General features: G+C 57.3%; 2 protein-coding genes across 5 annotated transcripts; both read left to right on the top strand.

Moving 5' to 3' along the window:
• The first annotated feature begins 9,079 nt into the window (after positions 1 to 9,079).
• On the top strand, positions 9,080 to 364,256 carry TRAPPC9 (trafficking protein particle complex subunit 9). 4 transcript variants are annotated; one of them, XM_066265608.1, is made up of 24 exons: positions 9,105 to 9,209; positions 15,272 to 15,348; positions 15,866 to 16,459; positions 23,517 to 23,662; positions 25,790 to 25,918; positions 31,874 to 31,900; positions 47,371 to 47,492; positions 52,175 to 52,300; positions 59,736 to 59,952; positions 63,232 to 63,375; positions 81,667 to 81,793; positions 90,900 to 91,045; positions 94,873 to 94,958; positions 98,150 to 98,276; positions 99,607 to 99,739; positions 102,375 to 102,538; positions 113,908 to 114,060; positions 126,615 to 126,739; positions 228,165 to 228,307; positions 245,073 to 245,183; positions 274,492 to 274,644; positions 284,547 to 284,638; positions 362,552 to 362,772; positions 363,370 to 364,256. In XM_066265608.1, exons 3-24 carry the CDS (start codon positions 15,876 to 15,878, stop codon positions 363,535 to 363,537), a joined length of 3,444 nt encoding a protein of 1,147 aa, XP_066121705.1. In that variant the 5' UTR covers positions 9,105 to 9,209; positions 15,272 to 15,348; positions 15,866 to 15,875; the 3' UTR covers positions 363,538 to 364,256. The 4 variants fall into 4 exon arrangements, with proteins under 4 accessions (XP_066121704.1, XP_066121706.1, XP_066121705.1 ...); XM_066265607.1 differs by lacking the exon at positions 15,272 to 15,348 and having other exon boundaries at positions 9,080 to 9,209; positions 363,370 to 364,254; XM_066265609.1 differs by lacking the exons at positions 15,272 to 15,348; positions 31,874 to 31,900 and having other exon boundaries at positions 9,080 to 9,209; positions 363,370 to 364,253.
• Positions 364,257 to 391,597: 27,341 nt separating this feature from the next.
• On the top strand, positions 391,598 to 459,865 carry KCNK9 (potassium two pore domain channel subfamily K member 9). The gene is made up of 2 exons (XM_066264614.1): positions 391,598 to 391,880; positions 459,011 to 459,865. The coding sequence occupies exons 1-2, from the start codon at positions 391,598 to 391,600 to the stop codon at positions 459,847 to 459,849; spliced, it is 1,122 nt and encodes a 373-aa protein (XP_066120711.1). The 3' UTR covers positions 459,850 to 459,865.
• Positions 459,866 to 562,443: the final 102,578 nt, after the last annotated feature.

Below are 562,443 nucleotides of genomic sequence, written 5' to 3' on the forward strand. Positions count from 1 at the left end.
ACAGAGCTCACATCATCTGTTCCCTTCTGGGAGGGACCGGCCCGGGCCGGTTTGTCTCGCATCTAAAGCGTCCTCGTGGCCGTGGAGGGCGGCGGCTCTGGTGCTTCATTGCCCATCTGTCCCGCCCTGGCTTGTTGAAAAGGATACTTCCACACAATGTTACGGTAGACACGTCGCCGGCGCGTGGGGCTCCGCCGTCCCTTTGCTGCGTGGGTGGAGCCACCCCGCTCTGGATGGCGCCTGCAGTTTCTCCTGGGCTCTCAGACTGTCCTTCCGGTGGGAGCACAGATTCTGTCCCCACTGCAGATGTCGTCCAAGGTCGGTCCGGTTTCTGAGAGCATACACGGACGCTGGGGTTTTTCGGTGGGGAAACGGAGTCCTTTAAGACAAGGAGACAGTACGTGTAGTTATCACAGCAGTGTCTGTCACCGCGGAAGTGGCGGCTGTTATTTGTACAGTACGAGGAGGTCGGTGATGTTGGCGTGAACGACAGCCTTTCGTGTGGCATGCTGTGCGACTCCGTCAGGCCCCGGGGTCATTCTGTCGTCCTCGCCGGCCCAGCCTTTCCAGCAGGTCAGCCGCAGGCAGCGGTGGGCGAGGCCGCGCAGGGTGGCGAGGTGATCAGCCGTGTGGCCCATGGTTCACCCATCTGAAGAATACAATTAACTGGCTTCTAGTATGCTCAGAGTTGCATGCAGCCCCAGGGAGCAAGTTTTGAAGCCCTTGTCCTATTCAAGGCGGCCTTCTGGGGGCCCCTGGGATTGTCTTCTAGGGGAAGCCGGAGCAGCATTTGGGTCCAGGCAGGAGAGAAGGAGGCCCCCTTCCTGGCGCTGAGCGACGTGGAGCTACAGCGCACGTTTCCTGTGGATGGTGAGGGTGGGGAAGGTGGCCCCCAAGGGCCCCCACAGCAGGCCACAGCTTTCAGAACCTGGGGCTGTGTCTTACTTGTCAAAGCAAAAGCACCAAGAGTGTGGCCCCGGACCAGGCTGCGGCTCCGGAAGTCCTCCCTTCGTGACAGACCCCCCAGGAAGCCAGGTGCCCCAGGGCTGGCTTGGGGCGTGCGCCAAAATGAGCGCTTTCAGAACACTCAGTTTTCTTGTTTAAAGGGGTACCTAAAACAAACAAACAAAAAAGGAACAGAAAGCATCTCCAGTTGAACGGCAAGAATGGAAAACAAAGACCTTGGAGATCGCGGGCGGCGGATGTTAGGAGGCACTTTGGGCGGACCAGGCTTTCTGCTCGGCTGCCCGGCTCTGAGCTGGAGGAAGGGCGGGTGACGCCAGGATCTCCAGAACAGGCTGTTCTTCCTTTTCTCAGGCCACCGAGTCGCTGCGTTCCAAGCCTGGTTGTGCCCTTAAACATAGGCCCTTCAAGGCCACACCTCCAGGGTTCCCATTCAGCTTGTTTGAGTCAGGCCAGGGAGTCGTGCTGTATTTTTTAACCACTTGCCACTTGCTTTAGAATTCTCTTTTTAGCGATCTTTAAACAACTGCAGACTTAAGTTTCAAGTCCTTCTCCTGAGCCGTTTAGAGCAAGTGGCTGACTGTCGCCCCGACACCCCGAGAGCTTGGTGTGTCTTCTCCACAACCAGGGACCTTCTGCATAACCACAGCACCGCCCTCCAAGTCAGACAGTTAACACCGGTGCAGTTACCTCCCGGTCCCCACGCTCCCTTCAAGCCTCACCAGCTGTTTCAATAATATATATTTATTTTCAAGGCAAAATGATTCAGTCTAGGCTCACACCTGGCCTGTATTTGTGCCGTCTCCTCACTCTTCTCTAACCTGGACCATTTCCCCAAGTCCTTCCTTGACTTGCAGGACCTTGACGCTTGCTTTGGAAAAATCACAGCCCAGGTATTTTGTAGACTGTCCCTAACTTGGTTTACCTGTTGTCTCTTCATGACAAAACCCAGGCCACACATCTTTGGCCGGAATATCACAGGAGTAGTGTTGCGTTCTCTACCGCATCCTCTCAGGTGACACACAGTTTAGGCTTGTCCCGTTACCATGGTTTCAGTTTGATCTGAATCCCCCTTTTAAAACTCTGATACAATCCACACATAACTCTGTATAAGTTTGAAGTGTGCAATGGGTTGATTTGATACATTTATATATTGCAATAGGATAACTACCACAGTGTTAGCTAAACACTTCAGCCACTCATATAATTATCAATTCTTTTTTAGTGGTCAGAACATTTAAGATCTAGTCCCTTAGCCACTGAGGTATATAATGCAGTATTGTGTACTATAATCACTACCCTGTGCATTAGCTCTCCAGAACTTATCTTCCAACTGCAAGTTTGTATCCTTTGATCAACATCTCCCCATTTCTCCCACCCCAAGCCCCGGGTAACCACCATTCCACTCCGTTTCTACTGGTGATTGAAATCTCCTTTCTCTGCTTCAGAGAAAGAAGGAAAGAAATGGCAAAGGTATGGATAACTGCGGTTAAAAAGAAACAACAAAAACGCAAACCTTCCACTTGAACAATGTTATTAGAATAATTCAGAGAAGTCCTGTATCAAGTTGACAGATAGCAGAGATGTAGCATTAGTCTTTTCTTTTGAAAATTGACTCAATGTTGTAGTCACACAAAAGGTATAAAGAATAATAAAATTTGAACGATAACAACTTGATATGTAATATTTCCAATTGGATTATTAGATATTATTTTATATGTAACATATAAAATGTATAATGTAATGTATTATAATAGTATGAATTCTTAAACCATCCAGTTGAAAATTAAGCCACAGCCAATAAAAGGAAAAAAAAGAATTAAGTCATTGTCAATTCAGCTAAAATTTTAAATGAATTCCTTCTAAGCTTCAGTCTTTGAATTTTCCCGGAACTGATTGACCCAGACTCCTCTCACAAAGTGACAAAATTCAAGGTTTTGGACATATTTTGAGGCATTTAGACCCTAATTCGGGCCAGACCCTCATGTTTGCTTTTTCTTGAGTAACTACTTAGGTTGTTCTGACCTCTGGTGGTCATATCTGGAATTGCAGCTACTCATATGTCCTCAGGATTCTTCTTTTTTAAAAATTCTTTTATTTAAACTTTATTTTGAAATGTAAAATCCGATTTCCTTAAGTTTGACATATTGTAACTTATCTTTACAAGACTTCTGGTTCTACAAGTGACTACCATGCATTGGTGAGAACTCAACTATTAGCTACTCACATTTATAATTTTTCAGTCTTTTCCATATATGATAGTATATTGGGGGGAGGGTCTGAGTGTGTTTTCCTTTGTTAACTCAAAAAATTTATTACCAATATGTGACAGGCACTGAGGTAATGCTAAAAGGAAAGGAATAATTTGGATGACAAATGAATTTAGTGCTTCTGTTTATACTCCATGCAGAAGGAAACCTCTTTATTAATCTATAAAGGAAGGAAACCTAAAATATAGTAAATAATATTTACTGACCACCCATTATCTGCTTGGTAAACACATGTTATTTCCTCAAAAATGTCATAGTGGCCTGATCTGTGGTGGTGCAGTGGGTAAAGCGTCAACCTGGAATGCTGAGGTTGCCAGTTCAAAACTCCGGGCTTGCCCAGTCAAGGCACGTATTGGACTTGATACTTTCTTCTCCTCCCCCTTTCTCTCTCTCTCTCTCTCTCTCTCTCTCTCCTCTCTCTAAAATGAATAAATAAAATCTAAAAAAAAAGTTGATAAAAAATGTCCTGGTGCACACGCATTGTTTGAAATGTCATTACTAGGCTGTTTGGTAATCATTCTGTGAATCTCTGTGGATGTTAAATTCATTGGTGAAAGTTTGATAAAAGTAGTCTAGTTATGTAATCTTAAAGTAGCTTCAAGAAGCTCACAAGTTACTTATTAATTACAATGGGAAAAATACTAACTTTACAGTGGAGAAACTTCGTTGACTCTACATTAGTTAAGTGATCAAAGTTAACATCACAAACAATGAACAAACCAACATCTTGTGCTTCCTGAGATAAGTACTAGGGACTCACATGACTTCTGTGGTGTTTTGCAAAAATTACATAATCTGAATTAAATTGTGAGAAAGTGCTAGACAAACTAGAATTGCGGAAGCTCCTATAAAATAGCGGGCCTGTATTCTTACAATGTATTAAAAAAGATATGAAAATTACAGTGTGTGATCCTGGACAGGAAGAATACAGCTGCTGTAAAGTACATAATTGGGACACCTATCTATCAAATGACAAAACAAATGAGGCCAAAATGTAAATAATTGGCGACTATATGGATAAAGGGTGTATGGGAATTCTTTTTACAATTCATGCCAGTTTTCTGTGTGGTTATGTATAGAAAAAAAGGCCAAAAAAAAGGGTTTCCAAAAGTAACAAGCTGTTTGAGGACGAGGAACAAAGAACCGGTCTCTTAAAAAATAATTTTTTCCATTATGAAATCAACGTATGTATGCCTTTTAAAGAAAAAGATGAGGCAATATAAAAAAAAAAAAAAAGTAAAAAAAAATTGAAAGACCATCAATCACCCACGCTTCTATCCCTGAGCAATGGCTGGCCTGGGAAGATGGGAAGGAGTGCCACGTGCCTTTTCAGCATAATGTCAAGGGGCAGGAACGTGCTGGCTGGACGTTCTGAAGAAACAAAGTAGAAAAGACAGGAAGCGTGGAGGAGCGTGGCTTTGGGGAAAAACGAGAAAAGAGCAGCGGGTTTGCTTGGAGACCGGGAAGCTGGGGCTTGAAAATTGAGCAGGTGAGTAGGTGGGGTAGGACCTCCACCGGGGGCGACCTGCGCAGGTCCGGCTCTCCCCCGTGTCAGTGTCCACCATGCCTGCCTGGCACGCGGCCGGAGTCTGACACACACTCTGGGCTGCACAGCGGCGTGCACACCTGCGAACTCCAGGCCACGCCCATCCTCCAGGTCCCGCCCACCGGGAGCGTGCCCTCGCAGCCACTCCGCCGCGGGCGCACGCAGCGCGCCGTCCCGACGTCCGGCACTGCTGCTGACGCACTCGGGACGCAAGCGAGGGGCTCGGTTTCCAGGGCAACAAGCGCGGGGCCTCTGTTTTTCCGCTCGCTGCCGTGCGTCACTTCCGGTCGCTCGCGGCTGGTCTCTGTGGAGGGGTTCAGATTTGGACCGTCCCCCTTCCTTTTGGTGGGTTTCTTAAGTGCGGATGACGTGAACCAAACTGAGTTCGTTTCTGCGGGAGGAATTGGTGGAGGAGGCAGGTGGAGCTCGGCTTTGTCTCCCAACCAATCACTTTCAAATCCGGCCCCTGGCGGTGCGGATGAAGGATGCCGCGCCGTTGCCAGGTCTAGAGCATGCGCGCTCTCACCGAGCCGCCTCGGGGAATCCAGTGTTCCGGGATTTCCGCACTGCTGGAGTGAATCCAGAGGGGCGGGGCATCGCTTGTAGACCCCTGAGGCGGTCTCCGGAGTTTCATTCATTCATCATTCACTGAATAGGTTGATTCACTCTACTTCTGCTGAGAACTGGCTGGGTCCGCGCTTGGGCTAGGCGCTGGGATTCAGTTTTGCCCAGTATGGGGGGTGATGATATCACCGAACAGGACCTCTGTAGCTGGACAAAAGTCATAAACTGGGATTTGTCCTAGGCACATCAAGATATATATAGATATCTTTTCCCAAACCCATACAAGTAGCATTTGGCAGAATTGAGACGGAACTTATATCTATCTCATTCTGTCTCAAAAGGCTTTCCCATATTTGATTTTTTTAAATTTTTTTTCCAGAGACAGAGAGAGGGATAGACAGGGACAGACAGACAAGAACGGAGAGATGAGAAGCATCAATCATTAGTTTTTCATTGCGCGTTGCAACACCTTAGTTGTCATTGATTGCTTCCTCATATGTGCCTTGACCACGGTCCTTCAGCAGCCCGAGTAACCCCTTGCTCGAGCCAGAAACCTTGGTTGGGCTCAAGCTGGTGAGCTTTTGCTCAAACCAGATGAGCCCGCGCTCAAGCTGGCGACCTCAGGATCTCGAACCTGGGTCGTCCGCATCCCAGTCTGCCGCTCTATCCACTGCGCCACCGCCTGGTCAGACCCTATACTTGATTTTATTTGGTCCCAATCACAGCCCTGTGGAGGGATTTTTCCCATTTTATAGATGATGACATAGTAGTGATGGAGTGGGTGGGTCCTCCAACCTGCACCCCTGACTCATGTTTCAGTGACAATTTTCAACTCTGTGAAGCCCTTTTGGGCACTGGCTCTCGTCTTTGAGACTGTGTGGTCGGTAGTTTCAGGGAAGCAGATTCTGGCTCGTTTTCTTGCAGAAGTTTCTAACAGGGCTTTGTGTCATCAAAGCTTCCATGTCTGTTAGGACATTTGCAGAGGGCTCTTGGTGTGTGTGTGCGAGGTTGGGCCTGATGATTTTAGAGGCTCCTTCCCAACCTTAAGTGTCTACAAACTCCATGAGAGCAGGTTTGGAATAGTCTTTGAATTCTCAGCATGCCAAGATGCTCAGGAAATGTTAAAGTTATATTAGGAACACAGCCCCAGGAGCAAGACAGCCCTGGGGCTGGTCTGGTCACCTTCTTTTTGTGGCTGTGGGGCCGTGGGAAGCCGTTACAGTTTTTTGAGCTTTATTGGTAAAAACGCAGATCAGTCTCCTCCCTCCCCCACAGATTTACTGGAACAACAAAATAAATATAAATGAGTACACTGCAAAAAGAGACACATTGTACAAAAATAGCAATGTTTCCTTTGCCAGCTTGCAATCTTGTTGACAACTTGCTTGTCTTATCCATTTATAGACAGAATACGAACAGAAAAGAATTATGGATAGAGCGCAGGCCATGGGGTCAGTCAGCCCTGGATTCGTATCCAGAAATAGCAGCAGCCACTTGTGTGGTTCCAGCCAAGTGATGTCCTTTCTGGACCTCAGTGCTAAGAATACCTACCTTGCCTGGGTCTTAATGAACACATGGGAGCTAAGCACGGCTGTATTCCTAGTACGTAGACCTCCATGAAGGTCGGCCTCCTTCCATATCTGTCTTTTGTGCTCTAAAATGGCTAACCTGCGCTTGTCACACCACAGGGCAGCCACTTTGGGCAGCTTTTCGTGGTGTCCTGGTGGCACTCTGCCTCAGATCCCGGGCACCTCTGTTGAAAACCTTGCTGGCAGGCTGGCTGGTTGGCATGCTGGAAATCCACTCTGCTTGCTTTGCCTTGAAGACGTGTTCTGTTTATAACCCATTCCTACTCCTTGGAAAACAATTCAATAAAATCTCAATTGGTTTTCTACTGGCTCTGGCAGTGATGAGGGAGAGCATATTATTATTTTATAAAAATATGAATAATAAAGCAAGTCATAAAACAACACTGGGCAAATAGCAGAGAGTCAATAAATGCTTGCTGGCTTAAAGGAAAACCAATGGCTCAGGTAGCTTTTCCATGGCTGCTGTATTTGCTGACAGAACCATTCCTGTTCCCCAGCATTTTTTTTTTTTTTTTCATTTTTCTGAAGCTGGAAACAGGGAGAGACAGTCAGACAGACTCCCGCATGCGCCCGACCGGGATCCACCCGGCACGCCCACCAGGGGCGACGCTCTGCCCACCAGGGGGCGATGCTCTGCCCATCCTGGGCGTCGCCATGTTGCGACCAGAGCCACTCTAGCGCCTGAGGCAGAGGCCACAGAGCCATCCCCAGCGCCCGGGCCATCTTTTGCTCCAATGGAGCCTCGGCTGCGGGAGGGGAGGAGAGAGACAGAGAGGAAAGCGCGGCGGAGGGGTGGAGAAGCAAATGGGCGCTTCTCCTGTGTGCCCTGGCCGGAATCGAACCCGGGTCCTCCGCACGCTAGGCCGACGCTCTACCGCTGAGCCAACCGGCCAGGGCGCATATTTTTTAATTGAAAAAGAAATACATACATATGGCAAAAAAAAAAAAAAAAAAAAAAAAGACTCAAGGGAAAGAGGTTTTCCTGGTCCTCTGTTCTCAGCCTGCCCTGGAAATGCCACTGTTCACAATTCCTGAGTATCTTTCCAAACATATGAGGCACAGTCCAATGTATGTATGTAAATTCCTTTTAAGTGTTATCCTTGGTCCTGGAACTAAGGATTGCTATCCCATGCAGGTGATCCTGCTCCAAACTCTTGATGTGGATGTATTGCTAGGCCCCCCAAAGTTGGGAGCAGTTTTAGCCAGGAGGGATGGGGACCAGCACCAGCACTCTGACAGTGTGCTCCTGGCCAGCCCCTACGACTGTGCCATGGGTGTGCTGCCTCAGTTCCCCAACCTATAAAAGAGGATCTGAGATTCCCCTTTTAGCGTTGGCGACAACGCGGGTGTGGTGCTCGGTCCCTGGAGTGACATCAAGCTGGGCTCCGCACGCTGGCGTGGCAGCTCTGGAATTCTGTAGGGGTTTTGCAGGGACCTGGCAGGAAGGCTCCACCACTGAGTGAAATTTGAGCTGCGCGCCTTCAGGGACCACTAGGAAGTGGGGGGGACACGGGACAGGCCCCTTCTTTGGGTGCGTGCCCCAGGAGCGAGAGCTGTTCTCAGTTTCTATGCTACTCTGCCTCTCTCCTTGCCCCTCCTGGCCCCTCCATCTGTTAGACAGGACGAGGGGCTCAAGGTCTGGGCGGTTCTTACTGAATGCTATTCTTGCTAAATACTAAAATGTAGCACAGTATTTTATAAATGAGCTTGCCCTGAACCACAATGGAATGTTTATCCAACTGCAAAAAAAATAAAAATAAAAAAAATAAAAAATCGGCATGTAACTAATCAAATCCCTAGCCAATTGCAAAAAAGAAATCAACACGTGACTAACCAAACAGTGTGTACCAGCAATGGCTAAACCTCCCTACAGGGAGGCAGAGCTTTGGAAAGGATTTCCCGGCCTCCTGTATCCTTGTCACAAATAAAGAGAAAAACTTTCTTTACCAACAACACTGTGTTCCTTTAGCTCAGACACTCCCAGCCAGGAACCCATTGTGTTCGGTTAGGCCTGCCCCTTTTTCCCTCCTTTCTTTTCCTCCCTCCTTTCCCCCCTGCCCACGGTCGCCACCCTCCCCTCCCTCCTCCCCCCTCCGCGTCTCTCCCAAAACCCGGAGCGGATCAGGGCGGGACGGCCCCGCGCACGCGCAGGAGCGGAGCCGGCACGGCCCCACTCGGAAGCTGCAGCTCTGAGCCGGAGCGGAGCCGCCGCCGAAGCCGCTCGGCCCGCCACCCGCCCGTGTTGGCTCCCGCTCCGGGCCCGGAGCGACCGGCTGTGTAAGTGCAAGGCGTGGGCTCCCGGCAGGGGTCGGGCCGGCTGCGGGAGGGCTGTCCGCGTGACGGCGGGGAGGGCGCCAGTCCGCCCGTCCCGCCGAGGGGCTGCCCAAGCCGCACCTGCCCCGGCCGCCTGCCAGCCGGGGGCCGGTGTGCACCTGTCCCGGCCCCGGGCCCACCTGTGCGGGGCCGCGTGCGCACCTGCCGAGGACGCGGCGCACACCTGCCGCTTCTGGGGCCCGGCCCCCGTCTCCTCAGCCGTCCCTTCTCCTCCGGCTTCTTCTCCGCGGCCGCCGCCCCCGGGCCCGGCGGGGTCTGGGGCCGGCGTGGGAGTAGGGGGCCCTGGGATGGGTGTGGGGGTTCTGGGGCCCCTGGAATGGGTGTGGGGGTCCTGGGGCCCCTGGGATGGGTGTGGGGGTTCTGGGGAACCTGGGATGGGTGTTTGGGGGGCCGGAAATCGAGGTGTCTGTATGTGGGGTCTGGGGAGCCAGGGTGGGTTTTTGGGAACCGGAGGATGCAGGGGTAGGTGTGGGAAGGTTCTGGGCACCCGGGGATGTGTGTGTGGGAGTCTGGAGACCCCAGGTGAGCCGGGGACCCGCAGGTGGGCCTGGGCTGGCTGGTCTAGGAGCGGGGCTACTGCTTCCCCACTTGGCCTGTCGCGAGATCCCAGAGTCGCCCTGTCCTGTTCTTCCTTAGTCTCCCACACATTACAAGTCCCTCAACCCCGCAAGGTGGTGACAGGTATGTTTTCCCCGGGGTGGGTTCGTCATGGTAGACTCAGTGAGATCCAGGGAGCAGAGTGTCACACTGGGCTTGCCTGTGGTGTCCCGGTTCCCTTGCTGACAGGAGTGCCTTGGTGGTTAGGATGGGGCGCCCGCTGACTCCACAGGTTTCCAGAGAGGGGATTAGACTGATGGAGCCGGCTCGCTCTAGTTCACAAGGACCTCCTGGTCGCTTCCTCCGAGTCCAGCCGCTGGTGGCCTTTGTTGCCAAGGCATCCCCACCTGAGAGCAGGTGTTGCAGACCCCACTGGTGGCCTTGGTGGTCAGGGCACCCCCACCTGAGCGCAGGTGTTGCAGACCCCACAGGTGGCCTTTGTTGCCAGGGCACCCCCAGCTGAGAGCAGATGTTCCAGGCCCCACTGGTGGCCTTGGTGGTCAGGGCACCCCCACCTGAGCGCAGGCGTTCCAGACCCAGGATGCTGCAGCCCGAGTGAACTCAGGGCCAGGTGTCCTTTCATATTGTTCCTTTTTCTTACTTTGTGTGCTAGACTCGTAGTGTAGAGAGGAAAACAGTTGTCACGAAAGAAAAAAGTTTCAGATAACAGCTTTATGGAGATCTTGTGAATGATGTTTCGTATATTCCCAGTCGTGCAGCCGTTACTAGTCCAGAACATTGTTATCCCCCCAAAAGGAAATTCCATCCCCACTGCCAGTCACACCATGCATTCTCCCTGCCACCCCGGTGGCCGGGGTTTGCCTTCTGTCTCTATGGTTTGCTTATTTTGGACGTTTCATATACATGGAATTGCAGGCTTTGTGGCCTTTTGGGACTGGTTTCCTGCACGAAGTTTTTGAGGATCACAGTGCTGCAGCGTGTCCCTACTTTGCTTCTTTCTATGGCACTCTGTTGTGAGGTCAGACGATGCTTTGTTTATCCATCCTCTGTCGGTGGTGTTCCCGCTGTTTCTGCTTTTTGGCTGTTATGAATAACAGTGCTGCAGACATTTGTGAACAGGTGTTTGTGCGGATGTGGGTTTTCAAACCTCTTTGATGTGTGTGCACCTAAGGAGTGGAATTGCTGTGTATCCACTAACTATGTTTTAACTTTTTTTATTTTTTTTATTTCTCTTTTTTTTTTCTTTCTGAAGCTGGAAATGGGGAGAGACAGTCAGACAGACTCCCGTATGCGCCTGACCGGGATCCACCCGGCACGTCACGTGGGCGATGCTCTGCCCACCAGGGGGCCCACCAGGGGGCCCACCAGGGGGCGATGCTCTGCCCCTCTGGGGCGTCGCTCTGCCGCGACCAGAGCCACTCTAGCGCCTGGGACAGAGGCCAAGGAGCCATCCCCAGTGCCTGGGCCATCTTTGCTCCAATGGAGCCTTGGCTGCGGGAGGGGAAGAGAGAGACAGAGAGGAAGGAGGGGATGGGGGTGGAGAAGCAAATAGGTGCTTCTCCTATGTGCCCTGGCCGGGAATCGAACCCGGGTCCCCCGCACGCCAGGCCGACGCTCTACCACTGAGCCAACCGGCCAGGGCGGTGTTTTAACTTTTTGAGGAACTGCCAAGGTGAAGAAATAGATAGTTGATGTTTTCATATTTGTTGGATGGGTCACAGACACCAGAGCTGGCTCCGTGGCAGGTCTCGTGTCATCATATTCTCCCTTGAGGAAACCATTTAAATATACAGTTTAGCGGGTTTTCGTGTATTTGCAGAGCTGTGCTGCTATCACCATAGTCAGTTTTAGACATTTCATCACCCCAGAAAGGAACCCTGTACCCCACTGCTAGTCGTGTCTGTTCTTGCTGTCCGCTGGGACGCAGGCCTCTTCCCTGTGGTGGGTCTCCAGTCGTTTCTTGGCTGTTCTTGACCACAGATTAACTTGTGGTCAGGAGCACTCCATGCAAACTCTGGTAGAAGTTTTAATCCGAATAGCATAGAATCTGCTTATCAAATTGGGGGAAATTAATGTCTTTATGATATTAACTTTTTTTTTGCCCATGAATATACCTGGAGCCCTATCTTTCCCTCTATCCAGAGCCTTGTACATGGGCGTCCTCACTCAATGTCAGCTGTGTGAATGTGATGACCGTGTACATCAGTAGTTTCAATGGCAGCCTTTCACAAAAGAGGAAACTAAACTTCAGGGAAGCTGCGTGACTCCCTCATGGTTACAGAGAGTGACTCCCTCATGGTCACAGAGAGTGACAGCCTGTGCTAGAGCCGATTTGAGGGACTTGGTGCTTGCAACCCAAGGTCTCTGCCACCCATTGCTAATGCGATAGGAGCATCCTGTTTGGTGATAACGTGTGCTGGTTGGCCACTTTAGATTTTATTAATTCCTCTCATCTGTAGGCATCTTTCCTGGGTGGGCCTGTGTGTCATTAGTGCTTGTGTGCAGGAAGGTCTGAATTGGGGACAACTCCGTGTCCAGTGTAAGGGCCTGGTACAGGGTGCCCACTGAACACACACCTGAATTAGGAAGAACCATCGTAAAGGTTGGGATTACAATAAGATTCAAAGTTCTCAATTTCTGTAACCTTTTACACCTTGCTATAGCCAGCCCACCTTAAATGTCATGGGCCAGTATTACCGAGAGAGGGCCCTGCAGGATTTTGCTCTTTCTTTTTTGTAACCTTGTCCTCTTGGGTCTTCCGATCCTTCCATCCATTCAGCAGTGCCCAGGGCTTGCTTGGTGCTGCAGTTAGGCAGTACTTGTTGATAAGGCCCTTTGTTCATCTGGGTCTCCCTTTTCGTCCCTGCACAGTGAAGGTTTAGACCTGATAAGCGTTTTTCAGTGTCTTTTAAACTCATGCCTCCTTAGAGAAGCTCAGAACTCTCAAATCTTCTCTTGACCCAAACCCGTAAGATTTTGAGACGTCCGTCAAGGGTGTCATGCCTCTCTGTTGAGCGTTGATTTACTTCTTTCCAGACGGGGCAGAAGAGACTCCTCAGAGGATTATTGCAGGGAGCAGGCAGGAGGCAGAGATGTGTCACACTTTATAACAGGAGCGCTGAGTAGGGAGCTCGGCTTTAAATATGGCCTCTGATGTGGCCTCCATGTAATCTTGCACGTTACAATCCTCTTTTAGCCTCAGTTTCTTCATCTGTAAAGTTGAGGTGATATTTAAAGGTTTAAGTGAAATAATGTCTATATGAACCACCCATGTCCTGGGTAGAAACAGAGTATGTTAGGGGGCCAGGGATTGTGTTTTTTTTTTTAATTTTTTTATTTATTTTATTTTATTTATTATTATTTCTTTTTTGTGGCAGAGACAGAGAGTTAAAGAGAGAGACAGACAGGAAGGGAGGGAGATGAGAAACATCTCTTTAGTTGTTCATTGATCGATTTCTCCTATGTGCCTTGACCGTGGGGCTACCGCAGACCAAGTGACCTCTTGCTTGAGCCAGTGACCTTGGGCTCAAGCTGGTGAGCCTTGCTCAAACCAGATGAGCCCGAGATGAGCCCGCACTCAAGCTGGTGACCTCGGGGTCTCGAACCTGGGTCCTCTACATCCCAGTCCGATGCTCTATCCACTGTGCCACCGCCTGGTCAGGCATGTTTATTTTTTTGTTTTTTGTTTTTTTTTGTATTTTTCTGAAGCTAGAAACAAGGAGACAGTCAGACAAACTCCCGCATGCGCCCAACCGGGATCCACCCGGCACGCCTACCAGGGGGTGATGCTCTGCCCATCTGGGGCGTCACTCTGTTGTGACCAGAGCCACTCTAGTGCCTGAGACAGAGGCCATGGAGCCATCCGTAGCGCCCGGGCCATCTTTTGCTCCAGTGGAGCCTTGGCTGCGGGAGGGGAAGAGAGAGACAGAGAGGAAGGAGAGGGGGAGAGGTGGAGAAGCAGATGGGTGCCCCTCCTGTGTGCCCTGGCCGGGAATCGAACCCGGGACTTCCGCACGCCAGGCCGACACTCTACCACTGAGCCAACCGGCCAGGGCCTGTTTGTTTGTTTTTAATAAAGATCTTATTCACATTCCTTTATCTATGTGTATTTTATTTTATTTAATTTTTTTATTTGTTACAGTGACAGAGAGAGAGTCAGAGAGAGGGATAGATAGGGACAACAGACAGACAGGTACGGAGAGAGATGAGAAGCATCAATCATTAGTTTTTTGTTGCGACACCTTAGTTGCTTCATTGATTGCTTTCTCATATGTGCCTTGACCTTGGGGCTGCAGCAGACCAAGTGACCCCTTGCTTGAGCCAGTGACTTTGAGTTCAAGCTGGTGAGCTTTGCTCAAACCAGATAAGCCCGTGCTCAAGCTGGCGACCTTGGGGGTCCCGAACCTGGGTCCTCCGCATCCCAGTCCAACACTCTATCCACTGCGCCACCGCCTGGTCATGCTATCCATGTGTATTTTGAAGTTGGTGGAGGGTAAGAGTTGAAATCTAAAGTCCATTAGAGAGATGACCCCAAAGTGCCTCCCCCCCAAACCCTTTCAGTCCAGGATGGAACTCGTGCTGTGGGAACTACACACAGGTCTGTGGAAATGGCCTTCTGATGTTGTTACTTCACTGGGAGGGCTACTCCCATGGTCTGTGCAGCTATGATTATGGTGACTCGAAGGCTATGTAATTTGAAGTTCCCATTTATAGGGAAAAACCCCACTATAAATACAATTTGGATATGGGGCCATGGAGGAGGCTCTTGCAAATGAGGGGTCTGAAGCCTAAGACCCACTAGCTCCACTGTCCAGCTGCCCCTGGCCCCCAGGACCACGCCCCATGCTCTGAAGCGTGAAGTGGGAGCATAGTGCTGGGTTCTGCAGAGGTGTTTATAGAGTTGATCTTATGGGCGAGGTGTTTCCCTATTTCTATGGCATTTTTTCTTATTTGATATAGTGATCTCATTTCATCTCAATACCCTTTTAAAAATTAGACTTTTTATTTGGAGGTAGAATCTAGGTTTCTCAGTAGTTGTGAGAAGTAACACTGAGAGAGCCTATGGCCCTTGCACCCAGTTCCCCGACCGTATCAGCGTGCACTCTGGTACACTATCCGAACTGGGAGGGAGTGACTCACACTAACCCTCTGAGGACTGTGTGGTGATCATTGTTTTCATGATTGAACTGGGTTTAGAGAAGTGCACAGCCTGCCCGTCACTCACATAGTTAGTGTAGAGTCAGGAGTCGAGCATGGTGTTCAGATTTCCTGGCTTTGCCATGTCCATTTTGATGGTCTGTGAGAGGGGGCAGCACTCAATTCATTGGTCATTCACTTATGCAACAAATACTGATGGAGTGCCTCCTGTGGGCCAGGCACTTTCATATGGGTTATCCAATTCATTTCTTCAACAGCAGTGATAGTCAGGTGCTCTTGTTTCCTTTTAGAACGGCAGTATTGGCTCAGAGAAGTTACAGAAGCTCTCCCAAGGCACCACTGTTTATAAAGAAGGGATAGTGAATGTGTACGTATGACCCCTCTTTTCATGTCCGGCAATATGCTGGACATTTCACGTTTGCAGCCTTTCTTAATCCAGGTGGATTCTTCTATGGCAAGTTTTCCTATCTCCATTATTTTGCATCTTAGGAGCTTAGGCAGACTGGGGTTCAAGTCCAGAACTTCTGATTTCACTGTGGTTTTCTTCATTATATTCTGCTGAGGGAATGGGGAGGTAGGAAGTTTGTTTGTTCATTCATTCAGCAAATACTTGTGAGCACTGACTCTACACCAGTCCCTGCTAGGTGTTGGGAACAGAAAATAAGGGACAGCCCCTTTTCTGTGGGAGCCCAGAGCCTGGTCCAAGAGTGGTGGTATTGTGATGAGTGCTGTGTGCTGTGGTAGCTGTGTGCAGAACTCTGGGGACAGACTGTATTCCACGTTGCGTGGGGCTTACCCTGCCTTCCAGATGGCCACTGTCAGAGCCCCCACCCCCACCCCCACCCCAAAGCAGCCTCCAAGTCTGCCTTTGTCTCTTTGGGCAGGGACTTCGCAATGAGCGTCCCCGACTACATGCAGTGTGCCGAGGACCACCAGACGCTCCTCGTGGTGGTCCAGCCCGTGGGGATCGTCTCGGAAGAGAACTTCTTCCGGATCTACAAGAGGATTTCCTCTGTGAGCCAGATCAGCGTGCGGGACTCCCAGCGCGTGCTGTGCATCCGCTACCGACACCACTACCCGCCCGAGAACAATGAGTGGGGCGACTTCCAGACCCACCGCAAGGTCGTGGGCCTCGTCACCATCACCGACTGCTGCTCGGCCAAGGACTGGCCGCAGACCTTCGAGAAGTTCCACATGCAGAAGGAGATCTACAGCTCCACGCTCTACGACTCCAGGCTCTTCGTCTTCGGGCTGCGGGGGGAGATCGCGGAGCAGCCGCGCACCGACGTGGCCTTCTACCCCAGCTACGAGGACTGCCAGGGCGTGGAGAAGAGGGTGGAGGACTTCATCGAGTCGCTCTTCATCGTGCTCGAGTCCAAGCGCCTGGACAGGGCCACGGACAAGTCCGGGGATAAGATCCCCCTGCTCTGCGTGCCCTTTGAGAAAAAAGACTTTGTCGGACTGGACACAGACAGTAGGTAAGTTGCCCTGGAGGCCCGGGCTCGGCTTCCTGCGTGGGCGGTTCCATGGGTTGGTTCCGGGCCGGCTGGGCAGGGAAGGGAAGGGGTGGAGCTTCACTGCAGCAGGGGCAGAGAGCTGCGGTCAGTCTGTGTTCCGACTTCTAAGAGCAGGACAGCCTTTGCTTAGGGGAAATCCTTTTAGGGCTAGTGTGTACACTCCCTCCCCCTTTCAGCCCGGGCCCTAGTGGGACCCCCGGAGCTGCTCTCCGATCCAGTCACCACAGCCCCTGTGGCTCTTGAGTTCTGGAGAGGAGACCAGTCTGAGCCGAGGTGTGCCGTGAGTAACGTGCACGCAGACTGGGAGACTTAGAACAGAAAAAGATCATGTACACTATCTCGTTAATATTTTTATATCGAGTACATGTCAGAATAACTTTCTACATGTATTAGGTTAAATAAAATAAGTTATTAAAATCAGTTTCATGTGCTTGTTTTTTAAAATGTGGCAACTGGAAAACTTAAATTTACTTCTGTGGCTCACAGTTTATTCCGATTGGACAGCGCTGCCCTAGAGCACAGTTTGAAATTTATTCAGTGACGCCCCTTGAATTTATAGACGAGAGGCTGAGTCTGGAGGTTTCAGCAGAACTGGGGGCTAGCTGAGCTGGAGGTGGACCCTGGACCCCTTTCTCCTGGGCCGGGCGCCGTGCTCGGGTCGGCGCCTGCCTTGCCACCTGCTAGCCACAGTGTCCGAGTCAGGATATCGGGACTTCCTAGAGCTCCTCACACAGATGCAGTGTGTTCCAGTCTCTGCGCAGTGGGGGTGGGGACAGAGCAGGAGCTGGTCGTCCTCATCCTTCCCTGCGGCAGCACCCACAGCCCCACTGTGCACCGGAGTCACAGACGAGCTGTCCTGTGCCCTTCCCCTCCCCTCGCCCTCTGCTCTGTCTCTGCTGTTACCACTGTGACATCTGTCCAGCTGCAGAGGACGAGATGCCAGCCAAGGCTGCAACTGTTTGCCAAGAGGTGGTCCCTCTGCTGGGGAGAGGCCAGGGCGGCCCTGTCACTTCTGCCTCGTGCCTTGGGCACCTCCCATCTCTCCTCCCTCCTCTGTCGCCTTGGCTGGTGGTCTCCTAGGTGAGGACTAAATGCCCTGTGTGTGCTGGCGGGGCCTGCTGCCCGCGGGGCCTGCTCTAGGCCGGGCTCAGCGCACTTCTTCAGTTGACCTGAGGTCAAACATGGCCTTTCTGGTTGTTGGTAAGTTGGTGGAAAAAATGCCACAGAATTGAGAAAACATTGGCCCAGGCCAGCCCTGCGAGTGAGGAGCACACATTAGCCCGAGTCACACCTGTGTGCGGTGCCTTGCAGGGTCTGGAGTCATTTTTATTCCCTCACCTGGACATGCTTATGTGGTCTGAGGGGAGGACAGGTCATGGTCACGCCACACCACCACCTGTACTCATTTCTCACAAGGACCCGGTGACCACCAGCCAGTGCCCCCCTCCTATTTCTGGAGCTGAGACGGCAAGGTCTAGGAGTCTGGGCGGCTGCCGAGCTTCCCGGGCTGTCAGGCAGGGTGTCCCCTGGAGCAGGGCTGCCTCCCGCACAGTGACTCTCATAGCCCTGTGTCTCCAGAGCCTGCGGCTGGCACGGACCCCCACTCCCACCCTCCACCTCCCTTACCCCCCAAGCCCCTGCTCCCTACGGCACAGACAGTGCGGTGAGCGTCTGCAGCCACAGAGCAGCCTGGGCAGGAATCCTGCCCGGACCCCGAACCAGTGCCCCCTCCTTTGCTCCATGAGGCACCGGTGACATTATTTACTCATCATCATCTTGGCTTTGAGGCTGCAAACCCACCAGAGAATGCCACGGTGGTTTTTGCCTTTGCAATTTATGCTCACAATTCAGTGGGAGTAGCGAGACTGGGGACGCCTGCCTGGTGCGTAGTGGCTGGTAAGGGGAGCACGTGTGCCAGGCACGGCTCCGGGCTCCGGGCACCAGGAGCATCGCAGTGCACGGCCCCTTTCTCCTGGCGGCCCCTCCCGGTCTAACCGCTCTCCAAACAGCCTTCATTTCAGCTGCAGAGAGGTATCCGTGGCCCCAAGTCAGACCCATTCTCCTCAAGATGAGGTTAACCCGCTGCGGCCACCTCTGCCCCCTAGTTCTCTCGTTCTTACCACTGTGATTTGGGGCAGGAACGAGCCCGTGTCCCCCCTGCATCGCTTGGTAGGCGTGCTACCAAGTGAAACCAGCAGGGTTTGGTAGCTCAAAGGGAACCGTCCAGGAGTAGGTCCGGTTCCGGGCTGGCGCATTGATCCCCCACCGCTGGGCTCCCTGGCGGATGCTGCCGTTTCAGGCCCAGGCCTCCCGGAGGGGGGTGGTACCAGGAGCGGGCCGGTACCAGGAGCGGGCCGGGGGGAGGGGGATCTTACTCAACATCACGCGTGTCCCCGTGGTGGATTCTCGTCCGTGGAGTGTTGTAGCTGTCAGAGTTATTTTTGTTCTGGCGTGTTTCTAATTTTCGCTCGTTCCTCTTTTCTTTTCCTTTTTCTTTCTTTCTCTCATACCGCCCTGTGAGTATGTTGTTGGGTCTGAAAAGGTAGGCTGTGGGCACATTGCACTGAACGTGGCTGCCATTCCCTTTGAGCTGCCTTTGTAGCGTCTCCATCGCTTTAACAACCTGCTGCTGCCTTGACCCCTGTGTTCTGGTCATCCTTTTCATTTCTAATTGTCTCTGTGTGTGTGTTTGTTTTTTTAATTTGAGCTCTTTCAGCACGTAACCCACTGGCGTTTGATCTCCGTTGAAACACTTGCTTTGGGGACCTTGGTTGGTCTTACTTAGTACCTGTGACCAAGGAGCCCCTATTAATTTTTTTCCGTTTGTTTTGAGGAAGTGAGATGCTAATTGATTTCGGGCGGGGGTTGGGGGGTGGTGGGGGCTGCAGTGAGCTGTTCTGTTTTCATTTGGAAAGCCAGAGGCTGCAGTGCCTTGCTTGATTTCGGCTTTTAACAGGAGCGCATCGGGCACGTGGTTCTGGGCTGCTGCTGGGCCATCGATGCGCATGGTGCTGCTTCCGGACCGCGGCCGGCCCTGCGGGGGGCGCTGCTGGAGGAGGCAGCTCCCAGTCTCTCCTGCTCTCGCCTTAGCGACTTGCCTTCAGCCAGGGGCAGAGGCCTCCCACCCTCTAAAATCGATACCAATCTGGAACCCCTTGTATGAGGGCAACTTTTCAAAATATCAGGAAGGCACAGCCTTCTCGTGATGGCCCGTTCATTTGGGTCTTGCGGGCATCCTATAACTGACCGTGGTGTCCTACTGTCCTTTGGCCAGCAAGCATCTGAGCCAGACAGGCGTCTCCCTGTTAGCGATGGCACAGGCCCGCGCCTGCACCCTCCTTTGCTTGGAGCCCTGTGTTGGCAAGAAACGGCCGTTGTCTGTATCTGTTGAGGCTGATGTCTGTCACCGAGGGGCATGCCGTGTGCCCTCATGAAACTCCAGCACCCAAGGGCAGCCCCAAGGGACACTCTTTGGTGACCTAGGACTTTGTCATTGTCCCCTGGTCCACCTCACCTGATGGGGAGAGGTTTTGCCACCACTGTGGCCAGGAGGCCTTGGTTTTAGTGCCTGGGACCACATGTGAACACTTCTATCCCTCATTTACTTTGTATTGTTGAGACAGCTGACTTCGGGCCTCTGGCAGCTATCACGTGAGTCAGGGTTACTCCTAGGCCTTGGACCTCCAACGTTCAGACCACAGGAGAACCAGGGGTCCCTATTTCTGGGCCATCTCCTGGCCTCTCCGGTGTGAGACGCACATGCCTTCCCTAAGTGACCGGTGCCAGAGACACCCCTTCCTCAGAGGGCTGTGACCCAGCACACACTGTGAGCGTGCCCTGTCCTGTACTGGGGGGGCCTGCAGAGCAAAGTTGAGGTGTACGTAGTGACAGATATGACGGGACCTGCTCGATGACCGCGGTGTGGGGACGGGGGTGAGGGAGGAACCCAGGTGGGACGCTCCAGGTTTTGACTTGAATGAGGGCATGTGGTGGGCTGGTTACTGAAACGGGGAAGACGGGCAGGTTCCCGCGGTGGGTCACGTTGGATGTTTGCTTTTCAGCTGCCTGTTCGACATTCAGGTGACCGTTTCAGAGGGCAGCTGCATGTCTGAGCCTGGAGCTCAGTCAGTTAAAGGAGCTGCACTAGACATGCCCGTTGGGGTGGGGGCGTGGGGAGAGGGCCCTGTGCTGAGAAGCTGGAAGGGGCGCTACCCTACAGTTCAGGGTGGGAGGGTGCTCCTGTGGGGAGAGGGCCCTGTGCTGAGAAGCTGGAAGGGGCGTGGGGAGAGGGCCCTGTGCTGAGAAGCTGGAAGGGGCGTGGGGAGAGGGCCCTGTGCTGAGAAGCTGGAAGGGGCGTGGGGAGAGGGCCCTGTGCTGAGAAGCTGGAAGGGGCGCTACCCTACAGTTCAGGGTGGGAGGGTGCTCCTGTGGGGAGAGGGCCCTGTGCTGAGAAGCTGGAAGGGGTGCTTACCCTACAGTTCAGGGCGGGAGGGTGCTCCTGTGGGGAGAGTGCCCTGTGCTGAGAAGCTGGAAGGGGCGCTTGCCCTACAGTTCAGGACGGGAGGGTGCTCCTGTGGGGAGAGGGCCCTGTGCTGAGAAGCTGGAAGGGGCGCTTGCCCTACAGTTCAGGGTGGGAGGGTGCTCCTGTGGGGAGAGGGCCCTGTGCTGAGAAGCTGGAAGGGGCGCTTGCCCTACAGTTCAGGGTGGGAGGGTGCTCCTGTGGGGAGAGGGCCCTGTGCTGAGAAGCTGGAAGGGGCGCTTGCCCTACAGTTCAGGGCGGGAGGGTGCTCCTGTGGGGAGAGAGCCCTGTGCTGAGAAGCTGGAAGGGGCGCTTGCCCTACAGTTCATGGCGGGAGGGTGTTCCTGTGGGGAGAGGGCCCTGTGCTGAGAAGCTGGAAGGGGCGCTTGCCCTACAGTTCAGGGCGGGAGGGTGCTCCTGTGGGGAGAGGGCCCTGTGCTGAGAAGCTGGAAGGGGCGCTTGCCCTACAGTTCAGGGCGGGAGGGTGCTCCTGTGGGGAGAGGGCCCTGTGCTGAGAAGCTGGAAGGGGCGCTTGCCCTACAGTTCAGGGCGGGAGGGTGCTCCTGTGGGGAGAGTGCCCTGTGCTGAGAAGCTGGAAGGGGCGCTTGCCCTACAGTTCAGGGCGGGAGGGTGCTCCTGTGGGGAGAGGGCCCTGTGCTGAGAAGCTGGAAGGGGTGCTTGCCCTACAGTTCAGGGCGGGAGGGTGCTCCTGTGGGGAGGACGCTGGAGTGGGCCCACATATGGAAGGCTTTGGAGGGGCTTGGTTTGATTAAAACTGACCACGGAAGGGACAGTGAAGGCTGTCCCCAGGGAGTGACTTCGAGAGGGGTGTTTCTGGTGTTGCCTCTGCTGACGCAGTCGAGAGAGGGGTTGGGATGGGCAGGCGCACTTGCCATTGAGTGTCCGGGAGAGAGGGCAGGATACGCGACACTGAGCAAAGTATACTTGTCTTTTTGGAGCTTACAAATGTTAGAAGTTGATTCAGCACAGAATGTTCCAGGGACACAGCAGGAACGCCTAACCTAAACCAAACTGCAGAGGCTGGAGGCAGGGAGGGCTGCCCGAGGAGCTGACAGTGTCAGTGCGCCCTGAGGGGCGTGGAAGGTAGTGAGTCAGGGTCAGGGAGCCCGAGGTCCCAGGGGACCCGGTACCACAGTAAGGCTCTCGAGTGCGGGGCGGTGGTGGGAGGGGTGCTGCCACTAAGTCGGAGAACATTTGGAGACTTTGGGAAAGTTACACTGGCTGTGGTGTGTGTGTGTGTGTGTGTGGTGTGTGTGTGTGTGGTGTGTGTGTCTGTGTGTGTGTGGTGTGTGTGTCTGTGTGTGTGGTGTGTGTGTGGTGTGTGTGTGGTGTGTGTGTGGTGTGTGTGTGTCTGTGTGTGTCTGTGTGTGTGTAACGGGGACGAAGGAGAGGTGTCAGAACCTCATAGAAGGCTCTTGAGGTCACCAGTGGGGGAGAGGAACAACTGTGTGTGGGGGTGGCAGAGGTGGCGTGGATGCAGTACTCTCTCGTGGGGAGGACTCGTTAGTGGGGCCCTCATTGTATGACTGCCTGTTGCCGACACAAAGGGAGACTGTGTGTCCTCTTCTCTCCGTCTCTGCCTTCTGCGATCTTAGTTCATCCAGTATTTGCAACAGAAAAGCTGAATGCGGGGTAGCCAGAGTCTGTTGAGCCCGGCAGAGTTAGCTCTGCGAGGGTATGACTTTGTATCGAGATCTGTCTGCAACATTCACTTAGCTAGAGGCCTCAGGTCCTCCGGATTTCCATGGGGGCTTTTTATCCTTGATAAGATTGCTTTCATGGCCAGGGGAAATTTAATACAGCTGCTATTTCTCTTGAAAAAAATAATTGTATCCCCTAAGAAAATTAATAGTCAAGAGACTAGGACAATTTAAAAATGGTAAAGATTTTGGTGTCGTTTCTTTGGTTCCTGGGTTGATGTGGCGATAGAAGCCTTTGCATTATTTAACAGCACGTCCTTGTCAATATTTAAAGAGCTGTGAGTGCCCAGCGCCACCCGCCCACGCGTCACTAAAGCCCACTCTGAAACAGGGAAGATCAAGGTCTTGTCCGCAAAAGCCAGCTGTGGGCTTGTCACAGGCAGCACGCTCCCCTTCTGCAGTAACAGAGGCTTGAAGCTGAGAAGACGGAGGTAACTGGAGTTTTTAAAAGGCTGAAACGGACTTTCTTGTGCACAGGGTGTGATTGGAACATTTTGAAAAGAAAACCCTTGTTCTCATATCGTCCGGGTGAGACACGCAGTAGAAGCCCTGTCTGCCCAGCCCGTTGAAAAAAAGAGCGTGGCCGTTCTCTCCTGAGGTCGGGCGCTCCAGCTCACATATTGGCAATGATGGTTGCCGGCTTTCCGCGGTAGAGCCTCCAGCCGCCTTCACAGCCTACCTTCCCTAGCGAGAGAGTCGCTTGGTGCTTAGCCTGCGCGCTGTGGGGGCCGAAGTCGGGCATCAGCGGTGACACGTTGCCACGCATTTTATTTTCTAGACACTACAAGAAGCGCTGCCAGGGGCGCATGCGGAAGCACGTGGGGGACCTGTGCCTGCAGGCCGGCATGCTGCAGGACTCCCTGGTGCATTACCACATGTCCGTGGAGCTTCTCCGCTCAGTGAACGACTTTCTGTGGCTTGGAGGTAAGGGCGTCCGCGGAGGACGATCAGATGTGTACTTAGAGCAACTGTCATTGGAAATGAGAGAAAACAGAAAAAAAACCAGTTCTAAAAACGAAGGACGAGGGAGGAGGAACGGGCAGCCGGCTGCCAGCCGTGGGCAGTCGTGGGGGCCACTTCTTGCCCTCCCTGCTGCCCTCCCACCCCACCCCCAGCCTGCATCCCAGGCCCGCCGGACCACGCGTGCTCTTTCCTTTACAGCGTACAAGCTCCTCGGTCCTCTGTGTTTTAATCTGAGCACACCCTGCCCTCTGCGTAGAATGCCACCCCTCTCTTACACTCATTCTTCCAAACCTCACCTGTCCGTCCATCCGTCCGTCGGCAGGTGAACAGAGAAGCGAGGTGTGGCGTATCCACACGGTGGAGCAGACATAAAAACGAGTGAAATGCTGCTGCCGCCAGCCATGGACGAACCCTGATGACATCCTGTGCAGTCAGAGCAGCCGGACACAGAAGGCCGCGTAGTGTATGAGTCCAGTGACCCGAAGTGTCCAGAACAGGCAGGTCCAGAGAGGCACTAGCCATGGACGAACCCTGATGACGTCCTGTTCAGTCAGAGCAGCCGGACACAGAAGGCCGCGTAGTGTATGAGTCCAGTGACCCGAAGTGTCCAGAACAGGCAGGTCCAGAGAGGCAGGGAGCAGGTGACTAGTGGCCAGGAGCTGGGTGGAGGGGAGGAAGGGAGTGACTGCTCGTGGACACGGGGGAATGTTCTAGAATTAGATAGTGGTGATGGTTGCACAACTGTGACTACACTAAAACCATGACTTATACACATTTAAGTGGGTGAGTTTTATGGTATGTAAATTATATCCCCGGTAAAAAACACTAAAAAAAAGCCTTTTCTGCCTCCACCAGAGAGCAGGTGCCCACTGCGTCTCAGAACCCCGTCCGTGTGCGCCGTACCAGTTTGTTAGGTCAACCCGAGTGAGGATTAATCTAGGGTTCTGTCCCGGAAGTCAGATTGGTTGGGGGGCCTGTCTGCCAGCCACTTACGAGGACTACAAGTCGGTATGAGAGAAGGAAGGAAGTGCTTTCACACAAGTTCAACAGGGTGCTGGAGAGCACGTGAACTGCCAGAAACGCTTCCTGGGTTAATACTCTGTCCACTGCACCACCACACGTGAACTGCCGGAAACGCTTCCTGGGTTAATACTCTATCCACTGCACCACCACACGTGAACTGCCGGAAACGCTTCCTGGGTTAATACTCTATCCACTGCACCACCACACGTGAACTGCCGGAAACGCTTTCTGGGTTAATACTCTATCCACTGCACCACCACACGTGAACGGCCAGAAACGCTTCCTGGGTTAATACTCTATCCACCGCACCACCACTGATCAGGCTGTTTTAGGAGGAATTAACATAAATATTTAAATCCTTTTCTAGTTTTATTTCTGAATATGTAAATACCTCTAGCTGTATCACACACACACACACACACACACACGTCTCTGTGAGCCTCAGTATTTTTTCAGAGTGTCAGAGAGTTGTAAGACTGAAAATGTGAGAACCGCTGAACTAGTGAATGAGGGTGAACACTGGCGCAGCCTGTAGGGCATGTGGCCCGCTTGAGATTCCGAGGACATCACTGCCATCAGGAGAGGGTGAAATGTGCTCCAGGTAAGTGTGGCCACCTGTGAGCAGGAGATGAGCCCCTCGCTGTTTGCTCCAGACGGGACAGGTGCGTCTTGGGCGCCTGACATAGAGAGGCGTTCTGTCCTGCTTCAGCGGTGTTGCTCTTACATGTTTTAAATCCAGGGTACTTTCTGCTCATCCTAGCGTCCGGAGCCACACGGTGAGCACTACACCATTGGCTAAACGAACGGCAGGCAGGCTGAGGGGCTGGCCCACTCGCCATGTGGACGCAGGCCCTCCGGGGAACTTGAGCACTGTGAGAGTGTCCTGCGGTGCTGGCCTCGACACCAGATCGGCAGCGGCCTCTTCTGGTTTGTACCAGAACCAGTGAGCTGCAGGCTTGATCTTTGTTCTGGGGAGACAGTGTGGAGTCATACTTAAGCACTACAATTTGAGCTGGTGACGGGCCACTGACCTGATTGTCCTTTTTTATTTCTTTCTATGCTTAGCTGCCCTGGAAGGGCTGTGCTCGGCCTCTGTCATCTATCACTATCCTGGTGGGACCAGTGGCAAGGTGGGGGCCCGGCGGTTCCAGGCAGGCCCGCTTCCGGCCGAGGCGGCCAACAGACACCGCCCAGGTGAGCCCACCCCCTCGCCCGTGCCCAGCCGCGGTCCTCACGGGGGACTCTCCACATCTGCCCCGAGTGAAGCCTCACTCATGTTTAAATCAAGTGTGGCCTCTGTGGAGTCAGAAATCTTGCACAGGAGACATTCTCTTCTGATCTTATTGGATATTTATCAGCCTTGTTGAATCTTTTGAATAATATCAGTGGATTGCAGTGATTGGTTATTGGTTGCTTTCTAGAGCACTTGCATAAATTTCACGGTAGACCAACCTTGTAGTTCTGCGTTTGGGTTTTCTTGGTGGCTTCTTGTGTATTCGGGGAAGCTAATCCCAGAAGTCAGTGTTAACAGCCAGTTCAGGCCCTGGGGGCTGTTTCTTACACTCCTGGGTGAGGAAATTTCTCTTAATGTGTTAAGTCTGATCTGCTTCTGTTTGTTAGCACCGATGGAGCGTGAAACATCTTTGGAGGAGAAGACTCACATATGCTTATTGAATGGGCTTGACCCTTTCGACCCTTCCTGAAGGAACTTACCTGTCATGGTTCAGGATATAGTTGTCCCATGATGTCGGTCGTAAGGACCATAGCAAAGAATGCAGAGCTCAAGGCTAGACACAGATTGGCGAGAAAATATGTCTGAAATTCTGTGAGATTTTTAGATATATCTCTCCTCAAAGAGAAAGCCCATACTAGGTAATGTGTACAGGGTGGGGAAAGGCCTTGAACCCCTTTCTCCCTGAATCACACCAGCCTCGTGGTCCACAGAGAGGGCAGAGACCGCCTTCACAGGCCGGTCGGTCACAGAAGCTGCAGGCTGAACCGGTCGCCCTCTCTGTAGAGCCAGCGGCTTAGAGGAACCTCTAGTGGTTCTTGAAGACTTTCTGTAGTTCTCCCGCAGAGCTGGTCCTAATGATTCCCGTGTGTCTCAGTGTTTGAGAGGGCGGGACAGCGTGCCGAGAGGTGACGAGGTCTGAGGTCTGGAATGCCTGTGCTCTAATTCGGCCGTCTGTGGTCACCTGTATTGATCTCTCGTTCTAATTCCCATCTCTGGTGCGAGATGACAGCATTTCCAGTGTCCTGTCTTTTCCATCAGCTGCCGGGTGCCGTGCCATAGTGTCCAGCACACGCAGGCAGGTGACAGCACCCTTCAGCTTCGCTTTCTCCTCCGGAGTCTTCTGCACGCCCCCGGGAGTGCCAGCGCCCAGAGGGGGCACCCTCCCCATTTGAAGAGCGGTGTGTCGAGACTGTCCTGTCGAGACTGTCCTACTGATGTGATGAGTGGGGCTCTAGAGACTTTTTAGAGCAGTGTTTCATTTTTTTTTACCCTTGCTGAACATAGGCCAAAAAAAAAGTTTTCAACTTTTTCGAAAAACTGCTCTGTCTGCAGAAGAGAAGTGCCTATGTTTAGCTTTACAAAAAAAAACAAAAACCCAGAAAAAAACTTGGGAACTTTTTACCATGGAAGGCAGTCTCTGGGGGAAATGCCAGGTGAGAGCCAGAGGGCAGTGCCAACCTCGCGGGGCTCAGAACCCTTCCCCCCACCTTTCAAGCAGTAAGGGCTCCCGGTTCACTCGCAGGATGGAGGTGTTGCGCCATCTTGCACGTTAATTACAAGATGGTCAGTTTGTAGCAGCAGCCCCATCTGACGCCAGGAATCGGCGGCCTCGGCTGTCTGAGGTGAGGACCAGACACGCCGGTCACTTACACCCCCTCTTGACACGGTAGCCCGGGGTCCTGGTCCAGCAGCAAAACAGCAGGTGGAGAATGTCATCCAGTCTCTGTGCCTCAATCTCCTCATCTGCAAAATGGGGAAGATGACAGTCGCCCCTGCCTCGTGGGGTTCTCGGGAAGGGTGAGTGGGACGCATGTAAGGACCTGGCACTTGATAAAGGTTAGCAGCTGTTATTGTCAGCACTACTGAACTTGGCAGTATGAATCCATGAGCAATGTTAACGAGACTCGTGGTGTCTCAGACACAGATGACATGGTTTTCGAGCTGATCCCCTCTGAGAAAAGGGAACTCTTTTCCCCATTTAAAGCTGAGTTGTCTTAGTTTCAAAAGAATTCTGGAGTCTCTACCTCTTTTTACTTTAATTCTTCTTTTGTGTAACTTTTCTAAAGACTTTACTTCCCTAGTAATCAAAGGTGAGAGCCACTAATTCTTTTTTTCTGGAGACTTACATGTGAACCTGCAAGTTTATGATTAATGGACACAAAATTGATTTATTAAAAAAAATCAATAGGTTGTTCTGCAATCAGTCCAGAAGGAAATGCCTATTGACTGGTAACTATTTCTCCTTTATGGTTTATTTCTACGTTTCTTGTTTTTTGTTTGTTTTTTTTTTTGCGAGAAAGAGAGAGAGAGACAGATAGACAGGAAGGGAGAGAGATGAGAAGCATCACTTTAGTTGTTCATTAATTGCTTCTCATGCCAATCACAGCTGGCCTGGAGGGCTTTAGACAAGCCAGTGACCCCTTGCTCAAGTCAGCGACCTTGGGCTCAAGCCAGCAACCTTGGGCATCAAGTCAGTGACTCTGGGGTCATGTCGATGACCCCACGCTCAAGCTGGATGAGCCCGCGCTCAAGCTGGCACCTCAAGGATTCAAACCCAGGACCTCAGTGTGCCAGGTTGATGCTCTATCCACTGTACCAGCACTAGTCAGGCATAATATGCTTTCTTTATTGTCTTCCCACAAGCTTCCATTGACCAGTTTTCTGAATTTCTTTGAGTTCATAAATGACAGCTTTCAATGGTCTCAGCCTTAAGTGAAGAGGCCTTAAAGGAGAGATAGCAGAATATCATTTAAGACAGGGTGGCAGAGATTAAATTTGTATATTCGTTTTCACAAATTTTTCTTCCCAGCTGATGACCTAAAACATCAATATTTTAAATTTTAACTGTGTAAGCCAGAGGTCGGGAAACCTTTCTGGCTGAGAGAGCCATGAACACCACATATTTAAAAATGTAATTCCATGAGAGCCATACAACGACTCGTGTACGTTACGCATTATCCAATAAAAATTTGGTGTTGTCCCAGAGGACAGCTGTGATTGGCTCCAGCCACCCGCAACCATGAACATGAGCGGTAGGAAATGAATGGATTGTAATACATGAGAATGTTTTATATTTTTAACGTTATTATTACTTTTATTAAAGATTTGTCTGTGAGCCAGATGCAGCCATCAAAAGAGCCACATCTGGCTTGCGAGCCAAGGTTCCGGACCCCTGCCCTAATCTGTAAAACGATTTTTTTCCTGCTCTAACATTAGTTCTTGTGGGCCTATGTCTTTTGTTTGTATTCGGAGTGGAAAAGATTTCAGGTTAGGTACAGAATAGCAGTCCCTTGCCCGGAGTGGAGCATGTGCTAGCTTAGCTTTTAGTTACGGTCTCGGAATATCCTGTGCTTAATTAAGAGCCTTAGCCATCCATCACTTCTCAGGATGCAGACGATTTCTCCACCTTTTCCAGCAACCTGGAAAAAGCCCCTTTTGGCCATAGGTGGCGCTGTCGCACCTTTTAAAAGCCTTAAATTTCTGTGTTTGTAAAAGAGAACTTAAACACGTCTCTTTAACTTGATTTCTGTGTTGAGTGCTTCAGAACAGCTCAGTGTCCGGATACCTGGCAGAGTTATTCTAGGTATAGGTTATTTTTGTTCTGTTGCCTCGACATGAACATTTCAGACAGGCTGTGTGAACAGCGGCGAAACGGAACCTTTCTTCCAGTAATAGAAACCAGTTAGCCATCGTTTTGTAAGAAGGATAGAAACCGTCTCGGGCACCTTCAGGAAGAACCCTACCACACTCCCTGGGTATTGAGCCCACGGCTATGATAACTGGTGGTTTGGTGGCCAGAGCCTGGCTGACTTGACTTGGGTGTGTGTGCAGATGGCATGGCACTGGTAGCCTTTTTCTCTGGGTCTTCCCCGCCTGGGGTGCCCATTGCTGCTGTGGAGAACTGGGAGCTGTCGGGAGCAGTTATAGGAAGTGCCTAGCACTTATCCCATAAAAGAGCTTGTAAACTTTAGCTGTTATTTCTTATGGAGCCATCATATTATGGTCTTGGTCAGTGACTGAGGAATTGAAATAGGAAAGTGTGGTTTTATATAAGGAGAAAGATCCAGTTCAGGACTGAATGAAATACTTGAGGAGGGTCAGTAGTTCCTGCACTTCTAGTTCAGCAGCAGCATCAGAGCTGTGGCCCTGATGTCATCACTCAGACCTACTTAAAGCCACAGAATGATTTGTTAATTAGAACATGTGGGGGCCAAAGGGATCAGTAATGACATGTATGTTTTCTCCACCAGCCAATTGAGAGATGAGACAAAAGAGTAGGCAGGCGGGGAGAAATGTCACTTTTATTACAGATAGAGCCACTTTACCCATGAACGTTAGGGATACAGGAAAATGGGTGTCCTCATGCTGTATCCGGAACTAGACAGACAGACAGACTCCCCAGTGCCAGGCAGCGGGCCTTCTGACGAGAGGACCTGCCCCTGTCATACTCGGGTCATGGAGGAGTTGAGTATCCAGGCACTTCCTGAGGGTGGCCAGTCCCCAAGGGGGCAGGGCTTCACATGCCCGACTTGTCTCTCAAACTCCCTAAACTTGTAACTCAATTCGGTGACGTCAGGAGGACTAGCGGTGGGTGAGGGATCCGGAGCACTGGGGCAAGGCTTCCTCCCGGAAACCAGAAGAGGGGGAGGAAGTGTGCCCCCCCCACTTACACACATCGTGGGGTGGAGCAGAAGGGTGCTTACCTGAATAATACGCGATTTCGGGAGGGATATCTGTTATTGAGGAATACCTTTTAAGACCTTGTTAACATGTTTATAAGTGATCATAGCTGATGATAAACATGACTGTTGGAAACAGTCCCTCTTAGGGTGTCTTCTGCTATCGCGGGAAATTATGTTTCAGAGAGAAGGCTGGTTGGAGCTTACTGACCTTGGATAGTGGACCAGATGATCAAGGCCTTCAAAGCTTCTTGCAATAATGAAATGAACTATTTTGTATTTTTTTTTTTGTATTTTTCTGAAGCTAGAAACGGGGAGAGAGAGTCAGACAGACTCCCGCATGCGCCCGACTGGGATCCACCTGGCACGCCCACCAGGGGGCGACGCTCTGCCCACCAGGGGGCGATGCTCTGCCCCTCCGGGGTGTTGCTCTGTTGCGACCAGAGCCACTCGAGCGCCTGGGGCAGAGGCCAAGGAGCCATCCCCAGCGCCCGGGCCATCTTTGCTCCAATGGAGCCTCGCTGCGGGAGGGGAAGAGAGAGACAGAGAGGAAGGAGAGGGGGAGGGGTGGAGAAGCAGATGGGCGCCTCTCCTGTGTGCCCTGGCCGGGAATCGAACGTGGGACTTCTGCACACCAGGCCGACACTACCACTGAGCCAACCGGCCAGGGCCAACTATTTTGTATTTTTAATTACAGGTTTTACTTTTAAAAGTTGGAAAGCCTTAGTTGGTGAAGTGTACAGTAGTGTTCTGTGTGTGTGTGAGTCTGAGTGTGTGTGAGTGTGTGTGTGCATGCATATGAACATGTGTGTAAGACTTTAGGAAACTTGTGGTAAGTTCCATATAGCCCTTCCGGTAACCCTGCCCCCAATTCCGAAGGATGGGTACATATATATTTTCATAAATGAACTACTGTTCTTCTGTCCTTCGGCTTATTTGTGGAAGTAACAAATTCTCATACTTGTTCGAGAAGAATTGGGGTGCATGAGCTTAGAAAGTGGGGGAGGGAAAGAGGTGAGGAGACATGTCACAGTTTGCACAGAGGTAATAGCAGCTCTGTTCTTGTAAAGCAAAAAGGCACCGAACGTGTAGCATACTGTTATACAGAACTCCTCTGATCAGACAGGCGCGTCCAGGTTTCTCAGGGCTGTGTGAATTACGAAAGATGATTTAGTCGTTACCTTGCAAAGTAGCTTTGCTTTCCAAATAAAGACCACCCTCTGTTCTTTCTTCCAGGGGCACAGGAAGTTCTCATTGATCCAGGTACACGATCTCTGTGTTTAGTTTATTTTTTTTGTTTTTATTTATTTATTTTTAAGTGCTTGTTTCATGGCGGTGTGAATGAATGGTTAAAATGTCTGGATTGCAATCTTTGGGACCTTCTGATTTAAGTCACTTTAAATCAGAACTGGTAAAAACCTGATTGCTGCTTGGCCCCGTTGATGGGACACCCGATTGCTTTCTGCTGCCTGTCGAAGAGGATGCCCCCTCCCCAGCATGGCTAAGTGAATGATTTGCTGTGTGCCCTTAAAGTTCCGTGAATGCACTGAGCGTGCTTGTCCGGTGAATTTGGAATGTGTTCACAGTAATGACTTTGCTCTGGTCCTGTGGCGTACGCACCTCTCAATATGAGTTTGAATTTCAGCTGCATTTCCTGTCTGTGCCCTTTGCACGGAAATAAATTGTGCATATTTTACAGAGGTGGGTTTGCCTCCCTCCCCTCCCCCCCTTTTCTTTGCCTTTCTCCTCTTAATACCTTTTGTGATTAATCTCTTTCATTGCAGTGCCTAATTATTTTGTAATGAGCTCTCTGATTTTCTGGCTTAATCAGAAACAATGACAAAGGATAAATTATAAACAAAACAAAACAAAGCTGAAAGCCGGCCTTCCTTTGAGGAATGGGAGTTAGACAGAGGCTCGGTGACCGACACATCGATTATGCCTCATTGTGTCTCTCGATTCTGTGAAGTGAACTTGCTGCAGGGGTGCAGGCTTTTGTGTTAGCATCGTGCTGATTCCTTTCCCTACGCTCATGCCTCGCGATGCTTTCTCGATAGCGTTTGTGGACCGTGTAGTGGAAGAGAAACAAATGCTTTGTGTTCAGGAGACCTGAGTCGCTGATGAACAAACAATTTGAGGGTGGGCTGAGGGTGGGCTGAGGATGCCCCCCCCCCACGGAAACTGATGAACGATTAAATCTATGTTGGGTCTGTACTGGTGTTTGACCGAGAGAGGTTATTGAGCCTGATCTGGCCGGTTCCACCTGCTGGACTTCAGGGTCAACTGCTTTGCCTGCAGGACCATTAGATGCTTGCACTGAGTAGAAGTTGCTTAGGGCTCTCAGAAAAAGCAGTTATTTGTTGAGATGAAAGAAAATAAAAAGAATTTGTATTTTTTATTTCTGAAACTTTTCAAAATAAGGTTGTGCCGAGATAAAGTTGAGTGTAAGTGCGGGGTGTGGTGGTGGGGTGGTTCGGCGGGGCTTTGTGTTTTGGGGGCTTGTCAAGGTCCTGGTGCAGAGGTTGAAGGGGTTAAGGGGACAGCACAGAACCAGCGTTTGGCGTCTGAGGGCATCACGTGTCATGGTCCCAAATGAGAGACATCCGGACTTGGTCTCCGCTTAGCCGAGGGGGAGCCGGCAGACGGAGCTGGGCTTTGCCTGTCCCACGGTCCTGCTCTCCTGGGGCTTCTGGCCTCGGCTCACAGGGGCCTTTGCACTGGGACTGGCCGCAGCCTGTTCACGTGCTGAGATCTCGCTGGTTTCCCAGCCACTCTCTTCTGCCCCGCTCTTGAGCCCCCAGGTGTGTGGGTGGGGAGTCACGTCACAAGTCCCAGGGGCCGTGGGACTGACTCTCCTTCGTCTCCAGCTCTGAGCAGCGGGCATTCCCTCGGGGGCCACGAGGTGGCTCAGCTCCGCAGAAACCCATCCACGTCCACGTGAGCCTCGCAGAGGTGTATCACTTCCATTTAAACACTTTTTTTTTTCCAGTGGACGTATTATTTGAAGCAACTGTCTCAGGTTTTTGCTGCCTGCTGTCCCCACAGCCGGGTGGAAGGCAAGCAAGGGGAGAGTTGGGGTCCCTGGGTGCTGTCCCCTCGGCTGTACCCAGCAGCGAGGCTGCAGACCTGACCTGTGTCTGAGACAGAATTCTTTTTTTCTTTTCTTAAGGTGAGAGGAGAGGGGATAATGAGGCAGACTCCCGCTTGTGCCCTGACCGGATCCACCTGGCAACCCCCCTCTGGGGCAGATGCTCAAGTACTGAGCTGTCTTTTTTTTTTGTATTTTTCTGAAGCTGGAAATGGGGAGGCAGTCAGACAGACTCCCGCATGTGCCCGACCAGGATCCACCTGGCACACCCACCGGGGGCGATGCTCTGCCCTTCCGGGGCATCGCTCTGTCACGACCAGAGCCACTCTAGCACCTGGGGCAGAGGCCAAGGAGCCATCCCCAGCGCCCGGGACAACTGGAGCCTTGGCTGCGGGAAGGGAAGAGAGAGACAGAGAGGAAGGAGAGGGGGAGGGGTAGAGAAGCAGATGGGCGCTTCTCCTGTGTCCTGGCCGGGAATCGAACCCAGGACTTCCGCACGCCAGGCCTACGCTCTACCACTGAGCCAACCAGCCAGGGCCCTGAGCTGTCTTTACTGCCTGAGGCTGATGTGCTCAACCGAGCCATCATCAGTGCCTGGGGCCATGCTCGATCCTTTCGAGCCACTGGCTGTGGAAGGGGAAGAGGGAGAGAAGGGGGAGAAGCAGATGGTTGTTTCTCCCCTGACTGGGAATCGAACCCGGGACATTCATATGCTGGGCCAACGCTCTATCCACTGAGCCCCTGGGCAGGGCCTGAGACAGACTTCTCCATGTTCTCTTGTGGTCCCTGAGCATCCTGTCCCTTCAGCAGCTGCTTCCAGTACGACGCCCTCCAGGCCACGTTCAGCCAGCTCATCAGCTCACACTGCTTTCCCGTTTCACCGTCAGGGCTCTTCTCCCTCTCCACACGGGAAGCGCAGCGCGTTTGCTGTGTGAGGTCCTGTGCCAGGGGCACGCTCTATTTTCTTTTAGACAGTGTTAATGTAGTTCATGCGCTTGGAGCGTACATCCAGTGATCTTTCCTCTGAACCGAGTTGTCCGCCCATCGCCCCGTCAGTCTTAGACGTTTTCGTCACCCCGACAAGAAGCCCCGCAGCATGAGTGCCCCCCCTACTTCCCCGGCCCTCCCTCCCCAGCCAGGCAGCCGCCCGTCCGTCCCTGTGGTGTGTCTGTGCCTGTTCTGGACTTTCCTCTGAACCGAGTTGTCCGTCATCGCCCTGTCAGTCTTAGCCGTTTTCATCACCCCGACAAGAAGCCCCGCACCATCAGCGGTCCCCCCACTTCCCTGTTTTCATCACCCCAACAAGAAGCCCTGCAGCATCAGCGGTCCCCCCACTTCCCCGTTTTCATCACCCCGACAAGAAGCCCCGCACCATCAGCGGTCCCCCCACTTCCCTGTTTTCATCACCCCAACAAGAAGCCCCGCAGCATCAGCGGTCCCCCCACTTCCCCGTTTTCATCACCCCGACAAGAAGCCCCGCACCATCAGCGGTCCCCCCACTTCCCTGTTTTCATCACCCCGACAAGAAGCCCCGCACCATCAGCGGTCCCCCCACTTCCCCGTTTTCATCACCCCGACAAGAAGCCCCGCACCATCAGCGGTCCCCCCACTTCCCTGTTTTCATCACCCCAACAAGAAGCCCTGCAGCAGCAGCGGTCCCCCCACTTCCCCGGCCCTCCCTCCCCCGCCAGGCAGCCGCCCGTCAGTCCCTGTGGGTGTGTCTGTGCCTGTTCTGGACTTCTCCTGTCCGAGTGGAACCTGTGGTCACATGGCAGCGGGGAGTGTGTGGCCTTCTGTCTTTCACTGAGTGTAATCTCAGTTCATCCACATTGTGGCCTGTGTAGCACTTCGTTTTTTGTGGCTGAGTCCTCCTCCACGGTGTGGATGGACCACGTTTTGTGTACCCACTCATCAGGTGATGGACATTTGTGGGGCGTGTGCAGGGTGAACATCCCTGTGTACAGTTTTGCGTGCACATGCGTCCTCTGGCCTCTTACGTCCATGCCGAGGAAGTGGAACTGCTGGGTCACGTGGTGACTCCGGGCTGAGCTTTTTGAGGAATGGCCAGAGTGTTTTCCGAAGTGGCCGCACCACTGGACCCGCCCACCAGCGGCGTGGAGGGTTCCCTGTCTCCACGTCCTCGCCAGCCCTCCCGTCTCTGATGACAGCACCCTCGTGGGCGGGCGGTGCCCTCTCCTTGTCGTTCTGGTCGGTGTTGCTCTCTCCTTGTCGTTCTGGTCGGTGTTGCTCTCTCCTTGTTCTGGTCGGTGTTGCCCTCTCCTTGTCGTTCTGGTCGGTGTTGCCCTCTCCTTGTCGTTCTGGTCGGTGTTGCTCTCTCCTTGTCGTTCTGGTCGGTGTTGCTCTCTCCTTGTCGTTCTGGTCGGTGTTGCTCTCTCCTTGTCGTTCTGGTCGGTGTTGCCCTCTCCTTGTCGTTCTGGTCGGTGTTGCCCTCTCCTCGTCGTTCTGGTCGGTGTTGCCCTCTCCTTGTTCTGGTCGGTGTTGCTCTCTCCTTGTTCTGGTCGGTGTTGCCCTCTCCTTGTCGTTCTGGTCGGTGGTGCCCTCTCCTTGTTCTGGTCGGTGTTGCCCTCTCCTTGTCGTTCTGGTCGGTGTTGCCCTCTCCTTGTCGTTCTGGTCGGTGTTGCTCTCTCCTTGTCGTTCTGGTCGGTGTTGCCCTCTCCTTGTTCTGGTCGGTGTTGCTCTCTCCTTGTCGTTCTGGTCGGTGTTGCTCTCTCCTTGTCGTTCTGGTCGGTGTTGCCCTCTCCTTGTCGTTCTGGTCGGTGTTGCCCTCTCCTTGTCGTTCTGGTCGGTGTTGCCCTCTCCTTGTTCTGGTCGGTGTTGCCCTCTCCTTGTTCTGGTCGGTGTTGCCCTCTCCTTGTCGTTCTGGTCGGTGTTGCCCTCTCCTTGTCGTTCTGGTCGGTGTTGCTCTCTCCTTGTCGTTCTGGTCGGTGTTGCTCTCTCCTTGTCGTTCTGGTCGGTGTTGCTCTCTCCTTGTCGTTCTGGTCGGTGTTGCCCTCTCCTTGTCGTTCTGGTCGGTGTTGCCCTCTCCTTGTTCTGGTCGGTGTTGCCCTCTCCTTGTCGTTCTGGTCGGTGTTGCCCTCTCCTTGTCGTTCTGGTCGGTGTTGCTCTCTCCTTGTCGTTCTGGTCGGTGTTGCCCTCTCCTTGTTCTGGTCGGTGTTGCTCTCTCCTTGTCGTTCTGGTCGGTGTTGCTCTCTCCTTGTCGTTCTGGTCGGTGTTGCCCTCTCCTTGTCGTTCTGGTCGGTGTTGCCCTCTCCTTGTCGTTCTGGTCGGTGTTGCCCTCTCCTTGTTCTGGTCGGTGTTGCCCTCTCCTTGTTCTGGTCGGTGTTGCCCTCTCCTTGTCGTTCTGGTCGGTGTTGCCCTCTCCTTGTTCTGGTCGGTGTTGCCCTCTCCTTGTCGTTCTGGTCGGTGTTGCCCTCTCCTTGTCGTTCTGGTCGGTGTTGCCCTCTCCTTGTCGTTCTGGTCGGTGTTGCCCTCTCCTTGTCGTTCTGGTCGGTGTTGCCCTCTCCTTGTCGTTCTGGTCGGTGTTGCTCTCTCCTTGTCGTTCTGGTCGGTGTTGCTCTCTCCTTGTCGTTCTGGTCGGTGTTGCTCTCTCCTTGTCGTTCTGGTCGGTGTTGCCCTCTCCTTGTCGTTCTGGTCGGTGTTGCCCTCTCCTTGTCGTTCTGGTCGGTGTTGCCCTCTCCTTGTCGTTCTGGTCGGTGTTGCCCTCTCCTTGTCGTTCTGGTCGGTGTTGCTCTCTCCTTGTCGTTCTGGTCGGTGTTGCCCTCTCCTTGTTCTGGTCGGTGTTGCCCTCTCCTTGTCGTTCTGGTCGGTGTTGCTCTCTCCTCGTCGTTCTGGTCGGTGTTGCTCTCTCCTTGTCGTTCTGGTCGGTGTTGCCCTCTCCTTGTCGTTCTGGTCGGTGTTGCTCTCTCCTTGTCGTTCTGGTCGGTGTTGCTCTCTCCTTGTCGTTCTGGTCGGTGTTGCTCTCTCCTTGTCGTTCTGGTCGGTGTTGCTCTCTCCTTGTCGTTCTGGTCGGTGTTGCCCTCTCCTTGTCGTTCTGGTCGGTGTTGCCCTCTCCTTGTTCTGGTCGGTGTTGCCCTCTCCTTGTCGTTCTGGTCGGTGTTGCCCTCTCCTTGTCGTTCTGGTCGGTGTTGCCCTCTCCTTGTCGTTCTGGTCGGTGTTGCCCTCTCCTTGTTCTGGTCGGTGTTGCCCTCTCCTTGTCGTTCTGGTCGGTGTTGCCCTCTCCTTGTCGTTCTGGTCGGTGTTGCCCTCTCCTTGTCGTTCTGGTCGGTGTTGCCCTCTCCTTGTTCTGGTCGGTGTTGCCCTCTCCTTGTTCTGGTCGGTGTTGCCCTCTCCTTGTCGTTCTGGTCGGTGTTGCCCTCTCCTTGTCGTTCTGGTCGGTGTTGCCCTCTCCTTGTCGTTCTGGTCGGTGTTGCTCTCTCCTTGTCGTTCTGGTCGGTGTTGCTCTCTCCTTGTCGTTCTGGTCGGTGTTGCTCTCTCCTTGTCGTTCTGGTCGGTGTTGCCCTCTCCTTGTTCTGGTCGGTGTTGCTCTCTCCTTGTCGTTCTGGTCGGTGTTGCTCTCTCCTTGTCGTTCTGGTCGGTGTTGCCCTCTCCTTGTCGTTCTGGTCGGTGTTGCCCTCTCCTTGTTCTGGTCGGTGTTGCCCTCTCCTTGTCGTTCTGGTCGGTGTTGCCCTCTCCTTGTCGTTCTGGTCGGTGTTGCCCTCTCCTTGTTCTGGTCGGTGTTGCCCTCTCCTTGTCGTTCTGGTCGGTGTTGCCCTCTCCTTGTCGTTCTGGTCGGTGTTGCCCTCTCCTTGTCGTTCTGGTCGGTGTTGCTCTCTCCTTGTCGTTCTGGTCGGTGTTGCTCTCTCCTTGTCGTTCTGGTCGGTGTTGCTCTCTCCTTGTCGTTCTGGTCGGTGTTGCTCTCTCCTTGTCGTTCTGGTCGGTGTTGCCCTCTCCTTGTCGTTCTGGTCGGTGTTGCCCTCTCCTTGTTCTGGTCGGTGTTGCCCTCTCCTTGTCGTTCTGGTCGGTGTTGCCCTCTCCTTGTCGTTCTGGTCGGTGTTGCCCTCTCCTTGTCGTTCTGGTCGGTGTTGCCCTCTCCTTGTCGTTCTGGTCGGTGTTGCCCTCTCCTTGTTCTGGTCGGTGTTGCTCTCTCCTTGTCGTTCTGGTCGGTGTTGCTCTCTCCTTGTCGTTCTGGTCGGTGTTGCCCTCTCCTTGTCGTTCTGGTCGGTGTTGCCCTCTCCTTGTCGTTCTGGTCGGTGTTGCCCTCTCCTTGTCGTTCTGGTCGGTGTTGCTCTCTCCTTGTCGTTCTGGTCGGTGTTGCCCTCTCCTTGTTCTGGTCGGTGTTGCCCTCTCCTTGTCGTTCTGGTCGGTGTTGCCCTCTCCTTGTCGTTCTGGTCGGTGTTGCCCTCTCCTTGTCGTTCTGGTCGGTGTTGCTCTCTCCTTGTCGTTCTGGTCGGTGTTGCCCTCTCCTTGTCGTTCTGGTCGGTGTTGCTCTCTCCTTGTCGTTCTGGTCGGTGTTGCCCTCTCCTTGTTCTGGTCGGTGTTGCCCTCTCCTTGTCGTTCTGGTCGGTGTTGCTCTCTCCTTGTCGTTCTGGTCGGTGTTGCTCTCTCCTTGTCGTTCTGGTCGGTGTTGCCCTCTCCTTGTCGTTCTGGTCGGTGTTGCTCTCTCCTTGTCGTTCTGGTCGGTGTTGCTCTCTCCTTGTCGTTCTGGTCGGTGTTGCTCTCTCCTTGTCGTTCTGGTCGGTGTTGCTCTCTCCTTGTCGTTCTGGTCGGTGTTGCCCTCTCCTTGTCGTTCTGGTCGGTGTTGCCCTCTCCTTGTTCTGGTCGGTGTTGCCCTCTCCTTGTCGTTCTGGTCGGTGTTGCCCTCTCCTTGTCGTTCTGGTCGGTGTTGCCCTCTCCTTGTCGTTCTGGTCGGTGTTGCCCTCTCCTTGTTCTGGTCGGTGTTGCCCTCTCCTTGTCGTTCTGGTCGGTGTTGCCCTCTCCTTGTCGTTCTGGTCGGTGTTGCCCTCTCCTTGTCGTTCTGGTCGGTGTTGCCCTCTCCTTGTCGTTCTGGTCGGTGTTGCCCTCTCCTTGTCGTTCTGGTCGGTGTTGCCCTCTCCTTGTCGTTCTGGTCGGTGTTGCCCTCTCCTTGTCGTTCTGGTCGGTGTTGCCCTCTCCTTGTCGTTCTGGTCGGTGTTGCTCTCTCCTTGTCGTTCTGGTCGGTGTTGCCCTCTCCTTGTTCTGGTCGGTGTTGCCCTCTCCTTGTCGTTCTGGTCGGTGTTGCCCTCTCCTTGTCGTTCTGGTCGGTGTTGCCCTCTCCTTGTCGTTCTGGTCGGTGTTGCCCTCTCCTTGTTCTGGTCGGTGTTGCCCTCTCCTTGTCGTTCTGGTCGGTGTTGCCCTCTCCTTGTCGTTCTGGTCGGTGTTGCCCTCTCCTTGTCGTTCTGGTCGGTGTTGCCCTCTCCTTGTCGTTCTGGTCGGTGTTGCTCTCTCCTTGTCGTTCTGGTCGGTGTTGCTCTCTCCTTGTCGTTCTGGTCGGTGTTGCCCTCTCCTTGTCGTTCTGGTCGGTGTTGCCCTCTCCTTGTCGTTCTGGTCGGTGTTGCTCTCTCCTTGTCGTTCTGGTCGGTGTTGCCCTCTCCTTGTCGTTCTGGTCGGTGTTGCCCTCTCCTTGTCGTTCTGGTCGGTGTTGCTCTCTCCTTGTCGTTCTGGTCGGTGTTGCCCTCTCCTTGTTCTGGTCGGTGTTGCCCTCTCCTTGTCGTTCTGGTCGGTGTTGCCCTCTCCTTGTCGTTCTGGTCGGTGTTGCCCTCTCCTTGTCGTTCTGGTCGGTGTTGCTCTCTCCTCTCTCCTTGTCGTTCTGGTCGGTGTTGCCCTCTCCTTGTCGTTCTGGTCGGTGTTGCCCTCTCCTTGTCGTTCTGGTCGGTGTTGCCCTCTCCTCGTCGTTCTGGTCGGTGTTGCTCTCCTTGTCGTTCTGGTCGGTGTTGCCCTCTCCTTGTCGTTCTGGTCGGTGTTGCTCTCTCCTTGTCGTTCTGGTCGGTGGTGCCCTCTCCTTGTCGTTCTGGTCGGTGTTGCCCTCTCCTTGTCGTTCTGGTCGGTGTTGCCCTCTCCTTGTCGTTCTGGTCGGTGTTGCTCTCTCCTTGTCGTTCTGGTCGGTGTTGCCCTCTCCTTGTTCTGGTCGGTGTTGCTCTCTCCTTGTCGTTCTGGTCGGTGTTGCCCTCTCCTTGTCGTTCTGGTCGGTGTTGCCCTCTCCTTGTCGTTCTGGTCGGTGTTGCCCTCTCCTTGTCGTTCTGGTCGGTGTTGCTCTCTCCTTGTCGTTCTGGTCGGTGTTGCCCTCGTGGCGAGAGACCCTGAGTCTGTTCTCGGTGTGCAGATGGGCCATCTGTACCTGTCCTTTAGAAGGATGTCTGTTTAGATCTTTTATCTGGTTTTGAGTTATTTGTCTTTCAATTATTGAGGTACGAGAGCTCTTTTTTATATTCTAGGTACACGTCCCTCCTCAGACCCAGCATTTGCAGAACTGTTCTCCTACCTGGGGTTTCCCTGCCCTTCCTGGGCGGGGTCCTGGGAAGCACAGGCCTCTCAAGTGTTGATGAAGTCCCATCTGTGTTTTCTCTGCTGTTTGTGGTTTTGATGTCAAGATGTTTTATTTATTATTAGTTCATTTATTTGAAAAGATTTCATTTATTTGATTTTAGAGAGAGGAGAGTGAGAGACAGAGAAAGAAGGGGGGGCTGGAGGTAGGGGTAGAACAGGGAGCACCAGTTCATTGAAGCTTCTCATATGTGCTTTGACCCAGCAAGCCCAGGTTTTGAACTGGTGACCTCAGCGTCCCAGGTCCATGATTTATCCGTTGCAGCACCGCAGGCCAGGCTCAAGCTGTTTTATGTCAACTTGACATTAAAGCAATCTAATCCTTCCTGGGGTTCTGAGAGCGAGGTACCATCGTTACCCCGTCTCTGTATGAGGACTAGTCTGTCCATGCGGAGCTGAGATGCAGAAGGGTTGACTGACTTGTTCAAGGCCACGGTAAGAGGTGACGTGGGGACTCAAACCCGAGAGCTTGTCCCAGCATCTGTCCTCCTCACTGCCACTCTGCCACTCTGGTTCATTCTATAGCCATTATTGATTAAAAACTCTTTGCCTATTTGATTTCTTACTCACGGTTTTCCAGTCGGGGACCTCATCTCTTAGTTACCTTTTAGAGCTCAGGGTAGGTTTATTTAGGTCAAATGTGGGCAGAAGAATTGTGATCACTTAGTTTCTGCATTGACCTCAAGGGCGCTGTTGCTAATGGACCTGACGGACTCATGCTTAAGCGTTTTCTGGTCCTCACACTAACCGTGGAATCCTGACTACAGAATGCTCAAAGGCAGTATTTGATTGGCTTCCTTTTGCTAAGCAGTGAAATAAGAAACCCTAGTGTTGATATAGATTATCAGCAGGGTCACCGTCTTCCTTGTGTTTCCTTTTGTTTGTTCCCAGTGTCTAGATCATGCCTTGTTGTCCAGCAGAAGTTAGGGTGGGAGCTCATGAATCATTGTCCATAGTGAGAGAACTTGACAACAGTATCTATTGTTCATTTCATAAGGGAAAGGATAATATAGAACGACCTCTCAGATCTATTTCCAAAGACTAGAATTTTGACAAGAGTTCCACAAACCATACAAAGGCATTCCTACTAATTTTAGATCCTAGACATATTATGGTTACATAGCAGAGTCAATCCATTAACTAGACCTGACAAGAGAAGTATAATATTGTTTGCCTTAATTAAAATATTCTGCCCTGGTTAAACCAATTGGTACATGTGAGCAAACAATAATATGTATTTATGTGACCTGAGGACAGACGTTCTCTGTCTTTCTCTGTTTCTCAGAGCATTTTTATAGCTTTTCAACAGTGTTTGAACTTTAGAATTCTATTTAAAAAATCATCACCGTGCCTGACCTGGTGCGCAGTGGACAGAGCACCGACCTGGAACGCTGAGGTCTCCGGTTCGAAACCCTGGGCTTGCCCGGTCGAGGCACATATGACAAGCAATCAGTGAACAGCTAACGTGAAACTTCTTGCTCCTGCCCTCCCCGTCTGTAAGATCAGTAAATACAATCTTTTTAAAAAACCCTCAGCGTGTCTGGTGTGGTTTGTACCGAGTTAGCCGGTCACATGCGCAGACTTGCACTGTCTCCTAGTCGGCTTCTCCTCCCCTCATCCGAGCTGGCGTGAGAGGAGTAGGAACTGTGCCTTCCAGACCTTTTCTCTCCATGTGTTTGAAGGGGGCCATCCAATAGGACTTTCCCTTCGTTTCTTGGGTTTTCATGATTTCAGTTAGAATTTCTGAAAGTGAATTTGTTTTAGTATGTTGTATAAATTTCCCTAGCAACTCAATGTGTTTATACTTCTTATGTTTTCAGTTTGTTTGTTTGTTTATTTATTTAGTGAGAGGCAGGGAGGCAGAGACAGACTTCCGCATGTGCCCTGACCTGGATCCACCCAGCCAGCCCCTTACCAGGTGATGCTCTGCCCCTCTGTGGCACTGCTCCATTGCTCGACAAATGAGCAATTTTAGCGCCTATGGCGAGACCATGGAGCCATCCTCAGTGCCCAGGGCCAACTTAGCATGAACCATTCGAGCCATGGCTGCAGGAGAAGAAGAGAGAGAGAAAGAGAGAGATAGAGAGATAGAGAGATAGGGAGGGGTAGAGGGGAAGCAGCGGAGAAGCTGATGGTCTCTTCTTTGTGCCCTGACCGGAGATCGAGCCCGGGACTTCCACTCACCAGGCCAGTGCTCTTCCACTGAGCCACCCAGCCAGGGCCTTACGTTTCCAATTTATGAAAAAGTTAAATGCACTTTTGTTTGTTATTGTCCACTAGGTATTTGTTTACCTCTTTATAATGAAAACATTTTTTTTCCAACAAGTGAGTAGGTATTATGCATGTTTAAAAAATACCTTATTTTTCTTATTGTAAAAGTCATGCTCATTGCAGAGAATCTAGACATGAAGAAAAACAAAACAAATTTAAAAATTACCTATCATCTCCTCACCAAGAGACAAGTGATAGTAAGTCTTAAAATTGGGACATTTGAAGTCCCCCAGGTCTGTTTTTGTTTCTCAAGATTATTTTGGTGGTTCTGAGTTCCCTTGAGTTTCCATATGCGTTTTAGGACCAGCTGGTCAATTTCTGCAGAGGATCCACCTGGGGTTGGATAGAGATTACACTGACCCTACGGCTCCCTCGAAGAAGTGTTGCCATTTTAGGAATATTAAGTCTTCTGGCTCATGAACACGGGACTTTTTCCATTTACATCTTTAGTGGTTCCCATTGATGGTTTATTTTTTTTATTTTTCTGAAGTGAGAAGCAGGGAGGCAGAGAGACTCCCGCATGTGCCCAACTGGGATCCACCTGGCATGCCCACCAGGGGGCGATGCTCTGCACATCTGGGGCGTTGCTCCATTGCAACCAGAGCCATTCTAGCACCTGAGGCAGAGGCCACAGAGCCAGCCTCAGCACCTGGGCCAACTTTGCTCCAATGGAGCCTTGGCTGCGGGAGGGGAAGAAAGAGACAGAGAGGAAGGAGAGGGGGAAGGGTGGAGAAGTAGATAGGTGTTTCCTCTGTGTGCCCTGGCCGGGAATTGAACCCAGGACTTCCACACACTAAGCCAACGCTCTACCGCTGAGCCAGTCGGCCAGGGCCCCAATGGTGTTTTGAGTCCTCAAGAGTGTCATTTTATACTTTTTTGGTGAAGTTCATTTCTAAGTCCTTTTTTGTTCTGAGGCTATTGTGAGTGGAATAGTTTTCTTAATTTCATTTTCAGATTGTTCATTGCAAGTATATAGAGATACAGTTAAATTTTTTTTTTTTTTTTTTTTTTTTGCATTTTTCTGAAGCTGGAAACAGGGAGAGACAGTCAGACAGACTCCCGCATGCACCCGACCAGGATCCACCCGGCACGCCCACCAGGGGGCGACGCTCTGCCCACCAGGGGGCGATGCTCTGCCCATCCTGGGCGTCGCCATGTTGCGACCCTCCTGGGTGTCGCCATGTTGCGACCAGAGCCACTCTAGCACCTGGGGCAGAGGCCACAGAGCCATCCCCAGCGCCCGGGCCATCTTTGCTCCAATGGAGCCTTGGCTGCGGGAGGGGAAGAGAGAGACAGAGAGGAAGGCGCAGCGGAGGGGTGGAGAAGCAAATGGGCGCTTCTCCTATGTGCCCTGGCCGGGAATCGAACCCGGGTCCTCCGCACGCTAGGCCGACGCTCTACCGCTGAGCCAACCGGCCAGGGCTAGATACAGTTAAATTTTGTATATTGATCTTATATCCTGCAACATTGCTGGACTCATTGATCAGCTGTCAGTTTTTTTTTAAATGGGTGCCATAGGGTTTTCTATTTACAAGAGCATGTCACCTCAAAAAAAGAGATAGTTTTACTTTTTCTTTACAATGTGGATGTCTTTTATTTATTTATTTTTGCCTAACTGCCAGGGCTGTAATGTGCAGTCCCTTGTTGAACACAAGAGCTGAGAGAGGACGTCCCTGCCTTGTTCCCGATCTCAGAGGGAAAGCAATGAGTTTTTCTCCATCCCCTCCAGTTGTACCTACTTTGTTGACTGTTTTTTCTTTTTTCTTTTTTAATCATGAAAGGGTCTTGAATTTTGTCCAGTGCTTCCTCCGGTCTGTTGAGATGGCCATGTGGTTTTCGTCCTTGAGTCCGCTGAGACAGTGGGTTGTATCAGCTGGGTTTTTGCGTCCTAGCCCGACCCTACACTCTTGAGATAAGCACCACCTGGTCATGTTGTGCAGTCCTCTCCGATGTTGCCGGGTTTAATTTGCTCGTGTTTTGCCGAGGACTTTTCAGTCTACTTACATCTGTGGAGATACGTTTTATGATCGAGGGTGTGGTCTATCCTCGAGAACGTCCCTCGTCCGCTTGAGAAGAGCGTGTGCTCTGCTTGACCTGTCATCCTCCCCTTCCTTTCTCCAGCTGAGAACTGTATCATTAAACGCGAGAAACTGTTAGAGCTCCTGAGATAAATCGAGGCGACCTACCATGTATCACGTAGTATTTCGTGGCAGTGACACACGTATTAGACACACACAGAGACGCCGAGCACAATGGCACCGTGGTTAAAGGCATCAGCCCCATGGGAATCCTCTCCGGAACAACGGACCCTGCAGCCTTGTGCACGAGGAGTGGGAAGGCTGCTCCTCTCTTGGACTTGACCTTCACTTCTCGGACTTGACCCCTCGCCTGCAGGGAGGGCCAGGCACGCCGGGAGCGCCTCCCGTGTGGATCTGCGGTGTGTGTGGGGTGTTGTAAATGAGAGCACATGTGGGCGTCCTTAGCACAGGCTCCAGTTCCCTGTAAACGCAGAGTCACACTGCTCTGCTGTGGTGTCCTTGTCATTACCCCCTGTAAGCTCTCACTGCTCCAAGGGGACGCCTTGTGCCCCGAGGACGGGACCCTCAGTTCTGTAAGTACCCATGCTTCGTGCGTGGAGCCTGGCTGACTTGACTCTGCTCTTTAGGAAGGACATAGTTTCGATTATCTTTCCCAAGCACGCCCTTTTCTTTTATTATTTATAGTTCTGCACTCTCCTCTCTTGTTGCAGTTTTCACAAAATCTGCAGGGAGCAGAACCCTCAGCTACCTGCCTCTTCCCACTTCTCCGCTGTGGCACCTTCTTCCCCGACTGGAAGAAGGTTTGGCACAGGACATTTCTTTTGTTCCCTCCTCTTAGAGTCTCCTTGTCTGTCTGCCTATCTGTCACCTATCCATCTACCTATTTATCTGTCTACTCATTCTTCTGTCTTGTTCCAAAAAGCATTTGAGACAGCTTACAGAATACCAACCAAGCAGGAGGGACAGTGGGGCCGGGAGGAGACGGCGGGTGGGAGAGGCGCTTGCGTGCACCCACGCCCCCCGTGGCCATGAGGAAGACAGGATTTGCGGGAGATGCTTGCCCGTGAGATGAACAGGTGGCCGAGGAGAAGTCCAGCTTTTTCTGCTCTGAGGCTCAGGAGAATATTTCTTTGAGTGCTCTATGAGCTCAAAGGATGATGTCTTACTCCGTTTTTCCCGTTAGAGTTCCATGTGCAGTTGGGTGCGTTCTGTGAGCAGGTTTCTCCTAGACTCGACTCTGTGTGAGTTTGAGGACTAAAGAACTAGGTGGTCTTGCTTATTGACAGGGAATGGCCAGACATAGCCCGTGACAGCCACAGACAGAGAGTGGTGTTTATAAGTCACTATTTTATTTTTCTTTTTTCCTTTTTTTAGTGCTGTGTAGTTTGGAAAATGCTTCCATACGGTACAGCTCCGTTGAGGACAGGGTCTCCTGCTGGCATAGAGAGACCAGGGCTGGGCCATAATGCGCGCTGGCTGTGTTGTCCTCAGGGCAGCTGAGCTCTGGTGGTAGACGTGACTTCTGTCCAGTGCCTTTCCCGTCCTTGAATAGAAATGCCAACAGGGAGGAGAACTTGCTGTGAGTTAATTAGCATACAGTACAGGCTTTGACGGGTGACGGTTCTAGGGTTCTAGGGAGCGTGTGGGCTATGCAGACTTTTCAGGCGACTTCAGGGGGCTGGCTGAGTATTCTCTTCTTTGTGCCCCTCTCTGAAACTAACAAGGAGACCAGGCTGCAAAAGCAAGAGCCCAGTTTTCTCCTTCCCCTCGGCCTGCAGGTGCCCTCACCACCAACGGCATCAATGCTGATACCAGCGCCGAGATCGGGCGTGCCAAGAACTGCCTCAGCCCCGAGGACATCATTGACAAGTACAAGGAGGCCATCTCCTACTACAGCAAGGTGGGTGGCGCACCGCGCTCTCGCGGGGCCGGGACTTCCTGTCTCGCAGGCGCGGGGCTGACATGTCTGTAGTTATTCCTTTCTCTGAATATTCAGGCGTTACTCCCGAGAGCATACTGCTACTGTACTGTTAACCTCAAAGTTCTTTTTTTCCTGATTAAAAATAATGTATCCTGGTTGTTTGGAAAAAGGGGATAAAAGAGGCTCTCGTGGCCCCACCACTCAGAGATAATCATTGTTACCACTTTCATCTCTATTTTCTGGTCTTTTTTTGTCAAGGCGTATCAGCCATACTATAGATTCTATAGCATAAAAGATGGCGAGCCTTCTGTAGTGGTTCACTGTGTGCAGCCGTGCGGCGTCCTGTGGCACGGTTCGGGACTTTCTCACGGTGGACAGAAGATGCGTCCAGAGCGAGTCGGTTCTCTCTTCCCTCCCCGCCTGGTCCCTTCCTGCCCTCCGTGGGGGTGAGCCCGGTCATGGGTGGGCTGTTTGGATGGGATGAGGGCGCGCCCCCTTTCATTCTGAGCCCATGGTCTCTCCCTCCCGTTCTCCCAAGGAGAAGAGTGAATTTCAGCGGCGTGAACTGCCAGGGGTGAGAGAGTGGGTCCCGGTGGCCGAGCCGCGGCAGGACGTTGAGAGCCCCGTGCGGCGTCCCGTGTTGCGGATGCCACCATGCTTTCCCGCGGGACCCGCACAAGCTTATATTCCAGATACGCTGACCGCTGACCATGCTGAGACAGCTCTGGTTACGCGGAGGAGCGCAGGCAGGGAGAAAAGGAAGCCCCCGCCTGCCCCTCCCATCTTCCCAGCGACGCAGCTGTTGACAATTCGTGTATAACTCCCATGACCTGTATGCCTGTGAAATCTGTATATGCAGTACGTACATACGAAGTACATGTACACGAACTATATGCGCATCTGTGTCCTGTGGAAACCAGTGTGACCACACCATACATGTCACTCTGCAGCTGGCTTTAACCCCTTGGCAGCAAAGCACGGAGACCCCCGCTCCGGGCCTGCTCGAGGCCGTGTCAGAGAGTGTGGAAAAGTCACCTGTGTGTTCGTTGACACCTTCTGTGAGAGACTGCTGCGAGCTAGACACGGGGCACACAGCACCTCGGACAGGTGGGGGGCCGTCCCTGCAGGACTCACGGCGGCCGTGACTCCCGGATCCTCATCCTGGTGACGGACACGGGGTGTTCTCTCTGCTCTGCTCTCAGGGTTTCCAGGCGGGACGTTCTGGTGTGGAGACTTGTGCTCTCGCTGTAGCTGAGACTTCTGGGAACTTGATCCCTGGAGACGGCGTTTGTATTGATCTCAGGTTGCTCTCCAGATTCTGTTCAAACAGGGAATGAAAAGATGCAGAATTATTTACTTAACCGATCCCCTATTACTGAGTGTTATTTTGTATCCAGTGATGAATGTCCTGATAAAAAATCTTTCTGGGCTAATTCTTCTTAAGAGAACGATTCCTAGCCTGGCCTGCCCAGGGAGCATACACAGACAGTTTTTTGAATCTGTGTTTACAGTGCCATATTTTTTTCCTCTGGAAAAGTGTTAATAGTTTGTTCTCCCACAGACAAACATGAGCTAGTCTATCCTTTGAAAATATTTGCTCCTATGATGGGCAGAAGTGCCTTTCAATTGTTTTAGCTTGTCTGTGATCACTGGTGAGGCAGTGACCATTGCTAGCTTGTCTGTGATCACTGGTGAGGCAGTGGCCATTGCTAGCTTGTCTGTGATCACTGGTGAGGCAGTGGCCATTGCTAGCTTGTCTGTGATCACTGGTGAGGCAGTGACCATTGCTAGCTTGTCTGTGATCACTGGTGAGGCAGTGACCATTGCTAGCTTGTCTGTGATCACTGGTGAGGCAGTGACCATTGCTAGCTTGTCTGTGATCACTGGTGAGGCAGTGACCATTGCTAGCTTGTCTGTGATCACTGGTGAGGCAGTGACCATTGCTAGCTTGTCTGTGATCACTGGTGAGGCAGTGACCATTGCTAGCTTGTCTGTGATCACTGGTGAGGCAGTGACCATTGCTAGCTTGTCTGTGATCACTGGTGAGGCAGTGACCATTGCTAGCTTGTCTGTGATCACTGGTGAGGCAGTGGCCATCGCTCACTTGTTCGCCTTTGGTGTTTCTTTTCTGAACTAGCCGTTCATGTTCTTTGCACACAGGGTGCTTTGCTTGTTGCTTTGTGATAGCTTTTTGTATATTTTGAATGTTAGTTGATATTGATGGAGAATGTTTTTTCTTTAGTGTGAGCATGCGTGCATGCCAGAGAGAGAGAGAGAGAGAGAGAGAGAGAGAGAGAGAAGGAGGAGAGAGACAGATGGAAAGGGAGGGAGATGAGAAACATCAACTTCTAGTTGCAGCCCTTTAGTTGTTCATTGACTGCATTCTCATATGTGCCTTGACTGGGGAGCACCAGTTGAGCCAGTGACCTTGGGCTTCAAGCCAGCGACCCTGCACTCAAGCTGGTGAACCCGCACTCAAGCCAGCGACCTCGGGGTTTCAAACCTGGGACCTCAACATCCCAGGTCGACGCTGTTCACTGTTCACCAGTCAGGCTATATGAGCTTTGTTTTAAGTTTATCCCCAGATATTGTATATGTTTTTGTTATTTTGCAGGTTGTGAATGGGATATTTGCCATTTTATTTTTTAACTGCTTATGGGTGACATGTAGGAAGGCAGGTTGACCCCTTAATATTCATCTTATAACTTGCCAATTAAATATTACAAGTCTTGAGAACCTTTTAGAGCCCTCTCTATGTTTAAAAATCTGTTTCCAAGATTATCAAGTGCTCATAGCTAAGTCTGTGGCTGGGAGACAGATGCGGAGAGGTGCGGTGGCTGGTGTGGGTCCCTCCAGCAGCACAGCAGCTGCCTGTGGACTGCTGTCCCCGAGAGCCCTGGGAGACCAGGACGGCTCTGAACGTGCTCGGGAACCACACTGGCCTGCCTTGCGGCCAAGCCCTGCGGTGACGGCAGGGAGAGGCCACTTTGCCGGTGGAGTCTGAGCGGACATTGGTGACTGCCGGGAGCATTGTGCCACTGAGGGTTTGAGAGGCCGTGTCCATGGGAAAGGCCTGCCTGCCACGGGCACAGCAGGGGGCCGGGGACCCTTCTCCAGGCCTGGCAGCGGGAAGAGCAGACTCTGGAGTCTGACAGAACTGAGTTTGCATCCCACTGAATTATACAACCTCACTGCCTGAGCTCCAGTCCCCTTATCTCTCAACACGGGGAGTAGGAGAGCTTTTCTAGCCAGGGTGAATTATACGATACCTGTGTGGCCAACTGCAGTGACGGCCTCATTAGCACTGCTCGTGCAGACCTGGTTCTTGTCTGTCTTCCTCCTTCCTGCGTTCTAGGAGACACTGGTCCCTGTAGGAGTCGTGCCTTCTTCTAGAGGCGTTTGTGTCCTTTCGCTTCTTTTACCTCTTTGCTCCTTTTCTTTCCTGTTAGCCTCCTCCACCAGAGCCCGAGATTGTCCCACGCCACCCAGGACATAGGTTAGAACTGCTTGGAGGCTGGCCCGTCCCTGGGAGGGGACAGGGATAGAAAAGAATTATTTACGCCACTTCTCAGATTTGATTAGATTTGACGTGTACACACACGGACGCACACACGCACACCAGGCTGCCTCCCGCTTGCTGAGGGAGAGGCACCCCCCTTGGTCCTGAGTGTGCTGGCAAAGTGTCTCAAGTGGACTCTTGCCTGGCTTCGTGAATGATTTTTATTGAGCGCTGGAATGAAGGTCACAGTGCCTTTTCTGTTTCATTCGTCTTCATCTGTCCTTCAACCCCAGGATCTGACTGAGAAGCAGGATCAAGTAACCACCAGAGAGCAAATCGGAAAGACGGGAAACGTTTGAGTAGAGGGTAGAGACAATGTTGCCGAGAGCTAGAATTTTTTGCAACAAAGTAACATGAATTAACCAGAGCTGCCTTATTTTATTTATTTATTTATTGGTATTTTTCTGAAGTGAGAAGTGGGGAGGCAGTCAGACAGACTCCCGCAGGCACCTAGCTGGGATCCACCCGGCACGCCCACCAGGGGGCCATGCTCTGCCCATCTGGGCCATTGCTCTGTTGCAGCTGGAGCCATTCTAGTGCCTGAGGTGGAGGCCATGGAGCCATCCTCAGCGCCCGGGACAACTCTGCTCCCATGGAGCCTTGGCTGCGGGAGGGGAAGAGAGAGATAGAGAGAAAGGAGAGGGGGAAGGGTGGAGAAGCAGATGAGTGCTTCTCCTGTGTGCCCTGACCGGGAATCGAACCCAGGATTTCCACACACACTGGGCTGACACTCTACTGCTGAGCCAGCTGGCCAGGGCCGACCACCGCTGCCTTAAAGTTGTGGGTATGAGAGATTGGGAAAGTCTTTAGAGATGAGGAATGGAAATGAGTAGCAAAGTAGCCATTGGTGTTTTGAAACTTGGTAACACATCCAGCTGTGGGGTTGTATCAGTGAAGGTTGCAAACATGAATCTGGGAGTCTGTAGGTTCCCTCTGTCCCACCAGCCTTGCTTGTCCCCTGAAGGGATGGACTTCCCGAAGCACAGAGCCTGCCCCCTTGGGTGGGATTTGTGCTTGGTGCTGCCGCAGGGCCCTCAGTGCCCGTGGTGGGACAGCCGTCCTCTCTCCTCCTTCCTGACGAGAGCCGCGCTCTCCCCCGCAGTACAAGAATGCTGGCGTGATTGAGCTGGAAGCGTGTGTCAAAGCCGTGCGTGTCCTGGCCATTCAGAAGCGCAGTATGGAGGCTTCCGAGTTTCTCCAGAATGCCGTCTACATTAACCTCCGACAGGTGAGTGTGCCGTATGCCCCAGCAGTGGCCGAGCGAGTGCCGTCCTGGACCTGGTCCGCCAGTGGCCCGTCCACACTGTGCTAGGATTCAGTGTGGAGTGGGGGGGGGACACCCTGGGGCCAGAACTGCTCGTCCTCACGAGTGTGGTTCTTTATGCTGCTTCTTTACATTATCGTATTTTACTTTCAAAATCCAGGACTTTGCTATCCTCCCAAATTTTTAAATTTTGCTTTAAGAAATGGCTTTGGGGTCTTGAACAGTCTTTGTGTCTCTCCCCTTCTGTCAGTCACTTGTGAAGCAGTTGCCATTTGTCAGCCTGTCTGGGTTGCTACATTTATGAACTTGAGGTTTGTGGACGTCTCCACAGAGCTCCCTGTGCGCAGGAGCATTCCACAGATGCCGCTTACCTCGCACCGGGGTGTGTTGTTAACCAAACAAAACCCTTAGCCAGGAGCAGAGCTGCGGGGACGGGCCCTGGCAGCAGGCAGCCCAGCAGGGCGAGTGTCTGACACCTGCTACCTGGAAGGAACGGAGCAGAGTGACATAGGGGCTGGAGAGAGGGCTGGCCTTTCCCAGCCAGGTGAAGGATTTGTGCCTGGGAGTGCGATGGTCCCCACTCGTGTTGAGTGGGGTGAGAGGGAGGTGGGGAGGCCAGTCTGGGGGTCCAGGAGGGGTGCAGGGGAGCAGCGTGATGGCTCCTTTCTGGGTGGCGGGACCACGGGCGAGTGGAATGCGGACGGAGTGAAGACACGTTCTGGCGGGAAGAGGAAAGGATCAGTGACTGCAGGCGGGAGGGCAAGTGGACAGCGTGCGCGTTCTGTCTGGAGCCGTCAGGTGGACGATGGCCACGCGTGCTTTGAGAGCGGGCAGTGCAGAGGGGGTTGTGGAGGAAGGATGATGACCTCAGTTGTGGATGAAATGGGGAGACTTGGATCTGTGGGTCTGGGGGCTCAGGTGAGGGGGGGTGGAGGAGACAGACTTTAAAATTATTTTATATTTGAAACATATGAAAATGTGTGAATAAGAAGAGTCATGCCTCTACCATTCAGATTTAACACCTTAACATTCTGCCATATTGACTGTTTCCTGCTGTACTAAATGTTTTCCCCCATTGATTTGAGAGAGAGAGAGAGAGAGAGAAAAAGAAGGTGGAGAGCCTGACCCAGGGTGGCACAATGGGATAAAGTGTTGACCCAGAACGCTGAGGTTGCCAGTTCAAAACCCTGGACTTGCCCGGTCAAGGCACATATGGGAGTTGATGCTTCCTGCTCCTCCCCCCTCTTCTCTTCTCTCCTCTCTAAAATGAATACATTAAAAATACTTTTTAAAAAGTTGGAAAAAAAAAAAAGAAGGTGGAGAGAGAGAGAGAGAGAGAAGCATCAATTTGTTATTCCACTCGGTGGTTCACTCATTGGTTGCTTCTCATATGTGCCCTGACCGGGGATGCGGCCTGTGACCTTGGCGCACGGAGATGACACCCAATGCACTGAGCCACCCAGCCAGGGCTTTAATTTTTTTAAATAGAAATAAAATAAATAGAAAGTAGCAGTCGTCAGCATCTTAGGGCTGACGTGTATCTCTGTTGTATGGATTTTGATGTTTAATATGTTTATCATCATAACCTGTAAAAAGAGAACTATTTCAGTGTAATGGTTAAGCCTGTGTGCCCTGGATATAGATGGTGGGAGTTCGAGTCTGACTCCGCCCCTGGGGGCAGGTTCCTCAGCCTCTGTGCCTCAGTTCTCCTCTGCACAGTGTTTCACTGGCCTCCTCACAGCTGGTTTCCTGGGTTAGAGCCTGGTAGGGAGGTGCTGCAGGTGCAAATGTGTCCTTTGTTTACCTGGACGTTTCCAGTACAGAAGGGCAGGAAAAGCGAAAGCCCCCCCCCCCCCACTTCATAGTGGAAGCATCAGATATATGGGAAACTCACTGAGGTGGTGGGCTTTGTGCTTTTAAAAGGGACGTTTCATTTAGCCCTGAAGCTGTGGACTCGTAGGCAGGCTGGTCGGGGGTCGGGGTATGGGAGGGTTTGAGAGAAGACTGGAGTCTTAAGGCTCGCTCGCCTGTAAGGTCTGGAGTGACTTTGCAGATGAACGTTGAAAATCTGGGCTTGCTCTGAAACTGTTTTCACAGGTGAGTATATAAATATACATAGTTTATAAAATAAAATGTTTTTACTTAAAATATGTGGAAATCTCTGTTTGGAAAAGCTCTCCTGCTGTTTGTTTGGTCTTCACATTGAGCGCCAGGGGGCAGCAGAGGCACGCGGGAGGGCCAGCGCTGAGCTCTGCTGCTGCGTGGAGAAGGTTGTTACCCCGCCTTCTGTTGTCTCCAACGCCACACTTCGCGTTAGTTGTTGACTCATCGGGATGTTTGCTTGCCAGATGAGCAGACAGTGAGATAATGAGTGCTGGTGGGATTTTTCTTTTTAAAGATTTTATTTATTGATTTTAGAGAGAGGAGAGAGAGAAAGGCAGGGGGTGGAGGGAGGAGCAGGAAGCAGCTCATAGTTGCTTCTTGTATGTGCCTTGACCGGGCAAGCCTGGGGCTTCGAACCAGCGACCTCAGTGTTCCAGGTCAACGCTCTATCCACTGCAACACCACAGGTCAGGCTGGTGGGGTTTTATAATAATAAAAAAGAGGTGATCTGCAATTCTTCTGAAATAGAACAAGCCTTTTGTTCTTGACTGAGTGTATTTCTCTGTGGAATTGATGGGGTGTAGCTATTCCTGGGAATGATTTGGCTTACGTGGGAATTTTGACAGGAACTGAGACGGGAACCCGGTGCAGACATTAAAACTGATAAATAATGTACTTGGAGTTAGTGGTTTTGGGAAAGGTTTCTGTCTGTTAAGGAATTCAGGACAGGATTTCCCTACCTTGTGCACAGGAACGTGGGTTGAGGAGCCGGGCAAAGGAAGGGTCATGTAACCTGTCCGGAGTCAGACCACGGGGTCAAAGGTGGAGGGGCCTCTGGGAAGCCTGCTGGCTCAGGGCGGCCTTCACTCCACAGGCCCTCCTGGAGTCCAGGCGCGGGGCGCGCGTCGGGTCCGCAACCCTAGCATCAGGCGTGGGTGACCACACAGACTCGGTCCGGCGCTGCCCACGCTTCAGGCCTGGGGGGTAAGCAGGCTCTCAGTAGATACACACACAAGTAGAGGAGTGCAGACTGTGACCAGGCTCTGAGGGAGAGCGTGCCTGCAGAGCCGGGGCCTTGCAGAGCTGGGGGGCCCATAGAGCTGGGGGGCCCATAGAGCCAGGGGAGACAGGGCTGGGGGGTCTATAGAGCCAGGGGGGACAGGGCAGGGGGAGCATAGAGCTGGGGGGCCCATAGAGCCAGGGGGGACAGGGCTGGGGGGCCCGTAGAGCCAGGGGGGACAGGGCTGGGGGGCCTAATAGATCCAGGGGAGACAGGGCTGGGGGGCCTATAGAGCCAGGGGGGACAGGGCTGGGGGGCCTATAGAGCCAGGGGGGACAGGGCTGGGGGGCCTATAGAGCCAGGGGGGCAGGGCAGGGGGGGCATAGAGCTGGGGGGCCCATAGAGCCAGGGGGGACAGGGCAGGGGGGGCATAGAGCTGGGGGGGACAGGGCTTGGGGGCCCATAGAGCCAAGGGGGACAGGGCTGGGGGGCCTATAGAGCCATGGGGGACAGGGCAGGGGGGGCATAGAGCTGGGGGGCCCATAGAGCCAGGGGGGACAGGGCTGGGGGGCCCATAGAGCCAGGGGGGACAGGGCTGGGGGGCCCATAGAGCTGGGGGGCCCATAGAGCTGGGGGGGACCGGACAGGAGGGGCCCATAGAGCCAGGGGGGACAGGGCAGGGGGGCCCATAGAGCTGGGGGCCCATAGAGCCAGGGGGGACAGGGCAGGGGGGCCTAATAGATCCAGGGGAGACAGGGCTGGGGGGCCTATAGAGCCAGGGGGGACAGGGCTGGGGGGCCTATAGAGCCAGGGGGGCAGGGCAGGGGGGGCATAGAGCTGGGGGGGCCCATAGAGCCAGGGGGGACAGGGCAGGGGGGGCATAGAGCTGGGGGGGACAGGGCTTGGGGGCCCATAGAGCCAAGGGGGACAGGGCTGGGGGGCCTATAGAGCCATGGGGGACAGGGCAGGGGGGGCATAGAGCTGGGGGGCCCATAGAGCCAGGGGGGACAGGGCTGGGGGGCCCATAGAGCCAGGGGGGACAGGGCTGGGGGGCCCATAGAGCTGGGGGGCCCATAGAGCTGGGGGGGACCGGACAGGAGGGGCCCATAGAGCCAGGGGGGACAGGGCAGGGGGGCCCATAGAGCTGGGGGCCCATAGAGCCAAGGGGGACAGGGCAGGGGGGGCCCATAGAGCCAGGGGGGACAGGGCAGGGGGGCCCATAGAGCTGGGGGCCCATAGAGCCAGGGGGGACAGGGCAGGGGGGCCCATAGAGCTGGGGGGCCCATAGAGCCAGGGGAAACAGGGCAGGGGGGGCCCATAGAGCTGGGGGGCACAGGGCTGGAGGGGACAGGGCTGGGGGGGCCCATAGAGCTGGGGGGGACAGGGCTGGGGGCCCATAGAGCCAGGGGGGACAGGGCAGGGGGGCCCATAGAGCTGGGGGGCCCATAGAGCCAGGGGGGACAGGGCTGGGGGGGCATAGAGCTGGGGGGGTACAGGGCTGGGGGGCCCATAGAGCTGGGAAGGGGCACAGAGCTGCAGGCCTGCTTCAGTGCATTGATCCCCGGAGAATAAGTTCTCTCTCTCACCACACGGAGGAGATGGAAAGGCCAAACTGTCAGGTCAGCTGAGACTCGGGGTCAGGTCACTGAGCTGGCAGCCGCTGAGGCCTTCTCTGGAGCGCCTCTGGCTGGCTGATGTGGGTCAGCACCTATGACTTCAAAGGCATGAACTAATAATTCTTGTCCGGTTTCTTGAACACTCTGGAAGTTTTAGGCCAGTGCTAACTGCACAGATTATTTTATTTATAGTCTTCCCAAACAACCACCATTAGAATTTATCATCCCCAGGGAGAAGGAAACCGGCGAAGCTGGTTCGGTCCATGTTCAGGTCCGGAACCTGGGTCTTCCCGATTCTGTGTCCCTCCCCCCCCCACGCCACCCTTCCTGATAGCCAGGAGACCTGCCTGTGTCCTGAGTTTCCTGTTGACAGTACCACTTCCTTTTAGCGGAATAAAACAGGGCTGAACTTACCTTCACGTTGGAGATGGAGTGGCGAATTAACAGTTGAGTTCCCCAGAGAGCCCGCCCTGTGATGGGAGCTCCTCGTCCCGAGCGGCTGCAGAGCCACTTCCCCGGGACACCGTGGAACCGGCTGGGCTCAGCCTGCGTGACCTCGCAGCCTTTTGAACAGCGAGGACCATGCTGTGCCCACAAACTCTCCCTAGAAGAGCAGCCGGCTGGAAATGAGTGTGGGGATAGGTTTCGTTTCAAAGTGTCGTGAAGATCTTGACCTAAACTCTCCTGGGAGCATTTTGGCCCCCCCAGATCCCTGTGCTGTGGCCTCCCGTGCCAACCTGCCCTGGCTTTGTCCTGGGGTTCAGAATAGGGAGCTGTGCCTGCCTGGGGCTCCGAAACCCTTGTGCCCATGCTGTGTCCTTTAACAGTCCTTTTAGGGCGTGGAGTGGTTGCAGCTCCTCTCGCAGTGTTTATGGTGTTTCTCACTCGGTGTCCTGATACAGTCCAGTGATACAAAGAATGAAACCGTGTATCACTGAAGGAGTGGTTGCAGCTCCTCTCGCAGTGTTTATGGTGTTTCTCACTCGGTGTCCTGATACAGTCCAGTGATACAAAGAAGGAAACCGTGTATCACTGAGGGTAGTATTCCGGCCTTTCATCTTTGATCCGGCCCAGGAAGGAGCCAGTGGGAACTTGAGTAGGTTGGCAGCCAAGGCCTGGGCTCTTGCCCTGGCTGTCACCTTTATTTTAGGTGTTTTAGGTGGTGGCCTCACTGAGGTCCCAGGCTGTGACCGGCATTTTACCTCCCCAATGTCCTTCATCGTGCTTGGCGCTCCGGTGCAGCTGAAGGCCTGGGAGTTTCCAGTGTTTGATGAAGGCAGTAAGCACGCCTGCCCGCCTTGTGAGACGTCCTCGGTCCTCCCTGTCACCGCTGACCCTCGCCGCCCTGGTGTCTCCGCAGCGGCTCTGCACGGTCCCGGCAGGCGGAGCTGTATGCTCTCAGCTTCTGGACAGAACAGAGTCTGTCCATGGGCCCTCGGACTAGGCTAGGGTTTCTTAGACAGGGACGCAGAAAGTGTTAGCCATAAAAAAAAATTGATGACTCGAGCTCCTTCACAGCTTCTGCTCATCAGAAGGCTCCCTTCATGGGCACAGGGTGGGGCGAATACTAGCAACGCCCTCATGACTGCAGAATTACGTCCCGAGGACACAAGGGACTTCCCTGAGTGAGACGAAGGGCCTAATGGGAAAACAGTGGGACGATCTGTACCTACATGTCATTAAGGAAGATGAACAAATGGCCAGTCATCCTATGAAAAAAGTGTCCCGCCTCATTAGCCGGCGAGGACGTGCAAGGAAAGCCCAGGAATGGCTGAAACGGGAGGACCGGCTGGGAGCAGGCGGAGCAGGCCCTTCTCGTGTCTTGTGGGCGCGACTGTGAGAGGACGCTGCTGCTTCCGGAACGGGCCGTCCTGTGGGGGCAGAGGTTCTGTGTGAACGTGCATCGTGTAGGGGAGCGCCGCAGTGGAGCTGCGGGTCATGGGAGTTCAGGGAAAGAGGGGGCGGCTTTGTTGAAGGGCATCGGGACACACTTCCTGGGGAGGCGGCCCCGGAACAGCGGGGGGACGCCAGGCCGGCCGTGAGGGGCGTGGGCTGGGCAGGGAGCCGAAGGGGGCGGCGCTGGGGCAGGACACCCTCACCTGGCTGACTCCTTCTTCCTCCCCGTCTGCGGGAGCGTCGGCCCTCGTTCGTTTTTCTGTACTGAAAGTCGTGGTTTCATTTCTTTGCTCACGTATTGTCGTCGTGCCCTGGGTTCTAGGCAGGGCTGAGGGGTCAGGAACTTCCTGTTACTAGCATGGAAGCCCCCAGGGCAGGGGTCCTGGCCTGTTTCATCCCTGCGTGTCCCCAGGCATGATGGCAGTGGGCACAGGAAAGGCATCGAGTAAACACGTGTTAACAGAGAGTCAGGTGAGGTCAGGGGGTTCTGTGTGGCGGGTCGCCATAGGCAGCAGGACCTCAGCTCCGAGGGCAGGTTGGGGGACTCGCGGGGGCTTGGTGGGACAGTGAGGGCATTCCCGAGTGTTTCTGGGACGGGCGGTGGGCTCTGAGCTGTGGCTTGGGAATGTCACCTGGCAGCCACTGCGTCTGATGTCCTGTCACCTCGCCGTCCTGGCTTTCCCAGGGGGGCTGCACGTTTCGGCCTGTCTTTGTTTTTATGAAGACGCTGGTTTATTTTCCCGTCTGCGTGTCTCTCATGAGCCTCTGCCCCTCCCCCTCGCAGCTCTCGGAGGAGGAGAAGATTCAGCGCTACAGCATCCTCTCCGAGCTCTACGAGCTGATCGGCTTCCGGCGCAAGTCCGCCTTCTTCAAGCGCGTGGCCGCCATGCAGTGCGTGGCGCCCAGCATCACGGAGCCTGGCTGGAGGGCCTGCTACAAGCTCCTGCTGGAGACCCTGCCGGGCTACAGCCTGTCGCTGGACCCCAAGGACTTCAGCAAAGGTACCGGCCGTCTTGTTGCCGCAACATTCCGTCAGCCTCGCCTGGTGCACGCGCACCTGCTCCGCCTGCCAGACCCTGTGGCGGGGGGCGGGGCTCACAGCTGCCAGAGCGCGCCCTGCCCGTGGGGGCGCACCGCTCACGGGTACCCAGAAAGGGGAGCTGTGGGGCTGGGCCTGGGGGCCGGCATCCTTACACCTCCGTCTGCGCACGTGAGCGGTGTCCCCTGAGCTCACTCACGTGGAGTGTCACCCACAGGACACTTTCTGTACCTGATGAATTGTTACTTTCTCGTATGAGATTTAGCCACGTTAGCAGAAACCAGTCCACTGGAAAGAATTCCCGTGAGCGTCTGAGTACACACAGCGGTATGTGTGTGGGGCTGGCCCTTGTCCTGCGATATTGATATGCACAAGTGTGATGCCAAGTGTCAGAGTGTCAGCAGATTTCTTTGTGGTCTCAGTTTTAGGTGGGAGATGCCGGCACTCTTTTTTTTTTTTTTTTTTTTTTTTTTTTTCATTTTTCTGAAGCTGGAAACGGGGAGAGACAGACAGACTCCCGCATGCGCCCGACCGGGATCCACCCGGCACGCCCACCAGGGGCGACGCTCTGCCCACCAGGGGGCGATGCTCTGCCCATCCTGGGCGTCGCCATGTTGCGACCAGAGCCACTCTAGCGCCTGAGGTAGAGGCCACAGAGCCATCCCCAGCGCCCGGGCCATCTTTGCTCCAATGGAGCCTTGGCTGCAGGAGGGGAAGAGAGAGACAGAGAGGAAAGCGCGGCGGAGGGGTGGAGAAGCAAATGGGCGCTTCTCCTGTGTGCCCTGGCCGGAAATCGAACCCGGGTCCTCCGCACGCTAGGCCGACGCTCTACCGCTGAGCCAACCGGCCAGGGCATGCCGGCACTCTTGTCCGGGTCACATCTGGGGTGAGGAGACAGGGAAAGGCCTCTGGGGAGTGAACGGCCGTGGGGACGGGGCGTATGTCGAGGGACTGGCGGGGGCACCCGTGTCCTGGCCTGTCGTGCTCGGGCCCGCAGGGTAGGGAGAGCCTGGTCTTGCCATGTGAGCACGTGTGCCCGGGAGGACCCCCTGGGACATTTGTCTTGGTTGGGTGCCGTCCATGATTGTGGCTCATTATGTTGATCAAGTAATTGTGACCCTGACTTCTGTCCGTGGCTTTGCCCCAGCCGCTGGTGATGGTATGAAGCACAAGAGGTCCAGGGGAGAGTCGGGGTCCCTCTCTAGATGGCCTTGTTGTCCAGCAGGCATTTGGTGATCCTTGCTTTGTGTGGATGCCACGCCACGTGGTGAGGATAAACACGTGGCCACACGAACAGAGCTGCTCTCTGCTGGGTCCTTCTTACCCACAGACTCCAGGACGGATTCTCCCTCCTGCCACGCACCTGCTCTCTGCTGGGTCCTTCTTACCCACAGACTCCAGGACGGATTCTCCCTCCTGCCACGCACCTGCTCTTCTGTTCTCTGGTATCTTTTCCCTCTCTGTCCTCCCAAGAGATGGAGGACAGCGAGAACTGTGCACGTGACCGCTGATGACCCTTTAGTTCAGGCCCCAAGTCTCCTCTCCCAGCCGAGGAGCTTCTCCGCAGCCTGGCCTCTCCCCGCCTGGCGCCTCCCGAGGGTCTCGAGCTGGCGTCTCAGTCCAGGCTGCGCTCTGGACAGTCTTGCCCCAGCCTGGCCACGGGGGTGTCCTTAGCTTCCCAGAGCGCAAGACCATCTGGTGGTTGACTGGACGTTCTCTTGGAGGACAGTCGGGACTCGCCACCTGGAACTGGAAAGCTCCCCGTGGGCCCGTCACCGCTGACGGCGTTCCTCGGCGGGGCCTCTGCGTGAGCTGTCCCCTCCCGCTTGGGAGGGTGGCGAAGCAGATGGTCACTTCTCCTGTGCGCTCTAACTGGGAATCGAACCTGAGACTTGCACACACCAGGCTGATGCTCTACCGCTGAGCCAGCCGGCCAGGGCCAGTCCGGAGACCTCAAGGAGGTACTTCTCAATGGCTGCGAGAACGATTCCCCACCTTTTATTTCAAATACGCTGTGTCGGTTTGGAGGAGTAGCCACAAAAGTTTGATGATAACCTTGTTTCTGATTCGTCTGCTTTTCTGTCCTTTTGTTATACCTTAGAATAGTTCTGTGCTTTTTAACGTGGTGTCCTTGGTTGATGGTAACAAAGCCCGTCAGTATTAGCATTCTGCCGGAAAAAAGTATGTCTAAAACTCAACTATATGCTGTTAGAATCATAATCTTTCCCCCAACTTTGTTATAATTTTTTTTTTTTTTTCATTTTTCTGAAGCTGGAAACAGGGAGAGACAGTCAGACAGACTCCCGCATGCGCCCGACCGGGATCCACCCGGCACGCCCACCAGGGGCGACGCTCTGCCCACCAGGGGGCGATGCTCTGCCCATCCTGGGCGTCGCCATGTTGCGACCAGAGCCACTCTAGCGCCTGAGGCAGAGGCCACAGAGCCATCCCCAGCGCCCGGGGCCATCTTTGCTCCAATGGAGCCTTGGCTGCGGGAGGGGACAAGAGAGACAGAGAGGAAAGCGCGGCGGAGGGGTGGAGAAGCAAATGGGCGCTTCTCCTGTGTGCCCTGGCCGGAAATCGAACCCGGGTCCTCCGCACGCTAGGCTGTTATAATTATTTCAAAATGGGTTATTTTTAAAATTGGGTCTTTGCAGAAGAAAGGAAGTATAATATACAACTTTTTCTTCTTTTTTTTTTTTTTTTTTTGTACTTTTCTGAAGTTAGAAGCAGGGAGGCAGTCAGACTCCCGCATGCGCCTGACCGGGATCCACCCGGCACGCCCACCAGGGGGTGATGCTCTGCCCATCTGGGGCATCGCTCTGTTGCAACCAGAGCCATTCTAGCGCCTGGGGCAGGGGCCACGGAGCCTTCCCCAGCGCCCGGGCCATCTTTTGTTCCAATGGAGCCTTGGCTGCGGGAGGGGAAGAGAGAACAGAGAGGAAGGAGAGGGGGAGGGGTGGAGAGCAGATGGGTGCTTCTCCTGTGTGCCCTGGCTGGAAATCGAACCCGGGACTTCCACACCCCAGGTGGATGCTCTACCACTGAGCCAATTGGCCAGGGCCTAATATACATTTAATGTGTGAAAATGCAGATCGCTTTAGAGCTCTTTTCCGGGATAAGTAAACAGAACGTTTCCTGTGGCCCTGTGAGTGTGACCGGAGCGTTTGTCCTTCCCTCTGTCAACGCGTCCCGCCCTGTGGCCGCAGCCCCCCCTGACGCTCTCTGACTCTGCTGGCAGGCATGCATCGGGGATGGGCCGCCGTGCAGACGCGCTTGCTCCACGAGCTGGTCTACGCCTCCCGGAGAATGGGGAACCCCGCCCTCGCCGTCCGGCACCTGTCCTTCCTCCTGCAGACCATGCTGGACTTCCTGTCGGATCAGGGTGAGTGCCTTCACACTAGTCTGTGTCAAGCAACCACGAATGAGAGCCGGCCCAGGTCAGCGCCAGGCTCAGGCGTAGGTGTGGGCTGTCCCCCGTTCTCTGCTGGGAAGGGAACTCTGTGCCCCCCCCCCGTGCCCTTCGTGGCCTCTGCACTCTGGGCGCTGTCTCACCCCAGCCTGCTGCTGTTCTCCCCGCCCCCCGGCCTCCTGCCCCGCCCCCGGTCTGTGGCCCTGCGTCAACCGCAGATGTCTGCCTCTCACATGTGCGCGGAGAAGTGCACCCTTCACAAGATGCAGCTCGGAGTCTCCACAGAGTGACCACCCTGTGCTCGGCACCCAGAGGGCCAGCGTGCCCAGGGCCCCACAGCCCCCTCAGGGTCCCCTTTTAGCCACTTCTGCCCTCAAGGGCATCTTCTGTCCCAACTTCCAAAAGGGTCATGCGGTATCTTGGTCCACAGTCAAGGCTGCTTTCTCCTGGGTCTTCTCCTCTCACAGTCTCTTTCCCACTGCTCCTGGCTGTCACCTCTCCTGGGGTATCAGGCAGGATCTGTTCTGAGCCCCTGGGCCCACGTCTGCCTGTTCTGTGGCTGGTAGGGCGTCCCTTGTGTGGTCTTTCGGCAGTTGAAGTGGGCACCTCAGACACGTCTGCCTGTTCTGTGGCTGGCAGGCGCCCCCCCTGTGTGGTCTTTCGGCAGTTGAAGTGGGCACCTCAGACACGGGGCGCCTTGCCTCCCTCTGCCTCTGCCTGTCTGGGTGTCTCTCCCAAACGGGAGAAGACTGTGTCACGGCAGCAGTCTGCTCCTGCATGCCACCTGTGTGCGTCACAAAGGAGGGGAGGGAGCTTTAGTCCTCATGTCACATTGGAAACTCAGTGTGGTTTTCAGTGGAAAAAGAGTTGCGATCCCAGCTCAGGGTAACATCCCGAGGCCATCGCAGCGTCTGGGGGATTCTCCTGCATCATCTCACCCTCTTCTGTGTCACCGTGTGCCCTTGGGCTTTGTCCCTCAAGTGCCCCATGTGCCCTTGCTCTGCCCTCCTCTGCCCTCCTCTTCCCTGTCAGCCTCTCACCCTGGCTGACCCTGTGGTAATGCCCGCTTTCTTTCCCAGGCGCGGGGTTGTATCGGGGCTGAGGGTCACTGATATCTTTGCGACACTTGCTCCTTATTGTGGTTATGTGTACCACCCCCCCCCCCCCCCCCCGGGCGGAGAAGCCAGCGCTGTTTGTGTAGGACTTGAGTGACCAGGCGTGTGGCTGCCGACCTGGGCCGCAGCGGGCGGGGCTCGCTCTGGGCGCGCTGTTTTCCGCTGCCTTTGGCGTGCCTGGGAGTCGCAGAGCTCACCGCTGGAACCAGCGTGGAAGCTGGTGAGACGCGCGATTCGCACGTGCGAGAGGAACAGACGGCCAGTGTCTGGTATGGCGCAGGCAGCTGTGCTGCGGCGGGGCGTACCTGCGTCCCCTGCCCCAGCGTCAGGTGGCTTGTTGTGTGGGGATGAGCTCCCCAGGCTCCTGAAGGGGCTGCCCACCCTGCTGCCCGCCCTGCTGCCCATCCCTCGGATTCTGGAACCTCCCCCCACCCAGTGACTCTGAAGCGCAGTGTCTGCATGGTGTCGCGTCCAGTCCGCGTGGGCTTCTCACTGGGGCTGGAGTTGTGGGTGCCATCTGGACTCACGGCGCTGTCCCGGATCCACTGTTCCCGCCTACGCCCCATGTAAGCGAGGACTCTGGTGACCCCGCCCACACTCTACCTTGGGGGCAACCACGCCCACACCCTGTCCCGGGGCAACCACGCCCACACCCTGTCCCCGGTGGGGGGGCAACCACACCCACACCCTGCCCCGGGCTGCTTGCTTATCTCCACCTATCTCCTCGGCCTGTGTTGGACTTTTTTTCTTAAATGCACACCTCCTTCCCGTGGCAGAGCGTCTGCGCTCCGCCTTCCCCGTCCCCTGCTCCCCATTTCCAAGTGGCTCCCCTAGGTCTGCGCTCTGTCTCCAGAGAGACCGGCCTCCTGCTGTTAGTTCTCTCCTGTCCTGCTTCCCACCCTCACCTGGAAGAACCGTGCGCCTTCAGACGCTGCATGAGGGGTGGGGACTTGCTGCTTCCCCGAGGTCAGATCCACTAGGGACTGAAGCCGCTGTGTTTAGAAGGGGAGGAATTTGGGACGTCGGACCCTGTTGGTCAGACGGCTGTCTCCTTAAAGGCCTGTGTGGATGGCTTTTGGTGAACTGGAATCTTCTGAGTCAGGACAGAAGTCAGGAGGTTGCAAAGCTTTCCACTCACTGCACCTCTGATCACCGTTAACCTCAGATCGATAATGCGATCTTTCCTGGGCCTCTGCTTTCTCCTTTGAACTATGAGGATGTGATACATCACCGTGGTTTGTTATTATTTTAATGATATTTTAATTTGTCTGGTGACCTTTCGACCGGAGAACTCATGGTACCATGCATAGTGTTGATAATGAACATTTCTAAATATCGCTGCATGGAAATTAAATATGGATTAGAAGGGCAGCCAACACAAGAAGACGAGAGCAGGCTGGGGGCGGCTTTCTCATCTTCCTGTCTCATGTAAGCCGGTCCTGGTTTTGCGGGTGAAGGTGATTCAGTCTGAGCATTTCATGCCACACCCCACCCGTGTCCTCAGGTAGTTATGAGGACAGTTGTTCACAGGATAAGATGCTACATACCTGGGACGTTTGTCATTTTCTATGAGATAGAAGCACTGACTTGAGGATCTGCAGACTTTTGCTTGCTTTCTTTGTCTTTCTTTCTGGTCTGCTTTTGCTGTGACTGGTACACATCTTCAGTCTTCAGTTCTCTGAGCAGGAGAGATTTTAACGGGAGAGGGCTTTACCGGGTCAGCAGCTGCGAATGTTTCTATTGCTGTTGGAACCTATCACCAAATTGCCTTCTGGAAGGATGGTTCTAATTACTCCGCCAGCGGCCAGTGCTGCTAATTCAATGTGCACAGAATGTTGCCTTACTGTTTTAATTTGTATTTTCTTGGTAACTTGCAAGGCTGAATGTGTTTTTCCCTATGTTTGTTTACTAATTGTATCTCTTTTATGTGAAACTCGTTTACAGTCTTCTGACTGCCTTCCTGTCTCTTGCCTCATTGATCTGGGTTAGGGAGGCAGATAGTGTCCTGGCCCCTGTGCCGAGGAGGTCTGCAGGGCTGTGAGCTGCTATTGAAGTAGTTGGCCCGACGTCTCCCCGCTTATTCGGGGCAAAGCCAAGTCTGGGACCCCGATTCCACCCCAGCTCAAGGATGTGCACACAGCTGAAGGTAAACTGCCTTCTGTGCTGCAGCCTGCTGGGTGAGGGCGGCGGGCTGGAGAGCGGGGCGACACCTCCCGAGGGCGCCCCGCTTGTTTCTGGAATAAAGCTGAAGGAATCAGGAAAACCTCTTTTAAACATGTTATGATGTCTCCTTAGCAGGATATTTTACATTGCAGAGGATTAGCTTTCGACCAGCCTGTGAATGTAACAGTGTAAGCTGACTGCCTTTGACCCACCTTGTCCTTTTGTTTCTTTTTCTTTTTTTTATGCCAAGAGGGAGACAGAGAGACAGACAGATAGACGGAGGCGGATTGAGGTTGGTTGAGTCCCTGGGCGCAGAAGAAAATATTGGGCCCCTTAAAAAAAAGAGACGGGGAAAATAAAAATGCATGTTAACCATATTTTTAAATAAGTAAAAGTCATTATGTATAGTGGCACCTTGAGATACGAGTGTAATTCGTTCTGTAACCAAGCTCGTAAGTCAGTTAACTCGTATATCAAACAAATTTCTCCCATTTAAAATAACTGAAATAGATTTAATCCGTTCCAGCCCTGTGAAACATCCCCAAACCATCCTAAATTATGAAAAAATACATGTTTTTAATTAAGAAACACACATGTATACTTTACCAATGCATAACAAAATATATGAAATAAAAGAAAAAAGTGTTATTTAGTACTGTATTCTTACCTTGGAGACAGACGAGTGTGGCTAATGGAGGTAAATGGCGGGGGAGGGAGGGAGGAAGGGATGCAGGCACTGTAGACACGTAAACTAAAACTGCACCTTATAACACTAAATGTAAACTAAAACTGCATTTTCTTTACTTTAAACAAAACTAAAACTGCACTTTCTTTACTTAAAATAAAACCACAAAAACTTAATTGTAAAGAAATGCACATTCTTAACTTTAAACTTAACCTAAGCTTAACATTACGTATTTTTCATTTAATCATCACCTGTTTTTGCCTTTTTGGCTGCCCTTTCGGCACTTTCACTTACAGGACTTTGGAATAAAAATCTATCCAAAGAGGTTTGCTTTTGCCTGCCTTTTAAAAGTTACAGAAATGTGACAAACAAGTGTCATTAAAAAGTGCTGAAGCACGACCAGTTGATTCTGACTTGTATCTCGGAATTTCGCTCGGATCTCGAACAAAAATATGGACCGAGTTGCAGCTCGTATCTTAAAAAATTGTATGTTGGTCTGCTCGTATCTCAAGGTACCACTGTACTACTAATGTTAAAATTGCACATATGAAACCAAACTTGGTGCCATTAGAAAAAAGTGTCAAGTTGGGGTTTTGCGGGGCTCTTCAGAAGTTGGGGCCCAGGGTGTGTGCCTGGTGCACCCGCCATTAAATCCTCTTCTGCAGGCAGACAGGAAAGGCGAGAGATGAGAAGCATCAACTTGTAGATGCGTCACTTTAGTTGTTCATTGGTTGCCTCTTATATGCCTTCACTGGGGGGCTCTAGCTGAGCCAGTGACCCTTTGCTCAAGCCAGTGACCTTGGGATGTTGATGATCCCACACTCAAGCAGATGACTCCATGCTTAGGGTGGTGAGCCTGCGCTCAAGCCAGTGACCTTGGGATGTTGATGATCCCACACTCAAGCAGATGACTCCACGCTCAGGGTGGTGAGCCTGCGCTCAAGCCAGTGACCTTGGGATGTTGATGATCCCACACTCAAGCGGATGACTCCATGCTCAGGGTGGTGAGCCTGTGCTCAAGCCAGTGACCTTGGGATGTTGATGATCCCACACTCAAGCGGATGACTCCATGCTCAGGGTGGTGAGCCTGCGCTCAAGCCAGTGACCTTGGGTTTCCAACCTGGGTCCTCAGCATCCCAGGTAGGCACACTGTCCACTGCGCCACCACCGGTCAGGCTGTCCTGTTTCTTGAATATGTCAAGGTTTTCCCCCCCCTTTTTGCCTTTTTCTCCACCTCAGAACATTGGTAAAGCTCTTAGCTTTCTGGCTGTCACCTGGTGAGGGTCTGTGGGGAGCCCCCCGGGGCCCTTCCTCTGTGGTCTTCCTAACGGGGTCCCGACTCTTCTTCTAGGCGGGCAGTGTTGGAGGAGTTGGCCCGCTCTGATCTACAGCTCCTCTCTGATTAATTACTCCAGGAACGCCGGGGCCCCGGGCCCGCGAGGCTAAGTCCTGGGAGCAGGGGTCGAGCTGCCTGGGAAGATGGGCTCCTCTCTTCTGCTGTGTTGAGTGGAGGAGCGTGAGGCCCCAGGTGCCCTGGCGATGCCCGGCCCGTGGGAGCGGTCTGGGAGAGAAATGAGAATGCAACTGACCCTCCCTGTGTGCCCCCCCCAGCCCTACCCCCGCCCTCCGTGGCCTCTGGCCAGATGGTTTGTGTGTGTTTAGTTCTCGGGACAGGGCAGGAGGAAGAGGGTGTGTCTCCCAGGGCTGAGGAGACTTTCACCAGGGTGTCACAGGTGTTGTGCAGGGGTCCCTGGCGCGAGGGAAGGCGGAGCAGGGAAGGGAGAGGTGAGGGAGGGAGTCCCCTGAGGAAGGCCTGCGTGTGTTACAGTGAGTGTGTCGCTGTGGTTGGGCAGAGGGAGCGTGCCCATTTTGAGGTCTGGATCGCCTGCTCCCCGGGTTCGTGACAGTGCCCGCCACTGTCTCTCGGTCCGTTTCCTCCTCTGTAGAATGAGGATCGGCTCCCTTCTCAGACGGGCTGTGTGTCCAGAGCAGGAGTCCTGGCCGTCTGCCCCGCCTGGGCCCTCTCCCGTGCCACCACCGGCTGTGGCGGGTCCCAGGGTCGCAGCTGTGAGGGACGGCACAGGCTGGGACCCCTAGCCTTTCAACCCCTCGTGTGGGGGGAGGAGCGCCACCTGCTCGGACGCCCTGGACCCAGCGGCTCGTTTCATGGGGCCCTTGGTGGGACGTGGAGTTGCTGGCGGGACATTCTGGATGGCGCCGCACTGCTGCTCCTGGTGATGGTGGAAGCTGTGTTTCATTTCTTTAAAGGAAAAGGAACCGTGCGTTGAACTTGGAAGCTGTTTCCAAACAGCCTTCCATCACAGGGGCTTATGGAAAGGGAGAAGCGCCACTCGGACAATGTGACGGCGAAGCCGTAAGAACCACCGTATGGGTCACGGTTCCAAATGCACACATGTGTGTATGTGATACATACGTGCTGTCCGAGAGAAGATCCTCTCGCATTTGCTAACGTGGTGAGGACTTTACTCAAGACCCGTGCTGCCGGGAGAGAGGTGGACCCCCGAATACAACAGGACAAGTGGGGGTTTAGAGCCAACAGCTGAGGAAGGGCGGCATGGATGGAACGCCACGGAGAGGAGGCGTCCCGGCCAGGGTCCAGCCCAGCTGTCCCAGCGGGATCCTCGTGAAGGCAGGCCAGGGGCTGAGCCCTCACGGGTGGGCTGAGGAACTTGATCAGATACTGTGGGTGATTAGATATCGAGGCAATGAGGGTGGGGGGCACTTGCTAAACTGACCACTGCATCCAGACCAGGCGGACCAGGCAGGTGCAGGGCAGGACCCAAGGACAGAACCCAGCCCAGAGAGGGCTCGGAGAGCTGTCTGCAGTCTGCTCGCGGAGAGGTCTTGGTGAGTGCCTGCACGTGGCCGCGTACATGTGACCTGCGGCGCTGTGTCAGTGTGGGAGCAGTGCCTCTGTGTGGCGGGCGGGCTGGCGGTCGGGAAGGCATAGTGGTTGTGAGGGCGGCAAGGACGAGCTGGAGCCCCCAGGCCAAGCCAGGTGCCTCCGGGATGGAGGGGACCCACACTGGCTTCTCAGCTGCTCGCAGCCCCCAGCTCTGGTGATGGGGCCCCTGCGGGAGCAGCCGCGCCCTCTGCTACTGCCCCGCTGGCCCAGGAGTGGAGAGGCCGGCAGGATGCTGTCCCCCCCTCCACAGGGTCTGAGCCCAGACTGCTGGGCCTGCGTCTTCAGGGCCCACAGGCAGACTGCTGGGCCTGCGTCTTCAGGGCCCACAGGCAGACTGCTGGGCCTGTGTCTTCAGGGCCCACACGCACCACCTCAGCGGTGTGGGGGAGGGGCTCTGGGTGTTTCGTTTCAGCCAGGCCAGCTGCACACAACGGGGAGACTTGAACTTGTACGCGCAGGTCGAGATGAGCTGGACAGGAGTCCCCTCCGCCCCGTCTTCCTCCTTTCCCTGCCTGAAAGCCATTGATCTGAGGTTATGGGGGGTCTTTAGATGGGAGTGAACTGTACTGTGAAGAGAATGAGGAGAAATGGAATCACCAATTCCTTTAAAATTCCTGGTTTTTACACAGAGATCGGTTTTGAGTTGCGAGTGCAATTACAGTAGCCCCTCCGGGTTCACAAAAGATGCATTTCAAGGTTTCCAGGAACACTGTGCAGAGATGAAGGGACAAGGAAGAGGCAAACCATCACACAGAAGGCCTGCGCCCTTCCTTTCTGTGAATAATCACGCCCCGTGAGCCGGAAGCCGTGCTGGGAGCGAGCGTGCGGGCAGTGACCTCTGACCTGAGCCCTGCAGAGCCCATGGGCAGTGCCGGGCGTGGTGGCGGGCAGGTCAGAGTCACAGTGAGCTCCCAGTGCTCCGGTGTACTGGGGCACAGCCGACGTCCCCCGTATGACACAGGACGTCTCAGGTCAGAGTCACAGTGAGCTCCCAGTGCTCTGGTGTACTGGGGCACAGCCGACGTCCCCCGTATGACACAGGACGTCTCAGGTCAGAGTCACAGTGAGCTCCCAGTGCTCCGGTGTACTGGGGCACAGCCGACGTCCCCCGTATGACACAGGACGTCTCAGGTCAGAGTCACAGTGAGCTCCCAGTGCTCCGGTGTACTGGGGCACAGCCGACGTCCCCCGTATGACACAGGACGTCTCAGGTCAGAGTCACAGTGAGCTCCCAGTGCTCCGGTGTACTGGGGCACAGCCGACGTCCCCCGTATCACACAGGACGTCTCAGGTCAGAGTCACAGTGAGCTCCCAGTGCTCCGGTGTACTGGGGCACAGCCGACGTCCCCCGTATCACACAGGACGTCTCAGGTCAGAGTCACAGTGAGCTCCCAGTGCTCCGGTGTACTGGGGCACAGCCGACGTCCCCCGTATGACACAGGACGTCTCAGGTCAGAGTCACAGTGAGCTCCCAGTGCTCCGGTGTACTGGGGCACAGCCGACGTCCCCCGTATGACACAGGACGTCTCAGGTCAGAGTCACAGTGAGCTCCCAGTGCTCCGGTGTACTGGGGCACAGCCGACGTCCCCCGTATGACACAGGACGTCTCAGGTCAGAGTCACAGTGAGCTCTCAGTGCTCCGGTGTACTGGGGCACAGCCGACGTCCCCCGTATGACACAGGACGTCTCAGGTCAGAGTCACAGTGAGCTCCCAGTGCTCCGGTGTACTGGGGCACAGCCGACGTCCCCCGTATCACACAGGACGTCTCAGGTCAGAGTCACAGTGAGCTCCCAGTGCTCCGGTGTACTGGGGCACAGCCGACGTTCCCCGTATCACACAGGACGTCTCAGGTCAGAGTCACAGTGAGCTCCCAGTGCTCCGGTGTACTGGGGCACAGCCGACGTCCCCCGTATGACACAGGACGTCTCAGGTCAGAGTCACAGTGAGCTCCCAGTGCTCCGGTGTACTGGGGCACAGCCGACGTCCCCCGTATGACACAGGACGTCTCAGGTCAGAGTCACAGTGAGCTCCCAGTGCTCCGGTGTACTGGGGCACAGCCGACGTCCCCCGTATGACACAGGACGTCTCAGGTCAGAGTCACAGTGAGCTCCCAGTGCTCCGGTGTACTGGGGCACAGCCGACGTCCCCCGTATGACACAGGACGTCTCAGGTCAGAGTCACAGTGAGCTCCCAGTGCTCCGGTGTACTGGGGCACAGCCGACGTCCCCCGTATCACACAGGACGTCTCAGGTCAGAGTCACAGTGAGCTCCCAGTGCTCCGGTGTACTGGGGCACAGCCGACGTCCCCCGTATCACACAGGACGTCTCAGGTCAGAGTCACAGTGAGCTCCCAGTGCTCCGGTGTACTGGGGCACAGCCGACGTCCCCCGTATGACACAGGACGTCTCAGGTCAGAGTCACAGTGAGCTCCCAGTGCTCCGGTGTACTGGGGCACAGCCGACGTCCCCCGTATGACACAGGACGTCTCAGGTCAGAGTCACAGTGAGCTCCCAGTGCTCCGGTGTACTGGGGCACAGCCGACGTCCCCCGTATGACACAGGACGTCTCAGGTCAGAGTCACAGTGAGCTCCCAGTGCTCCGGTGTACTGGGGCACAGCCGACGTCCCCCGTATGACACAGGACGTCTCAGGTCAGAGTCACAGTGAGCTCCCAGTGCTCCGGTGTACTGGGGCACAGCCGACGTCCCCCGTATGACACAGGACGTCTCAGGTCAGAGTCACAGTGAGCTCCCAGTGCTCCGGTGTACTGGGGCACAGCCGACGTCCCCCGTATGACACAGGACGTCTCAGGTCAGAGTCACAGTGAGCTCCCAGTGCTCCGGTGTACTGGGGCACAGCCGACGTCCCCCCGTATCACACAGGACGTCTCAGGTCAGAGTCACAGTGAGCTCCCAGTGCTCCGGTGTACTGGGGCACAGCCGACGTCCCCCGTATGACACAGGACGTCTCAGGTCAGAGTCACAGTGAGCTCCCAGTGCTCCGGTGTACTGGGGCACAGCCGACGTCCCCCGTATGACACAGGACGTCTCAGGTCAGAGTCACAGTGAGCTCCCAGTGCTCCGGTGTACTGGGGCACAGCCGACGTCCCCCGTATGACACAGGACGTCTCAGGTCAGAGTCACAGTGAGCTCCCAGTGCTCCGGTGTACTGGGGCACAGCCGACGTCCCCCGTATGACACAGGACGTCTCAGGTCAGAGTCACAGTGAGCTCCCAGTGCTCCGGTGTACTGGGGCACAGCCGACGTCCCCCGTATGACACAGGACGTCTCAGGTCAGAGTCACAGTGAGCTCCCAGTGCTCCGGTGTACTGGGGCACAGCCGACGTCCCCCGTATGACACAGGACGTCTCAGGTCAGAGTCACAGTGAGCTCCCAGTGCTCCGGTGTACTGGGGCACAGCCGACGTCCCCCGTATCACACAGGACGTCTCAGGTCAGAGTCACAGTGAGCTCCCAGTGCTCCGGTGTACTGGGGCACAGCCGACGTCCCCCGTATCACACAGGACGTCTCAGGTCAGAGTCACAGTGAGCTCCCAGTGCTCCGGTGTACTGGGGCACAGCCGACGTCCCCCGTATCACACAGGACGTCTCAGGTCAGAGTCACAGTGAGCTCCCAGTGCTCCGGTGTACTGGGGCACAGCCGACGTCCCCCGTATGACACAGGATGTCTCAGGTCAGAGTCACAGTGAGCTCCCAGTGCTCCGGTGTACTGGGGCACAGCCGACGTCCCCCGTATGACACAGGACGTCTCAGGTCAGAGTCACAGTGAGCTCCCAGTGCTCCGGTGTACTGGGGCACAGCCGACGTCCCCCGTATGACACAGGACGTCTCAGGTCAGAGTCACAGTGAGCTCCCAGTGCTCCGGTGTACTGGGGCACAGCCGACGTCCCCCGTATCACACAGGACGTCTCAGGTCAGAGTCACAGTGAGCTCCCAGTGCTCCGGTGTACTGGGGCACAGCCGACGTCCCCCGTATCACACAGGACGTCTCAGGTCAGAGTCACAGTGAGCTCCCAGTGCTCCGGTGTACTGGGGCACAGCCGACGTCCCCCGTATGACACAGGACGTCTCAGGTCAGAGTCACAGTGAGCTCCCAGTGCTCCGGTGTACTGGGGCACAGCCGACGTCCCCCGTATGACACAGGACGTCTCAGGTCAGAGTCACAGTGAGCTCCCAGTGCTCCGGTGTACTGGGGCACAGCCGACGTCCCCCGTATGACACAGGACGTCTCAGGTCAGAGTCACAGTGAGCTCTCAGTGCTCCGGTGTACGGGGGCACAGCCGACATCCCCCTCACCCCCGTATGACACAGGACACCTACAGAACGGTGGGGTGTGGGGATTGGCGGGGGTGTGGCTGGGTGGAGCTGTGACAGCCCTTCATGCTTGGCTAGGGAGCCAGGACGGGCCCTGTGGGCAGGTGCAGAGGGACTGTGTCAGCGCTGTGGGTATGCCGCCTCCTTCACCATCTTGGGGAACGATGGAGGGAGTTTGGGCTGGACTGGAGCTGCTGATTCTGTTATTCTGGACTAGGGAAACAGCGAAAATGGAAGAAGCCAGAGTTGTGACCTAGGCGATGTGGTGGCTGTCCACAAACACGGTGATCACGCCGCCTCACTCGCTGATGATTACAGGCCTGGCTTCCTCTCCCCTGCAGCCTGCCTGCTGTCCTGTTCTTGGGGATGTCAATGTCCTCACCGGGGGTCCTTCTTCACCGCCTGCTCTTCTTCCCTGTGTGCGTTCTGCTGGCGCAGTTTCCCAGGGTGTGCGTGGCCGTCTTCCCTGCACCCTCAGGCCTCAGTCAGGCGCCCTGGCCATGCCCTGCCTGCCTGACGTCTTCCTGCTGCTCTGCCCCTTTATGGTCAGCCTCCGTCTGCACCAGATCATGCCTGTCACTGAGTGCGGCAGGTGCCCAGGCTGTATCGGTTCACTCATTGCCCCAAGAGGGAACCTCGTCTAACCTAACTCCTCACTGCCTCCTCTTCCCTGCCTGTGGGTTAAACAGTTAGTATGTATCATTCCTCACCCCCCCACCCTCACCTCCCCTTCCCTGCCTGTGGGTTAAACAGTTAGTATGTATCATTCCCCACCCCCCACCCTCACCTCCCCTTCCCTGTCTGTGGGTTAAACAGTTAGTATGTATCATTCCCCACCCCCACCCTCACCTCCCCTTCCCTGCCTGTGGGTTAAACAGTTAGTATGTATCATTCCTCACCCCCCACCCTCACCTCCCCTTCCCTGCCTGTGGGTTAAACAGTTAGTATGTATCATTCCCCACCCCTCACCCTCACCTCCCCTTCCCTGCCTGTGGGTTAAACAGTTAGTATGTATCATTCCCCAACCCCCACCCTCACCTCCCCTTCCCTGCCTGTGGGTTAAACAGTTAGTATGTATCATTCCCCAACCCCCACCCTCACCTCCCCTTCCCTGCCTGTGGGTTAAACAGTTAGTATGTATCATTCCCCAACCCCCACCCTCACCTCCCCTTCCCTGCCTGTGGGTTAAACAGTTAGTATGTATCATTCCCCACCCCTCACCCTCACCTCCCCTTCCCTGCCTGTGGGTTAAACAGTTAGTATGTATCATTCCCCAACCCCCACCCTCACCTCCCCTTCCCTGCCTGTGGGTTAAACAGTTAGTATGTATCATTCCCCACCCCTCACCCTCACCTCCCCTTCCCTGCCTGTGGGTTAAACAGTTAGTATGTATCATTCCCCAACCCCCACCCTCACCTCCCCTTCCCTGCCTGTGGGTTAAACAGTTAGTATGTATCATTCCCCACCCCCCACCCTCACCTCCCCTTCCCTGCCTGTGGGTTAAACAGTTAGTATGTATCATTCCCCACCCCTACCCTCACCTCCCCTTCCCTGCCTGTGGGTTAAACAGGAAAGTCTCACCTCCCTCTCAGGGACAGTCACAATTTGATTCAAGTCGCCTGTTTAGCCTAACCCTCTGCTTTCCGCGTCTGCGCACGCCGTATTTCATGTAGGTCGGACGTTTTGGTGGTTCTCGAAGCAGATCTGGTGGAGTCCATGCTGCCCCTGTCGCAGCGTGCTCTGTCCTCGTCCCTGTTTCCCACGCTCCTATGACAGCAAGAGCTCCTTCCTCCTCGCCTCCTCGTCACCCCCCTGGGTTCTCAGGTCAGCCTCATTTCACTGCGTCCTGAGAGCCATTTCCTTCCCGGGTTTCGGGGCCACGTCTTAGTCACCTTCTGTCTTACTGGACGAGGGACTCCCTGGGGCGGGGCCACGTCTTAGCCACCTTCCATCTGTCACCGTGCTTAGGACAATGCTTTTACCCAGGAGGAAGTCAGCATGTGCGGAACTGAATGAAGTTAACATTGCCTTTCCCAAATGACTGCTCTGTATGTGTGACTTGAGACCCACCGGGCAGAGAATACTGAAGATTCAGGAGAGCTTGTCCTCGGAGAGACAGGCGCCCATCCGGTGGAGTGTTCGAGGCTGGGGTCTTCCTTCTTCCCCGGACAGAGACTCCGTGTGTGTGTGAGAGGGCAGTGTGGGGCGAAATCTCTGAAACAGTCTCGGAAGAAAGGGCACTAGCTGAGCGTAGCGAGGGGCAGGCCCCCTGCTGTCTGTGGAGTCAGGACATCGGTGGCTCCCCACATGCGGCTTCAGGGAGAAGTTAACGAGCTGATGTGTGTGGAGTGCCTGGCTCAGTGCCAGCATGTAGCAAGTCTTCATTAAACGCCGGTCGCTGCTGCAGCTGTCACTCCTAAGCACCGCCAGAGACAGCTGTGAGGGCCGCCTGTGTCCCCGCAATGAACGCCCCGCGGCTGCAGCGAGGGGCCCCAGAAAGCGCCCTCCTCCTCTGACATGTTTGTCAGTCACACGGACCCTTTATAAACCCCGATTTTCCTTTAGAGAACTGTTTGGAAAATTCAATGCTGAAGTGTGTTTGAAATATTTTTATTATATAAATAATGTATGCTACTTTTAGAAATCTTGGAAAACAGAAACAGAATGGAAAAAAATTATGCACAATCCTGCGTGGGCAAACACCTTTCGTTCACCAGCGTGGCGTGTTCCTTCAATATCGTTTCCTATTCTACTTTAAATTGGATTGTTTTAAAATTGAATTTGTCTCATAAATGCAATTCTGCCTCCTGATTTTCCATAGCACATAACAGACGTTCTCCATATTATTGCAGGCTCTTCATAAATGTCCTTTTCAGTGGTGGCATCCATTAGCATTACATCGCCGTGCCCTGTCTTATCTAGCCGTTACTTCCTAATTGGATGCGCAGATTATTTCTAATTACGCATTGCGTCTTCCTCCTTCAGACAGCCTCCCCTTCTGAGTGCTCTGCTGAGACCTCGGAGATAGTTAAATATTTTCAAGGTGGTGCTTTACACCGACGGTGACGCCGTAAGCGGGGGCTGGAAATAATTGCCTTTCATGCTGGTAGGATGTGTTTCTGTACTTGGAGAGAACAAGGAAAAATATTTAATCTCCCGGTGCACTTGACTGACTGCCTGTCAGGGCCTCCGAAGTGCTGTGTAAATCACAGGAGGCGCGGCTGCGAGGCAGAGCGGACGGGGAGGCAGGGAGGGGGGTGGCGCGGCTTGCTGCGCGTCTCTGTCTGTCCGTCCGTCCGCTGCTGCTAGAAGAGGCTGGTGTCCCTGGCTCGTGATCGGGCTTCGTCCGCGCCCGCTGGTTTGGAAGGTCGTTCCTCGTTGCGGTGGCGGCACGTGGCCGTGGCAGGCCTTGTAGCCGGACCGTGGTGCTGCCGGGTGTGTGTGCAGGATGAGGAAGCTAGCTCTGGAAGGTGTCTGACAAGGGGGACGGTAGGGCCCAAGTTCTGGGTGTTCTCCTACGTGCTTTCACACGCCGGGGCAGTCTGGGTGGGCAGTGTGGCAACATGGAAAACGTGAGAAGCGTGAGCTCGTGGGTCGAAGTATGAATATCGTTTAGCCACTTATTCCCTGACCGACCCCGGGAAAGCTCACGTGACCTTTCCACGCCTCAAACTCCCCATCTGTGGAATGGGCACATTCGTGCCTAGGGAAGTCAGCCGCTGTGCGTGGTGGAAGGAGCCCCGGCCGGGTGGAGGGGGGGAGGGCTCACAGCCTCAGCCTTGCTGACCAGCAGTGTGCACTCAGGAAGGAGAGAGCTCGCCCTGGGTCCTCGGGGTCCGCAGCCCCGCAGCAGGGCTAAGGACAGCGCCTCCCTCCCCAGGGAGGTGTCAGTGCTCAGGGAGACCTGCAGCGGGCGCCCTGATGCAGGGCCTGGCGTGCCTGCCGCTGCTGTGTGCTGCCAGCAGCGCCCACTGCCCGGGGCCCGGCCACCACCGTCTCGGTCCCCACCTGAGTGTCTTCATGGTGAGTTCCTGCGCTCCCTTTCTTTGGAAGATGACAAATGGCCACGTAGCTCCCGTGCACGGCGGTGGTTTTTGGTCTGCATCCTCACTGGCCTTTCTGTCACACTCACCCTCATTTCCCTTCTTTCCAGAAAAATTCACCTTTTGGCTTCTCGACTCTCACTGAACTAGGGTTGTTTCTTTCCAATGCATCTCTGGGCTCGCTCTTTTCTCACGGCCCTTCACCTCGTCTTTCCCAGAGTGTTGTCCGTGGGCCCTCTGGCCTTCTCCTGTCACCTGTCTGTGACCACAGAGAGCCTGTGTGCTCGTCGGGGCTCGGTGCTGGTTGGGCCGTGGCCTCTGGGGGGCAAGCAGGGGGTGCCTGGCCCACTCAGCACAGCCTGTGTCTGAGTCGGGGGACTTTCTGCCCAGTTCTTGGTGTCAGTGAGGAGCTTCCCTTCCTAAGAAAGCATGCCACGTCCTTCAGTGTGGTCCATATCAGTAATAAAGAAAGGGTCTTAGTATCTTTGTTTTGTTTTCAACTTAGTTAGAACCCAGGTGGACAAGACGGGGCCTGCACTATTGGGGACCCCCTGAGGTCTGAGCATTATAATGTTGAAAATTCAATAATACTATTCCTTTTTTTAAAAAATTTTTATTGAGAGAGAGACAGACAGACACACAGAGACAGACAGGAAGGGAGAGAGATGAGAAGCATTAATTCTTTGTTGTGGCACCTTAGTTGTTCATTGATTGCTTTCTCATATGTGCCTTGACCAGGGGGCTTCAGCTGAGTCAGTGACTCCTTGCTGAAATCAGTGACCGTGGGCTCAAGCTAGGGGGTCATGTGGATGATCCGAGGCTCAAGCCAGCGCCCTTGCACTCAAGCTGGCGACCCTGTCTGAAGCTGGCGACCTTGGGGTTTCTGCATCCCAGGCCGATGCTCCATCCACTGCGCCACCGCCTGGTCAGGCGGTATAATAATACTATCCTTAAGAAAACAGTTCAGAGCCTTCCTGTGGATTTCATTTCTGTAGGCGGCCACCTGAGAACCCTGAAGTAGAGTCTGAGACCGGCAGGCCACGCTGTACATCGTCACCCCCTTAGTCTTCTTCTTTCAGATCTGCAGGAAGAGATGTCCCTCCTCCTCCTCTCTCTGTCCTCTACCTGTTTATAGCTCCGTAATGGGCTCAGGGCAGACACGGTCGTCTCAGATTATCCCTGAGAAGGGCCAGGAATGGGTAAGCCGTGGCGTGCTGCTTCTCACACTGGTGTCACCTCTGAAACGAGCAAACGGCACTCGTCACCTACGTCGTTCTCTTTACGGAAGAGCCGTCGTAGATGAGCCAAGTCACGTGCTCACGGGTCCTTCCTTCCCGGGGAACGTTGAAGGTGGCACCAGACGTCACACAGGCTTCCTTCTCTCTTCACTCTCGTGGGGTTGATGGGGCGCATAATTCTCCTCAGTGGGGCCCCTAAACCCAAGTGCTCCGCCGCGCGTTAGGCAGACCAGGCCGTGGACGTGCTGTCAGCTGAAGGGCCCCCGGGAGGTTTGTCAGCTATAAAGTGAAGATGACTTGATTATTTAAAGGATCCCGTTCACGCTGTGATCACCATCACTGGGTTGGATTCAGAATTCACTCTGCGGGCTCTGCTGCTCTCCTGCTCCCTCACGGACGATGCCGAGACCCAGCAGATTCCCGCGGCGGCAGGCCAGGCAGGGAGACACGTGCCTGAGGCCTGCGAGGGCCTCGCCTGGGTCCTGTGTATGCTCAGCGGTGTTGGTGGGGCCCTTGGCCACTCTGCGACGTCCGCCCGGTCTCGGGGACTTCCTCACGCTCCCTTCAGGGCAGCTGTGTGGCGATGACAACAGTCATCATCACATCGCTGTGCTCCATGCCCGCACCTCCCGGTCCATTTCTAATGCGCCATCTTGCGCCATTTTTGTCATTCTTCATAAGGCTCAGCACAGCGGAACGGCTTCCCCCATGGCGGTCAGAGAGCAGATGGAAAGGCCAAGCCGTTGATCCGAGCCCAGGTCTGACTGCACTGCTGTGGGTCTCCCCCTACGGCCATGCCCCGGTCATTCCTCTCTCCAGGTCTGCGTCTCTCCCTGTCTGCAGTGACACAGGAGTTAGAGCCTAGAGACGGGAGCCGCCAGCGGCCCCCCCCCCCCCCCCCCCCCGTTCCTTCCTTTCCCTGATTCCGCTATACAGTACAGTGACTGGACCACAGGCTCAGGGCCAAGCACATGGTCTCCGACAAGCTTTCTGACCTCACTGGGTTCAGCGTCTCCATCTGCAAAGTGGGCTCAGTGATGCCCGCCTTCCTGGGTGACGGCGAGCGTTAGAGCAGTGGGCTCAGTGATACCCGCCTTCCTGGGTGACGGCGGGCGTTAGAGCAGTGGGCTGTGCTTCCCAGCGTGGCAGAGTTCCAGTCTGGGAGCCAGTGACCCGAGCACATCGCAGACACGAGCAAACACTGATTACTGTCACCTCTGTCCTCTTGTCCCTCCTCGAGACAGGGCGGGGGCGGGGTGGAGATCATGGTCAGCCCACAAAGCCCTGCTTCAGCGCCGGAAACTTGGGCTTGTAGTTACCCTTCAGTGCCTTTGCACAGGTGGCCGCAGACTCCTTGGGGCTGGGGCCGGCACTGTGCTCAGCGCCTTGTCATCACCAGGAAAGCGTTTGCAGGAATAAAACGGGCCAAGCCCATGTCCCGCCTGCCTGCTGACTTTCTCGGAGTCTAGGAAGGGTTTGTCTCTTGGAAGATGACATCTCCTATAAGATAGCAGCTTAATTTTCATTTTATACACGGGCCCATAAAGGGAGCGGCTGCTGGTGAATATTCAAGTAAATTGAATGAAACTTCTGCTTTCGTTGGTCTCTTGTGGTCACTGCCCCTTTTCTGCTGCCAGAAGAGTGGACTGTCAGGGATTGGGTTCAGAGTTTTAGTTTTGCTAAAATAAAAAAATAAAATAAAAGCTTCCCGCATGTGCTTCGGTTTAATTAGCCTTTACTTTGTGTCTGTTTTCTTTCCAGAGAAGAAAGACGTGGCGCAGAGCCTGGAGAGCTACACGTCCAAGTGCCCGGGCACCATGGAGCCCATCGCCCTGCCCGATGGCCTCCGCCTGCCGCCCGTGCCCCTCACCAAGCTGCCCATCGTCAGGTGAGATGGCCCACGGGGGACTCCGTCCTCTGGTCTGGTCACCAGTGCAGGTCACCAGTGCAGATCTTTGGGGGTGTTTCCGTTTGTCGCCGGCTGTGTGTCTGGTCCGGTACCTCATCAGACCCACCCGCAGTCCTGGGAGGTGTCAGTGGGTATTTTATAGGGTGCGAAGCAGGCCGGTGACCGCATGGCTGCCAGGGTTACCTCGCTGTCCACTGGCAGAGCCAGGTACAGACCCACGCCCCCTGCGTCATGACCGCTCCGCTGCCACCTGACGAAGCTGGCCTCGTCTCTTCTGCTTACAGGCTTCCGGAAGGTTCCCATTCTCTTAGACGCGGTGGCCCCGCTATGCGGGAACGGGCGTGACTCCTCGGATGTACCGCGTGCCGCGGTGCCTTTGCTTGCGCTCTGCCCCCGACTCCCCAGAGTTCATCTCTCCTTTCCCCGACTTTCCTTGGCTCATCCTTTGAGACTCAGTCCGTGCCCACTTTTTGGGGAGCCTTTCTTGTCACTCCCTCCTGCAGCCCCCCCGCTGACCCTGGCTGGCAGAGCCCTCTGGGTGGCCATAGCACCTCCTGCCCAGCTCTTACAGCCTCTGCTGCTGCGCGCAGCCCTGGGTGATCTTTCTGTGCCACTGTCTCCACAGATCGTAAGGCGCTAGAGGGCACAGGACCTTTGCACATGTAAAGGGGTACCTAAAAATTAGCCTATGAGTGACTCTCATGAAATGACATCTGAATCTCTGAAAGACGTCTAGGAAGACTGGAGAGAAACAGTGGGCACTGGACAGTTTGCTGGTCCCAGAAGTGCTGTCACCTTAGTGCGGCCCCTGACAAGACGCTGATTGTCTTCATGGTGCGCCTGGCATGGCCGCTGTGCCCAAGTCCCACCAGGCATTGCGGTTCGGCTCACCTCCGTGGGCTGGGCGTTACACCAGCAGGTCACTCAGCCGCCCTGGGCATCAGCTTGCTTATCAGAAAAGAAGGAAGGACTAGAAGCCCCGGCGTTAGGCTGCTGGGGGGATCAGTGATGCGTCCTGTGGGCGCGTGAGGTGCGGTGCCCCTCACGACGGCGCTGTCTGCCCCTGCGACTCCTGCCGGGCAGTGCGGTCCTGCCCGACCAGGCGGGTCTGCTGCTAGCAGGAAGGCTGCGTGCTCCAGAGAACGGGCCAGACGGGGTCGCCGTGCGCAGAAGTCACTGGCAGGCCACCCTTGAGTTTAGGATGTCCTGGTGGACACTCACCGAGTATGCAGCTGATTGGACTGTTATTATCAGATGCTCCCCCATCCAGACGGCTGGGCCAGGCCTGAAAGGAACTCTGACCCTTGGCACGGGGGCCCCGAGGAAGGTGGGGGGCTTCTGTCGTGCACGCTGCCTCCTCATTGCTGATACAATCTCAGGTAGTAGGACTCAAAGTGGAACGTGATTGATTTCGGATTAAGAGATGATTCATTTTTTAAAATTAAAGACTAGAAAGCCTTTTTTTTGCTTTCGTTTTTAACGTAAGAGGAGGGGAGACAATGAGACAGACTCCCACATGCTCCCGCATGCTGACCCACCTGGCAAGCCCCACCTAGGGATGATGCTTGAGTACCAAGCTAGATTTAGCACCTGAGGCTGACGCCCTCAGACCAGCCATGTTATCCTCGGTGCCCAGTTAGAGAGGGAGAAGGTGCGGTGGGTGTCGTTCCTTGTTGAGGCTTCATCTTCTGCCTGAGATGCCTCTCCCGCCCTTCCTCTGCCTGATGGTGCTTAGTCGTCTTTCAGGACTTACTACCAGGATTAGCTCTGCCATAAAGCCTTTTCCAGAGTCACATCAGGGGTCGCCTCTAGTCTGTGCTGTGTGCTGTCTCTCTCCGCCCTGGCTGTGTGTACAGGAGACCAGCACGCAGAGGAACAGAGAGGGCTGTCGTCTCGGCTGTTCCGCACTCGCTCTGCCGAGTGCACACGTGGCTTGCTGTCAGAGGAGGACGGGCAAACCCGGCTCTCCCAGAGGATGGCCGTGGGTCCCAGCACAGCCCTGCTGTGGCCCCACCCCCTGCAGTTCGTCTGCTGACGCCCGACCCCCAGTAGGATGGCATTGGGAGGGGAGCCTCTGGGAGGTGATTAGGCTCAGATGAGATCATGAGGTGAGCCTCTTTTCTCTCCGTGGGAGGTCACTGTGAGAAGGCGGCCGTCCCTGAACCAGGAGGAGGGTCCTCACCAAGAGCCCAGCGACGCCGACACCCTGGGGTTGCACGCCCGCCCCCAGCAGTGTCAGGAATCGATGCTGGTGGTCCCAGCTGCCGACCAGTCTGTGGCACTCTGCTACGGCAGGCACCGGCCAGGCTCGCCCAGCCGTGCAATTGAGGACGTCCGGAGTCACGGGTGGACTGCGTATACACCACGCACGTCACAAATGCGGTTCTCCGGGTAAGCTTGTGGCGAGAGTCAGGTGACAGGGAACGCAAAGCAGTTCTCTGAGGCAGAAAAGGTAAGGCCAAGTGTCCTGTGGTGCTGGCCGAGGGCACAGACCCGCCACCAGTGTCCAGTCCAGGCTGGGGGCACCGCAGGTGCTCAGTGAGTTTGCCCGTGGGGGCTGTGTGTTCACACCGGGCGAGTGACTGTCACCCTCTAGGAACCAGTCTCCGTCTCTCCCTGCAGTACCGATGGCCTGGGCCACTGTTGTTTCTTAGAAGACAAGTCTATCTTAATGTCGTAACTAATGTGTCACCTACACCTGGAAACGTGCACTTCATCACTTCAAGGTAACATTCAAATCAGATGTTGCAAGTCCAGGAAGGCTCAGTAATCTGCACATGTGGAGTCTGAGCTCCTGGTAAGTGTTGCAGTGAGCCGGCTGAGCAATATCCACGTCCGTGAGTCAGTGAGCCGGCTGAGCAGTATCCACGTCCGTGAGTCAGTGAGCCGGCTGAACAATGTCCACGTCCGTGAGTCAGTGAGCCAGCTGAGCAATGTCCACGTCTGTGAGTCAGTGAGCCGGCTGAACAATGTCCACGTCCGTGAGTCAGGGATCAGACCTGCTAGGAGACTCGCTAGACTTTAATTTAACGTTGCTGTTGTTGTGTCAAAATTGTGATCATCGGTTTTAGGACAGATGATCGGAGCCTGTTCTTCTGCCGAGGGCTTTCCCAGCTGTTGACAGTAAAACCGTGCCATCAGTTCACAGGCGCCGACAACCTGCCCTGTGCCGTGTGGGCTCAGGGGCCAGGCTCTCCCCAAGGTGGTTTCCTGTCATCATGATGCAAGTAATAATAATAATAATAATAATAAAGGGCCTAAACCCACAAAATCATCCCTGTTTTAACCCTAACTTTCAGCCAATATTTGTGGAGTTGTCTCAGATGCACCTGCCCAGTGGGAAGTGCTGGGAGTCGGGCGATGGCCCAGCGAGCCCACGTGCCCGGAGGCTGCCCGCCCCGAGCCAGGACGGCTCCCCGGAGTACAGCGGGGGACAGTCCAGTCAGAGCTGTGAGCCATGTTACTTAGTCCCCCACAGAATTCCCCACAAAATGACCATGTACATCGGAGGCCATCCCACCCCAAGTAACCATGGGGATTACTTGCACACTGACCATCGTGAATTATTCAAGAAGACACTGGAGTGGCCTTTAGATGCCATTTACAGAACACCAGTGGGCCTTTCATTTGGCGTGGGAATGGAGGGAGGGGTTGGCCGACATTTTTTCCTTTTTTTTTCTTTTAATGGACCAACATTGAGCTGCTCCAACCCAACAAAAAGCCCCAGAGTTAATGAGGCTCTTTTTATTGATAAGGATCAAAACCCTCCAGTCAAAGTGAGCTCTGAGTGGCTTGGAGTGGTTTCATTGCCTTTAAAACGTCAACTCTTCAGTTAATGATGCCGTTTGAGGACGGGTTTCAGAGGCCGCGAACCCAGGGTGGTTCTCCGTGCTGTATGAAGAGGGCAAGGCCAGCCTCCCAGGTGCTGGTGAGGGTGTGGCTGCCATGATCCCACCAGAACCTCCTGTCAGGGAGAGTCGCCAAACCCATAACCTCCCCTGGGGATTTCTTAACCTAGAGCTGTGTGAAGACAGTCAGACATGCACAGTGGCATTCAGGAGTGCGAGTGGGTGGTCTTGCGTCCCTGCCCTGGCTGGTGTGGCCTGTCCTTTCTGGCTAACTCAGCCACGCTGGGACCTGGAAGGCCGGGCAGCTTCCACATTGTTCCAGGCACGGGGCAGATGTGGCCAGCTGTGGTCATCGGCTATCTGTGGGGAGTTCTCTCTCGGTTCTTAGATATGTTTCCACCGTAAAGAAGGCTGACGGATCAGAAACGGAGGGCGGGGGGTGAGTGGTTCTTCCCTGCGCCGTCCTGTTGGCCAGATTTTGTTTGCTGTTGCTTGCACGGTCCCAATTAGCCAACGGTATGCTGAGAAGTCAGGCTTTTAAAATATCACCAGTCTCCCAAGTGGAATTCCTAGAAATAATCCTGTCTTGGCCGCTCTGTCCCTGGAGTCCCACCTGCTGGGGGCGGCTTCGTAGAACAAGCACGCCGTTGCTGGTCCTGCAGCGACTCCGGCTGCGTGCGTCCTCTCCCTTAGGCCAGGTGCTCGGTGGCTGCGTCCCATAGCGCACCCCCGCCGCTCTGTCCCTGGAGTCCCACCTGCTGGGGGCGGCTTCGTAGAACAAGCACGCCGTTGCTGGTCCTGCAGCGACTCAGGTCGCGTGCGTCCTCTCCCTTAGGCCAGGTGCTCAGTGGCTGCGTCCCATAGCGCACCCCGGCCGCTCTGTCCCTGGAGTCCCGCCTGCTGGGGGCGGCTTCGTAGAACAAGCACGCCGTTGCTGGTCCTGCAGCGACTCCGGCCGCGTGCGTCCTCTCCCTTAGGCCAGGTGCTCGGTGGCTGCGTCCCATACTACGCCTTTTGTTAACAGACAGCGGCGCTCAGTTTTGGGTTATGAGTGAACGTCGTGACTGCCTGTTGCTTTACTGGTCTGGCTGACCGTGCCCTCCAGATTCCTTTACGTAGAGTGAGAACCTTTGGAGGGATCGGGAATTCCGTGCTTACGGAGACACCTCTTCTGAAATCACAGGCCCCGTCTCGTTTTCAGGGTGGGATAGACCCGAGAGCTGCTTCTGTTGCAGGACAATGGGGCCATCTTACAGACGGGGTGTGCTGAGGAGCCCCCAGGCCCTGCCTGCCGGGTCCGAGGTCCAGCAGCTGCTCGCGGCACAGCTGGGACCGAAGCGTAGTTTCTTCAGTCCAGTCCCTTGCCCTCATCTCTGGCCCTGGGACGTGGCTCTCTGTGCTTCTGAACAAGCTCGTTCCAAGGAGGGGACAAGAAGAGCTGCTGTGCGCCTGCTACAGGCCAGGCGCGGTGATAGGTGCCTTACCTGTCCTAACTCACTGCTCCTCAGAGCAACCGCCTCAGGTTCGATGATCCCAGTTGTCTGCCCGCGTTTGGAATCTATAGAAAAAAACATCTGTCTTGGGCGGGTGGAAGAGGCGGTGAACAGCACAGCTGAAGTCTGGCTGGGTGAGCCACACTTTTTTGTAGGGACAGGCCCCTTTCCATCTGCACAGAGGGCAGGACAGCAGGCAGGCCCCCAGGGAGGAAGGGCCTGAGTGGTGCACGCCCTGGTTCTTCTCCCTGAAACACCGCCTCCCTGAGGAAGAGTGAGGATGGGCGGAGTGAGGCGGGGGCTGTGACTGCAAGGACATCCCTCCCCACGGAAACGAGCAGGGAAAGGAGCTGTCCCCTGCACAGTGTCGTCAGGCACCTGTTCCTCTGCCTGCTCTGTCCGTGAAGAGGCGAAGGTCCCGGGAGGTGGAGTCACCTGTCTGTCGGCTGTGTGCGGTCAGGTCTGCGTTGCAGCTCCGGAGGCCCCGGGAGGTGGAGTCACCTGTCTGTCGGCTGTGTGCGGTCAGGTCCGTCTCGCAGCTCCGGAGGCCCCAGGAGGTGGAGTCACCTGTCTGTCGGCTGTGTGCGGTCAGGTCTGCGTCGCAGCTCCGGAGGCCCCGGGAGGTGGAGTCACCTGTCTGTCGGCTGTGTGCGGTCAGGTCCGTCTCGCAGCTCCGGAGGCCCCGGGAGGTGGAGTCACCTGTCTGTCGGCTGTGTGCGGTCAGGTCTGCGTTGCAGCTCCGGAGGCCCCGGGAGGTGGAGTCACCTGTCTGTCGGCTGTGTGCGGTCAGGTCTGCGTTGCAGCTCCGGAGGCCCCAGGAGGTGGAGTCACCTGTCTGTCGGCTGTGTGCGGTCAGGTCTGCGTCGCAGCTCCGGAGGCCCCGGGAGGTGGAGTCACCTGTCTGTCGGCTGTGTGCGGTCAGGTCTGCGTTGCAGCTCCGGAGGCCCCAGGAGGTGGAGTCACCTGTCTGTCGGCTGTGTGCGGTCAGGTCCGCCTCGCAGCTCCGGAGGCCCCGGGAGGTGGAGTCACCTGTCTGTCGGCTGTGTGCGGTCAGGTCTGCGTTGCAGCTCCGGAGGCCCCGGGAGGTGGAGTCACCTGTCTGTCGGCTGTGTGCGGTCAGGTCCGCGTTGCAGCTCCGGAGGCCCCGGGAGGTGGAGTCACCTGTCTGTCGGCTGTGTGCGGTCAGGTCCGCGTTGCAGCTCCGGAGGTCCCGGGAGGTGGAGTCACCTGTCTGTCGGCTGTGTGCGGTCAGGTCCGCGTCGCAGCTCCGGAGGCCCCGGGAGGTGGAGTCACCTGTCTGTCGGCTGTGTGCGGTCAGGTCCGTCTCGCAGCTCCGGAGGCCCCGGGAGGTGGAGTCACCTGTCTGTCGGCTGTGTGCGGTCAGGTCCGTCTCGCAGCTCCGGAGGCCCCGGGAGGTGGAGTCACCTGTCTGTCGGCTGTGTGCGGTCAGGTCCGTCTCGCAGCTCCGGAGGCCCCGGGAGGTGGAGTCACCTGTCTGTCGGCTGTGTGCGGTCAGGTCCGTCTCGCAGCTCCGGAGGCCCCGGGAGGTGGAGTCACCTGTCTGTCGGCTGTGTGCGGTCAGGTCCGCGTCGCAGCTCCGGAGGCCCCGGGAGGTGGAGTCACCTGTCTGTCGGCTGTGTGCGGTCAGGTCCGCGTCGCAGCTCCGGGAGGTGGAGTCACCTGTCTGTCGGCTGTGTGCGGTCAGGTCCGCGTCGCAGCTCCGGAGGCCCCGGGAGGTGGAGTCACCTGTCTGTCTCAGGTCCGCGTCGCAGCTCCGGAGGCCCCGGGAGGTGGAGTCACCTGTCTGTCGGCTGTGTGCGGTCAGGTCCGCCTCACAGCTCCGGAGGCCCCGGGAGGTGGAGTCACCTGTCTGTCTCAGGTCTGCGTTGCAGCTCCGCAGGCCCCGGGAGGTGGAGTCACCTGTCTGTCGGCTGTGTGCGGTCAGGTCCGCGTTGCAGCTCCGGAGGCCCCTCCGCTGCGGCTGAGCGCTGGGTGGGTCGTCCCTGTGGTTGGATGTGTGTGGGCATGAGATGCCCGTCGGGCGTGACATCCCAGCCAGTGGAGATCGGCTCACCGTGGCCCCGGGGCAGGGCAGCAGGTCCTTCTCACTCAGAAGTTCACAAAGAGCTGGGCTTTGCAGCTGTTGGTGGTGACGCGCTCAGCCTTGTGAATCTAGCTCGGAAAGATTTGGAAGCTGACTTTGACTTTGAAGTTGAGCTCGTGGGAGTTTATTCATTTAGCATTTCCTGAGAGCTGTGCACTACAGAGCTGCCCTTGACGCTGGGCTAGAGACAGATAAGGCCCTGGGAGCCCGTCCTCGGGGGGCTCAGAGCTGAACGGGAGCAGATGGCAGCCGCGGTGGTCCCGAGCCTGTGTGATGACAGCACCCTGAAGGGTGTGCGCAGGCACAGGGAGTCAGAGGCCACACACGCCCTCTGGTTTGAAGGGCTGTGGGTGGTCAGTGCTGTCCACTGCCTTGGGTCCCTGTGGAGCTGGGTGAGGACCATGCGTGTGACCCTCCCTCTCCAGGGCCTGACGTGTTTGCCCAGAGCTGCGGGGAGGCCCGTGCCAGGACAGGATGGCACCAGGTATCTGTGGTTCCCTCCAGCTGAGAGAGGTGCGGCCATGAGGTCTTTAAGGCTCTTTATTAGGTGAGCCTGTGCTTGTGCAGAAAAATGAACTTTACTACCACACCGTTTCTGGCTCACACACACAAAGCGTGATGGTCACCGGGTGACCTGGGCCATACCCATCTTCTGTCCCAGTTTCTCACGGTCTGGCTTCTAGGACTGCCCCACGGTGGCAGAGAGGGCTGGCAGCAGCTTCACCGCCCTTGTCTGAGAGGGCAGGACAAGTTGTTTCCTCCTACAGCTACTGGGCCTTCCTTCCTGCAGAGGGACTTGGGGCCAGGGCACGAGGGTCACGGCCAGACCATCTGATCTTGCCCCACTTCCCTGCTCTTTCACTCCGAGGCCTGGGAATGTTCCAGATCCTAACCCCCATCTTGCCCCTCCGGGCACAAGGGAGGTCACAGGTGCCATGGTTCAAGGGTATGGTGTCTCCTGCTGTCACCAATTTTTAGCGGTGAGAGTTGGCCGTGTGCTTAACCTCTGTGGGTCATTTCCTCATGGATAACGTGGGGACAGTAGTCCTAGCGCCCCAGCGACCATGTGGGGATGTTTAATTGACACCATGTACACGAAGTGGTTAGCACGCCCGAATGTGCTCAGGCCCGTAGCTGAGAACACCTTCAATGAGGGCAGGCGGACTAATCTGAGCTGAGTCTCGGCGAGCCGGCATCTCTGCCGGGAAAGGGACGGAAGCGACAGGCAGCGCCGCCGTTCACTTAGAGTCCACGGAGCGGCCAGCGCGTGGTGCCTGGGATCTTAGCACTCAGGCTGCCTGCTGTGCTGTGCGGGCGCGGGCAGGCCGAGGGAGGAGAGGGAAGAGGGGCCGGGGAGTGCCGGCCTGCAGGGGGGCGCCGAGGGTCTCCCTGCGTGCACAGACCAGGGGCCCAGGCGTAGGGACGCTGGCTGCTGCCCACGCACACACGGCGGGCGGCCCTGGACGCCCCGCCCCGCATGCCGCGTCCTGCCCTGTCCCACCACCTGCAGTGCCGTTCTTTCCCGCCGTCCATCTGCTGTTTGATGCCCTGTTTTTCTAACATAGGCTGTTTTGTGGTGTTTCCACTGAAACCAAGCTAACAAGGCGGTTGACGAATTTTTGTTCCATCTGAAACGACAGGCGCGTGAAACTGCTGAACCTCCCTGCCAGCCTCCGGCCGCAGAAGATGAAGAGCTTGCTGGGTCAGAGCGTGTCCACCAAGAGCCCCTTCATCTACTCGCCCATCATCGCCCACAGCCGCGGGGAGGAGCGGAACAAGAAAATCGGTAGGACGCCCACCCTGGCCTTTGCGCCGCGCCCGCCCACGCGCAACCTGCCGGCCGGGGTGGCTCGTGCCTCTGTGCGCATGCGCGCAGTATGTCCGCGTGGCCCAGCGACTCTGCTCGGCTTCTCAGCGTGCTGCCGACATTGGCAGTTCCTTTAGACCTGATTTTTAAAAATGCGTTTCATGCAAGGCAATGTTTGTGGAGGTTGTAGGAACCGGAAGGCCTCTGGTAGCGGAGATTTATGAAAACTACAGGAGGGTGGGAAGTGGGGGGGGACCAGAGGGATTGCCCAGGGCCTGGCTGGCTTCTGTCCAGTGTTGGTGGGGGGTAAGGACAACCGTGGGGCCCTTGGCACCGCGGGACTGTGTGGCTGCAGGGTCAGCGCCCGGGGAGCCGCCCTGCCTCTCTCTATTTTTTCCTCTCCAGTCCTAAATTGTTGCGGCTGCTTTTCATGAAAAGAATACTCTGCGTGTTGCACAGGGCTTAGCCATTACCCAGAGATTCTCACAGCCGCTGACACAGCAGGTGATCTGTTCCCAGTCTGCAGATGAGAAGCCTGAGAACGGAGCCCCGAGTCACCTGCCCTGAGTCACCTGCCCTGGGTTGGGGCGCTAGGACGCCGGAGCGCAGGCTCCAGCCGGCTCAGTGACTCAGCCCCGGGAATTTTCCTCCGTAGCTGGCTCCTCATCCCAGTGAGAAGCACCTGCTCTCCTGTGCTGAGGATACATTCGGTGGATGATGCAAGGCTTTTTTTCTGAGATATAATAGAAGCCTCAGCTAAAATGCATGTTATTTGTTGAATACCCATGGGTAGGAAAATCTAATTTATATTCTGTGGCTTCTAATATCTTTTTGGCAATACACTTATCAGCTAGGACCTGCCTAGAGGCTTGAAGAATCATGTCTTTAACCTAAAATCCCAGTCTCAGTAGGTGTTTGTGTGCCATTGGGGGGGTTGTCGCTGTGGAGGGCACGGGGCCTCAGAGGAGGAGCCCCGAGGCAGCTGTGAGACTGCTTCCCGCTATGGACCATGTACTAGTCTTCCTGTTCGCATACTGCTGGCATCGCCCTCGTCCGGGCTGAACTGCGCAGCGGTGATGGCCGTGCACGTCCTGAGCCAGCGCGTGCTGGGCGGTGAGGGGTTTTGTACAGTTAGCTATGGGGCGCCGTGCTGAGGTCACCACTGCCCTGGAGGCCATGTGGTGGCTGGGACAGGCCGTGGTGGTCAGAGGCACTTGGGCCACAGCCTGGCCCCGCAGCTGTCTCTGCACACCGCACCACCTTGGGACACATGGTCCCGTCCCCCTGGGCTGCAGCTGTGCTGTCTGGAGTGTGGACAGAGGACGCTAACCTGCTGGGCTCTTAGGAGGGTCAAGTGAGAGAATGTCCCCAGAGGAGCCGGCAGCTGCGTGTGCTGTGCTGGGTGCGGGGATGTGACACGAGAGGTGCCTGCTGCGCGTAGGGAGAGACCAGCTTGTCACCAGGAGCAACCGGAAGATGCTGGTAGGCCCGGGTAACAGCACACGGGTGATGGATGGCCGTTGCTGCCCCCCAACCCCCCGTTTCTGGGACAGAGTGTGGAGGAAGGGCGCCCCACGTGGGCCACCACGCCGAGGTCCAGAGAGCAGATGCCCTCCTTCTCTCTGGTGGAAGTTATCTAAGCGGAGATTTATCTCAGGTGTACCTTCGCTTGAGTAGGTACACCTACTATGTAAGTGTGTATAGTTCCTCTCAAAACGCCAGGAAAATGCTTTTCTTTAAAATTTTTTTTTTAATTTAAATTTTTTTGACAGAGACAGAGAGTCAGAGAGAGGGACAGGTAGAGACAGACAGAAAGGGAAAGGGATGAGAAGCATCAGTTCTTTGTTGCGGCTCCTTAGTTGTTCATTGATTGCTTTCTCATATGTGCCTTGACCAGGAGGCTACAGCAGAGCGAGTGACCCCTTGCTCAAGCCAGTGACCCTGGACTCAAGCCAGTGACCTTGGACTCAAGCCAGCAACCTTTGGGCTCAAGCTAGTGACCATGGGGTCACATCTATGCTCCCATGGTCAAGCCAGTAACCCCGCGGTCAAGCTGATGAACCCGTGTTCAAGCCAGTGACCTTGGGTTTGAACCTGGGTTCTCTGTCCCAGTTTGATGCTCTATCCAGGGAGAAAATGCTTTTCTTACTGATGGTTTTGGGCCATGACAGAGAAGATAGCTCCTTAACTACCAGGCATAGCAATGTGTTAAAATAAATGATATTTTCCCCCACTGTGAGGAAGAGGCTGGGTCTAACCACCAAGGTCCGTGATAGGCTCAGGGATGTCGCTGAAGGGTGGGTGAGCACATGCTCCAGAAGGTGACCTCTGTGAGCCTCCCCTTGAGGCTCTCCTAGCCAGAGGGCCCAGGAGATGAGTAAGGAGAGGCGGGGTGAGGGGGAGGAGACCTGAGTTGGCAGCCGGTAGGGTTAGAGCAGGTGAGAAGGACTAGGGTTTGGTGTCTGTGCAGGGCGCCGGTGCCAGTGTCTGGGAGAGGCAGTGTCCCTGTGAAAGGTCTGGGCAAGCCGGGGAATTCTAATCGCACATCCTACTGGCCACTCCAGAGAAAGCCCTTTTAAGCAGGGTCTGCTGTAGACACCTCTAAGTTCAGACACTGCGGTCGAATCCCGCTTACCGGCTGGATCCCCGGCGTGTCTTACCCTGTTTGAGTTACCTGCTGTGTAAATGGGGATGACAGCACCTCTGTCCCCAGGTCATGTGAAGATCACGAGATTACCTGCTTGAACGTGCGCGAACCCGACTCCCACCCCACACACGCTGACTAAATCTGGAGGTCCTTGTCGTTGCCTCATGGAGTGTCTGAGAGGGAGGGGGCACCAGAAATGCAGATGAGCGCTGTTAGTTGTCTTTGTATCCAGTCACTACAGACTTGGTGACTGGGCCCCCGGGCCCCCTGCTCAGGGTTGCAGGCTGACCTCCCGGTGTCCGCCGAGGCTGGACTGGGGAGGATTTGTTTCCAAGCTCCCTCAGCTGGTTCACCATTCATTTCTGTTTAGTTGTGTAACCAATACCCAGGACCACTCTCAGTGGCCGGCGGCCGCTCCTGGGTCTTGGCCCCGGGGCCTCCTCCATAGACCCTCTCCTTCTTTGAATCTTTTCTTTCAGGAAGGTGTGGTATGGTCATTTTTAAGGGCTCATCTGATTATATTATCCCCCCCCCCCCGAGATACTCTCCCCTTTTCATGAACTCGGAGCCTACTGACCGGAGGCCTTAATCACACTTGCGGAGTCCACTTGTGTTACATAATAGACCTCATCATCATAGTCACACTTGGGGGGAGGATTATCCAGGCCGTCTGCACCAGGCTGGAGGTCTTGGGGGTCATCTCAGAATTCTGCTGGCCACAGAGGTTGAACTGTAGCCGGCCTAGGGGTGGTCAGGGGAGAAGCCACCCTCCTAGGGAGAGGGGAACTGAGCTATGTGCCACTTAAAACTGTGCCAGCCTCCGGGCTAGGGACGTGCTGTGTGACTTATGGCCCCTTGCTGGGAACGGTCCTGTCTGGATTGATTTCGATTTTGTGAAGCTGCATTCGGCTTGACGGCATGAATCAGCCCACTGAAGATGACAAGAAACATCTGTCACATAGCATCCAAGTGGCAGTGATGACTTGCTCTGTTTCCAAGAAAGCTAGCGGAAAAACTAGCTTTGAATTGTTTACCTTGTGACGATATTAATGCCTACCACTTCGCTGGAAAAATAAAAAGTGCCACGGGAGTAACCCGAGGTCATGCACAACATGCGGAGGACCGTCTAACACGTGGGTTCTTGTGTGTGTGTTTCTAGATTTCCAGTGGGTTCAAGGAGACGTGTGTGAAGTTCAGCTGATGGTGTATAACCCAATGCCATTTGAACTCCGGGTTGAGAACATGGTACGTATCACCAGTCATTTGACACTTTGGGTATATATACCAGCCTACCATTAAAATGTGTGTGTGTGTGTGTGTGTGTTAACCCTCGAAGCACACAATCTGCGATCTGTTTTTGCCTTCGTTCTGCCAAAGCTTACATGCTTTTTGTGAGTGGAGACGCACCCTACCATCCCTGTGCCTGTGGTGCCTGGCCCTCCACAGATGTGTGAATCAGTGGGCAAGGAGCCCTCCCGCCTGGACACACACCGGGCTTGGTGGATCGGATGTGAGATGTGAAATGCTCACGTCGACATGGATGTGAGATGATCACAGGTGACCTTCCTTACTGCTGCGGGATGAGGAGAGGGCCGAGGGCCAGCAGGAGGAAGGGCCCGGAGTCAGAGGGTGAACCGCCGCGTCAGGTCCGTGAGTGTCCTCTCGGCTTAGAAACCCGGGCTTCTGGCTGCGAGCTGTGCAGGGCGGCAGCGTTCACTTTGTAGTTGTCTGTGGGGAGTTCTCCCCCAATTCCGGTGTCGAGAGGAGACCTGTCCGGGCTCTGCAAGCTAATCCTAGTGCTCCCGGGCAGAGCCGCCCGCCTGCCAGGTGGTCCCACTCCTCAGGCCCCTCTGTGGACTGGCATCCGGTCCCACTCTGACTTCCGGTGACCTGCAGAGGACTGCGTTGAGACGGTTGGGGTCTCCCTGTGGGATTTTATGACTCACGTTCAGGGGCGGAGACCGGTGCTGTACGCAGGTGTCCTGCTGAGTGCCCATGCCCCGTGTCAGCCTTGGGCGAGGCACTGGGACCTGACCCCTCTGTGACCGTGGTCACTCTGTGGTGCGGGGTGCATAAGGTGCTGCAGGACCCACGTCTAGAAAGTCAGGGAGAGGTGACGGACAGCTCAGCTGAGCACATGGACGTGTCGGGGTTCCCGGGCAGACTGGGGGAGGCTTTTCACAGTGATGGCTAGGCCTTCAGCACGTGGCACAGCTGTTCTAATATCTGTCTGAGTTCTTAGAAAGTTCTGAGGTTCTTCAGAGGCCGGGCCTTCGAGGATGAGTGTCACCTTCTCCTGGTACAGGAACCTGCACTTGCTTTGTTTTTATTTAATTTTTCTATTGGTTTGAGGGGAGGGGAGAGAGAAGAAGAGAAGTGGGAGAGAGAGAGAGAGAGACAGATAGAGACATCAACTCCTTGTTTCACTTATTTGTCCAATTTAGTTACATACTCATTGATTGTTTCTCATACATGCGCTGAGTGGGGGGCTTGAACCCACAACCTCTGGTGCTCTGGGCCAGTGCTTTATCCCCTGAGCCACCCAGCCAGGGCCTTAGGTTTGGCTCTTGAACAGTCATTTCCAGTGTCTCTCTGCCTCTTGGCTTAAAGAGAGAGTGACAGAGGTTAGAGAATCATCCACAGAGTGGGTCAAGTATCAGATGCCTCTTTGCTTTTTCTTATACAGTTTTTCTCTTTAAAAAGTAGCTTTCATTTTTATTTGGTTAAAAAAATATGTGGTTTTCTGTCAATAATTAGGAAGAAGAAAGAATAAAATAAAAATTACCACTAGGAGCCCCCAAATCATGTTCAGGATTAAAAAAATTAAGTTATGAAATATCTCAAACATGTGACAGGCTACAGGGAATAACACTCACATATCCGCCATCCACATTTAGACGGTGTTAACAGTTGGCCGTATTTGTGTTAGCTATTTTAAAAAGAAATGAAATGCCGCTGTGTATTTTGCCGAGAGACAGTAGTCATCTAATTGGCTTCTGTTTCCACTCCTGCCCGTGACATCTGTTCTGCATGTAGTTAGATCATTTCACGCTACTGTTCAGAATCTGGGCACCGGGCTCTGGTGTGCTGCTCGTGGCTAAGGTGTTATCCCGGTACACCAAAGTTGCAAGTTCAATCCCTGGTCGGGACATGTAGGTACAGCAATCAACCAGAGAATGCACAGCTGGGTGGAACAACAAATCAATGTCTCTCTCTCTATTTCTCCCCTGCCTCCTCTCTGTAAAAAAAAAAGTCTGGGCACAGGTGTGCTCATTACTGCTAGAATGTCCCTTTGGGTGCATTCTGCCTTAGGAAAATTGTGCACGCATGTACACATAGACACGCATGTCCGTATGTACCTACACGCATGCATCTGCATACAGACTTAGGCCTGTGTGTGCAGAACAAACACAGATCCCATAAATCCTGCCTTCACAGTGGTGCCTCCAGTTCCAATCCATCTCTGTGGTTTATTTTATTTTATTATTTTTTTAACAATCAGTTCATTGTTCCATGTACTTGTGCACCCATTGATTATTTCTCCTATGTGCCCTGACCAGGGCCTGAAATGGCGCCCTGGGGCCCGAGCTGGTGACCTTGGTGCTCCGAAGCGAGACTCTGTGCCCTGCGCCACTGGGCGGGGCCTCCAGCTCCTCCTTGCCTCCCTCCATTCCATACCTGTGACCTTCCTGCCAGTGTGAGAGCCTGAGCTCACCACATCAACACGTTTTTGCTGGAATCTTGCAGACATACCTTAGCTTTTTAACTTATTTATTTATTTTTTTTATCGCCAGCCTTGCCACTTTGCTAGGTGTGCTTGTTAGTTTCAGTTTTACTGTAGGTCCTGTAGGGTTTTCTGTGGTCACGGTCTTGTTTCTTTGTGAATAAGTGCCTCTATGCTTTTTCTTCCTTTTTCTTGTCTTATTGCATTGGGTGGTATGTTTGTGACAGCGTGGACAAGTCCCGAGCTGACGTCCCGTGCTGTCCCCAGTCTTGGGGCAGCTCCTCAAGGCCAGGGAGAGTCTCGTTCCCGGTCAGGAGTGCTGCCTGGTACTAGCCGAGATGACTTGGTGATCTGTCCGTAGATGCACCAGACGGAGATTAATTGACATATTTTCACACTTCATGTTTTTTCTTTTTTTGTTTACATTCCCATTTGGTAAAACAACAAAACCAAACAAACAGGATAAAAATAAACATCGGGGCCAGCGTCAGTCAGTATGGCCTTGTTCCCGCGCCCCTGTGCTTTCTGTGTCAGGGCGGGTGAGTTGTGTCAGGCTTTCAGCCTGTTGCCACTGTCCTCGGGGTTTTAACAACAGCTGTTTCACTCCGGCAGCTTGCCTGCTGGTGGCTGTACCTTGCGTGGCTCACTTGGAAGTGACCAGGAGGCTGTGGGCCTGCCCTTGCATATTCATGCTGCCTGTTCCTTGTTCTAGGGCCTCCTCACGAGTGGCGTGGAGTTCGAGTCTCTCCCCGCGGCACTGTCCCTTCCGGCCGAATCTGGCCTGTACCCCGTGACGCTCGTTGGGGTCCCCCAGACGACGGGAACGATCACCGTGAACGGTAAGGGGAGCTTCCTTTTGGTGCAGGCCAGGTGGGCTGGCTGGCCCACTGCCCCGCCCCCCCGAGGCCTGTCACGGCCGCCTAGCATTCGTGTCCCAGCCTGGGGTATTGTTTCCCTTTGTCACTCGGTGTGTGCAGTTTTTTTTTTTCTTCTTCTTTTTTTTTTTTTGTATTTTTCTGAAGTTGGAAATGGGGAGGCAGTCAGACTCCTGCATGCACCCGACCAGGATCCACCCGGCATGCCCACCAGGGGGCGATGCTCTGCCCATCTGGGACGTCGCTCCATTGCAACCAGAGCCACTCTAGCGCCTGAGGCGGAGGCCATGGAGCCATTCTCAGCGCCTGGGCAAACTTTGCTCCAATGGAGCCTTGGCTGCAGGAGGGGAAGAGAGAGACAGAGAGGAAGGAGGGGGGGAGGGGTGGAGAATCAGATGGGCGCTTCTCCTGTGTGCCCTGGCCAGGAATTGAACCCGGGACTCCCACACCCCAGGCTGACGCTCTACCACTGAGCCAACTGGCCAGGGCCGGCGTGTGCAGTTTGGACCACTTCTCTCAGAACTTCAACAGCCCTTTTGAAACTTTGCAGGACCAATTTCAAGTGCTTATCTAACCCATGGAGTTTTTCTTTGTTTTTTGTGGGTTTTTTGGCCTGGAAAATTTGCTGATCTTAAGTTCTAGTTCTCGCCCACATCCAGCGGACTCGCTGCTCCGTGTCGCAGTGGTAACAGTAGTGGGCTTTCTTATTTTTATCTCAGCAGAAGCTTTTGAGACCTTTTTCAAATACCTAAGTCACACTGTCCTGGAACAGAGCACAGGCTCTCACGCCCACTTTGGGGATAAATGAACTTGGAGAGCCCATCAGGGAAAAGGTGGGATGGAATCAGTATGCTGTGCCGAGTCCCAGGTCACGGAGACGCTCGGTGGCCGAGTCCCAGGTCACGGAGACGCTCGGTGGCCGAGTCCCAGGTCACGGAGACGCTCGGTGGCCGAGTCCCAGGTCACGGAGACGCTCGGTGGCCGAGTCCCAGGTCACGGAGACGCTCGGTGGCCGAGTCCCAGGTCACAGAGATGCTCACCTGCACACCCCGCCTGGACGCAGGGCGCCTGTGCGGCAGGAAGGCCGGAGCCCATCAACTTCCCCTCTCCGCAGGGGAAACCGAGGGTCTTCGGGGTCGAGAGTGGGGCCTGCGGGTGAGACTGGCCCGTGACGGGCGTGAATCAGCACTCGGGTGTTCAGGGAGGGACCCCGCACTCTTCTTGCTACTGGGGGCTGCCTTCGGGCCGGCACGGAGCCATTCCCGGCGGTGCAGAGCCTTTCCTGGTCTTCCAGGTTACCACACCACCGTCTTTGGAGTCTTCAGTGACTGCTTGCTGGACAGCCTCCCGGGGGTAAAGACCAGTGGCTCCACGGTCGAGGTCATCCCTGCTCTGCCCAGACTCCAGATCAGCACGTCTCTGCCCAGGTAGGCGTTCGCCGAGCACAGGCTCTGCGTTCCGGCGACACCCGGTGGCGCTGGTCGGTGTACACGTTCAGTGGCACCAGAGCCCGACTCAGCCCGTGGCTTTTCTGACCAGAGCCTAGGCCCGGCTTCCTGCAGGACGGCCGATAGCGGTGTGCTGTGCTCACGGCGCGCTGGACCGAAGGGGCAGGGGTCCCACCGGGAGCAGAACCGAGTGTGAGATCAGCCTCTGAAATAATGGTTTTTGTGAACTGCAGCCATGAGGGTTTTAAGGAACTTAAGAAAACGTCGGTATTGTAAAAAACAGCATTACAGGAAAGCATGAAAAGGAAGTGGACTACATCTCAGGAGCTGCAGGAATTCAGTTACTCCTGAGGCTTGCTGGTGCCTCCTTCCTTCCAGGGGACAGCCTCCCCGCCCCTCCCCCACCCCCTCTTCCTTTCCTCTATTTCTTTTCCTCCTTTTAATACAAGGGTAGGCAGAAGTAGGTTAGTTACCTGTATTGTTACTTAAGAGATTAACCTGTAAGAAGGATATGAAATAATAACACTAAGAAGACAAATAATATAAATAATACAATAACAAAGAAATACTTGCAATTGTAACCCTACTTCTGCCCACCCTCCACACCTGTTAGAATAGTTGGGATTAAACCTCGTTTCGCATAGCATCCTTAGATTTTCACGTTTTGCACAATGATGTCACGTAAGCTGAAGTGTTTTGTTTTGACGGCTTCCGAAGCACCTCAGGAAGTCCCTCGGGTCACGTCACGTTCACGTCCTTGCCCTCGGAAGTGGGTTTGTCTCCGTTCTTGCTCTCTTGGGGAATGCGTTCCTGTGTGTCCTTTTGGCTGTTTTTATGTAATGTATCTTGGTATTTCCTGAAGAGTCTTAGACACTCCTTCACCCACGCAGCGGGCCCTGCACCAGGTGCCAGCCGGCAGGATGGACGCCGTGCCCGGGCCTCGCCCCGGCAGGGACAGTGGGCGGGGCGACAGGGGGCCCTGCCCTCACCATCCTGCTTTCAGGACTCTGAGGGCTGCGGGGGAGCCCTTCCAGGAGGTGACGTGAGCGTGGAGAGGTGAGGGAGCAGCCTGGTAAAGTGGGCAGGCCGCAGAACTTTCTAACACGGGGAGGGCCTGGCAGGAAGCATCGTGTGATTGGGAAATAAAAGGAAATGTAGAAAAAAATGAACTCAAAAGAGATCATAGCACTAATTGTGAGAGCCAGGAGTATAAAACATGGAGAAGAAAGTGTTTGTGGTCCTGGGTGAGGCAGAGGGGTTCTCTGGATGACGTCAAAGCAAGTCCTCCAGCGACCCTGGAACCAGAGGCCCCGGGTGAGGCGTGGCCGGCGCCGCGAGCCTGACCTGTTCACCGGTCACCCTCCCCTGGCGCTGCGGAAGCCTGAGACCAGCACTGACAGGGACGTTCTTTTCTGCCCTTTGACCCTGACGGGGTGGGGACATGGAGCTCTCGTGATATGTGTACGCAGTGCGTGGGTCTGTGCCGTCCCCTGTGCCGGGCGGTACCGGGAGCAGAGCTAAGAGAGCTGGTTTTCAGTGACAGCTGGGCACTTGCCCGTGCGGGGCCCGCAGCCCGCTTGGTCTGCTCACAGCCCGTTTCTGGTGGAGTTCAGAACGCGACGTGGGCGCACATGCATTTAGACCACGTGGCTTTCTGTGGAAATCCTTCCAGTCCAAGGAGGCTAAACGGTTCCCGTCCCGGGAGAAAGTGACCCTTTCGCCCACCCGTGACCTCCCCGTTCTCTTTTGTGGCCAAAGTACTCCAGAGCATGGTACAGACACTTTAGCTGAACCTACCCCACACGCCCCTCTTGGGTGTCCGGCCTCTGTCCCCACGTGCCCGTGCTCGCTGGTGACCCCTCTGCCTGGAAGGGGGTGTGCTGCCTGGAAAGGAGACAACCCGGGTGATTAGTGCTCTGGGTTAGGAGGTAGGAGAGCTCGGGAAGAGCTCAGACTGCGGGCTGTGGTGTGGGAGCCTCGGGCCTCACCTGACCGAGTCCAGGACCCAGCCGCACGGACACTTTAACCCCTGGGCACCTCGAGGACCCAGCCACCCGGACCCCGTCCAGCCCCAGGGCCCCGCCGGTGGCCCGGGTCATGGTGGGTGTGGGCAGGTGTGCCTCCTCGTTCTGCCCGGTGACGTGGAGGGTGTTACACGTACATCCCACTCTCTTCGTTCCCGATCTCGTGCTGTCAGTCGGAACGGTTCACTTACGTTTTCTTCTTAAACCTGTGGATTTTCCCAGGGCAGTTCTGAGCGGGAGATGTTTCTTTCTTTGAGAGAGAGTAACACGGTCATGGTTCATGTGAATTAATTGTTTCATTGTTGCCTTCACCATAATCCAATGATTGTGTAATTTAATGCTTCCTACTCACATTAGAAATCAAGGCCGAGTGAGGGTGACCATGTTTATAACACGCCAGGGACCCGGGATGCGTCTGCATGTAGAGAGCACGCAACACGTGGCGACTCACCCTTCTGTCCCTGGTAGCTGGCCCTGAATTCCCTCGTACCTGTTTCTGAAATGGGTAAGGGTGGCGATGTGAGTAATTCTAAAATGCCACTGGTTTGCTTTCTTTTTAAAACGTGTTGTTACCACTGCTGTTGTCTTAGATCTGCACACTCACTGCAGCCTTCCTCCGGCGACGAGGTTTCTACGAACGTGGCGGTCCAGCTCTACAATGGAGAAACCCAGCAACTCGTCATCAAGTTGGAAAATATTGGCATGGAGCCCTTGGAGAAGCTGGAAGTCACTTCGAAGCTCCTCACCACCAAAGGTCGGTATGTTAAGCAGGATAGACCTCGGCCATGTTCATCTTCTTCATCTGCAGAAGAAACACTTCAGATAACGTGTTCAGGGACGCTCAGTTTCCCCCACTTTTCGGTGTAACGTTGGCATTCTAATCATGCGTGAGGAATGCACATGGGAAGACAGTGGAGCCAGACTGTGTCCTTGTCGCCTGGGGTCTCCGCATCGCAGACCGCATGCGTGCGGGGGACACTGGCCGGCTTAGAAGCGTCCCCGCCTGGGGCCCGTCCCCAGTCTGCCCGCCGTGCTGCTCAGTGGGCCATGCGCTTAGAGCCTGTGCCCCTGTCCTGGGGGCAGGCGCTCTGCTTCCTGGTTCAGAAACACAGGCTGCTGTGGTCAGGAGGCCGGGGTGGACATTTGGCCTCGTCGTTCACTGGCTGTTTGTCCTTTCTGAGCCTCCGTTTCCCCCGGGGAGATAAGGGGACGTGGGGCTCACCATGTAGAGTTGTTTCAAGAATCCCGCGTGGGGGAGTATGGCAGATGCCTGGCACAGTGGTGTTAGTGAGCGGCACTGCCCAGGGGGCCTGCCTGTAGGAGAGAGAGGTGTGAAGGGAAATCAGTTCACCTGATACAGTTAGAGATGCTGGGCCAGCCAGTGCGACCAGACAGAGAGAACCAGCAGGACCAGAGGGGTTTCACGCCTTGATGGCAGTGTGAGGGAGGCCAGTGTGAGGGAGGCCAGACAGGCAAGGGGAGCTTGCTGGGCCTGGTTACGCGCCCAGGAAGGGAGGTCCTGTGCACACCTCCCTGGCGGGGGGTGGGGGCTCCCTTCTCCTGCTAATGACACACCATCCCGGGAAAACCCGGAGAGGAAGCGTTGAAGAGGCAGAGCCACAGGCTGTCTGGTTAGTTCCACTTGGAGGGAGGGTCCAGGGGTGAGTGTGGGAGGATTTTATTTTGCAGAAATCATGCCGTGGACTAAGGCATTTGGATTGTGTGAGAGGGGAAGGGCTCCTCTGAGCGTGTCCTGCCGGGGAGAAGCTCGGGCGTCTTGTATTTGCATATTCCTCTCACCGATTTTGGGGGGAAATAAAGCATGCGCTTGCAGGTTCACAGGGAGCTCCCTGCCGCAGCTCTGGGGTCCCCTTGACCGTGAGACGGAGAGCCCCAAACTCATTGCGTAGAGCACAGCACAGCTGTCTTCAAAGCAGCACATCCGCAAGTGAAAAATCAGAGCTGTCACTCTGTGTAATTCTCATCCCAAGCTGTGCTGCATCACGTGTGGAATTAAGTTAATGGAAGGAAACCGTCTGCTTTCAGAACACACAAAAGGAATAGTACCTCCTGTCACTTAGATCGTGGGGCATCCCAAAGCTGTCAGCACCAGTACACGACCTAATGACGGATTTGAGAACACGGGAAAGTCGGAAGCTGAGATGGCGAGCGAGGGTTGCGTGTTCCCACGGGGGAGGGCAGAGAGACCTTGTGAGGGCGCGTCGTGGGCGATAAAAAACGCCTGTTCCTCTTTCAGCGTCACTGTTATTTAAGCCACCATGTTGGCTTCTGTAAGGGCCCCTCCAGTGTCCCCTCCGTGAAACTTCTCCACGTGGAGTTAAGAGCTCGCTTCGCTGGGTTCCACCTGCTTTTCTTTGGGCTGCTGTTAGAGCTGTTTAGCATCTATCTCAGCAGTGATAATGGCAGTAACACCTTCTTGGCACCAGGTGGACGGCACTTCAGGTGGTTTTTCTAATGAAGTAATCACAACACCACTAAGTGGTCTCTTTCGGGGTGGCGGCGGCGGCCTGTTCATGTCACTGCTGCGTGCCCAGGGCCTGGGAACTGAGAACAGAGCTTGTCGCATAGCAGGTGCTTGATGCGTACAGCATCGTCCCCGGTGTGGGGTTGTCCTGAGGCTGACATGGTGGCGCAGAGCCCAGGAAGCTCGGGTCCGTTCTGGGTGCACATGTGGCCGGCCCGTGGGTGCCGTGAGAAGACTGCGTGTTCGAGGTGCGTCCCTCTGCAGGCAGTCCTCTGCGCGTGGGGGCCTGGGCCGTGCCAGGGCCTGCCTGCGTGCCCACCCTCCTCCCTCTGCCGTGCCTGATGCGCGTGGGGGCCTGGGCCGTGCCAGGGCGTGCCTGCGTGCTCACCCTCCTCCCTCTGCCGTGCCTGATGCGCGTGGGGGCCTGGGCCGTGCCAGGGCGTGCCTGCATGCCCACCCTCCTCCCTCTGCTGTGCCTGATGCGCATGGGGGCCTGGGCCGTGCCAGGGCGTGCCTGCGTGCCCACCCTCCTCCCTCTGCCGTGCCTGATGCGCGTGGGGGCCTGGGCCGTGCCAGGGCGTGCCTGCGGCCCCACCCTCCTCCCTCTGCCGTGCCTGATGCCTGGAGGCAGCCAGGGTCCTGTCAGAGGGACGTCCCTGTTCGTCCCTCTGAACAAACCCCCCCTTCTTCAGATAAAGACAAGCTTCTCGTTTTGTGTTTTCCTGCCAATCCCCCGTGCTTTCCTGTCTTGTTTTAATTCCTGCTCTTAGAAACTCATTTTAGATCGTTCTGCGTTTCCAGTGTCTGGTAAGCATCAGTGACGGTCAGACAGACCTCTGTGGGCCTCCTCGGTGTCTGAATTGTCGCTGGGGCTCTCTGGGGCGAGTGTGTCCCCCTGACCACAGCACCTGGTATGGGATGAGCATTTCTGGCCCACCCATCAGACAGGGATGGCCCGCCGATGCCGCGCAGCTGTTTTAAGTACAATCCATTTGTCAGCAGGTCTATGTGGGTGGTTAGAGATGCCACTTCCGCCTTTACTTAAAAGGTTATGACTTTCATGGTAATGAGCCCCAGTGAAGAAGAGTTTATTGTACTTCTTTTTTGTTTCAAGGTGAGAGGAACAGAGATAGTGAGGCAGACTCCCGCATGCGCCCCAACCGGGATCCACCTGGCAGCCCTGTCTGGGTTCAGTGCTCAAGTAATCAGCTATTTTTAGCACCTGAGGTTGTTGCGCTTACATTGGAGTTATTCTTGGAGCCCAGGGCCAAGCTTGAACCAATTGAGCCGCTGGCTGCAGGAGGGGAAGAGGGAGTGAAGGGAGATAGAGAGGGGGAGAGAAACTGATGGTCACTTGTCCTGTGTGCCCTGACCTGGAACTGAACCGGGATGTCCATATGACTGGCTGATGCTCTATCCATGGAGCCACCGGCCAGAACCACTACTTGCTTTTGAACAGATCTTCTAAGCTGTGTGTGAGCCCGTGAGTGGGCACAGACACAAGCCTGCCTGCACACACATGTGGGTGCACATGTACATCCTTCATTTCTTCATCTTCTAGCTTCATTTCTGGACAGAAGCGATGACTGTGTGTTGGTATGATTAAAAACCCGTAGGTGTCTGAGATGAGACCGGCGGCATCCTTTCCCTGTGAGCGTTGCAGTGCAGTGTCTGCAGTGAGGAGCGAGCCCTCCCAGGCTGCAGGTGGGAACACTTTCTGCACGCTGTCCCTGGAAAGTGGCCAGCTCCACTTGATGGCAAGCCACTAACCTCTAGCATTAAAACAGTGGCGCCCTGGCCGGTTGGCTCAGCGGTAGAGCGTTGGCCTGGCGTGCAGGGGACCCGGGTTCGATTCCCAGCCAGGGCACATAGGAGAAGCGCCCATTTGCTTCTCCACCCCCCCCTCCTTCCTCTCTGTCTCTCTCTTCCCCTCCCGCAGCCGAGGCTCCATTGGAGCAAACATGGCCCGGGCTCTGAGGATGGCTCCTTGGCCTCTGCCCCAGGCGCTAGAATGGCTCTGGTCGCGGCAGAGCATCACCCCCTGGTGGGCAGAGCGTCACCCCTGGTGGGCGTGCCAGGTGGATCCTGGTTGGGCGCATGCGGGAGTCTGTCTGACTGTCTCTCCCCGTTTCCAGCTTCAGAAAAATACAAAAAAACAAAAAAACAAACAAAAAAAACCAAAAAACAAAAAAACAGTGGCTATTCTTCCTGAAACCACACCCCACAGGGAGATAAGCGAGTGACATGTACTAATCTTGCCAATCCTGACGGTGTATCATTGTGTAGCGTTTGGAAAGGCCCCCCAATGTCCTGTGGGGTACCACAGTGTTGAAGGACAGTCATAGGAACAGCGGGGCCGGCTGTGAGGCATCAAAGCATGTCAGCCCTGAGGACGGCGCTCCCCACCTGCAGCAGCCATGGCGCAGTCTCTGGGCGCCGTGTGTGCCTGTCGGGCTCAGATAGAAACACTGTGGCGATGGGGTACCCGGGGGTGAGTCAGCGGCTCCCGTGGGCCGGTTTGCCTGTTGTTTGAATGTGTCACCCTTAGGTCACGGAACTGAATACAAGAGTGAGCAGAGCGGTTTGAGATCCTCCTGAGTGTGCCGTGTGCGTGGGAGACGTCTGCTCCGTGCCCAGGGCTCTGCGCATTGGCTGCGGCCCTGCCCTGTGGGGCGCAGGTCGGTGCAGCGTCCCCTCTCCCCTCGCCATGCCGTGGCTGGTGTCTCGCAGAAGCCGCCCGCCGCACTCGGCTGCTATGTGGTTTTGACCCCCCCGTTCCCGTGGCGTCACCTCTGCCAGGGTGCAGCGCAGCCTCCTGTCAGCCAGTGAGATGGGGACGTGGGTTTGGCAGCTGACAGGCTCTGCTCACGGTCAGCTGTGTCACTGTCCTGAGCAGGCGTCTGACCGTGCGAGGCATCGTGCTGTCCCGACCTGCGGCCATTCGAGAGCAAGGGGTGATGCCTCTGGCGCCCCTGGCTCAGTGCCCGGCCCGTGGCAGGTGAGGGGAGCCACCAGAGCTGGCGTGGTTTCCCATTTCCCAGTTCCGCTCTGCGGCCGCAGAGACCAGGACGCCGGGCCCGGTGAGGCGACTCTGGGCGAACGCCGCCTGAGTGAGGCCGGCGCCTGGGTCTCAGCCGCCAGAGCTGGTCCCCTCCCCGAGCAGTTTGGACACGGCTCAGCGTCGTCCTTGTTCTTGTTTTTCCTGGAAGGGTGTAGTTTTTTTTTTTTTTTAGGGATTTTTTTATTTTTATTTTTTTATTTTTCTGAAGCTGGAAACGGAGAGACAGACAGACTCCCGCATGCGCCCGACTGGGATCCACCCGGCACACCCACCAGGGGGCAACGCTCTGCCCACCAGGGGGCGATGCTCTGCCCATCCTGGGCGTCACCATGTTGCGACCAGAGCCACTCTAGCGCCTGGGGCAGAGGCCACAGAGCCATCCCCAGCGCCCAGGCCATCTTTGCTCCAGTGGAGCCTTGGCTGCGGGAGGGGAAGAGAGAGACAGAGAGGAAAGCGCGGCGGCGGAGGGGTGGAGAAGCAAATGGGTGCTTCTCCTCTGTGCCCTGGCCGGGAATCAACCCAGGTCCTCCGTATGCTAGGCCGACGCTCTACCGCTGAGCCAACCGGCCAGGGTGGAAGGGTGCAGTTTAACAGTGAACAAGGATGTGTTCGCATTAAAACCGTAGCCAGTCAGCCCCGGAGGCCCCACAGTGGGTCAGCGAGAGCCCTGCCCCCCAGGGGAAGACGGGACGGTGAGGCGCTCCTGGGAGGCGGGTGTGGGGAGCTCACTGCTCCTTTGTTCCCAGGGACCAGGGACGAGGGACGAGGGATGAGGGACGAGGGGAAACCCGCTGCCCGTTAGTTTTCGGTAATAAGCCGGCCCAAGTGCCGCCTGACCTACAGCACCTCACCCACCCGGCTGAGCTTCCTGACTTTTTACCTTTTTCAGGCTGCTTTGCGTCTGAATGGCTTATGCTGTTTTTTTTTTTTATAATCCTTTATAAAAAATTAGAGCAATGAAGAGCAAAGAGGACTCCGTTTCTCCACTCCTTCGTTTGCATGCCGAGTCACACTGCGCTTCTGGGCGGAGGTGGACGGGGGCAGAGAGGGGCCGGTGCGGCTGGGACTGCGTGGCGGGGGGCCGGCTGGGGGGGAGTCGCGGGGACCCAGCTGTCCTCAGCTCCCAGCTGCGTTGTTAGGGTTCAGAGGACGGCCTCCGGGCAGACACGCTGGGGTTTGGGTCCTGGCTGTGCCCTTCCTGGCTGGATGACTGGGACACGTTCTGTGCTTCTGTGGCAGTCTGTTTCCTCATAATGGGGAGTGGGGGGTGCTCTGTAATTCTGGTCGTTGGAACACACGTGCAGCACGTAACATGGTCCCTGGCGCTGCCAAAGGGTCAGTAAGCAGTGGCCCTGGCTGTGTGCTGTGGTGATTACCGTATTTCCCCATATATAAGATGCTCCCATGTATAAGACACATCTTAATTTTAGGGTCCGAAATTTGAAAAAAAGATATTACATAAAGTTATTGAACTCAAGTTTTATTCATCATAAAATCCATACAACTCCTCATCACTGTCAGAACTCCCATCCCTCATCTGAGTCTGATGACAGATCACTGTCTTCAACCTGAGCGTAAAAACAAGTGCGGAAAAGTGGGAAATGCAAGTAAAAAAATCTACAACCGCTGTATAAGACGCACCCAGTTTTTAGACCCCAAATGTTTTGGGAAAAGTGCATCTTATACATGGGGAAATACAGTGTCATGGGTTCTGCCTTCGTTGTTACAGAGATGGCAGCTTGTGTGTCCCCTTCCTTAGACATTTCTCAGTTCTGACGCTCAGTTTCCTAACCAGCACTCAGAGGGCTGCGTCATCAGGTTTGCTGCCGGCCCTCCTTCTCTCCTCTCCCTTTCGCACGCACGGTTCCCTTGCCTCTGCCCGTCACAGGCCTAGGCAGGACAGAAGGGACCCTTGTCCTCAGTGGGCTCGCAGTGCGGGGCGGGGCTTCCCTCAGTTTCCCTTCCCACCACCGAGCCCTCCGCTCGCCCGTGTGTGTCCTTGTGCCCGCCTGCCACCGAGCGCTCCGCTCGCTCCTGCGTGTGTCCTCGTGCCCGCCTGCCACCGAGCCCTCCCCTCTCCCGCGTGTGTCCTCGTGCCCGCCTGCCACCGAGCCCTCCGCTTGCTCCTTCCTGTGTGTTTCCTTGTGCCCGCCTGCCACCGAGCTCTCCGCTCGCTCCTGCGCGTGTCCTCGTGCCCGCCTGCCACCGAGCCCTCCCCTCTCCCGCGTGTGTCCTCGTGCCCGCCTGCCACCGAGCCCTCCCCTCTCCCGCGTGTGTCCTCGTGCCCGCCTGCCACCGAGCCCTCTGCTCGCTCCTGCGCATGTCCTCGTGCCCGCCTGCCACCGAGCCCTCTGCTCGCTCCTGCGCGTGTCCTCGTGCCCGCCTGCCACCGAGCCCTCCGCTCGCTCCTGCATGTGTCCTTGTGCCCGCCTGCCACCGAGCCCTCTGCTCGCTCCTGCATGTGTCCTTGTGCCCGCCTGCCACCGAGCCCTCCGCTCGCTCCTGCATGTGTCCTTGTGCCTGCCTGTGGCGCGTCCTCTGCTCAGCTCTTCAGCGAGCCTTTCCTGAGCACCTGCTGCGTGGTGGCCGTGGCGCTGGCAGTGGGGACGCCAGGGGAACCAGCGGCCAGTCCCTGCTTCTGGGCACAGAATGTGCTTCCATGCTCTTGGCCGTGGTGGGACACACTCATGGATGTGGGACCTGGCGGGCTCTCGGGTGCCCGTGCGCATCTCAGAGCCTCTCCCGCATCCACACTGCGTCCGCCTGCCCCGCCCCCCCGAAGGCTCTCCCACCCCTCTAGGACAGTGAATTACACCACTCCCTCTGGGCACTGCCCTGCTGAGGCTCCGTTACAGTGACCCGTCCCCTGGCTTTGTGCTAGTCGGCAGTCATTTATGTCACAGTTACGGAGCGGCCACGTGAGTAACGCATGGACCCCATCCTGAAGGACGCTTGGTCAGCATGGGAGTCGGGCAGGACCAGGGGGTTGGCCGGAGTCCTGGTGGCACGGCCTGTGTTGCGTGTGCCACCTCTGAGTAGCCGCAGTACTGGAGTGACGGGGGCACCTCGCCTCCTGCGGAGACGTCGAGACCCATGGACGATGGGGGTCCGTGCAGCTCAGTGACCCTGTGCACGTGACGCCCTGCGTGGTCGCGGTGGCTTCCGTGTGCAGCTCAGTGACCCTGCGCACGTGACGCCCTGCGTGGTCGCGGTGGCTTCCGTGTGCAGCTCAGTGACCCTGCGCACGTGACGCCCTGCGTGGTCGCGGTGGCTTCCGTGTGCAGCTCAGTGACCCTGCGCACGTGACGCCCTGCGTGGTCGCGGTGGCTTCCGTGTGCAGCTCAGCACTGTACATGGCTCTGGGGTCAAGCTGGAGAAGTTTACAAGACAGGCTCTTCCGGGGACCCGGGGTGCCTTTCAGCCTGTACTGGGGACTCGTGTGTCCAGTGCATCGGGAGCGGGGACAGGAAGTAAACAAGCAGGACCGGAAGGGCAAGGAGGGGCTGGCCCTGCGGCCGGGGACTTCTACGTGCTGCGGGTGGCGGTGCTGACCCTCACACTCAGGCTTGTGTGACCCTGAGGCCCCGTACTTGACGGTGACATCTGTGTCCTACCGTCTCTATTTAAGGTGCTGAGTCACGTCGCCTTAGGACGGCGTCCTTGCACCTGCACTCTGGCTGCAGCGCCGGGTGTGCTCGTGGGGTCCGGTTAGCGGCGAGAGACGGTGTGTGTGGAAGGAACGTGGTGTTGCTGTTCTGGCCTGACTCCTGGTTCCCTCCTGAGATGCTTGGCTGTGGATAGCTTGTCCAAGCTCTCTGCCTTCGGGGCCCCTTGTAAACGAAGTGGCTGTAGTGTGCGGGTCAGAGTGCTCCTTGGACAGGTGGCCGTGCCCGTTAACGCTGTCCAGCAGGGTCTCCAGGAGAGGAATGGCCGTGTGTTCCCAGGCCCGCCCTCCGCTCCCTCCCGGCTGCCTGCCTTGCCACGTCAGCACTGGGCGAGAGGGGGCGGTGCACTTACCCAGGTCATCTGGATGAACTTCTCATAAGCCCGGGCACCCTCCCTACGGGCATGTGACTGCCCGCCAGTTTGCGTGGCTTCAGTGGAGGTAGCCAGGCCGCTCTGGAGCAGCGGACCCAGCTGGCAGAGTTGAGTCTGGGATGCGTCAGCGGCACATGTGGCCTAGGCGGTTGCTGTCCTTGTCATCAGTGTGGAGCAGGGGTCCCCAAACTTTTTACACAGGGGGCCAGTTCACTGTCCCTCAGACCGTTAGAGGGCTGGACTATTAAAAAAAACTATGAACAGATCCCTATGCACACTGCACATATCTTATTTTAAAGTAAAAAAACAAAACGGGAACAAATACAATATTTAAAATAAAGAACAAGTAAATTTAAATCAACAAACTGACCAGTATTTCAATGGGAACTATGCTCCTCTCACTGACCACCAATGAAAGAGGTGCCCCTTCTGGAAGTGCGGTGGGGGCCGGATAAATGGCCCCAGGGGGCCGCATGTGGCCCGTGGGCCGTAGTTTGGGGACCCCTGGTGTGGAGTGTTGGCTGGCCCTGATGTCGGGTGGCGTGCGCAGCGGCTGCATCGGCTCCGAGCTGTGCTCGCTCTCACGGGTGGGCTCGTGCTCAGCCGGCCCAGCCTCGCAGGCCTGTTCACAGGGTGTCTCTCCCAGTGCACTGCGCGGGGCTGGGGGGTGGATGGACTTAGCACTGCTAGCATGTGCATGTGTGTGTGTGTGTGTGTGCGTGCGCGCGCGCGCGTATGGCATGTAAGCTCATTATAGAAAATTTAGGGAATACAGGGCAGCTTGAAGTCTCCCTGCTCAGAGGCCACCGGTGCCAGCACACAGGTGTGATTTCCTCTTGTTTCCTGCGTGGCCGTTTTGTGCATTCCGTAGTACATTCTATTCGGTATTCTGTTTTTTTATTGCATATACCCCCCCCCCATCTGTTCTAAATCTAAATCTGAAGGGATCTCTTGGAATAATTTGTTCTGCCTCAGATGCTTACTGAGGGCTTTGCGAGCGCCAGGGCTGTTAGTCATTGCGCAGGAGGGACGTTGATGGCGGCCAGCACGGTGGTGTCCCCCCCCCCCAGTGCCTGTGCAGCTTAGACACTCCGCAGGAACTGCCTGCTCCTCATGCGGCCTGGTGCAGGGGTGCTGAGATCACCTGGTCAGGATGGGGAAGTTGGGGGGTCACGGAGACTGACACTGGTGGGGTGCTGATTGTAAGTAATTTCATTAACTTTTATTGATTCTTCGGGACAGCCCGTTTTACAGATGAGTCAGCTGAGGCATGTGTAAGTTTGGTTGCTTACCTGAGGGTCCCCAGCTTGAGGCAGGATTTGAACTCAGGCACTTTTGTCCTAAAGCCAGTGTCTGAGCCAGCAGGGCACCCCGCCCTGCCAGGTGGTGGTGACCTTCCAGGGCAGGCTCCGGTCCCTGCGCTCTGGTTGCTGGGTGGAAGAGCGTGCCGCTCGGCCCAGCACGTGGCGTTCTGACGGAGGTGTGCGCGTCAGGGCCCAGAGGAGCAAGGTGGAGCTGGGCTGATGAGCGGGAATTCCCTCTGCAAGAAAGCGGGCTGAGGCTCTGGCCGTGTAGCTCGGTTGGTTAGGGCACCGTCCCGATGTGCCAGGGTTGTGGGTTCAATCCCTGACTGGGCACGTATAAGAATTAACCAAGGAACGCATAAATAACTGGAACAACAAATCGATATTTCTCCTTCTATATCTACCTTCTCTCTAATGATCAATAACATTGAAGTGATCTGCAGTTCATAAGAAGATAAACACGTAAAGATAACATGGGCCTGGCGTCCTCCAGCACGTGTGGGTGGGAAGCTGGGGGGGGGCAGGGCGGGGCGGAGGGCGGGGAGGGTGAGACCCGGCTGCCCTCGCTTCCCAGTGCGTGTCCGCCAGCCGGGCCCCTGCGTGCTGGCTCCGCTGCACGCGCCCTGAGCGCTCCCCCGGCTCCCGCCCGCCCGCCCGCCGGCCGAAGGGGACCTGAGTGCCCCGCTGGCCCCGGGTGCCCGTGCTTCAGAAACGGCCTGGCGGCACCTTTGGGAGGGCGGTCTTGGCGGGCCTCCGCGTCTTGGCCGGTGCTGGCCTTTCACAGGGGTGGCCGGTGCTGCCGGAGCAGGTGGGTGGGTGCTCCGGGGGCTTTAGGGTCTTCCAGCAGGTGGGGCCCAGTGGGTTTCTACTGGTTACGGGCTGTCCCTTTCTAACGTGATGTCACATAGAAACTGCTGGCTGTGGAGAAATTCAGCTGAACCCCGAGTTGATAGGAGCAAAGAGGGTGCTGGTTTTGTGAGCCGGGGAAGCTGCTCAGTGGCTGCGAAGGTGGCGTGGCTCCAAGCTAGGTGCCTGGCCCACAGGTGCTGGTGGTCGCCTCCCAGCGCCCAGGGCTCTGGAAAGTTCCTGGCCCTTTGCTCTGTCACATTTACAATGGCTTGCATTTTGTTTTTTTTTTGGTTTTTAAAGACTGCGTCAGAATTTTCTGGGGAGATCAGTAAGCCTCACGTCACCCCAGTCACATCATCCTCATCGCCCTGTCATTGCCGTTGTAGAAAAACTGTATGGCGACTTCCTGAGCTGGAAGCTGGAAGAAACCCTGGCCCAGTTCCCTCTGCAGCCGGGGAAGGTGGCCACTCTCGCTGTGGACATCACGGTGAAGCTGGACTTCTCCTGCCAGGAGAGCCTCCTCCAGGACCTCAGTGACGGTGAGCTCCTCCCGGTTGGCGCCTGCCGGCACGGTCCCCAAGCAGGCGCCCTGCAGCCCTCCCCCGCCTGTTGCCTGCTGCTCCCGCTTTGCAGCTGCTTGTCACTCATTAACTCGAGCTGCTTGAGACTTCTCCTGGGCACGCCGTCAGCCCGACTGAGTGCCTGTGCGTGCCGGAGAGTAATCAAGTGCTTTTCGTTAAGCAGTTCCTTAATTCTCACCCTCTGCTGGTTTGTGCCCCTTTGCCAGGAGGTCATCCTAAATTGGTGCAATGAGGGAATAACTGGTTGTTGTTTTTTTTTTCCAAGTATACCTTCTGTGATCTAATTAGCAGTGATGATAAAGTAGTCCTTCAAAGCCTGGTGATTTCTGTCAGGCCTTGGTGTCTGGAGAGAATGGGAATTTGTACTTGGGAATAGCTGATTATGGATAAGCTTTCATGGATTAATTGTGTCAGATTACGAGGCGTGCATTCAGACATTCATTTGGAGGCACTGCAGGGTGTATTGGTCAGCTCAGGCTGCCGTAGCAAAAGACCACGGGCAGCGTGGCTTTAGAGCAGGTATTTATTTCTCACGGTCTGGAGGCTGGAGGTCCAAGAGCAGGGTGCTAGCACGGTCTGCGGTGCCCTCTCCTGGCCTGCAGACAGTGGCCTGATCTTGCTGTGCCCTCATGTGGCAGAGAGAGAGCTCTGGTGTCTCATAATCGACTCCTTTTGTCCACCTTGTTCCTGAAGCATGCCCAGCCTGGCCTACCCCAGGGCCTTTGCACTGACACTTCCCTTCCTCGGATCACTGTCCCCCACAGTTCTGCAGGATTCACAGCTGACTATTCAGGTCTCCATTCAGATGTCTCCAGCAGAGAGGCCACCCTTGCCGTCCTCGCGGTGTCACCTGCATGGCTCGTCCACCAGCTGTTCCCTGGAGTAGCTTGCTGGTTTTTCTCCTGCCTGTCAGCCCCCGTCTTATAGGTTATTGGTTTCAGGGGAACAGGGGCCCCGTCTGCCGTGCTCAGTCCTGTGTTCACACTAGCTGGCTGGACCGTGATGGGGAAGAGCAGTAGAGTGGGGTGGTTTCAGGGGAACAGGGGTCCCGTCTGCCGTGCTCAGTCCTGTGTTCCTGCTAGCTGGCTAGACCGTGATGGGGAAGAGCAGTAGAGTGGGGTGGTTTCAGGGGAACAGGGGCCCCGTCTGCGTGCTCAGTCCTGTATTCCCGCTAGCTGGCTGGACCGTGATGGGGAAGAGCAGTAGAGTGGGGTGGTTTCAGGGGAACAGGGGCCCCGTCTGCCGTGCTCAGTCCTGTGTTCACGCTAGCTGGCTGGACAGTGATGGGGAAGAGCAGTAGAGTGGGGTGGTTTCAGGGGAACAGGGGCCCCGTCTGCGTGCTCAGTCCTGTGTTCCCGCTAGCTGGCTAGACCGTGATGGGGAAGAGCAGTAGAGTGGGGTGGTTTCAGGGGAACAGGGGCCCCGTCTGCCGTGCTCAGTCCTGTGTTCACGCTAGCTGGCTGGACAGTGATGAGGAAGAGCAGTAGAGTGGGGTGGTTTCAGGGGAACAGGGGCCCCGTCTGCGTGCTCAGTCCTGTGTTCACGCTAGCTGGCTGGACCGTGATGGGGAAGAGCAGTAGAGTGGGGTGGTTTCAGGGGAACAGGGGCCCCGTCTGCGTGCTCAGTCCTGTGTTCACGCTAGCTTGCTGGACCGTGATGGGGAAGAGCAGTAGAGTGGGGTGGTTTCAGGGGAACAGGGGCCCCGTCTGCGTGCTCAGTCCTGCGTTCACGCTAGCTGGCTGGACCGTGATGGGGAAGAGCAGTTGAGCGGGGGGCAGACAGGATGAGTCAGTGTCCGCCTCCCCCCACCCCTCCTCTTGGTGGGGGCTTCACCCTTCTGACCTCAGCGCCACAACTGCCCCCGGGCCCTGCCTCCTAGTGCTGTCACGGGGGGGGGGGGACTTGCTCTCTGGCACTCGAGTGTTTCATAGGCGTCACTGGGTTCCTTGAGTGATAATACTTAGACATACTTATATCATTAACAATGGTAGGAAACAGGTTTACCATTGGACACATTAGAGACTGACAATGTCAAGTAGATTTAATGTTACACCCTAAAAAGTATAAGGCAAAGTGGTGTCTTCCCTGTTTGTAAATGGCTTTATACCAGTGGCCTGCGTTTTCCTGTAAGGAGGCAGAGAGTCACAGAGGTTCTGACGGCTCTTTCTCCCCAGAAGGAAGTCTGGCAGGAAATATGGTACCTGCCACCTGACAGGTCACGTGGTGACCTGTAACCCAGGGGATGTCTGGGAAGTAGACTTGCAGCTGATACAGGACATGCTAGGATGTGAGAAGTGGGGGAAGCTGACCGTGGCTTCTATTGCTGACCCCCTGCTGGCTACCTGTGGCATGTCACTCCTGAGAGACAGAATGGAGGGCCGCAAGGGGAAGCCTTTGCTTCCTCGGGGACTGGAGGGCCCCTGAACGCGCTTTGGAGGGTGTTCTTCTGGAGATTGCCTGGCTGGCCGGAGTGAGGTTCACGCAGGTGTGACAGGGACAGGGGCAGTAGTTCAGGCGGGAGGAGTGGAGGCACGGGAGCCGTGGGGGTCTTGGGCCGGGACGGCAGGCGGGCCGCACTGGAGCACTCAGTGTGCCCGCAGCACAGAGCTCGGGAGCTGGCCCAGCAAGGGAGGGGCTTCCTCTTAGAGCTTACTCTGTCCCCATGGAGAAAGGCACTTCTCCTCGCCTGCACGCCTCTTGTTTATTAAGCTGAAGACAGACGCTGCCCATGGGACGCTGGACCCAGCTCAGCCCTTTGTCGGGAGGTGGAGCTTGTACGGAAAACAGACAGTGCTCACCTGGACGTCTCATTGCAGCGTGCTCTCAGAGTTAATGACCACGGGCTTCAGTGTCTCGTGTCCGGGACTGAGTTTCGGGAGCTGCCGCTGGGGCGGGCTCTCCCACGTGTCCTTCCCTGTGGTTGGCTCTGGAACTGGGGCGTCAGTCAGTGTCTGTCCTGGTCTGCTGCTCTCCTGGAAAAGAAACACTAATTTTTGGAAATCTCAGTCCTTAGAAAATAAGAGCCGTGACTCATCCTGAGTGACAGGTGGCTGGATTCTCAGTGCTACACTGTTTGTTTTTCTCTTTACAATCCCCAGACGCCTGAGGCTTTCACAAACATGCGATTTTAGAAGGTACTCTGGGATTTTAGTGAACCTGGGTGTTCTTCCCCGAGGGGGAGAGGGTAGGGGCTGCACAGAGAAGACACCTTTATTGAATGCTCACTGGTCCAGGCACCTCCTCGTCCCCTCCCGTCCCCTCTTCCTCGCCCCCTCCCGTCTGCTCTTCCTCGTCCCCTCCCGTCCCCTCTTCCTCGTCCCCTCCCCTCCTCTCCCTCGTCCCCTCCCCTCCTCTTCCTCGTCCCCTCCCGTCCTCTTCCTCGTCCCCTCCCGTCCCCTCCTCTTCCTCGTCCCATCCCGTCTGCTCTTCCTCGTACCCTCCCGTCCCCTCTTCCTCGTCCCCTCCCCTCCTCTCCCTCGTCCCCTCCCCTCCTCTTCCTCATCCCCTCCCGTCCTCTTCCTCGTCCCCTCCCCTCCTCTTCCTCGTCCCCTCCCGTCCGCTCTTCCTCGTTCCCTCCCTTCCTCTTCCTCATCCCCTCCCCTCCTCTCCCTCGTCCCCTCCCGTCCGCTCTTCCTCATCCCCTCCCGTCTGCTCTTCCTCATCCCCTCCCGTCCTCTTCCTCATCCCCTCCCCTCCTCTTCCTCGTCCCCTCCCGTCCTCTTCCTCATCCCCTCCCCTCCTCTTCCTCATCCCCTCCCCTCCTCTTCCTCGTCCCCTCCCGTCTGCTCTTCCTCATCCCCTCCCGTCCTCTTCCTCATCCCCTCCCCTCCTCTTCCTCGTCCCCTCCCGTCCGCTCTTCCTCGTCCCCTCCCGTCCTCTTCCTCGTACCCTCCCCTCCTCTTCCTCGTCCCCTCCCGTCCGCTCTTCCTCGTCCCCTCCCGTCCGCACTTCCTCGTCCCCTCCTGTCCTCTTCCTCATCCCCTCCCCTCCTCTTCCTCGTCCCCTCCCGTCCGCTCTTCCTCGTCCCCTCCCGTCCGCTCTTCCTCGTCCCCTCCCGTCCGCTCTTCCTCATCCCCTCCCGTCCTCTTCCTCATCCCCTCCCCTCCTCTTCCTCGTCCCCTCCCGTCCACTCTTCCTCATCCCCTCCCGTCCTCTTCCTCATCCCCTCCCCTCCTCTCCCTCGTTCCCTCCCCTCCTCTTCCTCGTCCCCTCCCGTCCTCTTCCTCGTCCCCTCCTGTCCTCTTCCTCGTCCCCTCCCGTCCGCTCTTCCTCGTCCCCTCCCGTCCCCTCTTCCTCGTCCCCTCCCCTCCTCTCCCTCGTCCCCTCCCCTCCTCTTCCTCGTCCCCTCCCCTCCTCTTCCTCGTCCCCTCCCGTCCGCTCTTCCTCCCGTCCCCTCCTCTTCCTCGTCCCCTCCCGTCCTCTTCCTCGTCCCCTCCCGTCCGCTCTTCCTCGTCCCCTCCCGTCCGCTCTTCCTCGTCCCCTCCCCTCCTCTTCCTCGTCCCCTCCCCTCCTCTTCCTCATCCCCTCCCCTCCTCTTCCTCGTCCCCTCCCGTCCGCTCTTCCTCGTTCCCTCCCTTCCTCTTCCTCATCCCCTCCCCTCCTCTTCCTCGTCCCCTCCCCTCCTCTTCCTCGTCCCCTCCCGTCCGCTCTTCCTCGTTCCCTCCCTTCCTCTTCCTCATCCCCTCCCCTCCTCTTCCTCGTCCCCTCCCGTCCGCTCTTCCTCGTCCCCTCCCGTCCGCTCTTCCTCATCCCCTCCCGTCCTCTTCCTCATCCCCTCCCCTCCTCTTCCTCGTCCCCTCCCGTCCGCTCTTCCTCGTTCCCTCCCTTCCTCTTCCTCATCCCCTCCCCTCCTCTTCCTCGTCCCCTCCCGTCCGCTCTTCCTCATCCCCTCCCGTCCTCTTCCTCATCCCCTCCCCTCCTCTCCCTCGTCCCCTCCCGTCCGCTCTTCCTCATCCCCTCCCGTCTGCTCTTCCTCATCCCCTCCCGTCCTCTTCCTCATCCCCTCCCCTCCTCTTCCTCGTCCCCTCCCGTCCTCTTCCTCATCCCCTCCCCTCCTCTTCCTCATCCCCTCCCCTCCTCTTCCTCGTCCCCTCCCGTCCTCTTCCTCGTCCCCTCCCCTCCTCTTCCTCGTCCCCTCCCGTCCGCTCTTCCTCGTCCCCTCCCGTCTGCTCTTCCTTGTCCCCTCCTGTCCCCTCTTCCTCGTCCCCTCCCGTCCCCTCCTCTTCCTCGTCCCCTCCTGTCCGCTCTTCCTCGTCCCCTCCCATCTGCTCTTCCTCTCCCCTCCCCTCCTCTTCCTCGTCCCCTCCCGTCCTCTTCCTCGTCTCCTCCCGTCCTCTTCCTCGTCCCCTCTTGTCTCCTCTTCCTCACGTGTCCAGCAGCTCTCGCCAGCTCCACTCGCTGGTTGGTCCTTCCCTCTCTGCCGTTTGGGGCTCCGTCCAAGGCCCTCGTCTTCTTCCTGTGCCCTCTCTCAAGACTCTGTCATCTGCTCAGGTGGCTTCAGCGCTCATCCCACACCCTGGCCACACCTCTTCCTTGCGCTCCTGGCCCGGAGGCTCTGGAGTCTGGGGAGGTGGGCCCGAGCGCCGGTCGGCCTGTGGCTGCGGTCCTGCCCCAGTGGGGTCTTCCCCAGGGCCCTCCCTCGTGCAGCGGTCCTTTTGCTCCCCCTGTGCTCACCAAGACTGACCCTTCCCCCAGCACCAGCTAGCGTCCTCAGGGCCCTTCTCCCCTTCCCCACAGTGAGCTCCCGACAGCAGCCCCCAGGAGCTCTGCACCCTCGCAGCCCGCTGGGGCTGGGGCTGTGCCTGGCCGTTCCTAGCTGAGCCTGGCACTGGCTCTCACGGTGTCTGGTGGAGGCCCTTGGGGGCGCGTGCTGGGTGCTGTGCCCCCTGTGGGTGCCTGTCAGCCGACTCAGGTCAGGTTTTCCCTGTGATGTCAGCCCTCAGATCAGCTCCGGAGACGGTCACGATCAGTGTATCCAGCTGTCCTTGTCTCCGGGGCGGGAGCAAGCTCTCTGCCCCTTGCCCTGCGCCCGTCTCAGACCCGCCATCCTGTGTGGTTGTGCCAGCCGCTTGTCAGGTGCTGCCCTCCTCTTGTTCTGCGTTCTGTGAGTTTTTTGCCCTCGTTCAGTAGGAAGAGGTTACTGACCACGGGTCAGACTGCCTTTCCTACTTCCATCTCCCCCATCAGCCTTCGGACTCACGACAGCCGAGGGGAGGTCGGCCACCCTTGCCTCCCGGGCGCCCTCGGAGCTCCTGAGTGGACGGGCAGTGCCATGGCACCCCCCGCTGAGTTCTCACTCACGTCTGTCTCATAGCTGGAGGTGCGCCCCTCCCCCGCCACCGTTAGCCTGCAGGCGGGAAGGTCAAGCAGTCCTTTGATTTAAATCAGGTGGGAAAATCCCCCCCTCCCCCCGCAGAGAATGAGGAATGCAGGTGGTGTTTGCCACGCATCAGCAGCAGGTGACCGTGCTGCCAGTGGCTGGAGCGAAGGTCTCTGCCCCACTGAGCCCCCTGCTCGCATCCCTGTGCCCCAGGCCGGCTGCGGGTTCACCGGGACACGGGGGTGCTCAGCAGAGGGGGTTGAAGTGGCTGCTTTGCCTTGTTTTGAGAAAGGGATGCCCCTGTGGGTCTCTGCAAGTCGGTTTGCTGTCAGCTCATGCTGCTGATGGCTCCACCTCCTGTCCATTCTGTTCGATGCGTGTTCCCAGCCCTTCTGTCTCTGTCCAGCTTCCCAGCTCTGACGGAAGCACTGCCATTTGCAGTCTTGACCATTTCCGTCGCCTTCCGCTTGGTCCCCTGGCTGCTGGCCTGGCCCCCTTTTCTCTGCCGGGCCTCTCTCTAACTCAGGACCTGGTGTGCCCACTGCCATTGTGCAATGGCATGGCCCCCTGGGGCAGTCTCTGGGTGGCTCCCGGGTCCAGTTCTGCTGACCAGCTTCCACTCAGGGCCCACCTGCTCCCGCATTTAGTTTATATTCCCCAAATGCTGAGCTTAGAGTTTCCTTTTCTCCCCGCCCCAGCACAAAACATTTTAATAGTTTGTCAGATGTGCAGTCGTTAGAATGGTCTCAGTCGCACATACACAAATCCGTAGATCACCTCAGTCGATTCTTTGAAATGAAATCACACACTGACAGTAACCCCTGACGTCCAGACAGTAACCCCCCATCAGTAGTGCAAATTACAAACACATTTTTAAAAAAGAGACATTGTTTAGATATTTAAACCAAAGTAACTTTGAGTACGTTCACTTGCCGAGTCAGGTGCACTCAGCACGGCCTCTGATCACCCCGTCCGGTCCTGGGCTCGGTCTCACCGCTGTCCTGAACCCCGCGGCCCCCCCCCAGGACCGGCTCCCTGTGCGCAGGCTCTTCATCTGCATGCAGGTGCCTGTCCGTCACCTTACGGCTGTTTCCCTTCGTAATCACACTGGCTAATTAATGTGTATTGCACGGCAACACCAGGCCGACACTGAGCCCCAGTGGTGGCAGAGCTGACCGAGTGACGTATTTCTCCGACCTGCGGGCCCTCTTTGCCTCCCGCCCTTGAGGGTAGACCAGTGGGTCCCAGAACCACCCCTCTGGACCTGGGAATCACTGCGGGGGGGACAATGGAAACGGCCTAGCTTCCCACTCGAGACACTGGGACTTAAGCACGAGTTGTGACCTGGGCACCAGGGGTTTAAAAGTGTTCCAGCTGATTTGTAAGCGCAGCTGAGTTTGGGAGCCTTCCGCAGTGGGGTCTCTTCATTCTCCTGGTCTTCAGAGACCCTTGTCACTCCCTTCTGCACAAAAATGGACACGTTCCTTGAGTAGACCCGTCACGGGAGATGGTGCTAAGCCGTCGGCGGGCCCTCACTAAGGTTTAGGGTGATGCGGGGTGCCTGCAGGGCCGCCCAGTGGGCGAGGCTTTGTAGAAGCTCCTGTCGGGAAGGAAATGTGGTGTTTGTCCCAGGTTAGCCGGGTAGTCACAAACCCGACCGTCCCGGCGTCTCCCCCTCGGAATCGCAGCTTCCTCACCCCCACAGCTGGTAAACTGACGCCTCCCGCGCAGGGCGCGCAGACCAGTTCGCCGGCGGGCACGGAGAACCCAGGGCTGTGCCAGCTGAGCACGTAGTAAACACTCAGCTCCCAGGCCCTCCTGGTGGAGCTATTCTTATTGTGACTGCGCTTTTCCCTGCTGCCCGCAAGTCCCACTTTCAGCTGTCCCTTCTCCCGACTCCCGTCCTCAGTGCCGGAGTCGGAGGGAGGCGTTATTTTAGCACACGAGATTGTTATTTCTGACTTGCCCACAGGGATGCTCTTAATAGAAAATTGAGCACTATAAACAGTAACTACGAAACTCTCCCTAAAAGCTCAACTTAATTCACGGTGATTCCGACTCCCACCAGTCTCAAGTCTGCTCTGCCCCCTGAGTCTGCTCAGCTCTCTGGCCGCCCCCTCGGCTGCCGTCCCGTCTGTGACACTTCTGGTCTTGTTCTCCTGTTCATTGTCCCCCCAGTCTGTTCTCTGTTCTCCTTGTGATGGCCTGTGTTCGCAGGAAAACTGGCCGGATGACTTGAACAGTTTCCTCCCTGCCGCCCTGCCCGGCCAGAGGCTCTTCCCCCACGGGCACCCCGGGACGTGTGTCTCTGCCCCCCACGTTTGTTCCTGCACTCTCGCCGCCCCCCACTGCAGCCCTGCCCCTCCCTGGCTCCTCGCTTATGCAAATCCATAGGTCACATTAGATGATTTTTTTTTTTTTTCCACTTTTCTGAAGCTGGAAACAGGGAGAGACAGTCAGACAGACTCCCCCGCATGCGCCCGACCGGGATCCACCCGGCACGCCCACCAGGGGCGACGCTCTGCCCACCAGGGGGCGATGCTCTGCCCATCCTGGGTGTCGCCATGTTGCGACCAGAGCCACTCTAGCGCCTGAGGCAGAGGCCACAGAGCCATCCCCAGCGCCCGGGCCATCTTTGCTCCAATGGAGCCTTGGCTGCAGGAGGGGAAGAGAGAGACAGAGAGGAAAGCGCGGCGGAGGGGTGGAGAAGCAAATGGGCGCTTCTCCTGTGTGCCCTGGCCGGGAATCGAACCCGGGTCCTCCGCACGCTAGGCTGACGCTCTACCGCTGAGCCAACCGGCCAGGGCAGATGATTTTTTGAAATGAAATCACACATTGACAATATTCCCTGCAGTCCAGAGAATAATCCTCCATCAATAGCACAAGTTATAAACACATTAAAAAAGAGACATTGTTTAGACATTTGAATCTTTGACTAAATACAAACTTACTCTGTATTTGCGCTGGGCCATGGGCTCATCTACCTCCCGCCCTCCCAAAGTTTGAGTCTGTCCCCATTTGTAATTTACACCTGACCTGTCTTTTTCATCTCCAGTTGATTAGACAGCAGACTTCTTAGGCTATAAAGAAGCCATAGCATGGCTTTGTGTGTGTGTGTGTGTGTGTGTGTGTGTGTGTGTGTGTGTTTCTGAGCTTGAAGGTGATATCTTTTTGTGGTCCCTTTGAGGTTTTGAGGACTGCATCCAAAAAGGAGGCATTTTAAATGTGATTTTAGCCTTTTTTTTTTTTTTTTTGCACTGCGGGTTTCTTTCATTGATACTCTAGAGTTGGTTTCCGTTCTAGAGCCAAGAAAACCGAGGTCTGTAGCTTTGTGTGACTTGCTCAGAGTCTCTGTGTGTGTCGGGGAGGAGGGCCGCGGGGAGGCCTATCCCTGGATCTTCATAGCAGGTGACACAAGCAAGGCCCCCCAACCCCGCCCTCCAGATTCCTGGACAGAATCTCACAGAGAGACCGCGGGACCCTTCCTGCGTCTCCCGTGCGTCCTCTGGACCAGCCGCTCCTGGTGGGACGTATCCATCCCGGGCCGTGGCTGGATTAGGGCCACCCCTGACCCACCAGGGCCACGTGGGGTGGAGGGGAGCTGCTCTGTGAGAAGAGGAGCGCTGTCCCCCAGCAGTGCTGGGCCCCGAGTCCTGTGCTGCTCTCAGTGTGAAACCAGACCGGCATTTCTGAGGAGCCCGCAGTGTGCTAACGATGGGGGCTTTCCGGGGAACAGCGGCATAGCTGTGTCCCAGGCCATGGAGGAGGGGCATTAAGGCCCCCGGGGCACCTGGCCAGAATGTGGCAGAGGATGACCCACTGGCCTTCTGCACTGGGCTCTCTACGGGCTCCCCCAGTTTCTAGGGTCGGATGCTGAAAAGTGGGGCCAGAGTCAGATTAAGGTCAGTTGAGGCCACAGGCCCAGAAGAAAATATTGGGCCCCTTAAGAAAAAGAGAGAGTCAGGGAAAATAAAAATACATGTTAACCATATTTTTAAATAAGTAAAAAATATTATTTACTATTAATTTTTTTTTTCTTTTTCTGAAGTTGGAAACGGGGAGGCAGTCAGACTCCCGCATGCACCCGACCGGGATCCACCCGGCATGCCACCAGGGGGCGATGCTCTGCCCATCTGGGGCGTCGCTCTGCTGCAATCAGAGCCACTCTAGCGCCTGAGGCAGAGGCCACAGAGCCATCCTCAGAGCCCGGGCAAACTTTGCTCCAATGGAGCCTTGGCTGCGGGAGGGGAAGAGAGAGACAGAGAGGAAGGAGAGGGGGAGGGGTGGAGAAGCAGATGGGCGCTTCTCCTGTGTGCCCTGGCTGGGAATCAAACCCAGGACTCCCGCACGCCAGGCTGACGCTCTACCACTGAGCCAACCGATCAGGGCCTGTACTATTAATATTAATATTGCACATATGAATCCAAACTTGGTGTCATTAGAAAAAAGTGTAAAGTTGGGGTTTTGCGGGGCCCTTTGGAAGTCGGGGCCTGGGGTGCACGCCATTAAATCTGCTTCTGAGTGTGACGTTTCTGTCTTGCAGACGTTTGTGTTTGTAATGCTAGCTCCTCCCCAGTGGTGCCGTGTTACCGGCTGTCCCCATCGTGCCAGGGGCGTTGAGGAAAGAAGGGAGAGAGGACATGCTTTCACGCTAACAGCTTTGGGTTGAGTCTTTGCAAACGGGTTTTACACAGACACATGGTGGACTTGTGTCAAACCAGGAGTCAGCTTTGAATGTGACTTTGAGATGATGGCATTGTTGTTGCTCACGGTGTAGAAATGGTATCAAATTTGAGCCTGCGATATATATTAATTCACTTACTGTTTTCTGAGGGTTCATGATCTGCTCAAGCCCCTGCCAGCCACTGTGGGGGACACAGCCATGACAGTGACAAGAACGCTGTCTTCCTGGGGTTTGCGGTCACGTCAGGAATCTAAGATGTGCACATTGCTGCAAGGATAACAGCAGTGGTTTCTGTGGGCGCTTGCCTGGTGCCAGGCGTTGTGATACTTACGTGACACACAGTCACTCGTTTATGTGTTGTCGTTGTTGCCACTTCAGAGGTGAGGAACTTAGAGCTCTAAGAGGTTAAGGAACTCAGCGAAGGCCCTTCAGCCGGATGGTGGAGAAGCCCGGAATCGGGCCTCCGGCCAGTCAGATCCCACTCCCCGCCCGGACAGGCAGCCTGCTCCCTGGTACAGGCTGCACGCAGAGAGCGTGGGGTCAGCGAAGAGGATGCGTGTGACCCGGACAAGGACCCCAGGCAGAATGAGGGGGCAGGGGGTGTCGTTTCGCAGAAGGGCTGCCCGACTCCAGTGGTGGACGACGCGGGTCAGAGTGGGGCTGTGGACCCGTGAGGCCGACCCCAGTGGTGGACGACGCGGGTCAGGGCGGGGCTGTGGTCCCGTGAGGCCGACCCCAGTGGTGGACGACGCGGGTCAGGGCGGGGCTGTGGTCCCGTGAGGCCGACCCCAGTGGTGGACGACGCGGGTCAGGGCGGGGCTGTGGTTCCGTGAGGCCGACCCCAGTGGTGGACGACGCGGGTCAGGGCGGGGCTGTGGTCCCGTGAGGCCGACCCCAGTGGTGGACGACGCGGGTCAGGGCGGGGCTGTGGTCCCGTGAGGCCGACCCCAGTGGTGGACGACGCGGGTCAGGGCGGGGCTGTGGTCCCGTGAGGCCGACCCCAGTGGTGGACGACGCGGGTCAGGGCGGGGATGTGGTCCCGTGAGGCTGACCCCAGTGGTGGACGATGCGGGTCAGGGCGGGGCTGTGGTCCTGTGAGGCCGCTTGTTTCCCCTCCGCCCTTCACTCGGTGGCTGTCCTTGGGGCCCCGTGCACCCAGAGCTTCTGGGACCCAGCATCCTGTCTCCTCGGGGACCCCATGCCGGCGCTCCCCCTTCCTGCCCGGCCCTGTGGATGGGTCAGAGGCTCTGCTCACGCCCTCAGCCTCTGGGTCAGCTCCTCTGGGGTCTGCAGGCTGCCCTGGGCCAGTCTGGTGCCGGTCTGTCTCTCAGCTCGAGTCTCCTCTGCAGCAGGTGCTACCTCACACTCGTGGGATGCTCATCGGGTGGTGACCACAGACAGAATCATAAGGACGCTGGACTGGTCTTTCCAGTTTATTTTTGAACAAAACCCCCCACAGTGAAGAAACCCCACTGACCCTCGCTCACTGTCCCTGTCCTTACCTTTCAGATGGGGTCAGCGTGAGCGGCTTCCCACTGTGCAGCCCCTTCCGACAGGTCGTGCGGCCTCGCGTGGAGAACAAGGCCGGGAACCCGCCCGAGGGCGGCAAGCCCGGGGACGTGAGCCACGGGAAGGTGAGTCTGCCCGCCCAGCGCAGCCTCCCGCCTTCCTGGAGGCGGTGTTGTGGGTTTGTTTCCCGAGGGGACGGACATGTTCTGTCAGCTGACTGCAGAGGCGTGTGTGTGGACAGCGGCTCGCGGCGTGGGGCGTCCTGTGCAGCGCTTGGTGGCAGCTCCCGCAGGGCCCGAGGGCGCCGTGTCCTCCTGTTGCTGACTTGCAGTTCCGTGGAGAATGCGTGGGTGGACTCAGTGCACGCACGGGTTGAAGTAGCCGATTTCCCGCCTCTTTCTCCATTTGAAAACTGCACTTGCTGTGTTATCCTCCGTTCAGACGTCTGTCCCGTAAACTCTTCTTACTCCTGTGGCAACTCCTTCCACTCGGGTTTACGAGCACTCAGGAGGCCAGACAGGTGTCCAGGTGCCAGGGGAGTGTCCGTGTAAAGCCAGGTGCCGTAGGACTTTGGTGAGCGAGGCAGGTGTCTCCATGGCGCTCCGGGCATCCTGGACTGGAGCTCTGGTCCTCGGGCCATCGGCGTTCAGGGCCGCTCCGCTTGTCCACGCCTGCCTGGGACACAAAGGCTGGGCGGACGGAGGGTGTGTGCAGCTAGGGGCCGCTCCGCTGGTCCACGCCTGCCTGGGACACAAAGGCAGGGCGGACGGAGGGTGTGTGCAGCTAGGGGCCGCTCCGCTGGTCCACGCCTGCCTGGGACACAAAGGCTGGGTGGACGGAGGGTGTATGCAGCTAGGGGCCGCTCCGCTGGTCCACGCCTGCCTGGGACACAAAGGCAGGGCGGACGGAGGGTGTATGCAGCTAGGGGCCGCTCCGCTGGTCCACGCCTGCCTGGGACACAAAGGCTGGGCGGACGGAGGGTGTGTGCAGCTAGGGGCCGCTCCGCTGGTCCACGCCTGCCTGGGACACAAAGGCAGGGCGGACAGAGGGTGTGTGCAGCTAGGGGCCGCTCCGCTGGTCCACGCCTGCCTGGGACACAAAGGCTGGGCGGACGGAGGGTGTGTGCAGCTAGGGGCCGCTCCGCTGGTCCACGCCTGCCTGGGACACAAAGGCTGGGCGGACGGAGGGTGTGTGCAGCGAGGTCACCAGAACGGCTTGTCGTGCGGCATGTGTGCCAGCGCAGACTTGCAGGACCCACCCACAGGCTGATGCCAGCCTTGCAGAGGGCAGTGATGAGGCCGGCCAGGAGCGCCCAGTCGCCTGGTCCTGAGTCAGCAGTGGGAAGAATTCTGAGGACTGGGGCTGCTCTGATAACAGTGACAAGGGGCGGAGGGACAGGGATGCCGTCTGAAGGGTGGTCACAGCAGGGGGAACAAGCTGCTGTGGGTGGGCAGAGGTCACATTCAGGTGACCAGGTGCTGGTGTTGGGGGTGCGTCCCCTCCATTTGGGGCCCTGCAGGGCAGAGGGGCTGGGGCCACGGGGGGCTGGCTCCCAGGAGTGCTCGCTTCGCTTCTCAGCCCGGGGCCGGGATGTGCGAGGTGCTTCCCCTAGCGGGCGCAAAGGCGGGCGTGTGCACTGTGTGCACTGTGAGGCCAGGGTGGTGCTGTGCGGGCCTCGGTGCTGGTGGCAGTAGCTCTGCGGCAGGCGTGACAGGAGAACCTGGCTCGACGCCCTCACAAGCACCCTGGGGTGTCCCGTCACCTGCAGCCTCGTGACAGCTGACAGCAGCCCGTTCTGCATCTCTCCTGGGGCTAAGTGCCCCACAGCCTGCCCACGTGTGCCTCTGTCCCTCAGTACCCGCCCGGGTGGCCTTCTTCTCTCCTGGGACAGATGCTGGGGCGTCAGGGTCCGATGGCATGCTGCAGGGCGCGTGCTCCGGGGCCGGTTGTCTGTGCTTGGCTGGGGGAGGGTGGCTCTGGCATAGATTTTCCCCTCAGTTGGGGATTGTAAGGCTGAACTTTTTTTTTTTTTTTTTTTTTTTTTTTTGTATTTTTCCGAAGCTAGAAACGGAGAGACAGTCAGACTCCCGCATGCGCCCGACCAGGATCCACCCGGCACGCCCACCAGGGGGCGATGCTCTGCCCCTCCGGGGCGTCGCTCTGCCGCGACCAGAGCCACTCTAGCGCCTGGGACAGAGGCCAAGGAGCCATCCCCAGCGCCATCTTTGCTCCAATGGAGCCTTGGCTGCGGGAGGGGAAGAGAGAGACAGAGAGGAAGGGGGGTTGTGGAGAAGCAGATGGGCGCTTCTCCTGTGTGCCCTGGCCGGGAATCGAACCCGAGACTTCTGCACTCCAGGCCGACGCTCTACCACTGAGCCAACCGGCCAGGGCCTGAACAGTTTTTTTAAATGGTTGTAAATGTATATCAATGTAGGTAAATGTTTATAACTGTTTAAATGTTGTACCATTTACTGCATAGGTCCTGAGTGTTAGGCACTTGTACATAAATTGTTTCAAATTCTCATGACAGCTGAGTAGGTGGTCTTATCCCCCAGTGAGGGCGCCCAGGCGCCAAGAGGGGGTGTGACAAAAGCTGAGTCACTCCGCCCTCGTCTGTTGTGCGGTGAGACCTCTTTCCCTCCACCTCCCTCCTGAGTTTTACTTGTGAATGGAATCCCAGATCCTGCATTCAAGGCCCTCAGTCTGACCCGGCTGGACGTGGCCGTTTATAGGTTCAGTGTCCGCTGTGCCCGTCAGCCACACTGACGCTCCTGCCACCTTCCTCATGGCCCGGGGGTTGTCCTGGGTAATTTCTCATCAGGAAACCTGGGCGGAGGGAGCCGACATGTAGGACGTGCTCTGCAGGCCGGACTCGCGGCGTTTCATGTTTGCGGTTTTCTCCGTGTGTGTTGGCAAATCTCTCGTCCGGGGCGTGGGCACACTGACTGTAGGGAGGCTGTGTGCCCGGCCCAGGCTCACGGAGTTGGTGGTGGGTTCAGGGTGGGTTTCTAACCTTATACTGGGCCCGTGCACCCCCAAAGGCAGTGAGGAGGGTGTGTGGGAGCAGCTCCATCTGTGTGTGGTCTGTTGTTGCTGACGCGGGTGGGGAGCTCAAGGCTGAGGTGACACTGCGTCTCTCGGGTGTCGGGCTGCGCCGTGCCGCTCGGTGGGGTGTCTGAGGGGCGTAGTGGGAGCCGTGGACATCCGGGGTGTCGTGCTGCCATGGGGCACCTGTTGTCGAGCCTCCTGTACAGCCCAGCCTGTCACCTCGCCGTTCTCCCCAAAGCAGGAGTGATGTGGTTTAATTGGGAACATGCTCACCCTGTGAGATTGTCACCCGGGACCTGTGTAGTCATGGAAACCAGTGATTCAGGGAAAGCAGCTCCAGGATGGCCTCGGGGAATGAGGAGAGCGTGTGCCTCCCCAGGTCCGCTGGGAGGGCTTCCTCCCGTCCCGGCCACGGTCACGGGTGGTTTCTCTGCACGCCGCAGGAGCGCTCTCCTGGGACTGGGCGCAGAGACGGTGTGTGTGGACACGGGGGAGCCGGCCCTCCTGTGAGCCAGGCCCTGTAGGACGGCCTCCCGGCCCTCCGTTCCCCATCTATAAAGCGGAGTCAGGATGCTTCCTTCAGGGGCGGGTGTGCCCGGCAGGGAACGGACGGCTGGAGAGCCCCAGACCCATTGAGGAAGCAGAGTTTTTTGTTAAAACCTTCCCGAAAAGAAAATTCCCAGCCTGGGTGGTTTTGCTTATGCATTTTATGAAGCATTTCTTTCAGGGAAGAATAATATGAATTTTATGCGAACTCTTCTTTTGGGAAGCTAGAGAAAGAGTGAACACTCCTGATCATTCTAGGAGGTCAGCATTACCCGGAAACCAGAGCCAGCTAGAGAGATGATGAGAACAGCGGCAACAGCCAGGACTCCTGATCATAGACACAAACATTTTAGCAACATCTGAGCATAGCCCGTTCAGCAATACGTAGAATGTGGACCAAGGGAGGTTTATGTGTCGAATATGCAAGGCTGGTTTTAACATTTGAAGCACAACAAATGTACTTTTTCGTGTCAACAATCTAGAAAGAAAATCTATACAAGCATCTCAATGATTGATGTAGGAAAAGCATCTAACAACATGCACTACCTGTTTCCAATAAAAACTCTCAGGAAATTACACATAGAACAGAGCTTCCTCAGCCCCAACCCGACGGCTCCCACTGTCCTTCAAGGTGCAGAGCTGAGCCCTTGCCCGTAGGGGCAGCGCCCCCGGCTCCCGCCCCTGTGCTAGGGTCCCCTGTGCTCTTTCCTTTGATTCCCGGTGTGTCCCCCAGTTCCTCCAGGCCAACCTCTGGTGCCACCTGTCTGCCAAGCCTCACAGGTGGCGTGAGCCGAGCCAGGCACCTCTGTGTCCCCACCCCGCTCTCCACGCCCACCTCTATGGCCATCTTGTGCTTCTGTCCCCGAGTTCCCCCTCGTTTCCTCATGGCCATGGACTGCAGTAAATCTTCCCAGATGCAGATGTTGCCGGTGGCTGGGTGATGTCCCTCGAGTCCACGGAGCCCTCTTGACTCTGTGGAGAGCCTTGCCATCCGCGAGGCGCAGCAGTGAAGTAAGAGTCTTCTTACTCGGAGGGACACCTGACTTCGACAGTACTCCGGTGATACCCCACGTCACGTGAAATACCCTGTGTGACTTCACCTTTCCACTGGAGGGCCGCGGGGTGTTCACAGGGCTCTTGTGTGCGCGGGCATGTTAACAGCTGTACTTACAAACGATCTGCTGGGAAGAATCTACTAAGAAAATTGAGGAGCAGGTGGTAGTCAAGTTAAAGAAAAACACCTGTTATGCAACAAGTGACAAGTTTTTTCTGAAGTTGTGTTACATGTGAAAAATGTTTCTGTGAGCCGTTTGGAGTCTGGGGGCCTCAGAATTGAGACTCCCCGTCAGCGGGGAGGGAGAAAGGTATGAGGCCATCTGCTTATTGGTTGCTTATGCAAAGGCTGGCGAGCTGGCGAGTGTGCTGGGCCGGGGAGGCTCGGGGTTGGCACCGGGGAGACTGAGCACTTTAAACAGTTGTTTCCAGATTACTTTCTCATGACTACGGCTTCCCATTACTCAGGTGGAACTCACTGAGCAGCTCAGGAAAGATTAAGTAATGTGCCCAAGGTCAAGCAATTACAAGGTTCCAGTTAGAATTCAAGCCCAGACACGTCCAAATCCGAAGCTGGTGCTATTTCTGTTTCCAAGCTTATTATGGGATACAAAACCTTATTATGGGATACAAAACAGTCTCTATTGATCCCAGCTGTATTTATAGAGCGGGGAGTATAAGCTCTTTCGCCAATCTGACCCTCAGTGTTCAATCTGGAAAATGCAGATAATAGGACTTCCTCCTGGGCTGTTATAAGGAGTAAAGTGTCTGCTATTAGCCCAGGTAGATAAGAAACGCTTATAAAAACGGCAAATCCAATTCGCTTCCAAATGATTTCTAATCTGTCCCAGCAATAATTACGGAGATAGAAAAGTTCTTCCTACGAAGTTTAAGCCTAAGAAGCTTCAACAGAATCCTTTAATCTGCTCAACAATTTCAAAACCGAGTAAGAAACTTCGCCGCCGCAGCCAAGCCCAGCTGCCTGGGGCGTGCGTTCCAGAGTGCAGTCGGTGGGGAGGCGAGTCGGGTTCCGGAGGTCCGGGCACTCCTTCCTAGTCACCAGCTTTGCCTTCCGCGGTCTTCGTTGTCCGCTTGAACCCGTCACATTTCGCCCACTCCATCCATTCAGCACACCCCCAGTGAGTCTCTGTCCCGTGCTGAGGGTGTCACGAGGCCCCTGGAGTCCCGGAGGGCACCTTTGTGCTGGAGACACGGGGTGGGGAGGGCGTCCGGCCGTGAGAAGCGCCTGTGGGAGACCTAGGAAGGAGCAGGACAAGGAGCAGGACCGGAACTGCTTGCTGTGGGCGGAGCCATCGCTGACCCCAGGGGAGTCGGTTGGGCAGGGCTGGGGGACAGTGCGCTGTGCTGAGGTCAGGGCACTAGGGATGACCTCTCGTTAATCCCTGCGTTTCCAGCACCCAGTTCAGGGGATGGTGCAGAAGAGGCCCCCAGCAAATGTTCAGTGAGCGCGCAACAAGGAAGAAAAGGAAGTGTTTCCAAAGGATCATGGTGCTCTGTTCCTTTAGCTCTGAGTCAGACGCTGCCTTCCGTCTCAGCAGCGCCTCAGTGTAAACGCCAGGGGGCGTTCCCCCCCCAGCTTGGTGAGCCCGATGCCCCATCCGAGAGCTTCGTCTCAGTAGGTCTGGGGGGCGTGCTGGGAGTGTGTGTTTGAAGAAAGGGCCCGGGTGACACCCCCACGGCTGCAGTGGGTGCTGCCAGGAGGGGCGCAGTGCTCTTCAGTTTGGTTTTGCACTTTTAACCGTCAGTAGGACCGGGCGGTGAGCGTCCTGAAGAACAGTCTGGACCTGACGTTGCCCATGGGGCTCTGCCTGTGTGCTGAGCGTTCACGGCATGAGCGGCCTGGAGACAGCGGGAGACAGCCCAGTGGGAGAAAGTGGGTCCTTTCTTTTCATTCTTGCCAGTCGGGAAAATGGAGTTAGCTCAGCTCTTCAGAATGATGGACGGGAAGCAAAGAGGTTTGCTTTGGGTAAGGAAAAGGAAATTTTCATCCATGAAAATATGGGGTCCAGGAGGCAGCCCACAAAAATGTGCTGTCACACACATTTAGGTAATCTAATTAGTCTCTAAAAATCCCAAAGCAATGTCAACCATATTAAACAACAGAAGCCTGACCCTTCCCGAGCCTGGAAATAGCTCCACTCTCAAAACAGGTAAAACAGCCCCGGAACAAACTTCAGCTTTTTATTTATTTATTTATTTATTTATTTATTTATTTATTTATTTTTCCTGTATTTTTCTGAAGCCAGAAACGGGGAGAGACAGTCAGACAGACTCCCGCGTGCGCCCGACCAGGATCCACCTGGCACGCCCACCAGGGGGCGACGCTCTGCCCACCAGGGTGTGATGCTCTGCCCCTCCGGGGTGTCGCTCTGTTGCGACCAGAGCCACTCTAGCGCCTGGGGCAGAGGCCGAGGAGCCATCCCCAGCGCCTGGGCCATCTTTGCTCCAATGGAGCCTCGGCTGCGGGAGGGGAAGAGAGAGACAGAGAGGAAGGAGAGGGGGAGGGTGGAGAAGCAGATGGGCGCTTCTCCTGTGTGCCCTGGCCGGGAATCGAACCTGGGACTTCTGCACGCCAGGCCGATGCTCTACCACTGAGCCAACCGGCCAGGGCCTAAACTTCAGCTTTTTAAGGCATGGTCACAATGGACAGTTACTTTGGTGTTTCTCAACCGCTGGTCCGCCGGTCCTCCAGAAGTTTCATGCTGGTCTGCAAAAGTTAACGACCCTGATACTGTACGAAGATTATAGAGCCACTGATGTTCGTCTATTTGCTCGGGGCGATTTCTGCCTTAGGGGTCCCCGAAATCATTCTCCTGTTTTCACTGGTCCCCAAGTGTAAAAAGTTTGAAAGCAACTGGTTGCTTCATTTCATCTGAAGTGGAGATAAGCTTGGATCTGCCAGGGAGTTCTTGGTGCACGGACCCCCCAAGAGTGGGGGCAGGCATCCCTATCCCCTCTGGCTGGCACCTTCCTGTATTCTCTCGTCGTCACTCGATGGGGCATGGTCATTGGCCTGTCTGTCCCCCACTGGTCACCCAGCTGCACACGGGCAGACAGACTCCCTCCCCTTCCCGTGCTCTCAGAGTAGCTCGTGTGCACAGGGTGCTGGTGCCCTGCAGTCACTACTGGACTGGAAGAATCACAGACAGCTTTGAAGGAGGCAGGTGACATGGCTGGCGGCTCATTAGCAGAGAATGGAGAAAAGGCTCTTGCGGCTGGGGGACCAGCCTCAGCAAAGCCCGCGGGAATGAGCTTCTTCGACATATTTGGGGCAGTTCTGCTAAACCATGGCAATTATAGGTGAGGGAAGAGAAGTGGAAGCCATGTGCTGAAGGTTCCTGATGGCCCTGAAGACGAGAGCACCATGTGGGAATGGGAACTGCCTCAGGACTAAGGTACCCCAGCCCGAAACCGGTGGCTCTGTCAGTCCAAACCTGAATATCTAGGCTCTTCTTCCTTGCTCTGCCCAGGGAGTCAGGATGCAGAGAGTTATCTGATGCCCACGAGACGTCCTATGACAAAGAAAACCATCGCTTTACAAATGACAGCCCCTGGAGAAAATGCAGGGCTAGATCCATAGTTACCAGCTGCTGTAGCAAAGGCTTTGCCTGACTTTAAAAGCAGTTCCATAACGTAGAGGACGATTTCACCTTCTCAGCCTTCCACTCCTGTCCTGCTGAGAGTTTTGTGAAGTCAGGAATGGATATTAGATTTTCTCGAATGCGTCCTGTGTGTCTTTTGAGATGACGGTGTGCTTTTCTTTTCCTTAGTTTGTTCTGATTCCGTGACTTTCACTGACGGGTTTTAGGGTGTGAAACCGACCTTGTATTCTTGGGACAAGCCCACGGGTCTTGCTGCAGCACCCTTCTTGGTAGCCCCAGCGCACGCAGTCCTTCCGGGTCAGTCCGACAGATGTGCGGGCGCTGTGGACGGAAGTAGCCAGCAGGGAAGAGGAAGAGTGTCTGCAGCAGGACAGAGGAGTGGGGGCCCAGGGTGGATGGCCGCACGCGGAGGCTTCCCCTGGGTCCCGTCAGCGGTGACGGGAGGGAGGTGGAGTCACGAGGCGGCTGCGGTCCGGGACTCCCTGGCTGGGACGAGGACCTTGGAGGACGGGACGGGAGCCGTGTGCTCTGTGTGGTCCAGACCAACCACAGATGCCCGTCAGGGTGGAGTTAACAGAAGTCTGACCGCACTCCCGGGCTGGAGCCCATCTGTGTTCTCACCAGCCTGAGTTGTTCCCCGTGATTTTCAACATCGTTCAAGGGGCGCGTTCCCGATTTAAAAATCTCTGCTTTTCAAGTAGGCCAGAAATTGGCAGTCTTCCGCGATTTCCGTTTAAGTTCAGGTTCCTCGCCTGACGCTTTTCTCTGGGTCGCAGCCCTTAATCCTTGTTCTCCATCAACGAGATTACGCAGCGCTGTCTCTGGGCAGGGGTGCTGTTGACAGTGACCGTTCCCCTCTTCCTGACCAGGGCCGTTTGAGTGCATTTCCCTGCACTTGTTTTACAAGTTGCTCTGTCTAATGAGTGCTGTTCAGTTTGATGTCTCAGTAAGTTTTTATTGCTTGTAACGTACAGAAGTTATTAAAGTGCCCCCCATTTGACTCCCAGATTCTGTTATGACTAATTAGCCCAAACCTGTGTCCTGTCGGGACCACGCATCGCGTCCGCTCCGTGTGGCACGTCAGCTGCCCTAGGTCTGCACCGTGCTTTTCTTTACTTTTGTGTCGAAGCAACGCCTCCCACAGCCCGGCTGACCTCCACGCTGCACAGCGGACACAGCAATTTCCTTCTCGCTAGACGTTAGCGTAGAAGTGAAACTGGACCCTAACTCTGGGGTTCCGAGCGTAAGCACCGAGACGTGTGCGCGCTGGGGCGTGCCCTGAGGGCGGTTACACACAGGCTTTCTGATGTTCCCAGGCACCCGGAAGGGCTGTGGGCAGAGGCACCCGCTCTCTGCGGCTTGCTCAGACTGTCCTTCCCCTGGGGACCCCAGCCGCTGCGACTGTTTGGTTTGTCGCTTGGCCAGGCGTGGTGCTGGACGCCTCTGCAGAATGTACTCGTGACATCCTGCCTACGACCTGTCACCCACTGACACCTCTGGACCAGGGAAATTGAGGCTTATCACAGACACTTCACGACAGCCCATGTAGCCGATAAGTGGCGTCGTCGTGGCCCCGACCCAGGCTTGTCTGAGACTGAGGTCTTTCCCGCAGCGCTGGGCCCTCCTGTCATTTCCTCCTGTCATTTCCTCCTGTCATTCCCTGCCCACTCCGCCATGGCTCCGACGCTGTTGTGTGCGTTAGCTGTGCACACGCGGCCCCTCCCACTGACCCGGAGATGGCCATAGACACACGCTGTCGTGTCTGCTGCTCCCGCATTGCCGGTGTCCCCGGGGTCACCCACACCTTCGCCACGCTCGCCCCCTGTCACCTGTGCCCGTGCCCCGGCCCCTCCCTGGCTGCGAGCCTCCTTCTTATTCTTCCCCTTTGATAAGCTCTTGAGTGGGAGTCAAGTGTGATGTGCGGAAATGTCACCAGCATCAAAATGACTCAGGGAAAGAATGAGTGTATTTTCACGTTAAATATCAAGACCTGCCATCTGACAGAAGGTGTGAACGACAATGAGATACAATGCCCGCGTCGGGAGGGTTCTGGGAAGGAGAGCTGGGCGCGCAGCGCTCACCGTGGGCCCCGAGCAAATGGGCGCAAGCTGAGCCCGTGCGGGGTCTTCCGGGAGAGTCCAGCTTGTCAGATCTCAGTTGTGAGTTAGGAGACCACAGTCAACCATGGTGTCCTCGGAAGACCCCGCGATCAGTGTTGTTTCACACGAGGCGTGTTTACCTAGCAGGCAGGGGGCGGGCGGGAGCCTTCTCCCTGGAAACTTAATCCAGAGAGGCACACAGGGCCCTCATACTAACCCAGGAACTCCACATAGAAACGCTGAGGCCGTGTAAATAGGTGTGAGGTATTTCCGTCGTGGACGTGACATTACGCAGTTCAGCCTCCACGCTTCGGCTCAGAGGACGCTGACTGGCGCTCAGCGGGCGGGGGGACGTGGACTTGGTTTCTGTCGGGCCGGGCGGGGCTTTTAGAATCTTCGGTGTCGGGGGCGAGGCGGGGGGCAGCTTTCGGCAGGTGTGCATGCCCGTCCACCATGACCCAGCCTCCCCGGTGCTGAGCACACGCTTCCTGCCCGTCTGGCCTCGATGGTGCGGGAACTCACCACCCTGGTAAGGGGCCAGTGGACGGTGCAGAGCTCCCCGGTGGGGCCACAGGACCCATGGAGATGAGTGTGTATGTTTTCACCCCGTCCTTCTTAAGAAGTGCCTTTTTCATCATAGAAGAGCTTTACGTTTACAGAAGGGCTGCAGAGACAGCGGCGTGTTCCTTTGCAGGCCTCACCCGAGCCCCCTGGGATGCACATCTTGGGTCAGCCCGGCACGTCCACCGCAGAGAGAGGCCAGCGTCGGTGCAGCGCTGTGACCTGGACTGTCCTCGTGGCTCGATCTCACTGGCGTGTCCACCACTGTCCTCTTGTCCCCTGTCCATGCAGGTGCCAGGCCCCTCAGACCACTGTCCTCCTCTTGTCCCCCGTCCATGCAGGTGCCAGCCCTCTCAGACCACTGTCCTCCTCTTGTCCCCCGTCCATGCAGGTGCCAGGCCCCTCAGACCACTGTCCTCCTCTTGTCCCCTGTCCATGCAGGTGCCAGGCCCCTCAGACCACTGTCCTCCTCTTGTCCCCCGTCCATGCAGGTGCCAGCCCTCTCAGACCACTGTCCTCCTCTTGTCCCCCGTCCATGCAGGTGCCAGGCCCCTCAGACCACTGTCCTCCTCTTGTCCCCTGTCCATGCAGGTGCCAGGCCCCTCAGACCACTGTCCTCCTCTTGTCCCCCGTCCATGCAGGTGCCAGCCCTCTCAGACCACTGTCCTCCTCTTGTCCTCTGTCCATGCAGGTGCCAGGCCCCTCAGACCACTGTCCTCCTCTTGTCCCCTGTCCATGCAGGTGCCAGGCCTCTCAGACCACTGTACTCCTCTTGTCCCCTGTCCATGCAGGTGCCAGCCCTCTCAGACCACTGTCCTCCTCTTGTCCTCTGTCCATGCAGGTGCCAGGCCCCTCAGACCACTGTCCTCCTCTTGTCCCCTGTCCATGCAGGTGCCAGGCCTCTCAGACCACTGTCCTCCTCTTGTCCCCTGTCCATGCAGGTGCCAGGCCTCTCAGACCACTGTCCTCCTCTTGTCCCCTGTCCATGCAGGTGCCAGGCCTCTCAGACCACTGTCCTCCTCTTGTCCCCTGTCCATGCAGGTGCCAGCCCTCTCAGACCACTGTCCTCCTCTTGTCCCCCGTCCATGCAGGTGCCAGGCCCCTCAGACCACTGTCCTCCTCTTGTCCCCTGTCTATGCAGGTGCCAGGCCTCTCAGACCACTGTCCTCCTCTTGTCCTCTGTCCATGCAGGTGCCAGGCCCCTCAGACCACTGTCCTCCTCTTGTCCCCCGTCCATGCAGGTGCCAGGCCCCTCAGACCACTGTCCTCCTCTTGTCCCCTGTCCATGCAGTTGCCAGCCCTCTCAGACCACTGTCCTCCTCTTGTCCTCTGTCCATGCAGGTGCCAGGCCCCTCAGACCACTGTCCTCCTCTTGTCCCCTGTCCATGCAGGTGCCAGGCCCCTCAGACCACTGTCCTCCTCTTGTCCCCTGTCCATGCAGGTGCCAGGCCTCTCAGACCACTGTCCTCCTCTTGTCCCCTGTTCATGCAGGTGCCAGGCCTCTCAGACCACTGTCCTCCTCTTGTCCTCTGTCCATGCAGGTGCCAGGCCCCTCAGGTCCCCCCAACTGTGCCAGTTCTCAGGCTGGCCTCGTCTGTCATGCCCTCGACTCTCTGAGGAGGATGAGGCAGGGACTTTGTAGACGCCCTTGATCTGGGTGTTTACATTGGGACAGCGACGTTCCCTGGTCATCACACCGGGTCACTGATGACCGCCTGGCCTGGGTAATGGTGGATAGAGTCAAGTGTCCCTACTCAGTTCTCTGGAGGCAGGGGACTAGGTGCGGCCCACGCTCTGTGGGTGGACCTTCGGAGGAGGGCGCGTGGAAACGAGGCCCGCCTTCTGTGGGGCGAGCGTCCGTAGGAATCACCTAGCGTCTTCTGTTAGGAGGACGTGCCCTGCATGGCCTGCTCCCAGGTCCCTCGTGACGGAGCTGGGGAGCTGTGTGTGGTCTCACCCATGTGCACGAACACCTGGGTTGCTCAGGTTTTTACCTGTCGGTTTACGCCAGCATCTGTTTAAGTTAAACGCGCTCACACGGACGTCTGCCTTGACCCCAGGCCACTGGTCTGCTGCACGGTTCCTCTTGTTGACCTGTCACTTCCTCCCCAGCAGTGAGACACCTGGCCCGGCCGGCCGCCCCCCATTCCCACTGGGTCCCCCCACCCCCACCCCCGCGTGTACAGGTAACACGGTGTCGGAGTCGGCAGTCGTGGGAAGCGACCTCGCCAGCCAGGGGGGCGGTGTCTGCCCGGCTCCTGTCAAAACATGGCTTCCCCAAGTTCCTGTCTTGCCTTTTTGAATATTGATTTTTTTGCCTGTGTTTGAAAGTGCATGTGTGTGTAATTTAAGTGTGCCCACTGGGGATGCATTCTGAAAAGATTTTTTTTTAGCACACAGGGGTGTGTAGCAATAAAATTAAGATCTGTCGGGTATAGACTGTGGTACAGATATAAGGCCAACATATTTTACCTGTGACTCCGGGAAGAATTTTATTTGTATAGGTTTGTATTGATAATTTATTGATTTGAACAGATATTTATTGGAAGCAGCATGATACGGTGGAAACAGCAGGGGTCCTGGGGGTTAGATAGCCCTGGGTTCAAGTCCCAGCTTGGTCACCTACTAACTGCGTAACCTCAAGCAAGTGACGTAAGCTCTCTGAGTAAGTTTGGCTGGTGCCACATGGTTAGACGCCGGAGGCTGGCAGTGCCCCGAGGAGGGGGAGGGGCGTTGGCTTCTGCTGAGTCTTGGAGACCAGCTGGTCCGTAGACCTGGCCCCCTCCTACCTCGCGGCCCAGGCGTCCCTTGGACACCTGCTGCTCCCTTGTTTCTTAAACATCCCCTCCAAGGCCCGCCGAGCAGGAGCAGCCCAGCCCCTCAGGGAAAGACCGTCCCGGCCCCAGGCCACCTGCTCCGCCTTGTCTTTCCACCTGTGCTGCCTCCCTGTGACAGGTCTTCATTCTCCCCTCTGTTCTCTGGTCCTTTGTTTTATGTTCTCTGCTTCTCGAAGAGATGGAGCTGTTTTAAAAAAGAGCCACGGAACTCATTAAATGGAAATATTTCTAAGGGTTAGACTGTGGCCGCAGTGTCACTGCCTATCTGGTGAGGAAAGAGGAAATTAAAACCCACATCACTCTCTTTCATCTGGAGAGCCCTCGAGACCGGGGTGGGGGAGCCCCGATAGCAGATCCGCACAGAGTCGAGGAGGAGGAGGCCGCCCTGGGCTGGGACCCAGGTTCTGGTCTCAGATTCCTGGGAACTGGAAAGTACTGTGCCGTTGGGCTCACGCTTCCCGTCTGTGCCCTGGGGGGTCACGCCCCCTCTGCTTTCCTCCCCAGCCCCTCTGGGAGCCCCGGGATCAGAACGAGGAGTTAAAACTGGGATTAGACTCTGTGGCTCTAGGTGAGCCCGGAGGCGGGACTGGACCCTGCGTTCCTGTGGCGAAGTAGGACGGGCCCTCCACATTCTGGGAGCCGCTCAGTCTCAGGCCTGGCCAAGGGCTCTGCACGCATCCTCAGTCGCCCTCAGAGCTGAACGGCGAGTGTCACGATTCTCATTCACAGCCATCATCTGTCCATAGTTGCCCAGCTCGGAAGTGGCTCGGCCACCTGACCACAGAACGCACACTCTGCTCCCCGGCCCAGCCGCGGACTTGCTTTCAGTTGGACGCTCTAGCGCAGGGGTCGGGAACCTATGGCTCGCGAACCAGATGTGGCTCTTTTGATGGCTGCATCTGGCTCACAGACAAATCTTTGATAAAAAAAAATAACGTTAAAAATATAAAACATTCTCATGTATTACAGTCCATTCATTTCCCACTGCTCATGCTCATGGTTGCAGGTGGCTGGAGCCAATCACAGCTGTCCTCCGGGACAACACCAAATTTTTATTGGATAATGCGTAAGGTACATGGGTCGTTGTATGGCTCTCATGGAATTACATTTTAAAATATGTGGCGTTCATGGCTCTCTCAGCCAAAAAGGTTCCCAACCCCTGCTCTAACGGTAGTCTCAACTATCAAACAAGCCTATATATATTTTTTTTGTCTGAAAGTAGATAAATTCCTTCTGCTTATGGAGCTTGTGGGGAAGTGTCATTTTTTCTCTTCCTTCTGGCTCAAATCTGAACTTCTCAAACTTGCCAGTGATCTAAAGAAAAAAAAATAGTTCTGTCCTAGATGTTTTAAGCTCAACTTTGCAGATTTGTATTCAAGATTTTTATCCACCTGACTCAGGTAGACTTTGCAGTTCTCCAACACGACGCTGCTCCCAGTTCTGAAGGTAGGTCAGTCCTTTCGGGTTGGAGTTCTGCTCGTGATGTTTAAGCTGAGATCTGCAAGACGCCGTGCCTCAGCTCTGAGTGCGGGATTTAAATTTATCCCTGTAAGGGGAGCAGCCACGCTCTCCATTAGAGAGTCACCTTGGAACACAGTTGCACACTGTAGATGGTTGAACCAGGGATTTAAATGTTTATCAGAAACCTTCCTCCCAGCAGCTCAGGAAGCGGAGGTGTGTGGCAGGTGGTTTGAACCCTGCCTCTCCACAGCGGAATCCTTGTCTTGTCTCTGCTGGGAGTCTGGGGACAGTGTCTACTGTGGCTCCTGGTTGTTGTTAGCAGTGAGCGTGGTGCATGGCGTGACCTGTGTGACAGGCGTCCCATTGCACGCACTGCGCACTGTTTCGGGCGTTTAGAGTGAGTTGCAGTAGGTTTTGCAGGTGTCAAAGCCAAGTTCCACGTCAAGTGACTTTAACCTTCTGGAGCCCCTTTCCGAGGCGGGGTGAGGTACCCAGCCTGCTGGGCCTTCCTTGCTGGGGCCTGGCTTTGCCCATTATGCCCACGCAAGGACCCTGCGTTCAGCAGGCAGGCGCCGGAAGCGAACACTGCCAGTTCAAGTCTCTCTGATGGACCACGGCCCCAGGGGGCTAACGTTTTTAAAGGTGAGAAAGGAACAGTATTTCTCAAGGGCCTGCTGCGTGCCAAGCCATGTCCACGGTCTCAGTTCCTCCCGGTGACGGTCCCGAGCGGTGGACACGCGTCTCCCTATGGGAGAACAGGCCGAGGCTGAGGCAGTGACTCCTTAGTGTCGTGGAGGTGGGCCGTGTGGGGGGGCGTTCCACTCAGGCCCCCGGCCTTCCCTGTGCTCTCCCCACCGCTGTGTGCACCGCTCGCCCAGAAGCCTCTGCCTTGCTCTGGGCACACAACTCAGGACTGGAGGACTGTGGTGTCAGGAAAATTTATCTTTAGTGATGGGCCTGGGTCCACACGTGGGGTCACCCACAGGCAAGTTCCTGAGCCTCAGTCTCCTTGTTTGTAAAATGGGGATGTGATGGGTCTCAGAGTTCTTGTGAGAAGAGAGCGTACACACGAAAGCGTCTAGCACCCAGTAGGTCCTCAGTGAAGTCCGTCTCCCTTCTCTCCTGGTGGTCAGCGTCTCACCCCGTGCCCTGGAGGCCTCGGTGGGCAGGGGCTGAGAAGTTAAAGGAGGCAGCGACCTCCAGTTCTCTGCGGTCAGGCCTCCCGAAGAAACGGCCGTTCCTGGTTATTCGAGAGCAGGGATTTCAGGGCACGAGACCCGGGCTCAGGCGTGAAGTTGAGAATGCCGTCGTCGGGCAGCGCTCCCTGGGGCGGCCTCGGCGCTGGCGTCCGGCGTGGTGGCAGGCACGGGGCTTTGCTGCACCCTCGGCTCATCCGCGCCTCCATGGCTGACCTTCCTTCGCTGGAGTCTGGGCAGCAGACCCAAGTAGGTGCTAGAGTTGACTGGGAGTTGTTTTGTGATGACTCTGCTTCTTAAATAGGAAACTTCTAGAGTGAGAAGGGAGAAGAAGTGACAGCAGAGCAGCAGTTCTTTCCCCTGTGGCGGGGTTTGCTGCGCCGCCCTCCCCACGGCCCCAGCTGTCCTCAGGGACAGAGGATGGACCCCTGGGTCTGGGTTGCCAGCACCAGGTCTGGCCTGCACAGGGGGCCCAGCTGTGCCACCCCTCCAGCGGAGCCTCACAGTTAGGGTATGAAAAAAGGCACCAACACTGCTTTCCGCCCTGGGTCACAGCCCAGGGGTCTCAGGCATGCAGGCTTTGAGGTCCCCAGCCGGCCCCTGCTGGCCCTGAGCCACGTGGATGCCTGGCGGCGTGGACTGGAGGGGGGGCAGGTGAGGCCCTCAGCTCTCCGGTGTGCCCTGACCCTAGATGTTCCTCTTCTCCCTCACTACGTGTGATCGTGCCACTGATAACTCTCAAAGGTGAAACAGGACAGAGCGGTGAGCAGAGGATAATCACAGGGACCCTCAGTGATGTGTGAGCAAAGTTTTTAATTCCTGTTCCTCCAGAGAAACTCATCTTCATCTTCACCAGTTGTCTAGGTAATTTCCCATATGTGTAGTAAAAATTCAATTATATCTTCAGGGAATGGATGAATACATGAATAATGTCTCAGCATTTACTAATATGCTTTTAGAAGAGTATTTTTCCCTCGCTTGTGTCTCACCTGCACCTCACCTGTATACAGTACCACTCACGCATCTCTAGCTGCCATCAGTGTCACAGTGTCACTTGTCTCTGCAGTATTTATGCATAAAGATGGTAAGGAGCACCTTTTACTTGGATAGCCAGAGACCCAGAAATGCCCCAGTGGTGACCTGCTCATCACCTTTCTCTCCTGCATGGGGTCTGAGGGAGCTGTGGACGAAAGAAGGTCCAGGTGGGGTTCAGAGCATCACTCAGGGTGGGTGCGGCCGGCTTCTGTATCTTGGAGTCCCAGGAGGGCAGCAGAGAGAGGTTTGGGCAAGGAAGCAGGGCCGCGGGAACGGGGGGTTGTCCGCACGGATGGAGCAGTGAATCAGGGACGTCCGGAAACGGGGGGGGGGGGTTGTCCGCACGGATGGAGCAGTGAATCAGGGACGTCCGGAAACGGGGGGGGGGGGGTTGTCCGCACGGATGGAGCAGTGAATCAGGGACGTCCGGAAACGGGGGGGGGGTTGTCCGCACGGATGGAGCAGTGAATCAGGGACGTCCGGAAACGGGGGGGGGGGTTGTCCGCACGGATGGAGCAGTGAATCAGGGACGTCCGGAAACGGGGGGGGGGGGGGGTTGTCCGCACGGATGGAGCAGTGAATCAGGGACGTCCAGCAGGAGCAGTGTGAACGGTGCCCTTGGCGTGGGCAGTGTGGAATGGTTGGCCGCCTTAGGAAGTTCTCAAAGGGAGGTTTCCGTGCAGCCTGTGGGCAGGGCCGGGCGGTGGTGGGGCCGCTGGGGCGGGGGCCGCCGTGAAGGGAGTGAGGGGCTGAGGAAGGTGGGCTGTAAACAGGAGGAGGAGTCGGGAACGTCCTCCTGCCCCCACGGGTCTGCCGCACACGGGTCCCAGCTCCTCTGTCCCAGGAGTCGGCGAAAGATACACTTTTACCCTCTGTCAGTTCTGCACAACTTGTTTTCATTCAAGATTTCAGTTAGCAGCTCTTTTATTACTTGAGAGAATTTTATTAGGTGATATAGTTTCAGTTCCTCAACAGACTTCTGTTTCCGTTTAATTAACCCTAAAATCTTTTTTTGTTTAATTTTTTTTTTTTTTCATTTTTTCTGAAGCTGGAAACAGGGAGAGACAGTCAGACAGACTCCCGCATGCGCCCGACCGGGATCTACCCGGCACGCCCACCAGGGGCGACGCTCTGCCCACCAAGGGGTGATGCTCTGCCCATCCTGGGCGTCGCCATGTTGCGACCAGAGCCACTCTAGCGCCTGAGGCAGAGGCCACAGAGCCATCCCCAGCGCCCGGGCCATCTTTGCTCCAATGGAGCCTTGGCTGTGGGTGGGGAAGAGAGAGACAGAGAGGAAAGCGCGGCGGAGGGGTGGAGAAGCAAATGGGCGCTTCTCCTGTGTGCCCTGGCCGGGAATCGAACCCGGGTCCTCCGCACGCTAGGCCGACGCTTTACCGCTGAGCCAACCGGCCAGGGCTTTTTGTTTAATTTCTGAGTCCTCTTTTTACGACTCTCTTGGGCCGGGAGCTCAAGCGTTGGCCTTATCCGTTCCTTGAGCTCTGAACTGGTCTGTACCCTCCATCGCCTCCCCCACCCTCCTCCTCCTTCCCCCCTTCCCCCTTCCCCCTCTCCTTCCCTCTCTTCTCCCTCTCCCCCCTCTCCCACTCTCTCTGTCCTTCCCTTCTTGATTTTCCCTGTAAGACACAGTTTGTTGAGACAAGCACGTTGGTGGTGAATGGGGGTCTCATGTGTCACGTGAGCACAGGGCACAGGGCGGAGCTTTCAGGACCCCGCCGTGGCCGAGGGATGCTTCCGCTGCAGACGCGTGGCGTGGCTCCCCGAGCCCCTGGCCCTGCGCCTGCCGCCTCTCTTCCTCACTGAGGTCATCCCCTGAGTTTCTTTCATTCGCTTGCTGGTTCCTTGGCACCAAGAAGGAGACAAGCTTGAATTTGCTCGTTCTCTGTGGACGACAGCATCAGGAACCGTGGAACCCGAGACAGGCTCTCTGCTCAGCCTCTGGGACCCCGGGCTGGGCTCTGGGCTGGAAGAGCCAGTCCGTCTGCATCAGGAGCTCAGCCTAAGATAGAACTGGCAGCGATTTGATGATGTATGTCCTCGCGAACCCTGCGGAGGGTCCTGGACGTGGAGCGGTCCACAGCTCCGCCTTGGCCTGGCCGCGCCGTCGGCCCGCCTTCTTTACCGCAAACGGTTTGGCTGATCCGAAGGGGTGCAGACTGTGGACCCTGCCCCACAGCGCCCTTCAAATTGTAGTTTTAAAAACCGCAGTAAAAGATGCATAACAAAGTGTACCATCTAAGTTCCTTCTAAGCACAGTTCAGTGGCTTGAACTAGATTCACACCGTGGTGCCCCCGCCGGCCGGCCACGGAACTTCATACTTTTGTTTTACCTTCCTCCTCCCAGGTTAATTATTTAGTGGTGGTGGCCAGGCTACATGGAGTTTATTGATTATTCCTTCCTTCGTTCATTAAATATTTATTGAGCACCTGGTGCGTGTCAGGCACTGGACTTAGTACAGGGAACACGGGTCAGATAAGACAGGTGTTGTCTGCACAGTAATAAAAACCGTCCTGGCCGGGGGGAGTGCGTGGGACAGCCCTCCGCAGGGAGGGAGCCGCGCCTGCAAAGGCACAGAGGACTGGTGCACAGGGTGACGTGGGGGATGCTGGGGAGCTGAGAGGTGGAGTGCCAGCCCACACACAGGAGGGCGGGGTCAGGAAGCGGGCGGCAGGTGGGGGCCGTCCCCGTCTCTTCGTCTGGGTGTTCTCCTGTGACAGCACACGGGGCGTGGCCATCATTCTCGGTCCCCCGTGGGTTCCGTGGGTGTGGTGCCTTCCAGGTCGCTCTTACAGAGTGCGGCCGTGAGCTCGAGGCGGCAGCCAGTGCCAGGCAGTGGGCTGGTGTTGCTGCGGCAGTCTGGAGAGGGCTTGGGCGGGCGCCGCTGTCCAGAAAAGGACGACGGAGGGCGGCCCAGAGCAGCATCTTCGGGGCCATACCTCTGAAGTCTTCCCTGCCAGAGCTCCGGGATTGGCCCGGGGAGGCTGCTGGGCACCAGGAGTCCGGGCTCTCTGTCAGCGTCTGCGTGGTGTGGTGGCTCTGGACGTCCTGGTCGCCTGCTCTAGCCCTTCCTCTCTGCCCTCCGGCCTGGCCTTGCTCAGGTTTAGACCCTGGGGTGTCTCCGTCGTGCCCGTGTGACGTAGATGAATACTGCAGTTAGATTTGCAGCAGCACGACCCAGGGGGTGGGGTGGGGAATCTTGACTGTGCGACTTGCTGGCTGGGTCTCTGTGGGTCACCCACTTCCCTTCTCTGAGCCCAGTGGCTGCCTCTCTGAAATTGGGATAAGATTTACCTTGAGTTGTGCATAGAGGAGGTCACGTTGGTGAGGTGCCCAGCGCCCAGAAAGCACCCTGTGAATGCCTGCAGGTGAAACCATTTCTGTCCCACCACAGGGATGAAGCCGGTGCGTCTCAGACAGGGGCACGCAGGCCCAGTGAACTCCAGGGTTCGTCAGCCGTATTTCCTGTAATCCTCAGCTCCCTCCTCTGTGTGGCAGGGAGAGGAACAGCCACACGGCTGGCTCAGTCATTTGCACACTGGATGCATTACAGGGCACACAGCACGCAGCCATCAGTGGGTGCTCACAGTTTGTGTTTGCAGTCACAGTGCCAGTTTCCCTCTTCTTCTGAACTCAGGACGGCCTGGCCCATCGGTATCTGCTCCTCACTGACTACTAAGTAGGAAAGCAGCTTCCAGGACAGAGGTCAGAAAACTCACTTGGTAGCCTGTTTTCTGCGGCTTGAGCAAGACACCGGGTTGAGGCTTGCAGGCGGCCGTCGGTGCAGTTCCTCGGTCTCACCACACGGGGCTGCCCTTTCTCAGGGAGAGAGGGGCTGGAAACTATCCGGCATGTGGTTTGCGTTTTTAGCTCCTCTTACATGTCATCGTGCATGATTTTCTTTGGTTTTGCAGTGAGAGACCTTATTTCCTTTCTTATTTAGCTGAATGGTTTGTGTGACATGCCAGAGAAAGTCTGGCATTTCCCATGAAGCAGTGTTTTATTTAAAAGGCAGACTCCTGGCCCTGGCCGGGTGCTCCGTGGATGAAGTGAGGATCCAGTGTGCCGAGGTCGCCGGTTATCACACGGGTCAGGGCACGGACGAAGGACAATCAGTGAGTGCACAACTGAAGTGAACTAGGAGAAACAATGAGTTAATGCTTCTCTCTCTCTCTCCCCCTCTCCCCTTCTCCCCTTCCTGCTCCCTTCTTCTCTCCCTCTCTCTTTCTCTCTCTCTCTCCCAAGTCAATGGTAAAATTAATTAAAAAAAAAACGCAGACTCTCTTTTTTCCTCCCTAATCTGCTCTACCTGCGTCCATGACCTGTGCACACCATCGCAGGGAAGACACCGCCGATTCCCACAGAGTTGGAAACAGTGGGGTAAAGGGTGTGGGCTTTGGACAATCACTCATCAGATGTTCACCGAGGGTCTGCTGTGTGCACGGCCCCTGTCGGCGGACAGAGCCGTGAAGACTTCACCTCCAGGGAGTCTGCCCTCCAGCAGAGGTGACAGCGAGCGTGGGGACCAGTCGAGTTAGGCACTGAGACTCGGAAGTGACGGGGGGGGGGATTTGTGGAAGGAGAGCGGGGAGGGGACACTGGTGAGGGCTTGCTGTCCGCCTGGCCCCCGCCCTGTGCCGCCCATTCCGTCACCCGCTGGGGGAGGGGCTGGCTGAGTGCAGGGACCCCGGCCACCGCTGCAGCACCTTTAACCTGTAACCTCAGCCAGGGCCGTAGCAGGTGCTTCTTCAACAGTCGCTGAATAATTAATAAATGAGGTGGGGAGGGGGGCACGGCCACACGACCGTCCTGAGGACCAGTCTGTTAGGCTGTGAAATCAGTTAAATCCGTCCTCGCCTGCACGTGTGGGGGAAGAGGTGGTGAGATCGGCCCACCGGGTGCCTGGCACATGGTCGCGTCGATGGCAGTTCTGTTTTTCTGGGGACAGCGTGCCCACGTTTGGACAGCGACATCAGTCCTAGTTCAAAGAACTTGCCTCTTTTCTTAAAGAAAAATGACTGAATTTCGTGAAAAAAGGGAATTTATACTATAATGCAGGCTCGGCACCTGAACGTTCACTTGTTGAAGAGAGCTGGATTTTTCCTTGGACTGAATCCTTCGCCCCAACTAGGGTGACAGCCCCTGGATTTGTGCTCCAGATGCCGCATGGACCCCTGTTCTGCGCCGCTCTTCCCAGAGCCGTGCTCTCATTGGTCCTCCCCAGTGGTGGGCGGGGCCACCCCAAGACTGGCGGGCCTTGGAGTGGAAGTGGGGCTTTTCTCATTCTTGTTGCTGCACGTGGGTTTCTCGGACATTCTGCTTGGACCTGCTTCTTTGAGGCGCTCTCCCTCTCACATTAAAATTGTTGTTACTCTCTCTGCTTTTCACGTTTTTATTTTTAAATGTTTTCTCAGCTAAATCTTCATGCTTGATGTCCTGTGACAGTCTCCACATTTCTTTTTCTTTCTCCCCCCCCCCCTTCTTTTCCAAGTGAGAGGAGAGGAGATAGACTCCTGCGTACGCTCCGACTGGGATCCACCCAGCCAGCCCCATCTGGGGCTGATGCTCTGCCCATCTGGGGCCATGCTCGCAACCGAGTTATTTTTAACGCCTGAGGAGGAGGCTCTACAGCAGGGGTCCCCAAACTACGGCCCGCGGGCCACATGCGGCCCCCTGAGGCCATTTATCTGGCCCCCGCCGCACTTCCGGAAGGGGCACCTCTTTCATTGGTGGTCAGTGAGAGGAGCATAGTTCCCATTGAAATACTGGTCAGTTTGTTGATTTAAATTTACTTGTTCTTTATTTTAAATATTGTATTTGTTCCTGTTTTATTTTTTTTTACTTTAAAATAAGATCTGTGCAGTGTGCATAGGGATTTGTTCATAGTTTTTTTTATAGTCTGGCCCTCCAATGGTCTGAGGGACAGTGAACTGGCCCCCTGTGTAAAACGTTTGGGGACCCCTGCTCTACAGAGCCATCCTCAGTGCCCAGGGGCTGATGTGCTCGGACCAGTTGAGCCATGGCTGCGGGAAGGAAACAAGTGGGGAGGGGTGAAGAAGCAGATGGTTGCTTCTCCTGTGTGTCCTGACCGGGAATCAAGCCCGGATGTCCACACACTGCCAGGCCGATGCTCTAACACTGAGCCAACTGTACAGGACCTCGTCCCCACATCTCATCCTGGCTGTGCTCTCTGCCTCGTGGTTGTAACTTAAGAAGGATACAGTTCTCTGGGGGTCTCTGAGCCGGGCTGCGTTTCTGTGACGGCCGGGGCAGGAGAAGCGGCTGGAGCCAGTGCCTCTCCAGTTTCGTTCTGATCCTGCCAGCTGTTGCCCGGCTCCCGGTGCAGGTGCACGTTGGTTCAGACTCTCTCAGGAGTCGTGTGTATTCTCCTTGAGAGATACATCTGTAATTAAAACACAACTGTAGCATTTTTGCTTGTGATGCTAAGGACAGGAGTTCCACACAGCACTTTGGACCCGTCTCCCGTTCGAGCCTTACAGGAGCCCCGTGGGGCGGGCGGCCTCAGGCAGAAATGGAGGCTTCCTGATGAGAAAGGATGGCGCTGGACCTGTGTAGCTCGCGAGTGTCCAGGGTGGACAGAGTGCCCAGGTCTCCTCGCTCCCAGGTCAGCGCTGCCAGAAGTCGTTTGTCCTGCCAGCCAGAGAACTCATGTGCTACAGGAGACAGGTGGGGGGAGGTGCTCCATGCACTGAGTGTCTCCGGGGTATCAGGACCTGTGGGTGGGGTGCTCTTCGGATTCCTGCAGACCTCCTGCCTGCACCGAGTCTTATCCCTTCTGTTGAGCAAGGCGCGAGTGGAGGCTCAGTGAGGGGAGAAACTGTCCTCCGTCACCCAGCCAGCGGGACGGGAGACCTGGGCCCCCTGATTCCAAACCCAGTGTCCTCATGCATTCCCGGTGGCCCTGAGCAAACAAGGACTGCCCTGGAACATCACTTGCGAAGTGTTGGCCGTTAGATAAGTTATTCTGAAGGTTTGCAAGTGTCTCTGAAAAAGCAAGATGAAGTCTATTTTTTGTTTGATTTTGTTTTTTTGGTTGTGCTTATTAGAACAAAGCTCTTTCCCCCTTAGGCATTGCCAATCAATTTGGCAACTGTTGCAAAAACGGAATTATACAGTCAATTGGTTTAGCTGGCTTGCTTTTGGTGGCATTGATTGATAGTCGGGGGGTGTCATATGTCAATAGACCCAAAGAAATTTATTTATTATTTTTTGCCCAAAAGGTGTCTTATTAAAACAAGTGGGGCTGGCCTTTCAATTTAGGAAAGTGATTTATTAGGGCCGGAGGGTGGGAAGCAGTCTGCATGGTCACCTGCAGACGCCCCTCTGTGCTGCGGGTCGTCTCTGTGTGGCCCCTGCTCCCAGCATTCAGGTCATAGGTGTTCAGCAGATGTCTGTTGGATTGAGAGACATCAGTCCAGCACCCACCGTGTGCGGGGTTCTTTCTGAGGCACAGGAGCAGTGGTCGTGGGGTCTCCGTCTGCCCGGTGATGGGGGCTCAGCTTCCTCCTTGAACTTGCACCCACAGCTTCCGCTCCTGGTGCCAGCGCTGCCTCTGGGGTCTCACTCAGTGTATGTTAGAGACCCTAACACCGCGGAGAGGGAGCTCGCCTGGAAGCTTCTCCGTCCTTGAGCTCAGCAGTCCCAGTTTGGGAACCTGTTTAGATCTCCCGGCCCTGTGATGACCAGTGGCAATGTTTGCCCTTGTAAAATACAGCAGCCAGAACCCACCCATCCAGGGAGCAAGCCCTTCAGACACGGGGTCTTTGCTGAGCGTCTGCTCAGGGCCAGGGAGCGAGATGGAAGAGCCTCCTGTTTGCCCCCATGGGACTCCCAGTCGGTAGAGGGGAGGTAAATCAACACCGAGCAGTCGTCCAGGTGTTGTGCCGAATCCCGGCCGGAGCCGTGGAGCCCGAGAGAGGGAGGTGGCCATTGCCACACGGGCGTTGCCATGAGTAAAGAGTTCACGTACATTTACTGGCTTAATGCTTTCCGAGTCCATCTCTGTGCGTAAGGACACGGTGCATTCTCTCCTGGGCTTCTCTTCTGTGGACATAACACACTGATGCAAATGGCATTGTTTCAAACCGAGGTACAAACTGAAGGAAGGAACGGTGTTCTGTGAGGCCATGCGCTGGCCGGACAAGGATCTCAGACCAGAGTGTCCCGGGCCCATGCTAAGGTTCATGGTGGGGGTGAGTTTGGAGAACAGAGGTAACAGGACCAGGAGGCTGTGGGGGGTGGTCAGGGAAAGGGCCCCTGCAGCCAGTGAGCATGAGGTTTGATGTTTATCTCCAGGGTAATGGGGAACCTATGCAGGATTGCAGGTGGATGGAGTGGGGCGGCAGGCCCTGCACCCTCGTGGCAGTGGGGGGTGGTGCTCATGGGGAGGCCCATATGGACACCAGCCAACCAGGAGGCTCTTACACTAGACAGGAGATAAACAAGGTGTCTTAGAGTAAGAGGATGGTGCAGAGCCAGAGAGGAAAGGGAGGGTTTCAGAGGCGCCCGGGACCGGAAGAGGGCGGCCCTGGGGATGAGCAGGCTCAGAGGGGGTGTGGGTGCAATGGAGTCATCGCTGAGGTAGCAGAACACCCCAGAACAGTGTCCTCTGTGGCCCTGTGGCGCAGAGCTCGTCACAAGTTCAGCCTGAGGTCTGGGGATTTTAGGGTGCCTTTGAGGGACCCAAGCAAGGTGGACAGCTGTATAAACAGATTTAGAGCTCAAAGGTGATGTTTGAGCTGACTCTTGGAAAATTGATTGGGTCGTTTCCAGGTAAACAGCAGGGAAGGACGTTCGAGGCAGTCCAGTGTGGAGGCTGTGACCGAAGCGGACGTGGGGAGCGTTGGGGGTTGGAGGTGGTTTGCGGGGTTTAGAGCTGGGTGGACGGCAGCAGGGCTGGGGGCGGTCCCGGGGAATCTCTCATGCCGTGGGGGGAGGTTCGGACTTGACCCTAGAGGGTACGAGCAGCTGCTGGGTCTCACTGGCAGTGAGGAGCAACCACTGTGCCCGCAGAGGGGAGGGTCGGTCTGATGAGTCACTCACTCGTTCACCCAGCAGGGCTGTGCTCCGTGCTCAGTGCTGTGTGTGGCACAGGTCAGGACAGAGACGGGCTGTAATGAGTTGATTGCCTATTGGGGAAGAGGGACCCATAAACATGCAATTATAGTACAATATGGTGATTGAAAGGATACTCATGTGCCCAGGGAACGGGCAGTGTGGAGTCAGGGAAGCTCACCTAGACAGACTACGTTTGCGAAAGTTTCCGAGCGAAAGACAGAGTTTTGGAAGAATTGTCAGGGAGATGAGTGGTCCTAGAAATTGCACCCCAGACAGGTGCGACAGGAGGACGGAAACTGCAGGGGAGGCAGCAGTTGAGGTCTTAGGAAGCCTCTGCCAGCTTGCTGCCAGAGGCAGAGAGCAAAGCCGAGGTGGTGGGCGGGGGAGGTGAGGGGGGGGTCTGCGCTCCTACCCCATCCTGTCGTCGAAGAGAAAAGCTGTGCATTTAGCAAGGTCACTCTGGCCGCTGTGGGGAGATGGGATTTGCAGGCGAGAGATGATGAAGACTCCTTCATGGTAAATAGCCACTCTCCCCAAAACCCCAAACCTCATCAGGAGTAGAGTGAACTTCCTCAGACAGCTACAGGGCGTCTCCTAAACTCCCCCCACCCCCACCCGAACACCACACTCAGTGGAAAGAAGCTGAGAGCTTTCCCCAGACGAAGGTGCCCTCCCGTGCTAGTCCCATCAGCACGGCACAAGAAGTCCTAGCTGGATAATCGGTTCAGGAAATGAAAGAAAAAGCATCTAGGTTAGAACAGAAGAACCAAAACTACCTTTTACCTGCAGGGGACATGATGTTGCTGAAGCAATGTGCTAGATGGGCCAGTTCCACAAGGTTGCAGGAGACGAGAGCTACACACCCAAGTCAGTTGTACTTGGCGGGTATTGACCATGAAGAGCCAGGGAATGAAGAAAACGATTTTCACGATTGTGTTAAAAACCATAAGATAATTAGGAATAAATTTAATGAAAAGAGACGCAAGACTTGTATACTGAACAGCGCAGAGACATGGCAGGGAGAAGTTGAAGAGGGCGTGAGGAAGGGAAAGCTAGCCCATGTTCATGGATTGGAGACGGTGTCGTTGAGCTGCCAGTCCCACCCACGCTGATCTCGTCTCCTGACGCACTGCAGCTGCCGTCGACATTCCAGCTGGCTTCTTTGCAAAAATCGACAAGTAAGCTGAACCTGAACTGCGTGGTTTTCTGGCACGAGTTCGTGGAGGAGTTCATGCAGACATAGCTGGTTTAATGGGAGGTGGACACGCATGAGACACTGTGGTGTCCAGGGCCTTGCCCTAAGCCTTGGACACACACTCAGGAGTTACTCTTTGCAAGAAGCCTGGACGTCCCCACGAGTGGGTGAGGAGATGGGAAGGAACTAGCCGAGGACGCACAGGAGGTGACCGGGGAACCAGGGTTCCAGTCCGCTCACAGGCCCCGTAGCGCATGATCGCTGCCCAGCTGAGCGCTTTGTCCCCAGATGAGACGGAGAACACAGCAGTGTGGAACATTTCGAGGCAGAGGTTCCGGAGACGTAGGTGGAGGTGCCCAGGAGGCACTGGCTTCACGTATGCAGCTGGGGGCGAGAGCGAGGCTCATGGCGAAGGACTGAGCGCCACCGACAGGAGCAGCTGTGGTCGTCATGACCGGGGGAGGCAGGGAGAGCAGGGAGAGCAGTCAGTGACGCCCAGTGCGTGGGTCTCAGGACGAAGACTAGAGCTCGTGGGCTGATTGTGACCCCCTAAAGTTCCCATGTGGAAGCCCTCACCTCCAGGCCCTCGGAATCTGACCTTTGCAGATAGTGTTTATAGAGACAGTCTAGTCTAGTGAGAGTGAGGTCATGAGGGTGAGAACCCTCCTCCAGTGTGCCTCGTGTGCTTATCCAACGGGCAGACCTCGAGACAGACACGCATCTCGGGAGGACGCCGTGGGCACGCGCAGAGATCGGGGAGGACGCCGTGGGCACGCGCGGAGATCGGGGAGGACGCCGCGGGCACGCGCGGAGGTCGGGGAGGACGCCGCGGGCACGCGCGGAGGTCGGGGAGGACGCCGCGGGCACGCGCGGAGGTCGGGGAGGACGCCGCGGGCACGCGCGGAGGTCGAGGAGGGCGCCGTGGGCATGCGCAGAGATGGCCTTTTCCAAGCCACGGAGAGGCCTTGGTCTCAGACTTCCAGCCCTGACGAGCGAGACAGTGCATTTCTGTTGCTTTGGCCCCGGGTTTGGTTCTTCATTACCGCAGGCCTAGCCGGCTAACGCAGGGAGCAAGGAAGGGTGTTCAGTAGGAGGGACTCCAGCTGGGGATGGAAGCCAGACCTGCCTGGCACCCGAGATCACAGCGTCCTCTGCGCAGGGCTGCTTTGTCGCTAGTGTGACCTGAGGTCACACCGCCTGTGGAGTCATGCCCCCAGCCCCTCCTGAGCAGGAGTGGGAGTGCTGGGACCCCTCCCGACATCTTTATCCCATCACCTGCTGTCACTCTCGGCCTCCCCTAATCCGTCCCTGAGCAGCTGATTTTTTGCAGCCTGAGGAGGAGTTAGACGAATCCTCGGCAAATGTCAGCCCACTGGCTCTGATTCCCTGTCGCAGCCAGAGGTCGCTTTCGGCTTCAGCTCTTCCGTCTTTCGGGTTAGCCTTCCCTGGAGACACGCGGTGTCCACAGAAATGGAATGAACCGGCTTATCTTGTCTTTATTTAAGTCACTGATGGAAAAAGACCCGTAGGAGGCAGTGCCGGAGGGGCAGCAGGAGGGTCCGTGGGGAAAGCCCTCTGTGCTCTAGGCCCAGGGCCATCCCCGCACCCGCCCACCTTTGGTGGACCCCTGCCCGTACGTGCTGTGTGCCCGGAGCCAGCCTCTGTCCTGCTGACCTCAGCTCTCCTGGGCTGGTTCCCGCCCTCCCTAGCGGAGCTTCTCCGGGCTCACTCCGTTGACTTCACTAGTGTCCACCCGGATCAACGCCTGGGCTCCGGTCCCCTCACCTGTACCACGAGGGGAGCAGGGACAGTGTCCACACGTGAGGTTGTGACGATGCACCGAGGTAGTGTTGGCAGGGAATTTGGCAGCAGTGCCTGATCATGCTAAGTCCTGGCCAACCGATGACCGAGCCGCCGCGGCCGCCAAGGCGCACGCTTCCCGCCGGAGTGCCCGCCGCACGTCCCGCGGGCCTCGCTGCTGCGTGCTGGCCCTGGCTGAGCCGCTCTCCTGCGTCCGCCCCTCATCCAGCCTGCAGTGCTTTGCGGCTTATATCGTCTGGCACAGGCGTGCGCACGCACACACATGTGTATCTGCGTGTGCGTGTGTGGTGGCTTCTCGAGTCCCTGCCGGAGGTCGCTTGGGGTTTGTGTCGCTTCATTTACTGAGTCACGTTGAGCAAACGCTCGGACAAGCTGAGCGTGGAATTAAGAAAGCTTTGCCAGCGGCCTGGGAGAAAGAGGATTTATACACGTTTCATCAACACAGCGACCCTTCGGGTGGACGCTCTGTCCTCTTTTTACTCACGAGGAGTGTGAGGCCCGTCTCTCCTCCAGGGGAATGCTGCTTTTGCTCCTGCTCGAGGGCCCAGGGAGCAGCGGCTGCTTTTGAGCTCCCCGCCCCGTGCAGGACTGGCTCGCTGTCCAGGGCTCGCCGGCCGTTGCCTGCCGGGACCAGCACCGTGGGGATGGGGCAGAGGTCGACGGCACCGCTGTTCTCCGGGTGTAACCGCAACAACAGTGCCTGCCGCCGGGGAAGTGTTTGCACAGATCGCATCTCAGCCCCACCAGACAAACTGGTTTCGCCCGGCCAGGTGCAGATGGAAAGCACGAGACTTTCCTGGGTCCTGTCTCTCCTTTAGCTACAGCAACCTGAACAGGAAAGCCACTCCCCAATGGGTTAGCTCCTTCAGCAAAGGCAGCCAGTAGCACGTGGCTATAGATAGGGTCTGTAAATCAACAGCTTAGCTTATGATCCCAGTAAAATATGAACAGATTGCACCAATTCATAGGAAGACCGAGCACAGATGAGACTAGCTCTGTTCATGTTGTTCGTCGTGCCATGCCGTTCATCTCATCCTCAGAACTGTGACTGCCGGTTCCAAGAGTCTTTTGATGCCTTCTGTTGCAAGGCGAATGCACGTATTGTCTCTAAAGGAGCTGCTCGGAGTTCTCCCTGGACTGCGGCGACGCAGCTGGGAGGCATGCGCCTCGTGGGGTCGGGGCCGGGGTCGGGGTCAGTGCAGACGTGAGGTTTCAGTGAGACAGGTTGGGACAGGGGACGTCAGGCATGCTGCCTGAGGGATTGTCCCTGTCCCGAGCGTGATGTGGACAATTGGTGGCATTGTGCTTCATCAAAGCAACTCTGAGCAGCAAGAATGAGATGATGAATGGGCCATCCTCAGTTTCCTCTCTGGTTGTGAGTCCACTGAGTACATTGGGACTGTCTTTTTCTTTTTCTCTTATACCAGACGCCTGCCACAGGGACGAGTTCAGTGTATTCAGTATGATCAGCTGAGTCCAGAACCCAAGTGTGAAAATCAGATGAAGAGGAGGTTAGTTCCTCTGGGGGGGAGAGGAAACTGAACACAGAGAATCGTGGCAGAGGGAGCCGTGTGTGGCCACGGTCAGGTGGCTCAATACCGGGTGTTCAGGTATGCCCGCCTCCCCGCGTGGTGGGGCACCTGCCATGCTAACCGGTGCACTCTCCCCTGGCCTGTGGGTGTGGCCCCTGGGGGCGGGCTCCCCCAGGGCAGAGCTGTTTCTCTCCGGTGCCCTGTTCCTGGGACTGGAGCCAGTGAGCATGTCCTGAATACGTGGGTGAAGCTCCACATGACAGGCTGTGTGTCCTCGGCACCTGGCACAGATGTGTGTCTGTCCTGGCGGCCTGGGCACTGACCCTGGACGCTTCTCCTGAGTGATGGTATGTCACTTTGCCTATTTCAGCTTCTGTTTTCTCTTCTGTGAATTACCTCCTGTGGCTTATTTTGAGACTCAAGTAGAATCATACACATAAAGCACTTTTATAAAACCACGAAGTGTTGTTGATTGAGCACTCTGTGTGTGTGTGTGTCTGTCATCAATCACTAATTATGCTCAGAGAGGCCACGGTGCCTTTCACACTTCAGACAAAGACAGCTCTCTGAGGATGTTAGTTCTGACTTACTCTCTGACTTCCCATCTCCCTGCCATGAAGTGATCAAGCTATGAATAGACATTGTGGCTCTTTGACAACAAAGGAATCGGAACAGTGCTTCTTACCTGACACAGCCAGCTTATCTGTGCAGCCTTGGCCGGTGCAACTCGGAGTCTCCTCTAATTGTGACTGCGCCTCGCCGTCTCCCGCCGAGAACGCCACCCCAGTGGAGAAACGGAGACTTTCTGAGAGGACACCTCCGCGTGCGTGCTCAGAGCACCCAGGAAAGAAAATAATCCCCGGAGCAGACACCAGACGGGCACAGGGCACTGCGGTCGGTGCAGGGAGGCGGTCAGAGGTGGGAGAGCTTCTTGCCCACAGAAGCACGTGTGCTTAACTGGACTTTTTGCTTAAGTTCATGCTGAAGTGTGTGTTAAGCTGTAGAGTAAAACGTGGGACCAAAAAAGATGGGAGAAGAATTGGTAATACAGAAGGAAAGGAAAGACGATGGATGCTCGCACAGAAGGGACAGCGGTCCTCACGGAGCGCCGGCACAAACCCCACTGCTCGTGAGTGCCCTTCCCGCCCAGCGCTGAGGCGGGGAGATCTTAAGTAACTTGCCTGAGATTGCAGAGTGTGTGGACCAGGGCGAGTGGTTTCAGAGCTGGGTGTGTCTGAAATTAGAAGATGCTTATTAGTTACTATTTACTCATTATGAACTATAAGAAGCATAGTAGTGGAGAGAGACAGGCAAACGCCATAAAGTTAAGGTGGAAGTAACAGAACATTTGCAAGCTCAAATTAATTATAAAATGTCATAGTATTGTTATTTAAAAAAAAATAGTTTTAGGTAGAGTTGGTTTCTAGCATGATTTTTTTTTCTTTTTGTATTTTTTTGAAGCTGGAAACGGGGAGGCAGTCAGACTCCCACATGCGCTCAACCGGGATCCACCAGGCATGCCCACCAGGGGGCGATGCTCTGCCCATCCGGGGCGTCGCTCTGTTGTGACCAGAGCCACTCTTAGCACCTGAGGCAGAGGCCACGGAGCCATCCCCAGCGCCTGGGCCATCCTTGCTCCAGTGGAGCCTCGGCTGCGGGAGGGGAAGAGAGAGACAGAGAGGAAGGAGAGGGGGAGGGGTGGAGAAGCAGATGGGCGCTTCTCCTGTGTGCCCTGGCCGGGAATCGAACCCGGGACTTCTGCATGCCAGGCTGACGCTCTACCACTGAGCCAACCGGACAGGGCCTCTAGCATGCTTTTTAACTGGGGATACTCACATTGGCTTGAATCTAAGTTGACCTAAGTGTGTGTACATGTACACAACCATGTGCATAACACACCTTCTGCCCCTGCACACTTGCATACATGGCAGCTGCTGACACCCTTTTTAAGGTCGAGTGCGGGATTAAATTCTTCATCAAACTGGATGTGGCAGCTGCTGCCGTGAGTGGACAGGAGTGGACAGGAGCATGGGTGGCTGGGGCCCGTGTGCAGCCTCCTGGGTGTGCACATTGTGGGACGCAGCTCTGGAGGAGGCAGCGGAGGTGTGTAGCAAGCCCATCACGTGAGGAGAACTGCAGTACGGAACATTTCTGAACACTGTTCTTGAGAAAGCCGGTTTTGAAAATTCCGCTGCGGAGCAATGATGCGATCATGTGGGTGAGGTGCCCCATGAACTTAGTGCTTACTTGTGTCCCTTAGCCTAGTAAGCTTTATTTTATTATTTGTCATTTTGCTTAAGGTCACAGAACCTATTGACATTGTGAAATGAGGACTTACTATAGTTTATTGAACATTCAGCGACTTGTTAATTGGAATTGTTGTGACACCTTAGTTGTTCATTGATTGCTTTCTCATATGTGCCTTGACCGTGGCCCTTCAGCAGACCGAGTAAGCCCTTGCTCAAGCCAGATGAGCCCATGCTCAAGCTGGCGACCTCGGGTCTCGAACCTGGGTACTCGGCATCCTAGTCCGACGCTGTATCCACTGCGCCACCACCTGGTCAGGCTGTTAATTGGAATTGAGTTAGCTCTATTATTGGTCAGGTATTTTACTAGGAACTCCACTATACACCGTCCTGCATAAGGTAGTAAGTACTGGGTTTAGGTGAAGGTTTGAACAAAGGAGAGAGAGATAGTGAGGATGTGCTTATGGAAAGGGGAGGGGTATGGATCTCCAGCTGACATGGCCTGGAGGGCCCTCCTTTGACTTTTTCTTTCCAGCAAAAGGTTTAGGCAATAACAAAATTTTAAAAGGAGAAAATCAAATACCTCCATGAGTTTAAAAAAAATAAAAGATATTTCACGAGCTAGAAATAAAAAGATAAAGCAGTTAGCTGGGCTCTGGGTCTAAAAGGTTCATTGGTGGCTAGGATTTTAGCACAATGAAAAAAAAATCTTAATAAAATATTAACAAATCAAATTCTGCCCGGTACAAGAGGAATACTAGGTTATGACCAAGTAGACTGTATCTTAGAGCTGTGAGGATGACGCTGTCAGAAAATGTCTCAGTGTTACATCACACTAGCAAATTAATTGAGGGGAAAAAATACAGTCATTTAGTTGTAGAAAACTCAACATGCATTCATCGTAACAGCTCTTAGAAAACGGAGACAGCAGGAGAGTGTTCTTAACTTCATGAAGGGTGTCTATCAAAAATCTATAGGAAACAGCACAGTGAAACAGTAGACACATTACCTTCTTGGGTCAGGATGTCTGCTATCACTGCTTCTACGAGAGCTGTCTTTTTTGTAGCTACTGGAATGAAGACAGACAAAGACAGGGGAGGAGTATGAATTAGCACGGAGGAAACGGAACGGCCCTTACCTGCGGATGATGGTGTTCTCTACATGAAAACGCAGACACTGTTTGTTAGAACTTGTGAGAGTGTTCAGGTTTTCTTGATTCAAGAGAAAATATCAAAAGCTTATCTCTATACCAATAAAACCCAATTAGAAAATATAATTTAAAATATCCTTATTCACAATAGCCTCCAATACCCTAAGGTACCCTAAAAAATAGTCTTAACAGTGTATGGAAGACCTTTACGAAGGGTATTACAATACATGAAACGAACCCTGATGACCTAGCACACTATATACCATATTTGTGGATGGGAGATGAAATATCACGGAGGTGTCAGCTTACTCCCCAATTAATCTATTAATTATGTATAACTCCTATAGCAATTTTACAACAGGACTTTTTTAAAATCAACTTGACAAGCTCATGTTAGAATTCATATAAAAGAAGTCACGAATAGTCAAGATAAACTGGAGAAGGTGACCGAGCTGTAGAGTCTTGCCCTATAAGATTGGGCAAGACACTGTAATGAAAATAGTCTGATTAACGTTCAGGACAGACAGACAAGTGGAAGAGACTAGAAGGCCGCCTCCCCCCAGTCACATCCAGGCGCAGAGGGAGGTGTGACATGCCCTGGTCCGTGCCTAAGGGGCACTGTTGTTTTATGGCCACGCTACAGATTCTTCTCACAGTCTGATATTTTATAATTGTTGTCAGCCAGATGGCAGACCTAACATGGTTTTATAAAAGCCCTCTGATAAGGATTTTAGAGTTGACGGAACATGGAACATTCACAGTGCTTTCCATAAGCATTGTAACTTAGTGCGAGGAAGTGAGAACCCTCTCGGAAACGATGCTGCCACATTTGATTATACACATGGGAGAAACAGGAAATTGGAAGACCCATAAGCAAAATCAGTTCTAGGGAAGCCACATGTTTACAGTTTCAGAAGATAACACACACAGGAAGCTATCTTCACCACCTCGGGGGAGGGAAGGGCCTCTCCGGCTTTGCCATATGGAGCACACACCATAAAGGAAAAGCCCACCCTGTGTGGTTACATGAAACTTTTGCAAAGTAGTACTGCAAAGGATGCTGGGAGCAACACTGAAAGCCTGGTCTCATGCCCATTTTGTTTTGCGTCTCTCAGGTTATATGCTATTGTCTCAAATAAGGAAACCATTAAAAAGACAGAGGGACAGAGAACCCTGGCGTCATGAACAAAGGACTGGAGGGTCTGAGGGACGCTCGCTGATAATGGATCAATAAGGAAACCCGAGGGAGATGGACGTGGCCCTGGACTGGCCTTTCCCTGCAGCGGGGGTGCCCCTGCCTGGCCCTGCTCTGCCTGGCCGGCGCCTCCGCCCCACCGTAGAGAAGCGTTCTCACTGATGCTCTTGTGAACACTGACCAGGGAGGCGCCCGGCAGCGTCCTGTGAAGCGGCAGCTCCGTTGTTCCCGACCCCGTCCTCCTGCTCCATTCTGCCCTCAGCACAGTGCCACCCCAGCGTCGCACTCTCCACCGTGTTTTGCTTGGGTGCACTGCCCGCTGCTCCCAGGCAGCGGCTTGCCTGTGTGTCTGCAGGGTGTTCGGCACAGTGCTTGGCACCCGGCCGTTGAGTGTTTGCTGAGTAAGTGCCTGGATGAAGATGGACCCAGTCTCATGTTTGTAAAATCCATACCCATCAGCTTGGGAAGAATAAAACTAGTCTGCAATACCAAAAATGAGCCTGACCAGGCAGTGGCACAGTGGATAGAGCATTGGACTGGGATGCGGACGACCCAGGTTTGAGACCCCGAGTTCGCCAGCTTGAGTGCGGGCTCATCTGATTTGAGCAAAAGCTCACCAGCTTGGACCCAGGGTTGCTGGCTTGAGCAAGGGGTTACTCGGTCTGCTGAAGGCCCACGGTCAAGGCACATATGAGAAAGCAATCAATGAACAACTAAGGTGTTGCAACACGCAACGAAAAACTAATGATTGATGCTTTTCATCTCTCCATTCCTGTCTGTCCCTGTCTATCCCTCTCTCTGACTCTCTCTCTCTGTAAAAAAACAACAACCAAAAGCCAAAAATAAGAATGGTTATAGCCAAAATAGGAGCTCTTACATAGTGTTGGCCAAAGCGTATGTCTGTACCACCTTCTGGACTCTCTGGTGGTCAGGCTCCTGGCAGGGAGAGGCAGGCAGGTACAGACAGCATCTGTGGGCACAGGTAAAGGGAATCAGCCAGGTACTCAGCCGTAAAACAGTGGGAAGATGCCAACCTCCCCAAGCCTGAGAGGGTGAGGGGGGAACTGATGGTATCCCTTCAGCCTTTGGGAGCTGGAGCCATGGGAGCATGGTGGACAGAGGTCGGGCACAGGGCTCAGACACAGGGACACAGGCACAGGGACACGGGCACAGGGACAGGGGCACAGGGACAGGGGCACAGGGACTCGGGCACAGAGACATGGGCACAGGGACTCAGGAACAGGGACAGGGGCACAGGGACAGGGGCACAGGGACACGGGCACAGGGACACGGGCACAGGGACTCGGGCACAGGAACAGGGGCACAGGGACATGGGCACAGGGTTCGGGCACAGGGCTCGGGCACAGGGACGGGCACAGGGACACGGGCACAGGGACAGGGCAACAGGGACTCGGGCACAGGGACGGGGCACAGGGACAGGGCAACAGGGACAGGGGCACAGGGACTCGGGCACAGGGACAGGGCAACAGGGACAGGGGCACAGGGACAGGGGCACAGGGACAAGGGCACAGGGACACAGGCACAGGGACTCGGGCACAGGGACAGGGGCACAGGGACACGGGCACAGGGACTCGGGCACAGGGACACGGGCACAGGGACACGGGCACAGGGACAGGGCAACAGGGACAGGGGCACAGGGACACGGGCACAGGGACTCGGGCACAGGGACAGGGGCACAGGGACATGGGCACAGGGACTCGGGCACAGGGACAGGGGCACAGGGACACGGGCACAGGGACTCGGGCACAGGGACACGGGCACAGGGACAGGGGCACAGGGACTCGGGCACAGGGACAGGGGCACAGGGACAGGGCAACAGGGACAGGGGCACAGGGACACGGGCACAGGGACAGGGGCACAGGGACAGGGACACGGGCACAGGGACAGGGGCACAGGGACACGGGCACAGGGACACGGGCACAGGGACTCGGGCACAGGAACAGGGGCACAGGGACATGGGCACAGGGCTCGGGCACAGGGCTCGGGCACAGGGACGGGCACAGGGACACGGGCACAGGGACAGGGCAACAGGGACTCGGGCACAGGGACGGGGCACAGGGACAGGGCAACAGGGACAGGGGCACAGGGACTCGGGCACAGGGACAGGGCAACAGGGACAGGGGCACAGGGACAGGGGCACAGGGACAAGGGCACAGGGACACAGGCACAGGGACTCGGGCACAGGGACAGGGGCACAGGGACACGGGCACAGGGACTCGGGCACAGGGACACGGGCACAGGGACACGGGCACAGGGACAGGGCAACAGGGACAGGGGCACAGGGACACGGGCACAGGGACTCGGGCACAGGGACAGGGGCACAGGGACATGGGCACAGGGACTCGGGCACAGGGACAGGGGCACAGGGACACGGGCACAGGGACATGGGCACAGGGACTCGGGCACAGGGACATGGGCACAGGGCTCGGGCACAGGGACTCGGGCACAGGGACATGGGCACAGGGACACGGGCACAGGGACTCGGGCACAGGGACACGGGCACAGGGACATGGGCACAGGGACTCGGGCACAGGGACATGGGCACAGGGCTCGGGCACAGGGACTCGGGCACAGGGACATGGGCACAGGGACACGGGCACAGGGACTCGGGCACAGGGACATGGGCACAGGGACTCGGGCACAGGGACATGGGCACAGGGCTCGGGCACAGGGACAGGGGCGCAGGGACAGGGGAACAGGGACTCGGGCACAGGGACAGGGGCACAGAGACACGGGCACAGGGACAGGGGCGCAGGGACAGGGGAACAGGGACTCGGGCACAGGGACATGGGCACAGGGACGGGGCACAGGGACTCGGGCACAGGGACACGGGCACAGGGACAGAACAGGGACACAGCCCTGGTGTGCTGTGGCGGAGAGGGACTAGGAGACAGGCTCCCCTCCTGCCTGTGCCTCAGCCAGAGAGAAGGGCCCTGGTGATCCGGACTTGGGGTCGCCTGTCGCCCAGGCTGCAGGCCAGGCCAGCTGGGCGGAGGTGGGGCGAGCAGATCCGTCACTTTAATGTGCTTTGTCCTCTGTGTTCCCCAGACCTCCGTGCAGTTGATTCCTTCATCTCCATTTCCACAGAGGACGCTGAGGCGTAAGCATGAGGCGAGTGGGCGTGTGCTGGGTCCAGAGACCTGAGACCCACCCTTGGGCTGCTCCTGGGGGCCGATCGCGTATGGGCGCCCCCACTTCCTCTTTGTGAATGGGTCTTTTTATTGCCATGTGCGTTTTGCTGCACACGCCCTGAGGGCTGTAGATGTAATAACATTCCCTCGCTCCTTTCTGAGTGACGGAGAGACTGGGGAGTTGTGACAGGTAGGAGTGCGGTGGTCCCAGTCCATGGCTACGTCCCAGGGCCCAGGATGGCGCTCGGTCACTCACTCATTCACTTCACTGACAGCTGCTCTTCTGCGGGCACCATGCAGTTGGACACACAGCTCGGGCCACAGGGTCCCAGCCGGCCAGGGGTTATCACCTGTTTGCGTAGGTAAGAGGGTGAAGGAAGGAGGAAGAAAGCTCACCATCTGGGTGGTACCAGGTGCCAGATCTGTCTTTTCCTCTCCCACTTCCTCCTTAAAGAGCCCTCGGATTCTGGCATGCCGTCAGCCCTCTTGACAGATGACGCAGTGAAGGTTCGGACGGGTTGATTTATTTACTCAAGTGAGCTGAGAATGTGGCTCAGCTGGAATTCAAGCCTGCAGCTCTCTGGTTCTATGTAGAAAGAAAATAACCTGTAATTTAGGAGGAATGTGGGTAAGATGTCCCGGCCGCAGAGCATAGGGGAAGTAAGAGAAGGCAGCATGGGGGAGGCAGCCCCCACTCCGGCTGTGCTGAAGCAAGGGTGGGGATGGGCCACCCCCTCGCTGGGACCTGCTGTCACCTGGGCTTGGCCTCCACGTGGGGTCATTGCAGGAACAGTGTTCCTGGGGAGCGTGACAGGTGGAGCCCACGCGTGGCTGCTGGATCCAGCTGTCCAAGCTGGACGTGCACGTGGTGGCCCTTTCTGATCCGGGAGGTCCTTTTTGGACTATCCTGGTGCAGGAAGGTCATGAAACGTCATGTAGTCTGTGTGCCTCCGGCATTCATTTCTTGGCACTTGGAGAAAAGAAAATTAGAAACCTTTCTGTGTGTGTGTGTGCGCGCGTGCTCACAGGACGCAGTATTTTCTGAGGACACATCTTTCAGTGCAATCGTGCGGAGCTATTTTTAGGCATGCTTTCTCCCAACAGTGCTGTTTAAAGATTCAGCTCAGGCTGCTAATAGGTATATTTATAACCATTCTGTCGGCTGGCCCGGCATGAATGCTGCTGCAGATGATGCTATTCTTGGAGATGTTACCATGGTTACCATTAACCCTTTGCCTTGGAAGAGTCTATCAGTCGGTGTGCTTTGTTCCCCGGAGCTCAGTAGCATTTGAATGCATGCGTGCACTCTGAAATGGAGACAGAATCGAGTGCATTTTATGCTTAAACAGTGAATAAACTGAATAAATGAATGAGCAGCATGGGTGGTTAATATTAGTAGACATTTCTCCCTTGCCCAGAAAAAAAAATAGAACAATAAAGTTAGCTTTGTAGCACTGTGGAACTAAAATCATCTTTTAATATCAACTCACCTTAATTTGAATATAGACTCACACGCCCAGAGAAAGAAGACTCAGCTCCTTAAGATACATTGTTCCCGCTTGACTACCTGTGATTTCTCTAACTTTGTAACTTATTGGCTTAAAAGAAAAGTACAAGCGTTTCTATGAATATTCACTTGTTAACTAGAACACCTCTACGACAAGCTCTAAACTGGCCTCCCTTAGGACGTGAGTTCAGTCCTGATTTACCCAGAGGGACCCCTCAGACATTGGGTTCAAAATACAGAGACATTGTCCGATGAGTGGGCTTATTCTCCCCCCCCCGGGTTTAATAGCCCCCCACTGTGAGGCGTGCGGCATTAGATGTGGGGTTGGTCCTATCCACAGGAGCTCCTAGTTGGAAGAGGCAGGAGCAACTCCTCTAGGGTGAAGAACAAAGTCAGTGTTACAGAAAGGTGGCGCAAATGTCTGTTGTAACGGGCAAGTGGCAGTTTGGGCGGAACCTCCAGGATGAAGTAGGATTAGCATAGGTAGAAAATAAGAAAAGTCCCTGGCCGAGGAGCAAACTGTGACAACTGGTGTGGCTCTCAGGGCGGTGCCGGATCTCGCGGGAGTCGAACCAGGAAAGGTACCACGGGACTCAGCTGAGGAAGGCCGGGAACACCGTGCTGAGGAGTTATTTTGAATGAGGGACCATGCAAGGTTTCTTGCAGAGAAAAGTTGATCAGGTCCAACACCTACTTTATGAAGATAGCCGCGTGGGTCATGTGGCGGGATACTCGGAATCCCACTGGGCGTTGCATGAACGAACAAGGAAGACAAAACCAAGAAGTGATCCATGACTTTTTTGGTGGAGTAGATTTTAAAAAACCTATCAGTAATTGAGACCTACAAAAAAGTTGTGAAGAATAATATAATAATATAATAATATAATGCCATCCAGCCCACGGGTGGGTACCTTTGATGCCTTGGAAGTCCCTGTATACGAGCCCCTGATGGGAACCTCCCCCCCCCTGACCCCCCACGGAGGGAAGCCGCAGCCCCAAAGTGGATGTTCAGTATTCCACACGTTTCTCTGTACACCTAGTGGGAGGCGTCACTCACTGAACTGTATCTAACATTGATTTGCATATTTTAACCCTTTTTATGACTTGAACTGTGTGAATGGGAGTGGGGTGCAGGAACGCTCCCCCGGCGTGTCAGGCGCTCACACGCGTGGAGAACGCAGGAGAGGCAGAGGGCCGCGTCTTGGAACTTCAGCGTGCTGGGCGGGAGGGGTCGGGGAACGGGGCACCAGTGCGGTGCCCACGTGGGCGTCCGGCACCAGGAGCGAGGTGCAGAGCCAGCGTGACTCGGAGAACGAGGCTGCCTGACCCGCGTGCAGACTCCACGGGGTGCGCGGAGCGTCCTCGTTCCCGCTCATCTCCTCCTTCATCTGAGTCTGAGGACTGGCTAACCATGGACGTGCTGTGGACGAGGAAACAGACGTGGAAATGTAATCACGTGGCAATTCTCAGCACCCACACCAGAAAACGTCCGGAAAACCATGAATTCCCAAGAATCCAAGGAGATTCTGGGCTTTCCTTGGGCACCTCACTCTGAGACCTCCTGCTACCAGCTTCTTGTTTATCTGTAAACAAATCACACAAGTCAGACTTGGCAAGATCTTTTTTTTTTTTAACCACAAGAAAATAAATGAGCCTATTGTCTGTGAGTCTTTTCTTATTATCCAGCATGCCTGTGGACTGCTCCGGATTAGAAACCAGCTGTGCATGACAGACCTGGAGAATCTCTGGAAAACAGAAAAATACAACGTTGTTTTCTCAAAGATGTTTTATTTATTTTTTATTTTTAAGAAAAGGGTGTCACGAGATGGATTTTTGTTTACTTTTAAAGGATTGCCTAAATTGTTTGCTCTCACATGCCCAGGAAGAAAGGAACGGAATTAGCAAGCAGATGACACCAGGCGGAAATTTCAGGAACAATCTAGCACTTCCTGATAGTATATACATTAGAAATGTGTTTTTGAGTAAAGATGCCAATTTTAAATGCCATGTAGTTGGTAAAGAGACGGCGCTGTCAACCCACAGCTGAAACTCTGGACTTGTTCATACCAGCTTGATTACCCATTTCAAGGTGGCTTTGGCAAGAGACCATGCATGCCTGCCTGTGCCGCTGGTTCTGGGCTAACTGGTTCTTGTGTTGTTGACACGGTGAACCATCCGGGAGGTAGCCGATGGCATAAGGGAGACTTTGCCGGCCGCAAGCTCCCCTCGTGGCTGGTGGGGCTTCTCAAAAGGGGAGGAGGTGGGATCACTTTTTAAACGGGTTCGAGTACACTCGAACAGGAACAGTCGCCAGAACGAGCAGGACGCGTGGTTTGGGGTGGCTTTTGGAAGGGGTCCTGTATTCTCGGGGCTGTGGTCGTTGCCGTGGGCGCTCGAGGGTGGGGGAGACTTTCGGATTTCATTCATTCTTCACTCACAGGTGCAAGGAGACCCGGCTTCACTTGCTCCATTCCGTCCGATAGGGTGGTGGCGGTAGAGAGTGTCGGCCTCCCAGAGGCAAAGCTCCCAGCACAGTGTCTGCCCCCAGTTTGGGGCTTTGTCAGTCTGAGCTGCTATGTGGTCCCCTCGCTTATGCCTTCCTCCACCCAGAGGCGCCTGGGGTAGGGCGTGAGGGGCAGAGCAGAGGGCAGGTGACAGCCTGCTTCCAAGGAGCTCCCGGACTCAGCTGTGAAGTCCCTGGGGTTAATGACGATCACTGATGTCTGCAGGAGAGTGGAAATAGCACACGGGCTTTGATGTGAAAACGCCCTTGGTTTAAACCCTGGTTCCTGAGCGTTGGAGGCCACGTGGCAACGTGGCACCAAGCCTCTGCTGCCCATCGGAAAATGAGGATGGCACTGTCCCCGTCTTTGCTCAGTGAAGCGTAGTTTTTTTTTTTTTTTTTTTTGTATTTTTCTGAAGCTGGAAACAGGGAGAGACAGTCAGACTCCCGCATGTGCCCGACCGGGATCCACCCGGCATGCCCACCAGGGGCGACACTCCGCCCACCAGGGGGCAATGCTCTGCCCCTCCGGGGCGTCGCTCTGCCACGACCAGAGCCACTCTAGCTCCTGGGGCAGAGGCCAAGGAGCCATCCCCAGCGCCCGGGCCATCTTTGCTCCAATGGAACCTTGGCTGCGGGAGGGGAAGAGAGAGACAGAGAGGAAGGAGGGGGGGTGTGGAGAAGCAAATGGGCGCTTCTCCTATGAACCCTGGCCGGGAATCGAACCCGGGTCCCCCGCACGCCAGGCCGACGCTCTACCACTGAGCCAACCGGCCAGGGCCATAGCTTTTTTTTTTAATAAACTTTTTTATTGAATTAAGACTTGGTCAGAAAAATGCCCACCTTAATACAGCTTGATGACATATTTATTGAGTGCCTTTGGGTACCTGGGAAGCTGTGAGTCCTTTCATGTAACCACTTCTGAGAGGAGAAGTGGGGGCCACTAGCAGCACCCTGGGGTGCACGCCTGCCCCCATTACCACGCTCTCTGGGTCTGACACCACAGGCTGTTCTGCCTGCTACCGCCCTTACATAGACGACTTACAAGATGCCCTTCTTCTTGCATCTGGGATAGGGGTCACAGGCACCCACCGTGCTGTGACTCGCCATCTCCCCGGCCCCCTTGGGCCTGGTGGACTCATGAGGTCAAGGGTGCTTTAGCTGAGCAATCACCCCTTGTTGACGGTCTTCCTAGAATCAGTGCACTGTGGATTCCTGGGCGTGGCTCAAGAGTTCCTGGGAGGATTCCTCCCAGTCCGTGAGTTAATGCCTCTGAGTCGGTGACTTGCAGTGAGCACAGCTGGCCCCCTGTGCTGGTCCAGCAAGGCCCAGGTGAGGCCGAGCGCTCTGTGCCCGCCGTACACCTGGCTCTGGTCCCCAGACTGCAGACATCTCCGCCCACCTGGGCCTGGGGCGGGGCTGACTCAGCTGGCTGGTGTTCTCCAGAGCCGGCAGCCTCCCCCTCCTCTCCTCTGGGTGGTTTTGTTTGATAACCACTTGTCTCTCTCTCGTTAGGGCACGGCACACTAGAAACACTGCTGTCACTCTGCGTTTCTGCCGGTTTAGACTCTGAGTGGATCAGGCAGAACGCGCTCACTGTTCTGAGCCATGTCCCCACTCAGGGCAGTGTCACCCTCCGGGATCTGCTGGGGCTGAACTGAAAATCACCGGTAATTCCAACGAGCAGTCTGAGGAGCCTGGAGATGCACTCAGAGAACACCACACAGAGCAGGACCGGCGAGGACGCCGTTTCCGACGGGGTGTGCGGGGCACGGGACGTCCCTTCTGAGTCTCCCAAGCCCCTTATAACAGAGCTCAGAGAGCAGAGAGATGCTGTGTGTCCAAGGGACACAATGCGGCCGACGGTTACTGCTCCCCAGGTTCTAATAGCTGCCGTTTCAATCATTGCCTTAAACTGAGGACAGTGAGGTTGCCCCTGCGTGCCACATGCTCTGCTCAGGAGCCCACGTTTCAGAACCGGACCGACCTGCGTTTGAATGCCGACTTAGTTATCTGTCTCGGACAAAAGGCAAGCGATCGCAGCCTCGGTTTCCGTGTGTGAAGCGCAGTTGTAAATGAAAGCCCGGGTGTGAAGCAGGCTCGTCCCAACTGTGAAGAGCGTGTACATCCTCGGAGGGTCCTGGGAGTAGATGATTCCTGGGCAGTCTGAGGTGGGGCCAGGCGTGGAGACGCTGCGTCTCCCACAGGCTCTGTGGAGAGCCCTGCTGTTCTCGGTTCTCCCGCGGCGGCGGCGGCGGCGGCGGCGGCGGTGGTGGTGGTGGCCAGCGTGCTGAGCAGAACGGGGGCAGGTGGGTCTGTGGGAGGCAGCGGGAAATGTTGCACCTCACTGTGGACCCAGGTGTGGACCCCACCTGAGCACTACCCAGCCCTGACCGCAGGGCAGACCCTGTGGACACACTGCCACACCCCAGGTCCCAGCCTGGGCCTCTGCTCCACCCCAGCCTGGATTTGAGTGTAGACCTTGCGCTCTGCACCGCCCCACCCGGATGCGAGTGTAGACCCCCTCTCTGCACGGCAACACCCAGGGTCCGAGTACAGACCAGGTGTCCGCACCACCGCACCCGGGATCTGAGTGTAGTCCTCATGTTCCACATGGCCGAATGCTGGATTCGAGTGTGGACCCCGTGTCTGCACCACTGCATCCCAGATCCGAGTGTAGACCCGTGCCGCCACACCCTGGGTGCCAGTGTGGACCCTGCGTCCCCCACCCACCACATTCCAGGTCCGGGGCACCTGTCTGCCCTTCTGTATCGAGCTCAGATCTACTGCGCCCTACCCCTCGTCCCCTGCGCCCTCCCCCTTTTCCCCTGGCACCCTCCCCCTCATCCCCCGCGCCTCCCCCTCGCCCCCTGTGCCTCCCCCTCGCCCCCTGCGCCTCCCCCTCGTCCCCTGCGCCCTCCCCCTCGCCCCCTGCGCCTCCCCCTCGTCCCCTGCGCCCTCCCCCTCGCCCCCTGCGCCCTCCCCCTCGCCCCCTGCGCCCTCCCCCTCGCCCCCTGCGCCCTCCCCCTCGTCCCCTGCGCCCTCCCCCTCGCCCCCTGCGCCCTCCCCCTCGTCCCCTGCGCCTCCCCCTCGTCCCCTGCGCCCTCCCCCTCGCCCCCTGCGCCCTCCCCCTCGCCCCCTGCGCCCTCCCCCTCGCCCCCTGCGCCCTCCCCCTCGTCCCCTGCGCCCTCCCCCTCGCCCCCTGCGCCCTCCCCCTCGTCCCCTGCGCCTCCCCCTCGTCCCCTGCGCCCTCCCCCTCGCCCCCTGTGCCCTCCCCCTTGTCCCCTGCGCCCTCCCCCTCGCCCCCTGCGCCCTCCCCCTCGTCCCCTGGCGTCCTTCCCTCCCCCTCGTCCCCTGGCGTCCTTCCCTCCCCCTCGTCCCCCGCGCCCTCCCCCTTGCCCCCCGCGCCTCCCCCTCGCCCCCTGCGCCCTCCCCCTCGTCCCCCGCGCCTCCCCCTCGCCCCCTGCGCCCTCCCCCTCGTCCCCTCAGGCAGCTGCTGTGAGTGCCCTGCCCAGGCTTCCAGTTCCTGGGGGACAAGATTAGAGTTGTGACTCATTTCCATCCTTCCCAAGGCGTCTGTCTCACAGATTTCTTGCCCACAGATACCAAGCGATGAATGTGTGTGTGTGTGTGTGTGCACTCGGCCAAGAGCCGTGGTGGAGAGCCCGAGGCCAGGCTCTGAGCCGGGTCCATCCTGACCCCCACTGCCCTGTCCTGTGCGAGCTCCTGCTGGCCACCTGGTTTTGTGCACCAGTGCTTTTTTCTGGTGGAAACCTGGTTTATCCAGACCAGTCCCTCCCCCTTTACCTGTTTTCCCCTGCCCCACTGCCCCCCCCCCCCAATTTCCCTGGCCTTCTTTGCCTTTGTTCAGCATGACGGATGCGCCCTCCTGTCCCAACCACCAGAAGCATCACAGAGAGGAAGGTGGGGAGGGAAACCCCCTTCCCTTTTTCTCCCCATTCCTCACCGCAATGATTCATAGCTGTCCTGGCTGTGACTTAGTGACTTGCCACTTCTGTTTTCTTATTGTGACGTATCTTTCAAAAAGGCCGGCCCTGTCCCTGTCCCTTCTCTTGAAACCCTTCCTTGCAGAATGAGAGCCCGACTCCTCCCTGCCTCCCCAGAACCCCTACCCCACCGCTGACACAGCCTGCCTCCTCCTCTCCTCCAGGTGCAACTATTGAGAGTTCTCCCTCTTAAAAACTTGGTTGTGAGATGTGCGTGTGTGTCATTTAACCCATTTCTATGTGTGTAAGTCAGTGGCGTCAGTGTTCACAGTGTTATACCGCTAATACCACTGGCTCCCAAAGAGATGACCCTGTAAGCCGTCTTCTGTGGACGGCTCGCTTGTGCTGGAGTGGCCGTTGGTTTCCGTGAAAACTGTTTTCCCTGCTTCCAGGTCCGTGAGGCCGCCCTGCGCTGGATCTACCCAGACCATGGTGATCCGGAGGAAGCAGCGGGAAGAGCCTCAGGGAAGGCGAACCCTCCTGCCTTTTGTGTTGATAAAAAAGAAACGAAACAAACTGTAAACTCTTAACATTTTGTAAATGCCATTGTTTCTGGCTAAAAAGCCAGTTCAGACCTTCACCATGAATCATGTTAGTGAGTCAGGTAGGTGCTGGCTCATTTTGGTGGCTGATTACTCACCCTGCAAAGATGAGCTGTTACCTCCACTTGCACAGTCACGGGGAAGGGGGCTTTGGGATTTATGACTTCAGGCTAATCTAGTGAAATCACTGTCACCTCATATTCTTGGGGCCTCATTTTTCTTGGGGTACACACCTGGTGGAGCTATAAACAAGCATTTATAAACTCAGACTTTCTTCCCTCTTATAGTTTAATTTAGACTCTTACTGGTGTATGTGTAGAAACGACACTCAAGTAAGCGTATGGTAGCTACTCCTATGATGGGACTGTCTTTGCAAATGAGACCATATCTGCTTTAAATATTCACTGGGCCCTGGCTGATTGGCTCAGTGGTAGAGCGTTGGCCCAGTGTGAAGATGTCCTGGGTTTGATTCACGGTCAGGGCACACAGGAGAAGTGCCCATCTGCTTATCTATACCTCCCTCTTTCACTTCTTCTCTCCCCCCCCCATCTCCCCCTCCCACAGCCGTGGCCCAATTGGTTCATGTGCATTGGCCCTCGGTGCTGAAGATAGCTCCATGGAGCCTCTGTCTCAGGTGCTAAAAATAGCTCAGTTGTGAGCATGGCCCCAGATGGGCAGAGCATCGGCCCCAGATGGGGGTTGCCGGGTGGATCCCAGTTGAAGCATATACAGGAGTCTATCTTCCCTCCTCTCACTTGGAAAAGAAGGAAAAAAATGTTCATTGGTAAAATGAAATAATGTCTGGAATATATATATATATATATATATATATATATATATTTATAATTATGTATTATCACCAAAGAAATCTTTGGCTTAAAAAACCCAAAGAACCCTTACGTGATTCTTTAAATTAAGGAAGAGATACTTCAGTGTATTTAGCCCGTTGGGTGTTGGCTGAGTGCCTGCTGTGTGCCGGGCACTAGCTGACCGCTGGGGACGCAGCCACTGCCACAGGGAGCTGCGCGATGGTGTGTTTTATAGGCTGTTATATACACGGAACATATCCCTTTCCGGATCTCACCCACTGAAAAGCATTTTAATTCTGTTTCTTCACTTTATAGTGTATGTGATTGTGTGTGTGTGCGCTCATGGTTCTTTTCATTCACTCATTTATTGGTTTGCATGTGATAAATCAACAGGTACATCTGCTCTGATGCCCTGTCCCCGTTCCAGTAAAGCCACGCTGACGCGGTCCCTGCCCTCAAGGAGCCTCTGTCTCCACCCTCGCGCGTTTCAAACCTGCTTGTTTTAAAGAAACGACTGCCATATACCTGCTTTGAGCACGCTCCATACTAAGCGTTTCTTTGCACAGGACCCAGCGGAGGTCTCAGAGCCCCTGGAAGGGCTGTTTCTGTCTCCTGCGGTTTACAAGCAGAGGACTGGCGGCTCCCAGCATGTGGGTGCCTTCACCGGGACCCCGCTCTGTCTGTGACAGGCCCTTCCCAGTGAGGACGCAGGTCTGCCCTCCGGGATCCAGGCCCCTGGGCGACTCCGTAGGGTTACCAGGCTTCCCCCGCACGCACCCCGGTTGTCGGGCTTGGGGAGGGGCTTGGGGAGAGTCGGCCAGACTGGGCCACTTCTCACGACTTGTGCTCTGCCTGAATACATTGTCCTAATTAAATGTTTGTCTTTCATGTAAAATTCCACAGTGCTGTAATTCCAACGAGAAAGCTGGTATTTTGACAGACGATGTCATTTAACTTTAGGCTCATTGTGCTGCTTGGATTCGGCCGCAGGTTGAATTGGACCCTGTCTTGGAGCTTTTGTCCCTGTAGAATACTATGTTTTTACTAGTATCTGATGGTCTTGGCTTGAATACTACGTTTCTACCAGTATCTGACGGTCTTGGCTTGGTGGGGTGTGTGAGTTCCTCTCTGCTGACAGCTCTTTGAGAGAAGCCCTTGGTCCCGGGCTGCGGTTCGATCGCTGGACTGACGCGTCTGGAGCCTGGTGCCCGATGAGTCCAGATCTGAACTGGACCTGGAAGCTTTCACTAGTCTGTGGCCACAGACTGAGGCTCAGGATTCTGCGTCCCACCTGAAACCCCCACTTCCCTCTTCCGGAAGCCGGGCGTCTCCTCTTCCTGCGCTGCCTCGTGGGTCCCACCCGACAGGGCCGAGAGCAGCCGCCACCTCTCTGCTCGTCCCTCACCCCGTCGGCCTCCGAGTCTTCCTGCCACGTCATCTAAGCTCACCTGGCTGAGCTGTGATTTCTGTACGGCAGAGTGCTGTCACTCCGCTGTTGAGGGCGTGAGCTCTGACCAGTGCACGTCCCCGTGAAGCCATAGAGCTTTCCCGTCGCGCCTCGGTTTCCCCTGAATGCCTCCCCTGCCACGCCTCCTCTGTGTCCCAGACAGCCGTCCTGTTCTCTGTGGTGACGGGTTAGGCTGGAGTGCAGGTACAAGCATGAAGATCTCCTGAGGTGCTTAGACCCTGGGCTCCTCAGGCCTCCGCCCCACGTGGGGTGCAGGCTCCGGCCGTTACTTCCCGGGTTACTGCTTCCGTCCTCTGAGTGATGTTCCGAGCCCAGTGCACCCTCTCTGTGTGTGTCCCCCATGCACCCTCTCTGTGCGTGTCCCCCACTTTCCAGAGTGATTGGAGAGATGGCCAGCCTGTGGTCCCACCCAGGAGCCTCTGGCCAGCGCCTTTGCAGCCCCGGGGGCAGTGGCGTCCTGCACTTGGCCTCTCAGTGGTCTCACAGCTGCCGCTCCGCCTGCTGCCCCCCCTCCCCGTCCCGCCGCCCTCCTCCGCCTCACAGCCCCTCAGGGCGCGGCAGGGGGCTCCTGCCAGCAGTGATTCACAGGGGAGGGAGACAGCGCCTGGGACTCACCTGCCGCCAGGTGAGGGGCGGTGGGGCTCACACCTTCCTCAGGAGCACGCCTGCCCGTGGTGGGGTCTGCTCTTGTGACGGCAGGAGTTCAGCCTGAGGATGCAAAGGTCTCCTTTGCCAGCTCTGCCAAACACTACCCCCCATGTTCCCTCGAGCCAGGCAGTGGAGACCCCCTCCGATGAGGTCCCCCGCGCTCCAGTAGGGCAGCAGGTGGGCACGCGTGCTGTGGGGAGGGCAGGGGCTCGCCAACTGGAAGGACCAGACCCCACAGGGCCCTCTGGGTCGGGGGCCCAGGCTCTGGACTTGGTGACAAGGCCACGATGCCAGGCAAGGGTTCTCAGGCGGGAAGGAGAAATGTGTGCCCCTGAGGACAGGGGGACAAAGCTGACCCGGTGAAGGGGCAGCTGGGGCAGGGGGACAGGAGCGTGTCCCGACAGACAGGCCACACGCCGCGGAGGGAGCGGCGGGCTCTGCAGCGCATTTCGGGACAAGGACACAGACCTGCCGCGGCACAGGGAGCACAGGGCGGGGATGGGGGAGCCGGGAGGGTCAGACTGGAAGGGAGGTGGAGTGCTCGCTGTTGGCGGCACTGAACGCGAGTTTCCATGTCGCAGCCAGCCGGGTTCAGGTTGGGGGTGTGAGGACGGGTCTCGGCCAGGACATAGGACAGAAGTGCAAACGGGGGGGGGTCAGCACAGCTTTCCTGGACACGCGTCCAGGGGACACACAGCCTGCCCACCCTGAAGACAACGTCGTGCTCAGCGGGCTGCAGACCGCAGCCTGGCTCAGGCGTCCGGACCTCAGGCCGGCCTGGACGGCCTTTCCTCGTAGCCCCAGCAGCGATGGCGGCGTGCCTGTCGTACCCCGCGCTTTCCAAATCCTCAGGCCCTGGGGAACACTGTTCTCGTCTGTCTCTCCCTGCTCGTCCCCAGGCCTCTTAGGGACAGTTTATTGAGTCCCTCTCTGTGTCAGACCTGGATGTGCACTTCTTGAGAAATTGGATTCTCACAGGAACCCCAGCCTCTAGGCCGTATTTCTTCTCAAAAGGGAAAACAGGTTTAGAGAACAATGTGTAGTCGCCAGGCACACAGCTAATGGCAGCCAGTCTGGGGTCTGAATGAGGTCTCTCATTCTGAACTCGCTTCTTCACCCTCATATGTATCGGTTATCTGTGGCTTTGTAACAGTGTGCCGCAAACTAGTAGCTGCTGACAGTATATATTTACTGTCTCACAGTTTCTGTGAGTCAGGGGTCTCCCAAGGCCAAGGGCAGGGTGCTGGCCAGGGCTGCAGTCTCGCCTGGGGCTCCGATGGGGTCTCACAAGGCCAAGGGCAGGGTGCTGGCCAGGGCTGCAGTCTCGCCTGGGGCTCCGATGGGGGTCTCCCAAGGCCAAGGGCAGGGTGCTGGCCAGGGCTGCAGTCTCGCCTAGGGCTCCGATGGGGATGGATCCACTTCTGAGCCCCCTCAGGTTGTTGACAGAATGAAGTTCCTTGAGGGTGTAGGACTGAGAGCTTCTAGGTATAGCCGGCTCTGGGCTGGGGATGGCCTTGCCTCCGGGGGGTCCCTCCAGGAGCTCTCGCTTGACCAAGACAGCTTAGGAGAAAGGGGCGGGAGGGAAGGACTCCAGCTAACGTCTGGTGTAGCGTGATCCTGTCCGTGTCATCACAGGTACCCTGTCACCTCCGCCACGCTGTGCTGGCCAGAGCGAGGCACAGCTCGCCCCCAGGCAAGGGTGTGAACAGCAGAAGCGGGGGATGCTGGGAGCCACCTTAAGAGCCAGTGTCTTGTGTGGTCACAGGACTTGTCTGACTTGTCACTTTAGCCCCTGCTGGAAGGCACCCAGAGCTCTGCAGCAGAACCTTTAGTAAATGACGGCGAAATTTAAGCCATCGATTTTCCATCAGAGGACTACAGTTGTGTCTGCAGGAGAATAGGCACACGGCCTGGCCTTCGGTAATAACTTCACAGTGTGCCCGTAATTATATATAACACTGGGGAAACCAGGCCATCTCTCTCGGGTCGGGCCTGTCGTCTCTGGTGCTGCTGTGGCGGCGAGGGCCCTGCCACCTCTTCCCGGGGCCACCGTGACACTGTCCAGCCTGGCCTCCCCGCCTCGCCTCTGGTCAGGCCGGCCACCCTCTCTCCCTGACGGCCACAGTGTCCTTCTTCCACGAGGACCAGACTGGGGCTCTGCCAGGCTGTCTGGCACGGAACCTGAGCTTCTGGGAGGCTCAAGTCCTCCGTGATCTTCCCTCTTTCACCTCCACAGCCCTGTCTCGTGACACCGTCCCTCTTGTGTCTCGAGGTCCCCCTGCCCTGCCACGCCCTCCCGGCTCCGTCCTGACCCCTGCCTCTGCACCCTGTGTCCTTTCCCTGAAACGCCCTTCCCGCCCGTCCTCACTCGCCTCCCGTGTCCACGCAGCGGTGGATTCACACTCCCAGATGCCGCGCGGGCGCCTCCTCCGTGCAGCCTGCTCTTCTCCACTCCTCCGGGCCTGCTGTGCAGGCCCCGCCCAGAACCCCGCCCGCCACCGTCTGGTCACCTGCTTTTGTTTCTTGACATTTTAAAAACACACACCTTGGGGCTGTCAGGGTCTCGCACAGTGTTTGTGACAGCTCCAGCTCCATAAATGTTGAATGAGTGAAAAAAAAAAAGGGTGACTGAATGATTGAATAAAAGTGTCACAGCAGAACGGGTTGGAACTCAAAATCCTCAAAGCAAAATCTATTTAAAGCCCCCGTCTGGGAGAAGCACACCCCATTGTATTAATTAACTCAGAAGCTTGCAAATCAGGGAAATGCTAACGATCTCTTTTTCCAGTTACTGAGAGAGGAGCTGGCGGAGTCCCGGCTTCATTCATCATTTTCCGCTTTGGGCCGGCTGTGCTGATTTTTCTGGTAAAAAAAGAAAAAAAAAAAAAAAGGAAAAGAGATCCCACCACATTCTGAGTTTCTTCCAGAGTCCAGAGTTGCCTTAATTTCTATGTTGTGGTGTCCGCAGCTGTGGTCCAGTTCCAGGTCGGGCCACGCTGCCCCCGGTGTCGCGCCCGCCTGCTGCAGTGCCCGGCCTGGAGCCGAGTGGACAGGCACCCCAAACCTCGCCGGCAGAAAGCTAATGCCACACTTCCCTTCGCTCACTTTCTGAACATTTGCTGGGCACTTGCCAGGTGAAATGAGGGGCTCGGGAGTCTGAATCCGTCTCAGGTCAGGGAGCACGGACTTGGGGGCGTGGGAGGATGGGTGTGGAGAGTGGAGAGGTGGGGGCTCCCTAAGCGGACCCTGCAGGGAGCCCCAGGTGTTCTGTGGGAGCCTGGGGGGGTGTGTGTAAGGGGGGGTGTGGAGAGTGGAGAGGTGGGGGCCCCACGGCAGACCCTGCAGGGAGCCCCAGGTGTTCTGTGGGAGCCTGGGGGGTATGAGGGGGGGTGTGGAGAGTGGTGAGGTGGGGGCCCCCTAGGTGGACCCTGCAGGGAGCCCCAGGTGTTCTGTGGGAGCCTGGGGGGGGTGGGAGGATGGGTGTGGAGAGTGGAGAGGTGGGGGCCCCACGGCAGACCCTGCAGGGAGCCCCAGGTGTTCTGTGGGAGCCTGGGGGTGTGTGTGAGGGGGGTGTGGAGAGTGGTGAGGTGAGGGCCCCACGGCAGACCCTGCAGGGAGCCCCAGGTGTTCTGTGGGAGCCTGGGGTGTGTGTGTGAGGGGGGGTGTGGAGAGTGGTGAGGTGAGGGCCCCACGGCAGACCCTGCAGGGAGCCCCAGGTGTTCTGTGGGAGCCTGGGGGGGGCATGAGGGGGTGTGTGGAGAGTGGTGAGGTGAGGGCCCCACGGCAGACCCTGCAGGGAGCCCCAGGTGTTCTGTGGGAGCCTGGGGGTGTGTGAGGATGGGTGTGGAGAGTGGTGAGGTGGGGGCTCCTTAGGCGGACCCTGCAGGGAGCCCCAGGTGTTCTGTGGGAGCCTGGGGGGGGTGTGAGGATGGGTGTGGAGAGTGGAGAGGTGGGGGCTCCCTAAGTGGACCCTGCAGGGAGCCCCAGGTGTTCTGTGGGAGCCTGGGGTGTGTGTGGGAGGGGGGGGTGTGGAGAGTGGTGAGGTGGGGGCCCCACGGCAGACCCTGCAGGGAGCCCCAGGTGTTCTGTGGGAGCCTGGGGGGGTAAGAGGGGGGTGTGTGGAGAGTGGTGAGGTGGGGGACCCATGCAGACCCTGCAGGGAGCCCCAGGTGTTCTGTGGGAGCCTGGGGGGGGTGTGAGGATGGGTGTGGAGAGTGGAGAGGTGGGGGCTCCCTAAGTGGACCCTGCAGGGAGCCCCAGGTGTTCTGTGGGAGCCTGGGGTGTGTGTGAGGGGGGTGTGGAGAGTGGAGAGGTGGGGGCTCCCTAAGTGGACCCTTCAGGGAGCCCCAGGGGTTCTGTGGGAGGCTGGGGGGGTGTGGGAGGGGGGGTGTGGAGAGTGGTGAGGTGGGGGCCCCACGGCAGACCCTGCAGGGAGCCTCAGGTGTTCTGTGGGAGCCTGGGGGGGTATGAGGGGGGGTGTGGAGAGTGGTGAGGTGGGGGCCCCATGCAGACCCTGCAGGGAGCCCCAGGTGTTCTGTGGGAGCCTGGGGGGGTGTGAGGGGGGTGTGGAGAGTGGAGAGGTGGGGGCCCCATGGCAGACCCTGCAGGGAGCCCCAGGTGTTCTGTGGGAGCCTGGGGGGGGGTGTCAGGGGTGTGTGGAGAGTGGAGAGGTGGGGGCCCCACGGCAGACCCTGCAGGGAGCCCCAGGTGTTCTGTGGGAGCCTGGGGGGGGGTGGGAGGATAGGTGTGGAGAGTGGAGAGGTGGGGGCCCCACGGCAGACCCTGCAGGGAGCCCCAGGTGTTCTGTGGGAGCCTGGGGGGGGTGTGAGGGGGGTGTGGAGAGTGGAGAGGTGGGGGCCCCACGGCAGACCCTGCAGGGAGCCCCAGGTGTTCTGTGGGAGCCTGGGGGGGGTGGGAGGATGGGTGTGGAGAGTGGAGAGGTTGGGGCCCCACGGCAGACCCTGCAGGGAGCCCCAGGTGTTCTGTGGGAGCCTGGGGGGTGTGAGGGGGGTGTGGAGAGTGGTGAGGTGGGGGCCCCACGGCAGACCCTGCAGGGAGCCCCAGGTGTTCTTTGGGAGCCTGGGGTGTGTGTGAGGGGGGTGTGGAGAGTGGTGAGGTGGGGGCTCCCTAGGCAGACCCTGCAGGGAGCCCCAGGTGTTCTGTGGGAGCCTGGGGTGTGTGTGAGGGGGGTGTGGAGAGTGGTGAGGTGGGGGCTCCCTAGGCGGACCCTGCAGAGAGCCCCAGGTGTTCTGTGGGAGCCCACCTGGGGGGGTCTGTTCTGGCTGAGAGGAACTTGGTTTTAATAGAGGCGGTGACATTTGGGAGACCTCATGGCACGAGGTGGAAGAATTTGGAGTCAAGAACCCTGGCTAACTTCCCTGTGTTGTTTCTCAGCTGAGCTTCTCAGAAGAAACGACCTGGCCTCTCCTCATCTCGGGTTTTTAACCTTTAAGATGAGAATATTAATGTCTCCCGAGATGTGTGTGTGGCATAACAGTCACTAGACCTTAATTAGCTTTAAGAGCCTAAATGCATTTAAGTTGTTTTTTATTTTTCATTTACTTATTTATTTTGAGAGACATAGAAAGAGGGACAGACAGGGTGGGAGAGAGATGAGAAGCATCAACTCGTAGTTGCGGCACCTTAGTTGTTCAGTGATTGCTTTCTCACAGCTGCCTTGACTGAGGGGCTCAAGCTGAGCCCACCACAAGGGCTTGACCTTGGGCTCAAGCAGCGATCTTGGGTTCAAGCAGGCGACCATGGGATCATGTTGATGACCCCACCCTCCAGCAGGCAACCCCGTGCTCAAGCCAGATGATCCCACGCTCCAATGGGTGACCTCGGGGTTTGATCCTGGGACCTCCGTGTCCCAGGTGGACACTCTGTGCCCTGCACCACCACTGGTCAGGCTTGAGTTGTTTTGTTGGAGCTGGGCCTTAGAGGCAGCGTGGTGTTGCTCATGAAGCAGCAGGGACATTACAGCCAGCAGGCCAATAGGGAACAGGACAGTGCAGGACAGGCTGAAAACCCCCAGCTACGCTGCTGTCTGCGTGGTGGGGACCCAGCGTGGAGAGGTGGTGGGGAGGAGCCGTTCCGGGGTGATCCTGGGAGGACCTCTGTTCTGCTTTATCACGTGCTGCACTATTGTTCAGCCTGTTCCTCAGCCCCGTCAGTTTTCTGAGGCTGTGGATAAAATTAGCCCGAGGTTCCTGAGCCGATTCCAAGTGAGAGCGTTCCTGCCATGTGCCCGCTGGCTGGGGGCTGGCCTGGTGGCCTCCTGCCCTAGCCCTGCCCCTGGTCTCCCTGCTTGGATGTCACAGTACAGCTGTGCCCTGGGTCTCCTGGAGACCCCTCTGGGTCGTGTGTCGCTGGCGTCGGTGCAACATTAGACTGCACCTGGAGTCGGCCTGCCTCCGTGGAGGCTCCCGCAGGAGCAGAGCTGCTTCCAGGCCACCCGAGCACAGACGGCAGGGTGCTGGGCAGGCGGCTGGGGTGTGTCAGGACCACGGCCACACTGCGGACCTGAGTGCCGGCGACCACGGCCACACTGCGGACCTGAGTGCCGGCGACCACGGCCACACTGCGGACCTGAGTGCCGGCGACCACGGCCACACTGCGGACCTGAGTGCCGGCGACCACGGCCACACTGCGGACCTGAGTGCCGGCGACCACGGCCACACTGCGGACCTGAGTGCCGGGGACCACGGCCACACTGCGGACCTGAGTGCCGGCGACCACGGCCACACTGCGGACCTGAGTGCCGGCGACCACGGCCACACTGCGGACCTGAGTGCCGGGGACCACGGCCACACTGCGGACCTGAGTGCCGGCGACCACGGCCACACTGCGGACCTGAGTGCCGGGGACCACGGCCACACTGCGGACCTGAGTGCCGGCGACCACGGCCACACTGCGGACCTGAGTGCCGGCGACCACGGCCACACTGCGGACCTGAGTGCCGGGGACCACGGCCACACTGCGGACCTGAGTGCCGGCGACCACGGGCTGCAGAGCCCCCAGACCTGCCTGTCTGGTTCCAGCTCCGGCCTGCCCCATCTCTCTCTCTCTCTCTCTGGGTTCCTGTCCCCCCTTTATTCTCTATTCACTGGCTTCAGCAGTTACCCGAGCCTGGCCCCACCAGTGCAGGTGACACCAGCAGCCCAGCGCCATGCTTTGCTTCCAGGAGGAGGCATCTTCTCCTCAGCTTCTGTTACATATTCTCTCCTGGTCCTGGACCTTGAGGGACGCAGATGGCTTCTGGTGGCCTTACTGTCACACAAGAAGACAAGTTTCCCAAGAAGGGGGCCGTGGTGGGCTGGGCAGAGACTTGAGACTGGGTCCCTGAAGGTGCCTGAGGTGTTGAGTCCTCGGTTGACAACCTGGGACCCCGGGTCCCCTTTGGGGGCGACAGCAGTTGTGATGAGGAGTATGTGTTCATTCAGGCCCAGTGGTCCTCAGCGGTGGCCCCGGCTGGACTGGGAGGGAGATGGTAGAAGTGGACTTGACCTGCACTGAGGCTTTGTCTTAGCTGACCTCTGATGAACGGGTTGACCGTCCAGTGCCCTTTCCTGGCTGTCCCGCTGTCCTCTGGACACTGGCTGTCGGGGGCCTGCCCCTTGGGGATGGAGGCACCCAGGGCCCCGTGCAGGGACTCACCCCGAGCACTTGGTTCCTGATCCATCAAGTGAGATTAGTAATCCTCTCATGGGGCTTGTGAGGAAATAGAATAGATCTCTGTGGACTTTGTAAACTCTAAAATTAACGGAGAGACGTGATTCCGAGTGGCTGGCAGTGTCCACGAGTAACGGCGTAGCGCCGTGGCCGGTGACGCGTCAGCAGCGCACCGCGGGCCCTCGCAGGCCTGGGGCGGGGCAGGGCCCTGCTCGCTCCCTGCTGGCCGTGAGTGTGAGGCTGCATCTGGGTCGGCTGTCCCCCATCCTTGTACGAGCAGGAAGGTCCCGCTCGCCCTTGCCGCTCACTTTGATGTGCGTGGCGCACGGGACTGTGTTGCTTCCTGTAGGTTTTTTTCTCACCGCATGGCACTAGCTACACGCTGCCGTCATCTGCTGCTGCGTGCCACGCACTGTGTGTGTGCCCACCGTCCCCTCTGCGTCCCCACACCAGCCTTCAGCCAACACCATCTCCGACCCCTCTGGACGGAGGAGGAGCGGAGTCCCAGCTTATAGAAGCAGCGTTGCAGGCTGTTAGTGAGAGGCTCAGAGTCTGAAGACCCTCCTCCTCGCGATGCCAGGCTGCCTCGTGGGGGGAGGGGGAGGCACTCTACAGCTTTCTCCAGGTGATGCCTCCCCCTCCGTTTACGTGGCCGGCACGTGACCAGTGGCTCTGGCGCACGTGGGTGACAGGGAGCGCCTGTGCCCCACCCGCTTGGCCGCTTCTGTTCCACCTCCGGTGCTCTGGGGAAGCCGTGGGTCTCTCCCCTCCCCGCCCATCCGCCCCCGTTTACACCCCGGCAGGCCGGTCTGCACCGCCCATCTGCCCCCGCCAGTCCTCACGCTCGTTGGCTGCTGCCGGAAGGGCGCACCCCAGATCTGAGCACAGCCGGGGTCACGCAGGCTCGCCCTCACAGCTGGCATGTCCTGTCTTTAAGAAACAGCAGCATCATGAATCAGTTTTAGTGCTTGAAAGCTAGATACATGTGACTCAGTGTCATGGTCCCTCAACTGCGTCAGTTACAGACGGCAGCGTCGATGAAATAAAGATGGCGCTGAACAGGTGACCCGCCATCTCCCTCAGGTCCCGCACGCGCCAGACTCTCAGAGGGAAAAGCGTGACTGTTGGGATGACCGCTTTGCTGCGTGGCCTTGGAATTTTCACAAGGGGACAAGCTGTCCTGTGCAGAAACAGCCTGACTTCCGCGATGTGACGGCCTCCCCTGGCAGGTGGGGGTGTCCTGCCTCCAAGGGTGGGCCAGCGCTCCTTCCGACAGGTGCGAGCGGACCCGTCCATCTCCTGCAGTGCTGCCGGCATGGTCTCGCTGAGCGCGGACAGGACACACCTCACCCTGCTCTGAGGGCCCTCGGCGCTGCTCCGGGCCTTCACCGTAGGAGTCCACCCACTGGCCTGGCAGGCACGTGCTCGTCCCAGCCTCTCCTCCCCCCAGAGAAGCGTGCAGTCCCCAAACTCACTGTGTCTGGTCCTGCCTCTTTGGACTGGCCTCCCTCACCTCGTGTGCCCGCAGGCTGCTCCCCATTCCCGCACGGGCACTGCCTTCCTCCTGGTGATCGTGGTGATGTCTGTTTCGTGAGCACCCACGCCGTGCCAGATGGCCCCGCACGTGTTGGCCGGCAGCTCCTCCCAGGCCGCTCTCGGAGGGGAACCAGGCCTGGGGCAGTGGCTGGCGCGTGTCCCAGGGACCCGAAAGGCTGGGCTGGCTTGTCACCCCACATCAGCATGGTCCCAAAGCCTCTGCTCTCGTCCTTCCTGCAGGCCGTGACCCCACACTGCCTGACCCCCCTTCTCTGCGCAGTCATGGCGCTTCTCTTGGCTACAGTTAGCGCGCCAGGTTGTGATGGATGGCTTTCGGACCGCGCCCTCTGCTGGCGTGTGAGCGGCTGGCCTGCCTGCGGTCTGGAGCCATCCCATCCATCCTTCCTCCTCCACGGCCCAGCGCGGACTCAGTTCTCTGAGCCGGTCCAGACGCCTCTTGGCTGATGTCGTCGACGAGCTGTGGGTCTCGCCCCTGTGTTGTTGAGTCCTTACGAGTCGCCTTGTCTGGAAAACACCTGATTTCTGCATCATTAGCTGCCCCACCGTCCTCCTGCCCCCGGACTTCTTGTCTGTCCCCACTGCCCTGGAAGCTTTTCTGTACCCGCGGAGTCTGTGTGGGAACTGCGGGGACGTAGCACCCGGTCCCTCCTATGGCTGTCCTGCCATGTGCTACTTACTTGTCTCCTAATCACAGGCGCTTCCCCTCTTCCCTCCTCCCCCGCCCCCCGGCTCCGAAGGTAATGACCCAGTGCCGAAAAGCAGTTATGGAATAATTGCGGGCGTGATGGATGGTCCCGTTATGATCGCATCCTGTGCTGGGACTAGCGCGCTCACCACCACGGGACGACTACGTTAATGTCTCCTTTCTGATCAAGCTTAACTCAGATTTCTGTTCGCGAGGGTAGTCAAATTAAGGCCATTAAGATAATGGATCTCTGCGTGGCCCCAAAGCACCGTGTGCCTTTAGCGATGTCAGCAGCTGTTAGGAGTACCTTCTCTCTGGAGAGAGTATTTTAGTTCTTTCATCTTTCTCGTCCCGATTAACTCAGTGCTGGACACATCGTGGACGCTGCGCTGACTGGATGTGTAAGGAGTGCGTCCTTCCACAGGCTGGGCACTGGGACGAGGAACAGGACACGCCCTGGCCCCAAAGGGGAGTGCGTTGCGTGGGGGGGCTCAGGCCGGTTTACAGACGGTGCTCGCAGAGGAGCACGCTAGGTGCTGCCGGGGGGGCCGGAGGCCATCGCGCCCCGAGGACCTGGGGGCTGTAGGTCTGACAGGAAAGGGGATCCACACACCGGAGCCTGCCAGGATACAGGTGAGCTGACACTCTGCAGAGGAGCGGGAACTCGGGCGGCCCAGACTTGTGGCAGGGCTCTGGCGTGGGGCACGCAGAGGCCTTTTGAGTTCAAGCCTTTTTAAACTTATCCATCAGAAGATGAAAATGAAGCGGGTGCTTCCAACCCAGCTGGCAGTGGAGAATCTGGCTCGGTTCCACTGGTCTCGTGGACTTCCGAAGACATCAGCTTGAGCTTGTGCTCGACAACTCAAGGCTTCCTCCGGGACGCTGGTTCCTCCGGGACCCTGGTTCCTCGGGGACGCTGGTTCTTCCGGGACCCTGGTTCCTCCGGGACGCTGGTTCCTCCGGGACCCTGGTTCCTCGGGGACGCTGGTTCTTCCGGGACCCTGGTTCCTCCGGGACGCTGGTTCCTCCGGGACGCTGGTTCCTCCGGGACCCTGGTTCCTCAGGGACGCTGGTTCCTCAGGGATCCTGGTTCCTCCGGGACCCTGGTTCCTCAGGGACCCTGGTTCCTCCGCGACGCTGGTTCCTCCGGACGCTGGTTCCTCCGGGACCCTGGTTCCTCCGGGACGCTGGTTCCTCAGGGACGCTGGTTCCTCGGGGACCCTGGTTCCTCGGGGACGCTGGTTCCTCCGGGACCCTGGTTCCTCCGGGACGCTGGTTCCTCAGGGACGCTGGTTCCTCAGGGACCCTGGTTCCTCCGGGACCCTGGTTCCTCCGGGACGCTGGTTCCTCCGGGACCCTGGTTCCTCAGGGACGCTGGTTCCTCCGGGACGCTGGTTCCTCCGGACGCTGGTTCCTCCGGGATCCTGGTTCCTCCGGACGCTGTTTCCTCCCCGATGCTGGTTCCTCCGGGACGCTGGTTCCTCAGGGACCCTGGTTCCTCCGGGACGCTGGTTCCTCAGGGACGCTGGTTCCTCCGCGACGCTGGTTCCTCCGGGATCCTGGTTCCTCCGGACGCTGTTTCCTCCCCGATGCTGGTTCCTCCGGGACGCTGGTTCCTCCGGGACGCTGGTTCCTCCGGGACCCTGGTTCCTCCGGGACGCTGGTTCCTCAGGGACGCTGGTTCCTCCGCGACGCTGGTTCCTCCGGGATCCTGGTTCCTCCGGACGCTGTTTCCTCCCCGATGCTGGTTCCTCCGGGACGCTGTTTCCTCCGTGATGCTGTTTCCTCTGCGATGCTGTTTCCTCTGGGACCCTGGTCTCCTCTAAGGCCCCCGCCTCTCTGTGTCGTACAGCACAGAAGACAAGAAGCGTGTGCATCCCATGGTGGGGCCCCTCCCAGAGGCGGCAGTGGGGGCTCATGCTGAGCAGGCTGAGCTGTCCCCCACTCAGCGCTCAGAGCTCTCTGCCAGTGAATGAGGGCCCAGTGTCTGACCCATGTCCCTCTCGCAGAGCTGCCACCTGTGACAACCTGAAGCCCCAAAGGCTCGTCTGCCCCGTCCTCAACCGAGGTGACTTCCCAACATGGCTGCAGGGTAAGGACAGGTCCTCCCACCCTGTAGATCAGTGGTTCTCAACCTGTGGGTCGCGACCCCGCCGGGGTCGCGACCCACAGGTTGAGAACCGCTGCTGTAGATGGTAGTGGACACGTGTGTCGGTTTGAACTTCGTGCAGGTGTGTCGTTGGCACAGCTGCGTGCCCGGCTGGAGGGGACCGTGGAGAGCTTGGTGCTGAGCTCTCTGCCTTCCCCGTGCGGCGCCTTTGCTCAAGCGGCCCTCTGCACCCCTATGCTTGCACACCCCCGAGCAGGACTGCCACAGCCTGTCATCCCAAAGGCCCACGTCCCTTCCTCTCTGTCCCATGCAGGCTGGGGAGCGTCTCAGCCCCTGGAGCTGCGCATACCGCCTGGGACAGCGCTGTGTCCCACCCTCCCCAAAACAAAGCTCCTCCCGGCGAGGCCTGCGTGCCCCGTCATCCTGCCTCCACATTTGGGACTCAGTGCCGGACCCACGGGGTTTCCCGTTGGCCCCCCCTCTGCTCGCCAGAGTGACGTAGGATTCTTTCCTGACCCCGCACAGTCTGACGGATAGTTTCCCAGAGGCGTGGTGAATGTTGACGGAGCCGAGAGCAGATAGTAAATAAGGGACTGGAAAGTTCCGTGGACATTATCAGCTGTCAACAGAGAAGGCCTTAGCAAAGGAGGCTGTCTGGGAAGCAGCGGGAAGGCCCCCCCGGGCCTGGGGCTGTAGGCAGAGGGTCCTCACCTGTGAGCGGGGTGCTGTGAGCCTGAGGGATGCGGGCTGCTCCCCGCTGCTCTGACCGCAGCCTTCACGTGATGACGGGACTGCTCAGGGACCTGCCGAGGGGACTGATGACGCCCCTGCCGTGTCTACCCAGCTCCCAGCAGGGTGGGGGGGCAGGGGAGCCGCGCAGATGACGGCGATGACCCTTCTCCCCACTTCCCTCCTGCCTTCCCGGGAGGGGCTGGGGACGTGTCAGTTTTGTGACTGCTCGGTTTGTGGAAGTGGCCACATTGACGAAGGACAAGGGCTGCCCAAAACATCCTTTCCTAGAGAAAGCTCTGAATGTTTTATGAAATGTTGGCGCGTTCTGCCGCGGCCCCGGGCCTCCTGCAGGACTCGCCTTATTAAAGTGTCCCCGGTGATGGAGTGCACTGGTGGGCACAGGCCACTTGCCTCCGTTCCAGACCACTTTCGGGCCCTGAATATTTTAAGGAGTTTTATCTGCTCCCGTGTCTGTATATTAATCTGCCCCGGCCTCACTCGCAGGACAAGGGGCCTCGCCGTGGCTTCAGCAGGGGTGGTGTCTCTTTCCTCCTTTTCTTCTTCTGCCTCCGTTCTGAAAGAAGGGTCCCCATTGCCCTCATCCACGTGCTGGGGACGCCTTATGGCATTACCGTCGCCCAGGGAGGCGTGCACGCGTGCAGTCTGTGTGCGTCTCAGGGCTGTGTGGTGCTGCTGTCTCGAGCTTCTCACCTGCGTCGGGCCAGCTGCTTCCGGGGGCCTGTCACCGTCCAGGCTCTGTGTTGGGGTGGGGACCCTGCTGTTCTCCGCGACTGCCCCCCCACCCCTGCCAGCAAGTCCCAGAGGCAGCTTTGGGAATGTGGCCCGGGGTGTGGTGTCTTTGGGGCCCCGCAGGGCAGGGCACTGGGGTGTGAGTGAGATGCATTCTGCTGAGGTGGTGACCCCTGAGCTGGCCCTGCAGGAGCTGCTGGCCTCTCTGAGCCCGGGGACTGGCGGTGCAGGGGGCTGGGGGCTGTCCTGCAGATGAAGTTTCCTGTAGGGTGCCTGGCCTAGCTGTAATGGAAACAGAAAGGGGCTCCTGACGGCTGGCTCCTCGGGTCCTGCAGGAAGCAGGCGGGCTCTCAGGTAGCGGCAGAGTTGTAGCAAGCCACCTTTATGCAGGCGTGGGTGCTGGAGCGCCCCGGACTAGCCACAGCTGGGAGGGACAGAAGAGGGGGCAGTTTGGGGCCCTGGAGGGCAGCGCAGCCAAGCACTGTGTGGGAGGTGTCTCTGCAGGGGGTGGGGAGCCTGCAGTCCCGGGTCTCGGGGCTCCTCAGCTCCTCCATCGCCTCCTGGTGCCTCCCATCCATTGGTGAGCCCAGCCCCTGGGTACCGCGGAGTGGGGAGCGGGTCTGTAGGAGGCACGGAGTTTGTCCCGCAGGACTCTGTGTGATGGGATTCACAGGGATTCGGCCGTGTCTCCCGGCCTCTGGGGACCTTCCACAATGTTCATGAGAGCAGGACACAGGCAAGCCGGGCCTGGGTGTCCAGGGCAGGATGTTTGCTGTCTGTTCTGAGGCTCATGGGTGCACACAGGCAAGAGTTAAACGCCCTCCTTCCTTCTCTTTAACCTTACCCCTGTGAGTGCCTTCTGCCCAGGTTGCTCAGCTGGGGGTGCGGGTTTGGAGTTCACACCCAGTGCTTGTGTGCGCTGCCATGGCTGGCAGCCACGTTTTGCTAGGACCTGCCGTGGTCCCTGACGAGACGATTGCCTTCCTCCATCTGGACAAGTGGCCTGGCATTTCGTAAACGCCATCTATTATCATCAGGGTGACCTCAGGCCCTGTTGCCCTGGAGTGCCTCTGCCTCCTCTCAGAGCCTCCCAGGGTCACTCAGGCTGTGCCCCTGTGCCCTGGGGGCCCGTGGCCCTGTGAGGGGTGCCCTCTGACCTCAGCCCTTGCCCCCATGCGTGTGTGGTGCCACCGTCGGCGTGCCCTGTGAGGGGTGCCCTCTGACCTCAGCCCCCCGCCCCCATGCGTGTGTGGTGCCACCATCAGTGTGCCCTGTGAGGGGTGCCCTCTGACCTCAGCCCCCGCCCCCGTGCGTGTGTGGTGCCACCGTCGGCGTGCCCTGTGAGGGGTGCCCTCTGACCTCAGCCCCCGCCCCCATGCGTGTGTGGTGCCACCGTCAGCGTGCCACATTTGTAAAATTTGGACATGTAGCTAAAGGCGTTCTGGAGTCACATTTGCCTCGGAACTGAAAAGAAAAGAAAAACGATAGAGCATTTCAGGCAGTCATAAATCACCTCTGCTTTGGTTTTTGAAAACTCCATTTATATTGTGCTTTTTTCAGTAAATAAAAAGGTTTCTTGAAAGAAAAAAACCCCAAAAACGAATGAAATAAAAACAAACCCACCCTCCAGATAGTTGTTATTTTAGCCGCAGGACTTGCCGGGGGGAAGCCGTCCAGAGCCCGGCGCCGGGCAGATGGGCACGGCGCTGCAGTTTGCAGCAGAGCAGCGGAAGGCCGTGCCCAGGTTGCGGAGGGCCCCGTCCTGGGCCGGCCCTGGGGATGCACGGAGGAGGCAGGGACAAAGCACTGCAGGAAGATAATGTCCTGGGGGGCAGAGTCCGAGAACCACGAGGACCACTGTGCAGGCAGACTTGGTGCCTAGAGCTCACCCTCCCACCACTCGCGCTTAGGGGGCGGGGCGGGGGCGGGGTGGTCCAGGCAGCGGGCACGTGGGCGGGGCGGGGCGGTCCAGGCAGCGGGTACGTGGGTAGCACCCGGGGACTTTCCCCCGGTGCCACGAGAAACACGCTACAGGGAAACCGGCATAGGAGCTCACACACTTTTTTGGTGCCGGGCACTGCCTTTTTCTTAGGGACCAAAAAACTATAATAGCTGATTAAAATGGAGGGGGAAGCCTGCCCGGCCCCTGTGAGAGAGCGGGCAGGGCCCCCAGATGAGTGACAGAGAGCTGTGCCCTGGAGGAGCTAAGGGTTCAGGGCTGGGAATGTGTTGCACAGGACCTGAGGCAGCTCACTTGATCAGGGGTCCCCAAACTACGGCCCGCGGGCCACATGCGGCCCCCTGAGGCCATTTATCCGGCCCCCACCGCACTTCCGGAAGGGGCACCTCTTTCATTGGTGGTCAGTGAGAGGAGCATAGTTCCCATTGAAATACTGGTCAGTTCATTGATTTAAATGTACTTGTTCTCTATTTTAAATGTTATATTTGTTCCCATTTTGTTTTTTTACTTTAAGATCTGTGCAGTGTGCATAGGGATTTGTTCATAGTTTTTTTTATAGTCTGGCCCTCCAATGGTCTGAGGGACAGTGAACTGGCCCCCTGTGTAAAAAGTTTGGGGACCCCTGCACTTGATCATGGTCTAGCGGGCTGCTCCCCTGCTCTAGGACCCAGTCTCAAGCTGGAAACAGAGGCCGGACCGGAAGAGGAGGTGGCCGAGCTGGGCGAGGGCTTGGAGACTCGAGTGGAGGGGAGGGCACGCTGATGGCAGCCCCAGCCCTCACGCTTTTCTGGCTCAGGGACTCCTTTGCAACTCGCAGAAAAGCCACGGGCCATTTTCCCAAAAGAAAAATCACAGATGCACAATGTCTCTTCCAATATCAGGAGGAACCTGGACCCTGGGGGCCCACGGGGCTTGAGGTCAGCATTGTTCAGGACACCAGCACCCCCTGAAGCAGATGGGGCTTTGCACGCGGTTATTAAGACTGCAGTCCGACCTGACCAGGCGGTGGCGCAGTGGATAGAGCGTCGGACAGGGATGTGGAGGACCCAGGTTCGGGACCCCGAGGTCGCCAGCTTGAGCGTGGGCTCATCTGGTTTGAGCAAAGCTCACTAGCTTGGACCCAAGATTGCTGGCTTGAGCAAGGAGTCACTCGGTCTGCTGTAGCCCCACGGTCAAGGCACATATGAGAAAGCAATCAATGAACAACTAAGGTGTCACAACGAAAAACTGATGATTGATGCTTCTTATCACTCTTTGTTTCTGTCTGTCTGTTGCTGTCTGTCCCTCTCTCTGACTCTCTCTGTCTCTGTAAAATAAATAAAGCAAAAAGTGAATTAAAAAAAGAAAAGACTGCAGTCCACTAGGCGGCTGGGCTGCTGGACCGTGAAGCCCAGTGACGCTCAGGTCCCTCCCCCAAGGATGGAAGGACAGAGCGCAGGGATCTTCCTCTATCTCTGGGGAGCTTGGGACTGTCCACACCTTTCATATCGATCATGCATTGCATTCTGAAAGCACTCTTCACAGAAGGGCGTCGAGTCTCTGACAGGTGAAGTGACTTCCCCACGGTCCGGCAGCTAGCATGGGGCATTCTGGAGGCCAGGTCCCTCTTGTCCCGAAGCCTGGGCTCTTCCATTGCCGTGACAACCTCACGAGAACACGGCTGACCCGGACGGTTGCTAGGAGGGGCCCGCCCAGCCCCCCTCGGCCCTGGGACTTCAGGCTCAGCATTGCTCTCCCCGTAGGCCTGATGACGAGGCCTGTGGTGACCTCCGGTCTGAGGGGCAGACGGTGTGAATGTGGCGAGTGGCCCGAACACTCCTCTTCCTCCCGTCTGTTCTTCTGAGAACTGACGGTTTGGAATGTCTCCTGATCTTGTGTCAGACTCCGTGACTCTGTCATCAACTTTTCCGGTTTTTTCTGGGACCGGAACACGCAGGCCTGGTGTGGATTTTGTGGGACCCAGAGCCGTGGCTCTGCCGTGGCTCTGCCTCGGAGCCGGGTGGGGAGCAGAGAGCTGCCGCGCAGGCGGTGCTGGCTCTGCCTTGGTTTTGGAGGTTGGGCCAAGCCCCGTGGGATTCCTCACCCAGCCCTTTGTCGCTTGTGTTCTGCTTGATCTGAGCAGCAGTCAAAAAAAGAAATTCGTTACAAAATCCACATTCCACGGGGTGACTGAACTCAGCTCAGACTGGTCACTGTTCTTTCCTTTGCTTCTGTTCCAGGAGAGGTGAGGGACATGACCCGTGTCCGATGTCATGGGGCGGCCCAGCCCTTACAGGATGCTGCCGCTGGCTCTCACCCCGAGGAGAGGCCTGGGGGGGGGGGGTCTGTGACTCTGGTCCGCGCAGTCTGACTCCATCGTAAGCCCCCCGCCCTACATAGCCAGTTATGTAACTGACACTGATTGATGCCCAGCGGTGGCCTGGACGAGGCACCGAGCAGGACGCGGACAGGCGCCGCGGGGGAGATCCCGTCGACACGGACTCTTGCAGGAGGGTGACGTGTCCACAGGCCGACGAGAGAGGTGGCGGGAGCACGTTCCCGGGTGGTGGCCGGGGACCTCGCGGGCAGGGAGGAGGCCTGGGCAGAGACAGCACGCCGGCAGCATGTCTGTCGGGGCTTGGCCTTCCTGCTCAGCACATGTCACTGCGCACGCTGGTCGTGTCTCTCTGCCTGTGAGGGGGGAGGCCAGGCGGTCCCCAAGAAGGAAGGAATCCCACCAAGCGCAGGAAGGGTTGATGTCTCCAGCCGTGGGAACCCTGCCCAGTGTCTGGGCGTGGGGGAGTTGGAGTCCGCGTGTCAGAGGGTCTCAGGAGAGGCACGGGGACAGAGGTGGACACCGGGTGGAGTCGGGTCTGCTGCTCGGATCAGACTCTGGCCCATCAAGTTCGGGGCGCCCAGCAGAGTGACCTCCAGGGGAGGGACTGAGAAGAAAGTGGATTTGGCGTCTGCAGTGAGGATGGGGCCACCCGATGGACAGAGGGCCGGGATGGTCTGGGACACTCCCACAGCAGGAATCGGGGATTGGGGGACTCGGCCTCTCCGTCCTCTCCCCTGCTGCCTGTCACATGCATGTCTTGGTGGATTCGGGTTGTCGCTGCCTATTCCACCGCTCAGGTCCCCATTTCCTCCTCGCTGCAGGGCTGGGAGGGGACCCCGCATCTGCCGGCCCTCTGCCCTTTGTAGTGGGAGGTCAGGAGGGGTATGGCAGGTTCCCTCCCAAGGAGCAGCGGATGGAAGAATGGCCGCTATGAGTTGAGGTCGCAGGGGCAGGAGGGACGGTGCTGGGGTCGGCCTTTGTTCCGAGGCCGTGGGGGGTCCCACAGCTGAGAACCGCTGCTGGGGAGAGCAGCCCGGGCTGAGCCATTTCCACTCCTGTTATTTCTGTAACTTCTCCACAGCAGGCGGGGCAGCTGATCGCACCCTTTGAAGCCAACTTGAGAGGCCCCGCCTGCCCCGCCTCGCCGCTGACTTCCTGATGCCTTTCATTTCTTCTCTGGATCACAGCGGTCCCTCATCTCTCCCAATATTAACTCCCTCCGTGACTCTGTAATGACGCCCTCGTCATCTTCCAAAGAGAACCTGCTGGTCTCGGGTGGAGCCCCCCGCGGTAGATAGTGGATAGTCCTGCGTCAGCGCCGGAGGCGGAGGCAGCGGAGCAGCTCCCCACACGCAGGTGACACCAGGGGGCCCTTCCCGGGAGCAGACTCGGCGAGGAGCTTTGGGAGGACTGGCGGGGGCTCCGCTAGCCAGTTCGCCTCTGAGTGGGACCACGTGAGACCCCGCCAGCCAGGGGCCGTGGCCTTGGCCGGCCGTCTTGTCTCCTGCAGCAGTCACTCAGTATTTGGCATGCGTTAGGTCCCGGGGTCACAAAGCCAGCCGGGGCCACAAGGGACAGCAGGGCCCTGACGAGGAGACGGACGCACGGGGGTGTGGGTGGGTGACGGGTGAGAGCGGGCCCAGGCGGCCGGGCCCGGACAGCTGTTTCCCCTCGCCACACCTCCATCTTCACCAAGCGGAGAGGTCCTCTCTCCTCTGCTGTTGTGACTTGTCATGACTTACTCCTGTGTTTGTGGGGGTTGTGAGGTCACACGCATCTCTGAGCAGAGCCACAGAGGCCCCGCCCTGGATGTGGGCCGTATAACCCAGAAACCTGTTCATCAACAGACTCCGGAGATGGGGTCCGCGTCCACGGACCCTTCCGCCCGCCTGTTGGGCCCGCTCCCCGTGAGCGGCGGCGGCGGTGGTGGTGGTGGGCTAGCCGGCTGTGGGCGGACGTGCCGCCAGCTCGAGGGCGGGGTGGGGTCAGTGAACCGCTGGGCCTGGGGATCCAGGCCTCTCAGAGTGTCCTGGATGGGGGTGCTAAAGGGAGTGGGCAGCCGCTCTGGAGCGGGGTAGACGGGCCGGACACTCACGGGGCCCGAGACGGGCCTGCTGGGTGCTGCCTGGATGGTCCCAGGGCCTGTGCCTTGTTTCAGTGACGACCAGTCCCACTCCTGCATGATTAGCTCTGGGGACCTAAAGCCCGTGCCGACTGAGGTGTAGCGCAAGCGTGTTGGCTGGAAGCGCTCTCTCTGCACGACCCTGCGCACCTCTGTTCTGCGGTGGTGACTGAGTGCGTTTCCCAGGGGGTGATTGCCCACTTCTTGGAGGTCACGCCTGCTTTGTCCTTGCTTGGTCACTCCAGAGGCCCTAGGAAATGGGCTGTAGTCAGCGTCTTGCCCTCGGTGACACTGCAGCCTGGTACACATGTGCAGTGGCGTGGAGACTCCCGGCAGGAGAGGCTGCAGCTGCTGGGCATGCCACGCAGCCCCGTGTAAGGAGGGTGCAGTTCCGGCTGTGGAGGCTGGGGCTCCGTGGAGGAGGGGTGGTTTCGCCACCTGCGCGTGTGGTGCTCCGTCTCTACTGCAGGTGTGGGGCTGACGCTGGCCCTGTGAGGAGGGGGCTGTGGTGACCGGGCCACTCTCGATGGAACGGGGATGCCCAGGCCTGGCCCCAAAGTCCTCTGCCACTCCCTCCTTCTGGACAGCTCCTGCCACCGTCTCCTTGGCGTCCTTGTTTCTTCAGGGGGTGACGGTGTCCGGGGTTCGTGATAACGTAGATGAAGGAAGGGCCGAGGGCAGAACTCGGCCTGCTCTGGCCCGAATGCCCAGTAAACACAGACCGTTTGGATTAGCTGCAGCGCCTGGGCCTCCCAGGTCACCGGAAACGAGTCACCTGCACCTGGTGACAGCCTGCGGAGATAAGCACAATGGGAATATTTTTTTAGCATTTCACCTGTTTAACGTCCGGTGAAAGGACAAGACGTGCCCCCCGACAGGAGCTCTGAGCGCTGGCGCGTGGCAGCTGCGTTCTGCGGCGTCGGTTCCGGAGCAGCTGCACCGCAGCGGCTCTGTGGACGGGAGGCCTGCCCGGAACCGGGCGAACACTGTGGACACACAGACGTGCGGTGGCGTGACGCCTCCCTGTCCCGGGGGGAGCCCGAGTCCAGGCAGAAGCACTCACCGGGCTTCGGTGCCAGCTCAGCCGGCACCTGTTGCCACAGCTGCCGCATGCAGAGCGGTCGCGGGCGCTGGGACAGGCAGGCGGAGCAGCCGCCTGCTCTTAGGTCTTCAGCATGGACTCAGAAGGCCCACCCGCCCGCTCGTTCGTCAGGGCCGACAGTCTGTTATGACCGGTGCTCCGTGGCTCTGAGTGCTGCTGCAGGTGGAGGCGGGCTCGGCCAGCAGGAGCTCAGCGTTTCCAGGGCAGATGGGCAGGCAGACAGCTCATGCTGGCCCGCGGCCTGTTCTTTACCTGCGATTCCAAAATCTCCCCAAATGAAGGTCTTCCTTCTTACGAAGACACGTAGGTAGCCTGTCTGGGGTGAAGCCAGACAGGGCTTTATATTTCACTGTTTGTGTATTGTGCTGCGGACTGGGCATGTCAGGTCACAGGGTGCTGCCTGGGCCATGGTGCGTGTGCCCCGTGTCCTTCCCAAGATCCAGGGAAGTTTCAGTTCTGGAAGACACCTGGCCTCCAGGGCTCTGGACCTGCGTGCTTCCGAGTCCTGAACCAGGGAAGCTGGTGCGGAAGGAGGGGCGGGTGCCGCATGTGGTGGTGTGTCAGCCAGGGGCATCCTCTGCAGTGGGTGCTGGTTGGGGGCTGTCAGGACTCTGGAGGGCAGAGAGTGAGGCCCGAGCACAGCGGCGCCCGGTCTGGTGGAGGGCAGGGGGCACTGCTGGCTTTTGTGCCTCTGTTGGGCTTTCAGCGCCATTTTTAATAGAAATGATGTTCGTTTTAAAAAATGCGCTCACCACAGCAAGGCTCTCGGAAGCGAACACTCCCTGATCTTAGTTCCCCAAGATCCTCGCCGACGTCAGCGGAGCCTCCAGAGGGACACACCTGCGTCTGTGCATGGGTGGTGACACCTGTCCGCACGGAAGTCCTTCCCTTTTCAATAAAATGCTTAAACTCGATCTCACTGCAGTGTAACAGAGGGGAAGGGAAAACAGAAGTAGAACTCTAAGGACTTGCTGAACTTCCAGTATGTTTGTCCTTGACAAGAGGAATCATTTCCTAGAAAACACTCTCTTTAGGTTGAAAAAAAATCGCCAGACACCGGAAGTAGCGTAGTTATGTGGTGAAACGACGTAGTTCCTTGCAGAGACCGTTGATTCATTTCTTACGAAAGATGTAGAACTTTATACTGTTCTATGTTCTACCGTCTCCCTGCACCCCCAGCCCAGCACTGGCTGTTTGTTTACACCCTGCTCTCCACCCGAACCCCCAGAGGTGCCGCGGCCTCCCCGGTCCTCAGATGGAGGCAGGGCTCACTTCACGTCCTGCGCTCCAGCTTTCCCGTCCCGGAGTTCCTCTTCTCACTCATCTCTTGGCTGGCCCTTGTCATCGGGAGTATTGGCGGTGACAGATTTCCCTGTTCCTCACACGCCGCACTGAACGACTGTGGTGTGTCAGACAGGCTCTTGGCAATAGGGACGAGGTTGTGATCAAGACAGACTGAACCTGCCTGCGCAGGGCTGTGTCCCGGCTGGGAGACCCGGTGGGATGACCCAGTGGGAGACGGTGTGGGATGGACGTGATCGCCTGAGGAAGCTGCTTTTGGATAAGCGACAGCTCCGGGAAGGGGCGTGTCACACACGGGGCGGGGGCGTGTCCCCAGAAGGTGGCATTTGACCCGAGGTCTGAATAATGGGGAAGGGGCAGCTCTGTAAAGACCCAGGGGGTGAGCAGGAGTTTTCCAAGCAGAGACGCCAGCCGACTGGGGCGGCACCGACCCAGGAGCCTCTGAGGAGCCGTGTGGCTTAAAGGCGTGGGCACTGGGAGTCAGAGTCCCCTCCCAGGGGCATCCTTCCGAGGTCCCAGGGGCGAGTCAGGGAGGATGTGGTCACTGGTTGTGCCGTAGAAAGACCACTGTGGCTGCTGGCTGGAGATGGGTGTGGGAGAGCGGCAGGAAGGGGCGGGGTCAGAAGCAGGGGCGTCATCTGGACAGGCGGTGGCCAGTAGCCTGGTTTCAGCAGAGGTGGTCAGATCTGAGACACGCTCAGCTCTATCCACTGTGTCACCACTAGTCAGGCGTTCATCTCAGACTTTTGATAAACCAGAATTGATCATTGCAAGATGAGACATCTTTATTTATTCATTTTTTTTTTTTTTTTTAGAGAGGAGAGGGAGAGACAGAGACAGAGAGAGAGAGAGAGAGAGAAGAAGAGACAGAGAGAGAGAAGTGGGGGAGGAGCTGGAAGCATCAACTCCCATATGTGCCTTGACCAGGCAAGCCCAGGGTTTCGAACCGGCGACCTCAGCATTTCCAGGTCGACGCTTTATCCACTGCGCCACCACAGGTCAGGCAGATGAGACATCTTAAAGCAAACATGGCGATGCAGCAACATCTGACCAGACGAGAGCGTTATTTTTAGTTGTTACGCGTGATGGGGTTTTTTGTCCCGTTACTGTAAGGTGTGTGATCCTGTCATTTTAAAGGGGCCACACGGAGCCGTCCTGGGTGCTTGGGCTCGGGGGGCCTGAGACACATCTGCACACCGTCCCGCCCTGCTCGGGGGGCCTGAGACACATCTGCACACCGCCCGCGCGTCGGGGGGCCTGAGACACATCCGCACCCCGCCCCGCCCCGCTCGGGGGGCCTGAGACACATCCGCACACCGCCCCGCCCCGCTCGGGGGGCCTGAGACACATCCGCACACCGCCCCGCCCCGCTCGGGGGGGCCTGAGACACAGCTGCACACCGCCCCGCCCCGCTCGGGGGGCCTGAGACACATCTGCACACCGCCCCGCCCCGCTCGGGGGGCCTGAGACACAGCTGCACACCGCCCCGCCCCGCTCGGGGGGCCTGAGACACATCCGCACACCGCCCCGCCCCGCTCGGGGGGCCTGAGACACATCCGCACACCGCCCCGCCCCGCTCGGGGGGCCTGAGACACAGCTGCACACCGCCCCGCCCCGCTCGGGGGGCCTGAGACACATCTGCACACCGCCCCGCCCCGCCCCGCTCGGGGGGCCTGAGACACATCTGCACACCGCCCCGCCCCGCCCCGCTCGGGGGGCCTGAGACACATCTGCACACCGCCCCGCCCCGCTCGGGGGGCCTGAGACACATCTGCACACCGCCCCGCCCCGCCCCGCTCGGGGGGCCTGAGACACATCTGCACACCGCCCCACCCCGCCCCGCTCGGGGGGCCTGAGACACAGCTGCACAACGCCCCGCCCCGCTCGGGGGGGCCTGAGACACAGCTGCACACCGCCCCGCCCCGCTGGGGGGGGGGCCCTGAGACACATCTGCACACCGCCCCGCTCGGGGGGCCTGAGACACATCTGCACACCGCCCCGCCCCGCTCGGGGGGCCTGAGACACATCTGCACACCGCCCCGCCCCGCCCCGCTCGGGGGGCCTGAGACACATCTGCACACCGCCCCACCCCGCCCCGCTCGGGGGGCCTGAGACACAGCTGCACAACGCCCCGCCCCGCTCGGGGGGGCCTGAGACACAGCTGCACACCGCCCCGCCCCGCTGGGGGGGGGCCCTGAGACACATCTGCACACCGCACCGCCACGCTTTGGGTGCCTCTTCGATTGCGCGTCTCCTCCTGGGATCTCTGGTCCCGACCGCACTTTGCTGGTGGGTGCTACCTTGCTTCTCGGGGCTCCCTGGGGGTTAGAGACTTGTCAAGCTCACAGCCTCGTGAGCGCAGAGCCAGGATTTGAACCCAGTTTGGCTTGTTCACAGGCTGAACCTCTCTCAGGTTCGTTTTTGCTGCTTCTGACTGTCCAGGGCTGAAAAGCTGGACAGGTCCTCAGGGCCCTCTGTAGGAGACGGAGACCTGGCAATGTCAGCGCGGAAGTGCTGAGTGACTGCTGGCAGGTTCCCAGGGACTGGGGTGGGGGGGTCCGCGGTGGGGCTTCCGAATTCAGGGCTCTGTCTCCCACAGGGCTGGAGAGGGTGCCTGCTCTGTTCCCACACGGGCCCTCGGGAGACCACTCTTTGTCCCTGGACAGGGTTTGCCCAGACTGCCCTCCATGCCCGCTGTGACTTCCTTTCCCACTAGGACGGCCCCTTCCGCTCATTCAGCCCTGGCCCCGCCGTCCACCCCACTCCCGAACTCTCCCTGTGCTGGGCCCTGCACCCGCCGAGCCTGGGCCCTGCCGCCTCCGAGGCCTGCCCCCCATTGCTGCAGAGGCCGAGGCTTGGGGGTGCGGAGTGCTGGTTGGAGCCTGAGCCGGCCTCCCTGCGTGTGGAGATGGGTTCTTCTCTGCGGTGTTGGGTGAACCGCCGACCGTGTCTGCCGGCACCTTTGTGGTGCCTTCTTGACATTTGTTAAAAATAACTTTTTAAAACTCGTTTTATATTCCATACCACTTTGTATCTTGCCAGTGCCCATGTAGAGAGCTTTGCCAGCGAAGACCGTGGGGGGCAGAGCTCTGGGGTGGGCCCCTCTTGTCTGGAGCTGATGGCGGGGTGGTCTTCCCTCCTGTGAGAAGAGGCCCCCGTTAAAGGAGACGAACGGCAAGACGGGTGTCTCCCGGCGTGTCGGCTCGTGCTCCGGGCACGCACGCTTCAGAGCGACCGCTCTCACTCCCGTGGGAGGGCAGGCCACAGCGCCCGCTTCCCTGGGAGCGCCTTTCTCTCTACGGACCGTGGAGACGCCGCACGCCAGGCTTCCTCGGTCCACCCGACACCGCCCTGCACGTCCTCACGTCCCTCCCAGGGCATCCCCTGTCCTGGCCTCCGGTTTTCCTGCAGCTTTCCTGCCTCCCAGGGCCTGCAGCGGAGAGCCCTGCCCGGTCGCCTTCCTGCAGCTCAGCAGTCCTGGTCCTTCCCGGCCCGCTGCCACCTCATGCTGGACGCCGCTCCCTGCGTCCAGTGGGAGGGCCCTCTCCTGCCTGTCCTAGAGTGCTCTGTCCATCGTGGCTACATCCCCCCTCGGTGCGCCCGAGTGCCCTCTGGACAGCACACGTCCTGCTCAAAGGCAGGTGAACGGAAGACGTTTGAAACCTCCTTCTCCTGGGACCAGACTTGGCCTGGGGCTGTCGGTCTGACCTCTGTCACGGGGTCAGTTCTGTGCAGTAGGGGTCCGGCCCTGGGCTGTCGGTCTGACCTCTGTCACGGGGTCAGTTCTGTGCAGTAGGGGTCCGGCCCTGGGCTGTCGGTCTGACCTCTGTCACGGGGTCAGTTCTGTGCAGTAGGGGTCCGGCCCTGGGCTGTCGGTCTGACCTCTGTCACGGGGTCAGTTCTGTGCAGTAGGGGTCCAGTCACAGCCACCTTCGTACGTCTTTCTGAGCGTTGAAGGAAAGGGAAGTTGGAAAGTCACTGGTTCGTCTGTGTGTTTTGTAGCCTATGCCACGAGGGGCATGGTACCCCAAGGAGGGGCTCTGTCGTTCATCAGAGGTGTTTACGAGGGCTCAGTGGTGGGCAGGTGACGCAGGCTCCCGTCCGTCCTCATGGGGCTCTCGGTCCGACTGGGGGACGCTGCCCTACACAATCAGAGAGGTAGGTGTTAAGTATATCATCACACGTGTAATCACACGCCACAAATGTGACAATCTCAGCGTTGCGGTGGGCTGGTGCCCCTCTGGAAGCAGGGTGTTGCCATCTGAGCTGCCCAGACGGGTGGCGACTGCTGGTTGACTACAGGTTGTGTGTCAGGTTGAGAAAGTACCTTTCAAGTCCTAGTACTTTTTTTTTTGGTGAGAGGATGTGGAACTTTATCAAATGCTATTCTGCATCCACTGAGATGGTCACATGGTGTGTCTTCACTCCCTGCTCATATGGTGAATTATCTTGATTAATTTAAACATTCCCAGGATAAGCCCGCTTGGTCATGGTGTGTTTTTTGTGTGTCTTTATCAAGACTTGCCTGTCTGTCTTCTCTTGGTACATGTTTATTGGTGTGTACTGCAGGACTCAAGCTGATGATATTTTGTTGAGAATTTTTGCATCTCAGCACATGAGTAATACCGGTCTCTGAATTTTCTCGTGCCATCTATTCTGGTTTTCCTATGAAGGTCATCTTCGCGTGGTGAAGCGAGTTGGGAAGTGGATGGTCTGCTGCCCGTCAGCCTTGGGCCGTCTGACGGGAAAAGCTACGTGCGACAGACAATGTGTGTTTCCCCTCCGCTGGTTAGAACGGGAGCGGGCTGTATCCGGCTCTTTCTACCGTGCGCAGGAGGTGAAGTGCTTCTTCATTTTGTCGTAGTCATTTTTTATGGGAAGTTTTAACTTTGATGAATCCATTTGATCAATATTTTTTTTCTCCATTTGTCTTTTCTAGTTCTGAAGAGACCTTTTACCTCCTCTCAGGCTGCAAAAATATTTCCCAATGGTTTTCTTCCAAAACCTCCTCAATTTTACCCTGACATTTAGATCGAGGGTCCATCTTGAATGACCCCCTCCCCCCCCGCTTTGCTGCCTTTTTCAAAAATCGTGCGTTTGAGTCTGGCTCCATCACTTAGCAACTGCATCCGCCCAGAAAGTGGCACCATGCATCTCAGCCCCGGTTCCTCCATCTGTCAGTTGGGGAAGAAACACCGTTACCCTCCAGGAGGGCTGTGAGGATGGGGTGAGCTGGGGCGGGTGAAGCTGGGCTTGGGGGCTGCAGGGGCCCTGGGTCAGGGGCTGTGCGGCTCACAGACCGCTCCTGTTTCTCTGGCATGTCTGCCACCAAGGCCCGTGCCCTCCTGCCCCCTCTGCTTCACCACACAGCCTGGCACCCCGGGTAGGAGACACAGAGGGGCCGGACATGCACGGCAGCTTGGAGACGCTTGACGACCCGTCCCCAGGCCCCCCTGGACACGCGTGCTTGCCCTCCCGGCGGCCTGGGCCACGTGGGACTCAGCCGGGAGTCTGTTCCCGTGCTTGGCTTTCGGTGGCGGCCATGCTGGTGTGAAATGTTGGTGAACGGCCTCATTCCCTCTGAGCGAGATATTAGCATGCTTTGATCACCATGGCGAATTTCAAAACAAGACCCTGCTGTTCCTCCCCTCAGGGACCTCTTGTCTAATTATAGAGCAAGGGGAAACAATCTGCTGTGTGTCATGAATTTTTTCCTTACTGCAGTTACTAATTAAGTTGATTATTCAAAGAAAAATGTACATATCTTAGAACTACCATTAGGCATGCCTGTGTGTGTATGTATTATGTATCCCTGTGTATTTGTGTGTGTGTGTATTTTTTCTTTTTTACATTAAGTCCAGCACTAACAAAAAGTATATGGAGACTGGTGTAGTACCGTGCTCCTGTCACCAGCATGAGTTGGTGTAATCTCTTAAGAAAGCTGCACGCTGTTAACACATACGATCTGTGCAGCGGCGACATTTCCATGTTTTGTCTAAGGTAAACTAATTGAAAATAGTAAAAGAAGGTGTCCTTCCAAGCTTTCTCTGTGTAAGCAAATATGAGGACAACATAAACGCCCACAAACAGGGCGTTCTGGGCGGCTGACGGCTGACGTCGGTCAGGGCACGTGATGCGGCCGTTAGGAGGTGTGTGCCCGTAAGTTATCCGAGGTCTCTGGGGTGGCGTCCGAGTATGAACTGGGTGTGTGTGGACGCGGAGCGGAGCCACGTGGGGCCGTGTCAGAGCTCTCTGCAGAGCCTGGTGCTGACCCAGGTCCACCACAGAGCCCCACCCCGGGCGTCTCAGGCGGATCCCATCGTCCTTAGTGTTTAGAGGAACTGGCCGAGGCCTTACGCTGTCCACGTGCCCGGGTTCCCTGTGGCGGTGAACCTGGACACGGAGCCCTGACTTCGACTCCGGAACTCTCCGCGCTGACGCGGCATGGGGCAGCGGCGGACGAGCAGAGCGGGGCTGGATTCTGCTCTTAGGCCGAACCCCCTCCAGGTCCCGGGGCACCGAGACATGGGGGGTGGGGGTGGGGTGGCAGGCAGCCGCCCCTCCTTCCCAGCCTCGCCGTGTCTGAGCCGCGGGGCTGGAGGCCTGCTCGGTGCACACGGGCCCGGACTGACTCTGGCCACTTGGCTGACACGTTTCCGAAAGTCATGTTTTCAACGTTATTTTAAAATATCATTTTCCTCTTCCTCATATCTTTTGTATCACCACTACATCGTGGATGCATGGGAAATTCAAGGGTGAATTCTTAATATAGCAACGCAGATTAAATAATGATCTTTGCGTTGACAGCAGAACGGCTCATGCATAATTCAGGTAGTTAATACTCACTGATTTAATTTATCGGGCAGAGCTGGATCGCTGTGCCAAATGGGGCGTCGTTATGAATGGGGACTGAACGAGTGTCCAGAGCGGTGCTGTTTGTGGTAAACTAATTAGGCCTGATTGCCGCCTGCACAGTACCAATGGACTAATTAAGCTATTTTGATTTAAGGATTTCATAATGCAGGTGATCGCCCATTCTCGCTTTTTCCGTCGGCCTGGTTCCATCAGGGGGCCGGCTGACTTTGAATGGTTCTTTTGGGTGAGGAATATCAATGATGGATATGTCATTGGCAGGGAAAATCACTTAATTCATAATTGTATGTAATTCTCCAGGGACAGTCTCCTCCAAACAGAAGTTTCCGATCCTTGGGCAGCTGCTCAAGAGCCTTTGCCTTGACATGAGGCGACCAGCGTCTCTTACGGTCCTACCGGGCGCGTGACCGGGCTCCTCCCGGCTGCACTGGGAGCCGGGGACTTCAGGGCTGCCCCTGGCTGCAGAAAACGGCAAGGACACGTGCCTTCACACGGAGCCTCCACACTCGTTGTGTCTCTTTGCCTCCAGATTCACCCATTGTCTCTCCATCACCCCATGAAGCCACCGTCTTTCTTAAATTGCTCAGATTGTCCTTCTCCGTGAAGTCTTCCCACTCTCCCAAGCAGCTCGGTCCCCGTGCTGAGTGCCAGGCACAGCGCTGGAGGGGGAAGGGAAGCAGCTACGGTCCTTGCTCACAGGGAGTGCAGATAAGGAGGCTGACGGTTCCTGTGCATGGCGGCGCACGCGCGCGCACACACACACACGCACACACACACGCACACACACACGCGCACACACACGCACACACACACACGCGCACACACACGCACGCACACACACACGCACGCACACACGCACAAACACACACACACACACACAGTAGGCAGGTGCCCCGTACAGGCATTGCCCGGTGAGAGGGCACTCCCGCGCGCGCACACAAATGTGCCTTCTTCCGTGTTCTGGGTGTGGGGCCTGGCTTGCCCGCGTGGTAGATCCAATATATGCCTCACTCCTCTTGCCACGGTCAGCTAAACTGCCAAGGTTTTATTTAACACCTACTATGTGCAGAGCCGGTCTGAAACCGATGGTAACGCCCCGCCCCTTGTCCATTTGCTTGCCCTGTGACTTGGTCCTAGAGCTTAGCCGATGGCAACCACGTGTCCCTGGAACACTTTCCTTCCTTTGTGTCAGCATTTCCTGTTGTCACGTGGGTTCAGACCTCCGTCTGATCCAGCGATTCTCAACTGGTGTGCCGCAGGAATTTTTAAAACATGTAGTAGGTGCCTGTTTGGTCAGGAGCATTGACCTCTTTCCCCTTAGATTGTCAGAGCACCAACAGCCAACAATAGCTGTTTGGTGTGAATGAATCAAAATGACACTTACTTGTTTGGTCAGGTAGGCAAAAAATATATTTCTTGGTGTGCTGCAGAGTCTTAGCGGTACGATTACGTGTGCCCTGAGGTGGGAAGGGTGGAAATCGCCGCTCTGGTCGGTCCGTTCTCTGCACGGGCCCCGGCTGGTCTACGTCTGTAGCATCTGTCTGCTCACAGAACTTCTGCACTTTGTACTCACCTCCCTTGATGTAATTGTGTGCAGGCTGCAGCTGTCCACTAAGCCGCCAAGGGTTTGCCTAACACCGACCGGGTGTGGAGCCAGGGTAAAGCCAGACCGTAACGCTCTGCCCGCCCCATTTACTTGCCCCGTGACCTTGGTGACGACACTGTCCTCTGCATTTTCATCGGCAAATGGAGAAATTGGGAAAGATGCCCCCGTTTTCTTCTGGTTGTTCCCTTTGCTTTGGCCGGCCCCGCCCCGGCCTCTCATCCTTGGACAGCTGTTTTCTCTCGGGACCCGAGGGACTGAGAGCGGCCAGCCTGTTCCCGGGAGCCGGACACGACCCTGTGAGACCCGAGCGGCCGCATTAGGAGGAAGGGGCCTTTCAGAAGCCGCTGCTTTTCTCCGAGTGACGGCCTCATGCTGTTGAAAGGCCGTGCGACTGAAGCGTGGCGAGGAGAGGGGCGCGTTCCACGCTGTCAGAGGTCCCTCTCCCCTGTCCACCCGGGTACGCTTCCTGACACCGGGACCCGCGACGGGGCTGCTGGCACCAGGCGGCTGCGTTTCCTGGGCAGGCCCTTTCCCGGGCGGCTCGCTGGCAGGTGTTCGCACAGAAGACGGCAGCATCCGTCAGCTCACGGCTGTGCCAGGGCTGCTGCGGCACCAGTGCTGAGGCCACCGTCCCCCTGGGTGTGAGCTCCTGGCGCTGGACCTGGGAGGCGGCAGCGCCGTCTCCTTTTCAGATTTGAAGAGGAGATGCCATGCTGTTCCTCGGGCGCCAGTGGTGCGTGGGCTGAGCGCCACAGGTGCCGCGTAAGCCCTTGCTCGCCGTCGTGATGACTGCATCCCGCACAGAGTCACTCCTGGGCTCGTTTCCGTTCCACCGGCCCCCTTATGGACTAAGAGGTGCTGGCGGTCAGTCTCTCGGGGGACCTTCCGTTTCACCTGTTTTCTGAAGCTCACGGGTCTTGTGCGGCCTCTTTCAGTTCAGGCTGATGTGCTGCCTTCCTGAGACGTGCACTGAGCCAGCACGGGGCAGGCATCGCGCAGACACGGCGGCCCCTCCCGAGGGCCCCAGCCTGCTGCCCCGGGGCCCTGGTCCCTCGTGGCTTCAGAAAGGGCTCTGGGACCTCCGCCCCTCTTGTTGCCCAGCTCTGCCTGGTGGTCAGTGCTGCCCTTCCTCCACAAGAGGGGATGCTGAGGGCGAGGAAGAGGCTGGGCCCCTGTGGGGACGCACGGTCACGGACGGTTCCCCCCGGAGGCCGCCACATAGCAGACAGCAGCACGCCTGTCCCGCGGGCAGCAGCGGCAGTGGGGACGGAGCCAGGCTCTGAGTAGGACGCGGAGGATGAGCAGCCACGGGAGAGGGGAGGTGTGGATGGCAAGCTTCTGTCGTCACCGTCATCTCTGAGACCAGGACGCTAGGCTGGGGGCAGCCAGCGTGCCTCGCTCACCCGGCCCCAGTCCCGAAGGGCGGCGCTCACTAGACACAGCCTCCCCGCGTGCCCAGGTGACGCTGTCTCTGAACGGCCCCCGTGTTGAAGGCCCCTTGATGAATGCTTCGACTTTACACAGGCTTTCTCGATTTGGAAGGAAGCCACAGGTTAGGAAATAAGAAAGCAGGTCATGGTGGTGTAGACTATTAATACAAGATGCATGAACCTCATGTATATAATATATAGATATATTTTATCACAGGGGCAGATCTGTCACTGCTGAAATCAGCGGCTGTCTCCACTTCCCAGTCCCTGCTCATTAGAAGGGAGAGAGGACACTTGTGTGAGAACAGCAGACGAGACGGGCTGTCACTCTGGTTTCCAGAGGCAGGCAGCCTCGCGGTGGCCTGGCGTGGGTTTGACCAGTCCTGCAGTGGAGGGCCGTTCTCTGCACTAGCAGGCACAGCCGGACCCCAGTAGTCTGCCCTTTCTCCGTAATCTGATGTCCAACCCAGGGAAACACGTTCCTTATCTCCACTGCCAGGGGTTGGTATTGTTCCAAAGCACATCGACCAAGGCTCGGGTGACTCCGGGCTGGCGTTCACAACTTCCTTTCCTCCTGGACAGCGTCTTCCTGCTGTCCTGTTCGCCTCCAGGACCCGCCCGGCGAGTTCTCTCTCATCTGGCTGGGTAAAGACCCTGTGCTGAGAATAGAGGGCAGACCCACAAGTCAGATGCGGTTCCTGGCCGCCCAGGGCCTCCTGGGAAACACAGGCCCCGAGACCAGGTGACGCGGTCGCTCCTGGTTGTGCGAGAGCCTTTCCACTTCTCCAGTTCACAAATGCCTTCTTGTCTCTCCCGTGTTCCCGGGTCCTTTTTCTGGTGTTTTTTTTTTTTTTTTTACTATCAGAGTCAAAATCCCCAGCTCATGTTACACAGATTCTGAGTATGTATCAATAAATGTCACATTGTAAAATGAGGGAAAAGTGAGAGAAGACCTGAGCACTTCACCTCGCTGATTGCAGGGCAGTCACAGGGAAGTTCTTCGTATTGTTTAGGGCGGGTCACGTGGGTTTTTGTGGCGTCGGCACAGGAACAGCGATCCCTGCCAGATGTGCCCGTGGAGACGGGAGAATTATTTGAACGTGTCGTTGTAGAGAGGGTGCTGCTTTGATGCCTGGCGGCCTAAAACCGCACGAGATAAGTGGCGAACCGAAGTGTCCCACTCGGACCAGTTCTGATGGCAGCGACTGCAGGGAGACGCGGGCATTCGCTCTCCCCGGGAAAGGCGTCGCCGAGGACTGCTGGGGGCGGGGGACAGGTCACGGTGTTAACAGAGGTGTGGGGGCACGGCTGTGTTGCAGGGTTGGGCAGGGGCTTGAGTTTGGGGCGCTGAGCGTGCACAGGAGCCAAGAGCGGTGGGAAGGGTGAGGCTGACCCCGGGCCCCTTGGGGGACATGCAGGGAAGCTCAGCTCCCAAGTCGGGGTGAGCCGTAGGAGACGAAGCAGAATTCCTGAAATGCAGAAATGTTTTTGCTTTATTCAGGAAACGGTTGTTGACTTGGCACCTCGCTGAGACAGACCCCTTGTGAAGAATGCGTGCGCTGAATGTGCAGATGTCGCCCTCGTTCTTACTCTGTGTCCAGTCTGAGTGTCCTCCAGGGCGACTCTTTGTCCAGTTCACCCGACCATGCCCCAGACCAGCTCTACAGGCCTCCCCTGGCCGGGGCCTGCAGGGCTGTGTGGATCAGGTGCTGAGAGAAGGTGGGCGGGCCCGACCGGCGGCTCTGAGGACGCTGCAACTGAAGGGACAGTCTCCTCGTGGCTGTGGGGGTCTCCCCGAGCTGGTGTCATTGCACGACCCAGGGGAGCCCCGTGAAAAGTCACGGGAGGGACAGACACGTGGCCTGAGCACAGGAGGCAGAGGAGCATAGGCTTGGGAGCAGCGAGGCGGGAACAGACGGTGCGCCCGGCTCCCTGGGTGGCAGCGGCACATCTGGGGTCGCAGTGCAGCCCGGCTCCCCGGGTGGCAGCGGCACATCTGGGATCGCAGTGCAGCCCGGCTCCCCGGGTGGCAGCGGCACATCTGGGATCGCAGTGCAGCCCGGCTCCCCGGGTGGCAGAGGCACATCTGGGGTCGCAGTGCAGCCCGGCTCCCCGGGTGGCAGAGGCACATCTGGGATCGCAGTGCAGCCCGGCTCCCCGGGTGGCAGCGGCACATCTGGGATCGCAGTGCAGCCCGGCTCCCCGGGTGGCAGAGGCACATCTGGGATCGCAGTGCAGCCCGGCTCCCCGGGTGGCAGAGGCACATCTGGGGTCGCAGTGCAGCCTGGCTCCCCGGGTGGCAGAGGCACATCTAGGATCGCAGTGCAGCCCGGCTCCCCGGGTGGCAGCGGCACATCTGGGATCGCAGCGCAGCCCGGCTCCCCGGGTGGCATCTGGGGTCGCAGCGCAGCCCGGCTCCCCGGGTGGCAGAGGCACATCTGGGGTCGCAGCGCAGCCCGGCTCCCCGGGTGGCAGAGGCACATCTGGGATCGCAGCGCAGCCCGGCTCCCCGGGTGGCAGAGGCACATCTGGGATCGCAGCGCAGCCCGGCTCCCCGGGTGGCAGAGGCACATCTGGGATCTCAGCGCAGCCCGGCTCCCTGGGTGGCATCTGGGGTCGCAGTGCAGCCCGGCTCCCCGGGTGGCAGAGGCACATCTGGGGTCGCAGTGCAGCCCGGCTCCCCGGGTGGCAGAGGCACATCTGGGGTCGCAGCGCAGCCCGGCTCCCTGGGTGGCAGAGGCACATCTGGGATCGCAGCGCAGCCCGGCTCCCTGGGTGGCAGAGGCACATCTGGGATCTCAGCGCAGCCCGGCTCCCTGGGTGTCATCTGGGGTCGCAGTGCAGCCCGGCTCCCTGGGTGGCAGAGGCACATCTGGGGTCACAGCACAGCCCGGCTCCCTGGGTGGCAGCGGCACATCTGGGGTCACAGCACAGCCCAGAGCTCGGCTGGGAGGGCTGTGGGCTGCCACACGGCCGTGGGGGTGATGGGCTTCCCGTGGGTAGCGGGCCCCCTTTGCTGAGCTGGGAAATGCTGGTAGATCAAGGCGTCACCCCAGATGGCAGCCCCCCTGAGCTGGAAAGCCCTCGTGGCTCCTCGGGGCCTGTGGATCTGAACCCCGGATTCCTGTCAGATTTGAGTCCGCTGGGTATTCGACGCCCAGATCTCTTGCCGGTCCAGTGGAACCAGGGTCCGAGGTGGGTTCTGTACCTCCCTAGGCAGGCGTAAGGTGACTGGGGGACGCTGGCAGGTGGCACGGACCTCTCTCTCTCAGAGCCCTGTTTCTTGAGCTGGCTGAACATTGGAACCACCCAGAGGGCTTAAAAACTGCTGATGCCTGTGGAGCAGTCAGTGGTTCTGATCCGGTAGGTCTGGAATGTGGCCTGGGCATCCGGGTTTCCGAAAGCTTATCAGGTAAAAAGCCTGCTTCTGCCACGACCGAGTAATTGGTGACCCGCTTGCCCTCCTGCTGTAAACCACTAGGATGTTGGAAAGAACGACTTAAATAACAGTTGTCAGATGATAGGAGAAACCCCAAACCGCAGTGCTGTGACTGCCCAGAGAAGAGAAGCAGACGAGGGGAGCCCCACGCGTGGCACGGCTCTCGGCCAGGGCCCGTGGGGAGGGGAGCCGGGCACAGCGTGCTGAGCCGAGGGGTGGAGGTCAGAGCTCAGGGAGGCGGCGGTGGCTGAGGTCACACCGAGAAGGAGCTAGCAAAGGGCCAGCTCCAGAGGCAGCACAGGGGTCACCTTGAGTGCACGGCTGAGTCCTAAACCGGGCACACGGGGGCAGAACCCCTGCAGGCCGGGAGAAGACCTACGTGGTCCTTCACGCATGGCTGGGGACAGTCCCACCCGGACCAGCCTGAGTGGAGAGACCCAAGGTCAAGCCTGCGGTCTCTGGGGTCCAGCCACACAGGGTCACCCTGCCGTCACAGGGCCAGCCTGGCTGTCCTCTAGACTGACCCCAAAGAGCAGAAAAACCAACAGGCTCACAAGCAACGGGGTGGCCCTTGGGGACCTGAACCGGCAGGCAGAATCAGCTTCAGCCCTCTTCAAAGGAAGACAAAAGCCATCGTTCGCCAGCACGAGACTTGCCAAGTCCCGGAAAAGAAGCAGAGAAATCGGAACTGCACACGGAGAAGAGTCAGTTACTCGACACTGACTCAGAATGACAAGGACGAGAAGACCTTGGTGTGTACAGACTCCGGCACGGTTATCAGAACTGCGCCCAGAGAGAGAGCCAAAACTATGAACGCAGCGAGGAAAGAAATGGAAGAAGAAAGAACAGAGGGGGCCCTTTGTTGCTGAGAACACAGCTGGGGTCGTTTCTAGGCAATATGAAGAAACGTTGTACCTCAGTCGGGACAGCCGCTGAAGCGTGCAGCGCTCAGACCACGCAGCTGGAGGCGTGGGCACGGCCAGCACACGTATGAAAAGATGATTGAGCTCGTATGTTTTGGGGGATTCAAGTCAGAATTGCAGTGGACAGCACCACATAGCACCGCGTTGGGGGACGAGTGAGGCGTGGCCCCCAGGGTGCACGTGCACTGCTGGTGACAGCGTCCAAGGGGACGGCCACGTGGGACGAGGCTCCTGTCAGGTGGAATGCTTGGCTCTCAGACTGCAGAGCAATCCGTCCACCGGTACTTACCCGGGAACCACGGAAACCACGTGTCCATGCGAGGCTTCCCCGTACGTTCTCTGCAGCTCCGTTCAGAAGAGCCCCACACGGGAATGAACCCTGAGCACGGCGGCGGCTCAGTCAGTGGCTGGAGACGGTGGAATGCTTCTCAACAGCAAGGACCACAGCATGTGATACACTCAGACACAGCAGAGAGTTCCGGAAACGCTGGGCTGCACGATCGGAGCCAGACACAGAGCACCTGCTGTGTGGTGCGTGTCTACGGATTCTGGACTCGGCAAGCTCGTCGCAGGGACAGAAGGCCGGTGTCTGTGTCCTGGGGCTGGGGGCTGTGAACTGACCGTGCAGGGGCAGGGAGGGGCTTGTGGTGGGGGGTTATCTTTTTGCCGTGTCCACTGTGTAGAAGTACAGTTGTCAGCACTCCTTGACCTTGACGCCCGAATAGCACACCGTGTGCTGGGACGTCCTGCTCCCTCCCACGGGCTTACGAAGCTGCCGAACGACGGGAGAGTTTTCAGGGTGCAGGTCTGCCGGCCCGGAGATCCCAGACTCCTCTGCTGACTTCTCCCACCTGACTGTCCACCTCTCCCACCCTCTGCGTCCCTCTGCGGGTGGGGCCAGACGCCCCCCTGGAACCACACGCCGCTCCCTGAGCAGGGCACCCCGGGCCGGGCTTGTTTGCTTTTCCAGATGCTGTTCCATTCGCCTGACGAGCCTTTCCCCCACCGCGTCCTCCCCTGCCGGCCTCGGTGGGCGTGGCTGTTACCATCCCGCACGTCCCCACGGGGGCCTCCTGCCTGGGCTGTCTCTGTGAGGTGTCTTCTCCCGCTTCTCCCGCCGCGCCAGGAAGACTTATGGTCCACGCCCTGCACTTCCATCTGATCCCACGGGCCCAGGGCCCAGGGCCGAGGTGTCCAGGGAGCCGGCGCGGCGGAGTGAACGAGCGGGCAGATGACGGATGAGTGAGCGAGGGTCCAGGGAGAAGTGCTCCCACAGGAAGCCAGGTGCACAGGCTCCCAGGGTCACGGTGGCACTCTGATGCGGAGGAGAGAGAGAGAGAGAGAGTGGCGAGTGAAGGGGACGTCGGTGAGCCTTGGTCAGGAGGGGTATGGTCTTGTTTATAGGTCGCTGAATGGACACCGAGCCCTGTGACTGGCGAGTGGGAGGGCCTTTGGGACGAGTTGTCAGGGTGACGCCACAGTGTCGTCCCCACTTCCTGCTCCTTCTATGCTGACGGTGCTGAGAAGCGCCGGGGAGGAAATGAGGTCTCCCTCCTTACTGACTGACTGACTTCCGTCTCAGCTCGTGTGAGGGCTCACCCAGGAGTCTTCCAAAACCAAGCTGGGGACAGTGTCCCAGAGGTTGGGAGTGGCCGTGCCCTGTGAGCTGTGCCATAGGCCAAGGACGTCCTGTGTGTGACGGGCTCAGAAGAACAAGAGCTGCCGCACGATGCCACCCACGTGTTGCAGACGTGGCCGCATGATGCCACCCACGTGTTGTGGACGTGGCCGCTTGGCGAGGTGGGCCGTTCGCTCACCGGCTCTATGCCCCAGCCTGTGGTCTGCTCGCATCTCTGATGTGACCCTGCCGGGCGGGCACTGCGCCCCCTTCTCCACAAGGGAAACCGAGGCCAGCACACTTGAGCGGCTCACACACAGCGGGCCCAGGTCGGGGAGCCCACAAGGCTCGCTCCCTCCGCTGCCAGGTCACCCGTTATTTCCGGGTGGTTGGAGTGTGTGCGCCCCAACTGTGGTTTGCTTTGCTTTTCCTTTTCTTTTTGTTTTTTCTTTTTTTTTAGTGAGAGAGAGAAAGAGAGAGACAGACAGACAGGAAGGGAGAGACATGATGAGAAACATCAACTCCTAGTTGCAGCACCTTAGTTGTTCATTGATTGCTGCTCATATGTGCCTTGACCAGGATGCTCCAGTCAAGCCAGTGACTCCTTGCTCAAGCCAGTGACTTTGGGATCATGTCAGTGACCCCATGCTCAAGCCAGCAACCCCACACTTAAGCCGGTGACCTTGGGGTTTTGAACCTCGGACCTCAGTGTCCCAGGTTGACATCTGTGTCCACTGCACTATCACTGGACAGGCGTTGCTTTGCCTTTTTTGACCCAACCTCTTGCTTGACATGACAGTTCTGTTGCCCAATAGCATTTTGAGGAACTGTAAAACAGCTTTTTTTTTTTCTTAAGAAGAACTGTTTAGTCTGAATCAGGAGAGAGATGTGCGCACCGGCAGGCAGGGCTGGCTGTTTGTGTCTGTTTGGAGGCGCTCTGGTGAAGCGGGAGCAGTGGCGTAGGTCGGGCCGAGGTCAGTTCCGGTTCCAGTTGCTGAGACTTGGGTGCCTTGACCGTCTCAGGTTTCCCTGCTCACTGAAGTGCGGGTGGAACCCACGTCCTGGGAGGCTCTGTCATCACTAAGTGAGAGCACGCATGAAGCCTCAGCAGGACCGTGGGCGTGACCTCACCGGGCGCTGCAGGGCGGTCTCCTTTCTGCTCCGCTCTGCCCCAGTCCCGGCCTGCGTGTCCTCTGCAGTCCTGGGCCTGCAAGTCCCTGTCACCTGAAGTGGACGGACCCATCGTCAGCCACCTGCCTTGCCACCTTTGAGCTCCTTAGGGATGGCCCAGAGGGGGTTCACGGATGAGCCCAGATGGCACACCTGGGCCACAGGTGGGACAGCCGTTGCCCCGGCCTCCCCTTGGTCTGAGGCCTCCCTGTTCTCCCACCTCCCTCAGGGGCGTGGCCTGCGAGAGCTTCCTTCTGAGGGCCCTGCGGTCAGAGGCCCTGGGTCCCAGTCCAGGCTCCATGGGGACCAGCCGTGTGGTGTCCTCCAGCTTTTCGGAGAAGCCAGCGGTGACGATGCAGCTGACCCGGGGGCATGTCAGGGTGGGGGCTGGATTGTGTGCCTGTGTGCCCCCACTCTGTCCTCCTAACCTCGCTGCAGGGCCTCAGCCTGACTCGGTGTCCCGTGGGAGGCCAAGCCCTGCACGGCGCGGCCGGAGAGAGTGGCCGCCACACTCATGCAGCACCGAGTCAGCACTCAGGAACAGCTGCCGCCGCCGCCGTGCTTCCATGCTCGCCATTTACGTTTTTAACTCTGTTTTGAAATAATTTCAGGCTCACGAAAAAGAATCAAATCCAGTCCACAGAATTTCCGTACCCCCCCTTCTCAGCCCATCTGCTGACCCCTCCCTCAGTCCACTGTCTGGGTCAGGGGCCAGTCCAGAGCCTCGCAGCACACCGGATCACCAGGAACCTGGGCCGGGAGCTGGGACGGGCGGGCCGTGCCAGGCGCGGAGGGCGCAGAGCGGCGCTTTGCGTTCAGACGGTTCTGAGCCCTGGGAGAGGCCGGCAGGCAGGGCGCCCTCCCCGTGGCACGAGGTCTGCTGTGAGAGTCACGTGAGGGCACAGAGCTTCTTGCTCGGCACGCTAGGTAGGCTTTCCGTAGACGTGGAACCCTTTCTTCCGCGGTCCCTGTCGGGAGGCTCTGGACTCCGCGCCTGTGGATCCTGCCGGGCCCGCCACAGCCGACCTGTTAGGGAGCGTCAGATAAACGGTCTGAAAGGACTTGCGTCTTGATTCTTGTGACTCACGAGACATAGGGAGCCCAGCCCGGCTGACCCCGCAGGCGGCCGCCGGCGTGAAGGCCAAAGGTTGCTGCCGCACCCTCCCTCCAGCTGGCGGCAGGCCTCAGGCGTGGTGGCCTGTGGACTCAGATCCCCGAGTGTCCCTGTGGACCCAGATCCCCGAGTGTCCCTGTGGACTCAGATCCCCGAGTGTCCCTGTGGACCCAGATCCCCGAGTGTCCCTGTGGACTCAGATCCCCGAGTGTCCCTGTGGACCCAGATCCCCGAGTGTCCCTGTGGACTCAGATCCCCGAGTGTCCCTGTGGACTCAGATCCCCGAGTGTCCCTGTGGACCCCGCGCTGCACCCATACCCTTGGCTTTACACCTCGGCACTGCGACAGCCGTCTGCTCGCATCTGTCTGTTTCCTTGGACTGTTCCACCGGCAGCATCCGCTGGCTTCGCTCCGTGGCTGCCTGGTGGCGGGGAGTCAGCAGCACAGATTCCTCGGGTGCTCGGGTCTGGGCAGGAGTTCCCACCAACGTGGCCTTGCACGCAAGGCCGTGAGCCCCAGCGCCCCTCACGTTTGATCCTGCTCTTCATGGGCTTTATGGCTCTGGGTCGGTCCCTGCAGCTCTGTACGCCTCCGTCTCCTCCTCCACGAGTTAGCCTCTGCCCTGCCCCCAGCCCCCCGTGTGCCTCCGACGCGGGGTGCTGTGCTGAGCAGTGCGGTTCAGTGGGAGAGCACGCTCGGGCGTTAGACAGAGTGACCATCCCAGGGGCAGGCGTGTCCTCAACCAGGCACCAGACACGCGGGAGGGGCTGAGCAAGGGCCTTGGAGCCGTCCATGTGCTCCTGTCTCTCCTCGCGGGGGCTGCATGAAACGGCATTCATGGAAGGCGCCTCACCGAGGGGCGTGCATGCGCTCGTGTGTGTGTGACTGTGTCTGACTGTGTCTGCATACGTGTGATTGCGTGTGAGCATGTGACTGCATGTCTATGTGCATGTGTGTGCACGGCTGAAGGGGAGCTGCAGCAGGAGCCGCGTGACCGCACCCTGGAGGGGAGGAGCTGTCTCGGTGGCGCTGCGCCCCAGCCCACGAGGCCGCACGAGCGGCGGGCAGAGCCCTGTCCACGCAGGGCAGCTGGAGCCTGTCTGTCCAGGCCGCCGCCTGAGCCGGTCACCGGGGAGACTCGGCCCGTCCTCCCAGGACCAAGAGCCGTTCATTGTGGGTGTGACGGGGACCTTTCTAGGTCCCCTCTCCACACAGTTTCGTTTCTCAGAACAGGCTTATGGGGTGAGCGGCGTCTCCACCTGACAGGCCAGGACGGTGAGGCCCAGAGAACAGAGCGGGGCCTTTCCTTATGGAGCTAAGATCTGAACCCAGGCTTTTGTTTACGTCCTAGTGCGAAGACTCAAATAAAAACATTTACAACTGCTGTTATAATGGCTCCAGTTTGAAAGAGGACAGATCACTGTTAGGTAAACCCTGTGTCCTTCTCTGCATTCCTACATCATTTAGAAACCGCAAAAACAGTTCAGTAATATCCCTTGGGACCTCCTGCCTTCCCGCAGTGTGATGGGCCCCCCGCGGTCTGGGAAAGAGGGCCGGGGCAGGGAGCACGGCCCAGGGCTCAGTGGGACCAGCAAGGGGAGAGAGGGGGTCAGTGGCTGTGAGGAGTCCAGGGCCAAGACCCCTCTCTGCTGTCCACACCTGTCTTTCTAGTCTCGTTTTCCAACACCTGGGACTTACCCAGGTGCTCCCTAGGTAAAAGGTGGGCTGGCCACCTCACGTCAGCCCTATTCTCCAGCCTTGATCCAGCTCATGTCTTACTTAAAAATAATCGTCCCCCAATTTCTTTTTCTTCCGGTTAAAATGCCATCATCCTGTCAGAGGGGCGGCTGGCCTGTGGGCAGCCAGTGCTGCGAGCACATGAGCCACGTTCTGACCGTAGTCTTGGCGGGAACTGCTTTTCGTTTCTCCTGGTTGAACAGAGTGGTACCGGCTCTGAGTGTACGGTTGGTGAAAGGCACCACGCGGCATCTGAATACCCAGAGGAATGTCATCGACCGGGGCGTCCTGCGTCGAGGCTGACCCTGGCGGTGGCCTTCCACCCACGGCCCCTGTTTCCCCAGAAGGCTGAGTGCCGCCTGGGTCTCTGTTCAGGAGACCAGGTGGGCTCCACGTGGAAACGGGGCACTGATGCTGGTTAGACTCCTCGTTTTTGCATTCAGTGCTCACAACCAAGCGTCCTGAGGACAGGGAAGCTTCCTGGGTCTTTGCGCACGAAGGAGCTGGAGCTTCGAGGCCGCCCAGGGAGTGCAGGGCTGCTGCTGTCTGAGCCGGGCACGGGGCGCTGGGCGTGGGGCTTCCGGGCGTGGGGCACCGGCCGCTCCCTGTCTTTCCTCCTGACCGGTGCCGGTTGCTGGGGTGACCAGAGGGAAGAAGTCAAATGCCTTGGTGGCTCTTGTTTTGGGGTGAAGGTCTATGCTCTCATTACGTATCGCTTTTGTTTTCGCTCGTAATGGTTGTTCACACTGACTTACTGTCTGTTCGCTAATCCTAGCTTACCTCTGGCTTACTGTTTTCAGCTGACATAGAATGTTACTCCTTTGTAATTATGTTATTTAGCTATTCTCGGTCTCTAGAGGGAACACGTCTGAGGTGAGTGTAATTAGAAAGGCAAAGGCACACTTAGCAGACGCGGGAGGACGTTCTCTTCCACAGCTGTGCGTTCAGCGGAGGCAGCGGCATCTGTGGGCTGCCAGGTTTCCATTCATTGTGGAGACGTATCCTCCCAGGGACTGGGGAGCCACCGTGCTCGGGAAACCCCTCCTCTGAGGGCTGGAGGTGTTCCTGTCATTCATTTATTCAGAGAGTGTTCGCTGGGTTCCTCCACCAGGCGCTGTGTGCCAGGCTGTGAGCAAGCACGGGGCACCCCGTGCTGGAGGGACCGTCAGGGCAGGGACCTGACATTCACGTGGGTCACACTGCGTATGTGCACAGTGGTGCCTCGCCGTGTGGTAGCGAGGACTTCAGAGTTGGATAGATACGGGATCGAATTCTGTCACTGACACGCTTTGGGTACAGTCGAGCAAATGGCAAATCCAAACCACACTTGTTTTTTTTTTTTTTCATTTTTCCGAAGCTGGAAACGGGGAGGCAGTCAGACAGACTCCCGCATACGCCTGACCGGGATCCACCCGGCATGCCCACCAGGGGGTGATGCTCTGTCCCTCTGGGGCATCACTCTGTTGCATCCAGAGCCACTCTAGCGCCTGAGGCAGAGGCCACAGAGCCCAGCGCCCATCCTCAGCGCCCAGGCCAACTTTGCTCCAGTGGAGCCTTGACTGCGGGAGGGGAAGAGAGAGACAGAGAGGAAGGAGAGGGGGAGGGGTGGAGAAGCAGATGGGCGCTTCTCCTGTGTGCCCTGGCCGGGAATCGAACCCGGGACTCCTGCACGCCAGGCCGACGCTCTACCACTGAGCCAACCGGCCAGGGCCACACTTGTTGTTTTTAAATCAGCAAATGAGAGGCCTTAGCCGTACACGACCAGCGGACAAGGTGGCATCTTAAAAGGCAGCTTCCTTTTCTCACTCTTTTCCTGTTGGCCGAGATGGGCGTGCTGGCGGGTCTTGGACACGGAGGACGCAGTGCCTGGCGGGTTGCGGGCACGCTGCTGCTGGACTCGGCCTTCACCGCGGAGACCGAGGCCCAGCGAGGGCTGCGGCTGCTCTCGCTGAGACTCAGCTGCTCAGTGTTCACGCAGGGCGGGACGGGTGGGTGTGGGGTCAGCTGATGTCTGCGGTGCGGTGCGGGGGTGGGGTCAGCTGATGTCGGAGGGGTGGGGTCAGCTGATGTCTGTGGGGAGGCGGGGGTGGGGTCAGCCGATGTCCGCGGGACGGGTGGGTGTGGGGTCAGCTGATGTCTGCGGGGCGGGGCGGGGGTGGGGTCAGCTGATGGAGGGGCAGGCGGGGGTTGAGTCAGCTGATGTTGGCGGGACGGGCGGGGGTGGGGTCAGCGGTTGTCTGCGGGGTGGGGGCGGGGCTCTAGCTCCTGGACCCTTGTGCGCACTGAGCTGGGAGAGGATTCTGTGAGCGATCAGCCAGTGGATTCCGCTGTGAAGATAAGCGCAGAGGTCCTGGGAGAGGCAGCCATGTGCCAGGGTCGCCACCAGACGGCCACCACTCAGGGAAACCCACCCAGACTCGGAGACCGGAGACCGTGGCCCTGGCTGGGAACTGATTTCTTTCCTTTTTTTTATCAGCCTTATATAAAGTGATGTTATTTGAGGACCTGCTGTGTCATTGTCACACCCACGAAATCTGACGTTGGTACAGTGCTGTTGTGTAATACAGTGGTACCTTGAGATACTGACAGACCAACATACGAATTTTTTAAGATCCTAGCTGCGACTCGGTCCATATTTTTTTTCAAGAACCGAGTGAAATTCCAAGCCACGAGTCGTGATTCGGGAAGCTGCTGCTAGTTGGCGCATTGGCACACAGGTCTGGTATCGGCAGTTTAATATATGAGTTGACTGACTTATGAGCTTGGTGACAGAACGAATTAAATTCGTATCTCAAGGTACCACTGTATACGGTCCATTCACACTTCCCCCGTTGTCCTCGAATAATGATTTGTTGATAAACTTTTCTTCCTGTTGGATAAGGAAGAAAACCTATAAAAACAACAACAAGAAATCAATCTACAACCCTTCTTTCTCTTGAGGTAGCTTGTTCCAAGCCCTTTTTTTTCTCTGTTTTGTTTCGCGGACAAGAATCTGGACTAGATCTCATTGCTGTCCTGGGCCCGTCTGGATGGTGCCTGACCACCTTGAGAAGGGGCCCAGGGAAGGGCATCCCCTCCTTCCCTTTCAGAGGGGCTTGGTGTGAGAGGAAGGGCCAGATATGAACATGAGCCTTGGCCTCGGCCAACATCAGTTGTCCTGTGCCTTTCTGGATCTTGGGTTCCCCAGGTGAAAAGCAAGATTGGCTGACTTGATTACTTTAAGGCCTCTTTTTAACTTCTAACTATTTTTTGTAGCTAAAATCATTTAATCTTTGACATGGGATAGAAGGACTTGAGAAGTCTTTTAAAGGTTCACCTTTGCCATGCAGTGTAGGCCTAACAGCTGTTCACTGTTTGAACACCTGTACCCAGGGAGAGTTCATCACTGCACACAACTTTAGTAATTTGGACGTTTCTCCAAATAAGAGTAACTTCCCCCCCTTCCCTTTGGTAACTCCTTTGGTAAGCCATATACTTTTCAAGGTAGCTATTAGATGCCCTGATTGTGTTGTCTGTGGACAGTTTTACTTCTTCCTTTCCAATGTGTATGTCTTTTTTTTTCTTGCCTTATTGAACTTGCTAGTATCTCAAGTACAGTGAGGATAGAAATAATGAAAGCCATGGCCTGGCCTCTTTTTTAGGGGGGAGGGGGCTTAGGGGTAAAACATTTAGTTTACCATTAAATGTGGTTTAAACTGCAAGTTGTTTATGAGTACACTTTGTAGATTGAGGTTGTTCCTTTCATGCCCAGTTTGGTGAGATTTATGAAAAAGATCATAAATGGGTTTTGAGTTTTGTCAACTGTATTTTCTGAAGCTATTGAGATGATCACGTGGCTTTCTTTTATTTTTTTGTTTGTAAATAGCCTGTTAATATGGTGAATGACATTGATTTTCCGATGTCACACCAACCTTGCGTTGTTGAGATCAACTTATTTGGTCACGATGTATAAATATTACCTATTTTATCCATTACTATATTTGATTCTGTAATATTTTTGTTAAGGGTTTTTACATCTAAATTCATGGGGAATATAGGCCTGTAGGTTTTTGTCCACCCCCCCCCCCATGTAAGTTCTGTCTGAATTTGGTATTTGGGCACCACTGGCCTCATGAGAAGAATGAGGACCCTCTCTCCCTTTCTCTGTTTTCTGAAGAGGTTTGTGAAATTGCTGACATCTTTTATTTTTTATTTATTTATTTATTTTTATTTTTACAGAGGCAGAGATAGACAGGGACAGACAGACAGGAACGGAGAGAGATGAGAAGCATCAATCATCAGTTTCTCGTTGCGCGTTGCGACTTCTTAGTTGTTCATTGATTGCTTTCTCACATGTGCCTTGACCGCGGGCCTTCAGCAGACCGAGTAACCCCCTGCTGGAGCCAGCGACCTTGGGTCCAAGCTGGTGAGCTCTTTGCTCAAGCCATATGAGCCCGCGCTCAAGCTGGCCACCTCGGGGTCTCGAACCTGGGTCCTTCCGCATCCCAGTCCGACGCTCTATCCACTGCGCCACCACCTGGTCAGGCGAAATTGCTGACATCTTTACCCTAAAAGTTTGATCGAATTCACTGGGAAACCTTCTGAGCTTTTGGGAGGGGTTGTAACCTTGAAGTCAATGTCCGTCTTCAGTTGCTGGGAGACTTTGGGTTTTCCTGTTTCTCTCGGTCCCGTCTGGTAATGTGTCCATTTCATCTAAGTTGTTGACTCCATTGCCACTAAGCTGGCTGCATGATTCCTGTATTATTTTTTCATGTGTGTAGGATCTGTACCGATAGAAGACACTCATGTTCACGGTTGATACTGGCAGTTAGTTTCTCTGTTTCCTTGATTAGCCTGACTTAGAGGGTTGTCCCTTTCATTGATATTTTCAAGAGAATGGTGTTTCAGTGGTACCGTGTTTTCTGATAGCCTGTCGTCACGTGGTAGATGGTCCTCTGGGGTTGTGAGTGGACAGTTGCCTGGAGGAATGAATGCTATTCTGAATAATTTGTACTCACGGCAGGAGAGCAGGCTGCTCCGCCAGGCAGCTCCGGGTTTGTGTCCGGGACGTCCTGCTTCCTGGGCCTGTGGCCTGGGCCCACCACCCCACTGCTCTGAGGCTGGTTTATGGGAACAGGACTTTCTTCCGAGGGCCGTGTGTGTACAGCTCACTTAGCAGAGCACTGGGCATGTGCTCGGGAGAAGGTCGCCCTGGGAAGACCCTTCGTTTCAGCCCCAACAGTCAGTTGTATGCTTAGAAGGTAAACAGTTTCTTTCTTATCTCCTGGCCCGTGACTGGCTTTTGTAATAACCTCTTCGCACAGTAAGGACTGCACGCGCTCTAAGTGGAGAAGGCCTCGTGGCAGAGTAGGACCTTGCTTCCCGTTAGGTTTTGATTGAGAAACTTGAACATCCCGTGTTCTTACCAACCCGCCCAGGGGTTTTATTAAAATATTCTAATTTTATGCAGCTGAGGAAGCTTCTATATTTTAATCAAGGAGGAACGGCGCTAATACTTGATAATTTCACAAAACCTCTTCTGTGCCTGATTTTCATAAGTTAGATAGATATTTTCTCTGTAATTATATCTTTTCCCCCGACTCTCTGCAGAGCAGAGAGACATCCGAGGAAACAGCAGACTTGGTCCATGCGGCTGCTCTGTCTCTGCACCTGGCGCTCAGTTCCCGGGAGGTTTCTACTACACACTGCCCGGGGGCGACTTTTAGTTTACACTAAAAAACAAAGCGGGTGTGACATTTTTTGTTATTTAGCTCTTTTTTTTCTTTTTCTTTTTTTGCCTTTGCCTTTGCAAACCATTGTCTGGTGTCTGTTTCCTTTCTTGACCAGTGTGGCTGCAGTGGAGGAAGCTGCCGTGCGTGTGTGTGTGTGTGTGTGTGTCCGGGCCGTGGCTTTATTTGCTTATTAGTTCATTTATTCAGACATCCATTCGCCCAGGGTTTTCTGGGTTTCCTGAGATCAGGGACCACAGCTTACGCATCCTATCCCAAGCCTGTGCCTGGCACTCAGAGAGCCCCTGGGGGTGTTCGCAGGTGAACGAAAAACTAGACCAAACTAGTGACAGTCATGTGGAGTCAGAAAGCCTGTTGGGACGCATGTGTCTGGGGTGGAGGGGGTCTCACCTTCTGCGGATGACAGGGGGTTTTCACAGAATGCAAGACACGTTCCCAGGGCACCGGCCATGTTTCTGAGATGACAGGTCACTGCTTTGTGGTTTGGGAAAATGATTTGGGAATTTGGTGAGTCTAAAAGATGATCCCTGCATGTATAAACAATGAAAGCCATCCATATATATATATATATATGTGTGTGTGTGTGTGTGTGTGTGTATCATCTATCTACCTATCTAATCTATCATCTGTCATCTACCTATCATCTATCTGTCTACCTATCTAACCTGTCATCTCTCTATCTATCATCTACCTATCATCCATCTACCTATCTAACCTGTCATCTATCTATCATCTACCTATCATCTATCTATCTACCTGTCTATCTAATCTGTCATCTATCTATCATCTATCTACCTATCTATCTAATCTATTATCTATCTATCTTCTATAATCTATCTATCTGGCCTCTGTATTTTACTGAGCCCTTTTTAAGCGAGGGGAATAGAAGTGTTTTGGGGGGAAGGCGTGGCTTTCTCTGGGCCTTGACGGAGGAGTGCCACTTGTGTCTGAGGAGAGAGTCAGGACGGTCCCCTGGGAGCAGGAACGTGGAAGGGGGCCTGTAGACACGCAGGCACGGCAGACACCCTGGGGGGCACGGGGGAGTGAGCTGTCAGGGTGGGACGGAGGACTTGAAACAGTCATCTCCTCCAGGACACTAGTAGGTGGCCAGTGAGCATGTGAGAAGATGCTTAATGTCACTCTTCGGTGGGAAAATGCAAGTCAAAATGGAAACGAGATGTTGCTTCATGCCCCTATTAGGAGGGTTATTATTAAAAAAAATAATAAAACAATAAAATTAAAAAAAGGACAACAACCCCTCAAAACCAGAAACTAACAAATGTTGAGGAGGGTGTGTAGACACGTCAGCCCTTGTGCACTGGGGTGGGAATGTAAAATGGTGCAGCCCCTGTGGGAAATGGCTGGATTCTTGATAAAATTAAAGAGACATCAATCCACGGGTACCCAGCACAGCTGAAAGCAAGGTCTCAGAACAGGTATCTGCACATTCCCGTTCGTAACAGCGTGATTCACAGCAGTCAGAAGACGGGGAGCCTCCCAGCTGGCCATGGACAGGTGGGTGGGCAGCGCGGTCTCTACGGACATGGGGGCACTTTTCAGCTTTAAAAAGGAAGGAAGTTCTGGTAACATTCTGCAACATGGCTGACCCTGGAGGGCATTATACTAAGTGAAGCAAGCCCGGCACACAAGGACAACAACGGCCTATTTCCATCTCCGTGAGGGTCTCTGGGGTCGTCAGACTCGGAAGGAGAATGTTGGTGCGGAGGGGAAAGTAGGGACTCAGTGTTTCCTAAGTACAGAGTTTCCATTTGGGAAGATGACAAGTTCTGGAGACGGTGGCGGTGACGTTTGTCACAGCAGTGTGAATGTGCTTCCTGCAACAGAACTATGCATTTTAAAACAGTAAAAAGGGTAAACTTTTTTGTTATGTGTCTTTCCCCATGGGAAAAAAATATATAAAAAAGACCAGAAAAGAAATGGCGGTGAAACTCATTCCCCCTTCGTCTCCTCACTAAGCCACGTTGCCTCCGGGCGTCGGGTGGCGAGGTGCAGAGGGCGGGAGGGTTATTTCCCGTGTGCCTCCCTGCCCTGACACCACCGTTATTCCCCTCGACGCTTCCGCACAGCCCAGTGAGACGGGTACTCGTGGCTGTTCCCGTGTGCCTCCCTGCCCTGGCACCACCGTTATTCCCCTCTGTGCTTCCGCACAGCCCAGTGAGACAGGCACTCGTGGCTGTTCCCGTGTGCCTCCCTGCCTGACACCACCGCTATTCCCTCGACGCTGCCGCACAGCCCAGTGAGACAGGCACTCGTGGCTGTTCCCGTGTGCCTCCCTGCTCTGACACCACCGTTATTCCCTCGACGCTGCCGCACAGTCCAGTGAGACAGGCACTCGTGGCTGTTTCCGTCTCCCAGCCGAGAAGGAGGCTGAGAAGGGTGGGGTGCTGCGCCCGGTCGGGGAGACCTCCCAGCAGCCTCTGCCCTCCCCCAGCTGGAATCGGATATTTACTCCTGCCCTTGGCATTTGCTGCCCCTCTCCTGGAAGCTGAGGGTTTTGACTCAGGGAGAGGAGGGTCTGGGTAGGGGCGGGGTGGGGGTGGGGGTGGCGGCCGGGGGTTGGACTTCTTACCTTCCCTGTGGTGGTAGCGCCCCTCCCTCTGTGCTGCACCTTGAGAGACCCCTCCTCGTCCTGTGGCAGCTCATTAAACTTGAGCTGATTCCCTTCTAGCCTGTTGTGTGGCAGCTGTCTGCCTCTGGTGACATGGTGTCTCCACCTGTCCCTTCTGGGAGGCCTTGTCTTTCCACGGCCTTCTGGCTCGTGGTAACCTTGTGACCATGTCTCTCCATGGGTTCAGGGAAGTGTTGTGAGTTTGTAGCTGCTGGCCTGGGAGCCACGCTGCGCCTCCCGACGGCAGCCCCCAGCAGACGTGTGTGTGTGAGCGGTGCTGGTCACAATGCCTGTCCTCTCTCAAGTGCAGTGTCCACACAGGACCTCCACGCACAGGACCGAGACGTACAGGGGATGGGAGCCCCTTTACGCTTGTGTGCCCGGTCTCAGAGTGGCAGCTGCAGACCCACACGGGGTCACGGGGGTGGGGCAGGCGTCCCCTGGGGAAGGTGGAGTTTGTGTGCCTGGTCTCAGAGTGGCAGCTGCAGACCCACACGGGGTCACAGGGGTGGGGCAGGCGTCCCCTGGGGAAGGAGGAGTCACTTCACCAGCAGGGTTGTGGTCAGCCTCTCCCAAGGGAGCCTGCCTCCTGCAGGGATGCCGGTAGGCCTGGGGAGTGCTAATACCATGTCTTGTGTCTCCGCAGACGCTGGAGGCCATCCTGAACTTCAAATACTCGGGAGGCCCGGGCCACGCGGAGGGGTTCTACAGGCACCTGTCGCTGGGGCTGCACGTGGAGGTCGAGCCGTCCGTGTTCTTCACCCGGGTCAGCACGCTGCCGGCGACCAGGTAAACGGGCCCGTGCTCTGTGGGCGCTCGACTTAGAGCCCAGAGCCACGCTGCGCAGACTCCCGGGGCCTCCAGGCCTCTTCAGAGAAACAGGCGGGTGTCCCGTAGTTGTGAGGAATGGCGTCCCACCTTGTGACAGGCTGTGACAGTTATGATGACACGGCCACATGCTTGTCTGTGGTCGTCCCCATGCCCTGAGCCTGGTCCTGGTCCTGCGGACCTGAGCTGGGTCCCGTGCCCTGAGCCTGGTCCTGGTCCTGCGGACCTGAGCTGGGTCCCGTACCCTGAGCCTGGTCCTGGTCCTGCGGACCTGAGCTGGGTCCCATACCCTGAGCCTGGTCCTGCGGACCTGAGCTGGGTCCCATACCCTGAGCCTGGTCCTGGTCCTGTGGACCTGAGCTGGGTCTCATACCCTGAGCCTGGTCCTGGTCCTGGTCCTGCAGACCTGAGCTGGGTCCCGTGCCCTGAGCCTGGTCCTGGTCCTGCGGACCTGAGCTGGGTCCCGTGCCCTGAGCCTGGTCCTGGTCCTGCGGACCTGAGCTGGGTCCCGTGCCCTGAGCCTGGTCCTGGTCCTGCGGACCTGAGCTGGGTCCCGTGCCCTGAGCCTGGTCCTGGTCCTGCGGACCTGAGCTGGGTCCCGTGCCCTGAGCCTGGTCCTGGTCCTGCGGACCTGAGCTGGGTCCCGTGCCCTGAGCCTGGTCCTGGTCCTGCGGACCTGAGCTGGGTCCCGTGCCCTGAGCCTGGTCCTGGTCCTGCGGACCTGAGCTGGGTCCCGTGCCCTGAGCCTGGTCCTGGTCCTGCGGACCTGAGCTGGGTCCCATACCCTGAGCCTGGTCCTGCGGACCTGAGCTGGGTCCCATACCCTGAGCCTGGTCCTGGTCCTGTGGACCTGAGCTGGGTCTCATACCCTGAGCCTGGTCCTGGTCCTGGTCCTGCAGACCTGAGCTGGGTCCCGTGCCCTGAGCCTGGTCCTGGTCCTACGGACCTGAGCTGGGTTCCATACCCTGAGCCTGGTCCTGGTCCTGGTCCTGCAGACCTGAGCTGGGTCCCATACCCTGAGCCTGGTCCTGGTCCTGGTCCTGCAGACCTGAGCTGGGTCCCATACCCTGAGCCTGGTCCTGGTCCTGCGGACCTGAGCTGGGTCCCATGCCCTGAGCCTGGTCCTGGTCCTGCGGACCTGAGCTGGGTCCCATACCCTGAGCCTGGTCCTGGTCCTGGTCCTGGTCCTGCGGACCTGAGCTGGGTCCCATGCCCTGAGCCTGGTCCTGGTCCTGCGGACCTGAGCTGGGTCTCATACCCTGAGCCTGGTCCTGGTCCTGCGGACCTGAGCTGGGTCCCATACCCTGAGCCTGGTCCTGGTCCTGCGGACCTGAGCTGGGTCCCGTGCCCTGAGCCTGGTCCTGGTCCTGCGGACCTGAGCTGGGTCTCATACCCTGAGCCTGGTCCTGGTCCTGGTCCTGCGGACCTGAGCTGGGTCCCATACCCTGAGCCTGGTCCTGGTCCTGCGGACCTGAGCTGGGTCCCATACCCTGAGCCTGGTCCTGGTCCTGGTCCTGCGGACCTGAGCTGGGTCCCATACCCTGAGCCTGGTCCTGGTCCTGGTCCTGCAGACCTGAGCTGGGTCCCATGTCCTGAGCCTGGTCCTGGTCCTGCGGACCTGAGCTGGGTCCCATACCCTGAGCCTGGTCCTGGTCCTGGTCCTGCAGACCTGAGCTGGGTCCCATGCCCTGAGCCTGGTCCTGGTCCTGCGGACCTGAGCTGGGTCTCATACCCTGAACCTGGTCCTGGTCCTGCGGACCTGAGCTGGGTCCCATACCCTGAGCCTGGTCCTGGTCCTGCAGACCTGAGCTGGGTCCCGTGCCCTGAGCCTGGTCCTGGTCCTGGTCCTGCAGACCTGAGCTGGGTCCCATGCCCTGAGCCTGGTCCTGGTCCTGCGGACCTGAGCTGGGTCTCATACCCTGAGCCTGGTCCTGGTCCTGCGGACCTGAGCTGGGTCTCATACCCTGAACCTGGTCCTGGTCCTGCGGACCTGAGCTGGGTCCCATACCCTGAGCCTGGTCCTGGTCCTGCAGACCTGAGCTGGGTCCCGTGCCCTGAGCCTGGTCCTGGTCCTGGTCCTGCAGACCTGAGCTGGGTCCCATGCCCTGAGCCTGGTCCTGGTCCTGCGGACCTGAGCTGGGTCCCATACCCTGAGCCTGGTCCTGGTCCTGCGGACCTGAGCTGGGTCCCATGCCCTGAGCCTGGTCCTGGTCCTGCGGACCTGAGCTGGGTCCCATGCCCTGAGCCTGGTCCTGGTCCTGCGGACCTGAGCTGGGTCCCATACCCTGAGCCTGGTCCTGGTCCTGCGGACCTGAGCTGGGTCCCATACCCTGAGCCTGGTCCTAGTCCTGGTCCTGCGGACCTGAGCTGGGTCCCGTGCCCTGAGCCTGGTCCTGGTCCTGCGGACCTGAGCTGGGTCCCGTGCCCTGAGCCTGGTCCTGGTCCTGGTCCTGCAGACCTGAGCTGGGTCCCATGCCCTGAGCCTGGTCCTGGTCCTGCGGACCTGAGCTGGGTCTCATACCCTGAGCCTGGTCCTGGTCCTGCGGACCTGAGCTGGGTCCCATACCCTGAACCTGGTCCTGGTCCTGGTCCTGCGGACCTGAGCTGGGTCCCATACCCTGAGCCTGGTCCTGGTCCTGGTCCTGCGGACCTGAGCTGGGTCCCATACCCTGAGCCTGGTCCTGGTCCTGCGGACCTGAGCTGGGTCCCATGCCCTGAGCCTGGTCCTGGTCCTGCGGACCTGAGCTGGGTCCCATACCCTGAGCCTGGTCCTGGTCCTGCGGACCTGAGCTGGGTCCCATACCCTGAGCCTGGTCCTAGTCCTGGTCCTGCGGACCTGAGCTGGGTCCCGTGCCCTGAGCCTGGTCCTGGTCCTGCGGACCTGAGCTGGGTCCCGTGCCCTGAGCCTGGTCCTGGTCCTGCGGACCTGAGCTGGGTCCCATGCCCTGAGCCTGGTCCTGGTCCTGCGGACCTGAGCTGGGTCCCATGCCCTGAGCCTGGTCCTGGTCCTGCGGACCTGAGCTGGGGATGCCCGGAGGACTACAGCATCTGTTTTTATACCATCCCTGGCATCCCAGTGAGAGTCGGGTGCGGGCCCAGCTGCTCGGCACCTCGGCTGGACTCTGCACCATGGCGCCCAGCCGTTGAGCACACAGACCGTGTCTGCCCGGGGAGCCATTCCTGTCCAGAGGTCTCCTGTCCTCGTCGCTTCCCCCCGACCTCGTCTCCCTTTGGGGGAGGGAGATCAGACAGCGTGTCTACTCCAGACCAGACAGGGCCAGAGGCACGAGAGGTATTCCTCTCTGAGGGGGAGAATGACAATTTCTCACCCAAACCTTGGGCCCCAGGGAAGTAGGGGTCACAGACTGAATGCACTGAGCGGAGCCCCAGCCAGCGGGGGACCCTCTGCCCCTCGGGTTGGCCCGGGCGGCCAGCAGTCATTGGAAAGGGGGTCTGATCACCGGTGGGCACAGCTGCACCTTCGTGCCCGGGTGGGATGGAGTGGGGTCATTGGCTGTCAGCAGGTTAAGGCAGCGGTGGTGTGGGCACTCGCCTGTGTAGCCTGGAACCGGGAGAGAGCCTCTCGTTCAACCCTGTGCCCCCCCCCCACCTGTCGGCCCTCTAGTCCCCAGAATAGAGAGTGCTGATGCCGTGTTAACATTGATATAAAACTAACTCCCTTTAAAGTGCGGTGGTCCCAAATGACACGTGTAGTTTTGGTCTATAGGAAAGGCTGTCTTCCCCAAACTGGAGAGCGGCTCGAGCGAGGGTTAGTGGCCGCTCTCGGGCGCTTCAGCATCCCGTGTCGTCAGCTGCCCCTCTCCCAGCCCGAGTCATCGCCTCTCTGGCCCAGGCCGGCCCCTGTTTGGAGTTTGCAGGACGGCTGCCGGAGGCTCTGGGCGCCCCGGGCCTCTCCTCCCTCCTGACCCGAGGCTGCGGCCTCTGCCCCTCTCCTGCAGCCGCCTCGCAGAGAAAGGCTCCTCGGACGCCGCGCAGGTTGTCACGGAGCTGGGTAGCTGGCTTCTGCGTCACAGCCCCCGAGGCTCTGACAGCTTCCGACGAGAAAAACGCGGCCTTGTGCTTGGGTGCAGGCGTGCGCTCGGCAGAGCGGGTGGTTCGCTGATGGGCTGCTGACCACCCGACCTGTTGTCCTCAGTCTGCTTTCTTTGGGCCTCTGTTTCCTCTTCCTGCTCCAGAGCTGGAGCCATCAGGCCCTCCGATTCTCCCCTCCCATTCCCACGAAGTCGGACTGGTCCCAGGCCCGTCATGGCTCCTGACAGCCCGGTGCGTTCCACTGCACTGCAGGAACGGTCACCTGCCGGGACCACGGCCCCCAGCTCGCTCCCACCCCGTCCTGTCGGCGTGGAGCCGGGCCCGGGGCGCGTGACATAGAGCTCAGAGCCCTGGCTGCTGCTGGGGGTGCTTCCAGTCTGCCATGGCCCTGCCTGTGCAGCCCGTTTGTCTCAGCCCCCCCCCCCCAGACCTCCTGCACGAGACGCTTGCCCCTCGGCCCCCCGGGGGTGTCGTGCCGGTGTGCACATCTGCAGCTGTCCCTCTTCTCAACCATCCTTCCTCCCCCACCGACGGGAACCTTCTGACGACCTGTGTCACCAGTTGTGTGACATTTTCCTGAACGTGACTAGGCAGAGTGTGTTGGTGCTTCTGTGGGTTCGCCTGTAATTGCTTGTGCTTCTGCTAGGAGCGCTTAGCAGACCGGGGGCCTTTCAAATGGCTCTTCCAATGTTTCCGGCGCTGCTGAACTCTCGCGGGGCTGAGAGACAGCTCGGTCGTGGTCTCCCTGTTCCGTCAGTCCAACAAAGCTGATCAGGCAGCACCAATGCCAAGTGGACATTTGGGGCCAAATTAGGGAACAATGAGTCCCAGGAATCATAAATCAGTGAATAAAGATCAAAGATTCCTTTCCCTCCCTTATTAATAGACTACTGACTGTTTTGAGATGAAACGATATATTTACTTTGTAGTGTAGATCGCACACAGGAATAAAGTATGTAACCAAAAAAAGTAGCACAGAGACAAGGAAGAGAAGAGGAGGAGGGGAAATGGATGTTCTTATGCTGCATGTTATATTATTTGTGGTTACAATGTGATAGCTTAAAGATGCTTATTGTAAACCCCGGAGCAGACACTTAAGGTATGGATAGTAAAGCTGGAAGGAATAAAATGGGACACTACACATATTTAATTCCAAAGTGGGGAGTTGGTGAGAAGAGGGGACGATAGAGAACCCAGCACATGGCCATGGAGGAAACCCTCAGCAATGTGGAGGCTTCCACTGCTGCACCAAGACTTCCATTACCCGTTAACAGACTGCCCGGTGCATTTACCGATAAAAGTAGAAATTGTCAGACGGTAGTAAAAAAAAGCAAGATCCAACTCTTTGTTTTCTATAGGAAGCATGAAATGCACACAGTTTAAAAGCCAGATGACAGGGAGAAAACATATCCCATGTGAACACGAATCGTCAGAAAGTTGGCACTGGTCTAGTAATGGTCATACAGGGTGACTTTAAGGAGAAAAAGGACAGAGAAGGTGACCGGCAGTGATGGTGGGTGAGCCTCCCGTCACTGGGAGGAGGACAGAGGAGGTGACCGGCAGTGATGGTGGGTGAGCCTCCCGTCACTGGGAGGAGGACAGAGAAGATGACCGGCAGTGATGGTGGGTGAGCCTCCCGTCACTGGGAGGAGGACACAGATGATGACCGGCAGTGGTGGTGAGTGAGCCTCCCGTCACTGGGAGGAGGACAGAGAAGATGACCGGCAGTGATGGTGGGTGAGCCTCCCGTCACTGCGAGGAGGACAGAGATGATGACCGGCAGTGATGGTGGGTGAGCCTCCCGTCACTGGGAGGAGGACAGAGAAGGTGACCGGCAGTGGTGGGTGAGCCTCCCGTCACTGGGAGGAGGACAGAGAAGGTGACCGGCAGTGGTGGGTGAGCCTCCCGTCACTGGGAGGAGGACAGAGAAGGTGACCGGCAGTGGTGGTGGGTGAGCCTCCCGTCACTGGGAGGAGGACAGAGAAGGTGACCGGCAGTGATGGTGGGTGAGCCTCCCGTCACTGGGAGGAGGACAGAGAAGGTGACCGGCAGTGGTGATGGGAGGAGGACAGAGAAGGTGACCGGCAGTGATGGTGGGTGAGCCTCCCGTCACTGGGAGGAGGACAGAGAAGGTGACCGGCAGTGGTGGTGGGGTGAGCCTCCCGTCACTGGGAGGAGGACAGAGGAGGTGACCGGCAGTGATGGTGGGGTGAGCCTCCCGTCACTGGGAGGAGGACAGAGAAGGTGACCGGCAGTGGTGATGGGAGGAGGACAGAGAAGGTGACCGGCAGTGATGGTGGGTGAGCCTCCCGTCACTGGGAGGAGGACAGAGAAGGTGACCGGCAGTGGTGGTGGGGTGAGCCTCCCGTCACTGGGAGGAGGACAGAGAAGGTGACCGGCAGTGGTGATGGGAGGAGGACAGAGAAGGTGACCGGCAGTGATGGTGGGGTGAGCCTCCCGTCACTGGGAGGAGGACAGAGGAGGTGACCGGCAGTGATGGTGGGGTGAGCCTCCCGTCATTGAGAGGAGGATAGAGATGATGACCGGCAGTGGTGGTGGGTGAGCCTCCCGTCACTGGGAGGAGGACAGAGAAGGTGACCGGCAGTGATGGTGGGTGAGCCTCCCGTCACTGGGAGGAGGACAGAGATGATGACCGGCAGTGGTGGTGGGTGAGCCTCCCGTCACTGGGAGGAGGACAGAGAAGGTGACCGGCAGTGGTGATGGGAGGAGGACAGAGAAGGTGACCGGCAGTGATGGTGGGTGAGCCTCCCGTCACTGGGAGGAGGACAGAGGAGGTGACCGGCAGTGGTGGTGGGTGAGCCTCCCGTCACTGGGAGGAGGACAGAGGAGGTGACCGGCAGTGGTGGTGGGTGAGCCTCCCGTCACTGGGAGGAGGACAGAGGAGGTGACCGGCAGTGGTGGTGGGGTGAGCCTCCCGTCACTGGGAGGAGGACAGAGGAGGTGACCGGCAGTGATGGTGGGTGAACCTCCCGTCACTGGGAGGAGGACAGAGATGATGACCGGCAGTGATGGTGGGTGAGCCTCCCGTCACTGGGAGGAGGACAGAGGAGGTGACCGGCAGTGATGGTGGGTGAGCCTCCCGTCACTGGGAGGAGAACCTAACAGTCCTCACTGTGAGGCACTCAAACAAAGGCTTAGCTGCAAAATAAAAGGGACCTCTGAAGAGAAGAATGGACATGAAGTGGGGAAATGAAGGGAGACATCGTGGTCAGGTAGTTCAATGTGTGTCTCAGTATTTGACAGAAGAAGCAGAAAATCAGTAACAATATGAAAAACTCGTCCCAATCAAAGTCCCGAAAGGATTATTTGGGGGGGGAGGGTTGATAATTGACAAGCTATTTTGTAAAATTCTTTCAGAGTGGAACAGACTGTTGCCAGTGGACCAGGCAGGTACTTGACAAGAAAGCACAGAGGTGGTGGACTCAGGCCATGTGATTTTAAGGCAAGGTACCGTTGCAGTCGTCAGCAGAGGATGCTGCTGTCGTAACGACAGGCAAAGAGTTCAGGGGACCATAGCAGTCCCAGAGTGGACTCACGTGTCTGATCAGTTGATTTAAAAAATAAAAAGGCATGGAGACAATTTCATGCGGGATGAGAAGTCTTTTGAACAAATGATGCCGGAAGAACTAAATACATTTTTTTTTGGGAAAAAAATACATGGACCCATGCATCACATCATATACAATGATTCATTTGAGATGGATTATAGACCTAAACCAAAAAAACCACACAAACAACTCCAATTAGTCTGACCTGTGGTGGTGCAGGGGACAGTGTTGACTTGGAACGCTGAGGTTGCTGGTTCGAAACGTGGGCTTGCCTGGTCAAGGCATGTATGGGAGTTGATGCTTCCTGCTCCTCCCCCCTTCTCTCTCTCTCTCTCTCTCTCTCTCTCTCTCTCTCTCTTTCCTCTCTTTCTGAAAAATGAATAAAGAAAAGCAAAAAGAACTCCAAATAAAAAACTAATTATAAACTTAAAGAAAAAACTACAGTGTCTTCGTAACTTCGGGGCAACGAGTTCCCAGATGGGGTCAAAAACTACTAACCTTAAAATAAAAAGTTGATCAGATGGATTTTGTCAAGATAAAAAACAACAACAATAACTACAGCTTCTCAAAAGGCTAGCTACACAACCAGGAGAAAATGCCTATTTACGATACATTCGTGCAACCCAGGCCTTGTATCCTATGTATATATATAAAAAGAAGTCCTGAAATTAAATACTAAAGAGACAGACATAAAGAACAGGCAGAAGACCCGAACAGATGTTTCACAAAGGAAGGTGTACGCGTGGCCCACGGCGACCTGAGCGCGCTCAGTGGATGTGAAGTCATTGGTTCCTGGAAGAGTTAGCACGTCTGCGCCTCTCCTCTCGTTAGGATTGATGCTTTAGGCAGTTTTTCTTATTGCTGATTTTTTCATGGCGAAAGACGGAAAGGAAATGTTGGTTATTCAGAGCCTCCTCTATTCTGGGGAAGGTCTTAGGTCCCTCACGTGCCGCATCCCATTTAAACCCCGGGAGAACCCACTGGAGTCAGCATGTGATCTGGGCGCGGTACCCACCTCACCCTCCGCTGCATGTGAACAAGTAGAAGGGAGGTGACGTGCATTATGGCCATCTGGGCACCAAAATCTGTGCTCTCTGCCCAGGTCCTTTGTACCTGGGGCCAAGTACAGTGGGCCCCTCTGGCCGTGTCTTTGGAAGCGGCTCTTTCTGTGTCTCAGACTTCCTGTCCCTCGCCGCAGTGACCAGGAGGCCCATCGTGATTGGAGAAATCGCACTGGACACTGGAGAGAAGCTGTGTTCTCCACGCCCAGGCGTGCTGAAGGCGGCAGGGGGCATTCTCATCGTTGGTTTCTCACCCCTCTCCCTAGGGGCTGTGCACGGGCCTCGGCTGACTTATTTAGATCAGTTACCTCTGAGATTCACTTCATACGCAGAGCTGCCTGGTAACGTTGTTCGGGACGAGATGGAAATGGATCTGGCCATGCTGTCCTGTCTGCGTGCGGAGCCGCCCCCGCTCCCGAGGAGCAATTTTTCCCCAGCCGGTTACGATAAATGATCCCCTCTTAGACGTTGCTGCTCAGTGCTCTGTGGAAAATACACTCCTCTGAGCAGGGCATAGGGCGTCACATCGTTCCATCATTAATGGAAGTCACAGCACTTGAGACATCGCGCGTTTAACCTGGCCCTTTAGAAGAATACCCCCCTCCCCCAAAACAGGGCCCGGGCAGCTCAGCCCCGGGCTCGGGGCCCCGGCAGTTGTAACGTTGGATTTCAGCAGGGCCGAGCTTCTCCAGGTTGCTGTATTCCTGTGTTCGGTTGTTGTTCCGCTGAACGAGAACTCAGAATTTTTGTGAGCGCCAGGATGCGGAGTGAAGCATGTCCGTGCCTGGTTCCAGACGTGGGCCCTCCTGCCTGCCTGCTCTGTCGTTCTTATTGAAGGCTCATCTGTCCTTCACCCCGAGACGGAGGTGCATTGATCCTGCAGGGTCGTGGTCAGGTCTAAAGATACATGTGTGTCAAGTGTCTAACAGAGGGCCCGACACAGGTGTGTAATTGAAAAACGGGGGCGGTCATTCTTCTCGAGCATGGCACCTGCAGGGAGCAGAGGTGCCAAGTTCTGGGGAGTGAGGGATGCATCTGTCATATCAACAACACCTGCCAGCTCTGTGGCCGCTGCCCCGCCCCCTTCAGCAGGGTGTCACCTCAGTACCTCTCGGGCCAGGCTGGCTTCGTTCCCACCGTGTAGGCGACCTCACTGACGGCAGGTGCTCCTGCAGGGGGTCTGACTCCGGTGGTCCTTCCCTAACTCACTCTGCGAGAAAGCCTGGCTTAGTGACCGGGAAGGCATCCACAGTCTTCAGGGACATTTGAAAGCTGGTGACTCCGTGCGGCAGTGATGACGAGAAGTTTAACGTCAGCAGCAGCACCTTTGATTCTTCGTTCTGTTCTTTCTTTGTTTTAGGCTGAATTAAGCTCCCAGGCTTTCTTGAGATGTACAAGAAGCCATATATATATGATATATGATATATATATGATATATATATATATATTTCTTCTCTGTAAAGAAGACAATGAAAAAGTAGACAGGCTTATCGAATTTTAAAAGACCACACGGATAAAGGTGCATATGGCCGTGACTACTTGTTTTGGCTCTGTGGTCACTCACTTCCGCACTCCCAGGAATGACTGCACGTGGGGGTCCAGACCCCGGGAGGCCCGCAGGAGGCCGGCTGACCTCAGTGGGAGGAGGAGCCCCACGCCCTTTCTGGTCGCGGTGCCGTGTTTTTGGGTAGGCTCAGTCCTTGGCACGGGACGTTCTCGCACTCGCTTCGAGCTGAGTCAGTGTTGGGTAATCAGAGGGATTGCTCCGCTGGCTCAGTGACATGCTTTGCCTCTTGGGGCAGCCAGACCGGCCGTCACCACGCCTTGCATTTCTGTCCAGCAGCCTGCTTGTGGTTCTGCAAATCACGCTCAGTTCTTTCCCTACCGCACTTCCTCTTAACTCCATGTCTTCACTGGGGACACTGAGGCTCAGGGGCATTAAATGACTTGCTTAAGATATTAGTCATTAAGCAACAGAACTGGCATTCAGAATGACCTTTGTATGTTCATCAAGCTCATTGTGGTGCTTATTTTTAGTTATATTGATTTAAAACTGTTTAATTAACGCACAGGAAAGTTGACTTGTCTAGTGTAGAGTTTTATGAGCCCTGCCATACACAGTCATGTTTCCACCACAGTCAGGACGAAGAACAGTTAGTTCTGTCACCCCAGAACCTCAACATGCTGCTCCTTGTGATTAGACCCTGCCCCACCCTGACCCCTGGACTGCGGCCTGTTCCTCCAGCCACTCACTTGTTCACTCTTGACTTTCCCGCAATGTCGTGGAAATGGAGTCAGACTGTATGTAATCTTTTGAAAGTGACTTTTTCCACTTAACCATATTGATTTTGAGATCCATCATGCTGTTGAGTATATCAGTGGTTTGATTTTTTTTTAATTGCTGAGATTTTCCCTGTCCTGCAGGGTGCACACAGTGTATGGGGTCCGTTCACTGGTTGAGAGACCTTTGCCTTGTTTCCAGTCTGTTTTGTGTGTGTGAGAGTGTGTGTGTGAGTAGGGCTGCTGTCAATGCCTGTTTGTAATGTTTTGGTGAGCGTGAGTTTTCATTTCTCTAGGGTGCATTCCTAGGAGTGGGATCGCGGGTGGACACACCCGTCAGCGACCCCGCCAAGCAGTGCCCCCGTGCAGTCCCACCAGCACGACAGAAGGTCCTGTTTGCTCCCTCTCCTCGCCAGCACTTGGCATTGTCAGTGTTTACTTGAAGCCGCTTCCGAACGTGGGGAGTGGTACTGGGGCAGGGTTTTAATTTCTGTTTCCCTAACTGTGAAGGGTATGGAACAGTGTTTTTTGGGCTCATTTGCCTTTTGTTGAACTGTCTATTCAAGTGTTTTCATTCATTCAAAAAGTTGCCTTTTTTTTATTTTTTCTCTTTCCTGGCCTAGAACACGGCCCACTTTGGTAATGCACGGAGCTGTGAGAAGTGTGTGTCCCCTGCTCTGGGTGGAGAGTGTTCACCGAGGGTCAGGCAGACCAGGTTGGCCAGTGGTCTTGCAGTGTCTGCTGTGTCCTTTTTGACTGTGTGTCTGGTCATCTTGTCAGTCCCGTCACCTGGCCCGTCACCGGGTGGACATCTCAGTTCCGTTTTTTCTATCTGAAATGTCTGTGGCTCCTCTTTATAACATCTGTTTCTCTGAGACTTTTGTTACTTGCTGGGACGTGTGTAAAGGCTGTCCTGGTAAGGTTGTCGTCCATTTTATTTTCCCTCGAAGGCGGGACCTCTCCTGCCTCTTCCCATGCGGTGGTTTAGATTATATTACATACTGTTGTAAGACGCTGGGGTGTTCTCTGCGTCCCGAGGAGGACGCCGCCGTTTCTGTGCTCATGGTTCGTCCATGCCCCGCTGTCCCTGCCAGCCCTGGGGCCTGTGCTGCAGCTCCCGTGTCAGAGGGCTCGTGGCCCGTCCACGTCCCCCTGTCCCTGCCAGCCCCCGGGGCCTGTGCTGCAGCCCCCGTGTCAGAGGCTCGTGGTGCTCATGGCCCGTCCATGCCCCGCTGTCCCTGCCAGCCCCCGGGGCCTGTGCTGCAGCCCCCGTGTCAGAGGGCTCATGGTGCTCATGGCCCATCCATGCCCCGCTGTCCCTGCCAGCCCCCGGGGCCTGTGCTGCAGCCCCCGTGTCAGAGGCTCGTGGTGCTCATGGCCCGTCCATGCCCCGCTGTCCCTGCCAGCCCCCGGGGCCTGTGCTGCAGCCCCCGTGTCAGAGGGCTCATGGTGCTCATGGCCCGTCCATGCCCCGCTGTCCCTGCCAGCGCCCGGGGCCTGTGCTGCAGCCCCCGTGTCAGAGGGCTCATGGTGCTCATGGCCCGTCCATGCCCCGCTGTCCCTGCCAGCCCCCGGGGCCTGTGCTGCAGCCCCCGTGTCAGAGGGCTCATGGTGCTCGTGGGACCGTCCATGCCCCGCTGTCCCTGCCAGCCCCCGGGGCCTGTGCTGCAGCCCCCGTGTCAGAGGGCTCATGGTGCTCGTGGGACCGTCCATGCCCCGCTGTCCCTGCCAGCCCCCGGGGCCTGTGCTGCAGCCCCCGTGTCAGAGGGCTCGTGGTGCTCGTGGGACCGTCGGTGCAGGTGCTCTGCTCACACCCCGCTCCCCAGACCCTCACTCTGCATGAGCCCTTGTCACTCATTGAAGTCCTTCTGTCTTTCAGGAGTATATGCTGTTCACCTTTATTTTCCTCTAAGGGATTTTAGCTATTGCTCTATTTTATTGCATTTAGTTAGGTCTTCAGTCTGCTTGGACTTCATTTTGTTCATGGTGTGAGGTAGGAGTATCACTTTCCGTGTGCATGCGTAACCATTTGTGCCAGCTGTATTTATCGAGTTCTCTTCCTAATCAGCGCAGCCTCCTCGGTCACATACCCCGTCCCCATGTCCCCCTGTGCTCCCGGACCTGCCCTGGTCTGTGGTCCTCTTGCTGATGCACTTCCCCGTCACTGCGTGAGCAGCCGTGCCTTTGTCCTTACCGCTTTGTAACAGTTCTTGGTCTCTGGTTTCCCTCCCATTGTTTCTCATGTTCTTGGACCCCTTTCTCTTATGCATAAATTTAGAACCGGTGGGTCAAGTATGACCAAGCCCTGAGTTGCACTGAATTTATATAAAGTTGGAAAGAAGTGACTTCTTAAAAAAATATTAAATTGTCCCATCCCTGAACATAATACATCTACACATTTTTTTTCATCTTCTTTAATACCATTCCTAAAACTTGAGAGTTTTCTCCATAAATACCCTGTGTACATTCTGTTAAGTTTATTTCTAGGTGTGTTGCTACGGTAAATACATTTCTTAAAAGTTTTATTTTGTAGTTGTTTTTAGTTGCTATGCAGGCATGCTCCTGACTGTATGTGGGTCCAAACCCCCCACCCAGCCACCTTTTGAACCTGTTTTTTCCTCATTTAACACAATATGACTCAATTTAAAATTTTTTAACTCCCTTCATCTTTCTCAGCCCTCTCCCCAAAGGGGAGTGTGGTTTCCATGGAAGCAGAGACCCTATTTTCCTTGTTCATTTCCATATCCCAAGTGCCACAGCAGGGGCTCCGTGGATATCTGCCTGCATTCTGCTGAGGAATGAAGGGCAGCCCCAGTTCTCCGCGGAGGAGACAGTGCTGACCGGCCACAGTGAGGAGGGGGAGGAGGGGGAGGAGGGGGAGGAGGGGGAGGAGGGGGAGGAGGGCTCGCGGGCACGGCTCTCTCTGTCCGGGCGGGGTCTTCTCCCACCGGCAGCCTCGCCCTCTCCCCAGCTCTTCTCCCGATTCCTCCCTGCCGCTGGGCCCTGCGTCCTCCGCTCCCCCCATCCTGGCGGGGGGCTCTGTCCTTCAAAGACCTGTTCTGATCTACATCTCCCAGGGAAGTTTCCCTGGCCTCCCTGCACTTCAGAAAGATGGATTCAGGAGAAAAAAATAGCCCAAACAGAAAGCAAACAAGAATTAACGTCAGCTCTGTGCTCAGTGGAGCCTAAAACAAAAGACGGCCGTCCGAGGGACGTGGAGACCCGCGGAGCCAGGCGGCCGTCCGGGGGACGCGGAGACCCGCGGAGCCAGGCGGCCGTCCGGGGGACGCGGAGGCACGCGGAGCCAGGCGGCCGCCCGGGGGACGCGGAGGCACGCGGAGCCAGGCGGCCGTCCGGGGGACGCGGAGGCACGCGGAGCCAGGATGTTGTGGTGGCACGACCGCCATCTGGGGAGGGGTCTTTTCGTGAACAGCAGAGACAGAAACCTAGCCACGTCTCCTGTCCACAGTGAGAGGGCATGGGGCGCGGGATCCCGGGCGCCCCAACCCGCACGCGGTGAGTCAGAACCCAGGACGGAAGGACCGCGTGGGTGTGTGTGGAGGACATCCGTGCTCGTGCAGCCGAGTGATCCCGACGGCTACTGGAATCACCTGCCCGGCCCTGCTCTGAGAGAACCGCTGCCCTTTTCCTCCTCTGATGAATGTTTTACGAATTCCCTCTTCTGATGAAAGATTTTGCTGTGATTAAAGATTTCATGAAGTTATGACAAAGGCAGAATAGATCATTCTTGAAAGCTCATTTTTCTGTGAGCTGAGTGAAGAGGCCTCTTGTAGGCAGCTGTCAGAGCTAATGAATATTTTCCCAGTGCTGAACCTTTGGGGGCGGGGACACCCCCACCCAGAGAACCCAGAAGCACCCGGCGCAGACCTGCTCATCCGAAGACTGTGTCAGACGACGTCTAACTGTGTGCGCAGTGAGAGCTGGGGGGCCGCGCTCCGCCTTCCTCCCTCGAGACAGGGCTGTGCGCACACATTTTTAAAAATTGATACTTCACAGATGCCCTGTGGCCTTTTGATGATGCTTGTGTGTGTGTTTTGAGCATGTGTGCAGGTGTGCATCTACACATGCGTGTGTGCACATGTGTGTGTGCAGGTGTGCATCTATGCATGTGTGTGCACATGTGCATGCATGTGTGTGCATCTACACATGTGTAAACATTGTGTGTGCACCTACGCACACATGTGTGCATGTGTACGTGCAGGTTGTGCACCTGCACATGTGTGTGTGCACATGTGTGTGTACAGGTGTGCATCTATGTGTGCGTGTGTGCATGTGTGCGTGCGTGTGTGCAGGTGTGCACATGTGCATGTGTGCATGCACACCTGCAGACCAGTGCCTGCACCCCTCTGCACCTCACTTCCCTCCTCTGGCAAGAACAGAACGGAGTCTGGGTCTGTAATCTGTGTTCTCCTCTCCTATAACAATGAGAGGATTCTGTGTGCTACGTCTTGGGTCTCAGTCACCTCCCTACATTTTCAGCTCTCCCAAGCCTCACATTCCTTCCCCAGGGGACAGGTCTAGGGAGGACAGCCCAGGACTACTGTGACGAGTGGCCCCTGTGGGAGCGTCAGCTCTTCCGCCCCTGCCCCGCACAGCCAGCGAAGCCCCGCCCCCCGCGTCAGCGAGCACATCTGAGAATACAGATGCATTGCAGGGGCCTGTGTGGAAGTCATACTAGGCGAAGATGATCCAGAGCCCCCGTCCTTTTCTGGGTCTTTTTTTTCAGTGTCTTTTGCCTCTGTGGCTGCCCCCTGAGTCTGTCCCTGGCAGGGGTACAGCTGTCCTGTGTCAGTCTGCAGATAGCTATTGATGACCTGTCATGTGCCAGCAGTGGTGTTTGGCATTTAGGATGCGATGTTAGTCTTAGGCAGCATTGAACTGTAACGGAAGCCGCACCCCAGGGCGGAGTGTGTGTGGTTGGTCCTTCGTGGGTAGCTAATGAGTCCAGAGGGCAGGCGGCGGTGTGGGGCTGCCCCACGCTGTGACTCCCCAGACCCCCCGGCCCCACCGTGCCCTCCATAGCTGCGGTGTGCGTCCTCATGGCCTGCGAACGGTTGCCAGGGTTCTCACGTCTCGTTCATCTCCAGGGAGGAAGGAAGGGGCGGGGGAGGCCCGAGGGTGGGTGCCGCCCTCTCTCAGGCCTTGTCTCCTTGTTTGGGGTGGGCAGTCTCCTGGCCAGAACCTTGTCCCCTGGACCTCCCCTCTCCTCGTCATCACCTGCAGTGGGGAGGGCGGGGAGAGGGGTTTCTCACAGGGCTGGGGGGGGGAGTGACACTTGCGGTGTCTTCCACAGCCGCGAGGAGGGGAGGGTGTGCGGGACCCCGGGCAGACACGCACCTGGCCCGCTCCGTGCCTGAGGCCTGTGAAAGCCAGCCCACGTCGGCTGAGGGGACTGTGACGTGGACATGGCACTTGTTCAGTGACACTGTGTCCGGTGCCTTCGCAGGCTGGCTCACTCACGTTGCAGGTGTTCTGGGCCTCCCGTGTCAGACACCTGGAGGACTTGTTTACCTCCCAGGCCACGTGGTTTGTGCCGGGCACACCACCCCAGGACCAAGGGGCGTCTCCACCCACTTCTTAGAGTTTTGTTCGGAATGAGTCTCAGCCATCCCTTAGCCCGGGGGCCCTTCTCGCCTGACACCCTCAAGTAGTGGACAGTCTTCGGGGAAGAGGAAAAGGCAAAGTCACTCTCCTCTTGGGCTGTCAGGACATTCTGAAGGCCCCTCTGTCTTTCCCACACAGCACCCGGCAGTGCCACCTGCTCCTGGATGTCTTCAACTCCACAGAGCATGAGCTGACAGTCCGCGCCCGCAACAACGAGGAGCTCACCCTGCACGCGGGTGAAGGCCAGCGGTGAGTGACCCCGTCCCCACGTGTCCCCCCTCGCCCCCCCGTCAGGAGGCACGTGTGTCTGCTCCTCCTCCTCCGTGACGGGGGCACGCGTGTCTGCTCCTCCTCCTCCGTGACGGAGGCACGCGTGTCTGCTCCTCCTCCTCCGTGACGGGGTCACGCGTGTCTGCTCCTCCTCCTCCGTGACGGGGTCACGCGTGTCTGCTCCTCCTCCTCCGTGACGGGGGCACGCGTGTCTGCTCCTCCTCCTCCGTGACGGGGGCACGCGTGTCTGCTCCTCCTCCTCCGTGACGGGGGCACGCGTGTCTGCTCCTCCTCCTCCGTGACGGGGGCACGCGTGTCTGCTCCTCCTCCTCCGTGACGGGGGCACGCGTGTCTGCTCCTCCTCCTCCGTGACGGGGGCACGTGTGTCTGCTCCTCTTCCTCCGTGACGGAGGCATCCTCATCTGATGCTTCCTCTTCCCGGACTGCCCGAGCCCACGCCCCAGGTGCTGAGCAGGGAGCTCTTACACAAAGCGTGCACCCCTCTGCCCGCTCCGGGTCGGTAAATGTCACGAAGCCCCCGCTGTTCTTCACGAGCTTGGACGACAGGGCACGGAGTGCATGCTGTCTGAGGTCCGTGAGCGGCAGGTGACGCAGAGCGCTGCCACCGCACTCAGCTCCAAGTCGCCGCTTATCAGACAGCAAGGCTCCCGCTCAGCCGCTGCCCGGGGAGAGGGGGAACCGGCCTGGTCTGGGCCCTCGGGGCCCAGCGGGATTTGGACACCTCTGGTGGCTGTGCACTGTGGCCGTGGCCCCAAGCTGAAGCGCGCCTCCCCAGGAACCTCTGTCTGGGCCGAGGGAGAGCAGGGTCTGTGTGCACTGTCACACAGTGTGCCCCTTCCTCTAATAGTAAGATTGTGGATGTGTGCACTGTCACACAGTGTGCCCCTTCCTCTAATAGTAAGATTGTGGATGTGTGCACTGTCACACGGTGTGCCCCTTCCTCTAATAGTAACATTGTGGATGTGTGCACTGTCACACGGTGTGCCCCTTCCTCTAATAGTAACATTGTGGATGTGTGCACTGTCACACGGTGTGCCCCTTCCTCTAATAGTAAGATTGTGGATGTGTGCACTGTCACACGGTGTGCCCCTTCCTCTAATAGTAAGATTGTGGATGTGTGCACTGTCACACGGTGTGCCCCTTCCTCTAATAATAAGATTGTGGATGTGTGCACTGTCACACGGTGTGCCCCTTCCTCTAATAGTAAGATTGTGGATGTGTGCACTGTCACACAGTGTGCCCCTTCCTCTAATAGTAAGATTGTGGATGTGTGCACTGTCACACGGTGTGCCCCTTCCTCTAATAGTAAGATTGTGGATGTGTGCACTGTCACACGGTGTGCCCCTTCCTCTAATAATAAGATTGTGGATGTGTGCATTGTCACACAGTGTGCCCCTTCCTCTAATAGTAACATTGTAGATGTATGTTCTCGGGCAAAGGTCACTGTCCCCATCTGATGGACAGCTCAGCGGAGCTTCATCTGGAGGCGGGGGTGGGGGGTGGGGTTGAGCCAGGCAGGCCCCGACCTTAGAGGACCTTGAGTGCCAAGCAGAAGAAAATGATCCTCATTACTTTTCTATTATCATTGTATTTTTAGTGGATGTGGGAAGGATTTTGAAGATGTTCCTCTGCCTTTGGGTTTTCCCCATTTTTACCGTCAGGACAAATGATAACTTCATGGCTGGCTTGGAGCACTCCTGTAGGAGCCGAGGTTCTCGAAGTGCGGGACCCAGGCCAGCAGCGGCACCATAGCCGGGGACCGTGCTGGGAACGCCCCTGGTGGCCGGTAGTGGAGGGTGCCAGGTCGCCACGAGCTCCGTTCTAGGGGGCGTGCCCAGCCGCTGCAGTGCCACAGGGGCCGTGGGACATGGGCGGCCACCGATGTGGGCGTGTCAGGGGCTGTGGGACACGGGCGGCTGCCGGTGTGGGCGTGTCAGGGGCCGTGGGACACGGGTGACAGTGGATATGGGCGTGCCAACGGGAAGGCGGGCCAGGCACACAGGCACAGGTGCCCTCAGGCCCGTCCCAGCTGCTGGGCGCGGGGCAGGATGCACCTGGCATGGACAGAGCACTTCCGCCTCCGGCCGCGGCCCACTCCCCCGTCCTGTGCGGGTTCCGGAGCGCACACAGAACCCTCACCGAGCTGTCAGTACACTGGGCACAGGCACATTCTCCTTTCCTGTGGTGACGTTCTGGGGGGCCCACAGCCCCAGCGGGCTGGATGTCAGGGGAGGAACCCTGAACTCAACCCAACCCGAGTCCAGTCGTCTCCCTGCTGGTGAAACGGGGCGGCAGCACGGGCCTCGAGGGTGGCCGTGAGAGTTACGGCGTGGGTGGGGACCCACCCAGGGGGGCCCTCAGCACACGGTGGTGAGAGTTACGGCGTGGGTGGGGACCCACCCACGGTGGTGCTGCCCTTGCTGGCCCGGCAGCTGCTGGCCGAGTGGCAGTGAGTTTCCTGTCACTGGGGTTCATGTAGAACCTGGGTGTCCATGTGGCAGAGCTTCATCTCGGGGGGCCTGCCCTTCGGGGGAGCCCTGATGTCTGAGCCCCTGAGGTTCTAAGACCCTAAAATATGGTTTCCGTTTTATGTGATGTGTTGTCCGTAACTTGACCCCCTTGGAACACCCCCTTTTCCACCCCCACTTTCATAAATTCCCTCTCAGGCCCAATCTACCTGGGGTTCACCTCGAGATGCACAAGAACGGAGACACTGTCTGCTCACAGGGTCTGTCCTGAGCTGCCTCTTCTCACCGTGGGGACACTTGCTGTGGAGCCAGTGGCTCTGTCGTCCGGACTGCCCGTGGCTGAAACCGTCTTAGCCTCCTCCCCTCGCCCCAGGGAGGCTGTGAGGAACGCTGTTCCCTCTGGTCTGTGTCCTCCGGCCCCTGAGCAGGTGCGCAGAGGCTGACCCCGCCTGACCTGCAGCAGGGGAGGCCTTGACCTTCCGTCTCCCTCCCCTCCTCCGCCCACCTCATCTTCAGGCATTGTAGTCACAGAAAACATTGTCACATGTCTGGGAGTTGGGGACAGCTTCTTTGTGGAAGTGGCCTTCAAAGGCCAAGAAGGAGCTGTCCAGACAAGAGTTAGCCGGGTGGGGTAGTTAGGCCGGGAGGCAGCCTGTGTCAGGCCAGAAGGCCAAGGGTGAGCACATTCCCCGTTCTGGAGGCTGAGGGTGGTTCGGAGTCAGAGTCGACAGGGCAGAGAGGAGGGTCCAGGGTGAGGCTGGAGGGATGGCAGGGCCTGTCTCTGGAGGGGCAAGGGTGCTAGGCAGACTGGCCTCGTGTGAAGTACCTGGAAGGGGGTGTTCCGGCATGAGAGCCCGGGAGCTGAGCTCAGGTGGGCCGCGGGAGCCGGGGTGGGGTGCCCTTTGGCACGGGGAGGAGAGGCTGGCTCCCAGAAGTCCTCGAGAGGGAGGGCGGGAAGGGGGAGAATTGACAGTGTTGGTGGGTGTGGAGGAAGGAAGGAAAGCTTCTATTTGGGGTGCTCAGGTGGGTGGTGTTGCCGTTCACTCACCGGGGAACGCAGAGGTCGGAGCTGGGGTGGGGAGAGGATTCTGCCGCATGCAGAGGTTACAGCCCCACAGCTGCTGTCCTTGCAGGACAGCTGGCTTCCCGCCACACCAGAATGCCACACTGCGGCCGTGGGCAGAGGGTGTGGCCCCGGGAGTTGGAGGTCTGGCTTCGGGTGGCATCCCTACTGTGGCGCGGCCCTCTGACCTTGGCCTCGCCGTGGAAGCTCTGTACACCCCCAGTCCAGCAAACTGGACCTGTCAGGCCCCACGAGGAGACAGGAGTGGCTGATGATCACCTGCTAGGCAACTGGGGAGTGAACTGTGGTCCATCCAGATGAAAAGCACGAGAAGGAACGAGCCATCAAGCCGTGAGGAGATTTGCAGGAGACGCCCAGGCAGCCATGCTGGCGCGGGATGCTGGCACTCGGCCTCTGGTCTCTGCTGTGGGCTGTGCAGCATGACCTCGCCCTGCGCCCGCGTGACACATGAGCCAGGGGCCTCACCTTACCGGCTCTGGGAGCCTGCACCCCCTTGCACGGCCCGGCACCCAGGAGGGTCTTTTGTGTTGGCCTTGCTCAGCTCTCTCCGTGGCTGCCTGTCAGCATCTTTGCCGAAGGGTTCTTTTATAAAATGATGGGCACCGAGGACTTGCTCCTCAGCCAGCGCTGGGGCTGCGCAGGCTCCAGGCTATGGGTCCCCGCGCTGCCTCGCGGCTGCTGTGGCTGGTGAGGTGAAGGAAATCCTTTCATTTCCCATTCCTCGTCCCCGTGAACCTGTCCCCCATGGCAGACCCTCCTTAACACGGTGCTGCCGCCCTCTCTCCCGCCCTGGGTGCTGCTCCGTGTTACAAAGCAGTTGCATCTTGTGTGTCTGCTCCGTGTGTTCTGGGATGTTTCTGGAACCGGAAGGCGGGGTTGTGCTGGGAGCTCGCAGGAGGACACATTGCTAGGGAGTCTCAGCCCCGCAGGAGGACGCCTTGCTAGGGAGTCTCAGCCCCGCAGGAGGACGCCTTGCTAGGGAGTCTCAGCCCCGCAGGGGGACGCCTTGCCGGGGGTCTCGGCCCCGCAGGGGGACGCCTTGCCGGGGGTCTCGGCCCTGCAGGGGGACGCCTTGCTAGGGAGTCTCGGCCCCGCAGGAGGACGCCTTGCTAGGGAGTCTCGGCCCCGCAGGAGGATGCCTTGCTAGGGAGTCTCGGCCCCGCAGGGGGACGCCTTGCTAGGGAGTCTCGGCCCCGCAGGAGGATGCCTTGCTAGGGAGTCTCAGCCCCGCAGGGGGACGCCTTGCTGGGGGGTGGGCTCGGCCCCACTGGAGGATGCCTTGCCGGGGGGTCTCGGCCCCGCTGGAGGACGCCTTGCCGGGGGGGGGGGGGGGGGGGGGGCTCGGGCTCGGCCCCGCTGGAGGATGCCTTGCCGGGGGGGGGGGGGCTCGGCCCCGCTGGAGGACGCCTTGCTGGGGGGGGGGGGGCTCGGCCCCGCTGGAGGACGCCTTGCTGGGGGGGGGGCTCGGCCCCGCAGGGGGACGCCTTGCCGGGGGGCCTCGGCCCCGCTGGAGGACGCCTTGCCGGGGGGTCTCGGCCCCACAAGAGGACGCCTTGCCGGGGGGTCTCAGCCCCACAGGGGGACGCCTTGCGGGGGGGGGGGGGCTCGGCCCCGCAGGGGGACGCCTTGCTAGGGAGTCTCAGCCCCGCAGGGGGACGCCTTGCTAGGGAGTCTCGGCCCCGCAGGAGGACGCCTTGCTAGGGAGTCTCAGCCCCGCAGGGGGACGCCTTGCCGGGGGTCTCGGCCCCGCAGGGGGACGCCTTGCCGGGGGGTCTCAGCCCCGCAGGGTTAGCGCCCCACCCCACCCCCAGCCCCAGGCCGGGGGGCGGAGCCTCTGTGCTTTGGAACCTTTGCTCTTGGGAGATATTTGGCAACAGGAATTCAGGAAGGCATGGTTTTCTGCCACGTGGGACCTCAGGACCATCTCCTGAGACCTCCGCAGCCCGTTTGGCAGCTGCGTGCCTGAGACGTGGGGGTGAGTGCAGACCCGGTCCACTCGGGAGGCCGGACCCGAGCTGCTGCCTCCCTGGGCATCCCGCCCAGAGAAAGTGGGGAGACTGTGCCCACTGAGACGGGCAGGCCCAGTGTGGCCGGTGAGGGAGGGAGCATCTCAGAGCACACACAAGTGTTCTTGGTGCTTGTCCCTAATGACAGACCTTTGACTGCGAGGACGGGAGGCTCTGAGCTGCAGGGTCGCAGGTGTGTGGGTGTGCGCAGACACTGGGCTCTGCAGTGACCCGCAGTGTGGAAACCGGGACAGGTGAGCCAGCAGGCACCCCCGGCTGGCTGGACGCCACCCGAGGCCCTGGGCAGTGTGGACAGAGCCTCACCCTGCCCCCACCTTCACTGGGGCAGCGGAAAGGGAAGGTGCCAGCTCTGCTCAGGCCTCCGGGACAAGCCAGGCCTGTCTGGGTCACGTCACGATGGGCAGTTCCTGAGCGCGGGCATGGAGTGTCTTCTCAAGTGTGTGTGTTCATGGCACCGGGGTCAAAGTTCCCGGGTCCTGTTTTGGGAAAATTAGCAATCTAGCCTCTGGAACTCTGTATCACTCAAAGCACTCAGCAGATTTGGGAAAAACAGTCTTCCCATGTTAGTTTTTCCTGTTTAACCTCTTGACATTTTCTGAACTATTCTTAGTACTGCTTTAGAGATGCAGTTCTTCTGAGTATGTCTAACGATTGTCCTGAAAAACACCAAACGAACAGGCCTCTGAAGGCCAAAAGACTTTGGAATCTTGAAGTTGGAAGGGGTCTTGGTGATCCCAAAGCCCAGACCCCCTAGCAGATGAGGCCCGGAGGTAGCAAAGTAGCTTTTCCAGGGCCTGCTAGCCCGCTGCTGGAAGAGCCAAGACCAGGCATAGTTTTCTGGTTCCGAGATCCCAGGGCTTGACCAGGCACTTCAGAGAGAGCTGTCCTCCCAGAGCCCAGCCCTGCCGTCCCCCGTCCTCCCGGAGCCCAGCCCTGCCGTCCCCCGTCCTCACGGAGCCCAGCCCTGCCGTCCCCCGTCCTCCCGAGCCCAGCCCTGCCGTCCCCCGTCCTCACGGAGCCCAGCCCTGCCGTCCCCCGTCCTCATGGAGCCCAGCCCTGCCGTCCCCCGTCCTCCCGGAGCCCAGCCCTGCCGTCCCCCGTCCTCCCGAGCCCAGCCCTGCCGTCCCCCGTCCTCACGGAGCCCAGCCCTGCCGTCCCCCGTCCTCCCGAGCCCAGCCCTGCCGTCCCCCGTCCTCCCGAGCCCAGCCCTGCCGTCCCCCGTCCTCCCGAGCCCAGCCCTGCCGTCCCCCGTCCTCATGGAGCCCAGCCCTGCCGTCCCCCGTCCTCCCGGAGCCCAGCCCTGCCGTCCCCCGTCCTCCCGAGCCCAGCCCTGCCGTCCCCCGTCCTCATGGAGCCCAGCCCTGCCGTCCCCCGTCCTCCCGAGCCCAGCCCTGCCGTCCCCCGTCCTCCCGAGCCCAGCACTGCCGTCCCCCGTCCTCATGGAGCCCAGCCCTGCCGTCCCCCGTCCTCCCGAGCCCAGCCCTGCCGTCCCCCGTCCTCATGGAGCCCAGCCCTGCCGTCCCCCGTCCTCCCGGAGCCCAGCCCTGCCGTCCCCCGTCCTCCCGAGCCCAGCCCTGCCGTCCCCCGTCCTCCCGAGCCCAGCCCTGCCGTCCTCCATCCTCACGGAACCCAGCACTGCCGTCCTCTTCACTGTGCCCCCGTCCCTCTTCTGTCAGGCTGGGGGCTCGTGCACTCTCCCCCACCGCTCCGGGCATCCTCTCTGCCAGGATACCTCCCGTCTTCTGTGTCCCCAGCGCCTTCTACCTGCTTGTCAAGTCTTCACTCTGCCAGACTGTGCGTCTGCAGGTGTCTGTCCCCAAACGCACGGGCGCACAGGAGAGGGGCCGTGCCTGGTCCGTTGTCTCTGTCCCCCGGGCCCTGAGCAGCAGCTGGTGGGGAGCAAGGGTGACAGCAGAGTCATGTCTCCCAGAGACGCCCACGCCCCTGCCCCCAAACCAGTGGCTACGCTCCTCACGTGGCAGAGGGACTGCAGATGGGATTAAATGAAGGAACTCGGGATGCAGAGACACCCTGGTGTCTCCGTCCCTCGGGCCTCTGTAGCAAAGGGACAGGTCCCTGTCCTCACGGGCCCACGTTCCAGAGGGGCGCTCGCCACAGGGCGTGTAGGAGATGAGAGGAGCTCTGGGGAGACAGGGAGGGCGGCAGCAGAGGGGTGAGGAGGTCAGCGACAGCAGGACAGTCACCCAGGTCTGTGGGCGTGGAAGGTCCTCAAGATGCCACTCAGTGCCGGGCAGGTGTGAGCTGTGAGCAGGACTGATGTCATCTGACGGAAGTCACTGGCGTGGACAGCTGAGGTCACACCAGGTCTCGGGGGCCCCGAGCCTGGGCGCGTCCTCATGTCTAGGGCTGTCCTTGCTTTCTTTGCTGGAGGTGGCACCTTGATGTGGCCTTTGAGGGTGCTGGCCAAGGTCAACTGTTCCCCCCATTTTCCCCAGTTCCCTGGTGGCTGTGGCTTCCCGGGGTCCCCAGGTGTTCGGGAACCTTCAGAGGGTGGGGCCCCAGGCCATGTGGGCCCCTCCCTTCATTTTTGGCTCATCTGCCATGGAATGTGAAGGTTTTCATGGGAACACGCTCCCCTTACTACAAAACCATTCGATGGCGCATGACGAAGAGCCTCGGCAGTGTTGGCACCGGCGGCCCTGTCCCCCGGGGTGCCCTGTCCCCCGGGACGCTTTCCTTGGGAAGAAATAGCTGAGCCGCAGTCTGTGCTGAGCCCAGGGATGTTTGTGTCTTCGTTATTTATATAAACATTGGGAACAACCAAAATGTCGGACAATAGGGCGTGATTGGTAAATTGTGGTGCCTCGTGTAATTGACTGTTACGCCGCTATCAGAAACTGTCTTTGTGGAATTAGCAATGCCGTGCTCAGCTGCCACAGCGAGGACAGTGGAGCCAGCGACACAGGCAGGAGAGGCATGTCCCTTCCACGGGAGGGGCGGGAACACCTCGTGGACGCCGCTGCCCCCAGCGTCCCAGCACGGCGGGGGTCCTGGGTCACGGTGCTGTGCGGGTGGTGTCGGGAGAGTGGACTTCCTCGCAGGCCGGTCACCCTGGGAAGCTGCCCTCTGAAGAGGAAGCAAGACAAGGCAGGGCCACAGCCAGCAGGCAGGTGACAGCTGCCCGGTGCTCTGAGAGGACAGCCGCTAGGTCCCCGGGCCGGAGGCGAGGGTGGGCCTCGGGGAGGGGTCTGAGCTCAGCCGTGGGAATGGCAGGGGTCCGACGTGCTGAGACAGTGGGGGGACGTCAGGAAAAGGGGACCATGCAGTGTGAGACTGTCCGTCACGCCTCGTGCACGAGCAGGTGTGAGGGCCGTTGTCAGGGAAAGGGTGTCACGGCCCTGGCTCTGGCCGCTGGACGGCGAGCGCTGGGGCCCTCTTTCCATTCCTCTGGGGTCAGACACCCTGCCCGGTCGCCTCCCTGCCCGATCACCTTCCTGCCCGGTCACCTCCCTGCCCGGTCGCCTCCCTGCCCGGTCGCCTTCCCCCGCCGGCTCTGCTCTCATCATCCCCGTGACGGGCTTCCCTGCCCACCCGTGCCTGCTTGCTTCTCCACATCGGCCTGGGGGGCGGTGGCCCCAGCTCGTGTCCTTCCTGTCAGGCCCTCAGCACCAGCAGGCCCGCATCTGTGACCAGCCCCGCCTGGCAGTCGGGCGCTTTTTGTTCATGGAGCTGCCTGTCGGGCTGTGGATGGGGCTGGAGATTTGGCAAAGGCGTCTGTACATTGGGGAGAAGAAAATAGGTCAATCTGATTACAGCGCACGGTGTTTAGAGGGACAAAAGGAGGCAACTGGACAGGGAGGCCGGGCAGCTGGCAGGCCCTGGAGCCCCGGCTGACCTGACTCCTTAGGCAGTCCAGGCTGGGGGGGCAGCGCGAGCCGCCATCCTGCCCCCCAGCGACCTCACGCCTCCGTGCAGCTGGGAGAGCAAGTCGCCCGACTGGGCTTCTGCTCCCGGACGCAGCTGGGCCGGGCCTGGGACTTGGACTCGCCCTCCCCCCTCTCTCCCTGCACGTCCCTGAGGCAGGGGGCACGCGTGCCAGACGCAGAGAGGCATGTCCCATCGTCACCGACACAGCTGTGGGGTGGGTGCTGCCGTCCCCACGTTATCACGGAGGGCCTGGAGCACGAGGTCCCTCCCTGGTCCACACAGTTGGCACCCTGGGCCTTGTGCCCCCTGCTCAGCCCTGAGCTCAGCTCTCTGCGGCTGTCCTTGGCTCCTCAGCCCCTTTACAGAGCGAAGGCCGGCTTACAAGCAGGGCCAGTGTGGTTGCTAGCCAGGGACAGGCGATGGAGGGAGCGTGGCAGTGCAGCCCAATGCCCCCGCCAGGGACGGGCGATGGAGGGAGCGTGGCAGCCCAGCCCGATGCCCCCGCCAGGGACGGGCGATGGAGGGAGCGTGGCAGTGCAGCCTGATGCCCCCACCAGGGACAGGCGATGGAGGGAGCGTGGCAGTCCAGTCCAATGCCCCCGCCAGGGCTGTGCCACTGGGGTCGCCCAAGACCCCGATGACCTCGCAGGTCGCCAGGGCCATGTGCTTTTCCATTTCCATGGCAACTCCTGAGCCTGGCCAATGTTGCTGTGGCTGTTTGGGACTAATTGGACTCGCGATGGCTATTTTTAGCTCCTGTGAGGAGCCTCTCTTGACTGAGGGATGTTACAGGATAAAGCGTGAATGCACCAGCAGCTCGGCGTGGAACGGGCTCGCCGGCTCTGAGCGGCGTGGCTCTGGCTGCTGCAGTTTTCCACCGTGAGGTGCATTCCGGGGGTGCCCTTTGGTTTCCCCGACGGACCCTCGGGGTCTGTTAGCTCCTGAGGCCCCGTAACACTCTTCAGGGCCCATCCGCAGAGACGACGCTGTGCCCCCCGGGAACGGTCCAGCAGTGACTCCTATGACCAGTTCTGGTTCTGCAGGAGCCGCCCTGGCCCGAGGAAGGCGCTTCCCTTCCAGGGCGGGGGCCGCCCTGCCCCCCCTTCCCAGTGCTCGTCACGTCAGCTCTCTGTCACAGGCGCCCCCAACGCTCACTGTCTCTTCTGTCCCCTCTTGTCTCCTGTTCTTGGCATGGTCCTGGCTCACTGTCCTGGGGAGAGCCCTTGGACAGGCCCAACCGCGGGACACCAGGAAGGCCTTGCCGCGTCAGGCCAGGTCAGCCTGTCCCACTGCGGCCTCCCATGACTTTGTCACTCATGTACCTGTTTGGCGAGTCCCTTACTTCCCCGAGCCTGCGCCGCCTCCTGTGGTAAGAAGTAGAGGGTGACTTTGTGGGATTCTGGGGAGGATTAGACGGGACACCGAGTTCAGAAGGCCCTGCGCACGCCTAGCACACCGGGCACACGCACTGTCCCCAGTCTGATTCCGAGGGACGGAACGGGCTTTCGCCATGAGGAGGCAGAAAGATCAGTCATTCCGAGGCTGAACTGGGCCACAGCCTTGGTGGTGGAGCGGAGAAAGCAACGTGTGTTCTCGGAGTTGAGGCCCAGAGAGAGAGCCTCTCACTCCTCAGAGAAGCTCTGTCCTCACAGAGACAGCTCTGGGCGGCCCGGTGAGCACGCAGTCGCAGCGTGGCACGGAGCTGGCCGCCGCGTATCCCCGCCTGACGGGGCCTCGTGGACGCGGTGGTGACAGAGTGTGGTCTCCGAGGGCCCCGTGGGGCAGTTCTCCAGCTGCACGGCCGTGGACACGGCTGCTCGATCGCGCCATGCCCTGGGCTCCTGAGGGTCTCTCTGTGCCGTCTCCTCCTGTCTGAGCCCTTGGGTGCAGACGGACGGAGCTGCCTCTCCTGTCCTTGGTGCAGAGGCCTGGTCCCCCCGTGTCCCCTCTGGCCCCACGGCCCGTGCGACCACAGCCGCAGCCCCTCTGTGCCTCTGGCTCTCCTGCTCCATCGTCCCGTGTGTTCTCACTCTGTCTGATTCACTCACAGCTTAATATTTCCATTTCATTACGAGGTTTCATCTCCTCCATCTGGTGCCGGGAGAGTCTCACAGTGTGAAATGTAAGATGAAGATGATAATGTTGGGTGGGACAGAAAATGACAAAAATCTCCCCAGTTAAAACAAACTTGAGTTTCGGCTGCTTCTCTCCTTCCCTGTCCAGTAGTTCATGTCCAGGCGGAGGAGGGACAGCAGAGAAGTGTTAGGAAAACTGGAGTCACACAGCCGTTCAGAAGAGAGAGATGGACAGTCAGTGAGTGAGCTCCCTGTGCCCGTGGGGGCCCCGGGCTGGAGCCCGTGGCAGACCCTCTAAGGAGGTGCTTCAGTGGGGGGGGGGGTTGACTGATGGGTCCGTGCTAATGAAACGACCTACCAGAGAGCCCTGATGGACTTCCCTGCTCCAAGCCCCCACGGACGAGCATCGCTTAGGGAACGTGCCTCTCGGCTTGCTCTGTGCTCACGTTTCCACCCTGTCTGCGCTCTCAGCCCCGGAGGCCGAGGTGGCGACCGCCGTGCTGGGCAGAGACGAGGTCGTCAGCACGTGCCTGACTTGATCAGAACCTGCCGGGTCACAGCACGGCGTGTCCTCACCTCCTGTCACGCTCTCCCGGCCCCGCGTGGCACGCCTCCTCCACTTTGCATGGGGACCCCGTCTGCGCTGAGCCTCGCGTCCTGGTGCAGCAGCAGGGGGAGAACCGGGCCAGAACACTGCAGTGGGGGGAGCAGCAGCGGGGCCCCCAGGCAGACGGGTGCGGAGGCTCGTGGGCGGGGAGCGGGAGGCCCTGGAGCGTGGCCTGTGCGTGAGGCCTGCGGGGCCTGCGCTGCGGCCGTCCCAGCGGAGCTGCTGGCTTTCACTGGCTTGCACTCTGGTGACAAATGCGCAGACACGTTAGGGTGTGACAGCAGAGCTCGGTGTGGCGCTCAGGTCACGGGTCAGGGAGAGGGTGTCCGGATGCCGGGACCCTGCCCGCCCGCCCTTCCCCTTCCTGGACCGGGTCAGCCAACCTCAGCTTGGACAGCGGTGGGGAAAGAGGTGGCCGAACCGTGCCGTGGCCCTTGAAGCATCTGAGCCCGTGGGGATGTGTCACTGTGTGCAGGTCCAGTGGCCAGGCTGACGCGGTGTGAGGTGAGGCGAGGCAGGTGCCCCTCCGTGTGACTGCCCGCCTGGAGCCAGGCCCTGGGCACGTCCCTCGGTGGAAGGCTCCGGGGGTGCTGGCAGGGACACCCACCCGGCGTCCGTGCCCGGACCCGTCAGGTCAGTGCTTCGAGCTTCAGCCGCCGCGCACTTGCCCCGGATGCCAGTGGGATGTTCTGGACGTCTGCAGCCTTCCCTTTCTGTTTGAGCGGAACCACTGCCTCGGAGCTCCCGCCACGCGCGACAGGTTCCGCGTGAGTGAGGGGAAGGACGGGGGCATCCGTCCTCCGGGAGGACCGCCTTCTAATCCGGACACGTGGCAGAACGGCTCTGGGGACCCCGTCCTTCCTTTCCGCAGATCCTCCGACAGGCTTCGCCGCCGGCCGCGGAGCTGCCCGCACAGCCGTGCTCTCAGGACGCAGTGGTGCGCACGTCCTCGTGTCCGGGGCAGACGGCCGAGCCCCGTGACGCTCGTAACTGTAGAGGTGGGGACGGGATTGTCTGCAGGCTCCTGCACGGACCCCCGAGGGCAGCCTGGGAGGTGGGGGGATAGCTGGCCAGTTCCCTGTGCCGGACAGGGCAGTTGTGAGGCCAGCAGGCTCTGGGCCCGAGGGCCTGTTCCCGCGGGAGGCTTACCCTGTGCATGCCTGCATTTCTGTCTGGACGGGGACCAGCGGCTTGTGAGGAGCCCACACGTGTGAGCGCCCATGATGCCACTGGTGTCATTTCATCTGCGTGAGGACCCTGTGTGGCCGCCCTCCCTTGGCCTTCCTCTTCTGAGCCTCTCCTGGGAGGTCTCAGTGTCCGAAGGGCCTGCTGTCTCGATGACTGGCTGCAGTGAAATCTCTGTGCACGTCCCCTCCTCTGGGGCCGGTCATGGGGATGCCTCTTACCGTCTCTGACCGGTCTGGATGGGTGGACGTTGTCTTGGAAGGTTCACCTCGTCACTGTTATCTTCCTGACCCTTCAGCGTCTTGGCTGGAGCGGAGGGGGTGTCAGTAGTGCTCGTCTCTCTGAGGACCCGTGGCAGGTTCCTGCTCGCCACCCCGAGTGCAGGGCAGACATTTCCAAAGCTGGAATCTCGTCACTGACGCCCGTTTTCTAGGCTGCCGCATGCCAGCCCGCCAGCCAGCCAGTGAACCTGGGTGGTGGAGGCTGCACGGGGGTGGGAACCGTTCAGGGTGCATCTGGTTGTCCTCACCATTGCTGACATCACACGTCAACCACAGGCCGCTGCGCTCCTGCCCTGGCCGCACAGCCTGTCTTGTGCCAGAGCCTAAGGGAGGCGAATGCGTGTTAGCACTGGGCACCGGCCCTCTGTGAGGGTCATCCCCTTGCTCGTCGCACCTGTGACGTCCCGCTGGTCCCAGAAAGAAGGGAAGTGAAGTCACGCTTGCCCAACACCGATTCTGTGCTGTCTATGATGCTGAATGTTTTCTGCACGTAACAGAGGTTCAGAGAAACGGGAGAATCCACTCACTCTGTTTGTCACCCATTTCCACGGCTCCCAGGGCTGGAGAACCCCTCCCCCACTGTGCCCCATCTTGTGGATGAGCGGGCCGTGTCTGGGACCCCTGGGAAGATTATAGTTTGTGCAGCAGAGAGGGCTGGGCTGGACAGTGTGCTGGAAAGGCAGCGAGAGGGAGCCCCACCCCAGCACCTGCAGCTAACCCTCCTTGCCTTGCTGGGGCCCCACCCCGCTCGGCAGGCCGTGGATGTGGCCCCCAGCTGGGCAGGACATGCACAGAAGCAAGGTTTCAGAAGGCCCAGCACAGGGCCACGGACAGCTGCACCAGGAGCCAGAGGCAGATAGAGTGAGGCCCCCGGGGCGAGGCGCAGCACTGGGGCAGGAGAGGGGAGCAGGGGAGCGGCTCCTTCTTCGCGTGTCTTATCTTTCCCAAATCCGAGGCCAGCGCTGCGTGCGGGAAGGCCGTGTTTCAGCTGTTGGACTGCGCTGTCGGGTTCTGTGTGATGAAGGGTACTCTGAGCTTTGCACCTGTCCCTTGGTCACCCCTCGTCGGTGCCAGGCCGGGCGCAGCCTCGGAGTCCTCCTCGCCCAGAGCGCACAGACACACTTCTGTGAGGGAAAGAGGCAGGGGAGCGCAGTGCACCGGGTGGGGCCGTCTATTAATCATTGTGTTTTTAAAAGGGAATACCTTGAAATTTTAAACAAATAGAGCTCATGAAGATTCGCAACTTTGTTACGTTCTCGTTAGCCACCAATTCACACAGAACAGCCGCATTGCCGTGAGGGGTGTAGCAGGTCCTCGGCTCCTCCGCGCCCTCCGGCATTGGGGATCAGTGAGGAACAGTGGGAGCTGCAGCCTTCCCCGCAGGGAGCGCTCAGGGCCCTGGAGATGGGACAGTGCCCCCAGGAGCAGGACGCAGAGCCACAGGAGCACCTGGGGGTGGGGCTCAGAGGAAGCTCGGTGTCATCGCACATGACCGGGAAACAGTGGCCTGTGTGCCGTGGGGGCAGGGACAGCGCCGTGCCAGTGCAGACGTGTCAGGTGGTTAAGCCTGAACGCTGTCAAGGCACAAATGGGCATGACGCACGCCCTGCCAACCCCACAGCAGCCGGTACCTGAAGTCACTAGGTCTTCTCCGTGCCCCGAGGGTGGTGGATCATTGCGGGGGTTGTATTTCCATTTATCACACAGGGAAAGTGGGGTCACTTCCCAGACCAGGACTGAACCCCAGGCGCTGCTGAATGTGGAAGCCACACTCTCAGGTGACTTAGGACGCGAGCTCCGGGCTGCAACACGCACGCTGGACGTGCCTTAGTGCAGTTCACAGACGGAGAGGAATAAGGAACTGCACCTGGTCGTGGTGTGCGGTCTGAGAGTCGTGGCCGTGGGGACACCCGGGAAGGAACCCTTCCACGCTGTGCGCCCTCACCTTGGCTCGGCCTCTCTCTCCGTGTAGAAACTTTGGGGTCCACCCAGGTTGCTAACACACAGCCATTGTTCACCCCTTTTATTACAGACAAGGTTTCCTCGTCAGGTTACGGAGCTGTTTGTTCGTCCATCCCCCGCTGACCAACCTTGACCGGCCCTCGGGTGGTTTCTCCTTTCTGGCTCTTCCAGGGAGAGCTGCTCTGACCGTTCACGAGCAGGTCTTCGTGTGGACACGTTTCTTGCGGTCAGCACCGAGCGGCGGGGTTGTTGGCACACAGGATAGGTCGGTGTTGACTGTCCGAGACACGGGGGGGCTCTTTCCCGGCGGGCGGCCTTACGTCCTGTCAGCGCTGCGGGAGGGTCCCAGTTCCTCCAGGTCAGGGCCGGTGCTCTGAGGCCGGTGTTGTCCCTGTAGCCGTGCTCGTGGGGCCGTTGCTCACGGGGATTTGGACTTGCGTTTCCCAGGGGACAGCCCAGGCCGGCATCTTCTGGAACCGTCGTGGCCCCGCCACGCGCTTTCTCTTGTGAAGTGCGCTGGGTGGCGGGTGCCCTCCCCAAGTTTTGAGAGTTCTTGATGCAGTCTGGCCGCCCATCTTCCGATCTGTGTGTCATGAAGCCCTTTCTCTGCGACTTGCTTTTGAAGATCAAAAGTCTTTAATTTAGATGAAGTCCCCGTTCGAAACCCTGGGCTTGCCTGGTCAAGGCACATATGGGAGTTGATGCTTCCAGCTCCTCCCCACCTTCTCTCTGTCTCTCTCCTCTCTCTCTCCCTCTCTGTCTCTCTCTCTCTCCCTTTCTCTCTCCTCTCTAAAATGAATAAATAAAAAAGTTAATTTAGATGAAGTCCTGTTTATCAATATATATTTTTTTCTGTGATTTTTTTCTGTCTTCAGTTTTACTCGGTGGCCTGTGTTACTACCACTGTACCATGAAGACATCCAGCGAGAGTTTCTTTTCAAAATTTTATTGTATTTTTAAGTTATAAAGTTTCTTTTTTGCCTTTTTAAATATTTTCTGCTGTATATTCCTGTTTTTTGTTCTCTTCACATTCTATTTTTCTTTGTTTGTTTGTTTAATCCTTGGGAGCCTGGTTACAGCAACTGCCTTAACTTAGAGCCTCTGTCTGGTACTTGCAGTGTTTGGGCAATCTTGAGGTTGGCATCCCTGGTTGTTGAATCTTGGTCACATTTTCCTGGGTTTTTTTTTCCACGCAGGTATTTTACAGTGTGGTTGGACATTGGGAGTGTTCCTCTTTGGGACTCTGACTCGAAGCGTTATTTTTTACAAGCCTCTGGAGAACACGGGGTGGGGGGCTCATCTTGGCAGGCGGCCGTCCAGTTTGCTCTGATCGTGAATTCTGCCTCCTTCTCGGGTGGAAGCGAGGCCACTGGTCCCTCTAGCTCAGGTCCCCACGCCTCTGCTCCACTGGTTCAGTCTGTCCGATGGTGACCTAGTAAGTCGCTGACCACCAGCCTCGGAGGGTAGCATCTGCCAGTCTCTATGGTGCAAGTGCTTCCCCTGTAGGTGGTTTCAGGTTACCGGTGTGACATCACAGCCTGCGGCAGTGAGGGGAAGTGACAGCAGTCGGCTCCCGCGAGCCCGCACGAGCTGGCCGCAGCGCACCTGGGGTCTATCCCACCCTGGCCGGTCGGGCTCAGGCTGAGACACGTGTGCACAGGGTTCACACCTCTGTCCAGTCCACACCTCTGTCCAGTTCACACCTCTGTCCAGTCCACACCTCTGTCCAGTCCACACCTCTGTCCAGTCCACACCTCTGCCCAGTCCACACCTCTGCCCAGTCCACACCTCTGTCCAGTCCACACCTCTGCCCAGTCCACACCTCTGTCCAGTCCACACCTCTGCCCAGTCCACACCTCTGTCCAGTCCACACCTCTGCCCAGTCCACACCTCTGCCCAGTCCACACCTCTGTCCAGTCCACACCTCTGTCCAGTTCTCCAGGTCTTTGCTGTGCTGGGTGGTCAGGGCGGCGTGTGGGGAGTCCCGCAGGCGAGGCCCAGAGGTGCAGGGGCCCAGGCCGTGGGGAGCTCCGGGACCTTCCTGGGGGTTTGTATTGCCTCTGTCCTCGGGGTTTCCTCTGCTCCCTGCATCCAGGTCAGGTGCAGGGTGTCCTCTGTAGGTGGCGGGGAGTGAGGACAGCTCTGCTGCTGTTCCCGTGCGTGCTGGGGGCTCAGCACGTGGCCTGTGGCACCTTCACCCTCAGGACTACACTCTGAGGTTGTCCTTACTTTTAAAGCAGGAAAAGACTCCACGAGGCCAGTCAGTTGCCCCTGGTGACACAGACATGGAAGCACACGCAGGTTTCAGTGTCTCCGCAGCCCTGAGCTCTGGGTGGGGGTGGGGGCTCCAGGGAGAAGCAGCGCCCCTCCCCCGGCTCAGCACACACCTTTCGATTGTTTGGAAGGGACAGCTGGGCATTTCCTATTCTTGTTGCTTTTCTCATTTAATTTAGGCAATACGAGTTTTAATTCAGAATCGCTGGAATGTGTAATTAGGTGTAATAGCACTTCTTTACTAACGGCAGCTGACTTGGTATGATTGAGGCATTTTGTTAGCAGAATGGGGCACTTCATGGCCTTAAAACCAATCAGCTCTGCACTGAGTAGCTCTCCCTGGGGAGGGGGAGGCTTCAGCCACATGAAAGACTTCTCAGCTCAACCAGTATTTTCTGTAGCACCTACTATGTGCCTGACAGCATGCCCCGTGCTAGGAAGGTGAAGACTGAACTCGGGGTCCTCTGGGGAGAGATGTGCCTGCAGTGCCGGTGCCCGCAGTGCCGATCTTTTCCGTACGCCGTGGCAGAGGAAGCAGCACCGGGCGGCGAGAGGGGAGCTCAGCTGGCGGAGGTGGGTGCTACGACCCGGGACGAGCCGCACAGAGTCCTGAGACTTTGTTCTAGAGGGACAAGGCGTGGGCGAACTGACCATAACGCTTTAGCGGTGCCAGCGGCACAGTCCAGGTCACAGAGGCTTGTGCGGCTCGGCAGGGCTGGGCCGGAGTGCAGGGGCCCCCCCGAGCCCCCGAATTGGTGTCGGGTTGCGGGTGAGGCTGGTGTGTTGCCGCCGTCTTGATAACCGGTGCAGACCTATCAAGAGCTTCGTCAGAATAGCTGACTTCAGAAATAACGAGGACCAGCTTGGGTTCCCCTGCAGTGAAGGCCAAGGCCTTGACCTGTGGAGGAGTCCCCACTTTTCACCCTGCCTCTCCTCCCCGCCTCCCCCCAGTTCGGGTCTCCGGGATTGTTCTGCGGTCGTCGCCACGCCCTCCTCCCCAGTGCCTTGCAGGGCTCCGGGGGTTCAGCACCTTGGCCAGCGCAGCCCTTGAAACCCCACCTGCAGAGACTAGCGTGGACTCCCCTGCTGAGACCTTCTGTGGTTGTGTGCCCGCGTGCTGCCGCAAGGCCTCCGGGTCCCACCCTGTCCCAGGCCAGCCTCCCCCTCCGATGCACAGGGTGGTGGGCAGTGCGGGCACGTGGTCAGCCCTGGCCTAGATCAGGCTGGGCTCGGTCTGCTCTTCCTCCTGTCCCCCCCCTCCCAGCATCCTGCTGACTCCTAATTATGGGATCCTGGCTCCCAGACCTCTGCCTCCCCGGCCACACCCTTCACTACTCTAGCAGTTCCTTAAGAGCGTGGGGGCTCCATACCTGCAAAACCAGGGGTCACCATGCCCACGCTCGGGCTCCACAGGTCTTAGGAGGGCAACGGGAAGGAGGGCTCGGGGTCATGCTGGGCAATGGGGCAGAGGCAGGAGGGTGCCGGCTGGAGGCAGCACGTGCCTGGCTGGGGATGCAGAGTTGGAGGTGCCAGAGGGCAGGTGCAGCTGCAGCTGCAGTGAAGACAACAGTAAAAGAACGAGAACGTCCAAAAGGCAGTCTTCTTGAAGACCCACCGTCCTAGCTGACCCACAGGTCACCTCTTCTTCAGTGGGTGACGCGCTCACCTCACGGAGGACAAGCCCATGGTCAGTGTCCAGAACACGCTCCCGGGTCACAGCTACCGGAAAGCTACACGTTGAACTTGGGCTTCTGGCCAGAGAATGGAGTCTGGCTGAGGCGGCGCAGACCCGTTTGGTTTTCCTAGACACCACCGGGACACGCAGAGGCTTCGTGCCACGTCCGCCCCTGCGCCCCTGCGCCGCTCCGCCCCTCCGCCCCTGCGCCCCTCCGCCCCTGTGGGCCGCACACCACCGTGCCACCTGGGCCAGTTCCCTACTCTGGGATTAAGATGTTGACGGTGATAACGTAGGGCCTGGTGGTTCTGAGGACTGCACAAGGCCGCAAGAGCCTGGCCTGCAAGAACGTGCTCCGTGAGGGGCCGCTCCCCAGTTCAGCTCCGCTTACTGGGACGTTTATGTACCGGGAACTGTTTCCATGGAGAACCTGGCGGCCCTGCTATCCTTCCGCGTCACCTGTGTGTTTTTGCCTATTGTGGAAATGGGTGGTGCATTGGCCCCGCGGGGCGTGCCTCTGGCTGTCCACGGAGCTGTTTCAGGGGGACTTGTCTCCAGGGACCCTCTGCTTCTGGTGAGCTCGAGGAGGGAGCTGCCCCGGTCTGTCTGAAGTCCAGACGTCCAGTCCATTTCTCCTGCGTTCTTTCTACAGTAACAAACTGGGGAAGAATCTGCCAGGGATGTGCCCATGATCTCCCCTCCTCCTCTTCCTCTCTCTGGGCCTGCGGACAGTCCGGCCCAGCCCCCCACTGCCGCCCCACCCCGCCTCCCGCACGCTCTGTGGAAGGCGGTGGCCCAGCCCTTGCTGGTCACGTCGGTTGCCTCACCTGCTTTGTGAAGGTGGCAGACCCCACTCCGAGGGTTCCCTGTGAGAGTTCCAAGGCCTCAGCATGGGCTGTCCCCTCCGGCTGGTCTCCTTTTCCTCTGCCTCCTTCTGTCTGTCCTTTTCTGTGCTGCCTCTTTGATTCTCTTCTTAACACTGGTCTTCGACAGCCCTTCCAGCGTGGTCCTCGCCCAGCCCTGTGACTATCGGCTGGGCAGCAGCCGAGGAGGAAGACGTGGGCACACGTGGTGAGGCCCTGCTTGCCTGCCCAGCCGTGCCCCGTCCCAGCCCCCTCTGTCCAGTCTGAGCGACATGCAGGGTCTGTGGTCGCTGTCCACTCCACCACATTTGGCTCTCAGCAGTGACATGCTCGTCCTGGGACGGGCCCCCTCGCCCTGCCCGTCCTGCCTGTCCCCAGTGCTCAGGCAGCGTTAGCTGTCCCTGCTCTGTAGAAAACCAGTAAAGAATCTGACCAGCATTTTAACCTCCGTGTGAACTTCCGCAGAACAGTGAGTGAGGAGCTTGGGAAAGAACCCCAAACCCGTCCTCAGAGACGGGGCACGTTGGGGGAAATGCTGAGATCTCTGACATCCAACACAGGAAGGGCCCTACACTGGCCGCCCTGGCCTGGCCTGGGGGGCTGTGGGCGGGGCCGTGGGCGGGGCTGAAAGGCAGGAAGGGGGAGTGGAGATGAGGCTCCTGCCTGAAGAGGCTGTTGGGAGGCCACTGTCCTAACTTGCCGTGCCTGTCCTGTGCCAGGACCGTGGGAACGCAGTGACGCTGCCCAACTCGGGGCCAAGGGCAGAGCGGGAGGCCCGGCTGCTTTCATAGTCATCTTGGTGAAGTGTTTAGGGACACAGGACAGTAAGTGACAAGAATTAATAAAACATGTAGCATTGATGTGGCACTTTATACCTCACAACATCTCCGTGAAAGCTCTCTCATTTGATCTTTCCTGTGATAGCTCTCTTTTCATAGCTATAATTTTTGACAATAGCTTTATTGAGACGGGACTCACACACGGTACAATTTGCCCGTCTACCGCATACAACCCTGTGATTTCCCAGTCTACTCACAGTGGTGCACCTATCACCTCCATCCGATTCAGCCTGTTTTCCTTACCCAGAAAAAGTAAACTGCAATTTTATTTGAGCACCAATTATGTGCCAAGTGGTTTAAATAATTTCTCCGCTATCCTGACCAAACCTGCAATGTAGGGAACCCACTGTGCAGATAAGAAACGGAGGCTTGGAGACACCCGGATCACCTGCCTCTGGCCCTCAGCTCCTGGTGACAAAATGGGTTAGGATCCAGGTCTGTGCAGCTGCAGAGCCCATGCCTCTTGAATACACCAGTGTTTTCAGTGGCCGGTCTGCGGACCAGCCCACTGGAAATGTGGTGCCCGTCCCTGATGTTGTCTGAAGACTATAGGCCCAGTGATCTTTGTTGAGTTCACTTATGCTCAGGGTGATTTCTGCCTTAGCAGTCCCCAAAATAATTCTGTTTTCACCGATCCCCGAGTGTGAAAGCTGCTGGTGTACACAATCTCAGATGAGACCCCACTGTCAGGCAGTTGCCCCCCGGATGCGCACACCCAGTCAGGGGCGGAATCGGGGCTTGAACTCCCATCTGCCGACCTGGAGTCCTGCCCGTCCCCGTCCCACTGCAGAGGCCGCAGGAGGGAGGCATCGGGCTCTGGTTTGTCCTGCCTTAGCTGGACTGGGAGCTGCATGAACCCAGCTGGCCCTGTTACGATGGAGAAGCTGGACCCGTGGGAGGCCTGGCGGAGAGAAACCCATGAACAGTGACCCCAGGAAGTAGGAACCCAGCCCGCACCCCTCTCCCCATGGTTTGGGGGGCGGGCACTGGCAGCCCGATGAGATTACGGTGGAGCTCGCTCTGTTAAGCGTGTCCTCTGTGCTGAGTGACGTGCCTCAGGCCCTACAGGAAGTGCTCGTGTGCGGAATGCAGGGTGGAGGTTGGGCTCCGCGCACGTTGGCTGGGACAGGAGTCGCTCTGATGTCCCGACTGCAGAGCTGGCTGCTCTGTCACAGGGCTGCCGTCTCTGGCCTTGAGAAATGGCATTTATTATTCTTTCAAACACAGAAAAAGTGGGCATGGACTTGACATGAGAGGTGTCAGCATTGAGGGGCCGTTTCAGAGGCTGTGCGTGCCAGACCAGGACTCAGGCGCCCTCTTACAGCGTCAGGGACGAGGCCTGGTTCTGAGATGTCAGCATTGAAGGGCTGTTTCAGAGGCTGTGCGTGCCAGACCAGGACTCAGCGCCCTCTTACAGTGTCAGGGACGAGGCCTGGTTCTGAGATGCAGTGGCCAACTCGGCCGTCCTCGGGGACACGGGCACAGACCCCAGGGGCCGCCGAGTGTGGGGGGCGAGGAAGTCGGGTGCCAAGTGAACACTCGGGCTTGGGAAGCGAGGCCGCATCTGGCTGGGTCTGAAGGGCCCAGGGAGGGTGCGGCCGGCCTCCTTGCTGAGGGGCCCCTGAGCACACCCGACTGCCTGATAGTCGGGTCCTTCCTACCTGGGACTGCAGCGGGCTGTGTTCCCTCATTCACCCCTCGGTGAGGGGTGGTGGTGACACAGGCCCCCCTAAACATGAGGTGAGCGAATGCACACACAGATGCTTTCTGGGCACCTTCTGCGTCCTCTCGCAGGCCTCCGCAGCTGGCTGGTTCCACACCAGAGGCTTCAGGCCCTACAGTCCTCTGAGAAGCTGCCTGAGTGGCTCGTAGCCACCGTCCCCTGACAGCCACTCCAGTCCCCGCCCTTGGCCTCTGCCCAGCTGACAGTCAAACTGGAGATGCAGGTGGGCCCGACACCCCAGGTTCAGAGTAAGGGCCGCAGGGTCTTTCAGACTTAGACACAGGCTTTTACAACAAAGGGACCCAGGATCTACCTGGCACACGTGTCTCTCAGCATCTCCCCGCCGGGGGATTGTCCACCCCATGCCTGGAGCAAAGGGACTCCGTGTGCAGAGGCCAGGAGGGACTGACCCCCGGCCTAGGCTTGCCTATCAGCTGCACCGACCCCTCATCCAGCGCTCCGTCCCTGTTGCTGCACAGGACAAGCACCTGCCAGGTGTGTGCCTGGTGGCAGGTGAGCACGAGGGATCCTCTCGTCAGCAACTACACAGGCTCCAGGTCCCCAGGCCTGGCTGGGAAGCCCGTGTCTCCCATGTGCCCCCCCCCCCCCCGTGGCCTTGGGCAGGTGACAGTATTTCCTGGGGCACGTGATCCTTACCTCGGCCGCTGTGCAGATGGAGGGGACAGCAGTGGGCACGTTCCTGGCTGGGCCACCTGTGGTGGCCACCGTTGCTCTGGTATGTGTTTTTGCGCAGGGCACAGATTTTTAGGATATAGTATCTCTTTTCTCTTTAATTAAAAATAACAATAAGGATTTCTTTCCCTCCCTCCCACCCTCCCTTCCTTCCTCTTTCCAGAAAATTATCTTCTTTCTGGGCGCGATCCACATGTCGCTGTTCATTCCCTTCTCTTGCCTGCTGACAGCCCCTTGCGTTTGAAACGAATGGCTCAGAAGCCGGCCGCTTGCCTTTCACGGGGGCTGTAGCCGGTTGTGCAGCAGAGAACGGGCTGGGGTTCTGCAGAGCCCCAGACTCCACGACGACATTCTACGTACATTTAGAACACCAGCCTCCTGACTGCCAATTACCTCCCAGGGGACTCAGCTTAATTATATGTGGGCAGTCCTTCTAAATCCGACTCCTTGGTTTGTATTGAAATGCCATCATTCTGACTTCCCCGGCGAGGTTATCAGCTGTTCAAAGACTGAATCATATGATACGGTATTTTAAAAACCAGTGCTTTTTTTTCTTCTTTTTTTTTTTCTCCAAAATAGACTCTTTAAAAATCACAGCACCTTTTTTTAGTGCCAGCTCTTGACTATTATTGTCACATTGGCCATAAAATTAAACATGAAAATTGGCATTCAGTCGTCATATTAATTTTATTTAACTGTGACTCATCAAAGAGGAGCAGGCTCATCAGTGGCAGAGACTGTCCGGGGGGGGGGCTGGGGGCGCCAAGGACATGCCAGACGAGACAGAGCCGCACGTGGGGCCTGCAGCTCCTCCAGAGCTGGCTCTGGGGTCTCCCTCCCCTCTCAGCACCATGGGATCAGGGGTTCTGGCAGCAGCCACTATTCAGAGAGTGTTCTTTGTGTCCTGGGCCCAGTGCTGGCCTCTCTGGGTCTGCCGTTGGTCATCTGCACAAAATGGGGTTTGTCAGCCGCAGTTTGTAGGTGAAGAGCTGGGACGGAGGTTCCGCACCCCGTGAGGGCTGTCACGTGGTGAGGGGACCCGCGTGTCTCAGGAGGGGGGGCCGTCACGTGGTGAGGGGACCCGCGTGTCTCAGGAGGGAGGGCCGTCACGTGGTGAGGGGACCCGCGTGTCTCAGGAGTGGGGGCCGTCACGTGGTGAGGGGACCCGCGTGTCTCAGGAGGGAGGGCCGTCACGTGGTGAGGGGACCCGCGTGTCTCAGGAGTGGGGGCCGTCACGTGGTGAGGGGACCCGCGTGTCTCAGGAGGGAGGGCCGTCACGTGGTGAGGGGACCCGCGTGTCTCAGGAGGGGGGGCCGTCACGTGGTGAGGGGACCCGCGTGTCTCAGGAGTGGGGGCCGTCACGTGGTGAGGGGACCCGCGTGTCTCAGGAGTGGGGGCCGTCACGTGGTGAGGGGACCCGCGTGTCTCAGGAGGGAGGGCCGTCACGTGGTGAGGGGACCCGCGTGTCTCAGGAGTGGGGGCCGTCACGTGGTGAGGGGACCCGTGTGTCTCAGGAGGGAGGGCCGTCACGTGGTGAGGGGACCCGCGTGTCTCAGGAGGGAGGGCCGTCACGTGGTGAGGGGACCCGCGTGTCTCAGGAGTGGGGGCCGTCACGTGGTGAGGGGACCCGCGTGTCTCAGGAGGGAGGGCCGTCACGTGGTGAGGGGACCCGCGTGTCTCAGGAGTGGGGGCCGTCACGTGGTGAGGGGACCCGCGTGTCTCAGGAGTGGGGGCCGTCACGTGGTGAGGGGACCCGCGTGTCTCAGGAGTGGGGGCCGTCACGTGGTGAGGGGACCCGCGTGTCTCAGGAGGGAGGGCCGTCACGTGGTGAGGGGACCCGCGTGTCCCAGGAGTGAGGGCCGTCACGTGGTGAGGGGACCCGCGTGTCTCAGGAGGGAGGGCCGTCACGTGGTGAGGGGACCCGCGTGTCTCAGGAGGGGGGGCCGTCACGTGGTGAGGGGACCCGCGTGTCTCAGGAGTGGGGGGCCGTCACGTGGTGAGGGGACCCGCGTGTCTCAGGAGGGAGGGCCGTCACGTGGTGAGGGGACCCGCGTGTCTCAGGAGGGAGGGCCGTCACGTGGTGAGGGGACCCGCGTGTCTCAGGAGGGGGGGCCGTCACGTGGTGAGGGGACCCGCGTGTCTCAGGAGGGGGGGCCGTCACGTGGTGAGGGGACCCGCGTGTCTCAGGAGGGAGGGGCGTCACGTGGTGAGGGGACCCGCGTGTCCCAGGAGTGAGGGCCGTCACGTGGTGAGGGGACCTGTGTGTCCTAGGAGGAAGGGTGCTGGGAGGGCCCATTTGGTCGGATCCCGTGGAAGAGCTGACATTGACGGTGTGCTTTGTAAGACTGAGGAAGTCCCGTCCCAGGAGACCGGTGGCCCGGGGCCCAGGCCTCTCCTCCGTCTGGATTCACGTCTGGTTCCTTCAGCCCATCTCAGGGACTCTCCAGGGGCCAAGTGCAGGTGCACACATCGTCTACACTTGTTCGCAGAGTGACCAGTGACCCGGCCACTCCTTCCTTGTTTTACAGAAGAGGCCGAGCTGTAAAGAGGTTAAGGAACGTGGGGAAAATTTGCAGGCAAGAAGGCGGCCTTCCCTCGATCGGGTGGCCAGCCCCGCCCTGGGCATTGCTCCCTGGGTCAGCAGTGGTCGTCCACGCTCGGTCCATTCCCTGGGGAGCCGGCCTCGTCCCGATCTTCCTGGTGGACGTCCTCCCGTTTCTGAGAACGACTGGCCAGGGAGCTCAGAGACCAGGTTGGCACCGTGGGTCAGCCACTCACTGTAGGTCACACACGCTCATGCCGGGTACAGGGCCCTTACTTGATCAAACAATAAACAGTACGAACAAAAACGGCAAAGCGTGCTGGCGTGGGCATCGCGCAGAGGCCCTGCTTCTGTGCCGGCTGGGCCCCGTGCGTGAGGGGGCTGGGCCGCCCCTGCGCACCCAGCAGCCGCTGGGAGGGCCACGCCCCCGCCGGCAGCAGAGGGCCACGCCCCCGCTGGCAGCAGAGGGCCACGCCCCCGCCGGCAGCAGAGGGCAGGCGCTGGCGCCCTGGGTCACGCCCTCGTTTCCTGGTCTCCCTTCCTGTGTTATCTCCAAGGTCAGTGTTTGCCGTTCCTGCTGTGATTTGCCAGAGGACCAGCCATGTTTCTGAATTACTTTTTGGACACTTTCCGGTGAGGAACTGCACGGACGTTCTCCGGTCTGTGGTTCCCGCCCCCAGCAAAGATCTGGGGGTGCGAGCACATCCGCAGGCAGAAGGACCGTGCTGCAGTTACGATTGGCCGGCACGTGGGCGCCTCCCCGTCCGAGGCTGCGTGCAGCAGGTGGAGAGCATTGCGGCTTTAATCCCGCGTTGAGATTTGGGGGCTCCCTTGCTGTTAAGAAAAACTGCTTGCTAATGGAGAAAACAGGCCGAGAGATGTCTGAGGTGCTGGGCTGGCCTTATGCTGGGCTGCAGACAAGGCATGTAAGCACAACGATGCTTAGGATTGTTTTCAATAGTAAATTTTTAAAAAGTGGAATAATATCTGGGAGTCTAAAACACGGGACGTAAATTACAGGACCGCCGTAGCATAGAATATTTTTGCAGACTAATTTTTAATGAAGTGAAAGTGTTCATAGTTATTAAGAGAATAAAACAAGTCTTTACGTGTATTCGTCTATAAAACGATAATTACACAGTGACTTACGCAGATGCATATACCATTATTTAAACGGCATTAAAATACAACAGAGAAGAATGCTTTGTTTTATGCTTTTCTCTCTTTTCCAATTCTTCTTTCCTTTTTCAGAGTCTCCTGTTCTAATCAGGAAATACAGTGTAAGTGCAACTTTAGAACGGGGATCTCGCTGCACAGTGTGCTCACACCAGCGTCCCCGCCCAGCCCGGGCAGCTGCGCCCCGAACGGCGTGCCCGCCCCTCGCCTGCCCTGGCCGCGTGCGGGAGAGTCAGTGTCGCCCCGCTGGCGCTTCTTCCTGAGCTGCCGTGGCTCTGGTTGCAGTCCTGCCCTGGCGCGCCCTGAGTACCAATCCCTCGCTCTCCTGGGTGTCAGAGGCCGTAGCCCCAAGGCCAGGGGAATCTGCCGGGTCTGGCTGGTGGGTTGGCCCCAGCACAGCCTGCGATGATACTAATGCCGCATTTGTCCTTTGAGTGCTTGACTCTCGGTCACCTTTCCCGTTGCAAACAGAATTTCGGGGAGCTGGCGGGGAGAAACCCCTTCCCTCCCCTCCTCCCTTCATCCATTTGTGCAACACCTTTGGACTGTCTTAGTGTCCCTGTGTGCTTGGTTGTGTGCCAAGAGGCGAGGTTTCAGACACCAGTGAGACACAGCCCCTGCCCTCGTGAATGTCACAGTGAGGAGGGGAGGCGGGCCGCAGGCACCAGGCATGCGTGCTGTGTCCCCTGCAGACCAGGGGCGGCGGCGGCACCTGGGGATGAAGCTGGCCGCAGGTACAGGCACAGAGGCTGCGGCAGCCTTGAAGGGGGGGGGAACACTGGCCTGGGGCACCTGAGAGGTCCGCGGTCACTCAGCCAGTGAGCCGCTTGCCATGTGACTGCGGCGTGCAGGGCGTTACCCTGGGCCTGGGCGGCTGGCAGACCAGAGCAGGAGGGTCTCTGCCCTCAGGGCAAAAACACATATTTGCAGTTCATGACGGATGCCACCGTGGAGATGGATCGGGCACTGCCATGGGGAGCAGGGCGGGTGGAGAGTGAGGGTGGTGCAGCAGACCAGGTCGCCGGGGAGGGAGGGAGGGAAGGGCCCGGCTGTGCAAGGGGCAGGAGGAGATGCTCCCAGCTTGGGCAGCAGTGTGCATGCAGGCTCGGGCAGGGAGAGGCCCGTGTGCTCCAGAAGCAGCCAGGGCCACGAGGGCTGGGCACAGCCAGCAGGGCGGGGTTCGTGTGGAGGGCGTGATACTCGAGTGGAAACCTGGAGGGTGAGAATGGCCCACAGCCATGGGCAGAGGGATGCAGGGGCTGATGGACACGGGCAGAGGGACGCAGGGGGGGCCAATGGACACAGGGGCAGAGGGACGCAGGGGCCAATGGACGCAGGGGCAGAGGGACGCAGGGGCCGATGGACGCAGGGGCAGAGGGACGCAGGGGCCGATGGACGCAGGGGCCGAGGGATGCAGGGGCCGATGGACACAGGGGCAGAGGGACGCAGGGGCCGATGGACGCAGGGGCAGAGGGACGCAGGGGCTGATGGACACAGTCTGTCTGGCCAAGGATGAAGAGTGGGGCGACAGGCAGGCCCCATGATGAGACTGGAGTTCCAGGGGGCCTTGGGATCCCCAGGATTAGATAAGTGCCTGTTTCTCTGAGGTCAGGTCCTGTCTGCCCTGCCCTGTTCCAGGATTTAAAATGTCTCCAGGGCACCTGAGCTTTCCCCGAGGTCGGGCTCTATGACCAGTCTCCGGTCCTACGCCGTGTGCCCTTCAGAGAACCAGCCCTGAAGCCGGGCTGCCCAGGGAGTCTGTTGTTTCATTTTCTTGGAAGGAGTTCATTATGAATTGCGATAATGGTTCATCGCCCCTTCTCCCGCCGGCTGGTGCCGACCCCCAGTGCCCATGGGAGGAGGTGCCCTCCTGACTAACCCTCCTCTGTGTTTCCCCTTCTCAGAATGGCTGTGCAGGTGGACAAGTTCAGCTTCGAGAGTTTCCCAGAGTCCCCTGGGCAGCAGGAGCGGTGTGCACACACGAACCAGCTGGAGGAGGAGCGGCGGGAGGCGCGGGGCCTGGAGATGAGCCGCAAGCTGGGCATCTGCTGGCAGATCATATCCTTTCCGCGGCGGGGACCAGGGGCGCCTGCCCGGGCTCTCACCTCCGAGGGCGCTCTAGCCGCAGGGAGCTCAGGAACGCCACGGCGAGGGGGCACGGGCCGGAGAGGCGGCGTTTCTCCCAGCCTCCCGCCACCTGCAGGGCCCACAGCTGCCGTGGCGCTTCGGGGCGAGGAAGGGCCTGGGCCCCCGCCTCCCTGCCGGGGCTGCCGTTCGGTCTGTGACAGGCTCTGGTGGCCACTGCCGGTGCCAGGCCCGGGGACCGCCTCAGGCTGATAGCGGAGCACAGGGGGCGGCTGTCTGGGGGCTGAAATCGTCCGTGCATCTGGGCAAGCTAGTCAGGGAGATGCCACATGGGGGACCGAGAGGCGTCCCGAAGGACAGCGGTGCAGAGCTCTGTGGCGGGACCAGCTCCGCCCTGGGCTTTACCCGGCCTGGCGCCAGCGGGCACTCTGCTGGATGAGTGGGCACTCCAGGAAACCCCGGCCCGGCCTGGCGCCAGCGGGCACTCTGCTGGATGAGTGGGCACTCCGGGAAACCCCGGCCCGGCCTGGCGCCAGCGGGCACTCTGCTGGATGAGTGGGCACTCCAGGAAACCCCAACCCGGCCTGGCGCCAGCGGGCACTCTGCTGGATGAGTGGGCACTCCGGGAAACCCCGGCCCGGCCTGGCGCCAGCGGGCACTCTGCTGGATGAGTGGGCACTCCGGGGAAACCCCAGGCTCACGCGCGTGTTCCTGTGTTTGTGCAGCAGTCCTTACAGAGCGCCGACCGGGGCCGGGCACCAAGTGAGACCCTCCAGGCGGGCAGCGGAGAGGCCGACGCGAGGCCCCCGTGAGGCTGCTCCGTCCAGCAGGTGTGGGCGTGTCACCTGAGAGTTGGTGCCCTGCCGGGGAGCAGCGCCAGAGTGCTATGCCGTGTGCTGGGGGTGGGCAGTCAGGGAAGGCTCCACAGAGGGGGTGACGTCGGAATGGGCTTCCTATGGACAAGTAGAAGTTTAATAAGGACACGAGGTGGAGATGATCCACAGATTCTGAGGAGTGAGAGGGTGGCTCGTCCAGAGAACGTCTCCAGGAAGAGCCAGTCGCCACGTGGAGGTTTGTCCACTGTCTTATTCACACATGGATTCTGTGGCCACGGGGCGGTCGCAGTGTCCTGTGTGGTTCAGATCGCCCCAGACTCTCCCTCCCACCTCAGGCGCAGGCTTTGGGCGCCAGAGTGCGTGGGGTTCACGGCAGGAGCCGCGTTGGCATGCCGTGGAGCTGAGGCGTGTGTCTTCTGTGCAGAGAGCAGTGGAAAGGTGGGGACGACCAGACTCGTCCTTCCCATGGTCCCCCAGAGCTCGGCACAGACTGGGGGTCCTGTCAGTGCCCACTGGGGAGTGAGCAAAGTGGTGCAGCCCCGGAGGCAGCGGGGTGTGCCCACGTCCAGGCCTGCTGCCCCTCCGGCCGTGGAGGGCTTTCGTGTCTCTACCTGGCACTCTGGTTCCACTGGGGACATAGAGAGCGAGGGGGGCTGACCCACCTGAGTCCAGCCAGCAAGTGGTAGAGCCAGGGACCAACCCAGCGGGGTTGCTGGTGATCCACTCGCCCGCCAGTCCCGGTCCCCAAAGGAGAGGGTCGTGAAAACAACTCACATTCTGTGAGGCCGGCCCAAAGAAGCCTGCTGGCTCTCAGGCCCGGCCTCTGTGGTCAGATGGCTCTGTAACCACCGATGGGGGGACGCCCCCCACCCGGGTCTCAGCTTCAGGAAGCTTCATGCAGAGCTGGGCCGGCCTGGCTGGGTCTGGTTCCGCCCAGCTCACTGTCACCCAGGGCCAGTGCAGGAAGGAGCCGTGTGCTTGGGGAACCCAGCAGGAAGGGGTTCATCCTCCTGAGTGGTCTCACCATGGGTCATGTAAAAGCAGGAAGGAGGCCTGGGGCTGGGGGCCCGCCTCCCCACACTCCCAGGGTCTGGGCCAGGTGTCACCCCTCCATCTCCCGGTGCTGCCGTGGGCGGGTGCGAGTCGTCCTGTCATGGTCTCAGCAACGCCCCGGGTGTGTTGTCCTGCCTGACAGGTGGAACTGCCTCTCCAGGTCCCATGTGGAGAGCAGGAGCCTGCACTTGCACCCTGTCGGCCCTCCTCCAAGCCTGTCCCAGTTCCCGGGAGAGGGTGAGGAAGGGACGCCCCAGCTCAGGCAACTGGGCTGTGCTGCTCTGAGGTCAGGAGGCATCTGCTCACTCAGCAGCGGTTTATTGATGACCTGCTATGTGCTGGTTGTGACCTACTGTGGTTATGATTAGCAAAATTGGCTGTGGGCCCGGCCCCGGGACAAGCCTGGCACAGTGGGGTGAAGCTGTCTGGTGCAAGGGAACCCCCACTCCACCGATGCAGCAGGACAGACGGGCACTAGCTCAGCCGCTGCTTGCTGAGGGACGTGAGGGCCACGAGGAAGGTGTTGGCACCTGGCACGGTTCGTCTTAGGTAGAGCCCGGCTCCTCTTCCAGAGGGAGGGGAGGCCCGTGCATGACCCGGGCGGGGGAGCGAGCTGGTGCCGGCTGCCTCTCGCCTCCCTGGTTTGTCACGAGTCTCCCTTCAGCGGGCATCGCCGGGGTTGCCGAGACACTTGCCAGCGTGCCAGGATCCAGCCCCGAGTGGGTTTCCCGACGAGAGCAGGGCGCGCAGCTCAGCTGACTCCACGAAGGCCACGCACGGACGGCAGCCGCTGGGCAGGTGCTGCCAGGTGGCCGACAAGCACACATCGCCCATGCCGTCGGGAGACAATCTAACCACCCGGCCGATTTGAGGGCCAGACAGAGAGCGCCCAAGAAGCCCAGCGTCAGACCAGGCCTCGGCCGCCTGAGAATCGACGCAGGGGGAGTATCTTTGTGGGACGCACAGTCAGGTGACGTACGTGACCGGAGAGGGGGCCATGGAGCGGCATGGCATTCTCCCCCAGAGCAGGGCCGTGCGTCCCGGGGGGAGCTGCCCTCCAGGAGCTGGTCTGGGATGGCCCGTGCACCTGGCTGTGCGTTGCTGAGGGGCCTGTGTTTGGCCTCGTAGACACAGGGTGCCCCTTTATCCCCAAGAAGCTCAGCAGTGGCTGTGACGCTTGCTGTCAGTTTCTGTCTGGGCTTCTCAAGAGCAGTCTGACAAGGCCACGGGCCCAGTGCCCGCCACCGGGTCGGTGAGGACAGGGACAGCAAGCTAGAACGCTGCCACCCCCGCCTGGCGCCTCTTCTTCCGCCATGTCACTCTTTCCCGTGGGGAGAGGCTGCCTCCAGCCGGCCCCTCCGCCCAGTCGTCAGACGGACAGGAGAGCCAGACTGGATCGCTCAAGACACCTTTCACCCTCCCTGACTCCCTTCTCACTCATTCTCCAAGATGCTTCCTGATGGGGCTGCGTCTTCTCATCCGTAAGAAAAATTATCTTCAAACAAGGCTCCTGAGAACACCGCACACTGTCTTTCTAGCAGCCGTGTCAGCAAGGCTGGTGTTACCTGTAGGAACCTGGACGCGGACAGCGTCTGCCACCCGTGCAGCTGACTCTGTGACTCTGTGACCGTCCTGGGCGGGGCGGAGAATTGCGTTTTGTGCCCGCCTTTGGGGAGCTGAGCTCTCACGGCTGTTGGCAAGCACCTGGTTCGGAGGCCTGATCCCCGAGTGGAGACATCGGCCGCTGCCCACTGATGCTGGAAGCGGCTCTGGCTGCTGGCCTTTGGGAGCAGAGGGAGTGAGGTGGGCGGACCAGGTTTGATTGATGTTTTCCCCAAATCCAGATATGGTTGCCAGGTTCACCTTGGAATCACTCAGAGGAACCAGCGTGGCACACACAGGGCATGGATTTCAGATCTGGCTGGTTCGTGAGGGTCAGGGCAGGCTTTCCCCAGAGGGCCTACCTCAGGCGTGTGTGCGTGCACTGTGTGGGATGTGTGACGTGTGGTATGCCTGTGACCACGCACATGAACCAGCGTGCGTTGTGTTTGTGTAGGGGGGACATGTGGTGGTCGTACACAGTCTGTGGACGTTGGTATGACGATATTGTGAGCGTGTGTCTTATAGAGCAGCATCACAAAACTGCCATGCCAGGCACTGCTCTGAGTCATTTGCATAGATTTATTCCTCACTTAATGTTATTAGAAACCCCGTGAAGGCCCTGGCTGTTGACTCAGTGGATAGAGCATCAGCCCAGTGTATGCAATCCCAGATTTGGTTCTCAGGGCACAAAGGAGAAGTGAACATCTGCTTCTCCCCCTCTTTCTTATTTCCCTCTCCCCGCCAGCCAGTGGCTCAATTGGTTTGAGCATGGCCCTGGGCACTAAGGATAGCTCCTGCCAGAGCACATCAGCCTCAGGCACTAAAAATAGTACGGTACTCAAACTTCAGCCCCAGACAGGGTTGCCGGGTAGATCCTGGTCAGGACGCATATGGGAGTCTGCCTCACTATCTCCCTCCTCTCACTTAAAAAAAATGAAAAATCCTCTGAAGTAGTTTTTATCCACATCCTTCAGACGGGAACACTGAGACCCCATCGGTTAATGGACCTGTTGCAGGTCGCCCTGCTCGTCAGTGGCAGGGCTGGGATTTGCATCCGGCCTCCTGGCTTCGGAGTCTGTGCTCCCGGCTCTGTGCTGGGAACAGCAGAAGAGCCTCTGGTCTCTGCCCGCACCTCCAGATTGTCCCCAGTTTTCAGATGGAGTCTGAAGAGACAGCACCTTTTTCAGGTGCCGCCGACTGGTCCCCGCCCCCCCCCCCCTGCAGTGCTCTCTCCATGTCACCTGCCCTGCCCCCCATGCTGCGCCCCTGGAGCATTCTCAGCCCAACAAGACCCGCAGCGGTGAAGCCCTGCAGCCCCCCCCCCCCCCAGCAGCTCAGCGCACTGCCTGGCATCTTCCGTCCGGTTAGGTCTGACACCGGGGAGCTGAGCCCAGAGGCCGGCGCCCCGCTGCTGGGACGAGAACGCCAGCACCGGCATTCTCAAAGTGCACGAGGCAAAGTGGAAAACAGTCGTAGGGAAGAGGCTCATTAATCACTTAAAGCATCTTTCATTAGCATAATTTCTATTTGTGACAACTTGGTAATCTGTTTCGGCTGAAGTGGGGCTGGGCTAAGTCCCCGCACCTGTACTTACTGCAGAGCCGGCACGCGGACGCCAAGCGCCCATCTTCCTAGGGGGGATGCCCGGGTGCAGCCCCCGCTGCAGCACCCACTCTGGGGCGCTCACCCGGATGCACCCCGGCACAGGTTCGCAGCTTTGCTCAGTGGACCGTGTGTAACAGTCAGGTGTTCAGAGCACAGCGTGCTTCTCCCTGGGCCACAGGTGAGGCTGCAGACTCAGGCCGGCAGTCCCGCCAGAGCCCGGCTCCCCACCGGGCGGCACGGCTACCAGGGGAAGAGCGGACCGAACAGCCGTTTCTTCTGAAGTGCCTGGCGGGATCGTGGTCACCCTCAGTCACACAGACAGGATCTCGGCCGCTGCTCATGGCTTCGGGCCAGCCTTCGATTACAGCGCGTCTCCAGATGCTTCCCCGCTCACGGCCGAGCAGACGACAGGGAGGAAGGCATTCGAACCTTCTGCGGTTTCCTTGCGCCTGGCTGTGCGTTTCAGAGTTGGAAGCGATCATTCACGGTTCCTGAGACGTAGATGAACTGAGACGGCATGCTTGCAAACGTGTAAACAGAAAGGCCCTGCGCAAACATGAGTTAATTAGATTTAATAGTGACGGATGACCACTAAGACGAGATCCTCGCACGATAGACGGGGTTCTCGGAAGCAGGAAGGGTCGCATCCTGGCTGGTGTTCTCATCCCTAGGACCCCCTTCCACAGCAGATGTCGTTTGTATCAGTACGTGCTCGGTGTGGGTTCGGGCGGGCACACTGGAGGGAAGGCAGGTGTGCGGGCAGCACGCCTGAGGGTTAAGTGCAGGGCAGGTGTGCTAATAGGTGCAGTGCTCACGGCCAGGCCAGGGACACGTTCCCTCCCCTCCCCCCCCCCCCCCCCCAGGGCTCACGACCACAAGCAGTCCTCTTGTTGATTTGTAAACATAAGCAGTCAGGAAGGCAGGGCTTCCTGCTCATGACCTTGCCGTTTGAGCTAGGGATGGCAGAGGAAGTGTAAACTGAACGGGGGCCCGCCCTAGATCCTGGGTGTCCTGGCACACCGGCCTCCGGGCGTTTGTGACACGCAGGAGGTGTGAGCGAATTGTGGCGGCAGCTCACTCAGCCCTGACTTGGAGGCGGGAGTGGCGAGGGGGCAGGGCACCGGGAAAGGAGTTTGGGGTTCCTTGTGAATTAGAAACAGAAACTGCCCTGGGGCTCCAGAGGCAGAATGTGCGTTGGGCTAAGCTGAGCTTGGAACTTGCTGCTGGTTCAGGCGCCCACGGCTGGCCAGTCATTTCGTGTGGGTGTGTTCCTAAAGAGTCACAAAGACTGGGTGCTGCATTGTCACCATCCCTGCCCTCCTGAAGGACAGGCACAGATCTCGGGGACAAGAACCAGTGACTTAGGGGACTCACCCAAATAATAAACACCCCACACAGAACAAAAACAAACAAAAACTCCTATGACTTATTTGGAAGCTTAATTGTTGCAGCCCAGGTGACCAGAAAGGGCTGGTATGTGTGTGGGGGGGGAGATGGCTTTTCAGCACCACGGACAGTTCCAGACCGGGCTTTTCTTCCAGGCTGGAGGAGGGAGGCAGGCCAAGCTCCATGCCAGTGCTGGCTGGTCACGGGCAGCTGTGGGACCCTGGCTGAACCGGGACCTGTGCCTGGTCAGCTGCGGGCCAGATCGTGGGTCCTACCTCCCAGGGTCACTGAGCCCAGGGCGTGGACACTAGGGTCAGACTGCCTTGACCCTGCCACTGCCTGCCTGTCAGTCAGCTTCTCTGCTCTCTGGATGGGCCCACATTAGCAAGAAGCAACTTTGAAATAGAAACGACAGTCCCTACCTTGCACCTTGCACCCCCTCCCCACGTTCTCAAGTGTAATTTGCAAATAGCATTAAATTCAGAAGATACATGTTAAACACTTGACCAGTGGGCCTCTCTCTCGGGAAGCCCTGTGGAAATGTCCTTCCCCATGGAAATAATGATGGGGATTATTACCATTATCCTCATTATTTATTGACCTCTTGCCCCGAATGCCAGGGTCTGTGTATTTAAGGAGCAGTAGCAGCTGCCGCCTCCACCGTTGTCACTGTGATTGATGCTGTGTTCTCAGCTGTCGACAGCGGTTGGTCGAGCCCCTGCGAGACGGACTGGCCCACCAGCCCTGCGTCCGCGCGCTCGGGCTCAGACAGACGGCGTCGTCTGGGTGGCGTAGGGGCCGGGGGGGGGGGTGCGGATGCGGATGCAGGTAATTCGCTCAGCTGTATAATTTTATGGCTCGCGGCCGGAAGCAAACTGATACAGAAACGTGCTCCTGGAGTGGTTTCCGAGGCACTGGTGGCACTGGGCACCACTCCCGCCCTGCCCCTCGGGTCAGCGCCAGGCTCCTCAGCCCGGCCCTGGTGGCACTGGGCACCGCTCCCGCCCCGGCCCGCCCCTCGGGTCAGCGCCAGGCTCCTCAGCCCGGCCCTGGCGGCACTGGGCACCACTCCCGCCCTACCTGCCCGTCGGGTCAGCGCCAGGCTCCTCAGCCCGGCCCTGGTGGCACTGGGCACCGCTCCCGCCCCGGCCCGCCCCTCGGGTCAGCGCCAGGCTCCTCAGCCCGGCCCTGGTGGCACTGGGCACCGCTCCCGCCCCGGCCCGCCCCTCGGGTCAGCGCCAGGCTCCTCAGCCCGGCCCTGGCGGCACTGGGCACTGCTCCCGCCCGACCTGCCCCTCGGGTCAGCGCCAGGCTCCTCAGCCCGGCCCTGGTGGCACTGGGCACCGCTCCCGCCCCGGCCCGCCCCTCGGGTCAGCGCCAGGCTCCTCAGCCCGGCCCTGGCGGCACTGGGCACCACTCCCGCCCTACCCGCCCCTCGGGTCAGCGCCAGGCTCCTCAGCCCGGCCCTGGTGGCACTCGGCACCGCTCCCACCCCTTGGATCAGCGCCAGGCTCCTCAGCCCGGCCGTGTGCCTCGGGCACTCTGTTTGGCAAGTGCCGTGGTACGCTCTGTCCAGAAAGCCTTTTAAATAAGAGGGGACAATGTGTCATGTTTGAATGTCTTCACTTCACACATGGACGTGGACGGGTGACACGGGTCACCCCGCTGTACAGGAAAGGGCCCCGTGGGGGCCACAGGCGTGCAGGGAGGGCTGGGCCCAGCTGCTCCGCCGGTTCAGGCCCCCTGAGGACAGAGCCCGGCTCTGTTTGTCCACCACTCCCACAGGGCCGGCGGGAACGGAACCCCGTGCAGCGTCCTGCTCATGAAGGTGGTGCTTGTGGCAGAGTCAGGTCCCTGCGGCCGTCTGAAGCCACAGAGCGGCCACAGGAGTGACGGCCACGTTCCTGAAGGTAGGGGAGACGGGCAGGACTAGAAGAGAATGGGAGCATGGGGCCGCCACTCACCCCGGGGCCTTGCGCTTCCGTGTTGCCTGTGGAGCGCATGCACTCCTCGAGGTGACCCTCAGAGGCCCAGTTTACAGACGGTGAAACTGAGACCCGAGAGTTTAAGGTGAATGACTCATGCTCACCAGTGGTGGAGCCGATTCAAAGCCGGGCCGAGACTCGGCTGGTCACTCCCCCTCCCTGTCAGCAGCTGTGTGCCACGAAGAGGAGAGAGACCCCATGAGGGGCTCCATCCTCCCAGGGCCCGGACACCACCTGGCCCCCGGCCTCAGCCCTGTCCTGCTCTGCTTGCTCGGCATCATCCCAACACGGCTGTCCTCAGGCGGGGCCAGTGCGAGCGTCCATGTCTGTATTCCCATCCTCACCAGAACCTAACGCCTCTCAAATTCAGGCTAAGTCGGGTCTGATCATCTCAGTGTCCCACGTGCGTGCTTGTCACCGTCCCCTAACGCCTCTCAAATTCAGGCTAAGTCGGGTCTGATCATCTCAGTGTCCCACGTGCGTGCTTGTCACCGTCCCCTAACGCCTCTCAAATTCAGGCTAAGTCGGGTCTGACCATCTCAGTGTCCCACGTGCGTGCTTGTCACCGTCCCCTAACGCCTCTCAAATTCAGGCTAAGCCGGGTCTGATCATCTCAGTGTCCCACGTGCGTGCTTGTCACCGTCCCTGTCTCATGTCAGCCACTGTGTATTCGCTGAGTGCAGGTAACTTGCTAAAGGAAGAAGGAAGCAACACCCCCACCCCCACCCCTCCCCCAATCACTAGAGAAAGTTGGGAACTAAATTCTCCCGACTGCGACTGAAATATTGTGGCTTTAATTTACGTAGGAGAAGGGAAGAGGGTTACAGATGCACGTCTGAGAATGTGCTGTTGAAGGTGAACGCCTGGGTGAGTTCTCTTTGCTGCGTGTCTAAGCCCGATTGCTTCACCCGCTGACACCTGCCGAGAAACGGCACGAGTTCCTCCGCAGTGAGCTCGCGTCACTGAGCCATCCGTCACTCTGCACGTGGTTACATCACAACGCAGAACAGACGCTCAGGAAGCCAGCGTGGAACCCACTCATGTGGAGAAAACATGCTTGGTGGTCCTGAGCAGGGAACCGCAGTTTGGGGCTTTACTGAGGATAAACGACCCCCCATGGCCTTTATTCCCCCCAGCAAGAATAGCTATTGGACGAAAACGATTTCACCGGACTTCCTTACAGAGCTGCAGCTGCGTTTACTGGATCGGGGGTCGGGAGGAGAGAGGCACTGTGTCCCACACCCTCAGGTGGTGTCTCACAGGTTGGTTAGAGCACCCTGTGGGCAGAGAAGGTCGTATCTCTGCGGCAGGTGGTTTCCTGTCCGGGAGTCTGGAAGTTTCTAGAACTCCTCCTCCTGTCCCGGGGCAAGGCCCAGCAGGAGTCATGTTTTCCTTGACCGAGGCTCACCCCTCCCTGAAGCGCACCGGCAAGGCGAGTGTGGAAGGACTCCTGAACCAGCTTGTGCTGGAGCACCTGCAGCTGGCTCCTTTGCAGTGGGGTGAGTACTGCCCCTCCCCCATGCGCCAGCTGGGCCTGGCCTGCGTGCTGATGTCATCGTAGGCGCCCTGTGGGGGAGGAGCCCACCGTGCCCTAGGGCGTCTGCATGTCCCCTGAGCTCCGCACCTCAGGAACGTCCTGTGAAAGGACTCAGGGCCTCAAAACACAGACGCTGGGTGGGTGTCAGGTACCCGGTGCCGTAGTCTGCTGTCCTCCTTGGTGGCACGTGACCCTGTCTTCTGTAGATGTTTCTGGACGTGTGATTGGGGTGGTGGCAGGAAACAAAGGTGTGGCCACCTCCGTCCTCTGGTTCCACGCATGGATGAGCTGTGGCGGCTTTTGACGGGGTCCCACATGGGACAGTGTGTGTTTGGTAAACACGTCAGCTCCACTGGGCTCGGCCCCGGGAGAGCACCACACTGGACACTTGACCGCTGGCCTCTGGCGCACCCGGAATGTTGACCTAGGCCATGCCTTTCTAAACAGCAGTCAAAAAAGTTTGCTGAGAAACAAGAAATGTAGTATTTTTGTTGAAATGAGAGGCTTTTTAAAAAAATAATGTAATCTATTTGAGGACAAAAAGGAACAATTAGTTGTTAACACATATGTGTTTCTTTTCTTTACTCAAAAAGTCATTGGAGCTGAATAACTGGTCTTTCCTCCACTGAAGGAGTGAGCTTGACCTCCCCCTGCGCCTGCCAGAGCTCCACAGACCTGCGGGGAGAAGCAGACCTCCCCCTGACCCTCCCCCGCTGGGCCCTGCACCCCCTGGCGGCCCCTCCGTGCGCTGTCGGGAGTCCCATGAGCGACCGTCCGGGCGGTTGTGAGTGGACTTCCTTTTACACCGGGCGGCTCCTTTAGTAAACCCCCTCCCACTGAGCCGCCCGAGTGGAAGGAAGGAGCTGTGGTTTCTGCAGAGGGTGTCACCACACCTGTACGGCCTCTCAGCCCAACCACCTTCCGGGCTGGAGTGTCGTATCTCAGGGTTACCTGGGCACAGCCAGCTACTCCCACCAGATGTGGGCAGCCCAGGAGGGTCAGATACCCAGACCCGCCTGCCCCTGGGGCTGGGACAGGGCCCAGGGACTGTATCACGTCAGTCAAAACAAACAAGTCCTCCAAGGAAGGAAAGTCGAGCTCCAGCCGCGTCCTTGAGTGAACGGGTGACCCCTGGTCGTGGGCACCCTGGTTTGCTTACAGGAGTTGCCTTTTCTGTTTGACAGTTTGTAATGTTCGTGTGGGTCAGCGGCCAAGTGGACAAGGTCACGGGCCCAGCAGTGTGCTGGTGGGTGATCCTGGAGAAGCGCGTGGCTGTGAGAAGTGAACACTGACATCAGATAGGAGCTGGGAGCTCACCCAGGACTGAGGCTCGGGGCTCTGCTCATTCCTGTCGTCATGCCATAAACATTCCGCAAAACACTGGACAAGGTGTTCCTGTTCAAGTGTCATTATTAGCGTAACTGTTACCGTATCTGGCTGCTCCAGTGAACATCTTTGTACCCAAAATTATGTTTGGCTTTGACTAGATCAGTCTTCTGAGATGACTTTCTCCCCACTGTTGTGAGCACAGTTCCAGGGCAGTGGCCATGAGAGAGGGCAGTGGGTTCTGTCTGCCTCCTCTGACTCACTTTGCTTAGCATAATACCTCAGGGTCCATCCAAGCAAGTTGTCACAATGGCAAGATTTCATTTCTTTTTCATGGCTGAGTAATGTTTCCTTGTCTGTGCACCACAGCTTCTTTATCCTCCATCCATCCATCTATCCACCACTCATCTATCCACCTGTCCATCCATCCATCTCCGTCCACCACCCATCCGTCTATCTGTCCGTCCATCCATCCATCCATCCACCCACCACCCACCCATCCACCACCCACCCATCTATCCACCCACCCACCCACCCATCCATCCATCCACCACCCATCCGTCTATCCGTCCATCCATCCATTCATCTACCACCCACCCATCTATCCATCCACCACCCACCCTTCCATCCATCCACCACCTACCCATCCACCCACCTATCTACCACCCACCCATCTATCCATCCACCCACCCATCTACCCATCCATTCACCCACGCATCCACTCATCTACCCATTCATCCACCTATCCACCCACCCACCCACCCATCCATCCACCCACCTGTCCACCCATTCATCTACCCATCCACCCATCCATCCATCCATCCATCCATCCATCCATCTTTCCATCCACTCATCCACCCATCCATCAATCCATCCATCCACCCACCCATCCATCCACTTATCCACCCATCCATCCATGGACACCTGGGTTGTTTCCATGTCCTGGATGTTGTGAATAATTCTGCAGTGAACACAGGGATGCGTATATCTTGTCAAGTTCGTGTTTTTGTTTTCTTTGGGTGGAGAGGTAGAATTGCTGGGTCATAAGGCAGTTCTATTTCTGACTTCTTGAAGAACCTCCACACCATCGTCCGCAGTGGCTGCAGGGGTTTAAAACCCCCCCAGCAGTGCCTGAGGGTCCCCTGCTCCCCACCCCCTTGCTAGCACCTGTAATCGCTCGTCTTTTTGATGACAGTCACCCTGACCAGGGTGAGGGTGTCTCCTTGGGAGTTTGGTTTTCATTGCTCTGATGATGAATGATGCTTAGCACCTCTCCATGTGCTCAGTGGACATGTGCATGTTTACTTTGGAAACAATTTATATTCAGATCTTTTAGCCCATTTTCTAAAATTTGGATTGTTTGGGGGGTTTTGCTATTAAAGTTTTTGTGAGTTCTTTCTATATTTTGGTCATTAGTTCTTTATCAGATATGTTTCACAAGTATTTTCTCTCATTCAGCTGGTTGCCCTTTAATTTTATTGACTTCCTTTGCTGTGCAGAGCTTTTGAGTTGGACATAAACACCACTTCTTTATTTTTTATTTTGTTGACTTTTTTTGTGTGTGTGACAAATTAAAAAATATCAATGGTAGGGATTGCATTGACTCTGTAAATTGCTTTGGGTACTATGGATTTTCTTTAAACCATATTGATTCTCCCTATCCATGAGCACAGAATATCTTTTTATTTATTTATGTCTTTTTAAAAATATATTTTTAGCGAGAGAGAGAGATAGAGAGAGGAATGGACAGGGACAGACACCAGGAAGGGAGAGAGATGAGAAGCATCAATTCTTTGTTGTGGCTCCTTAGTTGTTCATCGGTTGCTTTCTCATATGTGTCTTTACCGGGGGGCTACAGCAGACTGAATGACCCTTGCTCAAACCAGCGACCTTGGGTTCAAGCCAGAGACCTTAGGCTTCAAGCCAGTGACTTTTGGTCTCAAGCCAGCGACCATGGAGTCATGTCTATGACCCCACACTCAAGCCAGTGTCCCCGTGCTCAAGCTGGTAAGCTTGCACTGAAGCCCGTGACTTCGGGGTATCTAACCTGGGTCCTCTGCATCCCATTCTGATGCTCTATCTACTGCGCCACCAACTGATCAGACTATTCATGTTTTCTTCCGTTTCTTTAATTAATGTCTTATAGTTTTCAATATGCAGATCTTTTTATCTCCCTGGTTGAAATTATTCTAGACATTTTATTCTTTTTGATGCAATTGTAAATGGGACTTGTTTCTCTAATTTCTCTTCCTGATAGTTACTTATCAGTGCATTGAAATGCAATATGTTTTTGTGTGTATTGATTTTATTTCCTGTACCTTCACTGAATTTGCTGATTCTGACAGTTTTTTTTTTCATGGCATCTTGAGGGTTTTCTATATATAAAATCATGTCTTCTGAAAACGGTGACAGCTCCACGTCTTCCTTTCCAATTTGGATGCCTTTCATTTCTTGCATAAATGCGCTGGCTAAGACTGCGAGTACCATGCTGAATGAAAGGGGTGAGGGTGGGCATCCTTGTCTTGGTTCTGATCTCAGAGGAGAAGCCTTCAGTCGTTTCTCCACTGAGCACGGCGTTGGCTGTAAGTGTGTTGCATATGGTCTCTGTTCTGTTGAATTATGTTCTCTCTATACTCACTTTGTGGAGAGGTGGTTTTTTTTATTTAATCAGACTGAAATTTTGCCATATTCTTTCTTTGCATCTATTGAAATAATTCTACAACTCTTACCCTTCACTTTGTGAATGTGGCGAGTCACATTGACTTGCGGATGGTGAACCAACCTTGCACCCAGGGATAAATCCCACTTGATGTTGTGTGATCCTTGTAATGTCCTGTTGAATTTGGTTTACTAATATTTTGTTGAAGATTTTTGCATCCACGTTTTGTCAGGGAGATCGCCTGACATTTTCTTTTCTTGCTGCCTCCTTCTGGGATCAGGGTACTGCTGGCCCTCATAAAACGACTTTAAAGAGCCCTGTCCTCTTCTGCCTTCGGAAGGCTTTGAGAAGGGTTGGTATTGATTCTTCGCATGTTTGGGAGACTTCGCCAGGGAAGGTATATGGTGTTGGGCTTTAGTTTGCTGGAAGGTTTTTGATCGCTGATTCCGTCTCCTAACTACTGACTGGTCTGTTATCTAAGTCTAAGTTTGCTCTTCCCGAGTTTAAGTTTCATTCATAGAGATGATCATATTGCATTTGTGCTTTTGTGTCCTTCATACTTGACAAAACATACAAAACATAAACATTTCCATGTTATAAGCATGTCTTGAGCCATTAAAGGCTTCACCAGATTTCATTTCTTCTGTTGCTTGATGTTTTGAGACCCCCACTGTTACATGAGTTGTGTGCAGTGGCTCTTACATAGAGCTGTTTCCGTGTTTGGGGTCATTCCCACAGGAAGGTTTCCCTGAAGTTGTCACTGTTTTATGGGATGAAGGCAGGGCACCGAGCATCAGCTTTACCGTGTGGTGACAATGGCATCGCGTGGCATGACACTGGTGTGAGCTGCCGGGGGTCATGGTCCCGACTCCACTGCTTCTGCGCGGTGTGACAGCCCTGGGCAAGCGGTCAAGTTTCCGAGCCTCAGTTTATCATGTGTCAGCTGGAAGTGCTGAGGGCATCACATCCCCAGTGGGGGTTCGAGGAGATGGCCCCTGATCCTGGTGACCCACTTCTCGGAGACAGGTGTGGGCCCAGGTGCACCGTAGGCAGTGTGGAGTAGGGGGAAAGCCACAGGAATCAGCACGGATGGGAGCAGGCAGAGATCGGAGGGAGCCCCAGGCCGTGTGTTCTCTCAGTAGCCAAGGGGGGCAGGGCCCCGGGCTGCGGGGCTGGGTTCCCAGAAGCTTCCTGTCTCAGCCCAGGTGTGATGACAAGGGTGGGTGGGTGAGTGGGTGGTGGCGCCCAGTGTGTTGGCAGTCTGCTTTGGGGGCTGTTTCCAGTCGTTTCCATGGATACCAGGTCACGGTGACTAATGGGGCTAAGCCGTTTGCCACGCTGTGTTGGAAGTCCCACTGCTGTGCCTCCTGCTGCTTCCTTCCGCTAATGACGCTTTTCTCTCCAGAGCTGCTTAGACACATTAGACATTGGTCTGTGCTCCCCTCGTTGACATCCAGTGTCTGCAGAGGGGGGTTAGCTGCCTGTGGGGTGGGTATCTTCAGTACACATTCTCCAGATCCTCCAGGTGACCGCCAGGCGAGTTGCCCCGTGAGTGTGAGCCCTGCGCTGGGGTGTGCAGGATGAGTCATGCCCGTCTAAGGGACAGTGGCCGGGTGATGACTGGTGTGGGGATGCCTCACTGCCCTGCTTCAGAGAGAAGGACGCCCCTCACTTTTGGAATCTATAACACAGTGACCGAATTCTCCACGTCGTTGGTCCAACCTGCACAAGTCTGTGAGGTCGTCATGACTGTTCCTTTTTCTTGTAAATTCAGAAGCAGACTCGGGGTTCATGCTACCTGAGGTTACATGGAGTACGTAGATCCTCTGATGGATGGGTTTACCGGTTCCTTTAGGGGCGTTCTGGCTTGTTTCCTTTCATTACATGCACCTCGCCTCCTCGGCATGGAGAAGTCAGCTTTGATACCTTGAACATCATCACTGATCTGTCCGGGCCCCTCTACGTAGACACCAATCACCCATCTCCACCCCAGCCCTCCCCCACTCCCCAGGGTCTTGATGGCTCAGCAGAGGGGACTGGTTACCTGCACAGGTGGCTCCACTGGGCATGTGTCCTCAGTGCCCTTTCCAGTCACCATGTCATCCCCGCAGCCCCTGTGACCTCAGGACCAAGTTGTTAAGCAGAGGGGCTGCCAGGCTTGCCGCTGGCATGCACTGCACCTTGGCCCGTGTGTTCCCCTGTCGTCCCTGCATCCCCTCCCTGGCTGTACTCTTCCTTCCTGCTCTGGGCTCAGGGAGCCTGGGAGCTCTTCTCAGACACGCCTTCTCCGCCCTGCCCTCCACTCTGTGCTCCCTCCCACCCTCCGAGCGTGCAAGGGATGAGGTCCGAGTTTGGTCCCCCTGCCTGTCTCCAGAGCCTGTTCCTGACCTAACATGGAAGGGCACTCGGCACATGCTTGTTGGGTGACTAGTGCTAGGAAGCGTTCAACAGACTTATTTATTCAACTGTAAACATTCAACAAATATTTGTTTCGTGACTGGAACGGAATGAGTGAGTGAGAAGCAGTCTGTTTCCACAAGGAGTTCACAGGCTTGTTGGGGAAAAGGCTGTGTTCCCAGCAGACAGAAATAGCGGAGGCCGGATGGCTCCCCGGGGAGCACCTCTGTTCATCTGTGGGGGTGCCCCAGCTCCCAGCCTCTCCCGTCAGACCCCAGGAGTGCCCTTAATTGTGGTGGGTCTCCACCCCGCTGGCCTCCAGTTCTGTCCTCTGCTACTGCTAATCACAGCAAAATCTGGAGCGTGTAGGCTGCTGGTCGGGCTTGGTGCTGATCAGTAAGATGTAAATTCTGTCTAGATCCCTGCGGGCTCCTTCGTTCCAAAGTCGCACACGCGTTTCCAGGCAGAGCTCACATGCGTGTTTCTTAGCGAGCTTCTGCCGTCCTGGACCTGCGGGGGGGGGTGTGCGCAGATACCTCGGATGCGGAGTCTACCGGCTCCCACTGGCCTGCGACAGTGCCGGGGGACAGCTGCTGGGAGCCAGCTCCTCTGTCTCCAGCAGATGGGGCAGGCCCGGTGGGTGAAGGACCTGGCTCCACTCTGTCCGAGGCTGCAGGGGCTGGCTTCACTGGACTTGGCAGCCCACGGCCTGATCCGTTTGCTGAGCGCTCCTCTCCGGTGTCAGGAAGGTGGTGGGAGGGGCGAGCGCTCAGCGCTCTGCAGGATTTGCGGGCACGCCCTCTGCCACCTGCTGCGCATGCGCCTGCTCCCCCGCGGCCCCTGGAGCTGGAACGAGTTGGGCCCCACACTCACCCAGGTGGAAACCGAGGTTACCGTTGCCTGCTCGGAACGTTACTGCACCAGCGTTGGAATCCGTGTCTGTCTAGTGCCAACCCCAGGATGTGGCTCACATCATGTTGTCCTAGGTGTTTTCTGTCCCTTCAAGAAGAGAGTGAGTTTCAAGGTATATGACAGGTTAAAAACTAAGCGAAGGAGCTCTCAGTCTTATTTATAAGACTAAAAAAAGGCGCTGCCTGGGGCTTCTGCCTCGCAGGAAGTCCCCTCTCTTGTTCTGCAGGGCTGCAGGGCCGTGAGAGCGACCGAGTGGGAGTCTAGACCTGGACCCGCGGGGACCTACAGGGTGTGATGAGAGCTCCTGTCTTCCAGAAAGGCTCTTTGCTGATGGCTGAGCAGAGGGAGCGCTGGGCGAGCCGGACACCGGGGCCTGCGGCCTGGCGGCTCGCTCCCAGGGAGGCGCGTGCGGGACACCGGGGCCTGCGGCCTGGCGGCTCGCTCCTGGGGAGGCACCAGCCCGCTGACCGCATTTCTGCAGCCAGTCCTCCTCATTTATTGGTTCTACTGCTTTGCATTAAATTCAGCCGACTCCTGTGGCTTTTTCTCACAGAGAAGATGAGCCAAGTGACCTTTTGTCAGTGTCTCTGGAGCAGGACTGAGATGGAGGTGCAGAGCTGGGCCTCGGGGCCCTTGCCTCAGGTCGGGTGTCCTCCAGAGCCTCCCCTGGCCCCGCTGTGCAGCGGGGCAGACTGGCGCCAGACAGGTCAGGCGGCCGGCCGCGTCTCCCTCCCGTCGGCGTCGCTCAGGGCACTGTGTCTGCGCTGTCTCACCCCAGCGGGAGCAGCCACCGGTAGGGAGGACACCGGTCTGGGTGCAGAAGCTCTGGTTTCCGGTTGCAAGTCTGAGCGACCTTGGGCGAGACTCTCTACCTCAGAGTGCCCGCCCCCCCCACCCCGTCCTCCCTTCCGGGACAGTCCTTCCGCAGCCGGCCTGAGCAAGGACAGAGGCGCTGTGTGCAGGGGGCCCTGACAGTGAGACACACTCAAGGCCAAGAGCCCGTGGGAGTGTGGGCGTGAGCAGGGCCTCCGAGGCCACCCCGTCACACAGGGTCCTGTGTTGGTACGCCAGCCCCATCTGCTTCCTCCAGTCACCCTGCTCCTGGGCCACCATTATCGGGATGCAGTTGGACTCCCTGGGCTCACACCTCGTTCGTGTGTAAGCCATGTTGGTCAGAAGGTGCTAAGTGAGCAGAGCTGACGCCCCAGGGACAGTGTCTGAGGGTTAGCGGTGTAACTTCTCAGGGAGGAAGGGGGTCTGGGAGCACGATGGGCTGGCTCAGGCTGCAGTGTTCAGAAGGCTGGGGACACAGCTCCTTCCCACGGTGGAGCTGCTCCCTAACCAGCCTGACCTTCGGCCACTTGGAAGCCAGACCTTGAGCCTGATGCAGCAGCTTCAAAGACAGCCTTCTGACCTTCTTTCTTCAGGCAGCGTGACAACGTGCTTCTCCCCAGGGCCTCTGCTGGGCCTCCGTCACTGGACGCATGACCTAGCACAGTGGCCGGGAGAGCTAGCCGAGGAGCCTGCGCTGGACTGGGCCCACCAGGCCTCCCTTGAGGGTGGAGCGCGTGTAGATCCTGGCGGGGTGGGAGAATCCCAGGCTTTGCCCTCTCCTGAGGTCACAGCAGGTCAGGAGGGCTTGGGCTCCAGGCTGAGTGCCCTGGGCTCTCCCCCAGCCTAGCCCAGGGGCATGCCGCTTGCCCTACAGAGCCTTAGTCTCCGAGTCTGTAGATGGACCACATCGCAGTGCAGAGACCACGGAGAAGTTAAGCGGCGTAAAGGATCCATGGGGCCTGTTGAGACAAGCACCTGGCAGATGTCGCGTTCTCCACACACAGAGAGTCCTGGAGTGGACAATCCTAGAGCCACCAAAGTGCCCTGCGCAGGAGTGGCAGCTGGCTCCCTGGGGCACGCTGCCTTTCCTGTGCCTCCAGGAGCTCCGTGCTGTCCCACGAGGACCAGGGTACGCACCATCATCGCACAGGTGACTTTTCTGAGCTGGTTCTGAACTCGAGGGAGGCATGGCCTTTTCCCCAGAAGACCGCACGTGCTGGGCCACTGCTCACACATGGCTGCGGTGGGGAGGACCGTCCACTCTGTGTATGCACCCGGCCGAGGCCGTCCAGCGTGCCGAGTGTGCCAGGCCGGGCCGCGAGCTGCGCACAGAGACCGCTCACATCAGACAGCCGGTGGGATATGCCCCACCCCCACCCTGCGGTTACAGTCACGTGCACCCTGTGTGGGTTCATTTTCCTGGGAACAGGGGCCATGGTTCCATCAGATATTCAGAGGGTTTTGTGGCCCCAAAGGGGGTGGGGGCTCCCTATTGAAGGTGCTCACGGGCAGTGACCTCCTCCCCTTCTGTGTCCCATCTGGGCAAACACTTCATTCATCCTGCAAGGAGCTGCCATGCTGTCCCCCATGGGGCCGCTGACCGCTGTACCCCTCCACCGTGCTCCCGCAGATTCCTGCTGTGGCTCCTCCCACAGAGCTGTCGCTGTGCTCTCCAGGGCCCAGCCCTGGACGGGCCATTCTCTGCCCCCTGCAGCGTGCTGTCCCCCACGGGGCCGCTGACCGCTGTACCCCTCCACCGTGCTCCCGCAGATTCCTGCTGTGGCTCCTCCCCCACGGGGCCGCTGACCGCTGTACCCCTCCACCGTGCTCCCGCAGGTTCCTGCCGTGGCTCCTCCCACAGAGCTGTCGCTGTGCTCTCCGGGGCCCAGCCCTGGACGGGCTGTTCTCTGCCCCCTGAAGCGTGCTGGCGCCCACGGGGCCGCTGACCGCTGTACCCCTCCACCGTGCTCCCGCAGATTCCTGCTGTGGCTCCTCCCTCAGAGCTGTCGCTGTGCTCTCCGGGGCCTAGCCCTGGACGGGCCGTTCTCTGCCCCCTGAAGCGTGCTGTCCCCCACGGGGCTGCTGACCGCTGTACTCCTCCACCCTGCTCCTGCAGGTTCCTGCTGTGGCTCCTCCCACAGAGCTGTCGCTGTGCTCTCCGAGGTCCAGCCCTGGACGGGCCGTTCTCTGCCCCCTGAAGCGTGCTGGCGCCCGTGCCCGCTCTGTGCGTGCAGGGACTAGGGTTGCAGGCAGAGCCGTCCCTGCCTGGGGGCAGCAGCCGCTGGAAGTGCTCCGGCCCCTCCCTTTCCGGGTGCAGACGCCGCCGGCTGCATCAGGAGGAAGCGCTCACCTCCCTGCTCCCTGCAGCCGCGTCACGGCTGTACCCACATGCCTCTGCTGTTTCTGGAAGCCTGAACTTGTTTATGCAGAAGTTTGGTTTGCTTAGTCAGCAGGAGAAAGCCTGGCTGGAACTAACTTGTCTCAGTGGGTCATTAGGACGGTGACCAATATCGATGGCTGCTTCTCACAACGGAAATGCAGGCTGGGCTGGGTGATCGGGAAGGGATGGGCGTGAAGGGCTGCCTGTGTCCCGTGAGCCAGGCCTCAGAGAAGCCGTCGGGGCCACGGCCACGTGGGGGCCTCTGGGCCACAGGCCCCAGCAGCTTGGTTCAAGACAGTGCCACCTCAGTGTTGCCAGGCCAGGCATGGGGGCGAGGTAGGGGCCGGGGGCCAGTGCTCCCACCCTGGAGAAGCCCCGTGCCCACTGGCTTGGGTGGGAGCGTCTCAGGTGAGGTGAGAGGGGAGAGCTCCGTGGGCCCCATCTGCAGCTGGCTGGCCGAGTTCATGGAAGAAGAAGCATGTGAGAGGGCTGAGCAGGGTAAGTGTCCCCGTGCAGCAGGGACAGGCTTCTAGGGGAGATGGCAGGAGTGGCCATGGCTGTGAGGCGGGCCGAGTGAGGGGCGTGTACGGGCCCAGTGTGGGGGGCGGTGCTGATGCACACGTGTGCCGGCCCGAGCAGATCGGGTCTCAGCTTCGCTCGCCGGCTCTGGTCTCGGCAAACTGCTGTTGCTTCTCGAATGTGCCGCGTCCTCTCGTCCCATGTTCAGACTCCTGCAGGTGGAGACAGGAGGGAGCTGACCCTGGGAAGGTGGGGTCCCCCACATGTACCCCACACACGAGCACTCACCTCCCACCCACAGAGTGCCCAGCTTCCAGGAGCATCTGTCAGCGGCTGGCCGAGACCGTGTAAATCGATTGCAAAGTACACGCAGATCTCGGAGACGGTGGGGCTTCTCTCATTAGCCGTTCGCCCAGGGCAGGTCTGAGTCCGAGGCTGGACAGGAGGAATAGCCTGGTCTGAAGCAGTCAAAGCAGAAGCCAGAGAGGGGAAGGGACGTGGCGTGATGCTGGAGCCGGGATTCAGATCCCGCCAGGGTCCCAGAGCAGAGCGCGAGGCCCCCTGCCACTCCAGGGCCACGCGGTGGCAGCTTGGGGCTCCCTGCAGGAGCCTGTGCCGGGCCGCAGGAAGAGCACGCCTGAGCTGCTCTGCCCGCTGTGGCCTTGGGCTCCCACAGCCAGAGCCTTCGCCCATTTTATTTGCTGGTCTGTCTTTTGATCTGTGGCCCTGCTCCTGGTTACAAGGTGACCAGGCGGGCCCGACTGTCTTGCAGGCATGTTTGTGGAGGAGGCAGACTCCCCCTCCTCTTGGAGACCTGAAAAAACAATGGTTTAATAATGGACGTGCCTACCTCAGGAGCACCGTGCCAGCGTGTGTGGGGGTGACTGATGGCACAGCTGCGGGGGCTGGGGCGCGCGGCCAGAGGCCCGGCCGTCGCCAGCCGGTGGAGCTTGCAGGGGCAGGTGGAGGCCAGTGTGCCCCTCGGGGCAGGTCCCAGGTGCCCCAGTGCCGGCCTCTGTGCCCACTGGCACCCCCTTTGCTGAGCTCCTTCAGGACCCACCACCGCTGGCGGGTCCCCTGAGAGGTCTGACCGGGAGAGAGAGCCGAGGAGCTCACTAGGGCAGCACTCGATACTGTTTCCCTTCCTGGGAGCCCAGCTTTGCGCCGAGGACTCCATACAACAGGGTCGGGAACCTGTGGCTTGTGAGCCAGACGTGGCTCTTTGGATGGCTGCATCTGGCTCGCAGACAAATCTTTAATAAAAAATAATAATAATGTTAAGAGTATAAAACATTCTCATGTATTACAATCCATTCATTTTTATTTCCTACCGCTCATGTTCATGGTTGTGGGTGGCTGGAGCCAATCACAGCTGTCCTCCGGGACAACACCAGATTTTTATTGGATAATGCGTAAAGTACACGGGTCGTTGTATGGCTCTCACGGAATTACATTTTTAAAATATGTGGCGTTCATGGCTCTCTCAGCCAAAAAGGTTCCCGACCCCTGCCATACAAGGTCGCTGCCGTGACCGCGTGGCCCTCGTCCTGCCCCCGGGGCTCCGAGGTGGCCTGTCCCGTCCCCAGAGTCACTCAGCCAGCAAGCAGAGGCGCCGATTAGAGTCTGGGTGCTCGTCTAGCCTGCCTCTTATTGGGGACACCATGCCATGTGCTCCCATACATCCTTCTCCCCCCACAGGGGGCGTGGGCGCTGGGGGCACCCCCACCCTGGTGTGGACAAGGCCCCTGAGGGCTGGGTCCCTGCCGAGGCAGAGCAGGAAGGACTCTAACTTGGGCCTGACTCCGCATTGGGCTCTGAACTCCTTTCCAGAACTGAAGGCATCATTAGCGTTGGCGACACCTGTGATCTGAGGCTGCAGGGCCGGCCCTGTCGATTCTGACTCAGAGAGCAGGCCCTGCGTTCGGTTCTTGATGTTCCGGAGTCACGGGGGGAGTGGAGAGTATCTTCCAGCGTGGAAGTCCCTCAGCCGGCAGGTTTCTGAGCACAGCGAGCCCTCGGAAAGCCCTGAGCGGTCTGACGGCCAGTAGGCGAGGGAGAGCTCTGGGCTCCAGGGCGCCCAGGGACAGAGCAGGAGCGCACGTGGTCACCGATTCGTTCAGACAACCCTGGTGGTGAGACCCTTTGCCCTGCGAATTTGGAGAACACAGAATTAAATAATAAGCAACCCTAACTAACGATACTCAGATTTGCATATCAGGTTTTTCTACGTGTCTGTCATGTGCATATGGGTATGTGTAGGAATATGTGATTACAATAATTACTTGTGATAGATGTGATACAAAGATATTGAGTAGTTACATATCCATTTACAAATAAAAATAACAAAACTGAAACAAGAACCTGTGACCTCCCCTTTAAAGTTGCCCTCCATGGCTCTCAGCTTGCAGCCAGGTACCCGGCCCCTTGAGGGGCTGCTACACAGGCTCTGCCTCGTTCTGACCCCTTGGACTGGACCCACCGAATCCCGGTGTGGGACCATTGCAGACCCATGAGGAGACAGTCACAGCCTCGGGGACTCCCTGCCTCCCGCTTCCTGAAGCTTAACCCCCATCGCAGCCTCAGGGCGGCCGTGGCTGCAGGCCTGCTCACTGCTGATCCCTTCTGCAGACACTGAGTGGGCACCTGCTGCTCTGCGTGTGGGCAGCTCGGCGTGAACACAGTCTGCCTGTGCCCCAGTCCGTCTGGCTGCGGGGCACCCTGACTCTGTGTCACTGAACGAGACCACGGGCACCTGGGCACAGCGGCCCATTCCCCAGCTCTTCCCAGAGCAGAGGAGAGACTGGGAGGGACCCAGAAAGCGGAGGGACCGTGCTGCAGTCTGCCCACCTCCCCTGCTCCCTGCCCCGTGAGGACCAGGCTGCGGAGTCCTGACACCCAGCCTGCTGCAGTGCTGTGGTTGACGGGCGCCCAGCTTGGGGAGTGCTGGTCGGCTCAGTCTGTAGCCAGCAAGCCCGTAGGCTGGGGGCCTTCCCCGAATTGCGAGTGGCTCATCCCCGTGCCGATGGACAGGAGCTGTTTACCGCCAGGCCTTGGTGTCACTTTAGAACGTTTCACAAGAAACCTAGACTCAGAACCGTTTGGGCAAGAAGACGGAGGGCGCTCTGCACTGGGGAGCGTGCATGGTGCTCAGGTGGGTGTGCATGGTGCCTGAGGGCAGCGGCTTGCTCTGTCCACCTCCAGGGAGCGTGCACAGTGCTCAGAGGTGGGTGTGCACGGTGCTCAGGTGGGTGTGGACAGTGCCTGAGCGCAGCGGCGTGCTCTGTCCACCTCTGGGGAGCGTGCACGGTGCTCAGGTGGGTGTGCACGGTGCCTGAGGGCAGCGGCTTGCTCTGTCCACCTCCGGGGAGCGTGCACGGTGCTCAGGTGGGCGTGGATGGTGCCTGAGGGCAGCGGCGTGCTCTGTCCACCTCCAGGGAGCGTGCACAGTGCTCAGGTGGGTGTGCACGGTGCCTGAGGGCAGCGGCTTGCTCTGTCCACCTCCGGGGAGCGTGCACGGTGCTCAGGTGGGCGTGGATGGTGCCTGAGCGCAGCGGCGTGCTCTGTCCACCTCCAGGGAGCGTGCACAGTGCTCAGGTGGGTGTGGACGGTGCCTGAGGGCAGCGGCTTGCTCTGTCCACCTCTGGGGAGCGTGCACGGTGCTCAGAGGTGGGTGTGCATGGTGCCTGAGGGCAGCGGCGTGCTCTGTCCACCTCCGGGGAGCGTGCACGGTGCCCAGGTGGGTGTGCACGGTGCTCAGAGGTGGGTGTGCATGGTGCCTGAGCGCAGCGGCGTGCTCTGTCCACCTCCGGGGAGCGTGCACGGCGCCCAGGTGGGTGTGCACGGTGCCTGAGGGCAGCGGCGTGCTCTGTCCACCTCCGGGGAGCGTGCACGGTGCTCAGGTGGGTGTGGACGGTGCCTGAGGGCAGCGGCGTGCTCTGTCCACCTGCGGGGAGCATGCAAGGCGCTCAGAGGTGGGCGTGGATGGTGCCTGAGGGCAGCGGCGTGCTCTGTCCACCTCCAGGGAGCGTGCACGATGTTCAGGTGGGTGTGCATGGTGCCTGAGGGCAGCGGCGTGCTCTGTCCACCTCCGGGGAGCGTGCACGGTGCTCAGGTGGGCGTGCACGGTGCCTGAGGGCAGCGGCGTGCTCTGTCCACCTCCGGGGAGCGTGCACGGTGCTCAGGTGGGTGTGCACGGTGCCTGAGGGCAGCGGCGTGCTCTGTCCACCTCCGGGGAGCGTGCACGGTGCTCAGGTGGGCGTGCACGGTGCCTGAGGGCAGCGGCGTGCTCTGTCCACCTCCGGGGAGCGTGCACGGTGCTCAGGTGGGCGTGCACGGTGCCTGAGGGCAGCGGCGTGCTCTGTCCACCTCCGGGGAGCGTGCACGGTGCTCAGGTGGGCGTGCACGGTGCCTGAGGGCAGCGGCGTGCTCTGTCCACCTCCGGGGAGCGTGCACGGTGCTCAGGTGGGCGTGCACGGTGCCTGAGGGCAGCGGCGTGCTCTGTCCACCTCCGGGGAGCGTGCACGGTGCTCAGGTGGGCGTGCACGGTGCCTGAGGGCAGCGGCGTGCTCTGTCCACCTCCGGGGAGCGTGCACGGTGCTCAGGTGGGCGTGCACGGTGCCTGAGGGCAGCGGCGTGCTCTGTCCACCTCCGGGGAGCGTGCACAGTGCTCAGGTGGGTGTGCACGGTGCCTGAGGGCAGCGGCGTGCTCTGTCCACCTCCAGGGAGCGTGCACAGTGCTCAGGTGGGTGTGCATGGTGCCTGAGGGCAGCGGCGTGCTCTGTCCACCTCCAGGGAGCGTGCACAGTGCTCAGGTGGGTGTGCATGGTGCCTGAGGGCAGCGGCGTGCTCTGTCCACCTCCAGGGAGCGTGCACAGCGCTCAGAGGTGGGCGTGGATGGTGCCTGAGGGCAGCGGCGTGCTCTGTCCACCTGCGGGGAGCATGCAAGGTGCTCAGAGGTGGGCGTGGATGGTGCCTGAGGGCAGCGGCGTGCTCTGTCCACCTCCAGGGAGCATGCAAGGCGCTCAGAGGTGGGCGTGGATGGTGCCTGAGGGCAGCGGGGAGCATGCACAGCACTCAGAGGTGGGTGTGCACGGTGCCTGAGGGCAGCGGCGTGCTCTGTCCACCTCCGGGGAGCATGCACGGTGCTCAGAGGTGGGCGTGGATGGTGCCTGAGGGCAGCGGCGTGCTCTGTCCACCTCCCGGGAGCATGCACGGTGCCTGAGGTGGGCGTGCACAGTGCTCTGTCCACCTCCGGGGAGCGTGCACGGTGCTCAGGTGGGCGTGGACGGTTTCTGAGCGCAGCGGCGTGCTCTGTCCACCTGCGGGGAGCCCTTTGTGCCCCGCTCCCGCTCCACGGTGTCCACCTATATTTCTAAAGGTTGTGTCCCAACCTGTTCAGTTAAGGACGATGAACTTGTTTTTTGTCTCATTAAGATACACATCTGCCGAGTAGAGCCCTGCCCGTCCGGGTGACTGCTGCTGAGAGCACCTTGGCCCGAGAGCAGGCTGTCATGTTTTCTTTGGTGTGTGCCACCCAGTGAAGCAGAAGCAGGTGACTTCCAGGTGACCGTGTGAAACAGTGAAAGGCATCACCATTAGTGCCATCAAAGCCGGCGGAGCCCCCTAGGAGCCGCGGGCCTGCTGTCCTCTGTCATTGGACGCACTTGGAAACTGTGCCCGTGATGCAGGGGGGTCATGAGCAGGAGAGCCAGGACTAGGAAAGGGGACTGACCCTGAGTGTCCACTCCGTGTGAGCACAAGTTTGGTTGCTTAAATAATTGACATGTAAAATGGTTTTCCTTGTGTGACTTAAATCCTTTCAAGTGACAAACTATATATGGCCTTTATAGGTATATTAGGGTGCGTATCAGAGACTCCCTCTTACTTTGTTTGACACGTACGTGACTTGTAGTTAAAATCTTGTCACAAGTCACCCACTTTCTCTCCGAGACAAAGGCAATGCTGGGTTGCATGGCAAGGCAGTCACGGGAGCCCCTCGTTCTCCGGGGCACCGCTGCCCTGGGGCCCCTCGTTCTCCGGGGCACTGCCACCCTGGGGGCCCCTCGCTCCCCGGGGCACCGCCGCCCTGGGTGCTACGGCAAAGGCACTTCCTGCTTCCCGCGCACTCCCCTCGGAGCAGGTGAGGCAGGCAGGGCCCACGGTCACCCGCCTTCCATGCCAGCGGTCCATCTCTTCCTGGTGACGGGGGCAGCGTCTGATGGCACCGCCCTGCGCTGCCCGATTCCCATGGCTATGTGCTCCTTGTTGTGGCCCCTGAGTGTGCCGCAGGGGGTCCCAGGAGCCCCTCTCCCCAGGTGTCCTAGACAAAGGCTGGAAGGAAGAGTGCGATCCAGGAATGGCCTCGCCTGAGAACCCCTGGCAACATGCTGTCTGGAGTGGGGGCCGGTGGACTTGGAGATCTCTCTCTGGCGGAAACGTGAACCCCTGGGCAGTGTGCCAGGGAGCCCCCTGCACTGAACTTGATAAAACAAGCAGGCAGAAGTTCGGCCCACTCCACAGCCTGTGGCATGGCCGAAGCCGCTGCACCCGGACGCAGATGCAGCACTGACTTGGAGGGAAGGCAGTGTGAGGAAGAGCCAGCAGCCCGGATGCGTTTAGCCTGGAACGCAGGCGCACAGCTCCGGGGTTCTCTTGGAAACACGCTAATTCATCTTATAGATTTCTATTTCAGGGGCCGGGAGATATATATGCACACACACATACATATTTATATGCCCAGAGCTGCAGCTATACATTGGCACGTGTGTGTGTGTGTGTGTGTGTGTATATAGAAAGAGTTCCCACTTTGGGCACTTGCACACAAGTAGGTTTTTGCATATATACATATGCATGTGTATGCAAATCCCACGGAGCATAGCCTGGTTCTCTGAGGAGTGGTTGGAAGAGTTTCCTCCCCAGGTATCTACTCTGGGTAATTCCCTGTCGCAGGAAGTTCCCCTCGAGGGTGTGTGGGTGTGTGTGGTCCTGAGCGAGGCAGCTCCGGCTTAGGGGACTGGACGGCGGTGTTCCCTCCGCCAGGTGGTTGAGGAGCTCACAGGTGAGCAGCGCCTGTCCCAGGCACAGCGTGTTCCTGGTGCCCAAGCACGGGCAGCTAGCTGTGGAGCGGGCACTGGGCTGACTCCCCACGGGCCGAGCCGTCTAGAGCTGGTTGTCATCTGCTCTGTGCCCCCATCACCTGTCTGTTCGCTCCCCTCTGCCTCAAAGCCCACTGAGAAAGCCGTTCAGGAGTGACCTGTCCCAGGGAGGAGGCTGCGGAGCGCCCGGCACAGGCCCGTCCACGTGACTGAGATGGCCTTCGAGGCCCGTGTTGGTCCCTGGAGGCCCGAGTGCAGGCCTGACCTCCCGGGCCCTGCTCTCTGACGCAGGCCCACGCTGTCACTGGGGGAGGCGCAGTGCTGGTGATGGCGACCAAACATTTTGTCTTGGGGGGATCACTAGCATGCTGCTCTCTCTGGGCCCCCCGAAGGGGACTCTGCCTGCTCACATACCCCAGCCCCCCACGCTGGTCCAGGGCTGCTCTTTCGGTGTCCACGCTGGTCGTGACGTAGCGCAGGACTGAGTCAATGTGGTCGATAGCGCCTGAAACTCACGTGTGTGTTTGCATGCGTTTGGCCCTGTTCCCGCCTCCCGTCCCGGACAGACCCTGTTCCAGAGCGGCCCCTCAGGACGTCCGGGTGAGTGGGGGGGCGGCGGCGGTGGGCGGGGGCTATGGAGAGCCAGTGCCTTCGGTCCAGAGCCCTCTGGTCTGCTTCTGAGTGGCGCTGCCATGTCTTCCCTCCCACATGGGTCGGGCTTCCTTCTCCTGTGTGGCCACAGGTGGCAGCACTTGGGGATCCCACAGAGCAGGGACAGCTGCGAGCCCAGGTCCTGACACAAAGCCATCTCTTTTTTTATCTCCTGACAGAGACAGAGTCAGAGAGTGGAACAGATAGGGATAGACAGTAAGGGAGAGAGATGAGAAACATTAGTTCTTTGTTGCGGCACCTTAGTTGTTCATTGATTGCTTTCTCATATGTGCCTTGACCGGGGGGCTCCATCCAGCAGAGCGAGCAACCCCTTGCTTATGCCAGTGACCTTGGGCTCAAGCCAGTGACCGTGGGCTTTAAGCCAGCGACCTGTGAGCTGTGAGCTTGAGCCAGCGACCATGGGGTCATGTCTATGATCTCGCGCTCAAGCCAGCAACCCCGTGCTCAAGCTGGTGAGCCTTAGCTCAAGCTGACGACCTCGGGGTTTGGAACCAGGGTCCTCCACAGTCCTACACTGCACCACCACTCTATCCACTGCTCCACTGCCTGGTCAGGCACAGACATCTCTTCATAAGTAATCATTGCACAATTGCCGAAAGGCCGGGGTTAGGATGGACTTGACTGGAGAGCTTCGATATCTTCTTCCTGAATTTGGGGAATCAATTTTATACCCAAGATAATGATTTCATGTGGTACCGAGCTAACAGACTGCAGAGTAACTAGAATTCTACTGCATCATGCTCAGCCATAGCCTCCCCAGGAGAAAGGGCTGGGGACAGATGGCCCTTAGCAGCAGCAGGGACCGCCTGCGAGAGGAGGGAGAAACTGCACCATCCGCGTGCGGCCTGTGCCCACCCCCGAGGGCCATGAGATATGAATTGTGCAGCTTGTGGGTGGTGTGCAGACGGCGCTTCTGGACGTGAGTTCGTGTCCGTAACGTGAATGTGGAAGAGACAGTTTCCTTCATGACTCGCCTTTCTGGAAAATCAGTGGCCCCTCTACTTTTTCATAGAGAGAATGATGAAAGCAGTCCTGGGAGGCAGGAATGCCTCGTCCTCCACCTCATCCCATGCCAGGCTCAAGGCCCAAACACTTGCGTGGGGCGCGGAGAGGGGTCCAATGGTCGGCGCCTTCCCTGCGCCCGGCACTTTGCTGAGGGGCGTGTGCAACTGTCTCGCGTGGCCATCGCCAGACAGACGTGACGTCAGTTGTGCTGCTCTCCCGCTGGGGTCGTGAGGCTGGGGGAGGCACTGTGGCCCCTGGTGGGGACAGGGCTGGCGACCCCGCAGGGTCCCTGGGTTCCTCCCCCTGGTGATGAGGCCTCCTTGGTGCAGGCCACGGCGTGACGTGGGTGGGAAGGGCCCCGGGTGCTGGTGGAGCCTGGAGAACCTCACAGGCCATGTGTGGGAGAGTCTGGGCTTGGGAGGTGGAGGGCAGGATGACATGTGGCCATCGCCGTGGTCATTAAGGAGGAGAGAGCAAGCCTCCAGGCTGAGCTCTGGCGCACCCTGTGTCGTGCCCTGGGGCTGCTGGGACAATCTAAACCTGACTGCTTAAAGCAACAACTCAGTGTCCCACAGCTGTGGGGTCAGGAGTCCACAGGGGTCTCCGTGGGCCAGACTCCAGGTGCGGGCAGCTGGCCACTCAGATGGCCCCTGGCCTCCGCCCTGCATCGAGACTCCCCTCAGGCCTCCTGTGCAGGCAAAGCTGTGCCCCCCCCCCCCAGAAGGTGCCAGAAGATGTCGATTTCGTTTACAAATGTGCCGGAGCGCCCGCTGCTCGCGTCCCTTGCTGCTGTGAAGCGGTGTTGGTGGGGGCGTCTGCGATCCAGCCGTGTCTGCTCTGACAGTGGGGCTCGGGGCAGCTCTCCTCAGACCCCCACTGCTCGCTCTGAGCAGGCGTGGGGGCGCCTGGCAGGAGGGCCCCTCCCAGGACGGGAGGGGCGGGAGCAGACTTCAGAGCAAGTTGTCCTGGGAGCCCAGGAACTGTGGTTGCTGTGAATTCCTGCCCCAAGGCAGCTAACTGCTGGCCTGGGACCAGAGGCAAATGAGGGTCATTGTGGGTCCATGCTGGGACTAGCCTTTGTGTTTCGACCCTGCCGCCTTGCAGTAGAAGTGCCCTGGGCACCTCTTGGTCAGCCAGCCAGCAGCACCACAGCGCCGGCCCTGGGGCATTCTGGGGAGCTGGGCGGGCTGGCACACACACCAGGCACTAAGAATCTGCACTCAGGTGGCCCTGGTGCCATGGCTACCACAGGTACTCAGTGATGATTGCGTTCGTTCGGTGAGTCATTCAACAAATATTTATCTGGAGCTGTTTGCCCAGCTTGTGGACGGCCGTGCGGCCTGGCCCCGGCCCGGGCCCAAGGTCGTCCGCGGAGGGTGGCAGCTGGGCCACCCCTGGTCTTCCGCGGAGGGTGGCAGCTGGGGCCACCGCTGGTGTGCGTCTGTCTCAGGGCTCCGACAGCCGAGAACGACCAGAAGTTGTGTGCACCTTGTTTTGGTTGAAAACAGCAGCCATGTGGCAGTCACTGCAGAAGTGGAGTGACAGTTAGCCAGGACACGCGTCCCTTGGAGACAGCACAAACCCTGCCCGGGGAGCTCTGGGCCCCAGAAGGGAGGGCCCTCCGTGTGTGCCCAGGTCCCGGGGCCTGGCTGTCCCCCTCTGGAGTGGACTGTGCCTGCTCCCCTGGTGCGCTGACACTGGCTGTCCTCAGACCCTTGCTCCTTTCCCTGTTCATCTTGTTACCTGAGTGGAGGAGCAGAGACCCCAGAGCTGGCAGCTTCCTGAGGGAGGTGGCATTTCAGCGGCAACTTGAAGGAGCGGGAAGAGCCCCTGAGGCACACACAGCCCCGTGGATGGTGGCCGATGGCAGACACACAGAGCGTAATCACTAGGTGGAGTCCCGACTCACCTCTAGAGTCACACGGTGAAGTGGACCAAGACCAGGATCCCTGTGACACAGGCCTCAGTCCCTTTACTGATCTTCACTGTCCCCTGGCTGTGTTAGTCCCTTGTCACCTGCGGGGTGGCCTGAGTCCCTTCCTCTGCAGGGACTTGACTTGTTGAAAGCGGTCCCTGGTCTCCAGGCGTGCACAGGGCATGGCCTGCTGTTGCTGCTCTGACTGCCAGCGAGGGTCCCATGAGGGCAGGACTGTGACGCTCAGGTCCCCTGGCGGTGTCCCCAGCACTGAGCACAGTGTCAGGCACATGAGGGCAGGACTGTGATGCTCAGGTCCCCTGGCGGTGTCCCCAGCACTGAGCACAGTGTCAGGCACATGAGGGCAGGACTGTGATACTCAGGTCCCCTGGCGGTGTCCTCAGCACTGAGCACAGTGTCAGGCACATGAGGGCAGGACTGTGATGCTCAGGTCCCCTGGCGGTGTCCCCAGCACCGAGCACAGTGTCAGGCACATGAGGGCAGGACTGTGATGCTCAGGTCCCCTGGCAGTGTCCCCAGCACTGAGCAGTGTCAGGCACACGGAAGGAGTGGTGCCTGAGGCCTGGCCCGCAGTGAGTTCCCCACGAGCAGTAATGGTCAGCTGAGGACAGAAAGGGCAGAGCAGGAGGGCTGAGGTGACTCCCTGGGCCACGGCCAGGGGCAGGTAGCGGCTGGCTTACCCGCCTCGTGATGCATGTGCTTTTGGTTGATGTTCCTACCTTGTGGTCTTCCCATTACGAGAAGGGAGAAGTGGCCCCCAGCCAATGTGGCATGTGTATTTTTATCAGCCTGGTGTTGTGCAGCCCAACCTGGGGCTGCAGCTGCCTGCCCCTGGCTCACCCGCGGGGTCAAAGCCCTCAGCTCCACATGGCAGGGGACAGTCGAGTTCCCAGGCAACCCCTGCGCACCGAGCCTCGTGTACAGGGACCATCTGTCAGAGGCAGCCATAAAGATGCCTTTGACGGGCCGAGAATGTGCCGTGGGCCCCAGCCGGGCCCCAGCACCAGGCAGGAATAGCTGTCCCCACCTAGGTAACGCTGACGTGTCCGTCACCACAGCCAGCACTCTGGCCTGGGGAGTCCCGGCCCCCAAGAGGAAGTGGGGTGACTGCTGAGGCCAGGAAGCCCCAGGTGCATCAACAGCAGCAGGACGGGCGAGGGCTCGTCCTCAGTGGGTCTGAGCAGCGATGATCGGCGGAGATGAGAATGGGGTCCTCCCACGGCACGGCCCTCCTGCTTGGTCCCCGCACAGTGGCCCGTGGCGTCCACTCGTTCATGCATTTCTGAGCGAGCAGCACAGATGTGGTCCCTGTGCTCATGGGGCTGGCAGCCCAGCGGGAAGCACAGAATCATCACCAAGTGTAATAAAGGGGCAAGCAGGCAGGGGCAGGTGCGAGGGCTCTCTGGTGCTGTGGGCGCGCTTGGTTGGTGGCGGAGGGCGCCGTCTGGGGCAGCGGCATGCCCAGGAGCAGCACCCCGGCCAGTGCGCTTGCCTCGTGTCCCCACTTTTAAATGGCGACAGCATCCCACCCCTCACCTGTGCACCTCTGGGTGCCTGGTGAGCAGAGTGAGAAACAGCCCTTTCCGCTGTCGTGACCCCGCCAGCCGGCCTTACACTTACATCACGGTAGTGAGGACCGTGCTCACGGGAGTGGCGCCCTCGAGCAGCCCTGCCTTCTCGACGGACGTGTCATCTTGGGCTCTCCCATCTGCAAAGTGTTGTCCTGTCTGCTGTCCCACTGGCCCCGGGTCCCAACCCCACGGCGGGCGGGCTTGCAGATCCCGCGTGGCACTGCACACGTCTTTGCTCCTTGAACCCGGTCTCACCACCGAGCGGACTTGAACACAGGTCTCTAGGCCCCAGGTCCTCACACTTGTCTTTAAGGAAAAAAAATAAGAAGGCAGAAGCCACAGTTCACATCAAACCTCTCTGGCTCCGAGGGGGCCAGCCCATCTTCCCGTTTCCGGCAACAATAACAAACAGAATTTTTTAGAAGAGCCTGTTCTTGCGTTTAGGAAATGAAACGTCCCCAGTGAGAAGCATCCCCCCCATGGAGTGTGTGCTCCTTAGAACACTGCGTGTGCGCCGAGTGCTCAGAGCCCTGGCTCTGCCCCGCAGTTCAGCACAGCGTCCCCGTGACTTTGGGGACGCGAGCTCGCTCCTCTTCCGGCCCCGGAGAGGTTTGCGTCTTCTGGCCTCAGCTACGCCGTTGTCGTCGGGCTGTGGCCGGGAGGTCCCGGCAGCCCCGTCCCCTCCAGGTTCGTCTGTGAAAGGGGACCTGTTTGGGAGCCCGGTGCAGGCGTTGATTACCGGAGACACATGACACACCCAGGTCTGGGGTCAGAACCAGAACCGCGTCCTCCGATGTTGGAAGAGGGGGAATGATTCTTTCTCCACGAGCGCTTTCCTCGGTGAAAGTCCTTTTTATCCAAACGGTACAGGCAAGTCGTCCGAGCAACGGGCAGGGCACGGCTGCGTCGCCTGCTGGAGGCTCGGGAGCTGCGCCCGGACTTCAGCATCGCTGTTCCTCCACTGCCCTCTGACCTTCCTGTCACCGCTGCCGTGGGCTCCCAGCGTCCCCGCTTGCGTCCCAGCGCACCAGCGAGGCTGGGGTCTCTGCAGTGCGCTCTGACGGCTCTCACCCATCTCCCCCTTCATTAAAGCACGCGGGTCTGACACAGTGGCTCTTATCTGCTGCCCGCTGGGCTCCAGCAGCTCTCGTTGGCACCGGCCCCTCTCGCGGACGGCCGCCAACCTCCCCAGGTTGTCAGTCGGGTGTTCCGTGGGTGTAAAGTAGATAAATGAACGGGTGGGAGGGGGCACTGATAACCATCAGATGTGCAGGACAGAGGTGACGATAAGGACCTCACAGAGCCGTGGAGGGGCCAAGCTAGGAAGGACCTTCAGGTGGCTCAGCTCTGTGGCTTTCAGAGTTTTTTATTCAAATGCAGTCTATTTGCAGTCCCCCTTATAAAGCAATAAAAATCACCTCTGCGTCCGTTGTCGGGGTGGAGAAGCCAGAGGCGCTGGTCAGGCAGACGAAGACTTCCCCTCTCCAGTTTAAAAGCCAGGGTCCAGGCGAAGGCTCAGAGAGGGGGTGTTGCTCACAGTCACGTTCATGAGCAGCCAGACCCCCGTCCGCAGCGTCGCCTGCATGCTACAGACTGTGGTACTAAAGACCCTCCCCAACCAGCCCCAGGCCGGTTCCCAGGGGCACCTTATCTTTGAAACCTTTCCTCGGCCTCAGTCGCCCTGTGAGTCAACGCTGAAGTGAAAGAACCCACCGCTTGTGACGTAGAATGTCCCAGTTTCGTGGCTGCTGTGGGTGGTGGGCAGTGGCAGAACCTGGACGCTGACAGAGCTGGCCCCTCCTGCCCGGGGGGCTGCTGGAGCATGTGACTTCAGTTGTCTGGGCTACGGTGTTGCACTGGAATAGGGGTGCTGACGCCCAAGCCGGGATCTCTCGGAGGAGACCCAGCTCAGCCTCCGCTGCGCAGAACTCAGCGTGAGGAAGAGGCCCTGCCAGGGGCGGTGGGAGAGCCCGGTTCAGGCTGCTCTGCCTGCTCCTCGGTCAGCCAGAAGTCCACCTCTCCAGACTTCTACTGCCTCGTCTGAAGGCGGGGTCACCGTAGCCCCTGCTGCCTCAGGAGGTGCCCAGGCCAAGAGCCGCGGAGGACCCCTCCCCTGGCCCTCTACCAGACAGCCGTCCTCTCTGCCGGTCAGCGAAGGGCTCTCTCTGTGCGCCATGACTTCCGCTCTCCATCTTCATAAAGATGCCACCTCGCTCTCTCAGTAGGGACGTCATATAGCGAAGGCACAAGTAACTGTCCCAAAGTCCAGGAACCTTAGCCCGATCGTTCCTCATACAGACCCTGCTGTCCATGGGGCTTGTCTCTAGAGCACATTTCTGGTTGTGGAGTTGTCTAAAATTCTCGCTGCCAGTAGCTGCATGGACAGGAATGGTAGGTGTTCGGGGAGAGCCTCTGTGCGGTGTAAAGAGAAGTATTTGGTCGCCACGGCTCGTGCACAGATAACCTCTCAGTCAGCTGGTGCCAGTGGCCAGGTCCTCTGTGACCGCTCGTTCCGAGCCAGAGCGGAGGAGGCTGGCCGGCCGCCGGGAGGGAGCTCTGCGCTGGGGTGGGGAAGTAGCGCGCCTGTCCAGGAGCACTCCTCGCCTGCTGGCAAGGGGGAGAATTCTCTGAAGAAACTGAGGCAGACGGCCCCTGCTGTGGGCAGAATCTTGACAGCTAAGGAGAAGTCAGTCAGGGTTCAGGGAGCTTCAAGCTTCGAGAAGGTTCTCTGCTGGGGGTCTCAGGCTGACACCAAGGGGTTTGTCGGTGGAGTTCTTGCCTGGAACTCATTTCTGGGGAAATGCTGCTTCCAGGCTCATTCTTGTCGGGAGGAATTGAGGTCCTTGTGGCTGTAGGACTGAGATCCCTGTTTCCTGGCCAGCTGGCAGCTGGGGGCCACTGTGAGCTTCTAGAGGCCGCTGCCATCCCAAACCTGCAGTGATCTGTCAGAGCCTTTCCATGTTTTGAGTCTCTGACTTGCCCATCTGAGATCAGATGGAGAAAATTCTCGGCTTTTAAAGGGCTCCCTGCTTAGGTCAGGCCCACCCTGAATGCCTGCCTTGTGCTGCGTCATGAAACATAATCACATCAGTGACGGCATCGTGCTCACAGACCTCACCCACACTGAAGAGGAGATTATGCGAGAGTGGTGGTCCCTGGGGGTCGAGGGCGACCTCTGCCTGCCACGGGGAGACAGGGCTGGACGCCCAGTCTAACCCAGAGGCTGGACGGCTCCCCAGGGGAGGCCGTTCTGGGCAGACGTCAGGGAGAGTGCACCTCATTCAGGTGCCTGCCCCCAGAATCCTACACCTGCCCTCAGCTTAGAGTGCACGGAGGTCAAGATGGGGGAGCTCGGGCCCGGGAATCCAGGTGAACGGCTGGACACTCAGGAGTATCGAGGAAACTCACACCGGGAGCCCCCCATGGGTTCCTCTGACCTGTGTCTCCACCCCTCTTTGAGAATCCCTGTAAATGTTACTTCTGGGCTCTCTCTTTAGTCTGCCCCCTCGTTCCTTTGCCACGCTGTGGCCTTGGCCCAGCCCCGCCCCTCCCAGACCCCACGCCGGGGCTGTTGCCATTCATCAGCCTCTCCTCGCAGGTGCACAACCCCCCTTCAGCACCCCCCGCACCCAGACTCTCTACCACTCTTTCGCTCTGTGCCACATAGATGTCACTCACTTGTCTGTGTCCACCTGGCTTCTGGGCACAGCCAGGCCCTAGCATGTTCCCGGCACTCGGTAGGAGCGTGGCGAGTGTCTCACGCGTGAACACACACCTGCGTGCCAGCCCTCTGATCCCGCCCGCGTGCCCGATCCAGAGTGTCTTCCCAACATGGCTGCTGTGCCGGGCCTGTGTCAGGCTCCCCCTCCCAGGCTTAGCTGGGGACACAATGAACCCGGGGTCCTCGGCTCCGGAGAAAGGGGACACTTGGCACTGCTTGTAGGACGGAAGATCTGCCGTTGGAGGGCGTCTGGTTCTGTAACTCTGCCTTTGTCACCTGCGGCACCGTGGACACAGGGACACCCACCTGTGGTGTGCTCGGGAGGGTTCTGTGACTCTGCTTCAGCCCGGCCTCCTCTCCCAGCTCAGAGGGTTCTGTGACTCTGCTTCAGCCCATCCTCCTCTCCCAGCTCGGAGGGTTCTGTGCATCTGCTTCAGCCCGGCCTCCTCTCCGAGCTCGCAGGGTTCTGTGCATCTGCTTCAGCCCCGGCCTCCTCTCCCAGCTCAGAGGGTTCTGTGACTCTGCTTCAGCCCCGGCCTCCTCTCCCAGCTCAGAGGGTTCTGTGACTCTGCTTCAGCCCGGCCTCCTCTCCGAGCTCGCAGGGTTCTGTGACTGCTTCAGCCCGTCCTCCTCTCCCAGCTCGGAGGGTTCTGTGACTCTGCTTCAGCCCCGGCCTCCTCTCCGAGCTCAGAGGGTTCTGTGACTCTGCTTCAGCCCGGCCTCCTCTCCCAGCTCAGAGGGTTCTGTGACTCTGCTTCAGCCCGGCCTCCTCTCCCAGCTCGGAGGGTTCTGTGCATCTGCTTCAGCCCGTCCTCCTCTCCCAGCTTGGAGGGTTCTGTGACTGCTTCAGCCCGTCCTCCTCTCCCAGCTCAGAGGGTTCTGTGAACCTGCTTCAGCCCATCCTCCTCTCCCAGCTCGGAGGGTTCTGTGAACCTGCTTCAGCCCGGCCTCCTCTCCCAGCTCGGAGGGTTCTGTGCATCTGCTTCAGCCCATCCTCCTCTCCCAGCTCGGAGGGTTCTGTGACTCTGCTTCAGCCCGTCCTCCTCTCCCAGCTCAGAGGGTTCTGTGCATCTGCTTCAGCCCCGGCCTCCTCTCCCAGCTCGGAGGGTTCTGTGACTCTGCTTCAGCCCGGCCTCCTCTCCCAGCTCGGAGGGTTCTGTGACTCTGCTTCAGCCCGTCCTCCTCTCCCAGCTCGGAGGGTTCTGTGACTCTGCTTCAGCCCGTCCTCCTCTCCCAGCTCGGAGGGTTCTGTGACTCTGCTTCAGCCCGTCCTCCTCTCCCAGCTCGGAGGGTTCTGTGACTCTGCTTCAGCCCGGCCTCCTCTCCCAGCTCGGAGGGTTCTGTGACTCTGCTTCAGCCCCGTCCTCTTCCTCCAGCTCGGAGGGTTCTGTGACTCTGCTTCAGCCCCGGCCTCCTCTCCCAGCTCGGAGGGTTCTGTGACTCTGCTTCAGCCCGTCCTCCTCTCCCAGCTCAGAGGGTTCTGTGCATCTGCTTCAGCCCGTCCTCCTCTCCCAGCTCGGAGGGTTCTGTGACTCTGCTTCAGCCCGGCCTCCTCTCCCAGCTTGGAGGGTTCTGTGACTCTGCTTCAGCCCGTCCTCCTCTCCCAGCTCAGAGGGTTCTGTGACTCTGCTTCAGCCCGGCCTCCTCTCCCAGCTCGGAGGGTTCTGTGACTCTGCTTCAGCCCGTCCTCCTCTCCCAGCTCAGAGGGTTCTGTGACTCTGCTTCAGCCCAGCCTCCTCTCCCAGCTCGGAGGGTTCTGTGACTCTGCTTCAGCCCGTCCTCCTCTCCCAGCTCGGAGGGTTCTGTGCATCTGCTTCAGCCCCGTCCTCCTCTCCCAGCTCGGAGGGTTCTGTGACTCTGCTTCAGCCCGGCCTCCTCCTCCAGCTCGGAGGGTTCTGTGACTCTGCTTTAGCCCCGGCCTCCTCTCCCAGCTCGGAGGGTTCTGTGACTCTGCTTCAGCCCCGGCCTCCTCTCCCAGCTCGGAGGGTTCTGTGACTCTGCTTCAGCCCGTCCTCCTCTCCCAGCTCAGAGGGTTCTGTGACTCTGCTTCAGCCCCGGCCTCCTCTCCCAGCTCAGAGGGTTCTGTGAATCTGCTTCAGCCCGTCCTCCTCCTCCAGCTCGGAGGGTTCTGTGACTCTGCTTCAGCCCCGGCCTCCTCTCCCAGCTCAGAGGGTTCTGTGACTCTGCTTCAGCCCGTCCTCCTCTCCCAGCTCGGAGGGTTCTGTGCATCTGCTTCAGCCCGTCCTCCTCTCCCAGCTCGGAGGGTTCTGTGCATCTGCTTCAGCCCGTCCTCCTGTCCCAGCTCAGAGGGTTCTGTGACTCTGCTTCAGCCCGTCCTCCTCACCCAGCTCGGAGGGTTCTGTGACTCTGCTTCAGCCCGTCCTCCTCTCCCAGCTCAGAGGGTTCTGTGCATCTGCTTCAGCCCCGGCCTCCTCTCCCAGCTCGGAGGGTTCTGTGACTCTGCTTCAGCCCGGCCTCCTCTCCCAGCTCGGAGGGTTCTGTGACTCTGCTTCAGCCCGTCCTCCTCTCCCAGTTTGGAGGGTTCTGTGACTCTGCTTCAGCCCGTCCTCCTCTCCCAGCTTGGAGGGTTCTGTGACTCTGCTTCAGCCCGTCCTCCTCTCCCAGCTCGGAGGGTTCTGTGACTCTGCTTCAGCCCGGCCTCCTCTCCCAGCTCGGAGGGTTCTGTGACTCTGCTTCAGCCCCGTCCTCTTCCTCCAGCTCGGAGGGTTCTGTGACTCTGCTTCAGCCCCGGCCTCCTCTCCCAGCTCGGAGGGTTCTGTGACTCTGCTTCAGCCCGTCCTCCTCTCCCAGCTCAGAGGGTTCTGTGCATCTGCTTCAGCCCGTCCTCCTCTCCCAGCTCAGAGGGTTCTGTGACTCTGCTTCAGCCCGGCCTCCTCTCCCAGCTTGGAGGGTTCTGTGACTCTGCTTCAGCCCGGCCTCCTCTCCCAGCTCAGAGGGTTCTGTGACTCTGCTTCAGCCCGTCCTCCTCTCCCAGCTCAGAGGGTTCTGTGACTCTGCTTCAGCCCGTCCTCCTCTCCCAGCTCAGAGGGTTCTGTGACTCTGCTTCAGCCCGTCCTCCTCTCCCAGCTCAGAGGGTTCTGTGACTCTGCTTCAGCCGGGCCTCCTCTCCCAGCTCGGAGGGTTCTGTGACTCTGCTTCAGCCCGTCCTCCTCTCCCAGCTCAGAGGGTTCTGTGACTCTGCTTCAGCCCGGCCTCCTCTCCCAGCTCGGAGGGTTCTGTGACTCTGCTTCAGCCCGTCCTCCTCTCCCAGCTCAGAGGGTTCTGTGACTCTGCTTCAGCCCGGCCTCCTCTCCCAGCTCGGAGGGTTCTGTGACTCTGCTTCAGCCCGGCCTCCTCTCCCAGCTCGGAGGGTTCTGTGACTCTGCTTCAGCCCGTCCTCCTCTCCCAGCTCAGAGGGTTCTGTGACTCTGCTTCAGCCCGTCCTCCTCCTCCAGCTCGGAGGGTTCTGTGTATCTGCTTCAGCCCGTCCTCCTCTCCCAGCTCGGAGGGTTCTGTGACTCTGCTTCAGTCCTGGCCTCCTCCTCCAGCTCGGAGGGTTCTGTGACTCTGCTTCAGTCCTGGCCTCCTCCTCCAGCTCGGAGGGTTCTGTGACTCTGCTTCAGTCCTGGCCTCCTCTCCCAGCTCGGAGGGTTCTGTGACTCTGCTTCAGCCCCGGCCTCCTCTCCCAGCTCAGAGGGTTCTGTGACTCTGCTTCAGCCCGTCCTCCTCCTCCAGCTCGGAGGGTTCTGTGACTCTGCTTTAGCCCCGGCCTCCTCTCCCAGCTCGGAGGGTTCTGTGACTCTGCTTCAGCCCGTCCTCCTCTCCCAGCTCGGAGGGTTCTGTGACTCTGCTTCAGCCCCGGCCTCCTCCTCCAGCTCGGAGGGTTCTGTGACTCTGCTTCAGCCCGTCCTCCTCTCCCAGCTCGGAGGGTTCTGTGACTCTGCTTCAGCCCGTCCTCCTCCTCCAGCTCGGAGGGTTCTGTGACTCTGCTTCAGCCCCGGCCTCCTCTCCCAGCTCAGAGGGTTCTGTGACTCTGCTTCAGCCCGTCCTCCTCCTCCAGCTCGGAGGGTTCTGTGACTCTGCTTCAGTCCTGGCCTCCTCTCCCAGCTCAGAGGGTTCTGTGACTCTGCTTCAGCCCGTCCTCCTCTCCCAGCTCGGAGGGTTCTGTGTATCTGCTTCAGCCCGTCCTCCTCTCCCAGCTCGGAGGGTTCTGTGCATCTGCTTCAGCCCGTCCTCCTCTCCCAGCTCAGAGGGTTCTGTGACTCTGCTTCAGCCCGGCCTCCTCTCCCAGCTCGGAGGGTTCTGTGACTCTGCTTCAGCCCGTCCTCCTCACCCAGCTCGGAGGGTTCTGTGACTCTGCTTCAGTCCTGGCCTCCTCTCCCAGCTCAGAGGGTTCTGTGACTCTGCTTCAGCCCGTCCTCCTCCTCCAGCTCGGAGGGTTCTGTGACTCTGCTTCAGCCCGTCCTCCTCCTCCAGCTCGGAGGGTTCTGTGACTCTGCTTCAGCCCCGGCCTCCTCTGCCAGCTCGGAGGGTTCTGTGACTCTGCTTCAGCCCCGGCCTCCTCTGCCAGCTCAGAGGGTTCTGTGACTCTGCTTCAGCCCGTCCTCCTCTCCCAGCTCATAGGGTTCTGTGACTCTGCTTCAGTCCTGGCCTCCTCTCCCAGCTCAGAGGGTTCTGTGACTCTGCTTCAGCCCGTCCTCCTCTCCCAGCTCAGAGGGTTCTGTGACTCTGCTTCAGCCCGTCCTCCTCTCCCAGCTCGGAGGGTTCTGTGACTCTGCTTCAGCCCGTCCTCCTCTCCCAGCTCGGAGGGTTCTGTGCATCTGCTTCAGCCCGTCCTCCTCTCCCAGCTCGGAGGGTTCTGTGACTCTGCTTCAGCCCCGGCCTCCTATCCCAGCTCAGAGGGTTCTGTGACTCTGCTTCAGCCTTTCCTCCTCTCCCAGCTCGGAGGGTTCTGTGCATCTGCTTCAGCCCGTCCTCCTGTCCCAGCTCAGAGGGTTCTGTGACTCTGCTTCAGCCCGTCCTCCTCTCCCAGCTCAGAGGGCTCTGTGACTCTGCTTCAGCCCGTCCTCCTCCTCCAGCTCGGAGGGTTCTGTGCATCTGCTTCAGCCCGTCCTCCTCTCCCAGCTCGGAGGGTTCTGTGACTCTGCTTCAGCCCCAGCCTCCTCTCCCAGCTCAGAGGGTTCTGTGACTCTGCTTCAGCCCGGCCTCCTCTCCCAGCTCGGAGGGTTCTGTGCATCTGCTTCAGCCCGTCCTCCTGTCCCAGCTCAGAGGGTTCTGTGACTCTGCTTCAGCCCGTCCTCCTCCTCCAGCTCGGAGGGTTCTGTGCATCTGCTTTAGCCCCGGCCTCCTCTCCCAGCTCGGAGGGTTCTGTGACTCTGCTTCAGCCCGTCCTCCTCTCCCAGCTCAGAGGGTTCTGTGACTCTGCTTCAGCCAGTCCTCCTCTCCCAGCTGCCCGCCGGGCATGGTGACCGCATGGGAGAGCCAGGAGCCGCCAGGCCCTTGGGTGTAGTGCAGAACCCCAGGCTTCCCCAGGCCGGCCCTCCCCCCTGGGCAGGAAGGCTGCCCTCTCCCTCCCACCCCAGGAGAGCACAGGGTCTCCGGGGTCCCCAGCCGGCCGGCCCGCGGTTCACCTCTCCTACCAGGGCTGACGCTGTGTGCTGTGACCCTGCGCCCCGAGCCCAGCGCCTGCACAGTAAACACTCGGGTTTCTGAGCGCGTGGGGGAGGGGCCGTGGAAGTGTGCGGCTGGAGCCCAGTGCCACCTCCCTGTCTGGGGGCCGTCTGGGGGCCGTCTGGGGGCGGTGGAAGTGTGCGGGCTGGAGCTCAGTTCCACCTCCCCTTCTGGGGGCCGTCTGGGGGCCGTCTGGGGGCTGTGGAAGTGCGCGGCTGGAGCTCAGTTCCACCTCCCCGTCTGGGGGCCGTGGAAGTGTGTGCGGGCTGGAGCTCAGTTCCACCTCCCTGTCTGGGGGCCGTGGAAGTGTGTGGGCTGGAGCTCAGTTCCACCTCCCCGTCTGGGGGCCGTCTGGGGGCCGTGGAAGTGTGTGCGGGCTGGAGCTCAGTTCCACCTCCCCGTCTGGGGGCCGTCTGGGGGCCGTGGAAGTGTGCGGGCTGGAGCTCAGTCCCACCTCCCCGTCTGGGGGCCGTCTGGGGGCCGTGGAAGTGTGCGGGCTGGAGCTCAGTTCCACCTCCCCGTCTGGGGCCCGTCTGGGGGCCGTGGAAGTGTGCGGGCTGGAGCTCAGTTCCACCTCCCTGTCTGGGGGCCGTCTGGGGGCCGTGGAAGTGTGCGCGGCTGGAGCTCAGTTCCACCTCCCCGTCTGGGGGCCATCTGGGGGCTGTGGAAGTGTGCGGGCTGGAGCTCAGTTCCACCTCCCTGTCTGGGGGCCGTCTGGGGGCCGTGGAAGTGTGCGCGGCTGGAGCTCAGTTCCACCTCCCCGTCTGGGGGCCGTCTGGGGGCCGTGGAAGTGTGCGGGCTGGAGCTCAGTTCCACCTCCCCGTCTGGGGGCCATCTGGGGGCTGTGGAAGTGTGCGGGCTGGAGCTCAGTTCCACCTCCCCGTCTGGGGGCCATCTGGGGGCTGTGGAAGTGTGCGCGGCTGGAGCTCAGTTCCACCTCCCTGTCTGGGGGCCATCTGGGGGCTGTGGAAGTGTGCGGGCTGGAGCTCAGTTCCACCTCCCCGTCTGGGGGCCATCTGGGGGCTGTGGAAGTGTGCGCGGCTGGAGCTCAGTTCCACCTCCCCGTCTGGGGGCCGTCTGGGGGCCGTCTGGGGGCCGTGGAAGTGCGCGGACTGGAGCTCAGTTCCACCTCCCCGTCTGGGGGCCGTGGAAGTGTGTGGGCTGGAACTCAGTTCCACCTCCCTGTCTGGGGGCCGTCTGGCCGTGGAAGTGTGCGGGCTGGAGCTCAGTTCCACCTCCCCGTCTGGGGGCCATGGCTGCTCCTCAGGATCCCCCACAGGGCACGTGTCACCAGCCCCATCCCGCAGAACACCTGGCCAAAACAAACAAACCCAGAAAGTCAATTTCCTGGGGGTGGAAGTGACCTTTTCCTGAGAAGTTATTATGGAAACCCAATCTCCATTTTTATTGGGAACATTAATTGATCCCACAGGGATGGAGGGCAGAGATTCTTGGCTATGAGCTTCAGATCTGGGAGGTCTGAGGCCCAGCTTGCTGCTCCGGTCCTGCAGCTCGGCCTTGGTGGCCCAGGCGCGTGCAGCCAGCCCCTCCGGGACCCTCTGTAGCCTGGTCCTGAGTGGCAGCACATCATCTCCCGCACGTCTCCTCTTGCCTGCGCCTCCAGCGGCCCCCGTGGCCAGCAGCCTGCGGGCATCGTTTCTGAGCACGGACCTGGCTTCTTCCAGGGACCTCGGACCTCCTGCACCCCAGTTGGTCCCGCTTCTCTCCGGTCCCCAGTCCCCACTGACCATCAGAGCAGGGTGTGACTTCCACAAACGGGAGGAACCCGTCAAAACCGCCATTGGGATTACTGCCTGGCATGTTGCTGACCCTGGTGAACTGGAAGCCACTGCTGGGCAGGGTCCCTGTTCTCCACAGCCGTCTCCTCGGTGGCCAGCGCTTGGCCTGCATGATGAATGGATGGATAGAGTCACCTCTGCACCCCCCGGACCCGGGCCTGCTCAGTTCCCGGGGGTCCTCTGCACCCCCCGGACCCGGCCCTGCTCAGTTCCCGGGGGTCCTCTGCATCCCCCGGACCCGGCCCTGCTCAGTTCCCGGGGATCCTCTGTACCCCCAGACCCGGCCCTGCTCAGTTCCTGGGGGTCCTCTGCATCCCCCGGACCCGGCCCTGCTCAGTTCACGGGGATCCTCTGCGTCCCCCGGCCCCGGCCCTGCCCAGTTCCCGGGGATCCTCTGTACCCCCAGACCCGGCCCTGCTCAGTTCCCGGGGGTCCTCTGCATCCCCCGGCCCCGGCCCTGCCCAGTTCCCGGGGGTCCTCTGCATCCCCCAGACCCGGCCCTGCTCAGTTCCCAGGGGTCCTCTGCATCCCCCGGACCCGGCCCTGCCCAGTTCCCGGGGATGATGGATTTTTAGTTGAGTTGCATGGACTGGTCTGCTCAGAGTTGCTGGGGCAGCTGAGCAGGACCGAGCCTGGTGCCCATGTCCCCATCTGGGGTCCTTGGTGGCCCCTGCAAAGGGAGAGGTCAGAACCAAGGTGCTGAGGAAGAACTCTTAAATCTCTTGGCTTTGTCGCCGGGCCACGTGACTAATTCTCCGACGTAGCCCGCTTGGCACGCCATCCATTCAGCCTCCGCGAGCTCCACAGGGAGAGTGCCAGCTGCCACCTGTCTGGTCCCTGTTTCCCAGGGATTACAGTAGCCACGTCCTTGGTCTCTACTCAGGAGTCTTAAGAAGCTCACGGCCCGGAAGCAGTGACAGTGGCGTGGCCAGTTGTCACCCCTGTCCTTGGTGTGGGTGTTCAGTCTGGAAAGCACTTAAAAAAAAACACTTAGTACATTGTTTACTTTTAACAATGAAAGTGACCCCTGTTCATTTAAACTAGTGAGAAATAATACTGAGTGGTGCAAAACCCGCTTGTCTCCCCACCGTCTCCACTTCCATCCTTCTTAGGGGACCCCGGCCAGCATTCTGGTGTAAATATATCTATGTGTGTCCTCCTGCACGTTCCTCCAGGCTCTTCCACGGCGTAGCTGTGCTCTCCTCTCCGTGGGGAGTGCTTGCTCTGCACAGACGAGGTCCTGCTGCTGTTAGAGTCCTCCAAGGTCCACGGGCTGGACATTTTGCTGCAACCCCAGCCAACCTCCCAGAGCGGTGCACAGGCCCTCGGCGATGTCGCATTTTCACTCTGATGGGCGAAACACGTCCTTGCGCTCGCTGGCCGTGACGTCCTTGCCGTGGACGTCCTTGCGCTCGCTGGCCGTGATGTCCTTGCACTCGCTGGCCTGATGTCCTTGCCCTCTCTGGCCGTGATGTCCTTGCACTCGCTGGCCTGATGTCCTTGCCCTCTCTGGCCGTGACGTCCTTGCGCTCACTGGCCGTGACGTCCTTGCCCTCCCTGGCCGTGATGTCCTTGCGCTCACTGGCCATGACGTCCTTGCCCTCTCTGGCCGTGACGTCCTTGCACTCGCTGGCCATGACGTCCTTGCCCTCCCTGGCCGTGATGTCCTTGCGCTCACTGGCCATGACGTCCTTGCCCTCTCTGGCCGTGACGTCCTTGCCGTGGACATCCTTGCGCTCACTGGCCGTGGACGTCCTTGCTGTGGACGTCCTTGCGCTCACTGGCCGTGACGTCCTTGCCCTCTCTGGCCGTGACATCCTTGTGCTCGCTGGCCGTGACGTCCTTGCCATGGACATCCTTGCGCTCGCTGGCCGTGACGTCCTTGCGCTCGCTGGCCGTGACGTCCTTGCCCTCTCTGGCCGTGACGTCCTTGCGCTCACTGGCCGTGACGTCTTTGCCCTCTCTGGCCGTGGACGTCCTTGCGCTCGCTGGCCATGACGTCCTTGCCGTGGACGTCCTTGCCCTCTCTGGCCATGACATCCTTGCGCTCACTGGCCGTGACATCCTTGCTCTCTCTGGCCGTGACGTCCTTGCGCTCACTGGCCGTGACCTCCTTGCCCTCTCTGGCCGTGGACGTCCTTGCGCTCGCTGGCCGTGACGTCCTTGCGCTCGCTGGCCGTGACGTCCTTGCCCTCTCTGGCCGTGGACGTCCTTGCGCTCGCTGGCCGTGACGTCCTTGCCGTGGACGTCCTTGCGCTCACTGGCCGTGGACGTCCTTGCTGTGGACGTCCTTGCGCTCACTGGCCGTGACGTCCTTGCCCTCTCTGGCCGTGACATTCTTGCGCTCGCTGGCCGTGACGTCCTTGCCCTCTCTGGCCGTGACATCCTTGCGCTCGCTGGCCGTGACGTCCTTGCGCTCGCTGGCCGTGACGTCCTTGCCCTCTCTGGCCGTGGACGTCCTTGCGCTCGCTGGCCATGACGTCCTTGCCGTGGACGTCCTTGCCCTCTCTGGCCGTGACATCCTTGCGCTCACTGGCCGTGACGTCCTTGCCCTCTCTGGCCGTGACATCCTTGCGCTCACTGGCCGTGGACGTCCTTGCCCTCTCTGGCCGTGACATCCTTGCGCTCACTGGCCGTGACGTCCTTGCCCTCTCTGGCCGTGACATCCTTGCGCTCGCTGACCGTGACGTCCTTGCGCTCACTGGCCGTGACGTCCTTGCCCTCTCTGGCCGTGGACGTCCTTGCGCTCGCTGGCCGTGACGTCCTTGCCGTGGACATCCTTGCGCTTGCTGGCCGTGAGGTCCTTGCCCTCTCTGGCCGTGACATCCTTGCGCTCGCTGGCCGTGATGTCCTTGCGCACGCTGGCCGTGATGTCCTTGCCCTCTCTGGCCGTGACATCTTTGCGCTCGCTGGCCTGATGTCCTTGCGCTTGCTGGCCGTGGACGTCCTTGCCATGGACGTCCTTGCCCTCTCTGGCCATGACGTCCTTGCGCTCGCTGGCCGTGACGTCCTTGCGCTCGCTGGCCTTGACGTCCTTGCGCTCGCTGGCCATGACGTCCTTGCCGTGGACGTCCTTGCCCTCTCTGGCCGTGACATCCTTGCGCTCACTGGCCATGACGTCCTTGCCCTCTCTGGCCGTGACATCCTTGCGCTCACTGGCCGTGACGTCCTTGCCCTCTCTGGCCGTGACGTCCTTGCGCTCGCTGGCCTTGACGTCCTTGCGCTCGCTGGCCATGACGTCCTTGCCGTGGACGTCCTTGCCCTCTCTGGCCGTGACGTCCTTGCGCTCACTGGCCGTGACGTCCTTGCCCTCTCTGGCCGTGGACGTCCTTGCGCTCGCTGGCCATGACGTCCTTGCCGTGGACGTCCTTGCGCTCACTGGCCGTGACGTCCTCGCCCTCTCTGGCCGTGACGTCCTCGCGCTCACTGGCCGTGACGTCCTTGCCCTCTCTGGCCGTGGACGTCCTTGCGCTCGCTGGCCGTGACGTCCTTGCCGTGGACATCCTTGCGCTCGCTGGCCGTGAGGTCCTTGCGCTCGCTGGCCATGACGTCCTTGCCGTGGACATCCTTGCGCTCGCTGGCCGTGATGTCCTTGCGCACGCTGGCCGTGATGTCCTTGCCCTCTCTGGCCGTGACATCTTTGCGCTCGCTGGCCTGATGTCCTTGCGCTCGCTGGCCGTGGACGTCCTTGCCATGGACGTCCTTGCCCTCTCTGGCCATGACGTCCTTGTGCTCGCTGGCCGTGACGTCCTTGCGCTCGCTGGCCATGACGTCCTTGCCGTGGACGTCCTTGCCCTCTCTGGCCGTGACATCCTTGCGCTCACTGGCCGTGACGTCCTTGCCCTCTCTGGCCGTGACGTCCTTGCGCTCACTGGCCATGACGTCCTTGCCCTCTCTGGCCGTGGACGTCCTTGCGCTCGCTGGCCATGACGTCCTTGCCGTGGACGTCCTTGCGCTCACTGGCCGTGATGTCCTTGCCCTCTCTGGCCGTGACATCCTTGCGCTCTCTGGCCGTGACGTCCTTGCGCTCACTGGCCATGACGTCCTTGCCCTCTCTGGCCGTGGACGTCCTTGCGCTCGCTGGCCGTGACGTCCTTGCCGTGGACATCCTTGCGCTCGCTGGCCGTGAGGTCCTTGCGCTCGCTGACCGTGACGTCCTTGCCGTGGACATCCTTGCGCTCGCTGGCTGTGATGTCCTTGCGCACGCTGGCCGTGATGTCCTTGCCCTCTCTGGCCGTGACATCTTTGCGCTCGCTGGCCTGATGTCCTTGCGCTCGCTGGCCGTGGACGTCCTTGCCATGGACGTCCTTGCCCTCTCTGGCCATGACGTCCTTGTGCTCGCTGGCCGTGACGTCCTTGCGCTCGCTGGCCTTGACGTCCTTGCGCTCGCTGGCCTTGACGTCCTTGCGCTCGCTGGCCATGACGGCTGGTCTGGTTCAGGGAGCTGTTCCTGTGTGTCAGTCCCATGCACGCTCTCCTGGGACTCCCTCTGCACACTGTCCCCTCCTCCTCCCCAGGTCCGTGGCTCTCTTATCTGTTTGTGGGAAGCTGCGTCCAGGGCATCATAAGAACCAGTTTCTAGTTTGTTGTTTCTTTGACTTTGTCTTCAAGGCTGTTGCCACATAAAGTTCAGTTCTCCTGTAGTCCAGTGTCTGCTTCCTGGAACAGCTCCTCATCCTATCAGGTGCATGTTCTCTTAATTGTGTTAATGTGTTTTATTTTTATTTTATTTATTTTTATTTTTTGTATTTTTCTGAAGTGAAAAGTGTCCAGAGGGGGGGAGGGGGAGAGGCAGAGAGACAGACTCCCGCATGCACCCGACCAGGATCCACCCGGCATGCCCGCCAGGGGCGATGCTCTGCCCATCTGGGGCGTTGCTCCGTTGTAGCTGGAGCCATTCTAGTGCCTGAGGCAGAGGCCATGGAGCCATCCCCAGCGCCCGGGCCAACTTTGCTCCAATGGAGCCTCGGCTGTGGGAGGAGAAGAGAGAGACAGAGAGGAAGGAGAGGGGGAGGGGTGGAGAAGCAGATGGGCACTTCTCCTGTGTGCCCTGGCCGGGAATCGAACCTGGGACTCCTGCACACCGGGCTGACGCTCTACCGCTGAGCCAACCGGCCAGAGCCTGTTTTATTTTTATTTAAAAGTCTCTCTCTGGAATGATCGCTCTGGTGATCTGTGTACACTTCATGCGTATGTGGACAAGGGGGCAGGTCCTGGCTGTGTGTCTCAGATGTTGAGTCAGTGAGGCCACCGTTGCCCCTCGGAATTGGCTTGTCCCCTCTCCACCCTGTGTAGTAAGTAGGCTTAGTTCCTCTATAAAGATGGCTCTCTCTCTGCATTGTCATGTGTGTTGTAGTGAGGAGACATGCCCGTTCCTGCACTGACACCATGCCCTGTTCTCATACGGCTTTAGGGTGAGTGTCCGTAGCTGGTGAAGCAGGCCTGTTCTCACTCTCCTCCTTACCCCTCTCCCGGTCACACCTCCATGAACTCAAAGAGCATTTCTGTCCAGTCAAAAATTGGCGTCCTACCCAGAAGTGTAACACTTTTATGTATGTGTGCATATGGAAGGTACTTGCTTTTTAGTAACAATAGTTCTTATATTTTCTCCTGCCCCTATTTGAAGAGGTGGTTTTCAGAAGCCTTCTGAATTTTTCTTTTTAAATCAAATGACTTTTGGCATTTACGAATGTAAATGTGTTTCCACCCCCTTTTAAATATGGTGGTGAGTTAAGCTGACAGGTTTTTGATGGCTCCCGGGAATTGAAGGAATTCAGTTAGCTTCACGTTGGTAGGCAGCCATCAGCCAGGCAGGAAGTGTTTGCACCACGGAAATCGGCAAATACGACAAACCGGTTTAGTTTTTCCCCAGACAGTGGGCTGTTAAAAACAAACCAGCCCATTGCTGTCTGCTTTGTCCTCCCGAGGGTGGGACCTGCCCTCGTCACCATGGAACCAGAGAGGGGAGTGCAGTGAAGCTTAGGGGCTGGGACTCACCTGCTGGCCCAGGACAGGTGGCCCAATGGCCCTGAGCCTGTTTTACGTCTGTGGAGTGCAACTGTAATTCCTGCACCTGTGTGAACAGTGGGTGCCTGCTGCTCAGCACACACGGGCACAGGTGTCTGCACTCAGATGTCGTGACGTGAACTCCAGCATCGGCTAGTGCTGGGGGTCCTGGAGGGGCTCGGGGAACACGTGGAAGCCCACCCCGGATCTGAGGGCACAGTTCACAGTGTCTTACAGCGCTCTGTGGTCCCACAGCCTTGAGGTCGGTCACCCTGAAATGCCTTCATCTGAGCGTGGCCGTCCCACCACGCCCTAGGGGAGGGGGCTCGTGGCTGGTGGCCCAACCGGGAGCCCTCCAGCCACAGCAGAAGCTAAAATGATTAGGACCCTTGTGAAGGAAAGGCCTCCTAAAGAGAAGGAAGGGTGTCAGCCGTGATCCGCCCCCTCTCGGCTACCCCTCCCTGCAGGAGAGCTGGGGGGGGGGGGGGGGGGGCGAGGGGGACGGGCAGAGACTCGAGGCAGCTGCCTGGGCCGGCAGGGAGCTGGCCCTCACAGCCACCACCCAAAGGATGTTTGCACAGCAGCACGGACCGCAGCTGAGCCTGACAGACGAGTTTCTTCAGCCCCCCGCACGCTGTGTAACGTCGGCTCTGTTCCCATTTCTAGTCGAGGGAGGTGAAGTGCAGGCCACCAGAGTGGGCTCCCTTCTGGGTTCAGACTCTGAGCCCCAACGCACCTGTTCTTCTGGGGACAGGAAACACTCCTCTGCGTTTATAGAGGAGTCCGTCGTTCAAGGCATCTATTATTCGTCCTTTGAGGACTGATTTTTTATAAAACACTTTTTATTAAAACTTATATATACACATGACTGAAAAAGCCAGCTGGTTGCAGGAGGTGATTGAGGAAGCCCATCAGCTCTGCCCCCCACCCCCTCTGTCCCCATGGCGCCTCCTGATTCTCGGGGCGCCTCCTCCTTCGGGTGTTCCCCTGCATCTGTGGGAAGCCCACACCCTGCGCTCCTGCGTTTCTGGTTAGACGCCTGGTTAGACGCCGTCCCCTGCGGACTTCCGGCCCCTCCCCGCCTGCTGCACTCAGAGCACAGACCTTTGCCTAGGTCACCACAGGGTCCTCTTGTTAACGTGTATTGTGACAAGGTGCTGAGCCGTGGATGGTGGTGATGACACTTCCCTTTGTACATTAAAAAATAAATTATTTTTTTTGCTTTTTTTACAGTTCATAATTGCCCCCATTTTTATTTCTTTCTGTGACTCTAAGCTAATTTTTCTTAAACTGGGCACCCGAAACCCCTCTCAGTGCCAGTAAAGCTGTCGCTAAGTGTGTGTTGTAGTAATATAAGGTTATAATAATTAAATATATAGAAATATAAAAATATGGAAGATATATAAAAGTAATTAAAAGGATATTAAAAATAATTATTAAAATAAAGTAAAGTTATGCCAGCTGGATAGGAATTAATATAATGGCTTAGTGCCATAACTCTGTAATGTGATAAACAGACTCTAACTTACAAGCAGAGCCCCGTTAGTATGTGTGTGAAGTTATACATAGATAAGAAGTGGCTTGGTGTTATTTACATTAACTTTGTAAATTAATGAAAATAAGAACATCTTAAAAAGTGGTTTAATGTAAACATTTCAGTAGATTGACATAAAGGGGGTTTCCTGCGAGGAACTACCAAAAAGGTGGTTTGAGGTGATAATCCTGTAGATTGACACCTGTTAGAAGGGGTTGGCCAGAAAGGGTACTAAAGCTGAGGGGCCCCCTGCTGCAGTAGTCTAGTCGCCCAGACTCCAACGTTGATGTGGACTCTCTCCACGCTGCTCTGAGCTCTGACCAAAGCCAGCCGAGAGGAGCACGCTGACGGGGTCCCCTTAAGCAGGCACGCCAAAAGGATTTGTGATTAATAAATTGTCTGTGTGATTATTGCAACTAATTTGTGTGTTGGTCGTGGCTTTCCTCTGGTGGCATTTAACAGTAGCATCCTCATAGCCACCTCAAGAGTAGTCTCGAAGAGGCTGCCAACCCTGCTGATAAGCAGGAGTGTCCCACTGCGCGGGGAAGTCAAATCAGGGACGCCTGATCGACACAGAGCTTGGGCTCTACTGGGACAGCGTGTTTCGCTTGGCGCCCTCTCTCTGCCCCTGTGCTCTGCTTTCGGGGCTGCTGTGCCCCCTGCCCCCTCTCAGGGCGCCCCGCCATGCCCCTCCCCTCTCCTCCGTGCAAGGTCCCTGCTTCAGTTTTCTGGACCACATCCCAGAAAGAATACATAGGAAAAAACCATTATTTTGACACGCTGCGCATCGAGAAAATACCTTGATCCTTCCTTCAAGCATAGTCAGTGATCTGGCTGGGTTAGGATGTAGAATTCTTTGCCCTTGGAGTTGAAGGTGTCGCTCCTGTCTCCTAGCTTCCCCAAATGGTGCCTTCCGCTTCCAAATATTTCCGTCTTTAAAGATGGGCTTCCAGCGCTGCCCACTGCGAAGTGTAGGACCTGCCTTCCCGTGTGGCGGGGCCCCAGGGCCCTCTCCTCCCCTGCGAGGTTCCGCAGCACCGCTCTTGTGCAAACCGTCTGTCCTGGGCCCGCGGGGACCGTTTCAGTTCAAAAAAAAACCCTGGAATAATTTCTTTTATTGTTTAACAATTGCTCCTTTCATTTCCTGTTTTCTGGAAAGCGTGTTAAAGCAGAGATTGGACCACCTTGACTGGTCCTTCAATTTTCTTTTCTCTCCCTCAGAAGTTTTATTCTGCTTCTGAGGAAATTTCCACAGTTTTAGTTCCAGCCTGTGCACTAAATGTCTTCTAATTTCCTACTACAGTTTTCGTTTCCAAGAACTCTTTATTTATTTATTTTTTTACAATTGTTCATTTTTATAGTATCTTATTATTTATATTTTTTAAGCGATAGACTGTCTTATCTTTCTGAGAATGTTCATTGTAGCTTTCTTTGAAGTCCTTGGTTCCCTGCGTGATGTCTGTCTTCCTTCCCTTTTATTTCTCCTGGTCGCTTTTGGTTTTTTGTTTTTTCTTTTAAGATTCATTTTAGAGAAGAGAGAGAGAGAAAGAATAGGGGGGGGGGAGGAGCAGGAAGCATCAACTCCTGTATGTGCCTTGAGCAGGCAGGCCCAGGGTTCTGAACTGGTGACCTCAGTGCTCCAGGTCGATGCTTTATCCACTGCGCCACCCGGGCCAGGCCCGGTCGCTTCCATTTGAAAGGTTGTCCCCACGTGACTGCACCCCGGTTTGCGTTCCAATCGAGAGCGAGGCCCCAGGCTGGTGGGAAGCTTGCGCTCCAAGCATGGTCTGGGCCGGCTGGCCGCTGGTGTGGAGAAGTCCAGTGGAGCCTGCTCCCCCCACCACTTCCTGAACCCCAGGAAGACCCCAGAGTCTCCGACGAGAAGGCCCTGCTGCTCGTAATTCCCGTCTGGACTGCGTGGACTCATGAGTTCACAGGCTCCCCACAGAGAAGGCTCTGTCCCACAGAGGTCCAGTTCATCCCCGGCCGTGTGGGGGCGGGTGTTTAAGCAGGGGTGTGCTGGCGAACGTCTAACCACCAGCTCTCAGGGGAAGAGCGGGGGTGGGGCCCGGCTTTGTAGTATTTGCTGGTTTCTGAGCTACCAACATGGCATCAACCAGTTCCCCCCATTCTGAACTTGGCCTCCAGCCCCCTTGGCCAGCGCCCACGCCTCTGAGTGTGGGGGGCACTCTCCCCACGCGCCGTAGCTCAGGCTCGCGGTGGCCATCCCTGCCCTTGCCGGCACCCTGACCCTCTCCTCCCACCCCTTTCCCCTGGGCACCTGCCACTCTGTTCAGCTGGTTACCTCTTCGCCTCTTCCCCGAGGAGCTGCCCACACCTGCCCTGGCGTGTCTGGCACCACGGCTCCGTGCCGTATCCTGTCGCGCCCCCTTGCTGGGTTCTGGAGACGATGGGAAGGGTGTGTGTGCCTGTCTATGCAGAGTCTCCCCCCGGCGTGTCTCACCAGTGTCCCAGGGACGCTGCACCCAAGGCCGGGGCGGCCGGGCTCGAGTCTGCTCGGGAAAGGGCTCTGTCCACCACGGGCCGGGGTGCAGGGTGTGTGGGGGTCGGCCTCATTGTCTTGTGCTGCTGGGTGTGTGCCGGTGGCTGCTGTGGTCAGGGGTGTGACAGTGCTGGCGGGGGGAGCACCCTGCTCTTTGGGGACTCTGGGTGAGAGGGAATGGAGGTGATGAGAGTGGAGGGAGGGTAGGCAGGTTGGTTTACGGGGGACCCCGAGGCCAGGTGGTGAGCTTAGACTTGCACCCCGAGGCAGTGGAGGGGACGTGGTGAGGAGACCAAGCCCCAGGCGACTGCCCCGACCCATTCCCTGCAGAGATGTCCAGCGGCCTGTGTCCTGAGCACAGAGGGCTGTCCCAGCCAGCCTGCCCACTAGAGCAGGGGGCCGCCCGCAGGTGCTGGCGCGGGCCCCCACGGCTCAGCTCCCAGCCCACCGCCTGGTGCAGCACTGCCCACCTGTGGGGACGTGTCACACTGGACAGCTCCCCCGCCCCACAGCACTCGGACGACTGACTGTGCCCCCTCCTAGTGTTGCTGACAGAAACGGGGCCGGCGGCTGAAGGAGCCTTTGGGCAGGGCTGTCCCAGGAACGGGTTTGGAGCAGGCCCCCTCGCCACTCGGGGCACGCGTCTCTCCTGAGTGCGGCCAGTGCTAAGTGGGACGCGGAGTGGGGTTATCTGGGCTCTGTGTTCGTTCCCTTGTCCTCGGAAGGGTTATCGAATTAGATGTACTTAGTGATGAAATATGACCGTCCCCGGAGACAGAGAGGCGGCTTTGTTTTGAACCTCTGCGGGCACAGGAACACCCGGGTTTCAGGTCAGGCACGTCCTCTTCCCGGCGGGGAGGAATGAAAACACAGGTCCTGCAAAAGCCCGTGCACAGATGGTCAGAGCGGCCTCGGCCGTGACAGCAGCACGTGGACGCGAGCAGCCCGCGCGTCCATTAGCTAATGAGCAGATAAGCAGGAGGTGGCTTCTGTGCGGGATCCGTGTGCTGGAACATTCTCCAGCCACAGGAAGGAAGGGAGCGCCGGTATGTGCCAAAACGTGGACGGACACCTAAAATGTCACGCTGAGTGAAAAAAGCCAGTCACACAGAAAAAGGACACTCGGTGTGAGTCCATCTGTACGGAACCTTCTGAGGAGGTCAAAGCGGAGGCAGGAAATAGACTGGTGGTCGTGGGGCCGGGGGCGGTGTGCAGGGGCCGTGCGTGCTGGTGGGGACGGGGTTTCTGTTTGGGACGATGGAGGTGTTCTAGAATTGGGTTGTGGTGATGGCTGCACAGCTGTGAAGACAGGAGAGACGATCCAGTTGTAGACCATAACTGCACAGAGACGTGGTAATCAAAGTACACATCAGTAAAGACGTTAAAAAATAACCGTGGAAGAAGCGACGCTGGGCGGGGCCTCTGCCCGCCCTGGGCTCTGGGACCTTCGCTACGGTTCTGACACTTCCTGAGTCACGCCGTGTCCTGTTGTGTGAGGGGAGACTCGCGACACCCACCTGTCGGGACACCTGACGTGTTTGTGGCCGTCCCTCCTGCATCCACTGAGTGCGGCCCCCAGAGGTGCAGCCGGGACGCGGCGGGGGGAGCCCTCTGTCAGGTGGCGCGTCGTCCGCGCGGCCGAGGTTCACTGAGCCCCCTCTGTGGGCTGTTGCCACCAGTGAGCTTGCAGTCAGACAGCGGTTCCCGGCCCTCAGGCAGAGAGGGACTGTGGGACAGGACCTGGCATGGTGCGTGCCACCCAGTCTCCGCGGAGCCGCCTGGGCCTCTGTGCCCTCGTCCCCCAGCACTCACCCCACGACACCTGTCACCAGCTGGGACGTGTCCTGTCCTGTGCTGTGGACTGGGTTTCCTCCCAGACGGTCATTGATGATTAAGTGAGGGGACGCCTGGGGCGTTGCCCGCGGGCACAGTGCTGCTGCTGCAGGAGGGATTCGGTGGGGCAAGCTCCTGTCCCTTCCGACTCTTGTTCACGAAAGACACACCTGTGCTGGGGCCGTGGGCACGGGGTTCAGAGAGCCCCTAAGTGTGTGGGCTGCGGCCCCAGCGTTGGGCTCTGACCCTCTCAGCGCCCTGGCTCGGCTGTGACCTCAGCAACCATGGCTTCTTTTCACAGTGTCTGTAGTGTCTGCTTTCTGCCTCCCTGTCACCTGCGCGGAGAGCCCAGCTGCCTGCGTGGGGGTCCCCGGCTTCCTGCGCCCCCAGCCCGTTCCTTCCCTGGTGAGCCGCAGCCCTTTGGGGGGCGTGGGGCTCGTCTGAGCAGCAGGACGTGGCCTCTGCCAGACGTCGCTCGTTGCTCGGTGGAGCCTTCTTTCCATCCTCAGAGGGTGCGTGCAGGGCCGCCTTTCAGCTGTGCCCCCCAAGGAGACCGAGGGGCTCATCCCCAGGATGACTGATCCCAGCATGGCGGAGTGACCTGCAGGACCCCGCATACAGAGCTGGGCTCTGCTGGTGGCTGGCTTTGGGGAGTGTCACTGTGGGCTGGACAGGAGGACAGGAAGTGCCCTGGGTGGGCCTCCGCCACCCCTGCCCCAAGCCTGTCATCCTGAGAATGTCGCCTTCTTACAGACAGCAGCAGCTTGAGCCTGGCTGCCCTCTCCCGTGTTGGGTTTGCTTAGTGACTGTTCGCCACGGACTAATGACCCCGAGCGCTCATGCCCTGGGACCCTGCTTCCTCCCTGTGCCATTTTGAGGATCGATCTCGGGTGGTAATTGGCTTGTGCTTGGCTGGTTTTCAATTCTAAAGGTCTGCCCCCTCCTGCCTCCCTTGTCTTGCCGGGGGCCCTGGCAGCCTTCAGGGTCTCCCATCACTGCCCAGCACTTTAATTGCCCGCTCTGGGCCTCAGGGTCAGCTTGGGGATTATTTTTGAGATGATGGAAAAGGATGCTTTCAAATGCTAAGTGATGGTTGTAAATGCTCCTCCGTGTGTCTGTGTCCGATTACTGATGACTTCACCTCCCCCTCCACCCCCTTCGCCCCCTCTGCCCCCCCAGCTTTGATTACAGATCCTATCAGCGGCACTGCCTGGAAATTAAGCCATGTGGGGCCCAGGGGAAGGCTGCGTTGAATCATCATCGCACAGGCTGCTCGAGCTGGGGGCGGAGGGGGGGGGGGTCTGGATGGGGCCAGGGCCCAGGTGGGTTCCAACCGAGTGTCTGAGCCCCTGGAGCTCGGGCCCAGAGGGCAGCCTGTCCCCGGCTCAGTGAGGGAGGGCAGGGGGGGGGCGTGGGGTCTGGGGGGGGCTGCAGGCAGGGGAGGGGGAGTGTTCTGGGGCTCACGGGGCCCTGTGGGGGGATGCGAGGGCGACGGGAAAGAGGGCACTGAGGGCACCGGGCTCAAGGCCACGGAGCCCCTGCCCGGTGTTTTTCTCAGGACTCCCACCTCTGTCGTCAGACTCGGCTGGTGAGGGAAACTGCCGATCCCCTCGGGCAGGATTGGGTCAGGGTCTCCAGGCTCTGGAGCTGCCCGGCCCTCCAGGCGGTCAGCCCTGCGCCCCGGGGGGAGGGGCAGAGACCCCAGCTCCCTGGGCACTGGAACGGCCTGCGGGGGCTGCTCCTCCGTGCCCGGCCCACTCCCCCGCCCCCCACCCACTGGAACCGCCTGCGGGGGCTGCTCCCCGTCCGTGCCCGGCCCACTCCCCCGCCCCTCACCCACTGGAACCGCCTGCGGGGGCTGCTCCCTGTCCGTGCCCCGCCCACTCCCCCGCCCCCCACCGGGGCCCCTCCTACTGGGGAGCAGAGCAGCCCCCCTGCTGTTCACGAGTCTCAGGTCACAGTGTGGGACCTCCAGGCCAGGGGGTGCTCTTCAGGACCTCTGAATTTGATTAGCAGAGCAGAACCCCTGGGATCCTGGTTCAAACAGGGCCAAACTTATTTTTGGGAAAATAGACTGTGTTTGAGGCCTAATCACAGGCATTAAAGCCATTAATTAGTAACAGGATTCAATTTCCCTGTGTCCTTGCCCGCGTGTGTCCCGATCGCCGAGATTGCGCTGTGAGCGCTGGCCACAGATGCGCCCTCAGACACCTGCTGTCCCCGTTCAGCAGCGACACGCGTCCTGTTCCCGGTGGGGCCAGGCTCCAGATGACCCGTGCCTGAGGAGGACGCTCCCCACCCCGTGTCCTGCGGGCGGCTGGGCGGGGCAGCCTGGGGAGAGGGGGAGAGGCGGCCGGCAAAGCCCTCCTCGGTCACACTGCTGGTCTCAGAGTCAGCCCGGGGGTCTCACCGTCAGGTTCCCCTGGAGGCCTGCTCGTGACAGGGACGTGCTGGGCCCCGAGCTGAGGTCTCACTCAGGAAGGCCACCTTCTTGTCCTCGTCCGACACCGGGATCCTCCCGGTTCTGCTCACCTCCCCACCTGTCACCACCCACCTCCCTCGGGACAGGGTCAAAGGTGTGCTTACCTTTCATGGCGGCCCAGGAGGCCCAGGAGATGAGTGAGCAAACAGCGGTGGCACATGCCGCGTCCAGCCAGGGCGGGAGGCCAGCCGCCTGGTCAGAAGAGGGAGGTCTGGGAGCCCCCGGGCCGCAGGGGCCATCATCCCCACCCACCTGCCCCGGCCAGCTGGGCGCGCTGCGGCTGCGTACTGACCCCCATCTCTGGCCACCGCCACTGGGCACCAAGACCCTGATCATGTGGGCGTGTCTCCAGGTTACATGAGATGATGGCCGTAAAGCAGGACCTCCAGGGAGCCCTGAACGAGGCATGCGGCCCACCCCCATTTTAAAGTGTGGCTCCGCTGGGCTAACTGTCAGTGGCCTGGGAGTGGGGACCACGAGGCCAGGTCTAAACAAGCATGTGCAGGCGGGTCCGGCGAGGCCGTGTGGTCAGCATGCCGGTGTGGACTGGGCAGTGTGCACACCCCAGCCGCCTCCTCGGGGCTCCCAGGGTGCTGCTCCCGGGGGTGGGCAGCACTGCCCCCAGAGGCATGCCGCCCCCGAGCCCCGGGTGTGGGGAGCCCGTGCTCACGCGAGCCCCAACGCTCCCTGACGAGCTCCGGACTTGGTGTTTCTGGTGTGTTTTTATAGTTTTACGATGTTGAGACGAGTGTGCGCACTGACGCGAGCCCCACGGTGTTGGTAACTCCCACGAGGTGCGCTCGCCGTGGGGTATACAGTGTTTAATCTCAGAGAGGATCGGGTGTGATGGGTGGGCCTGTCTACAGCCAGGCACTCCTCGTTCGGACTTCCTGCCCAAGCCCTTCGGTGCGACCTCAGCACGTTGGCAGAGGGCCGAGGCCTGGACCCAGATCTGGCTCCGCCCCCGGCCACGCCCGGGGACCAGGCACACATGGAAGCCCCCAGGAAGGGGGCAGGCAGGCCGCGGGTGCGCCCATTGTGGGTTAATCTGCTCAGATGAGGGACGGGCTGATCTCGTGTGGGACACAGGCGAGTGTGGGCCATGGGCCCTGAGCTCTGTCCCCGCAGTCTCAGTGGTTAGAAACGGCCCTGGGTCCCCTGGCCTCTCATCCCACCCACCTCCCCGCCAGTCTGTTCTTTCCCAGAAAGGAAGGCAGGCAGAGGGTAGGGCCCACCAGGCCCAGGTCCGCGATCACTGTCACTGTCACTGCACGAGGAGGGCCGGCCGCCCTGGCTCTGTGGGAGCGGAGCTGGAGGGGGCTTCCCACACACTCGGGACCTAGTGCACGGGAGGTCAGCAGCGGCGGCCACCGTCCTCACAGCCCGGCTGGGTTGTTGGCTGCTCGGCCTTGGGCCAGCTGGCTGCCCTGGGAGAGGCTTTCGCCCTCTCTGGACCTGTCTGTGAGGGGGGGAGGGAGGGTCTGTGTACAGCACGTGCGAGGGCCAGGCAGGCCTGGGACGGCCTGACCGCTGCTGCCGCAGAGGTGGCTGTTGGGAAGCGCTCGTGCCGAGTGGTGATGGCATCGCCCGAGGGGTAGTCTTGGCCCTGGAACTGGGGACTCCCCCTGGCCTGCCTAGCCCGGTGTCTGTCGGCAGCAGGTCGGCCCTGAGCTGGGACCCCTCCCTGTTCCCCGAATAGCCCGTCTGCACCCCGCCTGATGGTGAACAGTTTTGACAGGCTGGGCTATTTTTAGAAGCCTGTTCCCACTCCTTTTCCCTGTGGGAAAGGGGAGCAGGAGCAAGTTAAATTTTAAATAGCCCACTGTCCCGCCCCTTCCAGTGCAGACCAGCACACAGGGCCCTCAGTGTGGAGCGAGAGGGGGGGCAGAACCCACTGTCCCGCCCCTTCCAGTGCAGACCAGCACACAGGGCCCTCAGTGTGGAGCGAGAGGGGGGGCAGAACCCACTGTCCCGCCCCTTCCAGTGCAGACCAGCACACAGGGCCCTCAGTGTGGAGCGAGAGGGGGGGCAGAACCCACTGTCCCGCCCCTTCCAGTGCAGACCAGCACACAGGGCCCTCAGTGTGGAGCGAGGGGGGGGGCAGAACCCACTGTCCCGCCCCTTCCAGTGCAGACCAGCACACAGGGCCCTCAGTGTAGAGCGTGGGGCAGGGGGGCGCAGAACCCACTGTCCCGCCCCTTCCAGTGCAGACCAGCCCACAGACCTGGCCCCTCAGTGTGGAGTGTGGGGCAGGGCAGGGGCCAGGTGGGGGTGTCAGCAGGGGGCTGCCCTGCTGTGTGCCAGGCTCGGCCAGGGGCCCGTGTGGCTGTGCGGGGGTGGCAGGCTTGTCTGGGACCCACGTTGTCATCAGCCGTAGTGCTCGGCAGAAACAGGTGCGGAGGGACCGGGGCCTGGCGCAGTCACACACCCAGGAGAGCAGGGCCTGGTTGGAACTGGGCCTCCTGGCTGCAAGTCCAGTGCCCTGTGTGGGACCTGGCAGTGGGTTGGCAGCAGAGGTGGACCCGTGGGAGGGCAGGTGAGTGCCCACAGTGGCGGGCCCTCCTCTCACATCGAGCCTCTGGAAGCCCTCTCTGAGCCCGTGTGCTGGGCGCTGACGGGGGCCTGGAGAGAAGCAGCACCGGGTGTGCGCCCGCGTTGGCAGGAGGACCTGGAGGCCCAGCCACGAAGCCACAGGTTGTTCCTAGTCCCACTGTTGGGGTCTGGTGGGCACACAGCAGCCCCGGGGCGGAAACCAGCCCTGGGAGGAAGGGGCAGTGCCCGGCTAAGCTCAGGGAAGTATTAGGCTCCAGGTAGAACAGCTACGAGGTGGAATGGAAACATGAAGGTAAACTTGATGTGCAACAGTCACCAGGCTCTAACGATTAAACTGATACTTAGAAAACTTAAACATAGTCATCCTCTTCAGCTCGATCTATTGACACGTAAGCTCTGGGGACGCCCTTTTCTGTTCTTGGTTAGCAGTGAACCTCAGGGAAGAAGCCCCCTCTCTGAGCTGAGGCCCCCCGTCTCTGAGCAGGTGCAGCAGCCCTGTGTTCAGGCTGTGATGATGGAAGACACGGTGACTGCAGCAGAGTGGGGGTGGGGTCCGGCCCTCACCCAGCCCTCCCTTTCCCTCCCCTCCCCTCCCCTCCCCTCCTCTCCCTCCCCTCCCCTCCCCTCCCCTTTCTTCCCCTCCCCTCCCCTCCCTTCCCCTCCCCTCCCATTCCCTCCCCTCCCCTCCCTTCCCCTCCCCTGGGACATGGACACAAAGTGGCTTCACCACTTCTGAATGGGAGTTTCCCTCCCCAGACTCCCAGTCAGCAGGGACGGCAGTAACAAGCGCTCCCTGGGCGGTGGCGGTTCTCCCCCTCCCTGTCCCCTCACCCCTTTCATAGACGAGCCACGCATCCTGGGTGCTGGAAGGAAGAGTGAAGGTTGGTCCGGCCTGCTTGATCGCAGCCTCCCGGTTTCTTCCTAGCAGCTCTGATGAGCTCTATCAGCAAACAAAGTTATCTAAAACGTTCAAGTTGATACGTTTGGAGAAATGTAGACGCCGGGAAAGCCCTCGTCAGCCTGCATTTCCCTCTACCCCTCCGGCCCCTCCGGTCAGCCCTGTGCTGCCTGTCACCATGGGCCGCCTGCCCTTTCTTCTGTGCCTGGCCTCCTGCGTCCACAGTGATCGTGTTGAGATTCCTTGTGTCGCGTGGGGCCATGGTGGTTCCTTCTCACTGCCGATCAGCCTTCTGTTGTAGGCGTGCACCGTGATATCCCTGCCCACTCACTGTTGATAAGACATTTGCCCTGCTGCTGGTTTGGGTCTTTTAAAAATAAAGCAGCTGCTACACCTGTCCGTGCAAAAGTCTTTGTACGGATTTTTAAACAGACTGCCAACCGTCTTCCAGGGCGGTTGCCCCGCCTGACATCCCAGCAGCAGCGGCAGTGAATGGCGTCCCCCTGGGCCCCCACATCCCAGCCAGCTCGCTAGGGGGACCCATCACTTTCCCTCGAGCTGTTCTGACAGGTGCAGTGGTTTCCCTGTGTCGCTGGGATGGGCGTGTCCCTGCAGACTCATGGCTCCCCGTAGGCGTCCTTCGTGTGCGTGTGTGCCTTCCTGGTGTCCCCTGTGGGGAGGTGTCCGTCCCCACCCTCTGCCTGTTGTTTTACCGGGTTGTTCATTCTCGTACTTCAGTTCATTCTTGTTGTTCAGTCACGTTCGAGAGTTCTTCATGAAGTGCGAATGGAAGTGCTTTGTTGAGTTATGTTTTGCATATCTGTTCTCCCAGTCGGTGCCTCGTCTTCCTGTCTTCTGAAGGACAGAAGTGTTTCATTTTGAAGTCTAGTTTACCAAGCTCTCCGTTCATGCAGTGTGCCTTTTGGTATTGTACCTAAGAAATCTTGGCCTAACCTGATGTCACGGATGGTTTTTTCTTGTGTATTTGCTCCTCTAGGGGTTTTAGTTTTAGATTTCACATTTGATTCTGTGGTTCTTTTGAGTTCATTTTTAATTTTTTTTGTGTGTGTGTGACAGAGAGAGGGACAGATAGGGACAGACAGACAGGAAGGGAGAGAGATGAGAAGCATCAATTCTTCCTTGTGGCACCTCAGCTGTTCATTGATTGCTTTCTCATATGTGCCTTGACCGGGGGCTAGAGCAGAGTGAGTTACCTCTGGCTCAAGCCAGCGACCTTTGGGCTCAACCCAGCCATCATGGGGTCATGTCTATGATCCCACGCTCAAGCCAGAGACCTCGCGCTCAAGCCAGTGACCACACACTCAAGCCGGGTGAGCCAGTGCTCAAGCAAGCAACCATGGGGTTTTGAACCTGGGTCTTCTGCGTTCCAATGCAACACTATCCACTGTGCCACCTAGTCAGGCTGAGTTAATTTTTATATGGTACAAAGTGTTGATCAGAATTCATTGTAGAATATGGATATTCAGTTTTTTTCCCAGCACCCTTTGAAAAGAGCAACGTGTCCTTCGGTAGAGGGCTGGAGAAAGAAGCGGTGGTCCATACAGACAGTGGACACTGCTCAGCCCCAAGGAGAGGTGGGATCCTGCCGTTTGCAACATGTGGATGAACCGGGAGGATGTTAGGCTCAGTGAAATGAATCAGGCAGAAAAAGCTAAGACCCATATGGTTTCACTCATATGTGGGACACGCAACAGAAACTCAGACAGACAACTGAAGGGTGGTTACCAGACGCACGGGAGGGGGCGGAGCGTGTGGTCACCAGACGCACGGGAGGGGGCGGAGCGTGTGGTCACCAGACGCACGGGAGGGGGCGGAGCGTGTGGTTACCAGACGCATGGGAGGGGGCGGAGCGTGTGGTCACCAGACGCACGGGAGGGGGCGGAGCGTGTGGTCACCAGACGCACGGGAGGGGGCGGAGCGTGTGGTCACCAGACGCACGGGAGGGGGCGGAGCGTGTGGTTACCAGACGCACGGGAGGGGGCAGAGCGTGTAGTCACCAGACGCACGGGAGGGGGCAGAGCGTGTAGTCAAGGGTAAGGCGACGGATGTTTGCCGATGGGCGGTGAATTGACTTTGGGTGGTGGGCTAGCAAAGCAGCGTGCAGATCATGTGCTACAGAAATGTACCCTTGAAACCTGTACATCTCATCAATCAGCGTCACTCCAATTAACTTAATAAAAAAGACAAGACAAGACTATCTTTCCTTGACTTTGCACGTATGCTTGGAGCCACTTGTCCATACATGTGCAGGTCTCCTGCTGGTCTGCGTCCTGTTTCCTTGTCTGTGTGTCTGTTCTGAAGCTTGTGCCACAGCCTTGGTCATTGTCATCGTGGTTCAGTGTGACGTCAGCTGGCGTTTTGCCCGTGCTGGGTCTTTCGTGTTGTATTTCCATGCGAAGCTCAGAATCAGTCTCTCTCTCCCTCTCTCTCTCTCTCTCTCTCTCTCTCAGACACACACACACACACACACACACACACACACACGCACACACGGTCCCCTGGGATTTCAGGTGGGGTTATGTGGACTCTGTGGATGGATTTGAGGAGAATTAGCATCCGACTGAGTTTTCCTCCACGTTCTTTTACACAAGTCGTCACTGCCGGTTCCCATGGGCCCGTCTTACCCAGGATCTGTCCTGTTTATCCCCAAATAGTTTGTATTTCTGTGCCGCTGTAAGCCCTATTACTTTACATTTTTAAATCCCCAATTGTTTGTGGCTGGTCCATAGAAACACCACCGGCTTTGTATGTTCACCTTGTATCCTCAAGTGTCCACTTCTCTACTCGTTCTGGTACCTCTCCTTAGAGATGCCGTGTCACCTGAGAGTAAAGACAGATTCACCTCTTTTTCGGTCTGGAGGCTTTGTATTCGTTCATCCTCGTGCTGTGTGGAACAGAAGTGGGGAGAGGGGTACATTTCCCTTGATCTAAGGAGGGAAGAAGGCACTGGGCTTTTGCCATTAAACATGATGTGCCTCGGTTTCCGGAGATGCCTGCTCAGCCCAAGCGGGTTCCCTCCTGCTGCTGAGGTGGGCTGAGGGTTTTATCAGGAATGAATGTTGGATTGTGCAAAAGGCTTTTTCTGTATCTGTTGAGATGATCATATTTCTTTTTTAATTTCTTAATATGGTGAATTACTTTGAGTGATTTTTCAAATACTAAACCAACTTTGCGTTCCTGGGATAAACTTCAGTTGGTAATGATCTCTTATCCTTGTATATGTTGGATTCAATTTCTAAAAAAAAATTTTGTTAGAGTTTGTTCGTCTGTGTTTGTACGGAACATTTGTCTGTCGTCGTCTTTGTAACAACATCTCTCTGCTCGGGCACTGGGTAGTGCGGGACCGGCCCCTAGAACGAGTGGGAAGTGTTTCCTGGGTGCCTTTCTGTAGAATTTGGTATTACCTCTTTCTTATGTGCTTGGTAGAAGTTACTAGTGAGATCATCTGGGCCTGGAGTTTCTCTGTGAGAAGGATGTTGACTGCAATTCAATTTCGTCACTTGGTGAAGAATATTCTGAGTGTCTCTTACGTCTTTAGTGAGAAACTACGCGTCTTTGAGGAGCAAGCACAGAGAGTGTCTGTATACCTCACCCCCCACACACAGAGCCTCCCCCACCCACAACAGCCCCCACAGGGGTGCACCTGCTGTAATCAGTGACTCTACATCGGCACGTCAGTGTTGCCCCGAGCCTGTGGTTGGCATTGGGGTTCGCTCTCGCCGTGCAGCCTGTGGGTGTGGATGGACACAGGGTGGCACGTGTCCGCCTCTGCAGAGCCCCGTGGCCTTTTCTCTTCTTCCCGGGATGCTGCCCTGTGAACTCGAGCTGCCTTCAGCTCCCCGGACGCCCCACTTCACGCCCTCAGCTCACAAGAGTCTCGGGGTCCCCCGCAGTCCCCATGCCCTGTGTGGTGGCCCGGGACCTTCTCACAGCAGGAAACCGAGGTGCTCCCAGGGCTCACCTCATCTGTCCTTGTCTCTCAGGGTCACTGTGCTTTGTGGCCTAGTGACCGGTGTCATGAACACCAGTGCATCGTGTATTTTGCCCGGTTTTACTCTGATTTGGCGTTCTGTGCAGGGTGGGGTGGATCTTCCCCTCTGGCTGAGTGGACGTGGTCTCAGCAAAGTGCATGCTGACATGTGAGCCGTCTCACGGCCACGATGGACACTTGCTTCTCGGGGCCCTGGAGAAAGTCGTTCATTTGCTCATTTGATCCGTAGGGAGATGTTTACCCGCTGGGCCAGGACGGAGCACAGTGACTAGAGCAGGCCCACTCTGTTCCACGTGGGGCTTATTTGGAATCACATCCAATGATTCTCAAAACTCCCCTGGGACAACTTAGGGAAAATAAAGCCCTGCATCACCCGCCGAGCAGACACCGCCTGAGCACGGGCACCTGCCAGGCCCTGCTCGGCGCTGCCCGAGGAACACGAGCCGAGAGCGAGCACACTTCCTGAAGAACCTGAAACGGAAATCCCTCGACAAGGTGACGTGTGTGGTTTTGACCTTGAGGCAGAAAGAGAGCGCCTCCCAGAGCAGGCGGAGGTGGCACTGAATTTCAGCAGATGACCGAGGCAGGGACAAGATGGGCAGGGCAGGGGACGGGTTGAGGTGGGAGGTCAGAGTGGGTGAGGTCTCCTGCAGGGCAGCTGAGACCAGGGTGTCGGCCACGCCAGAGCTGAGGGCGGTTAAGGCACCTAGAAATGACCATAGGGCCATTTTCTGTGAATTCAGAGATGTGATGGACTTTAGCTTTTATGGCCTGAAAATCACTCCTGGTTTCCCTGAAGGAACTTGATGGTAGTTCTCATGGAAAGTTTGTTACAACTTTTGTTGGCTTGGGAGCGTTCTACATGGAGCCCTTGAAGCCAGCACTCCCACATGCCTTTCCACGACACAGGCGTGTGCTTCCCGTGCATATGTGCATGCACACGCACCGGTGCACGCAGGCGCACGAGTGGCACACACAGGCTCCCCCAGACCCCCCACAGCGCCTGGCGCAGCCACTCCGGAGGCCACGCATGTTCGGGCCACTGTGGAGGTCAGCTGTGCTTCCCTAATCGGGTGATCGATTTTGTAATTAAGATCCTATTTCCTGAATGAGTTGTTATGCGTCCCTTTCTGTAAACAGCCATGCTAACTCGTGCGGAACGGGCATCCGTCGTCACCTTCCAATCAGGCTGGCCTCTCTACAGGCCACAGAGGACAGACCGGGCAGCCCTGTGTCGTGACATGTCCCCGTAGTGCCTGCTGGCCCCGCCAAGCAGCGGACTCGTGCTGCTGGGCCCCTCGGTGTCCCCGGGCACCCGCCTGCCGGGCCTGGCCTTCACGTGACGGGTGAGCAGCCTAGCGGCAGGCAGAGCTCCAGCTCGGAGCCGAGGGGTCCTGCGTCTGGGTCCCGAGTCCACACGGAAGCTGCCGTGGTCCTGGCCGAATGCGCTCTGCCCTGTCCTCCCGCTCCCCTGTCCCCTCGGGACCCCCCCCCCCCCCGAGACAGGACAGAGTACGTGGTCCTGACTGGGTCTGGAGTCTGGGGCTCACCCCAGGGGCCGCAGGGACCGAGAGAAGTGGCTCTTCTACGTTTACAGCCTATAAGGGGGTGGGTGCCCGGCCTGTCGGGAGACAGTCAAGCAGCGTGCTCATGGGCCGAGGCCAGGCTGTTCACACTGGGCACGACCTCTGCCCTGTGGCCGCCTGCACCCCTGGACATGCCTCAGCCCTCGACCTCCCAGACCCAGGAGCAGCTGGTGATTTCTAGCCCCGAAGGACATGCTCCGTGCCCGCCTGGGCCAGAGTCCCTCCTTTCAGTTTCTGGGAAAAGCAATTTATCAGCCCATGAGAAGGGGAAGTGTTTACAAGGAAGGCACAAAACAAATGAATAATTGCAGCCCGGTTCTTGGTCCCCAGAGACCAATATTCTGGTCTCTTGCTTCTATTACAAGAGCAAGCCGGAGAGAGCGCTGTCCAGAGACCAGGGCTGGCCTCCTGCTGGCCCCCCCCCCATATAGGCGGTGGCTGCGCGCCACGGGCCCCCATGAGGCCAGTGCAGAGAGACCCTCCCCCTCCCGGAGTCCAGCTCCAGACGTGGCAGGCACCAAGAAGCCTCCTGAGCCCATGCTGGCCCTGGGGTGTTTTGGGGACCAGAGCCTCTGTTGGCCCTTGGATCACAGCCTCGGACCTGCTTCAAGATCAAGCATCACCCTCAGGTCGCACGATGGCACGGGCTTACCTGTCCGGACTGGCAGACATTGTCACTGACCACACGTGTTCTCGGCTGTCCCTCCCCCCGACTTCCACACGTGTGCGCCCCGTGGGGCTGGGGCCGGCCTAGGCAGCTGTAGTCAGTTCCCAGCTCTCTTTCTTCTCTCGTCTCCTCTTTACGGAGCCTTCATGTCCCAGCAGGGACACGATCATCTCAGTAATGTCGCGATGAGCTGCTCACGGGCTGGCAGGAAGACGCCGCCTTCCTGTAAGCGCTGTGGAGTGCGTCGCCCTGCCTGCTTCTGGCCCGGGGGACCCAGACCAGGGAACGCAGAGCCTGTCCTGAGACGAGGAGGCCAGGAGTGCTCGCCCTGGCTGGTGGTCCCACGGGGAGGCGGCCTCGCTGGGCGGTGACACGTCAGGCCGAGGCTGCGTGCGGGCAAGGGGTCACGTGCCCGCCTGGCCACAGCCCGGAGCAGACCAGCCCCAGTGCCATGGCTCCCGGGCCCGGCCTCCATCTTCACGTCCCCGCTGGGCCACTGCCAGGCCTTCCGTCCGCCTCACTCTGCATCGCCGCCCACAGTCTCCCCGCTGGCAGCCTGAGTGACCCCTGAACCCACAGATCAGGCTGTCTGTCACTTCTGCGTAAAGCCTGGTGACTTTGTTTCCCAGTCAGAGCACACCCGGTCTCCATCCCCTCCGCCCCTGGCCTCAGAGGCCTCTCTGCTCCCGCGTCCCGCTCAGGCCAGCCCCCCCCCCCCCCCGGCCTGCCCGCCCTGCCGGAAGGTTCTCTTGCTCGCTCACGTCTGCCAGCCGCCAGCCTCCCCCGAGCAGCCGGGCCAGCACTGCCCACATTGCTCTTCCTGCTCAGAGTCGCCCCCGGCGACGTGGGACCTGCACGGAGTGTTTCCTGCGTCCCAGCCCAGACTGTGAGCCTCAGGAAAGCAGGCCCTGGCCTTACCTCTCTGTGATTTCTTTCTAGAAACATCTGTGCTCTTTCTAGAAGAGTGCCTGGCACGAAGGTGGGGCTGGGTCGAGGTCGCAGGTAGATGGGCCGCGTGAAGTCATCGACCAGTGGTGTCAGGCACAGCGGCTGCCGTGCCCAGGGGCCCACAGGGGTGGCCGTTCACGTTAGCAGAGCGATTGTGACGACGGTGACGGGCCGGGAGGCACAGCAGTGACCGAGCATGCGCGGAACGCGGCAACCATGGGAGGGAATGGTGTGCGAGAAGCAGCCGCCGCCCGTCGACCTTGAGTCCGTCCCCGGGTCCCTCCGTCATCCTGGCCTCGGTGTGCGTCGGGCGGCCGGCCCGGGCCCTGGTTCCTGTGAGCTCCCCTCTGCGACCCAGCATGAGCGGCCCTCAGCACAGGCCCCTCCAGTGTCCCTGCGGCCCTGGGAGACCGAGATCATCTCCTTTCATTCTGATGGCCCCAGGCAGCACTGAGGACTATCTCGCACTGACTCTGGATTTCAGTTGAAACCCGTTCAAGCCGCCGGCCTGCAGAGAGGCAGAGGCAGAGACCCAGGTGCAGCGGGCACGGAGCCTCGCCCGGAGCCACGGGGGGCGGCCTGGGCAGAGCCAGCCCTCTGCGCCCCGCCCCTGAGGGTGCTGCACCAGGAAGCGACCTGAGCCTGGAGGACACGGGGTCACCGGCCCCGGCCCACCTCCTCCATGAAGGTGCTCTGCTGACACCCTGGGGCTCAGCGGTGGCCCTGGGGACTCTTCATGAGCAGCGTGGGGAGGATGGTCACGGTGCAGGCTGACGGGGAGCCCTGAGCTTGGACAGTGGGGAGCTCACGGACCGAGATGGGGTCGCATGGGGTCGGCTGTAGTGACGGGGCATGGGGTCTGTCAAGTGGACCCCTCATGAGACTCAGCCCAGGCTGCCTCGTCTCCTCTTCCAATGTCCGCCTTCTCCTTCGGGGAGGCTTTGACGCTTCCGGCAGGCTCGGAGTTCCTGAGCCCCCACCTGGGTGGTGCTCGATCCCACCGAGAATGACACCAAGGCCACTGTGGGCCCTGGCCTTCTGCGAGAACCAGGAGTGGCTGGGCTGAGTCTCACCTCCCAGAGAGGGGCTGTGCCTCCTGCTCAGTTACTGCCAGCCTCCATGTCCTCCTCCACAGAGCTGGGGGGAGGAGCACCCTTTGCCTTGCTGGGCCTGTGAGGGGGGTGAGGGGACACACCTCAGGGCCAGCTGCCCTGGGGACGCTCCATCAGCGTCTCTCCCTCCCCACCTGCCCATCCCTGGCTCACCTGCGCTCCTGCTCACACATGTGCGCACACGCGTGGGCCGTGTGGCTTGATTAACGAGCCCTTTCTGTTTGGTTCCCAGGCGGCTTTATAAGCCTGTGTATAGGCCGCGGAGATTGGCAGGACACATCAATAGCCATTAGCAACGTTTAGGGAGCCAGTGCCCCTGCCATCCCCCTGAGCCGGGCTGCAGCGTCATTACATTTGCTCCGAAGGGGCTGTGACCGTTGGCTGAGTCATCTTCCTGCCCGGCCAACCTGGGCAGCCGTGAGGACCCCGGCCAGGGCAGACCTCTCCTGGCCCCAGCTCCCTGCAGGCTCGGGGGCTGCGGGCACGGGGTTCCAGGCCACACCTGTCTTAAATGGACCCAGGCTGCAGGGGCAGAGTGAGGGTGAGGGTGAGGGTGAGGGTGCGGGTGAGGGTGAGGGTGAGGGTGAGGGCGGGGGTGAGGGCAGGGGTGGGGCCGAGGCCCGCCCAGCCCAGCCCAGCCCAGCTGGCCCTGAGGTTGGTCCCCTGCACCCACGTGGGCTGGAGGCATGGATACGCAGTCTTTCCACTGACATCGTCACCAGCGTCTTGACCTCAAGCCAGACCCTGGGATCTGAATTGGGAGTCAGGTGTCCTCCTCACCTGCCACTTACACAGGGTCTGCCTCGAGCCGGTCACCGTCCCCCAAGGTGGTGTGCATGGTCAGTGAGGTCCCTGCAGCTCCACCGTGCCAACCTAGCGGCCTGGGCTCAGCGGTCTGCTTTCTCCCCTCGGACATTATTTTATTTAAAAGCGAACATGGCAGCCGCTCAGAAGAGCCGGCAGGTGGGGAGAGCTCACCTGCCTCTGCCTGCACTAAACCTGTCTGCGAGGCTGCTGCTCCGGGCGGGGCCCGCGGGCTCCCCGGTTCCAGCGAGGGGTGCTCAGAGCTCCCGGGTCCACTCGGACCCCTGGCGTCAGCCGCCTGCTGTACGTCCTCCCCGTCCTGCTGGACCGGGGTGCTTCCTAGCACCCATTCTGGCTCTGTCACCTCTGGGAAGGTGCTGTCTTCAGTCTCGTGCAGTTCCGGCATGCGGTCTGGGTGTCAGCGCTCCACCGTGTGAGTTCGGGAGACGGGCGAGCCCATGGCGTTCAGCTTGACGCCGTCGGTGTACTTTTAATCCAAACGTTACAAAGAAAAGAATACAGGTGGGCTGTGGGCTCTGTTCCAATAAACCTTTTCGACAAGTTTTTAAACCTTCACACTCATTTAAAAAAGTAACAGTTATAGACACATACCCAGAATGTAGATATTAGCACTCATCCCGTCTCACCCAGAGATGATAACTGTTAACAAATAGGTTTGTAGCCGTCTCTGCTGTTTTCTGCGTGCAGCTGGCTGGTCCTCGAACAACAGGGCGTACGGGCGCCAAGCTCCACGCAGTCGAAAGTCCGTATCTATAAAAATATAAATACGACTTCCAACGCCCGCACAATTTAGCTGCTAATAGCCTACTATTGACCGGGAGCCTTACCAATAACAAACAGTCCATTAACGCAGTTTCTTTGTTACCTGTATGAAATACTGTCTTCTCACACTGCAGACAGCAAGAGAAAAGAAAGCACTGTTAAGAAAATCATAGGGAAGAGAAGGCACAGTTGCGGTACGGTACTGTACTTACCAACGCCGTAAGTGCACGTCATGTGTTTGCGAGATGACAAGAGCTCTGTGCCCGCGTGTTCTGCGCACTTCCAGCCCGCGCCACTCGAGGGTCCGCCGTGCATGTTTCGTAAGACACGAGACCTCCCTGAAGATACGGGGATAACGACGCCTCTTCTTCCTGTGCGCACGCAGTCGGTCTTCCGTGCCAGGTGTGCGTGCATCTGAGGTGTGACTTCCATGGCGGCGTGGCGTCCCTTTATCCTGACGTCGCTCAGGTGTGGACCGCCCGCCCTGTTGCGAGACTGCAGGTGGCGGCCAGCTCCGCGGGACTGACCCTCTGTCCGCCCGCCCTGACGACGTCTCCGGGTGAAATCGCCGAGTGCAAGCGCGTCTGTTTTTTTCCAGGCTGTTTGCTAGTTATTTCGAGACTTCCCTTCGTGAGTGTCAGAGCTCTTAGACGCTGGTCCGCTGTGTGTGACGATGTCCGTTTCCCTTGACCCTCACTAGCAGTTGCTTTTATTTCCCCGGAAGATCGGTCCGCCCACCATGTCAACAAAGAAAGGCGCACTGGCGTCCTGGTTTTGGTCTTGGATGGCGAGGCGGGGCGAGGCTATTTGCTGTACGGTGTTGACTGCTGCTTGTGTTTCTTCCGGACCACACGGCCATCCTGTCTGCTGTTCCCCTGGTCTCCGTGGGGATCTGAGCCCGGCCGGCTCGTACCTGCCTTCTCACCTCTGCCCTGGGCCCCCACGTCCCCTCCACCTGCACCCTCCTCTCCCTCCCCGGCCCTCCCCAGCCTGAGTGTCCACCAGGGCCCATCTCACCCGGCCTCTGAGGCCTTCCCACGCTGCCCCTGCCAGGACTGGGGCGGCCCTGGTGGGCACAGGGCACCTCTGCCTGCCCAGCAGCTGCTCCGTTGGGGTCGACAGGAGACATCTGACTCCCTCTCTGGGGGCCCCTGGCTTTCTGTCCCCATTTGCATCTGCCCATGGTACCAGACAGGCCCGTCACAGATGAGACAGTGCCCCAAAGTGGTGCGCCCTCTCCTAGGCCCCACTCACAGTCAGCCTCAGAGCCCAGACGTGAGTGTTGGTCCGACCCCCGAGACCCTGGTCCTGAAGTCCCTGTGGGTTTGGTGGAGGAAGGATCTGGCCGGAGCCACAGTTTGTGTGTGGAGACTCGGCTGTGACCCTGTGGAGAGCAGCCCTCACGCTCACTCTGGGGATAGGGACTCTTGGGGTGGCAGGGGCAGGGGCCTGCTGGGCCGCCGCAGGGGACCCGAGGACTTCTGGCGCACAGGTCAGGGCGGAGGGAGCCTGAGCGGGTGACTTGCCCAGGGGCACGCATCCTGTAACAGCAGGCGGGAGAAGCCTGGTCTCTGAGAAACTCCTTGCATCTCTGTTTCCCGTTGTCTGGGGCCCGTGGGATTTGACAGGCTCCCCGCAGCCTAGTGAAGAAGAAACACAGGCAAACATCCCACTGCTGAACTGCTTTGTGTTGGATGCTGTGTCTGTGAGAAAGGCTTGTTGATTATTTATTTCTGTGACTGTCACCCTTGGGGAGAAAGCCCTCCTTGCCAGACTTATGTCCGTAAAAGGGGCTGCAGCTGGGGTCCCAGCTCCAGAGTGGACGCTGGGGAAGCCTGGCTAGGCCACTGCCCCACTCTGGCCCCACCCAGGTCCCTGGTGGAGCCGCGCAGGGACGCGTGTGACCTGCAGGCGGGCAGGTTCAGCTGTGGGCAAGAGGGGTCTCGGGGAGTTCGCAGCGTTGGTGTGCGCGTTGTGTTCCGAGAACTTCCCGGTCTCACGCGCTGTCCTGTCGGTCTTGCTTTGGGCCTCCGGGCCCCCTACGCCTCGTCCTTCCCCAGGGCCCTCGGACCTGCGAGTTTCTCCTGGCCACAGCGCGGTGCGGTGGGGGCGGGCCCTTAGGCCCGTGAGCCCCAGCATGCCTTCGTGGTCGCTTCCTGTCTCGTCCTCTGCGCTCCGCGTGAGCTGACCCTCGCCTCTCTCCTCCCACCAGGGCTCCCTGGTTTGCCGACCTCCTCTCCTACCAGGACGTCGGGGACATGCCCTGGTCCTGGCACCCGGGACAGCGCCGGGACATGGTGGGGGCTCACTGAGAGTATGTGCTGGGTGGATGGCGGGTGGGAGGGTGGACGGATGGATGGACCTCATGACCTTTCAGTGGGAAAGGCAAGTCCGAGCTTCCATCAGGTGTTCAGAGCTCCCTGTGACTCAGGAAAGGCATTTCATTACAGAAGTGTTTCCCAGATAAATACGTGGACTCTCCCTCCATTCTTCCTGGAGACAGGCCTTCGTGTGGTCCTGGCGAGTGACCGGGACCGTGGCCTTCTGGCTGGGCCCCGCGTTAGTCTCAGCACCGCCGGCTGGCGTCACTCAAGCTGCTTAACCCTCTGCGCCTGGGGTTGTGTTTTCTTTCTCTCTAGCCTGGCTGATAGGTTATTAAGACAAAAATGAGTTGCTTGAGATGAGCCGGTTGCTGTCTCCAGCCCCTACTGCATGTTAAATTGAGGCCCCGTAAATGTTTTCTTTCCTATTCAATTAAAGAGTGAATGACAGTCTTGCAAGCCTCGTGACTGAGAGCCACCCTTGCTTTCGGGGAGCCTTGTGCCGGGGTGGCCTGCAGCGGGCTCAGGGCTGGGAGAAGCTGCCCCCCACCCCCACCCCCCACCCCCGCCAGCTGCGGCTGGGCCCTCCCTCCAGCTCAGGCCTGCTGGGTCCGCAGGGCTCCATCTCCGTGACCCCGGAAGCCTCAGGGCTGGGGTTCTGCCCCCCACTTTCCTGGTGAGGAGAGGCCACGTCCCACAGCAGAGGGCAGCCCGGGGCTTCTGGCCGCAGGTGCCCTGGCCTGCCTGCCACCTGCTTGCTAAGCAAACACTTGCTGCTCAGAAGAGGATGGTGGTGGAGCTGATTGAATTATTTAAGGGAACAAACTGTTTTCCAGCACCCTGATTTGCATGCAGCTCAGAATATGCACATCACAAACGTTCTCTCTGTCCTCAGGCTCGGCCCTCCCCTCTGGCAGACCCTCCTGGGGGGGCCTGCTGGGTTTCCTCAGCCGCCCAGACCCCCCACCCCGGTCTTGTGCCTGTGGCTGGGCCCCTCCCTCAGGGCGGGGCCTGGAGGGAGCATCCAGGCCTTGTAGGTGGACATGGCTTCATCTGCTCCCACTTTAGAAAGCCCGTCTCTCCTTCAGGGGTCTTGATTTGAACTCCCAGAACCGGAGGGTGAGCAGAGAAGGGAGGTGTGCCCTGGGGGCCCACGTGGAGAGCAGGAAGCCAGAGGGGTGATGGCACCAGGCTTTAGAGCACGCGGTGCCCGGGGGGAGCGAGGCCAAAGCTGGGCAGTCAGGGCTTGGGGGACTGTCCGGCCATCCCTGGGGGGCCAAGGGGTGACCCAGCCTGGAGAGCAGGGGCAGGGCAGGTTTCCTGCTTTGAGAGGACTCTGCTCACACATCTGTCACCTGCTCCAGGTGCTCGAAAGCATGGGCTCCGGGGGTCTGGAGTCGGAATGGGATCCCCAGCCCCGGAGGGGGTTGACCACATGGGAGGGAGCAGAGTCTCCTGGCAACCAACTGGGGGGGCGGAGCCTGCCGGGATTGGTGCTCCCCACGACATTCATCACCACATTCCAGCCCGGAGCTCTGCTCTGAGGAGTCCACAGTTTCAGTGTGAACGTGGCCTTTCTGGTTGTGATGAAGATGTGTTTGTCAGGTCCGGGGGCTGAACACATTGCAGGTCATGTTCCGTTAGCATGGATTCTAGTTCCTGAGCGTTCGGACATGGGCTAGGTGGTCTTGCCCTGGGCCCCACGGGGGTGCGGGTGGGCCTGGCTGGCCTGTGTCTCCTCCACCACAGAGGCCACCCCCGCTGCCCTCCCTGTGTCGGAGCCTTGTTCCCGCCCAGGATGCCGCTCAGGGGCCGAACGTCTGTCCTGCTAATGAAGCAGACAGCACAGCAGGAGTCATTTCCAAGTTGCTCTGAAACATTCCGCTTTTCCTCCTGGAAGTGTTGTGTTGTTGCTGGCCCAGCGAGGTGTGCTCTGCTGCTTGCCAGATAGGAACAGGCTCATCAGCCAGACCGGAAGGGTGGTGGGGGAGGGACATCCGCCTGTCTGTGCCCATCATCTCGGCCATTCAGGGACCCCAGATGTATTCCTTCAGGAGTGAGCTGAAAGTCACCCCCTCTGTGCTTCTAGAAGACCAGTGTGCGCAGTGCCCAGCCCTCCTGCCAGAGCGCCGCACCTCTGCACATCCCCCGCTTACTGCAGCCGCCTCTGCAGTGTACCCCAGCCTGTGCGCTCCGGTGCACCGCCGGGCTGGACTTGCAGGGGAGACATTCGGCCAGGCTCTGTTGTTCTGAACTGAGTCCCTGCTATGGATGGATGGATGGATGGATGGATGGATGGATGGATGGATGGTGGGTGGGTAGATGGATGGATGGATGGATGGAGGGTGGGTGGATGGATGGATGGATGGAGGGTGGATGGATGGATGGTGGGTGGGTGGATGGATGGATGGATGGATGGTGGGTGGGTGGATGGATGGATGGATGGATGGTGGGTGGATGGATAGATGGATGGATGGATGGATGGTGGGTGGATGGATGGATGGATGGATGGAGGGTGGGTGAATGGATGGATGGACGGATGGATGGAGGGTGGGTGGATGGATGGATAGATGGATGGATGGAGGGTGGGTGGGTGGATGGATGGATGGACGGATGGATGGAGGGTGGGTCAGTGATTGGTGGATGAATGGATGGATAGATAGATGGATGAGTGAATGGGTGACCTATAATCTAGTTCATTATGTGAAGGCAGAGACAAAGTGTCCAGATACTTGTTCCTGGGTTGGGGCACAGGAGCCTAGACAGCTAGGCAGTTTAGAAAGAGCTGTGGAGGTCACCCTAACACAGAGCCAAGGTCAGCAACTTCAGTAAGCAAAGTGTGTGTGGGGGAGGGGATGCTGGTGTTGAAAGCAGGTGGGCAGCGTGCAGAGTCAGAGGAATGAGGAAGAGGCATGACCTTGAGCCCTGGAGTGACACTGATGGGTGACCTTGACTCTGGAAGGGCCAGGTTTATCCAAGAGCCAAGGGCGGGGTCAGTGCCAGCCAAGGGTGGGGTCAGTGCCAGGCACGGTGGGCATGGTCCCTGAGCATCCCTGGTCTCTAGATCCCCACCAAGACGGACTCTGTTTTGCTCTGGCCGCTGGTCACCTCACAGCGGGAGCTGCCTCATTCCCTGCCTTGGCCCAGGGCAGAGGGGATGGGAGAGGCTGCTCTGCCTTCACTACAGCCTCAGGAGCCCCCAGCCGCTTCCAAAAGGCCAGTGACAGAGTCTTACCAGGGCAGTGCTCTGAATGACTCCAGGGGGGCCTACCGTGTGGCCCCGAGCCTGTTACAGTCCCTCTCAGGACAGCATGCTCGCCCCCGCTCTGCCCAGCGGCTGGCTCCTCTGGCTCGGGCACACGGGTGGCTCTGAGAGTTCCTCTGTGGCCCGCGGCCTTCCTGATGATCTTCGTTTGGACTGGGACATTCTGTTTTGACAGGAAGCTTCGACTGTTACCTCTTAGAATCTGTTTCATCCAATAAACGTGGACTGAGAACCAGGCAGGTGTCAGGCCCTGGGCTGTGTGGAGGGGGCCAGCGCAGGGCCTTCTGGTGTAGTGTCCAGCATGCTACATGAGCCAACAGGACGCCTGGGCTCAGCGGAAAGAAGGATCTGAATGTAGGCTTGGTGGGCTGAGCCCGGCTCCAGCCTGATCATCCAACCTGTTCCTGTCATGTAACAGATGGGGAAGCAGAGGTGAAGGGATTTACCTGAGGCTCACGGTCAGCTCAGTGAGTGAACCCTGAACTCCTGCCCACAGTAAGTGCGCCTCTGTAGGGGAGATGGGCTGTCAACAGGATATTCTGGTGTGGAGCAGTACATCCTACAACAGGGGCTTGTGCAAGGCTGGGTGTGGCTCAGGAAGCCTTCCTGGAGGAGGTGCTGCTCAAGCTGAGTCTTGCGAAGGCCTGCGGGAGTTGGCAAGGGGAATGGCATGAGGTCTATCCATTGTGTTTGGCTATAGAGGGTGACATATGGCAGGAGGAGTGTCACGGGTTACTGGTGGAGAGAGAGAGCCCAGAGGAGGAGAGGCAAACAGCCTTCAACTTGGTCTAGAATACACTGGAGGAACAACTAAGGCGTCGTTTCTACATCTGCATCATGTTGTCTTCTTCCTGCAAACCTTCTTCCCCTGGGCTGTCCCCCCCACTGACAGACCCAGCTGTCCAGAGACCTGGCTTCTGTGCCAGGCCCCTCACCAGCCAGTGGAAGGTCTGCAAATCTTGGCAGAGGCCCTCGTACACCTGCCCTGCTGGGCACCGGGAAGCTGAGGGAGGGGTGTGCCCAAGTCCTGGCCCTCAGGCCTCTGTTGATAGAGGCAGAGCCCACCCCCACTTCAGGGAACTGCAGAGTGCCGACCTCAAGAGACCAAGGCAGGGATCTTCGCTTTATTTGGAAGGGCTTGAAAGAAGATGAAAAATGAGAAATGGAAAAGGTAGAGACATTGCTCGAGGACAGACGAGTCATTTTAAATTCTCCGCTGTTCTCAGAAGGGTGTCTCTGCATAATGCTACCAGCCAGCGGGCATATTTTCCCTTTTCCCTCCCGCGTTTTTCCTGGTTTATCTTCCGTTGTCTGAAGTGCTTGTCCGAAAGGAGAAGGTTGGAGGCAGAGGACTCAATGGAGGCATTGTCTCCGGCAAGCCAGGTGCTCCCTAAGCAGAAAGAAGATCTGTTCCCATTGAGCAGGAGAGGAGGCCCGGATTCCCGTGCCCATGCTGACTCTGATTCACAGTGTGGCCCTGGGCTCGTCAGCGCCATGCTGGGTTCATAGGTGAGCGTTTGGTTAGATGAGCGCTGGAGGCTGGTACAAGTCTCAGCTAAATGCTGTAAGGAAAAGCCTCCAAATGGCAGGGATACCCCGCCCACCTCATGGCCCCACCCACTATAGTCCCGCCCACCTCGTGGCCCTACCCATCATGGCCCCACCCCACCCCATGGCTCCTCCTTCTTCTCAGTTCCTAATTTAGTCCAGTCAATGGGGAGATAGGGGATTGTAGGAGGGATATACTTGTGGGTCACCTTTGGAGGTATCTTAACAACTCCCTGCACTTTCACTCCCCAGCCAAGTGAGAAGTGGGGGGCGGCAGACAGGCAGACTCCCACATGCACCCGACTGGGATCCACCCGGCATGCCCACTAGGGCGATGCTCTGCCCATCTAGGGTGTAGCTCCGTTGCAACTGGAGCCATTTTATTGCCTGAGGCGGAGGCCATGGAGCCATCCTCAGCACCCAGGCCAGCTTTACTCCAATGGAGCCTTGGCTGCAGGAGGTGAAGAGAGAGATAGAGAGAAAGGAGAGGGGGAGGGGTGGAGAAGCAGATGGGTGCTTCTCCTGTGTGCCCTGGCCGGGAATCGAACCCAGGACTTCCACACGCTGGGTCGACGCTCTATTGCTGAGCCAACCGGCCAGGGCCCCCCTCCCCACTTTCTACCAGCCCAGACTCAGTTCATGTCACACCTTACTGACCAGAGGCTGCAACCTGGTGGTATGCCCAAGAGAGAAAGGAATGGTTTGGAAAACACTATCCAGCCTCTGCCTTCTCAGGTTCAGGTGTTCCCGGAGAGACCGGGGGCCCCTGGTGGAGTGGACTTGTGGGCGGGGCTGTAGACGCAGAGCTGCAGAGCTGAGGGGTGGGGGTGCCAGGGAGAAGACAGCAGGAGCCCAGCGTCGAGAGCACAAGGGGTGCAGATGGCCGCAGGAGCCGCCGGCGGCCCAGAGCCCGCAGTGAGGGTGAGAGCGCCTGCTGCCTGCGGAGCCAGTTCAGCGCGGGCTCTGCCTCGACTTAGTCTCGAAGCAGAACAGCCTTGCCAGCTGCGCCCCGAGGCACTGTGACCCCTGGAGGGGCCCCCATGTTTGTGGGCGTTTCCACTGTCCGGGCTCGGACCCCAGTCCTGTCCCAGACCCCTCTCCTTCCCTCCATGCACCAGCCTTCCCGCTGGACGCTGCTCTTTCAGACAAGGAGGCTGAGCCTGGCTCTGAAGGGGCTGAGCTGGCCCTCCAGGGGGCACCTGTGTGGCCCAGGAACACCCAGGTTGACGTGGAGTACAGCCAAGGGCAGGGTGTGTGGTGTTGGCGACTTGTGTTTCTTCCCGTGGTTGAAGGCCGTGGTTCACCGTACTCCACCGGCAGCCACGGGCCATGCCAGGACGCAGCCCGGAGCCCTGGCTGCTGGGGCCGCCATCACCACTGTGAGCACCCTGCACCTGAGGTCCCCTCCACAGGCCCTCGTCGCTGGCTGCCCTGTGCCGGGGCCAGCTCGGGGTGAGCACGCTGGGGCAGCCAGGGTGCCTCTCTGTAAGAGAACTCCGGGCTGCACCGCCTCCTCTCCAACTGGCCTTAATTTTAATTTAATTCCCTTTAATCTTTAATGAAAAGTTGTAAAACTAAATTATTTACCCAAGAGAGCCAAACAGCTCCTGAGGAGCTGTTCCCGACTCGAGGGTGATGACACGTGTGGGGCTTGGACAGGCTCCCCCCCTGGGTGTGGAGGAAGAGGCGTTCTAGTTTATGAACGATTAGCTACCTCCCTAACGGTGGCAGGCACAGGCATGTGGTGGAGCCAGAGCTCTGACCTGGCACGGCGCATGCCCCGATTGTGGCCGAGGGGCAGAAAGAGCCTGTGTTCTGTGCCCAGGGACCCCGGGGGCCCGGGAAGCAGAGGTCTCTGCAGGCAGCTCTGGTTCTGGGAGGACGGAGCCGGCCCTTCCCCCTGCCCCGTCCTTCCCCATCTCCAGCAGACTCTGTCTGAGCCAGCCCACCTTCCCAGCACTGCTGGAGGACCCAGAGGGGTGGGGGGCAAGGGTGACGGGGAGGAGCCCCCTCCCCCAGCCTGTGCACCGCCTTGTTGCCTTACGGACCTCTGCTCAGAACACCGCCGTCCCTGCCTCCCGAGCACTGCCATGTCTCCAACCTCTTTCCTACAGGCAGCAAAGTAGCCACATAGATGCAGAATGCCTGGACTCAGGGAACCGCAGTGGGCACAGTTGGTCAGGACTGTGGGAATGGGTGTGCAGGAGAGGCTGCTTGTGTGCACACCTGCGTGCGTGTGAATGTTGGGGCCTAAAAGACGGCTGCCAAGGACTCGAGTGTGCTGTCCTCCCGGCTCTGAGCTTCCCGGCAGCCGAAGAGAGACGGCCGGTTACTTGACTCGTTGGTGAGATTCGGGAAAAGTTGCCGGGTTGGTCGAGTCCCCAGCAGCTCGCTCTCTGGGCATTAGAGGAAGCTCACCACGTTTTACTGGGCGATTGGCAATGATGGAGTTCCGTCCCAGCTCTGCCTGTGCCGCCTCCCAAAGGCCAGCAGGCCAGCCATGCTCGAGGACGCGGGTGACGCCAGGCTGAGGGCGGGGCCCCCAGCCTCAGCTCTCCTCTCACAGCTGAGTACCGGCTACCCCCCCACACACACACACACACTCAAACGTCTTTGGCTTCGTCTAAGGAGTGACAGCGCTCCTTGATTAATTCCCGAGCCAGGCCGTGCCGGGATCAAACTTGACTCTCCAGCGGAGGCGCACTCAAGATTTATGCGGTCCAGAAAATCGTGTGCGCCTTGAGAGAGTTAAAATTTCCATGTGCTTTGGCTGAAGCCGTCTGGTGGGGCTCACATTGGCCGTCTGCAGGTCTTCACGTCAAATGCTTGTCCTGCGTGGTTCTCTAGGCTGTAAAATGTTTCATCCAAAGTTAGGTGTGTGCACCTGCCGTCTGCCTAGCCGTCCTGTCTCTTAGTCACCAAAGGCCGGGGAGGGGGAGCAGTAGAGCGTGGTGGGGAGTTTGGGCTCTGGGGAGAAACATACCTTCCCTGCCTGGCCTTGGGCACCGCAGGCTAAGGGACAAGTGACAGATTGTCAAGTCAACTGAGCGAGAAACCCACGGGTCACTCCTCTTTGTCACAGAAAAGCGATTTGCACATGACCTTGGGCATGCTGGCACTTGAGTTTCCTTCTAGCACGGAGGGAGACTGGCTGTGCACACTCTCCCGGGAGGTCCCGCTCTCCCCACTCCATGCCTTCTCCGCACCTAGATTTGTTCACCTGGGAAACGGGGCATGGCCAAGCCCCAAGAATGGCAGCTAGGACCTAGCAGGTGCTGAAGAAACCTGGCATTCTTGTCACCCACAGAATAACGACAGTGGGACTCGAGGTTGCGCCTGAGCCCACTGGGGCGAGGGGGCCTGGGCTGGGGGCTGAGTCAGGACCAGCCCTGCCTGTGCGCTCTCCACCTTCTGCTGGGCTCCTGTAGATCAGTGAAACGTGCATGGGCATGTCGGCAGACACCAGTACTGCCCCAGAGAAGGGCCAGCGTCTGCTTCTATGCAGAGAGCACAGTGGAAACAGCCTGGACATACCCTCCCGGAGCCTGTCGGGTGGAAAGAGCTTCTCTAGCCCCCTGGCCTGGCCCGGCCTGGGCGGCCTGGCTGCTACCCAGCTCCGAGCCCCTTCCCCCCGCTAGTCCCCTCCCCACAGTGACTGCCCTTGGCCCAAAGGCAGGCTGGCCCTGGAGGCTTCCTTTGTCCCCAGCCTCCGCAGAGTGGGCCCTGCTGGCCCTTCCCTCCTCTCCACTTCTATTTATAGCCCGTGTTTCTGCCAGAGACTGCCACCGTGCCATAACACACACATGGCAGGGGTTTCAGGAGCAACTCTGGGCCAGACAGAACGAAGTCTGTGACTCGGGCTGGTATGGGAAGTGAAGGAGCATCGGGCCGGAGGCAGGAGGCAGGAGGCAGAAGGTGGCCCGCGGACTGATTTAGTGCTGTGTGGGAAGAGGCTGATCTCCTCCTGGGAGATTTCCTACAGGAGATCCTCCCTCATAAAAAATCTCCTTCACAAAAGTTTGCTCCGTGAGCCAGGGACCTGGAGCCAGGAAGGGGTAGGTAGGTCCTGATCCTCTGTATCCTCAAGTTACAGACAGACTGATGGCCCCACATGGCACAGGCCATAGCCAGGATTCAAGCCCAGGCACCTTGGCCCCAAAGCTTAGTCTTCCATCCATCCATCTACATGTCCACTTACCCACTTCTCCATCCATCCACCCATCCATCCACTTACTCATCCATTCTTCCATCCTTCCATCCATCCATCCATCCATCCATCCATCCATCCATCCATCCATCCTTCCATCCACTTATCCATCCATCCATCCATCCATCCTTCCATCCTTCCATCCATCCATCCATCCATCCACCCACCTATCCACTTACCCACTCATCCATCCATCCATCCTTCCATCCACTTATCCATCCATCCACTTACTCATCTATCCATCCATCCATCCATCCATCCATCCATCCATCCATCCATCCATCCATCCATCCACTTACTCATCTATCCATCCATCCATCCATCCACTTACTCATCCATCCATCCATCCATCCATCCACTTACTCATCTATCCATCCATCCATCCACCCACTTACTCATCCATCCTTCCATCCATCCATCCACTTATTCATCCATCCATCCATCCATCCATCCAACCATCCTTCCACCATCCTTCCATCTACTTACTCATCCATCCATCCATCCATCCATCAATCCACTTATTCATCCATCCATCCATCCATCCATCCACTTATCCATCCATCCACTTATCCATCCATCCATCCATCCATTTACTCTTCCTTCCTTCCTTCCTTCCTTCCTTCCTTCCTTCCTTCCTTCCTTCCATCCATCCAATAAGTATGAACTAGAACGAGAGTCTGCCTGGCCTGGGCATTGAGGACAGGAGCAGGTGTCAGTTCTCCCAGAGCGTCCTGGGGAGGAGAGAGACAGGTGGTTAGTAGTTAAAAAAATAGGTAAACAAAAGAGAACTTCAGGTAAGATGTTGAGGGCCAAGAGAAAATGGAAGGGTATGGAAACTGACAGGGGCTTCTGCAGTCCTGGAGGCCAGAGTCTGAACGGTGTCGAGGCTACATTCCTCCCAGAGGCTGTGAGTCCTGTTCCCACCTTCTCACTGCAGCCTCCACCTCTTCAAAGCCAGCACCCCTTCCAGCTTGCCCCCGCTCCAGTGGCCACGTGGCCTTTCTGAATCTCTCTCGCCATGCGTATCCTCCTGAGGGCCTTTGTGGATCCGTTGGGCCTGCTGGATTCTCCTGGGACAGCTCACTTCTGGGGCCCGCGGTCTCTTGAGGTGGTTCTCATTCTTGCAGGCAGTTCAGAAACTGCCCAGACAGCGTGCCGATAGGAGTTGTGAGAGATTCCGGTCCAGCCCCTTTCCAGTGGGCCCTGCGAGTAGCTGGCACACAGGGGAGGCTTCTCCTTCCTCTCTCTCTCAGTGGGGTGTCCACGCCTGGCGGGGGCCCTTCTCCCCAGCGTGGGACACAGCTGGCCTGGCCCAGAGTCACAGAAGCCAATGGATTCCAGCAAGGGGCGTGTGAGGGCATTGGTGCTGAGGGGTTGCAGGACCCCCCTGAGCACAGCCATGGCCATCATCATCACGGCATTGTCACGTGTGTTTCCCAACACGTCTGAAACAGCGCCCTGGGTCCCGGGAGAAACGGCCCTGGCATCCTTTCCAGCTCAGACCTCCACTCTGCCCCCAGTGCCCAGGGAGGGCTGAGGGTGACAGGGAGGCTCGGTGCCCGCTCTGCCCCCAGTGCCTGGGGAGGGCTGAGGGTGACAGGGAGGCTCGGTGCCCTCTCTGCCCCCAGTGCCCGGGGAGGGCTGAGGGTGACAGGGAGGCTCGGTGCCCTTGTGCCCCCAGTGCCCGGGGAGGGCTGAGGGTGACAGGGAGGCTCGGTGCCCGCTCTGCCCCCAGTGCCCGGGGAGGGCTGAGGGTGACAGGGAGGCTCGGTGCCCTTGTGCCCGGTCCTGGAGGAGGCCGGAGCTGCAGGAACTGCCCGTCACGGGGGGAGGAGGGGCAGAAATGCGGTCACTTGGTGGATGAGTCCAGTGGGTGCCCGGCCCCAGGGCAGCATGACCAGCGGTCCTGGTGCGCCAGGCGCGGAGGGTTCCCGGGATGCAGGCCTTGTCTCCCCCGCCCCGTAGCCTGGGGTCAGGCCGAGCTGGCAGGAGGGAGGGGCTGGGGGTGGCCATGCAGAGGAGCCACAGGCCCGTCCTCACCACCCTAGCATGCGGCCCACACACTTCTCTGCAACAACAAAGGAGCAGAGGGTGACGAGCCAGCCACCTGCACACAACCGGATCTTTCCCATAGCGGCCCTGCCGCTGAGGCTCCCTGACACCTGCTGTCTCGCCTCTCCCTGCTTCGGGGGTTCAGACTGGGCCTGGTCCGGCTCACCGTTCGGTACATGGGACTGAGGCCCGGCCTGACTGGGGACCGGAACGGAGGCGGTCAGGTGTTCTCCTCACCCTGGCCTCTCAGACAGGAAACTGAGGCCCGGGGCGGAGGCCACTGCCCTGCCAGGCCTGGGACTCAAGGTACAAGCCCCTCTGAGGTGTGCGGTTTGCTCATCCAGGGGACTGGGATGATGGCTGGGGGGGGGACCTCTAGAGAGGCGTTCCCAGGTCCAGCACTCACACCTCTCCCACACTGTGGCCCATAGGGCCGTGCAGCACAGTGGTGATGCCCCATTACAGCGGTTAGTGGTGACGCTGGCTCTGTCACTCAGGAGCTGTGGTGACTCACCTCTGCAGCTGAGGCCCCTCTGACCCCAGCTTGTGTGCTCAGAGGACACAGCAGCCGGAGAAAGAAGAGCTGGTCTTTCTCACGCCTCCTGGGTGCCAGGCACCCTGGAAAGTGCTTTATGTGCACGGCTGACAGACCCTGGGCAGGGGCCCCGTGACCCCCCACGCACCCCAGCCTGCCCAGGCACGGCTCTGGTGTCCCTGCACATCCCCAAGTGGAGATTGCACCAAAAACAGGGTTTTGAGGGCAAAGCGTAGCCTCAGAAACATAGCTGCTAAAGAGAGAGGTGTCCTCTCCAGGAAGCCCACCCTGCTGACATCCTAGGTCTGCACTGAACGAAGGGCTGCCCTCTGGGTCCTGCAGGAAGCGCCCCGTCTCTCTCTCTCTCTCTCTCTCTCTCTCTCTCTCTCTCTCTCTCTGTCACACACACACACCCCTCTGACTCTGTCGCCTCTGGGTTGGCTGTGCTCTTGGTGGCCTCACTTCCTCTTGCTGGATTGTGAACCGTCCAGTGTCGGGATTTGTGCCTTTCCGAGATCCGTCACCCTGGCTGTGGGGGCGCAGTGGGAGGAGGCGTGGCGGTGAATGTCGAGTGCACGGATGCCGGCCGGCCAGTGACCCCCGCAGGTCCCCCAGCGCCCAAGGGGCCCGCGGTGGGGGTGGGGGCGGCTTCCGTGAGCTGTGCGCCTGCGGGCGGGTGGAGCGTGCGGCCCTGCCCACGGGAAGGTGGGGGTGCTGCGAGGTGCAGGCCCCCTGCGCCCTCCTGGAGGACTGCCGACCTGGCATCAGCCACCCTGGGGCACATTTTCCCTTTTGTAGCAGCGCTTGCGTCCCTGAGCCCGTGTCCTCCGAGCGCAGGCCCGGGGTGGGGACAGAGCTCCCTGTGAAGCAGGGGCCCGAGAGAGTCCCTCACTGCACAGCGAGCACGGTCGGGTGGCGAGTTACCGTGCGCGCCTTTCGTGGGACCTGTCGCCTGGGAAAGCTTTCTCACGTGGGGCATGCTCAGGCCCTCGTGGTCGCAGGACTCAGAACACACCTCGGCCACCACGGCCACGCTGACACATAAGTGCCAGGAAGCACAGGAGACGGTCGCCATGGTGCTGGGGGCGGCTGTGGGGCGGCTGTGGGGGCGGGGCTGGGGTTAGGTGAGGTTTTTAAAAAATATTACTTTTACTTTTGCAAACTTTCCCAAGTCTTTACAGTGTGCTGCAGAAACTTAAGGTTTTATAGAAATAAAATGTGGGGGTGGGGGAGGCTTAATCTCAGAGGGCTTTCCTGGGAAATGGAATTGGAGAACTTGGTGGGAGGTTTGGTGACCACAGACACACCCCACCCTCCCCCAGTGTCACTGTCAGGAGGCCCATCCACTCGTCAGGTGGGGCAACCGTGGCTAGAGCTCAGCCCTCCCCAGTGGGAGTGTCTTGGAGGCCTTCCTGGGGCCCTCCCTGCCCCTCCATCACGGCACAGACCCTCTTAGACTCTGGCCCCACGCCTGTCCCCCCAAGCTGCCTGTCAGGAGAGTAGGACAGGGCCACGCATCTGCCCCAGCACCTCTGTGGCTGCAGGGATGAGGGAATGAATGGATGAATGAAGGAATGAATGGATGAATGAATGAATGAAGGAAGGAAGGAATGGATGAATGGATGAATGAAGGAATGAATGGATGAATGAATGGATGAACTAATGACCAGAGAGGTGGGTGAGTGGGGAGGCCACACGCCCCTGACAGTCTGTGTCCTGTGTCCCTTGCAGATGTGCTGGTGGATGGACAGCCCTGTGACTGCGAGGCCGCGGCCTGCCGGGTGGGCGACCCCATTCGCCTGGAGGTGCGGCTGACCAACCGGAGCCCGCGCAGCGTGGGGCCCTTCGCCCTCACCGTGGTCCCCTTCCAGGACCACCAGAACGGCGCGCACAACTACGACCTGCACAGGGCCATCTCCTTCGTGGGCTCCAGCACCTTCTACCTGGACGCAGTGCGTGGTGGTCCGGGGGCCCCTGTGCGGCCTTGTGGCCATGTCCCACCGTCCCCCACGCTCTGTGCTGACCCCGTCTGCCCCACCCACCCTGAGGCCTGAGCTTGCTTCTCTGCATCCCGGGTCCTGGCAGTGAGGTCAGGGTGACGAGAGCTTCCCGGAGGGTGTTCGGGAGAGGAGGCGACCAGAGGGGCTGGGCAGCTGCGGTCTGCTCTCGCCGTCCCCCTGCCCCAAGCTGGCCCCTCCTGCCTGCATGGTGATCACTGTGGGGGGCCCAGAGGGACTGAAGAAGTCTCCCACCTCTCAGCCACACAGGGCACAGCCCTCAGTTTCCACACACCGTGGTGTTTCTTCACCCCAGCCTCCCCCACACCAGCGGAACCCCAATGGCCCAGGGAGAGAAGTGCTGTTAGCTCCTCCCTCCCCAAAACAAGCTGAGCCTCAGATGGGTGCAGCGGCTGGCCTGGGGGCACGGTGGCAGGCCAGGCCTGGGCGCCCTTCGCTCCCCCGTGGCCCCAGGTCGGGGCAGGCGCTCAACCCCCTGTGGTTTGGGGTCCGTGCTGCTCGGCACCGACCCCCCACCCTCCGGCCCTGCAGGTGCAGCCGTCGGGCCAGTCGGCCTGCCTCGGGGCCCTCCTGTTCCTCTACACGGGCGACTTCTTCCTGCACATCCGCTTCCACGAGGACAGCACGAGCAAGGAGCTGCCCCCGTCCTGGTTCTGCCTGCCCAGCGTGCACGTGCGCGCCCAGGAGGGGCGGGCCTGACCCTCTCACCTGGGCTGCTCCTGCGGAGAGCGGCCAGCCTGGCCTCTGCTGTCACTCCTGTCCCCTCCTCCAGCCCACGACCCTCTCCCTCCCTGTGTCCAGCAGCACCCTTTCTGGGTTGTGTGGAGTGCTGGACCCAGCAGCCTCCCTCTTCCCACCCTGCCCCCGGGGCCCCTCCGCTGCAGCCCGCTGCTGAGGCAGATGCTGACCACGCCCAGTGGGTGGCGCCCACCCAGCCCCGATCCGGGGTCCCTGTGCCTGTCCCTGTGACTCTGGGCTCACTGTTCAGTCCGTAGGAAGAGAGACACAGCCCCGGTGGGCCAGGGAGACCCCCTGAGGCTGGCTCTGTTCCCAGAGTCCCCAGGGTGGCCTAGGCAGGAGAGATGTCACCATGGTTGACTCCAAGAGGGGCCCCTGTTCCAGACCCTGGGCTGTTCCCAGGCTGGGCTCCAGGGCGTGGCCTGTGTGTGTGTCTGTGTGTCTGTGACAAGCTCTGCAATAAAAGGCCTGCCTTGCTCCCTGCTGCTCTGCCTGCCTCCCTGCACTGCTTGTCCAGTGGTCAGGGGCCACCCCAGCTAGGTGAGGGTTCTAGCACACAGGGCTCCAAACGAGAGTGCCCGCGAAGCACACGGCTGGTGGCCGGCGAGGCCGGGCCTGTGTCTGTCCCTGTGACCCCACAGCCTGCCCCTGGGCCTGTGCTCCTTGGGCCTGGCTCCCCACCACGGTCCTCAGCTCCCAAGGTGGCCCTGGCCGCCCAGCCTCTCGCTTTCTCTTCCCCCTGGTGGCAGTGTTTACAGCCCTCTGGCTCTGCAGGCCCATGCCAGGCTCCTCGGCTAGGCTGCCTGCTGCCCAGAGGCTCCTGCAGGGAGGGCAGAGGGGGCAGGAGTCCGGCATGGCCAGCAGGGCTGTGCTGTCCAGAGCCCAGAGCAGGGCCGTGCCGTCCAGAACCCAGAGCAGGGCCGTGCCGTCCAGAGCCCAGAGCAGGGCTGTGCCCAGAGCCCAGAGCCGGGCCGTGCCGTCCAGAGCCCAGAGCAGGGCCGTACCATCCAGAGCCCAGAGCAGGGCCGTGCCATCCAGAGCCCAGAGCAGGGCCCAAAGCAGGGCCATGCCGTCCAGAGCCCAGAGCAGGGCCGTGCCATCCAGAGCCCAGAGCAGGGCCGTGCCGTCCAGAGCCCAGAGCAGGGCCGTGCCACCCAGAGCCCAGAGCAGGGCCGTGCCGTCCAGCATGGGACCTCACGCAGACTGTCCAGAGCTGCAGAAAGGCTGTGAGGCCCTTTCCCCAGCAGCCCGCCCTCCTTTGTCCAGGGCAGGACACGGGGCTGGCCCAGGGAGGGTCTCACTCAGTGAGAGGTCCCCTACCAAACCCTGCAATGGGACTGAGCACAAGCCACCAGTCTGGGAAGTGGGGGGACCCCTGGGGCAGTGAGGGAGCCATGACGGGTGGCAGCCACAGTGACCCTGACTCTGAAGCCCTCGGGGGGAACGGGGGAGCAGGACTCCCCCAGCCCAGGGGTCAGCAGACTGGCCTGTGTGTCCTCCACCCCAGAGTCCATGCCTACATGCCAGCCTGCCGGTGCCCACCCTTCGGGGAGGACAAACAGACACTGGCCTCGGGGCCCCAGGGACCCTGGGGTGTGGCTCACCCAGGGAGGCTGAGTGGGACACAGTAAGAAGTAGGTATCTGTCCCCAACCCCAGTTACCGACACAGAGCGCCTCCTTCCCCTGGGACTTGGGTAACAGGGTGGGTTTGCTCTAATGAGGAGACTCTGGGTGGGAGTCAGGACGGGAGGGCAGCTTACAGAGAGACCCAGCACAGTTAGAAGCTGGGACCCCCAGCCCCTCCCCGTCCTCCATGGACTGAGTTAAGGACCCACCGAGCCTGCGTGGGGAACGTTCCATAAACGCCCCTCGACTGCGGGCTCCAGAGCGCGTCCCAGCTGGTGAGTGCATCGCGTGCTGGCAGTGCCGCGCCCAGCGCCTCGGGGACAGAGCCCCTGCAGCGGGGACCCTCCCGGACCTCACCCTGTGCTCCTCTTCCTCTGGCTGTCACCTGTGTCCTCTGCCAGATCCCCTGGGCAGCTGGGAAACGTAAGTAAAGCATTTTTCTGAGTTCTGTGCACTGTCATAGCAATTATCTAGCCATAGGAGGGGTCACGCACCCCAACGGAGAGCCGGCTGGTTAGAAGTGCGGGCGGCCCGGACCTGGTGATGGGCATCCATGGTGGGGGCTGTCGGTGGGGCTGAGGCCTCGACCTGCGGGGTCCAGGTCATTCCGTGAGGACAGCTGAGCCGTAGGACGCCCAGCTGCTGTCCGAGAAGGGTGGGCGTGGGTTGCGTTTCCAGTGCCCGGCTGCTCTGCCGTGTCCAGAGCACGTCACTAGCCGCCCAGGCCCCCCGGCTCCACGGGGAACGCAGCCTGGCAGGTGGCAGGGTGTAGGCCCAGGGGGGACCCTCCAGCCCACCCTGGGGCGCAGTCCCAGCAGGGTGCCTGCAGCAGAGTTGGACACTAGAGCACTCCTTCCAGGGCCCTGCAACCATGCATCCACAGCTCCCCCAGGACAGGGCCACGTCGGACTCGTCCCCCTCCTGGCCACACCACGCACTCGTCCCTCCTCCCGGGCAGGAGGCCTCGGGCTGGCTTGAGTGCGCCTCCGCCGCCTCCCGGGCTCAGGGCCTGGCGTCTTCGCTGTTAGGGTTCGATGAGGGAGACCAGGCAAAGGGCCAGGGCTCTGCCGTACTCGGTCGGCGCTCAGTAACGGCCCGTCAGCCCCTCAGGCCAGGGTCTGGGCAGGCAACTTGCGTGTTCTGGGCGGCCCAGGACTTCTGGTGTGTGTGTGTGTGTTTGAGGGTCCCATTTGCCATGTCCCCACTGCATACCTGGTACAGGTGAGTCACCCCAACAGATTGGGGACCATGCAAGGCTGCTCACCACTGGTTCACATCCAGAGATACTTCCAGAAGGAAACCAGACAGTTAATTAATTCCCTGACCACTGCTGAGCTCTGGGGACCCCGCCCAGGACAGGCCAACAGTAAGTAGTGTGGGACCATCAAGGGACATGGTCGTTCTCCACCCCCACATGAGGAAGGAGCCTTTCGGGTTTAATGCGGTTAACCGGAGCACCCCAGTGCAAGCAGGCGGCTTGGTGCCCGCCCCAGCCAGCCAGGGGCTATGGAAGCGGGCAGGCAGGGGACAGGCACTCAGCACCCATCAGACACAGAGCCCAGAGCCTCCGTGACAGTAGCTGGGGAAACAGAAGGGCCAGTGCGCTGGCCCTACAGGCAGGGGGATCAGAGCGGTCTTCCTGGAAGAGGTGGCATGGGAGTGGAGGCTGGATGGGTGAGAGGAAAGAAGAGGATCTCCGGAATGTGGGAGGGCTGAGCAGAGACCTGGAGGTGGGACAGTGGGCTCATGAGCTCTGAGCACGCAGGGGTCCCACCAGCACTTCCCTCAGGGCCTGCAGAAGGAGGCAGTAACCTTGTGGGGACACAGAGGGGGAGCCCTGTTCTGTTCGGGATCACAGAAAGCTTCCCAGAGGGGCTTGCTGGAATTCACCAGGGGGAAAAGATGGAGGAAGGGTGTTCAGACAGAAGGAACAGCATGTGCAAAGGCCTGGAGGCGAGGACCGTCCCGCGGGGAGATGCTTGCGGGTAATGACTGGCAGGAAGTGTGTGGTCCGGCCTGGCGGAGGGCCGAGGCTGCTAGGAGGGATGTCAGGAGGTTTCGTGCCCCCCAGAGGAGCCAGGAGAGGATGGGTCAGGAGGCAAGGATTCGGAAGCAGATGGCTGACGAGGGACAGCGGCCGCGTCCTGGGCAGGGGTGTGGCTGCTGTCCACCCGTCCGCCTTGTGTCCTGGCACCCCAGCCTGCAGTGACGTGTATTCCAGCCGCACCAGCCTCATCTTCTCTGTTAGCACCAAGCCTGTGCCCACCTCAGGGCCTCAACTGTCCTCTCTGCCCACAGACCTCACGTGGCCTCTTGTACTCAGTGTCAGTGCCACATTGCTCCCCACAAAGGGCCTTTCCTGACCACCTGGCTATGTGGCCTCAGCCCTCTGGGAGGACCGCCCAGTCTGGAAGATCTGTTCCTTGCTCGCATGTGTGTGTGTCTTCTGCTGCAGCGTGAGCCCTGGGAAGGTGCTGGCAGGGGGCTGTCCTTGGCCGGGGGTCCCGTGAGCGTGGGGCCTGCGGACCGCGCAGTACGTGAGCTTTAGAGCTTGCGTGGTGCTCCAGCTCTGCCGTGCTGGGTGACCCCAGGCTGCGCTCTGCACCTCTCTGAGCCCCGATTTCTCGTCTGCCCACGGAGAGAACAGTGCCTGCCCAGAGGGCTTGTTGAGGTGATACCTGAAGGGCCAGGAACAGTGTGGACACGTCCTGGTGCCCAGCAAGTGTTTGTCTAGTGCAAGAACAAACACAGCCATTCACTGGCTTTGAGGCAGCCCTGGCCTGCCACCCACGAGACATATGACAGTGGCAATGCCACGTCACCCTCCTGGGCCTCAGCGTCCTGCTCTGTAAAGTGGGATCTTCCTCATTTCACTTTCTGAGTCCACCCCTGTAGGAGCAGGAGAGAGGGTCCTTTTTCAAGGGCCTTCTGGCCCCCAAGGTGTCTGTGCTGTCCAGACAGGGCACTCCGAGGCAGGCGGGACCTTCGCTGGGACACCTGCCCCTGGGTTCTCTGCCTCGGCCACTGCCCGCCAGCGCAGCCCACACCGGGACCGACTCAGTGCCCGCAAGCCGGCGAGCAGCTCCCTGTGCCCCAGGATCCCTCTCCCGCCGGCCCCCCAGCAGCCCGACTCCCCGCAGTGCGGCCGGACTCCTCCATCTCCGCTGCGTTGGTGCCGGGGCTATTCCTGATACCCCCTCCTCCAGGCAGACCGCTCCCAGGTGCCCGTGCCGTCAGCCCCTGGGCACCAGGGTCCTCCGGCTGGCACATCCGGAAGCCACCCCCACCCCCACCCCCAAGGGCCAGAGGAGGTGAAGCCAGAAATAGACTGTGTCCTTTTCACTTTGCAGCTGAGCCGGGGTGGTTTTGCCCTCCCGACATTTGTTCCCTTTGGGCAGGATGGGCCTGTGGGGGCTGCAGAGTCACCCGGCCGTCACGCTCTGTCCTCCAAAAGCCACCCAGCAGAGCAAGGCTCCAAGAAGATGTCTGAGGAGCTGAACCCCAGCCCAGCCGCTTGTCAGCCCTGTGGCCTCAGACGGTCACTTACAGAAGCCTCATTATTTCCATCTGAATAAATAGAAATAAAAATACTTAGGTCCCGGGCACGTCTCCGGGAGCAGTTTGATTTAATCTCCTCAACCTTCCTCAACGTGTCACAGCAAGCCCTCCGCGACACTGGCTCCCTCTGCTTCCCTTCCCACTGCCTCTGTGTCCCCCCAGCCACGTGCCTGGGACTCCGCGGTGCCCGGGGCAGCTCACCACGTGCGTCTCCGGTTCCCGCGAGACCCCTGCGTGAGTTGATTCACTAGGTACTGTGAAATAGTCCCGGGTGGATGGATCTGCCTGCGCATCTGCCCGGATGGGAGGGGCGTTGCCTGTCGAGGGACGGAGCTCTTTGTCTCCCAGCAGAGCAGGGTGGAGGGTGCTTTCGAAGGACACAGGCACCGGGTGAAGCCTCGGAGCCTACCAGCCCGGAAGCCTTGTCCTGGTGACGTCTTCAGGAGGCGAGAGAAGAGATGGACAGGTTTGTGGCCTCCTGGCTCCTGGGCTTCTGAGCAGTGTCTTTAAAAATGAAGGCAAATAATCAAGATGTAAAGAGGGGGTCAGCATGATAGACAGGGGTGCAGATCAAGCCTCCTCCTGAAACCGACTAAGAATGGCGGTGATTGTGTTCAAGACACCTCTGTGAGCACACCCGGGAGTGGGCAGGAGTGTTGGAAACACTCAGCCCGGGACCTGTGTAGAAGCGAGGGGCACACCGAGGCCTCCTTTCACTCCGAAGGCTTTTTGCCAAAGCAGCGGCCTCAGCCTCTGCGTCCTCACAGAACTGGAGAGAGGGGGGAGGCCAACCCCAGGGCCCACCGGGTGGGGAAGCTCAGGGGAGACAGCCCCATTAATTTGGGGGCCCAAAGGCTGCTAGCCCGAGTGAAAGCTGAACTAAAGGTACGCCTCCCCGGCTCCAAGAAGGAAAAACAAAACCGTCTTGTCTCAGTGCTTTGCTTCCACCCCAGACTGGCCCTCCCGTGAAGCCGCAGTCCCGAGTCACACTCCCTCAGCGCCTGCCCCAACCTCGAGCCGTGCGTCACCTTGAAAGTGGTCCCAGGCATACAGCCGCCCACCGTGCTCCAGACACCCGACAGAAGTAAACACGTCCTTTCTGGAGGAGGCCACTTTGGTCCCAGATCTCCAAGGGTTTCTACGAGGAAAATGAATAATTCAGAGTTCGAGCGTGAAGGAAGTCATCCGACGCGCGAAGCAACGATGCATCATGTGTGCGAACCGGGACCGACGGGAGCAGCAGACCCGGGCTTGGAAAAGACTCAAGTATCGGCTGGGGTGAACAGACTGTAAAATAAGTGTGCTTAAAATGTCAGAAAAAAATGAAAAAGGAGACTAGAATGGATAAGGATCAAGAACATCACAAAATAATCAAGTGGAACTCCTGTGCCCGTGAAAAACAGAGTAGAAATTAAACACTTAATCGGTTGAAGAGCAGATGAAACCGGCTCCCCAGCTCGGGGGAGGACGAGTAGAATGGGAGATGGAGCCGGTGGCCTGGCTACAAAACGCACCCCAGGAGGACCAGGAAATAGAAAAGAGAGCCACCACTGCCCCCGGCACAGGGGACGGAGGGGGCGGCTCTCACACCTGACCACAGCACCCGGAGAACAGAGAGGAGTCAGGATAGGAAGAGAGAGTGACTGAGAATTCCTCAGAACTGATTGATCAAGACAAGAGTCCACGTCCTTTCAGAAGCCCAGCAAATTCCGAGTAGCGGAACCTTCGAAATGCACCAGACGTGCCTCATGGGGCAGTTTCAAACAGGGGAGCATGAAGGGATATTTAACCCTTTGAGTAGGGAGTTTTTTGTTAACCCTTTGAGTGAGGACGTACATGACCGTTTGTACCACTTCAAGAGTTAAAAGGGGGCTAGAGAGGCAAGACAAACTACCTTCAAGGAAGTGGCCATTTGATCGATAGCTGACCCTCCATCAGCCAAAAAAGAAAAAGCCCACAAGTCGGGGGAATAATCTCTGAGGCTGTGGGAGCAGCGACACGCTCTAGTGCAGGCGAAATGGCAGCATGTTCATACAAACAAAAAACAGGGCCTCCCACTGCCAAAGCTTCACGAAAGGGAGTTCGGAGAAGAAAGCCCAGGCAGAAGGAAATTGAGACCAGCAAGTGAGCAACGCAGGAGAGAGGGGACGACAAATAATGCGGGCACGTCTAAACCAACACTTTCTGTGTCAATAATAACGAGCCTGAACGATGGAGTTGAAACATGGTAGGCTGGGCACATGCCGCAAGGTAACACGTGAATGTCAGGAAGGAAGGGTCGGAGTCCGTGAGTTCCCAGGTGCTGGTTCCTAGTTTCAGAGGCTCAGGAGGAGGATAAAGGTATCGAGTCACTTAGACTTAACAGCTTTCTTGTTTTAATTATGGAAGTTTCCATTTCTGGGGGGTAACCATTAAGAGAATGAGAAATTGCACACACGGTGGTCAGACTAGATGCTCTAAAAAGTTAAGTAAGGAGAACAAATTATTCAGTGCAAATGGAGACCAAAAAATGGAAAGAAAAATGGACCAGAAATAAATGGAAAATGGCAGGACAGATAAAACCGTGCCGAAATGATATTATCATCCTTATACTGTAGCTGAGAAGAATGAGGCAGGAGTGGTTGAGGAACAGCTGGAAGGGGTTATGAAATAAGTCATAGAAATAAAATATGTCAGTCGGTACAATAAATTAAAACCGACTAAATAAACATCCCAGGAGAAAGACTAGACAACAGCCGTAAGGTCAGGTTTATGATGTTTACAAGAGACACTAAGACATAGCCCACAGAAGGTGGAGATAAAATGGTAGGAAAAGATGGAACAGAAAAATCCTAATGAAAAGAAAGTCTAAAGCAAAAGTAAATCACTTCCAGAAGTGACAACAATAACATTGTGGTGATAAAAGCAGTGACTCACCAGGAAGCTATAATAACTCCAAATAGATATGCAACCAGTAATAGAGCCTCAAACACATAAAGCAAAATCTGATAAAACTGCAGGGAGAACTGGACACACCTCTCTCAGTAACTGAAAGATCAAGAAGACAAAAAGTATTAAAGACATAGAAGATTTGAAATTTTCGATCAGTGCATTTAATCTAATAGTTATATATCGAATACTTCACTCAACAGCTGTAGAAAGACATTATTATCAAGCACATATGTTGAGATGTGCTTTGTGGCCCAGGAGGTAGCTGAAAGACAGACACATTCTCTGAACCGCATATGCTTGAGCTAGAGATCAATCACAAGAAGATCATTATAAAAGTTCTATGTATATGGAAACTAGGGAACACTTCTTGGTAACTAAGAATTGAAAGAAAACATCATTGCGGAAAGTGGGAATTTGTTGAAATTGAACAGTGACAAAAGGATGTGTCAGAACTTGTACAAGGCAGATCAGTCAGTATTTAGAAGGATATTTTGTAAACGTAAATGCTAATATTTGAAAGGACGGTGTGAAAGCTAATGAGCTAAATGCCGTCCCCAGGTGCTACAAGGTGTCGGGAGAGAGAACTGAAAATAGAAGAATATGATAGAGATAAGATCATAAATTAATAAGAAAAACCCACAATAGCAAAAATGCTAAAGGTTGTAATTTTTTTTAAGGCTAATAAAATGGAGAAACCTTTGACGAGATTAATAAAATAAGAAGAGGCAGAAATACCCGCATGACAGAAGGGACATCAGATACTGTGGACAATAATAGGAGGATATTACCAGAGGAAATTATGAATAACGTTGTACCAATAAACCTGAAAACATTAAACGAAATATCATTTTCTAAAAAACATAATAAACATTAACCTTTGTGAGAATAATAAATAGAAAAACTGAGTAATCCTAAAGCCATTAAAGAAATCAAGTCAGAAGTTAAAAATCTTCTTGAAAAGAAAATTCTAGGCCCAGAAGGTTTTGTTTTTTTTTTTAACCAGTGAATGCTAATTCAAGAATTGAAAAAAATCTCTATCATTATCATACACAGACTGTCTCTGAGTGTGAGTTAAGAGGAAAAACGTTTAGTTATTTTTTTATGAAGCTAGTGTGATCTTGATACCAAATCTTACAAAGACAGCATAAGAGCAGTTTTCAGGCTAAATCATGTATGTGTTAAGGTAGATACAAAAATTTGAATCTAAATGTTAGCAAACAGATTCAGTTGTATGGGAAAAGGTAGTATATCATGATCAAGTTGTATAAAGAGAATACAAGGTTGGTTTTACACTGGAAAGGAAATTAAGGAATCTACCACATTAATAAGTTAAAGGAGGAAGATCATGTGATCATCCTCATAATGTGGGAAAAGTCTTTGAAAAAGTCAACGTCCTTTCATGACTTTCACTCTCCTCCCCACTCCCCCCCAAAAACACACTAGAAATCTATGTCTAGAAGAGTTTTCTTAACCTGAATGAAAGGTGGGGGGGAGAGAGACGAGAATCATCAACTTGTAGTTGCATCATTTTAGTTGTTCATTGATTGCTTCTCAAACATGCCTTGACTGGGTGGGCAGGTGGCTGCACCTGAGCCAGTGACCCCTTGTTCAAGCCAGAGACCTCAGGGTTTCGAACCTGGGAGCTCAATGTCTCAGGTCAATGCAATGCTCTATTTACTGCACCACCACCGGCCAGGCTCTATAGCTCCTTAATGTTGAAATGTAAGCACTCTTAGATCAGGAACAAAACAAGGGTGCACAGCCCTGGCCGGTTGGCTCAGTGGTAGAGCATCGGCCAGGCGTGCAGAAGTCCCGGGTTCGATTCCTGGCCAGGGCACACAGGAGAAGCACCCATTTGCTTCTCCACCCCTCCCCCTCTCCTTCCTCTCTGTCTCTCCTTTCCCCTCCCGCAGCCGAGGCTCCATTGGAGCAAAGATGGCCCGGGCGCTGGGGATGGCTTCTTGGCCTCTGCCCCAGGTGCTGGAGTGGCTCTGGTCGCAGCAGAGCGACGCCCCGGAGGGGCAGAGTGTCGCCCCTGGTGGGCATGCCGGGTGGATCCCGGTCGGGCGCATGCGGGAATCTGTCTGACTGTCTCTACCCGTTTCCAGCTTCAGAAAGATACAAAAAAAAAACAACACAAGGGTGCACATTGTCTCCAGATTTTTTCCATATTGTGTAAGGGGTCCAGGCCAGCACAGAAACACAGAGAAAAGAACAAATAAAAGGCACCTGGACTAGAAGGGAAGGGACAAAACAGCCATTATATTATATATTAGGTTAATGGTAGTCAACCTGGTCCCTACCGCCCACTAGTGGGTGTTCCAGCTTTCATGGTGGGTGGTAGCGGAGCAACCAAAGTATAAATATAAATAAAAAGATAGATTTAACTATAGTAAGTTGTTTTATAAAGATTTATTCTGCCAAACAGTGAAAATCTGACATAAAGCACTTGGTAAGTAATTATTATTATATGCTTTAATTTGCTGTAACTCTGCTTTATAAATTTTATAAAGTAAAGTTACTTCCCTACTTTATAAATCAGCATTACTGTGGAACCAGTGGGTGGTTAGAAAACGTTACTACTAACAGAGATACAAAAGTGGGCGGTAGGTATAAAAAGGTTGACTACCCCTGTATTAGGTCATCTATTCCATAAAAAAAATAAAATCCTAAAGAATCTTGAGACATACTAAAATTAACCCGTGCTTCGCAAAGCTGTTGGATACAAAATCAATACAGAAAAAGCCAGAGCAATTTTATACCACAGCAATAAATGGCTGGGAAATAAAATGTAAAAGTGACCCATTTAACGAGCCACAAAAAACAAAAAAGAATGCGTGGTAGGTGGAATAATGGCATCCCAAGATGTCCACGTCCTCATTCCCAGAACCTGTGAATATGCAATATGACAGAGTAAGGGCAGGTGCCGATTAAACTGAAGTTGCTAATCACCTGACTTTAAAACACGTTATCCAGGATTGTCCAGGTGGGCTCACTGTAGTCACAAGGGTCCTCAAAAGGGGACTGGAGGGATGGCAGTGTGAGAATCTAGCCTGGTGCTGCTGGCTTTGAAGATGGAGGAAGGCCATGGGCCAAGAGATGCCCCAACCTCTGGAAGCTGGAAAAGACAAGACACGAGGCTCCCCTCTGACCTCCATAAAGAACACAGCCCCGCCGACACCTTGACTTTTACCCAGAGAAACTCATTTTTGACGTCTGACTTCCCGAACTGTAAGGTAATAAATCTGTGTTGTTGTGCAAGCCGCTGTCTGCCGTGACTTGTAACAGTGGCGGTAGGAAACTCGTACATAACCCAAGAATAAATTTTTAATGTGCAAGACCATTATGGAACAAGTTATAAAAATTTATCGGAGGACATTAAAGAAGACCTAAGTAAATGGTGGGGAGACTATCTCCAAGAAGTACATTTTCACTAAATTGATTTACAGATTCAGTGCAACAATAATAAAAATCTTAATTTCCTTTGGTGAAACTTGGCAAGCTGATTCTAAAAATTTATGGAGAAGGCAAAGACCCAATAATAACCAACATACTCTTGAGGAACAAGTCCAAATGTATTACAGTGGTAAAGAAGTACACACCGGAATAGAAGAATGGACCAATGGGAAACTCAGAAGTGACCCACCCACGCAATGATGGACGCATGATGAAATGTTGCTCGCACAGGCCCCTGGGAAGGGGACGGACTTTTTCTTCAGTAGCACCAGGAAAGTAAAATGAGTGGCCACAGAGCAAGAGGGACATGGGGCTCCTACACACCACGTGCAAAAATCTATCCTAGGTGGAGACCGATGTGGGCGGCAAGTTATAAAACATTCAGAAGGCATTATAGATACCTTTATGATCTCGGGTTAGAAATGGATTTCCCAAAGGAGACTCAAAACACATGTCTTGAAGAAATGATAGATTCCACCATATTAAAATGAAGAAGTTTTGTTCAAGAGATACCATAAAGAAGGTGGAAAGATAAGTCAGAAACTGGGAGGACCTCGCGGAGGGTCCGCCACCATAATGAGATGACTCAGTCTGAAGATGACGTAAATCACCTTTGCTCACAATCCATAGAGAAGAGCCAGCTACAGGGCCCTGCCCGGCCAGCCACAAGTGGGGTGTCTCGCCTATGGAGAGGAGGGGGTACAGTGAGCGACACAAGTCTCCACCACTCCTAGTAAAGTGGAACTGGTCATGCCCGATGACCCAGCAGTTCCGCCGACAGGTCCATAGCTCAGTGAATACTCATTGGTTTGTGCACCGTGAGCCCTGTAGCAGGAGGTTTAAGGTGGCATGGCCCATCATGGTGGAGAAGGACATAACCATATGCCATGTAGAGAATGGAACGCGTAGCTCTGTTGTGGCTGATTTGCCTAGCAGAATAGAGTACCGTGCAACAACGTGGGTGCCTTTCAAACACATCATGCCCCTGGGATGAAGCAGGCAGCAGAGAACACACGCAGCACAATTCTAATGATGTAGGGTCCCAGAGGCAGATCAATGTATTTATGAAGGATACATACACATTTTGTTGTTGTTGTTAAAAAAGATACGATAGAGACAAAGAAGTGAGCAAGGGGCACAAAATTAGGATGGATTCTCTCTGGTGAAGGAGGACGGTGGGCTTAGAGAGAGACAAGCAGTGGGTTTGGGAACCGGGTGATGTCCCGTTTATTCTGCTGGGCAGTGCAAACTTATTTCTATGCTTCTCTCCAAAAATTGAGATGTTTGAATCAGGCCCAGGTGATGCAAATTGTCAAAGACATTTCTTTTCTTTTGGTGAGAAAAGAAAGATCCTTTGGCACCGAGTCAGCAAACCAATAAAGAATCCTTCCCTTCCTCCACCTTTAGAATGTAGTTTGCCATTTGGAACCTGCTGATGAATCACAGTACGTTCTGGGCAGCGGCCCAGGCCCGCTCCTCTGGAAACCGGTGAGGCCGAGCCCGCGGGCACGCGCCCCGTCAGCACCGCGGACAGCGCCTTCCCGCTGGCTCTGCAGAGGCCGGCTGGGTGAATCCGTCTGGGGAGTTGAAGAAGGGCAGAGGCTTTCAGAGTCCTAGCCCACCCACCCAGCAAGCTGGTGGCAGGGTGTGAAATAAGACCCACGTCTTCTGATAGCTAGTCCAGGGTTCACTCCGTTGCTCCTGGCTTTGGGTAAACGGGCCAGAACTCCTCCAGGAACCAGGAAGTTGCCCAGAGGACTTCCACACGTGGCTTCCCATATGCCCTGAACAGCGTGGGCTTCGTGGCCAGTCTCAGCAGGTTTCAGCTCTGGACTCCGCCCTCGCCGTCCATCTGAGTGCTCTCGGAAGCCGCTGCGCCTCTCCAAGCCTCAGAGCCAATGGTATCCACTCCCCACGCAGTGACTGCGGAAACGCGGTGATGTGCGCTGTGCTACACGCCACCCGCACAATGCCTTACTTAGACACTGGCGCTCAGTGAAAAACAAGCTAAGTCTTTTAGCCTTTCCCTTGGGGGGGATTTCAGATCAGAAAGGAATTGGTTTTATGGGATGCTTATCAAATGTTGAAACAATATTACCTTTTAGAATCTGTTTTGAAAATAAACCCCACACAATTTCCGTGGAAAATCTTGGCACTTGCTAATCTGTTAGCAAGTCTCCCTCGATGTCTTAGTTCTGTTCAGTCCTCATCATTTGCATGTCCCCTCCCCTCAGCATCGCCTAACAAGTCCTGACTCTGTCATGCCATGAAGTGCTTGGGGGGCAGGGGTGACAATATACCTACAAAATGTCCCCAGGGCTAACAATCCTCATCCACACATCTCATTCCTGCAATAAACCTGTAGGGTAATGTATTCTTTTTTTTTTTAATTGGTTGCCAGATTCTATTTGCTGGTATTTTATTTAGGTATTTTTACCTATAGATTCTTAAGTGTCATTGCATTCCAGTTATTCTAGATGTGCAGAAGAACAAGGGAGTTTCTCTTCTATCTTTTTCTATGACTCAAAATAATTTAAATCGCACTGAGTTCTTTAGAAATTAGATAAAACTCAGCTGTGAGCCTGTCTTGATTCTGGTGCCTTTTTGCTGATAGATCTCCAATCACCTTCTAATCTCTCTTATGGTAATTGGTCTATTAAAATTTTCCATTTTTCTTGAACCGATTTCGGTAATTTACTGTTACTAGGAAATTGTCCGTTTCCCTGAGGCTTTCACAGAGTTGCACATAATACTCTCTCATAATTGTTTTTTATCTCCCCTGTATCTGTAGTTATATAGGTATGTCTGCCTCCTTCATTCCTAATCTTGTCTAATTTTACACACGCTCTCTCCGTTCTCCGTAATTGGGCTCGCGAGGGTGTTTTCCCCTCTATTTTATTAGCCATTTCAAAGAACAAGCTTTTGCATTAACAAGTTTTCTTTCCACTGTTTAAAATCTTTTTTTTTTTATTTCATCAGTTTCGCTTCTTATCTTTATGCATTCTCTCCCTCTTATTTCCTTTGTTGTTTCTTTACCTAATTTCTGGAGACGAGTCCGGGCACCAGTGTTCCGTGTGTTCCCTCGTGTTTCTCATAAAGGCATCTCAGGCAGTGTTTGTGAGGCATGACAGCTTCGCTCCGTACGTTCTAGCATGAGGCTCCTTCTTCCTCTTCCTCTTACAGCTCGGATGTAATTTCCCCATCGATTTTCTCTGCGACCCAAGAGTTATGGAGGGATGTTTTACATTCACATGGAGTCGAAGGGTGTTTTGGCTTCCTGTGTATTCTCTCTTTCTACTTGTCTTGGATGTGGCCGGCGCATGAGGGCCCCGGTGAGAAACCTGGTTCTTGTGTTCTTGAATTTGCTAAGTGTTCTTGCTGGCCTGTTACATGCTGGTTTTCATCAGTGGCCTTTGGGACGTGAGAACGTGTGCTCCCTCTTTGAGGATACATACAACTGTATGTTACACAGACGTTCACATCTATGGGTTGCATGATGTCATTCCGCCATTAATACTTTGTTGTTTTCACATTTCAAAGGTATAGAAAAGCAGAGAGAGGGATATGGTGTATCCAACGTGTCCATGACAAGATTCTGTGACTGTGTACATGTGGTCATGTTCGTTTGTTTTTTTTATTATTATTTTTTATTTTTATTTTTTTGTATTTTTCTGAAGCTGGAAACCAGGAGGCAGTCAGACAGACTCCCGCATGCGCCTGACCGGGATCCACCCAGCATGCCCACCAGAGGGCGATGCGCTGCCCATCCGGGGCGTCGCTCTGTTGCAACCAGAGCCACTCTAGCGCCTGGGGCAGAGGCCAAGGAGCTATCCCCAGCACCCAGGCCATCTTTGCTCCAATGGAGCCTCGGCTGCGGGAGGGGAAGAGAGAGACAGAGAGGAAGGAGAGGGGGAGGGGTGGAGAAGCAGATGGGCGCCTCTCCTGTGTCCCCTGGCCGGGAATCGAACCTGAGACTTCAGCATGCCAGGCTGACATTCTACCACTGAGCCAACCGGCCAGGGCCTCGTTTGTTTTTTTTAACTGAGGTCTTTAAATCTAAGTCATCAGCTCCATGGCATGTCACCCCTAGTTACTTCAGTCTCTCTTCCTGATAAAGAAGGATGTTTCCCAGTGTCACCATGGTGCCCTTATTTTCCATGAGAAATTATAGCGATGCTCCGCTCTTCTAACACTCCATCCGTATTCGATGTCCCCTATCGTCCCTAGCAGAACTCTGTACAATTTGACTTGTTCACGCTGGGATCTCATCAGTGGTCATGCAATGCACTGGACTGCTTCTTAATTTCTAACCCTTTCTTCCATTTCTGATAAAGACGTCCACTTCTCTCGCTGCGCTTTTATTTTTATCAAGTCTGTTTCCTAACAGGTTTTGCTTTATTATATATTTAGCTCTTCTCCTTTTTAAATACAGGCTTATGACTTTAGTGTATCATTAATGCTCTAATTTACCCCATACAAGTATTTTAAAAACTTTTTTGAGATTAATATCTGCCAGTTCTACTTTATATTCACTTGCTTTGTCCTTGCAGGTATGGTCCCAGCGATTGACTTTGAATATCTAAAATATTTTGTTTCAAGTTTATTTCTAATAAACAGCTTGTAACTGGCTTGGTTTCTTTGGAGCCCAGTTCTGACAGTGTCTGTCTTTTTCATGGGGGCATTCACTTCCTTTCTACTGAAGATGTCAATGCATATATATTTATTATAGTTCCCACAATATTCTACTGTTGATTATTTATTTTGCATCATCGTTTCTTCCTCGTTTTCGATGGTGTGATCGAGTTATGGTTCCTTCTATTTCTTCTCTGTTAACGTGGAAGTCCCTACTTATGCACTTCTCTTATAAACGGAATGTTTGTGTCTCTCCCCAAATGCACATGTCAAAACCCTAAGCCTCAGGGTGGCTGGCTGTAGTTGGAGATGGGGCCTCTAAGGAAGTAATCAGGGTTAAACGAGGTCAAAAGGGTGGGGCCCTGACCTAATGGGATTAGTATCCTTTTAAGAAAAGACACCAGAGCTCACTCTCTCTCCTCCTTCTCCCCCCAGAACATGCACAGAGAAGAGGTCACGTGAGTCCACGGCAAGATGAGGGACATCTGCAAACTAAGAGACGGGGCTTCAGAAGAAGCCCACCTCGCCGGCCCCTTGATCCTGGACTTCCAGACCTGTGAGAAACAACTGTCTGTTGTGTAAGCCCTCCAGTTTGTAGCATTTTTTTACGGCGCCCGGGCAGACACCGTGACACCTTCCATGGTGTTGGTGGCCACCTCCTCTTCCCTGTTTATATAACCAGACACAGGCTTCTCTATAACTGGCTGAACTAAGATACCTATGATTCCACACAGTAAGATGTTTCCTCTTCCCCCTCATTGTTCCCCTTCGGTCCAAGATGACATTTCTAGAATCCTTTTTTCCCCTCTCCCTTCCCCCTCCGGGGCGAGAGCCTCGGAAGGCTGATCGCTCTCCCTGCCCAGAACTCTTGGAGGTGGCTGAGCTATGACTTTTGCACAGACTATCATTACAATTAACCCTTCCGGTTCGAACCTTCTATTTCAGGAGCCCTCACTCAGCACTTAGGCTGCACCTTCTCAGACAGGTCTAGCCTCCCCCGTTTGGGTTTAATTTCCCCACCCACCCAGGTCTGCTGCTTGTCACGACGCCCTCCCGTTTCATCTGTCCTCGTCTGGTGGGCTCTGTTCTGTCTCACGGATCTGCAGGCCCACGTCCTCTCCGGAGTCTCTTCCTCCAGCGAGGGATGAAGGATGAACAAGGGTCTGGGACGTGCAGTCTCACATGTCTTCCCCTTGTGAGTGACAGCCGGGCGGGGGACAGGATTCTTGGGTAGAGGTCTGGGTGCTCGGGAGCATGGCGAGGTGTGTCAGGTCCCCTTGCCCTGGCTGGCGGGGGGGTGGGGGGGGGTCTGTTAACCCTGGTCTCGGAGGGACCTCAGCGAGCAGAGCTGCCTGTCAAGTCACAGGAGCAAGAAATAAGCCTTTGCAAAGCCAACCCACCAATTTTCCTCATTTGTACAAATATCGGTGCTGCCATGTCTTTGTCAGCTCGGGCTGCTCTAACAGAACGCCACAGACTGGGGGACTCGAGCAACAGACGTTTCTCACCGTTCTGGAGGCTGGGGGGTCCAAGGTCACGGTGTCCGGATCTGGCAAGGGCTCTCTTCCTGGCCTGTGTCCTCTCCTAGTAGAGAGAGAGAGAGAGAGAGAGAGAGAGAGAGCGAGCTTTGGTCTCTTCTTTTCATGAGGACTCTAACTCCATCGTGGGGGCCCATCCTTGTGTCCTCATCTAAACGCTATCTCCTCCCCAAGTCCTCACCTCTGAATACCATCCCACTGGGGGCCAGGGCTTCGCCACCTGAACTTGAGAGGGACACAGACTAAGTCCATAACATGCTGTATAATCCATCCCCTCCCGACAGACCCAGAGACAGACAGGATGTGGGGTGCTTTCTCTTTCTCTCTGCGTGTGACTGTTCCCTCCTGTTTGGCTCCAGGCCTCCTTAGAAACTGATTTTTTTGTTGTTGTTGGTTTTTGGGGGTTTCTGATGGATTCCTGAATGTCCCTGTGTTAGTCTGGGTACCCCTAGAAGCAGATGTTGAGATGCACTTGAATGCTCAAGAAACTGCTGAGGGGGACACCAGTCAGAGAGGCAGGGTGGAGGCTGGGGGAGCCAGCACTCTGCGCTGCAGGGCTGGCCCCACGTGAGAGACGGCCGGGAGGAGCCCTGTGGCCAGGAGGCCCGGCTCAGGAGGGCGGATGGACCGAGGTGCAGAGAGCCCGGCCCCGGGACCTGGCCCCGCCCCCAGAACCTGGCCCCGCCCCCGCCCCGCCCCCCGCGTGCTGGCTGAGGTCTGCGGGTCAGGCCCCGCACAGAAAGGGGAGTGGGGAGCAGCTGAGGCTGAATCGTGGATGGTGGGGTTGATGATGGGCCTCGGAAGCTGACGTCAACACCATGCCTTGCTCTGTGACGCGTGAGCACCCTGACCTCTCCTTGGCAGCCTCCGGCATCTGGACGGGGAACCGGCCGAGTTGATGCCTTGTGACAAGAAAGAAGGAACAGTGTCTCTCCGTTCTGGTCCGGAAGCTCCCAGACCCTGAGGTCCGGGCTGGGAGGGATGGGACTCGGGAGTGGGAGCACCGGGAGGGGTCAGCCTGGACCAGAGCAGGACACTTTGCTCCCGCCCCTCCCCCCCCCCCCCCCCAGCAGCTCTCCAGCCCGGCCCGTCTAGCTGCTCTGCGCCCGACAGTCTCCCTTTTCCAGTCTCTCCGTCTCCCCGGCTGGTCCCTGACCTGCCTGTGCTCCGCGTCCTTCTCTCCGCTGCCCCTCTCCTGCGGCCGCCTCGGCTCTGCCGGCCTCGGCATTTCCCAGGGACCGCTGTGCCGGGGTCACTGGTGCTCCTGCCTTTGGGGAAGCAATGGCAGCTCCCGAGAGGGTGAGGTTCGAAGCTAGGGCCAGACAGACGCGCCAGCTCGCCTTGACTCCGTGCTCGCTGGTGCCAGGCACTCTGCAGAGCAGAGCACGCATGGCATCCCCGTCACACAGGTGAGAAAAGCAAGACTCACGAAGTGACAGGCCCACGGTCACATAGCCGGGTACGGCTCGGCGAACCCTGGGCCCTCGGACTCCCGAGCCCACATATTGGCACTGCCCTGGCCTCACGGTCAGAGGTGCCGCCTGCATGTGGCGCAACCTAGGGACCTTGATGTTTCCACCACCGGAGTAGCTGGAAGCCTTCGCTTCACCCACTCTGCCAGGGAGGCGCCTGAGGCCCGGTGTGTGGGGGCCTCTCCCGGGAAAGGGTGCTTCTCAGACCTGAGCCTGGTCTGCCCCTCACATGCTGACTGAGTCCTTGTCATCACAGTCCACCTCCTCGCACAAGGCACTCCCAAGTATTGGGGTCCTGGTGTGCCCATGCTTGAGTCACTCTGGCCGGATTCGGGGATCTCTGCTTATGCTGTGTTAGGACAACAGGGTTGTCATCTACTCAGAGGGGACAGAGTGTCGGCCTGGCTCCCTCAAGACTGCACTGTGGGGACCCAGCAGCACCTGTGACATGGTGCTGGGCTCAGCCGGTGGCCACGCACTGCCCGCTCCAATCTGGAGCCTCCCCTTCTCCGCCTCCTCCCTGCACCCTCCTGTTGGCCTTTGCGGCCTCCCGCCCCTTTGGCCTGAACTCTTAGGAAGTCTCTGACACCAGCAGCTGGTGGCCTCAGGGTGTCAAGTCTGCCCTTCCCAGAGCAGGACCCCAGTGCCAAGGAATCCTTGGGCTTCTGGGTTGTTTATTTCTTTTGTTTCTTTATATTTTCCTGTACACAGATTTTATGCAAAAATATATATATATATTGTGATCAAGAATAAATCAATGAAAAGGATTAAATGTTGTAAGAACAGGAGTCAGTGATTGAATCTGCTGCCAGTACAGAGATCTGAGGCTGCGGGTGGAGGTGGGGAGGGACCTGGGGAACTGGGGACCCTTCCCGGTGCTGTGGATGTCACATCGCGTCCTCTGAGCCCCCCCCCGAGCTGGCCGGCCAGCGTGGAGCCGCAGTGACTGCGCCCTGCTCACCCTTCCACACCCCCGGCCCCGGCAGACCTCGGCACAGAGCAGCTGGCGCTCGAGGTGGCCTCTGGGTGGCTGGTGACGTGAGCCCCACGCCTTCACAATCATCAGAGCTGGAGTCATTATTGTTTTAATTGGACACCCATTTCTCCGGGGCCTTTGTTCCTCCGGGTCAGAGATGCTGCTGCTCAGGCCCGGGCCCCGTGTGACCAGTGTGGCAGGACGTGGGGCCCCACGCCCGTCCAACGAGCACCGTGGGACTCAGCCCCCACCCAGTGCAGCACGGACCTCTGGGAATGCACCCTGAGATCCAGCACCTCCTCCCGCCCTGCGAGAGCCTCGGAGCCCTGACCTCTGACCGCCTCCGGGCCACCTTCCCCTGGGCCCGCGCCCCGGCCACATTCATACTCTTGCTCTGCTCTGAACAAGCCGAGACCCTTCCCCTTGGCCCAGCCGTCGGCTGCTCCCTCTGCCTGCACGCGGCCCTGGACCCCACTTGTCTTTCAGGTCTCGGCTCAATCGCCCCGGGAGGCTGTCCCTGCCCTCGCACCCCAAGCACCCCTCCGCCCACTGCACACTCCTCGCCGCTGGCTTTTTCTCCTCTCCCCGCAGCGCCGTCTCCCACGCTACCCGCAGGCCGGCCGGACTGCGCATTCTCAGCAGGACATCTGCTCCACCCCGTGGGGGCCTTGCTGCTGGCGCCCCGATACTCGATACTCGATACTCCTCGTGGTGTTGGCGGCAAGAGCCGGGCTGCTGGGCTGCGTAGACTCCCTGGAGACCCTCAGGAGGACCTGAGCTCCGGGGACTCCCAGAGGTGGATGGTGTCCCGGCCCTGCCGCCCATGCTCTGCGCCACGGCCGCCTCATTTGTCAAAAGCGGAAAGAGACCAATCGCCAGAGGTCCTTCCAGCCCCGAGGGAAGGTCACCTGTACTGCGTGCATGGCCTCAGGGCGTGACTGTGCCTGCTCCCTGCTCACGGCATCTGGAGAGCTGGGGACCAGCCTGCGACACAGCTGGGGGCTGGACGGCAAAGTCTCTTCAGCAGGATGTCCTCGGGGGTCCGCCCGTCCAAGCTGATCTGGGCTCCCCAGTGCCCACGTGATTCATGGGTCTCCACCTCTACACCCTGCTTTCTCCTGTCCATCTGTGTCAGGCCCCAGCACCCTCCCAGATCCCCCAGCCTGGCAGGTGACACTGGGCACAGGAAGCAGCTCAGAGGCGGAGGAACCCTCTCAGAAACTTCCCGAGGCCTCTGGGCCTTGGTCATCTTGGTGACTGCTTACCAAGCCCCGCTGTGGACACATCAGGTCCTATGCAGACCCAGCCTGGGATCACAAAGGCTTCCTGGGGGTGACGCCTGTGGAAGGGGGTTGCTCAGGGACCTTTGGGGGCCTTGGATGCACCCTGCCCGCAAGAGTTGACAGGCTCATGAGGATACAAACAAACACACCTGCGAGTCACCGGAATAGCAGCGGTGTGTGTACAGGGACGCAGCGTCACGCTGAGAAATCGCCGCCACCTCCGCTGTGTTTGCAAAAATACCTTCTGCCGCACAAAGGTGAAGATGGCAGAGGCGAGAACCAGGCCTCCGAAAAGGAAAAATATTTAAACACCTTCCGCAGGGATCTGTAAACTCCGGGCACGGGCACCGCGCACGCCCCATGTGACCAGGCTAAAGTTAGCGCCCGCCTGGGGGGAGCTGGCTGCAGAGCAGCGTCCCCGTGGCCTGCGGGCCTGTGGCTGCTGGCTCCATTCCCGGCCGGCCGGCAGCCGGGCGGAGAGAGAGGGCAGTGTGCCCTGTGCACATGGGAAGAGGGCCCAGTCCAGCGGGGATGGCTCTTTCCTCCTTGCTTAACCAACCGGGGACAGGGGCACAGAAGGGGTCCCTCCCTTGCTCAAGGTCATACCAGGAGGAAATGGCAGCCTAGGATTTGGACCCCCCAGCCACCCGTACTCCCTGGACAGCCTGAGGGTGGTGGGGTCAGCGGGCAGACTGAGCTGCAGTGACGAGTGCGTGGCCATGCTAGGCGTGGGGCTGCCTCTGGGGAGGGCGCCCCCAGTCCTGCCCTCCATTCTCAGCGGTGCCCCTTCCTCTGCACTGACACCGCCAGGTGTTGTCAGCACCCAGTCCGCTATGGCCCGGAGGCAACCCCATCGCATGCCCAAGTTCAAGACGAGGAGACTTGGGCCTCTCTCCCAAGGTACAGAAGCCACCACCATCCCAATCAACCATCGCTTCTGTTTACTTTTAAGGCAGAAAGTTTTTTTTTGTCTGTTTTTAATTTTTGTTTTATTTATTGATTTATTATTGTTAATGTTCAGAAGGTAAAAGAGCTGGTTCTGGCATCTGCCCCTGTCCATGGATGCCTGGTCCTCTCAGGCACTGTGGTGGGGCTGGGACACGCCCTCCCGTCCCCTCTGCCTGGTTGGAGGACAGCCCCCCTCGGCAGCAGCCCAGAGCAGGCGGCTCGGCCTCCGTTAATGAGACCCCCCTGCCCGCAGGGTTCGCACCCCTCGGGTGGCTCCTCGGGAGCTGTCAGGCGGAGAGGCCTCCTCCGATCGCCCCCGATTGATCCTGGCAGCGCTGGGGCTTCGGGACGTGAGGGAGCTATTTATGGATCAGGCGTGGAGATGGGCAGAGGCTCAAGGCCCCATTAAGAAAGCTGGAGATCCACTAATCACATTTTCTCTAATAAAGCATGGGTGTGCGTGTGCCTGGGTCACTGGGGGACGTCCTTGGCTTGAAGGAGTGAACAGCCCCAGGAAAGGCGTGCATTGGGTGTTCGGGGTGGACGGTGGAGAGAGGGAGGCGGGAACAGAGGCCAGAGAAGTGGCCAGAGGCCAGGTCCGAGGGTGGGAACGCCAGGGAGGCACTCCAGGGGACAGTGTGTCCAGAAACTGCAGGCAGAGGGGGGCGGGGAAGCTTAGTTGGAGGTAGAGGCAGGGGCCATCAGGGGCTGGAGACCCCGAGGGCCTGAATTGGCAGAGGTTCTGTCTGTGTGAGACCGAATATGGAACCCGGGCCTCCTGCTTCTCTGCGCCCTACTCTCCGGGCTAGGCCAGTGGTTCCCAGAGAGTGGCCCCTGATGCTGAGGCTGACTTCGTTCCCGAAGATAGTGTCCACTGGTCAAGTGAGTTCGGGAAACGCTGTGCTTGTTAGGGGACCAGAGGCTCTGAGAAGTCCTGAATCCTCCCGTTTCACCCAGTGTTCCTCAGTGACACACTCGTTCATGTCCCAAAGCGAATCGGGAAAGCTCTGCGTGAGTGGCTGCAGAGCGCTGCCCTCTGGAACCTGCCACGACTGGAGGTCTGAGATGCCATCAGCTGCAAATTTTGTGACTCACGAGGGGTGTTTGGCAAAGCCACGAGAAGATGGAGGCACCTGTAGAGCTGGTCTTGGGCCCCGAGGAAGGGCAGGCTCTTCACAGCTCCCCCGTGATTTGAGGCCTTTGGGCTCGTTGACTCGCCTTCCCCATCCGTAAAATGGGGACGATGATGGTCAGCCTCTGCCTGTTTTCAAAGCTGTGGGCATTAATATGGCAAAGCATGGGACATGCCCAAGGAGTCAGGTGTTCTGGGAGCAGCCGACGGCTCTGGCTCCTGGCCAGCAGACGGACCCTGCCCCAGGCCCGCACTGACCAGTGCCTGCGGAGGGGCCTGGCGTTCTGCACTGGCCGCGGGGTCGCTCTGACTCTGCGGGACAACCATAAACTGCGTGGCCTCTCTGGGTAAGACGGGTAAGAATCCTTAGACCTGGGGCTACAGACACACTCAGTGTATGTAAAGAACCTAGCAAACAAGTCCAAGTAGGTAGTAGACAGTGATAAAGCCAAGATGCTTTTTATTACCTAGAGCGCCATCTGTTTTTACCAAGGAAGGCCCAGGGACAGAGGGGACGCTAGCTCACAGGTACCAGCCAGCAGCCTGGGCCAGCTTAGGACCAACTCACAGCAGCCTGAAAAGAGAGAATACTTTTGCACTTGCTCCCCAGTCAGGTGGCTAGGCCTTCGTCTTTTTTACCTGCCTCCCTCCTTCCCTCTCCTTCTCTCCTCTTGGGAACACTTTCCCAGGGCCCTCCCTGGGTGAGAGGTGAGCCACTCTCCAATCGCTGTGGCCAGGGAATCCTGATCTCTGATTGGCTACACCTGAGCTCTGAATCCACCGCAGGGCTGGGCTGGGCTGGGCTGTCGGGGTTGCTTTCAGAACCACAGCCGCAAAGAGGAAGGTCCATCACCCCCCACACACACCGCACCCCAGGCCCTGTTATCAGTCTCACCAACCTGACCTCTTTTCTGGACTGTCATAGCAACCCACAATGCTAGGAGAGCACTGCCTTGGGTATGAATGCTGGGGACACAAGACAGATGTCAAGACAGGCTCTGCTCCGAGAAGCTCACATCCCACCCATAGGTCAAGGCCACGAGAGGAGAGTGCAGGGTGGGGAGAGGAATGTGGGGGGTAGCTGGGCAGACCAGGGCACCCTCCTCCTGCACCCCCCAGATCTCTAGTCCAGAAGCTGTAGTTTGGAGGGAGAAAAGAAGGAAGACACAGTGTTTGCGGGGTGGTCTGCAGCTCTTCATGGAAATGTGAGGTTGGGGCCAGAAGGCAGCTGGGTCCCTGGAGTGCTGGGCAGCCTGGAGGAGCTTCAAGTGCTGGTTCTAGATTGGAACTGCCCTGTGTCCCTGGGCATGTGATTCTCTCCCGCTGGAAGGGCTCCCATCTGTAAAACAGCATATATATATATATATATATCTGAGGTCCCTTCCAGCACGCACACAAAGCGGTTCCGTTTTCCTGAAAGGCTGTTTGTAAACCTAATAAAAGTGGCTCGCTACAAAGCTTGGACTCTGCCAGTCGAGAGCGTCCCTCCCCCCCGCTGCAGCACCTGCCCTTGGGGCCAGCATGAACTCCCCTCCACCGGGTTGGCTCATCGCGGGCCGATCCGTGGGTCGGAGTCCAGTGCCCCCTGGTGGCGTCCTGGCGGGCCAATCCGCTTTCGGACGGCGGAGGCCCGACGGCTGTGACTCAGGGGTGGCGCCGCTGCAGGGCTCAGGGAGCCCGACTGGGGTTCCGTCGTGGGCCGAGCCACCGCGCAGTTAATTACCAGCTGCTGGGAATCCTAGTCGCCCGCTCGCGGTGACTCACCGGGTGGTCAGGCTCATTCGCCTAGCGCGCACAGGCCTCCGTTTCCAAAATGAATTTTAGGGAAAGCGCCTACTGGGGCGGGGCTTTCGCCCCCTTCCGGTGCTCAAGGTCGCCTGCAGAACCAGCGATAAAGCGGGGCCCCTTCTCCGGTTCGGCGGGGGCTCATGCATTCGCAAGTCCCTGAAATGGTGTGGGAAGCATCCGTGAGACACAGGATTCCCAGACTCGCTTGGCTCTAAGTTCCCGCGGACGGAGACCCGAAGCATGGCTGGGGGGCGACTTAGAAGGGCTAGGGCTCCCGAAGCCCGCGAACTGCGCGAGGGTTGGGTTTGATTCCCTGGCATGTTTCGCATCGCGCGTAGCCACCTCTGCCCTGGCTACTAGCCCGCCGCTGGGGGGCGCCCCTTTCCTCAAGTCACAATCTCTTTCTGGGCTGGGTCCCAAGAGAGGTCTCCTGATCGGAGGAAGGGGAGCCCGCGGTGTCCGTGGCTTCAACCAGCCCATGTCGAGCTCCAAGAGATGAGGGGTCCCATGGCCGAGGGAAACTCCCCTAGATGATCTGAAGGAAGATGGGAGAAGAGGGCAAAGGAGGCTGAAAAGGGAAGGGGATAAAGCCAGGCTAGGTCTCCTCTTTGGACACAGGATTATTGCGCCCCCAGCACGAGCCTCGTGTTCTCTCCCCAAGCTGGTCCGGAGAGGGGCCGTCGCGCGGCGCGGGGAGGGACAGGGTTGCGTTCCGGTGCTCCCAGCGCCCCGCCTCAGGGAACCAAAGAGTGTTTCTTGGAAAAGCCACTGGGAGGGAAGAGAAAAGGGGGATGCGGCGTCCTCCTCTGAGGCCAGGGCCCCAAAAGTGACGGCCCGTGCCACCCTCAGCACTCTCCAGGGGAACCGTTCAGGTCGGCAGGTGCTAGCCACTCGGCCAGCGACGCTCGCGGGGGCTGAGGCGACCCTTGGGAACCCACGACTCGATGAGAAGGTGCCCCCCGCCAGTGGCACGCGCCAGCGCCAGGTGGCTAGCTCTGGGGGAACCGCGTGTGCTGCTGCGCTCCCGGTTGCCCACGGCCCCCTCGGCTTGTGCTCCCCACTCTCCGCCGGATCTCTCCTTTCTCTTACCGCGCGTGTCTGCCTTCTCGGGCTGAATCCCCTTTCCTCCCCCAACCCTGGGTGCCTCAAACTCTCCGCCCCGCGTGGCTACGTGCGCTCTCAGTGAGCGGGGCTCGGAGGACCCAAGCAGCCGCCTCAATCTTCCCATCCCCCGCCGCTGAAACCTGCTGGTGGCTCCGCCCCCACCCTCACCTAGTCCTCCGTCCGCCTCCGCCCGCCTCCACCCCCTGCCGCGGCACCGACCGCCCCTCTCGGGCTCTCTTCGCGTGCACCCTGCGCGGCGCTCGGTCTGCAGCGGGAGCTGCCGAGGCCGCCTCGCCAGCTGGCCGCGGATCAGGCGGGAGGTGGCGCGCCCCGGAGGCTGCGGGAGAGAGAGAAGGAGAGAGGGAGGAAGGCCGGGCCTCCGCGTAGCCCGGCCCCCGCCCCCCGCGGCCCTCCCGCCGGAACGGGGCTGCCACGCGCGCGCACACGCACACACATACACACGCACACACACTCAGGCTCCCTCCGGCGCGCACGCACGCAGCGCCCCGGGCAGACCAGCGCCGCAGCCACCTCCCCAGACGCCCGGACGCCGGAGGGCCCCGACCCCGGCGCGGCTAATGCGCCCGCGCCCGCCCCGCAGCTCGGCGAGACCCGCGGGACCCCTCCCGCCGCCGCCGCCGCCGCGCCCACCGCCCCCGGAGGAGCGGGCAGGACGACCGCCGCCTCGCCGTCCCCCGGTCGCCCCCGAGGCCGCTCCGCCGCGGGCTCTGCTGCCCGGAGGCCGCGCCCCACACCCGCGCCTCGGGGGCTGAGCGGAGCAAACTTCGTGGACCGGCCGACGCCCAGCGGGGACCCCGCCACGTCCCTGCGCGCTCTGGTGGGCCCGCGGCTCTCGGACCTTCGGGCATCGGGCCGCCCCGCCTGCTGCACCTGCTCGGCCCCCTCCCCGCCTGCTGAGGACTCCAGAGACACCACCACTTCGTAAACTTTTCCACACCCCATCGGGGGAGGGGGGCGAAGAGGGGTAAAAGGAGAAGGAGGTCCCGCCTGGTGCGCGCAAATTGTGGGCATCTAGTGGGGCGCCACCGCTCGAGAGCCGGACCCCGAGGGGCGCGGGCCCCGGCGGCCGCCCTCGCCCTCGGGCCGCGCTCCCGCTCCTGCCCCTGCTTTTCCGGCGGGAGCGGGGGGCGGGGTGCGGAGGGCAGCGCGGTGCCCGGCGGCGCCGCCGTGCATGGCCCTGCGCAGTGGGGCTGGCTGCTTCGGCCGGGTCTGGCGCAGGGTGTCGGGGCTCCCGGACGCCTGGCCCCGGCGCTCGAGCAGCCTCCTGTGCCTGTCCGCCTTCTCGCCCGAACCCGGGCCCGCGCCGCCCCTGCCCCGCCGGCCGCCTCGCGGTGGCGGCGGCTGTGGCGGCCCCGGCGGAGGGGGGCCCCCCCAGCCTCCCCGCCCCCCGCCTTCCCGCTGCTGCTGCTGCTGCTGCTGCCGCCGCCGCTTACAACTTGGAGGCGGCGGCGGCGGAGGAGGAGGCGGCGGCGGCGGCCGCCGGGCGCTGCAGTGGGACGCGAGCGGCTGCGAGCCTGCGGGACATGCCCCCCGCGCCGGCTCCTTGCTGGCGGCCATGAAGAGGCAGAACGTGCGGACTCTGTCTCTCATCGTCTGCACCTTCACCTACCTGCTGGTGGGCGCCGCCGTCTTCGACGCCCTCGAGTCGGACCACGAGATGCGCGAGGAGGAGAAACTCAAAGCCGAGGAGATCCGGATCAAGGGGAAGTACAACATCAGCAGCGAGGACTACCGGCAGCTGGAGCTGGTGATCCTGCAGTCGGAGCCGCACCGTGCCGGCGTCCAGTGGAAATTCGCTGGCTCCTTCTACTTTGCCATCACGGTCATCACCACCATAGGTAAGGGCTGGGCGCGCCGCCGCCGGGCTCTCTGCGCCCGGGAGGAGTCCGGGGAGGCGGCCGAGTGCGCGGCGCAGGGCTGGGTGCGCGGCGCAGGGCTGGGTGCAGGCCGAGGGCTCGACGCCGCCTGCCGCTGGAGCTCCTCCCGCAGCGTCCCCTCCTCCCGCGGGAGCCCCCTCCTCTCCTGCGCCTCGGCGTCTCACCCCTCGCGGACCCCGCCCGGGACTCTCCTCCGCGCTGGTGTCTGGGCCGGGCGTGCGAGCCCGGAGCGAGCGTGCCGGATCCCGGAGTGCGGAGGCGCCACTTTTGCGAAGAGAGTGAAGCGCTAAGAATAATCCCATAGCAGACACCCACCCACCCACCGCCCCGGCGCGGCTGGGCTGCGCGGGGTTCCAAGCCTTACACTTACTACCTCTCCGGGAGTTGCAGAGGGCTGGCCTGCCATCCGCTGCGCGGAGAGGGGCTCAGATGGAAAGGGACCGCTACTGGGGCGTGGGAGGCACTGACCCTCGCCAGCCTCCGGCATCTCGGAACCCAGATTTCAGCTTTCCTTTCTGCTGGAGCCTCTTCTTCGAATTCTGGAGCTGGTCTTGCCAGGCCTGGGGGGAGAGAGTTTGTGGTCTAGTGTGACTGGAGAGAGGCTGGCAGCCAGTGAGTTGTGCTAGGAGCGAGGTCCGGGGCCAGGAGCAGGTCAGGACCTGCCCACCCCCCAGGCTGGGACCACTGTGGGCAAGACCAGTCTGTGTATTGCCTGGAAACTGGTGAACTACACCCTGAGTCTGGGGAGAGAGTCCTGTTGGCACGCCCTGGGGACTTCTGTGGGCTCCCCCACCAAGGGTGCTGTGCACGGAGCGTGCTGTCTTGGGTCCTCAGAGCAGCCCACTCTGAGGCCTGGGGCTTTGGTGAACTCGTGGACCTTCCCCTCTGAGAGAGACCTTTGGGAGCTTCGTCCCAGTGAGTGTGGGGTGCCCTCCTCCGCAGGAGGCAGCTGGTGTCTCTGTGACCTGCAGCTTGTCCCAGCGGGCACCCTGCCCCTTCACAGTCGTCTCCTCGGGCCTGTCCGAGCCACCATGATGGCTTGAGGTGGTCTGTTTCCTGTCCCCCCTCCAGCCCCTCTGCGCCCCTGCCCTGAGGAGAGGCTCCCTCCTCTCATTTTCCCCGGTGTCTTCTGTCGTCTGGAGAGCCCTGCGTGCTGACAGAACAGGGTTTCTCTGTGCCATATGCAACAGGAAGTCCCAGCACAGGACGGCCTGTCTTTCCTTTTCGGTTGAAAAGACTTTTCAGAGAGTCATCTTGCTCGAAATGTTTAAATAATTCATGGCTGCAGGTTTCCATGGTTTGGGAAGGAAATTTTTTCTGTTGTCTCCGTAACCAGCTTTGCTCCTGCTGGCCCCACACTCTTGGCCCAGAGGACAAAACCCAGAGCCCTTCCTGTCCCACTGTGTGCTTCCAGTGCCTGAAAGGGCCAGTTGGTCATTACCATCCTTTCTGTCATTAAACTTCCAGCACGAATGATGGTTGTAACACACTGATGCACAGGCGGCCGTCCTGGGGGGACATGGGCCTGCTGACTGGAGAACTGAAAGCAAGAAATGTGCCTCCCAAACTGACCGCCTTAGGGAGGAGAAACGCCGCCCTGCCCTAGTCTTGAGTGCTCTCGACCCGGGACGGGGGTGTCTGGCCACAGGCTGGGACGTACAGCGTCTGGCTGGCCCCAGGAGGGAACTACACGAGGGAAGGGTGGGAGTTCAAGTCCAACCCAAAGACGTCCCAGTTTGCCTGAGGAGAGAGGTGGTTGGACTGATGGTTCACATGGAGGTGTGTGTGTGTATTGATTTTGATCGGTAGTTCTGAGTCGCTCGTAACAGTAGCGACTCCACGGAGTCAAGTCTAAGTGTGGCCACACCGAGGGCGTCTGCACCAGGGCTGTGGGTACAGCTCACATCAGCGCAGGACCACGGGAGCATCTGATGACTCTGCCAGTTTTTCTCACTTCCTTTACGGAGGGGTCGACTGATTTTCCGGAGGGGTTGGACTAAGACGCGAGGACAGGAAGGGGACGTTGTCCTCACTCAGCGGTCCTGCAGAGGAAAGACTTGGACCCTGAGTCCAGCCACACTGGATGAACGGGCTGTTTCCCAACTCCCAGCCTCAGTTTCCCCACCGGGTAGAGGGGGTGTTGCACAGTAACCACCTGCCAGCTTGACTGAAGGGCTGGCTGGTGGGAACCCTGGTGCCTCCAGCCCCCCGGCAGTAGGAGCACTTAGTAGGTGCACTTAGACCACTCTGTGACGTGGCTTATGTCCCATGCTCGCTATCCTCGGAGGCTGATGAGCAGGAAACAAAGCACCTTTCTAGTTAATTCAGTTTGTTTTCTTCTTCTTTTTCTTCTTCTTCTTCTTCTTTTTTTAATATAAATGCAAATCAAGGTGCTCTGAGGCCTAGAACAAAACCCAGTCCCAAGCCAGGCCCTCCAAGGAATTTGCTCCTATTGAACAGAGATATTAATGAGTCAGGTTAATCCTCATGGGCGTTCTCATTTCTAATCTAACCTTGAGCGATGTCTCGCTGGCTTGAGTGTGCTTCCACTTGGAGCCCAGGTCTCGAGGTGAGGCAGGAGACAGGGGCCCTCGCATCGGCTGATGAGGGCCGCTCCTCAGAAGGCGGCCGTGAGCTCCCTCTGTGAAATGGATTTCAAACACGCATATAGTTACCACTCTGCGTGGGACCCACAGCCGCGCCCAAAAGGCTTCGGAGGAGAGCATGCTGAACGCTGGCCGATCTCCCCGGGGGCACTGGGGACAGCCACCGTCCTTGGGGGGAGGACGAGCCGAGGTCCCGAGGGCTCCGAGAGGGCGGGTTCAGCCCCATCCTGAATCCAGCTCCGCTTGCTGTTTCTCCCCATGGGCGTCCTCAATGTCTGCGCCACGTGTAGCCACTTCGCAGATTGTATTGCTGAGTTCTAAACTCGGGGAGCCTTAGGCCTTCGGGACTCTCCGCCGTGTTAAAGATGGGCAACGCTCATGGATAGGCATGTGCCCTTCTGTGCTGGTCTGGTTAGCAGGGCGGCTGGAAAGCCTCCCCCTCACCCCCGAGCTGCTGGTGGACGTACGTGGTGGGCGTCAGGAGTGCTGGCCGGGCTATGGAGTGCATGACTTGAATTTCTCTGCTCGGGGCTACGGTCTGGGTGCGCCAGGGACACTTAGCAAACTTGTAACTTCCCTACAGGAGGCATTTGAGGCCCAAACTGGGTCCTCTAATCAGCTGCCACTCTTGAGAACAGAGCAGGAATCTTCACAACACTTCTTCTTTTTCGAACCTAACATCTGTGGCTGAAGTTGTCAGCCCCTCAGGGCCAGGGAAGCAGATGAACCCAAGCTTAGAATCCAGATCTCACCTGCAGGGGCCGGGAGGGTGAGTTACAGCCTGGTCAGTGTAAGGGAAGGAGCGGAGGGAGGCGGGTGTCTCTCTGGCTCCAGTGTGGCTGGGGTCGGCCGCTCTGGGGAGGAGATGGGGGTGGGGGCTCCCGTGGTTTGCTAAGCCAGACGCTGCTCCAGCCGGAGTCCAGCACGTAGAGGGACGCCTCCCGGTCTCGTTCTTACGCAGCTGGCATTGTGAGCAGTTTTCACAAAGCGCGTGCTTCCCGGTTCCCCCGACCCCCTTGGGGGGCAGTTTTCCATCCGTGGTTTACACTCTCCTCCACTGAGCGCTGAGCGCCTGCCCTGCCTGTCTGTGCCGCTCAGGAGGCTCTGGGGACGGTCTAGATGACAAGATAAGGCCTGGCCTTGAGGCAGAAGGGGAGCTGGAAACCCAAGCACTTGGTTGTAGTCCAGCCTGAAGAGCAGGACAGCGGAGCCCAGTTAACCCCTCCCCTGCCGCCCGCACAGACAGACCATCCTTGCCCTCTGGGAAGGCTTCCTGGCATTGCCCTCCGGCGCCTCCTGGGCTCTGCCGCCCTGCCCTCCCCGCCACCCTCAGTTCCACCATCCTTGGTACCAGACGGGGATCCCTCTCTCTCCCTGAGTCTGCCCGGCTAGTGCCGTGCCCGAGTGCCCACACGCCAGGCTGGAGGGGGCACCGCTCCACTGTACAGCGGGGGAAACCGTGGGGCAGAGAAGGCAGCGGGCCTCGAACTCTGTCTGCAGTCAGGACCTCCTCCCTCACGGCAGGCGCCCCTGTGTGCGAGCGCTGTGCAGCCCTGCGCGGTCACCCGCTGGCTCGCTCACCCACGGGTTCCCTCACACCTCTGAGCACCCGGGGTCCTCCACGCGGGGTGTTCCCAAGGAGATGTGCAGTGCTGGGAGGGGCACAACATTTCCAGTAGCATCCCAGTCCCAGTGCCTCGCTGGGGGGATCTCCAGGGTGGTCCAGCCCCGTCTCCTTCCTGCCAGATGATCAGCGGGTCCCCATTGCTTTTTATTTTAGAAACATTTTAACGAACTGTAATGTTCACGCAGAAATGTGCCCCTATCACAAGTGTATCGGCCAGGGATTCCCAGGGAACCAGCGTTCAGATTGAGAAGCGGAACGTTAACACCACCAGCCTAGGACCTCCCTCACCAGTCAGTTGCTGGCTTCTTGAATGCCTCTAGAGACAGGGGGCTCACCACCTCACAGGTGATAGAGTGGTCTGTGGTTAGATGAGTGTTGAGGTTATTGTGTGAGGTCCTGGTAGGGTGGGCTACCAGGTAGTGTGGAAAGGAGGTGTGTGTGTGTGTGTGTGTGTGTGTGTGTGGGGTGGGCCCTGTCTATTAACAGAGTGGCCCGTCTCTGTGGCGGTCATCTGAGGAGGAGACAGAGGGTCTTCATTTAGAAACCGGAAAAGGCGGGCAGCCAGGATAGGAGAGGGGATGCAGCACACTGGTGTGGATGTGAGTCTGGGCTGGGGAGGGGTTGTTGAGGTGGTCCAGGGTGTGACTAGCATGGGGACCCAGGACAGGCAGACTGCCAGCCTTGGGGACTGCCCCTCTCCAACCTAGCACAGAGCGCTCACACCAGCCTTGCCAGGAAAACCCAGGTGGCACTACATGCAGTACCTGGTCCCAGCCGAGCCTGGGAACCAGGGGCGGGGACCCCAGGTGGGCCAGCCTGAGAAAGGAGGGCAGTGGGCACTCTTGAGTCAGTCCCACGGGCAGAGGAATTCTGGGACATAAGCCTAGAGGTTAGGGTCTCCCTTCTGCCCAGTGGACCGTCCTCCGTGCCTGCCTCGGGGTGGGGCCTCTGGTGTTCATTTCCTTGAGGGACTTTGTGCAAGGGTCCCTTGAGCGGCCTCTCCCCAGTCTGGGACTCCTGTCTGTGGGAAGTTGTCCCTTTTCAGCTAAGGACACCCGTCCCGTGCTGTGTCCTTCCTCAAAGGAAGGGCCAAATGGAGTGAGGGTCACCTCCTGTCCCTAGCAGTCTTGGGGAAGATGGAGATGTTCGCAGGCCCTGAGTCCCTTCTGATGATGTCCTGTGTGAGCCTGGTCCCTGCTCTGGCTGATTTCGGGGTGTGTGTGTGCGTGCGTGTGTGCGTGCGTGCGTGCGTGCACTCCCCAAGTCCGGTCTGGCCGTGCAGGAAGACGACCTCACCTCCCCGTGTCCTGTGAGGCCCCTGTTGGCGCTCCAGCTTTTCTGGGCAGCCCCCTCCCTGCGTTGCTGCACCCCGAGTGTCCAGTTCACGGGGACGGCTCCGGCTCCGGTGTGCTCCGTCTTGGATTGAGGGGAGCCCAGCACAGGCCCTGGGGCTGATCTCTGAGCACAGAACAGGGTTGTGTGCCGTGGACGCAGGGGAGAGGGGAGAGTGGCTGGTGGAAAACTGTGGCGGGGGCAGATGAGAAAGCTTAGGAGCGGTCATGAGCATGTGGCCCAGCTTGTCGGGACACTGTGAGCAGAGCTCAGCCTCAGGGCCTGGGGGGACGGAGGTGTCCCAGCCGGCCAGTCTGCTGGCCTCAGCATATTTCCAAATTTGCTCCTTCCTGGGGCTCTGGGGTCGGCCAGGCCCTGAGTGGTGACTGAGCCGTCCCGAGCACAGCCTCTTGTTAGGTGGTGTTGGCCGAGTGTGGCGGGCATGCCCTGCGTGTCCTTATCCTGACCGGGCACCCAGCCTTGGAAGGAGCCAGTGGGTGGCCGTGGGAGAAGGGTGGTCCACACTAGAGCAGGGTGACCTGTGGCTGGCGTGGGGTGCCGGTGGTGGGGATAATGGAGGTGCGAGAAGGACGCTGGGCCAGGCATCTGGAGAGAGCAGAGGGGGCAGGTCCAGGCCGAACCGCTGGCCTCCCCAGGGACTCAGGGGAGAGGGCTGATCATGGGGTCCCACAGCCCCAGGCAGGACTGCTCACATCCGGTCCTGGCTTCTCCTAGACACCTGACCCTAGTGTATCCCGTAACCCTTGGCCCCCTCATCTGTGACAGGGGGGCGTGCAGCGAAATGCTCCTGGCGTGTGAGCATCAGAGAACGTGCCCGTGAAAGGCCTCCTCGCCCCGTGCCCGGCCCTCTGTTGTGGCGATGAGCACGGGGAGGCGGATGCCACGTGTGCCCTGGGGGCTCTTGGGAGAGTGGAAAGTTGTCATTTGGGGATGTCCCATCCCCTGCTTCTCCCAGGCCCGCCCTCCAGTGCCCTTCCCGGTCTCTCAGCCCTGACCATGGGGAGGGGCTGCCCAGGGTCTGCTCTGCGCTTAGGAAGCACCCTTGGAGATGGGACAGTTCCGCGGCTCAGCATCCAGCGGAAGGGTGCTGTCACAGTGGGGTGCCAGGCCAGGGCTCGTGGGGCCACAGGGTCTAAACCCAGGTGTTCGATGATCTCAGCCTGAACCTGTTGGGAAAATATGGCTTCCTGGGATGCCACCCTCCACCCTGCCACCACGGTGACGTTTCCGAAGCCCACATTGTCATCCTCCCATGCCATGCATCCTTGGGGTCCCCGGACCCTCTTGGGTTCGAGCCAGGTCCTCAGGCCGCAGCCACGGTGGATCCTGCAGTTGTCATCGTGTCTGTCCGCCCAGGTCCAAGCTCACACCTGCGCCATCACTGTGCCCGTCACCCCATGGGCAAAGGACTGGTCCCAGCCTGCATGCCTCTCTGCCCTGGAGCGGCTCTTGCACGGCACCCAGTTTTGTGTTCTGGCCGCAGCATCCGCAGGAGACACCTGAGTCCCCAGTGCTGGACGCTCACTGGTGTCAGGCTCTCCAGGGTCCAGCCAGGCACAGGGGTGCTCAGGGTGCACCTGCTGAATGCCGGTCACTCTCTGGGCCCCCGAGAGCAGGAGCACTTTGAGCTCAGTGGTTTGGGCAACGTCTCTCCATTCGGTTGGGCCTCGGGGCCACTGAACAGGTGCGGGACGCAGGCGCCTGCCTTTTGAACTTGAACTGCCGGTTTTAAGGGAAGATGGCAGGTCAGGAACCTTCTCACTACCGTGGCTTGGGTGTGTGATCTTGGTCCCCAAGGCTACCACCTCTAGTGAGAGGCCCATGCGAGTCTGTCAGGCACCCGGCAAGAAGATACCCACCTGTGAAAGGGTCCTTGGCTGTCACTGTCCCTGCCGGACATGTGGGTGCGGCCCGTAGGAAGGCAAGGGGCCGCTGAGCAGACAGCATCGCCCGCTTTTGCCCGAGGCTGCGGTGCAGAGGGGCTTGAGCACTCCGTGGCAGGTTGTCATGGCACCCAGCAGTCCACTTCGCTGCTGCCTGACTCTCCCTGCCTCTGTCCCTGTGTCACCCTGCTCCCCCCGTGTCCATCTTTCTCCCGCACACCTTGCAACGCCACTGGATGGGCAGGTCCAAGTGGAGACTCTGCCCATGCTGATCCCTCTGCCCAGACGGGAACAGGGTGCTCACAAGGCCTCGGGACTGTCTTTGTGCCTGTCCCCTGGACACCCGTCAGTAGGTGACCGTGTCTGGGCTGTGCTGAGTCTGCTTACGTGAAAGCCACTTGAAAGCTGGGGCCGCCTTTAATTCCAGGGCCTCTCACACTTGGTACGAACTGTGCTCCTAGCAGGTGTTTGTTGACTGACTGTCCAATGGAATGTCAGGAACAAGACAACGTACACTGTACTCAGGGACTGACTGGGAATATTAGCAAGTTCATGAGGCATGTGGTGGTGGTGTCTTCGGGTCCTGTCGGTTGATTGTTGGAGGTATGGAGGGTGGGCGCACAGCGGGTGCTGTGAGCTTTAGGGGCCAGTGAAGCCTGCTGGGAGAGCTGTCCACAGAGAGGGGGGCTGCAGCCCTGCGCCAGCCGGGCTGTGCCGTCGGCCCCTGGGCCCCCAGCATTGTTTGGTGTGCACACCGGCTCCTCTTGCTGGCCCCACCCACATCTTTGAGCCCCCTGGTCTTCGTACATGGAGGAGCTGGGTGAGGGTCTGCTGGTGAGCTTGGAGCTTCCGTCAGGTACTTCTGTGTCTGGGGGAGGGGAGGTGACTACGGCCTGGAGCCTTTGGTCTCCGTCCCAGTGGGGGTGGGAAGTGAGCACAGGTGGGACCAAGACCAGCTGGGTCGGGTGGGGCCGGGGTGAACCGCTCAGGTGAGAGAGGGCGAGTCACGCAGGTGGGCTGGGTGAGGTGCCCTGGTGGGTCCGTATGCACGCTCAGGTGGCGGGATGAGCTCAGTGGGGGTGGAACCGATGGGGCACGCTTGACTTCCGCCGCTGACGCCGACGCAGACGCAGAGGCTCTCGGAGGTGTTGTGTTGCGGGGTCCCCGGGGCACGTGATCCCGGCTCCGGCCGGGCCGCGGGCCTCCTGGGGCATCTGGGGCGGCTCCGTGCCCCGCGGTCGTGCCTGCGACACTGAGGTCTTCGTGCCCCTTGGACTGTGTGTGGGACCTGACTGCGGGGGGTGCAGGGCTTGACCCAGCAGCCTTGTCCGGGTCCCAGGAAGGGGCCTGGGCCAGGGAGGTGCAGGGTTGGGAACTGTCCTCGCTGAGCCCGGTCATCATGAGTCGGCCAGTGCGAATGCCATTTCTGGGGCGACAGCAACCTCGACGATAGCACCTGAGTGCCGAGGAGCACAGGCCACTGGCAAAGCAGGCCTGACACCCACTCCCACTTGGGACAGTGTTCGGGCCAGAGGGACCCAGGCCCTGATGAGGTGGACACCCGCGTGTGTCGGTCCACAGAGTAGCTCTCACATCCCTGAGGGGGGAGTAGTGAGCGGTGGTGGAGAACGTTTTCTAAGGAGGGGACAGAAGTCCCCACGACTCTTGTGTGGCCCCGTCGTGGTCACACACAGCAAGGGCTTCAGCTTTTCACCTTCACGTTCCCATCGTTGCCCGAATGTTCCTCCCTGTTTCTCTCATCTCATTAGGACGAATCTGTTAGGGACTGCGTTCAGCTGCCTGTAGCAGAGAACCCAATTAACAGTGACTTCACCAAGCAGCAATGTTATCTTCCTCAGTGAAGAATTCTGGGGCAGGCAGATGGGCCGACAGGCGGCTCCCTGGTGCCTTCAGAGGCGCGGGCTTCTCCTCTCTTTCTGCTCAGCCGTCTCAGCTCGGCTTTTGTCCTCAGGCAGGTGCCTCATGGTTCCAAGGTGGCTGCCCTACCTCCAGTGTCACCTCTGGTGTCCCTCCTGACAGGAAGAAGAGGAAGAGCAACAGACAGAGGCATGTGCCCACGGAGCCTGCTCCTCTCTAAAGAGCTTTCCTGGACAGCCCACTCAAGGACTCCTGCCTGCACTGGCCAGGACTGTGTCCTAGGACCAACCCCTAGCTGCAAGGGAGTCTGGAAAGTGGGCTTCCTCAACCACACTGGGGTTCTGATGGCAAGGAAGGCACAGACACAGGCACTGGTAGGCACCTGGTGTGTGTGGGTACGCCTGGCATCCCAGAGCCTCTTTCCTCTTGACGCTCACATCAGACATCGACTGGTGTTTCTGAAGTCTTCAGGGAAATGTATTTTAACAGTTGTATATCCACTAAGTAAACATACTATTATCTACTTAACAATTCCTTTATTTATAGCGGTTTAAAGTATTCCCCACCCAACCTTTTGCCAATTATAGCGCGTTGAACCTCTTTATTGAACTTGTATGTATGTATAAATTCTGCTGGGTTTTTATTTCAGCAGTTCTCAGCAGTGTTAAAACAATGGTTTTGATGTCTTTACAATTTCAGGATATTTTCTTAGCAGTTGGAGTTGGAAGGCTGGTACTTGCAGCCGTGAAAATTTGCCCTCATCCCTGATATGACTAGTCCAAGGGGGTCTGTGGGTGCAGTTGCAGATACCCAGAACCCACAGCCTCCTGGACACCATGGGACCAGGAAGGGATGGGAGCCCAAGGGTCTTGGTCTTATCTCCAGGGATGGAGAGGTTTTACCTGGTCACTCTGGCCCAGCCAGTTGACTGTGGTCACTGGAACGCTGAACTGAGTAGCAGCCCCAGTGGGGAGGGGTGCCGTGCACGATTAGTCATGTCTGCCATGGTTACACAATAGGAAGAGTGCTCTGTGTGTGATGGATTGGTTATGTCTGCCATGGGTAGAGAAGGGACACATACTTGCCTGCCTTGAGTGAGTGCAAGAGAGAACTTTGGAAGTGGAGGCCTTTCCTGTGTTGGGCCCAGAGTGCTGTCACTGTGGGTAACTCTATGGATATTGCTTGTGTTGTCTTGTGTCGTCTGCAAGGCAGGTTCTCATCCACTGCCGTCTTCCATCCGTGTCCCGGCCTGTGTGACAGGCAGGTGAGGGGTCCAGCGGCTTGCCCAGGGTTGCACAGTGGAGGTGGGACTTGAACCCAGTGTTCTGTGCGTGACACCTGCAGCCTCTTCGGTGCTGTCCCAGAGGCTGTTCCCTGGCCTGCGCTTGGGGGCAGGAGGCCGGGCACGTCAGCCTCAGTGCTTGTTGTCTGACCGTCAGCAGTGCCCAGAGCTCATCTGGTCTTACCCTCTTCGGATGGCATCACTCGGCTCGCCCCTCCAGGGACAGCGTGCTCACTACCTCCCAAAATTAGGAGGGAAGGGCAGATGCAGCATCATAAAACAAAGAAGAAGACGGAAGGGCTCTCATCGGCTTCTCTTGGCCATACTGACCAGGCTCCCAGGAAAAGTCAGCCTCCTTTCTCCTGCCCCAGCAGCAGAGCTGCTGTTCATGGAGTGTCTCTGGGCTTCCGTTTCTACAGGGATGATCTCAGTTTCATCCTCTCAGTCACCATGCCATATAGCTGTTGTCAAGTGTTCCCATTTTACAGAGGACGGGGGAGATCAGAGAGGGTAAGCAATCTGCCCAGGGTCACACAGCTACATAGTGGCAGGGCCGGGAGTTGTACCAGGCAATCTACCTTCAGGGTCTGCGCTTGTAACTGTGTTGTTACATACGGCTTCTTTCAACCTCCTGTATCAGTTAGCTAGTGACGTGTAACAAGTCACCCACAAACTGAGAGGCTTAAAACACCCATTGATCATGGCTCACAGCCGGTGGCTCAGCTGGGCTATGACTGAACCAGATGGCGCAGCTGGGCACCTTTTCCTCACTACTGGTCTGCAGGCTGTTCCAAACCACTGAAGGCTTTCCTCTTGGTAAAGATAGAGGCACAGGGGGCGGGGAGAGTGAGCGGGGCTCTTGTGCTGAGACCCCGTGGGTAGGCAGCCTTCCATCCACATGCCATGGACTGGAGCAAGTCACATGGCCCAAGTCATGTGACCAGAGTCCAGCCATGGGAAATATACCTGCCCACGACGGGGGCCAAGGCCACGGCTCAGTCTGCTCCTCCTGCTGCTGACCAGGAGCTTGTCCCTGCCTTTGCCAAGCCGTGAAAACTTGCCCTCATCCCCGATCTGACTAGTCCAAGGGGGAACGCTGAACTGAGCCGCTCCCACTCTCTGTGACAAGCTGCCCAGGGCGGTGGCGAGAGCACAGCTTTGGAGACTCTTCTGGGTTTGAGGGTTGTGCATTCTCACAGCTGGTGGCTCACGTGTAAAAGAGACAGGGTCGGCCCTGGCCGGTTGGCTCAGCGGTAGAGCGTTGGCCTAGCGTGCGGAGGATCCGGGTTCGATTCCCGGCCAGGGCACACAGGAGAAGCGCCCATTTGCTTCTCCACCCCTCCGCCGCGCTTTCCTCTCTGTCTCTCTCTTCCCCTCCCGCAGCCAAGGCTCCATTGGAGCAAAGATGGCCCGGGCGCTGGGCATGGCTCTGTGGCCTCTGCCTCAGGCGCTAGAGTGGCTCTGGTCGCAACATGGCGATGCCCAGGATGGGCAGAGCATCGCCCCCTGGTGGGCAGAGCGTCGCCCCTGGTAGGCGTGCCGGGTGGATCCCGGTCGGGCGCATGCGGGAGTCTGACTGTCTCTCCCTGTTTCCAGCTTCAGAAAAATGAAAAAAAAAAAAAAAAAAAAGAGAGAGACAGGGTCCCGTCCAGCTCTGTGTCCACCAGGGCTGTGTAACAAAGGGCCGCAGGCTGGGAGGCTAAAACCACAGAAGTTTGCTTTCTCACGGTTCTGGAGACGGGTGGTCCCGGACCCAGGTGTGGTTCCTCCTGAGGCCTCGCTCGTTGGCGGGCAGGTGGCTGTCTTCTCCTGAGCCCTCACTCGGTCTTCTCTCTCTGTGTTTCTGTGTCTTTGTGGCCTCTTCCTGTAAGGACACCAGTTATATGGGATCAGGGCTCCCCCCGGGGAACTCATTTTAACTTTACCCTCTTTAAAGACTTCCTCTCCAGGCCCTGGCCGGTTGGCTCAGTGGTAGAGCGTTGGCCTGGCGTGCAGAAGTCCCGGGTTTGATTCCCGGCCAGGGCACACAGGAGAAGCGCCCATCTGCTTCTCCACCCCTCCCCCTCTCCTTCCTCTCTGTCTCTCTCTTCCCCTCCTGCAGCCAAGGCTGCATTGGAGCAAAGATGGCCTGGGCGCTGGGGCTCTAGCTCCATGGCCTCTGCCCAGGCGCTAGAGTGGCTCTGGTCGCAACAGAGCGACGCCCCAGAGGGGCAGAGCTTCGCCCCTGGTGGGCGAGCCGGGTGGATCCTGGTCGGGTGCATGCAGGAGTCTGTCTGACTGTTTCTCCCCGTTTCCAGCTTCAGAAAAAATACACACAAAAAAAAGACTTCCTCTCCAAATGCGCTCACATTCTGAGGGGTGGAGGGTTAGGGCTTCAACATAGGGATTTGTGGGGGACATGGCTTAGAGCCCAGAACACCTTCCTCAGGCTGCTGGGAACATTTAAGGAGAAAATGGACCGGACACGTAGTCTAGGGCTTGTCACCTAGAGCTCACTCAACCAATGGTGGTTCGCTGCGGGACCTTGTGTATGAGTGTGAGTTTGTTGAATTACGGCCAAGCAGATTTTGTTGCTACAATGTGTTAATTATTCTACTGTTATTCTCAAAAGCTGGTTGTCCATTGGGTCAACAGGCTGCCAGGGTGGTGTGGATTCAGCCCAGGATGTGAGCGACGATGCCAGCTCAGATCCCCACAGGCTGGGGACGGTGGCCAGACCCCGACACGGCGTCCCCATTGGTACACTGTGGATGATTCCGCCCCTCTGGCATGTTTGGGGGTGTGTGAAACGACCGTGCTTCCTTTAATCTTCTTTCTTCACTGGGTTTTTCAACAGGTAGCATGCAGTACTCCTGAAGTCAAATACACACAGTTTAGGTTAAGTCTTTGGTGGGGTTCCTTTTCTAGGGTTCCTTGTCATCAACGAGTCCTTAACGCTGGAGAGCACTATGTTAAACCCCCACCCCCACCCCCAGAGCTGAGACGGAATCGTCTGGACAGCGGGGGATGTGGGTGGGGGTTTAGGCTGGAGTGAGATTGGCCTCGAGTCGTTGGCTACTGAAGCTGAACCGTTTGTATCTGGGGGTCTCTGTTCTGCTGTTTCTTCCTGCCCTCTGACATGTTTGAAAAGTTGCATAGTAAAAAAGTTATGAAAAATCAAACAAAAATAAGTCAAAGTAGATGTCTCCTGGCACCGGTCAGCCTCTCAGCCCCAGTCCTGGGGGGTGGCCCCTGCCAACAGGTCACCGTGCAGGGAGGACGAGGCGCTTGCCCCCCCCCCCCCCAGGCACCGGCCGCTGTCACTGTCCCTGGCTCTCCCATTGCTTGGCAACGTTTGGAATCCGTGTCCGGCGTCTATTGATCTCTTAAAAGGATTAGCTCTTGGTTTAATTGTATGAGGTTCTCTAACTTACTGATTTTGCCTTTGTGTTTATTAAATACTTATTTTGCTTCCTTTAGTTTCATTTTTCTTTTCATACGTCAGTTCACAGACAGGTGCGAGGGTTTCTATTGTTTTAACAAATGGGTGAAATGCTATACACGTTCCTCTGAGGGCCACCCTAAGCTGTGAGCCATCAGTCTCTCATGACCCCTTCTTTGAAAATATTTTGCAGGTGAGTTCATTTTTTCTTGAATACAAGAGTTATTTGAAGTGTGCATTTTAAAGTTATACAGTTAGATGTGTGCACACATACATACATCCACGCATGCGCACACACACACACACTCACACACACGCGTGTGCACTTTGGTTTGTATAGTGATTAGGAGCAGACACTTTAGATCCTGACAACCGAGGTATTATCCTGTCTTTCTGTGGACTCATCTTGTGACGGTGGGTGTGTGCCGCACCCTCTCTGTGCCTTGGCTTTGGACCCCTATAAAATAGGGTGATGACCGTAATAACAAGAACATAACAATAGCAGGAAGAGTAAGCCTCACCCTTGAAGTTGTTGAGATTATTAGCTGTTGTGTTGAAACGTTTGAGGTAGCTGACAGTTATTGAGCAGTTCCTTCTCAATAGGCACGTTTTGAACGCACAGTTCTACAGTTCACAATTTACTGGACGCCTTCTTGGTGGCTCGGCGATGACTTTTTACCGAGTTGCACAGATACTTGGAAAGAGTGTTTACCTCTTTGTTGTACATCCCATATTCGACACCAACCTATTCAATCCAACTCGTTGGTTATGTTACTTAAGTTCCTTTCAGAGGGTTGAACGCTAGCGACTCCTGGCTAAATCACCCCGCACACGTGTTCAATGAAGCATATCTACATGTGGACTTTTTTTTTTTTTTTTTTTTTTACAGAGGCAGAGATAGACAGGGACAGACAGACAGGAATGGAGAGAGATGAGAAGCATCAATCATTAGTTTTTCGTTGCGCGTTGCGACTTCTTAGTTTGTTCATTGATTGCTTTCTCATATGTGCCTTGACTGCGGGCCTTCAGCAGACCGAGTAACCCCTCGCTGGAGCCAGCAACCTTGGGTCCAAGCTGGTGAGCTCTTTGCTCAAGCCAGATGAGCCCGCGCGCGAACTCGGAGTCTCGAACCTGGGTACTTCCGCATCCCAGTCCGACGCTCTATCCACTGCGCCACCGCCTGGTCAGGCTCTACATGTGGACTTTAAAGTGACCATGACTTAGGGAACTTTTATGCCTTTAATAGAGTATATTCTCCGCTCCGTTCACTATGGTCCCCATCATCACGACATCGGGTCACCTCCCGTTGCTGAGTTTGGCTGCCCGACTCCCTATGTATTTGAACTTGTGCCCTTGCGTGCAATTACCTGATTATTATGATTATTATTTCTACTTAATTTCTGAGGGAAACCCGTTAGTGTCTCTTTCTGTGCTTTGTCATTTCGGTGGACCGTTTCTCCTTGTCTTTCCGACCCTCTCAGTTTTATGTATTCTGAAGCTCAGCAGTTAGGTGCACAAAGGTTGGTGGAGGAAGCTTGTCCCTTATGCAACAAGCTTCTTCATGGTGTTTGATACTTTTGCCTTAAGTTCTTTTTTCTTCCTGATAATATTTTTCTGCCTCCTTTCTTTTATTAGCATGCGTTATATATGGGTTTATGTTTTCAGCTTATTGTTACCCTTTCCCTTCTGGGAAGATTTTGAGATAGCTTATATACCTAAAGATAAGGTATAAAGCCAGGTGCCCAAGTCGACAGTGTCTGTGATTCACGTATATTAAGCTCCATGATGGTTGTGATAGAAGTTCAGAATTTACTGGGAGCTTCCTAGGAGGAAGGACAGAAAGAAAACATGTCCAAGGTTATAGCTCCTATTATCGAAAGTGTTGGTCACTGAACTTGACCAGAACGTGCCCCCCTGTTTGTGGAGGGCTCCCTGGGTCGTGTTGGTGTCAGGAGCGTTGACCAGGCCCACGCCGAGGTGTGGCTCGCTTGGAGGCACCCAGAGGACAAGAAGTTCGCAGGGGACATCTGGGTGGATTGTTCAGGGAGTGACCGTACTGGCCTTGGTGTACCATATCCAGGGCCATCGGGGGGGGGGGTCCAGCTTCCTTCAATTTCTGGCTTTCTCTTCTGTAGTGTGTTGGCATTTGTCCTCGTGTTGGTCACATCTCTGTTCCAGGCAGGAAGAACGATGGGGCAAAGGTCAGAGGGTTACGCCTATGCCAGCTGAGATTTCCCTTCGAACAGACTTCCCCGGAAGACCCCCCCTCCCACACACACACTGGTCAGGGGTGGGTCACACAGCCGCAATTAGACCAGTCATTGGGAGATGACAGAGAAGGGGGTGTGGGTGCACGCCCCCATCCCACAACTGCCTTGAGGCCGAGGGGACATGGGTCCTGGACTGCAGGGGATAAGGGACGCCCTGGCAGCCTGTTCAGGGGCTTGCAGACTCTGCTTGTCACACCCTGGGACGGGACGGCCCTCAGCTGTGGTCGGGTCCCACGTGTCCTGGTGTGTGACCTGGTACCACATGGTCCGCTCCGGCCCCTCGGGCAGCTCTCCCTTCCCCGTCTGACCTACATTGACCACGTGGGGAATAACCTCAGGGAGGAAGCTGGTGCCGAGGTCTCCGGTGGCTGGTGATGGACAGACACCCTTGGACCTGCTGCTGGAGACACAGGCCACTGGCTGCTGTGTTTGGTATCTCGGGGTGTCACAAGAGCCCCTTGTCAAGGACTCAGAGGAGAAGACGGGGCTAAAGTGGGGACTGCTCCCGGCCACTAGGGCCGGGGTTTGCCCAGCTGCTTTCTTCTCGCCTGTCCCAGACACCTGCTGTCCACCCTGCGGCCGGCCGGGAGTCCAAGGCTGGCCCCACGCTGCCCTCCTCTCCGTGGGCGTTTCCTCCTGGGCCTGGCACGTCCTCGCTGGGGGCCACTCAGCGCCCTTCCCTTCTCCCCCCGTCAGGTCACTGGCACACGCCCACCAGCAGGACCTCACCCTCTCTGTCCTTCAGAGGAGACAGCGGGCGCCCCCCAGCCCATGCCCTGGCTGCAGTTCGCCCCCACCCCGGCCCCCCACGTCCCGGCCATCGGAAATGCTCTGGGATTTTTCCTTCAGTTCACGTTGTCCAGTTCAGCCTCGGTCCTTTCTGGGCACACAGAGGCGCCCTCTCTAACTTGGCTTCCTCTGGGGATGACATAAGCGTTTGTTTCTAAAGGGCTGGCAGGGGCCACGGCGCCTTACGCAACACCGCACCGGGGCTCGTTACCCCTCGGCCTGCTCCCAGGGCGTGCGTTTCCGAGGGCGCCGGGCCCGTGCTGGAGTGCATCAGGCTGCCCGGGGTCCGTCAGACTAGAGTGAGTCTCCCTCCCCTGCTCCAGAGCCATTGATGGCTCCCTGCAGTCTACAGCAAAGGGGCATTGCTTACAGGGCCCCGAAGTCCATTACCTGGCCGGCCACTCAGCCCCGTCCTGCACTGCGCCCTGCTCCAGGCAGACCCAGGCTCCTGACCGCTGGAGAGTGGTCTGAGGAGTCCTCTCTGGTTGGCTAGGTGCCCTTCCTGTGTGTCCCTGCAGCGCCAGGCCCCCGCCAGCTCCACAGCTGTCACCCTGTGTGGTGCTGCGCTCCTCCCGGGCTGGGCTCCCCCGCCCCCTCCACCCTCGGCCCTCGTGGCATGGGCATGGCATGGCATGGCCGCCTTCTCCACCTCGCTGTGGCCGAGGCGTCCGTCCGCCAGCATCTGGCATCGAGCGGGCCCTAGGAGAAAGTTTGTTGAATGAACACATAGGCATGTAAGTGGGACAGCTTCCACGGGAGCTATATTTAATTGTTCTGGAATATTCTCCAGGTCTTTCTGAAAAGCAAATGCTTGAAAAATACAACAGCCCACACATCAGAGGAGCAGGTGTTCACAAGAAGTGGTGGGCAGTCTAGTTGGGAGGGCAGCCCCACTCCGTGGGAGTTGGGGTTCTCCCGCACCCCTCGTCTGCCCTGCCTGTTCTCTGCTTTTCTTCCAAACCCCAGGGCACCTGCAGGGCCCATCCTGGTTCCCATGAGGCTGCCAGGAGCTGTTCTAGGAGCGGGCCCTGGGCAGAGAGCCCTTCCTCCCCCTGGGGCTGGGCCCCTTTCCCGGGGACTCGCTTTCCTGAGCTCCGTGCTGTCCCTGGGCAGTCACGTAGGAGGTCAGTGTCACTCCGAGGCTGGTCCACGCACTGACCCCTCTAAGCAGGGTGGGCCCAGGGGTCTGTGCCAGGTTGCCAGCGCCCCACCCCTCGAGGTAGGATTTGCCCACCGCCGCCATACCATGGAAGGTTCTGGACTCTCCTGCCTTCCGGCAAAGGGAGTAGCTGCTGCACCAGCGGTGTTGTCTGAGCCCCTGCAGAGTTGGTGACCTTCCTAAAGCCGGCGACCCTTGTGCCCCAGGGCCTCCCCGAAGACCGCAGGGACCAGTCCACACTTCTGAGATGCGTGGCCGCCCACACGGCCCCTCCGTGGCTTCCTGCCTCCTGCAGGCTGGGCTCCGGTTCCTTCTACCGAGGACGGGCCTCCCGCCTCCTTGTTGCTCAGGCCTGTCCCCTTCCCCCCCGCCGGCATCTTTGTAGGCAACTCCGCCACTTAGCCAGTCAGAGAGGGGAGCGCAGCCCAGTGGTCAGAGCCGCCGTGGGCTCCCACGCCGGGCTGGTTTCCAGTCGTGTGGCTGGGCATAGGCCGCGGAGCGCGGGGCTCTCCTGTGCGATGGGCGAGCGCGGCTGCGTCCCGGCGGCGGTGAGAGGAGAAAACGGGACCCTGTGGGGAGCGCTTGGCCTGCTGCCCGGTGCCCGGGATGCAGTGAATAAACAGTGGGCACTGTGGGCGCTGGGCTGGGCCGACGCCGTGCCCGAGGCCGCTGGCTCAGAGGTGACTGAAACGGGCACAGATACCGCACAGACGTGTTTGGGGAGATGCTTGCTGACCAGTGAAGACAACATCCAAGCCATAAGGCGTGAGGCACACCGGGGAGGAAGTGGTCAGGGCCAGTGGCCTGAGGAAGCGCTGTGGAGGCTGAGACCGAATGATTCAGGGAGAAGCTACTTGGCAGGACAAGGGAGCAGTACAGGCTGTGCCAAGGCCCTGTGGCAGGAGGGCAGCAGTCTTCTCCCTGTGGGAGGAGGAGGGCTGTGGGGGAAGACCGGGGAGGGGGCTGGAGAGAGAGCCCTGGCCTGGGGTGGGGGAGCACCTGGGAAGAGTAGGGGGAGGTGGCACAGCACAGGAATTAATTTGACCAACTGGGTTCAAATCCTGGCTCAGTGTTTACTGCTGTGTGGCCCCAGACTAGTTACTTAACTTCTCTGTGCCCTTGTTTTCTCAACTGCAGGGTGGGGGAGGTAAGAGTATCAACTCAAAGGATTGGGCGGGGATTCAGAGAGGGAATACAGGTGCAGAGCCTTACCTCCGCCAGAGACTCCCCCGCGCTCAGCTAAGTAACCCCAGCTGCGTTGTGGCGCATAGAGCGCCTACGAATGACCCTGGGCTGAGGGTGAGCCGTGGGTAAGCCATGGGTGGCAGGGCCTGCAGAGGGATGTGGGAGGCTGCAGTCTGTCCCTGTGTCTGGTGAGTGTGGACCAAGCTTTGTGTGGGGTGGTGGCTTTGGTCTCAAGCACTGGACCCAAGGGGCAGGGCAGCCCCTCTTAGGAACGGGCTCTCTCCCTCCTGCCCCTCCCCCAGCCTCAGCAGTCCTGGAGGTGGCCCTGGGTGTCATCCAGCCACGTCCCCCAGAGCTGCACAGGCCCCAGCCAGCTTCAGAACTGCCACCTCCACCCTCGGACGAGACCGTATGTGGATTTCCGGGGGAGGTGGGTGGGAGATGGAGTTCGGAGGCAGGGGAGCGCGTCCCTCCCTCCACAGTCTGGGCGGAGGCTCCTTCCTCAGGCTGGGCCCTCCCTGTCCCCTGTGCCACCCCCAGAGGACCAGGCACTGGAACGTTGGTCCCTCCACGTCTGCCGCCGCTGGCTGAGGCCAAGCCAGGAGCCCGACTTGGCTCGCTCTGGGCAGAGACTGTGCCAGCCGGAAGGGAAGCTGCCAGTCTTGCTGGCCTTGGGCACCGTTCCCCGAGTTCCCACAGCCGTGAGGTGGGACCAGGTGGTGGAGGGGACGAGACCCAGGAGCCACAGGCCCCCAGACCGCACTTCCCAGGAGGCCCCCGAGCCCAGCCGATGGTGAGTGTGGTGCTCACCTCACCCAGGATACTCAGCACCCACCGAGTGGTAACACCTGTGGCCCGGGGAGCGGAGGTGGAGAGGGAGCCCCTGGCTCCAGGCGCGGGAGGTGGCAGGGTGCTGGGGCTGTGGCCTTCGTCCTCGCCTCTTCCTGTCCCTGTGGCCTAGTTTGGTCCCTGGAACACAGCGAAGGCGTAATGAGCGCTCGCTGGTGAACGAGTGACTCCTGGAGTGACTCCGCCCCAGGGGTGAGCTCCCTCCCGGTCTGGCGTCAGTCTGCCCTCCTGTGAGGGAGGAGCCTGGCCTCCTCTGGAGACCTGGGTTCGAATCCTGCCCTTTGCCCTCAGGCTGTGTGACATGGGGCAAGCCGGTGACCCAAGCTGAGCAGTTTTCTCACCTGTAAGCTGGGACTTCCAGGGTGAGGATTGGCCACAGAAATGGCGGCCCAGGGAGGCTCTCGGGGATGGTGACATCGCCTGCCTCCCGGGGAGCAGCCCCTCGGGGGCACCGAGGGCCGTGCGCCCCAAAGCTCGCGGCTTCAGTGATTGCTAGCTGTGTCGGGAAGGACTGTGTTGCTTTAGGGGTTTCTCGTTAGAAAAGTCTGACCCCAGGGGAAGGGGCCTGCAGGGCGTCAGCGCGGGCTCCCGTGGCCCTGCCCGGCGGGTGTGACAGTGAAGCCGTGCTCCGAGAGGGGGTGGTCAGCGTGGGCTCCCTGCCCTGGTGGGTGTGACAGTGAAGCCGTGCTCCGAGAGAGAGTGGTCAGCGCGGGCTCCCGTGGCCCTGCCCGGCGGGTGTGACAGTGAAGCTGTGCTCCGAGAGAGAGTGGTCAGCGCGGGCTCCCGTGGCCCTGCCCGGCGGGTGTGACAGTGAAGCCGTGCTCTGAGAGGGAGTGGTCGGCGCGGGCTCCCGTGGCCCTGCCCGGCGGGTGTGACAGTGAAGCCGTGCTCTGAGAGGGAGTGGTTAGCGCGGGCTCACATGAAGCTGGGAGAGGCTGTTCGTTGCTCTGGCTGAAGACGGGAGCCGATGTCTCCGCCTGGCCACACGGGCTGGAGGCCAGCTCAGCACCTCTGAGCCAGCAGGCCTCAGACCTCCGGGAGCGTGGTGCCCGTGGACGTGAGCACTGGCCGTGCAGCTGCACCAGGGCCCGCCCAGGGGAGGGCGCAGAGGCCCCCAAAAGCCCTGGTGGACACCTGTTGTGCCCACCTCAGCAGAGCTGGGCGCCTCGGTGCGGGAACGGGAACCCGCACCAGAGAAGGGTGTCCTGAGAGCCCCCCCACGGCTGAGCATGGGGCAGTGGTCCCTGACAGACAGTGACCTCAGGGCTCAGCCATAGAGTGGAGGTGGGCTCCAGTCCTGAAGTGGAGAATCTGAGAGTTGGGGGCCCGAGAGGCATGCCCTCCAGGACAGATCTCTCTAAGACATCGTGGAATCCTTTCTCCCGAGAGCGGGGAGCCCAGAGGCTTCCGAGGCGTTCTCGTGGTCCCGAAATCTGGGGAGAAGGTGGAGCTCTCAAGTCCAGTAGTGTCCAGCCGGGCGGGAGTGTTGCGGTCGGTGGGAGGAGGTGAGGAAGCCCGCAGCTGGGGGCGCTGGGCTGGCCGCAGTGCTGGGCATGTTGGCAGGGGTGACAGAAGCTGCTCGGTGGCCATGGGGCTCAGGGGCATTTGCCTTGTTTTACTTCCTTTCTGTGAGGGGTCCGGCCCACTTTCTACTCTTCACTGAGCGCTTGACATTTAGAGGAATCATGTTCTCAGTGGGCCCTGAGCTGCCTCTTGGAGTTTGAACAAACCAGCAGTCCAAGTAGGCCAGTGATGAACACTTCTTGGCATTTGGGGTCAGACTAGCCCAAAGGAGAAGTATTGTAGAAATAGCCACAGGCCCTGGGGTTAGACAGGTCCGCTCAGAAGTCCAGTGCTGTCCCTTCTTCTTGGTGTGACTCAGTGTCTCTTCCTCAGTTTCCCTATCTGCTACGTGGGGGCTCACAGGTCCAGTGATAGCATCTGACGTCCAGCACAGACACGTGCTGTGGGGCCGGCTGTGCCTGGTGACAACCTTTAGTTGGTTGATGAAAGGGATGGGGCCATGAGGGGTAGAAGGAGCAGGTAAGGGTGTGGCTGTTCCCCAGAAGCTGTGGAGAATTTCAGCGTTTCCACAGTGGGGTTCCTGTATTAGAGAGAATTGCTAATGACACATGTGCCCACCTCGTGAGGGACAGGTGGTGTCTGTGAGGCATCTTGTGTGCAGAGGGTAGTGTCTCTGTAGGCTTTTTGGTCTCCAAGCCCTCAAGGAGGGGTCTTTGTTCTCCAGCCCCAGGGGGCTGCAGGACAAGGAGGCCTGGTCTCAGGCTCATCTTCCCTCCCTCGGATGCCTCGTGTTTGATTGACTGGCAGGCAGCTCTCGTTCTCACTTCACAGAGCTGGGGGTGAGCGGCTCACAGGGTCGGCTCTGGGGACCATCTACCCTTGGGCTGGACTGCCCAGGGCCCCCTGATGCTGACCGCCTCTTGGGGAGGCACGTGCAGCTGGGGCCCCGACCTGGGCTTTGATCCTGGCTCTGCCACCTGCCAGCCTGGGGCTGTGGCCATGTGCATCTTGGTTTTGTGGAGGGGAGAGGGAGTGTGGGCGTGGAAAGAGCTTAGAATGGTGCCTGGCCTGTGGCTCATAAAAGTCGTCACCTACCCTTGGAGAACCAGGAGCAAACTACGTTTGAAGGGCCCTGTAGGGACAAATGTCTCATTTTCATGTGGCCCTGTTCTGAACAATTCTGGTGTATTCACTGGGTGAAATTTATGAGTGCCTACAGTGCACCAGCCCCAGCTAGGAGAGTGGATAGGAGTAAGTCCCAGGTTGTCGCTCAGTCCTCCAAAGAGCTCACAGCCAGGAGGGAGATGGACAAGAACTGGCTAATGAAGGTCTGGAGGGCCAAGGTCTGGGAGGGACTGGAGAAGGAAGCCACCCTGGACACTTTTGTCACTGGGAGAGGACTCAGGGATGTGCAGGCATAGACTAACCATGGTAACAGTAACCCCGCGTCTCAGTGGCTCAGCCCAGGCCCGTTTGTTTTGCTCTCACACGAATGCAGGTGTGACCCACTACGTCATTCAGACCCCAGGCTCCTTCCATCTTGTGGCTCCGCTCTTCTCCAGGTCCCTGCTGTCCTCTCCCTTTAGCCGATAGAGAAAGTGCTTGGAGGCACGTGCAGGGCGTCTTTCATGGGGGAAACTTGGGGTTGGTGTTTTGTTTCTCCCCACATCCCATTGGCTGACACAGTCACATGGTCTTAACGTATTGCAAGGAATTCTAGAAAACGTAGTCTGGCTGTGTGCCCAGGAAGAAGCCTGTGAAGTTTGGGAGACACCAGCAGGGTCCGTCGCAGGAGGCTTCTGGGAGAAGCTGAGCTTGACTCTGGCTAAGGACGATGGTGGGAAGTGGGGAGGGGGGGAAGAAAAGGGTCAGGGGTGGGTGGAAGGGAGTGCAGGTGCTCAGAGGGGGTGTCCCCCTCCTCAGCCACCCGCTCCCCATCCTGAGTCCCCGAGTGTGTCTGTGCTCATTTCCAGTCAGGCATGCCGGGTCCCGGCAGGTCCCAGCACAGGGCCCCGTCTTGCTCATTGCTTCCAGCTGCTTCAGCTGTGCTCCCCTCGGGCTGGGGACCGCTGGGGCTCTCTGGGGCTCTGGGGCTGAAGTAATTTTCCTGGGGCTCACTCAGGGAGCACCGAGCCAGCACTGGACGCCCAGTGTGTCTGGCCTCACGGCCAGAGCTGCTTCTCCCACCCTCCCCACGTCTGGGTCAGCGAGGCCACAGCTGGGGGGCGGGGAGCACCTAGTGTGGGAAAGGCTCGGGCAGAGCAAAGGCCGTGCTGCTGAGCTGCGTGTCAGTGGACGTGGCCCTTGGTGTGGCTCTCAGGGAAGCACTCTGCAGGCCCTGCCAGCCCCCCGTGGGTCCCCACTCTGCCCCACCTCGGGGCCTCTGCGTTGGCTCCATCACAACGCCAGCGGTTCCCATAAACATGTCTGCTAGGAGGAGGGACTCAGCCGGAGGAAGGTGGGCAGGAAGCCGTCTGGCCAGGGTGGGGATGGCACAGGTGTTATGGGCCAGAGCTGGGGTATGGGGTCCTGGGTTCGAGTCCTGGCCCCTTCTGGTGTGGCCTTGGGGATGAGAAGGAACCTCAGGTCCCTAGTCTGTGACACGGGAGGACCCGGCCCCTTGTCTTGAAGACAGATGTCACTGGGGCACACTGAAGTCTGGCCCTGGCCCTGGCCCCCACCCTGTCGTAGTCAGCCTGTCGATGGCCATAGCGCAATGATACAGACGGGGGCCACTGAAACAACACAGGTCCTTTCTCACAGCTGTGGAGGCTGGAGGTCCGAGATCGGGGTGCCGTCACACTCCGCGGGACGTTCTTCCCGGCCTGCAGACGGCGGCCTTCGCACTGGGTCCTCACGTGACACAGAACGCTGGTCCCTTCCTCTTCACGTAAGGACACTAACCCCACTCTCCTGACCTCACCAAACCTGGTGACCTCCCAAAGGCTCACATCCAAACACATCACATTAAGGCTTCAACAGGGATTTGGGGGGGGGGTCAGAGACTTTCAGTCCATAGCACACCCCAAGTGGGCTGCCAGGAACAGGCGTGGGGTGCTGTCTCCCTAGGGTGCGAGAGTGGCCAGTACTGGTGGAGGTGCCGGGAGCCAGCTGGGCTGGCCGGAGCTCCCGGGCTCCAGCAGGGGGACCCCAAATTGGACTCTGATGTGCAGGGGCTGTGGACGGGGTGTGGCTCAGCTTGATGTTGTGATAAATCCATCCTGTTGGACCCCAAAGTCCCACCCCTCTCCTGGCTGCAGCAGAAGGCAGGGACGCCTGGCCGTCTTGTGAGGGGCAGTTCTGTAAACTGCAAAGGGGGCGTAATCTATTGCACCAGGTGTGAGCAGCTGACCTTTTGCTGGAACACACGAGTCCTCTCCTGACCCGCCGTTTGCTGGCCGTGCGGTTCTGCTGAGCCCTCAGAGCTCTCGACCCGACTGCCCCCATCGGTGCAGTGGGCTCCTGGTGTCCAGCAGGGCTGCTCCTCAGGGCTGCTAACTGGCTATCACGTGGTGGGTGCTCACCTGGCACCTGCCAGGTGCTGCTGAAGCGTCCCCTCATGACTCCTGGCACAAGCCTGGCGAGGTTTTCTTTCTTCCACCTCCAAGGTCAGTTTTAGAACCGATGCAAAGAGAAACCCTGTGTCCGCTGGCCATCGCCCCCGCCCATGCCCCGGCTCACACCGTCGGTGAGCTCCTGGCCGTCTCTACCAGGCAAGGCTGGAGCGTCCTGCCGGCTCTTCAGTGAGAGGCTTCGAGGGGAATCAAGTCCCCAGGTCCAAGGCCCAGGGCTGCCCTGAAGTCCTTCTCCTACCCCTCCGTCCACCCTGCACGGGTTGGGGTGGGGAGGCCATGCCCGTGGTTTGTTTCTCCTGCTTTGTCCCCACCTGCCCGCCCCCCACCACTGGGCTGGCCACTTCCCGCCTCAGCCACCTTCTCGGCCTGGCACTGCCGCGAGCGTGCGTGGCCACACTGGGAAGACTGGTCAGGGAGGAGCCCATGAGGGCTCCGCAGGCTTGGACTGCCCTCCCTGAGACCCAGCCGGCCGCACACTCTCGGGCGCAGGTGCTGCCCACACTGCTGGACCTCAGACCCCTGCCCACACCTGCTGTCCCTTCCTCAGAGAAGTCATGGGGCTGGAATGGGGGCCAGGGCCCAGGAACCTGAGCCCACCCTGCCCCACATCTCCTCCCTTCCCCGCGCCCTGGGGGGTGGCTTTCAGGCTTGGGGCGGTTGCCATGGGAATTGTATATGGGGATCTATTTTGAGACCATCTTGTAGTGCGATTTTTAATATTGCCTGGTGTTGGCTGTTGGTTTTTCTACGTTGCCCGTGTGAGAGAATTTGGACCAGCCAGAGGGGTTTGGCTGGTGTCTGGCTGTGGCATTGCCCAGGATGCTTCTGTGTAATTAGTAACAGGTGACAGGGGCCTTGTGTGGCCCTCCCCCAAAGACGGGGCTGCTCAGCCTGTCACCAGCGGGCACAGCCTGGGGACACAGTGCTCCTAGCCAGTTGGGAGACGTCAGTGGGCAGGGTCTATGCCCTCTGGGACGGAGGAGGAGTCTGTGGAGCCACCTGGGCTCCTGGGAACTCAGAGAGAGGTGAGGAGAGAGGGACAGGTGCTGGAGCCTCGGCGGGGACCCCACCTGAGGCAGGGTCTCCCCCTCCCTTGTCGACGTGAGCAGGGTGCGTTTATATGCTTTTCATGGGCCTCTCGCCCTGCCCTGCAGACCTCACCTGGACAGGGGGCGTCTGCTGCTCCCTGCTGGCCCCTCAGTGCACCTGGCCCAGGGGAGCTGTGAGTAAATAGTCATGAATAAAACATAGTCTTGGGGATGGACCCAGTCCTGGTCCTACAAAGACAGATTCTCGGAGCCTCCTGCTGGGGCACGGCCCTGGTGGGGGGCTGGGGGTGTGTCCCCTGGGAGGGGTGAGCCCCAAGGAGGAGGGAGGGAGGCAATGACCATGGAGATCCGGTCTTTGGGGCCAGCAGCCAGGAGCTGGGGCATCCTTGGTACGTGGGCTGGATCTGCTGCTTGATGCACTGGGGGCAGGCGGCAGGTGGCTGCCTGTGTCCACACAGGCTGACCACTGCCCTTCCCAGGAAATGTTCTTCTCATGACTGACGCGGTTGTTGGGACAGATGTGGCGAACCCTGGAGGGAGGCCATGGGACCAGCGGGAGGTGAAGGTGAGCAGGGGACAGCAACACTGCCTCCTCTTGTGGCTGCAGGCCATTGTCACCAGGCCAGCACTGGCCTGTCCCTGCTCTGTGAGGAGGACGTCCCCAGGGCGGTCATCAAACCCCAGAGCCGGAGAGGACTGGAGGGGGTGGTCAGGCTGTCTGCCGTCCAGCCACTGGGACGCTCCTGAGTTTGAAAACAGAACATTTCGATCACGCCCCTAACGCCTCATCCCGGTGAGGAAAGTTGGGAAGGGCAAGGAAGGGAGGAAGCTTTCCTGCTTTTCACCCTTGCTCCGTGGCTCAGAGACTCCAGGTGCTGCTGGCCGGCACTCTCCTCTCCAGGTGCCCGGCCTGCACTCTCCTCCCTGGATGCCCGGCCCGCACTCTCCTCCCCGGGTGCCCTGCCCAGTGCCCGGCCCGCACTCTTCTCCCCGGGTGCCCGGCCTGCACTCTCCTCTCCCCGGGTGCCCGGCCCGCACCCTTCTCCCCGGGTGCCCGGCCCGCACTCTTCTCCCCGGGTGCCCGGCCCGCACTCTTCTCCCCGGGTGCCCGGCCTGCACTCTCCTCTCCCCGGGTGCCCGGCCCGCACCCTTCTCCCCGGGTGCCCGGCCCGCACTCTCCTCCCCGGGTGCCCTGCCCAGTGCCCGGCCCGCACTCTTCTCCCCGGGTGCCCGGCCTGCACTCTCCTCTCCCCGGGTGCCCGGCCCGCACCCTTCTCCCCGGGTGCCCGGCCTGCGTGTGCTGCGCGTGCGTTCACACTCTTGTTCACTTATTTATTTTGCCAGAACCAGGTTCTCAGGACAGTTGCTTTCCTGCAGCTTTGGCGTTTGCCGTCTAGCGTGTGCAGGCGCGGCCGGCGCGGAGGGGAGTGTGATGCCATAGGTCCCCCTGTGCCACGGAGTCTCCGTCAGCGGGCAGCCTCCGTTCTGGTCTGTGGCAGTGGCGACGGTGTTAAGCTCCTGCCATTGTGAGGAGTGCGGTGATGAGCATCTTGTGCACAGTCCTCTGTCCATGGGTCCAGTTTCCCCTCAGGACACATCCAGGGGCACAAGGGCAGCGTGGTAACCAGCTTCTAGAAGCCCGCTTCGTTCCAGCGCCATCCAGAGGCTCTTAAGGGCAGGGCCGCCTGGGCTGCGCAGGTGCCGCGCTGAGGGCTGGACCCTTGCACGGTGGGTGCAGGCGCCGGGCTGTGTGGGGAGAGCCGGCCTGGCGCTGGTCCCCTCCCCTGGCAGCTGCCAAGCCTCCTGCTTACAGGGCAGTCCCAGTGTAGCCCGAGAGCTCGAGGCTTGACTCCCCGAGCCCCAGCCTTCCCATCCGTGCAATGGGGGGATGATGGCTCACCTCGCGTCCTCCTGCAGGTGGAGTCTCCCCGCGCCGGGACCGCAGGGTGTCAGGTGCTGGCCTTTCTAAGGAAGTGTGTGCAGGTGGCCCCTGACATGCCGGCTTTGAGGGTGGGAGCTGGGTCTCCGTTCTCCCCAGCCCCAGGCGGAGCCGGCCCACGGTGGACCCGGAACACGTCGTCGGCAGAACGACCTGCGAGTGAATCATTGCGCTGTGTGCCCTGTGGTGTCTGCGACCGACTTTACAAAGGGAAGTGTTTTGTCAGGATGACAGGTGGGGGTGAGTACGGACAAAGGGGAGGCCCCGTGTCCCCTCAGTCACCTTCATGCCACCCGAGGCTCCGGCAGGTTGTTTAGGGAGGAGGGAAATAGGGCCCCATTGGGTGACTGGGATCGTTGTGCAGATGGGGCGGCTCACAGGCCCCAGAAGCCTAAGGGATCTAAGGGATGTAGCTAGCGGGTCTGGGGTCTCTGGCCAGCCCTCATGAAGGCAGGAGAGTGGGGCGGGGCCCTGGAGGCCGCCCAGCCGTTCCCACGGAGGAGAAAGGGGTGAGGCACGGCCCCAGGCGGCCCCGTTCCCTCGGCCCCGCTGCCCCCGGCCCGGCGGTGAGGACTGGGCGTCTCGGGCCCTGCGCACGGCCCCAGGCGGCCCCGTTCCCTCGGCCCCGCTGCCCCCGGCCCGGCGGTGAGGACTGGGCGTCACGGGCTCTGCGCACGGCCCCAGGCGGCCCCGTTCCCTCGGCCCCGCTGCCCCCGGCCCGGCGGTGAGGACTGGGCGTCTCGGGCCCTGCGCACGGCCCCAGGCAGCCCCGTTCCCTCGGCCCCGCTGCCCCCGGCCCGGCGGTGAGGACTGGGCGTCACGGGCTCTGCGCACGGCCCCAGGCGGCCCCGTTCCCTCGGCCCCGCTGCCCCCGGCCCGGCGGTGAGGACTGGGCGTCACGGGCCCTGCGCAGCCGGAGTGGCAGGTCCGGGAGTGCTTCTGGCCGGCGCCTGCTGGGCGGTGGGAGTAAGGCCCGTTCTGAGGCCACGCCAGGGAGGACAGGGACCGAGCCCATGTCTCCTGTGCTGTCCTGGGTGCGCTGGGTCCATAGTGCACTCCCGGTGAAGGTGCTCGGGAGGGCACCAGGCAGGAAGCAGCCACGGGTCACAGTTCAGCCCAATCCCTGGGCAGGGACGGTGGCACCACGGCCACCGGCTGCCCCTCCCTGCAGTGGCTGAGGTGGGGGCGTGAGGAAGGAGGCCTGGCCTGTGGGACCTTCAGAGCAAAGGGACTGGAGGGGCCTGAGGGCAGCGGGAGGAGGCCCCGACCCTGAGAGAGGCCCACAGAGAGTGGAGAGCGCCCTGCTGCCGAGCCGGGCCGTGGGGAGGGGCCCGAGGGCAGCAGGAGGAGGCCACGACCCTGAGAGAGGCCCACAGAGAGTGGACAGCGCCCTGCTGCCGAGCCCGGGCCGTGGGGAGGGGCCCTGGGCAGGCACCGGGCTGCAGGGCAGTCCTGAGCACTGCATCGCCTCGGCCGGGGCCCTCCGGTCGCCGTGTCCACCTCACCACCTCCCATTGAGCAGCAAGGTGCTTTAAGGTGGTTGCCAGGGCAACAGGAAAGCAGGGTGGGGCAGCCTCCCCAGGGCCCCAAGTGCGGAGTGACGGGCTCAGCGTCCTCGGGCTCAGCTCTTGGGCACCCCCTGGGGGCAGTGGGGCCCAGGCCTCATTCCCAAGGAAGACCTGGGGGGCTGAGCTTGGGTCTGGTCTCAGGGGTCCTGGCTTCTGCCTGGAGCTGCCCCTGGCAGGGCGGGGGGACCTTGGACCAGTCCCCTGTGACAGTCAGGGAGGGCCCCCAGCCACTTTCTGGTCTCAGTGGCTTTGCACACGCCGTTCCTCCCCCTAGATAGCCTGTCCTCCCTCAACTCTGGTCACTCCTGATCTCCCCCCCTTGGGGGGCTTCTCAGGACCGTGCTTTTCATAACCCCCTCTGAAAACATCAGTCCTCCCCACCCTGTGTCCGCCTCTGGATCTGGGGGGTCTCGGCACCTCAGACGGCCCCCCAAGTCAGGCGGGACCTAGAGGGCAGGTCCAGGGGCAGTGACAGGCCTGGGACGTGGGCAGGGACAGTCCAGAGAGGGAGGGCCGCCCCACTTTGCTGATGGCCGCACAGACGTGACTGACCGCTGGACCTGCCCCTCTCTGGGACCACGAGACTCTGCGTGGGTCCAGGCTGGTCAACTGCTGAACATGAACTCGAGAGTCTGTTGGCCCCTGAGGGTTCATCTTGTTTGTGACGAGAGAGGCCAGAAGAGAGGTCTTGCTTCTTGGAGAGGGTGGCTGACTCCAGGAAGGCGGGAGCTTGGCCGTGCTTGCCCCTCCCGTGGGTACTTCCTGGGCGGGCGAGGGGCTCTCATCGAGGGTTTGCTATGGGAACGGGGCAGGGGGGTGCCTCAGAGGGCTTGCTGGGTCATGCGGGGAATCAGGCGTGGCCTGCAGGGTCTGAGGTCTGGGTCTGTCCCATCCAACTTGCTTTGTTTTCTGAGACGTTGTGGGGGTTCTAGAGGACAGAGCTAAGGGCTGCCTCCTAGGGAGGTCCGGCCCACCTGGAGACAGGCCACTCCTCCTGCCCCCTCCCTGTGCCAGGGCCCCCTCCCCCGGCCCCTCGCTGGGCTTGCCCTGAGCTCTCCAGGCCTGCAGGTGGTGACGGCTCCCCACGTGCTCCTCCCGGGGGCCTCATCGTCCAGGTGCTGCCCTTAGCCTCCTCTTGCCTCTGCGGCTCTCGTCCTTGCGAGCCCTCTGAGTGGACTTCTGCTTCATGCCGCTACCTTGACTTGAGACAGTCAAGGCCTTTGACTTGATTCTAAACCCGACAGGAAACGGTCACCCACATCCGCCCACTCCCTGTGGCATCTCTCTGCGGGGACATGTGAGAGCATGGGCTGGCACCTGCCCTCAGCCTGGCACGGTCGGGCTGCTGGCATGGGGGGCGGTGGCAGAGGCAGCGGAGAGCCCCTCCCCCAGCAGGGCGAGGACGCACCACTTCCGTGAGGACGCTGCTCATTCGGGCCTTGTTCCCGGTGACCACGTCCACCTGGCAGGTGGGGTGGTGGCTGTGCCGGTCAGTGGTCGGACTCTCAGACCCATTTGCCCCCCATGCCCCGTGTTTGGCCAGAAAGCCCTTCCCGGCTCCTCCGCACACTTGTCTGGGGGTTTCTAGCCCTGGGGAGGCAGCCGCAGTAGTTCAAGGGCAGGGCAGGTCAGTGGGAGGCGCGCACCACACCCTTCTTTCCTGCAGCATCCTGGCGGCGGTATGGGGCCTCTGAGGCTCCGGCTCCTGAGGGACAGTCCCACGGCTCCTGCTCTGGCCCGGTGGCCGACCCTGGCTTTCATCCTTACACTGCCCAAGCCTCACGAAAGCCTCTCTGCCCCCCACTCCGGGCTGCCTCAGCTGTCCCGCACCTCTGTGACCAGTGCTCTGGGTAATAGAACTCCCCTGTAGGTCCTCGTTTCCGGGTCAGACCTGGGCGAGGTTAAACTCAGAGAGCTTCAGGTACCTGGCCGAGGTCACACAGCCAGTTAGGTAGGAGCACCAGGACTTCCATCCTGGCTCAAGCCACTGCCTGGCTTCCCTGGGGTACAAGGGCAGGCTTCCTGAAGGCAGCAACATTGGAGCTGAGTCCCAGGGGGAGAGCAAGATGTAACCAGGAGGACCCGGCGAGATGGGGGTGGGCGTTCCCATTGGGGCCACAGCACGTGCAGTGGCGTGGAGGGGACAGTGGTGGTCTAGACCAGATTTCAAGGCCAGGGGCTGCGGGAAGGTGTGGCCGGAAGAGGGGAGCACAGTGGGTGAGGGGGTGGAGGTGGGAGTGGAGGCCTAGCCCAGTGGTGGGGGGTGGGGAGAGTGGGGGGGTGGGGGGGCCCAGCTTGCTGCAGGGTCCGGGTGGGGGAGGGTAAGCAGGGCTGCGGAGTGATCTGATTTGTGTTGCAGAGTTCTGTCTGGCCCACGGGGCCAGGGTCGGGGAGTCCATGAGGAGGTTGTGGTGTGTGGCCGGGTGAGGTATGGTTTCCAGGCCAGTGTATGGAAACCACCAGAAGAGACAGGTCTGGGAGACAGTTGTGATCATTTTGGTACGATTTGTGGCAGTGGATGGAGCATTGTATGGGTTTGAGCTCCTGCAAAATTTGGCCTAAAGGAGAAAGTTCATCAATTGTTTCCCAGGGAAGGGGGGCTTCCTGGAGGAGGGGGCCATTTGACGAGGTTCAGTGTATCCATTTGCCTGCTCATCTGTCTACTCCTCTTGGTGGGAGCCTCTCAAGGAGCCGAGCAGGGACCAGCCCTGCCCGAGATGGTGGGGGAGACGTGGGTGCGTCCAGGAGGTCGGGAAGAGGGTGCCCGGGCAGGGGGATAGCACGGGCAAAGGCCCGGGGGTGAGAGAGCGCTTGGTGCGCTGGACAGCAGGGGTGCAGGGCGGTGTGGGCTGCAGGGGGCCGAGAAGTCAGGGCCAGGGCTGAGTGCCCTCTCGCTCCCGGCTCAGGTGGCTCCGTCTTTGCTTTTCTTCCTGTGCCTCTGATGCCAAGCTGGTCGCCTGGAGGGGCTGCCAGCTGCCTCTCAGCTCAGGTCTGGCGCCTGACAGGGTTCATTCACCTGCACCAGGGGCCGTTGGTCTGCCCCTGACCCCAGCTCGTTTAAACCTCTCAAGCTGTGCCCACAAGGAGGTGGCACAGAGGTGCCTCGAGTCACCTGAGTGTCCCCTGAGCCCTGGGGCTCGATGCCCATTGGAGGCCTGCCCTACTTGTCCTTTGCCTATTCGTCTGGCACAAACCCGTCTGACCTCCCTGTTCCCTCCCAGGGTCTGGTTCCCGTGGTGCAGGCGGGGAGCTGACCCTCAGGGGCTCCAGGGACTTTCCCAGGCTCCGCAGTGGTGCTGGTGCACTGCCGCTCACTTGCTAGAGGTGGAATCCAATTATGACTCTTGCCTTCTCCCCCAGGAAGCCTTCCCTGACTACTCTGGGCTGGCCCACTATATCTGCTTTATCTGCTCCAACTCTGGTTGGCAGAGCCCTCGGGTGAGGAGGCCAGGGTTGTGGGAAGAACCGGCTCGTGTGACCTTAAGCAGTGACTTCTCTCGGGGTCTCAGCTTACTCCTGGGAGAAGTGGGGGTGTCTCCTTCCTTGCCAGCTGACTTTGGGATTTGATGGTCGTGAAGCCCCCGGCAGACCTCTGCACCCCCCACCTTGCACCCTGTGCAGCTCCCTGCCTCCTCTGGGAGGTGACGCCCACCCTTGTCATCCTCTACCCTGGACCCTGTGGGAGTCACATTCTCTCCCACCCCTTCCCTTCCCCACCCTGGGCTCAGGGCTCTGGAAAATCTGCCTCGTCAGGTTTGAATGAGGGGAGCCAGCCAGCCAGCGTGTCTGGGTGGTGAGAGAGGCTATTTTGGGAACGAGCAGAGAAGGAGTGTTTTGTTTTGTTTGCTCCTCGTGATTACAAGAGTGGCGAGTCCTCCTGGGCATGGAGTGAGGGCTGAGTGGGGATGGGGAAGGGGAGGGACGCAGTTCTCCATGAGACGGACTGTCAGACTTCCTGACAACCAGAGGCCACACGGGTCTACAGCCTAGCCCCATCACTTGTCACTGTCAGCTTGTCCCCAAGCTGTGTCTACGAGAAGGGGAGTGGAGGAAGGGAGGGTTGAGAAAGCAGGGAACTCGGATCCTGACACACCAGAATTATAATTCCAGTTGTGCCATCTGCCCATGTGTCTACCCATCTACCCACCAACCTGTGTGAACAACCAGCCATCCTTCCACCCATCCGCCCACTGATCCATCTGTGTCCAACTATACATCCTTCTACTCATCCAACCCTAACCAACTATCCATCCATCCACCACCCATCCACCCACCTGCCCACTTACCCATCTATCCATCCATCCATCCATCTCTCTACCCATCTACCCACCCACCCATCCACCCACCAATCCATCCATCCATCCACTCACCAATCCATCCATTCATCCATCCAATCCATCTATCCATCCAATCCATCCATCCAATCCAGTCCATCCACCTACCCACCAATCCATCCATCCATCCATCCACCCACCCACCCACCCACCCACTCACCAATCCATCCATCCATCCAATCCATCCATCCAATTCAATCCATCCATCTACCTACCCACCAATCCATACATCCATCCACCCACCCACCCACTCACCAATCCTTCCTTCCTTCCTTCCTTCCTTCCTTCCTTCCTTCCTTCCTTCCTTCCATCCACCTGCCCACTTACCCATCTATCCACCCATCCATCTCTCTACCCATCTACCCACCCACCCATCCACCCACCAATCCATCCATCCACCCACTCACCAATCCATCCATTCTTCCTTCCTTCCTTCCTTCCTTCCTTCCTTCCTTCCTTCCTTCCTTCCATCCACCCACCAATCCATCCATCCACCCACCCACCGACTGATCCATCCATCCACTGATCCATCCATCCATCCATCCATCCATCCATCCATCCATCCATCCATCCATCCATCCTGTCCATGCGTTCACGGCAGACACCACAGGTGCTCCATAAATCTATGCTGTGTGTCATCCAGGCCCCAGGATGGAATGGTAAACGAGACTCCCAATTGCTGCCCTGCCGAACCCACTAGAGGCCATGATGAATAACTAACTCAGCCCTTGGTACTTGTCTCTGGATCTTAGAGCATCCCTAGTGCTTAGAAGGACTTGAACCAGGAGCAATGTGAGGGAACCCCATAGGGACAGAAATGAGAGACTCCTGGAGGAGGTGACGTTTCAGCTGTGACTGGAGGAGGGTCCAGGGGTCTGCAGCACGTTCCCCCAACTGCTGTCATCTTAGCTGGAGCAGGGGGGCTGGGAGGTCCTGAGTGGGAAGGGGCTGTGGTCAGAAGGCCTCCGAGTCTGGAGCTCAGTGAGGAGTGGAGAGCAGGAGCAGAGAGAGGTCGGAGGACGCTCGGCCCTGAGGGCTGGAGAGTGTTTGCCCGCCCGCCCGCGTGATGTGGGTGCTTGGAAGGGTGCGGACACGTGAGCACACGCTCTGAGTCCACATCCTGCTCAGGAGCGTTCTCTCCTTGACCGGGCAGGGCCGACCCGACGAAGGGGCCAGGGACACTGGGGGGCGCCTGAGCGATTTGAGGGCTTGTGTTTTACAAGTAGATGTCCAGGGCGCTCCCTGAGCCTTCTGTGTGAGCGGAAAGTTCAGATAAACCTCAGCCGTTCTTTGGTCATGCCTGGCCCAGCTTCGTTTTCTTAAATAAAAGCGTCATCCTTTTCCTCCCTGAATGTACTAACCTGGGAAGTTCTGTTCCTCAGGGATGGAGTGGACCAGGCCTGGGGCGCAGGGCTCAGCATCTGGCCTGGGCACGGGCGCCGTGTGGCCTGTGGGCACCCGTTTGCCTGGTCTGGGCCTATTCATCCCCTCGGGGAAGGGAACGTGGGGATTAGATCTGGTCCTGCTGCCCTGAGGTGCTGGGGTTCGGGGTCGGGAGGTCTCAGCAGTACAGAGCGGAGATTCTGGGAGCTGGTTGTCCGAGCCAGGCTGGCGTGGGGGCGGAGCGAGCCCCTGGGCCTCCAGTGCGGAAGGCAGATTCTCCTTGAGCCGGTAACACCGCCTCGTGTTTGTCAAGTGATTTATGGACTTGGAAGGAATTTCCCTCGTGTTATCTGATTGGGGTTCTGAGTATCTGTTGGATGAAGGTTTGCATCAGTGGACGATGGGGTCTGGGAGGGTGGGGACAGCTGTCCCTAGGGGGCTCACGTCCCCGTGGGGGCTCAGCTGCACCCCAGAGCTATCTGGAGAGAGCAAGAGGAACGGGGGTCTCTGGTGGTTGGTTCTGAGTGTGGGTCACTGGCGTGATGGACCCTGAAGTGGGGAGGAGGGTCACCTAGAGAGCCTGTGGGGGGACTAGGTCAGGCAGGGCGTCCAGGTGGAGGGCGTCAGTGTGATCGAAAGCCAGTGGAGCACAGAGAAATATAACATTTCAGGACTTTTTCTATGAGGTTATGATAAAGCCACATGTGTACACTATGATATAACTTCTCTATTGCCAGCCATGTGTTTACGATCTCTTATAATAAGATATATTTTTTTAAAGCGTGGTCTCAGCCATGGGTCACTTGGGAACCTGTTTTAGAGGCAGAGGGCCACAGAGTTAGTGGCTGCTGTCATTGCTCCTCCCCGGTGGCTCTGTGAACCCGGAGCAGCTGAGGTGTGCCTGGCGCTGGGCAAGGCCCCACAGGCCAGCCCTCTGCACGCCCTCCCACCAGCATTGCAGAGACATTGGAGGGCAGACTGAGTGTTGGGGGCCCAGAGGCCCCCAGGTGACAGCAGCAAACTGTCCTCGTAGCACACAGCACCCCTCTGGGCTGTGGCTTCATCACCCCCCCGCCCAGGAGAGAGGTAGGGATGGAGCCAGCGCCCAGCCCCCGTGGCTTGGGGCCTGGAGGGACCCTCAGCCTGTGCCAACTGGGACTGGGGCGTCGGAGTGCCCAGAGCCTGCCTGTCACCTGGTGACCGGCGCTCCCGGCAGCTGGGGGCTGATGACGTTTGGCTGCCCAGTCTTCGCCGTATTTATGGGCCCATAAGATATTAAATAATCATCACACAGCACTTTTCCTCTTGAAAGCTCTTTAGGTCCATATTTCCCCTATTTTGGAGGCAGAAGAAATAACCGTTTAATCCACTTCCAGCTCCCAGCCTGAGACCCCTGCCCTGGGGGAGGTACCAGGGGGGCACTCCCCTCCCCACCAGTGTAGAGGATGTCCTTTGCCTTTTACAGGAAGGGGGGCTGGTGGCAGGTGACAGGCAGCAGGCCAGCAGCAGAGCTGGGAGTTGAAACCTGAGCCCCTGGGACAGGTAGGGAGGGAGGCTCCACCGTGTGGGGTGGCCCCCAGGGGCACTGGTCAGCCCCCTGTGTCCACGGCCACCCTGCTCAGGGCTTGGCCCTTAGTCACGGTCTTTCCTGAACCTGAAGCTGGGCTGCCCGTGGAGTCAGGAGACCAGCGGCTGCTCCCACCAGGGCAGCGCACTTGGAAGACTGGGCAGCCCCGTGTGCCTGGCTCTGGCACGTGGAGTCAGGGGACCAGCAGCTGCTCCCACCAGGGCAGTGCACTTGGAGGACTGGGCAGCCCCGTGTGCCTGGCTCTGGCACGTGGAGTCAGGGGACCAGCAGCTGCTCCCACCAGGGCAGTGCACTTGGAGGACTGGACAGCCCCGTGTGCCTGGCTCTAAGCAGCCCTGTGTGCCTGGCTCTGGCACATGGAGTCAGACCAGCGGCTGCTCCCACCAGGGCAGTGCACTTGGAGGACTGGGCAGCCCCGTGTGCCCGGCTCTGAGCCCCGTTGGCCGCAGCCTGCTGGGAGGGCTCGGCACCTCTTGGGAGGTCTGGGGTAGGCATTTGCACCACCCAGGCCTGGGCCCGCGACCCTGCCACCTCGTTTAACCTTTGCCAAAATGGAGATCATATTAATTAACCAGCTCTTCGAGATTCGACAGTGAGGACATTTGAGACCCAAACTGGTGATGCAGATGGTTTGCAAGTTGGGGAATTCAGGAGTGGACTGGGTTTCAGGTGCTTGGGAGGGTCCAGGCTCGAATGATGTTTTCAGAGCTAAGAGAGGGAGGTCAGGTGTTTAGGCAGCGGGGGTGGGGGGCATGGCAGGTGGAACAGGCCTTCTTGGGGAGCTCAGATCACAGCACTTGTCCAAAAAGTTCATCCCAACCAATAATTCTAGAGCAAAGAGCATCCCCTTACGGAAGGACAGAGAAAGACTTTGCAGAGAGACAGACTCGGGCTGCCATTGGAAGCCCCCCAGGACAGTGGGCTGGGCGGGGGGATGTGCCTCTGGCTGTGTGGACATGGGCACCTGGTCGCAGAGGCTGGGTTGGGACTGTAGGATGTCTGACACCACACCCCTGCAGGCCTCCCTGTGTCTCCAGCCCAGCCCGGCACGTTTCAGGAACCGCACCGGGAGGTCACTGGGCCTTGGTTCTGCAGCTAGAAAGAAGTGGAAATGGAACTGAAAGCGTGTTCTCTTGACCTGCCGCCCGACATTCTTGCTTCTGCACTCCTCCCGGTCCTCAGGAGCCTTCCGTATTCATAGGAGCGAACGTGTCCGGGGTTGAGTGGGGTGTGTGCAGAGCCACCAGCCCAGGCTCACCCAGAACCCTTTGTGAGAGGACAAGGGGCTTGTTGAGTCTCCGGACTCAGCTGTGAGCCGAGGGGTGGGGGCGGCCGCCGGGTCTGCCCTGCCCACCCTCCTGGTGGAGGACCCTCCCCACCGTCTCGGGCGGGATACCTCATTCCCCAGGGACTCAGGTTGCTGACATCCACTCCAGGCTGCTTGCAGACGTGCCCTCACTTGGCATCTGGTCCAAAGCCAGTCCCTTGCTGCTCCAGTTAGATGGCAAGGACCCTGCAGTGGGGAGAGGACATGGCCCCTTTGTCCACCTTCCTTCCCTCTCTCCCTCTGAGGGTTTGCCCCCCCCCCAGTGGGGAGGACGGGCAGGAGGAGGGGTGGGGAACGGGGTGGCAGCCACAGTTCCAGGCAGGCGTGGGGGACCCAGTGGGCTCAGCCCCTCTCCGCCTGTGTGAGGTAGCACCTGCCCCCGCCAGCCCAGGCTCAGCCCCCACGCTGCGAACACTTGGAGCTTCGCAGAGGGTTGTCTGTTGCAGCGAAGGAGGCTTGGATGGGGAGGGAGGTCGCAGGTGTCCCGTAGAGCTGTGTGCAGTGACAGATGTGAGCTGAGGCCTTATCCCTGTTAACAGATGATGCCCCCACCTCGCCCCCTGCAGTCCCTTCTTCAAACAGCAGTCAGAACGACCCATTGCAAATGAAGCTCAGATTCACCCCTCCGCCTCTTATTCTGGGGAGAAATGAGGAGCCGCTGGGGAGTTTTGAGCTGAGTTCTCCTGTGGCCACAAGGCCCCATGTGATCCCAGCTCACCTGAGGAGGCTGCTCCTGCCACGGGGCCTTTGCACATGCTGTTCCCTCTGCTCCCAATGCTCCCCCTCCAGGCATCTGTCAGGCTTGCTCTTTCAGTGCCTCTAGAGAGATGAGAACAGAGGGGTTTTCCTTGACGACCCCATCCCACCCCTACCTCTCTTCATGAATGCGGAGTTCCTGCCCAGCACCCATGGGTCTTCCATTCTGACGGGGAGATGAGGTTTCATGCCCAGCAGCCGGGGCTGCCTTGTTCTCCACTGTATGCCCAGGTCTTAGGAAGCCAGGCAGTGCAGCCCTGGAGCTGGACCCCATCACCTTGCAGGTGCTGGGAGCCATCAGAGGGGAGCCATTGAGTAGGGCAGCGCTCCTACTGGTTCAGTGCAGAGGGGAGGAGTCGGGGGTGGCCAGGCAAGAAAGGCCCCTTGCCCAGCTGGGGCTTCCCGGGGGCCGGAGGAGCCCAGTGAAGGACGGCGTGTGTGCCGCACACATTGGCCCGCGCTGGCGACTCTGTGTTTTTATTCTACCCACTCTCTTTCTACGCCCACCGTGTCCACTTTGCTGCCAACCCCCCAGCAGGGCTGGGGCTCATTGGGCGCAGCCTCTGTGCCCCCAGGCACCCGTGTTCGCATAATTAAACACACACTTCTGACACGCCGCTCGGCCAATTTTCCCAGTCGCGTCTACTTGAAAATCCTGTCATTTTCCACCAGCTGAGTTACAGTGAGAAGGGACGATTCAGGCGGCTCACATCCGTCCCCCATGGAAGTGAGCCATTGTCCCCATCTGCGGCTGGAGCCCTGTCATCGGGGAGGGGAGGTGGGGGACACTTCCGGAGGGTGGAAGAGTCGCTCAGGCTCTCTTGATTATTTGGGGTTGGGGGGAGGCAGATTTCACAGAAGTGATTTCGGAAAACCAACAGAAATAATTCCTTAGGCGTCCGGTAGAGGGCTGCTACCAAGCCGCTGACTGCCTGTCACAGGGTGAGGTGGAGATTGCACTGGGGAAGCTGGGGTGAGTGAGGGCAGCAGCAACCCCAGCCCAGTCCCCAGGACCGCATGGTTAGTCTGGCCAGCCAGGGGCTAGGCTCATGGGGACAGATGCGGCATCCTTTCCTGTCTGCAGGCTGGAAATCCCCACTGGCACCAGGTTCTGGTCTGAGACACCGCTGCTTGGGGACGCTTGTGTCATGGGGGGGGGGGGGGTGAGGGTGTCTATGGTCCGCACTAGAGCTCCTGAATTTGTGTGCTGAGTGAGTGGTCACCCCTTTGTCGGGGCTGGAGGCGGGAGCCCCATGTCCGTGCCAGGGGTGACTGAGCAGCCACCAGCACCTTGAGTCTGAATCACTGTGGTAGACTCCCCCCTCCCCCCACCACTTGGAGGTTGGGAATACCTAGACTATCAGTATCAATATATACAGTTCAGTGGCGTGTAGCACGTTCCCAAAGTTGTGCAACTATCACCTCAGTTTAGTCCCTCCGTGAGGACACCCTGGGCCCACTGAGCACTGACCCCTCCCCGGGGATTCGCCTGTTCTGGACGTTTCCTCCCAGTGGAGCCGTGCGATCTGGCTGTGCGTGACTGGACCCTTTCACCCGGCCTCCTGTGTCGGGGTTCTTCCACATGGAGCTGCCGCCCGTCCTTTAGCCCTGTCCACGGCTGGTGGACATGCCGTGGTGGGGCGAGCCGCTCTCTGCCTGTCCCTCCACCTGTTGGTGGACATTCGGATGGTCCCCACCCTTGGGCTGTTGTGAAGAGGAACACACTCCCAGCACTTGAGTTCTGCTGTTGGTTCTTTGGGTACAGACCTAGCAGAGGAATTGCTGGCTCTGTCGCAACTCTGTGAGCCCTCTGAGAGGCTGCTACACTGTTTCCTCGCAGTGTTTGCCTGCCGGTCCGATCGCCTCTTCAGCTCTTTGCGTTTCCTTTGCATAATGTATCGCTCCCCCCCTTTTGTTTTGCTTTAAGTCACTTTGTGCCTTTGAATCGAAAGTGGATCTTGTATAGACAACATATAGTTGGATCATTTTGGGGGTCGGTTCTGGCAATCTCTGCCTGTTATTGGTAGTGTATGTATCCATTTATGTTTAATATAATTGTTGATAAGGTAGGGTTAGTGTCCACCATTTGGCTATTTGTTTTCTATATGTAACAAGTCTTTTGTGTGTATGTACGCGCACCTCAATTTCTTCATCATTACAAATTGTGTTTAGATGCAATTTTGATTCCTTTGTTATTTCTTTATATTTTTGAATTATTTTTTTGTTTAGTAGTCACCCTGGCATGCAAATGAACAGCTTAACTTTAAAAAGTCGAGTTTATATGGATACCAGCTTAATTTCAATGGTCTATAAAACTCTGCTCCACTGTAAGTCCATCCCACCTCTCTCCCTTTTTACTGTTAATATCATACAAGTTACAACTTTCTTCCTTATAAGCCCTTTCAACACTGTTTTATTATTGTAGCTTTATTTGTCTTTAAATCAGTTAAGAGAAGAAGGTTACAAATAAAGTACATTTGTACTCCCTTCGAGATTTACCTGTGTGATTGCTCTTACCCGCACTTTTTCTTTGTGTAGTTTTTTTTGTTGTTGTTGTTTTGGTCTTTGTTTCGGCACAAAGGGACCCCTTGTGCAATTTCCTGTCTGGTAGGTCTGCCAGCAATGAATTCTTTCAGTTTTTGCTTATCTGGAAACATCTTAGTTCTGGTTTGTATTTGAAGGATAGTTTTGATAGATATTGAATTCTTAGTTGACAGTCTTTTCCTTTCAGCACTTGACAATGTCATCTCACAGCCTCTGGTCTCCTGGGTTTCACGTCACAAGTCAGTTGTTAACCTCACTGAAGGTTCCTTGTACACAAGGGGTTATGGCCACTTGCTTCCTTCAAGATTCTGTTTTTGTGTTTGGCTTTCATTAGTGTAACTGTGATGTGTCTAGGTGTGCCACTTTTTGAGTTTATCCTACTTGGGGTGTGTTAAGCTTCTTTGATGTGCAGATTAATGGTTTCATCAAATTTGGGCAGTGTTTGGCTATTGTTTCTTGGGAAATACTTTCTGCCTTTTTCTGTCCTCTCTTAGAATTCCAGTGAAATAAATGGTTGATCTTTTATGCTAGCCTCATGGGTCTTGGAGGCTTTGTTTATTTTTAATTCTTTTTTTCCTTTCTGTTCTTCAGACTGGCTGGGGGAATCTCAGTTCATTTGTCTTTAACTTCTTTCTCCTGAGAGTTCCAATGTGCTGTTGGGCCCTCTAGTGGAGTTTTCATTTCAATTATTGTACTTTCAACAATAATTTGAGAGTGTTTTGTTTATTTAATTGATTTGAGAGAGGAAGAGAGAAAGTGAGAGAGAGAGAGAGAGAGAGAGAGACTCCAACCAGAGATTGAACCGGCAACCTCTGTGCTTTGGAACGATGCTCTAACCAACCAAGCTATCTAGCCAGGGCCAGAATTTCTATTTCTTTAAAAGAAATAATTCCTGTCTCTGTACTGATACTGTTTAGCGAGACATTGTTCTCGTGTTTTCCTTATGTGTTTTAGACCTGGTTCATTTAGTTTTTGAACACATTTATAACAGCGGATGTAGGATCTTGTCTCATCCCTGTCTTCCTCGTGGGCAGTTTCTATTGACTACTTTTTATTCTCGTCGGTAGGCCATCTTTTCCCAAGTGTCCGTGTCTTAGAATTTCCTGTGGAAAACTAGATGTGTAAAATGCCGTAACACAACAGCTCTGGCAAGCAAATTCCCCTCCCTGCTCCCGGATTGAACGCTCTTGCTGTTGCTGCTGCTGTCGCTGCTGCTGCCGCTGTGTGTGCTCAGCGACTTTCCTGGGTGAATCCTGTAGAGCCTGTATTCTTTGTCGTGTGTGGCCATGAAGTCTCTGCCTGGCCGGCTCAGTGGTCAGCTAATTATTTCTTAAATGCCTTGAGTCAGTAACTCTCCCCGCCTTTATGGAGGGAATCTATGTGTGTGCTGGGGTACACAGTGCTCTGGCCAGCTGTTCACAACTCTGCCTTAGCGCCTTCCCTCCCTCCCATGTAGAGTGTCAAGGTCACCCAGAAGGGAATGACTGGGGACATCCTGAGTGTTTCCTGGTAATGGGCACAGCCGTGCATGCGTGCGTGTGTTTGTGCCTGTGTGTGGCCTTCTAGACCCCCAGGAATATGGCTTTCCAACTCCCCCTTTCCCCAGTCTTTCCTGCCTAGGTGTTTGGTCAGCCTCTTTTTAGTTCCAACTGATAAAGCCACTTCAGACAGCTGCAATGTTAAAAAAAAATTGCCTCTGTTTTCAACAAATGCCCAGGGGGTGTGTTTCTCACCGAATAAGCTCTGAGTCAGGTCAAACGAAGACAAGCTCCGGGAAGTCTTCCGGGAGCTGCCGGACAGGTCCAGCAGAGCCAGCTCCCCGGGGATGGGTTTTCTGGGTGCCCCAAACCTGCCGCCCCGACCACGGCTGCTGGGTCGGGGCTTTGCACCGCTGCTGTGATTGCTGGACTGCTGGTTTCCAAGGCGACCGTGGAGCTGGGGCCAGGGAGATGTGAGGAGGGCAAGTTGAAATACCGCAGGCTGTCCTTTCTTACTGAACTTCGGCCCTGTTTCTTTAAACTCTTAATTAGGTTGTTGCAAGCCTCAGTTAACTCCCAGAAGTCGAGATGTTGGTTTTGACCCTTTCCCCAGCGCTCCCCATGCGTTTATGGAAAAGCCGACCTTTGAAGGCCCTCCCCTTGGCATTCTTGAGGTGGGCTTGCCTGCCCCCGAAGTCCGGGACCTCAGGAAGTACGCCAGGTATTAGGGTCACCAATAGGAACTGGGGTCCACCTCTGCTAAAGGAAAGTAGCAGACTGCAGGGGGCACTGGAGATTTGGCACCTGTCTGAGTGAGGGGCTGAGGGATTGATCCTGCCCCTCGGGCGTACGGCCAGCCCCTTCATGACCCAGCCCTGCCTGTGACCTTCATCACGCCAGCAGGAGGTGCTTCTGGGTCATCACGCTGGGGCTTCTGGGTCAGGGAGGTGCAGACTGGACTTTCAGCGCTGCCCCTCACTAGCCATGTCCCCAGAGAAAATCACTTGCTTCTCTGAGCATGGTGCGGCCCTTCCTGCAGGACCTCAGGGTGAAGGAGGTTTGCGCGAGACTGCCCCCTGGCAAGGAGACGGGGCGGGGGCGGGGGGGGGGGGGCTCTTCTCCTGCTGTGACTCTCTCGCCCGGCTCTGCCCCAGTTCTGGCTCTGCCCGGCTTTCTGGTCTTTTGATGTGGTGTGAATAAAACACCAAGGGCAGGGAAAGGCGTGCTTTCGGCTAATGCACACATGGCTACTAGCAACAGAGGCACTCAGGAGACCCGCGGATTCATCTGTCCAGCTTGTTTTCAGCTGAAGAAATTAGGACCCATCTACTCGAAGTGTATGAAGAGTAAAAAGATACCGAGGAAGAATTTTTATTGGCGATATCGCGGCATAAACATGTTGTGGAGAGAAGGACAGCTACCGAGCAGCTCGTGGGCAGCTTGCTGTTAGCCATGGGGACGTCCTAGGAAAAGGCTGGAGGAACTGGGACAGAGGCCCCAGGGCTGCCTCTCGTGAGCGATTCCTTCCCGCTTTGGTAGCCTTCTTTAAAAAAAAAAAAAGATTGTGATTCTCTTCAGTGAGCAAGTAGTATTCCTGTAATTAGCAACTTATCAAGTAGAAACATCTAAAAAGGAGAAGATGAAACAAGCGCGGGGGCCAAGGTCGCGGAGATAAATTTAGGAGGATGGGAGGGTGGCGGAGTGTTCCATCCCGTTTCGTGTTTCTGTTCCTGATCTCTGCAAGGTGAGGTGGCCCGCCCAAGGTCACCCAGCTGAGCCCTGGAGGAAGTGGCGCTGGGGCCTGGTCCTTCCTCATAGCTACGATGGCAGTTCTGGGCACAAAGGGCCCCGTCAGAGATGCCACCCCGATCCCCGCGCTGGTGGCTCCGATGCCGGAGTGACGGAAATTGGCGGTGACAGATTCAGGAGAGAGTCCACCCAGGCGACGGTCACTCTTGGCTCTCTCGGGAGGGGCATCAAGGGCAGTGCTCTGGGCAGGAGTGACTTCTGCTGGTGGGGCTGGCACGCAGAAGTGGACGCCAGTGGGTTTTTGCCTTGGGGACCTTGGTAGCTTCTGTCCCAGCAGCGCCCCCCCGGGGTGCCTCCAGCCTGCTCCCTCACACCAGGCCCAGACACGGGGGCGAAACCCAGAGTCCGGCTCAGGCCAGGGCTCTCAGCTCGCGGGGTGGGTGGTTCTGTAATGCAGATTCCTGGGCCCGTTCCAGGGGGGAGTCTCGTCCCTGCTGTCATGGACAGGGCCCGGAATCTGCACTTTGACCAGCACACTTGGGAGTTTGTGAATGGTCAGTGGCCACGCTTTGAGAGACACTGGGCTCGGGAGTGTGTGAGTGGCTGGCCCCTCCAAAGGGAGGGACGTGGGATTCTGCAGGATGACGTGGTGGGGTCGCCTGGGGCTGGCTTGGGAGAGAAGACGACCACCGGTGGGACTTGTGTGAGCTTGGCCCTGGGCTGCGTGTGTCACACACAATGTCCACAGTGGGCTGTGGAGAGGAGGTGGGGTTCCTTTGCCCGTGACAGACAGATGAGGAAACTGAGGCTCACTGTGCCAATGTGGCTCAGTCAGATGACACTCTGAGTACCTCAGGCCCCACTGTAGGCCAGCCAGGGCAGGGCTCCCCAAATGTCACCCCATTCCGTTGCCAAGGGTGAGGTCGGTTTTGCCTCTGGGAAGGAGCAGTGATGGGGGGCGGTTTCAATTGGGAGATGGTGGTGGTGGGTTTAGGTTTCCGCCGTACTTGTTGAGGGCCTACTACGTGCTTGCTCCGTACCTGTGCTGTCCTTTAGTGTCGACCACGGTGCCCCGAGGAAGAAGCGGATAACGGCTGGTGGCACTTCCTGTGTCCCTGGAACTGTCCTGTCAGAGGTCAGGTGCTTCGCCAGGTTACGCTGCTCAACCCTCCCTGCCACCCGGGCAGCAGCACCTGTCTTGTTCTCCTGCAGCAGGGGACACTGAGTCCCCGAGATGACAGCAACCTTCCTGTGAGCTGAGCTCAGTTCTCCTCCCAGGCCTGTCCCTGGGAGGCCACCGAAGCCAGTGTGGTGGCCTCTCTGTGGCTGGCAGTGCTTTGCTGTGAGGAGGGTCCTCTCCCGTGATAGCCACAGACACCAAGCCGGGCCTCGTTTTCCCAGGGGGCCGAGCAGGTAGAGCCCATCCTGGCATCGAGCAGGGCCGTGTGGGTGGCCGGTCCGCTCCCCCCTGCCGGCCGGGCGGCCCTCTGTGGTCTGGCCGCCTTGGCCGAGGCTGCTTCTGCCCCCTGCCTCCTGCCTCCTGCCTCCTGCCTCCTGCCCCCTGCCCCCTGCCCCCTGCCTCCTGCCCAGCACAAGCTGCTCCGGGACAGCGAGCCTCTAACAAGACAGATGCGGGGCCGCTCTCGGTCCAAGGGCCATCCCTCATCCGCAGACAGCTGGGCAGCCGCTTTAATTAAAAGGGCTCCGTGGCTCTGGAGAGATGAATCGAGGCCAGCTTCTGTTTGCAAACGCTGCCTGCAGCGGGGTGGCGGCTGGCGGGCAGCTCTCCTGCTCCTCGGGGGCGGAGCCCGGGGCCAGGTCCCCAGGGACAGCCGGGGGCTGGGCAGCACGTGAGCCCCGGGGTGAGGGACAGCCTCTCTGTGCCTCAGTCCCTCCCCTGTGAGCGGAGGTGGGTGGAGGGCACCCCACCAGGTGTGTTCTCCCAGCCTGGCTGTCACTGTAGCGATGACCGCGCCTGCTGCTCACGGTACGGCCGGGTGGCAGCCCCCGTGACAGTGCCTGACGTGGAGTGTCACCCTATGGTCCTCCCTATGTTGTTTCCGCCACTGCCGTCGTCACCGTTGTCTGGCATGGTGCCTGACACAGGGTCTGTGCTAAGCAGTTACCTGTTGAATGAATGATGGGCTGAGCTAAGGTGCCCGCATGTGCCGGCCCTGGGGAGGCCGACATGAGAGGCAACTGTGTCATCCTCCGAGACGGGAAGGGAGGGGAAGCCACCCCGGGCCGTCAGTCTGTCCGCAGAAAGCCAGGGAGCTCTACAGTTGAGCATCACACGGCCACGTCTGGGTCACCGACAGCCCGCATCTCCGACAGCGGGATGGCACGTGGCCTGGGGCGAGGTGGGCGGCACCTCCTGGGCTCGTGTGAGTACACTCTGTGAGGGCCGCACAGCCAGGGACCTGCCCCAGGGTGCGCTCCTTGGGACATTTCCACCTCAAACGGCGTGTGATGGCCAGGGTCCGTTCCGACCAGCGGTGTGCGAGGCTTCACTCTCCCCACACCCTCGCCAGCACCCAGCTCTAGGCTTGTGGCTGGAGATGCTGGACATCTCTCTCTTCATGTCTGTTGGTCATCCATGTGTCCCCCTTGGAGAAACGTCTCTTCATGAAGGTCCTCTGCCCATTGTAAAATCAGATTGATTGGGCCCTGGCCGGTTGGCTCAGTGGTAGAGCGTCGGCCTGGCGTGCAGGAGTCCCAGGTTCGATTCCCAGCTAGGGCACACAGGAGAAGCACCCATCTGCTTCTCCACCCTTCCCCCTCTCCTTCCTCTCTGTCTCTCTCTTCCCCTCCCATAGCCAAGGCTCCATTGGAGCAAAGTTGGCCCGGGTGCTGAGGATGGCTCTGTGGCCTCTGCCTTGGGCGCTAGAATGGCTCTGGTTGTGGCAGAGCGACGCTCCAGATGGGCAGAGCATTGCCCCCTGGTGGGCATGCCAGGTGGGTCCCGGTCCGGCGCATGCTGTCTGACTGCTTCCCCATTTCCAACTTCAGAAAAATACACACACACAAAAAATATCAGATTGATTGTATGAATTCTTTATGTGTTTTGGATATCAGCCTCTTACCAGAGGTAGTGTTTGCAGATGGCTTCTCCCCCACTCAACTGTGGCCTTTTCTGTTGGTGGTTCCTTTTGCTGTACAGAGAAGGTTTTTAGTGAGATGTAGTCTCATTCATTTATTTTTGCTTTTACTTCTCTGGCTTTTGGGGTCAAGTTCACAAGGACCAAGCTCCCGAAGTTTTAGTGCCTGTGTTCTCTGTGTATTCTACCATTTCGGGTCTTAGAGTCAAGGCTTTCATCCAGTTTGAGCTCGTTTCTGTGTCGGGCGTCCCAGCGGTCTAGCTTCGTACTCCTGCCTCTGGCTGTCCGGTTTTCCCAGCACCCTTTACTGTAGGGACATTCGTGACTAGAGGGGGCTGGGGAGCCCTGGAGGCCTCTGGGCTCAAGGGGCTGGTGAGCGCTATTGCTCTGTCCCCCCAACTCTGGTGGGCCGGGGGCTCTCTGGGGGGGCTCTGGCTGGCCTGCAGGGTCACCACCGCCCGCTCCCAGCCTCTCCCAGCTCACGGCCCAGAGCCTTCTGCCTGCGGGAAGAGAGGAGGAAGCAGGAACAACAGGGGGCCGCTGCGGGCACCTGGCCTCCGGCCGGAGCCACTGCCGCCCTGGCCCGGCAGGCCAGCCCTCCGGGCACAGACGCGCCTGCTGGGCTCCAGCCGCCCTCCCCCAGGGACCTGGCGCAGGAAGCTGGCAGAGGCCGCTCTCACAAGACCACCTTCTGCACAGCGGATGAGAGCGCCCCCTATGGGGGAGGCTGGGAAGCGCAGAAGCTCCCAGGGACCACAGGGACGCTCCAGGTCGGGGGCCCCTGTGAGCACCATTGCTCAGGCCCCCCTCCACTGCCACAGGGTGGGCAAGGCTCTGTCCAGGTGCCCTGGCCTCCCTGCAAGGTCATGGCAGCATGTTCCGGGACACGTGGCCCCAACATAAGGAGCAGGCAGGGGGAGCAGGGCATTGCAGCGTGCACCTGGCCTCCCTCCTGCCATGGCTCCGGCTCCGGACGCCACTGTCCTGGATGCCTCAGCACCCGCCTGCCTCCTGCCTGCCCAAACCACCCGCCCAGGGTCCGCACCGGGGCCTGCCCACACCACCCACCCAGGGTCTACGCCGGGGCCTGCCCACACCACCCACCCAGGGTCCACGCCGGGGCTGCATCTGCGTAAGGCCACTGTTTCAAGACTGAGCGACAGAGCTGTTTTGTCTAATTCATATAAACAGAAAGTCAAACAAGGAAAAGATGGAAGACTCTCTTTCAACCGACAGAAGAAATGTTTCTAGAAAGAAGAACACCCTAAGGAAACAGAGGTAAGTCATCTATCTGATAAAGAATTCAGCATCACCAGACTTGAGAGTGGAACTTGGGAGAACGTCAACGAAGAGCCAGAGAGGGCGAGAGAGAACCAAGCCTCCCTGAAGGCTAGAACAGCTGAGGTGAGAAACACACGGGAGAAGGAATCAACAGCCCGTTAGTGAACACAGAGGAAAGAATCAACGTCCTGGCAGAGAGCCTGGTGGAAATCACCCAATCAGAGCACTAGAAATAAAAAAAAAAAAGTTTAAAAAACCCCCCACAACAGGATAGTTTAAGGCAACTCTGGGATAACCTCAAGCATTCCAACATTCACGATCGTGGTCCCACAAGGAGAAGAAAGAGAGAGAGTAATGGAAACTCTATTTAAAGAAATAAGGGCAGAGGACTTTCCTATCCTGGGAAAGGAGACAGACATCCAAGTCCAGGAGGCAAGGAGAGCCCCAAAGAAGACGAACCCCAAGAGGCCCACACCAGGACGCGGTGGTTGAAACGGCGACAGTTAAAGAGCCAACCTGGACGGAAGCAAGGGGGGAACAGTGAGTTCTGCACACGGGAAACCCCATCGGGCCGTGAGCCGATTCCTCGGCGGCCACGTCACAGGCCAGAAGGGAAGAGCAGGTCATCTTTCAAGTGCTGACCAAAAAAAAAAAAAAAAAAAACCAAAAGTAATAAACTTACGTCCTCGATAATTGATCCAGCAAGGTCATTCAGCATTGAAGGGGGAGAGAGTTTCCGACGAGCAAAAACTAAAGGGATCCATCACCATCAAACTGGCTTCAGAGAGAGGGGGTGAGGGGCTTCATTTCCAAGCAGGTGAGGAAAGGTCGTAACCGCAAAGAAGAAAATATGAGGCGGGGGAAAGCTCACTGGTAAATAAATGCCCACTGTTCAGTACAGACAGCAAATGGGGCATTTAAGAAAAGCTGCAATGGAGGTTAAAAAAAAAGTATCAAATTTAACTCACATGACAATAAGTAGTTTAAAAATACACACAATACACAGATCTAAAACATGGCACAAATAACCTAAAGCGTTGGGGAGGGGTGGGGTGGGAGGTAAAAAGGTAGTCTTGTAGAATGTGTTCAAACTTAAGTGACTATCAGCTTAAAACAGGCTGGTACAGCTATAGCACGATAGGAACCTCACGGCAACCACGGACCAAGCTCTACAAAGAATAAGGAGAAAGGAACTCGAAAAAAATACTAAAAAAACCACAAGGGAAGAAGAAAGGAACAGAGCATGAGAAAAATCACCACCACCCCACCCCCCACAACAAAAGGGCAAAAGTACATATCAACAACTCCTTTAATGGTAAATGGATTAAATACTCCAGTAAAAAGACACAGAGAGGCCGACTGGATCCTAAAACGTGACCGGTCTATGGGCTGCTTACAAAAGACTCACTTTAAATCGAAAGACATACAGAAACTGAAAGTGAAGGGATGGAAAAATATTCCATGAGATCAGAAATGAAAGGAAAGCTGGGATAGCAATCCTTATATCCGATAAAATAGACTTTAACAAACGTAAAAAAAAAACAAAACCCCAAAAACCGACAAGGACATTACACAGTGATAAAGGGGTTGGTCCAAGAAGAGGACGTAACAATGGTAAATATCGACGCACCCGACAGAGGAGCCCCTGACTCTACAAAGCAGTTATTAATGGACACAACAGGAGGAACCCACAGCCACACAACAGTGGCGGGTTTAATGCCCCACTCACATCAATGGACAAGAGATTAATAAGGAAACAGTAGCCTTAAATGTCACATTAAGTGTAATCAAAAAACTTCCAACAACAAAAATAAAAATGCCCAAGACGAGGAGATTTCATGGGTGAGTTCTACTAAACATTCAAAGAATTTTGAAATAAACGGTTTCAGAAAACTGAAGAGGAAGGAACACTTCCAAACGCATTCTACCAAGCCAGAATTACCCTGGCACCCAAACCAGACAGAGACCTTACAGAAAGGAGAAAATCACAGGCCAGCATCCTCGACGAGCACAGATGCGAAAATTCTCAGCAAAATGTTAGCACACTGGACTCAGCAATGCATTAAAGGGGTTATACATCATGAGCAAGTGGGATTCATTCCAGGCATGGAGGGATGAGTCAACATCTGTGAATTCATCAACATGATACATCACTTAACAAAAATAAAGGATAAAACCATAGTATCAAAATACATGCCAAGAATGTGACAAAACTCAACATCCTTTTAGGATAAAAGTCTCAACAAAGTGGGTCTAGACTAGAGGAAGCATAGCTCAATGTACTCAAGGCCACGAATGACAAGCCCACAGCTAGTAGCGGTGCCGGAAAACTGTCCGTTCAAGATCAGGAGCAAGAGGAGGGTGCACACTGGAACCGCTTCTCTTGAACATGGATTCAGAAGTCTTCAGAGCCACGGCAATGAGGCGGGAAAAATTGGAAAGGAAGATGAAAAACTCTCATTACTTGCACATGACATGAACACCCTAAGGCCTCCACCAAAAACCTATTAGAACTATTAAACACATTCAGTAAAGCTGTAAGTTACAGAATCAATATACAGAAATCTATATACCAATCATGCTTTCTCATACAGCAGTAATGAATGATTAGAAGGAGAATTAAACAGTCCCATTTACGATTGCATCAAAGAGCATAAAATATCTAGGAATAAATTTAACCAAAGGTGTGAAAGATCGGAACTCTGAAAAGTCATTGAAGTCAGAGACTGAAGATGCGAATAATAAGGGTACACTGCTTGTGGGTTGGAAGGCTTAATATGTCCTTACTACCCCCACGGTCAGGGCCATCTTATTAAAAAATACCCCTGGTGTTCTTCTCAGAATTAGAACTAATCCTAAAGTTTATAGTAAATCATAAAAGACCTCAAATAAGTCAAAGAAATTTTGAGAAAGAACAAAGTGAGAGGTATTACGTTCCCTTACAGCAAACTTTACTCTAAAGCAACAGTGATTGAAATAGTATGCTACTGCCTGACCCTGCAGTGGCACAGTGGTTAGAGCACCGGCCTGGGACGCTGAGGACCCAGGTTCGAAACCCCAAGGTCACTGGCTTGAGCATGGAGTCATAGACATGACCCCATGGTCACTGGCTTGAGCCCAGAGGTCGCTGGCTTGAGCAAGGGGTCACTCGGTCTGCTGTAGCCCCCCCCTCCCCCCGGTCAAGGCACATGTGAGAAAGCAATCGATGAACTAAGGAGCCACAACAAAGAACTGATGCTTCTCATCTCTCTCCCTTCCTGTCTGTCTGTCCCTCCGTCTCTCTCTGACCAAGAAAAAAAAAAAAAAGACAAACAAAAAACACCCAGTATAGTACTGGCATGAAAACAGATCCATAAATCAATGGACTAGAATAGAAAGCCCAGAAATTAATCATCACTCAAGTGGTCAATTAATCTATGACAAAAGAGGCAAGGCTCTGCAGTGCGGGAGCAAAGTAGGTTCACCGTGGTGAGTACACGAAAGCAGTTTATTCGTGTACTCCTTCTTTATGTCACAGCTGTCACCCTCCCCCTGCCCACCTCGGTACAACAGGGTCAAGGCAGCTCCTTCAGTCAGTGGTGCTGGGGAAACTGGACAGATACATGCAAAAAAAATAAAATGAAATGAAATCGGACCACTTCCTCTTACACCACAGACAAAAATAAACTCAAATGGATGAAAGACTGAAACGTAAGACCCGGAACCGGACCCCTCGAATGTCCGAAGGGAAAGAAGCCTAGGCCGTCGCCTCCTTGACGTCACTCGGAGCAGTATCTTTTTGAAAACGCCTCCTCGGGGAAGGGAAATCAATGAAGGAATGGGACTCTGAAACTGAAGACTGTTAGCGCAGCAGAGGAAGCCGTCCGCCAAACCAGAAGGTGACCTGTGAATGGGAGGAGGTAGACTCGGATACGTAGTGAGCCTCATAAGGGGTCACCACCCACAATAGAGAAGGTGCTCGTACAATTTCTCTCACATACACACACACACACACACACACACACACACACACACACACCTCGATCAATTCCGTGACACTCGGGCGGGGGACTGGAGTAGACATTTCTCCAGAGGCCATACAGATGGCCAACAGAAACACACAATGTTCCGCATCACAAAGGACCCGGGAAATGCAAATCAAAACCGCAGTGAGACCTCCCAGAGTGGATGTGGCGAATACATCAGCTAACAAGTGCTGGTGGGGAAAAGAACGCCGGAGTGCCATCGGTGGGATCGTAAGTTGGCGCAGCGAGTGGGGGAACAGTGCAGGAGTTCCTTAAAAATGTTGGGAACGGAACTGCCTGGTGGCCCAGCCACTGTTCTTCCAGGTGCTTAGCTAAAGGAAATAAAGACACTGGCTTGAAAAGGTGTGTGCACCCCTATGTTTGTAGCAATGCTCCTGGCCACCTCGGTGCCCGTCCATCTATGAGTGGATAGAGAGGTGGTGCGTGCGTACAATGGAGTATTACTGAGCTGTGTAAAAGAAGGGAATCTATCTGTGGCAGCGTGGATGGCAGAGGGTATTCTGCTAAGTGAAATACGTCAGACAGAGAAAGGCAAATATCAGACGGTTTCACTTACATGTGGAATCTGAAATTAAAAAAAGAATAAAGAAGTCAAACAGACACAGACCCCAGACAGAGAACAAGCTGATGGTCGCCAAAGGGGTGAGGGGTGGGAAAGGGAAGAGAAAAGAAATGACGTTAGGGTTCCAGGAGAGGCCCCTGGTGCGGGGGAGGCCGGTACCTGGTGGTGGGTGTCTGCCGTCTTCTCCGCAGCTCACAGGTGCAGCGCTGTTGACTCGGGTCTGTGGGCCGGACCAGGGTGCCAGGGGCGGAGCGTCCCCCTGGGGTCAGCAGAGGGACAGGAGTCGGGCTGAGCGAGTCTGCCTGAGCCACATGTGAACACTCTGCCTCGGGACTTGGGGATGCCGGCTGCTGTTAGTGGGGAGGGGGGGCTCTGGTGAGTGCGTCTGCGGTCCTGCAGGGGCGGGCTGCACCCTTTTTAGCAGGAGGTCAGCCCGGGGTGGCTTCGTGTCAGGCGAGGAGGGCCCACACATTAGTCGTGTGACTTGGCTGGAGTCATTTCGTTGTCACCAGTCCGGGAGGCTGGTGCGTTTGCTCCATTTGCCAAGGGGGACCGGGGGCGGGGGCCGGGGGGCGTAGCCGGGGCGGGGGCGGGGCCGAGCCCTGGTCCATGGTGTCCGTTAGCTTTCACGTGCAGTGTGTGTTTACTATGAATATTCAGGCAGAGAGTGAAAGGGCATCTAGTAATCTTCAGTTTTATCTTGCTTCTTATGACTTCCAATAGAGTGTCTGGGGCCACAGAGGGGTGTGTGTATGTCTGTTTGTGTGCACTTGTGTCTGTGTGTGCAGAAGTATGTGTCTGTCTGCATGTGTGTGGACACTTGTGTATCTGTGCAGATGTGTCTGCATTTATTGTGCATGTGTCTTTCTGTACACTTGTGTATGTTTGCATATGTCTGTTTCTGAACAGCTGTGTCTGTGCAGATGTATCTGCGTGTATGTGTGCATGTCTCTGTGTGCAGCTGTCTGTACATGTATGTGCATGTCTATTTCTGTATACTTGTGTCTGCAGCTGTGTCTATGCGTGTATGTATGTGTGCATGTCTCTGTGTGCAGCTGTCTGTACATGTATGTACATGACTATTTCTATATACTTGTGTCTGTACAGCTGTGTCTGTGCAGATGTATCTGTATGTGTGCATGTCTCTGTGTGTGCAGCTGTCTGTACATGTATGTGCATGACTATTTCTATATACTTGTGTCTGTACAGCTGTGTCTGTGCAGATGTATCTGTATGTGTGCATGTCTCTGTGTGTGCAGCTGTCTGTACATGTATGTGCATGACTATTTCTATATACTTGTGTCTGTACAGCTGTGTCTGTGCAGATGTATCTGTATGTGTGCATGTCTCTGTGTGTGCAGCTGTCTGTACGTGTATGTGCATGTCTACTTCTGTATACTGTGTCTGTGCAGCTGTGTCTATGCGTGTATGTATGTGTGCATTGCACACACATGCTCAGGGGTCTGCCAGCATCACATAGCAGACCCTGTGCAGACTGCATCACAGGTGCAGTCCCAGCCCCGCCCCAGGCCCCACCCCACTGCTAACGGGACAGCCCCAAAACGATGTTGGTCATTTTCCTGAGGCCCAGTTCACTCAGCTGTGTGATGGACATGACCGTCCCCATCTGGACCACACCTGGCGCCGTGAGGATGGTGCGCAGCAGGGCCCGGGGGGCTGTCCATGGAGGCCCCAGCATCCAGGCTTCCTTCCAGACCTTGTTGGACATGATGACCAGGGCCACAGTGTCAGTCCGCACACACTTGCTTTGTGTTTGGCCTCTCTGCTGGTCAATAATAATGTCTCCTCAGTGCTCGCTGTGACTTAGAGTGACCGTGCAGTCAGCCCCGGCGCACAGCAGGGGCCGTCTGACACCAGCATTCGGGAGCCCAGGCTCCTCACATCACCCGGGGCCCGTCCTCCCTCCATCCTGGGTCCTGTCCATCTTCAGGCAGAGAGAGGGCTTGGGGGAGCAGACGGGAGGGTGGGGACAGTGAGGGGGGGACAGCGAGGGAGGGGGATAGTGAGAGGGGGACAGTGAGAGGGAGGGGAACAGCGACGGGGGGGTGGGGGGACAGTGAGACGGGGACAGTGAGAGAGGGGACAGCAAGGGAGGGGGACAGGGAGAGAGGGATCTCGAGGCTTGGTTTTATGAGCCAGGCCTGGAACCCTGCTGGCTGGCTCGGAAGCCTATGGCCACGTCTGCTGGGGGAGGGGGACACCTTGTGGACTAGCTGTGTGCCCAGGAGCAGGAGGGGATCCCATACGCGGGTGGCCACTGACAGTGTCTGTTAGAACGACCTGCTTCTGCTGCCTCTGACAAAATGAGCGTCTCTGCATGCGAGGCCCGGGAAGCACATTCGCTGCCACGGCCTGCGGTGAGTGCCCTCGCCAGTGCGCAGGAAGTGAGCTCCGTTCTCACCGCCCAGTCTGCCCCTGCCGGGCCTGGGGCTCTCCTGAGGCCCAGCTCTCACCCCATCAGCTCTGCCTGACCCTGCTTCTCTTTAGACCCCTTCCTACATGGCGGGAGGTCTGGGGGCACTGGTCAGGATGCACAGCCAGGCCCCAGGCCCGCAAACTGGGGACCTGCCTATAACAGGACACCCGCTGACCCCAGCCAGGCGAGCCACAGGTGCAACGCCTTTCACCTTCCTGTCGGGAGTCAGGGAGCCGGGGGGCACAGGTGTGGGCAGTTTGATCATTTCCAACGTGAAAGGTGCCGTTGCCTTTGGCCTCCCCGGCCCTGCCGACCCCCCCGGGCGTGAACCACACTCATTTCACAGATGAGGGCTCCAGGTCTGGCCCCAGCCTTCCTAACTGCACCGCATTTACAGCCCTGCATACTCAGAGGGCCTTAGGGAATTCAGAGGAAGGAGAACAGGACCTTCCTGGCCAGGGTGGCATTTGAGCTGGGCCCTGAGTGAGGGCAGGAGTCTGTCCTGTGGAGGGGTGGGAAGGGTCTGAACAGAGCTGTGGGGTCAGTCGGCAGGCCAGGGCAGCGGGCTGTGGCTGCCCACTGGGTGTCACCGGCAGTTAGAGCCATTTAGGGCTCTCTGCCCCCCTCCACCATGGGGTCTCCAAGGTGTGAATTCCACCTTCTTCCTCCCTGCCCCGCGCTCCAGGGCGACTTAGCCCTTGAGAGAGGTTCTCTACGGCAAACAGAAATAAAGCGTGCATTGAGATATTCCTGACTGTCTCACTTCTTTTACAAAAGAAGGCTCAATTATTAATAAGTGGTCATCTGCGGCTGTTAAGCTTGACTTCGGATTTTCCCATTCTAACCACAGACTTGCAGAAGCCAGTCAAATGTCATATAAGTTTTCCCGTGAACTTTAAATTTAGATGTTTCCCTACATTTCCTGTAATCCCCCATCCCCACCCCTGCCCCAGTGGGAGGGGAGGAGAGTAGAAGGAAGAGAGAGGAGAGTTGATTGGGAAGGGACAGCAGAGACCAGGGAACACGTGGGCTTCTCCCAGGTTCCCCCACCTGTGTCCGCAGTGTCCTTGGCTGGTGGACAGCAGGGACCGAGAACTGGAACCCAGGTCAGTCTCAACCTTGGGGCTTAGAGAGATAAGAGCGTTTGCCCCATTTTCTCACCCAGGCAACGAGGATAACCGCACGCACCCTGCAGAGGGTAGTCAGTCCCTCTTCCCCGAGAGTAAATGGACTTAAGGGACATCAAACACTTGAGCTCAGTTCCTGGCACCGTGCGCGCCCTCAATCAATGACTGTGGTCATCCTCATCATCATCTTATTATGGTCCTATCTTGCCCGTGTTGCCATTGATGGATGGCAGCGTCCGGAGGAACACTCACCGCATAGCACGTCATCGACGGAAAGGATGAATGGCTCCACCTCCGGGGTCTGGAGTCGTCCCGGTCCCCAGGGAAACGCGGGCTGTCCGCGCTGCGGCAGGTCGCTGCTCCCGCACTCGCCCGAGTGCCCGCCAGAGGGCGCCCTTGCACCTCCGGTCGCCGACGCCCGCGGTCCGCATGGCTGTTAAATGAGTGGGCCTGAAACGACCCCCGGCTGGGGGCGTTAACCATCACTGCAGCCCATTAAGCTCTTTATTGGCCACATGCACGAACCTCTTCACAAGCAGATTTACTTGGTGGGCGGAAGTCTTTCCAACGGTGTGGTTAGGTAGGGGGGTTGGACACAATGCTGCATGCCCCATGAGAGAGACCCCACAGTGAGGGGAGGGGCAGAGACCCCGGGACCCTGCAGAGCAGCTTCAGCCCCCTAGTGCCCCACCCCACAGTGTGGAATAAGGCCAAGCAGGGGCCCCCTTCCTTCCAGGACCCTCCAGAGTCCCAAAGCCCCCCGGGGCCTTGGCCACTCCCCCTCCTGCCCTCATCCTTCAAGCCTCCATTTCCCCATGTGCAAAAATGGGAAGAGTTCGGCTTTAAGAAGAATAGCTTTGTTCCCCTTTTCACTGAAGTGCAGTTCACATTATGTAAAATGAGGTTTTAAAGCCGTGAATTCAGTGGCATTTAGCGCATTCACGGTGCTGTGTAACCACCCCCCCTGTCTAGTCCCAAACATTTTCTTCACCCCGGAAGGACACCCTGACCCCTCCAGTGAACACTGTTCCCCTCCCTCAGCCCCAGACAGCCACCCACCTGCTTATTGTCTCTGTGGCTCTGCCTGTTGTGGTCATTGCCTACAAATGGAACATTCAGCATGTGGTCTTCGTGTCTGACTGCTAACACTCCCAATGATGTTTTCAAGGTGCATCCACATTGTCGCATGCTAGCGTTTTCTTCCTTTTTAGGGCTGTGTAATATTCCGTTTGTATGGATAAACCACATTTTGTTATCCATTCATCCCTCGATGGACACTGGCCGTTTTTCTTCCCCCTCTTGGCTGTTGTGAATAGTGCTGCTAGGAACAAGGCGGGGTGTAAGCATTTGGACACCTACTCTCAATTCTTTTGTAGACCAGAGAGTAGGCTTGCTGAGCATCCTAAAGGGATGTTTCTTTGTTACTTGGGCCTGAGCTTGGGGTAGAGGATGTTGCTGAGCCAACTCCAAAGCCCCGCCTCTCACTCTCCTGCTGACTTCTGGGGTTGGCTACACCGGCTGCAGAGGGGACGTCATTCCCACCTCTCAGGGTGCCCTTGTGTGTCCGCACCCCCAGCTGGGGTCATTGTGGGGACTACTGGGGAAGCTCATGTAGCTGCCCAGGCTGTTTTTTCATTCGTAAAGTGGAGATAACAACATTGATTTGATTCCCACTTGATCCTCATCACACAGAGGAAATGGGGCCCAGGAGGTGGAGCCCCAGAGCTGGAAAGAGACCCTGGTGGAGTCTGGACCCCAGGGTTTCTATGCGTCTGTCACTCGGGAGGGGCTGGGATTTCTGGAGGGTCCCCTGAGTGATAACCACAGACCAACCAGAAGATGAATGTCCATTGCGCATGGCCACGGGGGGCAGACACCAGGCTGGTCTGCTGAGGGCGGACGCTCCTGCCTGGTGCCCGCACAGGGAGCCCTTTGTCCCAGCCTCCCTGGCCCTCTGGGAGGGGGCTCACGGGGCTCTCCTGGGGGGAGGGTTTGCACATCAAGCCTCCGACGAGACAAAGAAAAAAAGGCCTGTCATGAGCTGTTGTCAGGAACGTGTGCCTTGCAAGCTTTTGCATATATATATATATATATATATATATATATATTTTTTTTTTTTTAAATATATTTTTAGGTCCCCTTTGCCCTTCAAGACATAAAATAAAGGGAAACGAGAAGGGAACGTTTGGGGATTAATAATAAAAAGCCCATGAGGGAATTGTGCTTTTCTTAAATAAAACCCCAGCCTGCCAGGTTTTTCTGCAGAAAGCGCTGAGCGCCAGCTCTGTGAATCAGCAGGTCCCCGGGGCCTCTGGTGGCCGCAAGAAAGCCCAGGAGCTGGAGGACTGAGGGTCCAGGCATGGAGCCTCTGCGTTCCCATCTGTGAGATGGGCTCACGCATCCTGTGGGGTGGAGCTCCCCACGGGGACTGTGGGAAGGGGCCTCTGTGTACCCAGACCAGCCTGCTTGGGGGAGGCATGTGACGGGCGATGTCATCCCTTACTGGCCTTATTTGTGCATCCGTCAAACAGAACTGACCCACGGGGTGGGCCCACAGTGGTGGAGGGAAGGGGCAGGGGGGGGCAGGGGAGGGGGCTCGGCGGAGGGGGGCTCAGCGAGGGGGCTCACCGCTCCTGCCCCTGCTGCTGCACCCACCTCTCCCCTTTCCTCCGGCCTCTGTTGTCTCTTCTCTCTCCGCTCCGTTTCAGGAGACCTCTGCTTTAGACAGATAGACGATCTGTTTTATCTGACTGTGTTTGGCCTGGGCCGCATTTAAAAATGTTTCATTAGACACCAATTAGATCCCACATCTCTAAAAGACTCCATATTTCCAGCTTCTCTTTTAAAATCAGGACATTGGGTCGCCCTGGCCTGCAGCCCCGGTTGCTGGGCTGGGAAGAGTGACTCCTGCAGCAGCCCTGGTTGTCTGGCTGCCCCCGTCCACCCACGGACCCAGGCCCCCTCACCCATCTCCCCTCAGACTGGTCGGGGGTGGCTTGTGAGGGGAGACCCTGTGAGGTGCAGGGGCGTCTGAATTGCGAAGCGCTTTGTGACCAGTACCAAATGGCTGTTTACTGGTGGTCACACCGAGGCGCAGGGCCTCTTGAGTGCTCATTGACTGCGATCAAAGCACTGGCTGAAGCCAGAAGATTTACTGGACACAGACTGGAGTGTCCATGAGTGGGGCTGACTCTAGACTGGGCCCAGGCACTGGACACTGATTGCCCTCTATGGGCGGACACATTCTCATGGTGCTGAAGTGACTTTGGTGGCCCCAGACACCACGTTCTGAGTCCCTTCAATTCTGGCAGAAAAGCACACAAAACTCGTTGGTTGAGGGCGTGGCTGGTGACCCCATCCGAGCCCCCGAGACTCATCGTGCCTCTTGGAGGGAGAGAACGGAGACCTGTGCCGAAGCCCACGCCCGTGTGGTGGGGCCCGCGGAACTCGGGGGTCTGTTATTTTGTGAGAAGGGGGACTTAACCTAGGGCCACCGCCACACTGGCTGTCCCTTTCCGATGAAAGAGTGAATGCAGAAAAGCTTTGTCAACTGCGCCTGAGTCTTAATAACTATGTGTAGTGGCTCCGGGGACGTGACAGGGGCCCTGCCGGGGGAGGGGACCCAGATGCCTGTCCCAGGCTGAGGTGGGGGCCAGGCAGGAAGCATGGGGGCCGAGGGCAGCTTTCTCTTCCCACACCTCCCTACCCAGAGCCACCCTGCGTCATCCTTTAATGGAATTTGTGCCTGTTGAACTCCTACCAGCTCCAGATTCTTGCACATCCTTTATAAATATTTCATTCTCTTCCAGCAGCAAATTTCCTGATGCCCAAATGTCTGTGTGGCCCTCTCCTGCCCTGGGCTGGCGGTCTGTCCCCCATCCCGGGCAGCTGTGGGCTGGTGCTTAGTCATGCCCACCCACACCTGGCACCTGGCTTCTGGCTTTGACGGCTGCTTCTGCTCAGGGCACAGCCAAGCTTCCCTGGGAGGCCGGGACTGCAGTGCATTTGGCAGAAGAAAATGGGGAGGCCTGGCGGGGGAGGTGACTGCCGCGACCAGCTCAGCCGGGGGCGTGCCCGAGAGGAAGGTGCTGCAGGACTTAAACACACGAGACTCAACACACAGAAAAGACTCAACACTCGGCTCCCCGCCTCAGGACTGAGAGCCCAGCTCTCTGCAGCCTCATCGTGTTTATTGGCCTCTTTGCTCATCAAGCAGATTAGCAGAGCCTGGGTTCAGGTGCAGAGAAGGGTCATTAACTAATACCTTTCAGGTATGTAGGGAAAAGGCCATAGGGATCAGCTGCTTCCTTGAAACAATCATAGCAGTGCTTGCAAGGGGCAGCGTTCTGCCCTCGCAGGACTTGGAGTTCCAAAGGCTGCACCAAGGACTTGTCTCAGGGCAACAGTCTAATTCCCGGCCGTTTCCCTACAGGGGCAGAGTCAGGGCTCCAACACCGCTGGCCCCCTGCCGGGAGTCCCTAAGGGGCAGAGTCGGGGCTCCAACACCGCCGGCCCCCTGCCCGGAGTCCCTAAGGGGCGGAGTCGGGGCTCCAACACCGCCGGCCCCCTGCCGGGAGTCCCTAAGGGGCGGAGTCGGGGCTCCAACACAGCCGGCCCCCTGCCGGGAGTCCCTAAGGGGCGGAGTCGGGGTTCCAACACAGCCGGCCCCCTGCCGGGAGTCCCTAAGGGGCGGAGTCAGGGCTCCAACACAGCCGGCCCCCTGCCGGGAGTCCCTAAGGGGCGGAGTCAGGGCTCCAACACAGCCGGCCCCCTGCCGGGAGTCCCTAAGGGGCGGAGTCAGGGCTCCAACACAGCCGGCCCCCTGCCGGGAGTCCCTAAGGGGCGGAGTCAGGGCTCCAACACCGCTGGCCCCCTGCCGGGAGTCCCTAAGGGGCGGAGTCGGGGCTCCAGCACAGCTGGCCCCATGCTGGGAGCCATCTTGTCCACGAGCGTGTAGCATCCCCAGTGGGAGCTGGGCGGTGGGCTGCTGGCCTCTGGGGGAAGGGTCAGGGTAGGTTTCAGGAGGCACACTGCACAGCCCGGAAGCTGTACAAACTGGGAAAGGCAGTGTAAGTCTGGGAGACTCGTTGACAGGCGTCTGTGGATGGGCCCAGGCTCCCAGAGAGCAGGAAGGACCTGCGGACAGGTCCTGATCGGTGCCGACAAGGCACCGTGGTCCAGGGGCCGGACTCGCTTCTCCCAGTGGGAGGGCTCGCTGGACGCTCGTGGCATCTCTGCTGAACTGCTGAGCCAGCCCTGGGACGCTTTTCACAGGGTGGCCTGTCACACTTCTGGGAAATCTCGCAGGAGCCAGCAAGGGGCACAAGGCGTCTTGCCATCCAGGGCTGGCTCTTCGGGGAGCCCTGCAGAAATGATCTGTCCCATCACCCTCCTCCTCTGCTCTCCCCTCCGGGAAGAAGCAGCCTATTCCTTCTATTCTGTTAGCCAGCTGCAGCCAAGCGACACAGGCCCCTTCTCTGCTCAGCTTCTGATACCGCCTGGGTCTATTGAAGGGGCCGTGAGGACCAGGCTGGGTGCTGCCGCATCTTGGGCGAAGCTGCCCCAGCCACGCCGGGCTGGGTGGGAAGCTGGGGGGTGGGTCAGGCATCCTTTGCTCAGCAATGTTTCTGTCTAACTTTCAGGTGCTTCCTTTGTGCCAGGCTCTGGGTCCTCGGAGGTGAGTCAGGAGGGGGCTCTGCCCTCCTCAGAGCCCCTGGTCCGGCCAGAAGGCAGGAAGGAAGCTGTGTGTGTCCTGTGCACTCGCCGTTCCTCTACCCAACAGCACACACGCCTTGCTTGCAGAGTGCCAGTGTGTGTGTGTGTGTGTGTGTGTATGTTCTGTACGGGGGACCCATCGGTGCCGTGTCTGTGTTCCAAGCAGATACTCCATAAACGTGGTGCCTGCAGACTTGATACGTGTAGACCTCTTTGCACGCAGGGCCTCCGGTGTTGTATCACAGCAAGTGTTGTAAGCCGAGAACCCATGTGGTTTGTCGGCTAGGGTCTTTGCAGGAAGCAGCACACTCAGTCTGAGCCGTTACTTACCTGGCTCTTTCTGAAGTCTTCGGGGACTCCTGCGGGCAGGGTGGAGAAAGCAGGGAGGGACCGTGGTCCCCCGGGGCCAGCGACATCTCAGAGCTGGCAGGGTAGCTGGGAAGCCCTTGCTGGGACTTGTAGAGAGAAGCTCTCTGGTGCGACCCAGGGGCAGATGTGCTAGTTACCAGTTTCTGCTGCCCTCAGCTCCTGCCGCCCTTCCCCTGACCTCGTCCTGGGGCTGGCTGGCTGTTGCGTGAACTTAACCGGAAAGCGGGGGACCAGGGACCCCCTGGATGTGGCTCGTAGAGGCTGGCCTCCTGGGAGGAGAGCAGGTGGGGATGGGCACGTCCGGATGGGAAAACTGGATTCCCTGCACGGCCTGCAACGTGTCTGTCACTATAGCGGGACTCGTCGTGTGCCCCAGACCGCTGGGTGGCTTATTCATGCGGAAGGCGGGCGACCTTGCTGCTGTCACCTCCCTCGCTGTCTGATGGATGTATCTCGCTGAAGAGTGTCCTGACTGTAACGGGCCAGTGAGCTACAAGGGGGAGGCATCCCTGTAACTGAGTCCTTGCATCCTGCAGCATGACCGATGACAGGAGAGTGGACGTAACCCTGAGACAGGCTATGAGGTGTGCTGCTGGCCCAGCCATGGGAAGGAAACTGCTCTCATTACCTTCCCTGACAGCAACAGGGGTGTGGGGGGCAGGGGCAGACCTGGGCACCTGGGGTGCAGTTTTTGACCGGGAAAATGCTGTCTTGGCTTGCTCCAGTAAACATGTCACCTTAGGAACCGTTAGCTGATATTACCACCTTAGTTAAGTTTCCAACAGTCTAGTGGTCTCCCAACATCCACATGGCTTTTGCATCAGCCACTCGGGCGACAGGTGAGCTATATGGAGACACTGTGGGATTTCCACCCCTGCGTTGTATATAAAAATATAAACCTACTTGTTTATCAAGATGCATTTCACTCTTTCCTGAAGACCTGAGTCTCCATCTGGTATCATTTCCCTCCAGGCGGAAGAACTCCCTTGTGATCAGGTTGTGCAGATCAGCTGGTAGCAATTTTTCTTTGACCTGAAAATGTATTTCTGCCTTCATTCTTCAAGGATGTTTCCTCTGGATAGACAATTCTGGGTTAACAGCCTTTTAGAAAACTCTTTAGAGATGTTATTCCACTGTTGCCTGGCCTCCATAGTTTACTATGGGAAGTCAGTGGTAGCAGATTGTTGTTCTGCTGTAGTGTGATACATTGTTTCTTTCTGGCTGCTTTCAAGGTGTTCTCTTCAGTTTGCAGCAGGTTGACTCTGACCTGTGGTTTTCTTTGTTTTTATTCCGCTTGGGGTTCACGTATTAGCTCCTTGAACCTGCACATTTGGGTCCTTTACCAAATTTGGTTAGTCTTGGCTATGTCTTTACATTTTTTTTTGTCTGATTTTCCTTCTAAGATGCCTTTTGCTATTGTCCTACAGCTTCCCTGAAGCTTTGTTTGTTTATTTTTGATCTTGTTCCTCTCTGTTCTGCAGACCGGGCAGTTTCTGTTGCTAGAGTGTTGCTCTCCCCCTCAGATTTCTGCATCCCCATTCTACCTGGCCTAGTGCCAACTCTGTCCTGTCGTCTGTCCTGGGGTTTCTGAAGGGTCAGAGCTTAGTGGGGTTGGGGGCCAGAGAGGATGAAGGGAAAGCCTCCCGGAGGCACACCTGTGATGTCCTCTCTGTAGGGAGAGCACGGCCTCTGGGCCAGGGAGGAAGTGGTGCATATTCATGCCAAGGGAGAGGCAGGCAGCCTGAACGTAAGTGGTGAAGTCTTGGTAGAGAGGTGTGGGCTGGAGCAGTCAGAGTGGGCTTCCTGTAGGAGGCAGCGGGAGGGATGGAGGTCTTGGTGTCTCATCGCTGCTGTGTCCAGGCCTTGTGGGTGCTGTCTGATCTCAGCAGACCCGAACAATAACTCCTCCTCGGAATGAATATTACCCCATCCCATACCATACCCCCATAGCGTCTTCTGGGGACCAAGATAATGCAGATGGTTAGGCAATCACAAACCCATAAGAATGTAGGAAGCCTTTCTTGGGGTGGCAGCGTTTAAGATGTTGGGAGGACACCTTCATCCTCTGAATATTCCCCAAATGCCCACGACCCAGGTAAGAGTCCCAGAACTTGAACCAGAACCCGCTGAGTCCTGTGTTCCTTCTGCCCTACTGTGCAGACCGTATTCTGGCTCTGACACCGTCACCGACCGCCTGGGTGACCCTGGCGGGTAACTTGACCTTGCCAGCACCGCCGTCCTCATCTGCAATGTGAGGAAGTGCAGAATGGACTTTGCGTGGTTGGTACCGCCACCCAGGAAGCGGCGTGCTGTGAAGGTGTGTGAAGAAAGCATTCACACACGTGCGTTTGTTTGGGGTTACTTGTCACCTCTGTTCTGACAAGTCTGCGTTCTGCGGTGGCACGGAGTTACTTCCTGCTCGATAAAGGGACAATCTCACACAGCAGGTATTACTCTCGGGGTGGGGGACGCTGCCGCGAACGAGGCAGACACAAACCCTGTGCTCGTGGCGTTCAGGGTTCACGCTGCACTGACCTCTCTGGGGTCAAACCCTCTACACTTCAGCCTCATACTCGGTGGCTGAAAACTTTGGGTTCAAACCCCAACTCTCAAGATATCGAGTTACCAGGTTCTTAAGTCACTCAGTTTTCTTGTTGGTGGCGTTGGACTCATTATGCCTATTTTGTAGGGTCACAGTGAGGTTGCAAAGAGGCCATGGTCCACCAAGGGCCAGCACAGAGCCCGGCGTTCAACGTTTAGCATTCTTTGTTCACTGCCCATGTGGGTCCGTGGTGGACGTTTTTCATGTTCTCCTTTGGGCTTGGTACCTTTGCAGCATTCATAGTAACACTAGTATGGTGTTTTACTTCTTTTAAAAGAAATTGTGTTGCTCTGAGAACACTGTCTCCCAAGTGAAACGCTCCGAAGCACTGCCTCCCCTACAACCCCAGACTTCAAAGGACGCGTCTTCCCCGAGTCTTTCTGCTCTCCTCTCCCCTCCCTTCAGGATTTGGGACCACTCCAAACTCCATCCCCACTGACCCGCCCCAGTCCCCCACCCCGTGTGACACTTCTGCACCGGGTGGCCTCTGTCCTTCTCTCCCCCACCACCTCCAGGTTATGGCTAGGCCCCAAGCCCCTCCCCAGGAAACGCCCCAAGCCCCTCCCCAGGAAACGCCCCAAGCCCCTCCCCAGGAAATGCCCCAAGCCCCTCCCAAGGAAACTCCCCAAGCCCCTCCCCAGGAAACGCCCCAAGCCCCTCCCCACCGAAACCTCTCCGCCCTCCCACCCCACCCCACCCCTGCCAAACCTGGCGGCACCTCTGGTCACCGGTTCTCCCTGTGTTCTCGCCCCTCCCCAGGTTACGGGCACGCCGCCCCGGGCACCGACGCGGGCAAGGCCTTCTGCATGTTCTACGCGGTGCTGGGCATCCCGCTGACGCTGGTCATGTTCCAGAGCCTGGGCGAGCGCATGAACACCTTCGTGCGCTACCTGCTGAAGCGCATCAAGAAGTGCTGCGGCATGCGCAACACGGACGTGTCCATGGAGAACATGGTGACGGTGGGCTTCTTCTCCTGCATGGGGACGCTGTGCATCGGCGCGGCCGCCTTCTCCCAGTGCGAGGAGTGGAGCTTCTTCCACGCCTACTATTACTGCTTCATCACGTTGACTACCATTGGGTTCGGGGACTACGTGGCGCTGCAGACCAAGGGCGCCCTGCAGAAGAAGCCGCTCTACGTGGCCTTTAGCTTTATGTACATCCTGGTGGGGCTGACCGTCATCGGGGCCTTCCTCAACCTGGTGGTCCTCAGGTTCTTAACCATGAACAGCGAGGACGAGCGGCGGGATGCCGAGGAGAGGGCATCCCTGGCCGGGAACCGGAACAGCATGGTCATCCACGTCCCCGACGAGGCGCTCCCGGGCCGGGCGCGCTGCAAGGCGGACGGGGACCTGCAGTCCGTGTGCTCCTGCTCCTGCTACCGGCCGCCGGGGCGTGCTGGCCGCCCGGCCGGGCACCAGAACTCCTTCAGCGCCCAGCTCGGCCCCCAGTACTTCCACTCCATCTCGTACAGGATCGAGGAGATCTCCCCCAGCACACTGAAAAACAGCCTCTTCCCGTCCCCCATCAGCTCCGTCTCCCCCGGGCTGCACAGCTTTACCGACATCCAGAGGCTCATGCGACGCAGGAAGTCCATCTAGGGTGCGGGAGGGGCTGCAGCGGACACGGCCCTCTGTCCCCGTCCATCGGGTCCCCCGGCCCAGCTCGGCCTCCCTTCCTTATTTATTACCCTCTGTTGTTGTCGTCGGACGGTCATCACGGTCACGTTCTCTCCTCCCTTCCTCTCGGGTTCCTTTCTAACCCCGCCTTCCCAGCGAGACGGAGCAGGCCAGAGCCGCTCTGAAACTCACATCTGAGCATGAAGCATGGAGTTCTTCCTCCTTCCTCCCTCCCTCCCTCCCTCCCTCCCTCCTTTCTTCCCTGCGACGTATGCCTTACATTTCTCTTCCCAGCCGGGGTGGCTTTCCCAGGACAGGTGTGACCGAGACCACAAGACCCAAGGCTGCACAGCAGGCTCAGAGCCTCCGAGCGCCCGCCCACAGGGATGTCTCTGACCAAAATCCTCTTTTCCTCCCTAAGGAGCGGGTGTGTGTGTGTGTGAGTGTGTGTGCACGCATGTGTCTGTGTGTGCGTGCGTGGGTGCGTACCATGCAACAGGGCCGAAAGGATCAGGTATTCATCCCCTCCCCTCCCTTTTTTTTCTTTCCTTCACACAGTTTTGTTAATAGCCTGCTTTTGGCTGCTTCCAAACAGAACAGGAAAACAAAACCCACGAGGTTTTTGATTCACCACCTTGCCGAGTCGAGCATGCTCCACAGCAGCCTTTTTCCCAGATGCGTCATGCCCATGTTTTTTAAAATGCTAGATTCTAAATTATATTAACTTCTTTTTAGGGGGTGGGGTGGGCAAGACGACATGGATCATTTTAGCTTGCCAGTTCAAAAGACAAATTTTTTTTTTTAAAGCATGCACTTTGTTAAACTGGTATGCATTGTCAACACAAGAATAAGAGCAGGAAAACAAGTGGAGTAACCAGAGAAAGAAACCAATAGGAATATTAATTTATTAAAGACATTGTTTAATTTTATCCTCTCCAGTTCCAGCACTCTGCCGTGCAACTGGAAACGTCAGGGTGAACTGGGAGACTGGGAGCCGCAGAATAGTCTACCGTCTCCCTCGTATTTCCATGACGATGCTGGCGAGGGAGCTTGTGCGGCGTCTCCCTGCAGGAGCAGGAGTTCCAGTGTGGGGTGCATGGGTGAGAGTGGGTCTTAGCAGGTCAACGTGGGTTCTTTTCCTATTAAAAAAAAAGACAGGGCATTCCTCATTCAGATATATATATATATATATATATATATATATGTATGTATATATGTATATCTGTGTCTATGTATTTCAAGAAGGATCGTCTCTAATTGCATTTGATTTGTAAATAAGGGGAAATTCAGGTTGGTCTCAGGAAGAGTTTGGAGGCAAAGGGGCTGTGTTTTGTGTCTTGGCCTGCTGGGAACTTGTCAATCTCAGGGGACAATTTTTTTTGAGTAATGGAGAAATTCCTTCCCACGTTCCTGAGGGGATGGCCCCCAAGGGAAGGTCCGCTCATCTTCTGGGGACAGTCTAGGTGACAGATGGTAACCACGGGAGGCCCTTTTTGCACGGGAATAAAGGAAAGGCCGACCTCCAGATTCACAGAGGGGACTCTCATGTCCCTTGTCACCATCCCTGCTGTTTCTAACAGTCACCAATTCTCCTGCTCCTTTTTGATAAATGAGAAGTTCACGGCCCCTGGATGGGAGTGGGCTGTGGCCGGATTGCTCAGAAGGTGCAGCAGGAGCCCCACAGCGAAGGTCCCCCGGAATGGAGGACTTGCTCCCAGGAAGAGTAAGTGTACACGATTTCTTAAAGGAGACATCACCAAATGCCGCCAATCCCAAGCTCTAGGGCCACGGGGCTGAAGCAGCACGTGAGACCCCTCTGCAGAGCTCGTGCTGTGTGTCACGTCCATGTAGAGAATGGCCCCTTCACAGGTACCAGTTTTCAAGGTCGGTATCCATTCACTCTAAGATTTTTTTAAAAATTTATTTTATTGTAGAGCTTTAAAGTCTGTGCAGAGAATAGAAACAGTTGCTCTTTCTTAATTATTTTATTTTTCTTCTCCTGGAAGAGATTGTTGGCTGTCCAGGGGCCTGGGGGCAACAGCATTCGTGCATGTTTGCCGAGTGCTTCACGCTTAGCGGGAGGCTGCCTGGACTGGGTGTAGGGTTTCTCCTGAAAACCTTTGTCAGCTTGGCCCTCAGATGGGGGTGTGCACTCGAGCGTCTTTGATCTATAGGAGAAACTGAGGCATGAAGGGGCTGAGTGATTTGCTCGATGTCACAGAGCTGGTCCTCGACAGAAGGGTCGAAAGAAGCTGTCTCCACCACACCCCGGCATCCTCACTCAGCCCCCCGAGGAGGGCACCTGCTTCTCTCTCTCTGCAGGTAAAGGCATCAGCCCTTGGAGTCAGGGGACCCCTGCTCCCCCTGTCATTCTGGAACAGTCATAAAGGGGCCTACTTTTGCTTGAATGCTCCCAGGGATGGGGAGCTTCCCCCTGCCCGGGGACACTTAGAGAACATTCCACAGGCTAGATTTCCACAAAGTTGGCTCTTCTTTATAGCTTTAGGGATTCCAGGGTGAAGCCTTCTCTCTGTTCACGTGGTGACCACTGAGGTATCTGAAGCAACTTGAAATTCATCTTGTTCATATTCTCCTGTTCTTCTGCCCTTTGTGACCAGGTGGGCCTATAAAGGACAACCGCTGAGCCTTCTCCTGCAAAGTTCAACATCCCTGTTTACGCAGGGGGCAGAGGTGACTTAGTTTTCTTTCTCTGTGATGTCACCTATTTCTCAGATGGTCCGTCTGTCCCCTGCCACGGTCTCTGGCCAGGGAGTTCTCTAGGGTGCTCAGGGGGACACGGAGTCCAGGGTCTACAGGGGTCTTCTCTTATGGCAAAACAGGATGGGGCATCTCTATCTAGAGCTTGGCCACCTGAGACCTGCCCACTCGATTGTCTTTAGAACCCTCAGAAGCCAGGAGGAAGCTTAGTCTGAGTCACCTGACCGGGCTTGCTCATTTTCAGAGAGGGAGACTGAGCACCTTAGCCTAGGTCACGCCGCCAGAACCTGGCCTCCCCACGCGGTTCCCTGTGCTGTTCCCATGGCTGCTTCACCACTGCGTGGGCGTGGCCTGTGCCCTCCATGGTCCCTCCTCTCAGGGCTTTTGAGCAGCTCAGGCCCCGGGTGTGTCTTCCTCACTCTCCCACCTGGTATCCGCTTTCTCTCAGCCCGGGTTCCCCACGCGCAGTCCGTGAGGGGGTGAGAAATCACCCCAGGTTGTGTGTGCAGAATTCAACTGGTTAGGACGAGCTGCAGAGGAGCCGACATCATGTGAATGGCCTGCGCCCCGATTCACAGCTGGGTGTGTCTGTGTTGGGGGGTTAGAGATCAACACGGCTGGTGGATACTTAGGGATTTCAGCCTCTTGCTTGAGTGTTCTCCAACGAAGAGATCTCAGCCCACTGAAGACAGGAGGAAGGTGGACAGTTCTGGGTTCAGTGCTTTCTAGAGACCACCCCAGTTTTTATCTTCCTCGTACCCACCCTGGGCAGGAGGTGCCATCATGCCATTGGACGGTTAGACTCTTTCATCACAGGGGAGTCAACCCACCTGTCTGGGTTTTGAGATACCTGCTGAGCCCCGGAGCTGAGCTCGGACGTCTGTCCACCTGCACCCTTCCGTCCTGGCCCTTTAAGCACAGTGGGCTGCCCGGTGCTCTGCATTTAAATGCTCTTTCTCTCTCTCTCTCTCTCCCTCTGTCTCTCTCTCTCAAGCGTCTGTTGTGCTCTGCCTTGCACCCCCGATTGGGAGCGATGCCCACGCTTCGGGCATGATTGCAGCCGATCATTTGCAGCCCAGGAATCCCCACCGGGCCCCTCGTTTTTCCAGGAGAGGATGCGAATGGACACAGATGGCGACCCAGGAGGCCCTTCTTTGCAGGTGCTCATTAAAACCCATCTATAAAAAAAGGCTGGGAGGTTGATGGCTAATCCCGGCTGAGAGTTTATTCTCCGCACACGGGGCCTCGACTGGGAGAACATCTGGACGGTAACTCGGAAACCCACAGATCAGCCCGGGCAGCTCGTTGTCTCGGCTTCCTCGGGGCCTGGGAGCTGGTGGATTCTGGCTCCCAGGGCTGAGCAGTAGCGGCTGGAAGCTGGAGAGACCCCTGCGGACGCACTGAGTCTGCGCGCACTGAGCTGCGGAGGGATCTCAGCGAAGGCCATCAGGAGGAAAATCACCGACCCTGAGGTTTACGGCTGCCCGTCTCTTTATCCAATCTTCTTTTTAAATAATAAGCCCCAGTTAAGCAGCCCGTTCAGGTACCAGGTCGGAGCCCTGAAATACGTTCATTCTCTGAGTACAACGGAAGCCATCATCGGTGGGACGTTCTGGTGAATTGTGGCTTTGCTCTGAAAGGGGTGTGACTCGGTTCTGTCACGTGCAGGCCGGGTGTCTGAGGTGGAGGGGACTTAACGGGTGGGTTCTCCCAAAGTCATGGTTTGTGGGCGAGCCTGCAAGCACCCCGGGAAGGGATGGTTGGAAGGGAGACACCACTCACAGCGCCTGCTTCCCTGGGCTCCTGGAATTAATTCCTCGTCGTCTTGGGGCCTCTGCAGCGTCCCCAGCCACACGACACGACAGCTGGCACGGGATTTATAAGCATTAGCACGAAGTGAATTTGACCCATGAAGGCACTTGGCCTGGATGTCCTGGTCCCCGGGCACATTTGAAGGTTGAGCCACCAGAAAAAGAACCAAAAGATCACTTCGCCGGGTAGGGTCCCCGGGAGCTGGGGAGATGGAGAGGGAACAAACAGTGTCATCAACAACAACGGTCACAGCATGAGAACCAAGGCCCTGGGCACAAACCCATTCTACTTGGTTCTTTTGTAGAGGCTTGGGGAGGGGGAAGAACGAGAAATAGAAAAACGTCTATCACCACAACTTCCTCCCTGCCCCCAAGTTTGTTCCGCACCCTCCAGATTTACAGCGAAGCTGAGAACCCGGAACTTACCAGGAACTCCCGTGGGGCTTGCACCCAGACTCCAGCCTCCCGCCCTGCGTCTCGTGGACTCCACCCTCCCCCACCCACACCCACCTCGTCCTCGGCCATGTCTGCAGGGTGAATGCGGCCTGCGGCTTCTAGGTGCTTCCACCGCTGGAAGAAACGGGTCGCCCAGGAATAGCATTCTTCTGGATGACGGTGTCGCTTTCACCCCGAAGAATTCAGCATTCATCCGATCATATTTATAATCAAAAGCAGCACCTTCCTGCACGTTTCCCAGCTGTCCTCCGGAGGTGTTCTGGTGAATCGCCGAGGCACTCCGGGACCACCCGCCACACAGCTTCCCTGTCTGGCTGCCCCAGCCCCCGGGGTAGGTACGGCCTTCTCCCTCCTCATTTTTGCGTTTCACGGCCTTGCCATTTTGAAGGGCCGGGGCCCCTAGTTTGTGGGAGGACAGCCGGTGAGCTGCGTCTGTCCGCTGGTTTCCTCAGGTGAAGGCAGGGATTTCAGGCCGGAAAACATTGGCCGTGGTGGTTCGGCAGGGTGGTTTCTCTGGGACCTCGGTGAGAACGTCTCTCCTGTGGATGAATAGGTCCTCTGACATGTTCTCCCGTGAGAGAGAGTCACGGAAGCTTCCAGGGCGGTCTCCACGAGTCCTCGGATGCTGGGACTCACGGCCAACGCAAAGAAGGCTCTGCCATTTTGGGGCTCCCATTGAGCCTCTCCTGCACGGAGCACCGACAGCCTGTCCCCTAAACCCCTGTGGGGCTGACCCAGCTATTAGCAGGCACGAAGCACAGAGACCCCCTGCGTGGGTTATGAAGCTAGGTAGTGGGTAGGACCCAGGAGGGTTTCTGCAAGGATCCCCGGGAGCCAGTCAGGGTGCTTTGGCACCCAGTTGCTTCTCCATGAGTGGCGATGGCCGCCGAGCCTGTCCTCTCATTAATCATCATCAAAGTGGCGTTCGTTGCCGCAGTCCTCAGTGGCCAGGCGTGCCGCCACGTCTTGTGACCTCTGCCTTGGAGACACTGGTGTTGGTGAGCCCAGACGACCTTCTCAGTTCTGATGACATCAAGCAGCCCGCCTGCAGCGGCTTGAGGAACCTTCCATTCTGATTAAGAAGATAGGCTTATGCAGAGTGCCACCTCTGAGCCTTTGCCAGGGCTGTTCCCGCTCGCCGGGAGGTCTCGCTGCTGCTTCCCAGCGCGGGGGGGGGGGGGGGGGGGGGGGGGGGGGACAGCTCACACATCCTTTCAAAGCCTTGCCTGAGTGTTTGCCCTGGTGGGCTCAGCAGTGCCCTCCTCTGGGCCCTGCAGTCCTTTCTATCGAGAACATGTGCTGGGAGGCAGACTGATGGCCTTGGCCGTGGAGCTGTGAGTGCGGGCAGCGTCCGCAGAGGGCGACAGCGACAGTCGGACTCCTAGCTTCTTGCTTCGGTGGCCACTCATCGCCGTTATCAAGGGGCGTCTTAACTTCAACACAGGCATTTCCCATCCCTGGAAGTCCATGCACACCCATGCGACGGAAACCCCTCAGCCCACCATTGGCTGCCCAGGGGCACGTGGTTGGCAGAGCTGAGTGTCCCATGCGCAACAGGGCCACGAGCTGCCCACGGCTGGGCACTTCCCACGAAGCCGGCGACTCCAGGATCACGCCAGTGACGTCTCACTCTGCAGTGGGTGGGCCCTGGGATGGGAATGTCGCCGGGAGCCAGGTCAGCACTGTTTTGGAGGAGACTGAGCAGTGTGGGGACATGTGCAATGAGCAGTAGGGTCCCCCGAGCTCTGGGGCCCTGGGCAGAGGCCTGGGCAGTCTCTTCTTGCCTTCGGGGTGCAGCGCTGGGGATGGGGGCGGGGCGCTGCTCCATCTCCGCATCTCACACACCTGAGACCAGCGTCCCCCACTCACAGGCGGGTGGTGGATTGGCCTCTCTGAGCCTGTGCCCCCATCTACAAGTAAACCCTACTGCCGAGTCCCTCGAGCAGGGCTTCATGGAGGAGGCAGCTTTTGGTAATCTTCTAAGAGTTTTACCAAAGATGAGCACGAAACGAGCAAAAGGAAAACATTCTCGGGCTCACGTGGCATGAAGAACTTGCCATTTCCTGATAAACTGTGAGAACAACAGGAAATGTGACTGCCTGTGACCAGGGCCTCGGAACTGAACGTGGCGAAGGAAGGCCTCATGGGAGCCATTCTGTGTTTCACCCCTGGGCTTGGGGAGTCTAGTGGGTCTGGCGCTGAGGACAGGGCGGGTGTCAGCAGAAGAGCTAGGGGTGTCTGCTGTCACTGTGAGTGCTGGCGACTCAGGGATGAAGGCTCACTGTCTGGTCTTCAGCCCCCTCTCCTGCCTGGTGCCCCAGGGTACGCACCAGGACTGAGAGCTAGGGTCCCGGAGGGCATCTCCCGGGGTGGGGCTGTCCCCCAGGCATTGCCTTGTGGACTTCGGTTCTGAGACGAGGGCTCTGGTGGGGAGGGGAGAGTGGAGACTGAGGAGGAATTGGCTGCATAGAAAGAAGTCCAGTCTTGGGAACCTGGGTTGAACCAAGACTGAAACCCCGACCTTGTGATTTGCTGTGTGACCTGGGGCAGGTCACTTTACCTCTCTGGGCCTGACTTTCTCCCTTTCTAGACTAAGGGGTTTGGCCAAGGTCCCAAGTTTCCTAGGCCCGCCCCTGTCCCCAGGGTCTGCTCGGTTCTCTCTGCACCACCCCAGCCTGGGGACGGCTGCTGAGCTGATGCCAGCCAGCATCTGGGAGCAGTTCCCCAGACACCTCCTGCTGCAGGCGACGCTCCCATGTTCAGAGTTGTTTTAACGGCATATGGGTCTTTAATTAACCAGTAGCTCCACGTGCTGCATCTCTGCCTGGCTTCCTTGACAGGCTGTGCTCCATCCTGACTGCACGAGGTGCCCTGTGCCAGAGAGCAAGTCGTGACCATCCACACATGCGGAGCTCACCCATACTTGAGAGAAGAGGGTGCGGGTCCCTAGGCTTTGCCATCCGGTGAAACCCGTACCCACTTAGCTCTCTCCTACCCACCTCTATTCTCCCTGCCCTGTGCTCAGCTTGTCCCGATTTCAGGGCTCTCCTTCATTCCCGAGAGAACATGTGCCTCACCCACAGGAGCCCTGGCCCAGCACAGACCTCTGACTCAGGCCCCGCCCCATCTGGAATCGCAAGCAAACTTCCTGCCCTTCTTCCCTAGGCTCTGAGCTTAGGCTCCCAGGGAGCGTGTCCCCCTCTGATGACATGGAATAGGACAGGGGCAGCCCCTGGGGAGGAGGGAGGAAGGGATTACCTCCTGGTAGATCAGGGCGGGCTGCTTTATCCTGGTGGGGGGGAGCATTTCAGACGGGCAGGCATTGGAAAGGGGAGTGTTCCAGGCCATCTAGAAGAGCGTTTGCTGAATCAGTGCTTTGCTTGGTTCAAAGATCTAGTTCTGTGCAGAGCCCAGGATGGGAGCCATGCTCAGACCAAGGCTTTGTGACTGAATCACACAGACGTTTGTCCGCGGGCATCTTTCAGGGGTGAGAGAGCTTCCACCGAGCCCCCTCCTGTCTGTGCTGTGCCATCTGGACAGGCCTCCTCTCTGGGGAGGTAGCAATGACGATTTAGAGGGCTACAACGTTCCAGTACGGCATCCCGGTGGGCGCACCCCATCCCTGAGCCTGTTTCCCGCCTGTGCAGAAAGCACCTGGAAGCAGGAGCTGGTTCCAGAAGGATCAGAAGAGGAAAACCCCTGCCCTGTGGATGCTGCCCAGGTTCCGTCTGACACTCTGTGGGACACAGGTTGGCAGGGGGCAGGGGAGGATGTGGCCTTTCTGCCACCTGCCCTGTCCCCCGCTGGTGATCATTGGTCTCAGCACAGGAGGACTCAGGGCTGGAGGGAGGATAGGAGGGTGCATTCGAGGACAAGGGAACTTTTCATTTAGGAAGTTATTGCTCACATCTCTCTGTCCACTCTTGGGTTCTAGCTCTGACCTCTCTGCAGGCTCCACGTCTCGCCGTCCACTCTTGGGCTCTAGCTCTGACCTCTCTGCAGGCTCCACGTCTCGCCGTCCACTCTTGGGCTCTAGCTCTGACCTCTCTGCAGGCTCCACGTCTCACCGTCCACTCTTGGGTTCTAGCTCTGACCTCTCTGCAGGCTCCACGTCTCGCCGTCCACTCTTGGGTTCTAGCTCTGACCTCTCTGCAGGCTCCACGTCTCTCTGTCCACTCTTGGACTCTAGCTCTGACCTCTCTGCAGGCTCCACGTCTCGCCGTCCACTCTTGGGTTCTAGCTCTGACCTCTCTGCAGGCTCCACATCCCTCCGTTCACTCTTGGACTCTAGCTCTGACCTCTCTGCAGGCTCCACGTCTCTCCGTCCACTCTTGGGTTCTAGCTCTGACCTCTCTGCAGGCTCCACGTCTCGCCGTCCACTCTTGGGTTCTAGCTCTGACCTCTCTGCAGGCTCCACGTCTCGCCGTCCACTCTTGGGTTCTAGCTCTGACCTCTCTGCAGGCTCCACGTCTCTCTGTCCACTCTTGGACTCTAGCTCTGACCTCTCTGCAGGCTCCACGTCTCACCGTCCACTCTTGGGTTCTAGCTCTGACCTCTCTGCAGGCTCCAGGTCTCGCCGTCCACTCTTGGGTTCTAGCTCTGACCTCTCTGCAGGCTCCACGTCTCGCCGTCCACTCTTGGGTTCTAGCTCTGACCTCTCTGCAGGCTCCACGTCTCTCTGTCCACTCTTGGACTCTAGCTCTGACCTCTCTGCAGGCTCCACGTCTCGCCGTCCACTCTTGGGTTCTAGCTCTGACCTCTCTGCAGGCTCCACGTCTCTCTGTCCACTCTTGGACTCTAGCTCTGACCTCTCTGCAGGCTCCACGTCTCGCCGTCCACTCTTGGGTTCTAGCTCTGACCTGTCTGCAGGCTCCACATCCCTCCGTCCACTCTTGGGTTCTAGCTCTGACCTCTCTGCAGGCTCCACATCTCGCCGTCCACTCTTGGGTTCTAGCTCTGACCTCTCTGCAGGCTCCTTCCTGTCCAGCTTCTAGGGGACTTGAGCATCCAGAGAGTAGCTCTTGGTTTGGGAGAGAGGCTTTGCGAAGTGACCATAAGCCTTGGCCACTGAAGACGTGAGCCCTAGCCTTGCGTCTTCCAGCTCCCCGGCACGGGGTGGTGGACATCTCGGGGGTCGTGGGAAGTGCCTGGCCCTGACCTCCCTTCCTTCCTTCAGGCCCTGTGGCCTTGGGCACATCACTCCTCACCGTCTCTGCAGAGGATGCGTGGGCCAGGGGAGAAGCAGGTGTGTCCCAGGTGGGCAGGTAGAGAGGAGAGGACGTAAGAGTCTTTGGAGATAAGGCTTGGTCGCCGGTTTGGTGAGTCGCCCCAGCACAGGGTTCCTGAGCCAGGCCGGCTCCTCCCTCTGGGGAACATCCTACCTTTCAGGTACATCTGAGCTGCAGACTGTCTCATGCCAAAGAACCATGTCACCACCCAGCTCCTCTGTCCCTTCTTCCATCCCTGGTTCTCTGTGCCCCGGCCCTCCAGTCCCCGTGGACCAGGTGCTTGCTTGGTGATGGTGCGGGTGGGATACTTTCCAGTGAGCCGAGGCCCACCTTTCCCCCGAAAAACCTAGTGGGAAGTCTCCACCTTGTCTGAGAAGATGGAGCAGCTAGCTGGCAGCGGCCATTGTGGTGGGCCTGGTGGTCCACAGGGCCCCTCTGGGAGGTATGGCCAGTCAATGGGTCCATCCATCCGGTGATGATGTTCAGAGCATTTGAGCACCTGCCATATGCCAACCTCGCGAGAGGTCCTGGTGGTGGCCTGGCCGGTCGAGGGCCTTGGCCCTCTGGGGCTACCGCTCCAATGTACCGCATGCCCCCCGGGTGCACAGTCTGGAAGCACAGTCAGATGAGCAGGTATCGGAACCAGAACCCACCCTGGCGATCACGGCATTTATCCTGAGCTAAATTTTATAAGTTGGGTAAAAAAAAAAAAAATCCAATGAAAGGAGAAAAAAAAACGAATTGTGGGAACCCAGTGAAGCAGAACCCACAATTAACAAGATTTCTCTGTAATTTGATGGCTCCTCAGAGAAGAACACACTCCTGAAAAAAGCTTAATTATATATTTGTAGATTCAGCCCACAAATAGCATCTTGACAGCCATTTGGGGCTGGAAGGGACCTAGCAGAGGTCATTTCAGTCCAGCCTCTGCCCTTATCAGACGTCTCCCCGGAATAGAGAATACACTGCATTTGATGAAACCGTTGGCTTTCTTGAACAGAATTTAACTAGGGAAACGGACTACCCCCCTCCCCCAAGTGAAGACCTGGGGCTGTCCGGTACGCCTGCCAGGGCGGTCAGGTTCGCAAGGAAACAAGCGTAGCAGACCACGGGCAGACGCACCAAAGACAAGGAGTAGGTTTCAAACCACTGAATTGAGTCACAAGGAGCGAGATTTTTCCAGTCTGTTCCCAGCAGGCCAAGGAATTGCTAATCTCTCTCTTAGATGTATCATTTTCCACTTGAGCCAACTGTTGTATCCTTGTACCTCAACACACAGTTTCATCTGTGACCCCAGGCACAGAAGTTAAGCTTGAATTTATTATTAACACCCATGGAAATGATTGGCAGATACGCATGGGTTGGGGAGGGGTTCATTCTGGGGGCCGGGGCACGGGACATGGATCCTCTTGTACTCACTTGGGGCGCGTGTGTGCGCTGACTGGGTATTTTGGGTCTCTGGATTTCTCTCTCTTTTTTTTTTTTTTTTTTTTTTGGCATTGCTGGGCATTTTTATGACTGTGTGGTTGGAGGACCTGTGTTTGTCCCGATGGCCACACCGCTGCTGGAGGTCCTCCGGAACATCCCGGGGAGGGAGAGGGGAACCAGGAATTTCTCCCCAAAGCCGGGGTCAGCTTGACTGCGTTTCCAGCAGGATGGAGTGGGGATGGATTGTCCCAAGTTCTCAGCAGGGAGCGACCTCCCCACATTGGTGGGGGCTTGGGATTGGGACCTCTACCGATGCTCAAGGCGTTAGACCCACGGCGGGAAGCCGCTGCACCAGACTGGGCAAAACCGGAGATTCCAGTGGCCCACAGCGAACCAAACCCGAAGACGCCCACTGTCCCTGTCACTGTCCGTGTTCCTTCGTTTATCTCCTCCAGCCCTCCCCGCCTGTGGGGAGGGCGCCTTCACAAATGGCCTTAGAATGCCGTTCTGGAGCTTAACAGAATGAGACAACCCCCCGATGGACATCAGAGGCGTTGGGCAGCGCAGCTTCTCTGAAGAATGACTGAAACAAAACTGTATCACCAATGTTTACAAGTCCACGTAGACATCCAGCCCGTGTAAACTATGTAATTTATGCAAGAGATTGCACCTTTCTTTTGTAACGAATGCACTAAGCAACCCTGTATATATTTTACAAGGTCTTTACAGAAAAAAAAACAACAAAAAGAATCATTTACTGCAGTGTTGTACAATAAAAGGCCGTTTTCTAATTTTTTTCATTAAAAATCTCTATGGCACGTTTGCAAAGGTGTCTTGGTCTTCCTTCACTCAGGAAGGGGTGGCGGGGCTCTTCAACGTGGCGTCCCTGTTCCCCGCCACACTCGGTCGGGGAGGCTTTCTAGGACAGGTGGGCAGAGAGGACAGGTGTGTGTCTCCTCCCACCTGGGGGCCGCAGGGAGGGCCTTTTCCCTCCACGCCCCAGCAAAGACCCAATTTGCTGGCTGTGGGCACATCAGAGGCCTCCTGACTCCGCTCCTGGTTGGGAGGCCGGGCATTGGGCCACTCTGGGGACCCCAGCGGCCGAGCTTCCGGGGCGGGGCGGGGGAGGGGCAGGGACATCGCACTCCCACAGTGGGCTCCTGGAAACACAGATCGCAGCCCGCCTGCTGCGTGGGCCCAGAGCGGGGCTGCGAGGGTACGTGGGGTACGTGGCCGGGGCAGCCTCAGGCGCTGGCGCTGGCGTGCGACCCCGTCTTGAGGACTGTGGTCTTCTCTTACTGCCCCGGCTCTGAGATGAAGGGAGCCCATGTCAGGGGCAGCACCTCCCGAAGCCAGGCGCCTAGCCGGCCTGTCTCGTAGAAAACGCGCCCACGCTGGAGCATCTGCTGCCTGCCCTGTGCCCCCGGCACGCCCCCAGGGGCTGAGCTGCAAGCAGGCCTGGCCCTGGAAGGACCTGACCTCGTGTGGCTCACGCTCTAGCACTGCAGCCGGCCGGGATCCAGCACCTGGCTGCGGGGGCGGGCTCTGCTAAGTCAGGTGCGGGCAATCATTTTCCGTGAAGAGCCAGACAGAACACGATCTGACCCCACGCGGCCTCTGTGGTGGGAAGGCAGCCGGGACCCCTGTACATGCATTGCGGGGTCTGATATCACTTCTCTCAGGAGACGCGAGCTGAGGTCATGTCCTTTTCATGGGTCACGAGATGCTCTTCTACCCCCACCCCACGCACCCCCCACCCCACGCACACCACTGAGTAGAATGGTGTCACTCTCAGCTGGTGGGCCTTCCGGCCACGGTGCGGACCTCTGCCCTAAGCGCTTTCCCACCTTGGACTCGGTGTTCTCAGCTGTGCGAGGCCCCTGTGTCGGAGCCCGGGGTCGAAGGCCGTCGGACGGGGGCCAGGGCTCCTACCGCTCACAGTGGCAGCCGGGGCTGACCTGGGTACGCAGGACAGACGGGTCTGCATTTTACTCATCCTCCCTGGGAGGGTCCAGAGAGATCGCTGGCCAGCCTCCCGGATGCTCGACCCAGGGGCTCTAAGCAGAGGCCACAGGGCCAATTGCAGGGTCCAGGCTTTGGCAGCCGCCTCTCATGCGGGCCCCCGGGGCCTGCTCCAGATTCAGCCACGGGAATGTTTTTTAAAACCAAACTTTTGGCATCATACTCTATATGCTTCAAAAAAAAATTTTTTTTTAATTGATTTTAACAAGAGGCAAAGCGGAAGAGAGAGAGACGGGAACAGCTGCTCCTGTATGTGCCCTGCCCGGGGATTGAACTGGCAACCTCTGCGCCTCCAGACGATGCTCTAACCAGCCGAGCCGTCCGGCCAGGGCTCCCTGTGCTTCCTGAGGGAAGCATGCAGCCAGCAGCCCGCAGGTCTGAGAACACCTGTAACTCAGAAGTAGGGATGGGCGTATTTTGACATTCCTGCCACTCTGTTGGGATGGGAAGGTATCTGGGACTTCCACTGAAGGAACTCCTTCAGCTCAGGGGTGATTAATAGTTCTCCCAAGCAGCCCAGGTGCTCAGGCCTTCAGCACCCAGCACACGGTGGTTTCATAGTAAATACCCACTGACTGGCCCCCGACATCTCTGTGGAGACCGTTGCCCACAGCAAACACCCACACGGGCCTTTAATCTGCATTCAGCACTGCCTGCTCCAGACCTACCTCCGATTATGGGAAGGTATTTTTTTTTAATTATTTTTATTTATTTATTCATGTTAGAGGGGAGAGAGAGAGAGAGAGAGAGAGAGAAGAGGGGAGGAGCAAAAAGCATCAACTCCCATACGTGCCTTGACTGGGCAAGCCCAGGGTTTTGAACCGGTGACCTCAGCGTTCCAGGTCGACGCTTTATCCACTGCGCCACCACAGGTCAGGCCTATGGGAAGGTATTTTTATTTTTATTTCTATTTTTAACGTCTCCTTGGCATGCCCAGCACTTCCCCCACGTGTGGGGGCGGCCACTTCAGGGGCCGCCACACCATCTGTGAAGGTAGGAATTGAAAAGCCCCCTCCTCTCCTGGATTCTCACCTCCCTCCACCGGCGGGGGCAGGAGGAGGTGAGTCGTGACGCACTGGCTGTGGATAGAACCCCGGGGTTTGGACTTTCTTCACGAGTCCGGAGCTGGCGGTGGCGGCGGCAGGGAACCAGCCAAGCCCGAGCCGTGATTCCCGTCCCACCAAGCTGTCACAGATCCTGAGGCGCGGGTCACGACCAAAAGGCCTGGGCACCGTTCAGGCGCCCGCCACGGAGTCAGGAGGTCTGTGGACTTGGCTGTGGAGCTGCCGGAGACACTCGAGTCCACTGTCTTGGCAGCTCTGATGGACTCAGCCCCACTCAGACTGAGAAGCACATTGGTGAATAAGCCCGAACACCCCGGAGTGTGGGGCTCCCTCGCCCGGTCCTCCACCTGCGGGCCTGACCGAGTCACAGGTGGGGCCAAGCCGGCTTCCTGGCTCAGCGCCACCATCTTAAGTGGCCACGTGCTCAACCACACTCGCCACAGGCTTCTCGTGCGTCAAGCAGAGCTCTTCTGAGGAGTTATTATTATTACATCTCCCCAGGAGCCCAGGCGCCAACTGAGATAATGTGTGTGGCACTCGTAATAATGTTAGCCCTGTGCCAGGCTCCGTTCTGAGGTGCTGCTTATGGGGCCTCTGATTCCAGCTCAGCCGTGCGCACCCCTCATGCGGCCCCCGGGCGGGCTGGCCACCGTGCACAGGACTTCCAGTGTGCTTAGTTGCGGGACACCCCTTGTGTCCCTCCTTCCGGTGACAATCCAGACTTTAGCGAGTTTGCAGACCAAGAAGCGAGCATGCAAGGGAAACCAGGCCTTTTGAGGAAGGACCCGGCTAGATGACCCAGAAGGCATGCCATTGACCTCCCTCTCGGCCTCTCCTGAAGGGACCTACGGTCACTTACCAGGGCGACTGGGCAGCAGGGATTGCTGGGTACTGGCTCTGAGCTGACACTAATTCCAGGAGACCCAGCATGTCACCATGGTCCACCTGGCAGAGGAGGGGCTGTGGAAGTCAGGAGGTCAATGAAGGTTAGTTCAGGTCCGTCCTAGGTGGGCCCACTGGGTCCCTCCCCCAGGCCACCCTGTGCTTGTTTCTGAAGCTCTGGGGTGCAGAATCAGAGCTCACCCACTCAGCAACCAGCAGAGCCCCCACATTGGAAACAGACCTTGCCCACAGTCACAGGGTGGCCTGTCACCCAGGCCGAGCTCATTAGAGCACATGTCCCCAGGGCCACCATGGCGATTGCTCCAGGGATGAGCACACAACTCGAAGTGTCTGATCTGAGCCCACCCTTTCCTCCCCAACAGACCCTGGTGGGGAAGAGCTGGGGCCGCTGACAGGCGGGCGGAGGGGACAAAGCCAGTGTTCAGACACATCGTCTAAGACCTAAGAGTCCTCCCGTCCTGAATAGGATCATCCCAGGGGTCAGACCCACCCGGCCCTCTCTACCGCTGCTGATAGAAGCTAATCAATGTTCAATGAGCCACTACGACCTTGGAGGCTGTGCCACGAACCCCAGCGCCCCTAGTGAACCTCTGTGCTGTGAATCTTCCGGTCCCCCTCCGACCCTCTCTCCACCTGATGCACGCTGCTCCGTGTCCATGGAAACGAACCTGCATGGCTTCCACTCAGATTTGGCCAATGAGAGGCTTGGACGTGAAGTCAGGAGCTTGAAAGTGAGGGAGCACTTTTCCTTCCGTGTGCCCCGTGGACTCTCTCGGGGGTCTGGGTGCTTCCGAAAGCAAGGGTCCCACGCTCGGCCAGACGGTTCTCTCCACGCTCCTCTGCTCTCCAGGTTCTGAACGGCCCCTGTCCCCCTGCCCGGGGGTCTGTGTCCCCCTGCCGTTACAGCCCCGGGCACTCCGCTACCTTTATGGTTTCCCTGTGTTCTGCGGAGCTTCTGAAAACAGACCCTTTATGAAACGCTCCTCAGGTCACCAATGTGCATGTGCCATCTGTCTCCGGGTGGACTCTGCCTGCTGCGTCCACAGGTTGGCTGTCCTGAGACAACCCAGCCTAAGTGGACCGAACATCCCCATGAGGATCATCTCAGCGAGAGAGAGCGGGGCACCTCTCTGCTCAGGCGACGGCCTTGGGAGCGTTGACTGAGGGCCACCAGGAAGGGAAACGATTGCTTTGTATGTGGGTGGGCATCGCTCTTCGTTATGTGATGGCCGGGACCTTCTGATGCCAGGTTTCCCCCTGGGACTACCCCACCCCCACCCCCTGAGAAGGGGTACCCTCAGCAAGCAAGGATAGCTCTACTTCTAGAAGCAGAACTCAAGCCTTCACTGCAGTTTTTTAATGGTCTGCTCTGGACTGAGGTGTGTGAATTCCCAAATTCCTCTGCTAATACCTAACCCCCAGTGTCAGCCCACCCACCACCTGTCGTGTGAGGGCACAGCGAAGAGTCAGCCATCTGTGCGCCAGGAACGGTGTGCTCAGTGGACAGCACGTCTGCCTGCCAGCTCCTTGATCTTGGACTTCCCAGGCTCCGGAACTGTGAGAAACAACCTTGTGTTGTGTAGAAGTCCCCCGCACCCCCACCCAATCCGTGGCGTCCTATGAGAGAAGTCTGAACCTACTAGCGCGGCCCCTCCAACACTTGTCTCTGCTGCAGACAAGTCAGGACCTGAGGTCCTTTCTGATGGAAGTCTTGCTGGGTTGTGGCAGGCCCTGCAGGCAAGTGCTCCAAGCTCCACTGAACGGCTCCACGACCTGGCCCAGGCTGGTCCTCCTGTGTCACTGACACAAAGAGTCCATGCATAGAATGTGATGGGGACCCCAGACGCCGCCCTCGTCTCTCTGTGGTACTGACCCCCGCCCTCCTCGGCAGCCACCCTCCGGACTTCTGATTGTCCTGTTTCTGTGGTTGAAATAAATGAAACCGTAAGTGTATACTTGCTAGGACTTGCCTTTTATTTAACTCAGTGGTCAACTCCACCTCGCAGGGTGCAGTCTGCTTGTTTATCATCGCTGACAGTGGGCCGGTCGGACCATCCTTTGGATTTCTGGCTGTTAAAAACGCAGCCATGAGCCCCCCGGAACACGTCTTCTGGCTCACAAAGCAGTGGGATTTCTGCGACGCCGGCGGGACCCACGCAGGGGGAACAGACGTGTCCCTAACAGGCTCCCAGAGCCCCGCCGAGCTCCTGTGTGGTCTAACCCCCGCCACGAGCCTCCGAGCTCCCCAGGGCTCGCGGCCCCTCGCCGCCCCGGAGGCCCGATGGCCGCAGCTACCAGGAGTAGTTCCAGGGGGACAGGATCCTAGGGACAGGAGTCAGATTAGATTTAGGGTCGTCTGTGATTCTGTTCCCTGGCAGTGGCTCCTGTGGGTGGCTGGCTTACCACCCAAATGCAACGCACAGTCCTGGGGTCTCACATTGAATTAGGGCCACCCCCAAACGGTGACTCAGCTCCCACACTTACCTATCTTCCACTATGGCTTCCTGCAATTAATTAAAAGTATCTAGATTCTGATCCCAACTTGCAGGACAGAATCTGACGGGCTTGTCTTGGTTTGGGGTCATACCTCTGGGGCTGGCATTATGGTGCCCAGCTAGGGGTCACCATGGTGGCTGATGGCAGGGAATATTTCTGCTCAGAGAGAGAAAGATTGCAGGTTTGCGGAGAGCGTGGATGAGGCTGGAATGAGTGTGGGAGACTGTTCGCCCCCCCCCCATATTGTCAGGGCCCCACTGCTTCCCCTCCACGGTCAGGCTCACTGTGCTGTCTAGCCCTGCTGGTGCCTCCTTCCTGCCCCGTCCCTCGGCCACGACTCGCTCTTCCATAATGTAGTCCACCATCTGTCCAGGATCGTGTGGCCGTTCCTCCTTCAAAATAAGAGCCTGCTGCCTGCTTGCTCTGCTCTGGGCAAGGAGGCAGAGATGAGGAGCGGAGGGGTGGGCAGGGGGCAGGCTGGGGAGGACTATGGGGAGGACTACGGGGAGGACCTGGGGTGTCCCAGCCGTCACGGGGAAGCTCACTTGCAACCCGGGAATCACGCTCCGCTCTGGCTTGTGTGGCATCTCGGTTAGACCGAGTGGACACAGGAGCCAGTGAGCAGATGGTCCCCTTCATGGAGACAGAGTCGCTCCTTTTGCACGGACACAGCCTCGGACCACGGGCGCATGGCTTGCTGAGAGCCAGCCCGGCTTCCACCCCCACCCGCCATCCGAGTCCAGCTGTCCTGCAGGGTCAGCCTCAGGTTTACGTACCAGCTAAGTTAAAACACATCACGCCAAGGGTCACACAGGGAAAGGCCAAACAAGAGACCCCGGTGCTGGCCAAACGCTGAGCTCCAAACCATGCCTGCTCTGTGGGGACGGTCGGGTGTGGTGGGGACAGTCAGGTGTGGTGGGGACAGTCGGGTGTGGTGGGGACAGTCAGGTGTGGTGGGGACGTCCACATCCCTCAGGTACCCCAGCAAGGTCCAAGCTCTGCCATCACCCACCTGGTGTGGGTGCCAGCTTGGACTGACGGTGGCCAAGGCCTGGAGAAGGGTGTGATCCCTGTGACACATGTGACCAGGGGGAGACCAGAGCCCCCACCTCTGGCAGCCCCACCATGTTCTAACTGCCCAGTGCTCAGGATGGTGGCTGCAACAGGCTCTGGGCTTAGTGACAAGGCACAGCTGACGCCAGCTCCCCCTCCCTGCTCCCCTGGGAAGCACCACATGCCCAGCATCCCTCTCAGGGGGCACCAGGGCTGACCTTTCCCTGGGGGACCACTGCCCATCTGAGTCCATACCACACAGGGGGGACCCCCGCTTCTGGCCTCAGCTCTGGGCGGGTAAGAGCAGAACGCAGGTTCCCAGCACTTCTCAGCCCACACGGCCCCCCGGCCGGGTCCTGGCCCCCGGGCTCTGGGCTAGGGGTGAGGGGAGCCAGTGAGGAGGCAGGAGGGTCTGTGTCCACCACTCAGAGAAGATGGTGCTGGCTCACACACCACTCTGCTGCGAACCACAAGGTCCCCGCAGGACCGTCTTCAAGGAAGCCAGTTGTCCTGCCGGGCCTCCTGTGTTGCCTCGTTACCATAGCAATGCCGCGCTGGGAAGAGGTTTTTGGAAGGGGAGGTGGTGTCTTGTAAAAAGTATTAACAGGCTAGGGGGGTATGGGGGTTTCCCCTGAAGGATTCTCTGGTGGGGCAGGGTCTGAATGTCCCCAGAGCAGGCCTGTCCCCTTCCACCCTCACTGCTCACTTGTAGGAAAATGGCTAAAAGATTACACTGTAGCCCTGAGACAAGTCTTGGGTGTGGACTTCGGAAGGCCAAGTCCTGCGGGCGCAGGACGCAGCTCCGGCAAGCACTGCTGTGATTGTTTACAGGAAGCAGCTGGTCCCTGCGGCCATTTCCCCACAAGCCCGGGGGGGGGGGGGAGGCATCGGTGGGTCATCTTTCTCTGCACCTGAATCCACTGTAGACTAACCTGACCCAGGCTCTGCTAATCTGCTTGATGACCAAAGAGACCAATAAACATGATGAGGCTGCAGAGAGCTGGGCTCTCAGTCTTGGAGGCTGGGAGTCCCCTGTGCCCATCTTTTCTGTGTGTTGTGTCATGTGTGTGTTTTTCTTAAGTCCTGCAGCGCCATCCTCTCGGGCACGCCACCGGCTGAGCTGGTTGCAGCAAGTGGCACCCGAACAGGGACCCTATTAGAAGAAGGATCACCAGAGCATAAAGTAAGGAAATCACTGCTGGACCCCGAGGGGAAACAGAAGCCTCGGTTCTGTCTGTCACAGGAAAGTTGTAAGGAAAATGGGAAAATACAGGGTAACCATGGGGTAAGGGGACAGTGTTATGAAATGCCGTCCCTATAGCTGTCTGTTAAAACACTTGTTGAAGGCCGGCGGGCCTAAAGCCAGCAAAGTGAAGCTGTTAGACAGCCTAGAATAAGAGGCCCTAGCCAAGGAACAGAATTATCGTCCCATCTGCTCTAGTAGTCACTGTTCACAAAAGCCTCCTCTCTAGACCCCAAGCAGTGCCTTTAAAATGGACAACAGATAAGCCTGTTCGGATTAAATAGTGACCGTTAAAGAAAAACTGGAGGCTCTTCAAGAATTAGTATTAGAGCCATTAGAAAAAGGACAAAGAGAGAAATCATTTAGCCTATGGAATTCTCTAGTGTTTGATTAAGAAGAAATGGGGAAAAGTGGAGATTTTTGACAGGTTTATGTGCAGTAAATGCAGTAATTCAACCAATGGGAGCTTTACAACCAGGGTTACCAAATCCATCTTTAATACCTAAGGAATGGCCCTTAATAGTGATTGATTTAAAAGATTGTCTTTTCACTATACCTTTGGCACAGGAAAATCGAGAGAAGTTTGCCTTTTCTGTACCTTCCCTTAATGCTAAAGAGCCAATGAAAAGATCAGTGGGAGGTATTGCCACAAGGCGTGCATAGCAGCCCTACTATTTGTCAGAACTTTGTAGCCAAAGCCCTGGAACCTGTTTGGTCACAATTCCCTCAATGCTACATCGTCATTATATGCATGATATTCTTGTAGCAGCAAGAAACCCGGAAGAACTAACTCAAGTCTATTCTGCTTTAGAGAAACGGGAGCAAATTGTTGGCTTGAAAATAGCACCTGAAAAGATTTGATAGACTGTCCTGACCTCACTGTCGTCCCGGGAAGTACAAATACGCGGAGATAGCATTAAGACCTTAAATGACTTACAGAAATGATTAGGAGACATTAATTGGCTTTGCCCTAAAGTGGAAATTATGACATGAGCTCTCTTCTTTATTTTCTTTTGCGTGGAGACCCTAGTATGATTGAAACAGCTTTGTTAAAACCTCCTTTGCCACCACCTCTTATTAATCCTTTTTCTCAATGACAGCAGACTGTCCCACAACGCCACTTCCTTTTCTGTCTCACTCATTCGTTCACTTACTAATCTTCCAGGATTAGCTGCAGGCAGTGTTCCAGCTGCCCGTCCCTACACTTAGGACTCCATCCATGGAAACAATGCACTGGGAAGATTGTCGCGGGCCTCACAGTGTTTTGCTACATACTGGTTCCTATGGAACTGTGATCAACTGGGCCCCCAAGGGGTATGCAGTTCGAGACTGTAGCAAGGAGAATGAGACCTGCAATTCCCGTGAAGCTTTACGATGGAGTGTGTCTAATTACAACCACACTGCTATTCTGATGGTCTGCAATCCCTTAATCCTATTTCTTGGATAAAACAATGGGGTACTGGATTATTGGGAGGACTCATTGGGATATGTATTATTTTAATATGTTTTTCTTTAGTCCTCAGATGTTTGTAACAAACCTTCCAACAATTGGTGCAGAAGGAGGCTTGTAGAAACTGCTTATGCGGCTATACAAAAACAAAAAGGGGGATATGTAGGAAAATGGCCGAGAGATTAAACTGCAGCCTTGAGACAAGTCTTGGGTGTGGACTTCGGATCGCCAGGTCCTGTGGGGGCAGAACTCCGCTCCAGCAAGCACTGCTATGATTGTTTATAGGAAGCAGCTGGTCCCTATGGCCATTTTCCCAGAAGCCTGGGGGCATCAGTGGCTCATCTTTCTCTGTATCTGAATCCAATATAGACTAATCTGACCCAGGCTCTGCTAATCCGCTTGATGAGCAAAGAGACCAATAAATGCGATGAGGCTGCGGAGATCTGGGCTCTCAGTCCTGGAGGCCGGGAGTCCCCTGTGCCCATCTTTTCTGTGTGTTGTGTCGTGTATGTTTTTTCTTAAGTCCTGCAGCACCTTCCTCTCGTGCATGCCCACAGCTAAGCTGGTCTCAGCAGTCACTCTTCCTTTTGTTTTTGTGACCAATGTCCACCGCCTGCTGGGAGGGCGGGTCACAGTGCCGAGCACGGTGGAGGAGTCGGGTACGAAGACCAGGGGTACACAGTGGCGAATGGGTGCCCATTCCTCCCCAAGTCCCGGAGGCCAGGGCCACCCTCTGTCCCCACTGCACCTGGGAGCCAGTCTTCTGGAAGCGCCTCTGCCCCGTGAGCCTCCGCCAAGGCCTGGCTGGGTCTAATGGCTGGCACATTGCTCCCCCAGGGCCCAGCCCAATTACCGAGTATTTAATAATTAAAATAAGGAGATAAGCACTCCTCCCTGCACCTCCCAGTGTTGAGTCTGTTCCCCGAGGCCAACCTAATTGCTGTGATGACAATGTCGGCTCACAAGCCACCTCCTCGTGAAGTCCTGACGGGAAGGATGAGCAGAGTTTAATCAGCGATGCCAGGCCGGGGACCCGGGCTACACAGTCCCACCTTGGCGCAAGGTGTTCCCTTTGCCCGGGCACATCTCGCCTCATGGAGGATACACCTGCTGCCTGCCCTCACCAGCTCCCTGGCTCGCCAGCCGGCTCCCGGAGGGCTCACTCTGCCCGGTGTCCTTCCAGAGCTGGGCAGACAGCACCTAATCAGACCAGCCGTGAAGAGCAGTAGTTCCAGGGACCCCCTGTGCCCTGTCCCCTCCATTGCCCCTACATGAACCAGACCCATCAGAACAGTGCCTTGTGGATAAACCTCTCCTTGGGGCCCACACCCCGAGGCCTGGGGGGGACTCTGAGGCCCTTGTCAGGTGCTGGTCCCACCCTTCACCGACGTCTCAAATCTCAGAAGGGAGCCAGTGATCCCTGCTCTGAGTCACAGCAGGGGCTCTGACATCAGGGTCAATGACAGCACGTGAGTCCACCTTCTCTGGTCAGTGACACTTCCTCCACCAGGATGCTCTTGTCCTAAGTCAGTGAGGACCCACGAATGGGTGTTGGGTGAAGGAAGGCCGTTGTCTGAATTTTTGGCCATGGGCTACAAGACGCTGCAAGTGCTGGCCTGGCCTCCAACAGACAACTCCTGTTCCCAGCTCTCCAACACAGTCTCACGCTCTTGGCATCTTTGGGTCACGAGTGCTCTGACTCAAGACCTGGGTCTCACTCTTTGGTCAGCACCCAAAGCCCCCTCCTGGTGCCTGGTCAACTCCTACTCATCCTTCAGTTCTGGGAGGGCCTCCTTGACCATACCCTGGGCCACCCCTCAGTAAATGATTTTCCTCGTGTCCTCTCACGATGCCCTGAACTTTCCTTTTATAGCATTGGTGAGAATGAGTAGGAAGACATTCACCAAAGAACTGGACAACTAAACATGCTCCCCCCCACACACTCCGAGCATAGACTCTGACTTCAGTGTCACTGCCAGGTCCCCCGGGCTTAGCATCAGAGCACCGGCCACACAGCAGGCACTCACGTGTTTGTGGATTTCAGTGAACCAACAAAGGGAGAAATGGGGCTTCCCCTTGGAAGAGAAAACCAAACATTTGGGGGGAATCCTCCTCGATGGAAAGTGAGTGCTCCCCTCCTGGTCCAGCTGCTCCTGAAGCCCCGGACGGCAAACACTCCCAGGACACCACCTCTGAGCCGGACACCGTTCTCCGTGCTCTGCGGACGTCACCTCCCTTAGTTGTCACCCCTGAACGAGGCCGGTACTATTATCCTCAATCGTCACAGGAGAAAATGGGCACAGAAATTGTCAGTAACCTTTTATTATAGGTAAGAAGGCTGAGGAGATAGCCCAAGTGGGAGAGGACAGTACGTTTCTTTCGACCCTCCATCCAGTGACCATGAAAAATGGAGAGAAGGGGTAGGTACTTCCGGTCTGCACACAGTCTGACACCCATCAGGCTTCTCTGGGTTAGCTGACTACTTCAGGGGCTCTGATGTCTTCTTAGACACTTTTTATTTATTTATTTATTTTTTTTTTTGCATCAATAGATTGCTAATCTCCTGTGCTTGCTATTGGCATTATAAACCCTTAGTTTCTATTTTTTTTTCTTCATTAAAATTTAATAGCAACCACCTGACCCGTGGGTGGCGCAGTGGATAAATTGTCAACCTGGAAATGCTGAGGTCGCCAGTTCAAAACCCTGCACTTGTCTGGTCAAAACACATATGGGAGTTGATGCTTCCTGCTCCTCTCCCCTTTCTCTCTCTCTCTCTCTCTCTCTCTCTCTCCTCTCTCTTCTCTCTCTAAAAAAATGAAAAAAAATAGACTAGGAAGAATTAGAAATTCTAAAATTTAATAGCAACCATAGACCACAAAAATTCACCTAATGATTAGTGAGACTATTTTTAAAAAGTAACTTTTAGGCCCTGGCCGGTTGGCTCAGTGGTAGAGCATCGGCCTGGCGTGCGGAAGTCCCGGGTTTGATTCCCAGCCAGGGCACACAGGAGAGGCGCCCATCTGCTTCTCCACCCCTCCCCCTCTCCTTCCTCTCTGTCTCTCTCTTCCCCTCCTGCAGCCGAGGCTCCATTGGAGCAAAAGATGGCCGGGGCACTGGGGATGGCTCCTTGGCCTCTGCCTCAGGCACTAGAGTGGCTCTGGTCATGACAGAGTGACGCCCCGGATGGGCAGAGCATCGCCCCCTGGTGGGCGTGCCAGGTGGATCCCGGTCGGGCGCATGCGAGAGTCAGTCTGACTGCCTCCCCGTTTCCAGCTTCAGAAAAATACAAAAAAAAAAAAAAAAGTAACTTTTATAACGAAGCTGTCCAGACAGTGATTTAAGAATTCAAAACACAGGGCAAGCCAGCTGTTAGCTTCAATTTGGAAAGAAAGATGGAGAGTCAGCAGTGTGTCTACAGCCGCATCCAGACCACTTAAATTTAAGCTATACTTGGCTCTGTCTTTTTGTCATCAGATTTTTGAAGGAAAATGACGCTCAAGGTAGAATTCTATACCCAGCAAAATCACCATCGTACGTTGACAATGAAGAACAAACACACCCCTTCCGATAAAATGTGTCCTGGCTGCCCCAGGGACAGCTCTCGACACTCGTCTCTGACTCACGTGCTCCCATCCAGACTGACTGCGTGGCCCACACGGTCTTCCTCCGCTTCCTCCTCTGTTTCTGCCGTCTCCTCTGCCCTGTGCCCATTGTCACCACGTCCTCGATGGCTTTGTTGGCACACACCCGCTGGGAGCGTCCTGCGAAGTGTCTGCACAGAAGGTACATTCTTAGAGGCCTCTCCTGTCAAAACATGTCTCTTGTCTGTTTCACTGCTGGATTTGATTGATCCTACTTTGAATGGAAATCGAGTTTGGAATAGGAGATGATTTTCACAGGCAAGTTCTTCCCACGCCCTCTTCCGGTGCCTCCGCTGGGAAGTCTGAAGACATCCTGACCCCTCGTTGTGAGCGAGGTGGGTTCCCCTTCTCGCTGGGGAGTCTACCGTTGTCTCGTCACCTCCATCCTGTCATTCTGTGGTGCTGTGCAGGGAACGGAACGCAGGGACCTGGGTAGCACTTTCCTTCTAGAGAGACACGTCCTTTATATCTGGGAAGAGATTGAAAAAAAAAACCCCAAACCATTTCTCATGGCTTCTTTTCTGGTTATTCTTTGTAGAGCTAGCTCCTTGTAGTCAGACCTTCCGATTTCTAGGACGGCCTTTTAATAGTCCCATATTTCATCTATTATTCATCTGGGTTCGTTGCTCACTTCCTGAAGACTCCCTCCCACATTGCCTCATGGCCCTGCTGTTGAGTTTTTCGAGTCCTCCTGTCTCTCCAAGTCCCGAAAGTTCTTTTGTTCTAGTGTATCTTCCCCCTAAAACGTTAGCATCCTTGTTCACGTCACGAACGCCGTGTCTCAGAGGAGGATGGGCTATTTTCTGTGTTTGTTTCTGCGTGGTCTCAATTATTTCTGCTTTGTGTTTTCCTGCGCGCCTGTTTTGGTCTCTGCTTTTTATGTTAGACATTTCCCTCAGGTGTCTGGTAATCTTTGGTTGTCTGCTTACTGTTCGGCGTGGGGAACAGTATAAACAGACACAGAACAGACTGGGACTCAGACACAGAGAACAGAGGGCTGCCAGAGGGCAGCAGGGCCAGGGGGCGGGGTGCGAGAGGTGAGGGGATTGAGAAACACTGATTGATAGCGATGGAACAGTCGGACGGATGTCAAGGACAGCCTCGGGGACAGAGTCGGTAATACTGTGGTCACTGCGAACGGTGCCAGGTCGGTAGTGGAACTATCGAGGGAGCGCTTTGCAAAGTACACGATTGTCTAACCACTGTGCTGTACACTGGAAACCAAGACACTACTACTGAGTGTAAAACAAACACTCCTTAGGGCAAAGAAAAGAGTGAGATACCATGGAGCAATGAGGTCTCAGCACAGGGGGGACTCGTTGACCACGAACTCCAATGTAGGGTGATTTAGCAGGGCTCTTTTTTTAAAAAAAAAACTCTCAATGTTGGTCCGAGTTCCCAGAGAGGACCTTGGACATGTGCTTGGGCTGCCAGAGGTGGGGAGTGAGGGAGAAAGGGCTGGGATGTCACACCGTTCAGGGTGTCTATAGCCACTGACTGCCCTAGTTTGTTACATCCTGTCTCTGATACCAGTCAATTGAAATGAGTTTTCTGGTCTCCCTAGAGCAGTGGTTTTCAACTGGGGCAGATTTAGCCTCCAGGGGATATCTGGGCAAGTTTGGAGACCATTTTGGTTGCCATAGCGACCAGCCTCTAGTGGGTAGATAGAGGCCAGAGATGTTGCTAAGCATCCCACAGAGTGCATGACAGCCCTTCCTGCCAGAGAAGAACTATCGCCTCTAAACCACCAGTGATGTCAAATCGTGAAACCTGGCTGTAGGGGACACCCGGCTGACAAGTCTAGTTACAGCTGCCATCTGTGGAGCATCTATCTACTGGGAAGGAGGCACTTCGTGAGCGTCACCTCAGTTCCTGGCTCAGGCTTGTTGAGCTGAGTGACCTCCCCGCTCTGCAGATGAGGAAACTGTGTAGGACAGGTAAGTATGTTCCTCATTGCTTTTGCTAAGGGTCTGGGACGGCCTCGAAAGAAAGGGTGGTTTGACTCCAGAGCCCAAGCCGTCGCTGCCGACATTCCTGGGCACAGGGCCACACAGACCTGTTTGCGAAGCCATGGGGCAAGCTGGGCTTACAATCTGGTGGCTGGAGCCTCCTGCTGGTGCGGGGCAGGAGTGCGCACAACTCTGTGTCTAAAACGCTGGGGAGGGAGCAGGGGGTTTCCCTCGGGACAGGAGAAGTCAGAGTTTAACTTTTTGAATAGGCAATTCATTCGCAGGGTTCAAAATTCAAAAGGTACAAGTGGCGGTTTAGTGACAAATATGACTCGCACTCCTGTCCCCCCCACCCCGACCTGGGCCTGGTCACCTTAGTCCCTTTCGTTTCTTCTGCACCCCTGCAGAGATAACACATTTTAAATTTAGAAAATAATATATTTTATAATTTTTGACAATGGGCCTCTATTCTTTAATAGAGATAAGCAAACAGAACCCAAGAGAGTAAAATCACCTGTAATCTTACCCCCCCCAGCAAAAGCCACCATGTGTGTTTCGGTATGTAACTGTCTGGATGGGTTTTCTATTCATAAATCTACGAAGAGCTTACCCTCTCAACAGATGCATAGAAAAATAACTTTGGTATAATGAAGGAAGTATAAAAATATTAAAGAGTGTCTCTAAGCAAGACAGAAAACCCAGAAGCTAGACCATAAAAGAAATTTGACAAAAAAAGTTTAAAGTTTTGAATAACAATAAGCACTATCAAGTCAAAAAGACAAATAATAACCCGAGGAAATGTCTGTCCCTTTTAATACCCACTTAATAGGGAGGAGTCTTACAGTAACGCACGCGGAAGGTCAGTGTTAGCACCTGTCGCGTTCAGGTGACACACTGTGCTGTCCTGCTCAGCAAGGGGTCCGGGGTGCCAAGCTTCCTACAGTGTTTCCTAAACGTCCTTTAAGGGGTTTGATTCCTCACATTAGTGTTTATACTTCAATCTCTACATTTCCCCATTTATAGGTCACGCTTGCATATTTAATTCTGGAGTCTTCCTGGGGCCCGTCCTTGTAAGTGGCGGGACTCAGGGCCCCAGCTCTGATCTCAGCCAGGCGAGGAGCCAGTCCCACCGGCGACATTCACACACCACGCCGGCCCTCTCCCACAGAACCAGAGCGCAGCCCGCGTCACAGCGCCAGCCCGCGTCACAGCGCCAGCCCTCACAGATCCACGCACCAGCGCAACAGGATGGCATTCAAAAGGCTTTCGAAGAGAGTCAAGTCATGACTCATACAGCTCTACAGATAAACAGTATTTTGCTTAACTCAGTCATGAGAAGACTGGGGAGCTGGTGCAACCAGTTCAAAGAACACTCCCGTTTATAGGTCAGAAATAGGGAAGTGAATGGGCAAATGGGGCCAATGTGAATTTGTTTTTGGGGGGGATAGGGGAGGTTCTATTTGCATTTCACAACAAGCCTTTTCTGCAACTGAGAGTTGTCAAATAGTCCCCGTGAAGTCAGACTCTAACTCAGAAGGGAGCGCTACTTCCCAGTCTCCATGAAGGTTTTTCCTACGGTCTCCCCACTTTTAGTCAAGGTCAATCTTTTTAAAAAAAATTTTATTTTTACAGAGACAGAGAGTCAGAGAGAAGGATAGACAGGGACAGACAGACAGAAAGGGAAAGAGATGAGAAGCATCAATCATTAGTTTTTCATTGCGTGTTGCGACACCTTAGTTGTTTATTGATTGCTTTCTCATATGTGCCCTGACCACGGGCCTTCAGCAGACCAAGTAACCCCTTGCTTGAGCCAGCGACCTTGGGTCCAAGCTTTTGCTCAAACCAGATGAGCCCGCGCTCAAACTGGCGACCTCGGGGTCTCGAACCTGGGTCCTTGGCATCCCAGTCCGACGCTCTATCCACTGCGCCACCGCCCAGTCAGGCAAGGTCAATCTTTTAAAGAAAAGGAAATTCAAATCTTTAAAACTAAGAGAAAGAGAGGGAGAAAGGGGGCAGAGGAGCGGGAAGCATCAACTCTAGTAGTTGCTTCCTGTGTGTGCCTTGACCAGGCAAGCCCAGGGTTTTGAACCGGTGACTTCAGTGTTCCAGGCTGATGCTTTATCCACTGCGCCACCACGGGTCAGGCAAAAAACCGTTCTTGATTGCAGAGTAAGGCTGGTCTCATCAGTGTGGCCTGATTATGTATGCAGACACACCCAAAGTTCATTTATCAGGTACGCCTTGGGTTTCCTTTGGTAGACGTTCCCTTGAGGAATCTCAGATTGGATTTCATCGAGGAGTCAAAAACGCTGAAAACTGTGAAGGGGTGTGGAGACCGACAGTACCCTGAATCCCGCTGCTTTAGGACAAAACCACCTTTTCCCTGGAAAAATGGAAGCATACGTGTAGTTGTATTTCCCTGAAACTGTTTCTCCCAAGTGTAGTGTCAGCACTGACAATTGCTTTCATAATAAAGGAGTAACCGTTTCAGAGAGAATGAGAGGGTGAGCGAGTGCGGTCACACCCACACGTAGCTGCCTGTCCGAGCTCCTGGACACACACAGCTCTCTCCAGCCACGCCTGGCCCTCACGCAGCTTCTCAGTGGCAAAGATGAACGTGTTTGCCACGGACTCAAAGCTAGAGCCTCTCTGCAGCTTTTAATAAAGTAAAAGCAAAACCAGGAACCTTAAAGTCATGTTTAGTCACCTGTTCCCGAGTCTACTTTTACCTAGAAATCATTCAGGCCTCCAGAGAGCTTTATTGATCCCGGTCCGAGGTTGTAAGTTATCTAAAGATTTTTGAAATCATCCTCAAGCTCAGAAACGATGAGGTATGTCAAAGTACGCACTTCATCAGAATGACTCAATTTAGTTCAGTGCAAATTGACCTTTTTCATAATCTTGAACTTGTTAGTTCCTTGGATCAATAAACCTGTATCAGTTTAGGAAGAGCATATCCAAGCAGAACAAAAGCTCATCACACACAGCCCTGGCTGGATAGTTCGGTTGGCTAGTGTCATCCTGGTGCGTGCAGAAGTTGCTGGTTAGAACCTCAGTCGGGTCACGTACAGAAATAGGTCGATGCTGACGTTTCTTTCTATACCCCTCGCCTTCCTCTTAAAAATCAGTGAGGTTAAAAACAAATGCTTGTATTATACTTAACATTGATAAGTCAGAGATGTAGCTTTCTTGAATTAAAAATTTTATTTACTGAAGATTTACTTAAATTATGTAAACCTGAATTCTTAAAATATATCCAAGTTGACTTTAAAAGAACTGAGATAGAGTATTCATACTATATTCTGTGTACTATAAAATTCAGTTTTACACGTATGATTCAGTGGGTCGGTTTTTTTTTTTTTGCATACTTATTAAATAGGGCAAAAGTCACCACCTGAGTTTAGAACATTTCCATCACCCCTGCAAGCAGCCACTCCCACCAGCCCTAGGCAACCAGGAGTCTGCATTCTGTGTCCACAGGCTTGCCTGCCATGGGCATTTCCTCACATTGGCGGAATCAAACGATACATTGTCTTGTGCCTGGCTCCTTCATTTAAACCTAATGGGTACGTTGTAGCACAGTTCAGTGCTTTGGCCCCTGCTGGCCCCTGCATCCCGCTATGCAGACATCCACTTTCCTATCTTGCAGTTGCCAGCCGACAGACAGCTGGGTGTAAACCAGCAGCTGATTCCCACCTTGCTGCTTAGGGTAACACATTACATCAACCTTCCTCATGTGTGCCCTGTTATTACTGATCATTTTGGACCAATGCAATTTACGTTTCTTCTTTCCTGGTCTGACACCCTTTAAAAATCGATTTCCCCGCATATGCCTAGTCTTTGGCTGATATGACAGCCACAAGTTGCAATTCTTATAGCGTGTTAGCTGTTGCTTCTTGTTTTCAGCCTCTGCCCCTGGTACGTTTGGGGTCTAACTGGTTACTGTTCTGGACGGAAGGAGGGGGCTTCATGGAGGTGCAGGGTCCTCTGTGAGGTAACTTCCCAGGTGAGGGTGGTACAGGAGCACTAGGCAAGGGGAGGTCTGAGTCTTCAGATGGGGGGGGCACATTGGCCAAAATGGAACTCGGTGGGATTTGGAGGCTCGTGATTGATTGGAAAATAGTCTCTCCTGAAAACTGCCATGGGGGTATTTGAGTGAATCGGACTTTCACACAAAAGCCCTGACGTGGACACGGAGCTAGTCTTTCTTGCAATTCCTGTACCACTCAAAGGACCAACATTTGGGTTTGAGGTGACAGTACACGAACCCTGTAAGCCATAAGGGACGAGACAATCTTTCAGGGACGTTTCAGAAGCTCTTCAAGTCTCTGACAAACTCTCAGGCGCACTGAAGACATCAAGTTCTGCCCTTGTCATCTTTATCCTCTCATCTCCTCAGTACAACCGGCAGTGGCCAGACCACCCCATCCACGTGATCCAGGATACAGGGAAAGCAGAAAAATCACGGTAGGTGTTTCAAGCAGAAATGATCTAATTCCAGAAATCAGATACGTGCAGAATTACCAGGACAGCTGAGTTTGACCAAGTCTAATTGGTAGGTGGGCCACTACCCCGGAGGCAGCTGCTGCCCAGCCTTTAGGTCCTTATGGATGTCACCACAGATATCACAGTGCTTCTAAAAGAGCAATAACAGGGGACGTGTGGAGGACACTGCCCAAGGTCACTCTTGGTACACACACATGTTAGAGGTGAAGTGCTTCTATATCAGTTTCCCCTTCCCACAAGCAGAATGTAAATGACACAGGACCCCAGAGATAAGGGATTGTGACACAGTACCTAGACTTCTAGCCCGCAGGGCACAGGGGGAGAGCAGAGGAACTCTGTCTGGTAGGTTTTCTCCAAAGCAAACAATAACTTCCATTAAAAAAAAATAATGTATGTTTCTGAGTTTGTTGGCTTTGAAATCGCAGAGGTTCTGAAATGGTGAGGGTAAGGGTGGGGGCAGGGGGCGGGGGAGGGGAATCCCAGTCTTGGAGAGGGAATTGGATAGAGAAAAGAACAGTTCTTAATAAAGAACTAATTTTGGACGTTGCCTTGTTCAATTATAGGGAGGGATAATTGGGTTAAAATTAGTGCTCAGTGTTTGCTAAGTTTCGCAAGTAATTGTTTGGAAAGATGCCTTCTTAACAATCAATTACGGTCCTTAATTGGAGACGTGAAATTTCCACTGTTCAGTTCGTCAGATACTTATTTTAGAGTCCCCTATTTATAACGTGTTTGTGTCTTGGCCAAGTGGAATGTTTGATAAATCTTAGAGTTTAACTATTTAACTGAGGGAAATCATTGATTTATGGTTTCCAAGCATCCTCGAGCAAAATAAACTCTGAATAATTGAATATTAGGTGTTCAATCCAAGGTATATGATTTGACTTTAATTAAATTTCCATTCCTCTATTAGGAAATGGAATTTTTAAATAAAACAGTCAGAAATCATCCAGAGACTCAGGCTTTGGGGCTCAGTAGAAAAGGAACAACAAACAAGTGAGAAATGTTAGGGAGCCTTAAAACCCTTTTGAGGCGATTGCCTCTCAGTGGGAACCGGTACGGGGTTGGTGAGCCCGGGTCCTCCTTACCTTTTAGTTCTATAATAACATCATTAAGACGATATTGCGTAGCACACATCTAAACTAGGCTCAAGTGATTAAAAATACATAGGGCAGTTCCCAACCCATAGTTCTCATGTCACCAGGAATCACACTGAACCCAGCCTGGCAAGGGACAGAGATTGGCAAATCAGAGTTTCGTTTTGTCAAATGCAATCTGAATGCACCAGTCACGTTTACTGAAATCGCACGTGCGAACCCCTGTCCTGAAGTTACTGTTTAGGTCTACAACGGACCTGTCAGCCTGGCCCCTCGCTCAGACTTTGAGAGCGTGCTGCTGAGGTCTCAGTATCCTTGCAAGTTGCCGGGGGTCGGCCAAGGCCACACTCCTGCGCTTCTGCCGAGTCCCTGGCGCGCCTTGCACCCCAACACAGTTAATGCGGTTCTGTTACCAACGAGGAACCTAGACCCAAGGCTTCACTTACTCACGGGCTGCCAAGAAGAGCCAGTACAGGGAATTGTAGGCCAAGTGCCACGGTCCTGCCCAGAAGACATCGGCCACAGCGTCAGTTTCTGTTGGACCTCGCAAGTGACACGCCAAAACTAAAAGAGATCTCTGCTGACCAGGGAGTGTCCACACCCACCACCACCTGACCCTCAGAGACCACAGGGGCCATTGAATTAAATAACGACATCTTTCTGGGACGGGGCCTGGCTCTCCGTGGAGACTGCAACAGCAGCTATTGTCCTCGTGAGGCAGAAGAAGCGAGTGTCTCTAATTACAGAACATTCTGTCTCTTCCCATTCAGGGATGGGGTTGACCGCTTGTTTTCATAGAGGACCACACAAGAGCAGGCTGTCTGACAGATACCCGTTTAAGAGGACATTAATGGGAGGGGGAGTTCCCAAAGACGCCCCCAGGAAAGGAAGTCTCACTGCTGGGCTCTCCCTATGCAGAGGGCTCTGCCCGCCCTGCCAGCATTAGCTGCCCCGAGGCCAGTGCCGGGCTGGGTCTTCCCTCCCCTGCCCTGAGCATGAATCCTAACCCAGGCCTCACCCTGGCTTCCTGAGCCCGCAGTTGGTTTCTGAGCTCCCTCTGAAGGACAGAGACGGGTGTCAAGGCACAGTCCTCGCTGAAGGAGCCTTATGCTGGCAGGACCTTCCTGTGGTCTCCTTCTGGGTCTTAATAGGAAGAGGCTGTCCCACCCACTGTCCCTTTAGGGAACTTGCATGCCTGCAGCCAGCCTGCTGTCCCCTTAGGATGAGTAAGGGGACAGGAGGCAGACGGGGAGCGTTGCAAGACAGAGTCCAGCTGCACTGCCCGCTCCAGTCTTACTGACCGCACTTCCAGAACCATTCCCATCCCCAGAGCCAGGATTCTCCGCTGGGCATGCGCCTGTCTCCAAGGACCCAGCCCCAGAGCTGCAGAGCTCACCAGCTCACCGAGGAGGGCGCGCTGGGCGGGCTTCCTCCGCGCCTCCCTCTTCTCCCCGCCCCGCTACCCAGTGTGAGGAGCGCGCGAGCCCAGCACCGATTTCTCTCCGGTTGCAGGGTCATGCGTCCCCTGGGTGTGAAATCCTGGCTCCCAGGTCCCCGGAGGATTTCTGGACAGTGGGGAGTGGTCACCTCTGGTCAGGTGGGAGGGAGCCTGAAAGATTCGGTTGCTGTGTCATACTTCACATGAGAAGAGGCGGTGGCGGTTTTCGGGGAGCACGTGGAGGGCAGGTGCGCGAAGGTGTCCCCGTGCGGGACCGGTGGGGGCGGAGCTGGGCTGCGGAGGAAGGAGCGATGTCCTCCGCTGAAGTTAGTGTCAGCGTAGTGCCACGGGAAAATCTCTGGATACAGAACCAGCGAGAGTGTTAAGGAGGTGACAAATCATTAAAGCGAGGGCCAGTTCCCCTGAGTGACTTCCCAGGCTGCACACCGATGACGTCGGGCCTGGGAAGAGACTTGTGTCTGGTGTGACATTTGATCTGAGCCAAACAGGAGGATACAGACATGTCACCAGAGGGTAATTTTCTAAAGTACAGTATCTTCAGTTTTTCTCAACTATTTAATTGAGTAATTTTATGCTGAATGCATATCTATTTTTAAAAAAAAATTTGAGCTTTTTAAAACTATTGAGGCTTAGGTAGAACACATAGGTCACAATTTATGCTGAGACTAGAAAGTGCTAGTTGTTGTTGTTGTTTTAAGAGATTATACTTTTATAAGCATCAGGACACAGATGCAAAGGTGACTAAACTGGAACACCGAGAGGGGGAACGGCTGGGGGGGGGGTTACAGCCCGCTGAGTTTTGCTGGTGGCCACGGGCAGTTCTGGGCATGTGCTGAGGATGTGGTGGTCCAGGCCGGGGGGGGGGGGGGGGTTCTTCTGGGACAGAGAGAAGTAGGGTTTTTTGTTGATTGTACAGGGCTGCTGTGACCCGTTGGGAAGTTAGAGGGCTTTGTGTGCAGGACCAGTTTTTCCAGGGGACATCTTCTAGGACCTAGGGCCACCCAGAAGGCTGGGATTTGGACTGAGAAATTCTAATTGGAGTAAAACTGTTAGTCATCTTGCAACGCTTACCCCGGAGATGTTCCGGGGGTGGGGTCTGCCCCGAGAGGCCTGCCCCCCATCTCCCCTGAAGACGTTTAGGGGGCGTGAGGCTGCAGGGTGGGGTGGGGAGAGGTGAGGCTGGGGGGGAGGTGAGGCTGCGGGGGTGGGGAGAGGTGAGGCTGCGGGGGGGCAGAGGGGAGGCTGCGGGGGTGGGGAGAGGTGAGGCTGGGGGGGCGGAGGGGAGGCTGCGGGGGTGGGCAGAGGGGAGGCTGCGGGGGTGGGGCGGAGGGGAGGCTGCGGGGGGTGGGGAGAGGTGAGGCTGGGGGGGCGGAGGGGAGGCTGCGGGGGTGGGGAGAGGTGAGGCTGGGGGGGCGGAGGGGAGGCTGCGGGGGTCGGCGGAGGGGAGGCTGCGGGGGTGGGGAGAGGGGAGGCTGCAGGGGGGGCAGAGGGGAGGCTGCGGGGGGGGGGAGGTGAGGCTTGGGGGGGGCGGAGGGGAGGCTGCGGGGGTGGGGAGAGGTGAGGCTGGGGGGGCGGAGGGGAGGCTGTGGGGGTGGGGAGAGGTGAGGCTGCAGGGGGGGGGGCGGGGGGAGGCCGCTCCCACCCGTGAGATTCAAGTCCACGCATCCCACTCCTGCCAGCCAAGGGGCTCGACGGGGGCTGTCTGCAGCACCCAGCCTGGAACCAGGTCACGGGACGGGAGCCCGCCTCCATGCCTCCCTGGCTTTGAGCTGGACTCCTCAGCAAGCAACAAGGGAAGCCAATGAGCTCCTGTTGACAGACCCCACAGAGCCGTGCGAGGACGGGTCTGGAGCCTGCCCAGGTCCCAGCTTTCTGCCGCGCCAACCCGACAGGTGCCAGGGCTGCATTCCGGGGTGGGAGCCAGCCCTGGGCTCCCGCCAGTCACACTGCTGGCATGCTGAGATATGGACCTCACCTCCTCACTCCTCTCCACCGCCCACCGACTCTGCGTCCAGTGCCTTTTCCTCCCAAATTAAGAGTCAGGGCATTTTATGTACAAAGATGCCCCAGCCCCAACTTCCTATATAGGACTTCACACTAGTCTAAGGTCCAATAAAGCCGTGAGATACTGTCCCCATATTCCCTGGGAGGAGTACACTCCTCTCCTAGGATTTTGCCTCATCTTCCTGGGAGGGGAGGGACATGAACTGAAATGGCTTTGAGACAGGAGCCCTCCTCAAATCTCCCCTCCCCTCCCTTCCCCTCCCCTCCCCTCCCCTCTCCTCCCCTCCTCTCCCCTCCCCTCCCTTCCCCTCCCTTCTCCTCCCCTCCTCTCCCCTCCCCTCCCCTCTCCTCCTCTCCCCACCCTCCTTTCTCCTCTCCTCCCCTCCCCTCCTCTCCCCTCCCTTCTCCTCCCTTCCTCTTCCCTCCCCTTCCCTCCCCTCCCCTCCCCTCCCCCCTTTCTTCCCCTCCCGTGTTAATGGGGACCCAGCAGGTGAACAGGGGCAGTGATAAGCTGGAATGAGCTGCAGTGACGGATGACTTTGTGCTTCCCGAGGGCGGCCCACCACCCCTGGCAGCTCCTGTGACAGCGAGGACACTGGAAGCAGTGGCTTTCCACTCGGCTTTTATCCCTCGAGTGCTCCTGTGTTCGAAATAACCAGGCGTTCTCAGAGCCTGTAACACAGCCCTTGGCGTCAGGGATGAGAACGTCAGGCGTTTCAAGAAAACACCAACTTTACCCGAGTGGGGTACCATTGTGTCTTCTATGTCACAGAGGACGCGTTCCTCTCCGCCACCTGCGTCTGCGCAAAGGAACGCGTCGGAAACGGACAGCAGGTGGGTGGCGATTATAAGAAGAAACGGGGAGTCTTGTCATTCAGTCTGATTATCTTTCCCCCCCTTTCGACTGTCGCAGGAATCAAGGGGGAAAAGATGCCCAGACAACTTAATGAAGGAAGTAGGATTTATTCGTAGCCGGTGGCGCAGCGTGACCCCCAAAGAGGCAACAAAACTCGAGCTCCCCGAAGTTAGATTTCTTACGCCTTGTACACCTTCACAGCTTTAGCTCTCCCGTGACAGATGCCTGCTTTCTGAGTTCTCTGTCTGCAGACCTGCCCGATTTCTGTGTCTCCAGGAGGGGAGGGGAGGCCGGAGGGTCTGTCCTTGACTTATTACTTCTTCTTCTCTGTGGAGCTGTGGGTCCATTTCAAGGAACTGATAATAAGCAAGGTCCACAGCTGTGGTTTGTTATTTTTCAAACTTTTCTGTCTGCCCTTGCTCCTCAGTCCTGAACACCGAGGTCATGGGCCGGAGCGTGAGACCCCCGAGGTTGCGGACCGCCCCCCCTTTCCTCCATTCCTCTGGTTTCCCGTCCTTCACAAGCAGGTTCCTGGGCCGCGGTACCAGCGGCTGTGCCATCTCTGGACGTCAGTGGGCAAGGAAGAACCATTGCCGCTTCCTGCTTTCGAGTACCAACCTGTGAGGTTCTGTCACGGTGACATTTTGTCCGTGAAGAACACATAAATGAGGCTGAGGTCACAGGCTCAGCTTGATTACTTTTGGGAGGAGCTTCCACCTGAGAAGGAAGCAAGCTTCGCTGGTTTTTTGTGCTTTTGTTATGTGATGTGTGTGTGTGGGGGAACAAAACTAAACTTCTTGCTCCAAAGGCACCATTGTAATAAGGGCCCCAACTTGTAACCCCCTTTGCATTGTACGCTGCCCAGGACTAGCTTGTGCGTCTGATCCGTAATGAAATAAGCCTCCTTAGCATCAACATTTTTCTATTTTTGTCAAGTTATTGTGCAGGCTCAACGGTCTGCAAACATGCGGGTGTTCGGGGGCCTGCAACGCACTGTTGAGACATCTAGACCCCATTCCCGAAATTGTTCTAAAGATAACCTGAATTCTAGCTTAACGAGCCTGTTCTGCTTCTGTGACTTTTCTTGGCTAGGTTCCCGTTTCCTGCTCCTCCCGCCCAAGCCACCAGGACGCGGTTTGGGACTTTAGAAGCAGATTTGAGAGCTTATTTGGAGCCGCTTGCTTTTACAGACATGAGTCCCCTTGCAGTCGCCGGCTTTAATAAAGACTCCTAACTTTGCTGAATTTGGTCATGTGGCGAACATTTGTCTGAGCTCATCGATTCTCTATACAACGCCATCACAGGTAGACAGTGGTGGGATTCAGCCAGTTCGCACCAGTACAATAGAACTGATAATGTCATTTTTTGTTGAGTTTGGTGAACCGGTTGTTAAAATGCCACTTGTGCCTGACTTGTGGTGGCGCAGTGGAATCAAGTGTCGACCTGGAACACTGAGGTTGCTGGTTCGAAACCCTGGGCTTGCCTGGTCAAGGCACATATGGGAGTTGATGCTTCCTGCTCCTCCCCCTTCTCTCTCTCTCCCCTCTCTGAAAATTGAATAAAGTTCTTAAAATGCCACTTGTGGTCAGGTTTCTAACACGGGCACCTGGGCAGCCACCCAATGTGAAAAAAATCACAAGTTTACATTTCTTACTCTTTTGTAACATTCATCTGTGCAACAGCGTATTCTAAGCACCTGTCATCATGTTCATTCCGTCAGAGGTGAAAAAAATTGCAAGTGAGGACACCAATCAAAAAGCAACGTGGATATATCTTAAGTTTTATTGTGGTTTTTTTTTTTTGTCAGGTATTATTGAATATTTTTCATTAATATTTTAAAACTTTCTTATAACAATATAGTTTGGTATACCTCTTTTATCGTTCTTATTTAAGTATTAAAAATGCATGAAATAACAAACTACCTTTTGGTATATTATTATTATTATTATTTTTACACTGACAGAGAGAGTCAGAGAGAGGGATAGATAGGGACAGACAGACAGGAATGGAGAGAGATGAGACGCATCAATCATCAGTTTTTTGTTGCGACACCTTAGTTGTTCATTGATTGCTTTCTCACATGTGCCTTGACTGCGGGGCTACAGCAGACTGAGTAACCCCTTGCTCAAGCCAGCGACCTTGGGTCCAAGCTGGTGAGCTTTGCTCAAGCCAGATGAGCCCGCGCTCAAGCTGGCGACCTCGGGGTCTTGAACCTGGGTCCTCTGCCTCCTAGTCTGATGCTCTATCCACTGTACCACCACCTGGTCAGGCTGGTATATTATTTTTATACTTAAAATAAACCGGTTGTTAAATTCCTTGGATCGCATCACTGGATGTAGACGCAGCAGGTGGGGAGGGTGTGTGAGGCAACCCCGTGGGAGATGGGGGCACAGTGACAGGTGGAAACAGGAATCTTTTACTCCCCTTTCAGACCATCACGAGAGCCGGAGCCACTGGTGGCAGGGGAGAGGACGAATCCCACGGAGGACCACCCGTGTCTGTAGCACCTGCGAGCCTCAGAACGGGATGGGCGTAGGGACTTGAGGCTGTAGGGCTGAGGCTCAGAAGAGGCACGGACGGGAAGGGGAGAATGCAGGAAGCCGCGAGACAGCCCAGAGCAGGAGTGATGGGCCCCAAAGACCAGCTTGCAAAGGAGAGAGGAACAGGTCAGCCAGAACCTCAGGTCAGAGCCCCCCCGCCCAGCCAAACCTTCACGACAGGAGAAGCAGCAAGATCTATTTGTTTGGGGAGGGGGCAGCCTAACCTTATGAACGTCCAGACTCCAGCAGTTTGGGGAGATCTTACAAACATGCCATGTCACAGGTATCAGCGGGGACCCTGGTCTTGTTTTAGTTTTTAGGATCCTTCCAACATGTGGTCGGAAGAAACTCCAGAGAATGGATGGCAGACGCCTTCCTCCAGGGCGGAGAGGGAACCCCGCTGAGTGACACGGACCCCCAACATGCCTTCTACTCACTGAGATGTCCCTCTGCGGGAACGCAGGAGGTGGTGACAAAGATGCAGGTGGCTGGCCTGGCAGGGTTTGTGGAACCCCGGGGGAGGAACCAAGGGCTGGGTGTTCATCTAAGCCAGGAGGCCACAGGGAAGGACACAGTCCAGGGCTGGAGGCCGTGGCTGAGGCAGACCAGCCTCACCCACCGCGACTTCCCCACAGACCCTCGCTGTGGACGGCCCTCCTGGGGCGAGGCTCACTTCTCCACGCGCCCGGCCTCTCGTGGCTATTTCAAGTTTAGGGCCCAGTCCTCAGTTCTAAAACCAAAACGAGGAAGAAAGGTGCCTTCAATGTATATTACAGCCACGTGGTCCCTATGGGTTTTTTTTTTTAATTTTTAAATTTTTTTGGAAGACTAAAACTACTGGGTCTTATCAGGAGCATTTTAGACCCTGTGGGCTCCCCATTTATCTCCATAAAGAAGCCTTAGAACTCGAGTGACTGACACGGATTCTGTTTTCGACCACTTCTGCTTGTCCAAGACTTCCTGACCGCACGCTCCCCTTGCTCAGTGAAGTGCAGAATGAACTTCATTCTGTCGTTCGTGGCTTTCCATAGAAATCGGGACTGTGCTTTGTCTCAGCGTCCTGGAGAGGGAGGGGCCGGTCAGATGGGCAGACTCACTTGCTTCAAGGGAGTTCTTTCAGGATTTGGTCCTCCCCACCTCCATTTTTAGAAGTTTTATCACAGCAGGTTATAAGGAAATGGCTGAGAGATTCAAGTGCAGCCCTGAGACAAATCTTGGGTGTGGACTTCGGAACGCCAAGTCCTATGGGGGCAGAACACTGCCCACAAGCACTGCTGTGATTGTTTATAGGAAGCAGCTGGTCCCTATGGCCATTTTCCCACATGCCTGGGGGGCATCGGTGGGTCATCTTTCTCTGCACCTGAATCCATCATAGACTAATCTGACCCAGGCTCTGCTAATCTGCTTGATGAACAAAGAGACCAATAAATGCAATGAGGCTGCAGAGATCTGGGCTCTCAGTCCTGGAGGCTGGGAGTCCCCTGTACCCATCTTTTCTGTGTGTTGTGTCGTGTGTGTGTGTTTTTCTTAAGTCCTGCAGCACCTTCCTCTCGGGCACGCCCCCCCGGCTGAGCTGGTGGTCACGGCAGCCGGTGACACAGACCTTTGGAGACAGGACTTTGGCCCCCATTAGCATGGCCACCTCCCGGGAGGCCCCCTCTCACATCAGTTTCCTTTCCTCTGGCCCAGAATTCTCAGCGTGGGAAGACTTTAAGATTGTTCACGCCCCTGATCCTTAGGACACAGGGAGTCTGCTTGTTTTGGTTTCATCTTCACCAACAGCTCCTTTCAGGGGATTAGACGGCTCCGGAAGTCGGAGAAGAGGAGGGAGGGTGGGACAAGGCTACCTCTAAAGTTTAGAGCATCAGTTCCCCTGCATCAACCCACCCCCACCCCCCGAAGAGGCACTCGGTACTGCACAGAAACACTCCCACAAGCCTCGTTTTCAGAGTTGGCTGGTAATGGCACCGTGACTTCTGGGCAGGTGCTCATTTGACCCCCTCGCAAGTGAGCCTCGAGGGGACACACTCGGACGTGGGGACACACTCGGACGAGGGGACACACTCCGACGTGGGGACACACTCGGACGAGGGGACACACTCCGACGTGGGGACACACTCGGACGAGGGGACACACTCCGACGTGGGGACACACTCGGATGAGGGGACACACTGGGATGAGGGGACACACTCCGACGTGGGGACACACTGGGACGTGGGGCCCGCAGAACCCCACCAAGGAGCAGAGTCCAGCTGTTTGGTCCCCTGGAGCCTGACATCAGAATGGATTCCCGTCTTGGAAGCAGCCCTTGCTCCTTAGACGAGGACGAGCAGAGTTCAGGGCAGAGGCTGGTGCTGAGCCCTTGCCCACAAGGCCCTGTGCCTACGGGTGACATGTGCCTACGGGCTCCGGTCTGTCACCTGCGTCTCTGGGAAGCCCCTTGGCTGGGGTGCTCTGAGTCTTTCACGGACCTGGCACTTAGACCTGCTCCCCATCTTGTGATGTTTTGGAAAGATGTTTTCTTTTTCTTTTGCCCGAAACCCTTGCATCCTGAAGAGTCCCCTCCCTAGGGAATGGAGAAGTGAAAGGCTCACGGGAGAGGGACATCAGAGATGACAGTCACAGAAGCTCCTCCCCTTCTGAGCCTCAACTCAGACTTTCAGTCTCGGAGGTGAGCTTCGCCTCTTGGAGGGGACGACTCTGTACTCCGGGCCTCCCGATGTCGACCACCACAGGGGCCACCTGGGCCCACCAGCCCCTGCAGAGACATCAGGGACAAGGTCAGGTGGCCGTCCACCACGGGGGCCACCTGGGCCCACCAGCCCCTGCAGAGACATCAGGGACAACGCCAGGTTGCCGGGGACCTTAACGTCTCAGCTGCACGCTGCCGGGTCGACAAGCCGTTTCTGAACCTTCTCATTACAACGGCCGTGGCCGGGCGCGGCTCAGGAGAACCTCGGGTTATAGACTCTGACGTGGGAAGACCTCTGACCCCCCCCCCCAAGTCAGCCTTCCACAGGCAACTGGTGCCCAAGGGAAGCAGGAGGAAGTTCAAAGGCTCAGCTTTCTAACAGTCTCAATGGTTACTTTACCGAGAATTGGAAACTGTCCCCCGGCGACCTGGGCCCGTTCACTGTTGGTCGGTAACGACTATGTCGACTGGCAAGACGCTCCAAGGACTGCTCAGCAGTGAGGACGGAGGGACGGTGGCTGGTCAAAGCTAGAGCAGAGGAAAAGCCAGACTCATGACCGAGAGACGATGACTTCAGTGAGTAGCTTCTAACCGAGCACGAGAGCTGGACTAGAGGATCTTCTGCCCCAGAAGGGGACTTAGAGAGGAAGCAGCAGTCAGGACAGGAGCGCAGTAGCGAGGCACCCCTACCCCCACCGCCACCCCCGTTGAACACGGGCATCCTCTGAGTTTAAGATGAGCTCCACCTGTTGGCTTCATGGAGCCGTGTTTGGGGGCCGACTAGTCTTCCGGGTAGCAGCTCACTGCGGCTTCCCGTCCACGCCGCACCCACAGGAGCGGGGTCGAGGGCGTCCCCTGACTCCAGACACACCCCAGGCGGAAGCGGGGATCTGTGAGAGCCTCAGAACCTGTCACCTCCTCCTTGGTTTACAGCTCGGGCAGCAGCAATATGGAGGAGGTCAAGAAAGCCCTGGGTGCACAGGAGAGGAGGCGCCAGGCTTCAGAGAAGCTGGGCTCTAGAGAGAGGGACTGGGCTGTAACCGGATTCACGTGCTACCAGCACCCAGGCATGAAGACCAGCTGGCCGAGAGGACGGGTCTGGCTCCTTGCTCCAGCGCTAGCTACAACTCTCCGAGAAAATCCCAAATGACATTTCCTCCCTTTTTAGAGGGATAGGGTGTCCTGTAAGGGAGAATGAGATGGAAGTATACAGCACGTCACCAGGAATGCTGGCCAGGGAACTCCGGGTTTGAGAAGGGATGCTCCCCCTGCCACATGAGGTGAAGAGAGGAATCAGGGAATTAGTTTGGGTTCCATTAACTCCAGGCTCAGTGAATGCTTCGTCTTAGAAGAATGACCACTAAGCTTACAAGAATACTTGAGTTCTTGAGCTCATAGTTGCTAACAGGCGGGCGCCCAGGTGCACGCCGGGGACAGGAGGCGGCCTTCCCCAGGCTCTGTCGGTTAGGACCCGTGGTCCTGCGGTACCTGCAGCCAACACCAGCCCCTCGCTCCTTCCTCGCGACGTCGCTTCCGGATGGTCGGTCTGACCTAGTTACTCGAGAGGCCCGAGGATAAGAGCCTCTTTTATTCAGGCACTGCCCAGGAGAGGAGGCGGCACCCTGGAGAGCAGAGCTCCTGGTACAACCCGTGCCCCTCTCGGTGCTGCTGGCCCCTCTTAGTCTGAGGCTGGGCGGGCGGGTGGGTGGGAGGAGGATTGCGTCATCAGTTCAGGTCAGAGAACTGAGGCTGGGTGGGTGGGAGGAGGATCACGTCATCAGTTCAGGTCAGAGAAGCCCCCGAGACCTCCCCAGCCCCAGGCCCAAGAGGTGTTCACGCAATAGCATCTAGAAGACACTGCCTGGGGCTCAGGGGCTGGGAGGGCGGCGGGCAGCCCCCTGTGCAGGACTGACTGACCCCAACGTAAGGGCACCTGCAGCTCAGGGCAGGGGTCAAGCTGCTTTCTCTCCGCTCTGACGGGTCTCGTGGCATTAGGCTGGCCCGACCCTCACGGAAGGTGGACAGTGACAGTTCAATAACACCTGCACCCCAGGCCCCAACCCAGCCCCCCGACTTCTGACCCCTCCTGGCCTTGTAGAGTCTTTCCTAGGGCTCCCCCCAACCTTGGCTTTCATGGGGGGGCAGCTTTGGACGACCCTGTTTTATTCTTCCTGTGGGGCTGGGTCACTAGAGACCCAGGCAGCTCTGTTGTATTTTTGTTTTTGTTTTTGATAAAAGAAGCTCCACCTTGGCTCCTTGAAGCCAAAAAAAGTGCTGTTCTTAGTATTGTCCTATGAGGAGGAAAAGAAAGGCCTCACTCAGAGGAGGGTTCTGTGTGCCAGGAGGGGGCTTCAGACAGTGCGGGCAGGGACGTGCCAGGGTTGGGGTTTTGGCTGCCGTCTCCTCAGGCTTTAGGACGAGAGAGAGAGAGAGAGAGAGAAGAGAGTCTTCGAGGAGAAGAAACCCAGAGAAAGAGCCAGTTTTGCAAGCTTAAAACCCCGCAGCGCCCCCGCCGCCCTGCCCAGCAGCCGGACCAGAACCCCCAGGCCGGGCCACCCAGGGACGCAGCCCCCAGCGCAGCTCACGCCAGCCAGGGCCTGCTGAGAGGACACGCAGCCAGTCTGCCTCTTCATACCGCCGCTTCTCCCCCCCCTGCCCATAACGGGAAAGGACCCCCACCTGGGCCTGCAGGTGGGGGGCTCTTACCTGCCCCACCCCATCACCTCCTGTTCGCTCTGGGCTGACAGGGGGCAGCTGCAGCAGCCAGGACCTGAGGGTGTGGCCAATGCTGAGCAGGGTGCGGGACAGAGGCTTGGAAACAGTTCTCAGAGGTCCAGAAACTTACCCTGGACAAGAAAACCGCTTATGGGAGGTCCTCGCTGGCCTGGGGGGGCAGCCACGTGGCTGGTTCCTTCTTGGAGAGGAACCAGATGATTCGGGGGGTGGGGATGGCCAACTTGTCCCTGTCTGCGTGGGACTGTCCAAGTTTTAGCACTGAAAGTCCTGTTCGTGGGGAGGCCCCCTCATCCTGGGCAGACCGGATGTTGGTCACCCCAGCAGAGGAGGTTTGATGACGTCCCCAGGGTTAGAAGCAACACGCCCTGGGGCGGGCGCCTGGCCTCCACGGTCAGTAGGTGTGGGAGGGGGAGGGGGCTGTAAGGAAACATTCTGCATTAATCCAACACTTCCAGGTCTTTCTAAACCACTTAGCTTTACATATCCCCACGCTGCCTTTGTGAAGCCACAAAGCATTGCCTTTTCCTTTCCCTGCAAATTGCTTTAGTTTTTGGTAGGAAGGCTGAGTTTTGTTAAATGTGCACCTCTGCGCATTAGTTATGAGTGAACTCTCCAACCGTGCCCATGAGGGTTGTTTTATTATTTTTTTTCATACCTTTGATGAACCCCCCACTTGAACAGGGTTTCCGAGTTAGGCTCCCGTCAAGGGTGGCAGATGGTCCCAAAGGCAACGACCCCACAGACGGACAGCACACGGCTAGAGTTAAGAGTTTGGAACTGTAACTCTACAGTGGTCACAGCTTTGTCTGTGTCATTAGATCTGTCCTCAGGACGGGCAACTCCAGTGCGAGCAGGGAGTGCCAGCTGTCGGCTCTGAAGGACACCACGGCGTCTGGAAACGGTTTCACCTGTCAAGTTTTACCTTGACGCACGTGTGGATAATTTTACACATTTGTTACCTCGTCATGTGTAGTTTAAATAAGAATATTTCAGTATAAACAGTGCGCGGTATTTGTATACCTTTAGTCGACACCTTAGGGGACTTTGGTGGTGAACGCTGAAGTAACTTCATGAGATCCTATACTCTTGCGACCACCAAACACCTAAAATACCCTCACCCGTTTCTAAGGGACAGGGAAGTCACTTCCCTTGGGCACAATGAGCAATGGCCCAGTCATGTGACTGGCTTGGAATGCTGTGAGGATGCCCCAGGGGCGAGCATTGGGGTTGTCCGAGGGCCAGCATCCTCCCCTGTGCCAGGAGCCCAGAGCCCCTGTGGGGCGGGGCTGTCCCCCCCTAGCCTCCCAGACTTCACCTAGTGTTGTGGACCGGTAATGGCAAAAAGCCATTATAGATTCGAGGCTTGGCAGGGGGCTAAGTTCTCCCCCTTCCATCTCCATATTTGGCTTTGATGCTGAGTGTTTGCACCCACTCCACTTCCTTCCTTGGGTTGCAGGAAGCAATATACATGCCCTTCCTCTGACTCTTTGTTTTCAGATGTTTGTAAAATTCACTAATGTATACTGTTTTTGCCTTGGGAGAGTTCCTGTCTTAGCCCTTGATGTGCAACTTTGTATCAGGGTCCTTGATTTGCATAGGTCCATATAATAAAGCGAACTGGGGCTGTGGGGCACTCAGATACTGCCAGGCAGTTTGAAGAGTCCTCCCGGTCTCATCGGTTTTGTTCTGACAAAGTGTGTTTCCTTAATTCCGCACCGTTATTTGGAAGCTGCGCTGGTCCGCGGCAACCTAGGGCTCCAGCCCCCTGGAGAGATGAGGGGTGGGCCGGGTCTGCGTCAGCGTGAAACTCTCAGCCTGCTTTGGGAATGCTTGGGACAACGGGTAGGGAAGTCTGTGAACTTACAGAAGTAGCATCTATATGACTGCTTGGGGCTCGGTGGGCAGGGAACACGTGTTTGTCTTCCCATCCGGCTCCGAGCCTCATCTGTGCGCTGACGCTGCCTGGTGTGGGGAACACGCCTTCCGCTTTTCTCTCTCGCCTGACGATCGAGTAAAACAACAAGAAAAAGCTGGCGGTTGTGGAACGGTCAGGTTGCATGAGGGCATTTTCAGTAGCATTTTGAAAGTTCTACCCCCCCTTCAACCAACAACCCCCCCCCCCTCACTTGGGTGGCTTCGCTTCACCCATTTGCAAAGCGGATCATTTCTGTGAGATGTTCGTTATGACCCAGAGTGACTTAGTGACAGTGTCCACGGAACGGGTGGGTCCTGGGCCCGGCCGTCAGATCGGGGCGTCTCCTTGCACACGCACTCCGCACACCCACCCGTGGGGACCTCGTGTGTGGACCGCGAGCCGCAGCGACTAAGCGAACAGCCATCTCTGCTCTCGGGGAACTCGGTTTCCGTGGGAGGAGGGGGCATAGGCAAAGGGGTGTTTCCTTGCTTGGGCGACAAGGATGGAGAGGGTTCTCCAGAGGCAGGGCCGCCGGGCAGAGGGGAGTGACCGGTCCGGGTGGGCGCGATTTCAAGTCAGAAGAAAAGCAGGTGTTAAGCAGAGGCCGGAGGAGGGAGAGGGCGGGGCCCTGCGGCTATCCAGGGCAGAAGCACTACATCGGGAGCTACCTAAGCAAGGGTCCTCGGTGGGTGGGACCGTGGGTGGGCCCGTGGGTGGGCGCCCCTGCTTTGTTCCAGACATAGCCGTGCAGCCGGTGTCCCGACAGGGGGGCGGAAGGCCAGCAATGAGGGAAGGCGGGGCGCCTGGGCCCTGGGAAGCCGTTGTTAGGATGTTGGGTTTTCCTGTCTGAGCCGTGGAAAGCCCTGGGAGGTTTCAAGCAGCACAGTCTGACTTACATTCTTAAAGGCTGTACGACCGGGGTGAGTGTCAGCGTGGGTGTGGTCCCTGGGCCAGCAGAGCCAGCTGAACCGAGGATGGCCCAGAAGGACGTGTTCACTGACACACACACACCCCCATCCAGTGACCCAGGGTGGCAGCACCTGTCTCAGCGTGCCCTCCCAGGGCAGATGAGCGTGCCCTCCCAGGGCAGATGAGCGTGCCCTCCCAGGGCAGATGAGATACAGGGTGCCCGGTTCAATTTCCACCATTTGATTTACTTTGTAAAACCACGAATAGTTTTTTTTTAAAAGACCTTTTCTTTTTTTAAATTATTTAGTTTATTTATTCATTTTAGAGAAGAGAGACAGAGAGAGAGAGAGAGACAGAGAGAGAGAGAAGGGAGGGGAGGTTCAGGAACCATCAACTCCCATATGTGCTTTGACTGGGCAAACCCAGGGTTTTGAACCGGTGACCTCAGCATTCCAGGTCCACGCTTGACACACTGTGCCACCACAGGGCTGGCCCACGAATACTTTTTAGTACAGTGCTGTCCCGTGCAAAGGTTACGTACTTACTCTTAAAAGTACTTGTTTGTCTGAAATCCAGTTTTTTTTGTTTTTTTTTCTGAAGCTGGAAATGGGGAGAGACAGTCAGACAGACTCCCGCATGCGCCCGACCGGGCTCCATCCAGCATGCCCACCAGGGGCGACGCTCTGCCCACCAGGGGGCGATGCTCTGCCCCTCCGGGGCATCGCTCTGCCGCGACCAGAGCCACTCTAGTGCCTGGGGCAGAGGCCAAGGAGCCATCCCCAGCGCCCGAGCCATCTTTGCTCCAATGGAGCCTTGGCTGTGGGAGGGGAAGAGAGAGACAGAGAAGAAGGAGGGGGGTGGTGGAGAAGCAAATGGGCGCTTCTCCTATGTGCCCTGGCCGGGAATCAAACCCGGGTCCCCCACACGCCAGGCCGACGCTCTACCGCTGAGCCAACCGGCCAGGGCCTGAAATCCAGTTTTAACTGGGTGGGCTGTATTTCTGTTTTTGCTAAGCCTGGCAACCCTATGTCCAGGTGATTCTGATGTACAGGGACATTCGAGGACCACCCAGATGCCCTCTGTTGGACCAGGGTAATCAGCCAGCCTTCTGTGAGTGTTGACTGCCGATCCCCTTGCCCCTGAGACTGCCCTCTAACCCCCCAATACCAGCTCGGCTTACAGGAGACCTGACCTAAGAGAGAGGTCAACCGGCTGTTTTAAGGCCAGACTCCTGGGCAGTACAGAAGCAGAGAGACGTTAGCATCCTATTGTGAAAGCCAGCGGTCCGCACAGGGTGGTGGCGGGGTGGGGCTGGGTTAGGGGTGAGTTTGAAGGCACAGGCAAGGGGTCTGCGGGTGAGCAGGGCCAGGTGTGAGAGCAGGAGGTTGACCCCAGGGGGGTTGCCACTTCCTGAGAGGCCAAGACAAGGAGGAAAGGAGCGGATTTCTCAGGAGAGGAGCCAGGATTTGGTTTTGATGTGTTGCAAACGCCTTTCAGCCACCACGTAGATGTGCTGAGGAGTCAGCTGGGTGCACACCTCTGCAGTTCGAGAGGAGTCCGAGCACGGCCAGTGTGCAGACCAGGCATTCAACCCATGTTACGGCCAAGCTCACCGAGCAGGGAGTCGTGGAGGAAGTGTGTTCGCAGGAGGGCGGGGACGGCCCCGCGTGCTTTCTAGTTACGCACCAAGCAGACAGGAACCGCTGGAGGGAACTGAGGAGGCGCTCAGGGAGGTGAGGAAACCAGACGCGTGAGCGACGGTGCTGAGAGGCAGGGGAGACATCTTTGCCCCTACAGAGAGGAAAACGTTTTAGTTAGATGGTTTCTTTACCTAGCGGCAACACTTGCTGAACGCCACCCACTCCATGGTGCACACTCGATGCACCGCTCACACGTACCCACACTTACAAACACACACTCTCACACACACACACTCACACGTTCCCACACTTACAAACACACACTCTCTCACACACACACACTCACACACACACACTCTCACACATGTACCCACACTTACAAACACACTCTCTCACACACACACACACACGCACACACACTGACTGATGACCACCAGGACCACCTCCTTTGCTGGCCGTGACGGGGGAGAGAGGATGTAGAGTCAGCGCTGATTCTGCAGGTGGCCCTGTAGACCAGATGTCCCGTGAATCCCGCTCTGAAGATCCCACCCTGAAGGCCCGAGGCGTGACAGGAAACCAACACGGTGCCCGAGGAGCCTCTTCAGGACTCTCGTCTTGCTTGTGACATCTCCCCTTCCCTCCCTTTGGCACAAGGGAAGTCTCCCAAAGCATCCCGGCCTGTCTCAGGGTACCAGGAAGCCAAGGAACACACATTTATCTTCTGTATGGCCAGAGAATGTTCAAGGGGCGGAATAATGCTTTCCGCAAGACGTCCATGTCCGAGTGCCTGGGACCTGTGACTGTTCCTTTAGGGGCGCAAGGGCCTTACTGGGGTAGTTGAGGATTTGAGATGGGTGCATCCAATGCAATCACAAAGGTCCTTGTTAAGAGGGCGGCAGGAGGGTCGGGTCCGAGAGGGGGTGATGGGAGTGGGGGAGAGGGGAGACAGGGAGAGGGATCGATTGGCTTGAAGGTGCTGTGCTGCTGGCTTTGAGCTTGGAGGAAGGAGCCACCAGCGAAGGAAGGCAGATGGTCCCTGAAAGCTGGGTCACAGGGTATGGATTTGCCCCGGTAGCCTCTGGAGGGAGGACAGCAGGTGAGTCAGAGTCAGAGGAGAGACTTGTCGTCAGCATCAGAGATTAGAGAGATGGGGCCATTAGCCAAGGGATGTGGGCGGCCCCTAGAAGCTGGAGAAGTCCGGGGTGGGGGGGGACAGATTCTCCCCTGGAGCCTGCAGAAGGACACAGTGTGCTGCCATCATGACCTTCGCCCCAGCAGGTACATTTAAGACTTCTAGCCTCCAGGACTGTAAGAGAATAAATTTATATTGTTTAAAACCACGGACGTTGAAATGTGGGTTAGAAGAGCAATAGGAAACGGACCCCAAATTAACTAGATCTCTTGGAGTGTCTTTTCCCATCTGAAGGAAAGAGGAAGCAAAGCCCAGGTTCAGGGGTCCGAGGTCCACCTCCTCCCTGCAGACCTGTCAGGGGGCCCAGCCTCTCAGCTCCCTTCCGGTCATGGAGCCTGCTCCGTCCGGGCGCAGGGATGCTCAGCAGTCCTTGTCTGACCCAGAAGCCCTCCTGGCCTTTCCAGTTCCGTGGTGTATCTTCTCTCTGGAGGGAGCGTGCTCGTGATGGGCTCTGTGGTCTCAGCAGGTGGATCTTAGGTTTTCTAAGTTGACACCCTTGGGCGGTCGTTTGTTTGACTGTTCTCTGGGCTTATAAGATAAATTATTCCTGCCTCGGGAATTACCAAGCTGAACTGCCGTTACCTCTGAAGAATCCTTCCTTAGAAAAACAGCCAGAAGTCTCATTATCACCAATTTCTGAGAAGGGTTGTCTGCAGGGTGATCCAGGAGGACTTTGCCCTCATTAACACATCATTTCCTAAGTTTCCAGCCGTTCCCTAAGTCACAGCGGGATGTTTCCAAGGGCAGACCTGTTTCCTCACTGCTCCGGGACCCCAGCCGTGAAGGGGCCGTGATGGGAGTCTGCAGAATTAGCCCCTGGAAGTCCGGCATGCGGAGGAGATGAACAGGGGAGAACAGAGAGGACCAGGCTGGAATTCTGTGTCCCTGGGCAGAGGTGGCATTCAAATAATTTAACAACCAGCTCTCTGCCCCTAAAGACTGTTTTAAGTTTATTTTTTATTTTTTTTTCTCTTTGTTTCTTTTTTTATTTATTTCATTTTTTAGAGAGGAGAGGAAGAGACAGAGAGAGAGAGAGAGAGAGGAGAGACAGAGAGAGAAGGGGGGAGGAGCTGGAAGCATCAACTCCCATATGTGCCTTGACCAGGCAAGCCCAGGGTTTCGAACCGGCGACCTCAGCATTTCCAGGTCGACGCTTTATCCACTGCACCACCACAGGTCAGGCCTGTTTTAAGTTTAAAAAAAGATATACTGAAAGGTAGTTTATTATCTCATGCATTTAATACTTAAATAAGAAGAATAAAAGAGGTACACAAAACTAGATTATAAGAAAGCATTTTAAAATATTAACGAAAAAAAATTAAATAACACCTGATAAAAAATGATAAAACTGTTATTCAAGCATTTGCATATTGCTTCTTGATGGGTGTCCTCACTTGCAATTCTTTTTTCACCTATGGATGGAATGAACATGACTACGAGCACTTAGAAAACGCTGTTGCGCGGATGGACGTTGGAAAATCTGAGTGAGGAATGTCAATTTGTGATTTCCACATTGGGTGGCTGCCCAGGCGCCCACCTTGGAAGAGAACCCTGATCACAGGTGCCATTTTAACAACCAGTTCACCGAGCTCAACAAAAAGTTACTTATCAGTTCTTTCGAACTGGTGCGAACCAGCTGAGTCCCACCACCATCCCTGGGACTGGTGTGTTTCCACCTGTGCGTGTTTAAAGGTGTCGAAGCCACGCTTTTCTCATCTGCACGCGAGAGGTACAAACTCCCCCAATGGCCCAGCCTTCTCGGCTCGCTCCCTGGGGAGGTGATGCGTGTGCGTGGACCTGCCTGCTGGAGAACCTTCCATGAGGAGGGCCTCAGTGGTCGGCCCCTGCCTCTGCCCCTTTGGGACCCGCTGTGGTTTCCCGTGAAGAAAGCCCCACCCCCGCCAGTGGCTCCCCGTGATGCCCGAAGGAGGTGGGGGCAGCAGAGCTGGGTGTCTGCCCACCACAGACTGCTCAAGCGCGTCGTCCTGCCCCGGGGCAGTGTCGGCCTGAGCGGGACACCCCCACAGCTGCGCTGCAGAACCTCTGACCCTTCTCTCCCTTCTCTCTGTCCCCACACAGATGTCAGGCCTGCACGAAGTTGGGAGCTCTCCCGCCTGCTCAGACTCCCTCCCGCACCTTCCTTCACAGACATTTCCCCTGGCCGTCTCCCGCAGACCCGATTCCTTCACAGTGCCTGCTTCCCGAAGGGCCCGGACACACATGCCCACCGGTCGGACCGGGCACACCTCGCCGGTGTGCAGATCCGTGAAGTCTCACAAGTGGGAAACACCCACATCAACGACACACAGACCAAGAGAGAAACATTACCAGCGCCACAGAAGTCCCCTGGCTTCCCTGACGATCTCTATTCTCACCCGAGGGTACCGCCAACCTGACTTTTAACAGCATAATCTTGATAAGAAAAACCTGAGAAAGGTATCAGGGGAAAGAAAAACTTCAGGCCACTGTCTGTCACAAACACAGATTCCAAATTCCAGACACATCACAGCCGATTAAATGCAGCAATATGGCCACGTATAGCCAAGGACACCCCCGAGACCTCGGCCTCTCTTGGAACTATCCTTCCGTGGTGAGTAAAATGTGGAGACTGCACCGCAGACTTCAAACACTTCCTCACTGAAGGTGGTTTGCTGCTTTCCCGGCTTTGCATCTGGCAATGGGTTCCTAGGTACCTGTGTGTTCTATGAGTGCTTCTTTCATAATATATATGCTTCTTTCATTTATTTTATATATATATATATATATTTTTTTTTTTTTTTGGCGACAGACAGAGAGAGTAGAGAGAGGGACAGATAGGGACAGATAGACAGAAGGGAGAGAGATAAGAAGTATCAATTCTTTGTTGCGGCACCTTAGTTGTTCATTGATTGCTTTCTCATATGTGTGCCTTGACCAGGGGGCTACAGTAGACCAAGTGACCCCTTGCTCGAGCCAGCGACCTTGGGTTCAAGCTGGTGAGCTTTGCTCAAACCAGATGAGCCCGTGCTATGAGCGCTTCTTGATTTGTCACCTTGGCAAGGCTGAACAAGTCACCAGTTACTCAACAGAACATTCATCCAGGGGCTGCTGCAAGTGAACCTTGCAGAGGTGGTTCAAGTGCATCATTAGCTGACTTTAAATTAGGGGATGTCATGAGTGGGCCTGACTTAAAAGGGGGCTTCCATGTTTCCTGGGGGAGACAGAGAGATCCTCCTGCCTTTGGGTCAATGCCCATTGGGTCCCTTCCCAATGGCCTGCCCCTACAGACTTCAAACTGGCCTGGCCACCCAACAGCTGTGTAACTCCCATTCCTGGGGACACACCAACCCCAGTTCTTTCTCTCCCTCTGTCTCTTCTCGCCCCGACCCCCTTCTATACACAGCCTACTGGCTCCGCTTCTCCGATTCAGCCTGGACTGATACAGTTACTCTGTCACTGTTGCCAAATCAATTATTCCACTTTGCAACTTTCCAGAGCCTTTGAGCAGATACTTTATTTTAAATTTTTTGTATTTTTCTGAAGTGATCAGATACTTTTATTTTAGACCAAAGTTCTACTCCAAGCTGCAGTAGGGGTGGGGTGGGGGGTGGGGGGGGGTGAGGGGTGGGGGGGGGAAGCAGGAGCCGTGGGAGATAGGAGTTCCCAGCTCACCGGGCTTACCCACGGAATGTGTGCTCACGGGCAAATCACTTCCGTCCTCTACGTCCTTCCTTCCTCGCGGGCAGCAGGGGAGTGTTGGCTGAACTGAACTGTTCTCCGGGCCACTGGCTTCGTTCAAGGTTGCTTTTTTTTTTTTTTTTTGCATTTTTCTGAAGCTGGAAACGGAGAGAGACAGTCAGACAGACTCCCGCATGCGCCCAACCCGGCACACCCACCAGGGGCGACGCTCTGCCCACCAGGGGCGACGCTCTGCCCACCAGGGGGTGATGCTCTGCCCCTCTGGGGCGTCGCTCTGCCGTGACCAGAGCCACTCTAGCGCCTGGGGCAGAGGCCAAGGAGCCATCCCCCAGCGCCCGGGCCATCTTTGCTCCAATGGAGCCTTGGCTGCGGGAGGGGAAGAGAGAGACAGAGAGGAAGGAGGGGGGGGGTGGAGAAGCAAATGGGTGCTTCTCCTGTGTGCCCTAGCTGGGAATTGAACCCGGGTCCCCCGCACACCAGGCCGATGCTCTACTGCTGAGCCAACTGGCCAGGGCCAAGGTTGCTTTTCAGTGACCTCTCCCCTCCATATGTCATGTTGAATTTTCGGCCTTTTTTCCCCAAGGGGAAAACAATGTATTCTTAAAAAGGTGAGTTTAATCGGGAGCCATTTGAGGGTGGTGATAAAGGGAATGGAGACTGTCATCGACGACAGACTCCTAGGTTCATACTTATTGTTTCATACTTTAGATTCCTTCCATGTGCTCAGAGTCCCTAGAACAGGGGTGATGACCTTTCTACAGTTCAAGCGTCTACAGTTTATTCGGGCCAGTCACTTCGCACCTCCCAGACTCAGAGCCCCCTGCTGTAAGACGCAGGGCCCCCTTCACCCCAGGCGGCACGTGGTCAGAGCAGGACGTTTGAGTATGACATTTCAGCATCACCTTTCTTGGAAAGACAGAAGACGGAGCCGTGAGGAAACTGCTTGGGCTCCTGATTTGAAAACGAGGGGCTGGGAAGACTGGTGTGTGCGCCTGGAAGAGAAGTAAGCCGGCTACGGAGGGTCTGTAAGGCGACTCTTTATGAAATTGTGAATTTTGCAAAAGGGAGAAGGGACCCCCTCTTGGGGGTTGCTGCCTGACTGGAGGCAGAGGAGGTGTTTAGAGCACCTGCCAGGACTCGGAACGCGGAGAGTCAGAGCGGCCTCCCAGCCTGAGACGCTCGCCCCTCCCCCGCGCCCGCTGTCACTGCCATCTGGGTCACCTGCGCACCCCTGCACTTCCCTCTCCACCCCACAGTGACCCCCTTTGTCCCACTGGCTCGCTTTTTCCTGGTGCAGGCCAAGGGAAGGCTGTCTTTTGCCAAGAACCCAGGAAGCGAGGGCATGGGCGTGAGTAATATGCCGGCCGAGGCTGCAGAGACGTGGACATGGATTAAGGCTCAATCGGTATTTGTCATGTGCTCACTGGGGGCCGGGGCTTTGCTGGAGATTTTAAATACGCTGTGTGGCACCAACCCTGTGGTCCAGTGTCGTGAGCTGAATGGTGACACACCTCACCCCCCTCCCCCGCCTCTCCTGCTCCAGTAAATTTTGGAAAACCATAGCTCACCAGGGGCCAGGTTGAATCCTGGACAGGACTTGGATTCGTTCTGTGAATCTTATTTTTCTAATCTGAAAACGGGGAATGGCCTCTGGGGACTCCTCCCCAGCAATGACCTGGGGAGCAACCGTGATCCCACAGGGAAAAGTGCTCCGTGACTGGTGGTGGGAGCTGCCAGCCAGGGGCGTCCGGCGATCCGTCCCTCGGGGACCGGGCGGGAGAGAACACCTGTCAGTCATCTGAACAGAGAAAATGTAATCGAGAGAACTCTTCCGGTTACCTTTAGGAAGGATAGAAAGGGCGCGCTCAGGTGGCATAGATGCAGCAACGGAGGGGCTCTGGAACCCAAGAGAATAGCCCAGAATGACAGCTATTGAAATGCAGACCTTTAGGGGAGGGACTGCTGAGCAGAAACCCTTACTCCCAGGGGGTTACAGTGCTGATGGGGCTGGTAGGAGGGGCCCTGAGGGAGCTGCTTCTGCAGGTGTTGGGAAGTTGCACGCTGGATTCAACTGCTTCCGAGGGGAGGGGTGAGCCATGGCGGGGTGGACAAGCCTTGTGGCGAGGCTCACCAGGACAGAAAGAAGGTGGACAGGAAGTCCATGGCGAGCAGCACCCAGGTCGGGGTCGGGACAGGCCTCCCTTCCTCCTCCAACCTTGCAGTCCTGCTCCGGAGTCCCCACTGCCAGGGCTTAACGTGGACTCGGGTGGTCAAGCAGAGAGGGCTCTGCAGTCCCAGCCCCCGGGATAGAGTATCCTTCAGAGGGTGTGGAGCTAAGACCCGATCATTTAATGATTGGCACTTGGCCCTCAGTCCCAAGTCCTGCCAGATCCTGGCAAATGAGCTACTGTCACTTCCATTTCTTGTCATCGAAAACTGTAGCTGAGAGGCATTAAACTTCCCCACAGGTCAGCCAGAAGGTTCCAGAACCAGGATTATAATCCAGTTCTGTCTGACTCTGCAGAATCCTCGGAGGGTTCACTTCTGCCTCATTTTACTTTACATTCAACTATAATACCCAATAAATATTTATCACCCTCCGCGGTGCCAAGCGCACTATTATAGGGAATATGGACATGGTAGTGAATAAATCATAGTCTGTCCCCTCCTGGAATTTATCATCTCTGTTAAGCATTCTCAACACACACACACACACACACACACACACACTATTTATGGCACTGGTCTCACAATTTTAATAAATTTAACACCATTTTGAATGTCTGTGTAAAAATCAAAGTCATACTATTTCATAACTGGGAGCCACTAGGGAGGGGATTTTAGCAGGAAATGTCAGTAGACTTTCAATTCTGAATGTTCAAATGACTTCTCTATTATTTTCTCCATTTTTAACACTGTTTTTTTTATAGGTGGTTGAACCCTTAACTTGCTTATATCAATACATTTTTTTACCTCTGTGATTTCAAAATACACATTTTCAGGGGGAGGGTCCTGTTGTGTTTTATTTCTTTTAACGCTGGTTTCTAATTTGATATTCTCTCCTTAGGTGTTCTGTTCTGATCTCGCCCGTGAAAATACACCCCCGATGGTGGGTCTGTCAATGTGTAAGGACGTGTGCGTGGTGCACACTTTGAGGCTGGTGGGGGCAGAGGTGAGCAAGTGCCTGTGTGCGTGATCTTTTTGAGGGATAGTGTTTTTTTATCCTTTTATTGGGTTGGTCCTTTCATTCTTTCCATGTTTTTTCCTTTGGTTCTTTTCTTGTCTGGTGGTAACGACTGTTAAAATCCCTTCCTTGGTTATACGACTGGGAGACTCATTTTCCATCCGCAGCGTCGAACTGTATTCCCTGAATGAGCAGCTGCCTCTTACGTGGTGCGTGCGTGTGTGCATGTGTGCGTGTGTGCGTGTGTGTGTGTGTGTGTGCTGAGCGCAGCTCTGAGCCCTGACGCATGCGCCCACCGTTAGGAATCCATCCTCGTCCCAGGTCAGAGAACGGGAGCATCTGTGCCCCAGGCCGCATGGGACAGAGAGCAGCAGAGCCGGCTCACACAGCCCTGCGTGCCAGCTCACACCCTCCGCTGCTGCTGTCTTTCATTGCGTGCCAACTCTGGCCGGGCTGTGATGAGAATCGGGGGTTGAGAGTTCCTCTCCTTTGGCACCTTGACGATGTTATTCCATTCCCGTCCCCCTCGCTTCTCTCGCTGATGAGAAATCTGTTCCCATACAGCGTTCTTTGTGGGCGAGTTATTCTGTCTGGAGAGCGTCTAGGACTGGCTCCTTCTCTTTATGGTTTAAAGTCTCTCTCGACAGCTATCCCGGGTGCTTAGAACTCAGGGTACAATTTCCTAACGTGAGAGTTACGTCTCTTACAAATTACTTCTGGAATGTGTTTGGTTATTATCTTTGTCAGCGTGCATTTATCTCTCTCATCCTCCGGCGCCATTATTCTGTGGCCGGGGGTGGGGGTGGGGGGTGGGGGCGTCCTGGGGTTGCCCAGTCCAGCCTCCACACTTCCTGCCGGGGCTCTCTTTCACGGTCCTTGTCACCCTGCATTGCATTCTGGGTGACTGCCTCAGTACTGTCACACCGTGCACCAACTGTTTATTCTCTTGAATCTAGTCAAGTGCTTACCCTAATGGGATTTCTTTTTTAAGTGAGAGGGGAGACAGTGAGATAGACTCCTGCGTGCGCCCTGATCAGGATCCACCCAGCAACCCCCATCTGGGGCCAATGCTCAAATCAACAGAGCCATCCTTAGTGCCCAGACCAACCAACCAACCTATTCTCAGTGCCTGGAGCTGATGCTTGAACCAGTTGAGCCACTGGCTGAGGGAGGGGCAGATAAGCATATGGTCATTTCTCATGAGTGCCCTGACCAGGGATCAAACCCAGGATGTCCACATGCCAGGCCAATGCTGTCCAATGAGCCAACCAGGCAGGGCCTAATGGGATTTTAAAATATCATTGTATTATATCACTCACATACCAAAAATACAACCCATTTCAGACATTTCAGCCTGACCAGTGGTAACACAGTAGATAAAGCATCAACCTGGGATGCTGGGGTACCAGGTTCAAAACCCCACGGTTGGCAGCTTGAGCACGGCATTACCACCTTGAGTGTAGGATTATTGAGATGGTCCCATGATCTCTGACTTGAGTCCAAAGGCCTCTGGCTTGAGCAAGGGGTCACTAGGTCAGCTTGAGCCCCTAGGTCAAAGCAACATATGAGAAAGCAATCAATAAACAACTCAAGTGCCACAATTACAAGATGATGCTTCTCATCTCTCTCCTTTTTTTTTTTTTTTTTTTTAGAGAGGAGAGAGAGAGGGAGAGAGAGAGATAGAGAGGAAGAGAGAGGAGAGAGAAGGGGGGAGGAGCTGGAAGCATCAACTCCCATATGTGCCCTGACCAGGCAAGCCCAGGGCTTCGAACCAGCGACCTCAGTGTTTCCAGGTCGACGCTTTATCCACTGCGCCACCACAGGTCAGGCAACATCTCTCTCCTTTTCTGTCTTCTCATTTCTTCTCTCTCTCTCTCTCTCTCTCGCAAAAACATAAGAAATAAAAAAATAATAATGAAGTGCCCATTTCCGTATTTCTTAGTATATTCATGGAATTGTAAAACTATTGCCGCAATCTAATTTTGGAACCCTTTTTGTCACTCCTGAAGGAAACGCCGTGCCATCGGCCGTCCCTCACCCTGAAGGCTGGTGCTGGTTGTAGGTTTCTCATGGACTGACTTTCATTAGGCTGAGAAGATTCTTTTTATTCCTAGTTCAGCGAGTGTTTTTAGTCCTGAAAGAGCATCAGATCTTTGTCAAAAGCTTCTCCGGCATCAATGGAGATGACCGTGTGGGTGTTGGTCTTCATCCTATCAGCACTGTGTTTTATTGATTGCTAAGCCATCACTCAGGCCAGAGCTTGGTCAGCGGGGTTTTTAAATCTCTGTTCACAGACTGAGATGCCGAATCCCAACTGCCAGCCTTCCTGTGGGACTTGGGGAATGTCCTCTCTGCTCCTCTATCTCTGTGTCCCCACGGGGGAGGACCAGGGTGTGCGGCCATTACGCTGAACTTAGGAGACTGAGGGTTTTTGTCCATTTTTTGAGAGGTCAGTTCTAGTTGCCCAGACTAATACATGAGTCATCAAACAAAGAAATGAGCCCTGGCCGGTTGGCTCAGTGGTAGAGCATAGGCCTGGCGTGCGGAAGTCCCGGGTTCGATTCCTGGCCAGGGCACACAGGAGAGGCACCCATCTGCTTCTCCACCCCTCCCCCTCTCCTTCCTCTCTGTCTCTCTCTTCCCCTCCCGCAGCCAAGGCTCCATTGGAGCAAAGATGGCCCGGGCGCTGGGGATGGCTCGGGCGCTGGGGATGGCTCCTTGGCCTCTGCCCCAGGCGCTAGAGTGGCTCTGGTTGCAGCAGAGCGATGCCCCAGAGGGGCAGAGCATCGCCCCCTGGTGGGCGTGCCGGGTGGATCCCGGTCAGGCACATGCGGGAGTCTGTCTATCTGTCTCTCCCCGTTTCTAGCTTCAGAAAAATACAAAAAAAAACAAAACAAAAACAAACAAACAAACAAAACAACAACAAAAAAAACCCAACAATAAAGAAATGAAAAATTGAACTTGGAGAAATTCTTGAAGCTGGAGGGGCTCACAGCCTGCTTGTCATTCGGGTGTGGTTTCTCTCTCTGAGCCGAGGAGAGCTCTCACACCTGTGCTGCCATCGGCTCCGATGGGTGCCGAGTCCGTCTCAGCTCCTGGCCGAGGTGCAGGCAGAGGAACGGCTCGGCAGGGCTGGGCTCCGCCTGCCCTCCACCCTCAGGGGCCCCGGAGCGTGGGCCTGTGCAGAAGCGGAGTGGTCCCGTGAACGGTCACGGTGAAGGACCGTGGTTCTCAAAGCGAGGTCCTCAGACAGCAGGAGCAGGCTCCTCGGGGAACCGTGGGAAATGCGAATTCATGGGCTCTTCCCCAGGCCCACTGAGTCAGAATCGCCAGATCTGGGTTGTAAGACGTCCCCTCGGTACCTCCGGGGCCTGCACGCTGAAGTTCGGGTCTTCCTGGGACAGGCAGCAAATGATGAGAGGGGAGGTGCGATTTAGTCAGGGGGGTGAAACCAGGGAGGGAAGACAAGGGCAGGAAATCGAGGGGGGCCCTGGTGGCAGTGGCTGTGAGCGGGGAGACAGCAGGTGGGAAGGAAGACAGTGCTGGTCTGAGCTGGGGTCACCTGGGAAGGCCACGGACCAACTCGGGGGACCGGCAGAGCAGGAGGAGCAGGCTCAGAGCCAGATCGGGGCGGGCGGTGCGCCTGACTCCCTGTGGACCTTGTTGAAGGTCCCCAACAGGCTGCTGGAGCTGTAGGACCGTTCACGCCTCCCTGTCGGCTCTTGGAGGCTCACTGCTTTGCCCGCAGGCAGAGACTATTAATAGGAACATCTTTATGTTGCCTTGAAAATGAGAACAAACTGCTCCTCGGGAGAGGGATTCGTCAGGTCCGGGACACCACGTGGGTCCCCGAAGTCTTCAGAGTCAGACAGAGCGGAGTTCGGTTCCCGGCTTGCTGCTGGTTCTCGGGGGCCTGGGGTTGGCTGGTCCTGCCCTTCCCGCCTTAGCTCCCTCTTATGTCACACGAGCGCGAGGACCACAGACTCCACCTGGCTGGTGGTCGTCAGAACTGGAGGGAGCAGCACGTGTAAGTCACACAGCCCGGAGCGGGCCCTGGGAAGCCCTCTGGAAATATGACCCATTGTTGTGTTATTACTGAAGGCGAGATGCAAGACAATTAGCGTACTTAACTTTATGTGTACAACACAGATGTCCAAAGCTTTAGTTCCCCCGAGGGCTCGAGTTTGACCCGGCGGCTCATGGCTGTCGTGAACGTGGGGGTGTTCACTGGCACACACAGGAGACACACTCGAGCCCACACTGGGGCCTCAGCTGACGACGTGTGTCTCCTCTCTTGAGGTGAATCGGCTTTGAGATCCTATGAAAGAGAATGTTAGTTCTCATACGTGAGCTTTATTTTGAGGGCCCCCCCCAAAAAAAGACCTTAACATTAATTATGATTATTTTTGCCAGAAGCGGGTGCAGGAGGGACACTGAACTGTGATGCACCCTCAGGTCAGCGCTGCGGTGGCAGAGTCTGCCTGGCTCCAGAGCTCTGTCCTCGGGGACCCGTCCAGAAGTCTTGCCACACCTGTGACATCTGTCACGGTTTTCTTTTCTTTCTTCCTTTCTTTTTTTCTTTCTCTTTCTTTCTTTCTTTCTTTCTTTCTTTCTTTCTTTCTTTCTTTCTCTCTCTCTCACTCTTTCTTTCTTTCTTTCTTTCTTTCTTTCTTTCTTTCTTTCTTTCTTCTCTCTATCTATTTCTTTCTTTCTTTCTTTCTTTCTTTCTTTCTTTCTTTCTTTCTTTCTTTCTTTCTTTCTTTCTTTCTTTCGGTGAGAGGACAGGAGATAGTAAGGCAGATGCCCACATGCTCCCTGAGATCCCCTCTGGCAACTGCATCTGTGGCTGATGCTCGAATACCAAACTATTTTTAGCACCTGAGGCTGTCCAGCTCAAACCAACCAAGCTATCCTCAGTGCCCATGGCCACGCTTGAACCAACTGAGCCACTGACTGTGGGAGGGGAAGAGGGAGAGAAGGGGAGAAGGAGAGAAGGGGGAGAGGAAGTGAGGAGAAGCAGTTGGTCACTTCTCATGTGTGTCCTGACTGGGAATTGAACCCAGAATGTCCATATACCTGCCCAACACTTTATCCACTTAGCCACTGGCCAGGGCCCGTCATTACTTTCTGTCTCTCCCCTTTACCACCCAGAGAACACCGCCGGACCCTCTGTGTGAGCTTGTAACGACGCTCCTACTTCGGTCTCCTGCCTTGACGTTTTTATTCAAGCACGTGGTTGAACTGCTCACCTGAATCAGCACCATCAACAGAGCACTCTCTCTGTTGTTCACATGCTCTAGCCCGATTCCTGGTTCGGAAGGGGCAGGTGACAGGCCTCAGCTGCCCCGTGGGGAGCATTGAGTCCGGCTGGCTTTCTGCCGGGTGTCTGTCCCTGCTCCTGGCCCCTCCTGCAGGGGCTCTTCTCTCTGGGACCCTCCCTGCGGCCTCCTCTCTGTACTGTGGCCTCTAGTCCCTCCTTCCCAGGGACTCATCAGACCACTTCCCCACTGTGATCCTGGTGGGAATGCCCGGTCCTTTCAGAATGAGATGGAACCTTCCCAGAGAACACTGTGGGCCCCAGCAAACTACTTTTCTGCGTCCACCCCCTCTCTTCCTCTCCTTATATGTCCTCTACTCCCACTACCATGACCCCTCACCCTGCCTGTCGCCCCTAGCCACGGTCAGCTCTTCCCCTTCCCTGTGCTTCCACCCCCAGACCTCTGCTGTCCCCCCCAGGGATGCCACAGCCTCCAGTACGTGACTCCAGTGCCCCCTCCTGCATGAGGTCTCTCTATCCTGTGCCTGCCACGGCCCTCAGTGTGGTCCTCTGTGTCCCACTGCCCTTCGGGACGCAAAGAAGACTCCAGATAGGCCGTAAAATCAACAGTTCTATTCGAGGCATCTCGGAAGGCACTGCCGAAGTTACCGGGAGACAAGAACCATGGCTCCTTCCACGCCACGTGGCTCGTAGCTCTGGTACCTTCAGGCCTGTGTGCCCTGCACAGGCCAGCTTGAGCCAATCACAGCAGCTCCCTGCTCACGTTCACATCTGCCCATTATTATCAGTATTAAAAGTAGTGATCCGTTGGTAGATGAAGAGATAAAGAGGGTGCAATGTAGCTTCTTGACACACACGGCCACAACGAACCACAATGGAATGTGACGAAGCCACAAGAAAGGAAAGGAACCTTGACATTTGTGACAACATGAATGGGCCTTGAAGATATTGTGCTGAGTGAAATAAGTCAGACAAAAAATGGCAAATATGATACAGTTTCACCAATATGTGGAATCTTAAAAAAAAAAAAAGTGAACAAATCCACCCACCGAACAAAAAGAAAGAGACTCACAGGAACACAGTCAGAAGGGAGGGCTGGCAGAGGGAGGCGGTGCGGGAATCGGGGAATGAATGGAAACAGTGAGGGGAACGCAGTCAGAAGGGAGGGCAGGCAGAGGGAGGCGGTGCGGGAATTGGGGAATGAATGGAAACAGTGAGGGGAACGCAGTCAGAAGGGAGGGCAGGCAGAGGGAGGCGGTGCGGGAATCGGGGAATGAATGGAAACAGTGAGGGGAACGCAGAAGGGAGGGCAGGCAGAGGGAGGCGGTGCGGGGAATCGGGGAATGAATGGAAACAGTGAGGGGAATGCAGTCAGAAGGGAGGGCAGGCAGAGGGAGGCGGTGCGGGAATCGGGGAATGAATGGAAACAGTGAGGGGAACGCAGAAGGGAGGGCAGGCAGAGGGAGGCGGTGCGGGGAATCGGGGAATGAATGGAAACAGTGAGGGGAACACAGTCAGAAGGGTCGCGATAGGGGAACGCCGTCAGAAGGGTCGCGATAGGGGAACGCAGTCAGAAGGGAGGGCAGGCAGAGGGAGGCGGTGCGGGGAATCGGGGAATGAATGGAAACAGTGAGGGGAACACAGTCAGAAGGGTCGCGATAGGGGAACGCAGTCAGAAGGGTCGTGATAGGGGAACGTAGTTAGAAGGGTCGTGATAGGCTTTCACGGCGGCTGACGATGAGCAGGATGAGTGGGGTGATCTCTTTGTAGGGTATAAAAATGTCAAGTCACTCTATTGTGCACCTGAAACTACCATGATATTTTATACCAACTGCATGTCGATAAAATGAAGGTGGCAACGACAGGAGCCTGGGACCTGCATTCCACCCTTCTCGAGGCTCCTTCGCGGAGGGCGAAGTTCTGGTCCAGGTCATGGCTGTGTCGGGAAAGCTGGACACCCCCCCCCCCGCCAACTGGCCAAAGGTTTCCTCCCAGGAAAGAGCCTGTGCTTGAGGGCAGGAGCGAGCTGGCTCTGGGTGCAGGCTGCGGCCCCGGCCAGTGCCCGGGGAGCGGGGTTGTTCTCCCCAGAAGAGCCACTAGCACCTGCACTGGACCGGGACAGCGGGAGCGTGGAGGGAGGCAGCAGCGTGTCAGAAGAGCGCTTCCCGTGGGGTGCGGCCCCTTCCCAGGGCTGTGCCAGTGACCGAAGCCACAGGATTCAAAGCGGGAAGGGCGGTCTGGCATGGGGCGGGAAGGGTCTCTCCACCTTCTCTCTACCCGGTGCTGAGACGCAGGACTAACTCTGTTAGAGCCAGGGAACCCCTGGACAAGAAAGAGGAGCTGTGTGGGCATCCTGGAGTGGGCCTTTGCCGTCCGTGTCCTGAGCGGCTAGCGGGGTTCCCCTGCTACTCCCTGAATCTGCTAAATGGCCCAACCATGCCACAGAGCGCAGGCCGCTGGACTCAGATTCCTTCCTGCATCCAGACCTAGCCTCTCCTCAAACTCCAGCTCCAGTGTCCAGGCAGGGATGAGGGGCGAACGGCTGGTTATCAGGTGTGAATTAAACCACAGGGACCTTTCTTGCCCTGACTGGTAGGAAACACAGAGAGAGACGTCGCCTCCACTCTGCCGGAAATGCAAGAGGGCGGCACAGGCCTGGGCCGGCGCTTTGTGGTCGGGGTGTTGGCACTGGTGCTCGGGGTGGGGGATGGGGGGGCTCTCCTGCTTCAGGAAGTGACTTCCTGGCTCCGGCCCGGTGCCCATCAGGAGAGGCGGCCAACTGCAGACGCACCAGAAGGGCCGCAATCTGGCCCGGATGCCGCGGAGGAAACTCTGGCACCCGAGCCTGACGCCAGTGACGCGCTCCGTGTTCGCGCGTGGAAACGACCCCTTCGCCGGGCGCTCCTCAGAGTCACTTCTCCCTCCATCACCGGGCGCTGTGGCCGCCCCTCCACCAGCGTGTCCGGTGTCCTCCCTGCCTCATTCTGGGTCCCCCGGAAGCTGGCTGACCTTCCGGGCTGGAATCCCTGTCCCAGCAATGACCGGGTGGGAAGCCTTGAACAAGTGGACACTCTCCTTGCCTTGGTTTTCTCATCAGTAAAATGGAGTTGTGATCCACACAAGAAAACACAGGTAAACTTCTTATTATCACCGGCAAATTGGTTGTCCATGTCATTTGTTTAATTCTATCATTTTTTTTTTTTAGTTCACTTTAAAATTATATAGTTTAGAAGCTCTAGTATGATTTCTAATGCACAGCATCCTGGTTTTCCCTTTTTATTTTCTCTGTCTTCTTTCCCGTGTTCCTGGCTTTTTCCTTATGGATAAATACATCCTTATGGCTTTCTGATCCCTCTTTGCAGGGGGTAGGCCTTTCCCCACCTTCTGACAGGTCCAGAGCGCGTGCTGAACTTGTCTACCTCCTGGAAGTTGAGTGTTTTCAGTGGGAGACTCAGCTATAGTCTTGACTTTCCCCGCTCATGGCATAGCTCAGAGGACCAACATGTATACACTTTTCTTCATATTCATTATGGAATGATGAATTTGATATATTTATTTTTCCCCCAAATTACATGTTTGCCAGAAGACAGGTATACCCGCAGCACCCCTCTGGCATACGGGCGTGATGGCCAGAAACGCCTGGATCTGCCTGGATGGCAGAGAGGTTCACTCCTAGCAGGCAGGCTCTTGGGGTGCTGTCTGGGGCCTCATGCTCCTTGGACAGACCCTCTGGTTTCCTTGGCCAGGAGCCCAGAGTCCCCCTGTGTGACTTCTTTCTCCCCCTTTAAGCCAGACCTCTGTCCCCAGCAGTGGCCACCCCAACGGTCCGTAACTCCCGTGGAGCCTTCTCTCACCTACCGGTATGATCCTGAGGATCTGGGGTTTCCGCTGCCTGTCTGGACCCGTGTTCTGTCCGCTTTGACCATCCTTGATCATATGAGCTGACCCTGGACGAGCGGTGTCCCTGAGGCCCTTTGGACTTACACTGTGGGATGGTTCCTCTGGTTGTTGGGTAGATGGGCAGCTGCAGGCCTGGTAGGAGCAGATGGGGAGAGGCCACTGCTGGCCCCCCACAGAGAGGTGGGGGCCGTGGCCTGGGCGATCACAGTGGAGGTGGAGCGCCGTGAACAGGTTCTGGAGGAGTAGGGGAAAGAATGCGATTTCAGTAAAGCTAACAGTATTATAAAAAACAAAGTAATCAATATTTGTGGATAATAATATCCCAGGGTAGAAGTCCACGACACTGATTAAATCCTCAGTGGGCACACCTGTTAGCACTTATGACTCTTATTACAGTCTTAAATTGTGCTATTTATAGCGAGTGCTTCAAAAGTCATATACATATACCAATGCACATCCCACCTCCTACAGGAAGACTTCCAAGGTTACCCCATTCTAACTTCTCATCCCTCAAATGTCTAAATATCTGAAATTGTATCTTCTTGGAGATGAGAGTTATATTGGACACATTAATTTGGACATTGACATCTGTGTGGCATTCTGTCATTTACAGAGCACATTTTCCATCCATGGTTCGATCTGACAACGTTTCTGTGAAGGAAACAGTATACATTGTCTGGATTTTGCAAGGGAGAATTTGTCCAAGTTTGCACAGTTAGTGAATGACTGAAGGGAGGGAAAGAAAGCTTTGTCAGGTTTTGTGTTATTAACATCTCTGCTCTGTCAATGAATGTATATACTGTATATATAAATTGAACAAACAAAACAACAATGAAGTTATAGATGCAGACAGCAGATGGATGGTTCCGGGGCGTGTGTGTGTGTGTGTGTGTGTGTGTGTGTGTGTGTGAAGGAGGTTGAATGTGTGCTTATGGGTGGAGTAACTTTCGGTGTTAGGCACACTACAGCACACACAGATGTAGAATTACAATCTTATCTGCCTAAAACTCATGTAATGCTATTAACCAATGTTACCTCCATTAAAAAATAAAAATGTAAAATGTGAACGAGGATCTTGAGGCTCACGGGAGTTCACCCAGATAACGAGAGTGAGAGTTGGCATCTGCATCTCAGTGCGAGGCTATGCCCCATGGTACGGGTTTTAATTTATACCGCGGCTCATTTATACGAGCCAGAACGGAGTCATGCCCAGAGTGGGGCAGGGCGGCTTCGTGTTTCTCCCAGGGTTTGCTTTTTCTCTCAAAATAAGTCCTAAGAACACAGAACGTCGGCATCATTTTAACAGTCTCATCGTTACCATCGTCTGTCTCAGGGCTTACTGTAGAGTGCGCCCGCCCTGGAATCTGTGGGACTCCTTGGGTCTGAATTAAACTCGTTCTCCTGGGTCTTCAGGCCTCCTCGCTCTTAACTGCGTCTCCCAAGGTCAAGTGTGAGCACGATGGTTTTTGTCTGTGCGTCCCGGGCAGCAGGCCCTGTGAGTCCTGCCAGTGCCCAGCAAATGGATCCTGAGAGGATCTTCACTTCCAACCTGCACACTCACCCTGTGTTTTAAACTCCAGACTTTGACAACATCCCTAGACGGGGTTTCTGACTTGCCAGTGTGATCTTGTATATAGGAGAATATTTGAACTATTTTCAGCATAGGTTGTCACTGACCTTTGAGGAATTGGGTCCTGTGAACAAGTGACTCAGATGCTGATGCTGATCTCATTAAAGGTCAGAGTATCCGTCAGCAGATAAGGTGATAGAAGCAAAAAGTTGTAGTGATGTGAGGAAGGGGCCAGGAGCCAAGGCTTGGGGGTGGCCACTCGCCACTGAAAAAGGTCAGAGCCAACGCCAACACCACCCCCATCCCCATCCCCCAGAGTCTCGGGAAGGTGCACAGCCCTGCCACGCCGCGGTTGAACCCTGTGAGACTCACTCCAGGGTTTAAGGTCACCAAACTGTCAGAGAACGCATTCGTGCCGTTGTGACCACACATCGCAGGACCTGCTCGCAGCAGCCGCAGGAAGGAGGATCGAACCCTTTCTGATCAGGTTCACTCCCCAAATCCGTCACTCGCTCGTGCTGATCTCTCCACCCATCCTTCCCGCAGCTTGGGGGCCACGCGCCTCCTGCTTGGTTCTCTCTCTCATCCGAGCCCCCCCCCCCCCCACCAGGCCGCACTGTTGGCTGTCACGAAGACTCGGTGAACTGTCCCGATCTAGAAACAGATTTTTCCTGTATTCTGAGTCAGACGAAGTTGTGTCCTCAGCGTCACTTGCCGCCTTCGGTGTTGGACGCCCCTTGCTCCTCCTCCTCCTCCAGCCTCCTTCAAGGGGCCCTCTCGCAAAGCTGGTCCTTGGCGGGATGGGGGTGGGGGCTCAGAGTTCGGGAGGATGTCCCCAGAACGGGTAAGAGGGGCCGCGGGTGCCCACACTTCACACACAGTGGGGTTTATGCCGAACACCTGCTTTCCTTCTGGAACCCGGAGTCTGGGGCGCGGCGTCGCTGACGAGCTGCCTTCATGAACAGCACAGCAGAGGGTCCACACCTCCTTGCACGGGGTGCCTCCCCCACGTCTCCGCCAAGAGAAGGCTCTGGGGACGTGTCCCTGCTCTCCTGTGGACATTGCCCATGTACCTCCCCCTTTCACCAACTGCCTCTGTATCTACTGACTCGGACGACCTTAGCCACGAGGGCGGCCATCAGCCGCATCCGAGGCGTCCTCCTAGGAAAGTACCTTGGGGACTTCAGACACATCTTCTAAGCTGCAAACTTCACACAGGTAGGGACCATTTATTGGCACCTCCCCCATTTATTACCCAGGTATTCTGCATACAAGTCACTGGCTTTTCCCAAATATTTTTTCCAAGAGTAAACTATTATTTACCGTCAAAGAGAAAGACTTGGACCATTTGGAGGACTGTAACATTAGAAACGTTACCCCAAGAAATTCCACTGGTGTGACCTCCATGAGAAGAGTCAGCGTGAAGAAGAGAATGGCCCGTCTAGTCGCCGGTGTGCTACACACCTCATGCGAAGGCACGACTCATAGTTTGCCAGGGTGGTTTTCCTGCCCGAGGTGCCTCTCTCGGCTTCCACCTGAGTTCATGCGTGCCTTACCCTTTCCCCCATTTTGGGACAAATTAGTGACCTTGGACAAAAAAAAAAAAATCTTCAGGTTTCAGTTAAGGTTGTGTGCAGCATGATTTTTGGTTACCTACTGTTAATGGGTCGAGTTCTCTCCCAGGACTTGAAAGTCTCAGGAAGAGGTCACGAAAGAGTCTGGGCAACTTGAAAGGTGGCTCATAGGTAACCCCGTGTGCCTGTGACAGGTGACACACAACTGTGAATCAAACGGAAGACAAGACAAGCTTGGGAGGCTATGCACAGAAGTGAAATGTTTGGGGTTTTAGGTGAGAGGGGACGTCATTTTGCGTGGCTCTTTCCAACCCAATACACCGTCTCTTGCAGGCTCAACAAATTAAAACTTGGCTTGCTTCCATCTCATTACAGGCCAATTTGCATGAATTATTGTTTTATATTATTCGAGACTTGTGTTTCATCGCACAATCGCCTAAGAAAAGGAACAGCCGTTGCAGAAGAAGTGGCCCTCCCCTTTCAGATGTGAGACCGTGTTGGTTTCGCCTTTGGCTTTGTTAGCGAAGCACGACAAATATTTGGGGGGTCAGGAGCTACTGAGAAAAAGAAACCAGAGGCCCAGCCTCTTTCTGTGTGCTCGTCCTGCCTGTCCCTGGACGCCTGAGTCCAGCCTCCTCCTCGGTGGGGAGGGTGTGAGCTTCCCAGGCAGCCGGATGGCAGGCTGACCCTGGGCTGCGCCCTCTCTGTGCTGTGTGTCTCCACGCCTGCCGTACTGTCTCACGGCATCCTCTCAGCACCTCTGCGGCGTGTGGGGGGCATTCCGCCTTATGCACAGGAACCTGAGGCTCGCACAGTGACAGGACCACCCCGAGGTCCCAGAGCTGGGACTCCGAGGTGCCCAGACAGACACCGGTGTCTATGCCGCGGGCTCTCTGCTCTTGGTGGCAGCAGACAGTTTGGTGAACCTCCGTCTTGGGAACACAGCAGCCCTGTCCCTCCTGCCCCAGGTGCGTCACCGTGGTGCACCTCTCTGCTCAGACTCCCCCAGTCTCCTTCCCCGGCCTCCCTCGCGGGTGAGGGCGGTGTTGCTTCTGGTTTATAAAACAGACGTGGTAAGGAAAGAAGTTCCACACGTCTCCCCGCTCATACCACCCCGCCCGCTGGCACCTGCAGCTCCACCGTCTGCCTTCTCTCCAAACACTGCAGGTAAACCCCCCAGGGAGCATTGGGGGCCAGCCCTCCCCTCGAGCACGAGGTGGCAGCCACACTCCTACTCCCGGGCATGGTGACGGAGAGCGTCCCCTCGGTCCTCACCGCCATCGTCCCCCTGCACCAGGTCACTCCCCTCGTGCCGCCCAGGGCTGACCTCACCCTTCTTCCCTGCCCTGTTCCGTCTCCTGGCCCCGTTTGCAGCACGACTTCCTACAGTCATCTCCTCCTGCTTCTTCTAATTCCTCTCTTCCCTCTCTCTCCTCACGGGCTCCGCGCCCCGCCTTGCACCCAACCGCTCCCCGGAGAAGCTCTGGCTGGCGGCACCGTGTGCCCCGCGCAGTGACCCCTGTGACCACCCCAGTTCGCAGGGCGGGGCCTGGCGCAAAGACATCATTTCTCTTCTTCTGACTTCTAAATATTACTTTTCTTCCAGGAAAACACATTAGTCAGAGTCCTGGCAGATACCGCTGGAATACTCAGCAGGGAAGTTCTCCTAAGTGTCTTTCTGGAGAGACATTTGAATGGATGGACTGGACAGAGAATGTAGTGGAGAAAGGGATGTTGGGTCAGCCGGGGAGCTAGCTGGTAGCCCTCCCGGACCCGAAGGGTGCGTGGGGGGCATGGTGTTACCAGGGCCTGGTGTAGAGTTGGAACTAAAAAAAAGGGGTGGGGGAGCGAGGCACAGCATTGGGTTACTGAGTGACACCGTCCCTCCAGAACAGCTTGGGGGGGGATGGCGGGGGAGGAATTCACTGCCCCTCCCTGCACCTCTGATTTCCGTTTTTCTTTTTTTCTTTTTCTGAAGTGAGAAGCGGGGAGGCAGAGAGACAGACTCCCACATGCGCCCAACCGGGGCCCACCTGGCATGTCCACCAGGGGGTGATGCTCTGCCCATCTGGGCTGTTGCTGCATTGTGGCCAGAGCCATTCTAGTGCCTGAGGCAGAGGCCACGGAGCCATCCCCAGCGCCCAGGCCAACTTTGCTCCAATGGAGCCTTGGCTGCAGGAGGGGAAGAGAAAGACAGAGAGGAAGGAGAAAGGAAAGGGTGGAGAAGCAGATGGGCGCTTCTCCTGAGTGCCCTGGCCAGGAATCGAACCCGGGACTTCCACACACCGGGCCGATGCTCTACTGCTGATCTAACTGTCCAGGGCTCTGATTTCCTGACAGTGACTCCCACTGGCTAAACCCAAAGGGGGACCAGGGGACAAGGACGCCCATGGCATGGATCAAGTAGGTGACAGCCTTCCACAGCACACATCAGCCAGAAAGAACAAAGACTGGGTCTGCGGTGGTGACAGCCGTCCAGGAGCAGAGGACTCACTCCCACGAGCCAGTCTTTCCTCTGTGACTGACCGTCCCGTCTCCATCTGCCCGCTGGGTTGCCCTCACCGCAGAGTCGGACTTCCCTGTGACTCAAGCACAGACCTCTTCTCCTCCTCCCTGCCTGCATCTCCTCCTTCTCTCCCAGCCTCACGGCCTCCAATATGGTCCCCACGGCAAGGAGCCTCCATTCCTGCCCCAGGTGGGCCCTTCCTCGGAAACCCACGCGGGATAGTCAACTACCTGCTCGTCCCGGGCCCCTGCGTGTCTACGAGGCACCTCAGGGTCGACACGCCCCAGAGCATCACCCCAACCCCCTCCAGCACCATCTTCTCTCAGCCACTGGCCACTTGAACTTGGCAGTTGCTAGGCCAACGGTCTTGGCAGCGTCCTGGACTACGTTTCGTATCCCGTACCTAACAGATGTCCAATTTATCAGCAATAGGTTTGGCTCTACTTTAAAAATGATTTAAGAATTTAGTACTTCTCCAAAAACAAACAAACAAAATGAAAAAGAACTTCGCACTTCTCATCACCTGGACGGCTAAGACCCTTGGCCAAGCACCTTCACTGGTTGCATAGAGCAGTGGTGCTCAACCTTTTTACTACACTTGGGGACCGGTGAAAATAGGTCTTGTTTAAGGACCACTATGGCAGAAATCACTCTGAGCATAAGTGAATTTGATTAAGCTCATCGGGTCTATAATCTTCATACAATATCAGGGTGGTTAACCCTTTTGCGGACTGCACGAGATTTCTGGTGGGCCGGTCTGTGGACGGGCGGTTGAAGACCACTGGCATAGATTATCGCTGTAGGGCTGGGTGTGCTGCCCGGCCCCTGCCCCCTTCTGAATGGAGTCCACGTTCCTGCAGCTGGTACGACTGACTGGTGGTGGAGAGCTCTCTGAGTCCCTCCCTGGGAATTGTCCTCCACTGAAGAGCTCTGCCTAGTCCAAGTCCCAGCCTCACCTCGGAGCACGCATCGAATGAGTGGCCACTGTGAGCTAGCAAGACCCGGCCCTCTTGTCTCAAGGTTGGACAGTACAGACGGGCCATCCCAGCTTTGGAGTCCCCTGGAATGAATGAGGCTTTTTCCTGCATCTCTGTTCAAATCCTCCCTTCGCCAAATCCTGCTTCCTTCCCTCCCCCTGTGCGTTCCCCTCCAATGTGTCCCCAGGGAAACTCCCTGCCTGCAAATCTGCACGTTGGAGTCTGGCAGGGACACACGTCCAGATGGCCTCCTCAGTGACCTCCCTGACCTCACGCTTGTCTGCCTGCAGTCTGTCCCTAAACACTGCGGCAAGACTGCCCCTGTAAAAGCTTATGGCGTGTCCATCCTCAAGTAATTAAACATAGAATTCCCCAGGAATCCCAGTGCTGGGAATGCTCCCCAAAGAGCTGACAGCAGGGTCTCGAAGAGATACTGGTATACCCATCTTCACAGCAGCTTTCGTCACAGTAGCCGAAAAGTGGAACCAACTCAAGTGTCCACAGACCGATAGACAGACACAATGTTGTCTACCCACACCGGTGGGACGCCATCCAGCCCTAAAAAGGAACGGAATTCTGACACATGCTGCAGCCTGGGAGAGCCCTGAGGACACCATTCGGAGTGGAATGAGCCAGTCACAGGGACACCAGCCCCGGTTCCGAGAACAGGAGGGACCTAGAGACAGGAATGAGAAGGGAGGGGGCGGAGGTGGGGGGAAGAGAACGGGGGATCGCTCAGTGGAGAGTTTTAGTTTTGCAAGATGAACATCCTGCAGATCAGTGGCACAGCAGTGTGAGCGTATTTAACGCTACTGAAATGTGCATTTAAAAATGGTTAAGATGGATGGCCCTGGCCGTTTGGCTCAGCAGTAGAACGTCGACCCGGCGTGTGGAAGTCCCAGGTTCGATTCCTGGCCAGGGCACACAGGAGAAGTGCCCATCTGCTTCTCCACCCTTCCTCTCTCCTTTCTCTCTCTCTTTCTCTTCCCCTTCCACAGCCAAGGCTCCACTGGAGCAGAGTGACTCCGACACTGAGGACGGCTCCATGGCCTCTGCCTTAGGTGCTAGAATGACTCCAGTTGCAGCGGAGCAACGCCCCAGAGGGGCAGAGCGTCGCCCCCTGGTGGGCATGCCAGGTGGATCACAGTCGGGCGCATGCGGGAGTCTGTCTGCCTGCTTCTCCGACTCTCACTTTGGAAAAATACAAAGAAATAAATAAGTAAAATTGTTAAGATAGTAAATTGATGTTACGTGTATTTTACCACAACTGAAACAAAAAACAAAACACCTGAAGTTGGATCTTGTCCTGCCCTGCTCAGAACCGCTCACTGCATCTCTCTTCTTACTCAGGGCAAGGTCAAGTCCTAACAGTAGAGGCCGGTGTTGACTGGGCCCAGGACCCCTCTGACCCCAGCCTCGTCCCCAGCCGCCCTGGTCTCCGTGGAGTGGCTCCGTCACGGCCCCTGCATGCGCCGCTCTGAGCCCTGCCCTGCTGGTTCCTCCACCGGGAGCCCCCGTTCCCGCAGTGTGGTATGGCCTCTCACCTCACCCACTCACACGCACACCCAGGCTCACCTTCTGCGCGTGCGTGGGCCTTCCTTATCTCCCTGCCTGGCTGCAGACCCCCGTCTGGGCACCCCCCGTCTCCAGCCCTGTTCCACTCCTGTCCCTACAAGTTAGTATGACGTCACCTACCTTAACGCTTGTAATTATCACAGGCCGGCTCTGCCTCCTGCAGTGCCCCCTGTGAGGACAGGTGTTGCTGTCTCTATTTTCGTGGCTGTGCTACCAGTGTCAGGAAAGTGACCAGCGCATGGTCAGGGGTCAGTAAATATTTAGAGACACTACTATTCCAGGAACTGGAGACAGATATTGTTAAGGAAATAGAATTTGTTTGCCTCTTCTCCATATTCTCTATATTTAGGTTAAGAACTTTTTTTTTTAAACAATACATTTTTTTTTTTTTTGGAACACACTTTTTTTTTCTTTCACGGGTTTAGTTTCGCTCGGGAAGGACTCCACAGACCAACAGTCCCTTCTCAAGAGGAAGCGCCCTCGAGGACGGAGGCTTCCGAGCCTGGCGTGAAGATGCTCTCTGAGTTGGCTTTCCCGGGATGGAAGGGACGGAGCTTGAGACGTTTCTGTCCCACTTTTGGATGCATTTGGGCTAAGTTCCTGGAAAGGGAGAGATGTCCCAGTTAGGGAGGCATGAGGGATGTACCCAGCGCTATGGCAAGGTTTCCAAGACGAATGATCCAAGTAGGTCCCTGTCGTTGGACATCGCACCACGGGGGAGGGGTGGGGATGTGGGTCTCCTGTTCTCACTCGGGACTGTGGCGCCTGCCGGCCGGCCAGCGTGCCACAAACTGCCCCCCCCCCCCCTGTATTCACTGGGTGAGCATGAGTCCAGGTGTCTGCTCCTCACCGGGACCACAGGACCTGCCCCGGAGGCTGGGAATACAGTCAGAGGATCCCCCCTGCAGGTCGGGCCACGATTGCAGCTTATTCCGTATTCTCCTAAGGCCGAGGGAGAAAGGAGGATGAATTATTTAAACTTCAAATGATTGGGCCATTTATTAAAACACATTGGATGGAAGTCATGGTCCATCGTGCATCGCAGTGCGCGGCGTCCGGCGGTCTTCCGGGAGTCAGAGAGTTTCAGCTCTGCAGTCTCCACGTTCCGCCCGTTTCTGGCTGGACACCCGTGGTCGCAGGACGCAGCTCGCTGGCCCACGCCAACGGGACCTCGCTCGCTGCGAAGGCAGTCTACGTTCGTCGTGCAAGGCTTTTCAAGTGTGTTGATAAAATCTCTTATTTTGTCCCAAACTTGTCCGTTTATAATTTTTAAAACATTCCAACAAAAAAGAAATTACTCTCCCTCCTCTTCTTTCTTCTTCCCTCCCCGCTTTCTTCTTCTTTCTTAGTTTTTAATGAATGGCGGCATCCAGCTTCATTAACGCTCTGGCCCCTCCCGCCTAGTCGTTAAGGACGCACGCAGGGAGTGCGGGTGACAACGATCCAGTCGTGGCCCCGTTTCCCTGTGTCTCCCTGAGTCATCTTTCCCGTTCTTTCTTTCTTTTTTTTTTTTGCATTTTTCTGAAGCTGGAAACAGGGAGACAGTCAGACAGATTCCTGCATGCGCCCGACCGGGATCCACCCGGCACGCCCACCAGGGGGCGACGCTCTGCCCACCAGGGGGCGATGCTCTGCCCATCCTGGGTGTCGCCATGTTGCGACCAGAGCCACTCTAGCGCCTGGGGCAGAGGCCACAGAGCCATCCCCAGCGCCCGGGCCATCCTTGCTCCAATGGAGCCCCGGCTGCGGGAGGGGAAGAGAGAGACAGAGAGGAAGGCGCAGCGGAGGGGTGGAGAAGCAAATGGGCGCTTCTCCTATGTGCCCTGGCCGGGAATCGAACCCGGGTCCTCCGCACGCTAGGCCGACACTCTACCGCTGAGCCAACCGGCCAGGGCTTTCTTTTTTTTTTTTTGTATTTTTCTGAAGCTGGAAACGGGGAGAGACAGTCAGACAGACTCCCGCATGCGCCCGACTGGGATCCACCTGGCATGCCCACCAGGGGGCGATGCTCTGCCCCTCCGGGGCGTCACTCTGTCGCGACCAGAGCCACTCTAGCGCCTGGGGCAGAGGCCAAGGAGCCATCCCCAGCGCCCGGGCCATCTTTGCTCCAGTGGAGCCTCGGCTGCGGGAGGGGAAGAGAGAGACAGAGAGGAAGGAGAGGGGGAGGGGTGGAGAAGCAGATGGGCGATTCTCCTGTGTGCCCTGGCCGGGAATTGAACCTGGGACCTCTGCACGTCAGGCCGATGCTCTACCATTGAGCCAACCGGCCAGGGCCCCCATCTTTCCCTTTCTTTATTCCTCAATTGGGGCCCTCAGCGTCCTGGACTGATGCTCAATCCATTGTGCCACTGCTGATCAGGCTACTACAGTGAATTTTAAAGACAGATAATGTCATATGTGCTTCTTCAGTTTGGCTTGCTTCACTCAGTATGACTTTTTCAGGTAACAACACAAGAGTGCATCTCTCCTTATTCTAAGCAGCATGTCACTGGGTGAACACACCAGCCTGGGTCTGTCCACTCACCTGGCGGTCACCTTGGGGGCTGTTCCCCAGAGTATGCTCATTGCAACAAAGCGGCTAAGGGCAATGGCTGATGGCCATCTGGATGACCATGGACGCTGCAGGACAACCTCTGGTGACGAGTTCCTGCCTTTTCTTCCCATTGCCACACGGAGACTTCCTTTCCTCTCTCATGCCTCCTTCCAAGCTACTGAAACCATAAGCCACTTTCTGCCATACAGCTCGCTAAGTATCATTTCCTCTCCCTTGTCCAAGCACACTGTTTACACATCTACCTGCTCCGTTCTTCACCCCTTAGCCTGAGACAATCAATGCAAGTTACTAGCCACTTGGTGTCAATGTGGACATAAACAAAAATGATTATGCCCTGATAACAGGTTCTAGTAGATTAGCTTTCTCCAAAGTATTCCTGTATCGCCGTCGTATTTAGTATGAACAGAGTCATGCGATCGAATCGGAGTTAAAACCCAGGAACCCAGGGAGGTAAGGTAAGATAGTCCTAAGAACAAACACAGGAACTAAAAAAGCACAGTGGGTCTCCCAATCGTTCTTTCCTTCGGAAAGCCTACGTGGTAAAATAAATTCGTTCTACGTGGTCAAGAGGCAGAAGAGTTTTCATTCGTACATTAGTATTTGCTACATTACCAACCACCTCAGAAAGGAGCGGCCTAACCCAGCACCACCTACGGGCTTGTACGAGCCTGTGGTCAGTAACGCAGCCGGGGCAGTGGTGCTGAGCCACCCAGGCTTAGCTCCCCTGGCCTGGGGCCTGTGAGTGAGTCTGTTCAGCTCCCAGAGTGGCTGGGGGCCAGAAAACACTCAGTAGTGAAGGCTCCAGGTTCAACTTTACATAGAATCCCATCCTCTCGCAGAGAAACCCAGATCTGTTGCCATGGAAACCGGGTTTGAAGAGGGAGAGAGCAAGCTTGCACATCTCCTCTTGGGGCCCAGGCTTCAAACGATGTGACATCGCCACCCAGCATGCTATTGACCGAAACAAGGCAGGGGGGGGGGGGGGACCGTCGACTACACTTTTGACGGGTGTGGGGGGAGCTCACCGATCTACCACAGAGGTCTTCCCATCTAAGTCTGAAAAGTTCTGAGTTCCCTGAAAATTTGCGCAGGAATGTCCCAAGTCTCGGATTCTGGACACATACCTTCTATTAAAAAAATACAGGTTGGCGAACGACAGCCATGGGCCAGCCTGAGCCGGGCGCCTGTGTTTGTGAGTTAGAGTCGTCCCGGAACACGGACGGTCACGGTCACAGTCATGCTCCACCCTCTGCGGCGGCTCTCACGATGCAACAGCTGAGATCGGGCCGCCTCACCAGGTCTCAATATTTATTATCTGGCCCTTTGCAGAAAAGTTTGCTGAGCGCTGTTCATGAGCACCATGCAACGTTAGGGCCTTACATTCGTTTTCGTCTGCGACCCAATCGGCACCGAGCGGCTGGTTACCCTGCATCCGACACCAATGAGAAATGATTTCAGATGCGGTCCTGCCTCCACCCAGAAGGACGAGTCCCAGCCGGTGGTCTTGTGCAAAGCACCTTGGCCAGTGGCCTCTGTTCACGTCCCCGCGGGTGAACGTTGGAAACCCCGGGTGAGATTTCACGGCATCACACCAGGATTACCTTGAGCGTAGCAGCAGTGTCAACGCACAGCTGGATGCGAAGAGAACCGGGGATCCCTCCGCGCTGAGTGTGCCTGTTGGGACCCACGCGGCTGTTCACTCGGACGTGCTGTGAGCCCGTCCACCAGCTGCTGGCAGGCTTTCCTGTGCGGGGGTCTTTTCAGTTTTCATTACTTGGGTGTTTTTTGTTTGTTTTTGTCCAAGTAAGTTGTGTTCGTGTATTTTAAGCGTGTCAAGGTATTCCACCCTCTTTATTGCTCTTACGGGAGAGAGGAAAAAAATGTTTTAATGTACTTAATAGTAAACGTTCAGGCACATTAGAAGAAGCCGTTCGGCAACACTTAATGGGGTAATTTAATTAAAGCCGGTTCTCTGAGACTCTTGACGGTGCGTCCCTGAAGCAGTTCTCTTTGCATATTTGCATGCGTTGGAGAGCAGAAAATTATACACCTCTTAAAAGTGTTTTTAAAAAACGCCCGTCTTCCCAGATCTTGGCATCCTGTAACCACGACTGACATCCCTCTCCTCAAATGCCTGCACATCTGTCACCCGAACTTCTCTCTCCTGGCACCGTCCCCTGCTCAGCGTGTGCCACGCGTGGTCCCAGGCTAGACCTTCTGCCGTTTTCTGCTGAACCCACTCGAAATTCTTCTGGGACCGTTCCATCATCTCTGGTCGCCGGTCTCCAACTTGGCTCCGGGAGCACCGCCCGTCCTTCCTCTCCCTGGCAGGTGCCGTGGCGCGGCCGTGACAATGATTTGAAAGGACTTCAGTCTTGGGGTTGAGGGGATGACAGCCAGGGACCGGGGTGGGGGGGGGACGGGGAGGGTGCCACATGTCCTTCCTCGCTGTCCAACGTGCGGCCAGAGCCAGCTTCGCAGGGATCCTAGCACCACGTGGCCCTTCCCCCCGTCCACGCCGCGTGCTGTCGTATGAGGGGCTCAGAGCTCAGAGCTCCCCACCGGCCCCCCTGCCCTGGGGTTTGGGGGCACCCGTCTCGCGGCTCTGCTCGGAGACAGGACGCCTCCGCCCGGCCGCCCAAGCTCAGGTGCTCTTGTCCCCCGTGAACAGATGGCGCTGCTCACGCCGCTGCTTCCCCGCATGGGCGGCCGGCCGAGTCCAGGCTCCGGGTCACTCCAATATATCTCTGGCTCCCACAGTCAGTGAATAATTTCCTGTGCCTATGCATCGCGAAAGATGCCAAATGACACTTATTTCCAATCGTGCTCGGCCGCTGCCAGAGGATGGTTTTGCTGACTGGACGAGGCCGCTCTCGGTTAACCTGATTTTAGTGTAATAAGGAGGAAATTGGGGATAATTGTGGCATGAAGATGCTGTCACAATGTTGTGGCTCTTTTGTCTTGAGAAGGTGTCACGTGGACATGCCTGTCCTCTAATAGAGCCTGAAGGGCATCTCGGGGACACAAAGAAATACTTCTTCATGTTGCTTCAAAGAGAGGACTATAAAAAAAAAGCTGCGTGGACAGTCTAACATTCATTGGCCTTTTAAAGAATATTCATTTTCATGAACTCAGATGTTCAGAAGTGGAAATGGCTTGGGAGGTAGTGAGCTCTTCAGCAATGGGAGGTAGTGAGCTCTCCGGCATTGGGAGGTAGTGAGCTCTCCGGCAATGGGAGGTAGTGAGCTCTCCGACATTGGGAGGTAGTGAGCTCTCTGACATTGGGAGATAGTGAGCTCTCCGGCAATGGGAGGTAGTGAGCTCTCCGACATTGGGAGGTAGTGAGCTCTCCGACATTGGGAGGCAGTGGGCTCTCCGGCAATGGGAGGAGGCAGTGAGCTCTCCGGCAATGGGAGGTAGTGGGCTCTCCGGCATTGGGAGGTAGTGAGCTCTCCGGCATTGGGAGGTAGTGAGCTCTCTGGCAATGGCGATATAAGAGCAGGGAAGCGGCGGTTGCTGAGAGAGTAACTGGCCCGGGAGTCAGCTCTTATTGCTTCCTCGTGTTGAGCGTGGCCTCCTGCATTCAAGAGGCGGCCCAGGAGCGCAGAAGTTACACGGCTGCTGGATTGGGTGCAGCTGCTCAGAACCCTCTTCCCCCATTTCCCTGGGGGCCACTCACTTCCCTCACCACGCCTTGGGCCCCCTGCTATCAGGCAGAGGTCACCCAGATGTCCCTTCTCTGGATTCACTTCCTGGCACTTCCATAAGAGAACACCAAAGACTGGGTGATCCTGACAGCAGAAAGGCACTTTCTCAGACTTCGGAAAGCTGCCCGTCCGACCAAGGTCAAGGTCTCAGCGGAGGGCTGGTCTCCTCCGAGGCCCCTCTCCTTGGCCTGTAGGTGGCCTCTCCTCTGCGTGGGCCTGCATCCTGCTCTCCTCTACTTGTCTGACTGGATGAGGGCCCACCCGGACAGCCTCGTTTTAACTTAATCCCATTTTCAAAGGCCTTCTCTCTCTAAATATGGTCACATTCTGAAGTCCTGGGGGTGAGGGCTTTCACGTGGAAATTTGGGGGTGGGGGACATAATTCAGCCTGTTACATTTGCTATCCTCAGATTCCCTCTTGTGCTGGTGCCCCCACCCCGCCCCCCGCATTGCTACCAGGACAGAGAACCGAGCGTGCCTTCCCCGTTACACTGCCACAGTCCCCTGCAGGAAAGCGTCGGATGGAGATTTTCACGGGGTGGGGGGGCACCCTCTCTCTACAGCACACAGTTTACGATCACACGTTAACGTTCCTCTTTTTAGAGTAGCTGAACCAGAAGCAAATTTTCCCCTCAGTAAAAATCTCCTTCCTGCTTACACGCCTCACCCCTGGGGAGCTCATCACCTTTCTCAGCGGTAACTAACGTCCATGTTTGAACCTGTGGGCATGTAAAAATAAATCTTCCTTAGATGAAAAACACACTGCCCTCTCAAGACAGTTCACCCAGTTCCTGAGAGTCTGCCCTTGGGGGCAGCACAGAGGGAACGTTGCTTCCTGGCCCCAGGGTGGGTGTGTTTGTCCTCTGTTCTCTCCCCCTGCCCCCTCTCCACCCGAACACCACGCCACTAAGCTCCTCTTTCTCTGTGGATTCCATCCCCAATCCCGCGACCAGAGGCTCCTGCCTCCACGAGGCAGAGAGAAGTGTGTCTCCCCACCCACACCTGTGCAGACCCACCTGGGCTCTGCACGAAAAGGAGGTGCCACCCCCTTCTCAGAAGGCAATTAATGAGATCTCTAGAAACATGTCCCCTGAACAGGAGGCTCACCCTCGGCCCCCCCCCCCCCCCCTTGACTGCACACGTGGAGGAATTCTGCTGAATAAGGTCCTCTCCATCTTGACTCAGCGTGCTAATAATTGCTGCGTCTCAGGAGGGAGGGGGAGGGGCCGGCGTGTGCACCATGCTCCACAGCCTTTCTTTCTCCCCCGAAATGAATGGATGAAGAGATGAATGCTATAAAAGAAGCTCAGAGATTCAAAAGGGTGCTGGGCTCTGGGAGTTGGCCCTGAGGTTACTTTGACTTTTCTTTTCCCAAAGGGTGTTGTATAATCCAGAAATGCTAATTCTGACTTACTTTCTTCCCATTTCTGCCGAGTCCTATTTTTAATAGTGAGCATTTATGGAATGCTCTCAGTGGGCCAGAAACTGGCCCGGGCAGGCGCTTCACAAATGCCTTGTGAGGAGGATGCTTGCTGCTGCCCCTTTCGTTCTGGGGAAACTGAGGCAAAGAGAGGCGAACACCCTGCCCAAGGTCATCCCGCTAGCTGGAGGCACAGCTGGTTCGCGTTCAGGCCTTCTGGGCCCAGAGCCCACAGGTGACGCGCCCCACAGCACTCTCCCCTAATGATGGCGTGCCCGGAATTCACCCAAAGGCCCACGGTCGGGGGTGTCTTGAGTCTGAAGGGAGCAGGTAGCTGAATGGCTGAGGGCCAAGCACAACGGCCCTGGAGAAACGGACGCCGACTGACATCCAAGTCCATAGACTTCTGGAGCTCAAAGGGATCTTGTGGCCGCTTAGTGCCACCGGCTGCTTCGCCCACGCCGCTCAGGGTATATTCTTACCCGTTGTGACCCATTCATGTCCCTGCCTTGCCCTTCTCAGCTGACCTCAGGGCACTGCTTCTATCTCTGAGCCTCATGGTCACCTGGCCATTGTCAACATGGAATACTAACACTTGCCTGACAGTCATGCGCAGGTGCAATTCACACACAGAATAAAGCTACCAGCACTGGGCTCTCAGCACCTGGGCTGGAATACAGCTGTGCTTAAGGACCAGCTGCCGTTAGCATCCTTACCATTGTCGCGGGGCCCACGCTTCTTGGTTAACACAGAACCCCCATGTAGTGCAGTCTGGGGGCAAGAGATAAATAGATTTTATTACCCTCACATTATAGATGAGTTATCTGAGTCTCACAGTTATCCACTTATAACACACTGACTTAAAGCACAAGTTCTTGGAGGAACAGGGCAAAAATGTTTACTTAATTGAAACAAATCCAAAGAAAACTCTGTTGTATGTTACTATGTCCCTCATTGCAAGGAGTTAGTACTGAGTCTCCCCCGAGGAGATCGGAGTGTCTCCGGGGTCGTCCTTCTGTGGGATTTTAGGTCACCTCACTCAGACTCTGAGCCCTCTGCTCCGCGGGAATTCCTGCACGTGTCACTTGCTCAGTCACTCACCTGTGGACAGGTAGTTGCCGGCTTGGTGCCGCGGCCCCAGGCGCTGCTCTAGCCGTGTGACCCGGCCTCAGGGGCGTCTGGGCAGGAGGACTGTAGGTGGACAGGCAGCCACGACTGGAGGGTACGACAGCCGGCCCCGGGCATGGGCGAGCCGGCGCGCCCAATCTGCCGCTAAATGCCGTGCATTGGTCAGACGTTTTACTTGCCAGTGTCAGAAGCCCAAATCAAAGTGACACATTTTTTAAAGAAAGGCATTGACGTTTCATGTTTCGGAGAACATTCTGGGCAGCTCAGAGAACCAAGAAAGGAACTCTTGGGGACTTTGTCTGAGGACGTCACCCACCTAACCCGCCGGTCTCCCTGACCACCTCTGAAGCTCTGCTCCTCTCGGCACGGGGGGCTTCGTGCCTCCGGCCCCTCCACAGGGCAAGGCCCGGCTGGGAGCTCTTGGTGGGCAGAAGCTTCTCAGCCCTCTGCTGCCCAGCACCCAGTGCCAGGAGTGAATTCTGATTGGGCGTCTGGGTCATGTGACCTGCCCTTGGTGGTCAAGCCTGTTTCCAGGATGTCAGGTGACCAGCCCAGATAAGCCCCACCTGGGCCTGGCTGTCTGCGGAGGGAGGGGGAGGGAAGGTTTGTCCTCAGCGGAAGGGGAGGGTGAAGCTTGCTGGACACATAGAAACTAATGGCTGGTGCAGTCCAGAACACCACAGACCTGAGGTCATCCACCACTCAGGATGGGCACTGAGCAGCCACAGTGACTGCCCCTTGTTCAGATACTTTGAACTGCGGCCCGTGAGCCAGAGGGTGGCCCGCAGTCTGGGGAGGCAGGAGCTGGGCCTGCCAGCTCCCTCTCTGGTCCCCACGCCGTTGCAGAGGGGGCGGGGTGTCCGAGGCTGTGAAAGGAGCGTGTGGAATGTGAATGGAAGGGAAATCTGACCCTTTCCCATAGCTCCTCTTCCCACCTGTGACGTGGAGATGTGTCTGGGGTGCCCAGAGGGAGTCTGAGCCTCGTATGGGGAGATGAGAGGGCGACCATATCAGACAGTAAGTGGCAGGAGGGGAGGCATGGCCTCGGACATCCTGAGTCACCAGGGAGGGTGCGTAGGCGACCCGTAGGTTGAGCCAGAGGGGGTGGCCATCATTAGGCTAAGCCAGGGCCTCTGCGCTCTGCTCTGTCCGCTAGGCAGCGGGGACCCAGGACAGGTCTGTGGTTGTTGGATTTGATTGGCGGTCAGCGTTATTTGGACCACTTCCGGATCACTATTGTTTTTGCTGGTTTCTTAATCCTCTGTGTCCTACCTAGTGAGGCACGACTTACCTTAAAGCAGACAGGGACCACCGAAACCTCACGGGTGTCCAAGAAAAATCCACACCCCGGGACTGGTCCAGCATGAAGAGTGATAGACAGGAGGTGTGACTGATGTGGGCAGATGGGCAGACGTAAAGGGACATGACCACAGTGAGGCACAGGGACAATCGTAAGGTCCCCCTACCTATTCTAGAGAGACCGTTCCGGAATAGGGGGAGGTACAGAGGGGAACAGGAGAGCTGTCGTGACAAGGGGCGGGGCCTGGGACGGGTCATGTCAGCTGCTGAGGAGACACAGTAGGGGCAGGGGTCCAGAAGAGGGTCCGCAAGGGGCCATGAACCCTGGAAACTGAATACACCTCAGGGCGCCCGGGCGCACCTTCCAGGAAGAGAACCTGAGCATCCGTGCCGTTTTCAGAGGCGCCGAGAGAGAGGCACAGGCTCCCGGGAGCACTCAGACGTCGGGCGGGCAGAGGAAGATGCCGCCGTATTCCAGGAGGCCCGCCCCACGGGACGCTAAGAGGGTCGATCTTCTTGTCTCTGGAGACGAGGATTTGATTGCGCAGATCCGCGGCTGCTCTTCAGTGCCCCGTAATCGGATTATTTCAGCAGAAGGATACTTCACTGCTAACTGGCGCAGGGAGAGTGCCCGGAGCCAAGGTGTCCAGCCAGGGGAGGGAGGGGGAAATTAGAGAGGGACTGAGCGCTCAGAGGTGCCTTTGGAGACGTTTAAATGGGTTTGAGAGGGAGCCTGTCACATCTGGTTGTTGTGATAATTAGATTAGAAAGCAGAGAGATGGAGAGGGAAGACGTCCATGTAATCTGCCCAGGCTCTTGCCAGAGGCCCCGAGGTGGATCTGAAAATAGACGTCCGCAGAGGTGACCTCCGGACAGACGATGGAGAGCCGGAGCCCGGGCCTTGGGAGGCCCTGGGAGGCCCTGGGAGGCCCTGTTCGCCATGGTTTCTGATCCCATCCTCCGTGGGGCAATCTGAGGACTAGAGGCCCCTGGTGGCTTGTTTGCTAACACGGCTTCCCAGTTCCTGTCCCTGCGTTTTCCTGGCCAGCAGACCAGGGGTTTGGCTGCAGTGCTGTCTGGTTTCAGCCAGTTCCTGGATCATGCTGATGCAAATTCAGTTCAGTAGCCACTGACCTCGTTTCCTGTCTCTCAACGTCAGCATTTGAGACACTTACACATGGTGTGTGCGTGTGTGTGTGTGTGTGCGTGTGTGCGTGTGCGTGTGCGTGCGTGTGTGCGTGTGCGTGCGTGCGTGTGTGTGTGTGCGTGTGTGTGTGTGCGTGCGTGTGTGTGCGCGTGTGTGTGTGTGTGTGCGTGCGTGTGTGTGCGTGTGTGTGTGCGTGCGTGTGTGCGTGTGTGCGTGTGCGTGCGTGTGTGCGTGTGCGTGCGTGCGTGTGTGTGTGTGCGTGTGTGTGTGTGCGTGTGCGTGCGTGTGTGCGTGTGCGTGCGTGCGTGTGTGTGCGTGCGTGTGTGTGCGCGTGTGTGTGTGTGTGCGTGCGTGTGTGTGCGTGTGTGTGTGCGTGCGTGTGTGCGTGTGTGCGTGTGTGCGTGTGTGCGTGTGTGTGTGTGTGTGTGGTGGGGGGGTTCCCACACCGCCTCACAGCCCTTGACATAGGTTATGTCTCTTGTCGTCTTCCCGAGCAGCTTTGCGAAGGGTGACGTTGTTGACCGCGAGGACAGAGAAGGGCACGGGGGTTCTGAGGGGACCCAGACCCGCCCCAGAGCGCAGAGCTAGTGAATGACGGGCGGGAGATCACATCGCTGCCCCCTGGACCCTGCAGGGCTTTGTTGTCTGGGTTTCCTCCCGTGGTCCGCAGGGCCCCCCACCGTGAAATGCAGGACAGCCCCTCAGCTGGTGGCACGAGGACCGCCCAGCTGACCCCTGTGAAGGACCCAGCCAGCGCGAGGTCCGCCCGCCTGCACCCCCTCCTGTCCCCTCCTCGCAGCACGCGTGCCGGGGTCACGTTCTGTCGGCTAAGAGAAGAAACAAGGTCCCCAGACTCCTCACTCCTGGTTCCTGACTCCCTGTCCAAGCGCGCAGCTCCCAGCAGTAGCAGTTTGGACCGAACCCCCGTGCCCGGGCGAGATGGTCTTCCCATCCGGCTCCTCCCTTTCCCGACTGGCCCAGGGTGGGGCGCACCGAGAGGGTCCAGGTTCTTTCCAGGGCTGGAAGTCAGGAGTTCCAGACTGGGTGTTTCATGGAGGTCCAGGTGGCATTAGGAAATATCATTTTAAACGACTTGTGTTCTATTAAATTAACCCGCGCTTGTGTCACACGGCACACGTGACCCTTTGGGGTACCTTCTCTCTTTTCTGAGGTCCCGATGTGTGGTGTCGGGTTACGGAACGACTCCTATGAGTGACACCAGATTTTGAAATAAGAAAGGCTGAGACGTCTGTTATTTCAACCTTTAGCGGCCTGGGTCCCAAGCAAGATGCCGTTGGCGCACTTAATTTTTTTAAAAATAGCAGGTTTATGGAGATACAATTTTACGTTTCATAAAATCCACCCTTCCGAGGTGTGTTATCTAGTGGGTTTTAGCATATTCACAGAGCTCGACGACCATCCCTTCCATTTCATTTTAGAACATTTTTTTATCATCCCCCCCACCCCCAGAAATCCTGTCCCCATTAGCAATAATGTCCCCCTTCCCTTCCTCCAGCAGTCCCTGGCAAAGACTCTCTGTATTGACGTGTCTGGATAGTTCATTGAAACAGAATCATAAACTAGGCCATCTTTTACGACTGGCTTCTTCACTTAGCACCATTTAAAGAAAAAAATCCATCGCTGTCATGGCGTAACTCGGTACTTCCCTCGTGTCTATGGCCAGCGCCCCGTCGCACGGATGAGTCTCACCTTGCTCACCCATGCGTCAGGTAATGGGCATGTGGGTGGCTCCGCCTTCTGCCCTTCGTGAGTAACGCCACTGTGGATTTGTACGGCTGGGGGTCCTCATTCCTCTAGGGTATTAGCCCAGGAGTAGGATTGCCCAGTCCTATGGTGAATCTATGTCGAACATTTTGAGGAACTGCCGGACTGTTTACAGAGGTGGGTACCCAGCTCTCTGTTCCAACCAGCAACGGGTAAGAGCTCCAACCCCCCACGTCTTCTTCCACACACGGCATCATCCCTCCTTTGTGTGTTTAGTTTAGTTTTTTTTTTTTTTTAATTTATTTTTATTTTATTTATTCATTTTTAGAGAGGAGAGACAGAGAGAGAGAGAGAGAGAGAGAGAGAGAAAGGGGAGGAGCTGGAAGCATCAACTCCCATATGTGCCTTGACCAGGCAAGCCCAGGGTTTCGAACCGGCGACCTCAGCATTTCCAGGTCGATGCTTTATCCACTGCGCCACCACAGGTCAGGCTGTGTGTTTAGTTTTGCGTTTCCTCCAGCGCCTGGTGCCGCCAAGCACCTGTTCACGTGCTTACCAACCGTCCCGTAACCTCTTTAGAGAAATGTCTTGGCAAATCTAAGTTAATTAGGTGGCTTGTCTTTTTATTGTGGAGTAAGAGGAGTTTCTTAATATCCAGATAGTCTGGATACTAGACCCTTCTCGGGTATACGATTTGCAAATATTTCCCCTCGTTTGGGAGCTGTGTTTTTTCGCTTTCATGGTGTCCTTGGAAGCACGGGGTGTTTTATATTTTGAAGTCCAATTATGCTATTTTATCATCTCTGAGCAACGGTTGCCTGGCCCAAGGGTATGCAGACTGGCTCCTGTGTTTCCTTCTGCAGAGTTTTATAGTCCCCGCTCTCTCACATATGCCCGCGGGGCACAGTTCAGCAGGAGGAGAGCTTGCTGAAGTGAATATTTACAAAGGCGTGGGTGGGGGTGGGGGAGGGAGCCAGTGGGGAGAGGGCAGCACCCAGGCTGGTCGTAGGAAGCTTGACTGTCCCGGGACGTGAGAGGCGAGCCGAAGAGGCAACTGCAGGAAGCTAAAGGCGGAGGAGCTCTGTGGGAAGGGCTGACCGATGGGCGCTGGGACCCTCGGTTGGTTGGCACAGTTTACCCTGAGCAACTCCTGGCACAAGGGGGAGAACGAGGAAATAGTCCTCAGACCCACCTCTCCCTCCTTCCTCCTTCTGGACACGTGAGCTGCTGTCCTCGCTGGGTCCCTCCGGAGGCCAGGAGGCCAAGCCTCTGCATCGGTCAGGACGCCCCCAGGGGCGCGGTCACTGGGAGATGAGGGTGGGAGGAAGGGGTCCACTGTGGAATCAGACTCCACATCAGGAGCTCACTGGTGTCTCCGCTGCCAACAGGCTGGGCATTTAGCAGCGATGGCCACCAGAATGGCTTTGATGAATGTGCAGCCCCACCACTGTCTCCACTGGTTAAAGACGGGGGCGGGGATGGGGGGGGATGATGAGCGGACATCCACAGCATCCATCATTCTGCCCACCCTACGATCAAGGTCCTCTGCGGCCGCGGGGCTGTCTCGTCCCCAGACCTCCTTGCCGTCATTGCCAGCCGCCTCCCCTTCCAGTCCCTGCCTCTCCGGACAGCCTGTTGGTCAGTGCTCCACCAACCAGCCTGGACAGAGACCTCTGACGCACTACTCTCTCTCAGGTAAACAGAGGGTGGCGCTGACAGTTCCGGCCGCCGCGAGGGCGTCCCCTTGCTGCCTGCATCGTCCTCTGGGTCTGTCCCTGAATGAGGCCACGAGGCCGGCCGCGCCGTCCCCTCCGGGGTCCCACTAGAAGCTCGCGCTTACCTCTCTGTGCACAGGCTGGAGCGCGCTCTCCCTCTGTGAGCTGGTCGTGGGGAACTCCCCACGAGATGAAGGGAGCTCACTTGAGAGAGCGGAGGCAACGTGGCGAGGAGACCGCGCTGCCTGCCGACATGTTTGCCGGAGCCTTCGGATTAGCCCAACCGGGATGCGCCGCGTCCGCTCGGCGGCTGCACAGAACACCGCGCTCGACCATGTGCTCGGTCGCACAATATCCAAGCGCGTGGTGGGGACCTCAGGTTGCCAAGTAATTTGGTGTTCTATGGTCAAGCGTTTGCTGACGACTAGGGTCAGTCAGAAGCCAGAAACTCTCAAAACAACAGCATCTGAAGAGGACGTAGCTGCACCCCGGAGCCTGCAGGTCTGTGCTGCGGCTCTTCTAGGGGGCCTGCCGAGGGCTCCCCGGGGCCGTTAACTGACCTCAGGTCTCCTGCGTAGATGGCCCGAGGGCCACGGCCGCTTGGACGACAGCCTGGACCTCATCCAGTGCCTCCTCTCTTCTGCTTCTTAATCGAAATGAGCAGCCGTCGTGTTACTTGGAAAGTGGGTCAGAGGAGCTTGACCAGATAAGGGATTTGTGGCCTCTCAGAGCCAGAGAGACCCACTGAGCTCTGTGCCTGTTTCATAGCAGGAGGAGAGACCAGAGCCAGCCGCCTGTAGTTCCCCTGGGAAGGAGGAGGCCACCCTGCCCCAGACCACTGGGCTTCCAGAAACATTTTCTTGGAATGTAAGATTCTGTAGGTCAGCAGTTTGGCGTGGACCCGACTGGGGGGGTTCTGCTGGTTTCTCCTGAGCTTGTCCCTGTGGCTGTAGTCACCTGGCAGTCCCCGGGGGCAGAGTGGCCTCAGGTGGCCTCACTCACATGCACGTCTGGCAGTTGGGGTTGGTTCTCAGCTGGGTCTCTGTCTCCAGGTGACCTCCCATCCTCCAGGAAGCTGGTCCAGCCCTGCTCATAGGTGGCCTCTGCCAGGGTTCTAGGAGAGAGTAGAAGCCCAAAGCTTCTTTGGGCCCCGGCTCAGAACTTTCACGATGGTACTTTCCTTACACTCTAAAAGTCAAAGTGAGTCACCAGCCAGCACAGATGCTGGGTGCTGACGGGGGAGGGGCGTCTTGATGGGAAGAACAGCAAAGCCACGTGGCAAAACAGGGCAAGGATGTAGGGAAGGGAGGAACGTGTGGCTATTGCTGGCAATGTCCCACAGAGTCGACTGATGTTTGAGATCCAGGTCGGCCGCAGGGGCACAGCGCGTGGCCCGGGAAGTGGGAGATGCCCAGTGCGATGCTCTAAGGACACGCCAGAAGGCCAGCAGAAGGCCAGCGAGAGGCGTGCTTCCACAGAGGTAACCTTGAGTTCTCCTCCCCCCTAGTTATTTATAAAGCACATCATTGGAAGTACATCAGTTTTCTAACGGTCATTAAAGCTCAGACGACTCGTCACGCCTCTCCTAGCTCGCCGAGATGCGCGGAAGAGGAGTCGCCGTGTCTGAGGACGGCTCGCCTGGTCCACCGCGGGCACCCGGACGGTGCGACGGCAGATGATGTTTCCTGGAGTTCCTCTGCTCCGAAAAAAAAAAAAAATACTATTTTTGGAGTATAGACCTATCAACTCCAGAGAAGGCTCAGTTGTCTAAACATTAAATGAGACGATTTAGTCTTGTCCCCCATCGTTTAAGTTTGTTCCCTGGGGTTTTTCTTCTGCTGTAGGAATGAAGGCACAGGATACTGAGCATAGACATGCACTGCACACATTGATGTCTCAGAACGGGGGTCGGCTACTCACACACACACCTAATTCTGAACAGGCGCAGCCCTTGTGAAATACGCAAGACCGCCACCTTGCCATTGGCTCTGTGAGGTCTGACCTCACGGAGCGCCTCGCGTGGACGGGACCTCGTTAACCCATCACTCAGACGACATATCCCTGCCCTGTGTTACGAGCAGTAGACAACAAATTTTGAGTAGTAATCCAGCTTTTTTTTCTTTTTTAATTTTGTTTTGAGGGATCGTTCTAAAGCAGTTTTAAGACAATTCCACTGTTAGGATGCCTCTAACGTTTAAATTCCTAGATAAAACACGTTTATTCTGCTTTGCCTTTTATTTCATTCATTCATTCAACAAATATTTATTTTTGTACCTACTAGGCCACTGGACCCTGTTAGGCGTTGAGAGACAGCAGCAAGCCAAATCAATATGAAATTCTTATCCGTCCTCCCTCCCCAGTTTGCTGAGATTTAACTGCAATGCAAAGAATTTCGTTACGGGGGAGAGTGCTCTTAGAATAATTTCAGGGGTAAGTAAATAGATACCTGACTAAGAGGAGCTTACAAAGTGAGGAATTTTATGTCATTTAACAAGAAGCCCAGAAGCAAGCAGTCCCAGTATGGACTCTAATAATCAGAGGATGTCATTCAACGCTGAGGCCCCTCAGCCCGGGTGTTCCGCCATCCCTGTGTGCTGACGTCCTTCCCTGTGGTGGCAACACGGCGGCTGAATCTCCAGACCACCTGTCCGCACATTGCAGCGACCAGGGGGAGGACGGAAGGGCAGGGGTAAGGGGGCCCCTGTCTTAGCGGCGTTCGGAGGAAAACCTTCCTCAGAAGTTCCCTCAGACGCTGTCTTTCTCCTGGGTCCCGGTAGCCAGAGGGAGCCACGTCCCCCCCCCACACACACCCTTCCCCCACATTGCCATCGCGCCCTCAGACCAGTGTGATTCATTTCCCGGGTGAACGGGCGCGATGCTGCCAGGAAAAACGTCTGACGTCCGTTCGCCAGGAATTAGGGGAATGGCTGTTTAGTTTGGCAACCTCACCTTGCTTTAATTTAATCACTTTCTTGGCTTAGAGTTTTTAATTTTGGATTGCTGTAGACATAATTATTGTTTTATGATTGTTCCTGTGGATCTGAAGGTGCTCGAGTCCTGCCTGACGTTTTATCTTTCTCTGTAGGTGACTTATTTATTTTCCTTCTGCCTGAAAAGCTTGGTCCTGGTTGAGGTCACTGTATCAGCCAGGGGTCTCCTACGCAATTGAGGAATCTGAAAGTTTTATCCCTGGGTTATACGTTCACATCAACCTTCCTACGCCATAATTTCTGTGTTTTACGAAAACTTCCTTGTATTTTACCTTTAAACGTGTCTCCTGTGCCTTGCGCTGGGTTTTTACTGCGGAGCCAGTGACGTCCCCGAGTTTGGCTGCATTCTGTCCTCCCTGGCTCCCCAGCATCTTTGTTTCTTCTTTCCACCAGAAAGGACTATGTGCAACTTAGTTTCCCTGCGTTCTGTCCTCCCTGGCTCCCCAGCATCTTTGTTTCTTCTTTCCACCAGAAAGGACTATGTGCAACTTAGTTTCCATGTCGATCTCTTGACAGTCAACTGTGTTTATTCTGCTTAGTGAGCTTGTGAGATCCAGGACGCCAATGTCATGGATCTTCTGCACGCGGGGTTGAAGACAGGGAATAGAATGGATTGATAAATTTTAAATTTCTCCACAGAAAGGGGGAAGACCAAGAGAATCCCCGAATTCTTCCTCTAAAGAGATAGAGCCGTCGACACAGCTTCAAGCACATCAAATTACGTCAGAAATAGTCCAATCTGAGTGGACCGTTGTTACCAGGCCGACCCAGCTGCAGAGCCTGCATCCGTCTCCCCGGGGCCACATTCCGCCCCTTCCCCTCCGCCCCGCGACCCAGTCGGCTAAGGTTCCCGGCCACGTCAGCCTGGCCCCTCGGTTTTCCTCCCCCTGGCCCCCAGGTGCACCGGTGGAGAGAGAGGTGTTGGTAGGAGAGGAGAAGGAGAATGGGGAAGGTCAGGGCCTGGGTGGCCGAGGCGCTCTCCCCGCTGGCCCCCGTGGGCAGTGGTTGGGCCCGTGGGCCTGGGGCACAGCTCTCGTCCGACAGCCAGTCCTTGGTGGCTGCCAGTGTTGGCTTCTTCCTTCTGTCCCCCGAGCCTCAGCATCCTCTTCTGCGTGTGGCCCGTGTGCCTGGCCACCTCCCTCTGCCTCTCCTGAGTGCCTCCCCCGCCAGTGCTAACGGGAGATGTGCTCCAACGCTTTCATTCACCCCCTTTGGAACTTGACACCTGCTTCCTGTTACACCTTGACTGATGACCCTGATCTGCGAGCATAGAAACCCTTTAACGAGGGACGAGAACTTGAAGCACATCGGCGCCCTGGAACCCGGGTGGCGGGGACAACCTCACATCGCTTGTCGCGTTCCCATCTTTTCACCGCGTCCCCCTTTCCGCAGTAAGCTTGCGTGGTGTTCTGGCCCTTCCGTCTCATTCTGGTCACGTCTGGGGGGTGCCTCCCTGTCTGTGGGTGCTGGCGTGGCGAGGGTGGCTTCGCCCGTCGCCACTCATCGCACCTGAGGTGACACTTTTCCCTTAATCGCTACAGCTGGAGAACAGACCCCCCCCCTCCTCTTCTTGGAAAGCCGCTAGAGGTCGCCGAGAGGGAGTCAGGCCGGCAGAGGCGGGCCTGGGGTCAGCGTGAGAGAAAACCAATTTGGCGCTTTCTTTTGGGATTTGGTGAAACACCTGGTACCGGTGTCCTGCTCCCTGGTTGGAGGCGGTGACTGGTTCCACGGGGATGCCTTTGGGCCCGAGATCTCCCTCTACGGGTGCTCACTGTGCCCATTTCCATCAGAGAGAGGAGAGAGTGACTCACGTCCACGGCGCCCGATCAAGCTAACGACAGTTTCACGACGGGCTTGTGAAGTTTCTGAGTATTAACAACCGTGACAGGAGCAGACTCCAGCCCACACTGGGACATGTGACGGATTTGGGAGTGACATAAACTCCTTCCTGTTTTTACCACCTCACTCTGGGTAACTGCTTAGGTGAAATATTCTGAGAGATTCCTGGGGCCAAACTAAACTGCATGTGCTACAAATATGTTTATATTTATGAACAGATACAATAAATGAGAAATATAAATTCTCTCTCTCTCTATATATAAATTACATACAGGGTGGGGCAAAGGTAGGTTTACAGTTATGCGCATGCGAAACAGTGTTTATTCTCGCATGATTGTTTATTAATGATTGCATTACTTTCCAAATGAACAGCTGTGAACCTCCTTTGCCCCACCCTGCCTATGTATGTATGTATGTATGGGGAAAGTGAACAGGCTTTGGTGATAGGTTAGATGCCACGAGCAAAGAGAAGGGACCAGAGACAAGCAGAGAATCTGGAGATGCAATTTGAGAGTCACATCATGAAGGACATTGCATGCACATCAAAGGGTCTTGTCTTTAACAGCAAGCCAGTGAAAGGTTTTTAAAGAGCGGAAGGAGATGACTGGGTGTGTGGTTTCATCCTGAAGACAAATGATGCTTCTTAGAAAACACAGGTAGAAAATCTCTTGTCACAACCCTGTATTATAATGGGTTAGCATTAGGGTAATGGGCTATAATTATTTTTTTAAACAAACTTCAAAGGGCAATATTTTATCCCAGAAATGCAAAGATGGTTCGACACCAGAACACCCACTAAAGCCACTCCACCCCTTGACATTTAAGGAGAGGGAAAGATATGGTTATATTATTTGGCACTGAAAAAAAAAAGTATTGAATAAAATTCAACACCTAGTCATGATCACACCTCTTGGGGGGGGGGGGAGGAATAGCAGGAAAAGGAAGGCTCCTTGATTGGTTAAAGAGTAGTTACTTTTAAAAAAATTATAGTAAGCATTGCACTCACGGAGAACTGTTAGAAGCGTTTCCATGGTATTAAAAACAGGACCCGATACCTGCTACCAGCATGTATGTTCAATATTTTACTGGAGGTCTTACTTCGCACAGTAAGACAAACAGACTAACGAAATGAGAAACAAAAATTACAAAGAAAGAGAGAAGATTGCCCTTATTAACAAATCAGTCTACACAGAGAGTCTAAGATTATACACAGAGAAATAGAATTAATCGAAGGTGTGCTGAAGAACAGGTCAGTGGACCAAGGTCGCCGGATACGCAGGAGCCCTCGTGAATGCAGGGCACAGTTATGCTCCAATAGTAACACGCAGCACCTGGAACCGCACGGCACCTTCTTCAGTCCTCTTCTGAAACTCTCTTTGGGTTGCATGCGCAATGACCGGGCTGGACCTCATGCATCCTCGGCGTTTGGTTCCTTCCAATACACTGTCAACTCTCAGAACCCTAGTATCCACCCTCACCCGGACAGTGGCCCCGGACTCCCGGGCAGACCTGCTCCTGTCCCTGCAAACCCACCCCTCCATTTCCACGCTTGGTCTCTCCAGAAAGCCCCACCATACATACCCCTCACCCTGGGTCCAGCCTGTCGCTGCAGCCTCTCAGTGAAATCGCAAACGTCTCCGCGAATACAGTGAGGAGGATAAACCATGCGGGTTGGTGTAAAGGTGTTGTTTCTCAGGCGCGTGCTCAGCATGTGGCTAGCTGGCCTCTCTTCATTGGCATGGGAACCCTGTGAGGTGGTTACCATGACCTCCCACCATTATCCAGATCTGTTTAATGAGGTTAAGTACCGTCACTTGTGCAGCTGCAAAGAGGAGAGCCCCTTAGTGAGACCCCCCTCCTCAGGGTGGTCCCATAGCCTGCATCCTCCCTGCAGGCAAAGTAGGTTTCATGGAGCCCATCTAATGCATCACCTCCAGGACTTTAAGCCGCTCTGAGGTCCTCCATCACCCGTAGCATACAGCCCCGTTTCTTTGCACGACACATACCTTCTTGTGCTCCGGGTTCCAGATACCAAAGCCTTCTCAGATGCTGCTGCCCACGGCTCAGTCTTGGGCTTGCTCGACTCCTGGCGCCCCAAGTTCCTTCCCAGGTGATGCCTTTCTCTGGGTCTGGCTTCACTCACCTCCTGCTCCCCAGCAGCACCTGGGAAGCTCTTTGCTGCCCCCTACTGGCCCTCAGCAACTTTTGGTGACAAGTCAGTCTATATCGAAAACTTGCTCAGGGTTAACCTTTAGGACTTCCTGTCCTGATTTCTGTGGGTTTTACGCAGTGGTTCCTGTCCTGGATGCCGGGTTGAGCCGCCCAAGTTCCCCTCATCACTGATGAATCTATTTCTCCAGCAGCTGGGAGGGCGCTGGGCTAACAGATCTCCACTCCCGACTTCTCTGGGGTGCGTCAGCCGAAGAGCTCTACCTGGCCCTAGGCCCTCTCCCTGTCTGCCAGGCCACCTCACACCCAGGGGTTGCTCAAGGGGTGGGGGTGACGGTGCAGCCCCCCTCCAACACAGGCCAGTTCTGAGGGGTGATCCCAGCTCAGACTTTCTGCTGGTTCCACTGAATCCTAGCCATGGCATCGTGGAGCCAGACCATCCTCCTGCCCCTCTGCCACAGGTGAGGATGCTGAGAGCGCCCCCCGGTCAGGGTCCCACACCTCCTCGCCACCGAGAGCCTGCATCCGGGAAGCCTGGCCCCAGGCACGCGGGCAGCGAGTCCGGGGCGCCTCGTTCCTGCCGCATCTCAGGTCATCCCTGCGTCCTGGACGGTCTGTGAGAGGCCGGCTCTGGGTCTCCATTCCAGTCCTGCCTCTGCCATGTCAGCCCCCACCCCTCTCCACTAAGTCACCTAACTGCCCACCAGCCTCCTTACCTGAAAAACAAAATAAAAACGAGTGTCCTTCGTACTTGGCCTCAGAGGATTGTTGCGAAGTTTGGATGACGCCTTTAATAAGATTAAACATGACCATGTATATTTCAAAGCTTAGCACTGGGCCACACAGGGCGGGAGGGAGTGATCAGGAAATGCCTGACTGGGTAGGGGTGGGGGTGGGGGTGGGGGGTGGGGGGCAGGGGGCGGGAGGCTGGGCTAAGACAGACTGTGGTCAGAGAAGCAGATTAGAGCGCAGGAGACACTCTTGTCCCTTAAGATCCGGGCTCAGACCGCTTGAAAGTCTTTCCTTTGGCTGCGGGCAAGTCCTCGCCCTCCTTAACATGCGTGTGCCTTGAGGTGAGCTCGATTGTCACTCAAAATGTTCCTGGAACTCGTGAGAGACTTTGCAGGGCAGCCCAGCGAGGGGCGTGTTCCTCAGACTCTCCCCGGGGCTGGTTTGAGGGGGAATGCAGATCAAAGTCACCAAATGCTTGAAGAGGGGGGGGCACTGAAGGGATGGGGGGGTAAGGAGACAAGACAAAGCCCTGTAACCAGGTTCTACACCCGCTCTCTCCGTCCCTGGTTCTGGGAGCTCCTGGCGGCAGCCTGTCCCTCCTCCCGCGTCCCTGACCGCCTCCACCCCAGCCACCCTGTGCTCCGCATTCAATTCTGGAAAAGAATGATTTCAGAACCCAGAGTGTCATCCTCACCCTGAAATGAGAACGGCTTTGGAGAGGGATGCGGGCGGCAGCTCCCACTGCGCGGGGTGAAGACCACCTGGTTCTCATTTTCGACCCTGAGGTGACAGCGCCACACCTCCCCGAGGTCCCAGTGAGAAGGTGATTGAAGCGGGCTAGCGTGTCTGGGAATTCCTGAGCCAATGTCCCGTGGTGCCGCCACAGACATGCAGGTGTGTGCCTCTCTATACAGGTGATGTTACTGCATTCTATGTGAGATACTAATAATCCGTATGGGTGGATGGGTATGTATGCAGTAGACATACACACGCTACAACTGAACATTAGCTCTTGTGCCTGGGCTTCAATGTGGGGAGAAGACATTCGCCGTGTTCTTGGACAGCCTTTTCCAAACACAAGCCCCAGCGAGACAGCCCTTCAGGTCCGTCTGCAGGACACAAGGGGAGGGGAGGGCGAGGAGCTGAGGGACCCTCCGGAGTCCAGCCAAAGCCCAAGGACACCGGGGATTAGTTAGCAGAAGCCCTGACGTGGGCACGAGGTGGGCAAAGGTCTGGGCATGACCTGGGATCCACGTGGCGCCTGTGCAGAGATCGTTGCCTGCCCCGCAGAGTAACAAGCTCCACGTCAGACCGGAGAGCTGGGGGGAGCTGTGGACCCGCAGGGAGCTTTCCAGCCGGGGTTTCTGACAAGCTTGCTGGCAAACGAACGGCCCCTTGGGAGAGGAAGTTGTTGTATGCCAGAAAGAAAGTCTTATCAAGGGACAGGAGTTGAGGTGGAATGGATTATACGACCAGCCCCTAGCCCCCGCCCCCCATATGTAAGTCACCACCACTACAATGCACTATGACTGTTCTTCAGACTGGTGCAAAAACACTCAAATTCAGGGTGTCCTTCAAAATCCTGCCTGACTGATGCTCAGCCCTGATCCCCAATAACGTGGGCTCGGCGAGAAAGGCTCCCAACCTCCTGCCTCATCCTCACCCGGTGCCTGCCCCATCCCCTCCCCCTGCCTGCCCTGTCCCCTCCCCCTGCCTGCCCCCGTCGCCTCCCCCTGCTTGCCCCATTCCCCCCCGCCTGCCCCATCCCCTCCCCCTGCTTGCCCCATTCCCCCCCGCCTGCCCCATCCCCTCCCCCTGCCTGCCCCATCCCCTCCCCCTGCCTGCCCCATCCCCTCCCCCTGCCTGCCCCATCCCCCCCCCCTGCCTGCCCCATCCCCTCCCCCTGCCTGCCCCGTCCCCTCCCCCTGCCTGCCCCATCCCTACCCCCTGCCTGCCCCAAACCCTCCCCCTGCCTGCCCCATCCCCACCCCCTGCCTGCCCCATTCCCACCCCCTGCCTGCCCCATTCCCACCCCCTGCCCGCCTCAACCCCTCCCCCTGCCCGCCCCATCCCCTCCCCCTGCCCGCCTCGTCCCCACCCCCTGCCCGCCCATTCCCTCCCCCTGCCCGCCCCGTCCCCTCCCCCTGCCCGCTCCGTCCCCTCCCCCTGCCTGCTCCGTCCCCTCCTCCTGCCCGCCCCATTCCCTCTGCCTGCCTCCCCATTCCCACCCCCTGCCTGCCTCATCCCCTCCCCCTGCCTGCCCCATTCCCTCCCCCTGCCTGCCTCATCCCCTCCCCCTGCCTGCCTCATCCCCTCCCCCTGCCTGCCTCATCCCCTCCCCCTGCCTGCCCCATTCCCACCCCCTGCCTGCCTCATCCCCTCCTCCTGCCTGCCCCATTCCCACCCCCTGCCTGCCTCATCCCCTCCCCCTGCCTGCCCCATTCCCTCCCCCTGCCTCCTGACAGAGGTGGCCACTGACCCAACCAAGGGTTTAGTCCCAGCCCCGCATGGCACCACTTCCACCAGCAGTCACCCTCCGGAGCACGCAGAGGGTGGTTACATAACTTCTTCAAAGTCACAGAGCTCGGAAGTGAGGGAGCCGGGGCTGGGGCAGGAGCCGGATGACTGAGAGCCCATGTTATTAAACTTCTCACCGTATCTGGGTGGCAGCCTCTGAGTTCATCATAACCGGAGGGCTTAGATGGCTTCCTTTGAGTCTGAGCCCCAGACCTGTGCCAGGTGTGCCAACCTGACTTCCAGCGTGATTGTCTCTGCCCATGGCCCCACCCCCACCCCCACTGGGCACTGAGCATTTGTTGGGCAGCAGTGTCCACTGAAAAGCTGATAACTCAAACTGAGAGAAAGAAAGCCCCTCCTTGGTAAAGGGTGTGAGGACAGCACACACGGCAGGTGAAGGTCGGTGGTGGGTTTGTTTCCCTCAATGGGAGGGGGACCATGTCTGAGAACCAGGGGCCCACCCTCCCTGCTCTCTGGTATGAAACTCAGAGGAATCTGAACATTCTAGATGCACCCTTATCCTGGTTATAACTGCATACCTGTCCATATAGGAAAACAGAAAGCATCGTACTCACAGCTTGCCAGCTCGACATGTAACAGGAGTGTAATCAGATACATGGGCTTCCGTGAGTGTCCTCGCCCTGGGCCTTGTGCACGTCAGGCTGACCCACGAGCCACAAGGCGCAGCAAAGTGGGGCTGGGCAGAGAGTCCCAGAGGGAACGGCTATCGCAGACACGTGCCGGGGGGAGGACCTCGTTCTGAGCAGAATGCTCAGGAAGGGAAGCAGGGAGCCATGGAGTGGTCTGGAGGGAGAGACCCCACATAGGAAGTCCCAGTCCTCTGGCAGGAGAGGCGGCACAGCTGATTTGACAGTGAAGAAACCAAACAAAAACTGTCACCTGGCCAGACGGAGGGGCCACGGGGCAATGGCAGGGCTCAGGAGAAGAGGGCAGAGGGCCCGGGCAGTATGGGTGGCCATTCAGAAGGCAGTGTCTGCATTTTATTCTGAGTGGGTTGAGAAGGCACCGGAGTGGGTCTTTTTCCTTTCTTTTTTCACCCACTTTCTAGTCGTAAATCAATGAAGGGGAGGTAAGCCGAGTCAGAACACAACTCGTGCAGCCAAAAACCAATGAAGAGAATCAGAAAGGGCTTTCGAAACCGGGGCTCTGGCAGGCCAGTCTTGCAGTGATTGGAATAGCGATTCCTACGCACGGAATGGGTTTAATTTCTCACATCACACTTGATGAAAGAGGGGCAGATCTGTGGGGCAAGATGGCTGTGGGACTTTAGGGCAGCCCACGATGTGGGTTCAGAATGCTTGGGCTGACCACCATCTCTGCCTGTGACAGCAAGTGACCCTGGGCAGCGGGCAGCTCCATGTTTTCTGTGTGACATCCTTAGTTGTATGTTTCTCTTTTCTTTCTTTCTTTCTTTCTTTCTTTCTTTCTTTCTTTCTTTCTTTCTTTCTTTCTTTCTTTTCTTCCTTCCTTCCTTCCTTCCTTCCTTCCTTTTTAAAAATTTTTTAAATTTATTTATTCATTTTTAGAGAGGAGAGAGACAGAGAGGGAGAGAGAGGAGAGAGAGGAGAGAGAGACAGAGAGAGAGATGGGAGGAAGAGCTGGAAGCATCAACTCCCATATGTGCCTTGGCCAGGCAAGCCCAGGGTTTCGAACCGGCAACCTCAGCATTTCCAGGTCAACGCTTTATTCACTGTGCCACCACAGGTCAGGCCTGTTTTTCCTTTCCTTTCCTTCCCTTTCCTTCCCTTCCCTTCCCTTCCCTTCCCTTCCCTTCCCTTCCCTTCCCTTCCCTTCCCTTCCCTTCCCTTCCCTTCCCTTCCTTCTTCCCTCCCTCCCTCCCTCCCTCCCTCCCTTTTACAGTGGATATATAAAAAAATGTCTTTATTCTTTCTTCTTCTTCTTTTTTTTTTCCAAGTAAGAGGAGGGGCTATAGAGAAACAGACTCCTATTGTGCCCTGACTGGGATCCACCTGGCAACCCCCCTCTGGGTCCGATGCTCTGCCCATCTGGGGCCATGCTCACAACTGAGCTATTTTTAGCACCTGAGGTGGAGGATCCAGGAAACCATCCTCAGCATTCAGGGCCGATGCCTTGGGACCAATAGAGCCATGGCTGTGGCAGGAAAAGATAAAGAGAGAAAGGGGGGGGGGAGAAGCAGACGGTTGCGTCTCCTGTGTGCCCTGACCCGAAAGTCGAACCCGGTACATCCGCACGCCAGGCCAATGCTCTATCCACTGAGCACACCGGCCAGGGTCCTTTCTGCCTTCTTTTAGTTCATGTTTTATTTTTTTTAAGTGAAATGTATTGAGGTAACATTGATTTATCAGACAATATTAGTTTCACTTGCAGGACTTCCTACTACG

The sequence above is a fragment of the Saccopteryx bilineata genome, chromosome 3, assembly GCF_036850765.1.
Source record: "Saccopteryx bilineata isolate mSacBil1 chromosome 3, mSacBil1_pri_phased_curated, whole genome shotgun sequence".
NCBI classification, from domain to species: domain Eukaryota; kingdom Metazoa; phylum Chordata; class Mammalia; order Chiroptera; family Emballonuridae; genus Saccopteryx; species Saccopteryx bilineata.

Excerpts from the sequence above, each read along its gene's own strand:
- TRAPPC9 (XM_066265607.1), top strand. The coding sequence starts at position 15,876 with ATGAGCGTCCCCGACTACATGCAGTGTGCCGAGGACCACCAGACGCTC. Across the intron at positions 91,046-94,872 it reads GGAGCGGAACAAGAAAATCG|ATTTCCAGTGGGTTCAAGGA; the intron begins GTAGGACGCCCA and ends GTGTGTTTCTAG. Across the intron at positions 126,740-228,164 it reads GGGACGTGAGCCACGGGAAG|ACGCTGGAGGCCATCCTGAA; the intron begins GTGAGTCTGCCC and ends GTGTCTCCGCAG.
- KCNK9 (XM_066264614.1), top strand. The coding sequence starts at position 391,598 with ATGAAGAGGCAGAACGTGCGGACTCTGTCTCTCATCGTCTGCACCTTC. Across the intron at positions 391,881-459,010 it reads CACGGTCATCACCACCATAG|GTTACGGGCACGCCGCCCCG; the intron begins GTAAGGGCTGGG and ends GCCCCTCCCCAG.